Genomic DNA, 576,716 nt, shown 5'->3' with positions numbered 1-576,716 from the left:
TGAAAAAATAGGCATGGTGGCCGTGTGCCTGTAGTCTCAGCTACTCCAGAGACTGAGGTGGGAAGATGGCTGGAGCCTGGGAAGTTGAGGCTGCAGTGAGCCATGATTGTGCCACTGCAGTCTAGGCTGGTTGATGGAGTGACACCACATTTCAAAAACAAAAACAAACAAGAAATAAAGCCATAAATTGTTTACTAAGGGTCCTGTGTTCAAATTCCCCCATCTGCCATTAATTGTATTGATAATATTAAATAATTCATTAACTCTGTGACCCACTTCATTTACTTGCCCTCTCTAACTGATAGTTTTCCTGTTTGGAATAAATAAAACAATCAATTCAAAAGAAAGCTTTTTAAAAAAATGCAGAAGTATTATCCATTTATTTGTCATCTGTAACTTATGTTTCTACAATTCTGTTTTCTATTTCTTTTTCTGGTTTTGCTTTAACTTGCTCTTGAAAAGCTCCAGCTTCAGATCCCGCAATTTCTCCCCAAGAATTCTAGAATCTTGCAAGGACAGGGGGTTTTCTGCTTCCTACCATGTGGCATCTGCCATTCTATTCCTCCTTGGCTCTTGTAGCCATGTCTTTTCCCACTGCCGATATCCAGGCCAGAGTTGTGCCAGGGACACACCAGAGCACTACTGTTGTGCTATCGTCACAAAAGTGCCAATGCCCAAGTGCTGATGTTACAGTACTCTTCCAGGGGAAGAGAATAATGTCTGATTTTCAGTATGCATCATTTGCCGTTGGTTCTGATAACACCAGCAACATTCTTCCTAGGCCTTCTCAAGTATTAGTTTTTGCCTCTGAAAATGTTTTCTGTAATCTCCTCCAAACCCACTAATACATAACTAACGCTTATGTATTAGTCTGTTCTCATGCTGCTAATAAAGACATAACCAAGACTGAGTAATTTATAAAGGAAAGAGGTTTAATGGACTCACAGTTCCACATGGTTGGGGAGGCCTCACAATCATGGCAGAAGATAAAGGAAGAGCAAAGAGACGTCTTACATGGTGGCAGGCAAGAGTGTGCAGGGGAACTCCCCTTTATAAAACCATCAGATCTTGTGAGACTTATTCACTACCAGGAGAACAGTATGGGAGAAGCCGCCCCCATGATTCGATTATCTTCACCTGGCCCCGCCCTTGACACTGTGGATTATTACAATTTAAGGTGAGATTTGGGTGGGGACACAGACCAACCATATCATCTTGTCCTTCCTTAAAGTGTCAACTTAAATGTTTCTTCTTCCGGATATTTCTCTGCCTCAGTTTTTTTGGCCTCTTGCCTGGGTCTTGGGAAAATAAATCAACCATAAAACAGAGTAAAATTAGTAAATAGATAATAAATAAATGAGTAGTGTCCATATATTCAACCAGTATTTATTTATTTATCTACTTATTTTTTGACACAGGGTCTCACTCTGTTGCCCAGGCTCAAGTGCGGTGGTGAGATCTGGGCTCACTGCAACCACTGGGACCCAAGATGCACACTATCATGCTTTTTTATTTTTTGTAGGGACAGGGTCTCCCTATGTTTCCCAGGCTAGTCTCAAACTCCTGAGCTCAAGTGATCCTCCTGCCTCAGCCTCCCAAAGTGCTTGCATCACAGGTGTGAGCCACGCTGCCCTGCCCTCAACTGGCATTTATTAAGTGGCTTCTATTTGCCAGGCCCTCAAGTTCAGGCTGGATATTTCTCTATGAATTTTTATAGAAATCTCAGAGTATCATTTCATGACAAGTTGTATGTTGTAGTGTATTGCCCTATTTGTCCATCACCACACTGGATTGTATTAATATGTTTCATTAGGCCAGGTAGCTGTCATTTTTGCTTACCCTTATACCCTACACTTGAACTCCAGACTCATGTATCTTCACATAGATGTTTAATAAAATATCTAAAGTGTTATACATCCAAAACTGAGCTCTGATATTCTTCCTTCAAACCTGTTCCCCTTACAGGTTAATCCTATCAGAAAATGGCCATCTCTTTCTACAGGTTTAAAACATGTAGGGTCATCTTGGACTCTTCTTTTTCATCCACGCTTCACACCATCAGCACATCATGTCAGTGCCACCTTCTGAATTTGACTGTCCTTACCCTGTCCAACATATCCAAGATCCAGCTGAGGCACGACAGCTGCATAGGCTACAAAGTTTCCCTCTCAGTCACGCAAGCGAAGACCCTGCTGACACTACATGTGAACATTCCTGACGCCAAGTGCCTCCTTAAATTAAGCTTGTGCTCTAGGTACTCCTCTTACTTCAACCTAGTGCTGTCCCACTGTCTAAGCTACCATGACTTTACACCTGGATACAGCAGGAACCTCTTCATAAGCCTCTGTGATGCTCTCTGTCTTTCTGTGGTTATTTCCACCACACTGCCAGCTGATCCTATGAAAGTGTAAGTGAGCCCATGTCAGTCCTGTTCTCAAGCCTTCCAGTGGCTTCTCATCAAGTAAAAGTAGATGGGACCACATTGGTCTGTTGGGTACTGATTGGCCCGCCTCCCCATTTCACACTGACTTCATCTTCTACATTACACCTGCTCACCCTGCTGCTGCTTCAGTACACCAGACATGATCTGACTCAAGCCTTTGCACTTGGGAATCCTTCTGCATGGAAAGTTCTTCCCTTAGATCTTCTTCATTTCTTCCAGTACTGAACTCAAGTACCATCTTCTCAGGGAGACCTGCTTGGCCACCTATCTACAATGTCAACACACCCCTTTAGTCTCACATTCCCTCCCCTGACTTTTTTGTTTTTCTTTAGTGCACGTGAATGCGAGGACACACACACACATGCCACGCACACATATTTAACTTATATATATTCTATCCCTACCACTCCCCACGCCCATCAGATTGCAAGTTCCAGGTGGGCAGGGAGTTCTGTGTCCTTCGATGTATCTAACAATGTAACACTCATATTCTCAGTGCCAGGAACTCAATAAATACTCACTGAATGATTGAACACTGCATCTACGGATGGATGAGTGCATTTATCTATCCACTTATTTATTAATTTTACTCTGCTTTTTGGCATATGCTTTTCCTCAGGACCTAGTTATGCAGCCAAGAAGACAGAGGCAGTCTTCCTGCACTCAGAATTGCTACCCACCCATTTCCAGCTCCCAGCATCAGCCAAGCAACCTCACAATTCCATACACCCTAACCCATGATCCTCCAGACATTTCTCAAAACTCTTCAATCCTGGGGTACACCACAAGTGAAATCTCTAGTACATCAAAACTGATGAAAATGAATGAATGCTCATGTATGATAGAGATAAAGTTGTTTTATAGCAAGATTTTGAAGTTAGATAGCAACTAATTATGAGATCCCATCAAACTTCTTAAAATAATATATATCTGGATATATGTATGAAGGAAAAATAGCTTTTCTACCAAATGTTAAAAATTTCTTTTTTGGTGAAAAATCAGTACACTAGATCTTTTGTTTCATTAAAGCAAAAAGCATATACAGGAAGTGACAAATCTAGTATGTTAAAATTTATAATAATATTTTTTTAAAGGCTGGAACCAGAGACTTTCTGATGGGTATGGGCAGGTTGTGTCTTTCAAACAGAATTAGTTTTCAAAATTCCTGTGATGTTAGTGGAAATTGCTCACTACTTTGCTCTTCAAATGGCATGCTTGGTTCTTGAGAAAGATTTTTGAAAGCCTTTATTTGATTCTTGACAGCTGCGCATTTTTCTAGGCTGCCAGATGAGACTCAATCTTGTCTAAATGTAAATACCTGGTTACTTGATTCTCTGTCATGGAGGGCAGTTTATTCTTTTTGCAGGAAGCCTTGATTTTCAAGGAGGAAGTGACCAAGGGCCTTCATTAGCAGGCAGGCTTCAAACTGTTTCCAGGCCCTTCGTTTACTTCTGTAGAGCAGACTTTATTTTCATGCCCAATAAGTTTGACAAAGCAGTAAAATCAGTCCGGTTAAATGGGTCACCAATGCAGGTGGGGAGCCTAATCTGGTCTTGCAAAGTACAAAAGTGCTGCTTCCATGAATATGGATACTGGGAGAGCTCAAGCTTCCCATTTTCCTTGGGCAATTAGGATCACAGAGTGCACATTTTGGGCTGTGGGGAGAGGCGGGTTTAGAAAGAGGATCAGCTTTGACTTAGTCTTATACAATCTTAACAGCTTAGATGAGGGAAACTGAGAAATGCCTCTAATAAAGTACACATGTCACATGCATACTCATAAGGCCATTAAATGCTTGGGGTTTTTTTTGTGGGGGTTGGAGGGTTGTGAAATTGCACAATTTATGCTGTCATTTTTGCAGCACTTCCAGTGAAGTATCTAGGTGTTTCTTCTAATATCTCCATTGCAACTTCCAAATCATAGTCTTCTTGTGTTAGCTGAAAGCATTAAACCAGAAATTACCATAATAGTGCTATTTACCCCTCATTTATGGAGCTACTAGCGTTATTTTTCCTCTAACTTTACAGAATGCATTTCAACCAGCAGTACTTCTGGTCTGGTTGATGAAACTCGATTGTACTTTAAAAATACAGTTGGGCATTGTATCAGAAGAGTAAACCAGCAGGCTTGTCATTTCACAAAAGGGACTTCCAGAGGTTGCAGTCCCTGTAATCAGAGACTATTTCATTTGGTGTTTGAGGCTGTGGACTAATGCCTTATTTCGCAGCTAATCATCTCCATGTGCTTATGTAGCTGGACCAGTGTTTGAATGAAGACTGCGCATTTTAACAGCACTGCAAACTAGATGTAAGAAATTCTATTTGACCTTATGTCAAAACAGACCTGAAAGTGGGGATGGGTATGATATAAACACTCAAAAGAGTTCCTTAGCCTGAACCAAAAGGTTGAAAGAATAAAGTGGTGCGTGTGTGTGTATGGATGTGTGTGATAACCCTGAGGTTGTTAGAGCCAGTTTTACTACATTGATGTTTTTTTTCTAAGCCACAGCACTTGGAGACTCTGAACTCACAAGCAGCCTTGATTATGGTGTTTGTGACACTGCCACAGGGTCTTTGCATTATTTATCTCAGTCTGCTTTACCCATCCAGCTTTCTGGGAATATTTTCAGATGGAATCACTAATTAGCACATATGTGGGAACTTCTCAAAGCAGTTGGGTCCCCTCCTCATTACTTTTTAATTTTTCTCTATTTGCCTAATGTATGTCAAAGATAAAATTTTAAATGACGGGTTAAGGGAATTTTCAGACTGAAACGCCCATGTTCTATGGGAAACAGATTAGTCAAGCAAGGGACCTTTTATATGACCAGAAAGAAAGCCACTCAAATGTGTACTAACAGAGAATGAAGTTGGTTTGAACCGGACGGCGTTCTATGGATTATTTTATTAGTTAATCACCAGGAGAGCTTTTTAGAATTGCCTCACAAATATTTCAACAATGCTGTAAACTGTGCTTTATTTCTCAGTGTGCATCCTGACTTTCCTAGACCATACTACGGACTCTTTCCACCTTCCTGTGCTTTAAATTCTATACGTATTGGGCATGATATTTTCCTTATTAGACCATAGTCCACATTATTTAAGAATGTTGTAAGGTCGGTCGCCTTGCCGGGAGCTTGGACATGCCCCCCCTCCCCCGGAAACTCGGACATGCCCATCCCCCTCTGCACCTAGAAACTACGTCATCACCCCGCACCCACTTCTGCACTCGGTACTAGGCTTTGCATTCAGCACCTAGCCAGCCGTTGGAAAACCCCGCCAAAATGCAAAAGAAGGCTTGTAAATCTGCCCAGTAGCATTGTGCATCCTGCTTACCTGCCAATGGCAGCTTGCCCCACCCACGTCCTTCTCTCCCACAGCCAATCAGAACGCCTCCACGCCCTATTAACCCCCCCCACCCCATCTGAGAGGAGTCCATGAGACTTCTCCGGCCCCTCCTGTCGGACCGCAGAACCTCGCCCAGGAGCTGAATAAATTTGCATTGGATCTTCTTGTGCTGGTCTCAGTTTCCTCATTTTAAACTCGGCAATAACCCTTACAAATATGGTCTGAATTTTTGTTTTAAAATTTAAAACACTAAAAATAATGTGAAAATAAAGTTTCTGAATCTTTGCATCTCCTTTCCTAGGTTTTCTCTAATCATTCTATGTCAACAATGAAGTTTTTTCCCATGTCTTATAGCAATACATGATAGGAAATGTGAATTCTTAGGCAATGGTATTTTTAAGATGACAGAAAAATCTGGGTTCAGCCAGAAGGGAAGATACTTTTACTGGGGAGAAAGCCCATAGGAATACTTAAAAATGCATGATCAAAATGAAACAGATCTCTTAACCAAAGTATTCAGACTTGGCAAAACTATGTTGAATTAGAATAGGATGTGATTTTCCAAGTAATATAGGCCTACCAAATGTGTGTTTTGTAAGTAGAGCAATAGAGTTTGTGTGTGTGTGTGTGTGTGTGTGTGTGTGTGTGTGTGTGTGTGTGTAAGAATCACTGGAGTGTTGTTTCTAAGGGATTTGCTACACAGTTTATTTATTACAGTTGTGTATATATGCTGGAGAGCTCAGTGTAAAAATGTGTGGAAAGCTAAATATGTATGGAAAACCATCAGGGTATTCTCTCTGGAATTCTAAAAACAAGTAAGGTCTGTTAGACGGTTGAGTTTAACATTAGGTATAAAGTACATAGTTATTTGGTCAAGTAGCCAAGTTGTAATTATCATCTAGAAGATCTAATACATGATACTGATTGAAGAGTTTTTTTTTTTTTGAACCTACTCTCAATAGCTTCTTTTTGCATATATTTCTAGTGTCTTACTTACAACCTAGTTTTTAAAGTGTGCTATGGAATAAAGGCTTAAGATTTACTTATCCATTGTGGTTTTAAAGCGGTGGCTGTATATTTAGGAAAGGGAAGGTGTTTGGACTCACCTTATTTGCCAGTTCAATTCTTTGACAATGGCTGCCAGCAGACTTAGTAGGAAAGTGTGTTGGGATCTAGGAGTAACATCTGCTGTTGTTACAGTAAAAAGTTTAGTGGCATTAACAATATAAATGTCAGTCATTTTCCACCTCTCGTCTAAAAATTTACACTCAATTGTGAGATATTGCTATTTTCACAGCTGAATTACAGATGAAAAGACTATATAGCATTTGTTCCAAATTTAATTCAATTCAAGATGCTCTAAATCTGTGCTGTCCAATATGGTAGCCATCAGCTAAATGTGGTTATTGAGCACTTCAAATGTGTGGCTTGTCCAAATTAAAGTATGCTGTAACTGTAAAAATGCATATAGAATTTCAAAGACAGTAAGAAAACAATAATATAAATATCTTGTTAATATTTTTTATATTGTTACATTTTGAAATGGTAAGATTTTGGATATATTAAGTTAAATAAAAGTATATCATTAAAATTAATTTTACCTATCTATTTTTGCTTTTTTTCCAGTGTGGTTACTAGAAAGCTTAAAATCACATGAGTGACTCACATTTCTGGCTCACAGCGTATTTCTATTGGATCGTGCTGCTCTAAATTAACATCTTCTCTTCTTTCATTAGTTCTAATGTTTAAATATTGTAAACTTTAAAGACATATTGTGGTTTCTTTTCTACAAATCTGTGAAAAGGAATTGTTAATTTTTTTTCCCCAAAAATAATCTAACTAATTTTCCAGGCAGCTTTATGCCTCTAGGCTCTTACTGTGGCTCTCCCTGTTCTGTCTGGGATGCCACCATACCCTGAAGGGCTCAGACATATGGTGAAATCTACTAACTTATTTTATAAGAGTTCTCTCAAGTATCAGTATGGTGTAAGGCCTAAAACTAAGGCCCAATATTAGGTGCTGCCTTGGTATCTGGTGAGGTTAAGAGGGTCTCAAATAACCTAATCCCGAAGTCTCCTTCCCACTCTGCTCCTGCAAATAAGGTCCTGTAGCCAAACAATCTCCTTATCAAAGAGATCAAGTGAAGGTCCTGCTTATCTTTAAGGACTGGGATTTAATTATCGCCCAGCCCCAGTATTATTCAAATAACTCAGTCACCTCTTGCTATGGGAGTTTGGGGGGTAACTTACCCCTTGGTACTGCAAAGCCTCTCATAGTTCCTGGTTGTTCAGTTTATTCCAGAGTGCAAGCTTTATGTGACCCTGCATGGCATGTGATGTCCTCCTCCCAGGCTGCAGGTATATGTGACTAATAAGCTGGTGTCAAGCTTACCTGTCCAGTGCTGGGCGCTGTGCATTCAGCTATCCTCCTAAGCTTGAGCAGAATCTCTCCCTCACCAAAGGGTGAATGGGAGGTAATTAAAATAATTACCTTTACTCCCTTCTCTTCCCCCTCTCTTTTTTTTCCTTCCTTCCTTCCTTCCTTCCTTCTTTCCTTCTTCCCTTCCTTCCTCTCTTCCTCCCTTCCTCCCTTCCTCCCTTCTTTCTCTCTTTCTCTCTTTCTTCGGAGTCTCACTCTGTTACCCAGGCTGGAATGCAGTGGCATGATCTCGGCTCACTGCAACCTCCGCACCCCCCAGGGTTCAAACGATTCTCCTGCCTTAGCCTTCTGTGTAGCTGGGATTACAGGTGTCCGCCACTGGGCCTGGCTAATTTTTTTGTGTGTTTTTAGTAGAGACAGGTTTCAACATCTTGCCTAGGCTGGTCTTGAACTTATGACCTCATGATCCACCTGCCTCGGCCTCCCAAAGTGCTGGGATTACAGGTGTGAGCCACCGCACCCGGCACTTTGCCCCACTTTCAAGGTAGAATTGGCCATTGTTACACACTCCCTGTATACTGTATCTCCTTCTATCTTAGTAACCAGACCACTCAATTATAGTAATTTGCATATGCATCTATGCTTTTCTCTTAGAAACTGAAAGCTGCTTGAAGGTTGCAACAGTTTCTCATGTGTTTTTATATTTCTGGGTCTGAGAACAGTGTCTGGTACACCGTAGGTACTGAGTAAATGTTTTATGAATGAATTCGAAACCCAGAACTCTCCCCTGGCAAGGTTTAAGTTCAAAATAGTCTCCTTCACTGATGTGTATAGCCTCTGGCCCCAAGAACCTTCAGAGTTCAGAAGTCAGAATTCACAGTTTATATTTCTCAACTTTAGTTTATTTCTCAGTCTGCAGATTGTCCTCTATTTAGAATTAAATTAACTTAAAAAGAAAGTGCAAGTATACCTTGTTTAAAAATCTGTTGTTTGCTTGGTGATTTAATTTCCAGCCCAGATATGATTTGGCTTCCCTGGTGGATGGTGTCTGCTTTCTATTTGCTGGGGGTTATTCACAAGGTCTGAGGATGAGTCAGGAGGCTGCCAGACGGACAACAGCAAGCCTTGGGAAAGCCAGGCCTGTGAATACTTGTTAACTTCAGAGTCACAGCACTTGCCTCTCCACCTGCCGCATTTACTCCACTTCAAGAAGGAAGGTGTGCTTTCTGCTCTGCAAAGTGTCTTGCATTATTTTTTAAACATTTTGCCTTTGGTACATACCCAAGCTCCACAAATTTTTTCCCCTTAATTTTTAAACCCACGTACACTTCAAAGGAAATTGAATCCATATGTTTCTGATTCATTTACACACAACTCATCAAAATGTTGTTTTAAAAGAGCTAAACTCAAATCCCATGGGGCCTGAGAGGGTTTCAGACTTGGCTGAAGCCTCTCCCTTCTCTGATCATGGCTAGTTATGGGCAAACCAGCCAGAGTGAAACAGAAACCCTCACACCTCCCAGAGTTTGAACTGAATAGCACCTTTCTTTGAGGTTTAGCTATAGAGAACCTAGTGACTTCTTACCTTGCAGTCAGCCTTCATCTGCACAGCTGCCATGGCCTGTGCTTGTTTTAGTCCAGACTGCCTAGAGAAACCCAACAGAAAAAGGAGCTCTTTACATTGGTCCAGCCAAACTGGAATGACCAGAAATCTTCTAGGGAGACTATTTATGCATGCTATTCTGCCTGATGGTGGACTCATAAAATCATGGCTCTGGCAGGCACCCTGCAAAAATCATGTTCTTACCTTCTGTCAGGCCTCAGAAAATTCCTAAACAAACAGTAAAGCTATCCTAATTACTACCACAAGTAATGTTATATAGCAAAGGCCATTTCTTATTTCCTTTCAGGTAATTCTGACCAAAGCTCAACAATTTTCAATGCCAGTAACTTTCTCAAATTATATATATATAGATAGTTTGTACTCTTGCCCACAACTAAATTCTTGAGGTTCCACTATTTCTTGGATAATGATCTGTGAAATTGACCCATTATGCTGCTGGTTTCTGATAACCATTGAAACTAGTGCAGAGACTGGCAGGACAGTCTGGGGTTAAGAACTGTTCCCTTTTTCCTAAGTTGATCAGGCAGCTTAGTTGGAATGGGTAAAAAGCCATGAGTATCTAGAGATTTCCACTATGAAAATGTCCAAGGCAATTATAAGCATAAATAACAGCATTTTGGGTTCTATTCTTCCACTGCTAATACAGAAAACAGGAATACCAGATGTTTCACAAACCATTGAAAGGTTAGCTAGTCGACAGAGATGCATGAAGGTGAGCAGGAATCCCTATTCCAAGAAGGTTCAGGACCTTGAAAGCAATACATTTGCTAGCTGTCAGAGGGGCCCCCATGCACAGCAGTCTCTGACTGACACCCTAGAAGAATGGGTGAACTTTCCAATAGACTTTTTGATTAATGCCAATTAATGTAACTGCTCTGAAATGGTGGGGTCTCATTAGTATCAAGAAGTTCTGTTAGCTGGCACCAACATGGCATCAGGCATTCAGCTAAATTTCTGCTTTCCCCAGGGGCAACCAGCCCTGCTCAGTTTGCCTGGAGGCTTTTGACTCTACAATCTCTTCCAACATTAAACAAGTGAATCCTGTGTACCCTGGTGAGTTCACAAACCCTGACAGATGTTTCTTTACAAAAACACATCCCTTGAAAACCTTAAATGTATGATGTTCTCCCTCTCTCTCTCCCCCAACTTTCTCCACATTGCTTCCTCATTTTACTAAAATACATACTAAATACTCTGTTGAGCTTGGCCCCTCAGATAACATTGTATGGATATATTTAAGGTTTTAAAAATTGGTTTATTATTTTTCTTTCATTTATTCCAGGTTAGAACTGTTTAGTGGCCATGAAATATTCCTCTGGGCAATTCTTCTGTGGCATCAACTTATGATCTAAATTTATTATGAGATCTTGGTGGGTGTAGCTAAAAATGAAGGTACAATGGGATGTATCACAAGGGCACACTTGTATAGGCTCCAGAAGGCAGCTTTTAAAATCAGCTGAATCACTTATCAACTGTATTGGAAATGAGCACATTCGTTTCTAAGTATTCAGAGTCTGGATAAAGTGAATTATCTTCACAACCTCCTACTGTAATCAGGATATAGTTAGGCCATGGGATTTGTGTCCCCACCTTTGGAAGAGTACTAATAATACAAATATTAGCAGCTAATACCTGTGATACCCTGATATGTGTTCAGCCCTACACTTAGCACACTATGTACATTACCTTATTAAACAGAGACAACTAGGTGAGGTGGGCATTATCACATCTGTTACACAGATCAGGATACTGAGGCTCATAGTAGTTGGGTCATCTGTCCAAGAAGCAGGGCTAGTAAATGGAACAACAGAGACTTGGACCTAAGCTTTTCTGATTCCAAAGCCAGGTGCTATGGTGTGGATGATTATCCCCACCAAATCTCATATTGAAGTGTGATTTGCAGTGTTGGTGGTGGGGTCCGGTGGAAGGTGATGAGGAGGAGGCAGATCCCTCATGAATGACTTAGCGCCATCTCCTTGGTGATGAGTGAGTTCCCGCTGTCAGTTCACAGGAAATCTGGTTGTTTCAAAGGGTGGGGCACCTTGCCCACTCTCTCTTGCTCCTGTTCTCACCATATGACATGCTGGCTCCCAGTCACCTTTCACCATAATTGAAAGCTGCCTGAGGCCACACCAGAAGCAGATGCTGACACTGTGCTTCTCATACAGCCTGCAGAACAGTGATCCAGAAACCTTTTTTCTTGATAAACTACCCTGTCTCAGGTTTTTCTTTATAGTGACACAAAAATTGGCTAACACACCAGGGAAATTGAAAGAGAAAATGAAATATAATAAAATAAAATTAGTCTCAGAAACATTAAGCAGTGCTGAGAATTCTCTTACTATACCTCAATATTTGAAAACATACTATAAGAAAAAAGGGGCCGGGCACAGTGGCTCACAGTTGTAATCCCAGCACTTTGGGAGGCTGAGGCAGGTGGATCACCTGAGGTCAGGAGTTCAAGACCAGCCTGGCCAACATGGTGAAACCCCATCTCTACTAAAAATACAAAAATTAGCCTGGTGGGGTGATGGGCACTTGTAATCCCAGCTACACTGGAGGCTGAGGCAGGAGAATTGCTTGAACTCAGGTTGCAGTGAGCTGAGATTGTGCCATTGCACTCCAACCTGGGTGACAAGAGTGAGACTCCATTTCAAAAAAAAAGAAAAAGAAAAAAGGACTTTTGCAAAGGTTAGATATTCTGCTTTTTAGGTGAGTACCATGAGGTGAATAATCAGATTTAGTTGAAAAAGTACCTCCTCTGTGACACCCTCCCTGATCACTAGGCAGAGTACCCTCTCTCTCCTCTATATTCTCGTATTTCTTTCAACAATTCCCTTTATGTGGGGTTTTTTTTTTTTCTGAGTCTCTGTTCCCTGCCAGACTCTATTACCCTCCAGAGAAGGGTTGGTGTCCTGTGGTATTACCAGTGCCCTGTATAGTGCCTGACATGAAACAGCTTCCAGCAAGTGTAGGTGAATGGGGACATTGAAAGAGCTGATAAGCTTTCTATGATGTATGAAGGAAGTGGGAAAGAACAGGACAGTGTCCAGAGGTCTTTGGGGCTTGAGAGCTGGTTAGACTGGGGGCTTTCATGAGATGGGGAACCAGTGAAGGACACTTATGAGTAGTTTGACATCACCATTTTCCATTTTGAAAAGTCATTTTGTAAGTAAAGCAGAGGATGGGGCTGTGAAAGTGAAGAATATAGAAAAATAAAATGCGTTCACAATATCTGGTTCATGAATCAAGCTGTTTCTGATAACCACAATGTAGCTTCTTATAAATTCACTGTGCTGGTGATACCAGGAGCCCTGTGAAGACATGGTTTGCTCCCAACCCAGTCATGCAGATGAACCTTACCAGGTAGCCAAGACACCTTGAGGTTCACGGACACACAAAGCCTTCTAGGTCCAGAAGTGCACTGCTGTCCAAACACAAGCCCCCGACAACAGCTCCTCTAGAATCCCTGATACAGGGGATGCTACCATGGGAGTAAGTGCTCTGCAGGTGGATGGCTTCCCTCCGGGCTCACACTCCTTGGTGCCACCCTCACTACTAGCCACTTGAGGTCCCAGTGCAACTCCTCTGACCTACCCCAAGAAATTCAGAGAATACATGGCAAAGCTTTTAGGCTTTCTTTTGCTGTGGCATCTAGAGGCTCCTTTTTTTTTTAAAGGCTGATCAGTGCAGGATTTAGGGTACTGGTGCTGGAGTCAGGCTGTCTGGGTTGGCATCTTGACGTTTGTACTGAGCAGCTGAAGATTTTGGGTGAGTTACCAAAAGTCTGAGCCTTCATTGTTCCATCTTGTAAAACCACCACACTGCGTTGTTTTGAACATTAAATGACCAAGCACACGTAAAGTATCTAGAATGGTGCCAGGCACATAGTAAATGCTCAAGGAACAATACCTCATTTTATTTGCATCATTTGCGAGTTCCTCCTGTTTGGAGGAAGGAGAAATGTAAGTGGTTTTAATTCATATAGCTAGGGGATCCCTTCTGCAGAAATTACAGGAGCCTGGCTTGGTTAGGGGTGGGACCAGCTCTAAGATGAGCCATAGAATTTGAGATACTTTCCAGCAGCTGACCTAGAAGAATAAGTCCAAGATGTCTTCCACAAGCAATGATCTGTGAGGGCCTCAGGGAATCCCTATGTGATCAAGCAGATTTTTGCCACAGAAGCCACCCACCTACAGGTACTGATGGGCCTGCTGCTCGAAGCGAGACGTAGGACCCGGCCACACATAGGAAGATATTTGTTGAACCTTTTGCCACCCTACAAGTGGAGCAGGTAGAGGTTCCGTGGTGACTAGGACATTTTCTCTTTCCAACTTATAGCAGCAAAGGCGACATGTTGCCAGGTGGGACATTTGCACCTCTATTGTATCAACCACTTCTTCCTGGTGTCCTAGCACTATGGGCAAGGAGCCTGTGATTTACGCTTTCAAAATTTATGATAAAATGTAAATAACAAATGCTCACCATCTTCACCATTTTAAAGTGTACAATTCAGTGCCATTACAGACATCCGTGACTGCACAACCATCACCACCATCTAGTTCTAGGATTTTTTAATCACACCCAAAGTGCTGCTCAAATTTGCAGCTTCCAGATAAACCTTCAGGAGAATGTCACCCTCAGCTGTCATGCCCCATTTCCCCTCTCCCTCACCCCCTGGCAACCACAAATCTGCTTTCTGTCTCTAAGGCTTTGCCTAATTGGCATAGTTCATATAAAATGGAATCATAAAACATGTGGCCTTTTGTGCCTATCGTCTTTTACATGGTATAATATTTTCTTTTTTTTTTTTTTGTCTTGGATAGGCATGATGGCATAATATTTTCAAGACTTAGATAATTTTTAGCCTGTACCTGTACTTCTTCCCTTTTTATGGCTGAATACAATTATACTTTATGGATGGACCACATTTTGCTTACCCATTCATTGCAACTGGGTTTGTGGGAAACTGGTCAACCTTCCTCCTTAGTCAAAACTAGCCTATGATTGCCAAGTGGGCCTGAGATTTTCAGACCTTTCAATTTTTCAAGATTCACCAGAAATCCATATACTATGAGATATTTTCTATTTTTAAAATCTTTTTCACAATTTTAAAGTGTTAGAAAAAACACAACGTGGGCCATCTTCTCTGTGCCAAAGGAAACATGTCTTTAGGTGAGGTGTAGCTCATGGTCACCAGTTAGCAGTTCTGGTTTACTTCTATATAAACAGCCTCTCTTGGTGATACGTTCAGTGCTATTTGTCTTTACTATATTATTAGACAGAAATTTTCCAGCATCTTCCTATGTAGATGGTTCAGTACATTACTTTGTATTGTGAACTAGGTGTGATTTTTGCAGAGTAAGTTCTAGCTAACCTTTGAGCTATGTAGATGATTAGGAAAATAATCAATGCTTATTAAGAACTTACTTATTTAGACAAAACAGATCAAAACCTTGCTATGCCGTGCTTTGTTGGAAATGAGTGCTGTTGGCTGGTCCCAGTGCAGTCTTCTTGTACAATCCAATTGACACCCCTCTACTTTCAGAGCACAGTACATGACACAGGCGGACAAGCAAACATAATTAAACACTGGCCCGGATAGGGTTTTCCTTAATTAGTTGTGAGTTTCTATAATGAAAATACCTGGAGATTTATCTGACTTCAAAGTCCCATTAAAGCTGTGCTGCTTTTGTTGCTTTGAATATTTGGGAGTTTAAGACTCCTCGCCTCATGCTTCTTAATGATGATAATTATATGATATGCTTAAAAGTGCTTTTGATCTTGGCCTCTCAAAGCACTCAAGTGAGGCATCAATTCCCTCAACCCCACTCTGAGGCAGGCCTTCCTTGTTTATGGGCAATGTGTGCTGACATGTGTGTCGCAGCCATTGCTGCTTCTGAGAGTATCTGCCAACAGTGCCAGTGAAAATGCACAGTTACACATCTCAACTCTCCAGCCTTCATATTAATTTGTGGAAATAATTGTAACACCTCACACTTACGTGGTGTTTCACATGGCCCTTTATCTCCTTTAAACAATAACAAAAATTTATAGAAGAACCAAGTAACACAGCACCCACTGTTCCTATAAAAATAAGTAATAGAACCTCTCTTAATTTTTCTTTTCCTTTTTCTAACAGTTTCTCAAGGCAGCTTGCCAATCAGGTGACAGGTGAGTGGAGTAAATCTTTCAGGCTGGAAGGAGCAATTCCCTGCCTTTCCTGCAGTGCCCAACCATGTTAATGAAACAATTCAGAGTACAGTGAATTTCTTTATGCATCTGTAACTGATTTTGCTGACTTCTTCCCTTGCTAGAATGTTAGCTTCTATGGTTTCTTCATCCCTGGGGCAGGCTACAAACAGGCATTTATATCTATTAAGGAAAAACAGATTAAAAGTTATATGATTAAAACTTGGTTCTGACACAGTCCTTTCCAAGGAAATAAACTCTCTAGTGGACAGGTTGAGGTTGAGTGAGGTAATCTTCTAACTGCTACTTGGATTTATAGAATACGTCTTTACCTAAAATGATTCAACAAGTCACAGGTGTGAGCAGACGGTCCATGGGTCTAACTTGGGGAGACCTCTCAAGATCTACAGAGAAGAGAACTTGATAGAACAAAACCTGCAGAGAAAGCTTTTTAAAATTTTTTAATTTATTTTTTATTTCACAAGAAGATCTCAGAGTGCCATGCTATCCTTCTAGTACCACCTCTGAAGTAAAGGGACCAGGGATATACTGATATCAGGGATAAGTGTTATGAACACATGTAACCATAAACTTCTAGTACATTTGGAGAGATTGATATAAATAAAGCATACTAATTTTATAGATCCAGATCCATGGAGAAGCAACAGAATCAGTTAAAGAAACTTATGGGCAAAGTGAATAAAGTGCAACGCACACACACACACACACCACAGATCACACTTAAGATCTGCTAAAATTAGACTAGCAGCAACAATGGAATTGTTGTAATTATCTGATGTCTGTCTAAAGTGTACATTTTTAAATCTTAAAGACTCTGATGTGCTAGTTTTCTGTGGTCAGGGTTTCAGAAAGTTAAGAAAAGAGAGTAACAGCAAATATTTACTATGTTCTTTTACTATGTGCCGTGATTGTTCTCGGTACTTTAGATGCAATCTTCACTTCAGCCTTACAATGTAGGTGTTGTTTCTCTAGTTTAGAGGTGCAGAAACTGAGATTCAGAAAGGTTAACTAACTTGCTAGAGGACGATGTTAATTAAAAAAAAAAACAGGATTATTACTCAGAGATGTCTAAAGCCAATGCTTACATTTTTATCTGGCAGATTATTCTGCCAGGAGGATGCAATTTTAACTGGAGAACAGGGGACCTGGAACCAATAATGGTAGCACAATAAAAATCCATCTCATATATTGTTCCTATGGAAAGGTAAAGATGCATGTACTCACACACACACACACACACACACACACACACACACACACACACACAGAGGGGTGGGGGGGAGGGGCTATACCATCTTTGTAAAGTGGGTATTAAATAGGTACTCAAAACATAGCTAATAATTCTCTTCTTTAAAAAAGAAAATCCCTGCATTAGAAAAGATTATTCAAAATTTGGAAATAAGGCAAATACAAGTCCTTGCAGTGTCATACTGGGGCATTGTTTAACAGGCCCTCCTAGGAATTCAATCTTTGCTTTACTTTCTGTGTACTACTGGTGAAGACCAATACTCTGTACATTAAGCTGTAGACTCTCTTTCAGGAGAGATGTATAGGATTCTGTCCACAGAGAAGATAAACTCGAAGGTTATAATTTTATTGTCTTAAAGGACATTGGCCAGGTTTGTCTTTCACTCAGCAAATGTATTTCAACATGCCTTTCCTGAGTTACTACATAAATTTCTGGTCCTCAAATTCACCTTTGAACCAGCTTTAGCACCTTGCTGGATTCCTCATTAATGAGTTCTATGAATTTTTGGCATGTGCTGTTTATTTGCATAAGAGTCATCTTTTTAACTATTTTGAAAATTAAAATTTGATATCTGAGAAAGCTGAATAGGTGAAATGGATAAACCTGAGCTAGGATTTTAAAGAGAGATCTGATAGAGAAGGCCCTTGATGAATAAAGACTGGAAGAGTAGGTGCATTATAAATCCCTTAAACATGTATATAGCTTGGGCCTCACTACCTCAATACTAAGTTAGCATCCATTTCTGCTTGGGCAGGACCTCGCTTCTTTGCTGAAGGAAGCTGGCTGGAGCCCGTATGCCCAGTGCATCTAACAGAAAGAAAGGCAGACTTGATTTCTAATGTTTTCCTAGGGAAACTGAAGAAGAATAGGCTACCCTTCTGTCATATCTTATCCTCTAAAATGGAATAGATGAGAATAAAGCTGATGTGCTGCTTGTATTCTAACAGAGAGGGATAAGACACTCTGTTATTTCAGGAAGTCAAAGGTCAAATTACACCAGTCGTCTCCTGAGATGATCTAAGTGTATCTTTGAGACATGTTTCTCAAGAATGAGATTTGGCCTATTGGAGAGCAGCTGTGGCCATTGTAATGGACTGCAAATGGATCCCAAAACATAAACCGTTTTTTGAGTGTGAATGATGCACATTTCTTCTTTAGTTTTATATGGCCAAGGCTACTTGATAGAAACCTATCATGTTTTAATATTAAAAAGAAAAGGAGATTTGCCACTCTATATTGCATATATGCAGCTATATATAATCTTGGTGAGAGGAGAGACTGTTCTGTTCATTGCTTTAGCCCCAGCACCTGGAACAATGCTTGATGCACCTTGTAGGCACTTAACTAGTATGTAAGAAGGTACTGAAATATTTTAAGAAATGAAGCCTCCTCCTTAACATAGGCATAGGCATCACATTAGATTTCCCATGATTTTTAGGAAGGACATGTTGTTATTAGTACATCAACAGTTTGTTATGATTTTTCAATTGCTGCTTCTCTTGTTTTAGAGTGATAAATTCCTGTTAGTTTGGCTTTGTCATTACTAATTTTAGTATGATGTGGGTTGTTTGATGACCCCTACAATATGTAACTCTGCACATTTGCATCAACATTAATTTGGCTCATAATTTTCCAGTAACTAGATTTTAAGGCATGCCTGTGGTGAGTTCAGGAATGAATTGTTTATACCTCTAGAGATAAAGCAGACACATGCATCATCTGCCAAATTTTGTTGCCTTTACTAATCAGGTGCTGCCTGTATATTTGCTCCATTCAAATAACTTAAAAATGTACTATCAAAGTAAGTGTAACAAAGGTACTAGATTATTTTTAACTTTATAAGTCATCATTGCATAACACAAAACTGTGTAAGCTTATAATTAACTTGTTCATTTTGTCATCTTCTTTTCTTAGTTGTTGGGTTCTTTATCCATTGAAAGTTAGAAACAAGTAGAAAGGAAGACATGGGTCTTTGGCATACCTACATAGACTATAATGTATTCTATACCCCTTTAGCTGTCTGTATTCACAAAAAAAGTGAGAACTCACTGTTTTAGAACTGGATGCTTATATGTTTAAACTCTGGCCAAAAGTGTCTTAAAAGGTCTTTGGAGAATACCTCCAAGTACAGCTACCTCTTGTCTAATCAGATCCTCCTTTGTGTTCTTCTGAGGCTCCTGTAACAAACCATTGCAAACTGGGTGGTTTACAGCATCAGAAATTTATTCTTCCACGGTTCTGGATGCCAGAATTCTTCAATTCAGCTGTTGGCAAGACTGGTCCCTCCTGGAGGCTCTGAAGAAGAATTTGTTCCATGCTTTTAAGAAGTCTCTCTCCTAGCTTCTGATGGCTACTGGTAATAGTTGGCTTTCTGTGGCTTGTTGGTACATCCCTCTAATCCCTTCTTCATCTTCATATGATGCTCACCCCTGTATGTCTGTGTCTGCATCCAAATTTCTCTCTTCTTCTAAGGATACCAGTCACTTTATTAGAGCCCACCATAATCCGTGATGACCTCATTCTAACCTGACTACAAAGTTACTGTATTTTCAAATAAGGCCACACGCAAGGTACTGACAATTTGTCCTCCTACCCTCAATTAGCGCCACTTCATTTGGTGGGCTGGAGTTTGAAGGCCCCATGGAATTTCCCAGCTTGACCTCCATCCAGCATTGTCCAGCGCACACACATATAACATGGAATTTTGCTTCCAGAGTAGACCCTTGGTATGTGTCTGCTGGTGTAACTTTAGTGGCTCTTAGACGCCAAACAATATTTTCCTTATTTGAAAAAATCAGTACAACAAAATGACAGTTCAAAAAATGATCACTATCACAAAACGGTACTGATTGAAAATGCATTTTAATTTTTTTTTCATTGAAAACAGCAATATGCTTATGGTTGCTGGAGAAGACAAAGCATGTATTGTCGGTCCATGAATGTACTTGTCTGTAGCTTAGTGCCTCACAAGGCCTCCAGAGGCATGGTGTGCTGGGCCAGTCATAGGACATGCCCTACTATATCTTTTAGTTTAATTGTGCTTCAGACAGATTGAGTTAAAACACATGCATTAATTTTTTTATCATGACTCTAAGGTCAGTTTTTCTTATGTTCACTGGTATTTTTCAAAATAGTGAGTTAATCACAGTCACTCTCTTGACACCCTGTAGTGGCTGCAGAGTTCAAGTTGGGCCTGCCTTGGCTATTTGCCATCCCAATGCCAATTAGTGCACACAGAGCCTGGATTCTTCTCCAGCCAGGAGGGGCATGGTTAGAGCCTGGCCTCATCATCAGAAGGTATTTATCGAGTGAATATTGTTATCTTAACATTTACCACATTATACTGGAATTATCTGCTTGTATTCATCTATATATGAGATTGGAAGGTATTGAAGAAAACAAACAATATCTTACACAATTTCGTATTACAAGTAGAGTACCTGGTATATAAGTCACTCAATAAATGTTTGTTGACCTGAGTTGAAGTATTTTCAAATGTATTGCCTTAGATGACACAGAGAAGGGGATAATCCAGAGAGACAAAATGGCCTCCCTTATTTTATTTTTCTAAATATTATTTAAACAAGAATAGATGAAAGAATAATTATAAAGAAAGGTCGAAGGTAAAGCCTTGACAAATGCATACTAGGCAACTATGAGCTGAAAGAAAGTTGGGTACAATATATTATAATATCAGACATATTGACTTAAAAGTAAAAGGAATGTATACATTGAATGTATTTAAGATAGAATATTAGAACAACACAATTAATAAACTTTATTATATAAAATTCATATATTTTCAAGTATATATGGAATATTTCTTTAAAAATTAACATCTAGTAGGCCAAAATGCAAATATTAACAAATAACAAAAAAGCAGTGTAATTAAGACCACATTTTTTTTTGCCATAATGGAATGATATTAGAAATGAGAAATGAGAAATAAAAATAAAGCCAGAAGAATACCATGCAGTTGGATACTAAAAAGCACTCTGCTAAATAATGCATGGATTAAAGAAGAAATCATAATAAAAACGTTAAAAGTATACAGAAGGAAAAGAATAAAATTATCAAATATGAAGATTTGTGGGATAAGGCTAACTTAGTGGTTGAGGGCTTTTTATAATTTTAAATGTCTATTGAAAACTAAGAAACTCAGAAAAATTTAAAATTAAAAGCTAAGCTTTCAAGTCAAGAAATTGGAAGAAGAACATCACAGTAAATCCAAAGAAAATAGAAAGAAGGAAATATAAATCAGCATAAATTAAAGAAATATTTTTTAAAGCAATGGAACTGACAAAAAAGCAAAAACTGATATTTGTGAAAAAACTGCAAGAGTAAGAAACTTTCAGTGAAGTCAAGGAAAAAAGCAAAAAAGTAGTATTAGAAATTTAAAAATAGAACATAACAGCAAAGTAGAAATGAAAAACACAAAAGTATCCTATTCATGATTTATGCCAGTAAATTCTAAGCCGATTAAATGATTTTATAAAAAATAATATTACCAAAATGAACCAAAGAAGTGTTGGAAAATCTGAATATACTAGGAAATTTCCACCGGTGATTGAAAACCTACCTTGAAAAATACCACAGGTAGGTGGTGTTACAGATGAGTTTTCTTTTAAGGAATAAGCAACTCATATCTTGCACAAATTGTTTCTGTAAACAGAAAAGTCAGAAAGTCTTTATACCAAATCCAGAAAATACAATGAAAGAAAATTATAAACTAGTCCCATCTATAATGATGAAGATAACAATTGGCATTTAAATTGAACATTTACAGGTATGCTATAAGCACTTTGCATGCATTATCTCCTTAATACTAACAACAACCTCGTGAAGTTGGTACTGTTTTTGACTCTAATTCCCAGCTGAGAAAACTGAGGCGTATATTGGTTAAGTAACTTACCTAAGATAATAGCTAAAAAATAGCAGAACTTGGATTTTAATGCAAAAATTATAATTTAGGTGAATCAAATCCAGGGGTGTGTGTGTATGTGCGTGTGTGTGTGTGTGTAAGTGTGTGTAATCTACAGCATTAACTACGTTAATATAAAAAAAGAAACATGATGACAATTATTATCACTATGGATCAACACTGAAATAGAAGCTCTATCCATCATGGTAAAATAAGAAAAAGAAATAAGACACATATAAACTGAAAGGTAAGAAATAAAAATATTTGTTATTGACACATGATAATGATTGCCTACACAGAAAAACTAAGAAAATCTACAAATTATTAAAGTAATAAGAATTCAGCAATGATGTTAGATACATAGCCATGTAACACATAGCTTACATATAAACCATGCAAATAGTATTCATGTTCCTATAACTAGGAATAGTAGATTAGAAAACACAATTTATAAAAAGAAAAACATAGCTATTAAAATTATTGTAATGGATATTTAATGGGGAAATGGAAAATAATCATTATGTAATGTTAAGTTAAAAAAAAGCAAAAAAAAAAGTACCTTTATCAGCCTTTTGTTCAAACTATATAAAGCCCATTATTCCAAGGATTTTGGCTGTGATTTTTGTTATATGTTTATAAAGTCCAATAAAACATCAAATAAGTCATGGGAATTTGAGAGATATTGTTACTTCACAATTTCCTTCATTTTTCAAGTGTTTATACTAAGATATATGTTGAAAGTCAGTAAAAGTCTCATGAAAAAGTTTAAACTAGATGTGCTGAATTGGACCTAAAGAAAAGTTTTGGGCAAATACTTCGGCAAACATGGCAAAATTTTCAATCAAGGAATAAGAAGACTTAATAGGGATGCTAATTCAGGAAGTGGGAAATTAAGCTCCAGCATGGACTTACAAAGGCTATACTTCTAGTACCAAACCAAGGCAATAGATCTGGGGGAAGGAGACCACATGTCACTCCAGTTTCTTGAAACAGTTCATTTCTCAACATTTTCCTGTGTTGGGAATGCCAGCTAAATGATTCCATGCACTGGCCAAAGACCAAAAAAGAAGGAAATATGAGTTTAATAATCAAATCAATCAATGATAATTATGTTGTTGGTTGTGATTACAATTACATACAACAAGGAGAAATGTAAAATCTACATGGAACTTTCCCTCTATCAATTAGGGCTATAAGTCTAGTGGTGGTTAGATCCTATGGTGGGTATCTTATCCCAAAAATGAATTTAAAAAACTGTTATTAGATACAAAAATGAAACATAATCTTACAGGAGCTCTAACCCAGCATTTTGATGATACTATTTTACATTTGGTCCTCATGCATTGCAGGGGTCATCTTGTGGGGCAGGTGAAAGTGAGGAGATCCCTGGAGTCCCTTGGTTGATATGTGCAAGGCTAGGATGCTGGATGTCTCCTCAGGCAACAGAATGTTGTCATTAAGGGGGTGGGTCTTGGCATTAGACTTGCTTGGTTTGAGACTTATTCTGTCACTTTTCAGCTATGTGACTCTGGGCAAGTCCCTGGGTGTTTTTGAGCCTCAGTCACCTTATTTGTAAAATGGGGTAATGGCAATAACTGTCACAGAATTGTTGTGAGCACTCAACTAGTAACAAACATAAAAAACTTAGTGTGATCTGACACTTGTGCAAAGGTTAGCCATTATTATACATGCTAAACACGAACTGCTAACCTTTTGTGAGATATTCAAGTATTATAGATATGTTGGTTCATAAAGGCTTACCAGCTTAATTGTCCTTTACAAATACTCTAATCTTCAGAAAAATTCTTTTTCTGAATCTGTGTATTGCAATAGCACTTATAGATCAAGACTGAATTTCCCTACTTCTGAAAAAAACTAGAAAAACCTGAAGGCTGTATGGACTATGTATACTTGCTATTTTACTAAGGTTGAGGGGGATGTTTAGACAGCACTCTGGAAGAGGGAAGTCAGGAAAGGGGGTGCAAGGCAAGTCCTGCTGAGTCTAAAACCAAGCAAACTGACCAGTCAGCTTGAGTCTGTCAACAGAAAAGGGAAACAAAGTCAAATGGTGGGAGCCAGACAGCAGGAAAATAATTAGGGAACAAAGCAGCAATGAAAGCAAAGTTAGAGGTCCTAAATTCATCTGAAAATCCACAGCTGACTGGTTTGATGATTGATTGATTGACTGACTGGCTGATGGTGGGCCCCATTTGGAGTGAATGTGCCACTTTTGAAGACTCAAATAGGATGGACAATGTATTTTTGTAGTAGCCTTCAACTATGAAATTGTTTTTGAAAGAAAAAGAAAATCAAGTCAGTAGCTATCATAATAACCATAAACAATGATAAAATTCTTTATCATCTATTTCTGTGCTGCCGAGGTCCATACAATAATTAATAGATATGAAATGGGTAAGAGGTAAAATTTTGGGTCACTGGTCTCTGGAAAAAAAAAGTGAAATCAATGGAATTATGCAGGACGTAGTCATAGTTTTTATTTTGCCCATCTCAGACTAATCTAGGAGTTGCTTATTTTTTTTTTCTGGTAAGTGGCATTGGCTTTGTAAACTCATCCCTTAAATAGTTGAGCAAGACATCTTTTGGCTGAGAAGCCAGAGCACCAACTCATTCTCTGGTTACTAAATACCTATCTGTAGATAGGTATTTTTGAAGTACATTAGAGGAAGTACAGTTAAGTTTATGTGGTTTTTATGGACTTAGAGTTTTGACTTATATAGATATTAGGAATTGCAAGTATCTAACTGATAAAAGTCTAAAATTATCAGCATAGGCCAAAATTATATAGAAACTGTATAAAACGTAAAATACAATCAGGACCTAAAAGACTAAAGAAGAAAAGTCAAATTGAACTGTGGCAACAATTGTGTGCCACTAAAGAGAACGTTGAGTGAAAAACAAGAACTGTTTGACTTACCACCCCGTGATCTACCAACCTGTATCTGCACCTATATAAACTGCTTTTCTACCTATTAAAGCAAAATGATGGAACTATCCTTGTATCTTACTAAAACTAATGTATCCAGTTCCCTCTTACCGACTCAGGGACTTAGCTGCTCCAGTGCCTCGCCTGAGTCTCTTCTGCTCTTTATTCTTTTCCCCAAAGACTAAAAGTGATGCTGAAATAGCATCCATAAAAGAAACAAAAACAAGACACAAAATACAAAATAACCTCAGTCTATTTTAGTACAGATTCACAGGGTGTTCATTTCCCATTTCTTGCTGCCTTTCGTAGCAGACATCTAAAGAATTATCTGCACTGCGAGTTTTTGTTCTCTCATTCTCCTCTCTTTGACCCAGTCAGGTTCTCTTCCCCCCACCATGCTTCACTTAGGACCCTCATTGCCTCAAACTCAGCAGTCTCTTTTCTGCCTAATGTTGTTTGGTCACTCAAAAGCTCACTCTTCACTTCAAACAGATTGTTCCTTCTTTTTGGAAAAATATTCTTCTCTTGATTCCTGAGAAATCATAGTCTTCTATTTCTTCCTCCTCCTGTGTACTAAATAATGGACTTCTCCAGGGCTCAATTCACAGGTCCTAGCCACTCCTCTATCTACATTTTCTCTTTAGGGACTGTATGCCATTGAGTCTCATGGTCTAAACATCACATAACACTAAGGAAACCCAAATCATTCCTGTTACCCTAATCTTTCCTCAGACAAACTCTAATGTCTCATGAACATCTCAAACTGTACAAGTCCATAATGTAATTTTTGATCCTTCCATTTTGATTATTCTCTAATTTTTTGAACTAAATTAGTAACACTGTCCTTAAACCATTTGCTTAGGCCAGAAATCTAGAAATCATTATTGCTTCCTCTTTTTCTTTCACTCTCTATCCAATCTAGCAATTGTTGGATTGCTGTTGGATCTACTTCAGTTCAAAATAACTTTTGAGTTTAAAAAATAAAAATAAAAACATTCAGAAAAATATATTCTCTGTTCACCTCTACTGCCATCCTGGTCCAAGACCCCAGCATGGTCTTCTGACCTCTGTGATATCCTCCTAGCTGGTTGTTCTGCTTCCCATCTTGTTCCCACAGGCCTCTTTGACACACAGCATTGAGTCTTTTAAAATGCAAGTCAGATCATGTCATTCTCCTGCTCAAAACTCACAGCTTGTATTTCCCTTCAAATAAAATTTTAAATTCTTACTCTGACTTATGAGGTCCTATGTGAATTTGCTTTGTCTGTTTTGCTGTGGTTATTACCTACCTTTTCCTCCAATGCAGAGTAGGCTTTAGCCCATGATTAGCCTTTTTGCTGGAATACACAACACTTATTTTTCCTCTGAGACTTTTATATCTGTTGTTCCCTCTTCCCCAGGCCTTTGCATGGCTCTCATCATTCATGTTTTTCCTGCAATGCTGCCTCAGAAAAGACTTTCCATGCTACCCTACCTAAAATAGCAGCATCCTCTCTTCCATCACTCTCTCTGCTTATTTTGCTTCATAGCATGTATCACTAGCTGAATTTATATTATTTTTTAGTTTACTGATTTGTTTCTCTCACTAGAATGTAAACTCCATGAGGAGAGGGACATTGTTTTATTCCTTGTTGTAGCCCCTATATCTTGAAGAATTTCTGGCACATAGAAGTAGCACTAATAACTTTTGACATGTGTACACAAAAGCTTGTATATCCATGCATACACAGCTAGCTTTCTCTTTTTCAGGGGAGAAACCCTTTTGTGAGGTTTAGTGTGAATCTCTGTCCCACCCCTAGAAAAATTAGGTCAACATCACATGATAAAAGACCATCTTGTTTTTCCTTTTCCTTTCATTGCATGCATTAAAACTAACAGGTAGATGACTGACAGATGACCAACTTTAAATGCAGAGAGAAAAACTAGTGGCTCTTTTAGAAGGCAACAGCCAAGAAAATATGTCCAGTAGCATCTACATCATAATTCCTTCTTCCTTGCATCTTGCCCTACCACCCCCACCCCACAGCAGTTCATTAAGAAGTTATAATCCCATAGACACCGGTGGCAGGTGGCAGTGGCTGACAAACAGCAGGTATATCGCTCCAGGGCACCCTGTAATTTAATGTACCACTAAAACATGTCTGCTGATTTATGGATTGATGGATCACAAGGACCTCCTGGGTATATATTGGAAAGGTAGCATCAGAATCCACAAGGAAGACTGTCTGAAGCACAAACCAATATGCATTTGTTAAAGAAACTGGAAGTCTTGGTGTTTCATTCCACTCAAAACTAGAACAAAAGCAAACTCACAGGCTTTAACAATCAAAGATTTGTACGGTTAGATAAGATCTCATGTATCTTCTTATTTAATCCTTTTATGGATAGATGAGGAGTCTAAGGTAGAAATGTTAGGAAATTTGCCCACAGCCACACAACCAGCCAAGAATATCTCCCTACATGATTGATCCTGTACCAATCCCTGAAAACCACTGGTGCCTGTTTAATGACTGGCTTCCACCAAAATACCTTTCCATTGGAATTAATGTTCCCAAACTGTTATTCCCCACACCACATTCTATTTATTTCATGTTAACTCCATCAAATTACTTTGACTTTGGATTCATTAACACAAGTTTTGACAGACATCACCTTTTCCATGAGACATGTAACTAAAATCCTTAGCGTGGCAACTTGGTGTGTTGTTTGCCTCACATGAATAAACAAAAATAGCTGCACTGGATTAATCTCTATAAATGAGGTCAAATCATCCCTCCATTTCTGTGTAACTAGCTAAGAGGCAGTGTAGCGTGGTGGTTGGAGCACAGACCCTGCAGTCACATCTCAGGGTCCTATGCACTTTTCTATTATCAGCACTCACTAAGCTTTGTGGTCTTAGGAAGGGTGCGTAGTCTTTCTATGTCTCAGTTTTCTTAGTTATAAAATAGGGATAATAACAGTATTTACCTCCTGGGGTTTACAAGGATGAATTGGATTAATGAACATGATACATTTAGAAACAATGACAGGCATACACTAAGTGCCACATGCATGTCACTCAAAAAGGAAACTCTTTGATGATTAAATATTTTTCAAGGGATCTTTTTCCTATTACACTTAAGAATTCAGTGCAAGGAATATGGCACATTTTATTGAGATTAATTTTCCCAGGATGTAATATAACTAAGCAGTACACGTTATAACTACTACTGAGATTTCTATAAGTTTGTAACAAAGGAATTTAATTATAACATGATCCTACTTAGTAGCTCCATTACCAAAACAGAAGCATAAACATAATGCAAAAGTTGAAACTAAGGTAATGTACTCATGATTTCAACATCTTAGGAAGGATCCTTGAGCAATTTGGAAGTGGAATTCTGTTTAATATTTTGGCAACAGTTGAAAAAGCAGCAATAATGCATGCTTGCTAAATCATCACAAGATTTGTATTAGTAAAGGGATAATTTAACATGTTACAAAAGTTGTGGCTACATTTTAATTTTTCTAAGGGTTTAGTAAAATAATAAATGTAGACTTTATTTACAAAATTCCTTTGTTCCAAAGTTTAGTCTGTGAAAACAAGGTGCAAGGAAGCCCCATTTTATAGAAAGAGTGAAAAAAAGAGAAACTGAGTCACAGAAAGTTCAGAAACTTGTCTAAAATCTTATTGTTTGTTAAAAAAAATCAGATCTGGGACTCAGAATGCAAATATTTTTAAAGTATAGATATGATGGACAATTAAAAATATGAACTCTGAAGCCAAAATTGCTGGCTTCCAATCTTAGTTGTCTGACCTTAGGTAAGTTATTTAACACCTTTGTGCTTCAATTTCTTTTTCTATAAAGCAAAGATAATAATAGTACCTGTAGCTATACTGTAATGAGTTACACAGGGAAATTTAAAAGGCTCCGAGTAACCTAGATAGAACACAATTGGGTCTTCTTGAGATTGCCCCAGCCATGGCTTCAGCAGGAAGCTGGTGATGAGCTCCTGGCTTGATTGCTAGGGAAGGGCAAGTACAGAGAGAGGGAAGCCCCAGCCGGGAGGGCTAGTGCCGAGAGTATTCACTCGCTTTCTTCAAGCATAGACACTTAACCCCAAACATTTCTGTCAATTCCACAAATAGTCATTGGAGTGATTTAAATGGTCTCATGTTCTGTCAGAGCAATAAGAAACCTTCAGAGGAAAGCAAACCAATATGTTGTTCGATTTTCAATTGGATGTTTTAGTTGACTCCATTCTCCCATTTTTTAAATGAGCTCAGTGAGGGAGTGATGTTAATTTTGTCTTGTGTATAACATGTATAACATTTTACTAGACGATCTGAGTCACACTCCTCACACTCTACATAGTAACAGAACTCATTCAGATTGCATGTTTTGGTATTTAGGAAGTGGTATCTATATTTATATATTACTATGTATATATAAATACATATGTGTATAGATATAAATATATGTGCATCTACATACTTTTCATTTGCATACACATACACAGATCTATGGAGAGATGTATCACAGGCCAGAGTGCAATTCAAGATGAGCTTTTTGGATTCAGTTTCTGGTTACCAAGCTGCTTATCAGATTACAAATGCATAATGATCTGCACTCTAACATTCCTTACCTAACCTAGACAGTCACTAGGAAAATTCAAAGAGCAATTAGTCTTTTCCTTTATGCTTGAGAGTTTCTGGCAAACTCTAAAATGTCAAGTCATAAAATAGCTAAGAAAATCTAGTTTCTACTTCAACTATTTGCCATCACCATTAAGATGACATTAAGTTTAACTTCGGGGAAATCAGAAGAAGATATCTATGTAAATGGTTTTATCATCAGGAAATAAATATTTTATGAGCTCTCATGAATATGGTTATAAACACATATTATAGTGAAAGCAGAAGACTTAGGTTGGAATCTCAGCTCCCTCCCCTATTACAGATGACTTGAGGCAAGTCAAACTTTTGAGCCTCATCTGTAAATAGAGGCTAACAATAAATACCTTTCAGGGCAGTTATGAGAAATAAATGAGATGATGTAAAAGAAGGCACTTTATAAACTGTCAACAGCTACGTGGCTGTACATAAGGAACATAATAACCAGAGTCATAACCAAGGTCAAAGTGATAATGGAAATGGAAGACATTTACTCCCCAAATTTACTTATATTCTACAGGTGGTGGCTCTGCTATTGGTAGGCATAGTCATTCTAAGGAGAGACAGAACTGCTTATCTCTAAAATTTCACAATGAAAAAAGATCTTTAAAGTTATCTATTATTTGAGGCATTATCCACTGTCTTATGCCTTGTTATTTCCAAAATACTGTAATATTTATCTTGGTAATGACAGCACCAAGGTATACTTTTTTCTTAACCAGGAAAACACATTACAGAGGAATTGTAATTTCAGTATATTTTAACTAGTTTTTCTTGAGGTATGTAAACACTCCCACTTGCCATATCTGACCCAGAGAGCAGAAAATTTTGGTAATTGTCTCCCAATATTTTGGTCCTGTGCGGGTCTTAGAAATTGACTTCATTGCACAAATTTCAAACTTTAAGGATGCAAGGTCTCTCAGTTTTTCCTAAACTCATATAGAACTCCTTATCTGCCACCAGTGTCATCTTGCTGATTTTCTCAGTCTAAATCCAGTATGGTAGAGTCTGCAGCTCAAATCTATGTTTACATTTGGGAAGGTTAGTCTCTCTAAGTCTCAGTTTCCTTATCTATAACTATGAGACAACAGTATGTACCTCATGGAGTTAGAGGCCATAAATGAGAGTCATCATGGTCCTTGGCACACAGTAGATATTTAATAAGTGTTTCTTGTTCTCCTCTTTCTCCTACATTCTTTTTTCTTCTTCGTTGTGAATGATCTTCAGCAACCCTGGCTCTCACCCTTTATTTGCTCATTTATTTTAAGCCTGATATTTAAATCTGTCCTATCCTAAAACTGGAATACATTTGGATACTGTTGCCTAGCTACTGTCGAGGCTAAGAGTCAAAGAGAACCTGCACTTATCCAAAAAGCAGCAATGAATGTTGCCCTTGAGAGTTGAGAATGTGCTTCAAAGGACAGGTAGAGTGATGTGGGAATGAACACTTCTCTTTACATGCCTAGAGTCCTTGAGAAGGGCGACAATGTCAGTAACAAGTTATGAGAAAACTGCCTGACAACACCGGGGATGGTTCCATCCATTTATCTCATGTTAGCCGTCACTGTTCAGTGTTGGAATATTGGTTGTCACGTTGAGCCCTGAAGCTATCCTAGTCAGGTGAAAATAACAGAAGACATTGAGATCAATAAATGAAGAAATTTTATCATAAGCTGGAAAGGAGCAAGATTTAGAAGAGTGTTGTCTGCTTTTTAAAATGTCACTTAAGAAGTTTATATGCTGGGCATGGTGGCTCATTCCTGTAATCCCAGCACTTTGGGAGGCCAAGGCAGGCAGATTGTGAGGTCAGGAATTCGAGAACAACCTGGCCAACATTGTGAAACCCTGTCTCTACGAAAAATACAAAAATTAGCCAGGCATGGTGGCACACGCCTGTAGTCCCAGCTACTCAGAAGGCTGAGGCAGGAGAATTGCTTGAACCTGGGAGGCAGAGATTGCAGTGAGCTGAGATTATACCACTGTACTCCAGCCTGGGTGTCAGAGCAAGACTCTGTCTCAAAAAAAGAAAAAAAGAAAGAAGTTTATAGACAAGCAAACAACTTTTGACTCATGTTTCTAATCTTGAAAGATGTGACCAGTTTTATTGCTCTCACACACTTTTGTCTATTTCTTAGGGATCTTTGTATTCTTTTACCTTCACATTAAAAAGTTCAAGGAGAAACCATTTTCCTGGTACAAATTCTTGTGTGTAAAATAGAAAGATCATGGGCCTTGGAATCAAAGTCTTTGGTTTGAAGCCTGCCTTGATCAAATGCTGTGTAAATTTGGAAAAGTCAACTAACTTCTCTGATCTTCAGGTTATCTTTTGGCATGATAGGGCTTATGGAATGAAGAGCTGTGTGGGTTAAATGAGATTATTTATTTCAAAGTGGCTAATATATTCTTAGCACTTAAGTGAGGATCACAATAAATGCTAATAGCTTCCTCTAACCCTATTAATACAGCTTTCTAGAAAGTTCTCACATAAAGGTAGACTAAAGCAAGGCAGCAAGGATCTTGATTTCACTGAAGGGTGAGATATATGGAAATTGATAAACATTTTCATGCATTTAAATTCACCTCATCTTTCTCCAGCCCAAAGTTGATACACATTTGCAATTTTATTTTGGTAGCAATAGTTGTTTCACCTGTTGGGAAATTTCTGATATTCATTTGTAGAATAGATGATTTTATTGCAATTAGACATTTTGCATTTACTTGTTTACCATTTGCTGAGTGCCTACTTTGTTCTATGGAAGCAAAGATTATTTTCAACATGCTCATGACACTTAATGATCTCAAAGAGTATTCAAGAAGCAACAATAATATATGGCTAAGTAAAAATAATAAATTCCTGTGAGTGACATCCACTGAAGGTACACTGACATACTGAAGAGAGGAATAGCCCCTTCTTACTGGATGAAATAAAATATTTCATTAACAAGGCAACTCCTGAATCGCATTTTAAAAGGTAAGACTTTTCTAGGTGGACATTGTGGATGAGTGAGAAATGGATTGGAGAGTGTAGTGGTGTTCAGAACAAGTGATCCTGAGTGGTTGAAGGATAGAGTATGATAAAGGGGTAAAGGTGAAATGAGACTTGAGAGTTGGGCCAGGCTCATGGGGAGGGAAATCATCACATTTGCAGTTCAAAAAGATGGTTCTGGAAAAAATATGCAGAACTGCTTGGAGGAATGGCAGAGCTAGAGACCATTAAAACTGTGTAATAGCAGATAATGGGACAAGAGCCCTGTAGCTATAACCAAGAGCCCAAGAGGCGGGTATGGACTGAGACAGTAAGGAATTAGACTATTCAGTATCTGGTATAAAAGGAAGAGTCCAAGATGGAGCTGGCTTAAGAAAATGGATATATAGCAGTGCCCATAACTGAAGCATGGCTCACAGGAGAGGAGCATGGGCAATGTAGACAGAGAAAGGCTTCAGGAAATTGTACATCCTGATGCATCTATTTGGCAGGGCATACTGGACATATTTACATGGATCTGAGGAGACAGGTTTGATCTGGAAAAATGATTTGAGTAACTTCAGCATCGGATAACACTTGACACTCTTGGAGCAGAAATAAGGTTTAATATGGAAAAACCACTGGGTAAGGTAATTTGTCACTTACGTTCACAGTGAGAGATTTGCTTCCAAGCTAGTTTTAACAGGGAAAAAGGAGAAAGAGGAGAAAGTAGAGCCACATTGGGCAGCCCAGGTAGAGGAAGGACAGGGAAGAGAGGGAAGGGGGAGCTGAAGAGAGACTTTACCCCCTCATCTCAGCCCACTGTAGATTTTCCATGTGATTTAGGAACTGGCTTTCAGCAGCCTTAATTTTTTTAAGTCTCTGGTCCAGGGATCAATACTATAATAATATTTCATAGATTCATAAGATCTGAATATAGAAGGAACTTTTGAGGTCAGTCTACTTGATTAGTTTAAGCAGTTTTTCCAACATCATTTCTGGAAAATGGCTATGCAGCTTATATGCTTCCATAATTATTCTCCTTTATATTGTGCTATCATCTGCATCTCATTCAAGAATGCATCCAACTACATGGATTTTAGAAGAGAAAGAAACTTTAAAGATGATGTGCATCTAGGCATTTCAATCTTTTTACTACCAGAAACATTGTCCTCTCCCTCCTCAGCCAATTCCCCCTCCCAAACATGCTTTTCTTGGACCATATTCTCTGGCTCAGGTGCTGACTTCAGTGTTTCATCAAGTCAGGAATTTGATGGGCTTCTTTAAGTCCTTTTGTTGATTTTCACATCCAACCAGTTTATCAACAGAACTCTGGAAAATGTGGACACAAATCTGGAAAGTACTATTTTGGGAGTTCATGTATTAAGAAGCATCTATAAAGAAACCTGAGAAAGAATGGTCAGAGAGGAAGTAATCCCAGAACAGTGCCATAGAAGGCTAAGTCAGAGAGAGCAGTGTGCAATGTGCAGTGCAGCAGAGAATTCTTTTTGGTGAGGGTTACATGGCATTCCTTGGATTTTGCATTTTGGAAGACCATCCCTGAAATATTTGCTGTGGAGGAATTCAGTCAGAAGTTAGTTCCAAGGAACTGAAGAGTGAGTGGAGTGTGAGGAAGTTGAGACAGAAAAAGTATTGACTCTTCTCACCAAAAGCTTGGCTGAAAAGAGAAGTTGAGAAATAGTGTAGAACTATCAAGGGAGGGAAGCAACACACACACACACCCATATACATATGCTCCATATGTAATAAAGTTACATATGCATTAATATAAATTACATCTCTATATATTTTAATTGGAGCAAGCCATGCCCATTTATAGGCTGAAGGGAATAAGCAATAAATAAGTAACTGTTTAAGAAATAGAAAAGAGGCCATGCACAACGGCTCACTCTTGGTAATCCCAGCACTTTGAGAAGCCAAGACAGGAAGATTGTGTGAGGCCAGGAGTTCAAGACCACCCTGGGCAACATAATGAAACTCCATCTCTGCAAAAGCAAAAAAAGAAAAAAATGTTTAAAAAATATTAGCCAGGCATGATGGTCTGTGCCTGTAGTTTCAGCTATAGCCCCAGCTTCTCAGGAGGCTGAGGCAGGAGAATCAGTTGAGCCCAGGAGTTCAAGGCTGCAGTGAGCTATGGTAGCACCACTGTACTCCAGCCTGGGTGACTGAGGGAGACCCTGTCAGAAAACCAACCAAACAAACAGAAAAAATCAAAAAAAGGAAAGAAGGAAATAGAAAAGAGAGCATTTGAGGATGATCAGTGAATGGCATGAGATGAGACTGAGAACATAAGTACAAAGGCAGAGAGGAGTGAGGGTCCCACTGGTGTGAGTCTGGAGGGAAGAAATATGATTGACTTTTAGCAGAAAGAAAAATATTTATAGAAATTGCTTTAAGTGCTTATTTATTCTGGAGAACTTTCACAATTCATGTCAGGAGAATGGAATCTTCAGAAGAAAACTCCTTAGTGGCCTCTTGGAATGTGAAAGACAGAGGCCTAGCCTAGCATGGCCTGAAGGGTCCTGAAATTTTGTAGCCCCAGGAACCCCTTTACACTATTAAAAAATACTGAGGACCCCGAAGAGTTTTTGTTTATGTAGGTTATAAGTATTTACCATAATATAAATTAAAACAGAAATTGCTTTAAATATATTTTTAATTTATTTAAAACTAAAAATCAATCAAATGCTAACAAACTGAGATATTTTAAGAAAAATAACACTATTTTCAAAATGAAAACATTAACCAGAAGACTGCTACTGTTTTACATGTTTGAAAATATTTCTAAAATCCTTATTTGTCTTTTGAGACAGGGTCTGTCTGTCACCCAGGCTGGTATGCAGCAGCACAATCTTGGCTCACTGCAGCTTCCGCCTCCTGGGCTCAAGCACTCTGCCTACCCCAGCCACCCAAGTAGCTAAGACTATAGGAGTGCGCCACCATGCGCAGCCAAGTTTTGTATTTTATGGGGGTAGAGACAGGGTCTTCCTATGTTGCCCAGGCTAATCTTGAGCTTGTGGGCCCAAGCAATTCTCCTTTCTGGGTCTCCCAAAGTGCTGGGATTACAGGTGTGAGCTGCCACACCCGGCTTTTTTGATGATTTGTTTTTGAAGTCTTTCTTGATAGGAGACAGCTGGAGTCCCATGTCTACTTCTGCATTAAGACTGTAGCGATATCCCACATCATGCAGGCTCCAGAATCTTCGGTATAGACTAATGAGAAATGACAATGAAAAAGGCAAATAATTTCTTAATTATATTGTAAAAATGGTTTTTCCCTTAGAAATTACTTTAAAAAGTGACTCCACAGGTGAATCTAAATCACATTTTTAGAGCTGATGTTCTATGGTTAGGTCAAAATGGAGTAGAACTACACTGCATGACAAAGAAGGGTGAGGCCAGACACAGTAGCTCAGGCCTGTAATCCCAGCATTATGGGAGGCTGAGGCAGGAGGATCGCTTGAGCCCAGGAGTTTGAGACCAGCCTGGGCAACATAGTGAGACCCTATCTCTACAAAAAATTAAAAAAAAAATAAGCCACGTGTGGTGGCATGTGCCTGTAATCCCAGCTATTTGGAAGGCTGAGGTGGAAGGATCACTTGGGCCTGGGAGGTCAGGTGGCAGTGAGCAAAGATCCTGCCACTGTACACTGGCCTGGGTGACAGAACGAGACCCTGTCTCAAAACAAACAAACAAACAAACAAAAAAAATAATAAATTAGGAGGAATTAAGTGAGGAAGGTTAAAAAATCTATCAAAGAGCAGTGAGAGTTGGGTTAGAGAGTTGGTTATTATTAAGGAGAAAGGCCTGAGAAAATGGTAAGCAAGCTTGCTCTTTAGGGAGCTCACAGCCAGTATGACATTCCAAATCATAGTGAGTGGCCAATGGGTTTCAGGATATTGCTGTTTAATATGCAATGTTAAGAATGGCCTTTATTCTGTTCTAAATCCACTTAGTGACACCAACCATGAGTACGTGTTTGTTACACAGCAAAAAGAATGGTAGCCTCAAGAGTAAGAAAAATGATATTCTGCCATAGAAAGAAAGTTTTTAAGTGTGGACAGATTCAAGGAACACAAACTATTCCCACCTTGTTATAACATTTTGGTAGTCATCACAAAGTATCTAATGAGGGTTCAAATCTTTTTCTTTTTTGTTTTTTTGAGACAGTGTCTCGCTTTGTTGCCCAGGCTGGAGTGCAGTGGCACAATCTAAGCTCACGGCAACCTCTGCCTCCCAGGTTCAAGCGATTCTCTTGCCTCAGCCTAAAGGGATTACAGGCGCATGGCACTGCGCTAATTTTTGTAGTTTTAGTACAGACGGGGTTTCACCATGTTGGTCAGGCTGGTCTTGAACTCTTGACCTCGTGATCCGCCTGCCTCGGCCTCCCAAAGTGCTGGGATTACAGGCTCAAATCTTTTTCTTTTAGTGTTTAATGAAAGGGTTCCCTAGGCAGTGCAACCTGGATGTGAGATCATTAGAAGAAGGATGTTGGGTGATTAAGTCAGGTTGGGCTGGATTGCCTCAGTCTTCTGGGTGCACCAAACAAGGTCACCTGAGAGTGAGAGGGATGGGAATTAGGAAAGGAACTGAAGAGAGTAGCAGACATTTTTAATAGTTGCTGAAGGGTATGCTAGCATTAGCCCCCGGTTGGGGCGAGGGGGGAGGGAGAGAGAGAGAGAGAGAGAGAGAGAGATTGAGATTTATTTTAAGGAATTGGCTTGCAATATTATGGGAGCTGGCAAGTGTGAAATCTGTAGGGTAGGCCGACAGGCTGCAGACCCAGGAAGAGTCAAAATTTCAGACTTGAGTCTGAAGGCCATCTCTAGGCAGGATTCTTTCTTCTTTGAGGGATCTCAGTCTTTTCTCTAAGATTTTCAACTGATTGGATGAAGCCCACCCACTTTATGGAAGGTAATCTACTTTACTCACATTAATCACATCTTAAAAAATATCTTCATAGCAACATCTAGATTGGCATTTTAGGAAACAATTGAGGTAGCACAGCCTAGCTTATTTGATACCAAATTAACCATCACAGAGAGTATCAATAGGCTGAACCAAGAACCAAGGACAAATAAACAAATGTCAGGTAATAGTATGAGCCCAGGTGAGACTGGAGACCACTATTTCATTGTATCACTAGTCCACGTGGTTGCTGGGATTTTCTGAAGCAATGGTTAGTAGTCTGAATATAGGAATAGAGAAGATGGCATATGAGAATAACCCACGGATGGACTAAGATATGACATTGTGAGGAGTGTGAGGATGGTAAGTGACTGTTCATAGCATATTTATGTGATCACCATTGGTCAAGCCTGGTCAGAAAAAGACGTGAGGCTGGAAGGTTTAATGTTAAAATCTCCTCATTCTTGTGGGATACAGATGGCAGGAGAATAACATGCCTTCATCAGAGAGAATCTAAGGAAAACTTCAGATGAGTTTGAAGATGTAGATGAGAGTTGAAGAAGCCTCAATTAAAATGTGTTAGAGCAGCAGGAGTTCTAGAATTACTATACAGGAGAGGCTTATGAGTCCAAAATATATTGAAAGTGAGGGCTTGGAGACTTGTCTTGAAGCTGTATTTGCAGAACAAGTCCCTCGTTTACTTAAATTGAGAACTTTGTAATCCATTTCTTGGCTTCTCAGCCCATTGGATGGAGGTAGAAAGATGAAGGGCCAGAAGAGTTTGGGATGACAAACAGAAGACCTGTGGGACTAATATTTTTGCTAATGGTGATAAGAAGTCTACTGAAATGGGCTAGTATCCAGGTTCCAAGTTGACAGAGTTCAAATAGAATGATAGCTGGTGAGCTAGTGTTGAGGAGGGTCAACTGCAATGGCCATGTTGAGGCAGAGTCAGGTTTGGGTTAGCCAGTCAAGGGCCTGGACACTTGGTTCTGTCTCTTATACTCAACTTTAGGCCTCTTGAAAGCAAAGGCATTATTTTGTGATGGTTGTTTGTCTATAGTGCCGAGTAGCTTGAAAAGTTACCAATGCCACACACTATGTGGCAAAGCTAAGTTAAACTCATTCATTCATTCTATGAAAATTTATTTAGTACTTATTATATGCCTGGCATATGCCAGCTTGGAAATATTAACGTGATCATAACAGAAATCGGTTTCTGCATTGATGGTGCTGATTATGGAGGAAGATTCTTATTTTTTTGATTTCAGTCAATTTCAGGATGCACTAAAGAGAAGCATGGAAACCTTGAAAAGATATCAGTGACAATATCATGCAGACTTCAGCCTTCATTCCTGTCACCTTAGTATGCTGCAGGCAGGAGACTATCTGATTTTACAGTTCGATTAGTCTCTTTCAAGCCTTGTTATTTATTGCCTCACCCCTCAACCTCACATGGTACATCTGCCTCTGCCCTGATATGCTCTAGCAGCAACATGACACCAAGCACATGGCTCTTTCTCAATCAAAGCAAGGCTAACTGTTAGGACAGCAGGTTTCGCTGGGTTGGAATTGCAGTTTGGGAACGAGAGGGAGCTCTCTTGGGAATGGAACAGGCACAAATTGTATTAGCCAATGTGATTCTAGGTGAATTGGCAAAAGAGAAAGGAACTGTCAGCATTCAAGATGAATATGGGAGAAAGCAACACGGTGCATGCTGGACAATCCAATAAACAGACAAAGGTATTTAAGCAGCACCCCTCAGGCAGTTCACTTGGTGAAAGAAAATGAGACTCGGGTCTCATGAGAACTGAAACAGCCATGATCAGCATTGCTTCATGGATGCTTCTTCCCTCTCCCCACTCTCCTTCTGCTGCATATTTGAAGGTCTTACCTATTTCTTCTTCATTCCCACAGAGAGAAATGTTTTAACATCTTCCATAGTAATCTGTCTACCAGTGTCAGCCCAGAGTGGCTGTCCCCTCCACCAGTGTTGACCAAGAAGGCACACAAGGCCCAAAGCAAGTAGCCCCTTCCCAGTCCCTCAGGAAACAGTTCATTCCATGAGACTCTTAAGGAATAGTCTTTACAATTTTTTCTGTTTGCCCTTCATCATGATTCTATTGTTAGCCATGTGAGTTCAGCTGTTCACTGCTCACTTAAAAAAAAAAATCTCTCCCCCATTCTCATTTTCCCCAGTAACAGCCTGTAAAACAGCACCTGCAGTTGCTCGCAGAGAAAAATATAAGAAAACAGAAAATCAAAGATGCAAAGCATGAGAATCCCACTAATGCCTGGTAACTGATCTTGTTAGTACGCATAGTGCGTGCTCATATTTTTCCAGAATCTTAGATCTCTCGACTGAACAACCACACACACACACACACACACACACACACAAAAGCATTTTGGAGCAGGCCGCATATGCCCCTCTACCCTCTGCCTGGAGCTTGATTGTCAGTCTCATACACAAGCCCAGACAATGCTCTCAATAGGCGTCTTTTGGGGAGACAATTACAGAAAGCATGATAACGGGATTTGTCACCCTGATGTGGCTGCTGTTTCAGCAAGCGTTTCAGTAATGAAAGAAAGTTTTACTAATTGTAAATGTGAATGAATTTCAGCTGTCTCTTCTTAAAAAAAAAACCTTTTGGAAGAAAGCCAATTAAGATCATCTGCCTAATGCATCTATTCACCCCCACTGCAACAATATGTCAGTTATAATAGATGTCTAAGAAACAGACTTCTCAGGACAGGGTGCTGAGCAGGCTGAAAAGAGGGAGAGATCAGGGCCTCTACCTGCAAAATATTTGGAGGTAGCTGATGAAAACTCCTCGCTGTGAAATTTTATTTTCAATCCATGGGGTGGTGGAGCAGGGGGCATTTACAGCACACCGACACATCAAGATGGAGTAAGTTTCAGTACAACAGCCTGGAGCATCCAGAGCAAGTCTCTTTCCTACTGGTGACCTGGTACACAAATTGTTTTCTTTCCAGGGAATTGTGAAAGCTAATTGTCAAAGTCCATGGCCTGGCTACTGGATGCCTGCTACCTTGCCTCCAGAGGCGAGGCATTTATTTATGTTAAGGAGAATGCACAAGTGTCTCCAGGAAGTGGAGCATAGGCAATCATGCTGACAAGCTCTCCTTCGAGAAAAAATCATCATGCCTCTTGAGGCATCAACTTATCAGGAGGGCGTTGTGTCCTAGAAAGAGACTGCCTGAAGTCACTAGAACTCACTAAGTTAAGAAGTGTGACTAAATATGCAGCACATCGTTTGCCCCTCCAAAGAAGGTTGCACACAGTGGCTCCTAAATCACACACATACCTTGGAGGTGACAGTCTTCCCTCATGTATACTGGAAAAAATAATTGTACAGAAAATCCTGGAGAGGTTACAAAGGAAGGATAATTGTTTTCATTTGCTTAATGTTCAAAACACCCTAGTCTCATGAGCTACCTGCTTTGTCTCAATTCCAGATCAATCCACTATGTGACCAGCTATTCTTCCATAGGTAGCATCCCTCTGCCTTTTACATACTTTGAAGGGGACTGCTGTGTAACTGTAGTTTCTGTGTGTAAATCATCTTCCCTCACAAGCAAGAAACTGTCTTAGCTTCTCACTGGGTTGACTTTGCTTTTTGAAGGCCAGGATGTAGTTAGTCAGTTTGGGGCATTCTGGCCTGTCCTTTAGCGCCATGGTCAAGAGTACTGTGCACTGCGATGTCTAAACTACCATTGAGAATAAACCCCCTTTGCTGATGTTTCCAGTCCTGCTCACATTAACACCACTGTTGCCTTTGCCAACATCAACGTTGCCTCCATTGCCACCATCATAGTTTGTACTATCACTATGGACTTCATCAACACTTCTGCTACCATCTGCAGTACCATTACTGCTGTCTTCATTACCACTGCCACCAGAACAATCGGTATCAGTGTGGTGAGCTGAATAACGGCCCCCAGGGATATCCAGGTCTTGATCTCTGAAAGGATACCCTCAAGATGTGATTAAATTAATGATTTTGAGATGGGAAGATTATTTGGGATTACCCAGGAATCTCAGTGTAATCTCAAGAGTTTAAAAGAGAGGCAGAGGGAGATTTGACTATAGAAGATGAAAATGTGATGTGATGATAGCATAAGAGATTGGAGTAATCCAGACATAAACCAAGGAATGCCTTCAGCCTTAGAGGCTGGAAGAAACAAAGGAACGATTCTCCCTTGAAACCTCCAGAAGAAACCAACCCTTCCAAAACCTTGTATAAGACTCATTTTGGACTTCTGATCTTCAGAACTATAAACGAATAAATGTATGCTGTTTTAAACAGTGCCAACAGAAAACTACTATAGTCAGTATCATTACCTTTGTTTATATTACAATGGTTTGTTTTCTTTTCCTTTTCCAGCTTCTGGGGGAAAGTAAACAATCCATGGAACCTACAAAGTGCCTACAGATCCTTGCAGCAATCCCCGGGTCCCACTCCCTAGGAAGGGAAGTCAGGACTATAGAATTTCTGTTTTCCAAAACATTACTTGGATTTCATTCTACAAGGGAAGAAGAAAGTTAAGATTAGCAGCCTAGACGTTTGTGCAAAAGTCCTAGAAGGTGTCCCTTCTCTTTTCAATACGAGTGTTCCCTTGGGGTGGTATGGGAATGATCTCAGGTTGATATAAGGCAACTGCTCTGCACATAAACTGTGACTACATAGTGACCCATACACTTTCTCATCTCAATAGTCCAAATCTCAGGAAAGAAGAAAAGTATCTTCCTTTCTGCAACTGCCGTCAACCTGAGGTCCTAACCATGCATGGCACATGCAGATGATTTTGAAAATATTCACTTGTGGCTGAGTTACATGTGCAACAATCAATAGATGAAGAAATGGCTTTCTCAGTTTGTTTTTCTTTGAAAATAAAACTATTGAGGAAATTATCTGATGCCCCACACTCCCACACATTAAAAGAAAACAGCTGGAATAGAAAGAAAATCCTTAATTTTGTTTATTACTATGAGCAGGATTTACTAAATGTCTATTTGCACATGGCTGGATCTTGGGCAGGGTGGTTTTGCTTTCTTTGCCCTATAATGAGCTTGCATAATTCTGATTAGGTGACTACACTAATTAAATTTACCACATAATTAGCTCACGATTTTCATTTCATTTTGCCATGCAAATCCTTTCTAAAAAGTGAAACCCATTCTAACTTACCTTTTTAATAAATCAAATCAAAACTTGGTCAATCAATGTATGTACTTAGGTAAAAAACAGTATCTCTTTTGAGTTAATTTTTTGAAGGTGTTATGTGGTACTAACATAATTATTATTTATATTTTTCTTCATAAGAGTAACATTTTACAGTTTGGAGAACTGAGGAAAATATATAATCTTATCCTTGGGGCAAAACCATTTGTAGCAATTGACTAATTTTTCATCTATTTTTTCTTTGCCTATAACTGTGACATAATTAAAATTAGAATGTCGGTAGCATTTAAAATACTTTAAATAAAACATTAAAAATGCATTATTTTTCATTGAAAATTATTGATAATCATTAAAGCCTATAAAATTTACCTAATACATAAATAAAAAATATCATAATTTATAATATTTAGAAATAAACTGTTTTTCAGATAATATTCTAAAAGGCAATCTTAGAAAACTGAAGGTACACCTAACATGACCTATTGTCTCTTCCTGTTTGGTGTAAATATATCATTACCTTTAAGACAACAACAATCGTCACTGGTTACATGTCATAGAGTCTTCTCTGGGTGAACTGCAGCCCTCAAATTGTCAATAAATCTCATAACTTGTCAATAGAGGTCATGTTCAGTACTCATCAGTCTGGGGAATGTAGTGCTTAAAGTTAAACTTAGGAGTATTTCCAACAGTTTTATATGATGTTGAAAGTGCATACTACTAACCACACAACAAACTAAACCTTAACTTCTGTAAAGTGATCTTGATACTTTGTACATTGGACTGGATTTAAAATGTTAAAGATGAAAAATATTAGTGTGTATGTAGGTGGAAACTTACTCCTCTCCTCTAAGATAACTCAGTTAATATAAACGATCAAAATTATTTCCACTTCTATTTTTCCTTATATAGCTGTAAAATATCTTCAGTATAAGGCAGACATAGAATGTATTGCATTCGTTTTTTTCTTTACATTTCAGTTTCTGCATCAATGAAATGAAAATATCTACTTCCTATTTAAAAATTGCATTTGAAAAGAATGAATCTGAAACTATTTTATTTCCGTAAGAATCAAAACAAATGCAGTAAAATTCAAATTTATGTAAATAGTAAATATATATATATCCCTATAAACATTTAGAAATACAACAGATTACCAACAAATATTCATCTCTGTCGCATCTTTAAGGACGTGTAGAACAATGAAAGGAACATGAAGTTTGGAACACACTAATCTGGTTTATTTGCATTGAAGTCTTGGCTCCATTTTCACTTGCTGCTTATTTTGGGCAAGTCATTTAACCATTTGAACTTGATTTACATCATGTGATGAGAACAACATTATTGTTTTACAGTGGTCCTTCAAATATCTCATCCTTGTAATTGGCATTGTTTTAGAGCTGTTTTATTCAATATGGCAGCCACTAACCACATGTGACTCTTTAAATTTAAATTTTAATTACTTAAAATTAATAAAATTTAAAAAAATTAATAAAATTAAAAATTCATTTTATCAGTTACAATGGCTACATTTCAAGGGTTCACAGTGTAACTAGTGGCTACTGTATTGAACAGTGGAAATACAGAAAACATTTCCAACCTCACAGAAAGTTCTGTTGAACAACACTTGTAAGAGCATAACCATTATGTGAAAAAAAGTTTTGGCAAGGTATGGTGGCTCAGGCATGTAATTTCAGCACTTTGGGAGGCTGAGGCAGCTGGGTTACTTGAGCCCAGGAGTTAATGAGACCTTGTCTCTACAAAAAATTTTTAAATAGCCAAGGCTGCAGTGAGCCGTGATTGTGCCACTGCACTCCAGCCTAGGCAACAAAGTGAGACCTTGTCTCAAAAACAAAAACAAAAACAACTTTGATGCTAAAATATTTTAGAACCATAAATTAAATCAAGTGAAGTGTATTTTTTTTAATAACTGATATATCAGTTGTACATATTTTTGGGGTACATGTAATATTTTGATACATGTATACAAGGTGTAATGATCAAAGGATAATTGAGATATCCATTACCTCAAACATTTATCTTTGTGTTGAGTGTTTCAGAAGTGAGTTTCATGTACACTCTTAGCCCAGGACCTGCACCTCTCTTCCCTTATGTAATGTGCTAAAACATTATAATTATTTTCTAGTTATTTGGAAATGTACAACAAATTAACTAATTTCCATATTGTACTATTGAGTATCAGAATTTATTTCTTCTATCTAACTGTTGCTTTGTACCCATTAGCCAATTTATTTTCATATCCTCCTCCTCCTTCCCTTCTCAGCCTCTGATAAATACCATTTACTGTTTACCTCCATAAGATCCACATTTTTAGCTCCCCTACAATATGAGTGAGAACATGCAATATTTGTCTTTTTGTGCCTGGCTTATTTCATTTAACATAATGACCTCCAGTTCCATCTATATTGCTGCAAGTGACAGAATTTCCTTGTTTTTTATGGCAGAATAATATCCCATTGTGTGTATGTGCCAGATTTGCTTTACCCATTCATCTGTTGATTGACACATGTTGATTCAGTATCTTGGCTATTGTGAATAGTGCTGCAATAAACATGGAAAGGCAAACATTTCTTCAATATACTGATTTGCTTTCTGTTGGACATATACTCAGCAGTGTCATATGGTAGTTCTATTTTTAGTCTTTTGAGGATCCTCCATACTGTTTTTCATAGTGGTTGTACTACTCTGCATTCTTATCAACAATTGATGAGTGTTCCCATTTTTCCCCATCTTTGCCAACATTGTTATTTTTTTTTGTCTTTCTGATAGTAGCCATTCTAACTGCAGTAAGATGATATGTCGTCATAGTTTTGATTTGCATTTCCCTGATTCGTGATGTTGAGCATTTTTTCATACGCTGCTTGGCCATTTGTATGTCTTCTTGAGAAATGTCCATCTAGGTAAAGTGAAGTATGTATACTGCAGCATGTCTGAGGGTCTTTGACATGTGATGCGGACATCCAAAAGAATGACATTTGGAAGACTGCTGTCTAGTAAAAATACTTTCCCAAGTTTTGTTATTATTCGGGAGTATTTTTTTTTCTCTTTATTTCAAACTGTTTATAATATAAATATATATTCATATAATTTGTCATATGTATATGATAAAATAAATCATTTATTGGGAAAAGACTCTTTGGTCTCAGGGAAGGGAGGTGCAGCCACTGGGCTGAGAGTAGACATGAGACCCACTTCTGAAATGTTAAGGTAAATCTAGTACATTTCTGGAAGGATTGTAATTCCTGTTAGAAGAGCTAGACAGACAGAACACTATGGCATGGCATCTTCTTATTCCCTTTTTTCCTGATATAAATCAATTTCTCCTTTGATTTATAGGTTTAGACTTTGATAAAGTCATTTTGTCTTATTTACTATAGCTTATATTAAGTATTGACATCAGGTAGTGTAACTCCTCCAACTTTAGTTTTTTCAAAATCATTTTGACTATTCTAGGCACTTTTCCTCCATGTAAATTTTAGAATCATGTTTTCAATTTCTACAGAAAAATCAGCTGGGATTTAGACTTGGAATGGATTGAACCTATGAATTAGTTTGGAAAGAGTAGATTTCTTCATAATACCAAGTCTTTCAGTCCATGAACACGTTGTCTGTCTTCATTTATCTAGGTCTTTTTAAAAATTCACTTAGCAGCTTCAACCTCGAGGACTCAAGCAATCCTCCCACCTCAGCCTCCCAAGTAGCTGAAACTACAGGTGCCCACCACCATACCCAGCTAATTTTTTAAAAAGAATTTTGTAGAGATGAGGTGTCACTATGTTGCACAGGCTGGTCTCAAATTCCTGGACTCAGGTAATCCTCCCACCTTGGTCTCCCAAAGTGCTGAGATTACAGGCATGAGCCACCATGCCTGGCCACCTATCTTTTAAAAAAATACTGTCTTTTAAAGAATAAATTTTTAATTAGGATGAAGTCCAAATAATCAGTATTTTACTTTATAACTTGAGCTACCTGTGTGTTCTATTTAAGAAACCACTGTTTAAGCAAAGATAAGATCCTTATTTCTTCAAGAACTTAACAGTTTTGACTCTTACATTTACATTTGTGATCTACTTTGAATAAATGGTTGTGTATGATATGAGATGAAGATTGAAATTCGTTTTTCTTACATATAACTTGAATTTTTACAGCACCATTTCCTGAAAAATATTATGTTTCCTTATTAAATTGTCTTGACTCTTTTGTCAAAAGTCAAATAACCATGTATGTGTGGGTCTATTTACTGTATCGATATGCTGTTGTACTTATTTATATTTCTGTCTTTACTCCAATTATTACACTGTCGTAATTCCTAGAGCTTTAAGGCATAATCTAAAATCCAGTAGTGTACATCCTCCAACTTCATTCTGCTTTTACTATGTGTTCTGGCTGTTTTAAGTTCTTGTATCTCTATAAGATTTAGAATAAGCTTATCAATTTTTACAAGTATACTAACCAATATTTTGTTAGTATTGCATTGACTCTATTGTTTAGGGAGAATTAAAATTTTAACAATATTGAGTCTTCTGATCCAAGAATATGCTATATTTTTTCATTTCTTTAGGACTTCTTTAATATTGTTTAATTTTAAGTGTAAAAATTGCTAAAGAACTACTCCATGTGTTTGCAAATCTTCTGCAAAATTTATCCCTACATATTTCAAATATTTGATGCTATTGAAATAGTTTTTTTTTCAATTTTTTATTGCTCCTCGATAGTATATAGAAATATTGCAGAATACTTTGGTTGTTCAATGTAGGCTTTCTACCTGGACTGGTCAGAACTTGAACATCTCACATTCTCATATGATATCTGGGAATTCTTCAGCCTACAATTTCCTGGTAGTTGCTGTTTCCCCAGTAATTTTTCATTGCTTGGCCTCTTGTAGTCTCATTCGATGACTGTACAGATCAAGATTCAGCCAATGATTCAAAGGGTTCCTTGTGCAGATTTCTGGAACTCTTTCTTTGTGAAGTTGCCACCCATTTGCTTCTGTGTCCCACACATTTTAGCTGACTCAGGCTTTGCAGACCCAGATCTCTGCTCCCTCATCTCAGTGAGACTTCTGTCTTATGTTTGGGCTCCTTCTTTCTGCACCATGAATCAGAAGTGCATCCAGGAAGAGACTGTGGAGATGGTAGTTTCACCTCATTTGTTTCCTTTGTCTCTGCAATAACAGTTATGTGTTATCTATTGTCTGAAACTGTTGTTTCATATATTTTATCCAGTTTCTCATTCTTTATGGCAAAAAAGTACTTTGATACTAGATGGAAGCAGAATCATTTGTTGGCTTTTGAAATGTGCACCAGGTCAACCACGGGTTGTGTGTTTTGTGTTTCCCCAGTTGGTGTATGAATAAAGGCTGTCACTCCTTACAAAGAAATTGTTCATTAGCAACCATAGTAATTACTTGGTGATAAAGTAATGTTTTCAGTACTTTACATTCCAATATGATAGCTTTTATTTCTTTATAAGTATTTCATTATTTTTAATGCATATGGGAAACTGGTTTGGGGTTTGAGCCAAAATGAAGTGTGTTTTTCTCACTTAAACTAATGAGAAATAGGCTTCCGTTTAGCCATATCGTAGACAAGATCTGAATTTCTAATGTTAACTGGGAGATGAGTTTATGTGTACAAGGTATCAGCTGTTCTTGAACACACCTTACGTTTTTTACAACTATATCTCGAGGACCTAGAACAGTTTCTGGCACGTATTGGGGACCTATGCAATACTTGTTAATTAAATGAATGAAGAATGTTCAACATGGAATCTTTGGTGTTGATGATGATAATTATTATCTCATTTGAATGTTAGTTGCTATTTTAATTAAATAAATTACAGTTGACCCTTGAACAACAGGGGTTTGAACTGCATGGGTCCACTTACATGGAGATTTTTTTTTCAACAAAAGTTGTACTGAGTGTGCCTGGTTCTACAACCTCCCTTTCCACCCACTCCACGGTTTCTGCCTCTCCCACACCTAAGACAGGAAGACCAACTCCTCATCTACTCCTCTTCCTCCTCAGACTACTCAGTATAAAGATGAAGACCGTTAGGATAATTCACTTCCACTTTGATGAGCACTATATATATTTTCTGTTCCTTGTGATTTTCTTAATAATATTTTTTCTTTAGCTTACATTGCTATAACAATACAGTATATAATACATATATCAGGCATGGGTTAACTGACTTTATGTTATTGACAAAGTTTCTGGTAAGCAATAGGCTATTAGTAGTTAAATTTGGGGAAGTCGAAAGTTAGATGTAAATTTTCAGCTGCATAGAGGTGAGGAGTCAGTACCCCTACCCGCTGTGTTGTTCAAAGGTCAAACTGTAAATTGAACTGCTCCATGTACTAGATTGAACTAACTTACTCACGGGAGGTATCCTCCTTCTCCATGAGATAGTAAGAATTGAAAAAGAATAATATCTAGTCAATGCTAAATAAGCATATTTAGCGTGATTTAATAAAATATCAGTCAGGTTAGATGGGGCCATTAGTTTTATTATTCAACTAAATATTTATAAATATATCTAAACTACAGTCAGTTCTATCAATGTCTGACTTCTCAAAGTGTGCACAAAATGCCAGTTTGGAGATAAAGACTCATCTTCCCAGAGTCCATGAATTTTTGGCCCTGTCCTATTCCTAATATTTGTATGGCTGGGGGTAAGAATGCAAGTGGAGGCCCACATATCATCTGTTTAAATGTAAGTTATCAATCAGTTACCAGAAAGTTTGATGAAATATATCTTGTTTTGCTACCTGGATAAGTATATTCTCATGATGACCAGAAAACCAGGTTTGAACTTAGAATTCCTGGATGCTCTGATGTTGGGGGATCCTCTCAAGTTCCTCAAATTCCCCTCCCATAGCATGCCACCCCCTTTTCCCACTGTTGGTTCTGTCCTGCCCTGTAAGGATCTTTGCATACACACTTATAAATAAATAACCTTCTCACATACCCAAACTCTGTCTAAACCCTTTGCAAATACCTGCCCCTTAGTCGCCCCTCAAGGACAGAAGCATTCACAGCAATGATGAATTCAAACTCAGAAAAACCCAAGGACAAAGGTCCACCCAGCTCATGGAAGAGGCTCCTCAACTCTTTGGTTAGGCAATTCCTTGGCCTGTGTATGGGGGATGATCTGACATGGGTGGGAGTATGGCCTCTGTGTAGATGTCTCCCTTTGGCCCTTAGAGAGGGGCATGTCTCTGGAGGGAGAGAGCAGGGTTTCTAAAGTCCCAGGCCCAGAGCAGGGTTCCTCCTGACTGGGTGTAATACACTGAGTTCTAAGCATATGGAAGGATATAAGAATTGGGAGGTTAAGTCATTCACACAGGTGAATTTCAGTGGCAGGACTTCTTGCCATTTGACTGATAGCTATATTTTCTTTGTTCTTAAAAAGAACCCTCATTTTGTTTAGGGCAGCAGTGGTCCTAACTTAGAGACTATATCTTCTTCTTCTTCTTCTTTTTTTTTTTTGAGACAGAGTTTTGCTCTTGTCACCCAGTCTGGACTGCAATGGCATGATCTCGGCTTACTGCAAACTCTGCCTCCCAGGTTCAAGCGATTCTCCTGCTTCAGCCTCCCTAGTAACTAGGATTATAGGTGCCCACCACCATGCCCAGCTAATTTTTGTATTTTTAGTAGAGATGGTGTTTCATCATATTGGCCAGGCTGGTCACAAACTCCTGACCTTAGGTGATCCACCCGCCTTGGCCTCCCAAAGTGTTGGGATTACAGGCATGAGCCACTGTTTCCGGCCAGACACTACATCTTCAAGACACCTTGCATTTAGGGGTGGCCACATGATGTAATTCTGGCCAATAAAATATAAGTAAATTTTTCTGGGCATTTCTGTGAATGTTTTATTCTCCTGACGTAATCGCCACTCTGTCCTTCTGTGGTGTTTCCTTCTTTTTGTATGGAACAGATACGTGAAGTTGGAAGGAGAATGGCATCTTTATAACCAAAGTTCTAGATGAACTCAAAGATGAAAGTCACATGATAAAGAGGACACAGCAGAAACATAAAAGAGTGCTGAAGTGCCAATGATACTAAAGAATTCATCACCAGGCTTCATAAAACAAAACACATTTGGTTTAGCCATTATAGCAATGTCTAATAAATGCATTCAAAACAACCCCTAATAAAGTTCAGTCAACTGATTTATATCACCTCTTTTTCAACAAGCCTGTGAATTTGTGTGTTGCCTGTTAGTGCATACAAATAAAATGAAAATTATCAAATTTATTAATTAAATTTATAAATTATCCTTTTGTCCACTATACTCTAAGCTCCTTGAATACAGAAATTTTATTTATTTTTTCCAAAGCTTCCTACATAATATGAAACATAATCACACCAATAACACAAAGTAGAGATGTATTAAAAGTTTGGGTGAAAAAATATTAACCTGTACATACCGAACACTATCCATTGTACCATAAATAGCTTATAATTCAGATAGGCAGTGAAACAATAGCATCTTGAATTAAAATGTGAACAGAAGGATACTTTATAATTTCTTAATTTTTCTTCCATATTATTTCTCTAATGTTCTTTTTAAAAATCTCCAAAACAAAAACTAAGATTGACCAGGCATGGTGGCTCACATCTGTAATCATGGCACTTTGGGAGGCCAAGGAGGGAGAACCTTTTGAGCCAGGAGTTTGAGACCAGCATGGGAAACATAGGGAGACTCCCATCTCTATTTTTAAGAAGTTTTTAAAATTAAAATAAAAGAAAAACTAAGATCTATTTTGAGATGTTTGAATTATACTAGTAAAATGGCAGTGAATGAGTGTTTTTGTTTCTTAGTGATTCACTAACAGTTTCAAAGAAAATATTTAGGTTAAGTTTACAAGTATTTAAATCATTTATTCTCAGAAATAAAGACAACATTTTTATTTATGATTTTGTTAAATATATTAGACATCATCTTTTTGGAGATAACTGAAGCACTGAATATTTAGAATTATAAGTCGCCAAGGTGGGCGGATCACTAGGTCAAGAGATCCAGACCATCCTGGCCAACATGGTGAAACCCCGTCTCTACTAAAAATACAAAAAAATTAGCTAGGTGTGGTGGTGCATGCCTGTAGTCCCAGATACTGGGGAGGCTGAGGCAGGAGAATTGCTTGAACCCAGAAGGCGGAGGTTGCAGTGAGCCGAGGTCACTGTACTGCACTCCAGCCTGGCGCCTGGTGACAGAGTGAGACTCTATCTCAAAAAAAAAAAAAAAAAAGAATTATAAGTCATAGATATTTGCATAAAACAGATATCCTGGATATGAGTTTCTACAGAAAAACATAAAATTTTTACTGAAAGATCCACATGTACAATGGCAGAATTTAAGATTAGATACTTGGGAGATTTACCAAGAAATATAACTTTCTCCTACCTAATTCATTAAGTGTTCTTTATCTTTTTTAAAGGAGAAAGTTTCTATTTTCTCTGGTCTTTCATCAATGTCTTGTTATATATACATACAAAGAAAATAAAAATAGAGTCTATAGGACATATGCATATTTGAAGTTTCTTCTGTGTTCTCTTATATTGAAATCATTTTGTAAAAAAAAAGTCTTTTTTTTTTGGTGTGGAATGTAATTAGATATTAGATTAACAGAGGGAGTATGTTAGAAGTTGGGAAGTCCTATCATTTAGACTTTCATAACAAAGGTACTTGAATATGAAACTATCAGTTCTTTGAGGATGGAATTATTTCTTTTATCATCTTATTTTTCTTTGGATGGAACACATTTTGGTCCATCAAATTCAAGTTCCTTTCTGAAATGTGCCCTGTCGATACATGCTATAAATTCCAACATATTCAGCATTGCACAATCAAAATGATATCAACTTGTTACAGTGTTCTGTTTCTATTGGCATCCATGAGTTTATTCTCTCTCTTTTTCTTCTGAATTAAAGGTATAGAAAATGGTGTCGAATGTCATTTATTACTTCCTCAGAAGATCTGAACAGAAACTATTATCTCCTTCAAATCTTTTGTGCTATATTTATTGAAAATTCTCAGGGAGACCTGAACCAGTGTACTTACTGTTGACCTCAGAACTATGGTAGCACAGTTTCTGTTCTGGAAAAAATGTAAAGCATAAAAGAGCTGGAAAGGACACACATTCTGAGTTACAAAGAAAAAAGCAACCTACACCATGTGATTGACAAGAACTCAACATATTGCTTTGTCTGAGGCACAACTAGTTTTAAAAAATACCATTGAGTAAATAATGCAGTTGTCATAGTTATGTCATAGGAGACCATGAAGGTTGTAGTAATCCATTCTCACACTGTTATAAAGATATATCTGAGACTGGGTAATTTATGAAGAAAAGAGGTTTAATTGGCTCACAGTTCTGTGGGCTGTACAGACTTCTGCTTCTGGGGAGGCCTCAGGAAACTTACATTCATGGCAGAAGGTGAAGGGGAAGCAGGCATATCTTCACATGGCTAGAAGTAAAGCAAGAGTGAAGTGGGAAGTGCTGCACACTTTCAAATAACCAGAATTTGTGAGAACTCTATCACTGAAACAGCAAGGGGGAAGTTGGCCCCCATGATTCAGTCACCTCCCACCAGACCCCTCCTCCAACACTGGGAATTAAAATTTGACATAAGATTTGAGTGAGGACACACAGCCAAACTGTATCAGTGATGACATAAGAACATTTGCAAAGAAGAAAGTTTGGATGAAGGTAAACTATTTTCATATAGGCCTAAACATAAAAATATTCATAATAACTTATATTAAAACTGAATTCAATTAAATCTCATAAACATAATTTCTAAGCTCATATTATTGAACTGAGGCATTAATTCTGCATCATCCTAAATTATAAAAGGAAAGACTTAGTTCTGTTTCCTCCTGCTATAATTGATTTCTCATTTGTTCATTTATTTATTTAATAAGCAGTTTTTCAGTGTCTCTATATGAGGTAGTTCCTACAAATAAATACAAAACTCTAATATTTTATATAGGTAGTCTCAAAGCAGAGTTATCAATTATCTCTTGGGGAGTAAGACTGACCCTTGGGTCAGGATGTTTCAGAGTTGAAGCTGGAAAGGATGTTTGACCAGAATGGAGGCAGTGAAGATGAAAGGAAAAATAAGAAGACATTAATTGTTCTGATACTAGGGGTGAGGGAGAGGGAGACTTCCCTAGTATGAGCAACATGGTGGATGGCATTGCTCTTTACTGAGAGATAAACATCTGAGCTCATGATAGAAGACGGAGCTGGAGCTAGAAGTCTTGAGTGGCTCTGAAGCCTTGATAGTGGATGGGCTCTCTTAGGGAAAGCATGTGGAGGGAGAATCCATGAAGAGCAGGATGGCCAATGCCTTCATTAGTCTGAAGCATAGGACAGGCAAAGGAAAACAGAATAAGGGACCTCTGAATGCCAGGCTGAAGAAACTGGGTTGTTTCCTAGATTCTGTAGAATGACTGGAGGTATTTATAGTGCAGGGACTTGATCAAAGCTTGGCTTCAGGGGATTAATTTGGAGTGAAAAGAAGGCTAAAGCCAGATGACCCAATTTGGAAGCAACTGTTAGTGAAAGGTACTGCAGACGTGGAGTTCAGGAGAGGGCGTGGGGCTGAGACAATCCAGTGACAGATTCTATGGGACCAGACTACTCACAGGATATAGGGAAAGAAGTAATTGGGAAGACATTAAGCAACATTGTTAGAAGGAAGAATACTGAGTTTAAAAAGAAGGCTAGGCTGGGTGCAGTGGCTCATGCCTGTAATCCCAGCACTTTGGGAGGCCAAGGCGGGGGAATCACTTGAGATCAGGAGTTTGAGTCCAGCCTGGCCAACATGGTAAAACCCCATCTCTACTGAAAATACAAAAATTAGCTAGGCATAGTGGCAGGTGCCTGTAATCCCAGCTACTCAGGAGGCTGAGGTAGGAGAATCACTTGAATCTGGGAGACGAAGGTTGCAGTGAGCTGAGATTGCACCACTGCACTCCAGCCTGAGCAATGGAGGGAGACTGTCTTTTAAAAAGAAAAGAAAAGGAAAGAAGGCTACAGGAGGGATGTTGATTAAGGTTTCAGTTTCCAACAGGCTGCATTGAGAGAGGGTGAGACACTTCCAAGCTTAGACACCTGACCACAGCTCTGACCAAAGCCTGGGAGACCTGTCAAAGATGAATATGAAGAATTGAGAGTTATCTGAAAAGCAGCAATAGTTGACTCTGTGAGAATCTTTCCTGTTACAGAAATACCATCCTCACTGAAGCCTATGGAATAATAGAAGGTGTTTTTTAAAAAGACTCAGGAGAAGTGAAATGCTATGTGTTTCAGTTATCATCGGATACCTCTAGTCTCTACATGAAGTAACAGGAGCATGCATGACTTTCTGGAGACTTGGTTGGTAACAATGTTAAACTGTGCACCAATTCTGAACTTTTTATTTCATTTGCCCATGATTTTTAAAATAGTTATTTTAAAAATAATTTTCTTGAGTATTTTTTAACATAATGTTTTAACTTAGGTTTGGTATTTCAAATAAATTTCTCAGTAATACTGTGGCTGAGAACAGACACATCCAAAGAGCTGGGCCAGCATCCCAACCAAGCCAGCAAAAGGCTACGAGTTTCCCACTATCACTTTGGTAATGCATGCACAATGCCTAATGTGTTATTAACTATTCAAAATGTACTCTGGTTCCTGCCATTTCCACAGAACAAGTATAGCAGCCTGCATTGTTTTGCAAAACACCTTTGAAAACTGGCTCCCAGTTTTGCCTTACCTGCTGACATTTAAAAATAACTGAGTTGTTTACTCTGTTTTCATTTCTTGGAGCAAATAAAAGTAAAAATGATACTGTTAGTATTTGAGTCCTGGAGCCACAGTTGGAGATGGATTTTGTTTTTCTCTTTCCTTCTTGCGGTATTTTTTTTTAATGAAAGGTTGTTATTTTTGTTGATTGGCCAATTAGAGAAGCGGGTAGCTGCTACCTACTTCTAAGACTTGATTCTATTGTAAAACCTCAGAAGCTAATGCTGCTTCAGTCTTGCCCTAAAGAGACATAAAAAGATACACTTGCAGTTAAGTCTCCCGGCAGATGAAGGAGCATAAACCATTGATCACAACTCGAAATGCTGAAAACTGAAAAGGAATCCAATTTATTTTAAATAAAACTACTCTGTTCTCCAGTGACAGATTCCAGAGTCAGACAACAGAAAGGAACTGACAGCAGATGTTTTAGAGCCAAGACACAGAGAGACTGAGTAATAGTATAGAAAAGAAATTGCTTTGAACTTCACCCCTGCTTTAAATACTTCAAATCAATAGGGTCACAGAGCTCTTTAATAGAGTGATGAGGTCTTGCCCTAGCAGATCTGCACAGTGACAAGTTGATGTGCGTCCTAACAGCAGGGTCAGAAAAATGGCAGGCTTCTCCCTGAAAGGGAGCTTTGTGTGAGCGGGGTCCATTTGGAGTGACTTCCCTCTACGGCCACTCTTGAGAGCCAGGCCCTAATAGTCTCCATCTAAATGGGACTGACCTCATGAATTACCTCAGGAAACTTAATCTATAAACTGGCTTCTTCTTATGCAGACTGATGAATTCTTGTTTATTCCTAAATGGCTGTCACAAGACCTATTCATCAAACTCTTAAAGGGGGGAAAGGAGGCTTACAGAAGCCAGCCTTGAGTGCAGCACCGTTAAATAATCATTAGGTTTCATGGCTGGTCTTGAGACCCACTCCAAATCCACAAAGCAAGCTTCTTTTTTATTTTTTAAACTATTCATCAGAACTGCATTTAGATGAGAGTCTGACCTGATAAAGAAAAAAAGAGAGTGCTTTTTGTCACTATCAGTTTCATGGCTGTGTTCTTTCTCTTTTGAGAGTTTTTTTTTAAACAAAAGTAAAAGAAAATAAAGGCAGATGGCCAACTCTTTTCAATATCCGTTTGCTTTATTTGAGCAGTTTAATGTAGTGAAACAGAGTGAAATGTTGCTACTTGCTAAATGGTAAACAACACCATTACCCAGAATTCTGCTGTAGATTGGTACAAAACAGGGTGCTGGTGATTAATTAAACTGTTGTTGTAATTGTAATGCATGATACATAATAGATAGTGTGCCATGTATTTTAAAAGCAGCAAATTAGCAAATAATAACTTTCCTACATAGCACATCTCCATTGCTTGCTGCTAATGCATAAATAATCAAAAATAAAAGGTTATTATGCAACTACCTAATAAAACGAATGTATCTGATGTTCACCAGTCTGTAAACATGTGCTAGTCAAGCTATACATCATGGCTGCTATGGGTCAGATGTCCCTGGAGGCAAGAAGGAATTTTTTCTCCAGTTGATGTTATAATATCTGCTGAATTATAATATTCCCAAACCCAACAACAGTCATACAAAAAGTGATCTCCTCTACATATATACATTTAACATGTTTTGTGTGGGTGTGTGGGTGTGGGCTACCAGCCTAGCTTACAGAAATGGCTGCACAAATACCTTTTATAGAGAAATTTTTTTAAAAAGAACAATTTTATGAAACCTGTTCATGTTTTGTCTATTTTTTCAGTGTCATGACTTTTCAAAAAATGGGAATATCAAGGTGATTATTTCTCTTCTCCAATTCTTTCAGTATTCTCTTGCATTTGTTAGGCAGAGAAATAGACCTAAGACAAGGTAATTTAAGCTAACCAGTACATATTGGGCACTCATATGGGATGAATGAGATAAAAATATACAAGTAGCAAGAAGGGGCTCATTTGAGTTCTATGAACATGAGAAACTTCCAGCCCAGTCTTCTTTTTCCCCTTCCCCTGTCTTGCTTAGGTTGAATGATCAACCTTAAATTTTTTCTCTGATAGCTTTATTGAGGTATAATGTCCATATCATACAATATGTCAATTTTTTAACTTCAAATTCAGTGACCTTTAATAAATTTACAGAGTTGGGCAACCATTGCCACAATTCAATTTTAGAACATTTCTATCACTTTCAAAGAGCCCATATGCCCATTTGCTACCAATTTCTGTCCCCACTCCCAGACCTAGACAAAAAATAAAAAAAGAAAACAGTTTTATGACACCATGTTTGTGTTTTGTCTACTTTTTCACTGTGACAGTTTTTCAAAAATGGGAATGTCAAGGTGATCTACTTTATGTCTCTATTGACTTGCTTTTCTGATCCATTCATCTAAATGGAATCACGCAATATGACATCTTCTGTGTTTGGTTTCTTTTACTTAGCACAATATTTTTTATGGTTACCCACATTGTAGCATATATCAGAATTTCAGATGTTTTCATGGCTGCATAGTATTCCATCATGTAGATATATTATATTTTGATTATCTGTTCACCAATTGATGAACATTTGAATTTTTTCTACTTTTTGGCCATTATGATTAAAGCTGCTATAAACATTCACATACATGTATTTTTGTAGGCATATGTTTTCATTTCTCCTTAGTAGTTTCCTATGAGTGAAATTGTTGGCTCATATGGTAAATTTATTCAACCTGAAAAATTAAAATGTCTCTCCACTCCAAAATTTTGTTGTGAAATCTTAATGTAACCCACATGGAAAATGCTATTGAATTCTAGGACTGAAGAGTTGTTTAGTCTTTAGTACTCTGGTGGGACTAAGAAATACTGGGCCTTCTTGTATATCCACCATTTGTACCCTTGTGACCACAGCCACACCCCCAAAGGGACTACTAACAGAGAGATCCCCAAGGCAGTCCTGGTGGCATTCCTTGAATTCTCAAAGGCAAGAGACAACTGGAAATAAGCAACTCAAACTTGGTTAACATTGCTGGTTGGCTTATATGAATTGGGAGACTGGCATGGGACAGAAGATATTTTGGCACACAGCAGTAGGCATGCAGACCAGACACAGTACCCCAATGTCTGGAGACAAGGGAGGAGTCAGAACTGGTAAGTCTCTGTTCTTTTGGCCTAGTACTATTTCATAAGAGGAGAGTGAGTGAACTGCAAAAGCCCATTGCCAACAAAGCAGCTCCTTTAATGTGATGCTTGTTTGAAGAGGCTTTTTCCTATCAAATTGCAGTCAACATATTCTCAGGAGATAAGGAGGTCTGGGATTCCATGTTTCCCACCTCACTTTACCATTTATTCCTGGTGATAAAGAAGGCCTCTGTCTGTTTCAATGACTAGGGATTGTTTTAGGACACACTGATGGCCGTGGCGGGCTGTCTGGAGTGACTGCTACTGTCACGCTGGCTACATCATGGAGGCATGTCCGGGGCTGCATGGTCCATGGAGCTGGGAGCTGGGAACAAGCAGGAGCCCTGCCCCTTCCATGTTGGGGTGGGAGCTCACTGGATGCTGCTGAAGCTGCCCACGCCATGGCCGCAGACCTGGGCATCCCTGTGCTCTCAGGGCCCAGGAGCAGGCAGGAGGCCCACCCTTCTGGGTGCAGCAGCAGCCATGCAAACCGTGGCTGTGGACTCGGGCCTCCTGCTCCATGAAGCAGCCCAAGCACTGTCACAGCCTGGACGGGTGTACACATCCTGGAGGCAGTGCTGACATGCCAGCCTCTTGCTGCCTTGGCCCACTCTGGACTTGAACACTGACAAGTATAGGAGGGAAGCTGAGGACAGCTCGGCTCTGATCTGCAGGTACTCCTCAGCACCTACAGCCTGGGTGTCATGAAAAGGCAGACAGGTTCTTGGGCAGAAGAGGGCAGGTCACTAGTGAGGCCCCATCTTTAGACCAGGGAGGGCCTGAAGGCTGGGGGCCAGGCTGCCAGTCCTGTGGACTGGAGTGGGAACTTGTGGTGTCTTTTCTGGGTTCAGCCATGGCTACCCATGGACCAATCAGAGTACATTTCTTCCCCTCTAAGGCCCATAAAAGCCCTGGGCTCAGCCAGAGCTAAGCAGATGTTGAGACAGCCAGCTGCAGAGAGGAGCAATCGACTCTAGGAACTCCTCTCTTCTGAGAGCTGCAAAGATGAGAGAGAGATGATGGAAAGATGACAGGACAAACTGTCTGCAGAGAGGAGCCATCCACTCTAGGGCTTCCTCTTTGCTGAGAGCTGCATAGACGATGGAATGACCAGCTGCAGAGAGGAGCTACTCTCTCCGCTAGGAGCTGAACACTTGTCAGGACACACTGGCTGCAGAAAGGAGCTGCCCCCTGTGGGTTTCTGCTGAGCTATTCTATTGCTAAATAAAGCTCCTGTTTATCTTGCTCACCCTCCACTTTTCTGCATACTTCATTCTTCCTGGTTGCAGGACAAGAACTTGGGACCCACCAAATGGTGAGGCTGAAGGAGCTGTAACACAAACAGGACTGAGACATGCTTGCTTGCCATGTTGTGGGTGAAGACAGGAAAGAAAAACTGTGGCCCTTCAGTGAGCCCAGACTTAGGACCTCCTCAAGCCAGAGCTGTGACTCCCTCTTTTGGGCCCTGTGGTTTCTGGTGTCTTCAAGCTTCTGGGCACTGGCATGTTCCCTAGTGCCAGCTGTGGAAGCTGCTTGTGGTGTGCCTGGTCTGGCCACAGTCTTTCAGAGAGCCAGTGCCTGTGCCATCACCTGGAGCTGCCTGCCCACTGCAGTAGCTGGCATGTTTGACTGTGCACAGGGGCCAGACCCATGCTTGCTTACATACCCCTTGTCATTCCATGCCTGACTCATCCTTGGCAGGCATGGGACCCAGGACAGTAGCATAAGCCAAGAGCAGCCTGTCAGGCCAAGTGGGCAAAACAAACCCAGAGGGCCTGAGCAAAGGTCAGGCAAAGGCGCCACTGGCCACAGAGGTTTCCAGCTAAAAAACAACACCCCAAAGATCCTGTAACAATATGAACATCTAGATGCTTTCTCCTATCATTGGCTTGAAGTGCTGATAAATCACACTCTGTTCTACCTATGCTCCCTATAAATAAACATAAATGGTAATTTCCCTAAGCATAGTAAAACTCTGATCAATGCTATAAGGCAAAATATAGTTATTGCTGCCTGGCATATAAGTCATGCATTTCAACACTCACTGTGCTCCTTTAATAGTCCAGGTAGCATTTAGTCAATAAAGACTCAGGGAGGGTGTGTGTGTGTGTGTGTGTGTGTGTGTGTGTGTGTGTGTGCGCGCGCGCGCGCACGCGCACTTTACCTTTCCTTTGCCAGGAACAAGATTCTGTTCTCTGCCCCACAGTGGGATGCAGTAGACCTCAAGAAATTAGCCAAGTGAAACAAGGACATCTTGGGAGGTGAAAGTAGTGTAAACACCACAGAGGGAGCTTCCCAAACTTCTGTGGGATTCAGACATTTCATGGAACATAGACACTTCCTGGTGGGAGATGAGAACATTATGTACAAATAACTCTGTTTGCTCAGGTTCTGCCTACTTCTACTTGTTTCTTTTGTGACAGCATGATTTTTAAAATAGCATAAGGGCAGGGTGATGCTTCTACTTACGCAAGATTGCCCATGCTGCGAGGTGGGATGTGGAGCAGTGTCTCGTGGGGCACACGTGCATATAGAAGAGTGCATTTGGGCAAAGAGCAGGGGTGTCTTAGTCACCCTGGCAATGCCAGATTTGCAGCAGACTCCCTATGGGTATCTTCCATTGTGACCTCGGCAATGTAGCGAAGGACTGGGAAGTTCTTGGGGTGAAAATTGTGCCCAAAAGTTTAATTAGTTTTATTTATCTTGGTTGCCATGATCTGGAAAAGCAGACTTATTTTAAGGATATGTGTGATGAGAATTGGAAGTGAAAGATCATTCAGGGCTTGGGGATCTCTATGACCCTGTTACTTGTGGCCAGCGTAGTACTAGGTCTAAGCACATTGATCATCAGTTTTGATGTATGCTCAGCTTATTCTCGACCCATTGCTGATTGGACAGTTTCTTCATCTTCCTCAGGACTGAGTAGGTGAGTGCTCATCTGATTGGTTACATGAAAACCATCACCCATACTGTTGTCAGGTCCTGGGTTCCCTCTTTACCAAGTAAATAATTCACTATAGAGTTAGAGCTATTTTATTCAATATCTTTGATCTGCCAAGGCTGTATTACCCATAGGGAAAAGGAGTGCATAGCTTGTCTTTTTTCCTTCCTGTGCTGAGTGGGGTATCTCTCTCCCAGCACCTTCTGCCCCAAACAGTGCTAATTTGTATTAATTTATTTTATAATATTTTACTTTGTTGAAGTTAATGTTTCTTTGATTTAATTTTTAAGAGTTCTATAACATCATTGGGTATTACACAACTGTAAGACAAACATTATATTTGAATTATTTGTTTTTCTGAACTCTGACAAGTAGAATGAAACTTAAAATGAGCATGGAATAAAAACAGTCTACTTACCTCGGAAACTAGGTTTTCCTCTTAGCTGATGATAATTACCTGTGTTCACAGCCTTATTAATGTAACATCGGTATCCTTAAACATTATATTAACAGAAATGCTATTTACATTGTATCCCTTTTGACCAGTGAAGAGTTTTATAAGCACAGTTTCTATGTGGCTTTTACTGAATATTACTTTCAAATATCATTGTTTTGATGGCATTTATTAGTCATTTCAAGGACCTATCTCCTCATGAAACCACTAAATTTCAGTTTCAAATTTATTTAAATAATATCTAGATAAATATGAAAATTATAATTTACATTAGTTTGGTCCATTGTGCTTTACAAAGCCATCTCAAGTACACTATGGTATCTGATTCTCAAACCAATCATTTGAAAGAGGTAGGATGAAAGTTTCTGAGTTTGAATCCATTAGAGAGTAAATGTTGAAGTTGAGATGAAAACTCAGATATCTATTCTCTGAGTTTAATATTCTTCTTTTCTAAGAGTCAATATTATTGGAAAACAGCATCTCAGAGGCAGGGAGTAACAGTTTCTGGCTCAGTCTCAGCCAAGACCTCACTGTATAGGAGAAGTTTTATATACCAGACATTCTGAGAGGTTATCAAGGGAATAACAGCTTGTGTTCCCATTACACATGTGCGAGCTCATCATTTTTGGTCAAAATTGTAAACCCAGCATTAATTCCCCTTGACGCTCTGGTTCATCTCTCTTTAGTCCCAGTGGTCAGTGTTCAAACATCAAATAATAAGAATAAGCCAAATATAGTTAGGAAAAGAAATTTACTGTGAAGAAACATAAAAACCTTGTGCCACAGACGTCCTTTGCCAGAGGTTTGGCTTACATTGACAGGATTGGCTTGTATTTGACTGTTGTTGGTTTCTGTTCCTCTAAAAAGCCTGTAAAAATCAATTTTCTCTATTCATGATAATTCATGCACAGGTTAGTAAAGACTCTCCTTTATAAAGAATATGACTAAGAAGACACCCCCATTAAAATATTTTTATTATTATTTTTTAAGAGACAAAGTCGCACTAGTCCAGGCTGGACTTGAACTCCTGGCCTCAAGGGATCCTGCCTCAGCCCCCTGAGTAGCTGGGACTATAGGCACATGCCACCACACGTGGCTTTACCCCATAAAATTTTGTACTCCTTCCATGATGAGATCTTTTTCACATCAGGGACATCAGGTTTAGACTGAACAGACAAACCCTAGTAGAGACATTTTTATCTCCCAGAAACACAACCCAATAAATCCTTAGTTTCCTTTAAGTGTTTGATTAGGAATAAGGTTAATCAGATGGAACCAAAATATGAATTTCCACATAATGAATTTTAGCCTCTTGAACAGTAAAAATTCATTGTAGCATGGTCAGGCAATACTTTGAAATGTTAACTAATGTATATTTAGTGCTCACCCTGGCTGCTTGGCTTACGAGTTTCAGAATCTTAAGTCTCAAGCAAATAGGGAGGATTTATGCATTTAAACGTAAGTCTGAGTGAATATATGATAGAGAAAAGCAAGACTTAGCATGCATATTTCCTTCTCAACTTCCAAGACTTGAAACCACTTATACTATACTGGGGAAGGAGAAGAAAATAAAGGTGAAACAAAAAGTGAGTAGATAATGTGGATCCTTGAGAAAGAAGTTCTCTCACCCTGGTTCTTCCACCTCCTGAAAACAGCATTTTAGGAAGATTAAATATAACAGCTATCAGAGGGAAGATTTAGGGGGAAGCAAACTCAAAACTTACTTTCAGAAAGCACAGCAACCCTGGAAAAGCTTGTAATCTAATCTGAAAAAAATATAGCAATCAATTCCACAAAAATAAATGATTACTGGTTGAAAATAGTCTTGGAATTTGTTGAGCTCACTAGCTGTACCAATTCTTGGTAGATTACACTGGAGTAAAGAGTGCAATATTTGAAAAGAATGATACCACTTATGGTATGAATCCGGATATTACTCTCTTTTACTTTCAGGCCAGTGATTAGTTATGTACCCACAGACAAGTTACTAAACATTAGGGTTGTTTTTTTCTATATATTCTTCAACTCCATAAGCAAAAAGTAAGAGCATTTTGTCAGTCGCAGTTTTTGGATATAAGCAGCAGAAAGCAGAATTTAGCTAACTTAAAAAAAAAGGCAATTTGTTAAAAGATGATGAAAAAGTTTTAGGATCAAAGCAGAGGCTGAAAATCAAGATGAAAGGGCAGGAGCCAGGCAGCTTCTAAGGGCTCAGGAACATCACTACACAATCACTTGATGGTCTTCTCCAGGAACCATTGCAGGATTGAGTCACATGCAAACATGTTAATTCTCTGCCATTCAGATTTATATTTCAGAGACAAAATTTGAGTCACCTGCCTGTTGCTTCGATAAGGAAGGAACAGAATTCCTTGACTGACAAGAGTACCACAAAGCTGTATTCAAAGGGATGAAAGGAGTGCCCTCAAAAGGAAACTGCAGTCTAGTACTCAAAGGAGGAGAGAATTGGTTTTACAGGGCTTACCAATTACACATGTTCTCTGCAAATTATATGGCATTTTGACATTTGTGAATAAACAGTAGCAAATAATATATAAGTATTATTACATTTACACAATAAATGTAAGTATGCCATAGTTCCTTGTGTTTCTATGTTTTCTGGCTTGCAGTATCCATTTATACAAAGGATGTCAGAATTCCTCTCAAGTTCCAATTGCCTTTTAGAAGAAGGAACAACTTAACAGATCCTGAGATGCTAAGACTGGGTCTGAGCCAGAGATACTAAGTGCTGAACATTAATATTTGGCAAGTGACCATGAGGTCTCCTATAGGCAGTCATAGATCTCTTCTTAGAGAGTGTCCTTCCCAATCAGCTTGAAAAACAACCCCAACACACCCATCATTTAGTATGTTTTTAAAAATACCTTCTAACAACATTCTTCTGTTGTAAGGGAAACTGCTATCTCTTCATTCATCACTGAAATTATCACTAGGAACCTAAATATTTAGAATCTCTCAATCCTCACAATTCACAATTAAGTAAAACTTATGTCTGAAGTAAGTATCTCTTACTTATTAAACTGCTTTTGTGATCAAAGAGTGGAAGATGGACATTTTTCATTATAGTCCACAATTTCTAGTTTGTAATAATGACATGTTGATGTAAGTCATGCTTAGCTCTCTAGTGGACTTTTTGCACCAATGTACTGGATCTTTCAGTTGGACTAAAGACCGATCAGCTGCTTTCTATGTAAATGCATTAATCACTCATTTATACCATTTATTAGAAACCAGTTATTATAGGATACTCAAAACTCACTTAGGGACCAATTCATTTAAAAATCAATTACACAGTTAGATTGTATAATGTACCAATTAGTCTAAATGATTTTTGGCTTTTGGAAACTATTTGTAATTTACAAAATATATCTCACTGAGTTCATAGAAATGATATATAAATAATTCAGCAACTTGTATGTTTATTCACATCACTTCTTGTAACAGCACTAGTTGTAAATGTTGGAGATGGTGGGGAGTATGGAGAATGCTGCAACACATTACTTCCTATTTACTTCACTGCAAAGAGTTCTTGAGGGTAGGCAATGGAACTATCACCTGAGATGGGCTCCAGATCCTTCAGGTAATCTAAGCTGAAGGCATAAAACCAGAGCAATTGATTTGAGGCCCCGCTTGAACATACACACAACACAAAGACACCTTTAGACACACACTCAAATGCACATATAATATACATACCCACTTACAGACACACAGAGATCATGAAAGTGCTCATCACATAAGGCTGAAAGTGTTGACTCCAAATTATCTGTGAGTATGAGCAGGTTACATCCAGGCTATGAAGCCACTTTTTTGTTTCATCTTTATATTCATTTCACCATTATATTCTTCATTGCACCTAGCATCATTCCTTCATACTAGTTGTTCAGTAGTGGTTTTTCAAATAAAAATATCAGTGAAAAAAATCCACACAATAATGTTATTTTACAGGCATTACTTACCCAGTTATTTGCTCTTTAATAGAAAGAAGAATTCACTATTTTATTCCATTTTGGCACCTTTCCTTATTTGTTCTAGTGGAAATGTTAACGAGAATTTTATAATCTCAAAACAGATGCTGTTGCAGGCAGGCAGTCCAAAGTCATCCACAAGCTAAGTGATCAGCTGCTGGACATTAGAGAGTAACTCTTCTCCCGATGAAATGCCCAAGGATCCTACAGTGTCTCGCACCATGTTTCCCTTCCCCCGCTGCCCCGCCGCCCTCAGGAATGTAGAGTGAAACGTAAGTTACAGCTAATTTGTAGGAGAAAATAATACCAAATTTATTCAGTGTATGATAAAAAAAGACATGTATATCAAAGAAATTTCATGCTCAGAATCCATGACATTCCTAATATTGCTCACATATTCCTGTGAAATTCCTGGAATCTTGAATGTTTTAACCGTGTTAGAGAAGAAGCTACTGTCAGACACATGGGCCTTGGCACTAACTATCCCACCTCTTTGATTTGTCTTTAAATTTTCAGAACTGCAAATAACTCCAGGGGAACATTTAAATTGATTGTTGGCAATCAGAAAATTGAAATACAAAGTAATCTCTGCACACTACTATTTTTTCAAAGTAAATTCTTGGCTTGTTTCAAAATAAATCATTTTGCCAACCTTATAACCTAGATAGCAGCAAAACTTCATTTCAAAACAATAAAATTGAGTGAGGACAAAAGCATCTTAAAAGCAAATGTTATGTTCACATACATCCACATTTAGAATCATTGCCATTCATCACAAGCAATTGGTCTTTTCTGAAATTCAGTCAACATTATTTTACTACTTAGGTAGATATTTGTTTTCAGAGTTTCAAGGTCTTCTGGCCATTTTTGTAAAAATGGTTGTTTTTTACTTTTTTTTCCTTTAAAATAAATAGCCAATAGAAATGACAATATATTTCACATTTTCTGATGATACTGTAGATATAGTAGAGCAATCTGATCCCAAAGAGATTTGGCTGCTGTCTTAGAGTGTTACTTCTAAAACCTGGTTTCATCAGATGGGAATCACTTTATTTTCAGTGGGATAATTGTGGACTGATAACAGATAAAGAAGTACAAAGAACTCACATTATGATTAGGAAAATAACTCATCACGAGCAATTTAGATTGACAAAATGGAGAACTTTGGAATGAAACCATGCCCTCTGTAATGCTAGCACTAAATAGTTACCTTTCAGATATTAAGTGAATAATTTACTCTCAAATTTTAAGAAATGTAGAAGGAAAGGAAGACACTTTCTGGTGAATTAAAGAAATACGGATTACAAGTGTCTGCTTCCTTGTGCCTCTCAATGTTGCTATGATAGGAGCATTTGGTCTAGAATGTCTTTCCCATTATGAGAGAAACTTTTCCTTTGATTCTTAGAATGGAATTGCAATGTCCCTGTATTAGTCTGTTCTCACACTATTATGAAGAAGTACTTGAGACTGAGTAATTTATAAAAAAAAGAGGTTTAATTGTCTCACAGTTCTGCATGACCAGGGAGGCCTCAGGAAACTTACTATCATGGTGGAAGGTGCCTCTTCACAAAGCAGCAGGAGAGAGAATGAGTGCCGAGAGGGGAAATGCCAGACACTTATAAAACCATCGTATGTCATGAGAACTCACTCACTATCACAAGAATAGCATGGGGAAAACTGCCCCCATGATTCAATTACCTCCTACTGGGTCCCTCCCATGACACATAGGGATTATGGGGATTACAATTCAAGATGAGATTTGGGTGAGGACACGGCCAAACCGTATCAGTCCTTGTCCAGGTCATTAAATGTTCAGAGTAAAGTAGGATGGTAGGGGAAAATAGAAGGTGAGGGGCAATAAGAGAGAAGAAAGGAAAGTGAGTGTCCAAGTTCACCTTCTGTAAGAACTTCAGCCCCTGGAAATCAAGCAGTTACCTAACTCCATTTGAAAGAAATACCAGAGCTCCCAAGATCTTACCAGGATGTCTAGGTGCCTGGGTGCTGCCTGCAGCCAGCTAGGCTAGGTCAGGGACTAATACTTTCTTTTAAATTTTAGCACAAATTCAATCAGGTGGAGCATCAGAAATATGATTATCTGACTAATTCAGGTACAGACAGATTTTTGATTTACCCACGAATGAACAGATTGAGATCATCCACTCCTAGAGGCATTCATCCAAAGTTCTTTTTCAGTTCAATGCCCTGTGGTTTCCTGCAGAGAACTAATATCTGAGGGAAAAGAGAGAATGACTCTTGGGATTTTGAATGAATATGGGAAATTAGAATTCCGATTCCTGTGTTTTCCTTGCAGAATCCATGAAGTTAGTAAAATCAGTTATTGCAAGAAGAATGGGGTTCAAATCATTGTTTTCTAAGTTTCTGTGTGTGTGTGAGAGAGAGCGAGAGAGACAGTCAGACAGACAGACACACAGAGAGAGAAGTACAAAGAATTTTAGAGCATTTTTCAGTTAAATGATTTTCTGCATTTTGAATGAATATGATTCAGACTTAAAACCAAACAAAACTTCTAATTCTTTTAAGTTGATCAAGTTTATATTAAGCAACAGGACTGATTTGCAGAAGAATGACAGAAAAGTTCCTTTCTCCCTAGGTGGTTTACGGCTCAGACCTGTACTTCCTCAGTACATCAAAAGATGGAGAATGTGTTGTGGCCGTGGGGTTGCCAGATTCAGTATGTCAAAATGCAGGATTCCCAGTTAAATTTGGATTTCAGATTTTTAAATGAATAATGTTTTAATTTTATATTCCATGCAAAATTTGGGACATGCTTATATTGAAAAACTTGTTTATCTGAAATTCAAATTAGCCAGGTATCTATATTTCACCTGGCAGGGCTATCTGGCCTCTGTTTCTGTGAGTGGCTTATTTGACAGACAATGTTGCCTGTGCTATTTTTCTTTCTGGTCAGAGATCCAGTGATTTTCAGACCCCCATGCTCACCAGAGCCACCATGGCCTCAGGCTTCTCCCAGACATAAACCATTTTGCTTCTGGTGACAAATCATAAAAGCCAGAATAATTCAAAATTCCAGTGAGAGACATAAAACAACTTATTGCACTGAGTATGTTGATAAAACATTATTGTTTAAAATTTTATGTTAGTGAAAAAAAAAAGTGAGATTGATAGTGTGTACCAAATCTTTCTTGTCAAACTTTGGCAACTGAGATTTGGATTTGAATCCCAGCCCTGCCACCTATAAGCTGAGTAGAACCAAGGTATTGAATTTCTCTGAGCTTCAATGTCCTCACTTTTACATTGGAGATAATGAAAGAGAATAATAGTAGCTACCCCAGGAAGAGGATTAAATAAAATAAGACATATAAAGTACTTAGCACAGTCATAGCAACAGCTCTTGCTATTACTACTGCTACCTCTACAGCTATTGCTATCACTAACATTATGTGCAAGGCATTGAGGCAGACAATATAAAGCAATGGTTAAAGAGCTCACAGGCTCTTTTGGAAATAGACCAGCTCCTAAAGAAATAAAGAACAATACAAGCCAGCAGGTCCTAAGTGCCAAATGAGGGTCACAGATGGATAAACTACAGGAGCTCAAGAGGAGGAAGGGACATTGGCCATATCCCTGGAAGCATATGAGGATAGAATGGTTTATGTCCTACCATGTTCCCCTGGGAACTTTCCTCTTAATAGACACCTCCAAATGTAGATAACTGATTACTTGCTACAGCTCTACCAGCTGCCCCTATTTCCTCAATATTACCTGCAATGCCCTAGGTCTCTTCACTAACAAACAAAAGTGTGCCCTCTAGAATCACCAATAACTTTCTCCAGGTTAAATATGAAAGTTATTGTTTCTTTTAGTTTCCTTCTGAAAAGCTTTTTTGACCCTCTGTTGATCATGCATCCATTCCTTTTTTTAGCATATTCTATATATTTATCCATTTGGCTCTCTTTCTTTTCTGCTTATGGATGTCAGTACCAAGCCTTCTCTTTTTGCTCTTTTTTTTTGTTTTGAGACAGAGTCTCGTTCTATTATCCATGCTGAAGTACAATGGCACTGTCTCGGCTCACTGCAAGCTTCGCCTCCTGGGTTCAAACAATTCTCATGCCTCAGCCTCCTGCGTATCTGGGATTACAGGTGCTCACCACCATGCCTAGCTAATTTTTGTATTTTTAGTAGAGATGGGGTTTCACCATGTTGGCCAGGCTGGTCTTGAAATCCTGACCTCAGGTGATCCACCCGCCTTGGCCTCCCAAATCTTTTTATTCTTTTTTATTCCTCTGTACACTTTTTACTTATTTTTTTTGAAATGGAGTGTTGCTCTTTTCACCAGGCTGGAGTGCAGTGGCGCGATCTCGGCTCACTAAAACCTCCGTCTCCCAGATTCAAGCGATTCCCCTGCCTCAGCCTCCTGAGTAGCTGGGACTAAAGGTGCGCGCCACCATACCCAGCTAATTTTTTGTATTTTAGTAGAGACAGGTTTTCACCATGGCCAGGATGATCTCGATCTCCTGACCTCATGATCCGCCCACCTCGGCCTCCCAAAGTGCTGGGATTACAGGCATGAGCCACTGCGCCCGGCCACTTTTTACTCTTTAGCTCATTTGTGCAAATGGTTCCTGTTGCTAATTTTATATGACTATTTTGTTTCCTTTAAACAGCTTCTTCCATTAATTACTAAAACAGTTGAAAGAGGAATATCCTCGTGCCACATTTACAATATTAGTAAGCTTATAGTCTTATACCAACAATATATTCATAAAATTGGCATCAATATAAAATTAGCATTTTACCTAACCAAATTAAGGTTGACAGATGTCCACTCAACCAAATGAATATTTCCAACTTAATGGAATCATTTGGCAAGTCTCCCTGGCTGACCCATGTGGTTCTTCCCCATGCTTTGCCATAAAAAGTGTATTATTAGGATGTCAACTTAGTAAACATTGAGAAATGGTAAGCTTTCTGTTTTTCTATTTTCTTTTTTTCCCCCAATGACATCCATTGATCTACTCTTGGCATTTCGTGAAACAAGCATGCACCAGGGACCACAACAGCAGAACGCTAGAGAAAAAGATAGTGTCAAAAGTGGTAGGGACTTGGGGAAGGAAAGTGCTGGCAGAGTTTCCTTCCTTCCTTCTTTCTTTCTTTCTTTCCTTCCTTCCTTCCTTCCTCCCTCCCTCCCTCGCTCTCTTTCTTTCTTTCCTTTCTTTTTTGCAACAGATTCATTTTATTTTCACCGTGGGGGCGCACTCTGTTGGTGAGTTCTCTGTCTCAGACCTCTGACGGCTCCTAGGTCTTGAGGCTGGGCCGGAAGTTACTGGCTGCTCAAGGAGAGAGTGGAGATGGTTGCAGTCCCCTCACTCAGTGGGTCGGGCTGGGTCCCCTCACTCTCTTGCTCCTCCAGCTGCGTCCCCTCACTCAAGTTTTTCCTCCAACTGCATCCCCTCACCCAGTGGTTTGGCCGCAGCTCAGGCTGAGGGAGCTCCAGGCTCAGCGGGCCCCTGGGGCCGGGTGGTGCTGGCCCGCTCCCTTCCTCAGGTGTTCTTACAGCCACGGTCTTTTTTGGAGCACTTTTCTTCTTGGCTCTCCCTCGAGGAGCTGCTTTTCCCTTCTTCGCTATTTTGGGACTCTTCTTAGGGCTTCTGGGCCTTGGCTGAGAGGAGGACTTCCTCTTTCGTGTCCCCTTGGTGCTGGGGCCGGAGGCTCTCGGCTTTCCATCCATCTTCAGTAAGTCAACGTCTCCCAATGCCCCGGAGTTTTCTAATTCATCGAATTGGGAGTCCTGAGACTTTTCGAAAATAAAATAACTTAGCCTTCAGATTATTATAGAAAAATGTTCCACTAGTGAAGGACAAACAAACTATTCCAGAGCACCCACTGCATGCCTGTTTTCATTTTTCAAATACAACTAAAATGGAAGTCCTGCCCTTTATCCAAATTCTCACAGAGAACACGAGATTCGACTTATGATCTCAGTAATACTGATGACATTAGACTCATATCTTAATGATGTAGACTACTAATAATTAGACTGTTTCCAGGTAATCAATTTTTCCATTTCCATCTGAAAAAAGGGAATACTAACATTAGCTATCAGACTAATATCTTAATGATATTAGTCTGATAATTATTAGACTAATAAATTGGCCTATGGAGCAAGAGATTTGCTGTTCTACAAAACTAACAAATCAATAGACTGGTTGGTTTAAGGAAATCACTCTTTAGAAAAAAATTTAAAATCTCGACATGAAAAAAATGAAGTCTATAGCTCTGCCTGGAGACTAAAGAGAATTCAGACATTAAAGAACAATAAAGTAAAACCAACTATCAATCAACTGATTACATGTCTTTTAGAATTGAGTATCTATTCAAAGATATAGTCCATAAACCAATTTCCTTAGGCATTTTCATATCAGAAGAATATTTCATTTTGTAATAGAAATAAAGTTATCTAAAATTCATATAAAGTTTTGTCATTTTCAAAGAACTTCTTTACACACCTGATGAATGGGACAGGATCTGCAGTAAAAACAACAACAACGTGGCTTTTGGTTCAGGCTCTGCCATTTTCAAGGTAATCAATTTTTCCATCTGGAAAAAAAGGGAATGCTAATACTTCTCAAGGATTCTTAAGATAATTTATTAAAGTCACCAACTAAGTTTGTCCATTGGGATCCATATTGGTAAAAGGACATAATACTTCAAATATCCAAATTATATAAAAATAATTATTACAATAAAGTATACTAATTTTGAAGCAAATATAAATGACTTTCTCACATTTGTCTATCCTTGAGAAATGCCTGTCAATGTATAGAAAGAATTTAATTGATTAATTACATATATGAGCCTCTTGAACATAGCAACCAATACCTGCTAACCAGTTATAAATGACATTGATGAATATTGAGACGGAAATGTCAGCAGTTAAGTCTGAAATTTCTATTGCATAATGTAAAAGCAAAAAGCACATTTTAGCATTCTATCTGGATTACATGTGTTCTAGTGGTAAGATAGATTTTGTGCTGATTCATGTAACAACAGGCCTACTTGTCATTCAAGGCTAGCATCCATTATGATTGGTGGTTAATTTCCATGCCATAAGAGTTAGATATCTTGCATTTTACCCTTCCCTTATAGTTATGTAAAGATAATTTCAAAATTGTAAAAATTAATTGGTCGACACATACGTGTGCACACATACACATATATACATTTGTAAAACACAAACTCACAAAAGACAAGTATCTAGAATATATATATATATATATATAAAAACTCGATAGTAAACAAACAACCCAATTAGAAATGAGCAAAAGATATAAAGAGGTTTTTTTTGGAAGAGGACACACAGATGGCAAGTAAGCTTTTGAAAATATGTTAAACATCATTAGCCTTTAGGAAAATGCAAATTAAGATCACGATAAAATATCATTACACACATATCAGGATGGCAAAAAAAAAAACATAGTGACAAAGCCAAATGCTGGTAAAGGTGGTTAAACTGGATCACTCATACATTGCTGGTGGGAATGTAAAATGGTACACTCTGGAAAATAAGTCTGGCAGTTTCTTGAAAACAAGCAACAACCATATGACCCAAGAATTGCCCTCCTGGACATTTATTCCAGATAAATAAATCTATATTGACACAAAAATCTGCACACGAATGTTTTATAGGAGCTTTATGGGTAAATAGCCCTAAACTGGAACAATCCAGATGTCCCTTCGGAAGTGAATGGACAAACGAGCTATGGCACATCTGTACCACAGAACACCATTCAGCAACCAAAAGGAACAAACTATGGCACATCTGTACTACGGAACACAATTCAACGGCCAAAAGGAACAAACCACTGATACACATGACAACCTGGATAAATCTCCAGAGAATTATGTTGAGTGAAACAACCAAAATATCCCAAAGGTTATATACTGTATGACTCTATTTAGATAACGTTCTCAACAGGATGCAATTGTAGAAATGAGAAACAGATTAGTGATGATCTAGGGCTAAGAAGGTAGGTGGGAGGAAAGGGGGCATGACTACAAGGGCAATGTGAAAAATGCTTGCAGTGATGAAAATGTTTTGTATCTTGACTATATCAATGTCAATATCCTTGTTGTGATACTTTAGTTTTGCAGGATCATACCACTGGGGGAAACTGGGTAAAGGATAGTTCTGGGGAAATGTTTCTGTATCATTTCTTACAACTGCATATAAAATAATTATCTCAAAATAAAAGTTTAATTTAAAAAAATGTTAAAATATGTGGCATTGAAATATTAATCTTGGCTACTGAGATTTTGATGTTCTCTTAAATTTTATACCCAAGTACTCAAGATGAGGGCCTATCTTGCCTTACCTTGGTTTCTGTCCTAGAAATCAGATTAAATGTGGAAGAAATCAGAATGAACGGGGGTCGAAGTGAATTGAGGAGTCTGCAGGCTTGTGGTGATAGAGGTGATAGAATGCTTTAACATATTTTGGGAAATAAGAAAGTTAGATAGTAGAGAGACTAGAAACCCCAAGAGGTGCAGGAGAAGTTTAAGAGACAGAGCTTGGGAACGGAATCTTCCTCACAGCACTTGTAGGGAAGCACAAAGAAGGGATATTATGCAAATATAGATATTTAGAGGAATAAAACAAAACAAGGTTTTTGTTGTTGTTCCCCTTTCATCACTCCCTTCCCCCTGCTGTGAATCTTGCCGAGAGGAATCTTAGAATGCTAATGTCTCCGTATTTGACACAGCGAGTGATAATTGCACAGTGGCCAATTGATTTCTGATTCACCCCTTTGCAGATCAGCCCTGCAACTTTGCATTCATTCCAAGCCTCAAGGAGTAGAGCACAGCAGCAGCAGGGCCCACCTTCACCCGTCAGATAATAAAGTTTAGTCATGCAGCTTAAAATAAAATAAGCAAGAAGCAGATGGTGAAAAGGACAGAATGTAGTGTATTTAATCTGTCCATGTTTGCGAGGAAGCAATTGTCTTCTTAGCTTCAGAAAACAGAGCAAGACAAACAATAAAGCTTCTCTTTCCTGGACACATACGACACTGTTTATAGAGATGATCTAGAGTTTGGGGTAATTTGACCCCCATCTTGCTGAGTTCTCTTTCTTGGAACCAGGAAACTGAGCTGGACTGGTTCTCCTGGTAGGCAATCAATGATAGAAGGAGGTTAGCAGCAGTCTGCTCAGTAAACAACTCCGAACAAAATGATCATACCCAAATGAAACCAATATTGGACAAAGTGAACCTCCCGAGGCCTGGGGTGGTCATCTATAATAAAAGAGCTGTCAGAGCAAATGGGTTAGTGTTAAATAGTTCAGTGTAAACTGTTAGGCAGCCGCCCCTATGAAAACACAAGGTGGTGAGTAGCATCATGCAGCGTTTATTCCAATTTGGCTTGTTTCGAATCGCTGCAATGCTGGAGAAAGACGACAGAAAAAATGACTTTGCCTCCTCTGAGAGGGCTTTCTGACACTGAAATCTGGAAGGCTGGCTTGAGCCCTTTGCCTGGAATTTATTCTTACTCTAGTTCAGATGGTGCCTGAGTATTTTTTAATGATGTGTCAATTAAGGCCCATTGCTGACTGCCAGAGTGGAAGGATAGGGTAGAAATCTGTGTGCGAGACGAGGTAGAGCCGGGTGGCTAGAGAAGTGGAAATAGCCAGAGAGTTCAGAAAGCAAATGAAAATGACGTTCAGCCTGGTTGTTGTTTTTCATTAAGTTTAATCACATAATGGGGAAAATATTCATAAAATCTACCTTTTTTTCAAAAGAACACATTCAAATAGAAGAAACTTCCCATGCTATAGCTGTTCTCCACCCCTCTGAGTCTTCACCGAGTACGGTGTACCCCATTACTTCCCTTCCTTTTCTGAGTTTCTGACCTAGAGAGAATGTAGCACACATCTCAACATCTCAACATTCTCATGTTTTCATTTTCATTAACCTTGCTTGTTCATCCACCTGGCCAACTGGGTTTGAGCACCAGGGTTAACACAGTAAGTAAAATAGCCACATGGAGTCATATAGTTTTTGAGTCTCTCATAGAACTTCCTGTTAAGTCAGGTAGTAGTGCCTTAAAAACAGGGCCCTCCTTCCATACCATAATTTCTCAGAGATAATGGGGTATGTTTAAGTGGTTCCATTGGAAAATAAGTGATCTGATGGGTTCGCAAACTTGCTCTATAATGGTTCCTAAATTAGACTTGTTTTATAAAAATGCAGACACCAGGCTTATAACTTTGATTATTTCCTAACAGCAAAGTATCAGACTTTTAAAAATGGGATTATTCTAAACTATAGTTGTGTCATGGGCAAATAAAAAATGAAATGGCCCATGCCGTAACAAAATTAGAGATTAGAACCTGTCCTTAACTGTGGTTCTAACCATATGGACAGAGAAAATGGAAGAAGCACATCAGCAGTGGGAGAGGAATGAATCGGACCCTCACAGGGGCACAGCAGCCAGGGATGGCAGCCAACTGTCTCCATTTGCCTGTGCTGAGGGGTTTTCCAGGACCCTGCACTTTTAGTGCTAATGCCAGGAATGAGTGAGTTAGCCACCTTACCAAGAGTTCCTGGACCCCAGCTTTGTTCCTCACTTGACTCTGTGAGAAATTTCCCTTTTTGCTTATGCTTATCTGATCTGGGTTTCTGTCACTTACTTGCAAACCAGAGTCCTAACAAATAGTTAAGTAGTATTTTCCACTTTATAAAGAATTTTTGAGTCTCACGACAACTTTTTGAGACAAAGTAGATGACATCCCCATTTTGAAGAGAAGAAAATTGGCTTGAAATCCCAAGCACATTTACCAGCTCATATGGCTAAGTAGGTCAGGTAGCAAAGCTGGGCCCCCTGCCTCCTATCATAAGAGCTTTGTACTTCTGGAAAGCTCCGTCTCAGCGGGTGGGGGGTGAGAATCTTGCAGGAATAGATTCTGTACTGCCTGGGCGTCCATCAGGCACAACCCGCACTTTTAAAGATACTTGCTCTTATATTCCTCCTCTTCTCTGCTTCTCTAAGTTTGGGGGCTGCATACACTTTCTCCACCCTACATTGTTTGAAACTCTGCCATTGTAGCCCCTTTTCCTCTCCATGGTCTTCTTGCTGCTTCACTGAGTGAAAAACAGGGAAAGTAAGAGTAACCAGAACTCAGAGATGACCTGTCTATGGCCTTTACAAACATGTAATTTAATCCTCAAGGTTTCCTTTTATAGATAAATAATTTGAATCCCAGAGGTGACTAAGTGGCTTTTCCAAGGTCACTTAGCCATTGTGCAGTGAAACTGTGATTCCAATTCAGAGCATCTGATTCCAGAGCCCATTCATTCTTTTGCCCATATATAATGCAAACTTCTAAGTAGGCACATCCCACTATTTTGGAGCACATTATTTATTTTACTGGGAGAACAAAGGTGAGTCTGTGCAAACTCTCGGGACAGAGAGAGCCTGGTGATAATGTCAGGTGACTCTGGGTGTCAACTTTTAGGGTTGTCCTATGCAGCATAATTCTAGAGCTGCTAGAACAGAATAGGCCCTAAGATATAGTTTCTATTCACAGTTCATTTATACTCACTCTGGAATTTTTTTCCTTCAAGCATTTGGAAGGCCCTCATGTTATCAGAAAGGGGTCCCAATCCAGACCGCAAGAGAGGGTTCTTGGATCTCATGCAAGAAAGAATTCAGGGTGAGTCCACAGAGTAAAGTGAAAGCAAGTTTATTAAGAAAGTAAAGGAATAATAATGACTGGGCACAGTGGCTCACGTCTGTATTCCCAGCACTTTAGGAGGCTGAGGTGGGTGGATCACTTAAGGTCAGGAGTTCGAGACTAGTCTGGCCAACATGTCGAAACCCTGTGTTTACTAAAAATGCAAAAATCAGCTGGGTGTGGTAACAGACGTCTGTAATTCCAGCTACTTGGGAGGCTGAGGCAGGAGAATTGCTGGAACCTGGGAGGCAGAGGTTGCAGTGAGCTGAGATCTCATCACTGCACTCCAGCCTGGGCAAGAGAGTGGGACTTTGTATCAAAAAAAAAAACAAAAACAAAAACAAAAAAAACAAAAGAGAGAGAGAGACAAAATGAAGAAATAAAAGAATGGCTACTCCATAGACAGAGCAGCCCTGAGGGCTACTGATTGGCTAGTTTTATGGTGATTTCTTGACCATATTCTGCCAATAATCCAAGGGGTGGATTATTCATGAGTTTTCTGGGAAAGGAGTGAGGATTTCCTGAAACTGAAGGTTTCTCTTCCTTTAGACCACATAGGGTAACTTCTGGACATTGCCATGGCATTAGTAACCTGTCTGCACTGATGGGAGTGTCTTTTAGCATGCCAATGCATTATAACGGGCAGTGAAGACAACCAGAGGTCACTTTCATCGCTATCTTGTATTTGACAGGGTTTGGTTGGCTTCTTTATTGTATCTTGTTTTATCAGCGGATTTTTCTGTGACCTGTGTCTTGTGAGCTCCTATCCCCTCCCGTGACTAAGAATGCCTAGCCTCCTGGGAGTGCAGAACTGCAGGTCCGGTCCTCATTTTATCAGCTCCTATTCAAGATGAAGTCACTCTGGTTTGACCGCCTGTGATACTCAGGATGAGTGCTCCTCCAAAGGAAATAAAACATTTCAAGGAGAAGAAAGAGAAATACACATAATCTTTTGTTTAATGTCTATTATTATATTTACTCTCGTTTATTATAAAATTATAATTATTGAAAATAATAGAATTTTAAAAGCATTTAAAATACAGATGAATAAAACAAATTATAAAAAGTCATCCCAAATATACCTCCCCAAAGTCACCACTGTAAAGATGTTGCTGTTTGTTCTTTCAGGTTAAATACACACCCCGAAGACAACATCATATAAAAATGGTTTTAGAACCAGTTTATTCTCCTTTTAACAATAAATTGTGAAAATCTGTACATGTTAATGAACAAGTATATTTTTAATCACATAGAGAATTAATCTCTACCCAGATAGATGCCAGTAATTATGTTTTGTATCCATTCTTTCCTCTTTCCCTTCTCCCATCACCAAAATCCAGGCCCATCCGTGAGTAAAGCAGTGTCTGATGAACTGAAGTATTTAGTAAGCTAATGTTCACTGTCCCCAGCAGGAGGCCTGCACAGCTTGGCTGATGAGAAATGAACTGCCTGAAGCGATCTTTTAATGGCAACTAATTTCCCATATTCGATTCTCAGCTTAGCCAACTAATATCTAGTTCAAGCGTGACAAGGCATTCACAGTTCCTTTTGAAAATTCTCTATCTGAGAAGCCAAACAATATGTTCAGGGCCATCGTGACCTTCTAAGATCTTGTCCTGTCTACTCCAGACCAAACTTTGATCTGCCAGGGTCAGTGATCTTATAAAAAAAAAGTTTATGTCTTCATACTGAGCTCTTCTTTTTGATTCTATTTTCAGATAAGTTAGTACTGAAAATTACGGAATGACAAAGTTTGTAAATTTCAACTAAAACTCTTCAGAGAAACCAGAGAGCTATTTTAATTTTCTTTAAGTTCCTGTAAACAGTTTCGTATCAGTTGGTCTTTTTCATTCTTAATGCATTTAAGACATCTAATAGGTATTAAGCCCCTCTGTCCTTGCCTTAAACAAATCCTATTACTCTGTGATTCTATCCCATTACACAGTGATTATTGAACAGAGCTCAACTTAATTGGATATGATCATGTCCTGGTATGTAGAATTATCCAGGAAAATTAGTATTTTTAGTTTTCTCCAATAGCCCTATTTGTGGCAGTATTTTACACTTATTTTTTTTTCTAAATCTACAGATGAGTTCCTTTATATTTTTTCGAAAGTGGCTCTAAAATGTCTTAATTGTTAATAGCTACAGCATGGCTAGATTCAAGGGAGATATATTCAAGGATTACTTGATCTTAAGTTTTATAGGCGAGAGGTAGGTTCAGGGTAGCTTAATGAATATTAGTGCCCTGGTCTTATACATAGGGCTGTGTGTTTGTGTGTGCGTGCACACGTGCACATGTGTGTCTGAAAGTTTTTGTATTATCAGAGAAAAATGCCACATCCTTCTTTCCACCTCCCACCTCTGTTTCACATACTTAGTTTTGGAAGCCAGAATTCTGAATATTTACATTTTGGACTAGATTGCCATTTTTCAATTCTGAGACAATCTCACCACTTTATTCACACCTGAGTAAGAATGGCAATCTCAAAGAGTACTATAAATCACTTGCCAAAGCCTAGGCTAATGTAGGCAGCATTGCAAACCTCAAAGAAAAAACCAGTCAGCAAGCCATCATGGGGCATGATAGGCCTCGGATCCTCACCCTAAACAGACTAAAGCATGAATGTGTTCTTGTCCTTGAGGTGATCCTGAACTGTTCATTTCAGAGAAGAAAGCTTCACACGAAACTAGAGTCAGTGGTTCATTTCAGCTCTTAAGGAAGAAGTGAGGTCATTGTTGCCTTAGAGAAAGACCATTCCAGATATTCCTCTGTCCCAATAGTCTCTTAAATTGCCCATGAAGCAGTTTACCTAGTTTCAGACTCACTGATACTGGTTCATTAGCAGAGTAGTTGTCTAGCATGGAAACTTTTGTTTTTCTATGAAACCTAAAACGTGATAATTTTGCAAGAATATTCTTAACCTTGATGTGGTTCAAAACCACATCACACAGTGGTTATGGCAGTAGGCTCTGGTGCCAGACTGGTCTGGCTTTGAACCTCAGCTCTGCCACATGTTCTTGCTATGACATTGGACAAGTAAGGTGGCCTTTAGAAGTCTCAGTTCTTCAATCAGTGAAATAAGACAAACAATAATAACCATCTCCTAAGGGTGTCATGAGGAAGGAATTACATAAAGCATGATCTTAGAGTAGTGCTTAAAACAATATATTATTATTCACTATTATTGTTACTATGTGAGTTTTACTATTATTATTTTATCCATGCTTTCAAAGCCATGATTTTTAGGATACAGGATTTTAGATATCCGGTTAGGTCGCAAACTCTGATTAATTAACATTCCATCTCAATTAGATGACAGTCTCATACCTAATGTTCATCAACAGTCACGTGGCAGGCACCAAAAGCCTTAGAAAATCTCTGTGTTTCTGTTTTTTTCTTTGTTTTGTTTTGGTTTGGTTTTAGGATGGGTTCCAGTAAGAGTAATTCTTTCAGTCTTAGACCCTTGTGCTTTTTTACCTTATTGATCATGACCAGTAATAGGCAAAGAAATGGCTAAAAAAAGTGTCAAAGATACTGTGGAAAGGGAGGATTGACATTACATATTTTTAAAGGGTAGGAGTAAACAGCTATGGACAGTAGATGACGTTCACAGTCTGTAGTATTGAGTTGTTACTTGATAAACTGTCTTGTTTTTTCCTTGCTACGTTGTTCAGTATGGTAGCCATTAGCCTCATGTGGCTCTTTAAAGTTAAATTAAATTCATCAAAATTGAGTAAAATTAAAAATTCAGTTCCTGAGTTCTCATTACCATTAGCTACACTTCAAGTGTTCAATAGCCACATGTGGCTAATGGTTAGCATATTGGACAGTGCAGATTGTGAGATATTTCCATCATTATAGAAAGTTCCACTGGACCACTTGATTTTCTAGGGTGCTGGGAGAAAATGACCAGTTTCTGGGTAGGTTGAGGCTTATGTGCAGATCCTTTCCACTGTCATATAGTATTCACACTGCCGAGGCTTAAGTGCCTTGAAAAAGTGCCTACTTTTCAGATGTACAAGATAAATCCAGTTTTGACCCAACCCTTGGACTCTGAACTAACCTGAAGGGACCTTTTTAGGTCTGGAAGAAGGTAGGAAAACTGTCATCAAGCCTGACCCTGTCTGTCAAGGATGACTTCAATCTAGTTGGATCGCCTGTCACCTGGTGGTGAGAGAGGGGGTCCAGATTTTCAGCCTGGCCAAGTGAAGGAGATGACCAGATTTTGAGCAGACCAACAGTAACAGATGTTCCCTAGGGTTCACCTGGACCTGGCATAGGCATCATTAAGACTTACTTAATGTTGACACTTCTAATGCAGTATGTAATTAGTAACAACTACATCTAGTTTCCATATAAACAAGATTATTCTCTCCATTTTGAAGAACTATGATTTGGCGTTTTTAGGTGACTTGCCTAAATTTGGAAGTCTGGAATTGACATAGCAGCTACACGGGATTTTAAGCCAAGTTTTCTGATTAGAAATTCTGGGACTTCTCTCATAAACTTAAGCTATGTTGTAGTTTTAACAATAAATATAAAATAACAAGTATCTTTGGTAGTGTGGTCACAGTTTGTTCTTATTTTGGGTTAATGATCTTTCATTCATTAGTTTGAGCATTCCATTCACACATAGAGCCATGATTCCAATAAAAATGTCAAAAATGTAGTATGACTATAATTATTTTATTTTTCAAACTAGGATACCATGGATGCAAAGCAAAAAAAAGTACATTTGCCCTATTATCTCTCACAAGCTCACCTGGCATATGCCAATCAGGTAATTGCTTGTGCAAACGGATCATTAGGTGCACAATTACCTCATTTGAAACACAAATTCAGGGCTGAGTAGAAGCATTCCCTGCATGTGCAATTTTGTGAGTATACTAATCATTACAGCCAATATGGAAAAATTAGCCCCTAAATTCTTTTCCCACCTATGGCTTTCTGTTTCCTTCGCTGATGGTATTCATTAAAATCAAACAAACATGATGTGTTTTTCTGGACATAAACAATTAGTCACTTTCCGTCATCGCTACTTGAGTAAACATGTACATAAAACCATGTTGTGTATGCAAACTTCACCTTATTCAATCTAGGCAGAGTAGTTCTCATTTTACCCCAGGCTTCAGCTGACATTTTAGTTCATAACTGTTTGCATGGAAATGATGAAGCCTTTATTTTATTTTATATTTTTTCTTTCCAAATACATTTGGCAAAATCTTCCAAGCTGTCTCTTTTATGGCAGAATATTGTCCCTGGCCCATTTATATGCTAATTATTGAAGTGTTACCTTTTACTGACAAGTATTTACATGTTAATTAACTTTTGGAGGATGGTTAGAAATACTAGTTTGCCCTGTTTAAAGTGATAAAGGAGATGCTCTTTCCTTTCAAGAAGAGAACAAAGACAGTATCATAAAAGGAAATTATTTAATTACCTCCTTCTAAGAATTAGAAATATGTTTTCCAGCCTTTCTCTCTGTAGAGGAATTCTCCAGATTGTGACCTGAGGCACAAAAGGAGCAGGGAATGAACATTCTTCCTTTTAATCTGAGTTCCAGGTGAATACATCTGGTGCATGGAATCTAGGTCAATGATAGTGAAAGAGAAAAAGGAAAAAGAAAAAGTAAAGCAAGCTTGGAAATAGTATATATGTAATTTAAAATACATGAGCATAAATTGATTCCATGAAAACCAATACAAATGAATTAAACATACTCTCTTGACCTCTGATTTTATTACACTGTTGTGTGTCCTGGCAATCACTGAAGGGAAGGGAGTAGGAGAGTTAGGATATGATAGAAAGATGATGTGAGGAAAATTCTGAAGATCTGACAGGAAGAAATGATCGAAGTAGGAGTCAATAACATTGAAAGAACTAAAATAAAGAGTACTTTGAATTTAATGAGCAAAAGAAGTATAGTGAAGTATGGCCCATTAAATAGAAGCAACAAGTAGAAAGACACAGGTATAAACCAAAAATAAAATTTGAAGTCCCCCAGTCAACTGAATGAACCCCTTTTCTTAGCCAAGGGCATTCCAAAATAAACCTGAAACACTAGTTCAGGCCAGTCTGGGAAGTAGTGGTTGAACATGACTCATTATACCTTTCTCCCTTCGGAATTCAGGCACAACTGACCAGCATTAACATTAAAACAAAGAGACCTTAAGATTAACAAAGCAGACTCTTCATACCAATAAAATGCCAAAATGACAGCTAGTAGGCCCTGAAAGAAATCAAAGTATTTTACCCCCAAAATATATTTATAGATGTCTCTTGTGGGGAAAAATCTATATTCTGTACAGAAATTTTTCCCCCCTTGCCATGTCTTTTTCCTGATCCAGGAGAGAATTAACTAAGAATCTGGCACCTTTTATAAGTCTGATAAGAAATATTTACAATCTATTCTTTCTGAAGCCTGTTACTTGGAGGCTTTACCTACTTAATAAGAATCTTAGTCTCTGCAAAATCTTATATTAACCCAGACACTTCCTTCCTTAGATAAACTCTTTCAACCACTTGCCAATCAGAAAAATCTTTGAAATCTTTGAATCCACCTATGACATGAAAGCCCCTCCCACCCCTCCTATAAAACCAAGCTGTAGCCCGACCACCTCCGGCACATGTTCTCAGGATCTCCTGGGGCTGTGTCATGGGCCATGGTCACTCATATTTGGCTCAGAATATATCTCTTCAGATATATTTCAGAATTTGACTCTTTTTGTCAACACAGGAAAATTGATCCTTGTCAGTATGTAGAAGGATGTTTAGGGGAGTAAATGATTGAGTGAGTCCATACTTATGCACTCTAAGGCTTGTAATCTTATAAAAGTCCATGTTTGTTTTAATAATATTCACATAATTTTTTGAAATCTTTATTTTCAGGTGAATACCAGTGGGTATTGTGAGTCCTGTCTTTATTAACCTCTGGATGCTTGCCCAAAATTCATTCTGGCAACAGATTCTGGAGATTCTACTTTTAGAATGTAACTAGCCCTTGCTTTCCATTTCCACTGCCTTTTAAAGGATCACTACTTACCTTCTCAATGTTATTAAAATCTCCTAATTGGTCTTATTACTTCCAGCTTGTCTAATCTCCAATTCACTTTCCATACCTCAGCCAAGATGATTTTCTGCATCCTCACTTCATCGATTTATCCATTCAGTAACCATTTTCTTGTTGAAGGCTCAGTGGTTGGTGTAAAATTTTACATGAGTGTATACTCCAAGAAATTTGAATGGGTTTACTATACAAGTTACATACCCTTTCACTTGCTAATTGAGAGTCACTCTCATAAAATCTAATAAGGTCTGAGAAGACTATGCTGTGAGCTCTGAATTTTGGATTTGAGGCATTTTAGGTGACTAGTTCAATAGAAAAGATAGAAATGTTTGTATTTTTCCATTAAGTATGTGAAGTTTACATCTTTCTTCTCTAGTAATATAGATCTGCCCTACCAATGGAGATAGCTTTAGTGAAGCTACCACTTAGGAGAAGTGGAAAAATAGGAAGTTACATACCATCTTTTCCAACATCTTTATTCTTCAAAAGGGAAGTAGTAAATGCTAAAAAAGAAAAAAAAGTTAGGTCATTGTGGGGAGGAAGATGGGAACTTGTGCTTATTAATGTATAGAGAAAAAGAAAAAGATGAATATAAAAGATGTAAGTTCAAGGAGTTGTGTAGGGAGAAATGGGGATAATGGGAGGAGGAATAAGGAAGGCCAAAAAGAGAGAGAAAAGACACATAATTCTGATTTCAAAACAGAAAGGTAGTCCCTGATGGGAAACATAAAGAATACAGAGTTAATGTTTTATATCCATTTCATTATGTTTAAAATTAATCTCTGGTACTAGAAGTAGCATGATTTTGCAACTGAAGATGGATATGTCTCCTTTGAAAGACTTTCTGTTGTAATAAGGAAACACAGTATGCTAATAGGTTTTATTCATAAATTTAAGCATTGTATGAAATCTCAAACTTCTGATCACTGGAAGAAAGTTAATATTAGTATTTTGTAGAAAGGAAGTAATTTTCTGATTGTGTGCTACACAGAAAACATTATTGCCCTGTTGCATTTTCTTCTTGTCTTTTTTTTTTTTCCTTTTCACATTTTGTTTGGTCTGGAGCCAAAAGAAGAAATAGATAGAGTCTGAGTGCCAGAACTTGGAAAGATAATTAGGGCCTTTCCTCTAACTGGCTAGCTGTAAGCAGGCAGTGGGAGCTCTTTCTCTCTGAAGTGGCAATCTGTAAGAGAAGAAAGACCAAGTGTTTTTTGTTTTGTTTGTTTTTGTTTTTATGCCAATGTTGCTCTAGGTCTAGCAGTATTTACTCCTCCAAGGGGCTCTTGTCGAGACATGGTGAGCCCCATGATGAGATTACATAACTGTCCTACACAAACCTGGTAGAACGCCACAGGTAGATAAAGACTACCTGTGGGTAGAGTTCAAGGTCACTAAGACTGGTATGTTGTGAAAATATATATTTACATTTTTTTCAACAAGTACTTGATGAAGCATGAAGTATCAATAACATGTGCCAGACAACGTTCTAGGTGATCAGAATACATCAGTGAACCAAATCACCTGTCCTAATGGAGATTACAGTCTGGTAGAATTATACTTTCTTGTTTGCTTTTTTAAAAAACATCTTGCTTTATTAAAGTATGTTTTCAAATATAAATGATTACTACTTATGTCGGATTACAATGATTAATTCTAGTATCTTGGGAAAAAAGTAATTTATTGGGAGAACAGTCAGTCATTTTTTCCACTTAAGAACAGAAAAGCTGTCTGTACCCCAAATCCCTAGTTAAACCACACCTTTCGCTCACCCATGCATTTGTTGAAAGTATATTTTAATTATGGGCAAAATATCAATTCCTGCTTAGGAGCACAAAAATAAGAGAGGAGAATGAACATCACAGTCACAAACTCTTTGGAAATGTTTTATATTTAAAAAGAGAATGTTTTCTGTAATACCTTACATTTTATTAAATTTCTCTCATGATCCACACACATATAAATAGCCCATTGAAGTCTTCTCATTTATTGTTCATTTTTACTTCAAAAGTGAAATATAAAAAGGAAGAAATTGTTATCTTTTTTTTTTGAGACTTTAGAGGTTTTTGTATAAAAAGGGGATAAAACAGCTCGTTCTCGTCCAGTCAATAGCTATGGTAACTATTTAGTATGATGAAGATGCTGTAAGATATAAAATTAATGAACAATTGTCCTAATTTTCAGTAAACATTATTATTTTAAGGCCTCTATTTCTCAAGTCTCCTATTGTTTAAATTTTTATCTTCCTTTCCTTTTGAATACTAGAGTTAATGACTGAAGTGTTCACGTCAGAATTTTCCCCTTTTATGTAGCCTGCTCAAACCCCACAGTTCACATCCACTTGAAACACACATAATTATAAAAGATGAGAGACAATTATTATCTTCTCTCCTCCCCTGTATCCTCACAGGTGCTTGGCTACTTCAAGAGTTGAGCTAATCACAGGGAAGATTTGGTCTCAGTTCAGCTGCCTCATTTGATCAACTCAAGACTGAGTCCAACAAAAGTGGTCTGTCTAATGAAACTCATTTTCATTTTTTCTCATTAGTCTATACATGACTGAGACTGTAAAAGGAAAAAAGAATAAAAAGAAAAATGACAATTAAAAATCATTTTCTCTGGCCCTTGATTTTTGTCTTCTTCTTTTTTTTTAATGGAGCTACGTGCTCATTTCTTTTTTTCTTTTTTATTCTCTGCTCTTCTTTTCTCTTGATTTTCCCATTTATGAAGGGAGAATTAGGAAATCATGGTCTGAGTGCTGAGATGTTCTGATAGGCCTCTAAGTTTTCAGCTTTACTCTGTATCAGAATAATAATCTCTGTCGAACAGCCTGACATTGGCACCACCTTCCAAGAAATCCAGGAGCACCTCTGCATGAGGAAAAGCAGAAGGGAGCAAAGTCATGAAATATTGTGTGTGTGTTTGTATAAAATCATATATTTTTGCTCACATATAATATACATTTCTGCTCATTTTTCCTTTTAAAGGCTGCTATTAAGTTATTTAAAATCCATTGCCTAATAAAACTGCAGTTCACCTTTGTGATTCACTCTTTTGTTTGCTGTCACAGAGAAGATAGAAATTGTGCAGGGTTTCTGCTTTCCTTTAATACCAAGGTCAGAATAAAGTGATAGTGGAAAGAAAACAAGGGTTTTGTTTCAAAAATCCTTCAATTCCATGTAACTGAAAACATGAGTCCAACTGACTTTCTTTTAAAACGGTGAGGTATTACATAACTAAAAGTCCTGAAGTAGTGGTCAGGTAAAGATTATTACATGGATTAACAATGTCACTCAAATAACCATTTTTTTCCTGATGTCTTTCCTGGTGCCATAAGATGGCCTCCCACAGCTAGTGGGAATTATTTGCCCCTAATTCGTATTTAGTGGGAAGTAACAGTATGTCTCGTAGCAGTTCTCTTGGAGGATTAGATAAACTTTTTTTTTTTTTTTTCTGGTAAACCCCTATCTGGGTGTCTTATTGGCCCAATTGGTCACATTTTCTGAACCAATCATGAGGTCAGGAGGATGGGACCTGAGTGTTGACTGGCCAAACCAGTTAAGACCCACACACATGGAGGTGGGGTGGAGTCAGTATGTAGGCTATATGGGTGCTATGTTGATGGCTGAATTATAAAAAACCCGAAGAAAAGGATGAATGCATGTCAGGATGTTGAAAACAGTACATAGTCACCTCAGAGGTAAACATCAGAAGGGTTAGGCAATTCTTAAAATGTCATTCTCAGTCCTCAATGACATTCAGAACCTCAGCCTAGTGTAGATCAACAATTTGTCACTCACATTATTAATAATGATAGAGTAACCATTAATTCAATGGCATTTAAAAATTCCTGTAAAATGAATCTTACATATGTAAAGGGAATTTTTATATTAGGTGAATTTTACATATGCATGGTGAATTGGACTGGTTTTTGTATTTGAAATACTTTTTGTATTTCAAAAAGAAATTTAGGCGCAGAGGCTATATGAGAGTTACGTTTTACCAAGTTATCCACCTGTCACGCCACATGCCCTGCAAGGACACCAGTCTGTGAGTGTGAACTGTCCAGGAGGAGCTAGAGGATAGCAGGCCTGGCAGGGCCTACTGCACAAATCATAGCTCTAGGGATATATTAACATGGCTCTGCAATAGTGCCAACTTCAGCACAACACAGGGTTTGGTTTGCACATTATTGAGAAAGCGCTACACGTTGGAGATATCAAAAGAACTTCACTTAAGCAATGATTTTCTTATTGTAGAGACTGTGAATTTTATTTTGCAAATGTGAAAGCACAAGAAGCATAACATTCGTCTACTTTTTAAAAATCAAACTAAATCTAATTCATTTATTTGGTAGTGAAAGAAAATGCAATTATAGACATTATCAAAAGATTCTTCCGTCTTATTATTCTTCTCCTCCTGCTGATAGTCCTTCTACCTTTACCTTTACCTCCTTTCCACAACCACAGTCACTTCAAATTTATCAGTCTTCTAGCCTTTATATCCCAGTAAATTTTTATTATACTTTGAAACAAAGACTTTCAGACCAGGCTGTTTCATTTAGGAAAGGGAATATGCAATGAGAATAAAAGACAAATTAATAATCCATTATATTGCCACATATTACCATAGGATATATTTTACAAACAGTTACATCGTGTTTCCTGCATTATATGTTATAATCTACCTCCCCCACAGCAACAACAAAAACACACACACTAGAATAGGTTGCCAAAGGAAAGTGCAAAATCATTCCCTGGAAGTCTTCATGATAAATCTGAAAACTTCTTACCCTAATGAGTTTAGGAGATACTTTTCAGGTTTTCAAATTCTTGCTGCATGGAAACTTCTCCTCCCTTTTCGCTCTTAACTTGATTCAATCCTATTTACCCTAATGACCTCAGTTACTCTTCTCTGTTCACATTATCCCAGCATATCCTGGGTTTTTCCTTTAGAATACACAGAATTGGAAAATATAAGTTGTATGTCATTAATTGGTTAATGTTTATCCTCTCTGTTAGACAATCACACTCATTTGGCTAATGGTCATTCTCTAACCCCAGGTTCCAACATAGTGCTTGTTATATAATGTGTTCCAAAAATGCTATCAAACAGATGAATATCTTACTTGGTAGACAGAAAACAGAAAGGAAGAAGAAAAAGCATATAGTCTTACAGCGCCCAGCATCATGCTAGGCATTGCCTATTATTTTCTTCTCACGGTAACCTACAATGATAGCTGACATTATCTTTTTGCAGGTGAGGAAACTGAAACTTTAGAGATTGTTTAACTTACCTGAAATCAGTCAGTAGGTACTAAGAATATCTGCCTTCAAGTAGCAGTGTGTTTTTCCATGATTCTATTTTCAAGATGATTTGCATCTTCTTTCAACAGGTTCTGGAATGTTGAATGTGGGAATGTGAAATATTGTTTTCCTCTTAGAAGAAAAAGAGAAAAGATATTATCCTGAAAAAAAAAATAAGGGAAAAGACACTTAAACTGCTGTGAAAATTTAAAGAAAGGTGAAGACAGTAATATTACTGGGATGGCTTTTCTCTTAATGTGCCCTGGAGAACGTACAGTACTGTGTACTGAGTGAGGTTCATTCCCAGCAGTGGGGCGCGTCCTCATGAACCATATTTCCACCATACACTTGGCATACACTGACCCCTGGGGCACTCCTCCAATGGAGTTTGCAAAGTTCTCTTTAATTTGGATCTGCTTCAACCTTTCAGTCAAACAAAAGGATCACTTTTAGTGGGTGCCCTTGTCAGCTGTTTGAGAATCGGCCTTTTATAATACCCAGAAAAACACCCAGTAATTGTGCAACCACCCCTGTTTCATTTACATAACTGAGATTGATGAGAAGGGAAGGAAAGTGTTTACAGTGCAGGAAGATAGGAATTTTGGGATTAAGTAGGAAGGAAACCAAAATGAGCTGTCTGGGGTAATTATGAAACACATACTTCATATGTTTTCATTAGACATTGCTACTACACTACACAAGGCAAAGGAGTTTGATTAAACTACAGTTCAGTATATAAATGTATGCATAAATTACAGGGAAAGTGGTTAATTCACTACATTTCAAAAACTCTTCAGGGACACTAAGTGAGTAGAAATTTAGTCACTAGGTACATAGCGTAAGAACAAAACCGTAGTTAGGTGAGGGGTGTGGAGACACAAAACAGGCAAGTATGCCTCCAAAACATGACCAGTAAAACCTGATGATCATGGATTGAAAACATAAAAGCCAAGGTGACAATACATTGCAAAATCTAAGAAGCTGTAACAACTTCATAGCTATTAATGGAATCTATCAGAATATCATTAAAATAATCTTCACATGAACTATATGAGTCTACCAATTCCCATTTGTTATGTATATGATTTGTACTTTTTTGTTTTTTTAACTTTTAGGTTTAGGGGAACATGCGAAGGTTTGTGATATAGGTAGGTAGACTCCTATCATGGGAGTTTGTTGTACAGATAATTTCATCACGTAGGTATTAAGCCTAATATTCAATAGTTATTTTTTCTGCTCCTTCCCTTCCTGCCACTCTCCACCCTCAAGAAGACCTCAGTGTCAGTTGTTTCCTTCTTTGTGTTCATGAGTTCTCATCATTTAGCTCCCACTTATAAGTGAGAACATGTGATATTTGGTTTTCTGTTCCTGTGTTAGTTTGCTAAGGATAATAGAATTTTGTTCTCACAAAAGACATGATCTCATTCTTTTTTATGGTTGCATAGTATTCCATGATGTATATGTACCACATTTTCTTTATCCAATGTGTCATTGATGGGCATTTAGGTTGATTCCATGTCTTGGCTTTCGTGAACAGTGTTGCAATGGACATTCACATGCATGTGTCTTTATAATAGAATGAGATATATATATATATATTCCTCTGGGACTATATCCAGTAATGGGATTGCTAGGTTGAATAGTAGTTCTGCTTATAGCTCTTTGAGGAATCACCATACTGCTTTTCATAATGGTTGAACTAATTTACCTTCCTACCAACAGTGCATAAATGTTCCCTTTTCTCTTCAACCTCACTCGCATGTGTTGTTTTTTGACTTTTTAGTAATAGCCATTCTGACTGGTGTGAGGTGATATCTCATTGTGGTTTTGATTTGCAGTTCTCTAATAATCAGTGATATTGAGCTTTTTTCATATGCTTCTTGGCCACACATATGTCTTCCTTTGAAAAGTGTCTGTTCATGTCCTTTGTTCACTTTTTAGTGGTGATGTTTTTCTCATACATTTGTTTAATTTCCTTATAAATGCTGAATGTTAGACCTTTGGCAGATGCATAGTTTGTAAATATTTTCTCCCATTCTGTAGGTTGTCTGTTTACTCTGTTAATAATTTATTTTGCTGTGCAGAAGCTAAGTTTGATGAGATCCCATTTGTAAAATTTTGCTTTTGTTGCTATTGTTTTTGGCATCTTTGCCATGAAATCTTTGTCTGTTCCTATGTCCAGGTTGGTATTGCTTAGGTTGTCTTCCAAGGTTTTGATAGTTTTGAATTTTACATGTAAGTCTTTAATCTATCTTGAGTTGATTTTTGTATTACTATATGGTATAAGGAAGGGGTCCAGCTTCAATTTTCTCCATACGGCTAGTCAGTTATCCCAGCACCATTTATTGAATAGGGAGTCTTTCTTCCATTGCTTGTTTTTGTTAGGTTTGTCAAAGATTAGATGGTCATAGGAGGCACCATATTATCTGACTTCAAACTATACTATAGTGCTACAGTAACCAAAACAGCATGGAACTGGTACAAAAACAGGAATATAGACCAATGGAACAGAATAGAAACCCCAGAAATAAGGCTGATTTGTACCTTTTTAAGTGTTCAACTCAAAAGAAGTAATTTTTAATACTATTATCTCAGTACATCTTTGAGGAAGCCCCAATAAGTGATCTGTTTTTTTCTCTGATAGCCAACAGTGCTAGTCTTAGTTTCTTCTTCCTGAACCACTCACATGCTTGGCCCTGCAGAGGTGCTAAGTCTTGTGTTGTAACAGAGTTGAAGAAGAACATGGTTTCCTCCAGCCCCAGCCAGATGCATCCCCTCTCCTCCTCAAACACTAATTACTAAGTATTTTCCTTAGTCAACTGTATCAGATTGAACTCATTTATTCTTTTCACTCAGCAAATATTTCTTCCGCAAGTGTTGGAGTGCCTACTAAGCAAAGGCAGAATATATTACTTTCTGGGAGCTACTGTAATAGAGGATCCCTGTTTTGGCAGTCAAAAACAAAGAAATATATTGTCACACCTGTCTGAAGGCCAGAAGTCCAAAATCAAGGTGTTAGTAGGTTGAATATTTCTGGAGGCTCTGAGGGAGAAAGCTCCTCATGCCTCTCTCCAAGTTTCTGGTGGTTGTTGGCAATCCTTGGAGCTCTGTGGCTTATAGATTAATCACTACAATCTCTGCCTTCATCTTTACAATGCTTTCTTCTCTATGTCCTTGTGTCTTCTCTTTTTCGGTGCCTTGCAAGGACGCTGTGGTTAGATTTAGGGCCTGCCTTAATCTAACATGATCTAATCTTGAGCCTTATCTTAATCATATCTACAATGACCCTTATTCCAAATAAGGTCACATTTTGAAGTTCTAGGTGGATATGAATTTTGGGGAAACACTACCAGACCCATTACACAGATTAAATTAGATTTAACTTGAAAAATTACTTGACCTTTGGAGATCACACATTTGGGACTTACTCAGTGTCGCATACATGTCTGACAAGTTAGGTATCACATGAAGAAAGTTCAGATTGAAACTCTAAACCAGAGGTTTGGCCAAATCCTCTGATCTCCTAAGGTCTTTAAACTGTGTTGAGGAGAATTCTAGGTCTCGAAAGAGCCATCAAAGGAAAGGGGCAGGAGGGTCAGGGAGCATCTAGGTAAATGACACTTCTAGGAGAGCTGCTGGGCATTTTCCTTGGTTTGTATGTTGTGGCTCTGTGTAAGAATTGATTTGTAAAAGAATGTCCACTTCAGAAATGATAGAAAATCAGTGGCCAACAGTACCTCTTGCCCTAAACACTTATTTATTTCAGAAGTATGTTTTCAAGTAGGGAAACATATTACAGGTTTCAAAGTTTGTTGTGGAACTAACCCCATCATCTCCAAAGGACCTCAAGGCTCAAGGGGCTGGTGAGTTTCAAAAGAATGGAGGAAAAGGGAGGGGAGGGGAGGGGAAGGGAAGAGAGGAGAGGAGAGAGGAGTCTCTAAGGAAAGGTCTAGAGACCTTACAGCGCTGCCCGGAAGGACAACCTGTTTTCATCACTGTTTTGAAGCCAGTAGCTTCACACAGGACTGTGGCTAGGGGTCATCAATATATTCTGAGAACAGAGCAAAGCATTGTATAAAAGGCTCTTTAATGCTTAAGGGATGAATGTTCCCAGCTTAGAGTCAAGCTCATTCATTGCCATCATACTGGCAAATGACTACAAACATGAATAGTATTTAAATAGGTTTTAAGAAGTAGACTTAGGCTGAGGTACCATGGTGATTATTCAGGGAAAAGGAGAAAGCTTCTTTAACTCAGACTTGCGCTTCTAAGCTCTTCAGCAACCCCAAAGCAGTGAGATTGTTAAAGTTATAGAGGCTTTCTGGACCCTCACATCTGTTTATGAATAACCCCAAACCCTAAGCTAAGCAAATCTATTTAACTCAATGTAATTATAAATATGGGCTTTTATTATTCAAATGACTTCTTCATATGCCGGGAAAACCACCTTGCAAAGCTTATTAAGAACCACAGAACAGAAATCTTTGTTCTTACGAATGACAGATGTCTTAAAGCAAAACAAAGCAAAATAATAACAAAATACCCAACCTCCTCCAAATGGCAGCTTTTTATACTAGATGAAGAATAGATATTTGACCTCCAAACCAGTGAGACATTTGGAAGGGAAAAATGACTGTTTGGCCACTTGCTGCTCCGTTTTGATTAATAGGCTTCTCCTTCAGTTGGTTTGGGACCCTCATAATTTAGCATTTCCGCTAAGATTATACAGAGTCAACTCTGACAGCCCCTCTCCTTCCCTTGCTCTCTTCCCCACCCCTGCTACCCTCACCACCAAATAAAGAGTAATTCTAAATTCTACATTCTCTGATATTACTTTGATCTTAAGGGCATTCTTAGTAATGTTGGTTTCTCATTCTGTAGTTTCTAATTAGTTTTGTTGCCTTGATTTAAATTTGTCTTTTTGGAGATGGGATTAGTAAAGGAGATTAAAGCACATGCCTCCATCAAAGTGTGTCTCTGTTCAGAATGAATGTAACCACAAGCACTGCTAGCTTGGTCAGGAGGCTATGTATCAGGGAGATAATAGAGAGATGAGGGTGTGTTTCCAAAAGTACGATGGTGGAGTCTTTGATTCTTTTCAAGGGGCAGTTCGGGCAAGGTGATGAAGGGCACAGGCTCTGGTTACAATTCAGTTTCATCGCTTATTAGTTGGTGACCTCAGACAATGTCCTAGGCTCTCTGTCATGAATATCACATGAGTCAGCCTGTGTAAACCACTTGACCTATACTTAGCACTTTGTAAATGTTGTCTATTAAGTCAGAGAAGGACTCTCATCATCTTCATGATCAATCAGTCAATTGGTTAATTTCAGATACTGGCGTGAAATAAATAAGGAATAGAAAAGGAACAAAGTCCCAGCTGGATAAAAGAGCTTGATGTGAGGGAGTTAAAAAGGAAAGTATAACTGGAGCTAGAAAGAGGGGAGAAGGGTGAGCGATTAGGCGAGGGAAGCAGGCAGAGACCTTTCACTCACTCTAGAAAGGAAACTGAATTCTAACCAAATGTACTGAGAATTCACAAAAGTGACACAATCTGATGTATGCTTTAAAAAGATCCCTTGTGTGTGGACTAAGAGATGACGAGAGGCAGAGGCAGAATCAGGAAGACCATTTAGGACACTGGTATCATGGAAAGAGTATGGATATTGGAATGGAAAAATTTGTGTTTGACGGGAAAAGTGGTTTTAGGCAAGCTTTCTGAGCCTTGCTTTTCTCATTCAGAAACGTGGAAGACAATAATACTTACCTTGCAGGGTTGTTATAAGAGTGAAATGAGATCATGTATATGGAAATGTTTGGTGAAGTGTAATAATAAAAATACACCAGTTCTTAACATTGCTACTGCTACTACCTACATCTGTTTTTCAGCATGTGGTTCTCATACCATCTGTGTTAGAATCAGCTGAAGCACAAGCACAGAGGTTTTAGTTAGATTTCCAATTTCCACCTACTTTTTCTAGTCACCAATACCATTCCGAATGAGGAATTGCAATGTAGTGGTGGAGAGTGGGGCAGGACCACCTGTTTCTAATTCTGGTTCTACCTCCTTAACTTTCTTTACCTCTCTGTGTCCCAGTAGCCTCATCTGTAAAATGGGAATGATAATTAGAACATGTCTTTTCTGGGGTTTTTGAAAAGGCAAATGGATTAGTATATTTAGAAGGCTTAGAATAGAGATCAACTCATGGTAAGCACTAAATGAATGTTAACTGTTGTTAACAGGAAGGGTCTGATTGGGTGCAGATGTTAACACTGGACCCAACCATCCATGACTGATCTCTTAACATGCAAAGACACAGTCCTTGTTTGTGAAGTGCTTATGGTCTTGCAGAGGTGATATATAAATAGGTCAAAACATTGCAGGGTAACAATAGGCACAATAAACATTAAAAGCAATAACCATACATAACAGAAAATTCACACTGATGACTTTGAAGTTGTATTACATGCCAATCTCTTTTTGTTCAGGCTTAGTTTAATATTCATCTATCTTTAGACTCATTAAACCTGGCTAACTTGTCTGGCAGTTGAAGTTACATTTAAATATTTGGTTCTGAGAAATGAGCCTTGGAGAAGAAAAAGGATTGCTTTACTCCCTTTATTTTTCTCATATACTTCCTTCTAGTTTGTGTTCCAGTAAACATTTATATTTATAGCTGACTGAATAAGCTTGCTTCAGCTTTGAAGAATTCAATGCAGTCTGGCTTTAGATTTGAAAACATTAGCAAAGCTGAAAGTTTAAGTAGCAAGCAGAGTGAAAGTTGGAGGCTTGGAGAAATGATCTTTAAGAGTTTTGCTCTGGCTATACACCTTTCAATTTAGTGTTGAGTTGTTTTTAATATATTCCATGTGATAATTTATTAAATGCCTATTGTGGTAGAAGACGCGTATTTCCTTTTTTGGAAATTTTGCATGAATTTCAGGAGGCATAGTATACCCAAGAATGTAATATATAATCAAGTAGGTTATGATGAGACAAAGATTGTGTGTGCTGTAAGCATTTAGAGAGGGAGAAGAATCAGGAGAAGTCTCACAAAGACAATGGTTCTTGCGTTGGGACTAGGAGGAAGTTTAAAAAAGAATATATAAAATATTTTGGTAAAGAGATATTCTAGTGCTTAGTAAGTATAGGATATCTAAACAAAATAAATATTGCTATTTTGCTGAGTCCTAACATATAATGAGATAACATTTTTGAAAATATAATCCATACCTGTATTTCTGGAACTGATTTTTTTTTTTATCCTGGACAAACTATTTTATATACTGATTTAGTTTTTAGGTTTTATGGGAGCAATATACATTGAAGTCAAGAGTATGGGCTCCAGCACCACATTGCTTGAAGTTTGAAATATAGACTGTACTTGGTTCTGTGTCACCTAGGGAAAGTTAAATAAACCTCCCTAAGTTTCATTTTTAAAAAATGGTAATAATATTTACCTCATAAAATTTTATTACATATAAATATTTATCTCATAAAATTATATTACATGTAAATAATTTAACACTAATAAATGATGGTGATTAAAAGTATTATTTTCAGTAAGTAGAATATCTAAAAAGATAAATATTACCTTTTAATGTTGAAATTCTTGAGATATGCTTATCCTTAAAAAATTGTAATAACTTGCAACCGTTATTATCCAAACTTCTTTCTTACAAATAAACAAAGTCCCCGTAGACTACAATGAAAATTGAGAAAAGCATCTCTCCAATTGCCACCTACTGTTATTTTCAAGGATTCAGCATTTCAACTCCTTAGCACACAAACACAAACCATTTTGTTGGTGAGTCATCGATGGCATATTAGACATAGGATTGGGTAGAAGTTGTGGTCTGATCAATTCAAATCATATTTATTTATTTATTTATTTTGTTGTCTAGGCTGTTGCCCAGGCTGGAGTGCAGTGGCACGATTTTGGCTCACTGCAACCTCCACCTCCCAGGTTTGAGTGATTCTCCTACCTCAGCCTCCTGAGTGACTAGGACTATAGGCGCCCACCACCACGTCCAGCTAATTTTTGTATTTTTAGCAGAGATGGGTTTTGCCATGTTGGCCAGGCTAGTCTCCATCTCCTGACCTCAGGTGATGGTCTCGGCCTCCCAAAGTGCTGTGATTACAGGCTGAGCCTCTGCGTTCAGCCCAAATCATCTTTTTGTATTTTTTAAAGTATACTTTAAGTTCTGGGGTACATGTGCAGAATGTGCAGGTTTGTTACATAGGTATACACTTGCCATGGTGGTTTGCTGCATCCATCACCCCATCATCTACGTTAGGTATTTCTCCTAATGCTATCCCTCTATTCTCCTACCCTCTGCTATCCCTCCCGCAGACCTCCCGTCCCCTGACAGGTCCTGGTATGTGATGTTCCCCTCCCTGTGTCCATGTGTTCTCATTGTTCAACACCCACTTATGCGTGAGAACATATGGTGTTTGGTTTTATGTTCTTGTATCAGTTTGCTGAGAATGATGGTTTCCAGATTCATTCACATCCCTGCAAAGGACATGAACTCATCCTTTTTTATGGCTGCATAGTATTCCATGGTGCATATGTGCCATCTTTTCTTTATTCAGTCTATTATCGATGGGCATTTGGGTTGGTTCCAGGTCTTTACTATTGTGAGCAGTGCTGCAATAAACATACGTGTGCATGTATATTTATAATAGAACAATTTATAATCTTTTAGGTATATACCCAGTAATGGGATTGCTGGGTCAAATGGTATTGCTAGTTCTAGATGCTTGAGGAATTGCCACACTGTCTTCCACAATGGATGAACTAATTTATACTCCCACCAACAGTGTAAAAGCATTTTTATTTCTCTACATCCTTTTCAGCATCTGCTGTCTCTTGATTTTTAAATGATCGCTATCTAACTGGCGTGAGATGGTATCTCAATGTGGTTTTGATTTGCATTTCTCTAATGACCTGTGATGATGAGCTTTTCTTCATATGTTTGTTGGCTGCACAAATATCTTCTTTTGAGAAGTGTCTGTTCATATGCTTTGCCCACTTTTTGATGGGGTTGTTTGTTTTTCTCTTGTAAATTTGTTTAAGTTCTGTGTGGATTCTGGATATTAGCCCTTTGTCAGACGGGTAGATTGCAAAAATTTTTTCCCATTCTGTTGGTTACCTGTTCACTTTATTGATAGTTTCTTTTGCTGTGCAGAAGCTTCTTAGTTTAATTAGATCCCATTTGTCAATTTTGGCTTTTGTTGCAATTGCTTTTGGTGTTTGAGTCATGAAGTCCTTGCCCATGCTTATGTCCTGAATGGTATTGCCTAGGTTTTCTTTTAGGGTTTTTATGATATTAGGTCTTATGTTTAAGTCTTTAATCCATCTTGAGTTAATTTTTTGTATAAGGTGTAAGGAAGGGATCAAGTTTCAACTTTCTGCATATGGCTAGACAGTTTATTAAATAGGAAATCCTTTCCCCATTGCTTGTTTTTGTCACGTTTGTCAAAGATCAGATGGTTGTAGATGTATGGCATTATTTCTGAGGCCTCTGTTCTGTTCCATTGGTCTATATCTCTGTTTTGGTACCAGTACCATGCTCTTTGATTACTATAGCCTTGTAGTATAGTTTGAAGTCAGGTAGTGTGATGCCTCCAGCTTTGTTTTTCACTTGCTTAGGATTGTCTTGGCTATGTGGGTTCTTTTTTGGTTTCATATGAAGTTTAAAGTTTTTTTTTTTTTTTCCAATTCTGTGAAGAAAGTCAATGGTAGCTTGATAGGGATAGCACTGAATCTATAAATTACTTTGGGCAGTATGGCCATTTTCACAATATTGATTCTTCCTAACCGTGAGCATGGAATGTTTTTCCATCTGTTTGTGTCCTCTCTTATTTCCTTGAGCAGTGGTTTGTAGTTCTTCTCAAAGAGGTCCTTCACATCCCTTGTTAGTTGTACTCCTAGGTATTTTATTCTCTTTGTAGCAATTGTGAATGGGAGTTTGCTCATGATTTGGCTCTCTGTTTGTCTGTTGTTGGTGTATAGAAATGCTTGTGATTTTTGCACATTGATTTTGCATGCTGAGACTTCATTTAAGTTGCTTATCAGTTTAAGGAGCCGCCCAAATCATTTTTATATTTAAGCACTTTACTCAAGAGAAGTAGGTGATGGCCATATTTTTGTTAAATATTACCAGGGTAAAACTGAGTCTCAAGGAAGTTAAAGCCTTCCTGGATTTATACACTGACTATTCACCCAAACCAAGACTATAGTGATAAAAGTTTTCCATTACATAGCACCACATTTTCCTTCCAAATACGTCCCTGGCTATCCAAGTCATGTCTATCCGCTTACTACCAGTTTAATCCTTATAGTCTGGTTTCCATCCAGATCTGCTAGAAAAGGCTTACGAGGTCACCAGTGCCCTTTGAATATAACCAAATTCTCTTTGGCCCCAAAGAGTATTTGATATAGTCCATTTCTCCCTGAAATGCTAGCTAGTGTAGGCTTCCTTGACATGGCACAATTGGTCTATCATCTTTTTCCTAAAATTTAGCTGTTGACATAGCATCTTCTGTTTCTTTTTGCCATTTCTGCATTCTGCTTATACTATGCTTTAATCAATACTTTTCTTTATACACTGATTTTTATTAAAACTGAATTAGATCTACTTAATAAATAGGAAAATGCCTTAATGGCAATACTATAAGAAAAAAACAGTATAAATTGCTCTAAACAGGAGATGGTTATTAAGATACATAGGATATATATATTTTTTTAAGAGACAATGTCTCACTCTGTTGCCCAGGCTGGAATGCAGTGACGTAATAATGGCTTCCTGCAGCCTTGACCTCCTAGGCTCAAGTGATCCTCCTATCTCAGTCTCCCAAGAAGCTGGGGCTACAGGCACATGGCACCATGCCTGGCTAATTTTTAAATTTTTTGTAGAGATGGGGTCTTGCTATGTTACCTAGTCTGACTTCAAACTCCTGGCCTCAAGTGATTCCCCTACTTCTCCCTCTCAAAGGACTGAAATTACAGGTCTGAGCCATCATGCCCTGCCATAAACAGGATTTCGACAAAATAAATCCTTCATTTCTAGTTAGACAATGTTTTCTGCTGAAAACATTGAGCCTAAGTCTGTACTCTTTTTGTTATAGAGAAGTTTAACAAATTTTAAAGAGGTGTTTCAGAGCCTAACTGAAACTTTCTCCTTAATGTGATTCCCCAAGAAGGGTATAGTGTTTTCTTGTTATAATTTAATGTACAAAATGAAACTGATGTACCATTTAAAATATTTTTTACCACTAGTCATCCCAGCCTCGCTTTTCAGAAAACACAAACATACAGAATGAAACCCAAGTCTCTCCACTGGCATTAGAAGCCCCCAAATACATCTCAATTCTTGTTTTTGTCAGCATTGTTATTTCTCTATACACATCATATCCTGAGGTGAAATTGAATCACTCCCCTTTCTACTTATATCTGAAACTTTCCATACCTTCCTCACACTTTTTCCTCTTCCTGGAATGTCACCTCAAATGCACCACTCTCTCTATATTATCAAATGCTATTTGAAGCCTTTCTTGATTTCCTAACTTGAAGCAATTGCTTTTTTATTATTTTTATTTTTTTTTGGTTTTTAAGCACTTAAACTTTCCTTGGGCTACTTCATTATTGAGCTTATCACCCAATGTCGTAATTTTCTACATTTCTCTTTGGTAGTGGAGTTACGTTCCTCTAGTTTTTCTTATTCCTCTCCAGCAACCAGCAGATGGACCAGCACGTAGTAGGCACTTGGAAACTATCCATAGACTTGCATAGATTTGACAGTGTTAAAGTTTGGTTGAGTTTAAATGATTGTGGCTTATCTGTATTTAGCTGTAGGCAGTATAATAGAAAGGAAACTTAGGAAACTTGTCTGTGAATCAGGACATCTGAACCTTTACCCTGCTAAACTGAGAGTCTCTGAACAATTAATTAACTTCTTTGACTATTTGTGATGACACCAAATCTATCCCTGTTTATATATGGGCTTAGGAGAGAGGTACAGGTACTATGTACTTAAAGGGGCCGGAGCAAATGCCACTGAGAGAGGAAGGGGGACTGGAGGAGTTCCAAAGATAACCCTTCCCAGGGAGAGTCATTGGTCATTATTTGCCCTCCATACTCAAACTCTTCCTGCCCATTAGTTTATTTAAAAGAATAAAGGCATCACACATCCTCCTTTAAGAGATAAAACACTGTACTCAACCTAGTTTATTTTCTCATCTTTAAACTTCCTGTTCCTTATCTATAATAGGGATATAATAATGGTATCTATCTTCCAGGGTTAATGTGATGATTAAATGAGATAACCTGTGAAAGATTTAATCAATGTTGAGTACATAGCAAGTGCTCAATAAAATATTAGTTTATTATTTTTACATATTAAACTGTATCTGAAAAACATATTGAGCAACTCCCATTAAACATAAGACATATAACCCTAATGTTACATACATTCTTTGTTTGTTTTAGAGATAGGGTCTCTTCCTGTTACCCAGGCTGGAGTGCAGCAGTGCAGTCACAGCTCACTACAAGCTCTAACTTTTGGGCTCAAGAGATTTTCCTGCCCCAGCTTCCTGAGTAGCTGGGACTACAGAAGCAAGCCATCATGCTTAGCAATTTTTAAATTTTTTGTAGAGATGGGGTCTCACTATGTTGCTCAGGCTGGGATTCCAGGTGTGAGCCACTAAGCCCAGCCAACATACATTCTTATAACTAATGAAATTAAATTTGGTTAGTAAAATTTGAATTTGGTCCTGTTTATGTTAATCTCTGCTCTTCCTCTCTGTATCTACCAAACTATATCTCTTTTTAAGGCTTCTGATAACCGTGACCAAACAACCCATAAGCACTTTTCACCTCAATCAAAACATTGCTTTTCTTCATAGATTCCCAGGAAAACTAAGCCATAAGGTGGAGGAATTGGCAGGGAGAGTGGGAAGATGGGGGAATGTGAGGAAGACAGGCTCGATTTCCTTTGCATCTTAGGCACCTTACTCTGACATGGTTATTTTACTTTCTGGATAATTTTAATCTCACCCATGACAATGTTGTGTCTCTGTAAAGCTAACACTAAGTATTCAAGGTCTTTTTGGCCACTCCGTCTCACATACTTGTTGCTGAAATGAAAAGACATAAGGTTTCTTATTGTCTATATTTGAATTAGCCATGATTTTCTCTTATTATTATTATTTACTTCTGTCTTTGGTCTCTTTTCTCTCCATTCCCCCCCCCCCACCCCACTGTGCACTTTGCCAACAACCATTTGGATTTATGATTGGTTCTTTGGCTGTTTGTTTAATGGTCATTAGTTTGTGTTCTATGCTGAAATCTGATTCATGAGTCTTCTTTCTTTATATGCTCTGATTTCATTCCATGATATCTCTGCCTCCACTCATTATTGCTCTGAAATCTCCTGTCTTATTTATTCCAGTGGCTTCAATAAAATCTATGGCTACTTCTTCTTTCATTCCCTCTAATCACTTTTAGGCAGTCATTATGCTTAAATATTTAGCCTCCATTGATTTTCACTTGCACATAACAGTTTAGTTAAGACTGTGATGTCAAATATCCTTTATAGCTTTCTCATTTCTCTTTTTCCCTTGTCATGCTTCTTTGCTCCTGCATATAATTTTCTTAGAAATTTCCCTGGAGTGACTTTCTAAGATGTGCCTCTATTCTTTTATTTCCTTAGGCTTTAGGCTTTCTATTTCACATCTCAGCATTTTTTTCTTCTCCTTCTGCTTATATTAACTGTCACATCTCTCATTTTCTTTCCTCCTTTCACTCACTAATGAACACAGTTCTGATTCTTTATTCAATCTTCTGATTTAAGGAAGTGAATAAAATAGTGGACAAAGAAGTTTTCAATTGCAGCTACTCCAAAGTTTCTGTTACATTACGTTAGATTGTAAAGAAAGAAGAAATATCATTAATTAATATATGAAGGACTATTATGGTAAGTCATCTACACAGACTAGAAAAAAGCAAAACATTATTTTTATATGCAGGACTCTGGCCTTGAGATGATTAAGAAGCAAAGGTGAATATCTGGATCTCTGAATTTGGGAAGGTAATGTGGGAAAGAGCTTTGCTATTCAAATCATGGTCCACGGGCCAGCAGCATGGACATACCTAGATGCTTGTTAGAAATGCAGAATCTTTGGTTCCACATCAGACCTACACAAATGGAATCTGCATTTTTTAACAGATGTATTCACATTAAAATTTGAAAGCACTGGCATAGAGGAAAGAATCCTTAAAATTCAGATCAAGCTCAGCTTTAGAATTTCTTAGGCAGACTTTGAGTAAGTTACTTAACCTCTTTGAATTTCTGTTTGCTCACCCATGAAATGTGAGTAATAATACCTACTAACCTTTAAAATTGTTGTAGGGAACAGAAATAAAATATGTACAATTCGGTGGCAGTCAATAAATGGTAAGAATTATACTTGTGGATTTCTTAAAAGAATAGAACAGGAAGGAGATTTCAGCTTCTCTAGCTACATTTTAAGTTTGTAGTCACTAAAAGGGGAAAATATCTGTTTAGAAGTATGTATGCAAACCAGAAAAACTGATAAGATGTGAACTTTATAACATTGCAGGAGCTTCTCTTTAGTAACAGGAATAATGACTGACTCGGGTTTGAGCCTCAATTCACCTGCTAATAATGAGCGATTGGGCGAGTCACAGAAACTTTTTTTTTTCAATTTTCTCAATATGAGATATGGGAAATCATATTTGATTCATAGATTTGCTTTGAAAATGGAAATTGTGTGATGACTTACATATTCCTTCTCCCACTGATCCATCTATCCATTCATTCCACATATAGTTACTGCTTGTTAGGTTCTGGGCACTGGGGAAAAGCACAATACATTTAAAAGTGGATGAGACATAGTTGTTCTACCCAGGAGCTTATTCTTTTTAGAAGACTATATGTCAGATATAGCTACTGGTGATTTTGAAGCACATCATAAATGCCAAGCACCACACCAAACACACTGTATTATTCTACTTGTTTCTCAGAACACTGAGGCTTAGAGAGGCTAAGTAACTTGCCCAAGGACATTCAGTTAGGAAGTGGCAGACACAAAATAGAAGAAACCCTACTAGTATAAGTTATAGAGCAAGCACTATGCAAAAGTAAACTATTATGATCAAGACAGAAGGGCAGAACCAGAAACTAGGTGGCTTTATTGGAGACCGCCCCCCAACCCCGCCACTAGGTTCCCTGTTTGCATCTTTTGCTAAGAAATAAATTCCTTCCACTGTGTGCTGTTTCTCTCGTACAGATGCCTCCCAGCTGGAGCTGGGACTGAGAAGTCACCTGCAGAATGTTGAGACTCACTCTCCTTCCATCCCCATAAGAAGATAAAAAAAATCTTCTGTGGCTAAATTTCATGAGCCATTTAACTCTCCAGCAGCCATTTGGTCTTTGCTGTTTCTGTTTTGTGGATGAATTTATTTTATGTGTTATGTCCCCCTTAAATTTTAAGGATATGTATCTTCATGAAAAGAACAAAGGAAGAAAAACAACTTGTAAATTATCACAAGAAAAACCCCTGCTAAAAGCAATAAGTTTGCTGACAGATGGCAGAATCAGTTGAAAAGCGAGTACCATATTTACTAAGTCTAACCCATTTAGTAAGCCAAAAAAGTGTTATCTAATTCTATCCCCTGTGTATGCATGTGTTTTGGAATAAACAGATGCCTAATGAGGAATGTGTCTAGTGTAGTTTTGGAGGAACCTGGATAAACCCAGGTTCTGATTCAGGGTTTGATTTTGACAAATATCAGTGTGCAAAGTTGAACCTATTGTAAATAAAATTGTCAGAGCAAAAATAGCATTAAAATGCTGTCAAAGCAACAATATTATTTTAAAAAACAACACACTCCAGATTATTATACCACATAAATTTGCTTTTCAAAATCCTTTTATTATATATGCGATTTTAGAACAACTACAAAGTACTTTTTTTAAAAAAAGTACACATATTAGGAAATCTGGATGTGTGCCTGGCCAGTCTAACCAATTTGGTTATTATCAAGCTTTTTACAAAATGATGTGGTGACAGTTCATCGAGATATCCATTTGTTTATATTGTGTGAAGCATGGCTAAAACACAATCTCCCTACCCGCCCAGTCTGACCTCTTTTCCCTCAAAGCCCCAGGTTTTAAAAGAAAGAAATGCTAATCCTACTACTGTCTTATTTTGAATACTGAATTTTGAGACTTGGTATTCAAATGAAGATGTATCATGATCGGATCTCGGTTGCAAAGAATAAGTAAAGTCTGGGATACTGTATACTTGAAAGGAATTTAGAATAGACTCAAATTCTAAGTGAGCACATGTACTATGGCTTCTAGAAAGTGGACTTAATTGGTTATTATTTAATTCCTCTGTGAGTTTCCTCAAGAATAATATTGAGATTGGTGATTTGCACAGGGTCAGCATAGGCCTAGATACTACTCACTAGGTAGCCAACACGTATGGAGGTGGGAGCCAAGGAACCAACTTCCTTCCTTCCTTCCTTCCTTCCCCTTCCTTTGTTTCTTTTCTTTCCTTCTTTAAAATAAATAACTCCTTTTATCTGGAAATATGAGATTATATATCAGATATGATGTGAGATCAATATCTCACAAAGAAAACTTCAAAACAAGAAGTAGAGCTAGAGATAAAGATAAACATGCCATAATGACAACGGGTTAATCCACTAAAAATGCATCAGTCTTTAATATGTATACATCTAATAAAAATTTTCAAAGTATATGAAGCAAATATGCCATAAATAGAAAGACAAATAGAAAAGAACCCAATCATAATTGAACATTTTAATACTCTTTACTCAATAATTGATTGAACAGACAGTAAGGCAGAAAAGATACAGACGTGAACAAGTATCAACTTGGCTTAATTGACATTTATAGAAACCTACACCTATTAGCAGCAGAATATACATTCTTTTCAATGCATTTAGAATATATGGCATCTCACTGTTTGTTTGTTGTAGACAAGGTCTGGCTCTGGTGCCCAGGCTGGAGGTCAGTGGCTCAATGATAGCTCACTGCAGCCTTGAACTCCCAGGCTGAAGCAATCCTCCTTCATGAGCAGCTGGGACTACAAGCATGAGCCACAATGCTTAGATACTTTAAAAAATTTGTTGTAGAGACAGGATCTCACTATGTTACCCAGACTGGTTTGGAAATCCTGGACTCAAGCAATCCTCCTGCCGTGGCCTCCCAAACTGCTGGGATTATAGGCATGAGCCATGGTGCCCACCTCCTCAAAGGCTTATTGAGTTTTAATTTTTATTTTTGCAACCAATGAGCATAAGCATACTTTAATATGTTTAGGGGCTATTTTGCTACTATTTAGTGGCTATTTTGATATAGATGCTATTGGTACCCTGTTCAGATCTCCTTAATCAGGATAGTGTAACAGCTGCTGATAATAGATTATATTTTCCTCTTAGAGGATTGCCATGGGCTGATGGGAGCCACATAAACTTATATAAATCAACTTGCTTGGATCACCCAGAAGATGATACAGGCCATAGACAGTGACTGATTGATGTGAGGTGCAACACTACAGCTACCTTATATCTAGGCAGAGCAAGCTCTGTGATACAAATCACGTTGCAGAGTTCCTTATAGCATGAAGTTGAGTATGGACTTAAAAAAAAAAAAAAGACAGAATAAAAGCAAAATGCCTGGCCTTTCCTCTTTCCCATGTCTGCCAGGGATGAGAGCTATGTGGAAGAGGGCAGTAAGGTGAGGGGTGTTACCAATTCTTACATTTCCACACACCTAAGAAAAGTAGTGAAACAGACTTGAGTCTTCTACTCACTTTAGTCCTTGTTTTTTTAAGGAAGAAATTGTGTAACAAGAGATAATCTGTTGTCTGCTTTTCATCAAAACAATGATGCACTGCATTACAGCAAGGATACTCAACCCCTGGGCCGCAGGTGGGTACTGGTCCTTGGTCTGCTAGGAAACTGGCTGCACAGCAGGAGCTGAGCTGCCATCAAATGAGCATTACAGCCTGAGCTCTGCCTCCTTTCGGATCAGCTGGAGCATTATATTCTCATAGGAGTGCAAACTGCATGCATGCAAGAGATCTAGGTTGTGCACTTCTTATGAGAGTCTAATGCTTGATGATCTCAGGTGTAATAGTTTTATCCACAAAACCAGTCCCCCACGACCTCCCCCACCCCTTCATCGCCCAGTCCGGTCCTTGGAAAAGTTGTCTTCCATAAAACTGGTTCCTGGTGCCAAAAAGGTTGAGGAGAGCTGCATTAGAGGATTAGAACAATCTTGATTTCCCTGATTTGTAATCCAGAAACCCTTTTAAATCCAAGGTTACCATCTGGGCTGGGTTACCTTCTTAAAGCAGGCAGAGCAAATCCTCTAAATCTAGTTAGTAACACATTTTCCAGGTGATAGCCAGTGCTTTCCTCTTTCTAAAATACAGAAAGTCCTAGCTCATGTAAAGGTCCCAGAGGAATTTCTTGACTTTTGTAGGGGTAATTTCAACGAAGATTCAAATATATGGCTTCCTCTTTGTTTTTTTTTTTTTTTTTTTTTTTTTTTTTTGCTTTCCAGTAATTTGCTGAGCTGTGCTGTGTTGCTTGGCAAGCTACTTAACCTTTCTGAACCTGAATTTTAAAAACTCCAAAATACTTGACACATTTCTCCCAAGGCGCCAGTGGAATTAGCAAATGATTCAGCAAATTTGTTTTATGATTCCTGGAAAAGTAAGCTCATAGTTTTTATAAGCACTGAGCAATGTAAGATAAATCTTATCAAACACTGCCCGTCTGTCCTAATGTGCTATTTTAAATGAATACTCGAGTATTTCTGTTATTTATGTGCTTATTTTATTCCTTTGAGGAAGTCTGGAAAAGCCAAGCCTTGAATAATGTGCATATCATACTGTACTGGTTAGTCCTTTCTTGTTTTTGAGACAAGGTCTCACTCTGTCACCCAGACTGGACTGAAGTGGCATGATTATAGCTCACTGCAGCCTCAACCTTCTGGGCTCAAGTGATCCTCCTGCGTCAGCCTCCAGCTAGCTGGGACCACACCTGGCTACCTCACCTGGCTAATTTTATTTTTGTTAGACACAGAGTCTCACTGTATTTCTCAGGCTGGCCTCAAACTCCTGAGCTCAAGCCATACTCCCAATTCAGTCCCCCAAAGTGCTGGGATTACAGGTGTGAGCCACCACACTTGACCTCTATTTTTTTTTTTATTGAGAAGCAAAAATATATTTGATTTGTTAAAACTTCAAATATACACAGGCACAGGTATGACTTAGATCAGGGGCTAGCCTGATAGTAAATATTTTTGGCTTTGCAGGTTGTCATAGGGTCTCTGTGATGGCTATTTAAATCTGCCTTTGTAGCATGAAAGCAACCACAGATAAGGTATAAGTGAATAAGCATGGCTGTATTCTAGTAAACTTTATTTACAAAAACAGGTAGCGAGCTAGATGGTCCATCAGCAGTAATTGGCCAACCTGTGACTTAGTTGGTAGAAGAATTCTATATTCATTCTACCTGCTGCCCAACGCACGGGAATGCCCCCCTTCCACCACTCACACACATTCTCATATCCATTATTTACCTGTGGTTTGTTGCAAACACTTTAAGAGGTTTTTTTTCCTGTGCTTATTAATGTAGCAGAATAATCTCACAGAGAAATTAGCGCTATATAATATTCAGGTGTTGAATAATAATAAAAATAAGAGAAGTGGTTTTCTGCATCTGAACACTTCAATCTGCCATTGTCACCATCCCAAAACAACTGAATCTTCCCATCTTTTCACTTTCAAATTTTAAAATTTTGTTTTTAGTCATTTTTATTTTACTTTTAGTTTTTATTTTGAACTTTTTACTCCAAACTTTTTGTTTTCAAAAATTTCCAACCTACAGAGAAGTACAGTGAATACTTAAACAATGTCAACCCGAATCCACCGATTATTGACATCTTGCAACATTTACTTTATTTCTTTCACACATATTTACTTTGCCTAATTATTTGAAAGTACGTTGCAGATATGCAGGTATTTTGACAACACTTGACCCCTTTATACTTCAACATATATTGCCTTAGAACAAGGACGTTTTCTTCCATAAACACACCGCTGCCACACTCTCAAACTGACAATGACAGAGTACTATCATCTCATAGACAGTAGTCCTCAAACGTCTCTCAGCTGACCCTTACAATCCAATTAAGAATCACATTTGGCATTTACTTGCCCTCTCTCTTTGGTCTCCTTTAATCTAGTGCAGCCCCCCTTGCCTTTTTGTTTGTTTTATGTGATGTTGACATTTTTGAAGAATTTAGAAATCCAGATGAATTGACGCATAGGATGCCTTCAATTCTGGATTAGCACAATAGACTCATTATTATTATATTCAAGTTAAACATTTTTGGCAAGAATATACACAGGTGCTTCTTGGATTTTTGCATTGCACCACATCAGAAGGCACATAATATCTCTTTGCCTCAGTAGTAGTAATACTTACTTTGATTATTTAAAACTGGGATAGCATATCTCCTTGCTTTGTTTTTGCAACCAGGAAATACTCTATGGTATATTTTGAAACATGTTGACTTCCTGTCCCTCCATAATGTCCCTATCTTGGTGTGTGAGCAAAAGGATGATTACTTAATTTTGTCATTCCGTTCACATTTATTATTATCATCATTCTTATTTAAATAAATGATGTATCTTCTGTCTCCTCCACTTTTTGTGGAGATCTCACAAATTCTTTTTCTGTTCAATGTGTTATAATCTATCACTATCATTATTCTTTTTCATGCTTAAATTATAGGCAATTTGGCCAATGGAAGCCCATAGGCTGACTTTTGTGTCTTGTGCAGATGACTACATCATTCTTGGAGCACTTTAGTGCAGGATTTTCTTGGTTTACTTTGAATTTTCCCTGCCTACACTTGGAATCAAGCATCTCTCCTAGAAGTCTTGTTTTCTTCTACATAGTAATGGTATTTAGAAACTCAAGATCTTGGCATTAGGTATGCTCATTGCTACTAGGATGTCATGGCTTCCAGGTTCCTTCAGTGACCAGTTAGGATATTTATCTTTGAAAACATGATGAGTTCATATGGGTTTCTCCAGTTAGAGTTCTTCTTCATCTTCTCCCCATTTCATATTCATATCTCTTTTTATCCCATAGTGAGGGCCCTGATTCTCAAATATCATTCTTTTTACTAATGTTTTCTGTCATGTTTGAAAACATTTTAGATTGGTACTCTAATGGTGCTACAAGCAAAAACCCCATGATGTAGGGTTTAAAATTTCTTTCCTAGTTTTTATTTCTTTAGACTATATTCCATTAAGGACATAGAATATAGCTGCTGTGTTTGCAAGTAACTTAATGTTTTTTTCTGTGTGATTGTACTATCAATTTGATTAAAAATTAGGTGTACTTGTTTCTGTTTGTATTCAATTACATGGTTAGGTTTTTGCATCTTTTCTGATTTAATTCTTTCAATGTAAAAATATTTATATGTTTCAAATGCTAAACTATATTTAAAATATATCAGAGATCTCATTCTTATTTCTATCCCTTCTACCACATTCTTTACCCCTACAGGTAATAGTTATTGTTATTGCATAGTCTAAACTATCTAGTTTAGGGATTTTTTTTTTTGGTGAAATTAGCAGCATCTAGCAACTCACAATATATATTCATATTTGTTCATCTTTCTGTATATATTCGTGTGCAATTTTACTTCGTTCACCTGATAGTATATCCTTGAAATCACTTCCTATCACTTCATAGAGATCAACTCATTCTTTTGGATAGAAGTGTATTATTCCATTGTGTTGACTTTCCATAGTTTATTTAATCAATCTTCTACTAGGCATTTAAGTTATTTATAATATTTTGCTATAATAAATACTACTGAATGAATAATTTTGTTCATATCTGTATGTGCATTGTTTTGTATTTAAGAAGAGATAGACTTACCTTAAAGATTTAGATTTCATTGTCTCCTAGGAGCCAGGGAAAAAGGAAGGATCAATGGAATTGAATAAGAAATGAGTGGCAGACCTCTGAAGAAAGAGAATGGATTCAATGAAACTGACAAAGGGAAAAGATGCTAGATTCAGTAGCTGATAAAGTGCTAGACCAGTGCCACGCAGTGCCTGAAGACATGCAGAAGCCACACAGAAGAGATTCATGAAGGAAACGGAAAGAAATTGCAAGGCCCAGATGTTTGGACCCTAACAAATTTCCTGGTGGCTGAGTGAACTTGGAAGGAGAGAATTATATGAACAACAAAGCTACTTACTCTCCAAAATACCTAGGTTTGGGCAAGGTTCATCTCCTTAGTGGTCATTATAGAAGTAGGGACAGAATTTGTTTTCGAGTTTTATTACTTTAAGCCCCTAGAACTCTCAATCTTAGAAAAGAAGAGGAAAACTCAAAATATTACTGAGACTGAACATTCTACCAGCCAGAAGAGAAAAATAAAGATAGAATGTTTCATTGCCTCCACTGTTGTGAAACAAATTCATTCCTGTTCCCAAAATGATTTACTATATGTATGTGTGTGTGTTTATTGAAATGTTAGAGTATTCTAAATATTTACTGAATAACATAACATTTTCTTCTGTGTCTTATTATTATTATTATTTTGCCTAACAAAATATATTGGACATCTTACATTTTTTCAACACCTGCAAAGTGTTTCTATGGATATATGCTGTCTTGTTCTTGATAAGGTGCTGTTGGAAGAAATAAGTACTAAGAGATCCAGAAAGTATTACATTGACTTTTTAGAAGCAGAGTTTGCAGTTGATTATGCTGCTCTAAGAAAGTTTAAAGCTCTAAGGAACTGTGCATTCATGTTTTTCATAAAGAAAATAATTGCATAGTATTCTTTGTATTTTTTCAACACTGACAGATGGTAAGTGAACAGCCTGGGAGGAGAAGAAGTGACCCAACTTGCTTTGGCAGTATTAGAAAAGATATCAAAGTAAGAGGCAGACACTCCCAGTGCCAAAGATTTTGTTTTCTTTCTCACTCATCTCATTCACACTGATCACAAGTTGCTTTATTGCATTCTACTGTGTCACTTTATAATAAAGTAATTCCTTTTTACCTTTACATCGAAGGAGTGTCTTAGCCTATGATAAAATGGTTTCCTCAGTTCACCTGAGGTTGAGAGTAATTGGTAATGAAAATTATTCAGAAATCTGTCATAGTCACAACAATAATATATAGAAACACAAAGTATATAAATTTAGTATTCAATATGAAAAGACAACAGGAAACTTTCTAATAAACATTATCCTGTGGGTTGCAGGAAATACAAGTCAGGACAATTTTTGATGCGATTCCCTCCCACCAAATGTTTATGAGAATTGTAATGCTTTGCACAATGCTAGTCTTAGGTTGTCAGTTGAACAAGCAGTAATATTGAAAATATTTTCTATATTGCCAGTGAAAATTACTTTACAATTTTTCCTTTTTGTTTAGCATATTTGTAGAATCAGCCTAACAGTCTCTAAAGTAAAACTCTAAGACATCCAATTTGCGTGTATTCTTGTAAAAAAAAAACAGGTTTGTTAAAGCATTGAGAGAGGCTTTTGTCTAACGAGTTTGGAGGTGGTGCAGAAATATGAATAATAAATAGTCCATATGCTTAATTTTTTTTCAAATATATTACATATCAAACAGTAGGTGTAATTGACAATAGTAATGATTGAAAAGTGCCCTATGACCTATATTGTGCTATATGTTTTCTTATACATACATACCCATGACAAAGTTTAATTTACAAATTAGGCACAGTAAGATTAACAACAGTAACTAATACTAAAATATAATAATTATAACAATACACTGTAATAAAATCTCTGAATGTGGTCACCTGCCCATCAGTCTCCTAGTAGCTGAGAGAGAGCAAGAGCACAAGATTTCGGCATGCTACTCAGAACAGTGTGCAAGTTGAAACTTATAAATTGTTTGTTTCTGGAATTTTTCATCTAATATTTTCAGGCTGGGGTCGATCATGGGTAATTGAATCCTCAGAATGCAAAACTGTCGATAAGGGGAGGCTGTCACATTCACTTACTGCAAACTAGGAAGTAACTAATATGAACTAAGCACTTAGCATACCAGGAAGTTTGAAAGCAAAGACTGGAATCAGAAATGTCTGAATGTTAGTCCTGATTCCTATGTCTCAGCTGTGACGTTGGGCAACTTACATGATCTTTAGGTGGCAGACAGAAGTTTATGAGGTAAGTCTCAAGTCTTTGAAGGTGAACATAGCTGCTTTCTGGTGCAAGTGTCATAAAATATTGCTTATGAATCTGGATTACTATAAATTTTTGAGTAGAAAGTTATATATAATTATCAGAATATATATTAAGCTTACCTTTATAAAGGATCTAAGTTGGTGACAGACAAAGTCATTAGTTAATATGTTGATCATACATTGTGAACTAAGATAGTGCCTAGAAGGAAAAAAAATATCTGAAATACTTGGTTCAGGGATATGGAAACCCTGCAGAAAGAAAGCACACTGCCTGGCTCTTCAGCCTGGGATCCCTCTGATAGAAGCATCAAGGATTACATTACACTCATTTTAGCAAATAAAAACCTTGAATCACCACCTAAAAAGATAAAAGCTTTGACCTCTGCTCCCGGAGAGCTACTTAGGTTGTTTGATTGGCTGTATAGTCTATGAAGGTCTCTGTTTTTTGAGCCAAGAATCAAAAGAAAAAACCAGGTGCCTGCTCCCTCCATTTCTTTTTTTGTTTTCTCTGGGTAAATAAAGATGGGAAAATAATAATCTCTTAAAATTAAATCTGTGACTATTAGTTTTAGTTCCTGGGCAGCCTTAAGGTACAAGAAAATAATTTTTAAAATCCTTTAGGTATTATAAATTGAGATCCGAAAGCGATGGCTAAAATGCGAGTGCTACTAGTACCTCTTTTACAAGGCTATCTGGTGAATTAAGTGAAATAACGATCAAGCAACTGAGCTATAACCTTGTAACCAGTCTCTACTTTGCCACACATTCATGAGGAAAGTAAACGTGAGTCCACACAAAATATCCGAAAAATCATGAATGTTTTCTTTGTATATCTCTGGGAGCACTTAGGGAGGAGTTTAGACAGAATGCCACACAGAAAACCAAGTCTTTACCCATTTTTATTCCTCAGGTCCACAGGGCAGCTGCCTCAATCATTCCTAATTCTCCTGTACACTACTCTTAAAACTACTCTTTCCTTCCTTCACCTTGGTTCTTCTCTTCCTCTTCCGCTCACCTGCTGTGGCCCACTCCTTGTTTAACTGAATACATTTTCCTCAGTGATCCTCCAATCCCATGGCCTTATAGAACATATATATGCTAATGCCCACCAAATTTCCATATTCAGTAAGTGTCTATAGAGTCTGATAATCACTGTAGACTCTTATAGACAACTATCAATGTAAATGTTAACTCCAAGTAACATGCCTAAAGTGGAACCTTTGATTCCTTCTTCTATTCTGCCCTATATCAGCAAATGGCACCATCATCCACTAACTTTCTTAAAGGGAAGAGCTGATTTATCCTTTTCCTTAATCCTTACATTGAATCTATCAGCAAAGTCTTTCCTTTGTGACTCAAAACAGTCACAAATCCATCCTCTTCCATCATCCTAGATTCAGAAATAATCACTTTTCAAACTTCAGACTGGACACATGATTATTGATACTTGACAGTGGGCTTTTAAAATTGAAACCAGGGATTTTTTTTTTTAATTTTGTAATTTATATAATGAAGCTCTTCTGCTTGAATCTCTCCAATGGCTTCCATTGTATTTGGGGCAAACTGAAAATTCTTACAATACCTGATTGCTGCTTTCTAACCCCCAACCTCATTTTATAACACACCCTCATCTCTCAGGACATCTCACACATTCTAGCCTTATCCTTTGTCTCCTATTTCAAGCAGGGCCTTTGCACTTGCATGTCCTATGCCCAGAATCTTCTTCCCAGCTCCAAATGATTGTCTTCTTTTTTCATTCATGTGTCAGCTCAATCATCACCTGCAATGAGAAGCCTTCCCTTACCAACATTATCTGACAAATCTTCCTTCCAGTCAGTCCATTTTGTTTTCTTAACATCAGTCACAACACTGAATAAGAATTCTGTTGATTTGTGTATACATTTGTTCATTTTCTGTCTTCTTTCTGTCTGGCATATGTCTTATTTGAGGGTAAATGCCAGAAAGACAGGAACCATATTTTTCATGTCTACAGTTATAATTACACGGCCTAGAACACTGAATGGTACAATAGATACTCAACAATTAATAGCTGAATGACTGCTGAATGGAGGAATGACCTTTACATTTTAAAAAAATCACTGTCACACTGTTCTCCTAGTGAATCATTGTGCCCACTGAGGACACCCAGGCTTTCTTCTAGGAAATCTTTCTTTCCCCTGTCCTTCTAGGTTAAGAGAGAGAATTCAAATGCTCTTAGACCTGGTGTTACTTCTCTTAACTGCATTGTGTATCACAGTTTCTTCTATTGTATCTTGAAGCCAAAGAATTAGAAGATGTTCTTGAGAGCAAATCCAGCAGTTTCAGACTTCACTTCACCAGAATTCTCCATGAAATTCAGTGAAAGAAGGGAGATGCGTGTCCACCAAGTTCATTCCCTTATGTTTGTACCTCTTGCCACAGTGAAATAATCACATGGGTATCACCAACCCTCAAGTATTGGACTATCTTGCATGTGTCAGCAAATTGCACAATCATCCTGAGGTGGGTAAGACACCCAGAATTTAATGCCAAAACTTGCACAGACACTCTATTTGGGATCAAATCTGGCACATAAAAAGCAAAAGAGTCATTGCAGTGTAGTTTACCCACATCTTTGTCCCTTAGGGGTTTCCTAAGGAGTCCTCAACTTTTCTAAATTGTGATCATTCTCTCATTAATTCTTCCTGATCCAGCCTTCCTTGGAACCTTCAATTTATTTATTTATTTTTATTTGTACACATTTATGGGGTATGTGAACCATTTTCTTACATGTATATAATATGTAGTGATCAAGCCAGGGTATTTAGAGTGCCCACCAGCTGAGTACAATATGTTTGGTTAAGTATTGCTGCCTGACTCTGCTATTAAGCACTGAATTTTTGCCGTCTTCCTGTATGTTTGCATCCTTTAAGCCAGTTCTCTTCATCCTCACCCCTTCCCCCACTCACCCTTCCAGTTTCCATTATCTATCGTCTCACTCTCTTCCTCCATGTGATCAAACTTTTTTGCTCCTACATATAAGAGAGAACATGCAATATTTGTCTTTTTGTCTCTGGTTTATTTCATTTAAGATAATGACCTCCAGTTCCATCCACACTGCTGCCAATTACACGATTTCATTCTTTTTTATGGTTGAATTGTATTTCATTGTATGTGTGTAACGCATTTTCTTTACCAGCCCACCATTGATAGACACTTAAGTTGATTCCACATCTTTGCTATTGTGGCGTATCTGACTGAAACCTTCCTCTTTAGTCTTGATCCCTGAGGGCAGCCATGTTGTTCCCCTTCTCTTTCTCCTCTTAAACAAGGTTCAGTAATAACATGTATTTCAATGACCTCTTCAGTTTGAGGTGAAACCCAAGTCTGTTCGGTGGTGTTTTGCTGTAAATTGCTCATAGCCTGACTTGTATTTCTGATTCTTTAAGCTGTGATGCACTGTACCTTGCCAGAGGGCAGATTGAAAAAGTAAGTTCAGTCTGAATACCAGTGGAAAACACTTATCTCCTCTGTGGCCATGTAAAGTTATGAGTTTCACAAATGAATCCTAGAAACTCCCCACAATACTGTAGATCAGTGGTTCTCTATCTTTTTGGCACCAGGCACCAGTTTCATGGAAGACAATTTTTCCATGGGTGGGGTGCATGAGTAGGGTTTTAGGATAAAACTCTTCCACCCCCGATCATCAGGCATTAGTTAGATTCTCATGAGAAACACGCAACCTAGATCCCTCACATGCACAGGTCACAATAGGGTTTGTGCTCCTGCGACAATCTAATGCCTCCGCTGATCTGACAGGAGGCGGAGCTCAGGCGGTAGTGCTCACCTGCCCACGCTCACCTTCTGCTGTGCAGCCCAATTCCTAGCAGGGCATGGACTGGCACCTGTCCATGGCTCCAGGGTTGGGGACCCCTGCTATAGACTGTTCTAGACATGCCCGACAATCCACTATGGGACCAGCTCCTTGGTGGCGTCAAGCTTCAGAATAATTATGATGGAACATGAAGACACCAGCCTTCATCAATTCCTAGCCTCCAGTCACCCCACCAGACTTTCTGTTGTATGATCTAACTACCATTCTGCAAAAGGTTCCTCATCTATTTTTCTAGTTTTGAGTCGCAAGCAGTTTAAATCATACATGCTTTAAAGCCTGTGTGATTGATTGTCCAGGCTGAAGCAGACGTGATTAGACTGGTACAGACCCCTTGCCTCAAATTCTTTTACTCTACCTCCTCTAGTATCACCTTGTTCATATTCCTGTCACCTTTCCTCTGACTCTGGCATCAGCCTCCTAACTGGAGTTTCTGCATCTGCCATCGCCCCAATTAACCTTTTGTGCACCATGTAGCTTGGATGATCTTTTCAAATGTAGCCTGTGGTAATGTCACTCCCTTGCTTAAGCATTTTAAAGATTTCTCATTGTTAGGGTAAAGACCAAAATCTTTAATATGGCCTTGAAGTAGAGTGATCATCCATTTCCTTAGTAAACTGAAAACTCAAACTGCATTTGAGAACAAAAGGGTATGCTATTGTTAACTACACTGAGACAGCAGGCACAAAGTGGGGTGTCAGACACACTAGGCAAATGTCATCTTACTCTAAGCTTCTGCATTTGAGTGTCCTTGCCTCTTTCTTCAGCCTCCTGACTCAGGTCACTTGATCTATTTTCTACCCTTAGCCACACTGGCCTTCTCTTAATTCTCAAACGTGCTGTGCCATTTTCACTACAGAAGCACTTTTTCTTCTGACTGGATTGTTCTTGCATCCACCTCAGCCCCACCCTTCTCTTTGCATAGTTAATTACTTTTCATAAGTGAAATCTTACTCTAACGTCATGCCTCAACTCATGATCATTTCCTCAGCAAATTCACCCTCACCTGATTTAACCACTTCTCCCATTCTGCACTCCCTGCACCTGATGCCTCACTGACACTCACTCACACTCTTCTGAAGTTGACATTTATTGATGTGACTATTTCATCAAGTTTGTCTCTCTCCAACTAGACTATGGGAGCAGCAGAAGGCATAGCACTATTTTATCTTTGCACCTGGAAAGTGCCTGACACATTGTAGTGCCTTCTTAACAGCTGTTGAGTAAGCTAATTAATACTGTCCGTACCCTTACAGAGTTTATATAGGAGACTGAAGGTATATATAAAGTACACATTGACAGGAATAATCACCATATTTGTGAGTTTCTTTAAAGCATGTTTTGTTTTGTCTTTTAAAAGCTTTAAATTCAAGGTATCTTTATTGCTTACCTACATACGCTACATAGCCATTTAAGGTAAAGATCAAAATCTTTAATACGGCCTACATATGCTATGTAGCCATTTAAATTTGTCTTTCTTTTAGAAGAAAAATAGAGGAAAGTGAATGTTCTGGTCTGCATAAGATCAGGTGACAAGCATGGGAATTCAAACTCATGGTTCAATGACTATTCCACATTCATGAAATGAATAGTCCACAGTATATCCAATATTTTAATTTCAGACACATTCATAATCAATACTGATCATCACAGTCTAGTCACTTGTTCAGTGATCTGTGTCGATCATGATGACAGCTGAAATTCATTGATTGGGTATGTCCTACACAGGCATAGTTGCCATTGGAAAAAGCATTTTTCAGGGAAGCAAGACCAGGCTTAAGTCAATTTGTAAAACAACTTTCAATTGTCACATGATCCCCAGATGGTCTTGTACCCTCAGAGGATTCCTCCAGTTCAAGTGCCAAGTGCTTGAGATGTATCCCCATCCTGAACAAAACTTACTTTCAGAAAATTATCAGTTATGTACACGGTAAGAATTCTAACTTCATTTATTAAAACTTCAGAATTTTAAGCATCATCTCAATATGCTGAAGGAATAGAAGATTTGGCATGGGACTTATGGACCATCCTAGCATTTCCAAAATAAAACCTATTGAGGGCTGTAACAAAGAATTAGTCTCCCTCTCCCGGGAAGGATTCTCTACATTAGTGATTTTACACTCATATCTAAAATACTGGTTCCATTTCTTAAGGTTTCAAGAATCTTTTTCCTTAAAAAAAAAACCAAAAAAACCCAAAACGTTCCTTTCTGCCTGAAGAATAATGAATAAGTTTAAATATAATTAAGTATAAAATAGTTAACCAATGTTGTTTTCAGCATAAAATTAAAAATGTCCTCAAATGACACAAAATCTGCTTTAAATAGGATAGTGATTACAATATGTAACTTATGCCTCCTTAGTAGCTTATACCAAAAAATGTGGAGTTGACTTTGGTATGGGCCATCAGATGAGCGAGAGAGAGAGAGAGAGAGAGAGAGAGAGAGAGACCCTATAATTTTTCTATCATCCTCCTTTTTTACCTTATAGCACATGCACACACACACACACACACACACACACACACACGCAGGCTAACACAATCTTATCTTCTATAACATCAACGCCTAGTCATCAAGTTGTATCTTCAGGGGAGAAGATAATTAGCTAGGTAAGGTCGATAGAAAGAAATCATGGAGATTCTATCACACCTTGTCATAGCAAATAGAGACTGTCAAAAATGTCTGTAAACAAAAAAAAATGTATTGAGAAATGTAACTTGTATTTTATAGACTTTTAAAACACCCTGTCAAAGACCTACAGAGTCCATTACTGTATTAGTCTGTTCTCACACTGCAATAAAGAACTATCTGAGACTGGGAAGTGTATGGAAAAAAGAGGTTTAACTGACTCACATTTCAATGGGCTGTATAGGAAGCATGGCTGGGGAGGCCTCAGGAAACTTACAATCGTGGCAGAAGGCAGAGGGGGGATGAGCACGTCTTCACATGACCTGCCTGAGAGAGAGAGAGAAGGGGGAAGTGCTAGACTCTTTTTAACAACCAGATCTCATGAGAACTCACTTGCTATCATGAGAACAGCAAGGGGGATGTCCACTCCCATGATCCAATCACCTCCCATCAAGCACCTTCTCCAACACTGATAATTACAATTCAACATGAGATTTGGATGGGGACACAGAACTAAACTATATCAATTGAACATAAAACTATGTCATGTTGACATGAGAAAAAAACACAATTAATGGCACAATCCTCTAAGTAAAAGAAACATAATATGCTTCACTCTATGAAAATGTAATAGGAGTTTAAAGATCAAGTGATAAAACTATAGAATGAGATGAGAAGATTGAAGAGGCATTTCAGCATTCCTTTTACATTTTAGCTTCATTTTTTTGTCAAACTTACTTAACATTAATTTTTAATCCGTTTTAATTTAAAAGCAGTATATATAATTTTATGTCCTTCTAATTTCTCATTATTCCCTCAGTACATGTGATCATCTCATGTTAACAGTTGTTATTTTCGGATGATAACATTTTACATAACTACATTTTTAGTTAACAGTTTGTGGATCATAGCATTGTTTGAATTTTAAATAATAAGCATACATTATTTTCAAGGTACATAAAGTCACCTAAAAACAATACAAAAGGAAGTTAAAATATTTCATACATTAATGTCTGTGGCTAAGAAGTCTGTTGAAATTCATCTTTGCCAGTGCTTAGGTTAATCATTGGTAATTTCTCAATGTCTCTTACATGTACATAGAGTTGATTCATTCATAATTCTTATTTTCATTTCTTTTCTGTTGTTCTACTGGCGCAAAATCATTTTCTTAATCCTAAAGTAGAAAAAAAGTGTATACAATTCATATATACAATTTAGAGAGAAACAAAGCTAATATCTAGGTCCTTGACATATAGCTTATAAACTAGAATGCTGCCAGAGATTTTGAAGTCCCACTGCATACATTTTTTTCTGCCTTGTTTACCTCATTGTTCATTCTTTGACCTCTTTCTCCCTTGCTTTGCTTTATGTATATTCATGTATGTACGTATCAAAAATAAAATACCATTTAAATTTATCGTTTTGATTCTTACTCAAAATTTGTGTATATGTAGCCATTCTTCTGTAACACTATGTTTTGAGATACATTCATTTGATTTATTTCTAGATCAGAACATATACTATATATTCATCACTATATACTACTGTATTGTAAGAATATTTCAATTTATTTAGACATGGTACATGGATAACTGAGCTGGTTTTCTTTAGCAATGAATAAATAATGCTATTATGAACATTCTTGAACATGTTTCAATGCGCATTTGTAAGAATTTCTCTGAAAGTTAATTCTGCCTGAATGAGTTGCTGGGCTTTAGGAGATGTGCGTGATAATATTTACTGAAAATGTCAAATGCCTTAATATGGCTTTTACCAATATGCATTTTCTTCAGCTGTGTTTCAGATGTATCATTAATCTGCATTGTTGGTAACATGTGGTACTGACTCTCTTAATCCTGCCAATCTGATTGTGGGAAATTGAATCTCTTTGTGGTTATAATTTACATTGTCATGATACCTAATAAGGTTGGAATCTTTTAAAATATAAACAGGCCATTTGTTTTTTTTCTCTTGTAAAATGCCTGTTCATAATTTTTACATGTTTATTTGGTTGAACTTGTTTGTCTTTTAAAAAGTATACTATTAATTTATAGTAGCTATTTATGTTCTCTAGTTATTAGTCCTTTATGGGTTAAAATTGCTAGAAATATCTTCCAGTCATTTGTGGCATATCCTTTTATTCTTTTTAAAGTTAACAGAAGTTATCATTTCATGCAGTTTAAAGTTTAGATATTTTCTTTTCTAACTTACAGTTATCTGCTTTCCTACCCCTACTATCATAAAATACTTATTTCTTCTAAAATATTCATATCCTTAATATACCTGTTGTTGAGTTTTGGTTATGTAGTAGTTACAGATTTAATTCATTTTTTTATTTATCACTTTTTTGAGTACTCCTTCGTTTATGGATTTGCAGTTCAAATTCGACACTTAAGATTTTCATATTTAAGTGGGTCTGTTACTGAGATCAGTGTTTTATTTATTTGCTATATTTGTCAATCCGAACACTGTCTTAATTAATATGGCTTCATAAAGAGTCTTAACAACTGATAGATTCTTTGTCTGAATCTTCTTCAATAGTGACTTGTCTATTCCTGACTTTCTTACCTGCACTGTTTTATAATTGTTTCAACCAATTTTACCCAAAACTCTTATGTTTTATACTGCAATTGCTTTAAGTCTATAAATCAAATTTAAAATCCTATCTGTAAATAAGTATTTATTTAAAATTTTTAAATGTCTTTCCATATAATTTTTGTAATTTTCTACATAAAGATCATTCACATCAATTGCTCAGCATTATTTTTCAGATATGTGTCTGACTGTAATATAAATACATAATCTAAATCTAATACCTATAAAGTTTATTTTTTCTAGTTTCAAAGTTAATTTTTCTATACTACTTCTTCAATGACAAACCTATATATTTTGACATAAATATATTTAAATAAATTGAAGATCCTATCCTTACCTAAACAGTGCAATAGTTTTACAGTTCCTTAATTTTAAGCATCCATTACATGATTATAAATGCTGTATGCAATCAGTATTTATTTATATTTACTCAAATTTTAATTTACACACATCTTTTCTTCCCATACCTTTTTGCATATTATATTTTATGTTTAGGGTAAATTCCCTGAGCTCAAAATACATTATTTAAAATTTGCTTTAATGAGAATCTGTTAGTCATAAACTCAGTTATTTTTCAGAAAATATTTTTATTTAACCTATGTTCTAAAAGATTTTCAGAGTACTGAAACTCAGATATATCATTATCTTTCTCTCAGTTCATTGAAAATATTGTCCCACTGTGTTTGGCTTCTATTATTGAGGTCAGGATGTCAGCTGTCAGTCTAATTGTCATCTTTTACAGAAAGTTATTTTTTTCAAACTGGTTGTTTGTGAGCCATTCACTTTGTCTTTGCTTATTGTAGTCTAGGGCTTGATTGCTTTATTTTTTCTGTTGGAATGTGTTGGACTTCCTGAATTGTTAAATTGTTCTCTCTCAACAGTTCATAAAAATTCTTATTTTGAATATTTCCTTTTCGCAATTTCCATGAATATTCTCTCCTAAAACACCAACTAGATATATTAAAACTTCTCCTTTTATTCTCTATGTCTTTTAATCTTGCTTTAATACTCCCATTTATTTATTTTGCTATGTTATAGCCTGTCTAATGGCTGGGTTAAATATTCCACTTTACAAATAATCTCTTCTGTCCAATCTTCTTTTCAAACTATTCAGTGAATTTTAAATTCTTTCTTTTGTGTGTTCAATTTATAAAATTCTATTTGAATACTTTTTCAAATTCGTGTAGTCTTTTGAAAAATAGTATTCTCATATGTTCCTATTTGTGATCTTGCTTTCATATTTTTAAATGTTAAGGATAGGAAAGAGTAGCTGTCTGCAGACACTTCATTTCCTTGGGTGGTTTTATCACTCTTAAACTATGAGCTTATGTTCCTTAGAACTTATCTGTGGAAATACTTTCATTCTGGATTGAAGTTGTGTTCCCCAAGAGAAGGACTACTCAGGTATTATGAATTTTGATTGTAAAAATACATGAAGACTAACTTGTGTTTACAAATTCTCAGGGACTTTATTTATTTTTTCATCACCCACTGTCAAGGCCTAGACAAGCAAAGTTCTGCTGTTTTTTCTGTGCAATTAGCCTTTTTTTTTTTTTTAATAATTCAACTTCATTTCTTATCAAACTGTCTACCTTGGATTTCTAAGATTTCTCTCCAGTGTACACCAAATATTGTAAAGAATCCAAATATTCATCAACAGTATATTAGATAAATCAATTATGATTTATCTATGCATCATGCCCTATACATCAAACAGAATAAACTACTACTGGTTGCTACAGCATGTTACTCATGCTTTCAGACAAAATGTTAAATAAAAGAAATGAAACATAATTTTTCTTTTTTTCTTTTTTGAGATGGAGTCTCACTCTTGTTGTCTAGGCTGGAGTGCAATGGCAGAATCTCGACTCACTGCAACCTCCGCCTCCCAGGCTCAAGTGATTCTCCTGCCTCAGCCTCCTGAGTAGCTGGGATTATAGGCATGTGCCATCACACCAGGTAATTTTATATTTTTAGTAGAGATGGGGTTTCTCCATGTTGGTCAGGCTGGTCTTGAACTTCCGACCTCAGGTGATCCACCCACCTCGGCCTCCCAAAGTGCTGGGATTACAGGCATGAGCCACAGGGCCCAGCCAACACAAAAAATATTTATACCATGTAATTATATTTATATAAAGTCTAAAAATAGCAAACCTAATCCACAGTTTTAAAATCAGATTAGTGGTTACACCTTAGGGCATTTGTGACTGGGATGAGAGTGACTATTATAGGACTGGTAAAGTTTTGTATCTTGGTCTCTCTGGTATTACTTGGGAGTTGTTATGCAGGGGTGTGTTCACTTTGTGAAAACTCATTGAACTAAACATCTATTATTTGCTTTTCTGTATGCATGCTATACTTCAATAAGAAGTGGGCTAAGTTTTTCTTTTGCTCCAAAGCCATTTATTGTATAGCCCATTCTTTCTCCACTAATATGAATACCTAACCTGAGAGATAGAGAGAGGGAGAGACAACCAACATGACTGCAAAAACAACAAACGGGACAGGTGCCTGGATGGGCCCCATTCTGAATACTGGCTCCTAATTCCATAGTATGCCAGTGGCGTTAGAAGCACAGGCTCATAATTTGCTCCTTTCATGAAGTAATTGCTGGTTCCCTTTATCTCCTTCTGCTTCCTGACACATGATGATTAGAGGTGCAAGCACTGGTGCAAGCATTCTGGGTTGAAATCCAGACTTTGTCATCCACTAGCTAGTTTGGGTTAGATGCTAATTGTTTTAAACCTCAGCTGTCCCATTAGTAATTCGGGGATTATCACAATACCTAAATGAAGGAAATATCATGAAGATTTAAATGAAAAATGTATATAACTGATTTAGCACTGTGTCTGCATAGTAAACTCTGACAGATTAGATATTATTATTATTATTAATAACCTTTCACTTTTTAAAATTTCTTCTTACATTCTCTTTCTCCCTAGTTTATTTAGAATAGAGCATCATCTATTTCGATTCTCATCTATCCACTTTCCTTATTCTCACCCTCCTTTCCACCATGCTACAGACCAAAGTAGACGGTGGCAGAGTGCCCAGGCACTTTTATGATTTCCAAGAGTGCTTTTAAAAACTATCATGCAAATTGAAGAGAGGTAATAGCTTGATCTAAAATGAGAAAGAAAGACTTGTGTTCTCAAATATTAGAGCAAAAGCCTGAAAACTTCTATAGTACCTTGCATAATAGTCTGCATTTAGACCTGGTGTTAAATGAAACATTTATGACAAGGATGGTGAGAAAAGTCTATGCACCTCACATACAGGTCTAGCATGCAATGTAATTACAAATAACCTTCCACAGGAGTGACTGCAAAGGTGGTTTTGCGCAATTAGTGGTAGTGCTGTGTGTTATTTATTACCTGTGTTATTTAATCTTTAGTCTTCAATTTGTGAACTTCCTTTAGTTATGAAGTTTCATGATTAAATAAAAAGAGCTTTGGTGAGGTGGGAATACCAATTTAAAAGTTTCTTTTTGTATTATCAGTTTATTGAGTTATATACATATAATTGAGTTTACTCACATATACTATAGTGTACTCATTTATATACTATAAGTATATAAGTGTACTCATTTATATACTATAAATGAGTATACTAACATATTATAGAGCGATAAAGACTAAAAGAACAAATTTACATAAAGTTCCTAGCACAAAGTAGGTCCTCAAAGAATGATGAATTCTTCTGAGATCAGATGAAACTGTTGACCTGGAAGTATAAACAGAGAATAGAAAGGAAGAAACATCCAGAACCTGCTTCTTCACTCCTCAGAATATCCTATTTCCTGACCCAGAGGTGGAGAATGGCCTTAAGCTGGAGACAAAAAGGCCCTGATGTGGTTTTATGCTGGGCTGTGGACCAAATATCCCACTTTACTCAAGATACCATTTCCAAGTCACATACTGTGGTAATTAACGCTATGTTAGTGACACTTCTGTAATGGGTTACAGATTGTTGCCGTGGTATGTACAAAGCTTATTGGATAAATGTCTTTAGCAAGGGAAAAGACATTAGTCTTTTAGTGATCAATAGGAAAATAAATTGTGCTTTGTTTCTTTACCTGGATTTCATGTTTATCTTTAGAATAAATGTTAGCTTGCTCACTGCTTCTGTGGTTTCAAGGCTTGCGTGTTGTGAAACACATAGTCTTTTTCTTCATAGTTAGCAAATCCTTAGCTTCTCTGCTGAACAAATTGTCACATGAGTAGAGAGAATATAAAATCAAAGCAATAAGAAGCTAGGGCAGAGGATTTAGAGGGCAAGCAAGCATGGGCCAGGACTTTGACAGTACTCATCCAGTAGCATACGAACCCCCCAAAAAACCAGATCTTCAAAGAGAAGCAACCCTTTTCTACCCATTGAAAACACACGTTTTCCCCGCCAAGATGCTCAGGACTCTGACATCATTTTGAAGAACTTGTCCTTTTATCACATTGTCAATATTTATTAAATGCTAGGTTTCTGACTACTCAGTACTTAAGAGCAAATATAAGTAACTTTTTAAAATAATAGCAACTTAACTATGTTATCCATTCAGCACTCTCTAAATCAGATGTAATCAGGACTTAAGATTCTGTAAGAGCCAATGTAGAAGCATTTGTCATTAGCAAGAATATAAAAGGAAGAGAGGAGAGTTTGATAGTTTCTTTTCCTCTTTGCCTTCTTTTATCAGAGTTTCTCCTATTGAGACAAACAGCTTCCTGACGTCCTAAAAGATAATGATTCAGCCATAAAGAATGGAAAGAGAGAATGTAAAATAGGCCTTCATAAATTTTTCTTTTAATTTTCCTTCCTACTGACTCATTCTGAAAAAATGAGTTATTTATTGTATTCTTTGCCCCACTTTGGTTAGCTTGCAGAAACAGAGAGGTTTCTCTCCTTTTCCCTTTTGCCCCCTAGTAAATACAATCTGTCCACATTGATTGTAAATGTGGACAATCATCACCAGATTCTTTGAAATCAAAGTTAAAATTAAACATACTCAAGCGTGGCCAGTAGTCCTTCCAGATGAGACTGTATCATGGAGGTCTGGAAATTATTTAACAAATATTTATGGTCTTCCTACTACGTACCAGGAACTCTGCTAGCATCTTGAATCAGAATGTAGATATTCAGAAGGAACAATTTCAAACCAAAGAGGAAGGCAAATTGCAGAATTATTTTAATTTTCCTCACAAATGTTATAAAGAGTATGTCTTTTTTAGTAACCTTCCATACAAATGGGTGTGTTGATGCACAAATGTAGATAAGATGGCATGGCTTTCACTGAGTTGCATTTATATGCCTCATTATTTCTACATAAATATGCCCAGCCTGGCTTTTGTTCATTGCTATTTAGGGTGATGGTGATTAAAGTAAATACAAAAGTACAAGTAGGAATGCTTTAAAATAATGGTGTAATCATTACTAATTCATTTTATATTTATTGTAGTATTAATTCTAATGAACCTCCTTGATATTAATGTGGGTATTATGAGTACTCTGAATTTTTCACTGTGAGTCAGTAATAATTAAATGAATGGTTATTATTACCTGTGTAATCGGCCTAGAAGGGATATTATTTTGGTGTTTATAAAAATCAATAGTAATGCCTTAATAGTAAAAGCTTGTTTTTATTCTTTCATGTTGATTATTGGTACTGCTTAATTAATGTGTGCTTATGTACAATAATATAGTTAGGCAGATTCCAAGCTCATGATCTGTAAGATATTTCTGTAAGGTTTTTTCTGCCCACCAAAGACAGAGAAAACCATACTAAAGTAGCTTTGAGCTGGAGTAAACTTTTTATTGTTCTAAGTCTTTGAAATTGATAGCCCATGTTTGGTTTATACAGAATACTCTCAATTAACTGATTATTAGAACAATCAGCATACTTTCCTGACAATAAGTTAAATAAGGTGATATAAAAGGGCTTGAAAACTATAAATTAGTATTTTCTACTCTGCATTGGTAGAATATTTTATAGTATTCAAAGACCTTTCACAACCATTTTTCTACTCAAATTATTATTATCCCAAACATTCTTTTGGGTAAGAAGCAATGTACTTAGTTGATTACAGTGAAGGATTCAGTTAAGAAAATAATTTAGAAATCTTGTTTCTGGGGCTGAATCCATACGACTTTAGGCCATGCTAAGGTTTAGTGTTATTATTTGTAAAAATGATACTAAAAGCACCTACCTCTAGATTGTGAAACACCTCACTCAGTAACTGGCATGTCCTTCGCTTCCCATTTGTGTTAACTCCTACAGTTACTATAGACAGTTAAGTGGGGGAATGAATGAAGCTGGAGCAGGTTATGGACCTATCTAAGGTAACACGGTTGTTGGTAACAAAAGGGACATGATGAAATGAATGTGGAATGGAGCAGAGTAAGGAAGAAAGTGACAAAGCTGGCTGAGGAAACAGCTCCCACAGGCATATAGACAGTCAGGAACCAGCTGCAGGAGAGCAAATCCTGTCATTTCTGTAGGATTCCTTCCTTCTCTGCTGGATGGAGAACAACAGAGAAGGAAGCACACCCATGAATCCACAGAAGGCTAGAATACTAAAAATCCAGACCACACAATCTATGCGGAGTGAGGAGACTGAGCTTTCCAAAGGGTACGTCACACATGGGAATTTACTGCCCAAAGTGGGACTCACTCTTATCAAATTTTATACACCTGAATTAACTAATGATTTGATTAGCTTAAGATACTGGAAGCAAAAAGTAATAATTCTTTCAACAGTACTTTTCAAACTGTGTTTTGCATAAAATAGGATTACGATAAATGTCAAAATGTATAAGATCTAGAATTTTAATGTCTTGTTTGTAATAAAAAATTATATTAGTCATGAGTATGTGAACTCTATATATACCAAATTTACTATTGTAAAATATTAGATATTAGTTTTTACTTAATGTGAAATACCACATGATGTTTTAAATCTATGCATATGTATGACTTTCTAGATTTATATATATCTAGAAATATATATGTACATATGCTTACACACATATATGTGTGTATAGATATGTATCAGTTTCTAGATATAAAATATATATTATAGCAATATATATTACATAAAAAGCAAAAACCAGACTAATATTTATTTAATAGCATACAAAATGCATTTGATTGTTTTTTTATTAAAACAGTTTAAAATTTACCACATTTTGAAAAATTAACCTTAATGCATCAAGTATTGTTAAATCTTGATACAAGTTTTAAATAAATACTCTTAATTTACATTATCAAGATTTTCATTACATGGTGACTTACAGTATAATTTAAATTTTGATGTAAATTGAAATAGCCTTAATATCTAAGCACAAAGAATCCAAAGTAAAAATGGGAAATTTCAAATGGAGAGAAAATTGTAGTTGGTATTGAGTTTTTTCATTTTGTTTTGTAGAGAATACAATATTTACAACTCATCTAATATTAAATAAAAACGAGAAGTAGATGTTTATTCATAAATAAAGCCAGTATTTTAAATATAGGTAAATTACATGCAAATTATACATAACAGTTTGTTCTCTAGAGTAGCAGTGAAGGGCGAATGGTGGAAGAATAAAAGGAAGAGAAAATAGTATGAAAGGAGAGAGATAGAAATATGGAAGAACATTGAAGGGAAACGAAAGTGATGAGAAACGCATAATTGAAAAGCAGGAAGGAGAGAAAATAAGACATATAGTCATATATTGCTTTAATGATGGAGATACATTCTGAGAAATGCATCATTAGGCGATTTTGTAGTTGCGAGAACATCATAGAGTGTACTTCACAAACCTACATGGCATAGGCTACTACACTCCTAGGCTATACGGTATGGCCTGTGGCTCCTAGGTTACAAACTGGTATAGCATGTTACTGTGCTGAATACTGAAGGCAACTGTAACACAATGGGAAGTAAATGCGTATCTAAACATACCTAAACATAGAAAAGGTACAATTAAGATACAAAAGATAAAAATATGGTATACCTGTAGAGAGCACTTAGTATGAATGCAGCTTGCAGGACTGGCAGTTGCTGTTGGTGAGTTACTGTGAAGGCCTAGGACATAACTTTACATTACTGTAGACTTTGTAAGCACTGTACACAGGCGACACTAAATTTAGTCTTAAAAATTCTCTCTTCAATAATAAATTAAACTTAGCTTAACTGTTTTACTTTATAAACTTAAATTTAAAAATAACTTTTTTACTATTTTGTAGTAACACAGCTTAAAACACACATTATGGCTGGTCAGAGTGCAGTGGTGTTTACAACTAATCGATCACAACCAGTTACAGATTTCTTAGCTCCTTCTCCACTCCCACTGCTTCACTTGACTAGCCTTGAAAACACACACACACACACACACACATTATACAGCTGCACACAAATACTTTCATTCTTTATATCCTTATTCTATAAACTTTTTTCTATTTTTAATTATTTTCTTAAATGTTTAAACTTTTTTTGTTAGAAGTTAACACACCACACACATTAGCCTAGACCTACACAGAATAAGGATCACCAATATCACTGCCTTCCACCTCCACATCTTGTGTCACTGGAAGTTCTTCAGGGACAATAACATGGATGAAACTGTCATCTCTTATGATAACAATGCCTTCTTCTGGAAAAACTCCTGAAGGACCTGCCTGAGGCTCTTCTTGAGGAAGTATCACTCTTGTCAAAAATATGTCTGTGGTGGTTTGCTTGATCTGTTTCTTTTTTTCATCATAGGCTTTTTTTTTTTCCATCATAGGCTTTTGTAATAACGTATTGTGCTACTACGTGATGACAGCTATAATGTCACTAGGTGAGAGGAGTTTTTCAGCTCCATTATAATCTTATGAGACTACCATCATACATGTGGTCTATTCTTGACCAAAATGTTGTTATGGGGCATGTGACCGTGTAGAGAAAGCCTGGTTCAGTAAATTACGTGGGGGATCCTGGGGGATTCCCAGAGTCAGTTTCAGGAATTAAAAACCTGTTACAGAGTTTTGTAATAAAAATTAGACGGGAAATCTAATTTGTGTAGCTTTTCAACTGTTTTTTCATCATAGCTTACTGTTTAGAATAATGCAAAAAGTTATTCCCTGGGATTGCAGATCACTGAACACTATTAAACTCATATTATAGGTTGGAAAAAAGAAAGCAAAACACCAAAACTGAGACACTATAAGGTTTTTTTACTAGTACGAGTCCCAGTAATGTTGATAATATTTGCAATTTGTAAAACCACTTTCCTGTGACAAAGAAAAAGAAAAATGGGGGAAAGGGAGCCTTTGTTTAATTATTAAAACAACAATGGTGGCATCTTTATAAATCTTCCAGGTAAGACTAAGACACTGACATAATTCTGGTCTCACTATTTTTTCTTGAAGTGTTAAGTCTCTCTTACACTCTCATGACACCAATATTACATTTTTCTTTTGATCCTACCACCTCTCTTTTGAAGACAAATGTGGCAAAGAAAGAACTTAAATGTCCATGTAATCAAAATAGCTATGGCTATTTAAAAATAATTGCTTCCCAAGGATATCTGACTCAGTAATTATCTGCATTAAGTTGTGGATCAGATATTTGCTTCTTGGGAAGGGTGGGCATGTGATGTTTTAGAAGCATGAATATTGCTATTGGTAAAGAAAATGTGGTCTGATAGAGTTACACAGGAGAACATGCAGTGTTTCTGCAGCCACGTATGGGAGTCGTGATATCCACACTCAGCAACAATGACCCCGGGGCCTTGTAACATCCACATTCAGGGTTAAATGATGTAGAGTCAATATCAAAAATATAAATAAATAAATTGATTAAAAATTATTTTTGGAAACCTGGGTACATCTGCAATCTTCTAGTTCCTGTGAGTTTCTAATTAAATCTGTGTCATAGTAATACTTTAAGCCTTATTTGTACTTGGTTTCCTTGGTTCTGATTTTTTAATAACACTTATTTTTCAACTGTTCTTTTCAGACGGACTATACTCGTTTTTTTCTTACTTGCTACCTATTTACTATATTATTTAGGGCAAATTAATGATATACTCTGAGCTTTTAGGTTTTTTTCTTTATGAAGTATGTATCATGGTACTTGTCAAAAATATTTTTGGTGACTGTTACATGCGTAATCATGTATACTCTTTTGGCCAGAGCCTGGCACACAGTAGGTATTCATACCTATTCCTGGTAGGTAAGTGTTAGTGTGCCTCCTCTGTTTGTATTACAAATGTACTTTTATAATGCATGATGGACAGAAAAGAGACCATAGGCTATTACTGCTGCTTCCACCAAGAGCAAATGAAAGAGGACAGATTTCTCCACTGACTAGACGCAGCAGATATTTGTAATAATCTGATTGTCTAGAGAGATTTGCCTTTTGCAAGGTACTTCCATGTTGCTCCTCGTGGAGATCTGACAGTTGGATCTAATATGTACATGCTCATTCATCATTAATACCTACCCATGGGCCTCTCTATTGCTGCCAATTGGCACAGTCTGGATTCCATGAAGTACACCATGGACGATGGATCTTTGATGCAGTTCCTTCAGCAGTTCCTTGGACTCAAAAGTCTTTGCACCACCTATCTTCTGATGTGTTGTCTGTGTTTTAAGTGAATCAGCTTGGGTGGAATGCCTTCTGGAAGAATTGGCAATTGCAGTGACTCACAGAAATTTTGGAGTCTATTTTTCATTGTCTTGTTAAGTTTAGTCTAAAGCTGCCTCCTTACATATTTTAAATTTGGCCTAAAGGTTTCTCTGCACATAGTGAACTGTGACCTAACTGGATGTGTAAACAGACTACTACCTGGTCTTGTAACAACTAGCAGAGTCTCAGCCAATCACAGGCAGCCAACTGTTCCAACTGTGTTCACATAAGGCAAGCACTAAGCTGTATACCTCACTTGTGTTTTCTGTACAACGCTTTCCTTCTGTCTGTACTTATTATTGGACCATGTGGTAACCCCAGAGCTGCTCTGAACCTATTTTGGTTCTGGGGACTGCCTGATTTGTTAATCGTGTTTTGCTCAATTAAACTCTGTTAATTTTAATTTGTCTTGCATTTTTTTCCCCAACAGTTTGCATAATAATTCACCATGTCAAATACCACTTTGTCTTGTGAATTATTCTACTTACCAGTGAAGTGCCAAACTGGAGAAAGCATGTCACAATGAAAGTCATAGATAACTTTTCCACAGGCTGAATTACTTGGTCATTGTTTTAGAAATACTCTTAAATATAGAATAATGAAGATACAGAATTTTAAAGTGAGGGAGGCATTAAAAGCCTTGATTTACCCTAGCTGTTGATCCAATGATTGACTCTCCCTCTACTCAATCCAGGTGAAGCAGCTGTCCCGCTAGCATCGTGCTAGTTCAGAAGCAAACATCACTTCAGTGACCTGTTACATTCAGTTGGTCACCAGGAGTTGACTAATTATCTACTAGATCTGACATCTGGATCTAATATCTACATGCTCATTTATCACAGGGATAAAATGGTATCAGGCTATTATATCCAGTTCCTGAAAAATGTCTCCCGTAACTCTCAATTTAAAAATTCATGATAGCACAAAAAGAATGATATCTTATAACATTAGAAACTGAAGCTTACAGTCAGCAATTTATTGGAGTCTGGGAGAAATTTCTTTTTAGTTACAGAATTAATTAGTTTCTCTTTCACTTTTTCAAAGTCTGTTTGAGCTGACTTTCTGAACCTAATCAGTGTCCTTTGGATGCTTTACTCTCTGAAATAGAACCAGGTAGCTCAACAGGTACAATGAAACGAAAGGCTTCTCCTTTATAATCCACAAATTATAAACACTGTATTTGCTGCAGGGCATTCAGTGACCAGATATGGTACTTCTTTTCATACAGCTTTTCAAAGATTACGTTCCTCAATAGACAATATACTTAAGGTACTGAAGGCAGCGAGAGATACAAAGAGAAAGGAAGAAAATGAAGACTGGACCCCGCTATTTGCTATTCTGTATGAAGTCTTCATTGCTATGTACACAACAAGCTATTGTTTTGCCTGTTCAGAATCCATTCACCTTTTCAGTAATACTTTCTCTACCTTTTCTGCCCCTCAGTCAGTTCTCATTCCAGGTGAGGACACAGGGCCTGCATCTGGTCATTCAAGGCATTCCATTCCTCTGGTCTCAGCAATTCACTTAGAGAAGATCATGTGATCCATCTATGTAAGCAGGACTTATTTCTAGGACTTAGGTTGGAATCATTGGGAATGAGAAACCTTCTTCTTTTAGGGTAGAAAACCTGGTAGGAAGTGAGACTGGAGCTGATTTTGGCCTTTCTGAGAATTTTGAAGAGTATTTCGGAGAATTAAGCCAACACAGAGGATAGCAGAGTTAGGAGATGGAGAGACAACTTACCTGTATCTAGCCATGCTGAATACTGACCTTGCTTCTCAACTCCTTGAATCAAGCAGTGCCATTTCACTTACGTCTGTTAGAAACCCATTGGCAAACAAAATATTCACAATTGACACAGTATCTTTCTCATCTCAGCTCAAGTATTCTTCCTCAGTGGAGTCTTCTGTGACACAGCCATAGCCATAGTTACCCCTTTTCCCTGCCTTTCCCCTGGCTAGATCAAGTTCCTTTGTTCTGTGCTCTCATGAAATGGTGTTCATCTCTTTTATCTCACTGTGAGATTTTATAATAATGTATGTGATTATTGGGTTAAAATTTATCTTTCGTCTAATAATAACAACAATGATGATGATGGTAATATAATATACATTGAGACCTAACCATGTGTCAGATATGGTACTTCTTTTTTGGTCTTTCTGAGAATTTTGCTCTACTTGTTTATACTGAACATAAACTCTTCTCACACCTGAAAACTGAGAAACAGAGGTATAGACGTTCCTTCCTCAGACCAACAAGGAAGTGCTAATCAACAGTGGAAATTGGGTTGGGGGATGGAAAAATAAATCATTAATTCATTCACAACACAAGAAGTGAGAACGGGATGGAGAATCTAAAAGTGGATGTTAGGGACACGGAAAAAGGCAGATATAAAATATACAAGTGTTTATATGTGTAGAGTCATCCTAAGTCAAGGAAGAATTAAAAATAAATACGAATCAATAACATGAGACCTTTGGGGATAAAAGATTTTGGCTTGAGTAAAATGAATTATTATTATGTCAAAGTCTCAAAGGAAATTACATCATTATAAATGGTTTGTTACAGGAAATAAAAAATAGGCTTTTTGTTTTCAACAAGACAGACGAACTCACGGTCTCTATAGAAAAATAACAACAAAAAAACATAAGGAGAGATCAGAATTAGACTGTAAAAGTTAGGCTGACATGCAGAGTGAAACTTTAAAGGGCAGATGCTTGAAATAACAAAGTAATTATAATAATAAAAATTAAAAACCATGGAAGCAAAAAAAATCACAGAATTCAAATCCGTATTGGAAACGCAAATGAACAAAATAGATTTTAGAAAACTGGGTCAGTTACATAACAAATCAACTTGAGAACCTCTTTCGGGACAACGATGAACAGAAAGACACTGCAAGCAGGCACTACTGACTGGCTGACCAACCCCATCCTTCACCCCCTTTCCCAGCCACTGACCAGCTAGGGGTGGCATGTGATGGCTAATGAGGCACAAAACTGGTTCCTGGACTACCTCCATGCCAAATAAAAAGGCAGAACCTCACTGGGAGAAGACCTCCTTCACTGTTCTGCTCTCCCCACCCCATTTTCTATTTGGAACACAGTTATGATAACTGTAGTTACAGCAACCATTTTAAAACCAAGAGGCAACAAGCCAGCATGCTAAGGCTGGCAGAGCAAAGAGATGGAATGAGCCCAACATACTGATTTTATTTTGTAGTCATTGTGATGCAGGATTTTTTGCTCCTTAGTTCAGGTAAAATCTGGGTTCTTGTCTAACAACCAGGAAAAATTAGCACGTGGACATATTAAAAATTGAGGAGAGTGGAATTTATTAAAGGAAGCTCTCAGAAAAAAAGAGAAAGTCCTGCCAACAGGCTCCTACCTTACAGATTGAATACCAGGCCACTGCAGGAACTGAAGAGGCCAGGCTCCTCCCCACTGCGTAAGATGTGAATTCTCGGTAGCTCCACCCTATTCTCCCAGTGTGCAGGTGGACCCCAGTCTATTGCACGCATGCCCAGAGAAGGCCCTGGGAAGGTTCCCTCAACTGCACAAAAACATCTGATGTAAAACTTGTCGGGTGGGTTGGAGACCCTCCTGCAGGAGACCTTATCTGCCTCCTGCATCTGTCAACTGGTCATACCCACCTGCCCTGGTCATAACCTGCCAGTCTCCAGACTTCTTTTTGTGTGAAATAAACAGCCCTATTTGTTTAATCCACTCTTTGCTGTATATTCTGTTATTAATAACTGATTGCATTCCTAACTGTATCAGACTAAATAATTACAAGACAGAAAAGTAGACATGGAAGGCAGAGAGGGTTAAGAGTACCAGAATTTTCTTTTTTTTTTTTTTTTTTATTTTATTTTATTTTTTTTTTTATTGCATTTTAGGTTTTGGGGTACATGTGAAAAACATGCAAGGTTGTTGCTTAGGTGCATACGTGGCAGTGTGATTTGCTGCCTTCCTCCCCTTCACCCATATCTGGCATTTCTCCCCATGCTATCCCTCCCCAATTCCCCACCCCCCCGCTGTCCCCCCCACTCCCCCACAACAGACCCCCATGTATAGTGCTCCCCTCCCTGTGTCCATGTGTTCTCCTTGTTCAACACCCGCCTATGAGTGAGAACATGTGGTGTTTGATTTTGTGTTCTTGTGTCAGTTTGCTGAGAATGATGTTTTCCAGGTTCATCCATGTCCCTACAAAGGACGCGAACTCCTCGTTTTTAATGGCTGCATAATATTCCATGGTGTATATGTGCCACATTTTTCCTGTCCAGTCTATCATTGATGGGCATTTGGGTTGGTTCCAGGTCTTTGCTATTGTAAACTGTGCTGCAATGAACATTCGTGTGCATGTGTCCTTATAGTAGAACGATTTATAATCCTTTGGATATATGCCCAGTAATGGGATTGCTGGGTCAAATGGAATTTCTATTTCTAGGTCCTTGAGGAATCGCCACACTGTTTTCCACAATGGTTGAACTAATTTACACTCCCACCAACAGTGTAAAAGTGTTCCTATTTCTCCACATCCTCTCCAGCATCTGTTGTCTCCAGATTTTTTAATGATCGCCATTCTAACTGGTGTGAGATGGTATCTCAATGTAGTTTTGATTTGCATTTCTCTAATGGCCAGTGATGATGAGCATTTTTTCATATGCTTGTTGGCCTCATGTATGTCTTCTTTTGTAAAGTATCTGTTCATGTCCTTCGCCCACTTTTGAATGGGCTTGTTTGTTTTTTTCTTGTAAATCTTTTTTAGCTCGTTGTAAATTCTGGATATCAGCCCTTTGTCAGATGGGTAGGCTGCAAAAATTTTTTCCCATTCTGTTGGTTGCCGATTCACTCTATTGACTGTTTCTTTTGCCGTGCAGAAGCTGTGGAGTTTGATTAGGTCCCATTTGTCTATTTTGGCTTTTGTTGCCAATGCTTTTGGTGTTTTGGTCATGAAGTCCTTGCCTACGCCTATGTCCTGAATGGTTTTGCCTAGGTTTCCTTCTAGTGTTTTTATGGTGTTAGGTCTTATGTTTAAGTCTTTAATCCATCTGGAGTCAATTTTAGTGTAAGGTGTCAGGAAGGGGTCCATTTTCTGCTTTCTGCATATGGCTAGCCAGTTTTCCCAACACCACTTATTGAACAGGGAATCCTTTCCCCATTGCTTGTTTTTATCAGGTTTGTCAAAGATCAGGTGGTTGTAGATATGTTGTGTTGCCTCCGATGCCTCTGTTCTGTTCCATTGGTCTATATCTCTGTTTTGGTACCAGTACCATGCTGTTTTGATTACTGTAGCCTTGTAGTAGAGTTTGATGTCTGGAAGTGTGATGCCTCCTGCTTTGTTCTTTTTGCTTAGAATTGACTTGGCTATGCGGGCTCTCTTTTGGTTCCATATGAAGTTTAAGGTGGTTTTTTCCAGTTCTGTGAAGAAGGTCATTGGTAGCTTGATGGGGATAGCATTGAATCTGTATATTACTTTGGGCAGTATGGCCATTTTCACGATATTAATTCTTCCTAACCATGAACATGGAATGTTTCTCCATCTGTTTGTGTCCTCTCTTATTTCGTTGAGCAGTGATTTGTAGTTCTCCTTGAAGAGGTCCTTTACATTCCTTGTTAGTTGTATTCCTAGGTATTTTATTCTCTTTGTAGCGATTGTGAATGGCAGTTCGTTCTTGATTTGGCTCTCTTTAAGTCTGTTATTGGTGTATAGGAACGCTTGTGATTTTTGCACATTGATTTTGTATCCTGAGACTTTGCTGAAGTTGCTTATCAGTTTCAGGAGCTTTTGGGCTGAGGTGATAGGGTCTTCTAGATATACAATCATGTCGTCTGCAAATAGAGACAATTTAACTTCCTCCTTTCCTAATTGAATACCCTTTATTTCTTTTTCTTGCCTGATTGCTCTGGCTAGAACTTCCAGTACTATATTGAATAGGAGTGGTGAGAGAGGGCATCCTTGTCTAGTGCCAGATTTCAAAGGGAATGCTTCCAGTTTTTGCCCGTTCAGTATGATATTGGCTGTCGGTTTGTCGTAAATAGCTTTTATTATTTTGAGATACGTTCCATCGATACCTAGTTTATTGAGGGTTTTTAGCATAAAGGGCTGTTGAATTTTGTCGAAGGCCTTCTCTGCATCAATTGAGATAATCATGTGGTTTTTGTCTTTGGTTCTGTTTATGTGGTGAATTACATTTATAGACTTGCGTATATTGAACCAGCCTTGCATCCCCGGGATGAATCCTACTTGATCATGGTGGATAAGCTTTTTGATGTGCTGTTGTAATCGGCTTGCCATTATTTTATTGAAGATTTTTGCATCTATGTTCATCATGGATATTGGCCTGTAGTTTTCTTTTCTTGTTGAGTCTCTGCCAGGTTTTGGTATTAGGATGATGTTGGTCTCATAAAATGATTTGGGAAGGATTCCCTCTTTTTGGATTATTTGGAATAGTTTCAGTAGGAATGGTATCAGTTCCTCTTTGTATGTCTGGTAGAATTCGGCTGTGAACCCATCTGGGCCTGGGCTTTTTTTGGGTGGTAGGCTCTTAATTGCTGCCTCGACTTCAGACCTTGTTATTGGTCTATTCAGGGTTTCGACTTCTTCCTGGTTTAGGCTTGGCAGGAGGCAGCTGTCCAGGAATTTATCCATTTCCTCCAGGTTTTCTAATTTATGTGCATAGAGTTGTTTGTAATAATCTCTGATGATGGTTTGAATTTCTGTGGAATCTGTGGTGATATCGCCTTTGTCATTTTTTATTGCATCTATTTGGTTATTCTCTCTTTTCTTTTTTATTAGTCTGGCTAGTGGTCTGTCTATTTTGTTGATCTTCTCAAAAAACCAGCTCCTGGATTTATTGATTTTTTGAAGGGTTTTTCGTGTCTCTATCTCCTTCAATTCTGCTTTGATCTTAGTTATTTCTTGTCTTCTGCTAGGTTTTGAGTTTTTTTGATCTTGCTCCTCTAGCTCTTTCAATTTTGACGATAGGGTGTCAATTTTAGATCTCTCCTTTCTTCTCATGTGGGCACTTATTGCTATATATTTTCCTCTAGAGACTGCTTTAAATGTGTCCCAGAGATTCTGGTATGTGGTGTCTTCATTCTCGTTGGTTTCGAAGAACGTCTTTATTTCTGCCTTCATTTCATTGTTTATCCAGTCAACATTCAGGAGAAAGTTGTTCATTTTCCATGAGGCTGTGCGGTTCTGGGTTGGTTTCTGAATTCTGAGTTCTAACTTGATTGCACTGTGGTCTGAGAGACTGTTTGTTATGGTTTCCGTTCTTTTGCATTTGCTGAGGAGTGATTTACTTCCAATTATGTGGTCAATTTTAGAGTAGGTGTGATGTGGTGCTGAGAAGAATGTATATTCTGTGGATTTGGGGTGGAGAGTTCTGTAAATGTCTATTAGGTTTGCTTGTTCCAGGTCTGAGTTCAAGTCCTGGATATCCTTGTTAATTTTCTGTCTCGTTGATCTGTCTAATATTGACAATGGTGTATTGAAGTCTCCCACTATTATTGTGTGGGAGTCTAAGTCTCTTTGTAAGTCTTTAAGAACTTGCCTTACGTATCTGGGTGCTCCTGTATTAGGTGCATATATATTTAGGATCGTTAGCTCTTCTTGCTGCATTGATCCTTTTACCATTATGTAATGTCCTTCTTTGTCTCTTTTGATCTTTGTTGCTTTAAAGTCTATTTTATCAGAGATGAGAATTGCAACTCCTGCTTTTTTTTGCTCTCCATTTGCTTGGTAAATCTTCCTCCATCCCTTTATTTTGAGCCTTTGTGTATCCTTGCATGCGAGATGGGTTTCCTGGATACAGCACACTGATGGGTTTTGGCTTTTTATCCAATTCGCCAGTCTGTGTCTTTTGATTGGGGCATTTAGTCCGTTTACATTTAGGGTTAATATTGTTATGTGTGAATTCAATCCTGTCATTTTGGTGCTAGGTGGCTGTTTTGCCCTTTGGTTGATGCAGATTTTTCATTGTGTTGATGCTCTTTACCTTTTCGTGTGTTTTTGGAGTGGCTGGTACTGGTTGTTCTTTTCTATGTGTAGTGCCTCCTTCAGGAGCTCTTGTAGAGCTGGTCTGGTGGTGATGAACTCTCTGAGTTCTTGCTTGTTCACAAAGGATTTTATTTTTCCTTCACTTATGAAGCTTAGTTTGGCTGGATACGAAATTCTGGGTTGAAAGTTCTTTTCCTTAAGGATGTTGAATATCGGCCCCCACTCTCTTCTGGCCTGTAGGGTTTCTGCTGAGAGATCTGCAGTGAGTCTGATGGGCTTCCCTTTGTGGGTAACCCGACCTTTCTCTCTGGCTGCCCTTAGTATTTTCTCCTTCATTTCAACCCTGGTGAATCTGATGATTATGTGTCTTGGGGTTGCTCTTCTAGAGGAGTATCTTTGTGGTGTTCTCTGTATTTCCTGGACTTGAATCTCGGCCTGCCTTGTTAGGTTGGGGAAGTTTTCCTGGATAATATCCTGAAGAGTATTTTCCAGCTTGGATGCATTCTCTTCGTCACATTCAGGTACACCTATCAAACGTAGATTAGGTCTTTTCACATAGTCCCATATTTCTTGTTGACTTTGTTCATTCCTTTTTACCCTGTTTTCTCTAATCTTGCCTTCTCGCTTTATTTCATTGAGTTGATCTTCGACCTCTGATATCCTTTCTTCTGCTTGGTCAATTCGGCTGTTGAAACTTGTGCATGCTTCACGAAGTTCTCGTGTTGTGTTTTTCAGCTCCATCAATTCGCTCATATTCCTCTCTAAGTTGTCCATTCTTGTTAGCATTTCGTCAAGTCTTTTTTCAAGGTTCTTAGTTTCTTTGCATTGGGTTAGAACATGTTCTTTTAGCTCACGGAAGTTTCTTATTATCCACTTTCTGAAAGCTGATTCTGTCATTTCATCACACTCATTCTCCGTCCAGTCTTGTTCCCTTGCTGGTGGGGAGTTGTGATCCCTTGTAGGAGGAGAAGTGTTCTGGTTTTGGGTGTTTTCATCCTTTTTGCGCTGGTTTCTTCCCATCTTTGTGGATTTTTCCACCTGCTGACTTTGTAGTTGTTGTCTTTCTGATTTTGGTAATTTTAAGTCTGCTGTGGCAGAACTCATAAACCCCCTGCTCTTCCCCCGAGGTGTTCTGTCCCAGGGAGTTACTGTTTTCTTATGTTCCCCTGTGCGGTTGCTGTTTTCCCTGCCCACAAGGTGGCAGCCTAGTCACACTCAGGTTGCAGAGGCTTCGCTAAGCTGCTGTGGGCTCCACCCAGCTTCCGTGTGAACTTCTGGGTGTAGTTAGAACTGCTTCCGCTATGTTGGCCCGCCCCTGTAGTGACGGAGTCTCTGTAGTGGCGGATTGCCTTGGTACAGAACAGCAGGGTGCCTATGGAGAACGCCCCTCCTCCACAGAGCTGGACCGTCCCGGTTTCAGTTGTGTTTCAGGTCTTCTTGCTGGGTAAGAGGGGACACCGTCTCATCCGATCTGCCTCCGGAGCCGCTGCGTTGGCTAAAGCCGCGGCTCTGAGATTCGTGGCGCTGGCCTGGCTCCCCGTTTCAGCTCCCCTTGCTGGCTTATAGGGGACTCAGACTCTCTCACTTTATACAGTGAGCTGTTGCCTCAGGGTGCCGGCCCAGCGGCTGCGCCGTTCAAGCCAGCGGCGCCAGCGGCGCTGGCGACCCGTGTGGCTTCTCTGCGTGTGAATCTCCTGTTCTGTGGGCAGTAAAAATCAGTCTGGAAATACGGCGTCCACTCACCCTCTGTGCTTTCTCTCGGAGCTGCATTCCCGAGTTCCTCCTAAGCGGCCATCTTGGATCTCCCCCCCGAGTACCAGAATTTTCTAATTCAAAACTGGAGGAAACAAAAGCAATAATCAAAATTATGATAGAATAAAATTTGCCTGACAAAGAAAATATGAACCAGCTGACCAAAACATGCCATTGTTTATCAGACAAAATCAATAAACATTGATTCACTTTAAGATATAGATGGGAATTTTTTTTAATTTAAAAAAAGAAGACCACTTGCCCTCTTGTGTTTCCACCCGTGAGGATGCAGCAGCAACAGGCGCCATCTTGGAAGCAGAGCAACTTTCACTGGACGAGGAACCTTCTGGTATCTCGGACTTCTCAGCCTTCAGAACTGTTGTGTCTAGATTCCGCTGGGGACCCCAGGTACTACTACGTCACAGGGAGCTATCGGGGCCTCTGTCCTTTGAGATACTCATGGCTCCATCTGATTCTTAGTTACTGACCACAAGGACTCTCCACATCTGGACGTCTCTCAGCTGCTCCTTTACAGCTCAGAAGCAGATTGGAAATCATTCCACTCTTGGGAAGGAAGCCAAGTGGGGCTGCCTAATGCTCTTCACCGCTACAGCATCTGCACTCCAGTGCTCCTGTACTCTCTTGAACAGGAGGAGCTCTGTAGCCTTGTCCTTAAGGACCTACACTTGGGAATGTCGCTGGAAAGCAGCTCAGGGTCACTCTGCTCTTGGGTTCCTCAAATATTGGTAGAATTTTTATTCTGTCATTTCTGGTCTCCTCCCTTTATCTCTGACATGAGGAAGAAGCTGACTCAAGTTACATATAACTTGTTTCCCTCCTTTCTCTGATAATTTTATTCTCCTATTCAGGGAAAAAATTAAGGTTAACTGATTGTATGTTCTACCAAATCTTTCAAAACTCAAAAGATAAGACTTAACTCTTCAAAAAAAAAAAAAAAAAAAAAAAAAAAGAAAAAAGTCTACATGAGTCAAGTTAGAAAAGCAGATCATCTATAACATAATAAGCATTAAAAATAGTCTCTAGTCCTTCATCTCTGCAAAATCAAATTCTGGAAAAAATGTAGCCATGTCCATAGTCATATTAACAGCTCTGATTTAAATTAAAAATCCAGAGAATTTTTTGCTTGTGAAGACAACAGAAAAAAATATCTGGATAGGTAAAGGTACAGGAAAAAAAAGCACCATTTCCATATCATTACCAAAAGAAAACGTTTTTGCAAGATACATCCAACAGTATATAAAGAGAATTAAAAAGTAGAACACTGGGAAAACTGGGATGATAGATAATTCTCAATGAGTCTTTAAATAAACTAAACATGTAGAGTAAGGATTGGAAAGGTGTACATAGAATTTTAAATAAACAGCCTAAGTAATTTTGAAAATTACTGTTTCAAATGCAGTTTCTCGAGAGAGTCCCTGCTTCCCCTTACAGTGTTAGGCCATATATCTGCCACTCTGGTTATCTTTCCTCCATCAGGAGAATGACTTAAGGAAGAGTGTGTCCCACTCAGGTTTAGTCCCTGGTGCTGCTTTAGTTATCTCTTGGTTACAGTGGTTTACTATTATTACTCCCATTGTGGCAGGCATCAAAATATCAGGTTGTTTTGGAGATCAGACATGGGTTCTTTGGAGGGCATCTACAATGCATTACCCATATCTTTCATTTTCTGTATTTGGATTGACGTATAGGGCCTTCCTGAACCTGGAGGGACTTTCCCTTACAGTGTTAGTAAATTCCTAGAGATGATAAGCAACTCCCTGGTCCAGGAACATGCAAACTGTGTAATCCAGAGCCCACACTCTAAGCACTTCCTTCACTGGGCTCTCACAACCCAGGCCACTATCCATCTGCCCTACTCACGTCAAGGCCAGGTACCAGACAACTAGGGACAGCCCCTACATTCTGGAGCCCTCTGAAATGATTTAAATTAGCCAGTCCTAAGCCTGCTTATCCTGCTTCATGTTCATTTCCATGGAAATTGCAATAAAGGCTTTTGCTTGAATTTCCCCCAGTTCCCTCTGCCTCCTGACCAACCCTGGTGTTTCCCCATGTGCACCCTACCAACCCTTCCCATGTAGTGGTTATGTTTCTCGCTCCCAGGAAGCAACTTTTTTCTTCATAAGAGCAATTTACATGTCTTTGTGTCTTACCATGTCTGATTAAAACAAATCTCAGGTACTCTTAAAACATGTAGGAATCTCCTTACCACATTATGCCCTGATATGGGTGATGCATCCTCTGGTTGAGCTTTGGCATCCTCCATTTTTTAACCTCTTGCTGATGTCTGTTAATCTATACTGGCTTCTTTTTTGTGCAGGGTGCAATCAGAAGCACCTGAGCCCATGTGACAGGCACACTCCACCAAGCCAGCTGGCACAAGTGCAAGATTCTCCCTGTGGCAGCCCTTGCTTTCATGCATAGGTAGCTTCAGCCAATCTTGGGCCTTCTGAGCTTATAGGTCAAAGGCAAGCAGCAGTATCTGTACTTGGAGGCACATATCACTCACTAAATATATTTCCTGGCTCATGGCGGCAAGTGCAGGGCCCAGGCAGGCAAGGGGTTTCCTAGCTCCCCTCATGTAGATCCTCGGTCTCAAGGCAGTTTTCTTTAACTCCTAGTTTGGCTAGGATAAGGAAAAATGACACAGCTGTTACATCCATCAGGCTCAAATTCAATGACTCTTTTCACTCCCTTTAAATGGAGATGGGTAATAGGGAAGATGAATATTGATCATTTAATACGAGTTTTGTTAACTTTTAGCAAATGAACATGGGCTACCTAGTACTGCTGTTTAGAATGTAGAAGTACTTTTTCCTAATGACCTCAGCTTTGGGGGCCTAAGCTACAATTTTAACAGATTGGGAAAAATTCCATTGTGCATCCTGTACCCCAACACTGTAAGAAGAATCACCATTGTAGTAGAGTTTAATATAGTGAGCCTCTGAGCTGTTTGAATCTTAAATAACCAGTTTCTGCCTTCATCAGATCTCTGGTACCAGTGATATTTGCAGAGACTTTTCATTTAAAGTTTCCACGACATTTTTCCTAAAGTAGAATACAATACCAAATAATTTACCTCTGGACAATCACATTATAATTCACAAGACAATTCTTTAATTACCACTTCAATCTAATTCTCTCAAAAGTTTATCCTGATTGCATTGTTGACATGCACAGATGCAAATAAGATGTTGGTTGTTTCCTTGTAGCAAATGACTGCTTCTAATCTGTATCTATCTATTCTTCTGCTAGAAAAGCTGGTGGGGGTTCACTGAACCACTGAAAGTTTTCTATCAGAGATAATATAGCTAAACGCAGAATGCAGAGAGCACATCATCTCCCCTTCCTCCAGTCTCCTCCTTCATACATACACCCACATGCAGCAAAGCAATGTCCACAAATAAAGCAATGAGCAGCAGAATATTCCCTGTAGACAGGCTGAACGGAAGTGCGAATTGGACATTTGTGGAGCAGCACTTGCCAGAAGGTATGTGAAACAAACAATCCCCAGCTGCTATGCTTTGCTTTTGTAAAAAGATCTTAAGGTTGTTTCGCAAACACAGGTGTGAGAATCAAGAAAAAGAAAGAGAAGGCAAAGAGGGGGAAGATGATATATGGAAAACTAGCAACCACAAATAGCATGGTTACTTTTTTAGGGTAAAAATAGATACCTTGATATCATGAGGGGCATCTACTTCATTCATCTTAGCTATTTCTATCAATACCTGAGGGGCACATCGCAGCTTTGACAGGTGTAGGTATATGTTGAGAACAGGGCCAGGGTGACTTGGGGTGGGGTCTGGTTAAAATGCTTTTTTTTTTTTTTTTGGCTCAGACCAGCAATGGGTGATTTATAATTTGTAAAATTATCTCTTTTTAGAATCATGTTTATATTCCTATAGGTTGTAAGTAGGAATAAACATTTCTCTGCATGAATTTATATATATGCACATGTAGGGCACATATTTATTACTTAGTCTACTTCACTTGATATATTTTGTCCCTCTGCAAAATATCTTTGTTATGAAACATTTTTGCAAGTGTGCTATAGTCACAAAATTCATAAAACTTCTATTTTTCCAATCATTATGCAGACTTGAAATTTAATTTTGCAGGTTGTTAATGGCCTAAATGAAATTTTGTTTTGTAGATCAGGAATCAGATCTGGATAAAAGAGATCATAATAATCAGATTTTCTTCTACCTTCCTCCTGAGAAATCTTTGAGTAGTGAAACACTGATTCTTTAATATCTCAGTGAATATTTCTTTCATTAGATGGACATTTTGAAGATTGTTCCACTTATTTTCATTAAAACCTCTTGGAGCATTCAGGTTTATGGAAATAAAGCTGTTTGATAATTAGGGAAGAAGAAAGTAACTTTGTAAGTGAACAAATTGTCTTGACAAATTTTGGAATAATTCACGTTCTCTCCAAATGTTTTAAAAATTAGGATTGCAAATTGGCATGTTGTCAGCATATTACTTGTTTATACTGAAGAGGGTCTTCAATACCTCAGATGGTAGAGTTTCAAAAGGACAGAGATTTATTAGCTTCTTCTCTAGCCTATTCTTGGCAGATATTTGCATTTTTGGATTTTAGTTTGCTGAGCATCTATTACCCTTGTATACTAGCATCCCAATTTTCCTTAACAGAAGCACCCACTTTAGAATTGCAGATAAGATATGGGACTTCTAGTTAAATCTCAGTTCACAAAATTAATAGATAATACCTTAATGTAAAGTCCTAAATATTACAGAGGACATACTTATACTAACACATTATTAATTGTTTATCTGAATTAAAGTTTAATTGGGCAACTCATATTTTTATTTTGTGAATCTGGCAATTCTGGCACTTTTCCACTCTCAGGACATTTGGTTAAAATGGAATTTACCTCCCCATTCAGCTTTGGGGGCAAGCATGTAACCCAGACTTGCTTAATCATGTTAAAAACGTCTCACAGCCTGGCATTGTTTGAAAAATAAAACCCCAAACACCTCCACTTAACTTTTAAGGTTTTCCTTAAAATGGTGTCTTTCTCCAAATCACATTTCCCTATCTGCTGGTCCAGCAACCATCCATGCTCACTACCTTTTTGGCCTGGGCTTTATATTTACCCTCATCCAGCCCTTTCCACTCAGATGGCCTCCTTCTCTCCTGTGCGCTTTTCTAAGCCCTATATATCCTCTCAGCTGTATACATCTATCACCTTTTCTGGACTTCCAAAGCCCTTAAAAGTCTATATCTTTCATTTAATGACTGATTGTCTTACATTTCCTTTTTTTTGAGATGGAGTTTCGCTCTTGTTGCCTAGGCTGGAGTGCAATGGCGAATCCTGGCTCACTGCAACCTCTGCTTCCTGGGTTCAAGTGATTCTCTTGCCTCAGCCTCCCTAGTATTTAGGATTACAGGTGTCCACCACCACAACCAGCTATTTTGTTTTTAGTATTTTTAGTAGAGACGGGGTTTCATCATGGTGGCCAGGCTGGTCTCGAACTCCTGACCTCAGGTGATCCGCCGGCTTCTGCCTCTGCCTCCCAAAGTGCTGGGGTTACAGGCATGAGCCACCACGCCCTACCTTACTGCTTAATGGCCATTCACCATATTTTCCTAGCCATATTTAAGGTCCAGAATGGCAGGAATGTATCTAAAAGATGGCAGATGTGAAAGATAAGAAGTTTAAGGATGGCTGACTTCTGATACTAATAATGCGGAGTTCTGGTTAATTCAAACCAACTGTTCTAGTAAGGATTACTTGAAAACCTGGATTAAATGTTTTCAAAATTTTGTTTAATAAACGGTCTAACATTTAAGCAACGATAGAAAATCTAAAACTCAGAGAAAAAGTAAAAACTTGAGAACTAGAAACTATAATAAAAGGATATATAAATTTTAAAAAATAACTAAAAAATTTTAGAAATTAAAAATTACCTAAATGAAGAGCTCAGTTGATGAATTTAACAACACATTTGAAGAGAGGATTTGTGATTTTTTAATTTTTTTATTCAAAATAAAAAATGGAGTAACAGAAGATGGAAATTAGGAAAGAAAAGATGTGAGACATAAAAGAATATAGGGAGAAAGTTTAATATGAGTAATTAGAGTCCAAGAAGAGAAAGAGAGAGAAAATTGAATAGTTGAAACATTTGAAGGGATAATGACCATGGCATTTACAAAACTAGTACGATGCTTAATTAAAAATAATTAAAATGTTTATGATCACAGATTACATAGTTGTATACATAGAAAAAAAGCCACATTAAATGTTAGAACTAATAAACTTAGCAAGTTTGTTGGTTATATATCTACACACAAAAATGAATTGTACTTCTACATACCAGTACCAAACATTTGGAAAAATAAAATTTTAAATTCTTAAATAATGTAATACTTTACAATAGTATCAAATTATTAAATTTCTAGAGTTAAAAACAAACCCTTTTAAAAATGTGTAAGATCCAAATGTACAAAACTGGCAAAAATTATGAAGCAAAATAAAAGAGTACCTACGTAAGTGGAGGCAAATACCATATTCCTGCATTAGAAGACTCATATTGCATAGATATCAATTTTTATTGCAAATTGACCTATGGATTTAATGCTATCACAAACAAAACCTCATTAAGTTTCTTGTGGGTGTGTATATGTAGTTTGTGAAAATTGAGAAATGAATCCTCAATTTGCATATGGATATGCTAAGGGCCAAAAATAGCCAAAGCAATATTGCATAAGAATGGAGTTAGAAGATCTACACAATCAGATACCAAGACTTGTTATAAAGCTACAATAATTACAACAGTGAAATATTGGTACAGAAAAATAAATAAACCAATATATTAGAATAGAGAGTCCAGACCTACATATATGAAGACGCTCTAATTTTTATAAATGATGGCATTGCAGAGTCTCTTAATATGTCCCAAGACAACTGAATATCTATTTGGAACCCAGATCTCACACGGTAGACAACAAAATAAAAGTTCTAGATGGATTTTAGATTTAAATGTGAAAGACTAGCAAACCTTCTATGAGTTAATTTAGGTATATATCTTGATTGTCCTAAGACAAAGAACTATTTATTAAATAATACATAGAACATACTTATTTAAAAATTAATACAGCTAAGAATTTGTGTTTATCACCATTAAGAAAAAAAAAAGGAAAAATAGAATAGAATAAGCTATTTGTCACATATAACCAGTAAAGAGCTGAAAACCAGATTTTTTTTTTTTCAAAAATGCCTCATTTTTATTCACTGAATGTTTGCGTTTTTTCCAAAGTTATATGTTGAAGTTTTATCCCCCAGCGTGATCGCATTTGGAGGTGAGATCTTTAGTTCGTAATTAGGTTTGGATGAGGTCATGAGTCGGGGGAGAGGGTTTCTGGGATCAGTGTCCTTACAAGAAGAAGAGAGCCCAGATGTTCTCTCTCTCTGTCCTGTGAGGAAGAGAGCCCTCACTGAACCAGCTGGAACCTTGGTCTTGTACTTCCCAGCCTCCAGAACTATTGGAAATAAATGTCTGCTATTTAAGCCACCCAGTCTATGGTATTTTGTTATAGTGGTCCAAGCTGATTAAGACTATAAACTAATAAGAAAAATACAACCAAGTAAAAAATAAGCAAGCAGCTGTTACAGGCACTTAACAAAAGAGGGTATACAAAATGTTGGCATTTTCTACCAAAGTTCAAGCTGTCTGTACTTAGTGACCCAGTGTTCTATTTCTAGGTATACACTCAACAGAAATGTGTGAACAGGGGCACCGTGAGACACACAGAAATATGTTCATAGCAGCTATTGGAAAGAGCTAAAAACAGAAAACAATCCAAATATCCATCAGTAACGGATAAGTAAATTGTAATATATTTATGTATCATGTATACCATCGGATGGGGTACAGCTAAAAAAATACAAAATTTGACTACAGCTAAACTAAGGATAGAGCATAGTTTGAGTGAAAAATGTCAGACTCAAACTATATTCTTATGTGTACATACACACATGCAAACTTACACACACATGCACACACACACACACACACACACACACACAGATTAAACATCTCAAATCCCAAAATCTGAAATCAAAATGCTCTAAAATCCAAAAACTTTTTGAGTGCCAATATAATACTTAATGAAAATACTCACTGAAGCATTTTGGATTTTAGATTTTCAAATTTGAGATGGTCAACCAGTAAGTATAATGCAAGTATTCCAAAATCTTGCAAAAAATCTGAAATACTTCTGGTCTCAAGCATTTAGGCTAAGATATACTCAACCTGTGTGTGTGTGTGTGTGTGTGTGTGTAAGGTATTTATACAGATATATATAGTGATTCTATGTGTATAAAGTACAAACACACAGTCTTTAGGGATGAATGCCTAGGTGGTAAAAAGGTAAAGGCGGTATTGCAATATACTTAGATAGTAGCTATTTTTGGGGAGAGTGAGAGGATAATGATTGAGAGATGACACCAAGGGGCCTCTGAGGCTCTCGTAATGTTTTATTTCTTGACCTAAGTGATGACTGTAAATGCATGTCTCTTAAATATTACCTTTAAAATATTTAAAAAGAAGGAAAGAGAGGAGGAAGAAAAGGAGAAAAAAATGTGAGGAGCAGATGTTGAGAATGGTCTGGTCAGCACTCTCTGGCATGGAGACCTTAGGCAAATTGCGTGATTCCTTGAACTATATTTTACTCGCCTTTAAAATGGAAATCATATCACCTTCCTCAAAGAAATGTCATGAGGATCTGGAATTATAATAGTAATAAAAATCTTGGGTCTGAGTGGGTCTTCAAAAATTAGAAAACTCTTAGGATAGAATTAACTTCATAGGAAACGTTAAAATATTTTTGTTATAAAGTAGATTTCTTAAAATTTATGAACATTTTATTTATTCTGCACAAATTCCCATCTCACCCTCACCCATTGTTTATTCTGGATTACATTATCATAGATCACAGAATTTTATAGTCTCCTGAGCTCTTATTTTACCTAAATAAAACCCCTTGTTGCGGAAGATTGAAAGATGTAGCTGCGGACTCAGCGGATGGTGTTACTACGAAGCACAGAGCAGAGCTCCTACTGTACCCTGTTAGTGTTAATGCTTCCAGAGAGAGAAATTCAGAAAATTCCTGAGTTGAACAAGGGACAGTAGTTCTTCCCAGATCCTTGAATAAACACTTTTCAGATTTTTGCAAGTCTTTGATTACTTTCCAGGTTTGTGAAAAAGTTGATTCTGCCCATTTTTGTTAATGTTCTCATTGCTTTTACAGGGAAGTGGGGTTTGAGAGGCCCTTAATCTGCCATTTCTACTGATGCATACCTTGTGTCTTCAGGTGTTGATATAGCCTCAATTTTCTCTACCTTCATTTTCAATAACTTGCCACTTGAAGATCTTCCACACAAAGCTTAACGCAGCTATGCCAGTTGTTGCTGTATTCTGGTAAATAGCTGGTAGCTTCTTTGTTTTGGCACCACTCTCCTCTTTAAAGACTATCACAGCTCTTGGCTATGGTTTTTCTGTTTCCTTGCTCACATCCTGTTTCTTTGATATCAAACTCCAAATATTCAGTCTATTCTGCTAAGATTGCATTTCTCAGTCACCCTTATTAAATCGATTTTATTTAAATTCCTATTTAGCTAACCACAGTGCACCGTACCCTTTCATTCCTAAATATCTAATGTCAGTATCTGTATGTCTAACCAAGTCTTGGTGTAGATCACTGTGTTTCTTTAGGCTTTAGCCCCTGTGTTTTTTGCTCCTGAACTATATTCCTCAAAGAGCTCTTTCCTTTCCTTGTGTCAGCTGCCACAACCATACAAAAGATTTATAAGTCTCTCCAAACCTTCTCCTATCCAAACTCAGGTCATATATCTCTCAATGTCTATAAGACATTTCCGCTTTTATGTATCTCCATTAACCCAAATACAACAACCTAAATGGAACTCCTATGAAACTGGCACATCTACTGTCACATTCTGGAAAGAAAAAAATAGTTTTGAAATCCAAAAGGATTTTAAAAGTAATCCAAATAGCACAGTCACTACAAAACAGACCGAAGAAAAGTTTCCTTAATAACAAAACAGCAAAAATTCTCTTAAAATTCCCTTCAGTTCTCAAGGGGAATGCTTCCAGCTTTTGTTCATTTAGTATGATGTTGGCTGTGGGTTCATCATAGATAGTTCTTACTATTTTGAGGCATCTTCCTTCAATTCCTAGTTTGTTGAGGGTTTTTGTCAAAAGGGATGTTGGATTTTATCAAGTGTTTTTTTCAATGTCTACTGAGATGATCATAGGGTTTCTGTTTTTTATTCTGCTTATGTGGTGAATGACATGTATTGATTTGTGTATGTTGTACCAAACTTGCATCCCAGGAATAAAGGCTTGATCATGATGAATTAACTTTTTGATGTACAGTTTGACTCTGTTTGCTAGTATTTTGTTGAGGATTTTTGCGTCTATGTTCATCGGGGCTATTGGCTTGCTTCGTTCTTTTTTGTTGTGTCTTTGCCAGGTTTTGGTATCAGGATGTTTCTGGTTTCACAGAATGAGTTAAGGAGAAATATTTCCTCCTCAATTATTTGGAAGAATTTAAGTAGGATTGGTACCAGCTTTTCTTTGTATGTCTGATAGAATTCAGCTGTGAATCCTTCTGGCCCAGGGCTTTTTTGGTTAGTAGGTTTTTTATTACTTGTTTCAAAGGTGTTCCCATTTATAAGCAAGAGCTAAATATTGGGTCCACAGGGACATAAAGATGGGAACAATAGATACTGGGGACTCCAAAAGGAAGAAGACAAGGGTGGAAAAACTTCTATTGGGTACTATGTTCTCTATTTGGACAACAGGATTAATAGCAGCCCAAACCTCAGTATCACACAAACTACACTTTTAACAAATCTGCACATGTAACTCCCGAATTCAAAATTAAAAAAATAAACTAAAACAAAAAATTTCCTTCATCCATGTGTTATCCGAATCTTTGGAAATTATGTCATGGTGGCTAACCAAATATCCCTCCCTCTCTCTCAAAACTCTCCCGAACTCTCCCTCAAACACAGCATATACTAGATACTGTTTTTCTTATTACTGCCTTATCCCTACCTCATGGTCTTATCTATAAATAACTGTCCTTTCCGGTATGGATCAATCAGATCAAGTTTCTCTATCGTGCCTGTAATGCATTACCCCAATTCTATACAATAAACCTTAGAAGTTAATCTGGCAGAGATGGAGTTCTTCTTGGAGCTTAAAGGAGGAGAAAGAGAATGTGAACAATCACATAAATATTTTTTTTTTCTAACATATCATGATACTTCAAACTAAATAAGCCTTTCTTATTTCTTTCCTCACATGGTACCCAGGCACTGGTCTCCTTGGTGATTACCATGGCGAAATCTTTAGGGTTTAAGTGGCTCCTCCAGACTTCATGCATGAGCTTAAAAGCAATCTTGAAGAAACATTGCCATTATGAGTTGTATTGATGCTGTGACTTTTTAATAGAAAATATTATTAGGATGAGCAAGAGTATTCTAAATAACCACCCACAAAGAAAAATATTTTCATCACTATGATCAGACCAGGACAGGAACACCTGCAGTGCTCCTGACTCTTTCATTCCTAAATATCTGATGTCAATATCTATATGCCTACCTGAGTCTTGGGGCAAATCACTGTATTTCCTCAGGCTCTAGCCCCTGTGTTTTTTACTGCTACACTACATTCTTCAAAGAGTCCTTTTCTATCCTATATCAGGTGTCACAACCATACAAAAGGTTTACAAATCTCTCCAAGCCTTGTATCTAATCGCAAGTCATATGCCTCCAAATGTTTATTTGTATTCAGATTATTCAATAAACTGTTGAAATACTTTCCATGCATCTAATGCTTTGCAAAGGTGGCCCTTTCGATTGACAGTAAAGGGAGGCTTAGAGAAGGGTTTTGAAGAAAATGGACTTTGAAATAGGCCTTGAAGAATGGGCACTATTTTATTAGGCAGTGTGGAAGATGTTGGGAGGTCATAGAAAGTTGCAAGAGTGGCATCAACATCTGCCCAGGGCAGGACAAGGACATTGAACACAGTGAACAGTCAGTTTGCTACTAGCTTGGGCACATGGCAGGGAGAATGGTGTCTGGCACACATTTAGTTACAGGAAGTTTTTTAAATAATTAATGGGAATAGTGTGAAATACAGATGGACCAGTAAATTATGGCCATTCAGTTGACTATTCTGGGAAGCTTGAACAGTTTTCGGTAAGATATAGATAGTAAATAATTCTTTGAAGAAAACATTTCCATTTTATATGACATTTTTATAAATGAAAGAGTTTGAAATTGGAGTATAGTGAGCACAGGCACTATCATCTGTGTTAACTTATGTCTTAGGCTTCTTTTTTTTAAAATTAAGTTAATTTATTAAAATATTTTTATTGATACATAATAATTGTGCATATTTATGGCAGACATGTAATATTTTGATACATGCTTGTAATGTATAGTGATCAAATCAGGATATTTAGGATATCCATTATTTCAGTTATTTATTATTTCTTTGTGTTGGGATATTCTGAATCTTTTCTTCTAGTTATTTTGAGATACACAATAAATGTTCTACTGTGCTATTGGACACTAGAACCTGCTCCTTCTATCTAACTCTGTGTTTGTGTGCATTTACCAACCTCTCTTCAGCCCCCTCCCCAGTATCCCCAAGCCTCTACTCTCTACCTCCAAGAGATCTACTTTAAGCTTCTACATATTAATGAGAACATATGATATTTGTCTTTCCATACCTGGCTTATTTCACCTAAATGACCTCTAATTCTATTCATGTTGCTGGAAATGGCAGGATTTTTTTATGGCTAAATAGTATTCCCTTGTATATATCTATCTCATTTATTTATCCATTCATCCATTGGTGGACCTTTAGGTTGAATCTAAATCTTGCCTATTGTGAATGATGCTGCAGTAAACATGGAGGCACAGGTATTCCTTTGATATACTATTTCCTTTCCTTTGGATAAACACCCAGTAGTGGGATTGCCAGATTGTATGATAGTTCTCTTTTTTGTTTTTTGAGAAACCACCATATTATTTTTTATAATGCCCGTACTAATTTACATTTCCACCCCAAAAGCATTCCCTTTTCTCTGCATCCTTGCCAGCATTTGTTAGTTCTTGTCTTTTTGATAATAGGCATTCTAACTGGGGTGAGATGATATCTCATTGTGGTTTTGATTTACATTTTCCTGATGATTAGTGATGCTGAGTATTTTTTCAAATACCTGCTGGCCATTTGTCTGCTTTCTTTTGAGAAATCTGTATTCATGCCCCCACTTTTTATTTGTTTGTTTGTGTTGAATTATTATTCTTATTTTTTTGCTATTGAATTATTTAGTTCCTTGTATATTCTGGGTATTAGTTCCTTGATATCTTCAACTTCTTTCTAGGTAAAATACCAATCATATTAAAACAGATTTTACATGTAAAATAATAAGTGAGGAAAAATTCCTACTTATCATTTCAATGCCAATCATAAATGAATTAGTTAATACAATGTGAAGAAAATAATTATTGCTCTTGGTTAACACTAATTCAATATGCCTTTTTTTTTTGCTTGCCTTTTTGTTCCTTTCTCCCTATTCATTCACAAGTCCTGAACATTTTCCCTTTGAAATAACTTCTGTAGAATTTCTTTTATGAATTTGGCTGTAAATTCATCATCTCTTCTTTCACCCCTAGAAATCATACAGAAACAATAAGTGGAATTTTTTTAAGAAAAGAAACCCATTTTAATGAATCTAGAAGCATATCTAATTCTCAGACACCAATATGCAGACAAGGGCTGCCAAAAGCAACTAGGAGGGAAGGAACCCATGTCAGTGTGGACAGCAGCGAAGAGAAGAAGTGTGCAAAGTGGAGATAGACCCAGTGCATCAGAGCTCAGAGTACATCTTTGGAAACATACTGTCAGAGAATGAGGATCCTTGTCACCCCAAAATGAATATTATTATTTTATTTATTTATTTTTATTTGTTATTGTACTTTAGGTTCTGGGGTACATGTGCAGATCATGCAGGGTTGTTGCATAGGTACATATATGTCAAGGTGATTTGCTACCTCCATTCCCTCATCATCTATATCTGGCATTTCTCCCCATGTTATCACTCCCTACCCTCCCCACCCCCCGCTGTCCATCCCCATCCCCCACAACTGACCCCAGTGTGTGATACTCCCCTCCCTGTGTCCACATGTTCTCATTGTTCAATACCCGCCTATGAGTGAGAACATGTGGTGTTTGATTTTCTGTTCTTGTGTCAGTTTGCTGAGAATGATGGTTTCCAGTTCATCCAAGTCCCTACAAAGGACACGAACTCATTGTTTTTTATGGCTGCGTAGTATTCCATGGTGTATATGTGCCACATTTTCTTTGTTCAGTCTATCATTGATGGGCATTTGGGTTGGTTCCAGGTCTTTGCTATTGTAAACAGTGCTGCAATGAACATATTTGTGCATGTGTCTTTATAATAGAATGATTTATAATCCCTTGGGTATATACTCAGTAATGGGATTGCTGGGTCAAATGGGATTTCTATTTCTGGATCCTTGAGGAATCGCCACACTGTCTTCCACAATGGTTGAACTAATATTATAATTTTTGTTTTCAAGAATGAGTACAGAACTAGGGTGAGCAAGACTGCCTGGGTGACACGGTAAGACTCTGTCTTGGAAAAAAGAAAATAAAGAGAAAGAAAGAGGACGGGTGGGGAAGGTGTGGAGGGAGCATGACAGATAGGAGGTGCTCAGTATGTATTCATATTCAGCAGTTGCAGGAAACGAGGGCAGCTGTCAGGTTTCAAAGCTGGGAGAACTTCAGGAGGGTCCTGACCACTGCTGTGTGATCCTCATAGATGAGCTGTTTTGTGGGTGGCCCTTTCAGATTCCACGAGTTCCAAAGCAGAGCACTTCTAGCAATGCTGAGAAAGGTCAAGGCTGCAAACCACCCAGCTTATTGCACTAAGTGAAGTATTTCTCATCCACTTGGGTCCATAGTTTATCCACCCAACATAATAATGCAGCATTTACAATTACATTTTGTTGTTGTGAATAGCACACCCAGCAAAATCAGCAGAAGGAAAAACATTTTGTAGTTAATCTCTTGTGAGTCTTTAACTGCAAGGTTAAGGAGATGGCACAGTGTGGGCTTCAGTCATGAAGATCTAGGTTAGACAGGGTGGGGATTATCATTAAATTGTGATGCTAAATTTCTGCATGATCTGCCTTTAATACCTGATTCCTGGCTCTTGATTTATCTGGTACTTAGTCTAGTTTAATTCATTTGGCTTCCATCTGTGGTGCCTGTTCTAAACAACATGCTGGGTTTCTCAGACTCTAGACTTTTCAACCACTTCAAAGTATTGGCTGTTCTGGTTACAAACTCATCTTTTGTATCCAAACCTAAAAGGAGCCTAACTAATTATAAAATAAGACTGTGAAAGCTTTAAAGAGTTCAGCCTTCTTGACTTAGCTATATGTGATAGATTGGTGTCATACCATGTACCATATTCTACAGTGTGTTTATGTTTAGGTCAAACAATGTCCTTTCCAAAAAAACATCAGTACAGACAATGTACACCTTTAATTACACAAGTAGATTCCTTAGACCAAAATTGTAAAGAGGGGTCTCTGACCTTAAGTTGTTTATTTAATTTCATTTTAAGAGAAAAAGAAAAGCACCCAGGTAAATTTAAGAGTAACATAAAATGTGGAGGGATAAAATTGTTTATTTCACTACCAAGGGTGAAGATGCAGGAAGACATCACAAAAAAAGCTGAACTATATTCTGCCCTTGATTTGAGAATTAAGAACTTCCAAAAGTTCATAGTGAGACAACCCCCACCCCCACTGTCCTAAGGATTGCGAGAGTAAACAAAGACCATGCATTAATCTGTTAACTGGAGTGAGGCTGTTCCCAATTGCATATCTGGCACCAAGAACATGATAGCAACCACGGTGGCAGAGAGATGGGTACCCAGGTCCAGCAGGGTCTGTTCTGTACTCCCAGGGGAATACTGGGTCATTTAAATGCTTGGGAAGGAAATTTTTTCTCACCCCTTTCCACCTCATCACACTGATTTTAGAATACCTCCAAAACCTTCCTTGTCAGCAGCTGTGGAGGCTACAACTCCACAGGAGAATTCTTCTCCTTTTCCATTTGGGTAGATGTAGGCAATGTACCTACTTAATAGTGAGTGAGAAAGAAGAAACAATCCCCTTTTCTGCTGCCCTCTTGGGTTCCACCCTCGGGCTTTCCAAAATGCCTCATCATCCTCCTTCACAATGGGGCACAGACTGCATGTGACTGTGCTCCTCACTAGCTGTAATGTGTTAAACAGATCTTTCAGTTTAATTACCTTTTATTTTAAAAAATAAGAATGGGATTTACATATGATAGATAGAAAAACCACATAGCAACGGGAGTGTAGAAAAACAAACAGGTGTTAATAAATTTCCAAGAAACATTAATCTGTTTCTGCAAATACATCCTGCTGTTCATTTAAATGGAATGATACTCTATAAATTTACCACTCGAGTCACTCTCTGAGCTATCAAAATGTAATATATAACACCTTCGATGATCAAAGTGAAAGTAAGTTTAGAAATCCAATTTGTTTTTTTCACCATTTAAGCTCTTTATTTAACTTTTGCATTCCAGCCCTCATTTTAATCAAGCTTCAATTTTATTTATGCACATTCCATGTTGTAATGCAATTATAGGTATGCTTCAAAAGTTGTCCTGAAATGTTGCAATTGCCAAAAATAAAATTTCGTTCTAAAACAAATATATACAAATAAGACAAAATATTCTCTGTCACATTCAAAGATTTAAAATAACTTACAGTTGTGAGATTCAAAATTGGAAAACACTGATGGAATCAGAGGTAATCTTGAAGGAACTGAGAATAGAGCTGTAATTTGTTGGAATAAAAATGAGAAAGAAGTGATGAATCTGTGTGGCATAAGTAGGCTTCCCCTGGTTATCATAACACATGGCCAATAGATGAAGCCTGAGGTCAACAATAAGGAAACTGCAGATGGATTCACCATTTAAAGGGATTGGCAAAAACGCCAAAGGAACTAAAGCTCCCCAAAATCACATGTGATTGGCTTTGGGGACATGGTTGAGGCAATGGGTTAGGATGAGGTAGGACGGTAGTAAAAGGGAGAAACTTGCTTTTCATTCCAAATCTTTTTGCCTTAGTTGATGTTTCACCACGTGCCTATATCACTTTAATAAAACACCAGAATAAATAAGAATAAAATAATCCATTGCTTTAAAGTAGTTGATGTCCATATAATTAAAAATATTTTAATGTTTTTATTTCTAATGAACAGATAATTCAGATTTTCATAGTCATTATCACCATCTATGATCTGTGCTCCTCAAATATGTCCTTAAAAATACGTTATTTTTATTCCTTGTTTGTTTGTTTTTGAGATAGGGTCTCATCTGTCACCCAGAATGGAGTATAGTGGTTGTACAACCACAGTCTCAGCCTCCCCAGTTCAAGTGACCCTCCTACCTTAGCATCCCAAGTAGCTGGGACCACAGGAGCATGCTGCCACACCCAGCTAATTTATGATTATTATTATTTTGTAGAGACAGGGTCTCCCTATGTTTCCTAGGCTGCCCTTGAACTCCTGGGCTCAGGCAGTCCTCCCACCTTGACCTTGCAAAGTTTTGGGATTACTGAGCCACTGTACCCAGACTTATTTTTGTTCTTAGGAAAGAATGGACACTATCTCAGTCTTGAAGGAAAAGCTTTTTTTCTTATAAGGAAAGCAGAGAGAAATGGTTTATATGGTGGCAGAAATGCCAAGTGTGCTTAAAGCGTTCTGGGCTAAAATTAGGGGCATGCTAAATTACAAATAAAAATATAAAGGCAGGTAATAAGCTCAACTGAGAGGTTTATCAGGCAGCCCTGAGTGAAGATCAGTTCCAAGGAATAACAAGCAAGTAATGAAGGTTTAACTGGGAAGTAGCAAAAGCTGTTATCCCAGAAAGCTGAGATTAGGAAGCAGGTATTAAATAAAATTTCAGAACAATGGAACCTCTGATGTGACAAGAAGTCACTCAGGTAAGTCAGTTCTTTTCTTATACATCACTTTATTGTGTTATATTTCAAAAGCATTTCCAGGTATCTGACATCTCCAGTTCTCTGCCTTTTTTACCCAGTTTGACTATGCTGCCAGATTCACTATCCACATGACAGTCCACTCTGCTTAGTGTGTGAAGACCTGGCCCAAGGGCATCTGTGCATTCCTGTCCCTAGGCATTTTCATTTTCATGACTTTATTTGCAAATGGATCTATTGTTCACGTGGGACAGAAGAGAGTGGCAATCTTGAGATGCTCAAAAGTCTCTGTGGCACCTAATTCAGTTCTAATGCTTGGTGTTTGATGCAGTTTCCAAGGAGAGCTGTGACACAAGGGTATTAATCTACCTCATGACAGCATGGGGTTTTAATGCGTTTTCTGCATCCGCAGAAAGAGCCTCCTATGGAGGTGGTGAAGGGAGTTATGGAGAAATCAATATCTTCATTTCACTGGGGCACTGACAATTTGTAGCAATGATACGAGGGATCACTGCACAGGGAGAGCTTGTTGGACAGAATCTAATGTACAGTACATATACTTCTGAAAATTGACACAAAGACTTGCTTCAAGTGTAAAAAGGAAAAACAACAAAAACAAGTGAGTGGGCTACATGGAGCCATTATCTTTCTAGAAATATGTAGATAGCCTGCTATAACACAAAAATATGACTTCAGAGCAATGAAGGGTTCATTATAATTCTGTTTCTGGGAATAAAGATTAATACCATAAAGTATGAAAAGGAAACAATTGAAAATATCGTGGTCACACATTGAAATCCCCAAATTAAAACTATGATGACTCATAGGCTAATAAAAGTACGGACCAACCTAGTAAACCATGCAGTAACATGCCCAGGATCAAGGATAAGGCCATTCAGCCTTGTCAGTGAGGTTGGCCAAGGAAAGTGAGGCTACCTTCAGAGGTATTCTAGGATGGGGGATGAGTTAGAGTGTTTAAATAGACTGGCCTCTTTAATCCTTTGTCAACCATGGATATTAAATTTGATGTTAATACCAGCGTTACTTGAAAATAATATTTAATAGCCAACTATTGATTTATTTCCTTTCCTTTTTTTCTGGGTACAATAGTTGTTTACTCTGATTTCTGTGATATGCCAGAGTTCTATGTATACCACTATAATTAGCAGATATATATATAAGACTATATCCTTATCTATCTGATACATTCCAAATAAATAATTAAGAAAGACATATAGATGCACACTTTTTAAGACGACTATTTATTGTTTTGGTATCTTCAGAGCTTCCATTTGGTCTAAATACATACGTGAAAAAGCTTTTTTTTACCTTACATTGATATACAATCTTGTTACCCATAGGCATTATTTATCTTATTTTATATACTCATAAAAATAAAATGGGAATGGTTAATTTTTCAGTACTTTCCATGAATTTTATTGTTTCTTTTTCTTCTGACAATCAATGTCAAGTAATTAAAAAGAAAATATCCTTAGATTTGGGTGCTTTTAAGATTTTCTTTTCCTGAGTCATGAAAAAAAGATCTTTTTACTGTGTCACTCAGATATGGTGGCTATTTCTAAAGTGGGGTAGAGACAGGATGCATACAAGATGCAGATATTCAAGAAAATACAGTCTGCTGCAAAATTTCCCAAATGCGTGTTCTGTGGAAAACTAGTCTCAAAAGAGTTCCATCATCAAATAAGTTTGGAAGATGCTGCATCTTATCTCGCTTCTTGGAGATTTATAGCACACTTCAGAATATTTAAAGCTTTGGTAAATTCTGCAGAAAAGGAACTGGTTTAACAAATCCCAGCATTTCTTAAACTTCCTTGACAATGAAACTTGTCTTTAAAAATTTATAAAATACCCATTAACAACCTGCCTAATTGTGGAAAAATTAGAGTCTTACATTCTTCCCAAAATGATCCCCTACCCATAGGCAGCAGACCCTGTGCACAGACTGTTGAACTTAAACATATATGATGATTTCTCTGTAGTACCCATGGTAGACTAGGGTAGAAGCTACAATATGAATCCCTCTATCACTCACCTGCCTTAACGGCTTCATCCATTTTCATTATCTTCTCCATTATTTCAAAAAAATTGCTCTGAAAAATAACCAACTAAATGGTCATTTGGCTTGTCAAATTAAGTGCTATATGAATGTAATAATAATAGCGACCATTAATTGAGCACCCACTGTATGTCAAGCTATGAAGCACTAAGTCAGACACTTAACATAAACTTTCCCTTTCTCACCAGCAGAGGAGGAATTGCCATCTTCATTTAAAAGGTGAGAAACCAGTTTTGGAGAAGTCATTCATCTTGCCCAAATTCACTTACCACTACAGGATAAAGGTGGCATTGCATAACAGCCTTTCTTTTGTCTCCCAAGACCCTGCACTTTTCACTATATCATGCTGTCTTTCTAAATAACATGAATTCATCTAGTCCCAGCAAGATAATAAAATATGAAGTGATAAGAATAATGATGCCAATAATGGTAATTAATAATAATCAGAATGGTTTTAAAACTCTACATATTGTCATTGTGTAAAATTTATGGAGGTGCGATGTTTTAATATTATAGAGCCCACTCTCTTTTCTCCCATCACCATAGCCAATTAATCATTAGCTCTGGTTGATTTTTTTCTTTAATATCTCTGCAATCCATCTACTGTCACTAATTTTTGCTCAGGTCACCATCTTATCTGTTCTGGATCTTTACTACAACCAATACCTAACTGGTATCCTTGCCTTCCTTCAAGTTATTTGATGCACTGCAGCCACAGTGATCTAAAATACAAATCTGAGTACTCACCATTGTTTTAAAACCTCTAGGACTTCCCACTGACAATAGGCTAAAGACTAAATTGAGAGGTTTCTAGGATCCCTCATTGACATAGTTTGCATATGTGTCCCCTCTAAATCGCATGTCAAATTGTAATCCCCAGTGTTGAAGGTAGGGCCTGGTAGGTGGTGATTGGATCATGGCAGTGGATTTGTCATGAATGGTTTAACCCCAGGCCCTCGGCACTGTCTTTGTGATAGCAAGTTCTCACGAGATCTGGTCATTTGAAGGTATGTGGCACCTTCCCTCTGCTCTTGCTCCTATTCTGACCATGTAATGTGCCTGCTTCTGCTTCATCTTCCACCATGAGTGAAAGCTCCCTGAGACCTCTCCAGAAGCTGAGCAGATGCTGGCACCATGCTTCTTGTACAGCCTGCAGACCATGAGCCAATTAAACCTCTTTTCTTTATAAATTGCCTAGTTGCAGGTATTTCTTTACATGAACACATGAATGATCTAATATACTCATCATCTGACCCATGTTACCTTTCCAGCTTCAAACTCTACACTCTCCTACCTTATTCTAAGCCCCTTCAATAGCAAACTACCAATTTCATTGATTCCAAGTTGCACTTTGATTTCGTTTAGTATCTTCACACTTCTAAAATTAAGATGTGTTTTACAATTAATAATTTGTCACATTTAAGTGGCAGCATTTTTTGTTTCTTGTTAGCATATAACATGAAGGGCCCTCCTACAACTGATAACTTCAGATATTCAGTGAGATGCTGCTCCACCATTTCCCTGATGCATGACACTTTCTTATTTGGAGAGACATTTTCCTAACTCTTCTTTCTGTGTAAGGTGCTCTTTGAACTCTTCTTCACTTACTACTCCCAGTCTCAACTTTCCTGTGAGAAGGTTTTTCAGATTCTCCATGTCTAATTTAAGGATGCCACTATTTGCCTGTATATCATTACTTTATCACATTTGTGGATAGTGATTTTAAAGGATGCCCTATAACCCTTTGCCACAGGTTCCTTCCATAATGTGAAACCTAATTCCCCTCTCCTGAGTTTGGACTCTACTATGTGACTTGCTTCTGAAAAATAGAATGTAGTAGAAGTCACGGTGCATCATTTTCAAGATTAGGTCATAAAAAGACACTGTGTGTTCATTCTTGCATTCTCTTGGATTGGTCTCTCTGGGGGAAGTTGGCTGTCATGTCATGAAGAAATTCAAACACCTTCATGAAGAGCTCTCATGACAAGGATCCGAGGTTTCCAGCCAAGAGCTGTGTGAGGGTGTCATATTGGAAGCAGATTCTTAAGCTCCAGTCAAACTTTCGGATGACCATAACCCCAGCCAACATCTTGCTTACAATCTTATGAGAGATCCTAAGCCAGACCACCTGGCTAAATTACTCCCAAATTTCTTACCCAGAGAAATTGTGAGATGATAAATGTATATTATTTTTAGCCACTAAGTTTGGGGTGATTTGAAACACAGCAAGATATAACTAATAGAACTGAAATGAAATTGTTTTTTTCTTGTCTGCATCTTCTTTTGGACTGAAAGCTCCTGGAGGACAGGCCCTGCATGCTACTTAGGTTACCTTTCCAGTGCTAAATGTACAATTTGGCATGTATTATAGATTCAAAAATGGTGCTGATATATATAGGTGGAAGAATCATATATCATTCAATACTTCAATTTAGACAGCAAACCCTTCCTCTTCTTCCCATGCAAGTGTTTGTAAGACTTTTATATATTCATGAGGATTTATTCATTTATCTATGGTGCAAGGAATAGACTTTTCTTAATGCCAATGTTTTATTTTTCCTATAGTCGCCAGAATGATAATTTAAAACTATTATTCTATCTGCTGAAAAACTTGTGGTGTTTTTTTTATTATTGCACTTAGAATAAGATTTAACATTCTTCCTGTAGACCACAAAACTCTCCATGACCTAGCTTCTCTCTACCTTTCTGACCTTACCTCTTACTACTCTCCCAAGACTCTAGTCTTCTTTTTCCTCAAAGACACCAAGCTATTTCCTCTTCAAAGCCTTTATACTCATTCTTTCCTTTGCCTGAAGTTTTCCATTGCAAGGATGATATATTTTACATAAATCGAATTTATAGGTTGTCAATTCTTCAAAAGAGGCTCATCTAAGTTTCCCCTTTACTTCGCTAGTTATAACATCCCCAAAACCCTGATGTATTTTCTTCCTCTCTATCAGAATTACTCTCTTTATTTGTTCGTTTGTTTGTTTTCCTTACCCTCTCTTAACTAGAAGTTAACCCAATGAGGGGAGAAACCTTTACTCTCCAGCTGACCACTGTGTCTCTTGACACATGGTAAGCACTACACAAGAATCATTTACTGGAAAAATGAATACATGAAAGGGTAATGAATGAATGAAAGAGAAGTAGTACATGGGAGAGACAGACAGGTGCCAGGGACGTCCAGGATCATGCTTCCTCTCTATATGTTCTTTTTACTTTATTGGAGATGCTATTGAGAGAGAGGTCAGAATTAAAAGAGGAAATTTACATTTGACATACCTTGTGAGACTTGGCTCAAGCAGAGTTGCATTATGGCACAGGTGAAATGGTGTGATAAGAGGCATGGAAGGCCATTATCTCATTCACAGGATTTCAGTATGGCTCTGCAGCTTCAAAGAAGGCAGTTTTGGAAACATCAGACACAGCTCCTTTGGAAAGAATATCTGCCACCCGAGGATGGGCTTAGCCTATGGAGGCAACAATAAGTGTCTTCAGAGCTATCAGTGGCAGTAGAATTAATGAAAGCAACAGCAGGAAAAGTTGAATAAAGCAGACCCTTCATGGTAAGTCTGGTTGGTAAATTGCCTGTGAACATATGTAGAACAATCACTGAAGGAACCCCAGTTACATTTGGTCAGGGTGTGGGGAGGGGAACCTTCTCAGGAAATAAATTTGAGGTCCTGTTTTAGGAAAAAAAGTAAAGACCAGAAACGTGTTTTCAAGTTTTATTCATACTCTGACAAAGTTGGAAACTACTGTTTCCACAGAACAGGAAGAAGAGTGCTGAATTTCAAGTCAAAAAACCTGAGGTTTAGTAGTAACTCCTTCATAGTCCAGCTGTGTCACTAGGGGAAATTCACATAGTCTTTGTACTTCCATTTCCTCATCTAAAATATAAGAATAATAATATCTACATCTACTGAAGGGTGTTATGAAGATCAAATGAGATCAAATTTGAAAATACATATGACATTTTTATAAAATATAAAGTGCCATACGTTATTAGTTATTTATGACTGTCACATTTGGAATAGTCTGCCTAGCTCATAAAGATACCTTTTGACTCTTCAATGCTTCTCTTATTTACATGCTTGGCAACCTCAGGAGTGACATTTGTTCTGAATCCTATCCCCTTGCCCAGTTATTGGACTAGAAGCGGACGTCTGACCTAAGCTCAAACAATCAGACTCTTTTTCCAGGCATTTTAGAATTGGATGAAAAGAAGAGTTCAGTCTAAGCTGGTTTGTTGAATGACAAAGCCTAAGCCTAAGCCCAGGAGCTATAGGATGTCGTCATAAATCCACATATTTGCTGGCAGGCAAAGAAATAAAATCAAAAGAGAGAAAATGATTAAGCAGATTTTCAGAGAAGATGCTCGGATTCAGACATAGGATATTTTTGTGTCTTAATTAGCAATGTTTCTTTCTTTCTAACGTTAAAGTTGGTTCCTCTTCTATTGCAATGAAAGAGTCCTAATACTTTATTATTTTAGATGCATACACACACATACACACATACATACATAGAGATGGTTAGCTCTATTATTGAGTGATAGTGTTGGTTAAAGAAAAGATTTTCATTGCAACCTTCAACACATGGAGCTTATTTTACAAGTCTGTGGTGCATCTGCTTTGTTGAATTGTAGATATTAACATCTGTATGATAATTTAAAGTTTGTCACAGAAAGATAATATGAAGCAAGATGATAACTATACTAACACCAATAATAGTAATGCAGTATTTCACAAAAGTCAGAAAGGTTTAAAAACACCACACATGACCCATGTGAAATGTTCAGCGGTAGAGTATTATAACATGGGACATCATAGCTGGCTTGCTTGGCTGTAAGTTGCTTGGCTGTGAGTCATATGATTTAGACAGTACTTTCATATGATAATAGCAGAAGCCATTGCTCTTCTGTCTGCACTCCTCTTACTTTTCTTATTTAAATGAATTCCATCTGTTTGGAAAGATTTTTTTCACAGTATCCACATTACTAATCAGATAAAAGAAATCTTCCAGCAAAAGAATATAATAACGTTCACTCTCATTATTTTGTCCAATCATCTTAGGGAAGGCTTGCAAATGTCCATACCGATCTTTGACTACTATGAAAACCTTCAAGCAGACTGTTGTTTACATATTTCAAAAACCCATGTGTTAATGAATTTCTAGGAACACATGCTACCAATGCTATATATAATTTCCATCTTGTTCCACATGATTCTACTGCACAATTAATGACCATGAACTGAAGTTTGCTATCTCAGAATGCCTATTACTTTAGTAACAGTAATTTAAAAATCAATAATATTTTCTAAAACAAAGTAATACGTACTTATTAAAACTCCAAATATGGACACATTTTCTGCATAGTCTGACAGTCGGAGAGAATACCTGGAATTCAGACTACATAGAAGAATCTATGGTGATAGCATGTAGGTAAAATTGATCTTTATGATTCTTAGGGTCAGTGTGAATGTGCATGTATATTATACCTATGTGTATATAAATATAGACAGACTCTCTTAGTCCATTTGAGCCTCTATAGCAAAATAACTTAGACTGGGTAATTAAAAACAATAGAAATTCCTTGCTCACAGTTCTGAAGGCTAAAAGGTCCAAGATCAAGGCTCCTGTAGATTTATTGTGTGGTGACGGCTCACTCACTGATTCATAAATTCTTCCTGCATCCTCACATGGTGGAAAGGAAAAATGAGCCAACATAAACATTCAGACTATAGCACAGATCTTTTATAAGGGCCCTACAAAGTCAGTTGTTCCCAAATTATTTTTTAGTAATACTTATTACCTTCAAGATTCTATTTTTATTAAGACCTTCTTTGATCAAAAATGTTTGCACACCTGAGTAGGCTGAGCCTAGTTCACTGATGCCTGAATTGAGAAATTAAGTATACATTACAACTTCACTAATGAGTATGGAGGTGAGTATATATGTTTGAGAATTATTAATTATATAATTTCATATAATAAATAAAAGTATGTAATTAGGTGAGCATTCTTTTCAAGTTTGCTTTAATCAATGATTAATTCTGCTGTTAATAAGCCACATTCATTGTCACACATAAATATGTTAATAGACTTTAAAACTTCCTCTCTGAAAGTAGAGGTTTCTATAGAAATGGTTATGTTCATTTAAAAAATGATATCCTTGGTTATATTATGCAAAGGCAAGTGGCCCCCCAAAAAATCACAGAAAATCTTGAGTCTGGTATTACCCATAATACTCTGACTCTATTTCCATCATTTTACATAACATGTTTTATTTTTCAGTTTGTATGTCCTTTTTTCCCAGTAGAATAAAAGCCTCTTTATGTTAGGAATGTATCTTATCCTTTTGATCACTAGTGCATAGCAGAGTGACTTGCATGTCACATCTGTAGTGATAATCATTTGCAGGTTGAGTGAATGAATGAATGAATGAATGAATGAATCTATGTATTTGGCTTTCACTGACAGTTTTCATGGATTTCCATGATGAAGTAAAGAATTATTTACACACTAAAGGGCTGAGAATGTTAAGATTCTGCCCGACAATGAAGCCACATAATGAATCCTTTGAAATATCTTTCAACATAAATTCTTTAATATTTCCCCTTAAACAATTGTTTTTCTATCAAGGTGTGTTTATCAGCCTAGAAAATATAAAAGCTAGTCCCATGAGGAATCCTAAGGGAACTTAGTCAGAAACTTTGAAGTAAGAGAAATTTTAGAACTTGAAGCAAGACCTCTTGGCCATTCAGTGCTCTCGGAATTTTCACTACAAAGAGCCCTTAACGCTTTCTCAAATCACATTTTCTCCTGAGGTTTAATGACAGTAGTGTTTTATTGGGCAACAACATTGCAAAAGTTGATTCTTAAACGAGCCTATACAAGAAGCCTTATGTTGCCTCTTTTTGTTGTTCAAGGGGCCAGGGATCACAGCGCAATTTAAAAACTTTGTTTTCAGCAGTTGTTGCTTTTGCAAGAATGGGCTTAATTTTCCTCCAAAAACACTTACCTTTTAAAATACCTTTTAAGGGTAACTATTAGTCGTTTCCTACAACAACTTTGCACAACCGCTTTTTTTAAGGGTTTTTTTTTTTTTCCTAAGTATCTGGAATTAGAAAAGATTGGTTCAATGTGAAGGAACCACAAATCTAGCAATTGTTTAATTCCCAAGCACCTGTATCCACCACTAGTTGTGCCTACGGAGTGATAATTTTTTATCGGATCTGATGACTTGGTGTCACCATCAGCACAAATAGTGATCAGTTGGGGCAAATGACTATGTGCTGAAGCTGTTCACTCAAATCTCTTTCCACATGCAGCATCCATTTGCTCATAGACCTGATAACATCCCAGATGATTGCATTATTGCCACACTCTGTCGCTGTAACCAAGAGATACAAGGTTCCAAATCTTTACCTTGAAATTTCATGTTTTCATTTGACATTTGGAAAAAGTGATTAGTGTGTTCAGGGTCAAGTTGGATTCTCCAGGTCATTTTATATGTTCACAAAAACAGCCTCTGGGTTTCAGCCAGCATCGCTCCACAAGATGACCCAGGTGTCTTTATTGTAGGTTCCTTGGGGATTTTGCCTTTGTAGCTCTCTGAGAGCACTTATCTGCTAGCGGTGAATAAGATAGCAGATCTCCTCAATTCCTCCCTGCCCTTTTAAGGCAGCTAATGGGATCAGAGCTGCTCTGTGTTTTTATCTACCCTTCTAAGGTATCACCTGAGATAAGATATCAGGGTTTTCCCCAAAGCAAACCAAAAGGAAACACAAAGAAACACTCAAGGATGAGAAGCCAAGCTGGGACAGGGTAACTTGTGCCTGTAGCTTACCTATTAATGAACCAGAGCTGAGAACCAATCATATGTCATGAAGAAGAGCAGGAAGCAAATAAATTCTAGTCACTTCAAATTAGCTCACTCAACAGGCCAGAAGCAAGTTAATTCTTAAGAATTTAATTCAGTCAATTGGCACTCAAACGAGGAGAGGCAGAAACAAATGCTGTATGCTTTGAAAATTGTTAACCTGACCCAAGCTCATAAGAGTGAATTAAATTTTTTAGTGTTTCCTCAATTCTTCAGTAGTGTATAGATACACATTTTTCAAATGGAAGCTTAGAGTTCTACTCTATGACCAGTCTCAGGTTCGCCACAGCTTACTTGGATAATTTACTTAAACATTTTGTGCCACAGTTCTCTTATCTGTAAAATGGGGGTACCAATAATAGCAATCATTATGAGGGTTAACAGTAATGCTACATTTAATGCATTTGCTAAGTACTTGATTGACAGCAGCTATCACTATGATTTCTGAATATTCATACTTGAGACAACAATAGATAGGAATTTTAACACATTTCATCATTCTTTGGAGAGCCTGGTCTTCAATCAGGGATGGGAGTTCTTCCATGCTTAGAACACAGAAATAAATTTTGATGGATTAATGTCAGCATCTACCTATGTAACATTTATTTTCTCTACTATATTAGAACTAGATGTTTATTAGAATTTTATTATTTTTTCCTCTTTTATATAATCAATACTGGTATTCTACCCACTTAATAAAGAAAAAAAAAAATGTTGATCCTCGCATTTCTGCATTTTGGTAATTCCCCTGAGCACCGTGCCTCTGATTTCCCTTCTGCAAAGTGCCATCTGTGTGCAGGGGATCTTTTGTCGGCGCCTTCTGTGATTCACTGTGACTTTTTATTATTGCAACCAGGATGGCCTTTTTTCTCTCTCTCTCCTAATAAGGAACAGAACTAACACGACTGGGATCACTTTGAACACTGGCATTTCTTCTGAATATGGTTCCAACTAGATTGTATTTTTATGCTGTGGGTGGAAATGCCAGATAAGAAGAAACAGATGAAGACAGATGAAAGGGTGAGATGGAATGGGGAGGTCAGTTATTTGGATTTCCTTAGGTGGGAAATTTGTTGTAGAAATGGCAACCAGCTCTTCTAAAAAATACATTTGGAGTTCGGTACCATTAACAATAGATAAAGAAAGGAGGCAAGTATCTACGTGGTGTTAATCTCACCCCTCACGAATAATGGCACCGGTGACATTTGACCATGTGACAGATGAGTGAGTGGAGAGCCCTGGGACTGTGATAGTGACAGTTTTCTTTTTCTATCCTTGTAAATTATTCAGCATTGGCACAGCACTGGGAAAACACAAACCTGAGAAAGGGTAGGAGAGAAAAGGAATTCTATTGCAAATGAGAATGGCTGCTGACAAGTCCATTAAAAAACAACCACCCAACATTCAAGCTGTGTCTGCTGCCTTCAAAATGTCCTTCAAAGGTTCGGTTCACTAACCTCTTTTAGACATGTAAGAAGGTGGCAGAGAAGAGAGGAGAGCCCCTGTTAAAAGCATCCTATATTGGTCTCTGTTTCTGCGTGTGTCAGTGTCATTATCAAAGATCGGATGGTACTTCTCATAAGATCACCCGGGTTGCTAAAGTCCACTGTCCCGGCCACCATTTCCATCCCAGTAATTACATTCTGCTGACTGCAATGCTCCCTACTGTTTTGATTAGGTGTGATTGTCTTCCATCGCCTTCCATCTTCTGTGTTAGGACTGCTACCCTGGTAGAGGTTGTTTTTCTGAATGTGGTTATGAAATTTCACAGATAAGTTATAAAAATGCCATGGCTCACTTAAAAATATTAGAATACACTATTGGTTTCCGATGAGCTTTATTAGTATTATTTTTCTCTGCTTGTAAGGGAGACAGGGCAGTCTTTCCCTCTAAACACTCTCAGCCAAAATGGGAACTCAGTGAGATCTCTTGGAATGAGGCTGTGAACAAGGATTCTGACGGGTGAGCCAAACCAGTTTGCACGCCCCAAACGTCTCTCCCACTAACATCTGCAGTGCAGCTGGAAGCCTGAGAAACTGATGTTTTTACATTGATTGTCCAGCAAGGGGGGCTAGAAACTACAATTCCATTTCTGTTGGAGGCGATTCCCCTCTGGTATATCCTGCTAGAGAAAAATCATTGGTAACATCTTGTATTTCTATAATAGATTTTATGTGACATTTTCAAAATATTTTACATTAATGTATGAAGCTTCCCTTGGTAAGGTATAATAAGTGAGCGCTTCATCTCCATTTTCTGGAAGGGTAAAATGATACAACAGCAGGCTCAGTGAGGAATAAATCTGCTGCAGTGCCATGTATGCTCCCCAGATGTTCTTTCTTCGGCCCCTCCTCCCCTGTGCTCTAACATTTTCGCCCACAGTTTTCTCTTCATAACAATGGTATGATTTTCAAAGCATGTCCTTTATCAGTCCTTTCCTGCCAGGAAATAACACTAGATGGTAGTGGGAACATCACCGAATGTTGCATGGTTTCCTTTATGCAGTCGTGTTGATTAAATGGTAGCATGTCCACCCTTCTTGAGTGACCCACATCTTATTTTAGGCTACCGTGACTCTCCCGAGTTCTGCTACAGATGAGCATCACTAATCTGGTACACTATGGGCCTGAAATGTCAATCTCCTGAGGTCTCAATCTTTTACATTCTATTTTGCAATACCTACCTCCCATTCACTCTCTGCTCACCCACACATCCCCGTGCACCCCAGTTTTGCCCCTGAACAAATGAAATATCTTTCAATTAGATCTAATTTAAAACTTTATTTATTTATTTATGAGATGGAGTCTTGCTCTGTTGCCCAGGCTGGAGTGTGGTGGCACGATCTCCACTCATTGCAACCTCTGCTGCCCGGGTTCAAGTGATTCTCCTGCCTCAGACTCCTGAGTAGCTGGGATTACAGGCACGTGCCACCACATCTGGCTAATTTTTGTATTTGTAGTGGAAATGGTGGTTCAGCATCTTGGCCAGGCTGGTCTTGAACTCCTGACCTCATGATCCACCTGTCTCGGTCTCCCAAAGTGCTGGGATTACTGGTGTGAGCCACTGTGTCCTGCCCAAAACATAAATATTTTTGTTATTACTAATAGTTAAGCAGTAGGATACTAAAATCTGTTTTCTGATAAGCTAGGCCTGCCCAAAGAAAGCCACTGGACCAAGTAACCAGGAGCTAGAGACAATGCACCCTGGAACCTTAAGCTAAATGTCTGTGACCACTATTTCAGTCCTTTAAGGGAGGCATTTTCTTGAGGTTTAAGTAGGATTATACCAGATAATTTCCACAAAATGTTAATCCTGTGATATTTATCCTCTGAATTTGGATTTCTTTTAGGATCCTATATGGTTATAATTTGCCCAGCTCACCCCTTAGTGAGCCTGGAAGATGGATCATGTTAATAGAGGAACTGTATCTGCTTTTTGCAGCAGACCAGGCAAGATTTAGCAACATCCAGGGCAAGTGAAGGTCTAGTCATTGCTTTGCCAGAAATCAGAAGCTTTGTTCACCAAGGGTTTTTGCCTCAGTCAAAGATTAAATGCTCAAAATGGTTATTAATGGTTAATTGCAATTTTTGTCTGAAAATTTTGAGACATCAGCTTTCACAGGCTAGGTTTTAAAATGGGTGTGGTTGTGTAAGAAGTCTGGTCATTACTTTTTGCTGGGTATATATCAGAACACAAAAGGAAGATGTCTCAGTGGGGCCCTAATTAGGCCTTCATTGGACTCTTTGCTATCTGAGTAGGGCAAGGAGGGCTCCAGTGTTTGACAGGAAAGAGCCAGACACAGGACTACCCTCATGCTCTTACACAATGGAAAGTATCTTTTACAGTCCCTCTGTCAGTAAAGATGAAGAAAGGTCCATCTCTCTTCTTTTGCTACCCAGAATTCTTCAGGTCATACCAATGTGGGTTAAAATTAGGGCCACATTAGCAGTCACAAATGACTGCTGGTGTGAGTCCTCCAGCTTCTGATACTCCCTGAATGACTCCTGGGCTTCCCTCTGCAAATAGATTTCATCAGGTGCCCTCTTGAATGTTTCATGGAGAAGAATATCCTCTTCGCAAGTCCTTCATACCTGACAATACACCTTAGACTACTGCTGCTCAATTCAACTATTCAACAAATACCTGCCAAACACCTACTCGGTGTCAGACATTGTGCTAAACTTGTGAAACCACTTTGTGACTATGATATGGGGTTAATCTAGATTCCTTGCTATACTTTGAAATCACAGTTGTTATTTATTTATTTATTTTTATTTTGGAAGTGCCTACTGTTTCAGAAAATGGAAAATTTTAATTGATTGGCATACAAGTACTAAACTATGATGCTGAGGGTAGCTATGCACATAGATAGAAATAATTAGGCCACAAGGCAAAGTTTTCTGTTTCTTGCCTATTCTTACTCTTGTCAATTGACAAAACAATTGCAGATGAGATGATGCATTAGTTTCACTGAGGGCAAAACAATGCTCTCGTTTGTCCAGTCAGAAGTGAGGAAAAGAAAGTGTCTAAAGAATATCCATTGTGTAACTTCTTGCTAAAGAAAAAAAGGAGGTGTGATCTTCTCATTTGACAGGACACATAATGACTCTGTCATTTAGCCTCATAAACTGGTGAGCTGCCTTTGAATTTTTATTACTTGCTGCTGAATTAATTGAATTTTTAAAAAATTTCTGCAACTCTGCAAACATCAATGACTATTTCCTAAGTTGAATGCCAAACCCCTCAAGTGGATGTCAGACCCAGTGTCCCTGAGAACCCTTGCCTTCATCCCTCCTCATGACTGCAAATCATGAAGGAACTTGGTTTCTGGGGAGGGTGACACGGGAGACTCACTACCAAAAAATATTCCACAAATTAATTTCAGAAAAATACATTTCCCTGAATTGTAAATGGGGGAACACAGTTTCATAGGCATACAGATCTAAAATGCACTTCATTTTTCATTTTAGATTATATCTGTGTGAGGGAAAAACAGTTATTCAAGGTGATGCATGGCAATGGATCTTAAAGAGAAAAATAGACTTGAGGGCTTATCAAAGCTGCAGAAATTAACCGCAGAGAGAGCTCATATCCGATCTGCTTGAACAGGTTTGAGGTTGCTATCAGCTTTATATTTTTATGAGGCTGGAGAAGTAGGTTACTGTTCTTTTGCTGAATGAGTGGTGTCTCTCATCAGAGGTTGTGTCCAAGAGATGACAAAGTGCAGTGGAAATCGTGTTTCTGCTCTCTTATATTGTGTAGGTCAGAGACTGTTTGGTAGAAATGAAGAATTGTGGGGGGTGCGTGTGTGTAAGAGAGAGACGCACACACAGAGAGAAAGAGAGACAAAGAGAGATCATGTGTAAATTGTATTCTTAGTAATTTTGTCATGATTTTTTGTTTATTCGGGATATATTTTCTGAATGACTTTTACAGCCCATATAGCACCCTGATGTAACCCAAAGTTACTTTTTAAAAATTTAGCTTAAAGATATGTTTTGAATGATATTTGATAACCAAGATTAATGGACCTTTAAAAAAATTTTTTTTTGAGACAGGATCTTGTGCTGTTACCCAAGCTGGAGTGCAATGGTGCAATTATGGCTCACTGTAGCCTTGACCTCTTGGGCTCAAGTGATACTTCAGCCTTGGCCTTTAAGGCATGTGCCACCCATGCCTAGTGTTTTTTTTTTTTTTTTTTTTCCCTGTTAGAGACAAAGTCTTACTATTTTGTCTAGGCTGATCTCAAATCCCTGAGCTCAAGCAATCCTGCTGCCCAGGCCTTCGATAGGGCTGGGATCATAGGCATGAGCCACTGAGCCTAGCCTGACTGGACTATTTTGTTTTGCACTTGGTGTCCTGTGCTGTGTAGAATTTGGGACTTAACTGTATCCTCCAGTTACCAGGTCTTTGGGGAGTAATGGACTTAGCACTTCTCAGAGGTGGCTGAGAGCCTGAGAGGATGCTGAGTAGTGGAAGATCTAGATGCTGTCCAGGGTTGTCTGAGATACCAAAGACCAAGGGGCACTGCAAAGTCTGCTAACAGGAAAAGGTCTTAGCTGTGGAGGACTTTGGAAAAAGTGGATTCTTTCACTGCCAGGAGGGTATTATCTAGGAATTATTATTTAGGAATTATATATAGTTAAAGTGCCAACTGCCTCAACACCACCATTCCAGAGGACAGACAGGAAGCTTCCACTTACTACAGCTCATATAGTGTCTGCCTGGAACTAGGTCTCTGCACTTATGTGCCATACCAATAGGTCACCTTTGATCTGCTAGTACTGATATTTGCTTTTGTTGTATTCTTTTTGAGAAGCAAGAGTGATAATTTCCTACCAGAAAATTTATAGACTTGGACTCAGATTTTAAGTTCATTTCCCAACAATTATAAAGACCCAGACATCTGATACCCATTTGGAAGTATACAGCCAAGAAAACCTGAGTTCAGAGTTAGACAAGACATGCATTTTTTGTATGATATTTGTGAGTCTAGTGGACGTGTGTTAAATCAATCTTCTAAATTCTACAGTCCCCACAGCTGTAGATAGGTTGAAACCTCTGGACCTTGCCCTTTTCATGTGGGGATTCATGGAGTCGAAATTCACTCTTGGCTTCTCCACTCCTCTTTGCACCCTTGCCTAAGTCAAAGTGAATGCTATGATTCAAGTTTGATACTTTGGCTTTTTCATAAAATCCGGCCTCATTTGACACAGTCTTTCAGTTGACTGGAGCCTCCCTTAGTAACTGGCTTGGGTGTCCTGGTCCTCCTAGGACTGAGGCCTTCTGCTCTCAACTTACACTTTCTCTTCTGCCCTTCAGTTCTGTGTTTATGTATTCATCAATTCTCACGCTTCTAATAAAGACATACCCAAGAATGGGTAATTTATAAAGGAAAGAGGCTTAATTAACTTATAGTTCTACAGGGCTGGGGAGGCCTCAGGAAACTTATAATCATGGTGGATGAGGAAGCAAACATGTCCTTCTTCACTTGATGGCAGCAAGAAGAAATGCTGAGCAAAAAAGGGAAAGGTTCCCTATCAAACCATCAGATCTTGTGAGAATTCACTCATGATAACAGCATCATGGGAGTAATCGCCACCATGATTCAGTTACCTCCCACTGGGTTCCTCCCACAACACCTGGGGATTATGGGAACTGGAATTCAAGATGAGATTTGGGTGGGGACACAGCCAAACCATATCAGTTTCTAAAAATCTACTATGAATTTGGGAATATTGAATATTTGTAGTTTCCCTTTTGATGAGTTTTACCCAGTTTCAGAGACACCTTCCATGTTGTTCTGCTTTTTGGAAATAACATGAACACAGATAACTTACTTTGCAATATGTCTAATTAAAGTTCTTAGAGTTGCCATTTGTGGGTTTATCCCCACAGTCCCAGTCAGCTAACACTTTATCTTCTTTCTTCTGAAAATGGTAACCTCAGTTTCTTTTGGGAGACCATTTCATTTCTATGTGGCTTTGGGTAATATTGATATCACATCTACCTCCACAATAGACATGTGACCCAATGCAATTAACACATTCAATTTCCTGGCCAAAATGATTGGTTCAGATTTGGGAATATGACCAAATTTAGTCCAATAAGAAAGAAGAGTTGGTATTTTTGTTCAAATTATTGCTCGGGTGTCTGAGGGAGCACTCTCTTCTTCACTTAGCTAACACAGAGGAATGTAGGACAAAGAGACATAGTAATTGTGAGTCCTTGGTGACATTGGCCAAGTTCTGTTATCTCAACCACAACTGAATTATGCTACCTCTATTCTTTCCAGTTATATTTGCTAATAAGCTATTTTTGTCTTTGTCAATTTGAGTTGAGTTTTCAGATACTTAAAAACTATAGACTATTTCATGTCTCTTTTCCTCATGACTGAGGACTGGTGGGAGTCTCTTCTTATTGCTGTTTTGCTGTGCTTGCACTTACTATTCAATCACATCAAAGCTACAGATAGGAGGATAGAAATGTAAGCCACACACTGGCTACAACCATTGCAGGATGAATTATCCCAGGGACTAAAGTGCCAGACAGTCTGCTAGAGTCAAACTAAACAGATATTTTTTTTTCTTTTGTATGTCGAAAAACCAGAACCATTCCTTATCCTGCTTCCACTTCCCATAAATGGCATGTCTGGAATAATGGACAAGGGATGGCAGAAAGTATGAGACACAGGCCTGCCCTCCCCATTAGACTGTAAAATCTCCTTAAGAAAAAGTGCTTTATCTAGTTTCCTATCATATCGCCAGAAACTAGACTAGTACCTGGCACGGGGCAGATTTTCAGAAGTGTTGGCAGGATGAACAAGTAGAAAATGCTTACGATAGTGGTGCCTATGTATATACATGGCTCCACTTTTTGGTCTCTTCATCTGGGCAGTCTTACTACCCTAAAAGTTGTCTCAAGACTTGTGTGGTATTTGTGAGATATGCCTATCAGTCACAATTACAACCACAAGCAAGTTCACAGGGGCCAGAACAGCAAGAATGCAACAAAGTTCAGAATGTACAGAAATGAGCTTTCTAAGCTTCCCCTATTCACAGGATCCTGGAGTGCTGTTGATCTGGGAGGCACTTTCTCTCCTTGTGTCAAAAATCGAAATAAAGAACAATTATCAGAGGCCCAGCCTGGAGCTAAATGATGTTTAACTCTCAGTTGTCTAAGTGGCAATGGGGGTCTAAGGGCTCCTTTCTTTCAGGGCCTTGGAACACTCAGATACGGTGCTTGTTCCAAATTTAGCCAGCTGCAGGCCATGGGGGCCTAGCATAAGGGAGAAAAGATGAAGATTGCTTATATTTTGTGGAACAGAGAAGCTCAAATCTTCTGCAAGAGGGATTATTGTGCAGGCCCAAGACGTGTGAGATGAAGTGCAGAAAGGCTGTAGCTGGGACTCGGCCTCCAGCTGGAGCTGTGGCTGGCTCCTTGGTGATCATGCTTTCATGGCAGATCATCCATTAACTTTGTCAAACCAATCACGATGCTCCCTGGGTTATCCATACTGATAGTAGGGCAGAATTAATTAGGCGAACACAATCTACAGGCATCCCAGAGACCACAGACCCTGTAGAGTCTATTAGCTCCTTCTTATCCCAGTCACTCTCTTCAGTCCAGATGGTTATATTTGAATAAAGGAGAACAGAAGTGAGGGCACATGTAGCTGAGAGTTTTGCCAGGGCTAGGACTGGGCCCAGAACTGCTGGGGCAGGAGCCGGGTGTTCAACAAGAAATCTTTCTTGTTGAGGGGTTGAATGGAGTGAAAAACCAGCTTGAGTTGTTCAGGAAAGATGTACCGGGCCTTTTTGTGATTGGAGGTCAAGTTAAATGAAAGAAGCCTTCCCTCTCAGTTGTCTCTCCTCCTCCTGTGTCCTGGCAACTAGACTCTAACTAGGGAAAACTTCAGATTATTAGCAACAACCTAAACAATGGCATTCCTCCAAATCATGATAAAACTCTAGGGAATCTTCAAAATGTGCATCTTTTCCAGGATTTGAGTTGTTCCCAGGGATGGACAAAAGGGCATGAACAGAACAGCTTTGTTTTCTCTGACTTAGAGAAAGCTCTCTTGAAAATCAGGGCAGTCATGGGAGTTTTGCTGAGGCCACAGTACCCAGATGCATGAATGTTTGCGATGGTGCAGAGGCCGTGCTGGCTCTGCTTAGCATACAGCTGAGGCAGGTTCTACACCCACTGCGTAATGTGAAGAAGAGAGGCAGGCAGGGGCTGGAATTCCCTGCTCTTGGCAACTTTGCCACCGTGCTACTTGTTGTAGGATTTAAGACATTCCTAAGGAAGAAAGAAAAATAATGGCATTTAAAGTCCAGATAGAATCCAAATATCAGAGAGAGAGAGAGGGAGTACTTTTTTAAAATGGTTCTAGAAAACTCCAGTGCCATGGCTGAAATTTTTTGGATATACTAGTTTTCTCACATAAACAAATAAGCAAAAGGGTGAAGGTCAATGAGGGCATTGAATTGCATTACTCAAACCACCTGGATTCCCCACAGAAATTCTGTGTTACAAACTATCAGTTCTGTGGCTGTCATGAGACATGGAATTATCCAGCTTCTCTGAGTCCTTCCTTAATCTCTTCTCTGAATTCCTCTTCTGTCTCATCAGGTTTTAGCCATTGATCTCTGTTCTCCTCCTATTAAGACTCTTTCCCTGATTAACATATTTATTCATTCATATTTAACTATTTATACCATTGGCAGTTGGCTTTATTTCTGGTTCTGATCTTGTTCTGAAATTACTACCTTTTCTTTCTCCAGTTGCTGTCATCACAAATTCAACATGTTTATAATAAATTTAGTATCATCCCAGCCCTGGCTTCTATTCCGATTTCTGTTAATGATATCATAATATTCCCAGGTACTCAGCCTCTAAACAAATAAACAAATAAACAAACTGACTTAGTTCTTTATCTCCTATTGTCATTCATTGTTTTCTATTAGCTCTTTTTATCTTTTCTTTTTCTCTTTCTTCTCATTTCTACTGCCATCCCACAATTCATCTGACAGTCGAGTTGTTAAGTTTGAACCGTATAAAATTGCTATTGTTTTATGTCAAACATGGCCAAATAGTGGCAATTTCAAATGGTTCATTCTAATGCAGTAGCAGCTCAGAGCTGTCTCTCTGGATTTAGGGGAAATAAATGAAGTTTAGATCCTCATTCCTTTAGGAAATGGCTCAACCTTGTCTTAACTCTCAACATTTGAAGCATTTTCTGCTGCTCAGAGTGCATCGAAGAATCTTGGCTTTCCAGTTGTACCTAAACAGTTAATTCAGGCATTCCTGTGGCCATGTATCTTACCATCCTCCCAACAGCTCCACTCCCAAATTTGGGGCAAGAGGCTCTGGAAATATATTTCCATGACACCACTTCAACTCTCTTTGGGAGTAGCAATGGAATAAATTTTTAATCAGTCAACCAGGGCTTTAATGCCTGTACTTTGCTTACTTGCTTTTGCCAAAAAGAAAAGATTTAGCAAGGAGGGCATATGACTCCATTTGTTTTGCCCTCTGCTCTGACACAGTCAGCTGGCCTTCAGGGCACAGCTTAAGGCCCATCTGTTCAATCAAGCTTTTGCCTGATTGACATGGGAGAATCATCCAGGTGAGGGGGTCCCTTAGATTGTTATCTTCTTCCCTTTGTACATGCAACCAGAGACCTCTGGGCTGCAGCCTCCTCCAAGTGACCTAGATGAACGAATGCATAAACAATGTTTTCCATACCAATTACATCCGTTTCAAAAACTTCCTCCTCAAATCCTTGGTGGAACAAATCAGCAAATAAATATATACATAAATAATAAATTTAAAATATTTTAAATGATAGCTTTAAAAAATTCTTCCTGCTTTAAAAGTGAAGCTTTTCATATTTAAGACAAGCTCTCCTATTCTCATTTCAGTTGAAAAGATGGGAATGAAGTATTTTTCAGAAAATATTACTGTTTGCCTAAGCATTTTAAAGTTTTTATTATTCAAACAGTAGAGAGTCAAGCGTAATAAACTTCCATTTACCTGTCATTCAGTTTTTACAATTCTCAACACTTTGCCAATCACATTTTGTCTATTTCCCCGCTATATTTTCTTGTAATATTTTAAAATATATTAGTCCATTTTATTTGTAAATATTTCAGTATGTATATCTAACTGATAAAGGCGTTTAAAAAATATAACCACCCTATCACTTTCATGCCTGAAAGCTTAATGTTAATTATTTATTCATTTAAATGCCCAGTGTACATTCAAATTTCCCTGATTATCTCAAAGTTCCGCCTACTGCAAATAGTTATGTCTCTAAAGCCCTATTATTTTTTAACGGTGCCCCTCCTTGCCCACTGTTTCTATGACATGAAGTCACCATTTGTCCATCAGCACTTTCCACTATGAATTTGACTAGTGACTTTGTATAACAGTGCTTAACTTATTATTCCATCACCCCTGTCTTCTGTAAACGGGTAGTCAGATCTAGAGACTTTTTTCGAATTCAGAGTTCAATATTTCAAGGAAGAATATTTAGTAGGTGATCTTGCAGATTTCCTACTTCCTCATCTCAGGAGGCATATAATATCTGACAGTCCTACTTGAGGTTGCTAAGATTAATCAGAGGAAATGTCAAGACCTGTATCTCAGACATGCAAAGAAAGCCTGAAGTGTAGTGCACACCCACCTGTTCAACAGATATTTTCAGAAAACAAACTTCAAAGTCTGTGCTGAGTACTTGAGGACAATTGAGAAGTGGAAGTCTCACATAGGGCATTTGCCTTTGAGAGATTTATATCCCCATGAGAGAGGTAGTGAGATAAGAGACCAGCGAGAGACATGAACAAGTGATGTAAGCTTTAGAAACAGTACAAACAAGGTACAGCAATGGCTAATAGCCAGAAGACTTTTACAGATGCTGTTTGGCGTAGGAATACAAAAACAGGAGAAAGGGATGTGATGAGGCAGTTTCCCCTGAGGAAGTGGGCTGTAAGCTAGATTTGAAGGATGAAGAGGATTTACCAGGTAATGACAGAGAGAGACGTGGGTACATAAAACGGCCGAGTGGAAGACCAGCCAGAGAAAAACACTCAGGGGGCTCTGTACTAAAGTGTGTAAAGCACACACTTTAGTACAGTTTGTTCCATTAACACCGCTTCCTCATTATCTCTGTACTTGAATAACTACCTGTGTAAAAAGGCACTCAGCAGGTATCAGTAATGACTGTAGCTGTCTGAATCAAGCGCGTGTTGTGTCAGGGTCAAATGCTTTGGCGGATGGGCTGAGGGGTGACCTCATTTAGGGCAGCGGTTTTCAAAGTTAGTAAACTTGTTAAAAGTGGAGACTGCAAGCCTGACATTGAGAGATTCTGGTGTCCTGGGTGGGACCCAGGAATTTGCACTTTTTAAAAGCACTCTAAGGGAGACAGATGCAGGTAGTCCAAGAACTACATTTTTGAGAAACACAATCTACCAGAATGTGTGGGGTAACAGCAGACAGTCTGCTTCCAGGGATCAAGGGAATTTTCTGAGCCTACTCTATTAGTGATAATGATACTGAACATTCGTATGCCAGGAGCCATACTAAGCTTTTCACATGCGTTTTCACATTGAATTTCCACAATACCACCCAAAGAGTTAGACACTACTTTTATCCCCATTTTAGAAATGAGAAAACAGGCTGAGAGGAGCTAAGATCACCCAGTAACAGGGAAAGCAAAAATTTAAATCCAGGTGTATTTGGTCCCAGAAAGCAGGCTCCTAACTATAATTCTAGTTTGATCTTAAGACAGAGACACTCCATTGCAAATAGTGATGATGTTTTATCTCTCTAATCATCCTATCTATAGTATTCTACAGCACCATTTTAAGGGGATGCACCCACTCTCCTGGTGCCATAGGTTTTGCTGTCACCTCTGGCAAAGGGTCATGTTTTAGATAAATTATTTCCATATTAAAAAAATAAGACTCTATGACAGAAATGTTAATTCTCAAGTGACAGATAAAAGATAAAGCAAAGTATGAGGCTGCTATTTGTTCATAGGTCAAGAGCTCTCCCCCAGTCATACCAATTCTTTCTCATTCCCTAGTAGATGTGAAAGTCTGTTCTCCACTCTGTTTGCAGCAGGAGAAAAGCTATGATTTCTGGAGGGTCTCAGTCAGTAGCCCCAAATAGAGTGTTTCCAAAGATTTAACTTGCTTTTCTCACACATGGCTTCAGTTAAAGAGATGGAGCTGGGGTTGAAACTGTAACTATTTCAGGAAATGAAATACAATTTTATATTTTCATGGGGTCTGTAAAATACTTTATGGCATCCTAATACTTGTATTTATATTTATATGTGTGTGTGTGTATATGTATATACATACACACATATAATGTGTATATACATATATATATTTTTTGTTCCTTTGAAATTTATAATATACTTTCATTGGATGGAAGCTACAAAGTGGAAGGGGAATTCAGCACATTTGCAAACATCTCAGTTACAGATAAGCATGTAACAGTACTTTGATGTAATGTCAAAATCTTTGTGGTTAGGTAGAGGGTTGGATCAGTTATGATAGTGGCAGCCCACAATTGGTTTGAAAATGTACTTCCTATAAAAATAGTTGGGGGGAAAAGAACTACCTAAACTTGCTGGGTTGCTTGGCTTGAATCAAATGCTATCACATTTACTTAAAGAATATTCATTTATACATGTACTATTTATTTGTTGTGTCTAGTGAGGTGAATAGGAGTTTTGGGGAAGACAATGATTTCACAAGAAAGGCTGGATTTGCTCTTTACATAAAATAGGAAGCTGCCATTGAACTACCCAATTCTGGCATCCCCATGCAGAGACATACACTTTAACTACAAAACAGCATGTTCTGAGTCTGTGTTTTCTCTGGATAGTAGTAGCAGGAACACAGTGTTCATTTAAATTAAACCAGTTCCTTGGATAATAACAAAGTAATTAAAGAAACCACCAAGGAAAAAGAGCCAATTTATTTGAATCCTGTTCATAAAAACTACATCAAGAGCCTGAAGGTACAAAATAATGTGGATAAGATGGCAGATTGATGATTTTTAAAAACTCTGCGTGGGATGCTTCCTGATATTAATTCAAATGAGTATCCCTCATTTGAAAATAATACAAGATGCAAAATTTTTATCCTTCTTAAGAGAAATGAAATTCTATTAAAATACCCAGATAAGAAATTGCCACATAGCTCAAAGTCCACTTGACCTCTAGCAATACCTTAACATTAGAACATTATGATTTATTCATATTTTCTACATTCCCTTTGGAATAGAAAGGCCTTTGTCTTTAATGCTTTCAAGAGTTAGAAATTCATACTGATTTATCCTACATGACATTACCTGAATTATAAAGAGATATTTTGGGGCATCAATGAGTTTTATATTTTTGCCAGTAACAAAAATCTAAATGCAGTCGAAAATGTGGATCAGATTCATATTACCATTAAGCACTGAAAGTTATTTTAAAAGAAAAGCACCTCAATAAAAGACCTCTCATCTTTATCTCCACCAGTGCAATGGTGAGAAATTAAATCACAGCCCCCATAGAAAATTTCACAATTGCCCTTTGTGCATTTTAGCAAATGACTGCTTCTTTCTGAAGAGGAGTGAGCATTCCCTGACACATTCTGCTTCTCCTCGTGAAATATAGGGGCCATGTGGATTTCATATGTCAATGAAGGAAGTGAAGAAAAGCCGGTAATGGGGAGGGTCTGTCTATGCAAGGATGGTGACTCTGTCTTTGAAGAACAATTTACAGAAAAATATGTAGGAAGAATGTAAAATGAACTAATGTCAGAGAGGAAAAAGATATATAAAATAACCAACTTGCCCATTAACAAAATGAAAAGAAAAGAACTTAAAACTTTATTCCATAAAGTAATAAAAATATGCTTCAGATCATTGTCACAGCCAGTTAAATGAGAAGAAAGAAGCTGACAGTAAAGTTATACATGGAAATAAAGGGACAAGGAGATAGGTGAAAAACAAGGAAAATGGACTAGGAAGGTAGAACAAAAGGAAGAAGACAACAGGACCCAAACTGGAAGAGGAAATCCAGGAGGAAGCAGGAGAATATCACGGAACAGGAAGAATCAAGTGAGCCTTCATCACCTTTACCCTGCAGTCCCAGCTCTTAAATACAACTTACCCCACCCCTCAGAGCAATTGATTGATCCCCTTCGAGATTCCAAACTCTCCATCTTACGAGTCTCTCGTGCCCCTTGGTTGGCTCAGCCTTTTACCTGCATTCAGCCCCACGGGAATGACTGCTTTAAACAAAATGCAGCCACAAGGAAGACTGTGAAGAGAAGGGACCCAAGATGTATGTCTTACCTATGGATTTTTTTCTTTTCCAATTTGTCACATGGCTTTTGTTAACCTAAAATCAGAGATAGTTTATAGACATTTACTTTTAGAAAATTTTTCCCAATTGACATAACATTTATCTAAGAGCAGAAACTAGTATGGTTCCCTGCTCATTCTCTAATACTTTCTAGGTTTCTAAGGTTTAAGTGTTCTTGATATTTTATCCAAAAGGAGTTTTATATTAGAGATCCCTGTTAATTTTCTGTAAGTAATTTTTGTTTATTAGTATGTGTAAGAAGCAGCTTGTATTTCAAAGGGACATTCTTTTAGTAATTTCTTGTTCAGAATCCTTGGCTGTTTTGTTTTTCCAAATCCTGTGACAGAGCCTGAATCTACCATGGGTCATAACTTTTCTTAGTTTGTTTATTGCTCCTTAAAATCAAGTTAAACAATCTGCTATGTTCTTGAGGATTCTGATGATGCAACATTAAGCTCTGCAGACATGCTAACAGTCTCTTGTTAGTGAGAAAGAAAATTGCAAAAGTAGGCTGGCCAAACTTCAAAATGTTGTATGAGAGAGTCATAGATTCATATTTTCAAGACTAATAGGAACTCTCAAAAGAGGATCCTGAGCAATGAAACGGTGTCTCTGGGATAGTTTTCTGGATAACACAGCCGATCAACATTTAATCAATTTCTACTAAGTTCAATAAACTGTATTAAATCCTGAGGACTTAAAATTGAATTTAAGTATTGTTTCTACCAAGAAGGATCTTATAATCAAATGAAGGATTACTTGAAAATCCATTCTAATTCTTCCAGCCTGCTGTTTTTTGTTTGTTTGTTTTTGAAATGTTAGATAACATCTATCTCAAATTTGTATCTGCAACCTAATTTTGTCCAGAGTAACTTTTGCTTCAGTAACTAGGCATCCAACCCTCTACTCAGACTGAATTAGGACTTGACTAAGTCATTCTTGGTGTGACAACTTACAGCAAACATTCCACAGCATATGGACAAGATAGACCCCTGGTTCTGCCTGTTGTTTTTTTCTGTGTGCTGAGGTGCATTGTAGAGGTACCGTGTCAGGCATAGTGATTAAGGACAACAGGGATTATTAGCAATGGGAAAGTTTCAGAGAAATGACTGTGATAGAAGGGAGAACCTTAAAAAACAGGACACAATCCACATACCATGCAAATAGTTTGCGATCGATGGACTACCTCTGATAAAGAATATTAGCACAATGGGTTATATATCATACATTATAGTTTCATATATGATGGGTTAAGAGTGTCATTTCTAGAGCTAGACTTCCAAAGCTGCTATCTCTAGCAATGGGAACCTGGGTGAGTCATTTAACCCCATGATACCTCAGTTTCTTTAATTGTAAAATGGAAATTGCATTTAGTCAAATGGATGAATGCTAGTAAATGACATTTGCAGTGGTTACTCTGGTACCATAAGGCGCTTACTCACCACTCTGTGGTACCACAGAGTAAGCACTACAAATATTAATTTTTCCCCCATTCTCCAATTCTTATTGTATTTAACTGGCCTGACCTTAGGGTGGATGATGATCAATTAAATTATTCCTGTAATGGATCTCTTAGACTGTTACATGTGACTCATATTCCTTTTCTATTGCTACTGTAAAAAATTATCACACATTAAAAATAACACATGTGTATTATGTGAGAGTTCTGGAGATTAGAAGTCTGAAATGGTGCTAATTGTACTAACATCAAGGTTTCAGCAAGACTGTGCTCCTTCTGGAGGCCTTAGGTGAGAAGGGGTTTCTTTGCTTGTTTACATTGCTAGAGGCTTCCTATATTCCTTGGCTCATGCTCCCTTCCTGCTTCTGAAAGCCAGTGCATGGCATCTCCAAATTTCTCTCTGACTCTTACTCAACTGCCTCCCTTTTTCACTTAGAAGGACGCTTGTGATTAATTGGTCTGGTCCACTCTAAAATAATTTTCACATCATAATATCCCTAAATTAATCACATTTGCAAAGTCCCTATTACCATGTCAGGTAAGATATTCACAGTTTGCAGGGATTAGGATGTGGATATCTTTGGGGCAACCATTATTCTTCCCACCATAAATATTGGAAAGTTTCTGAAACAATGCTTATATAGTCCCCAAAATTATAACTGTTATAACTATTACTTTTACTGGATGGAAAAAATGAGGTGTAATAGTACTCCTTTGAATTTGTATTATTTGAATATTTATTATGTTCATACATTATTGTCATTCATTCAACAAACATTTGTCTAGCAACTTGATCATCTTTAAGTAACCAAACCAAACCAGCTTTCGTCTCAATTATACTGAAGGATCAATAAAGAAACTCAGCATCAGAGTATTATTCGAAAATTTAGTTTCTTGTCAGAAACACTTGAAGGGCTTGAGTATGAAGCTTGTATGTTGCATGTCTCTGTTTCTGCTACATGAAACTGAGCAAAGAAATTTGAGCCAATTGTCAGAGCCTCTGACTTAAAAACAAAATAGGTTTCTTGAGGTGCGGAAGTCGAAGAAATTTAATACTTGTTCAATAGGTGAGAAGGTCTTTACTTCGGTGCTTCCAAATCAAGCAAGTATGATCACTTCAGAGAAAGAGCAACAGGTTTAACCTGCATACTTAGATTTGAATATGCAGAATGAAAATTAGAATGGTGTCAGCATATCTCAGAGAATGAGGCTGAGAAACCAGCGTTACATGAACCTCAGGAGGCTGAGGCCCTTGCTTTGAGTTGGATGTGGTTCATAACTTGTTAGTTTTCACTTTAAGTACCAGCTAACCAGTTTCATTTTAGGAATAGACAGTGCTTCCTTCTACCATCCTGTCACCTGAAGTTGTGTGGTGCTTTAAGAATTCAGATACTCTGCAATGTAATTTCAATATCTGAATTAATTTGAATAGAAAGAACAGTTAAACATGGATTGTTCACAGGTTATTTCCAAAGGCAAGACCTTATTATTGCCATCCCACATGTCACTAGCTGCTGAATGACAACACGCATCACATTTCATGGAAATAAAAGGAGAAGCTCCTTTGTTGTAAATTCATTCATACACTCTTGGGAAATTACGACACACAACAAATGTAAATCAGCCTTTAATCCAAGTCCCAGTGTGGACCGGGCAGAAGAGAGAGGTGGCAGGAGTCAGGGGAAAAAGAGAACTATGATAGTGCCAAAGAAAAGAAGAGAATATCTTGTTTCTTCAGTCAGGTTGGACCATTTATATGTAGTCTCGGACACCACCTCATCTCCACATTGTGGAATGCTCTCGTTTCTTACTGAAGTTGGAGTGGAGGGTGACTCTAGTTAAAGAAATCCCTGGCAAGACCTTCCTGGCTTAAAACAATAGGGCTTCATCTCACAGAGGGGGCTTATTTCTAAGCTGCTCCTCTGGGAGTCTGTCTACTAGGCACGGGATTCCTGCAGGCAAGAGATTTGGCAGGTCGTAGAAAAGTTATTAGTAGACTTCCTTAAAAGTCTCTCTGAGTATTGCACTTCCAGAGACACACAATTCCCACAAGACTAAGTACCCTTTTGGGTCTGGGTCTTGCAGTTAGCATCCTTTTCCTGAGCACGTCGGGAAGCTTCTATTCTCTCTCTGGAGCTGCCTCTGCACAAGCTTGTTTCTGCATGAGCATAATGGGCCAGGTAAGGTGGAGATAGTGATGCTTTACTGCTTCTGTTCAGCTGCTTGCTATATAGAGTCTCCAGTGCAGTGCCTACAGATTTCCAATGCCGCTCTATTAGCCTAATCACAGTATAATTCTACTTGGATGCAAAATTAGCAGCAGAATCTTATTTTACTTTTAGCTTCTAATTGGCAACAGTCACATGCTTTTATTAAACTATTCCAATCAAGTCTCCCCAGCATCATACATTCTGCTTATCACTAGGCCCACCTGCAGCCAGCTCTCCTCCTGGCCTCTTATCAGCAAAGCCAATTACTTTCTCATGTGCTTGCTTTGTGGTTTTGCTTATAGACTCCACCACACCTCCACAACTAAGCCCACAGGGTATTAGGTAAATTCTATTCCTTATCCTAACTCCCTCCCTACATGAATTACTACCTTGAGGTGGTATATGAGTTCTGGTCTGTCCTCCTCTCTACAAAGAAGTGTTATTCTTTTATTTAAATTTTTTTTTTGGCTTTCCTGGGTCTATTTATTGTTTTCCCCTCTTTTTACTTCATTGCTGCTTTCTCTTACTCCTTTTTTCTCTTCTATTCAATAAAGTTTTGAAAGCCTTTGTTAACCCTCAATTAAGAGTGACTTTTAAAACATATAATAGTTCCCCACAAATTCCTGTCCTAAACAACTCAACCTTTTTAATAATTGTTTTAAGTTTCTAGGGAAGTGGCATTAAGTAATGAGAGAAAACAGGCATTTTAACATCAGAGGTGAGTCCGTCACTCACTAGGTGGGTAGATTTAGTGCTCTCATTAGTTTGTCTGAGCCTCAGTTTTCCCATCTTTCAAATGGGCCCATTATGCCTGCTTGCAAGGGTATAAGGATTGCCTGGGCTGTGAGGTGGGACATGCTGAGACCTGTCAGTGTTCACTGTGTTAGCTTTCTAGCTCTTCAAGTTTTGGCAAGCATTTTTTTAAGCAGTCAAGTAGTCAAGAAACTTTGGAGGATTGGAAAAATGAATAAAGCGACCTGTGACTCAAAGAAACTTGTAATCTAGCAAATAAAAACAGAAAGAGCAATGTCAAAACCAGATTTAGGAGAAAACAGAACCCTACAAACCAAGCAATTAATTGACTTAAACCTCAAATACATTATAACAGAAAAGAATATTGCCTTCCAGTAATAACATTGTAAAACTAATTATTCACCCTTATTTCTCCTTTCCCCTTTACCTGGAATATATCCCTCAAGAAGTCATACAATTAACAGCAATAATATCAACAGTAACATAATTAATATCTATGAAGCACTCTGAGGCAATAAAGTGGCATAGGAAATCAAAATGGTATCTATGTAATATTCATATTAAATTTAATAACTATTTAAATATTTATAAATTATCTGGCATTTTGTATTTGCAAAATGCTTCACAACCACTTTTTATTAATTATTAGACACTACTTACCCCTTGGCACTCAAGTTTTCAGATGCAGCAGTACTGATTTTTTTTATAATTATTAATCTTAAAGAAACATTTAGCTTTATCAAGCATTTTTCTAAGTTCTCATATATAATTATAGTATTGGACCACATGGAAGAATAAAGAAACTTACCAATGATAGACATAATGACATGTAATATATTACCATCATTTTAGAGTCCAGAAAAGTGAAATAATGCATTTAAGTTCACAGAGCTAGTCCTGTCAATGGCTGGGTGTGTAGAAGTCCTGGACTAGCTTAATCCTGGGGTTTTATTTCTGGATATAAGGAAGTCAGAATGTGTAACTGTGCTAACTGGGTTAGTTAGAACCATAATCTGGTGACTGAATCTAAGCAATATGTTTGAATTTCTCCTGGGTCTGTATGAATCTGTTCTATATAAGAGGAATAGTGCCTGGAACTGCTGAATGAAGTCCAGGTTTACATAAAGCCATGAATGTTTTCATACTAAATGTACTTCTCCAAATGGGTCATGATGTTTTGAAAGCAGCCTCATTTATGGTTTGCCCTCTACTGCCTGTGTGTTCAGATGCCTTTGTTTCTGCCCTGTGAGGATATGGGCCACATGGTAGAAGTCTATTTCGTGTTCATTTCCCTATATCAGACCCTAAACTAACCAAAATCTGGGAACTATATCTTACTATACTTTGTATTCCCCTTCCACCTGGGTGATGCTTGGCATATATATATATGTGACATGTATATGACACACATATATATATATGACATATATATGCCATCTATATAATATAGATAGTAAATCCCAGGCAGGCACAGGGATCTCATTTGACTCTAGAGTACAGTGTTTTGCCTTTAAAGTAGTTTGCCTTTAGAGTACTACAGTGCTTTTTCTATACCAAAGGTTCAATGGATATTTAGTTTATGAATAAGAAGAAACATATGCAGACATTTATTTGCTTGTCATGCTGCATAGAAGTATCAGTTTTATAATGTTAGCTGATATAAATCAAGAAAACACTGATGAATAGCTAAGTAAGATTTCCACCATGCAGAGGTCAAGCTGGAAGCCATTAGAAGCCATCAGAGGCAGGTTCCAATTTGTCTTTCATATGTCTGAATGTTGCACAATTTTTAAAATTAATATAATTAATATGTTTTATTGTATAAAATATGTGTAACACAAAATTTACAATTTAACTGTTTTAAAGTATACAGTTTAGTGGCATTAAGCACATTCCCAATGTTGTGCAATCGTCACCGCTATCTCGTTCTAGAATAGCACAATAGTTTTTATGATTAATAACACAGCTGCTTTATTATATTTGAGGGGGTTGGGGGCTGGGGGATCAAGTGTACTACAAATATAATATGGATTTTAAGAAATGCATAGGAACTAGTCAAGCCACAAAACTCCTCATTACATTTGAATAAGAACTTTTACTCTATTCTCACATTGAATTGTAGCCCAATGAGACATCATGGTAACAGGATAGTATAGGGAGAAATAATAATGGTGAGGACACCATCCTGTCAGGACTATGATGATCTAATCTGCCTGCTTGAATCTCCAGACCTGGGATACAGCTGCCAGTTGGAATGTAACTGGCCCACTCATCCTCACCATGGATATTTAAAGCCATCTCTTATGAACTGTAAAGGTAAAGAAAGAATTGTGGATCACCATAATTCTCACTAGAAAAAGAGCTACATATAGTCAACATTTAACTTCAGTATAATTATATTATACAGTGCAAATACAAAGGGTCTAGTGGCTCTGGAACTGCTGCACTTCAACATTAGGAACAGGTGGAAATTTTGCCTAGGTGTGCTGAAGGGAACTACCTCAACACAGTGATCGCCTATATCCCATGCCAGCTGAGGAAAACTTGGTAGTTTTCATACGTCTTTAACTTTAATCTAAGAGTAGCCAATATTTGCTCAAAATTCAGGTACTAGTGGAAGTATATTAATGGAAATTGTCTCCTCAACCCTATTTCAATGCATTCTAAAAATCTAGTTCTGGTCTCTTTCTGAATAATGAAGTAGCTCCATCTCTGTGTTTCCTGAATTTTCTTCTGAACACTGACATAGCAATGGGAATAAGCTTTGGAATGGAAGAAAGTCTTTTAGATTGAGTCTGATATTAAAAACAAGGCTGGGTGCAGTGGCTCATGACTGTAATCCCAGCACATTGGGAGGCTGAGGTGGGAGGATCCCTTGAGCCCAGCAGTTTGTGACCAGTCTGTGAAACACAGTGAGATCTCATCTCTCTAACAAATATAAAATACATTGTCTGGGCTTGGTGGCACATGCCTGTAGTCCCAGCTATTTGAGTCACTGGAGCCGGGGAGGTAGAGGCTGCAGTGAGCTATGATCGCTCCACTGCACTGCAGCCAGAAATGACAGAGCAAGATCCCATCTCAAACGAACAAACAAAACAAAGCAAAACAAAACAAAACAAAACAAAACGGCCCTCTTCCGCTGCTTCAGTGAGAGGAGGTTATGATGATTTCTTGAAGTACTATTGAAGAACTCCTCTTTATAGCACCTGTTTAGAGTTTTACTGTTTAACAATTTTATTGCTGCTTTAATGCATGGCGGTGTATTAGTTATCAAATTTCAGCTTGCATATGATCATCCAGAAAATTGTTAGAAATGCAGATTCTTAGGTATCTGCATCTCCAGAGCTTCTGCTTAGTATGTCTGAGACAGAACCCTGGGGTCTGCAAGTTCCTAGTTCCTTCAGATAATTCTAGTGCAGGTGGTCTAAGGATTGCAGTTTGAAGATCACAGTTTGAGAAGCAACATAATAGACTTGTTGCAAATAGTGCCAGCACTTTTAGCTACATGAAAGCTAAACTAAGAATATTTCTTTATATCTAGCACCTTAGAACTTTGCCATATTAATGGCTTAGTTAGATAAACTTTTCTTCTTTCAAATGGAGATATAAAACACTTCACAGGGTTCTTATAAGGACATGATCAGATAATTTAATCAGAGATCAGTAAGTATCTAGAATTTTGTAAGCACTTGATACATAGTTTTAAAATATTTTTCAATAAAATATCACCACCTTTATAATAAATGCAACAGCAAATTAGTATGGATCACCAAAATGTACTTAGGAAACTAATTGTCTACATCCAGATTTTCCATTTGCTTTAACCTCATGGGAAGTTAAGGTTACCTGAGTTCAAAGTAAAGGTCATTAATTCTGGCTTCCACCCAATACATGACATGCTATTTGATTCTATGAAAATTACTCAGGTGCTTCTGATTTCTTGAATACAAGATGGTGAGTAGACATGACCTAAATATAGTATTTAAGAAGAATTAATTAAGAAATGTAATTTTAGTCAGAGGGGAGCGTCTAGGCTTCCCTGTGATTGTTAGGAGTAGTTTTCTGGGGCAGAGGAAATTTGCTCTTAGATGTTGTTGAATTAGGTAACCCTAAAGTGTTATTCTAGTCTTGCCTTTTAATTTTTATTATTTTTTATTCAGTGGTTGATAGTTTCTTATAACTTTTTTTTTTTTTTTTTTGTAGAGTAACAGAGTGTGACAGAAAATGATAACCTTCCAACATTGTGATCACCCTTCCTTTGGGGGCTCACTTTGGAAACTGTGTTGACTACTTAATATCCTTATCCGTAGAGACTGCTGAGGTATTAGTGCTCAGAAAAATAATAACCATAGGTAAATAAAAAAAGATATTGATGGAAAGTAAACACTTCTATTTGTATAGTTTACAGCTCTCTATATGTCTTTGCATATGTTAATCTTTTACAAAGGGATCTGAAATGTAACTAAGATTATTAGACAGTTAAAAGATTGTAAAGTTAAGGACGTTTACAGTGAAAACTGTAAAAGAGTAACATATGCAATGGTGCTTTATTCTCTATTGCCACACCATGATCATGGATAGAGAGATCACAGATTTTCCAAAAGTGGTTTTGTGAAAAAGTAACTTTGGATCTAAGTTTTGAACTTGCTGACCTTACAACAATTTCAAATAACTTCTTCCTTCTCACTTGGAAAAAAGTACAAAACACAAATGTATAGCTCTAAGATTTATATCAATGCAAACATCTATTAGCTAAATCGAGTAAAAAAAATAGGGCATTCTGGCACCCCGACCTTCTCCCACACACCTGAGGTGGATTTTCCTCAACACCAAGCCATCATTTTCCCTTCACCACAGGTAACCACTATCCTGCCTTTCATGTATTCATTTTTTGCCTTTATGGTTTTGACACCAAAGCAGGTATCTGTTAGGGGAAAAAGAAGTTAATTTTTTTCATTTGTGAATTTTCCATAAATTAAATTATAAATATATATTTCTGTATTTTTTACTCAATATTAAGTTTTTCAGATTTATTCATATTGTTTCATGAAGCTGCAATTGTTTCATTTTTATCGCTTTCTAGTATTTCATTATTTGAATATACCATAATTTATTTATTTAAGTCTACTCATGATGGTTATTTCTTTTCTGTACTTTTTAATGTTTATTTGCTATTTGCATATCCTCTTTGATAAAGTGCCTGTGCTAAAATGGAAAGAAGAGAACCCCTCCATTTTCCCACACACTATATCCCTAAGTGACTTATGATTCTGACTCTGGTGGTCAATTACTGTTATTCCTATCATCCAGGTCCAGACCTAATTATAGTTAGTTCTAGTTATCTAAGATGTTACTTACAAAATTACTGGCAACTAATGGATATATGGATATATATATATATGGATATATATATATCCATATATCCATTAGTTACCAGATATATGTCACTCTGAAGAGTGACAGAGTAAAGGAGCCTGTGCAACATTATTATATACAGCTTTTCTGAAACATATTTGAATTCAGAACATCTAATACCATCTTGTGGAGCTAATGTTCCACAGAGCACATTTTGGGCAGACCTGGTTTAGAACAGTCCCCTCTTGTTGGCTTTTAACATCATAGGTCAGTGAATGGAGAATCATGATTTAAAAAAAGCTTCAATGAGGATATAATTATCTCAGAATTAAATTTAAAAAGGATTGAAAATGGAAAAATGATTCATTTAGATTAGTTTTCTGCAGTTTCTTTAAATATTTGAGTGATTAAAAAATGAATAACTGATATTAAAGAATTTGATATAGAAATGATTGTAAAGGTCACATTCATACATCAGAAAGTGGAAAATGCAATTATATTTCCAAAATCTATTAGCAGCTCAATAAGTTCATAGATCAGATGATTAGATGGTGTTCATTAATGGTGATTTGTGTGTGCACATGTGTGTGCATGTGTATGTGTGTGTGTATGTGTGTGATGGAAAAATCACAGCTTTTTAATGTTTAAAGGCAGAGATTCAGGATTAAGTGAAGTTGAGTATACTTTTTGTTTTAACATTTTTTTGTGGACTTTTCAGTTTGGGAATGTACAGAAATTTGGCTTTTTCCAAATTTTTCACTTGTAAATAACAACATTTCCTGAAGTGTAAAAGTTCACACTCAAAATCTTCAGCTTCTTCTTTAAGCTTAAAGAAAAAAAAATGTTTAGAAAGACTAACTGCCTAGAAATGTCGTTATTAAAGAAAATTGTCAATAAAATGGAAGGAGAGTTTCTTTTTTCAATAATCACAAATTTTCACCTGTTATGGAGAAATGTGCCACTCTATTAATTAAGTAGATTATTTATTACTGTTAGATTTTTAGTTGCTATTTGGATATAACAATGAAATAAATTAGGCCACTAAATTTGCCATCACCTCATAGCTACTGTGTCCTTATAATGTATATACTATGCCTGATAATGCATCTGTGCAAATTGCACACATCTATTGGCCACTGATGTAGAAAACATTAGAATGAACCTATGAGGACTCCGCTTTGGCTGACTATGTGATTGGAAATCACATTCACTTATGCCTTTTAGCTTCAAGGCTCTTGGCTTTCTCTGCCTGTCACTCAGGGCAATGGTTAGTTACTGTCAGAATACAGCTATAATTGGGAAAGGCACTTGTTAAACACAGAAGTTTGGGGGAGGTGAGAATTCATATCCAGCCTAGCAAGTCTGGGAAGTTTTCCAATCCTCCCAATGCTGTACTAAAGCACAAAAGCAAATTGAATTTTATTACTTAGGTGACATCAAACCATATTTACACAAGGAGACTCATTGAGAACATCCTTCTTAAGAAACTCATTGCATTAAACTTCTTTTTTTCCCCCCAAGCTGGTCTTAAAGTTTGCCTTTACTCTGAAGTTTCTTCCATTTAAATTCTTTACTTTTTTCACAAAAACTACACAAAATAATAACAAGCCCATATTGTTATTAGGAGAAAAACTTTTGTGATATAAATATTCTAAACCATCTGGAAAAATAAGTGCAAAATTAGAAAGTGTAACCAAATGAAATGTTGTTAATAATGTAAGTTGCTAAAATTGATGAGACTGTGCTCGCAGATTTGAAAACTTAGTGTTTTTCTTACTTAAGTGGGGAATATTTTGAACTTTTAGTCTGGGACTTAGGATAAAAGTTAGTCACAAACTATTATCATCAGTACATGCTAATCTATTATTGGATTTTATACAGAATGGTTTTATAAAGACATTTTTCTAGCTGTCTAGAAAATTAAATTGAGGGGTTCTTTATTTCTTTTATAAAGGTCATTTATTTCTTCCAGATAAAACCTTCATCAAAAGTTATTTTAGATCTAGTTATTTTTCTCTTCAAAATATTTTGCTTAGAACTTGCTGCAATTTTGGGGTATGTGGATTATATGTGTTCCTCCTTCTTCTAGCAATTTATTTAATACATTCTTTCTGTAGTAAATTTTTATATGATCTTTTTCTGTAATCTCTTTCAGGCAGTTAATTGGAATTTTTTTTGTATTATTATGCTTAGCACAAAACTCAATTTTTTCAACATATTTTGGTATTTTTCTTTTCTTCTTCCTTTTGCCTTCAGGTAGTTTTATAACCTTTTGCCTAAATATCTCAACCTCAACTTCTGTCTGCTCTATGTGCTTACATAGCTCATTTTAATTTGTTTTCAACTCATTACACTCACTGGTATTCCCCCTACCTATTTGCTCAGCTATTTAGATCAGTCCATCAAAATGTGCTTATTAAATATCGACAATAAATTTAACAGTGTTTAGATAAGACATAATTCCTGATAAAACCTTGCTTAGTGAGATGAGAAAAATACACACTGAATAATTAAAGAGCATCAATTAATTAAGCACTAAACTATAGTGGAAATTCTACTCTATACAGTCTCAGTGTGTGTTGTGTCCCAGTATCCTTTCTAGCAGAGTTGTCCAAAAGCGATTGCTTGTCCACAGTGCACCATTCTTTATGTCATGAGATGTGGCTACCCTGCCTATAACTGCCTGGGCCAGAAATCTCTACTTTAGCCAAAGGTTTCAGAGGAAAATGACACATCCATGGGAGGTCAGCAAGTCATGAGGTGGCCTGACATGAACCCTGCACCAGAGAGTATTCTGTATTGAATAGGGTACAACAGAATAACCTTTTTCCTTTTGGGACATTTGGATACTAACTACATGGGAACATTCTGGAAGTTATGACAGCAGTAAAAGCAGAAAAACAGAAAGAAAGATTTAGTTACCAGTAATATAAAATGGCTAAAGTTTTGGTCAATTATAATCTGAAACCACTCCTGATGCAAGCAATTAAAAAGGTAGAGATGTAAAATAAATATAACAAATACCTCTTTAAAAAGAAAGCAAGACAGAATTCCCCAGGGATTAATGTGCAAAGAGTGATCTGGAAGCCAGAGTTGAGCTGTTGCTGCTGGGCTACAGCAGTTGGGGTTGTTAATGCTGGTGTCAGTTCTAGGAATCTACAGGCATGGATTTTAGTCCTCCTGGGAATTGTTACGGACTAAATGTTTGCGTCCCCCAAAAAATCATATGCTGAAACCCTAAACTCAAATGCAATTATATTAAGAGATGAAGTATTTGGGAGGTAATTAGGTCATGAGGGTAAAGCCTTTGTGAATAGAATTAGTACCCTTGTAAGAAGAGACACAAGCACTTGCTTCTTTCTATGTTCTCCTCCATGTGAGGATATAATGAGAAGATCGCTGTCTGAAAACCAGGAGGCTAATCTTCACCAGATGCCAGATATGCTGCACTTGATATTAGACTTCCAAGCCTCCTTAACTGTGAAAAATAAATATTTTTTGTCTAAGTCATGGTGTTCTGTTATAGCACTGTAAGTTGACTAAGATAAGAATGGTTGGATGAGCAGGCCTTAGGCCCATGCAAAGCCGAAAGTTGGAATAGATCCCTGGACTTAAAACGTGGACACTAAAAGGGCTGAGGAAAGAAAAACCAGAAAGAATCTATCTATAACACAGAGATGACAAACATCCTGGTCTTTCTTGTCTGGGCCCTGGACAGAAAAATGAAAGTCCACTTTAAGAATTTTTAAACTTTGTGCTAGCTACAAGGTCATATATTTTCCAAGCTGATATATCAGAATAAAAGTTTATTCTAGACAATGGTAATTCTAGAGCATCTTACAGAATAAATGCAATATCTTTCTGGAGCAACATCTCATTACTTTAAGAAATAGAGTTCAATCTTGCATGTTTTTCACATGTACCCCAAAACCTAAAATGCAATAAAAAAAAAAAGAAATAGAGTTCACAATCCAAACTTGAAAACAAACAACAACAACAAAAACTAAAAATATTAGATAACCTGAGTGAGAGAGACACCACACAAAGAAATATAAATATAGAAAGTATAAAAAACAGGTTAAGCATAAAAAGTTTGATTAAGAATTTCAGAGACAGTGAAGAGAATTGTAAGAAAATATTAGAAGAATTAATGACTAAGAAATTTTTGAAACTATTAAAAATATGAATCCTCAGTTCCAAAGAGTATACAAATTCTGAACACCATAAATACTGAGTAAGTGCTCATATTATAGAGAAATTGTAGAATCCCAAAAATCGAATGAGAAGCATTTATGAAAGAAATAATATGCTACTTTGCAAAGGAATGACAATTATTTGCACAGCAGATTTCTTATTACAGTAATACATGTCAGAAGACAATGGAACACCATCCAAATATACAGAGAGAATGATTATAACTGATATACTTTGAATTATATACTTAGCACATTATCATTTAATAGTGAGAGAAAAGTAAAGACATTTTCAGTCATGCAAAGACTATTACTATCAATATACCTTAATAAAAGATTTATTGAGGAATGAACTTTAGGAAGAAGGAAATTAAATCAAAAAGTAAGGAATAAGTTAAAAGAGTGAACAAAAATGCTTGAAAATATGTGTCTGAATATAAACACATAATCTTATGTACAATAAACATCAACAAAAGAATAACTGACATAATAACAATATCTACTTCAGGGTATACACAACAAAGAAAAACTAAGATGGCAATAGCATAGTCTGTGGGAAAGAAGTTATCAGAATGCTTATGAATTTCACCCAAACCACCGTCCCTAACCCATCTCTCACCACACTTCCAAACCTCTCAGTCTTTCTGGCCTCAGGATATATGTTCCTTTTTGCATTCTGGAAAATGGCACCATTCCAACATTTTGCCTCTCATATACACCCTGGCCTTTACTCTTCTTTCAGTAACATTGTCTCTTTGTGTTTTGAGTAAACAGTCTACTTGCGTTCAGTGGTCTCCCACCCCCGACCCCAGAATTCTATGTCTTAAAGTCTCTTCCCTTAATAACAACTCTCTGTCCAATTGGTTGTGGACTCGATTGGCAGGTCCTGAATACTTTGGAATGCTGGTGTTCTTCCTTTAAGGTTTAGTGAATATGAAACATATAGAGATATATAGATATAGAGTGATACACTTTAGGTGACATCACTTTATTCCATTCATAGAAATGTTCTCAAATCTTTTATCGACTGCATCAAGGGTAGTTTTCTGGTGCTCTATGGTAGGAAATGGGAAGATCTGGATGAAATCTTGCCATTCTCTGGTGTTTGGATGGCTGTTTATTCCTGCCCTGTCCTACCCCAATCCTGGGCACGTCTCTAAAGTAATTTTATTGGAGAATTAGAGCTTTCAAGTCTTTAGGAAATAATTTTGGAGTACAGTTTGGGCTCATAGTTCTAGCCCCTGCCTGATTCTATGCTCTTGGGCGATTTGAGTGAGACTTTGCAGCAGGAAGGCCCTGGAGACCACCCATCCCAACATAGTAGATATGTGGAGCAACAGGATGACAGTGTTTTAATTATGGTAAGTCAGTTAACAAATGAGCCTTGAAGGCATTATCTTCATTAAAAGAGAAGATATTTTTGTTTTGTAGATGCTGTAATTTTAACAATTTATTCCTAAAATGTATATCCATATGGATTGCTTATATTATTTATATATTGGGAAATGGAAATCAGAAGATTGGCTTAGATATCCTTGCTGAGATGTCAATGGAGAATAAACAAAAACAGAAAGGCCAGACATTTTCTCCATTAGATAGATCTGGAATGATCGTTGGAAGTATCTGAACTAAAAATTTAAAAATAAGTAGGATTCTAACTTAAGTTATTAAAGAGATATGAAAATATATATTCAGGGAATATTTGATAACTCCTTATGATGCTAGGAGTTTAAGATACTGACTTGAAGACTTTGAAATGATTAGAGCTTCCTCTGGAGTACTGTGGTCTATGTGTAACTAAAACATCTGATTGTTCATCCAACGTGATAAGATACTGCTATCTTTTGGGCCTCTGATGTATTATATCTTTCCATTATCTTCTTGGTATGAATCCTTGATGTCAAATGTCAGATATGGACATAGTCATGATGACAGTTACAATGAACTAGCGCGGATCCATGAGAGAATATGGAGGAATGAGTAGGAGGAGCGGTACCAGACTCAGTGTGATAAAGAAGTGAGCTTGCCATTTGCTGCTGGGTATTTTTGATTCTATGATAGTCAATGAAGTTAATTGCTCCTATTTTTTCTTTTTACCAGTAGATGCTTTCTTTACTTACAGTTTAGCTACCTTGATAAAATTATACTCATATTGGGCGAATAGTCCTAAATGCAATAAAATAAAACTGGGAAGAGAGTTCAGAGATCTTCATTGTCCATAAAAAGCCTCCCTCCTTTACCACTGTCATTTTTAGTCATAGTAAGATGAACAATGGCCTCCTAAAGATATCCAGCCCCTAATCCTCAAAACCTGTGAATGTTTCCTTGCATGGGATATTGTAGTTGTGATTAAGGATCTTAAGAACATTATCCTGGATTATACTGATGAACCCAAAAAGGAATCACAAATGTCTTAGGAAGAGGGAGGCAGAGGGAGACTTGACACAGAAGGCAATATGACCACTGAAGCAAGATGCCATGCTGCTAACTTCGAATGCAGTGAATGTAGCTCTGGGAGTGGAAAAGGTAGAGAAAGGAATCCTTCCTTAAAGCTTCCAGAGGGACTGCAGCCCTATCAGCACCTTGATTGTGGCCTAGTAAAATTTATTTCAGATTTCTGATATCCAGAACTGTTAAAGAATAAGTGTGCTGTTTTAAGCCATCAAGTTTGTGGTAATTTGTTGTGGCAGCCAGACTTGTGGTTGTATACACCAGTCAAGCATTTATTAAATGCCAACTTTGCTAAAAACTATTTTCAGCATTATCAGATAACAGGTAGAAACATGAAACTAGGACTCTGCTCTTAAGAACTGCCTTTATGGACTAATTTTAAAAACGCAACTACCAAACTGATATTCCTATTTTAAACTAGAATGTACACTAAGTACTACCAGCCATGTCACAGTGTAAGAAAAAGCATGCTACCATAGTTAGACATCAGAAGATGCTTCAAGGAGAAAACAGGCTACTTCTCAGAGGCAGAGACAAAGTGTAGAGAGAACATTCCACATGGTTGTCTCACTGTGGCAGATATGAGGGAATAGTGCCAAATGAGATTGATTAGGGAAAATGAAACCACAATATGAGAGCCTCAGAGTCAAGCAAATGATGTAGCACTTGCTATAGTGCTTAAAACAGTAACTTATTGTAGCTTCCTTCTAAATAGTAATTAAGTATCAGCTGTTCCAGCCTTGCTTGTTCTAGGGGGGCAGATTTGTGGTATATTATAGGCTACTTCTAAAATGGACTCCAGTGATCCTGCTTCCTGGTATTAACCCACTTGCACACCTTCTTATATTATAATACTCTTGTGGGCTGGACCCAGTGATTTGTTTCTAGGGAACAGAATGTGATAAAAGAGATACGACATTACTTCTGAGAATTAGTTATAAAAGACTGGGATTGTGTCTTGCTTGTGTGTGCCTCGTTCTCCCTTGCTTTGATGAAGCCAGCTGTCATGCTGGAAGCTGCCCTATGGAGATGCTTAGATGCTTATTTAGTAAGGTCAATAGTCAGCATTGAATTGAAGCCTTCAATCCAACAAGCAGCAAGGAGGATCAATCAGCCAACAGCCGCGTGAGTGAGCTTGGAAGTGGATCGTCCCCTAGTCAAGCCTTGGAATGACTACAGCTCTGGCCAACAGCTGGATTACAACCTTGTGGGAGGCCCTGAGCCAGAGGCACGCAGCTAAGTCAGACCATGATTGATGACTCATAGCCATTGTGAAAATATATTCATTTTATCATTGTAAGCTTTTAAGCTTTGGGAGTAATTTGTTACACAGTGCAATGTAACTAATACAGAGTATCAGTAGTTTTTTGGAGGTACCACTTTCTCTTTGGTCTCCATCTTGCCAACAATGATTGACATCCCTTATATATGGAATAGTCAATGTCCACCCCTGCCAAGAAATATCACCTGTGATTTGGAGAATAAAGAGTAAGACGGCAGGTTGGAGAGCAGCAGAGTATAGAAACGCATCATGGAAGAGTAAGTTGAGAACGCTTCCTTTTCAGGGAAAGCAGGTTCCACAGCGAAGTAGCTCTGTTATCCTCTGTGCCTTCCTCATATTTTCTTAATATTGACTGTCCTGAACATGGTGGACATTTTTGTTTGTTAGGTATCTTTTTCTTGTTCTGTTGGTTTGTCTTGTTTTTATTCTTGGCCACCAAGCCGTTCTTATTTTGGGTGACTCTGCATTGTTAGGCAACTTTGTCTATTCTCTGTAAGGGACGCTGGTATATTTTTATGCAATGATTAAGATTCTGTATTATCACTGAAGCCTAAGAGGTTTGAACAATGACAGTAAGTGTTGCTTTATATGAAATAGTTACCAACAAAAATACTCCAACCCTGGATATAATAAGGATAAAGTGAAAAGAACCGTGTAACATACACACATGCACAACATATTTGTTATATATATTAAACAGCCTGAGAATATGGTAAAATTAAAACACAGACAATAATAACAATGTTAGACAAATTGGGGAACTGATAAAGTATGAAGGCAAAACTCATATCTACCGAAGTAAATTGACTTGGAGGACTGGCTTTCTAAATGTCACAATAATCAAGGCCTAAAGGGATTTCATTCATCAAGAAAGGATCAATTGATTTGATGACAAGCACAGACTGTAATGTGCCAAAAAGTGACATCACAGCTTTTTGTTTAGTTGTTTATTTTACCCTTTGGTTTTGAAAGAAAAGACGCTTCACCACTCTGGAAAATGACCCGTTTAGTGAATAAAACATATAAATCCAAATCTTGAATTAGTTCTATGCATGTGAAATATTTAAAAATAAGGTGCTCAGAGTTCAGTGCCCTAAGTACATGGTCTAACAAGCTACAGCAGCTTCTCCAGTGGTATTGTAGCCATGTTAACTCAGTCCGTTCCAAACAATAAGGAATGCTCCCTCCTCAGCCCCACAAATCACACTTGTCAAACGATATACATTTTTAAATGCTTTAAAATGACTGTTTTAGAATATTAATTTCCAAATTTAAATTAAAGTCTTTGTATTAATGGCCTATATCCTGAGAGCTTTTATATGGACAGCTTTCCTTTTTTCTTAGGTTTTGATAGAAGGACTGAGTATATCCTTTATTAGGGAGAATTCCGTGGAACTTCTGTCACTGTCTTTTGCTTTCCCTTTCCTTCCATCCTTCCTTTCTTTCTTCCATCCTCCCTGCCTCTTTTTCCGTATTCCTTCTTCCTTTTCCTTTTTCTTTCTTAATAAAGCCCCTCTACCTACACTGAGTAAAGCCATAAGTTGCATACTATCTCTATTGAGTAGACTTAAACTTAAAAATGTGGATCTAACCTAAGTATATCTCTTTTCTTAGCCTTTCAGAGCCATTTTTATGTCAATATCCAAACATATTAATAAATAATAAGAGTAGTTTAATCCATTGTCCTATTTAATTGCAAAAATTGGATCTTTCTCCTCATATTCTAAAGATCCTCACTGGATGAATATCGTTTGTGTGCCATTGCTTGTCTTAATTTCCTATTACTCCTTTGGGCTGTTTCTGGGATTTCCTTGAAAAGATGCTGCCACCATTACAAAAGCATCAGAGAAGGGGCCAAGGCAGGCGGTCCGTCTCCTCTCACTATTCTAACCCATTTGTTAATTCTCCATAGCAAAACTTTCTACAAATACTTTTTATTTTGAAACAGTTATTGATTTTACAGCAGGATTGCAAAGATAATACCGGGAGTTCCCGTGTGTCCTTTACCCAACTTCCTTGAATTTAACATCTTACGCAATCATGGGAAAACTTCACAATTTTGAAACAAGAAAGGTTGCTTGAATTTGAGGTGAATATTTTTATATATTAATTCAATAAGTAGTTATTAAGCACCACTTTCCTAGGCACTGGGGACACAGTGATGAACAAGATAGTTTCTGCCTCATGGAGCATTCTTATTTCTTCTGTATCTCTCTGCTACTGTAGCCAGTACAATTGCTGTTTCTCAAGCCATTTTATTACAGCTAATCTGAAAAGTGTCATCCTTCTTTGAATTTTATTAATACTATTGCTATGACCTGTGCATGTTATTTTGTAATGCATGTCTTTGTTCCACAATTTCTGTTTTTCACATTGTCTTTCTTTGACTTGAGTGACTGAAATACACTAAGCTGAGTCTAGATTGCAGAAAGTTTAGCCCGGCCTTTGTCACCTAATTCTTATGACAACATTGTTTACTTATTTATAGATAGATAGACAATGTTGACATTGTCTACTTACCATTGTCTGCTATCTATAAATTCGCTGGACAACTTTGTTATGCCAGTATTAAAATGTGAAGTGATGAGAAAACAGCTTCTTTCCATGTCTCAGAGCACTTAGGGAGTTAAGTAAAATTACAAAATGAAGATCTCAGACTTCTAAGTAGATGATAATTCTGTTAATCTCAGTAGTTATTTAAATGATTTATTTTTATTAGCATAAGATGACTATAAAAGGTGCTGATTTAATGTATATTTAATGTATATACTCAAGTTAGTCTTTTGGTAATATAGATCTCATTTTATTTGTGGCTTGGGATGGTCTTTAAAAATATATTTTTCTATGCAAATTTTTATAATTTTCTTGATCTCTTAAAAATATTCTTGAAGTATATATATGTGTGTATAATAAAATAAATGTTATATAATTGTATATAATATAATGTGAAAATATTACATGATATATAATTATGTTTATTATGTAGCCATCTCACAGATTATTTTAATAAAGCATGAGTTATAGTTATGCTCATAAATTCTTTGGATGGTTTCTGCTAATAAGTTAAATCATATAATTAGAAACCATTTCAAATATATTCCTTATATTACCTCTAACACTAGAGAGAATTAGTACTTCAACAATGATAATGGCAGGTAGGGTTGGTCTAAGATGGTACCTAGGGTTAAAAATTGTATTGTCACTGTTGTCACAGATGAGATGTCCTTCCAACCAAGGGAAGTCACAGTAGTCTTGGCAGAAGACTCTCTCTTTTTTTTATTTTTATTTTTTAACAATTTTCTGATTATAGTTCCTGAAGTCTTGCCACAGTTTCTTGCTATCTGAAGGATTATTGCCATGTTTTGATTGGCATTCTCCCGCTCTGTGCATCAGAAAAGTGCAGAGAAATTCAAGTGAGGAAGAGTGTACTCAAATGAAAATTAAGGCAGGGGAAAATGTTCAGGTTTCACAAGAGATCAAAAAACAAATGTTCAGGGGTATAAAAATAGAATCATGGCATACAGCCATGATGATGTTGCATATGGCTTATTATGGGAGGTATCTTGTGTTCTTTGGTCAAGCATATGCATTCAGTTCTTGCAAACTTTCCAGAAGACAACACTATGATAGAAATTTGGGTAGGGCAAAGACTTGGCTCATCAGATCACAATCTTAAATCTCTGTGATGACATTTCCAGTATCTGTGATTCTCTGAATGCATAATTCACTTGTGAAAGTACTCAATAAACTTGCTAGGAGGGATTCAAATTTGCTCTAACTAACGTTCTTTTTGTGGTCTATTAAAATCACTTTGTTCTTTTTGTTCTTTTCTTCACAAGAAAATCTTGTCTTTATATTAATATTTGTCCTTTTGCATTGGAGCTTGGAAATTGTAAACTGCTTTGGAAGCAGCAGATTTTAAATGTAGGTCTGCAGAGCATTTTTTTAACAGTGGTGCACTGGGTTTGGAAGAAAGGTGTGTTTTCTCTTTTGCATTTCAGTAATGGAGAGAAATTTAGGATTCTAGGTGTGTACTGAATAAAAGTGTGTGGAAGTGGAGGTGAAGGGTGGGTGTGGAGAGTCTGGGATGGGGGTGAAAGAAAGATTTTTTTGAGCATAAGTAACACTGAATACCAGAATCAACAGAGATAACTAAAATTTATCTGTCTTTAAAATTTATCAAAAAAATCAATATCAGCTTTTTTCAAATCTTAAATTCAGATTTGTCTGATAAATAGCATTGCTTGAAACTTCTACTTTTTATTTGGTTCTTTTGCTATGCCTTTCTTAAACATACAAATATCTTAAAGAGAAATATTAGTTTAAAATCCATTCAGTGAAGTAACATCTAAATTTTCAGGGAAATCTTATTGTCAAGAAGAAAGTTAAAATCAGAATTTGGCTCCCAAGCCAGCATAGAAGAAATTGATGTCCTAGACTCTCACCACCAGGAGCCATCTACACCAGCACACCTGGATCACACAGCCCTTCTCTTTCCTCCAATTTGCTCAGGATCCCACACATTTAAAAAACTCACACCTTAAAACTGATGCTTACATTGTCATTCCTGTTATTAGCAAATTTTATAAATATTGCATTGTCTCTGTTAAAAAATTATTTATGATAACAAGTGAAATAGGGTCCTAATTAAAAAGAGAGAGAAAAAATGAGAATCCTTAATTCTTGGTAAACCACAGACCAAAACAGCAGGAAATGTGTAGACTGAAACTTAAAGACTAAGGAAAGAAAAGATATAAGAGTCAAGCAGTGTTCCCAGCTGGTTGGAACATTTCCCTGTGGTGCCAGCATGTTTGATCCTACAATTATTCAGAAAGAAAGAGAATTATTAACAGGAAGAAATCAACCCTCTTAGGTCTTCTAGGATAGGCATAATAATAAAAAAATAATTATCGACTCTCTGAAACATCTTTCATTTATGGATCTCATGATATTTATCTGATATTATTTAATTAAAATTTATACTACTAAATTTGGAGGAGAGAATTTCTATATTTTATAGATGGAACAACTGCTCTTCAGAAAGACTGAGCATCTTGACAACACTCAAGTTATGGTTAAAGTTGAAATAGACACCACTGCCTTCTTTCTATTTCTAAATAAGGCTTACCAAATTAAGAAATTAAAATATAAATTAAAACAAGCAATTTTTTAATCTAAATGATGCAAAATTACCAATGTTGAATTTGGGAGAGGTGTTATGCCTCTTCCTTTACTGAATTCACTGAATATTTTTACATAGCATGAATATTTCCCATTTATACTCAGTCTTTCTAAAAGCCACTAAGTATCAGAAAGCCCTTTCACATTTCTGGGTTTGCTAACTAAGTACCTTGATCACTTTATCACTCCCTACCTGCTCTGAGCCACTTTTTTTTTTTCTATGAAAGTGTTAATAGGAGAAAAATGCCTCTGAACAGAGAGATGCAGTAGGATTGAAGGAAAAAACAATTTTTAGAAAAGAAAAACTTCTTTGAAGTGTTCACAAGTTTGCATTTTCTATAGTTACTAGAAATTACTGTCAGTCTATTTAATATGAAAATTGTATTCAGTTTTACTTAGTCAAGCCAGTTGTATTGTTAATATATAATCTATTCCTTTTAATTTTCTTCTGCATACAAGAGCATTAGTAATAATCATGGTAACATAAACAACAGCAATGACAGTGATAATATTGATCAATAGAGGTCAAATTTACAGTGTTTATTTTGTGCCAAGCTCTGTGCTAAGCACTTCAGTGTTCTCATCTTATTATCCTTGTTTGTCCTCACCTAGGAGGCAGATACTATTGCTAATAGGTAAGTTGCTTTTGTTTGAATGTCAACTCTGCCACCTCCCAGTTCACACCTGGGATGAGTTACGCAAACTTCAGATACCTCAAATTCGTCAGCCACAAAATCAGAGTGATGAAAGGGTTATTGTGAGAACTGAATGATTAATACACAGGAGGTCCTTGGAAGAATGTGTGATACTTAATGGAGAAAGAGTCAATATGTGTTAACTATGCTACAGATGAAGGCCTTGTAACTCATTTGTATTAGAGTTAACATACTTGAACTGAACATACATATACCACTGAAATAAAAGAGGCAGGATTTAAAACCACTTCTTTCCAACTTCAGATTCTGGACTATTAGCTACAATTTTAATATCACATCTAATTCTAACTGTTGGTAACCTCCAATTAGTTTTGAGTTTCTTTAGCACACAGAATGTAATTTACATTTCTTTATGTTCCCAGGCCTCAGCCTTGCAGTGTATAGCTCCAATGCTGCACTGCTTAATTCAAGTTAAAGTAAAAAGTAAGGCTATGTTTGCTGTTTTAATGAGCAAGGATATAGCATTCACCAAAAGAGCAAAGGTTGTATTTTATAGCTATTATTCCCCTTTTCTGCTTTTCTGTGTATAAAAGGCATGGTCATGAACCTAGTGACTACTATAGTAAATGCAAGCGTAGAGCTAGGAAGCATTAATTCACCTTCATGTCATAGTAGTACACTGTGTATCCTAATTCAGTGCAGGAAATGTCACACAGAAAATTGTTAACTAATTATTCCACAGAGAAGTCCTCAGTGTTATTTTCATATGACACTAAAATCCTTTAACTTTTATATAGATTGTTTAAAAATAATATTGTGCTATTAATTCTTGATAGCAATCTCAGCATCTTTCATCTGTAAAGTCTTTTAGTTCTAGCCAAAGAAAATGAGGGAGGTGAGAGTTCATGAAAATATTGAAACATCTATTATTCTAATTGCATTTTGAGAGAGATTCTGAGAAATAAAGCTCTTATCTTCTACCAGACAAGATTGTATACAAATCATTCTGGAGAGATGAGTGTGCAGCTGAATAACAGAGGCATTTCTACACGCTCTCAGACATTTGGATCAACTGCAACTTTCAAAAAGTTATCATTTTGATCTAACCTATAACTTCTATATTCATGTTCCATGGAAGTCAAATAAATGTTGCCTGAACTATCTTTTGGATTTGAAGATACACTAAAAATATATCATTAACAATAATATGTATTTCCAGTATGGGTGTATCCTGTAATATATTTTGTTTTGGAACTATGATTTTTAAAAACAATATGTTCACTTTTTTTCTGAGAGATAGCAATCTGGAAACAACAATAAAATAGTAGTAGGTACATTGAAAAAGAGGATGCATAACTGGCAATGAAAATGAAGTGGTCATTATATACTCTTCTTTTCTTTTTACTTCACTCTTTTGAGTCTGATAATGGTCTTTAGTGCAATTCAAATGTGCAAATTATTGTCAATGCGGAAGAGCATCTACTAGGAAAAATAAAAGTGATTGCATTCCCCATAGAGAGCCCAGTAATGCTGCAAGTGAACTGCTTCCAAAATGTGTGGTAATGATTGACCTGAAATCACTTCTCTAAGTTATGTGAGTTGAGTTGTTATTGTCATTTGTTATTGCTAGAAATTAAGATACTGTAACATTTTCCAGTGATAATGTTCATTTAAAATGACTATTTAAAAATTATTTTCAAAGAGATATGCATTTATTTTTAGCGTGCTTCTGTGGACTGACATGGAAATAGATGGGATTTAAAGGTCGAATATGTTTTGTAAGATTGGATATTTCAATGAAAAAACTCAGGACATCTGTCTTTTGCCTCCAGTTCTGTTGTGTTCTCCACATTTGTTTCTTTCCTTTATTATTTGTTTTGGCCTTATTTTTATCCATAAGATTATAGATTTGGGCTAGATTACCTCTTTGACCCTCTCAAAAATATTGTAATATGTACAGAGAGTAATTCAAACATCCTCAGCATTGACCAAGATAAAACAAAACGTTTTTCTGTAGCTTCCATTTTGTTAATGTCACTGTGTTAGCTACAACAGCACGAATGGACAATTCCTCAGTTTTTCAATTTGTTCTCTAATTTACTTCTACTTGTCTTTGCTTATACTGTGCCTTCAAACTTAGGACTTTCTCCATGTGACACTGGAATTCATATTTATTATTTAAGATACAGGCCAAATGTACTCTCTTTTAAGCTCTCACATCTGAATTTTTCCCATTTAACAGAATGACCCATCTCAAAATGACTTTTAAGGTGTCCCTTGAGGATTCCTTCACCTATCCTAGTATCCCCAGCAAAAATCCAGAGGACTTTAGAATCTAGAGACACAAACCAAACAGGAAGTTAACACACAACCAAAGCCCTTCAAAGCTGTACAAAAATCAGATGATCTGAGTTCCCAGTTAATTGATTTCTTTTGGCATTATGGTAGTCAGCTGAAGGGAAGTCTATAGTGATGCAAAGTGATCCACACTCAGGGCCTGTGTTCCTCAACTGGCCCTTTTGTACATTTGATTCCTTTTAAAATGAATGATGTAATTTATGGGCACTTCAGTCTTCTCATCTTTGCTGGCACTCATTTCTGCTCTTAAATAATAGTATGGTCACTAACAGCTTTATACAGAAGCCTTCCTCATTATATCAAGCATCATATCCTAGGAGGAGTGAGATTGTCATGGGGATTCAGAAGCACAGCTGCATTGTACAGTTGCTGCTGAACTTGTCATTGGGTAAAAGGAGGACTACAAAAAATAGAGAGTCTTGCAAAAGATTATTCCTCCCTGTGATTATTGTCTTGACTTCATGCAAAGATGCAGGAGTTAGTAGAGTTGTATGGAGCCATATGGGAGTTGAGGGTTGGGGTGCAGTGTTAGCTTGTTTCTTTTTATTTTTACTTTCCTGAAATAAAAGTCTCATGGAAAAGTCTGAGAGTCTGAAATGTGTAATGTGTTCTTATGTTCCAGATACAGATGTACACCTTCTGTGTCTCTTACTGAACACTACACATCAAGGAAAGGACTACTGTGTTTCCTCTGCTGTCGTACATATGAAAGGATCTGGTTAATGCTTGTTAAATAAGTAGATATTGGGGCCATCCCTGTCAAATATTGGAAGCTAAATACAAGGTGCACAAGTAAATCCTCTCACTCTTTGTTTTCACAATTAAACTATTTTTGATAACTTTGTGAATATCTGTTATTACATAGTTGAGTTCTATGGGGTGGTATAAAACTGTAGCCACACAGGAGGAATTACCTGGAGAGCACTAAAAACTCTGATGCCAGGGTTTCTGTACCAGAGATTCTGATTTATTTAATCTGGAGTTCAGCTTGAGCATTTTTAAAAAATCTCTCTAGGTGACTAATGCTTAGTCCAGACTGAGAACCAAGGTAGAAGAGCAGCAATAGCAAATAGTTCCAGGACAAAGGAGCAAGGAAATTCCACACTATGAACTACCTGTGGGCAAAACTCTGTAGAGAACAAAGGATAAGTAAGGCCTCAAGACAGTTGTAATTTGGGACATATAATCTGTTAAGTGTCTACTTTTACCTTACCTACTCTACTTTAACCTTGAGTTAAAGAGATACAAAGACTTGGCAATTTTGCATCTTTTAGTGACGATTTTAAGACATTGGCTATTGTCCATCATACAGGAAAAAAACACAAAGTTTCTTCAGTGAAATGGAGGTAGGAAAGACCAAAGTATTCACTGAATCCCCTACCAATAAATTTATGTAAAAAGAATCAGACAGCCACCTCTCAGACACAAAATGTCAAGCTTGTAAAAACAGTATTCTTGGGAGTTATATTTGATCATTTGTTAAATATGGGGATATAAAATGTAGAAATCCATGTGTAATGCTTCAAATCCCTAATCTGGTTTAAAAGGTCAGTTGAAGCCTAAAAGGACTTGACATTTTACCTTTAAAAGTCTGACTTTTGGACTTAAGACTTAACAACATTTCAGCCTGAATGACCCAGAGGATAAATACAAAGCTGGTTTCAATTGAACTATTTAGAAAGCAGGGGATCTTCTAATTTGTAAGATAGCATTCAGAGAGCTTTTTCCATTAAGAACTCAATCGACTGAAAAATGATTTCCTTGGGTATTCCACAATCTCTCAATGCTTGTGTAAATTTTACGCAGGAGGTGGGCGGTGTGTGAGGCTCAAGATATAAAACACCATGGTACGAAGGAAGAAAACCATCTTATGAGCCATAGAAAACTGGTGATCACCTATAAGCAATGCACAGTGCCTCTGTTTACCAGTTCTTCCCTCAAGTGAAACACAATTCACATACCAGATATTCATTATGGTTTTATTTCTTGAAGCAAGCTCAATGGCTTTTGCAAATAATCATTATCATCAATTAATATTTATTGAGCAGCCACTGGGTACATATTATAGAAAGGCTGGTAAGCTATTACACAACAAATGTCTTATTGTCAATTATACTTAATGTACTTTTGTTATATTTTCATAGGAACAAATGGCTGTCTCTATTTTTTGTGTGGTTTCTGCTAAGATGTCACTCATGTGAAAGCTACCAAAGATGAGGGTTGTAATTCCTAGAAACACTTTTGTGTATGATTTGTGTGTGTGCATGTGCATGTAAAACATGAAACTTAGGTCCAGATTTATTGGGCCAATGTTTTGTTATATTATTTAAACAAATGATACATTTTACCTCATTAATAAGGTAGCAAACATTTTAACAAATAAAAATATATAGAGAATGAATCAAATATAATGATGAAGTATTTCATATGTTTAGAATATTGTCTTTTGTAACATAAAAATGAAGTTCTGAAGGGTTGGAATTTCTCTTATCTGAAAAGGCCACTTTAAATTGGAGCTTCCATGAGAATATTTCTAAGGTTTATCCAACTACAGACCAGACCTATTTACACATTTCTGTCTTACTCAGAGATACTTCAGGCTAGATTCTAAAGCTGAAGAAACGTTTCTTTCTTCTTACTTAGCATTATGTCTGTGTTAGAAGGAGAGTCAAAGTAGACTAGGTAAGATACTAGGTAGCTTGCTCAGATCTATAAAAAAATGAAAAAAAAATATCGTCAGGCTCATTCTCTGAGTAACACATTTTATGACTATTTATTGAAAATGTGCTATATATAAATTTCCGTGATGGTCTCAGTGGAAATAAAAGATAACTTAAACACCTATCATGCCTTTAATGTGATTTCCCAAATTATCATGCTTTATAATTTCCACATTACTTTTGTACTTTTAAATTCTTTTAATATGGCAGCCCTTTATATAGAAATACATGTAGACATCTATAAACCTTCAAGCGTGGAAAGTCTGTAGAAAACTTTAATTTGTGAAAAGAGAAATTACAGAGGTCAAGCTGGTCAATGTGAAGCTATCCTAAATTTTCGTGTTCGAATATTACATTTTCAGCTGTACAACACAATAGGGATAAGAGTGAAGCTGGAGTACTGTGCTTTCTTTAGGCTCCAGAGAGACAATCATGAATGGTGTTATGGAATTCAAAATCCTTTCCTAGAGCTCATTCAATGGATATTGAGCTGGGAATAGCAGATGTATGAGGTGCCCTGTTCTTACCTTGTTCAAGGCTTCGAAGATGTGTGTTAAAGGGTTAAAGGGAAGCACATATTGGTAAATAAATCCCTAAGAAAGAAACTGAAACAGAGCACATCAAATTCTATTTTTTAAAAATGATTATATCAAAAGCAGTCAATTGGGTAACAGAAATAAAGTCACTTTAATAGAACATTATCACAGGATCAATGTCTCCAACTTTGAATAAATAACCATTTCCCCTTCACTCCGACAGTTATTTTTGATAAATGCTTCAGTTTTACCTCAGTATTAATTTCTCAGCCAGGTACTATTATGCTGTGACAACCTTCTATTCCATTGTCATTGTGTCAGGTTATGGAAAAGGATAATAAGTAGATATATTTGCCTTTTGAATGTTAAAAAATAAATGGCATTCCTTTTCCTTATTTATCTATAATACTTCTTAATTTCAGAGAATTGTCCTAGTGATAATTACTATATTTCTACACTGATAGAAAACTGAAGCGTATGTTACTAATAGTGCAATTGTATGTTTATGAATTGTTTACTTCTACAAATACAGAAATTTAATAATCATCATTAAGATGGCTGAACTCATGAAAACTTAAAGATAACCCATTATTCCTTTGAGTAATCCGGTCAATTGTCTCCTAATTAAATAATATAAAGAGATTTTAGAAGTTTTTCTCACAATTATACAGCTGACAGTCAATTTTTGTTATCTATGGTCTATAGTTTCCATGTCATAAAGTCATAAAGTTCTCTCATTTTGTTTCTAACAGTTTCGTTTTGTTTCTAACAGTTTCAACAAAGAACACTATCAAGACAGTATAAAATAACTCTCAAGTTACTATTTAGTGTGTATCTAAAAGTTACTAAATAAGTAAACTAAATAATTGAGGGGCCAGGGCATGGGGCTCATGCCTGTAATCCCAGCACTTTGAGAGGTCATGGTAAGTGGATCACTTGAGGTCAGAAGTTCGGGACAAGCCTGTCCAACATGATGAAACCCTGCTTCTACCAAAAACACAAATATTAGCTGGGCATGGTGGTGGGCACCTGTCATCCCATCTACACCAGAGGTTGAGGCAAGAGAATCGCTTGAACCCGGGAGGCGGAGGTTGCAGTGAGCTGAGATTGCACTGCACTCTGGGTTGAGTGACAGAACGAAATTGTCTCAAAATGATAATAAGAGAAGGATGTGACAACTGTCACGATCAACAAATAGTGTTTGGGGTTCAGGGTATTTTTCTGTTATGCAGTTGAAAAAACTGAGCAAGAATATATGTGTATGTATATATATGTGTGTGTGTATATATATATGAGACTGGAATTTAAATTTGGGAAACATCTTGGACAGTAATTTGGCAATTTATAGTATCTTAAAGATATGCATACTATCAAATACTTTATAAAGGCTAAAATTAACTAGATTTACACATTTTAAGGTTAATAGATTTTAACATAATGTGTAAAACATAAATGCAGAAGCATAACAATAGAAATTCTACTTATTTTTTAAAGCATGCAAAATAGTGCTATATATTATTTATAAATGCATTTTTTAAAGTAGCCTAAAACAATGCATAACTGGAATGCTACATCCTAACAAAAATAGTTAATTCTCAAGGGGAAAGAGATAATGTGATTGGTGATGATAAAAGAATTTAAACATCACTTAAATATTTATTCTTTAAAGAAGAATAAGGGAAGAAGAATAAAGAAGAATAAAGGAAAAAAGTTGTCAGTGAAATCAAACAAAATATTACCGTTTGCAATTGTTTTTGTAGAAAGCACAGGAATGTTTGTTAAATTACTGCTTGAGTTTTCTTTTATGCTTTAAATATTTTTGATAATAGAAAACACCTTGGTTAAATGTACAAGTTGCAACTTTTTCTATATATTCGCCACCAGTGGATTCTCCAGGTTGAAGTATATTTCATTAAACAAATATACAGTGAACAACGGCACTTCTCCAAATACAGGGCTACATTCTAGATATTCAAAGTCAAATAAGGTGCCCTCAATACCTCATCGTCTAGTTAATGAATTATATAAAAACCCTTTACCATTATTTAACATTCTTCCTAAGTTTGGCAATAGTAGTTTCACTTGGTTAGAAAATGCACCATCATCTAATAAAAATACCTGCATTATCTTTCTGTATATATTTCTGCAAATTTAATTTGTTGAATTAGAGGTTTGCTAATGATTAGAAGTTACACTAATAGAAAGTTAGACTCCTTTGTGTCTGTAGGGTGCACTTAGAACATTGCAGCCTCAGAGCCTTGAATTAGTGATTCCTTATCTTATGGGGTTCATATATCAGAAAAAGCATCAAGGAATGTAGACCCCTTAAAAGAGAGTGATTACATATATTTTGCTCTCATAATATTACTGTCTACTAACACTATCATTTCATAGAAGAAATAATATTTTAATATAAAAATATAGAAATACAATCATTTAAACTAAATGAACTTGGGTTTCTGGTAAATTTGCTACATTGTCATTTTTTCTTTTTTTTTTAACTTTTGTTTTGTGTCTGTAAACATTTTATCATGGGCTAAGGCTAGCCTTTGAAAACTGCTGCCCTACATCATCCCCGTGTTCCTGACCTCCTGTAACCGTACTGAATTTGTGAAATGTTGGTAAATACATTTTCCAAAAGCATCTCACTGGTATGAGAGGGATTTTCTCTCCTGAACACTGTCAAAATTGCTATAATGCCTATATGCATGCTTATCAGTGAAGGGAGAAGAACTTAGGGAGGACAATTATTTCAAAAGATATATGCTTCACTCAAAAATCAATACTGATGAAAATAATAATATTTGGAAGTTGTACAAAGCTTTCATTGTTCTAAGACACCTATACATTTTTCCTTTCTAATGCACAGTGCTGATGGCAAAGTCAGAGAGGAAAAGATAACCAGTGGAATCCTCCTAAGTGTTGGGATTCAATACAGCTTAATATCTACACTGAGCTGGATTCAGAGTCCAGGAACCAGAAGAAACTGAAAAAAAAAAAAAAACAAAAAAAAAACACCATTACTCCAATCTTACATATAATTATCTATAATACATTTCAAAATCATAGCAACATTTCTTAAACTATCTTCCCTTTCTCCCCAGTTCCCCATCTCATAGCTTCTCTTAGTCTTTCACCTGGACCCTCTTGCCAATTTCTCTTGCACATCTTGCCATGGTTCTCTCTCTCTCCATCCTAATTCTCATACATACAACATCTTAGCCTCCTTAGGTTCTTTAAAATTTCCTTTCTACTTTCCAATGATCCAGAGTCTCTTCAATAAAGTCTAGACTAGACCCAGCAACCTAGAATCCTTACCCTTTTCCTCTTTTCTTATTTCCGTATGTCTCTTTCCATTTTTGTGATTCAGCATTACAAAATGCCTGAATATCAGGCCAGTAAATCCTAGACTCTCCTTAGGACAGAAGAGGAGCAGATATGTTAAGTAGCCGAAGACGAATTTTTCTCTAAAGATTGAGAAGGGGAAACATTGGGGAAGGCTAACAGCATGTTACTAAAAGTTGTCCGGATCATAAGAGAGATAAGATAGATAAAACAAAACAAAATGAAAAAGGCATTGGCATGTTAGGACACAGTTATCAAGATGGAACATCTGCCTGCCCTACCAGGAAATTGATCATGGTTGGACGCTCCTCTGACACGTACATGGGTAAAGACGGTCAGAACCATGGCCTAGTAGATAAGCTTATTTCCAACATAAAGATTCACCCCTTTTCATTTAAACAGAACCCTGCCTCCAACACCCACATGAATTAAATAAAAGCCTCAATTAGGAACATCATAGCAGTTTGGTGTCTTTGACATGTCCCTGTTTGTTTCCTATTCTGCAAGTGGTGAAAACACCCATGGAAAAGCCACAGGATATGAATAATTAATACTCAAAACAACAATTCAGGCAAACTCTGCTTATTTACAAGATTTTTGGGGTTGTGGCTCTATTTAAAAATCTGATAAAAAGCTGTGGAATTTCTACAGTATAACAGATCATCGATACAGTACAGAATTGCTTTCATTTATTTCCAAATCTGCTAGAATGGCACATATTACCAAGATTTTTATCCCATCTGGGCTTTCATTGCCTCATACAGATAAAGAAGTGGAGCTAGGTCATTTCTGATTTTCCTTTAATCACCAATGTTTAATGACTAGGAGCTAAACAGTTAGATTTTTATTCTCCAAAATTGTTAATCACAAAAGTGTAGGTAAACAGACATAACTCTAAGCTGGTCATAGTCCTAAATTCAAATGTTGCAAACAATGTCAAAAGCAGAAGAGAAAAACATTCAGAAAATCTTCATCCAAAAATAAATGACGGAATAATAATATATAAGTTTTTCTTTGGTCAACTGTCTTTGTAAAGGGTCTTTCAGGAAACCAACCACCCAAGTGTCTCATCCTCTGTTTCTTCAAGATGTGGTAGGTTGAATTGCTGTGGGCGCTTCCTCCAGATGCATTACATTTTAAAGCACTTACTCTCAAGAAGTTTTTGAAGTTCGACTGGTACTACTTTACTCATTGACTCATGTTTAGATTACAGTAACAAATGATCAAGCTGAAGCTCATTCTGAAACAAAATTCCTTTCCCCCCACAATATAGTACATAAACTGAGCTGCAGCCTTTGCATTTTTCACCATCTGGCCCACAGTGTGAGATGATATTAGTAGCATGTCAGGGAATTTTTTTCCCCCTTCTCCTTTCAAAAAAAAAAGAGGAAAAGAAAAAAAAATAATCCTAATCTATAGTATGAAGAGTATTAAATGAAACATCTGCCTCGCTGAATGAGTAGATGAACTTTGCAGTCTGCAAGCTGCTGGCGTTTGTCAAGTACATGTTTACATTGCTGACTGCTGTAAATTTTCAAGATGGTGACATGAAATTGGCTTACTAAAATATCTTATTCAAATCTCTTAAAACACATGTTTCATTTTATTTTTTTGTCATTTTTTTCCCTTTAATGTCCTTATTCTTGATGAAAGGCATTGCTGTTTGAGACAGTGAGATGTTGCTGAGACTCTAGTCAAGCTGAAGCCACTGAGTAGTTTAAGAAAAATTACATAATAAAATCTGCCAAGGGCTAGCACTAACCTATCGTTAATGTAGAGCTATATGCCTGGATGCTAAAAGATATCAACAGGAGTCATAGGATTTAGGCAAATTCAATTAAAAAAAGAGACAAGATGATGCCTTAAATATTTTAAAGGAAAGTTATTTATCTAATTTTTAAAATTCATATATAATAGTTGCACATATCTTGAAGGTACATGTAATATTTTTGATACCGCTATACAATGTGTTATGATCAAATTGAGGTAATTGGGATATTCATTGCTTCAGACATTTATTTTTTTTCTTTGTGTTGGGAACATTACAAATCCTCTCTTCTAGCTATTTTTAAATAAACAACAAATGTTAACTATACATACCCTAATGTACTATTGAATACTAAAACTTCTATCTAACTATCCTTCTATCTAACTGTTTTGTATCTCTTAAACAATTTCTCTTTATTCCCTTTTCCCTCTTCCCTGACCAGCCTCTGGTAACCAACGTTGTATGCTGTACTTCCATAAGATCCATGTTTTTTCACTCCCACGTAAGAGTGAGAACATGCAACTTTTGTCTTTCTGTGCCTGACTTACTTCATTTATGAAATGACCTCCAGATCCATCCATAGTGCTGCAAATGGCAGGATTCCATTCTTTTTTATGGCTGAATACTATTCCATTGTGTATTTGTACCACATTTTCTTTCTCCATTTATCACTGATGGATACGTAGGTTGATTCCGTGAAAGTTATTTTATTAAATAATATTTGTTTGATTGCTGATTATAAGCTTTATTACAATCAGTCCTACCAAGTGAATAAAGATAAGTAGGAGAACATTTCTCAAAATTTTCCTAAAACATAATCAGGCCAGCAATATGTGGTGCTTTGTTTCAGACAAAATACCACATAACCAAATTAGGAATTTGAATTTCATTGAGGAGAGGTCTAAGTTTCAAATTTCTTTCTTTCTGTAGTGTAAATATCCCATTATCTCTATCAACACTAATGTCAACATACATACTAAAAACAAACATTTTTTAAAAACTTGTACAGTATTCAGAACCCAGAATTGCTTATCCAGTTTTCCTTCTAGAATGGCTGATAAACCTATGTTAGTCTTGGTGGGGAAAAGGTATTGTGTTACAATATAAGGTCTAGAGAATACATTTAAAGTAACATTTTAATGACATAAAAAAACATTTATTCACACTCATTATACTTTCCATCTTTAATGTAGGGAAGACTGACCTACCAATTTATTCCCAATGAAATATAATTCCCTGAAAAAGACTTTTTACAATCAGATGTGCATTCTCTAGCATCTACTGCTGTCATAGTATTTCTGCACTGCCTTCTAGACAAGGAGAGGTGGGTTTAATTCTACTGCCTTGATTAACTTCTTTCCTTCCTTCCTTCCCAAAACATAATCCCAGTCTTATATCTGATATCAGTATGTAAGCAGGCAAATATAATACAGAACAATATGAATTACAATGAAAATAATTGCACGGGACAGTGGGAGCCCATAGGAGAGGGATTTAGACTAGATGTGGAGGTCGCTGAAGGCCTCTAGGAATAAGCATCTAAACAGGAACCCAGGGGACAAATGAGTTATCCAGTCGAAAGGTTGGGGTGGAAAAGAAAAGGTCCCGGGCAAAGGTTAGTTCAAAGGAAACATCAAGAAAGCATATGAATCATTGAGAGACCTTCAAGCAGTGCATTTGTAGCATAGGGTGAAAGTGGAGGAATTGCAGGGGATAAGTTTAGAAAGCTATCTAGGGACCGAGTAAAAGACCAGACAAACCCTGTCTTCCAGAGTTTGGGTTTTATACAGAGAATAATTTATAGCAATTAAGAAGTTTTAATTTAAGGAATGGCAGAATCGGACTTTTCCATTATGGAAACTACCTTCGTGGTTCTTTCCTGGGGGAAAATAGTTTAAGAAATAAGCAGCAAGACCTAGAAGCAGTGGGAACATCTAGGAGGCCATTATAGCAATTCAAATGGAAGGGATGCAGATAGCAAGTTGGAAGTGGTATGACTGGAAAAAGAGAGGGCAGTATTGAGCCATCTGAAGGGGTCTGTTTTTATACAAATGATCGCATTGGTACATGCAAAAATGGGAGAAAATAAAGATTTGGTATCACCCTTGTTTTGTTATTATTCCAATGTCATTGCTGCTTCCCCCTTGGTCATTGAATGACTTCTTGAAGCTGTGGAGAGAAACATCAGAAATAAGATTCAAAATAAGACAGCATTGCGATGAAAACCAAGACTTGGGCCAAACTCACGCAAACCAAAGGGTACTCTTCCCACTTTCACCTGCCCTTTAGGTCCGGCTCAGATGCCATTCTAGATTCTGCCATTCAAGATTCTGCCATTCAGAGCAAATCATTCTCTCAGCCTCACAGCTAATAATTTTTGGCATGCGCTTTTTTTATTTATAGTTATTTTGGCTGTTGTGACATGTTTGTATTTACCATAAGATTGAGAGATTCCCTGAGGGCAGAGATCTTGTCTTTATATTTCCTACCCACCCCCTCAGCAAGCCCCTAGCATAGGAACTTGCACATAATAGATGCTCACTACATATTTGCTGAATTGAGTTTTTCATTGAGTTCTCTTAGACCACATGTTTCCACAGCTGCTTTCAGAAGCAGATTGCTCCTTGCCTTTTTTTTTTTTCATCCAGGAGGCTAACAAGCAGAGAACTAAAATTCAGGAGCGTAACAGAGGTGATGTTGCCTAAGGCAATGGCAGGAGCAGGATAAACTTGTGTATAAACTAAGAGATTTTATCCACTCACTTAGGATTAATTTTTCATATTCTTGAAAAGTGATGCTACTGGGAAACATGAACCTAAGTGAAGCAATGAAAGAAAAGACAGTTACAAATTAGTAGCCAATGATAAAAAATTGACATTTATGTCCACTGTATGTTTTCCTTTCAAGAGTCAGGTTTGGTATTTATGTTTCTTCTGTTTTAAGACACTGCTATTAAAACAATGACTTAGTCTCTGCCTATCGGTGTAAATGGACTAAAGCACTGTATCCGCTCAACAGAGAAGATCAAAGAGGGGCAGAATAGTCAAGCAGACTGCTTCTTCTTTAAGTTAACCTGTTGCCAACTTTCATGAAAATATATGTGTTTCTTCATTTTAACCAGTAACTTATAGACCTGGAAAATATTTTGAAAGTAGTCTCAAGCATCTGGTGTTTTCATGTAACGATCCACAGAGTCCTGGTTCTAGAGAACCTCTCGTGAGCATCCAGGGGAGGGATGAGGGGCGTTAGACAGAGAACACTTTGGGACTCCACCACTGCTTCAACTAGAGTATTTAATTTTCATCTTATGTCTTTGCTCCTTTGGAAAAATAATGTAGGGACTAAAGAAAACCTAGACCTAAAGTGCAACTGACTCATTACTGATGGAAATATTGAGTTCCAGAAAGGATAACATAGCTAAGCATTATGTTAAGAGTCTGTAGCAGAAAAATCTAAATTCATATCCCAACACTACTGCTTGCCAGGTGTCTTAGGTTGGGCTGCTACAAAAATACTATAAAGTGGGTGGTTTATAAAACAACCTTTATTTCTCACAGTTCTGGATGATAGGAAGTTCAAGATCAAGGCACCAGCAGGTTCAGTGTCTGGGCGAGGGCCTGCTTTCTGACTTACAGATGGTGTCTTCTTGCTGTGTCCTCACATGGTAAAGGGAGCGAGGCAGTTCTGTGTGGCCTCTGTTGCAGTGACACTAATCCCAAAGGCCCAGCTCCTAAGATCACCTCCCAAAGGCCCCACTTTCCAAGATCAGTGCATTGATGATTAGGTTTCATTTAATATATGAATTTCCTTAAGCAAGACCTAGAGGCAAGGATCAAGTAAGGGTCAGGCAAGTGACCCTTAAAATGTTACTTGACCTCTTGGGGCTTTGGGATCTTTATCTGTACAACAGGTTTCTGAAAGGATTAGATGATTGAATGTCAATAAAGCCTTTATCACAGTGAATGGCATATGGCAAATGTTCAACAAGTACAGATATTGGTAGGAGTGGTAATGATACCAGTAGAACTTCAGCTAGAACCCAGATTTCTTTAAAACAGGGAAAGAAAGGAGCTTGGCTGGAGGAATGTAATATATATAAGTTATTATTTTAAGGAGTAAACATTTTTGAGCAATATATAGTGAATTGGGTGGTAGATATGAATGAATTACTTAGAAAACCTACTAAATTGTACCACAGAGTAAAACAAAGTGTGTCTATTAACAAGAGCTTATATTTTGATCTCCAGGAAAATATTTACAACATTAATAAAACAAAATATCTAAAAAATGATTGAGAAATCAGGGGCTTTTCTTTGTCTTTAATTTAATTTTAAAGTAATTCCTTGTAATTAGTTTATCACCATGCATTGATGGTTGATTAGTTTCTCACCATGTGAGAAGTCACAGGATTGCAACTTTGCTTCATACTTGGTTAAAATAATTCAAGATTCCTGGAAGAGTTTTGATTTGGGAAGAGTAATTTGAAAGATTTGGAAACCCAAAGTTTATGCTTGATTCTCTATTGGATTATGGCTATGACTTCTGTTCATTTTAACAAGAGTTGCCTAAAATTACTTCAGAAGTGGATTTAGTCATATAAGCATAGAGTCCTTTAGCAATTTGATCAAGAAATAGTTATTTAACCTCACATTTTTAAGGCTCAATGGTGTTTTGCATATCATATTAAAAAAGAGACTGTTTTGAAGAAACAACTTTAATACTTTGAGTGAAATTTATACAATTTTTCTTTCCCCCAAACAAGGAAAAAGCCCACCAATTTGTTGTCTTTATCTATAGTTAGGAATAAAATTGGAATAATCAGGCTTTAATCAAATAATTAAGTTTTAACTGGCATAATTATTTTTGCACAAAATTTCACATTTCTTTTATGAGGCACCAAAATATTTTTTAAGAATGTTGTTTTGAAAGACCCTAATGGGAGTAACACCTGGCATGTAAAATATGTTACCCACACTAGATATTTAAGGTAAAGAGTAAAGATGAGTAGTTCTATGGTTTTTTCCACAGATCATTTGTTTTCTAATATTCTTTTGTCTGTGATCACTAAGAATAATTGAAGTTGCCAGATAAAACTAGGGCCTGTTTCATTGGTAATTCTGACTTCAAATTTGCCCGATGGGCAAATTATTATTATCAATGATTATCAATTTTGTTTTAGTCATATTAATAAAATATTACATTTGAAAGTTTGGTCAAAATTATTTGCAAGTTTGTATAACAAACATACATGATTAAATTTTATTTTTGGTGTGAAATTTCACTTATATGTAGAATCTAAAAAAGTGAGATTCAAAGAACCAGAAGAGACTGGTGGTGACCAAGGGTTTGGTTCATGGGTGGTGGAAATGGGAGCTGTTGACCAATGGGTACAAACTTTCAGTTATAAGATGAGTAAGTTCTGGAGACTGTAGTTAGCGTATTGTACAGCTGAAATTTGCAAAGAGGGTAGAACTAGTAGTCTCTCCAGCCCCCTTCAAATGGTAACAAGTAAGGTGACTTATATGTAAATTAGCTTGATTGGGGTAATAATTTCACAATCATACGTATATACTTCAAACATTTATGTTGTATACCTTAAATATTTATAATTTTTATTTCTATATTATACCTCAATAAAGCTGGGGGAACAACAAAGAAGCAAAACAAAAGAAGACACTGAAAATACTGATCCAGAATGAAGTGTGTGACTGAGCACTGTCCCTGGAGCTTCAGCAGTTGGCAAAATAGACGAAGCCTCTACCTCCAGCATCAAGCATTCTGATAGCATAAGAGAAAATGAATAATATAATAGTAGACAGTCAAGCAGTCTGAGGAAAAAGAAATCAGAGTGAAATGATAGAGGTGTGGCAAACTTCATTTCATGAAACAAAAATTAATTCCAGATGGATTAGCCAATTACATTTTACAAATAAAAAGCTATAAAAAAATCTGTAAAATGTCAGTGAATGTTCTTTTGATCTCTGAATGTGCAATGTCTTTATAAATATCAAAGTAGATAAAAACCCCATATATAAAGAAATCAACATTAACAACTTCTTTCCACTAAACAAATTAATAAAACTAAAATGCAAATGGGAAAATGGGAAATATCTGCCACCCTTAGGAAAATGAGTTAGCGTTAAAATATGAAGATACACAAATCAATGAGAAAAATCTTCAGTATAACATAAATAACTACTAAACTAATGATATGACAAAAACTAACTTCCTAGTATTAAAGATATAACAATTCAAATAACTTCATATACAAAAGAAAAATGTAAAAGTATAAACTACTGGTAAGGCTGCAATTAGATGGACAATTTTATGTAAGATAGAAGTGTGAGTCATTGTCTGTATCTGAAAACAAAAAGTGGTGTCTGTGAAGAATTCTAAACAAGTTTTTTTTCTTTGGCCCAGAAAGACAAGTTAAGTAATACTAACAGTGTAAAAATTACCATGAAAATACTGAGAGAAAGCCCATCAAAATTTAGGAGTATTTATTACTAAATTATAGCATTCTCAGGGATTTTAACTACCTTTTTATACAGTTTTGTACTTTTTAATATTTTCTGCAAAGAGCATTTTATTATCAGAAAGAACAATAGACAATACAGAAAAGGTAATGAAGAAGTAGAAGCAAGAATAAAAGAATGTTAGGAGAGTTTTCTTGACTGTTTATTTGCTTAAATATTGAAACCTCATCCATTTTCTTCACAAATCAGAGATATACTTATTATGAAGAAAACGGTAAAATTTCTGAGAAAAAGTAAGACTCGGCCAAGAAATCACACTTTGAAAAGTAATTAGCAGTACAAAGATCACAGCTATCCCCTTGAGCTAATTTTGTGGATTACTCCTGAGTGTAACTATATATCACAGAAGAGCCCTTCTGAAGAAGGGGTAATGAGGGAAATCTCTTTGTAGGATTTCAGCTCTGTTTTTCTCATTGCTTGAACTTGAAAGTTTCTGGAAAAATATTCAAGCAGCTACACTTGCTTTCAGGTTCTAGAGACTTAGAAAAATCAGGCATTTGTTAGTGCATGTGCTAATGGTGATGGTGATTTATTATTTTTATTTTGGAAAAATCCTATCTGAATTCTCACATTAGCCTTGGGACACAGCTAGTATGTCATGGATATTTTATCAGGTCAGTGAGGGGTCTGGATTTCTTGACTGACACTTTATTTAAACAGGTCAGTTAGTAGCAGTAAACAGCCCTTTAAATCAGTTCCTCTTAGGGTAAAGATGTAGCACAAAATGAAGAACTCATTCATTTGTTTGCTTTCACATAAAAGAACATTTTATTATTTCTTTTATTTTAGAATTAGCTAGGAATGCTCTGGTAATTAAACACAGAAACACTCTGAATGTGCCCAAGAATAAATATAGCTTTGATATAAAATATTGATTTGGTTTCTGCAGAGCTTAGGCTACAATGCAAAAATGCTGTTTCAACCTAACGTACTGTCAAAGAAAAACCAGAGCTGGAGGGTAGTTAAAATGGTAAAAGCAGATTTTATTCAGGTTTATCACATTAAGGGAAAAGAGACTTCAGAAGAGAATGAGGTTCAACTCTGAATCTATCATGGGCAAGTAGCAATTTATAGCCATGGAGCAGTGAGGAGTCAGTGGACAGAAAATTAGAGGGAATCATCAGAGATAAGGAGAATTTTGGCAAAGCTGAACTAACAGGATTCTTGTTGAAGACAAGTCAGGGTGATCAGACATCATCTGGGGAATAGTAAAGAATGAAGAACCCAATGAGATCTTGAGGGGTTCTCAGATATGGTGGAAGAGACGGTTCTTGCTAGAACTCAGCAGGGTTTTAACTAAAACTAAATTTTACAAGGAAGTGCACGGATGGGCCTAGGAGAAGGTTTTAGGAGCCTGAGTAAAGTTTGGTCAAGCAAAGAATCTTTGTCCGTACAAACATACTTGAATGAAGGCTTCTAAACAGCTTAAAAAGGGGTTTTCTTTTTTAATGTTTAAAGTATTTTCTTCACACTTAATATTGTAATGTACTCAATAATGCATATTATGCTATTAAACAATAAAACATTGATAGAAATATACTCTACAGCACAAAGTATTTTATGATGTTTAAACCTCTATTTGTATTTCAGAACCCTGAGGATCAGTGCTGTCCCCTGTGTTTGAGATTTTTTGAGGCAAGTATCTGTGGTACTTGCTTTAGACGGTGTCTTCAGTCATAGGGAGCCATTCTGCTCCAACCTGGCCCTGGTTAGAAGTCTCAGAGAAGGTCAAGGTTACTGATCTGAATATTATTTGTTTAGAAACCCTTCCATAACTATTTTAGCTATTGAAATTGTTTATGATTGCCTTATAATAGGGGCATTAAGATTTCAATACTGAATCTCTTTCAATTAATCAGAGAAAACCGGTGATGAGGAATAAACTGGTCTACCATGAACAAACCCTTTAAGCTAAGGACTTTGGGTTGAACTTTCCTTTCTTCACTGCTATTCTATCTCCCATCATACATTCTTTACATCATTCATGTTTTGGATTCAATTTTCCTAATTTTCACATGGTTTATAGCAGTGACTTTTAACATTATTCTGAAGCGTATTTGTTCTTCAAGGGCAAGAGTTTGTGTCTGTTTTGCTCATTTCTTTATTCTCAGTGCCTAGAATAGTGAGTGCCTGGAACGTTGCAAGAGCTGTTAAATTAATGTGTAAACTTTAACATAAAACATTGAAATAGGAGATAAATCAACTGTTTTATCCCATTATCTATAAAGAATTTCTGTCTTGAGGACAATAAATTGCACAACGTAAAAGCTGTTGATTTTTGTTGGAAAATCTGTCAAAAGTAATACTCTTAAGTATGATTTTATAAATATATGTAGCTTTTCAAATATGACATTCTTAATTACTTAACAAAATAATAAGAGAATATATATTTTATAACTACATGTTTTGGAAAACAATCTATGCAAGGACTAAAATTAGAATAGAATACTAAACTGTTAATGGAAAAATGCTCAATTTCATGAATCCCTCTGCCAGCCATTATTCCCTTCAAATTATAAGAGTTAGATAAAGCCCCTGATAGTTGCTACCCTGCAAACTTAATGCTTCTCCAGCAGCTTGCACACATAATATTAGATGGTAAATACTTCACTAAAGACATAGTTTTCTTAGCAGGCTCCAATCAAGTGGCTTCTGCTTTACTAGTTTATCTATAAGACACACTATGAGAAATCTCTTCCTTGTACAGGAATTTTTCTGTGTTGTTTATATAAGTATCACAGAGCAATGTGCTTGATATAAGTTGCTTCAGTTGGAAAGAACTCTGCCAAAGAAAACAGACAGGCAGCTGTTTGCATAGTGCATAAAAATTTTTTTGTTAAATATGGCTGCACCTGTATAAACACAAACTTTATTTTCAAGAAGTACCTTTGCAGCTGCAAAGACTTCCAGACATGGCCAGAGCAGTTATTTTTATTATACTATGCAATATATGTAACAGGTTTTGGTCAGTTGTCAATCTCAAAAATCATGTAAGAAGGTTCATTTATTTTACTATAGACATTTTACTGTATTTTTTCTAAAAATTTAATATGAAGTTGACTTTATTTCCTATTTATGCTTCATAGTGACTTAATTATATGTTTAAATTAATCAAAAATAATACTTAATCCTGCAAAGCACATGAGAAAGAGCAGTTTTCCTCATTTATTCATTTGCTTACACTTTCTATCATTTTTCCCAAACAATAATCAAGATACAGTCATCTTTTTTATTGATACATAATAATTGTACATATTTATATGGTACCTGTGATATCTTGATATATGTATACAGAATATATCTGTAATAATATGATATGATATTTGATATGTAATGATGAAATTGGGGTAATTGGGATATCCATCAGCTCTAATATTGATCATTTCTTTGTGTTGAGAATATTCCAAATCTTCTAGTTATTTTGAAGTATACAATAAATTATTGCTCACAATATAAATCTATACAATGTGTATAACATTCATATAATGGGATTAAAATTAGAATAGAATGGTAAACTTTTATGGAAAAAATGCTCAATTTTTTAAATCCCTCTACCAGCCATTATTCCTTTCAAATTACTAGAGTTCAATAGAGCCCCTGAGAGCTGCTACCATGTAAACTCAATGCTCAGCTGTTCAATAGAACACCAGAACTTCTTTCTTCTATCTAATTGTAACTTTGTCCAGTATCTCCTAATACTTTCCTAATACTGGTCCAGTATCTCCTAATACTCTCCTCTTCCCTCTCCTTTCCAGTCTCTGGTAACCACCAATAGACTCTCAACCTCTGTGTGATTCATGTTTTTAGATCTCAAATATGAAAGAGAAAATGCCATATTTGTCTTTCTTTGCCTGGCATATTTCATCTAATATAATGACCTCCAGTTTCTTCCATGTTGCTGCAAATGACAGTGTTCATTCTTTTTAACAGCTGAATAATATTCCATTGTGTTTATAAACCACATTTTCTTTATCCAGTCATCCACCGATGGACACATAGGTTAATTCTATATCTTGGTGATATGGTTTGGCTATATCCCCACCCAAATCTCACCTTCAATTCCCAAGTGTTGTGGCAGGGGCCAGTGGGAGGTAATTGAATTGTGGGGTCAGGTCTTTCCCATGCTGTTCTCATGATAGTAAGTCTCATGCGATCTGATGGTTATCATAAGGGGGAGTGTTCCTGCACAAGCTCTTTTTGCCTGTTGCCATCCATGTAAGGTGTGACTTGCTCCTTACCTTCCACTGTGATTGTGAGGCTTCCCCAGCCACATGAAACTATAAGTCCAATTAAACTTCTTTCTTTTGTAAATTGCCCAGTCTTGGGTATGTCTTTATCAGCAGTGTGAGAATAGACTAATACACTTGGAATCAACTATTGTGAATAGTGCTGTGATGAACATGAGAAATGCAGATATCTCTTTAAGATACTGGTTTCCAATCCAGCGGTGGGATTGCTGAGTCATATCATAATTCTTTTTTTAGTTTTTTGAGGACCTCCTTACTGTTTCCCATACTGATTGTACTAATTTACATTCACACCAACAGCATATGAGAGTTCTCCTTCTCTGTATTCTCACCAGCATCTGTTATTTTTTGTCTTTTTTACAATAGCCATTTTTAACTGGGGTGAGATGATATCTCACTGTGGTTTTGATTTGCATTTCCTTGATGATTGGCAATATTGGTCATTTTTTCATTATCTGTTGATCATTTGTATGTCTTCATCTGAGAAATATCTATGCAACTTATTTGCCCTGTGCTTTTATTGTTGTTGTTGTTTTTATTTGCTTTCTTTGTTTTGACAGGGTCCTACTCTGTTGCCCAAGTCAGAGTGCAGTGGTGCAATCTTGGCTCACTGCAAACTCTGCCTCCCAAACTTAAGTGATTCTCTTGCCTTGGCCTCCCAAAGTGCTGGAATTACAGGCATGCGCCACCACACTTAGCTATTTGCCCATTTTTAATCAGATTACTTGTTTTTTCGTGTGGGCTGCTGTTTGAGTCCCTGGTATATTTCATATATCATCTGGTTATTAATCCCCTGTCAGATGAATATTTTTCAAATATTTTCTTGTATTCCATAGTTGTCTTTGCACTCTGTTGATTATAAGAAATACAATAAATTTTACTTTACTTATTGATACATATCATATTATTATTTCAAAAACGCTTTACTTTTATGTCTGTAAGTAATTATATGACAAAATTATAGTCATGAGAGGGCCCAACAGAAGCGAGGATGTTTCCTTCCCTTACAGCACTGTTGAAGGACTCTCCAGGATTTTCTTAAACTTTACTTATATGCAGTGAGTTTCATATCAATATTAAATTATATTGAAATACCAACAAATAACTCTGATTTTCAAGTTTACTATATTTATTTATTTAAGCTAGTTTAAGTACTACCCTCTTAAATGTTTGATTTCATCCTTTGTACATATTTTTCCAAACTTTATGTTGCAGTATAGTTGGCAAGTAAATAAGGTGTACAATGTAATAGTTTGATACATATCTACACATTTTGAAATAATTACCACAATCAAGTGAATTAACATATCCACCACATCACATAGCTACCACTATTTTGTGTGTGCATGTGTGTGGGGGGAAATGTGAGAACATTTAAGATCTACTCTGTTAGCACATTTCACATATACAATAAGTTATTAACTATAGTCACCATTATGTACATTACATTCCCAGAATTTATTCATCCTGCATAACTGAAACTTTGTACCCTTTGACAAATATCTCCCAATTTTTAGCAACTGCTAGGCCCTGACAAACATCATTCTGAAATAAAATCCTTTACAGAAAAGCAAATGCTGAGGGATTTTGTCACCACCAGGCCTGTCTTACAAGAGCTCCTAAAGGAAGCACTAAATATGGAAAGGAAAAACTGGTAGAAGAAATGGATAAATTCCTGGAAACATACACCCTTCCAAGACTCAACCAGGAAGAAGTTGAATCCCTGAACTGACCAATAACAAGTTCTGAAATTGAGGTAGTAATGAATAGCCTACCAACCAAAAAAAGCCCAGGACCAGATGGGTTCATGGCTGCATTCTACCAGAGGTACAAAGAGGAATTTGTAGCATTCCTTCTGAAAGTATCCCATGCAATAGAAAAAGAAGGACTCCTCCCTAACTCACTTTATGAGGCCAGCATCATCCGGATACCAAAACCTGCTAGAGACACAACCAAAAAAGAAATTTCAGGCAAATATCCCTGATGAACATCAACGTGAAAATCCTCAATAAAATACTGGCAAACCAAATCCAGCAGCACATTCAAAAGCTTATCCACCAGGATTAAGTCAGTTTCATCCCTGGGATGCAAAGCTGGTTTACAAATAAATAAATGTAATCTATCACATAAAAAGAACCAATGACAAAAACCATATGATTATCTCAATAGATGCAGAAAAGACCTTTGATAAAAATTCCATACCTCTTTATGCTAAAAATACTCAATAAACTAGGTATTGATGGAACATATCTCACAATAATAAAAGCTATTTATGACAAACTCACAGTCAATATCATACTGAATGGGCAAAAACTGGAAGCCTCAGTACCCTTTGACAACCAGCAGAAGACAAGGATGCCCTCTCTCACCACTCTTATTCAACATAGTATTGGAAGTTCTGGCCAGGACAATCACTCAAGAGAAAGAAAGAAAGGGTATTCAAGTAGGAAGAGAGGAAGTCAAATTATCTCTGTTTGCAGATGACATGATTGTATATTTAGAAAACCCAATTGTGTCAGCCCAAAAACTCCTTAAGCTGATAAGCAACTTCAGAAAAGTTTCAAAATACAGAATCAATGTGCAAAAATCACAAGCATTCCTATACACCAATAGTAGCCAAACAGAGAGACAAATCATGAGCAAACTCCCATTCAGAATTGCAATGAAGAGAAGAAAATATGTAGGAATACAACTTACAAGGGATGTGAAGGACCTCTTCAAGGAGAACTACAAACCACTGCTCAAAGAACTAAGAGAGGACTCAAACAAATGGAAATACATTTTATGCTCATGGATAGGAAGAATCAATATCATGAAAATTGCCATACCACCTAAACTAATTTATAGATTCAATGCATTTTCATCAAGCTACCATTGACTTTCTTCACAGAATTAGAAAAAACTACCTTAAATTTCACGTTAAATCAAAAAAGAGCCCCTATAGCCAAGACAATCTTGAGCAAAAAGAACAAAGCTGTAGACATCAGGTTACCTAACTTCAAACTATACTACAAGGGTACAGTAACCAAAGCAGCATGGTACCAGTACCCAAATGGATATATAGACCAATGGAACATAACAGAGGCCTCAGAAATAACACCACACATTTACATTCATTTGATCTTTGACAAATCTACAGAAACAAGCAATGCGCAAACGATTCCCTATTTAATTAATGGCAATACCATTCAGGACATAGGCATCAGCAAAGACTTCATAACTAAAACACCAAAAGCAGTTGCAACAAAAGCCAAAATTGATAAATGAGAGCTAATTAAACTAAAGAGCTTCTGCACAGCAAAATAAACTGTCATCAGAGTGAACAGACAACCTACAGAATGGGAGAAAAATTTTGCAATCTATCCATCTGACAAAGGGCTAATATCCAGAATCTACAAGGAACTTAAATAAATTTACAAGAAAAAAACAAACAGCCACATCAAAAAGTGGGTGAAGGATATGAACAGACACTTTTCAAAAGAAGACATTTATGCAGCCAACAAACATATGAAGAAAAGCTCATCATCACTGATCATTAGAGAAATGCAAATTAAAACCACAATGAGATATTATCTCATGCCAGTTAGAATGGCAATCATGAAAAATTCAGGAAACAACAGATGCTAGAAGGGACGTGGAGAAATAGAAATGCTTTTACACTGTTGGTGGGAGTGTAAATTAGTTCAATCATTGTGGAAGACAATGTGGCGATTCCTTAGGGATCTAGAACCAGAAATATAATTTGACCCAGCAATTTAATTACTGGGTATACACCCAAAGGATTATAAATCATTCTACTATAAAGACACATGCACATGTATGTTTATTGCATCACTATTCACAGTAGCAAAGACTTGGAACTAACCCAAATGCCCCATCCACGATAGACTAGATAAAGAAAACGTGGCACCCATACACCATGGAATACTATGCAGTCATAAAAAGAATGAGTTCATGCTTTTTGCAGGAACATGGATGAAGTGGAAACCACCGTTCTCAGCAAACTAACACAGGAACAGAAAACCAAATACCACGTTATCACTCATAAGTGTGAATTGAACAATGAGAACTTATGGGCACAGGGAGGGGAACATCACATGCTGGGGCCTGTCAGGGGGTGGAAGGCTACGGGAGGGATAACATTAGGGGAAATACCTAATGTAGATGACATGTTGATGGGTGCAGCAAACCACCATAGCATATTTATACCTATGTAACAAACCTGCACACGCTCTGCACATGTATCCCAGAACTCAAAGTATAATAATAAAAAAATACTTCTCCCTTTTCCCATATCTGTGTAAGACAAGATTTTCTTCATATACTTCAATGAAATAATATAGCATGACAGATTGGATGCATATACATGTATGGGAATCCAGTTGTTTTGTATTGAGTCAGACATTAATAAAATTAAAAATAATAAAATGAAGCCATTCTGCATTAATCTTCTGCTTGCTTGTTGAAATATGTCACTTCAGCATCACTGGATTTATTATTACATTTGTTTATTTATTCATTTACTTACTTTTTTAGAGAGAGTCTCATTCTGTTTTTCAGGCTGGAATACAGTGGTTATTCACAGGCATAATCGTAGCACATTGCAGGCTTGAACTCTTGAGCTTAAGTGATTCTCCTACCTCAGCCTCCTATTTAGCTGGGACTACTATTGTGTGCCATCATGCAAGGCTCACTATTCTTTTAAATAAATTAATAAGCAAATATTATACAAATGTAGTATTAATTATCAATAGATATATACACATAGGAAAAACCTCAGTAGTATTCACAATAATTTTTAAATGTGTAAAAGATTCTTAAGACCAAAATTTTGAAAACTGCTGCTATGGATCATGTTTTAATGCTCCAAACAAATATGGAATGAATGTCTTAAAAAAGAAAATACTAAATTGACTTTTTAAAATGAAAAATAGGTTTAGAACCCATGAACACTTGCTAAAATTTAAGTTGTAAAGTGTGGCCTCTTTTGCATACTCACAGCCCCTTTTCATTCGTCATAGGTTTTTCTCTTATAAAATTGTATAAGGGGATGGTCACAAATTTATGGGTTTATTTACCTTTTGATGCTCATGTATTCAGGAGACATAATGGAAGTGAAGCTTTTTGTCCTAGTACTTTAGATAGGGTTTGAATAAGTAATAATAATAGGGAAGTAATTCTACCGTTTAAACACGAATGTTTGGCTTGATTGGATGAAGTGGTCCATGCCTATAATCTCAGCAGTTTGGGATGCTGAGATGGCAGGATTGCTTGAGGCCAGGAGTACGAGACTAGTCTGTGCAACATAGAGAGATCCTGTCTCTATAAATAAATAAATATTATTCAGGTATGGTGGCATGCACCCATAGTCTCAGCTCAGATCCTCAGCAGGAGGATCACTTGAGCTGAGGAGTTTGAGGCTGCAGTGAGCCATAATCATGCCACTGTACTCCAGTCTGGGTGGTAGAACAATACTCTTTCTAAATAAATAAATATTAATATGTTTAATGTTACCAAAAAAATCTAAGGTAGATAGTACCTAATTCAAATAAATCCCTGCTTATATTAACATTTCATTCAATCCAGCATTCATGGAATGGATCCAAGCTCTGTGTTAAATCCAAGATCACATTGTGAATTGTTCACCCAAGGTTGGAGAGACATTTCCTTTATTCAACAAAGCAGTGTGGAATCCTTGCTATAAAGACAGATAACGTTCAGCTGTACCTACTAAAAGAAAGGGATTTTTGTAGGCCTAGAAATTATTATTAAAATGGTAACATGTTTTATATAATTACCCATGTATTTCTTTGTAAGGACAATTAACAATCTTGTTCTCAGGTACAGAGTCCAACAAACCAATTCCTGAGAGGATAATACATGGTCATTCATAAATGATTACTGGTGGAAATGTACTCTTGGCTTTCATGGATGGGAAGATCATTGCTGGCTCTGGAGTATGCATTCTCTGTAATTTGTTGGCTTCACTTTTCAACTCTAAAGTCACATTACCCAACAGGGAAGTTGTCTCAGCCTGTGTGGGGGTCAGTAAAGCCTTTCCACGATGAGAGTATGCTTCACATGTTTAAGTATTATTATATCCAACATTTTGCCTTGTGATGCTCACATTATTTCATATGTTAGCGCTTTCCACATTGGTTATAAGTTTACCAGATTTACCAGGTAGCTTTTATTGTTTCATGTTATTCTCTCTGTGATTATCTTCTCTCTTCATTTCCAGATGTTCTTCTCTTTCTTCAATGTTTTCTGTTGATTTCATTTTTATGAACTTTCTTTTGATTCTGCCAGAATATTTTAGGAACATCCAAAATGGATGAGAATGCATTCTAAGGGAGTGTGCAAAATAATTCATTAAGGTATAGAAAGAAAAAACCAGTGATATTCAGATTTATTTTTGCTTCATTTAAAATGTTTATTTAAATACACTTACTGTAATGGTCATAGTATATGAGTTCAGAAGTGCATGTGTGTCATTTATGTATAAATATCCATATATTGTGAATTTGTGCCAGCTTTTATTTTTAATGGCATATACTATCAAAAAATATTTTGGGGATGGGCCAAGACAGCAGACTAGAAACAGCTGCAGTCAGAACTCTCACTGAGAAGAATGAAAATGGTGAGTGAATCCTGAACTGGAAACTAAAGTATCCAGGTTCTCTCATTGGGCCTGACTAGGCGGTTGGCATGCCCCACAGAGAGCAAGAAAAAGCAGGGTGGAGCGACAGCCCACCTAGGAGTTGCAGTAGGAAAGAGGAGCTCCCACTCCCAGCCAAGGGAGGCCGTGAGTGATTGTGCTACCCTGCCTGGGAAACCATGCTTTTTCCATGGATCTGTGCAACCTACAGATCAGGAGATCCCTTTGTGAACCTACGCCACCAAGGCCTTGGGTCCCAAGCACAGACCTGTGCATATTCTCAGTGGCCACTGGGCTGGAGACTGCCTAAGACTACTGAATTCCCTGGGGGAAGGAGTGGCCACCATCACTTTGGCTGCCACTGCCTAAGATGACTGGGCTCCCCAGGGGAGGGTGGCAACCATCATTGCAGCTCCAGTTTGCTGTTTTTCCCCTGCTGATGTTGGGGATACTGGGTGGATTGGACCCAGGAGCAATTCCTCACAGCGCAGCACAGAGACTATAGCAATCGTGGCCAGACTGCGCCTTTAGGACAGGTCTGGACCCATCCTTCCTCACTGGGAAAGGCCTCCCTGTGGGAATTTCAGTCCATCCACGGGTTTACAGACAGAACTCTGAGCTCTATGGGATCGAGCCCCTGGAGGGAGTGGTGGCTGCGTCTCTGCAGATCAGTGAACTTAGTCTTTTCCACTGCTGGCTCTGAGGTAACCAGTCAGTCTGGACAAGTGGGATTCCCCTCAACGCAGTGTACTCCCACTGCCAAGGGGTAGCAAGAGTGCTTCATTAAACAAGTCCCTGATCCTGTGCCTCCTGACTGGGTGAGACCCCCACCCCCACAACAGGGATTGCCAGACACCATATAGAAACATTCCCACTGGCATCAGGTTGGCGCCCCTCTGGGATGGAGTTTCCACAGGAAAGAGCAGGCAGACATCTTCGCTGTTCTGTGAACTCCACTGGTGACCCCTCCAGGGGCAGGGGGAACCCAGGCTAATAGGGTCTGGAGTGGACCCCCAGCAACCTGCAGCAGCCCTACTGAAGAGAGGCCTGACTGTTAAAAGAAAAACAAACAGCGACAACAATAGCATCAACAGAAAAAGTCCTCACAAAAACCCCATCCAAAGGTCAGCAGCTTCAAAGATCAAAGCTAGATAAATTAAGGAAGATGAGAAAGAATCAACAAAAAATGCTGAAAATTCAATAAGCCAGAGTGCCACTTCTCCAAACAATTGCAACAGCTCTCCAGCAAGGGCACAGAAATGGGGCTGAGGCTGAGATGGCTGAACTGACAGAAGTAGGCTTCAGAAGGTAGGTAATAATAAACTTCGCTGAGCTAAAGGAGCATGTTCCCATCCAAGGCAAGAAAGCTAAGAATCATGATAAAATATTACAGAAGCTGTTAACCAGAATAACCAGTTTAGAAAGGAGCATAAATGACCTGATAAAGCTGAAAAACACAACACAAGAACTTCACAATGCAACCATAAGTATCAATAGCCGAAAAGACCAAGTGGAAGAATTTCAGAGCTTGAAGACCATCTTGCTGAAATAAGACAGGCAGATAAGATTAGAGAAGAAAGAATGAAAAGGAATGAACAAAACCTCCAAGAACTATGGGATTATGTAAAAATACCAAACCTATGGATAATTTGGGTACCTGAGAGAGACAGGGATACCAGAACCAAGCTGGAAAACACACTTCAGGATATCCTCCAGGAGAACTTCCTTAACCTAACAAGATAGGTCAACATTCAAATTCAGAAAATCCAGAGACCCTAGTAAGCTATTCCATGAGAAGATCAACCCCAAGACACATAATCATCAGATTTTCCAAGGTCAACATAAAGAAAAAAAATTGTTAAGGGCAGCCAGAGTGTAAGGTCAATTCATTTTCACAGGGAAGCCCATCAGAATAGCAGTTAACCTCACAAAAGAAACCCTACAAGCCAGAAGAGACTGGAGGCCAATATTAAACATTCTTAAAGAAAGGAATTTTCAACCCAGAATCTCATATCTGGCCAATCTAAGCTTCATAAACAAAAGAGAAATAAAATCCTTTTCAGACAAGCGAATGCTGAAGAAATTCATCACCACCAGAAATGCTTTGCAAGGGCTCCTAAAGGAAGCACAAAATATGGAAAGGAAAATCCATTACCAGCCACTACAAAAACACTCTGAGGTACATGGACCAATGACATTATGAAGCAACTACATCAACAAGTCTGCACAATAACCAGCTAGCATCTTGATGACAGGATCAAATTCACACATAATAAATAGTATTAACCTTAAGTGTAAATGGGCTAAATGCCCTGGTTGAAAGACACAAAATGGTAAACTAGATAAAGAGTCAAGACCCATCAGTGTGCTATATTCTGTCTCTCTCTTTTTTTTTTTTTTTTTGATAAGGAGTCCTGCTCTTGTTGCCCAGGCTGAAGTGCAATGGCATGATCTTGGCTCACTGCAACCTCTGCCTCCCAGGTTGAAGTGATTCTCCTGCCTCAGCCTCCCAAGTAGCTGGGATTACAGGTGCCCGCCACCATGCCCAACTAAATTTTGTAATTTTAGTAGAGACAGGGTTTCACTATGTTGGTCAGGCTAGTTTTGAACTTCTGACCTCATGTGATCCACCTGCCTCGGCCTCCCAAAGTGCTGGAATTACAGGCATGAGCCACCGCGCCTGGCCTGTGCTACATTCAAGAGACCACCTCACATGCAAAGACACACATAGGCTCAAAATAAAGGGATGGAGGAAAATCTATCAAGCAAATGGAAAGCAGAAAAAAGCAGGTGTTGAAATCCTCGTTTCTGACAAAACAGACTTTAAACCAACAAAGAACAAAAAAGACAAGGAAGGACATTACATAATGTCATAATGATAAAGTGTTCAATTCAACAAGAGGAGTTAACTGTCCTGAATATATGTGCACCCAATATAGGAACACCTAGACACCCATAAAGATGCTTAGATTCCCACACAATAACAGTGGGAGACTTTAGCACTCCATTGTCAATATTAGACAGATAATCAAGACAGAAAATTAACAAAGATATTCAGGACTTGAACTCAGCTCTGGATCAAGAGGACCTGATAGATATCTACAGAACTCTCCACCCCAAAACAACAGAATATAGTTTCTTTTCAGCACCACATGGCACTTACTGTAAAGTTGATCACATAATTGGAAGTAAAGCACTCATCAGCAAATGCAAAAGAACTGAAATTGTAACAGTCTATCAGACCACAGCACAATCAAATTAGAACTCAAGACTAAGAAACTCACTCAAAACCACACAACTACATGGAAATTGAACAACCTGGTCATGAGTGACTCCTGGGTAAATAATAAAATTAAGTCAGAAATCAAGAAGTTCTTTGAAACCAATGAGAACAGAGACAATGTATCAAACTCTCTGGAACACAGCTAAAGCAGTGTTAAAGAGAAAATATTTAGCACGGTTAAAGCTAGAAATATTTCAAAGCTAGAAAGATTTCAAACTGAGATCCTAAAATCGCAACGAAAAGAACTACAGAACCAACAGCAAACCAACCCCAAAGCTAGCAGAAGACAAGAAATAACCAAGATGAGACTAGAACTGAATGAGATAGAGACCTGAAAAACCCTTCAAAAAATCAACAAATCCAGGAGCTAGTTTTTTGAGAAAATTAATAAAACAGATAGACTGCTAGCTATACTAATAAGGAAGAAAAGAATCAAATAGATACAATAAAAATGTTAAAGGGCGTATATATCACCACTGACCCCACAGAAATGCAAAAAACCATAAGATAATACTATAAACACCTCTATGCAAATAAATTAGAAAATCTAGAAGAAATGAATAAATTTCTGAACACATACACTCTCCCAAGACTCAACCAGGAAGAAGCTGAATTCCTGAATAGACCAATAACAAGTTCTAAAATTGAGGCAGTAACATCCTACCAACCAAATGAAGCCCAGGACCAGACAGACTTGCAGCTGAATTCTACCACAGGTACAAAGAGAAAATGGGACCATTTCTTCTGAAAGTATTCCAAACAATTGAAAAGGAGAGACCCCTTTCCTTTTCAATTGTTTCAATGGGCCAGCATTGTCCTGACACCTTTTCAGTTGATACCGTTTCAAATTTCCTTTTCAATTGTTACCTTTTCAATTGTTACCTGATACCTTTTCAATTGTTTCAATGGGCCAGCATCGTCCTGATACCAAAACCTGGCAGAAATACCACAGAAAAAAGAAAACTTCAGGCCAATATCCCTGATGAATATCGATGCAAAAATATTCAATAAAATACTGACAAACTAAATCCAGCAGCACATCAAAAAGCTTAGCCACGATGATCAAGCTGGCTTCATCCCTGGGATGAAGGGCTGGTTCAACATACACAAATCAATAAATGTAATCCATCACATAAACAGAACTAAAGACCAAAACCACATGATTATCTCAATAGATGCAGAAAAGACCTTTGATAAAATTCAACATTCCTTCATGTTAAAAACTCTCAATAACCTAGATATTGATGGAACACACCTCAAAATAATAAGAGCCATTATGACAAACTCACAGCCAATATCATACTCAATGGGCAAAAGCTGACACCATTCCCCTTGAAAACTGGCACAAGACAAGGATGTCCTCTCTCACCACTCCTATTCGATATAGTTTTCGAAGTTCTGACCAGGGAAATCAGGCAAGAGGAAGAAATAAGGGGTATTCAAATAAAAAGAGAGGAAGTCAAACTGTCTCTGTTTGCAGATGACAAATCCTATGTCTAAAAAACCCCATGGTCCCAACTCAAAACCTTAGGTTGATAAGCAACTTCAGCAAAGTCTCAAGATACAAAAATCAATGCGCAAAAATCACAAGCATTCTTATACACCAACAACAGGCAAAGAGCCAAATCATGAATGAACTTCCATTAACAATTGCAACAAAGAGAATAAAACACCTAGGAACACAGCTAACAAGAGAAGTGGAGGACCTCTTCAAGGTGAACTACCACTGCTCAAGGAAATTAGAGAGGACACAAATGAGAAAACATTTCATGCTCATGGATAGGAAAAATCAATATGAAAATGGTCATATTGCCCAAAGTAATTATAGATTCCATGCTATTTTCATTAAACTACCATTGACATTCTTCACAGAATTAGGAAAAGCTACTTTAAAATTTGTATGGAACCAGAAAAGAGCCCATATAGCCAAGACAGCCCAAGCAAAAAGAGCAAAGGTGGAGGTATTATGCTATCCAGCTTCAAACTATACCACAAAACTGAAGTGACCAAAACAGCATGGTATTGGCACAAAAACAGACATATAGACCAGTGAAACAGAATAGAGACCTCAAAAATAAGATTGCACCTCTACAACAATCTCTTCTTTTACAAACCTGACAAAAACAAGCAATGGGGGAAAGGATTCCCTATGGAATAAATAGTGCTGGGGAAAATGGCTAGCCATATGCATAAAATTGAAACTGGATCCCTTCCTTGTACCTTATAAAAAAATTAACTCAAGATGGATTAAAGACCTAAATGTAAAACCCAAAACTAAAAACCCTGGAAAAAAAATCTAGGCAATACCATTCGGAACATAGGCACAGACAAAACTTTTATGATGAAAACCTCAAAAGCAATTGCAACAAAGGCAAAAATTGACAAATGAAATTTCATTGAACAAAAGAGGTTCTTCACAGCAAAAGAAACTATCATCGGAGAGAACAGACAACCTACAGAGTGGGAAAAAAGTTTTGCAATCTGTCCATCTGCAAAGGTCTAATACCTAGAAGTTACGAGGATCTTAAATTTACAAGAAAAACATAACCTCATTAAAAAGTGGACAAAAGACATGAGCAGACACTGCTCAAAAGAAGACACTTATGTGGCCAACAAACATGAGAAAAAGCTCAAAATCACTGATTATTAGAGAAATGCAAATCAAAACCATAATGAGATACCATCTCCACCAGTCAGAATAGCGATTATTAAAAAGCCAAGAAACAACAGATGCTATTGTTTCATCTGTCAAAAAACAACAGATGCTGATGGGGCTGTGGAGAAATAGGAACACTTTTACTGTGTTGGTGAAAGTGTAAATTAGTTCAACCATTGTGGTAGACAGTGTGGCGATTCCTCAAAGACCTAGAATCAGAAATACTATTTGACTCAGCAATCCCTTTACTGGGTATATAACCAAAGGAATACAAATTATTCTATTATAAAGATATGCACACTTATGTTCCTTGCAGCACTATTCATAATAGCAAAGACAGGGAATCAACCAAAAACTCCTCCATGATAGACTGGATAAAGAAAATGTGGTACATATACACCATGGAATTACTATGCAGCCACAAAAAGGAGAGTTCATGTCCTTTGCAGGAACATGGTTGGAGCTGGAAGCCATTATCCTCAGCAAACTAATGCATGAACAGAAAACTAAACATCACATGTTCCCACTTATATGTAGGAGCTAAACAATGAGAACACATGGACACAAGGAGGAGAAAACACACACTGGGGCCTGTTGAGTATGGGGGATGAGAGTGGGAGAGCATTAGGAAAAATAGCTAATACATGCGAGGCTTAATACCTAGGCAACTGAGTTGATAGTTGCAGTAAACCACTATGGCACACATTTATCTATGTAACAAACCTGCACATCCTGCACATGCATCTTCAACTTAAAATAAAATTAAATAAGTTAATTTTAAAAATTTTGATGCTTTTGATTACATTTCATGTGTTTTTTTAAAATCCCCATTCCACAATTTCTTGGAATCCTCACAAACTTCATTTTCATTCTTCCCCAAAACTTGAAACCTTTGACTAACTGAACAAACACTCTAAGTACCTAACATTGCTAATTATATCTTATTCAGTCTAATTTTAGACATGTTTAAAATAGGTGATACATGTTTAACTTTAAAGTTGGTTGGAATTCTAAGAAGAATTTTAAAAATATTAGGTGAAAAGAGATGAAAAATGTTTACATTATTATAAGCAGTCACTGGTCGCCATTAGTAATCTACTGATGACATTTTTGTGTGGCCTCCAATTACTACCCATCCCTTGACTTTAGTAATTATGTATAAATTTCTCACCACCATCCCCCACCTGAAACACAAATAAGTTAACTAGTCACATGTTTAATGCTATATCTTGTATGTCTAATACTATATCTTTTCAGCTCTGATCATCTTTGTGCCATTGAAAACAAGTCCCCTAAAATCTGTTCCATTCAGAAGGTTATAAAAATTTCCAGTATCTTTGGAAGTATAAGTGTGGTGGTTGTTAAATATAATATCAAAGTGTTCATACTAATCTAGTCCTGACTTATTACAAATAAAGTAATAGATTTTTATGCAACCTCAAAGATGATTTAATTCAACTCCTGGTTTTACTAAGAGAGAATATGTTCCTTAGAATGTTAGGGAATTTATTAAAGACTCTCTATTATTTAGTGAAAAAGCTAGAACATGAACCCAACCCCTGAATTCCTAAAAGAGCACACTTCCACTAAGCTGGATCTGGGATTCAGAGCATTTTGAGGATAGTATTTGACTATTACTTGGATAATATATTTCATTTTTAGTTTATTGATTTATTCTCTGACTTTCTCAGTTACCTGATGTTTTTCTCTCCTACATTGTTAGAGGTTAGAAGGTATCCACTTATTTTATATTATAACACAGACACTTGAGGCCACATAATCAAATGTCAAAATATGATTGAAGTGATGAGTGAGACATAACCATGAATTTTTTTTATTATAAAATAGATCCAGAATATTGGTTGTATTTTGATCTAGGTGAATATTTCTGCTTATTGCAAAAAACATTGATAAAATTTGAGAAGCAGATCTCTTCAAAATCACTGTCATTAGTCTCTACAGGCTAACATAAGCCTGGAAGAAGAAAACACTGGAGTGGGACAGAAATTTATATATATTATTTCCTCCAAGGGTTACAAACATCCTTATATCCAAGAGAGGCACGTGAATTGTTATTGACTATTACATATCTAGTGATAGATATTTTGCAATGCCAAACTCTAGAATAGTACTAATAGTGGTCTCTTGCTTATGGAATATAATTGCATTTAATATGTTCCCAGTCTTCTTTTAAAAAAATAAAATTTACTGGATATTCAACTTATAGTAAATGCAGTTTCATTTCCTTATATAGTTTTTTTAAAAAAATACAAAGGTGTGTCTCTGAGCTCACATTTCAAAGTTTGAAATGAGTCTTTGTCTCTGATTTTTATTGCACTGTGAATGTTACAGCAATTTTGGTTTCAATATATAAACCAGAGCCTGTTTTATGAATAAAATCATGTAGCTCAATCTCCAAATACATTGCCCACCCATGAAGGATAATTAATTTTTTATTGAACAAAGCCCTAAAATATAAAGCATTAGTTGATTATGTGTAACCAAATGATGTTAGCTGTCCAAGGGCAATTATGATAAAATATTAAAGCAATTTTATATGAAGAGAAAGATAAAAATATACAGCCACAAACTTTTGATTCTGTTACTTCAACTTTTTGCACATTAAAAATGTATATAAGAGCTGCCAACTCAATTCCTTCAAACATGAATTTACTTTATTTTTGAGAAACTCCAAGTTTGCTGAAATGCATTTGAGACACTAATAGTCACAGAAAGTTGCTACCATTAAGCCTCCTTTAAGCCAAGGCAAGCTCATCATCCTGTTTTTAATAATAAATTTAGAATCCTTATTAGAAAATGTGCCACAGAGATAAACTATGTTGCTGTAGTCACTTGAAAAAAAGAAATAAGTCGCTTAATAAAGTCTAAATCATTCCTTAGGTTAGCTAATAGAAGCACCCGTGGTTATAAAATTAATCAGTCCCTGCTATTACAGCAAATTGGTGAAGATTGTATTGACACATCTTCATCTGCATGTCTCATCAGAGGTGTCCATGCCATTTAGCTACGAAACCCTGGAGGCTTCCTCTGCACAGAATCTTATAACACTTCAATTAAGGGACACCAAGCTGCCAACCAGACAGCGGCGCATTTATTTCTTGATGACTCCTTAAGTTGTGCCACAGGCCTATCATTAAGAGAATATTTTTCACAGCAGGTTGCAAAGATCCTCGTGCCATTAAAAGGAATTGAAAAAGCATCAATTTGTTGTTTCCACCTAACACAGATATTTTTTCATTGCTGGAACAGCCATTAAAAACAATCTGTTTTATTGCATTCTGAAAAGATCACATGAAGTACAAGTAATGATTTATTTTGAGAATGACATTAGGATTAAAATCACTGTGAAAATGTAGTATTTGAAATAAATATTTAGGAAAACAAAGTCTCAAATATGCTTTTCTTCTTTACACCAAATTATTAGTAGACATTTATTGATACCTGGAATCAGAGTTTGAAAATGCTCCAAAAGAATGCCTTTTAGAAGAGAATGAAGATGAGCTTCTCTGCAGAGGCATGTCTCAGAAGAATGGCATGCCTTGATATTTTAAGTGGAAATTCTTTGAAAAAATAGTAAACCAGAACAGAATGCTTTAAAAACATAACAGATCAAATGTTTCTTTGGGGGCAATTCTGTGGGGATTTTCCTGGGGTGGAAGTTTAATGACATTGCTACATTGTAGAGCATTCATTTAAAATACTGTATTTTTTCAGTTCACCAGAATGAGATCAAACACCCAGTTATTTACTTATATTAAGGCAGCTGCTGACTATGGGTACCTACCTGACATTGCAGTAGATGTAGTAGTTTAAGACTTCTTTTCTCAATATCAACGTTGGTCACTATTTGACAGTCTGGATCAACAATGCTTTAAAACAAGGTAAGTTTTCCATCAAGGTTTCCTAATGCTACTGCTTAGAAAAATCTTAGATGGTATTCATGAGTTGTTTTTGACAAAACCCGCAAAGAAAAACATAAAGAATAATTGATACATTCCAATAAGAATGATAAATTATACAGTATTTTGGGTTCATCTTCTAAAGAACAACAACAACAAAGTAACTTCATGAAGGAGGACTTTAATCTCCTCTTTTCTTTTTGCTTTAAAATGTTGATAGCACTCTGATAGTACTAAATCCGGGGTGTCCCACATTAAAACTGGCTTCTTTGAAACCTAGCAGGACTTCCACGTGGTAAAAGGACAGGGTGTATGATAACAGAGTGAATTCTTGATGTGAGCCTTCCTTAAGGTCTGAAACACCCATGAGTCCTACTAATGTCATGAATGTTGGCAGGTGACAGAGCTCAGCTGAGTCCCTTTCAAAGCAATGTTCTGAGCAGGTGAAAGCCTCTATAAACAAGGTCACTCCTCTTGCCCACATCCAGTGACTGTTCTAATCCCACAACCCACAGCCCATATCCAGTGGCTGTTCTTTTTTGGGGTGGGAATATACAGGCCCTGTGCCCTGCGTCAGAGTGGCACAACTCTCATAGACCATATCAACTCTAGATCTCATCCTATGTGACTGGTTGATAGGTTTGTTTTCCATGTATCACATTTCAAATCTTTCCTCAGCCCAACCCGACTTCTTTCACTTCAACACAGACTTTGACCTCAGGAATATGCCCCAGGAAACTTACTACGTGTGCAAATGTCCATCTCAAATCTGGTCTGAAGGAACAACCTGAAACACTTGTGTCACCTGCTTATTGTATAGGATTTGATTAGTTAGTCTGAACAAGGTTATGCATATCAGAACCAACTTTAGAGAATTATGGATTCAAGGGGTCATATATTTAAAAACAAAAAACTCTAGATGCATTTGGAATACCTGAAACATTCAAAGCTGGTCTTGATATTAATAAAATATATCTCACGAATTCTCTCCCTTCTCAATCCTCACTGCTTCATAATCTTTCTCTGTTTCTAGGATTAATTTTTTTTTCAATTCCAGCTCATTCATTTTCTTTATGGCCTACCAGAATTATCTTTCTAAAACTCAGTTCTAATTATGTAACTCTGCTTTTAGAAACTTCTAATGCTTACACATTGGTCCTGAATAAAACCCTCATCCTGGCATTTATGTCACTTCACTGCCTGCATCCTCCTCCTTGGTGTTCTTAACCCTAGTGACTATGCACAGATACATTGAATGTTTCACTATTTCTAATATATATCATGTCTTTCTGTGATTCAGTGTGTGCTTTTGAATCTGTTGAGCTCTCTTGCCTTTTTTCTACTCCCTTATCTTATTGATAAACTTAGGTTTATCTTTCCAAAGACCCCTCAAATACCATCTTTTTAATCTGTTCAATTGTTCCTGATTCTCCCACTAAAATAGTAGCTTTGGATTTTATTTTCCAATTTTATTTGTGTATTCTTATACCACAAAGCTTATGTTATAATATATCATTCTTATATTTCCATGTGTCCCAACAAAACAGTGGATTTTGTCATTTAACAGTGGCATGTCATTTAACTTGTATTCTACTATCCAGCTGTACCCATACTGAATAATGAAATAAATGAAAAATTGAGGATGTCATAATTTTGATGTCCCCCAAAGCAGAGTCTAAAACAAGGTCTGGGGTGAACCTAGTCTATTTGGGAAGTGAATTTGAGAAGCAAGAGTAAGCAAGAGGGAATGGAATGAGGAAGGAAGAAAATACAATAATGGATCGATCAGTTATTGAAATGGCTACCACTAAGGCTTGTGGGTCAGAGCCTCTGGGAACTTCATAAGCCCGGTGTAGTCAGCACCTCCAAACTGTCCTTATGAAAGACAGAAAGACGTGAGCATTTATCCACCAAATCCATCACACAGTGGTTGGTGCCCCAGCAGTAGTAATTCCCCATCATTTTCAAACTGTACCTGCATGAAGAATGGGTGAGATCCTGGGCTTTGGAAAATATCTTGAGGGGAAAATCTGGAAGAGGAGAATGACAGTGTACACAGAACTGTTCACAGTAGTTGCAGCTGAAACCACAGGTTGACCTAGCAAATATGATCCAGGGTACAGAATCATTGCAACTGAGGATTATTCACCTAAAGATCTGGGATTATAAATTTAGAGGGAGCTGTGTTGGAGGAATCCAATCAGGAACTCTGATGTAAAGGTAAATGTAATTAAATACATTTTCGATGCAAGTAAATATATACCAGAGCTTATATTCATGACATTGACTTTTCCACAAAGGAGTCTTCTCGGTTTTACTTCTCTTTTTTTCTTTGTTGTCTTCCTTGCAATTTCTTCTATGAATACAGAGCAAGCATGTATTAACTTGACAATTTAAACTCTCTGAGCCTGTATTTTCTCATGAGTGATGAGGATAAGAATTTATCCCATAGGACCATTTTCTGTCTCTTTGTTCATTTACTCTTTAAACAATTTTCACAAGGGTGTGTAAGATGAGTGTATACTTTAGACTGATGCTTCCTCAAAGACCTCATGGAAATGCTAGCCATTAAACTAAGACTGGAAGAGTGATCTGAAATTGGCCAGGTGGGAGGTTAGAGTGGTGAGGAGTGCACTATGCATGAAGACTATGTGGCAGAGAAGGAATACACAAATTCTAAAGAAAATGAGGCTTCTCAGAACAAAGAGGGGAAGAGAGTCGGTGCAAAGTGAGGTTGGAGGGGTGGACAGGGATGAGAATGTATGGAGACACGTGGACCCTAGTTGTCAGCATGAATGGGAGCAATGAGAAGTATCTGAAACATTTTAAGCTGCAGAGACATGTGATCTGACGTATTTCTAGAAGATTGCTCTTACTACTGTATGTGGATTGGATGAGTGTTGGAATGTAGGAAGGGTAAACTGTTAGGACCGTAGTCCTGTTCAAAGATATTGATTTCATAAAGTGACTCATGTGCAGGATCTATTTAGTGCCTACATAGAGTTGATAGAATTTAGCTATGCTCAGTGCCTTATCCCTATAATACCAGTGCTTTGAAAGGCTGAGGTGGGAAGATTGCTTGATTCAGGATTTCAACACCAGCCTGGGGAACGTAGCAAAACCATATCTCTAGAAATCAATTTAAAAAGTAGCTGGGTGTGGTGGCATATGCCTGTAGTCCTAGCTACTCAGGAGGCTGAGGTGGGAAGATCTTGAGCCCAGGAGTTTGAGGTTACAGTAACCTATCATTGCACCACTGTACTCTAGCCTGGGTGACAGAGTAAGACACTGGCTCTAACAAGAACAACCACAAAGAATTTGGTCACATTTCCCTTTATCTTCTTATCTTCTCTGCTTTACCTTTTTTTCCTTCTGTTCATCAACATGTTCATCAGCATATTTTTTCCTACTGTCTAGTAATTTACTCTTAGCACTTCTTAAGGAAACTTCATGAAGACAATGAAATTATATATTCATAACCAATAGTTCAACACACATCTTCTATCATGCTCCTGGGTGTTCTGTGCTGTTGAGAAAGGGAAGCCACTGAACCATTCTGCTCAGAAATTCTGGGGAAAGGAGAGGGAATCATGGTCATCATGGTGTTGTTAGAGGTGAAGGAGCAGAGGGTAGGAATCATTTGGCAGATGAAATTATGTGTAAAGAGAGGTCAAGAGTGTTGGGCAAACTAGAAGAGGTGAATTAGAGATGGGGGTGATAATGATTTATGGAAGAGATTTCTGATATCAGAGCAACAGGCTAGGAACTGAAGGTAATGAGTTCTAAACAAGCATAAATTAATCCTTTCATGATAGAAAAAGGAAAACAAAGAAATATAGGTAACAAGCATGATAATATTAGCATATTAAAGTGGAATATCTCGATGTATGTATATATAATATGAATTTTAATTCCTATCAATAATTACAATGATAATGTATTTAAAATATTTTGAAAGTCCTCCAATAAAAATCGATAATGATGAATTTATTTCTGGAGAGAAATAGCACAGAATCAAAGAAAACCCTGGACACAATGTATATAAGAATCACAATCCTATGCCTTCATGGAAAGCTCAAATAATATTTTTATTTTTGGATATTAGATCTGAGTTTATTGATCAACATAATATCACTTTATATTTCTATTTTGTTTCTTTCAACTCTATTGAGATGCATTAAGTGATGCATATGTAAAGTGTGTACTTCTATGATTTTGACATATGTGTACCTGTGAAACTATCACGATAATCAAGGTAACATACAATTACATCACCTCCAAAACTTTACTTGTGCCTTCTTTGTAATTCTTTCCTTCCTCTCGCTAATCCCCAGATATGTGTTCTGTCGCTATACTCTAATTTGTATTTCCTAGAATTTTATGTGAGTATAATCATACAATATTATTCTGGCTTTTTCTATTTAGTATACTTACCTTGAGATTCACCAAGTTGTTGCATGTATCATTAGTTAATTTCATGTTATGGATGAATAGTAGTACAGTGTATGAATATACCACAAGTTACTCATTAATTTTCCTATTAATGAACACTTTGGTTGTATCCTCATCTTATCTTTAACCAACAAAAATGCTATGAACATTGTTGTATAGGTCTTAGAATTGACAAATGCTTTTATTTCTCTATGGTAAATAGCAATGAAATGGCAAGGTAATATGGTAGATATATATTTAACTTTAAGCAAGCTTCCAAAATGTTTTCTAAAATGATTATATATTACCACCATGGATTTTACCTAAAAATTCCATACGATGGCTTTGTCTACATAAATTCAACAACAGCATACCTGTAAGATAAGCATTATTTTCCCCATTACATAGAAGAAAACCTACATTCAGGGATGTCAAGTGAATTAATTTTGTGGTCACAGAGCAAGTGAATGGAAGAATTGGAATTCAAACCTGGGCCTGACAGCACCGGAATTCTTTCCAGAATGCCGACAAAAAGTTTTCATAAATGGAAGAGTAATTCTTTCTTTTAATAAATGTGAGTCTCATCCACTGAGTTGCTAGCTCCTGCTTGACTTGGATAAAGGAATAGAATGGGAAATTATTTTAGTCCAAGTGATGGCTCCTTGGTCACATAAGGTCAAGGTATATGATTGACTGGAATTCAAACCCGTGACTTGCTATAGTTGAAGAAGAGATATATAAGACCCTCCAATAACCCGATAATCTTAATTTAAGAGAGCAGCTTCAACTCAGATGGAGAGCCACCTAAATTAGCAACCACAGGTATGTAAAAGCACTGGTTTAACTGCTTTAACTGTTTTTTAAAAATTTACTGATTTTTTTCAAGGAACAGATAAAGATGCAAGGACTGGAAAGCAAAAAACAAATAAGAAATACAAAACCAGCTGGGGGAGAAAAAACAGGAGAGGATAAAGCACCTGGAGGAGATTAATGGACACAAGTGCTTTCTCTTTGTTTTCATTTTTAATAAGACAAACGCATTATGTAAAATTTAAAATGTGAGAACTGAACATAGATGTAGGAAGAGCAGCTACAAGAAGCTCTTGTGGTTTTTGATGCTGCTGTTGGCACTGTATCTTTGAACTACTGACCGGCACTTTGGTTTCTATAATGGTTTAAATGCAAGTCTCTACAGTAACCTAAGATAGTGAAGAAACAGTGATAAAATTACTGCTTCTATCTTGGGGACATAATATTTTAACACTGAAATTAAAACAAACAGAAGTCTTTAACCCTTTTCTCTTAGAGGAGAATCTGGTGTAGGAGTGCTCTGTATGTAGATGGAGTTAGTAACTGAAGGTCCAAAAGTCAACATTAGAATCACTATTTCTCCAAGCTCTTAATTCCACTTTGTTTCTATTCCCATCAACCGCAATCACCTCCTAACTAGATTTGGTAAATAAAAATACAGGACACATAGTTAAATTTAATTTTCAGAGAAAAGAATACACTTTTTTGTAGCAAGGAATATCTCATGCTATATTTGGGAGACATTGGTACTAAAAACTATTCTTTGCTTGTCTGAAAGTCAGATTTAATTGTGTCCTATATTTTTGTCTGGCAATCCTATTGCCAACAGACTTCCCCTCCTCTTCCACTTTGACCTATCTCATTGCAATGGCAGCAAAATTAAATATAAAAATTTATTGAAGTGGAACATCTAAATTTGACAGGAGCCATTGAAGATGGCAATTATTTGTTTCATTAATAATATTTTGCATGTCTAAAATATAAGAAATCACTATTTTAAAAATTATAACTAACCACCATTACCTCATCATTGGCACGTACTCAGTGCTCAAATTGCCAGTTGTTTCATAAATGTAATAATTGTTTTACAGTCTTAGGATTCAAATAAGGCCAATGTATTGCAATTGGTGGAAAGTCTATATATTTCCCCTCCAAGGCCTGTTTTTCTTTCCCATAATTTGTTTATTGAAGAAACCAAGTTGTTGGTACAATAAAGTTTCTCAGTCTGGACTGTGCTAATTGCATCATATGGTGCAGTTTAACATCTTCCTTTGCCCTCTGAATTTTCTGTAAATTGCTAGATTTTACAAAGACTTGTTACTATTCAGATACAATTTATTTATTTATTTTACTTTCTATTTTTGGTCAGACTGCTTCTCAGGTGCTGCTCCTCCATTTGGGAGAATATAATTGTCATTGCATCTTTCTTTGAAATGACAACAGCCATTGGTGATCAATGGCTAGATTAATTAACACAGAAGCGATTGCGAAGTAATGATACTATAATGCTGTAATAATTCTTCATTATTAGCTAAAGCGCTTCTATAAGAAGAAATATTTCTTTATCTACTACTTAATTATCCATAATATAGTTTGTGTAGAAATAGCAGAATAAATGCTTGATTACTTTAGCTAATATAAATTTGATAAATAAGAACAAGAGAACTCATTCTCTTGAATATGAAGACATTTAAAAGTTCAGTAATTAATGCAGTCTGGTATTGGTGTAGACATACACAGACAAAGCAATGTAATGGAATAGAGAACTCCTCAACAAATATTTATTAAACCTTTACCCTTTTTAATTGAATTAATTCACAAACAATGAGTCAGTATGTAATTAGCAACCCAGAAACTTCCCCTTATTTTTTTTCAGCTACTGCTCTTTCAGAAGATAACCATTATCTGACATCTAGCTATATATTAATTTTGCCCATTTTATAGTTTAAATCACTGAAATCATATGGTATGTACTTTTAGTCTTGGGGGACTTTTTAAAATTCAGAATATTTTTGACATTTTTTATATTGTAGCATGCTGTTATAGATCATTTTTGTTCTTACTTCTGCGCAATATTCCATTGTGATAATCATGGTTCTAGCACTGAGGAGAAACAAAGGAAAGTCCCTGATTTCATGGAGCTTGCATTCTAGTGAATACAATATATAAAAATGCATACATATATAGGGAAGCTACATAGATGGCTGAGTTGTTGGGCTGTTGAAAAACTGTGCTGTGACAATTTGTTATCCATTTAGAAAACTTAAATTAGAATAGTACTTTATGCCACATACACAAAAATTAATTCAAGAAATTTGAAATTTTAAATGTAAAAAGCACAGCTTTAAAATTTTTAGAAGAAATATCCATTTACTAATTACACTTGTAATTTATTAAACATCTACTTGTACCAAGTAGCCTTGTGTGTATTATGGATATGTCAGTGAAAATAACATATGAATATCCGTGCTCTTACGAAGTATACATATAACGCATTGAGACACAATAAAAACATAAACAAGTAAACAAGAAAAATAGAGCCAATGGGGAGAGGGAAGTAAAGAGTGCCTGCAGAGTTGGGGCTAGGGTTACAATTTTAAGTAGAGTGGTGTACTTGTTGGTTTTCTATTGCTATGAAAGAATACCTGAAACTGAATAATTTATCAGGAAAAGAGACTTATTTGGCTTATAGTTCTGCAGACTGTACAAGCATGGTACAAACATCTGCTTGGCTTCTAGTGAGGCCTCAGGATGCTTTTACTCATGGCAGAAGGTGAAGGAGGAGCAGGCGTGTCACCTGCTGAGGGCAGGAGTGAGAGAGAGGAGTGAAGGTGCCAGACTTTTTTAAATAAGCTTTTTTAAATAAACTTTTAAAAATCTCTCTGGTGAACTAATGGAGTGAGAACTCACTCATTACCATGAGGACAGTACTAAGCCATTCATGAGGGATCTGTCCATAATCCAAAGACTTCCCACTAGACCCCACTTCCTACACTGGGAATCATATTTCCTTATGAGATTTGAAGTGGTACACACCCAAATCATATCAGCTGGTCAGGGAATTATAGGAGAAAATTCTCTGTAACCTTTGGATATAGAAAGGTTCTAAAATAAGACTTAAAAAAACCCCACAAACCATAAAGGGAATGCTTAATTAATTTGATTGCATCAGAGTAAATACTTTTATATGTCAAAAGACACCAGAAAGAAAGTAAAAAGAAACTGAGAAGATATTTGCAATCTGTAATTCATCCAAGGATTAGTATCTAGAATATGCAAAGAACTCTAACAAATTAGTAGGAAAAATACAAACAACTGATAGAAAAAAATAGATACAGGATACGAATGTGCAACTCATAAAAGAGGAAACCCAATTATAACTAAACCTAAGAAAAAAATACTCAATACTGAGGAAAATATAAATTTAATCTATACTGATTTTTTATTTAGTATTCTATTTATCAGTGTATTTTATCAAATTGAATCAGATTCTGAAAGAAGGACTTCATTGAGATGGGCACAGCCGTGAATGTTTGCTGGGATCAGAGAGGCAGCATTATTCTGAATTTGACTGAATGCCTTTGCACCTGCTGTTAGAATCATGGCATGTGCTTTTGGGTTACACTGGAGGTGAGAACCACAGATCTAGGGAGCAATTGCTGAGTTCTGGTTCAACTTGTCCTTTTGAGCAATGCATAAAGTTAAACACATCTCCTTTAGCATCTATAGAAAATGTAGATTTCTTCTTCCATGTTTTGGAGTCATTGAAGATTTAAAAAAAGGAAGAAAATGGTACTCTCTAGAACCAAGGGCATTTGAAATATACCCAGCCAAGTTGATGTCTAATTTCTTAAGAAACATCAATTTATGTCTTACCTAGGACACTTGTGTCTTTCTTGATGCTCAATTAATGTTCATTTCAATTCAATACTTATTAAAGTCCCATCAAAAGTGATAAAATCCAGTCTTATAAAAGTATTGCTCATTAAAACTGCTATTAAAAATGATCTATCCTTTGTATGATGCCAAAATGAACTTTCTAAAATGCACAACTGATCACCACACTCCCATATGCACTCTGTATTCCTAATAAATTACTTGCTTTTTGGAAGAAAACAGAAGATGCTGTTGCAACTAACACATCCTGTTCCCTCTAGTCTACAAATATTCATTGAGCACCTATGATATACCAGACATTGTTATAGGCCCTGGGGTTTCAGCTATGAATAAATAGTAAACACATTTTCATGAAACTTATATTAAAGTGGGAGGACATATACAATAGCATTAAAAATAAATGATATATCAGTGTCCTGAGAACAATTTTTTATAAAGGATACAGGGAAAGATTGATGGAGCAGGGCTATTTTAGGTAGACTGGTAAAGAAAGACTTGGATTAGAAGAAATTTGAGCAAAGATTTGAGGGAAGAAAGAGAGCAAGCCACACAGTTACCAAGAAATGAATGTTCTGTATTTGTCAACAATGTAATCAAAATAGAAGGTTAATGTTGAAAGTCTGAAAATATGAAGGGCCAGATGCCAGTATCTGAAAACAAATAAAATATTTTAAATATTCTCACTCTGCCAAATAATATTTTTCTCTGAAGTAAAAAGAAAATTGTATAGCCTTTTGAAATTCTGCACAGACTGTCCTCTTAGTGGAATGATCAATTTTGTAAGCCTAGAACCACAGAAATATTTAACTTTTGAAATTCAATACAGATATATATTATCATAAAATATTTTCCATAGAAAAATAAAAGGGCCTGATATTTAACTTCAGGCATGAATGTGATTCACTCATTTTTTTTCTTACTTGAGACAATTCTTTGTATTCTCTTTGTGTGCACAAGTTGAGTCTTGCTTTTTGTACTATATTTTCTCTGCTATTCCTTCCCCCAGTTAACATACTGAAACCTAGAATGAAATTACCAAGAAGCACCTGAACACCCTTGCAAAACTCTTTAAACAGGTGAAATATGTGTATCTGGCCTTTACTGGGAATATTTAAAATATAAGCAGTAATTTGAGGATTGGTCGTCATCATTTCCCATGAGACTCAACTGTTCTTTCCCTGCTTTCTCAAGGGCTCATTTCCTGGCTAGAAATGGAACCATCACTCTAAGCACTGATAGCTGTCACACTGTCCCCTCTCCAGCTACCTAAACACATAGTTCACTCTTGAACCACTCTGTCTTTTTTGAATTTCCAAACTATATTGGATGTACTAATACAAGGTAACACTCATCACACCAAGTCCTTCCTGGTAGGAGGTGTGGGTAAATGAAAGAGAAAGGATACAAAAGTAAATATTTCTGGAAATATGAAAAATATAATTAAAAACAGGGATGAAAGGTATTTTTAAAGACATCTTGATTACAAAGTAAACATTTAAAATAGCCATGAAATACTGGGGAAATAAAATGACAAATTGGCCATTTGGAGATCCATTCATTTTTTATTCATTCATTAATTATTCAATAAACATTTCTTGAACATTTACTGTACATCTGACAGCATGACAAGATCTGGGATTAACAGTTCTTTCAAAATATAATCACTGTCCTTGAAGAACTAGTAGGTCACATAAACACAAAAATTATTACAATATAATTTTGTGAGTGCTCTGTGAAAGGTTTATGCAATCAATTTAGAAATGTGGGGAGAGGGACCCAAAACCCATTCTGAGTTGGGGAAGAGAGGAGGTCAAGTAGAGCTTCTTGGAAACATTTTTTTCTTTGAATTTGAATAATAATTCTAGTAAATTAGCATTTCAAAGCCCAGAATATTTCCTTTCCAGAAACGACATAGATTAACAATTTCCCATTATTTGCACATATTTATATGCCTTTCTTTGAACTATGTTTTTAGTTATATCAAAACAGTTGGAGTCACCACTATTTCAGACCATTCCCAGAAATGCTCACCTCCTCCTCCTCTCTCTTGGCCAGTGGTTCTTCCAGGAATAAACGACCACATGATCTCAAATACTTAACAATATATGAAACTGTTGGGTCATTCCTGGAAACACTACATTCAGGGATTGATACACGATCAGAAGCCTGAACCGGTAAAGATTTCATTTGTTCTGCTTGGACCCTTGAAAATTATCTTTCAAAGCAGAGCTATTAGCCTCTGGAGGGAACTTGACCAGGCTTCCACAGTAAAGAAATATTTCACCCAGTTTATACAGTACAGTTGATTTCTGCAGTGATTTCCTTCTAAAGAATAGATGAGCATCAGTAAAGACTCATTCACACTGAACTTTCAGCAATCGACTCATAAGGAACTTCAATGTAATTTGTTTTTACATTATGCAGGCTCATAAAATGAATCATTTTTCTTACCTAATATATAGTTGGAAGATTTATCATTAGGAGCTTTCATTCAAGGCCAGACCCTTTACAAAAATCTAAACTTTTTTCCCCTCATTTTAGCAAAATCCTCCTGTTAAAGAACTGAAGTGCTTCAAACACCCTAGTAATGGTACAGTAAATTACATTTTCTCATTTGGAACATGGTAATAGATTTCTCTACAGAGTGATTTATCATGCAACAATTAGGAACCCAAGGGAATTAGATGACCATTTTAAATTTTATCAGCTTGTTTCAATAAACTGTTAATGTGACCCTAATGTTTGGGAAGCACTTTAATATAATCAGATTTTGGTTGTTCAATCTACTGACATTAATGGCTACCTCATTAATCATAGCATTCTTGCTGAGACCTTGGAGGCTGAGCTAAGTTCAGTGGACCAATTCTTACAATAATAAAAACAGGCAATTTTCAACAGGGAAATATTCTCACTTTAACTAGAAAATGTGTTTTGTTATTCTTTAGAAATTGACAGAGGTAACTGGAAACTCTAAAAGCTTACAAAATAACAATTAAAAACCCTTTAGGCTTAATTCCCAAATTGGTCAATTAAATCAAGACCTCCTATAATCATTACCTATAATGATTTTCTATTATTTAATAGTACAGAGCTATACAGCAAGACCTAAAAGAGGCCAGACGACAAACACATAATAAATGTCTGTCTTCCAAGCCTGGGTAGCATCTGATGGTTTGCACAAATCCCGCAGAGCTGAAACATGCCTTCAACTTTCAAAACCCTGTAGTTAATGCCTCAGTGGTCTTACAGGAGGGATATGGAAAAAAGGTACTACAGGGTTATTTATACGATTTCAGGAAATTGTGTGTAAATGCGGAAGTTGATTTTAGTACTTCTGACTTTCTCCATTTTGGTAACAGACACTCTCCCAGTCTCTCAAATGTCTATAAGAGCTAAAAGAAACACAATTTTTTGTTTTTAAATCACAATATCATTATAGTTTCCTGCTTGGGTCACTGCTATAAAATGCCTTTGTATCATATGTCATGACTGGAAAAAGAAAGGACATAGTACCATCTGTTTCCAGAATCATGGTTTTATTTTATTAATTTTTCATGTTAAACTTAATAGAATATGATCCTATTGGAAACAGAGTTTATAAAGCCATACAGTTAGCTGGAAATGGAAAAATCAGATGTTTTTAAGTCAGGCTAAAATGCTCAGTGCTTGAAAAAATTTCCATTTTTGATTTCAAGGAAATCTCATTATTAAGTATATGGTTTGTATTCTGAGTTTTATATTATCCTCAAAGATTAAGCTATAGAAAATGCAGCCTGAAAAAAACAAGTATAAAAATTAATAAAAATGCAATCAAACATATCTTCCTAGAGCAGAAAATTTTGCCAAAATGTAAGATGATTGAATTACTAGTCATACTGTTTTTTGCTTTCAACTTTTTTTTTTTTTTTTTTTTTTTTTTTGAGACGGAGTCTCTGTCACCCAGGCTGGAGTGCAGTGGCATGATCTCAGCTCACTGCAACCTCTACCTCCCGGGTTCAAGCGAATCTCCTGCCTCAGCCTCCAGAGCAGCTGGGACTACAGGCACACACCACCACACCAGGCTAATTTTTGTATTATTAGTAGAGACAGAGTTTCGCCATATTGGGCAGGCTGGTCTTTAACTCCTGATTTCGTGATCTGCTCGCCTCAGCCTCCCAAAGTGCTGGGGATTACAGGTGTGAGCCACCAGGCCCAGCCTGGTTCTCAACTTTTTATTCACTGAAAATACATTATTTTGAATAAAGACTCGAGGGTAGAGATGTTTAAGAGAAGTATGAGCCCTCTGAATATGTTCTAGTGCAACATATTTTCTCAAGGTGACTGTGAATCCCATTGCACGAAATGGTACAAGTTAATCCGTTCACTCACTAATACTTTCCAAGCACATTCTATTTTATGGTTGCTGTGCATCCTAGACTTTGGATTCTGAGAATAACTTTTAAAGTGCATATTCTGTGCATAATACTTTAAGAATTGGAAAGATATGATATTTGTTTTGTCTGGCATTCAGTAGGCACTTACTTCATTAATTCATGCTTGTTAAATGGATAAACGTATCCATGAAATAATAAATTTTACAAACTGTGGAAACATAGCCAGGAATCCTTCAGTTGAAGGCTTCTTGTTTTAGGACATTATTTGTAGAGAGAGATTTTTCTGTGAAAGCAAAGATCAAGGCTAACTAATTTTCAGATTGATTAAAAGGCATAGGTGGATTTATTGTCTGCCAGGTTAGAATTTTTAACAGTTCTTCAGAATCAAAGAGTTTCCCTATTTGGAAAATGTGGAGACTGTGGAAACGTACTGCTCAGATCCTGCTGCGGGGAGAGTAGCTGACTGACAGACCCAGCTGCTCTCCCTGTGGATCTACAACTGGAGCTTGTCTGGGATCAGGCTGCTCCATCTGGGCCACTGAGAGGGTATTAGCAGGAAATGGGAATCCTCTGAAGGGTAATGTTGGCTTGGGGACTCCATTGCCTAGTCCAAACTTTCTTCAGACCGTGTTGCAGTCTGAGACTCCTTGTACCTAAGCCTCCTTTCTTCCTCTTCTCCTTTCGGAGATGTGAGATGCAATGTGGTCTGAAGCTCTCCCTGCCTGCTCCTGCTTCCCCACTTTTATTCTCCACAGGAGTTTCCCTCAGTAAATCTTTTGAACCTTGATTCCTACCTTAGCCTCTACTTCTCAGAAGACACAAACATTTGTTTGGTAATCCTTGCAAACTCTCTTAACATATATGGTAGAAAAATGGCTCTTACTTTGTTTGAAAGCTGCTATTGGAAGGCTGTAATCATAATCATTGCTCTCTCTTCAAATGTGTAGAATAAAAACTCCGCCGTTCACCTTATACTTTTTTAAATCAAAGTTTTAGTAGTATGAAACATTTTTTTTCATGAGAAGCAGTTTGTAACTATCACAGACCAGCGTCGACAGCTATTAGGAAAAAGGGTAATACCACTGTATGTTACATCACAAGCTTTGCCTCTGTTGCTTGGTTTCCAGTTATGCATGGATAATATGTGTAGGTGACATGTTGCAAAACCAGGTACACTTGCCAGTTGATGGTTGCAGGCTATGCCATAGATTATATTATCTTGAAGAATACTGTGAATAGATGAAAGTTTATTGCTACTAAACACTGTCCTATCTTCTGCTAATGCTTTATGACATAGACTTTTTATTGGACAGCCCTTTTCTGAGTATTCCTCCAGCTCATTTTTTCCAGTGATTTTTAGACCTTTTTTTCTTTAAGCATAAATTTCCTCCCACCCCACAAACAGATGCATGTATATTAAGCAAATAAAAGTATTAGTATTCAAGGGCCTGGAGATTCAACCTGTCGATCTCACTTCCCCCCAGGATGACTAGAGTTCTACCTTGAAGTTTGAAAACGACCACTTAGATTATTGCAATCTTTTGGATCACAAACTAAATTTATACCCCCACATGGTGTAAGAAGGTATTTACGGACCTTGTTCCATATGGTGTCTTTTTTTTTTTCAACTGTGACAGAACTTTCTATGAATGACAGTGGAAATTACATATCTGAAGTGGGTGAAAAATTAATCTTAGCTGGCACCAAAATTTTTCTTGGGAGACAATTGTCGTTGTTTAGAAAAATACTTTGGTAAGTCTGTTAGAGAGTGGCATCTGAGACCCTCAAGCAATGGGCTTTAAAGAGAAATTTAAAAGTGTAACTGCTCTGCAAAAGAAATTTATGAGAAATAGAGGCTTGGAATAGAATAAAGGAGAAAGATTTGGGAAAAGAAGGGGCAGGCAAGAGTTGGGCAAGACAGTGACAGAAGCCCAAGTTACATAAAACCCAAAGTGTGGGTTATACTACATTATAATTTCAATTATATATTATAACCATATATAATTGTAATTATTATATATCCACTTTATGGAGCATTAACTGTGTGCTAAGATGTTTTATCTAATTTATTTCTAATCCAGATAACAATGGAAAAGTAAGACCCGGGCTCTCCATTTATCTGTTTATTCCCTGAGACACATAGTTATTGAGATCTTACTAATTGGCACATACCCTGTTAGACGCTGTGGGTATGTACAGTAGAGAACAAAGGAGGTGATGTTCTGGTCTCAGAAATGTATACGTATATCCACTTTGTGCTGGCGATGAAAGATTCAATTCTAAGTATATATATTTTAAAGAAAACATGCCCTAATAAGTCAAACTCTTTAAACAAGGCCACTCTTTAAGAAGTTAGAAATCTTGGCTTTTCTGCTTCTTTGTGTCTTATAATAGACCTGAGGTGGGTGGATAACCTACTAGAACTGCACACCTTACCATGTGTTATTGATTACTTCAGGCACCTTTCATAGCTACTCACAGGACTTGGAACAGTGCTTTGAATTTAAAATGTCTTCTTCTGTGCTTGATGTGCCTAATTATGTCAGCACCAGCTGGAAGGAGATATTGACAAGACAGTACAACACGGCTATGTTCCCTACATAATTCAAATTCAGTGGCAGGCTTCCACCTCCGTCTCCCCCTTCCACCTCCATCAGCATGAAGTGGAGCGAGTCTAGTGTTCCATATTAAATGCACAGAAAGAAAGGGCACACAAAGACAGGTTTCCCTATGCTTTCAATTCTTCAGTATCAAAGCCTTTAATATCAAACTTTTCAGGAATAATTAAATTACTTAATAACCACAGGAAATATACACTATGTTAGGTTTCAAATGATGTTCTAATGCCTTATTAATTTGTACTTCTGATAACAATTTTGATCCCTTTACTTCCCCTTCCTGGGATAAAGCAGTGAAATATCCCATCTGCTTTTATCATCTTTGGAGCAAATGGCCTGATAAGTCCAACAGTGACTTAGGAAGTGTGCATTCAATGGAGGCACATAGCTGCTGCAATAAGCATATAGGTAAATGTATTATTTACAGTCCTTTTAAAGGTGGTTGCATATGGGTTTTTTTTAGTTGTGTAATTTAACGAATATTTATTGGATGGCTACTATGTTCCTGAGGCTGGATACACAAGATACCGGAAACAGTTCTACCCCTCTAGAATTTAAAAGCTAGTAAGAAACACCGATGAACAGTCAAAGGCATTAATTGAATAGATAGAAATTCACAGAATGCTATGAGAGCACTTGAGAGCACAATTTAGTCTTATAATGGGTTTTCATTTTTCTGTTTAAAACGATTTCTGAATAAAATGTTTATGTACACTCCATGTAGCAAAATAAAAGTGCCAGCTATTTAAATAGAATAATATCTAGAGAATGAAGTATATGAACAAAAATTCAACTGTGGCTGCTTGATATAATTTGTCAAACATATATGTTTTTAATAACTGAAAAGATTTAATCATTTTTCCTATCTATAAGTTAAAACACAATATTATTTTTAGAAATTCTATATCCTCAAAATTCTGCAATCTAAACAATGGAAAAAAAGTTATGTTAAAATAAAGCTATAATCATATAAATAATTATAATATCACTATATGAAATTAGAATGAAATAACTAACAGGTTGTATTAATATAAGTGCTTAAAATGTGGATAATTCATGGAAATACACTCAGAAGTTCCCCTGCCCCCGGACCCCCCACATAGATTAGGCATGGAAAGCAAACACAAAAAATATTGCTGTAGAACGTTCAAGATTTCCCAGTACTAAAATACTGCAAAAGTAACTTTATTAAATTACTGAACATAGGTACACCAATAAACAACATTAATGTGGTACATATTTTAAGCCCAAAAATAAATGTTTGTGTTACTTTGGTTTTTCTATAGGTTCTTTTGTTTTTAAAGAACAGAAATTCATTCAGGTCACCTTGTGTAGGCAATGCTGTGAAATAAAGAAAACAGGAATTTTAGCCAATCTTCTAGGAAAGCCAGAAAGAAAAAACAAACTGTTTTAAACAAGAATAGGAATCGCTGAACAGCCAGGTCTCGTAGTGACTGGAGTGCAGCCTTGTAAAGCCAGTGTGACTGCCAATTTACCTCAGCTTCCTCAGCTGCCCATAGCCCATTCCTCCTCAGTCAGCATTGATTCCAATCTGTTTAGGCTCCTTTGGTGTGTATTCACATCTGCTTCCACCACTACCCAGCTACCTTTCTGTGTGTCACTACCCAGTCCCACCAGGAGGATGCTCTGATTAGTTCAGAGGTCAGTGTCATTGAGAGGTAAGACTCTTATGTCATGCAATCTCAGAAGTTTCTGGCTTCCCTGAAGTTAGGTGCCCACCCCAAGTAAATTGTTGTTGTCAAGATGGCAGAGTTAGGTGGTAGAGAACGCAGCTACCCATGACTGAGCTGCTTCCTGGAGTACTCTCTACAGGATGTTTATTGAATTACTAATAGTTACTTCTAACACTTACTTCCAGAGTGTGACACGGCTTCTTTGGCATATGCTGACACTGACATTCTTTGCAATAAAATGGTGCGTTATTCTCAAAAGACTTCAATTTTCTTGGGAAACACGAGGAGCATATAGATAAAATTGAAACCAGAACGAGTATGTTATCTTTTGCACACACACCCCCATTCAAAAATAATGGTAGTCAATACCTGGCATTATGTAAAGTAGATGAAAAAAATAGGACTTTAGACTCTAGAGATTTACTAGGTGAAGCTTATTAACACAGGATAAAACAATTAGTCGCTTCACAGAATTAAGTAAAAGAGGAGGTCAAGAGCCATGCCCTTAACTCAATTCAATGTTTTCATTGTTACCCAAGTGTTTTAATGTTACATACCTATCACTTAGGTTGGACATCCTATAAATATGCAACGTTATATGTTATTATTAATAATTTAAAGTGTCAGTAACCCATTTGCTAACATTTATTGACTGCTTACTATGTGTTACATACTCTACTGAGTTACTTTGATACATTAACTTATCTAATGTCCAATGAGTTAATGACAATTAACTAGCTCCACTTACAGACAAGGAAACTAAGTCATAGATTAAATTACTTGTTCAAGGTCAACTCACAGCTGATGAGCGTTGGGGCCAGGATTTTGTTATAGGCACCCCAAGTCCAGAGCCTATTCTCCTCATCACTGTGTCATACTATCTCCTTGAGGGAACTGTTAAAAAAAACCGGTGTATTCTGACTTTGGAGGAAAATTTTGGTTTCCAGTGTAATCTTCCTGAGAAAATAATTTAAATTTTTTTCTAAATATCTAGACGATCAAATGTTCAAGATGAAGAAAACATGCTAATAAAAAGCAGGAAACAGGAAGTTGATCCTGAAGATGGATTTTTAGGAAAACTGAGTTGGTCTGTCAATATCATGACTCTCGTTCTCATCCTCTAGACACGTATTCACAGATTACACCATGCAAAGTAGTTCCCTCCATTTTTGTTACTGTCCAGCTTTGTTTTTAAGACACAATTTTGCATAAATGTCAATGCCTTTGTCTCATCTGGTCTTGGTACTATAGTACTCAGTATATTGTGTTCCCCAATTTTCTTAAGAGAAGCTGGCACTGGCTAAACTTATGCTAGCCCTATTTTGAGGCATAAGAATCAGAGAAAGTAGGTCTGAGCAAGACTGTGCATGTACACGTGTGCCTGTGTGCAGGTGTGTGTGTGTGCATCTATGTAGTGTTGGGTCTCTCTGGAAACTAGCTGTTTAAATGCAATGCTAGTGAGGCTTGATTCAAGCAACCTTAATCTTACTTAGAAGCTTTTTATAACAATTGTCAAAGTCATATATTTTATGGGCCTCATTTCACTATAAAAACCTCCCTTCTTTGTGTTTGGGTTAAAAGAACTCTCTTTAATGGCCAGATTATTTCTGCTATTACTGCTGGAATATTGGTTAATGGAAAAGAGTCTCCAGCAAAACTAAACAACACACAAACTGGACCCTGGGTACTTCGACAGAATTTTTGTTCCAACACCTATCTGAAATGAGATGCTCTGAGGGGCGACATCTTTCTTCCACTCATGGTTTCCATGATGAGGGATTTTCTGGAAGCATACACCAAGAAACAGAATTGGAAGGGTACAAAAATAGCATCAGAATTGGTGCCAATTTTTTTTCTTCACCAATTTTTCTTTTGCCTTCTTCTCATTCCTGTCCCAAATGACCTTTAACCTAGGAATTGACCTTAGGTTCATAAATTCAGTAGTGGTGTGGCTTCAATAATTTTTTTATCAGCTGTTCTTAGAACCTAACCTGTCTAAAAGGTATTCAACTGCCTTCAAAATCTGTTCCTAGCCTACCTTTATGCTGATATATGTCCAGCATTATACTTTTTGTGTAGGAAATTTTCAAACTTAGAGAAAAATGTGGAATATCTTATAATACCCATGTGTCTTTCATCAAAAACTAATGAGGGTTAAGATTCTCTAATGTTTTCTTCAGGTCATTTAATAAATGTTTTCAATTGACAACAATTTCATATATTTGTGGGATCCAATGTGTTTTAATACATGTATACATTGTGGAATGGCTGAATCAACTAATTAGCATAACCATCACCTCACATTCTTATCATTTCTTTTTTTGTGTGATGAGAACATTAAAAATCTACTCAGCAAATTTGGAAGATGCAATACATTCTTATTAACTATAATCTCCATGCTGTACAATAGGTCTCAAAAACGTACTGTTCCGGTCAGACTGAAACTTTGTACCTTTTGACCAACATCCTCCCATTTCCCACAGCTTCACCACCAGTCCCTGATGACACCAGTCTTCTCTCTATCAGTTCAGCCTTTTTACATTCCACATATATGTGAGATCATACAGTATTTTTGTGCTTGGCTTATTTCATTTAACATAACTTCCTCCAGGGTCATATACATTGCCACACGTGATGTAATTTTCTCTTTTTAAAGGCTGAATAGTATTCCTTTGTGTATATATACATTATATTTTCTTTATTCATAAAAGATATGATCTTTGTGCATTCAACAAATATTTTTTGAGCACCTACTCTGAGCCAGCCACTCTTGTTGGTGTTTGAGACATATAAGTGAGCAAATGAGATTCTAATCTTTGTTCTGAAAAGCTTGCATGATTTGTAAGTTATTTTTAAACCCTTTAGAGGAGAAACAGTTACTGCCTACTCCTGCTGTTTCCTCCTACATAAAGGTGACTTCCAACACTCCGGCAATGCTGGCCTCTCCTGCCTCTTGCCTTTCTTCTGATGAGGAGCCTTTTATCTTGCTGGTGAGTTGGGAGAAGGAATTGGATCTGGGCATGCAGCGGCTCCTTATCTGCATACAGGCCTGCCAGTGGGAATCATGGTACTGTTTCCCAGCAACGCAACATTAATTTCACAGGGAGATGCTCTGCTACTACAGGAGTGGGTCTGTGTAAGTCTGGAATTGTGCATGGCAATGTGGACAACTGTGTCTGTTTTCAATATCAAGAAGCCTATTTTGCTGCAGCCCTAAGTCACATCTCTCAACCTAGACTTGATCAAAATAGAGGTGATATTTTGATCTCCAGATGCTATATATTTTGCCTGTTTGTTGATTTCTTACTTAGTCCTGAAGTGATTGACGGAGAGAGTCATTTATTGGACTTATCTAAACATCCATAATCTTATTAATCTTCCACTCTCCTCAGAGCAATAGCTTCCTGATACTGGCATACACACACACACATATATATACACACACATATACACACACACACTCACACATATATATTCTGCATTTATATATTACTACATTTGTGTTTAACCATTAAAAATCAGTATTATTGTATGCACTTTTAAACTTGGCATAAATGTTTCACATGATATACATTATACTGTAGCCTGTTTTTCCATTGAATTTGAAGTTACTAAGTTCTATCCATGCTAATATGTATATAGCTTGTTTGTTTAAAATCATTGTATAATATTACATCATATGCATATTCTATACATTTTAAAATTCATGCCTTCTGTGCTAGGTCTTCTTTTGCTAGCCTTATATCTTTGCTTTAGCTGTACTCCACCTCCTGATGTGCTACCTACCCAGCTCTGAGGTTTTGCACCTGCTGTTGCCTCTGTCGGGAATACCTCCCTCCACTCTCCTCATCACCTAACCAGTTCTCACTGCCTGGATGACTGCAACAGTTAGGATTTACTTCAGACATTTCTACCTTCATAAAGTCTTCTTTCATCTTTATCATGCTTTGTCTTTCCCAGATTGTTATAAGGATCCACATTTTAAAAATAAGACCTGAATTCAAAAATGTTTTATACACTTAATTGAGTTCTCTACAAAGTGAAATATTTGTGGGCTAAACTTTGCAAATTTTTAGCATTAAATCTCAACAAAACTAAAAGTAAAAGTAAACTTCGCTCAGTTGTTGATAGATGTTTCTCCAAGAGTACATTAGAAAACTAGTTGTTAATGAAGCCAAATGTGCATCGTATATTCCCTTTTGTACACATTGCACTGAATAATTTCTGATTAGAATAGAAAATGACAATTGATTTTAAAACCTGAAGATAATGCCAGAGGACACAGGGAAACTCACAAAATTTGTCTTTTTTGAATTAGCAAGTGGGAAACATTTTTTAAAATCAGTAGGATTGTTTTGCAAAATGTACTTTGTGCATTTATTGTGATGACTGTACTCTAGTTTAAATTATTTATGATCAGACTTTATACTATATTTTATAGTCTGAGTAATGTGAGTCCTTACTGAAGCTCTTTGCAAGTAAATCTTTGCTGAGAAGCATTCAAGATCATCAGTTTTCAATGAGGATTTCCAGAATTAGTAAAGAATTAGGATGTTTTTAGCATACATTATATATATTAAGTTCAGTTCTGAAGAATGTAAATCTCTATCCATAGCCCAGGAAAGTTCTGTTTTATTATTTTTTTATTTGAAAAAAGGTGTTTTTGTTTCTGATGCACAAGGTGTTTTGTGGAGAATATTCATTAGGGTTAATGGGAGTAAGATGCAAAAATCTCTCCTGCTTTGTGAAAAGTACAGGCCCCATAATGTTTCCAGGAGGAATACTCTGAAACCTTCATAAAACATTTATATCAGTTGAATAGAAAAAAAAGGAAAAGAAAACCTCCTTTAATAAAACATTTGCCCCTATTACGCTATGCTGCTTTAGAATTTTATTTATTCAAGAACCATGAGCAATAAATTTTCATTCCATGTACACTTTGCACAGAATGGGAGCATGCCAATACCCTTATGTTATAATGAAAGATAGCATCCTGAAAAGCAAAAGTGAGGTTTTGTTAGAAACTTTCCTCTTTCTCCATCATTTTGGGTTTATGTGTGAGTCATTTATAGTTATGAGTCAAGCTATTCATCTTAAATTAATAAGATAAAGAAGCAAAACAAAATGCTTGTGCTTATTTAACTTTCTGAGTGAGGATTTAGTAAAACTATAAAAGTAAAATATATAATGGGGAAATGGTCATTTATTTAAAAAATAAAACATGCTTGCAGCATAATCACCACTAAATTTGCTTTGTAGTATTATATTACTTTGGTTATATGTTGAATCTGACAATTTAGCAGGAATTTTAGAAATATATTAGAATTATAAAAGAAATTTTAAAGTTATATAAGTACTTTTTGAAAAGCATCTAAGTAAAAAAATTAATTATAAAGGGAAAAATATTCTATATTAGCTCATATACCTATGAATGTATGATTTTATGAATTCTAACAAAATATTATTATTTCTGGACACCTTTTTTAAAAAGATTCTGATATTTTGATAGTCTTTACAAGGTCGAACGGTTACAGTTAATGTTTATATATCTTGAATAAAATATCTCACTCTTCTTGAGGAAATGTTAAAATGTAGAACATCTATGTTCTCCACAAGTAAATAACACATTATATGGCTACATTATGACCAGATTATATCTATTAGTTACTGCTGTGCACCATGTAAATCTCTAGATTCCCCTGGGAAATGAGAAAATCATTTCAGACTTCAATAACTAACAATCAGTTATTGCTCTGGGCAATAATAAAGCTGAATGCAATTACCTAAAGTGAAGTTAGCAGTGTAACAAATGAAATACAGATTTTCTTCCCCTCTCTTAAAATAAATGTAGCATCTCCTCCTCCCACACTACTGTGTATTATAATAGGGTCTTCCAAACAGTGTATTGTCTAAACACTCCGTTTGCAATTTGAAATATATGTGATTAAAAGTTATAAGGTAACTTTTTATGATATCATTTAGTTGGTGCTCAAAACAGCAATACCAACAAAACAACCCAGAACAACTACAAACAAACCAAAAACCAAACCAGGGAGACCCACAAAACTGTAAAACATAAACATCTATTTTATTTTAAAGATTTACTAGGTAGTTTTGTATTTTAAAAAATACGTTTCTCAGTGAAAATGTTAAGACCTTTTGACTTATAGTTTTTCGTATAGCACAGTGGCCAGAATGAAGAAAAAAGATAAAATCATCTTTAGAATTAGTAATAATGGACTTGCATATATATCATTACACTACATTATTAAAGTATTTATTGAAAGGAATATTAAAGAGAAAGAAGTGGCTCACAGTAATAGCTAATTTATAAATTTTACTCTTAGACTTCTTTTTTTCTGTAACATTGTTTATCCAAAATTGATTTCTAATTCATTATTTGCATATATTTCCTATTTGTCACAACAGAATGCAATTATACCGAAACAGATTTCCCAGTAGAAAGTTAATCCTGCTGTTTCACATTTTGTTTAACCATTTTTTATGTATAATTGTAGCCTGTGTTTTGGCATAGACCACTCCTGAAACAGTAGATTTTCTGGCAATTTGGCTGTTAGCATACATTTGATGGTGAATATAGCCTTTCATTAGCTCTGTATTCAAATAGCACTGCCAAAGTATTTTTCATGTTCTTTACTCATTTCTGTTTATAATAAATCCTTGGGAGCTTGAAGCTGACATCTGTTTTCTGAAGTAATCCTTTCTCTTTCCTCTATATGGGCACATACTGACTTATTATTGTGGGTTGTTTATTAGGATTGGGCTGCTAGCAATTATTATTATTTAAGAAAAAGAAATTATTTTGTGGGGAAAATACTTAGAAAAACTGCATAAATAATGTTACCAAAGGATATAAAATTGTCACCTACAAATATTGATGGCATGTATTTAACCGCATATTTATATTCTGTAGTTGTATTATACGTTGAGTAATTTGAGGGACGCTTCTATTTCTCAGACCACACTATTTGAAAATAGAATTCATGTACCATAATAAAATCGTTACTGAATGTGCTTATCTGAAAGCCCTGTTTTAGTTCCTTTATTTCATTCAAGTTGATCCTTCTTTCTCTTCCTCCCTCCCATCTCTCTTCTGCATTATCCTTCTTCCCACTAGAATTTATTGACCACATACTGTGCTCCAAAATCTGTAGCTTCCATAGGTCATAAAAGGTCAGTAAGACATGTTTCCTGACCACAAGAAGCTCACCATCTATTAAGGAAGACATACAAAGAAACAGACAATTATTATTTTTTTTAAATCAGATGAGAGTGAATCCAAATGGTCAAGTGTTACTCAATAAAATCTTATTGAATCAACATATTTACTCTTTAATTGGGGATTTTCTGAAGATGGAATATTTAGGAGACTGTGCATTGCCTTCTCCTCTAATCACTATTGAGCCACCCAAACTTTTCATAGTGGTAGTTTTAGAAACCTTCTCATTGTACACCATGAGTAATTCTGAAAACATTTAGCAAAGCTCATTTGGTTGATTCCTCTTGTGTAAGAAGACATCACAGTTCTCAGACATCACCTTCACACTATGCACACAAACATAAATATCTACTACACCAGTGGTTTTCAGCTGAAGCATGCATCAGAATCACCTAGAGTGCTCGTGAAAACACAGACTGCGGATTCCCACTCCCTGTTCTTTCTGATTCAATAGGTCTAGAGGTAAGGTCTGAAAATTTGCATTTCTGATGAGTTCTCAAGTGAGGCTACTGCCACTGGTTCCAGTACTACATTTTGAGAAAATGACTGCATTACATAATTTAGGAAAATTTTTTATCTTTTTATTCAGAGGGTTTAGTAAGAAAACAAATCTACTGACAAAATGCTATTGGAGTTCAAGATTTAAGCTGGTGCATCACTTTGTTAGGAGATAGTGAATTATACTGCTTTATGGTCTGTTCTGGTACCAGTGTACAATTATGGACAAGATTAGAAATGTATCCAAATATTGATTTAAAATTAAAGAACAAAAAAGCAGATTTAAAGACCAGAAAAACCTTTCAATATTTTATCTAGTTCAGTTTTCCTTAACTATTTCTGAATATGACCAAATTCGTCACCACGTATTCATAACCACAATGAAGAGCTGACTTTTCTGAAACCATTGTATCCACCTGTGACTGCAAACACCACTTCTCCCTCCAGTTTATATATTCATGAGATTTTGGCATATGGACAGAATTGTGGTCACTCTGTTTTACCTGATCATCAACAAAGATATTTCCTGTGTATTTGGTTAAACATATGATGTTTCCTAGCACAGAGAAAAGGCAGAATGTTAATTATTTTTAATGCCAGAAAGAAAAAGCTGAACAAATATTTACCCTTTCAACAAAGTTTTTCTGCCTCAAGACTTATAGAAGTATGATTGATCTACTGCTTAGATCCAATTTCAAGATTCCAAAATTAGCCCATCTTGCTTTCTCAGCAATTTCTAATTCCTATCAATTCATTTCCCTGGCTTTTTGTTTTTTATTTGGTATTTTATTTTGTATTTCTTGCCTTCTGAGTTCATATCCACTTCATGCACTGTCTAGTTACTTTTCTCTAGCTTCCAAATATTTGCCATGTCTCCCCAAACTGTCCACCATCCATCTCTATCTTTTACTCTCAACATCTGCATCTATCTTGGTTTTGATACATTTGCAGTAGAAGGGGTGGATAAGAGAATGGGCTTCAGATTTAGACTAGGTTTGAATCCCATCCCTACCAATTACTTGTTTTACTTGGAGCAGGTTTCCAAACCTCCCTGGTCCGCAGCTGCTTCGTCTGTAAAATAGGGTTAATTCCCAGTTCACAGTTTCATGGCCATGGTTGAATGACAAAATGTTTGTAAAGTATAGCCCAGTCTTTGGCACATAGTGAATATACTATTTCATGATGTTCTTCTTCCTTCTCATCTTTTCCTTTACCCATAAGTTTTTTTTCCCACAAAACCTACATTGCTACAATCTTCCCATTTCTTCTACCACTTCTTTGACCAGGAAGGGGAACCTGAAAACACTGGTGTTGTTCTTTGATGATATTTCTTTAAAAAGAAATAAACTGTGTGTAAGCTAAAGCTTATTTTTGAGTTGTTGCTTTAAATACTGCCTATAACCCATCATCAGCTTTTTTCATGTGTATCTTGCCTACTGAAAAAATTATTTTTTACTTGTGAGTTTTAAAACAGTAAATATTGTTGTAAACAGATTTACAGTCAGTTTTACTGCTTAGATTAGTCAGTACTGTAATTCAAAGGGTCAACAGAAATACTTCCTCTATATATATACATGTACGTGTATATACGTGTGTGTATACATACATATTCATACAGTTTATTAAGATCACATGGGCATGTGTGACACTCAGAATCCTGTACTCTCCATTAGCACAGAATTACCATTAACCTGAAAAATCCATTCTCATAAGTACAACCATTTTGGTGCCATAAAATACCGTAGGATACATTGTGAGTTATGCCATAGCTGACATGCTTCAAAGTGCATGTGGAATTTGAGAGGCAAAAATGCTTAGATAAGAGAAGTAGTAAGCAAATTGTTAAATTCTTCTTTCAAATAGCATAATAGAGGAGGTAGAGTATTTGACTGCAAATAGCAGGAATGTAGCAGATATGTATACAATTAAGCATTATTTTCTAGGAATCCAAACACCCATTTTCTCTCTTTATGTTCCAATTTGTGTTTCTAAACATTTTCATGAATTATTGCAGTATTTGCAATAGTTGCACGTGGTGGCTGAGAAATATTTTACAGTATTAAACTATTTATATAACTCATAAATTTCTGTATATGCAGTTCTGTAAAGTGTGACATTTATATTCTATATTAAATGGATGCTAAACTAGAATTACAAAGGTTTTATTCTTAGAAAAATATTTAATGAGATATAATTATATTTTTAAAATATTTAAAATTCTACTTTAAATAATTTTAATTTAAAATTCATATAAATTATAATTTGTACTTATTTTTTAACGTTAGTGATTTTGAATAGTTTAGAATAAAAATATTCTTTTAAATATATTAAAATACTTATGCTTTAACTACCTTCTTTTAAATATTTTATATTTTTAATGGACACAAAATAATTATACACACTTATACACACTTATGGGGTACAATGTGATGTTTCAATATATATATACATTGAGTAATGATCAAATCATGGTAATTAGCATATACATCACCTTAATCATCATTTCTCTGTGGTGAGAGCATTCAAAATCTTCTATTCTAGCTATTTCAAAATATACAATACATTATTGTTAACTGTAGTCACCCTACTGTGCAAAGAGCACCAAATTTATTCCTCTTATCTAATTCAACTTTGTACCATCGATCAGTCTCTCTCCATTCCCCATCCTGCCCACTCTCCCCTGTCTCTGATAACCACTGTTATACTCTCTAAGAGGTCAACTTTTATAGATTCCTCATCTGAGTGTGATTATGTGATATTTGTCTTTCTGTGTCTGGCTAATTTTACTAACATAATGTCTTTTAGTTTCACCCATGTTGTTACAAAGGACAGGATTTTCTTTTTTTATGTCTGAATTGTATACCATTGTTTATGTATACTACATTTCAACCTAAGTGTTAGACACTTAGGTTGATTCCATATTTTAGCTAAGTGAATAGTGCTACAATAAACATGAGAGTACAGATATCTCTTTGACATACTGATTTTTTTTCCTTTGGATATAAACCCAGCAGTGGTATTGCTAGCTCATACTGTAGTTCTATTTTTAATTTTCACTGCAACCTCCGCTTCCTGGGTTCAAGCGTTTCTCCTGCCTCAGCCTCCTGAGTAAATGGGATTACAGGCATCTGCCTAACTTTTTAAAAATCAAACCTGGTTAATTTTTGTATTTTTGTAGAGATGGGGTTTCTCCATGTTGGCCAGGCTAGTCTCAAACTCCTGACCTCAGGTGATCTGCCTACTTCGGCCTCCCAAAGTGGTGGAATTACAGGTGTGAGCCACTGCACCCAGCCTCTTTTGTCTTTTTGACAACAGCCACTCTAACTGGAGTAAGGTAATATTTCATTATGTTTTTAACTTGTATTTTCCTGTTGATTAGTAATGTTGAACATTTTTTCATGTACCTGTTGTCCATTTGTATGTCTTCTTTTGAGAAATGTGTATTAAGATTCTTTGATCATTTTAAAATTAGACTATTTGTTATTTTGCTCTTGAGTTCCTTTTATTTTCTAGATAGTAACCCTTTGCTGTTTGCAGGGAGTTGATATGTACAGTTTGCAAATAGTGTCTATTGTGCATATTGTCTCCTCACTCTGTTGATTATTTCCTTTGCTGTGCAGAAGGTTTTTAGTCTGATATAATCTTATTTGTCTATTTTTCTTTTTGTTGCCTATGCTTTTGATGGCTTATTTAAAAAAAATCCTTGCCCAGTTCAATGTCATGAATCATTTCCTCTATGTTTTCCTAGTAGTTTCATGGTTCCAGGTATTACATTTAAGTCTTTAATCCATTTGGAATTGGTTTTTGTATGTGGTTAGAGAGGGGTCTAGTTTCATTATTTTGCTTGCAGATATACAATTTTTCCAGCAGCACAGTGAAGAGACTATCATTTCACCAATGTGTGCTCTTGACATCTTTATGGAAAATTGGTTGGATGTCAATGCATAGATTTGTTTCTGAGGTCTTTAATCTTTTCCACTGGTCTATGCATCTGATTTTACGCCAGTACCATGCTGTTTTGGATGACATGATCTTGTAGGTAAAACACCCTAAAGACCCCACCAAAAAACTGTTGGATCAAATAAATTAATTTAGTAAATTTTCTTGATACAAAATTAATATACAAAACCAGTAGCATTTTTGTTTGCTAATCATAAACTATCTAAAAAATAAGAAAAAATATCCTATTTGCAATAGCTCCAAAAATAATAGGATACTTAGGAATAAATTCAACCACAGAGATTAAAGCTATCTACACTGAAAACTAAAACATTGATGAAGACCACCTGTGGGGAGGAGCCCCCACTGGGGGACTGCCTAGTGGAGCTGTGGGAAGAGGGCCACCTCTTTCAGACCTCAGAATGATATGTCCACAAACAACTTGCACTGTGCACCTGGAAAAACCACAGGAACTCCAGCCTGTGAAAGTAGCTGTGGGGGTGTACCCTGCAGAACCATAAGGAGAGAGCTACCCAAGACCTTGGGATCCCACCCCTTGCATCAGCATGCCTTGGATGTGAGACATATAGACAGAGGAGATTATTTTAGAGCTTTAAGATTTAATGATTTCCCTGCTGAGTTTTGAACTTGTTTGGGGCTTGTAGAACCTTTTTTGGCCAGTTTCTTCCTTTTGGAATGTGAGCATTTACCCAATGGCTGTACTCTCATTGTATCTTGGAAGTAATTAATTTGTTTTGATTTTACAGGCTCATAGACAGAAGGGTTTTACATTGTCTCAGATAAGATTTTGGACTTGGACTTTTGAGTTAATGTTGGAATGAGTTAAGACTTTAGGGGACTGTTGGAAAAGTGAGAAGGGTGTGAGACTTGAAAGGGACTGGGGGAGGAATGACATGGTTTGGCTCTGTGTTCCCACCCAAATCTCATGTTGAATTGTAATTGTCAATGTTGGGGGAAGGGCATAGTGGGAGTGGGAGGTGACTGGATCATGGAGGCTGATTTCTCTCTTGCTGATCTCATGATTGTGAGTGAGTTCTCAAGAGATCTACTTGTTTGAATGTGTGTAACACTTCCCCCTTTGCTCTCTCTCTGTCTCTTTTTCTTCTGTCAGTCATGAGAAAACATGCTTGCTTCCCCTTTGCCTTCCATCATGACTGTAAGCCTCCTGAGGCCCGCTCAAAGTCATGCCTCCTGTACAGCCTGTGGACTTGTGAGTTAATAAAAGAGCCCAGTCTCAGGTAGTTCTTTATAGCAGTGTGAGAACAGATGGATACAACCACATAATTATGGTACATAATCTTCCTAATGTTCTAAGAAATTCAGTTTTCTACTATTTTGTTGAGGATTTTAGCATCTATGTTAATTAGGGATATTGACCTGTAGTTTCTCTTTATGTGTGTTCTTGTCTGGTTTTGGTATTAGGGTAGTGCTGGTCTTGTAGAATGATTTTGGAGGTATTCCATTCTTTTCAATTTTCTGGAATACTTTTAAGATAATTGGTATTAATTTTTCTTTAAATGTTTGGTAGAGTTCAGCAACGAAGCCATTAGTTAATGAGTTTGTTTTTTTTTTTTTTTTTTGATACAGAGTCTTGCTCTATTGCCTAGGTTGGAGTGCAGTGGCATGATCTCAGCTCACTGCAACCTCTGTCTCCCAGGTTCAGACAATTCTCCTGCTTCAGCTTCCCAAGTAACTAGGACTATAGGCACATGCCGCCATGTCTGGCTAATTTTTGTATTTTTAGTAGAGACAGTGTTTCACCATGTGGGCCAGGCTGGTTTTGAACTCCCAACCCCAGATGGTCCACCCACCTGTGTCTCCTAAAGTGCTGGGATTACAGGCGTGGGCTACCACACCTGGCTGAATACTTTTTTATGAGACAGTTTTTATTATTAATTTAATTTCCTCATTCATTATTGGTCTGTTCAGATTTTCTACTTCATAATCCTATCTTGGTAGATGTATGTGTCCAATAATTTTGTTCACTTTTTGCTAGGTTATCTACTTTTGTTGTTGTATAATTGTTCATAATAGACTCTTACGATGCTTCATATTTCTCTGATGTCAGTTGCAATGTTGTTTATTTTTAATCTCTGATTCTATTTGAGTCTTCTTTCTTTTTTGATAGTCTAGCAAAAACTTGTCAGTTTTTTTTTACTTTAAAGTATATTCTTTTTTATTTTTATTTATTTATTTCTTAGTTTTTGTGTGAGATATATATATTTATTTTATATTTATTTTTTAATATGTATATTTTATTGCACTTTAGGTTCTGGGGTACATATGCAGATCATGCAGGATTGTTGCATAGGTACATACATGGCAATGCGGTTTGCTGCCTCCATCCCCCTGTCACCTATATCTGGCATTTCTCCCCATGTTATCCCTCCCCAACCTCCCCACACCCACTGTCCCTCCCCTATACCCCCCCAACAGACCCCAGTGTGTGACGCTCCCCTCCCTGTGTCCATGTGTTCTCATTGTTCAACACCTGCCTATGAGTGAGAACATGTCGTGTTTGATTTTCTGTTCTTGTGTCAGTTTGCTGAGAATGATGGTTTCCAGAATCATCCATGTCCCTACAAAGGACATGAACTCATCCTTTCTTATGGCTGCATAGTAGTTCATGGTGTACATGTCTAACAATTTCCTTGTCCAGTCTATCATCGATGGGCAGTTGGGTTGGTTCTAGGTCTTTGCTATTTTAAACAGTGCCAATGAACATACGTGTGCACAAGTCTTTATAGTAGAACGATTTATAATCCTTTGGATATATACCCAGTAATGGAATTGCTGGGTCAAATGGAATTTCATTTCTAGGTCCTTGAGGAATTATCACACTGTCTTCCACAACGGTTGAACTAATTTACACTCCCACCAACAGTGTAAGTGTTCATATTTCTCCACATCCTCTTCAGCATCTGTTGTCTCCAGATTTTTTAATGATCGCCATTCTAACTGGCATGAGATGGTATCTCAATGTAGTTTTGATTTGTATTTCTCTAATGACAGTGATGATGAGCATTTCTTCATATGTTTCGTGGCCTCATATATGTCTTCTTTTGAAAAGTGTCTGTTCATGTCCTTTGCCCACTTTTGAATGGGTTTTTTTTTCTTGTAAATCTGTTTTAGTTCTTTGTAGATTATGGATATTAGCCCTTTGTCAGATGGGTAGGTGACTAAAATTTTTTCCTGTGATGTTGATTGCCGGTTAACTCTATTGATTCCTTCTTTTACTGTACAGAAGCTCTGGAGTTTAATTAGATCCCATTTGTCTATTTTGGCTTTTGTTGACAATGCTTTTGGTCTTTTAGTCATGAAGTCCCTATGCCTATGTCTTGAATGGTTTTGCTTAGGTTTTCCTCCAGGGTTTTTATGGTGTTAGGTCTTATGTTTAAGTGTTTAATCCATCTGGAGTTAATTTTATTGTAAGGTGTTAGGAAGGGGTCCAGTTTCTGCTTTCTGCACATGGCTAGCCAGTTTTCCCAACACTATTTATTAAACAGGAAATCCTTTCCCCATTGGTTATATTTGTCAGGTTTGTCGAAGATCAGATGGTTGTAAACATGTGGCATTGCCTCCGAGGCCTCTGTTCTGTTCCATTGGTCTATGTCTCTGTTTTGGTACCAGCACCATGCTATTTTGATTACTGTAGCCTTGTATGTAGTATAGTTTGAAGTCAAGTAGCGTGATGCCTCCTGACTTCAAACAAAAAGGCTTTGTTCTTTTTGCTTAGGATTGTCTTGGCTATAAGGGTTCTCTTTTGGTTCCATATGAAGTTTAAGGTGGTTTTTTTTCCAGTTCTGTGAAGAGGGTCATTGGTAGCTTGATGGAGATAGCATTGAATCTATAAATTACTTTGGGCAGTATGGCCATTTTCACAATACTGATTCTTCCTAACCATGAACATAGAATGTTTTTCCATCTGTTTGTGTCCTCTCTTATTCCCTTGAGCAGTGGTTTGTAGTTCTCCTTGAAGAGGTCTTTTACATCCTTTGTTAGTTGTATTCCTAGGTATTTTATTCTCTTTGTAGCAATTGTGAATGGGAGTTCGCTCTTGATTTGACTGTATTTTAGTGTGTTATTGGTGTATAGGAATGCTTGTGATTTCTGCACATTGATTTTGTATCCTGAGCCTTTGTTTAAGTTGCTTATCAGTTTCAGGAGATTTTGGGCTGAGACTATGGGATCTTCTAAATCATGTCATCTGCAAATAGAGACAATTTGACTTCCTCCTTTCCTAATTGAATACCCTTTATTTCTTTTTCTTGCCTGATTGCTCTGGCTAGAATTTCCAGTACTATATTGAATAGGAGTGGTGAGAGAGGGCATCCTTGTCTAGTGCCAGATTTCAAAGGGAATGCTTCCAGTTTTTATCCATTCAGTATGATATTGGATGTGGGTTTGCCGTAAATAGGTCTTATTATTTTGAGATATGTTCCATCAATACCTGGTTTATTGAGAGTTTTTATCACTTCAAAAGCTCATTCTTTGTTTCATTGAGTTTTAAATTTTTTTGTAGTATTTATTTCTGCTCTAATATTTAATATTTCATTTCTTTTATTAATTTCATTTGTGGGGTTTAGTTTTTACTTATTTTTCTAATTCCTTGAGGTGAAATGTTTGGCTGTTTATTTAAAATCTTTCTTCTTTATGGAAGTATTTATTGCTAGAAACTTTCCCTATGTAACTGCTTTTGTTGTATTCTGTGGGGTTTGGTTTGTTGTGTTACAATTTCCATTTTTCTGAAAAAAGTTTTAATTAGAAAAATGTCTTCATTGACTCTTTGGTTATTCAGGAACATGTTTCTGAGTTTCCATGTATTTGTAAAGTTTCTGAAATTTCTTTTTTTATTCTAGTTTTATACCATTAGAGTAAGAAAAGATCATCAATATGAGCTCTATCTTCTGAAATTTGTTGACTTGTTTTGTGCCCTACCATATAATCTATCGTGGAGAATGGCTCATGTGTATTTGAGAAGAATGTGTATTTTGCAGCTATGGATAAAATGTTCTGTAAATGTGTTAGGTGCCTTTGATCAAGGCTCAGTTAAATCCATTGTCCTTTTATTGGTTTTCTGTCTGGATAACCTGTCCATCTCTGAGAGAGATATTGAAGTCCCCTACTATTCTTCTATTGCAGTCTATATCTCCCTTTAGATATAATAATATTTGCTTTATATATTTGGGAGCTCTGATGTGGTTTATATACATTTATAACTGTTATATCATTTTGCTAAATTAATCCCTTTATTATTATGTAGTTACCTTCATTGTCTCTTTTTAGAGTTTTTGATTTAAAGTTTATTTTATCTGTTATAAGTTTAGCTACTTTCATTCACTTTTGGTTTCCATTTGCATCAAATATCTTTTTCAACAGCTTCACTTTTGTTCTATATGTGTCCTTACAGATGAAGTGAGTCTTTTGTAGTCAGTATATACTTGAGTATTGTTTTGTTTTTGACCATTTAGTAGCCTCTCTATATCTTTTAATTGTAGAATTTAGTTCATTTACATTCAAGGTTATTATTGATAGATAAAGACTTACTCTTGCCATTGTGTTGTTAATTGTTTCTGATTGTTTTGTAGCTCTTTTATTCCTTCCTCTTTCTTTCTTTTTTTTTTTTTTAACCTTTTTGTTTGGTGGTTTTCTGTAGTGCTGTTTTGAATTAATTCTCCTTATCATTTGTGTATCTGCTGTAATTTTTTTTTGGTTAACATGAGGCAAACATGAAGAATCTTATGGTTATCATAGACTATTTTAAGCCATAACAACTTAACTTTTTAGATTTTTACCCTTTTCCCACAATTTGTATTATGGTTGCCTTAATTTATATCTTTTTATATTGTGTATCTGTTGACAATTTATTTGAGATATTGATATGGTTTGACTGTGTCCCTAACCCCCACCCAAATCTCATCTTGAGTTATAGCTTCCATAATCCCCATGTGTCATGGGAGGGACCTGGTGGGAGATAATTGAATCATAGGATGAGTTTTTCCCAGGATGTTCTCATGAGAACTGATGGTTTTATAAAGGGCAGTTCCCCTCCACACACTCTCTTGCTGGCCACCATGTAAGATGTGCCTTTGCTCCTTCTTCACCTTCTGCCAAGATTGTGAGGCCTCCTCAGTCATGTGGAACTGTAAGTACATTTAAGCTCTTTTTCTTTATAAATTACTCTGTCTCAGCTATTTCTTCATATCAGTATGAAAATGGGCTAATACAGATATAGTTATTTTTGACCATTTTGGTTTTTAACATTCATACTAGAAATTTGAAAGTTATCCTTTGAAAAATATTTTTTGAATATATATTAACAATTTTATGCTTTATCTGTTTTATATTTTGATGTAAATTTTGATACTTAAAGTACAAATATATTTTAAAAAATTGTTTGCCAGTGTTAAGATTATTGAGAATGAGTAAAAACAGAGACCATGATGGAAATTGAAAGCATCTGTAGAGCTCGGAAAAAATAAAATAAAGAAAACCTTAAATGGGGGGATTTGGGTAAGTTTTTAAGAACTGAAAACAATGAAAGTAAGCAGGTTTTTGTCAAGTATAACTCATTTCAAATTCACATATGTAGAATACTACATTTTAAATTTAATAGAGACTTAGTTACTACTCAAAACAATGAAAAGGAAATAAATTATTTTCATCAAATACAACTTCAATTGATCAAACAAAGTCTTTGTAAACTCATAGTCTTTATTAAAAGAACAATAAAATTTTGGACAACAATGAAAATAAGAAGTATTTATATTATTTGAACACTCAGAAGCAACAGTTTCAGTTCTGGTCTGTGCATCAGATGATGAAGAAAGTTAAATTGATGAAGTCAACAAACTGGGTCAGGAAAATGATTTTTTTGAGATTCACTGTTTTCTTGGGTGATGATATTGGAATATGGCTGTCAAGACCTTATGACTTCATACACCATTTCTAACAAAATCTGATCTGGTTTAAACCAGTAGTTAGAATGTTCCATTTGATAAATATTTACCAAATTTCTGTAAAATGGATTAAAAACTTAGAATAATTAGTATGTATGTTCAGAGACTGTTTTTTTAACTTTGCCATATGTTTCAAATTCAACAGTCAAGTCTCTCCTTAGCTAATGGATTAAAACAGTTGGATTTTCAATAAAAATATTAAAAACAAAAAAATCAAAAAATCAATATGTCATTTGCACACAAAATCACAAGCCATTACTAGAACAGTAACATAGGTTTAATAAACAGCAATAGCTAGTATTCAAAAAGGACAAGTAAACCTTTATTAAATGTTACCAAAATCTTTGTAAATATTAGCCTGAAACAACCTGAAGTTGGAGGTAATGTCTGGTTTGTTCTTCACTGTATATTCTGCGCCACGGATGTCTGGAACATAGTAGTCACTAAGTAAATATTCATTTGTGTTTGGACAAACCATGCTCTCTCATGCCCCTACAACTTTGAATCTGATAGTCCTACAAGTCCCTCTGCCTCTACCAGAGAAATATTTCCTGTCCTACCTGAGAGATTTTCTAATGATATTCAAATATATTTTTGTAAATAATTCCCTCACCTCTGAAGTGTTCTTTCTTTGTTGCTCCAGAGTCCCCTGGTCTTTATGTATTTAAAATGTTAGGCTCTCGTGGAAATGTTGACTTACTTGTCTGACTTCACCACTAAAGTATGAGTCCCTTAAACTTTTCATTTTATTTTTGTAGATCTTATGCTTAAAATAGCAATAAGAGTAGTCCTTTAATGACTATCTTTTCAAGTGAATAAAAACTAATGAAATTAACATTTTATTTGAGATATTAATAAAATTCATTTTCTAAAATGCTACTGTAATTATATACTTACTTACAATTCATGTAATGTCATACATTAAATACTTACCCTTTTCACCAAATGGGGGAGTTTTGTTTCTATACAGACTTTGATGAGATATAAAATGGATACATTTGAAACTATTGACTTAATTTAATTTTCTGCCTTTGTATTGTGCTAACACTAATCTCTTAAGGAATTTTCCAATCTCTTTCAGTAAACTGTTCTATTATCAGACAATCTCTGCCAAATTGTCTTTCTTAAACAGAATATAAATCCCTCACACTGAAGCTTAAAGCTATTTCCATTTCTCTCTTTTTTATTATAACACTGAAAATTAATGGAAAAAATTAAAATGAATATATAAGAGTTAAAATATATTTATATTAAGTAAGCTAAATATTTAATATTTGATTATATAATGTAATCATTAATTATTCATTCATTTACCCTGCAAACATTTAGTGGGAGATCACTAAGGGTCAAGCACTATGTTGGGTCTTTAGAGTGTTAGCAGAAAAAGCTTTAGCCTTGAGACTGACTGAGCATTTATATTGTTTTCATTTGTATTGATAATTGCTCTTGTTTCTTATACTAATCATATGCATATAGAAACTTCTTCTGTAAATATTTGGAAAATCAATAATGTAATTAATAAGTTTAGTTTAATGAGTACCATAACACTTCTAAATTTCACTTTGTTTGATTTTTATAAGTGTTGTCTTACAGTTTTAAATCTTATAATATACTTTTTTGGTCTATTATTAGAACTTAAAAGATACTTAAAATTCAAATTCAAATTATTTATATTTATGGATTTTTAAAAAGCCCAAAGGTGTTAAGTCAGAACTAAATCCAATTCCTCTGGTTTATTCATTTGTTCCTTTTCATTCATTCATTCATTCACTCACTCACTTATTCATGCACTGATTAATTCATTGATTGATTCATGCAACAAATATATATCAAAGTGCAGTATGCGCAGATGATAGTACCTTTTTCAATGTACTCAAATTTTCTTACTGGAGCTTACAACATCAAGAAAATACCCTTCAATGTTTCAAAATCTAAGAGTGAATTGCAAATGTTAGTTCTCAGTATTGCTGACTATGTAGGAACAGAAATTGAGCTGCATTTAAGGTGACATAGTACAGTTCACTTTAACACCTGCCCGCCCCTGACGCACACACACACACACAAATTTGTAACCTAGATATCTCAAAGTACTTTGTAACCTAACGTCCAAAGTCCTTTAGCATTCTGAGGTTAATAGTGTTTTGGTTGCCCTTTCTTCTAATATGTAAATAGTGTCTCAAAGCCTCATCACGTGGACCATAGAAAGTCCAACCAGATCCATAATACTTTTGAAAATTCCCTCAAGTACTTATTTCCTTGTTCCTTTGCACAGTCTGAATTCCTAGTCCCAGTATGTTTATTGTTCCTGGTGTCCACCACTGTCTCACTTTCTGTGGACCTACTCTCTCAGTTTCTGTCTGTCCAATAATTCATTCCTTAGAACATTACTAGCAAAAGGATTTTATTAGTAACATATTGGACTGAAAGCTTGCAAGAAGTGACGGGAATTACTACCCTAGTACTAAAAGAGAAACAAAGTATGATTGAGTATTGGTCATCATAAATTATCTAGTCACCTTCAACACAAGGAATTTCTCAGTGGACACTAATCTCCATGGGGCTCACTCTGCCTGCATATTGATACTCTCCACCTCACTGAGATGATTCTCTCATTTCTTTACTTCCTCTACCAACACTTTTTCACTGCTCACTAAGATTTCTGTTGTTTATTTGAGGAGTAATCCATTTTTCAGTATCTACTATAGTAGATAGCCACAGTACTATCTATACACACTTACAAAGACTCCTAATTAAACTTTCTTAAAAAAGAGCAGTCTACCCAAGTTCTAATCCTTTAGTAATAATAAAACAGTAGAACCTTCAGAGAATTTAGAAAGGGTTAGGATCACTTATTTCACTATGTAATATGTAACCATAACCATTCAATATTAATAGATAACCAGTATTGAGATGATTCAAAGTATTAATTATAGTTTATATATTAAGGTGATTTCATTCTGTGACTTCATGTCACTTTCTTTATTAGCCATTTTCATAAAAACTATTCAATTTACATACAAATGGCCACTTGCTCCTTAATGCTTAACACTATTCCTCACATATGACTATTATGAATCTATCAGATATTACAAACAATTTTGCTCACATGTCTTGATCTATGGTTCAACGCAGTATGCTGAACAACTGAATTTAACTTTTTGAATTTATTGAAATAACTATATATATAATTAAAATGCCATGAGAACACTGGAAAATAAAAGTTCAATTAAGGGACCAGAGAATTTAAACTATTTTGAAAGAATAGAAAACAGAATGAAAGACTTAGACAAAGTGTGGTGCTGAAGAAATAGCACAAAAATTATGCAAATCTTACAGACCACAAAAAAGAGTTTAGATTTAATTCCAAGTACAATCAAAAGTCACTGAAGAATTTTAATTAAGAAAGTCATAATCTTTGATTTATATTGATAAAATCTCACTCAGGGAGGTTCTAAAAAATGGCATTCTAAACTGGTGAGAATGAAGATCAGAGAGCCCTCCCTTCAGTGCCTCAACAGAGACCTGACAGTTGGTAGGTTACATATCATTTTCTCACAAAAGCTAATTATGTGTATTCTATTATTCTTAGATATTCACATGAATATCTCAGAAAACCTGACCTAGCTACTAATGTTGAATAAAAATCACGAGTAGGTGAATAAAAACATTGATAATGCTAAAGGAATCAAGCAGAACCCTTAGAACAGATGGCCCCTGTGAACGAGAGCTGCAAGATGTGACACGTAACCACGTTCATCAACTTCAACAAGCAAAATACTAAATCCCTTTAAGTAGAGTCAGTTATAACATATGTATGACTTCCTGGAAGAAACATAAATAATTTTTTAATTAACAAATTATTAGTAGCCGAATTGAGGGAAGATGATCACTGTTGAGAACCAAACCCATGATATAGGGTAAAACTACTTCAAGCAGAGACTGAAAGTAAGATGTGAAAAAAATAAGGTAAATGATAAAAATCTCATAGGATAGACCCAGAAGACCTAGCATAAGGTAACAAAATAAAACGGAAAAATGCCTTGGTTTTAATAATAAAGACCCTAAAGATTGAAAAGGCTCACTGAATACCAGGCAGAGCAGATCAAGAATAAAAGCAAACATATTCTGACAAGATTCCTGAATTCTAACAATAAAAAGAAAAATGCAGAAGCTCATAATGAGAAATAAGTTAAAAACTAAAGAATGAAGACTCAGAGTGGCATTGAACTATTTATTCATAGCACTGGTAACAAGGAAATAGTGGAATAACATGCATTAAGATAACAAGAGAGTGATCAGAAAATTCTATACCTAGCAAAGGTATCATTCTCAGACCAAGACATTAAAAAAATGACATTATGGATATGCAAGGACCTAGAAAATACAATCTATATGGGAAAAACTTTCCCTTAACAAATAAGGAATTAATTATAAACTAGACCCCTACATAAAAGAATAGCAAGCAAAAATACAATGAACAATAAATATTTCAGTAAAAATAGTTTAGTGACTATATTTAATAATATTGTGATGTTGAATTAGTAATGTATCTAATAAATACAGATTTTTTTTAAAAGAGAAGCATTATATTGTAATGAAAAATCAACAGTACTCTAGAATAAAACTTCTAAACTCTGTCCAGCCAAGTAGTTTGTAGGTGGAAACAACAAAAATCAAAAGTGTTCTGAGGGATTTGTTTTGAGAGGAATTGGAGCAATAAGGCAGTGAGTAAATAGAGTAGTGTGAGGTCAGAGATGATCTGGTTTGATGTAATATTATAAAAATATATATTGGATTGAGTGTCAAGGATGGGAAGAAAGAGAAGGACCAGGACTTCTAAATTAACAAAGGTTAAAACAGGAATAAGTGATCTAGTGAAAAAATAAGAAAAAGGAAAAAGAAGAAACAACAAAGTAAAATAAATGGTAAGCATACATAAAAATGAAAATAATAAAAACAATCAAGTAAATTGTTCCTCTAAATATGTTATGGACTAGATTTCTCTTATTAGCACAGCGGTTGTCAGCCTTGGAGGAAAAAAAATGATGTGATTTTTAAAAAATAAAACACATTTGAAACGAATTTTTTTAAATGTTGAAAAAAGGAGTAAGCAGATAGATACTAGGGAAATATAGATAAAAGAAGAGCAGTCAGGGAAGTATAAATATAGAAAGTGGAATTTAAAGTTAAACTCAGTAAGAGCAGAGAAAAATACTGTGTGATAGTAAAAGGCATAATTTATGAAAACTGTAAACCTGTATACCTGATACAATAATAGCTAAAACTATGAAAAAGAAGACAATGCACTAAATTTTCATGGAGGGTTTTAATACACCTCCCTCAAAATTTCACAGAGTTAGTGTACAAAAATAACCAAGGGCTCTCTAGTTAGTACTGTGCCATCCACACAAGGAGAAACAGGAATAGTCTTTGTGGTCCCTTTCTGGTTCTTTCTGTCCTTTTTCCAACTGCCCAAGAAAGTGTACCATGGAGAGGAGTAGGTGGAAACCTTTGCCTCCCAGGAAGTTTGCCTAGATAATGTCTTTTATCATCAATATCTCTTACTCCAACAATGAAAATAACAAACCTCTATCGTTTCTGATACTCTGGACAAGATTTACCATGAAAGCATAATAGACAGTTCCAAGTTAGATGGCTAGTCATAAAGAGCTAAAGGTAGACATCATTCTCAATCCCCCAAATTGAACCTAACTCTTGCAAACATAGGAATTGACATGATCAAGGCTAATACCATCATAACAGTTTATAAACTGTTGCCAAGGTTTCAGGGAGGCTTTGCACAGCGGTGCAGAGATCTCCATGATTGGATGGGTTGGTTTTGGTGTTTATTCTCCCTACCTGGTGGCAGAAAGTTGTGCTCACTAATCACTGAAAATGAGCAGCAAACCTGAAAGTTTTCTGCTGGGGACTCCTTCACAGTCTGTTCTGACTACAATGAACTTATTAGCCTGTGTGTCAAAGTTATCCTTATCTTCAAGAAAACTAGACTGAATACCTAGAAGAAGGCTTGTCAAGAAGCAGTGAAGATGCACCCTCATTTCTTTGACATCTCATTACTTTTGAGGAAATGAAAGAGGAAAACCAGTGATGATGAGGCAGATGAAAAGAATGAGAAAGAATAAGTTGAGTTTGGAAAGGATGATGGGGCTAAGTCTAAGACTGAAATATGGAAGATGACAGTGACAAACACAAAGGAAAGAAAACAAAGTAGATTAAAAAGAAATATGTTATGGGGAAAGCTGAATAAAACCAAGTTCATTTGCACCAGAAACCCAGATGACATGATCCACTAGCCTTACCAATGATCCAACAGCCTTACCAATGACTGAAAAAGACCACGTATTTGAAAATCAAATACGTTTCTTAGAAGATCCTAATTCTAGAAGATCCTAATTCTTAGAAGATCCTAATTCTAGAAGATCCTAGAATTTAGGGTATTGATGGCTTCTCTTCATAGGTTTCTTTTGACCTCTGATTGGAATGTATGAAAGAAGAGTAGAAATTGAAAGAAACAAATCTAAATTCTTCTCCTGACTGGTTGTTAGTATGAGTAGTTGAATCAATCTCTTCATTAGCTGAGATAATTTGGAATTGTCATTGCTGTCACCTGTTTCAGTGCACCAGGACTTTAAATTCTTCCAACAATGGGGTGTTCCTCCTTGGCTTAATGAAGGGTCTGGGGGCCAGAGGTCTAACTCAGTTTTCTGTTTCACTCTCAGCTTTCAGCAGACCCCATTCAACTGCCCCACATAGGAGTCTGTCTTCCTGGTCTTGCAACAAACAGAAAGATCTTGGAGTTCTCAGATCCTGCCTCAGCCTCAGGCTGGCCCTGTGTTTCTTGGCCTCAGAGGTGTGGCTTTAACAGCATTCCTACTCCTCCCCTTGTGGCAGCCAAACTGTCATCTCTATGTCTTGGGCCTCAGAGAGTATCCTGCCTCTTTTTCAGACCCCTACTTGCATCAATGCAGGAGCTTGGATTCCTCCCTTTTCCCATGAGCAGATGATCTTTGTCCCTCACCCCTATTGATGCTATTGGACTTTTGCCTGGCACTGTCCAGTGGTAGACTAATATTGTTTGTTACTAGTACAAGGCTCCTGGTAGAGGCAGGAAGATCTTTCTCCCCTGTCCTCAGAGGCAGAGGGTTTTGCTTCTACCTCTCCCTCAGGAGCAGTGTATCTTTGCCTAGAACACAAATAAAAGGGTTTGCTCTTCCTCCTCCTCCAGAGGCAACTTCCATTTCTCCTCCGCTCCCCCAGGAGCATTGCCTGGGCCCTGGAGGCAAGAATGTTTCCTGTTTCTGTCTCAGCAGTGGATGGCTTTTGCTTTGTGTAAGTCAGAGAAGCATACAAGCAGGGTTTCATGCCTCTGTGCCACCAAAAGGACTCCCTAGAGTCTCTTGCAATTATCCCAATTATTATTATTATTGTAAGACAAAGTCTTGCTCTGTCACCCAGGCTGGAGTGCAGTGGTGTGATTAAGGCTAACTGCAGCCTCCACCTCTGAGGTTCAAGTGGTCTTCTCACCTCAGCTTCCCAAGTAGCTGTGACTACAGGTGTGCACCACCACATCTTTCTAATTTTTTAATTTTTAAATTTTTTTGTAGAGACAGGGTCCCATTGTATTACCCAGGCTGGTCTTGAACTTCTGACCTCAAGTGATTCTCCTACCCCAGCTTCTCAAAGTGTTGGGATTATAGGTGTGAGCCACAGTGCCCAGCTCCAATTATTCTTATGATCACCTAGTAGAAGCCCATGGAAAAGAGCTGATGCGTAAGCACCAACTCTCTTTGTTTCTAGAGCTTCTAAAGGGATTCTAAATTGTAACACTGGGTCACACTTGACCTGTAAGAATTCACTAAAATGGTGAGTTCTACCTCTTCCTCTCATTGTCTGCCAAGGATGAGTTTAGTGTGCTCATCTCTCCTTGGAGAGGCTTGTCACTCTCAGAGATTTAGTTCATTTGCACTCAGCTTTCTAATGGGCTTAAAGGAAGTTATGATATTGGAGATTATTGGGTTTTTTCTCATTGATAGGGTATGTGTGGCTTTCTGTATCTTAAGTGGAAGCAAATTTCTCACGCTGATCTCTTTAAGTACAAGAAGAAAACCACCAAACTTTTCTTTATCCAGGGTATCAAAAAATAGTTAAAAGAGTAAAACCTTTAATGTCATTCACAAGTATCTTCTCAAGAAGTGCTTTGAACTCTGAAATGGGAAAATACAATCTTGAGAATTCCACAAGGCATTTTCCAAAAGTTTGAAGCTGAGAATTTATGAAGATTGACTAATCAGTGATAACTTTCTGAGTTGCTAGATAACTTTCTGAGTTGCTAGACAACTTTCTCATCTACGGATGAAATGACTTCTCTCTGAATGTGCCTTGTATAAAGGAGAGCCATCGCTGGTGAAAGGAAAAATCAGGAGGAAGCTCTGACTCTGAAATATGTGTGAAAGCTAGACTTTTAGGTAGTGAAATGACTTGGTCTTTGAATGAGCATTGCCTTCAGTAGCCTAATAAGAAGAGCTCATTGAGGAAGGCTGGAGCTTCCTGAGAATGAGAAGGAAAAGACAATGGGAGAAAGGCAAAGTCAAGCTTTGAGCATCTAAGCCCATGAAGAAAATCCTGGATAAGAGGGTTGAGATGGTGGCAATATCCAACAGGTGGTGTGATTGTTCTGTTGCATCCTGACCTGCATGTATGGTCAGACAACCAATAACAGCAGCTCATCAAAATCCAGGAACTTAAAAGGACTCCACAATGGGCCTATATTATGGTCACAAAGTGCCTAGACATCAAACATAATGAGAAAGATGAGAACAAATAGAATGACAAAGCTACAAAGGATTTGATGGTGCTGCCATATGAAACGCAGCTGCTCTCCTCCCACGTCTCCCTTGAAATGTCACGGAATACTCAGATGTCATTCAGCTGAGCCTTGTCATTAGTGAAGTTGAAGTGACTGCAAAGGAGCCCAGTACTGTTGTTCCTGATAAAACATAGCCTTCAGGTATAACAAAGAAGCACCCCACGTGGAAGAAGTAGATGAGGAGTCACCAATTAAACTTTTGTCCTCTGTGTAGTGTCCCTATGACATTGCAGGGCCTTTAGTGGCCCTGCGTCCCCATCTGGCTCCAACTGCTATGTCTACTGGTTTCTTTTCTTTAGTTCTGTGTCTAGTGCAAGGTTCAAGGGGCTTGAACACCCATGCTTGTTTGACATGAATTGGATATATTAAGTTATGGAATTTCCTCTATTTATTATGTTGAAAAATCAAATATGACAAATGAAAAGAATGTAATTTTATACAAAATAGTAGAGACATACAATAACAAAGCTCATTCACACAAACAGGTGCATATAAACACATGTAGTACTGAATATATTTATAAAATTTTACATATGTTCTTTGTGTGTTCCTGGCACATTTAGAAATTACTGATTTTAACTGGACTGGACACAAAGAGAACCTTAACAGTTTCAAAGAAGTGAAATGTTACAGACCACATTCTATGATATGAAATGAACAATAAAATGCTGATCAAATATTTCGTCACTTAGAATAACTCTTAATTATTCATTGTAGTGAGTAATTATGAAGTATTTTTGAAATGAAACTGTAATTACAAATTAAAAGGCAATGAAAAGGATAGCATTTCATATGCAATCCTTTAACAAAGCTAAATGTTCTTCTGAGATGAAATATTTTAAGACTCCTTTAATACTAATAAAAGAAAATAAAAATAAAACACTCATAAACAAAAAAAGTTGGAAAGTTAAATTATAAACAAATAGGCTAATCTTAATAAAATTTAAAAAACAGAAAGCAAATTCTTTGGGAAGACCAATAAAATAGATTTTTAAAAAATGATTTAAGACAAAGTAATGAGAGCAAAAATACATGTGATTTGAATATGAATGAAAATATAATCACATATATGGAAACAATAAAATATTTCTAACAGAAAAAAATTACAACACTTGTAATTTCAAATTTCAACACATTTGAAAAAGTGGAGAAAATGAATGCTTTTTAAAGAAACATTTACGTTAAGTAAATAAAGTCAATCCAAGAGGAAGAAAACATGAGTAGATAAATGATCATAAAATAAATTGGAAAGCATGTTTAACATCAACCATTTAAAAAAGGCACCAAAGTCAAATGAACTTAAATATGCTGTGTAACCACTCTGTGTTGTTTCCTCATCTATAAAATGTAGAAATTAATAATATAATAATTATAACATAAAATATAGAAAATAATAATAATGTCCACCTCACACAGTTATTGTGACAATTAACTAAGTTAATATATATATAAAGTGCTTAGAACATTCTGTAATATAGTTGGTGTTATATAAATATTAGTTACTCTTGTAATTGAAGAAGATATTCCAATGCTATTTAAAGAATTCAGGCTATTGAAGAGTTCCTCATTGAAATAATTAAAATGTGATTTTGATAAGAAACAAAATAGAAAACTGAACCAATAGACCAGTTTAAGTAAAATAGATTAATTTTACTTATAAATAGAGCTACAAAATTCTAAGTATAATATTATCAAGTTGATTCCAGCATATTACCAATAAGAACACATTATTACAAAATATGATTTATCCTAGGAAGGCAAGAATTGGCTTATATTCATGAATATAATTAATCTTATCAATGGTTTAAAGAAAGAAATCCTTAAGAATATAAAAGTAAAGACTTAATTTGATCAAAGTTAGCTGCCATTCTTAATTTTAAAATTTGAAATTAAAAGAAATTGATCAAATATAAAATATAGGTTGATTTCACAGAAACAACAATCATCTAACTGGTAAGACTCTGTATCTTAAAACTAGAAACAAATAGGGATTCTTCCTGTTACCATTGTTTTCAGCCCACCCACAACATTGTCCATGTCTCTCCATGTTTTATTTTTATTGTTAGCTCTTAAAAATATGTTACACTATATATATTACTTATTTTTCTGGGTTTTTATCTGTCATATCAATCTCCAGCGTGTGACCTCTACAAGCACAGGGGTTTCTATTTTGTTCTCTGCTATGTCCTCCTCCCAGCCTTGAACAATGCCTGGCATAAGAATTAAGAAAGTAAAATTAAATAAATGAAGAATTAAGCAATTCATTCTGTATACTTTTGAGGTAATAACTAATGAAATAAGATAAGAAAATTAGGTTAGAAGAGATAAAATTAATTTTTTATCTGACTACATATATCAAGAAAACCTAAGTTTTTAAATTAAAAAATAAATAAAACTATTATAAATAATGAGCAGTTTGAGAAGTTAGATTCTTCCTCCTAGGAATTTAAATCTGGAAGGGAACTTAAATCTCCACAGAGTAAGAGGTAACTGTAATTGATTCATAGGCCCTTCCTCCTGAGGTCCTTGGAGCTCCCCTAACTCATATTTCTCAAGTATATGACTTCTGGCAGCAAATTTATGTTTCTCTGGCTTAAGTTAATCAAAGTCAGTTTTTGTCACTTGATATCAATATATCCTACCTGGTGCAGTAGCTAAAACTTGTTTTTATGGTTTTCTTTAATTTAAAAACTGGTAATATAGACACATTTGGCAAGTCTAACCAAAAAAAAAAAAAAACAAAAAAAAAAACAAAGAAAGCACAAAAATAAAACATAGGAAACAAAAAAGGAGCATCGCAGCAAAAATAGCATCCACATTAGTATTATAATTGACTGGAATTCTTACAGAGGCAGATGTTCTGGTTAATTTAATTTTCTTATTAATTGACAAAAAAGAAGCTCCTGACTCTTGAGAAAATCTTTATGATGTGCATTTCTTCATGTGTTGTTTTAATAAGCAATGTGAAGAGCATAATATACTTTTTCTTTGGTGATTCAAAGTTTATATTCCATCCTACCTCATTCTGACTATTACTGAATGTTGTTATAACTATATTCTATTTTTAATCTATGTTTTTATAAATTGACTTTTTATGATCTTAGTTATTGAAGTCTTAGTATTTTTTTAAATTACTTATTACAAACTCTTTATTAAAGTCATTAATCTTTGTGGCACTCTTCTACTATTTGTTATTTGCCTTTTAATTCTCTCTTTTTTTTTTAACAAATGAGGTTTTTTTAAAACATCTTTTACGTAGTCAAATGTATCAATACATTGTTTTGTGATGTCCTCACTTACTTTTATACTTAAATGTAGCGGTACCCAATCTTTTTGGCTCCAAAGACCAGTTTCCTGGAATATAATTTCTCCATGGACGGGGGCTGAGGGATGGTTTCAGGATGACTCAAGAACATTACATTTATTGTGTACTTTACTTGCCTATATCCCTCACATAGGCAGTTTACAACAGGTTCGAGCTCCTATGAAAATCTAATGCTGCAACTGATCTGACAGGAGGCAGAGCTCAGGCAGTAATACAAAGGATGGGGAGCAGCTGTAAATACAGATGAGGCTTAGCTCATTTGCACATCACTCACCTCCTGCTGTGCAACCTGGCTCCTAACAGATCATGGACTGGTACTAGTCCATGGCCTGAGGGTTGAGAACCCCTGCTTAAATGGTTTCGATTATTCAGGTATTCTGACATATTTTATTTCTAGCCCTAATTTCTGCTATGTTTTGGTGTTAACTTTTGATACATCTGAAATTTGTTCTGATTTTTGGAATTAGCTGTGGTTCTAAGTTGATTATTTTAAAATAAGAACATATTGTATAGATTAACTCTTCCATTCCTGACATGTAGTACTATCTTTCTCAAATATTAAATTCTCATGTCTACAGGGTTTGTCTTTGGCTATTTGTTCTTTACCACTGATTTATCCACGTATTCTTGCATCTGTAACACACTAATTTTCTTATCTTTTCTTGTTCATTTACTTTTCCAAACAAAATTTAGAATAGTTTTTGTATACTTGCTGTCAAAAATAAATAAATCACTGCCATGTTTTAGTTGGAATGAAACTAAAACAACAAAATAGGGAGAAAGAGTGGACATTTTTATGATATTCAATTCAATACATATTTATTACATAATATTTCAAGGTCTGAGAAGTTGAATAAGATATAATCCCTGATATCAAGAAACTTTTGGTCAACAAAATTTGTTAATTTTTCAGAGAGATAGTTATCCTTTAGTGTAATGAGATAACAAAACTGATATGTGGGCCAAACATCTTGGAAATCTTCTGCAAACTTCTGATTTGACCAACTTTTTAAGTAAAAATGTTATGCAAGTAAATGTTGAGGATTAAGTCCAACAGATATAATTTCATATCAAATAATTTAGGAGATGAGTTGAATCACTGATCAAATTGTAACACTTGAAAACTGAGTTTATGTTTTCTAGCATGAGAGTAAAAAGTAAATGTAGTAAACCAGTATAGTAAACTACCACATTTAAATGTCTGCAAAAATGGCATAAAACATAAATGCACACATACATACACATACATACTTTTCTTTCTTTATCCATCCTTTTTGGACAATAAAAAATATGAATTCACCTTTTGGGGATAATAATTTTAGAAAGTATAAACAAGTATGAACTAAAAATAAAAATGACAATTATGTCATCTAAAGATGATACAACCGTGTACCCTATCTGTATCTGTATTTGTGTCTTTTGTATCTATATGTGTATCTCTCTCTATTTATCTATCTCTTCATCAATGTCAGTACTGAGATCTTAGCAAATATGCTGTTCATTAGCTTGAATTTTTACTTAATAAACTATCTCTATGTTTTAAAATATTCTTCAAAAACAAGATTTTAATATGTACATAGTATCCTAGCATACGAATGTACTGTGAAGATCTTTGCATTAAAATTAGTATAAATAATTTTTCTAATCATTGTTTTGAGAAAAATTATAATTTTCTTTATTTTGATGAATCATATATTCACCCACTATAATTTTGATTATTATTGACTATGCTAAGCAATTACTTCTGGTAATAGCTCACCAATAAACCAAGCTGCTTCTTAAGACTGCTGGTATTCAAAGACAATAATAGTACCCATTCATTCTATGTTTGTGCTAATTAGGTAGGAGAAACCTAAATACTTATCATGTAAAACCAAATGACATACACACACACATAAGCCTATACATTAAATAACTCTCTGTAGAGTTTCTATTTTCTGGAGGAAAACTAATTCTCCTTTTAGCTAGTTTTTAAGAAACTGATGAATAAATTCTTTGAAGAATCTAGAAAGTTTCTGACACCTGCTCATAATTTTAGATTTACAGAACCATCTCTTGAAAGCATTGGTCACTGTACTGCAAGGTAGAGGCAGAAGTAGACTTTCTGACAGAACGTGACTGAAGTAAGCCAGTTGCTGATGCTTCAGTGGCCCATGTGATGACATCATTATCTTGAAAAAGAAAACACTTTAATTAGTGTTCCAGACTTGATTAGATTCAGGGAGGCTGACCAGATTATGTTAAATTATAAGAAATGAAAAGTTCTGAGAGACAATTCACATTTCAAAATTAAAATGAGAAATACAACTTTTTAGTTGACATTTCTTCCTGTTAGGAAAACATCTGGGGAAACAGGTCTGTTACTTGAGTAGCTTGTCATATGTCATGTCCTGATTTAATACTTTCAAGATATAATTTCATTTTTTACTTCTAAATTATTAGAGGACAACCATCTTAACTATTATCCTTAGATGGCATCCACTTATTTCCCTTACAGATATATACATCTCTGCACATTTACCCTCAGCCCTTAATCTCTGCATTAGGCAATGAACCATTATAGAACATTGATTTTGCCTTCTTTAGCATGACTACAAGGAAACAAATTTTATCCCTAATCTTTTATTCTGCATGTATAAAATAAAAAAGTAGAAGTAAATGGGAGAATAAGCCCCAGTGAATTATTTCACTAAGAGTAACTGAAAAGACTTCTTCACTAAGAGTAACTGAAAGGTCTTCACATATTCTGTGTTACAGAATTACTTAGAAAGTTGTGTGACTCACAGAACATGAGTTATAAAGATATATTCTCATTAAATCAGTGTAAAATTCTCATGGTAAATTAAGTTGTGAGTATTAGCAGCTAAAGATTTGATGAGAAAGATATTCTTGTTTATTTCTATAAATACATTTGCTAATTGTCCTCATTTCTGGGTTCAAATATTTTCCCCAAATGGTTGTATTTTGTCTGTAGAAGAAAAATCTTTGAAATAAAAGGATTTTACGTAAATTTCAGATAAAGTATATGTCTGGCTGTTAGTCACAAAACAATATGAAACAAGATAATATTGCATCGATACTTGGCAAAACAGTGCGGTGCCATTCAAGAACTTGTAAAAAAAAAAAAGATTTTCTTTGTAAGTTATCCTATATAATACATGTTAGTATACATGAACATGTACTCGATTCTAGCAGAGATATGTAAAGTCACCTTAACAGAAAATAATCACAGCCAAATAATACCATATATTCCAATCATTCAACTAGTGCCTCCCTGTGATTGAAGGCCACAAACACCTTTCTGGTAACCGACATTCCATGTAATTCATATACAGGGAGAAAATGTGCTAGTCAAATAGAGGAAAGTATATGGTACCCGTAACAACTTAAGTTAATCATTGTAAATCATTAGGTTCATGCTTTGGCTTTATACATCAGTGTTTATGAACTCTGGCAGTGTGTGACAATATTGAATCCTTATTAATTTTGGTAAACTGACACAACAAGGTTCCTAGCCTGTAAATATGAAGGGTTAGAACCCATCTACCATATGTGATCTTACTAGCAAGAGCCTGGGCACAAAATACATAATACGGTTGCTTAACAACAATTACAATAGTAACAAAAACTCATTTTGCAAACATTTTATTTGTGAAAAGCATGCTTTGGTCAAGTTTGCCAGAGCTTTTGTGACAACTTGTCCCAGTGAAACCTTGAAGGATTTAGGACATGTCAGCTATGTACAAACAGTAAGTATATGAGATTGTTAGCCTTTGGCTTCCCACAGCAGATGGCAACCGAAAATATAGTGAAGCTAATTCCCCTCTAATGTCGCTACACTAAGTTGTTCCCCAGTTTTTTGTACCAGGAATACACCAGGTGAAATTCATTAATTTTACCTATCGCATAGTATAATGGTAGTTACTAGCAAATCAAAAAGTGGAAGAAACAGTGGGTGGAATCCAGGAACTATAAGGAATGGAGAAGTTTTTATGGCTACTAACTAAATAATGAGCAAATTATTTTACAGGTTTTCCCTCTCTTCTTTCTCTCTCTTGCGTGCGCATACACACACACACACACACACACACACACACACACACACACAGAGAGAGAGAGAGAGAGAGAGAGAGAGAGAGAGAGACAGAGAGAAAGAGAGAGAGAATCTCACATATATGCCAAAAAACCATGTGTTCAAGAAATGGTCTCAAACTTTGAAGAATGGTATGGTCATTCAAAATCAATCATAGTGTCATTTGACTTTGAAACAAAGAAAACAAATGATAAAATGCAATAAAGTGTATATATATATATATATATATATATATATATAAAGAAAACACATGAAACAAATATATAACAGTATCAGACTTTAGGAAAAAAATTAAGACAATATATTTATTAGCTTTGAACACATGAAAGACTAAGATAAATTTTTCATGAAAAATGCAAGAATAAGGAATTTATTCTTAGAATTTATCTCAGAAGTAACAAGTGCTGCATTATACATAACAGCTGAATATTATTTTTGTGGTTTGCAGATTTTGTGGAATATAAAAACACACAAAATGTCTGTACTGTTAAGATAACTTGTGGAAATATAATGAAGACAATGAAAGAAAAGGCAAAATGGCAAAGAAGAGAAGACAGAGAAACAAAATAATCATTTTCCAGCCTATCTAAAATTACAACTTGGACTTTCATAAAACTGGCATATCGTTTGCTTTACTATTTGATCTTAAGTTTCCATTTAGATGATTAAGAACAGGATTATGAATGTTAAATAAGTGATGATTTATTGTAAAGGAAATATGTTTTGAAAGGTAGAAAAATGTCTATAATAGTAAAAGGCAAACTAAATGATTTTCTCTTCAATCCTTTGATAAAGAATTAGATTAAGTAAGACCTATATTATGGTTTCTTTTTAATTCTCATATCTAAATAATGCTTATGACCAACTAAACTCACCACTTTTCAGATCCTTGCCCAACTTGACCTCTACAAACTCCCTTTTTTCCTCCTTCCCATAATCTGAATCTTTGCCTTTCAAATCCTTGGCTCATGTGTAATGGTAGGATCTGGTCCACTGTGATGACTTCATACTGTTTTTATATCATAACTTATTTGGACTCTGTCAGTATAAGAAAGTGTTAAATAAACATAGATTTCAGCTGTATAACACATGTGAAATTCAAATATATGCCTGACATTTAAGCAGCGTTATTTGCACAGGGATGCTAATAGACTTGATGAAGATGGGGCAGAGTGGTAATGGAATGCCAAGTTAGTATTATAGCAATTTTTCAACCATCTTTCATTAGTAAGAATAATTCCTCATGCTTCCTAATTTACAAATATATTTTCATATATTATCTCAATTTAACATTCAATTTCTGTGATTTGGACAAATAGATATTTTACAGGTAACTGAAACTTGGAGAGTCAGAATGACTTGACCAAATTTACAAAGAGGCATAGGAATACAGCACTGAACTAAAACCTGTTGAGCTGAACTGATTAGCAAATGCTAAACTATTCTCATGTTTATTTTTCAGTTTAAGCAATAATTTCATGTTTATTTTGAAGACCATAAGAAAGGAGTGTGAAAAACCTTAAGTGAGGAAATTGAAAAGTTCAGTGGACTCACCCCCCTTATCCTGGCAGTTGATCAATCCACATCTGTGGCAGAAACAACACTATGTGTTACCAATTTCTTTCCACCTTAAGCACACAGATTACATCTGCAAGCCTCCCCTCTCCCAGTAGGTGAGAACATGTGACTGAGTTCTGGCCAATGCAATATGAGAAATTCAGAAGTGATACATACTGCTTGTTTATAGGGTCCCTAAAAATACACCCATGTGATTCCTTATTCTTACTTTCTTTTACTTCTCCTGCTTGCCAGATGTGATAAATTAACCTCAATCTTCAAGACACTAGGAATTGTGAAACCTCTAGGTTAAAGAAGACCGACTCCATGAATTACTGCATGAAGCAGAGGCTTCACTGCCTATTTGTATTTCACTGAGGAGTCAGCAGGAAACAAATCTTTACTGTGTTAAACCACTGAAATTTGACTGTTGTTTCTTGTAGCAGTTAATCTAGTTTATGTATAAGAACAGTAACAAAATCTTTTGTTTTGACTTGAACCAAGATTTTCCTCTCATCTGTCTGCCTCTGCTTTGTGTCTCCTGTGACATTATTTCTATTTCAGCAGTCTGACAAAACTAGTAGTGTCCCAGGACATGGGTAACAACCTTGCTCTCTCCTAAATCCAGTACTTCTACAGTAAATAAAAATAATTTAGAATCGATTTTAATTTTTAAAAATATACAGTTTCTACCAAGGCTTCATTATATTTGTAACTTTTCAAGCATTATCTTATTTGATTTTTGCAGCAGCCGTGTGAACTGTATATTATTATCCTAATTTCATAAATGAGAACATTAAGGCACAGAGACATTGAATAATCTACCCAATGTGTCACTTACAGATTGGATAGACCTAGCATTTTCAGTAAGGACCTGACACTCTTCAAAATGGATTGCCATGGGTTTCAGCTTTCTTTAAGCACCACCTTCTCTTATCTAGGAGGAAGAAGAAGAGTCTTAGTGTCACATCACAACTTCATCCTACTTCTGGAGTTATAATGTGACCCTTTTAAGAACACATAAAAGCAGACGAGGGCTGCATTTAAAAAGCATGTAATAGCTCCCATTGATATTTGCAGCATCTGATTCTATAGGAACACTTAAAAGACCAATATATTCTTAATCTATTCAACCATTTAACAATAGCAAAATTTTTTTTTCTGATTTTTGCGTCACATCTGGCCTATGCTCCAGGACAAGAAAATTGTCTGGAGAGCAGCCAGTCAAAACTTCTCCTACATCATAGAGATTCCCTTCTGCTAAACAAGATAGAGTTAATTGAGTAAATGTCAGGTTACTGAAGAAAGGTTGTCTCGTACTGTGCACATGCATTTTGTTCACTGACAAAATACTTTATTGAGTTTTCAGAGTACAGTTACATTTTAATATTCATAAGAAATACATGATACATAAATCTTTATTTCTATTGAAATTCAAGGAAGGTACACTACTAAAATTAATAGTGGGTCAACTGTCTCATTTTTCCTTCTTTAAATCTCAAAATTATATATTCCATAGAAAAATATCCAGGTGATGTAGTATTGAAAACTATGGAACTGCTAGTTTACTAGATTTCAAATAAAAAATTGCTAAATATATGTCCAATTTACAAAATCGATAATGTTTATTCAATAATTATTAATAATTTTAAATATTTATTTTTCTAAGGAAAAACCAAAAACCTTACTTAAACTTATTTTTAGATATCTTGAAGATAAAGCATCACTGAATTGTTCATAACATATATTAAATTTGTTATTTTCATATAAAAAATAATACCCTTGAGATGTCATAGTAAGCTGTAAGTCTAAAAATGCTACAATGGCGCAGTAGGAAAACACTTCACCCTCTCTTTCTATTTCAGTTCCCTGGAGTTGATTGTTAACATGTTTTTAAAATATACATGATTATGCTGGAAAATAAGAAGGATATCTCTTTTTAGTATAGAAACTATGAGAAATTTTAAGACTCAAATCAGACTGAATTTGGTGGCAATAGAAAAGCTTATTTAAAACAAAATGACACAGAAATATTGGAGTAATAAAAAATGAAATGAAAACAAACTAGTAAATTGTCAAAAAGTATAGTAATATTAATATCAGACCTTTAGAATTTACAGTAAGCAGCATTAAAGGGTCAGAAATAGATATTTTATACTGTCTTAATATAACATAGGAATTTTAATAGCATATAGCAGTAATGGTTTTTTATGTACCAATCAACATAATTACAAAATATATAAAGTGAAACTAAAAAATATTTTTAAAAAAAGGTTAAATCTGCAATCATACTGAGAAATTTTAAAATTTACTATTAGAAACTATTGATTTATTGAGTTTGAAATGCAAACATACAATAAATAATGATATAAATATTTGTGTAACACAATAAGCTTGATCTAATAGATATACATATAATTTTTTTACAAGTTTATATTCAACATGGGATTTAGCACAATGGAGACACCAAAAGAAATCCAAAAATTGGCCTTATACCAAACTACAAAGAGACCTCAAAAAAGCCACCAAAAACTGACCTCATGAACAGGCTATACCACTGAGGGTGCTGCAAGAAAACAAGAAATTAACCACAAAACATAACTCTGCTTTAGGTTCCCCTCAAACCTATAAATGTATCAAGTAAAGAAGATGCTTCTAAATAATAATTTATTAAGAGGAAAGGATACTTTAATTATAAGCTATTTTCAAAAGATATTTATCAAAATGTGTACTCCACGCTCATAATAGAACTCAAAGAAAAATGTATGCAACTAAAGGCATTATTATAAAATAATGAAGATGAATTAAATTAAAATACAGAACTTAGAAAAATCAGAAAGAAATTAATAAAAATGAAACATATTAAATAAAAATAAAACAAAAAATATTTCTAAAGTTATTTAACAGAAATCAAAAACCAGCTTTTAATAGAAATTAATAATCAAAAAACTCTGAAAATATGATTATAAAAAAAGTAAAGGAGAAACACATTAGGAACTCCCAAACTGACAATGGAATTGAGTAACATTTAAAAAATATAAATAGTATTTCTCTGGAAAAAGTAAATTCCCATATTAGAATACCTATTAATATCTATTAACAAACATTATTTGTTCATTTCAATGAGTAGTGAAAAACATTTATTGGAAATAAATACTCATTAATAATAAATAGATTTAGTAAAAGAAGTCCAAAATAGAGCATTCTTAAGTACCAGACATTTAAGTGACCATCAGATTTAATGGTAAGACATTATAAAACTTTCTAATTAGAGTTGATATTGAGATGAAATACTTTTTATTGTTGCTATTCTTCAACATTGTAAGTCCAACTAATGGAATAATGAAAATAAAGTGATATATACAATTAAAAAGAAGAAATAATTCTATCTTTCATATATAATTTCAAGACAACCTATCATTATTGCTACATGATTTCGAATTGTATGACAATCAGCAAACAAACTTTTAAAACAGCTAAGAAATTAAAGTGAGTTGAATGGGCAGAAAAGCAACAGCTTTTTCACAAATGACCAACTATTAGTAACCAATTAGAAAATTAGTAGAATGTAGTAGATGCCATTAATAAAACTACAAAAACTATAATAGTGAAGCAATAAACAGAAAGAAATATATGACCTGAATGTGGAAAATTATGAAACTTTAATAAGATATAAAAAATATGTAAATTCAAGAATAAGGACACTTGGTATTGCAAAACACATTTAAATGTTAATAGCAAAGTCTGTGCAATATCTATCCATATACCACTAAGATTTTTTGTGGAACCTGAAAAATTGATTCTAAAGTATATATGATAGCTGAGAGTTTCATATCTAGTGAGATGTTTAGGCTTAAATATTTAGATTGATCTCTGGCATTCTGGAATTCCTAACAGTGAAAACAACTAAAAACACTAGATATGTATGAAAAAATATGAGAGGATATTGCAAACTGCATCTTCCAAAGAGAGTGACAACAGTATCTTTCATCTCATAGATCTTCTATAATGTGATATGACAATGCTGTGAGGATTCCAAACCACTCTGAAACGTTATACATAAGTCCTCCTATTAACAGTTCCACCTAAATACAACTAAGCTTTCATCTTATCCTAACCTAGGTACCAGACATATCTGAAGAAAAGCTTAAAGATGATTCCAACTGACAGCCATTTGAGTCATTCCTAGCATTTCAGGTGTCCCAGCTGAGACCCCAGATATTGTGAGACAAACACTTTCTGCTGAATCCTGTCCAAATTCTTGACCCATAAGATTTTTGATATGAGAAAATTATTATTGTATTATACTACTGGTTTGTGGTGGTGTGTTATGGAATAGTTGTTAATTGGAATAGCTGTATTTTTACTAGTAGCAGGAACACTAAATTTGCTTATGTGCTGAGGGTGTATATCACAGCTGAAAACTTCAGTGATTTAAACAGCTTTCAGTGGTTTTCACAACCAAAGCTCACTGAAGTTGGAAAACATATTAAGAATCTCTCAAACACTGAGTTGGAAACCTTAATATAAGGAGTAAGCAAAAATGCAAAAATAAATATGTTCATTCCTGTCATCAGAGGATTATGGTTGCCCTGACTCTGAGCAGAGAAAGGAAAAAAAAATCCCTGAGAAGTCGTACCCATAAGCAAGTTTTCAAATGTTTGCAGTTCAAAACTTGAGGCCTTACACTCAAGTTTAAAGTGGACTTAACTCTTACTGTTGTCACATGCCCATAGTAGCAATACAAATCCTCTGGTTACAAATGAAACTTCCTCCTAGACCCTGTAAATTATGATAAATAATCTTCAGACACAAATTGAGCTGCTCAAAACTTCTGCTCCCAGCCATGATGAAATAACAGAGACTGGATCTAACCTTCAGCTGAAATCACTAAAAATTTGAACAACATCTATTAAACAATGGTTTTTAGGCACTGAGCATCAAGTAGCATGGGACAAAAATTCCAAAGGGACAGTAATAAATGCATGCAGACTCTGAATGGTTTTGATTAGAGCTTAAAGTTTGCAGGCACATGGAGAGGAAAGCCAGGTAGAGCCTGGTGGTATGCCTGAGTTAAGAAGATGTAGTTGGGAGTCTGGCAAAGTCAAAGCAGCTACAATTCACAGGGAAAGGTGTCAGACAGGAGACAACTACAGAGTAAGACCTCTGGTTAGATAGAATTCATTCCTCTTGAAAATTCAACTGAGTACTGATTGGTGAATGCATGTGAGGAAATAATCTGTATTTGAGAAACGAATCACCTGGAACAATCAAAGAGAAAAATCCATAAGATTAACACATGGTCAGAAATAGTTTGTATTTATTTCAGACAAAATGGAAATATAACATAATTCCAAGAGCAATGGCTAGAACAACCGTAAGTATATTAGGTTAATAGTAAGACAAAATGCAGAGACTGAAGGCTGGTCTGTTTCTGCCTAACAAAACTTAAATCTCAAAATGATTACACTGTTACTACATGACAATAAAAAAAATTTCCAGGCGTGAAAACAAATAGGAAAATATGCTCCACATAATGAATATAAAGTTCAACCAGGAGTAATAGACTAAGAAGTGATATAGATAATATAGTTAATAGAAAAGGATGATAAACAGGTATAACTATCTTCCCAATGATCAGGAGGGTAGAGGAAAGGATAAGCATGCTAAGGGAAGATATAGATGGTATTCAAAAATACCAATTTAAACTTCTAAATATAGGGAAAAAAGTCTGATGTAAAAAATGTACTAGATGGAATTAATATTAGAAAATATGAGTAAACTTGAATATATAGGTATGAAGCAATAAAAACTATTTGAAATTATATACAGAGAGAAAAAAAGAGAAAAATATGAACATACCAAGTAGCCTAATGCATATTATGTTTGAAGTCCCTTTATTAAAGTATTGAAATGAAAACTGTTGACTTAGAATTCTATACCCAGCAACAATATCATTCAAAAATAAATGAAATATAAAGACCTATTTAGACACACAAAAGGTGAAAGAATTCATCAACAGAAGGCACACATCATACAAAATGCTCAAGACATTCTAAGTAAAAAGAAAATAATACCAGATGGCAACATGGATCTATATAGAGTAAAGAGCACTGGAAATGGTAAATACGTGGGTAAATATAATTTTTTTTCCACATTTAAAAAATTTCTTTAAGAGAATATTGAATTGTTACAGCAAGAATAATCACATGTATTGTTGGGTTTATAATATATAGGGAGATGAAGTATATGACAATAGCACAAAGACTAGAGAAATGGAAATATGTTTCATCAAGTTTCTTTAACTACATGTGAAATAATATAATGTTTCTTAAAGATAGATGGTGGTAAGTTAAACATTTATACTATAAGCCACAAAGAAACCGCTAAAATGTTACAGCTATGAAATCGGCAAAGGAAATTAAGTAGAATCATAAAAATACTCTATAATTCCAAAATAAGTAGCAAAAGAAAAGAGAACAAAGAAGGGACTGAACATATAGAAAATAAACAGAAAGATGGTACATTTAAACCCAATTATATCAGCAATCGCATTAACGTAAATGGTCTAACACCTCAATTACAAGGCAGATGTTGTCAAATTAGATTTTAAAAAACAAGACTCAACTACATGTTGTCTACAAAAAAGAGAACACTTGAAAATATAAAGACACAAATTGGTTAAAAGATTGGAAAATAAAACCATGTTAACACTGACCAAAAGAAAGCTGACATGATTATATTAATATCACACAAAGTAGATCTCAGAGTAAAAGAACATTACCAGGGATAAAAAACGTCATTTCATAATGATAAAGTAATCAGTTCATCTTAGAAGACTTGACATATAATATATAATGGTAGAGCTTTAAAATGCATGAAAACTGATAAAACTTCAAGAAGAAATACACAAATTCATAATTCTAGTAGGAGAGTTAAACACCTTTCTCTTAAAAAATTATTAAAACAAGTAGACATAATCAGTAGAGAAAATATGAACAACTCTATTAACCAACTAGATACAAATGAAATTTATAGAATGCTACTGAGGTAAAGCAAAATGTGCATTCTTTTCAAGTGTACATGGAATATTTACCAAGAAAACCTATATAATAAAATAAGTTTCTATACATTTTAATTAATGAAAATTATGCAAAGTATATTCTCTAACCACAACAGAATTAAATGGTAAATTACTAGCAGAAAATTATCTGAATAATCTCCACATATTTGGAAAGTAAATAACATATTCTAAGTAACTAATTAGTCATATCAGAAATCAAAATAAAATGAGGTTTTTTTAAATAAATAAAAATTTAAAAAATATTAAAATCCATGAAGCTTAAGTAAAGATTAGAGAGGAATTTATGTCACTTATCTCCTCTATTAGAAAAGACAGAAAATTCTCTAATCAATGGCTTCAGTTTCTACCTAAAGTAACTATAACAAGAAGAGAAAATTAAATCCAAAGTTAGCAGAAAAGGGAAATAAGATAAAAATAGAAATCAATGATGAAATAAGAATCTGAAAAACAAAAGAAAAAACAATAAAAATGAAAGCTGGTTCTTTAACAAAGAAAATAAAATTAAAACTCTAGCCGGAGAGATTAGAAAAATAAGACAAATTGCCACTACCAGGAATAAGTGAGAAGTGAGGTCACCACAATTCAACAGAAATAAAAATGACTATAAGGAATATTATGAACAACTTTATCTCAATAAATTTGACAATATATATAATATGTTCACATTCTTTGTGGTATACACACTATTAATGGTCACTAAAGTAGACAATCTGAATAGTCCTATATCTACTTTAAAAATTGGTTTTGTATTAAAGATCCTCCCACAAAATGTCTAGGCTTTGGTGGCTTCCTTGGAAATTTCTACACAAAAATTAAGAAAATAACACTGGCAGTTCATACAAATTCTTCTAGACAATGAAGAGAAGTGAATACTTCCCAACTCTTTCTGTGAGGTCAGCATATCGCTGGGACCAAAATCAAACCCTGGCTCCTCCAGCCTGTGGAAATTGGTGAGGCCATAAGAGCAGGCTCCCTGGGGCAATACACCTTAAGCAACCACGTATCCTTGATTGTGGGAGTTCCTTTCATGCTCACTGGTGGTACTTGGGGTGGGGAACACGAGCAGAAGGTGAGGAGAGAGCTGAAAGGCAGCTTTGGTTTCAGGGTTCCATTCTTCTCTGAATCTGTCTTCTGTCTTATTTCTGGCAGGCCTGACTCTCAGGGCTGCTCACCTTCTGCTCATGTTCCCCACTCCAAGTATCACCAGTGAGCATGAAAGGAACTCCCACAATCAAGGATACCTGGTTGCTTAAGGTGTATTGCCCCAGGGAGCCTGCTCTTATGGCTTCACCAATTTCCACAGGCTGGAGGAGCCAGCTACTGGAGGGACTGTGGTCCTAGCTACTGTTGGAGACTGAGGTGGGAGGATTGCTTGAGTCTATAAAGCAGAGGTTGCAGTGAGCCGAGATTGAGCCACTGCATTCCAGCATTGGTGACAAAACAAGACCCTGTCTCAAAAAAAGTGGTGAATGACTACGAACAAAAGAGCAGGTGAAGCATGGTAAGGATACTCAGCAATACTTGAGTGAGGGAGAAACTGGGCTGTAATATAAAGGGGAGACTAGGGACATTGCTCTTCGCGATGTAATATAAAATGGATATAATGTTGATGAATCTTGGCACTAATACTGAACGACAAAAGTATATTCCCAATGATGTGCCTCAATTCTGCCCTGTGGCAGTGAAAAGCCCCTATCAGATCCTGCAGCTGCTCTTTTCTCCACAGGTAAGGAATGTGGAGGTCTTGTTTTTATATGGAAGAGATGCAAAATTAAAGTGGCTTGGATTACTGAGTCATTACCTGGACATTAGGAGGCTACCAACTGTAAAACATATTATTATCATTATGTTTACACTAAGAAAGGGAAAAATGCCATCTGGGAATTATTTGTCAGCGGCACCATGATTCCAGAAATGTTTTGAAATCACTGACATATACTAAACGTTCAAGAAAGTGAAAAAAAGTAAATGTGAACACTTTCAATTGGTTTTAAGATATTCCTTTCCATGTCATTTGTTAAAGAAATGGCTGGCAACTACACATTTGAAATTATATCAATATATTTACATGTGTGACTCCATCTTTCTTCCACCTGTGAAATAATTATCTATATAAGTTCTTATATCTGAAAAATATTTTGAGATAATTTTTTTTAGATTTCAGAGATAATCTTGAATTCAGTTCTTCAGAAGGCAAATAAGCGTTGAACTATGCATTTAGTAACGTAGGTCCGTTCTTTCTGAGGTAGGAGGGAGCACTAAACAAACTCTGGAGTGGGGACTTGAACACTAGACCAATCTGAGGACTAGCTAAAACAGTTTCAGGGCAGAAGCACCTCCCCATAAGACATGCCCATCCTTGTGCCATGTCAGTTTACCATTGCCATGGCAACCCTCAGAAGTTACTGCCCCTTTCCATGGCAACGACTCTACACCCTGGAAGTTATCACCCTCATCTTAGAAATTTCTGAATAAACCATCACTTAATTTGCATATACCTAAAAGTGGGTATAAATATGAGTGCAGAACTGCCTCTGAACTGCTCCTCCGAGGACACCGTCAAGCAGTACCTCTGCTGAGATGTATACTGTTTGTTTAGTAAGAGTTGCTGTCACCATCAGCTAGCCTTTGAATTCTTTCTTGGCAAAGCCAAGAACCCTTCCAGTCTAAGCCTCAATTTTGGAGCTTGCCTGTCCTGCATCCTTTCCATGGAGTTCATTCTGCATAAGTGCTATGTAACTATAATTTCAAATAATATGCAAGTCAGTGAAAATGTTTTTATGGTTTATTAATTTTCTGAGTTTTCAAAATGAAATTTTTCTATAAGAAAAGCAAACCCATTTTCCAGTTTTTATTAAGTAGTTTAAAATATAGTACTGTAAGTTAAAATCAAGACTTTCGAGCATAGACTTTGGGGATTACAGGGATTTCTTAAATAAACTTACATGAGAAATCATTGCTTTAAATGTTTTAAACAAAATTCGTTCTAGTTGCCTCCCTGATATTGTTCTGAGGTGACTGACAGGAAATAGCAATATGTATGTTTGATCTATTAAGTGATCCAAGCTACTCAGAGAGTTAGGTTGGATAATTATTTTGTCTTACAATTTAGAGCAAAGGACTGCTGAATAAGATTAAGTAATTTGATATTGTATTTATCATGTTAAAATATTCAATATGCATCATTCACTTTTGACAGAATCTTGTTAAGATATTTGAGCTTTGTATTTCTAAAACAAATTTTTACAAATGATTCAAATATATATTTTTTTCAAATTTCCATCAATGTGCATATTCATCTAGGACAAAGGAGTTAGCACATACAATTATTAGATTCTAGTTTACATTTCAACTTGCCAGAATTTTAAGTCAATAACATATGTCTTTATATGGTGAATAAATAAGCATATAACACACATCTGGATGTTTTAATTTTACATTAAGCTATTTCCTTCTTTTTCAGTGTCCCTAAGATATAGTTATTTATTTGATAAATTATATTTGCTCTTCATAAATTCTTCCAATATACATTTGGGCCTATGGAGGGATTTCAAATTATACATGTTCCAAGTTTTATAATAGAACATGAGGTAAAAAATAAATAATTGAAGTGTGAATAGCATTAGACTCTTCTACTCCAAAAGTTACAATATATGTGTTCTATCTACATATCATTTATAAAAGAAATAGCTGGCATCTACACACTTGGAATTATGTCCTACTTGGGAGTATTAATAAGAAATATTTAGGAGTTAATTATTTTGAAAAACACTTGAAAGACTACTTTGCAGTAGTTAAATGCATGTAGAGTAAGATGGCTAGTGCCCATTTTATAGATTAATAAACTGCTTGTAGAGCAATTAGCTAGGACAAGCTCATCTCACAAAAATGTGTTCATAATAAGAAATGCAGTGGTAGAGACTCACTATTTGCTGTTTCACCCTTATTTTGAAATAGTAGATACAGTTTTAAAATGTATTCCTATGCATATATAGAACATATTTTCTCCTGGATGTTTAACTAGACACCAAGGTGTAAAGTTCCAGCAATTTGAGTGCATGCTTCAAACATCTGGAGCTATACATATGGATAGTATACAGCTGTGTTTATTTCAATGATTACACATTTACATGCATATAATACATTTATTTAAATGTATAATATCTTATATATGTGAGAATATTCAAACAAATACATTTGCATCTTTAAATATGTAATGAAAATGGACTCAAGTATGTTCACCACTTTTATTTAAATCTTACAGCATTTATTTACATAATATACTTACTAATGTACAATCATAACTCTTTCCTTTTAGTCTAAAACCAATTTTGTTGTTGTTTTTGAGACAGAGTCCTGCTCAGTTGCCCAGGCTGGAGTGCAGTAGTGCAATCACAGCTCACTGCAATCTCCACCTCCTGGCTCAAGCCATTCTCCTGCTTCAGCCTCCCGAGTAGCTGGGATTACAGGCATCTGCCACCATGCCTGGCTAATTTTTGTTATTTTTAGTAGAGAAGGAGTTTCACCATGTTGACCAGGCTGGTCTTGAACTCCTGACCTCAGACATCTGCCTGCCTCTGTCTCCCAAAGTGCTAGGATTACAGGCGCGCACCACCATGCCTGGCCAAATCAAACATTTTTAAAAGATTAAAGAAAATCAAGAAAGTTTTATAGAGAGTTATTCACATTTAGCAAGCTTTCAGAAGAATTTAGAAGTTCAGCAGGTCAAGAGTGTAAAATTATTTGTAATTGGAATAGATTTCCTTTATTCCAACAATTGCATCACAGTATGATGAACATTTTAATTGAATCTCAAGGCACTTTCCAGAGGTACTTTTCTTTTTTTTTTTTTGTTACTACAACCGCATCAGACAAGATAAACACTTCTGGGTTTTGGTTTAATATGTAAAGGAAAAAAATCTTGCTATTTTAAAGCCACACACATAATAATCTAGTTAAGACTATTAATATAATCTCATTTAACTCTACCTTTATTTCTGGGAGAGGAACTGGAGATCAGAAAATGATTTAGGAGGACAGAAAATAAAATTACATTTTGGATTCAATTCCTGGCCATAATATCCTGTGAGATTTCAGAGAGCCTTCTGGTTAGTCTATTTATACTTGTCTCCTTTTTTTTTTTTTTTTTTTTGTATGCTACTTTCTTTCTCAAGGGCTTTTTAAAAAAGATATGATGGGCTGGCCTAGAGGAAGGTAACTTTTATGTGAGCAAGAGAAAAACTACATTGGAGGTTGCATAACATTTTGAAGGAATTTTAGATTTAGTTTACCACAGTATTAAAAATAATGGCTGCAGGCACTTAGATTTGTTGAATGCTTGAACAAACCTAGCCTTTCCTAGCCTGTGTTTCATTGTTCATAGGCTGTGGATAACACTCTCAGTGGGTTTTGTAAGGATTATATGAATATAATGAATAAAGCATTCAGTATTTGAACGCTTTTCAAATAACATCTTAATATTTCATTCCCATTTTGTAGATGTGAAAATTGAGTACCTAAACATGGGCTCCTAAATCTTAATTGTCGGTCGTGTTTTAGCAATCTTTCCTAAGTTGATTAATCTCTAGTTAATGTTAATATACACTTTTTTTTTTCTTTTTTGCTGTTTGAATGGGCAATGAATTCATTGTGTACACAGACAACATACACTTCCACTTACGGATGCTCCTGGGAGTGTGAATTGGGGAGTGTGTGTGAGATGGGGAGGGCTCAGTAACCAAAATAACATATTTTTCCGTTTTATATTTACAAAACAAGTCACAGTCTTTATTTTTAATTTCTACAGTCACCTTGTGACACAAGTATTAGAACTCCAGGGTCGCATCAAAAGGAGGGAAAGGCCGCAGGGCGGGCGCCTTTGCGTCCCGGACCCGCGTAGAGGCGGGAGAAAGACCGACCAATCCGAGAGCCGGCTGAGGCCTGGTCCCGCCCCTGAGGGCAGAGTCCCGCCTCTTTTCCGCTTCACCCTCTGGGAGTAGGAGTGTGCGGCTGGCTCGTCCCGCCCCTACCCCTGAGTGACAGGACCGTGGACAGCAACATTTCCAGCCGGACACGAAGTTTGTCGGCCCTTGCCTTGGCAGAGCTGAGGTGTGTGTCCGGCGAGTGCGAGGGGATTTGGGGAGACCTTGCCCGGGATGCTCGGGGTCCGGGACTGAAAATGGGCGCACCTCGTTAGCGAGCCTTAAAGCTTTTAGGAGACGATCGTTCCGTCCCTGGGAGCGGCACTTGGGCGGGCTGGGAGGAGGGAGGTTCTGCAAGAGAAACCCGTAGTCCGGGAAACCCAGTAGGTACGATGATCACTGAAGGACTCGTTCCCATGGATCAGGGCGCTGGATGCGGGGTGGGGGATGGAGGGTGCCGGGTTCGGTGGGCGTGGCCGTTGAGGTTGCTAAGGAACGCGCGGTTCCCGCCCTGCCAGCGTGTCTGGCGCCTGCTGCTGGGCCCCGGATACGTTAGTCCCGCCCACTACCCAAGGTCTTCCGTGCGGCTCGGGATTGGCTCCTTTGTGCTGTCAGATAACTTGCGGCAGCTTATTTCTCTGTGCAGCTCTCCGGGTTCTGCAGTTCCCTTTTGGGCCCCTCCTTTTCCATGGTACTTCTCTTCACTCTTTCTCCTGCTTCCTCTTATTAATGAACGAGTATTTGAATGCCAAAACTTTTCCGGAGTGGCGATTCAGACAGGACTAGGTGGCTTTATTGGTGGTGGTGAGGAGAGGGGGGTTACTTTTCCTAGAGCTTGGTGAATTCTGAATCCATCAGCTGTTGGTGTCCACGTGGATGACTAGGAAAAGGGGATTGGAGATCCGGTTTCTTCTACTTGGAGTTCTCTGCTGCTTGTTAGAGCTTAATAAGCCTCCGAAGAAGTCGAAGCAAGTTATTTCTAGAGAAGCCCCAAGACATATCTCCCTTTCATTCTCTATTGTGGAGAGGTGTGCTCAACCAGTAGAGCTGTTTTTGCTTCATTCGGCCCATACTTAATGATCAACGAGTATGGGATGAGTTGGTAACCTCAGATAACCACTTCAAATCTCCTTTTGTTTGCTCATGTACTCTTGCCCCTAATGATTCAGCACAACAAACATTCCAGAGAGAAAACACAAAAGAGCAAAAAACCTTTGCCAGGTTTACAGTGTAAACCCGGAGGAAGGAAGCTTGTACTACTTGTTAACATCGGAAAGAGCATTGGCCTACAAGTCAGGAAACTGGCAGAGTTAAGAAGTGTTTGTCCTTGGGCAGTAACTCTCGCAATTGTTTTCTTATCTGTAAAATTTTTTAGGAAGATATGCCCTTCCTTCCTAAAAAAAAGGAGGACTAATTGATTGTGAAAGTATCATTAGAGCAATGATCTACACAAATGTGAAGTGTTATTGATTACACTTTTTTTGTCTATTTGATCCTAATTTATAAACACGTGTAAATATTGCCTTTCAGCTTAAAGTATTTTCAAATTTCCCTTCTGATTTTTTTTTTTTTTTTAAATCTTTGGGTCATTTAGAAATGGGGAAGAAATTCACTCATCTATTCATTATTGATTCTGTATTGGTTCTGGTTAGGTAGCACCTGTAATATCTTGAATGACACTTTTTCCCTTTTAGTATCACTAGGTATATATATACCTGAAAAGATTGAAATGGAGTCTCGCTCCATTGGCTAGGCTGGAGTGCAATGGCACAATCTCAGCTCACTGCAACCTCCGCCTCCTGGGCTCAAGTGCTTCTCCTGCCTCAGCCTTCCGAGTAGCTGGGATTATAGGCACACACCACCGCGCCCAGCTAATTTTTGTATTTTTAGTAGAGACGGGGTTTCACCATGTTGACCAGGCTGATCTTGAACTCCTAACCTCAGGTGATCCTCCTGCCTCGGTCTACCAAAGTTCTGGTATTACAGGCGTGTGCTACAATGCCTGGCCGGAAACATTACCTTTTAATGCAAGGATGACTAACCTTTTTGGTGTCATTTACCACTTTGAGAAACCAAGGAAAGGTATTGACTCACTCCTCAGAAAAACGCGCAATTTGAAGCCTAAATGGGCCCTGGATTAAGAATATCTGTCTTTGTTAAACTTCTTTAGGAATAAGGAAATTATTCTCTGCCACTGCCTCATCCTACAGAGAGACTAAGTAACTTTTACCCAAGGCTACATACCTGGGAGAAGAGTGGGGCTTTTGTCGTTCTTCTACAGTGCCTCTTACCATATCATACCTTAGTTCAGGGTCTTCAGTCATCCCCCTATCATTTTTATTTTTCTTTAAGTGCTAATAAACAGGAACTAACAATGTTCAGCCAATTGTTGCTATCTTACAAAACCATGTAATCTATGTTTTATCTCAAATGCCCTTTGATCATAACCTCTTAAAGCATATTCTGGTATTTAAACAAGTTAAAAGAGTATTGTCAAATATTTTGAGAAAAATGTGAAATTGGATTTTTGAGATGAGCGTTAGATACATAAACTTTCTCATCTATCCAAGTCCGTTTTGGACAAAGAAAAGCTTATTACTTTTAATACATGCCACTTGAATATCATTACTTGATACTTAGAAATCTTTTTTTCTTTTTTACTTAAGTGAATAATCTTTTATAATGTTTTAATTCGTGGATAAAAAATATTGTGGTTGTTTCCACTGTGGCTCTTTTCCTGATTTCTATATTTGTACAGAAATCTGTAAATAGAGTTCATTATTTTCTTTGGTCCAATTCTCTATCTAGCTTTACCAATAAAAGTGGGCATCAGTAGTAGATATAAAAAAGTTGTTATTGGATAAGGAAAAACTTAAAGAGGTAAAGATCTATTGCTTTTGTAATATGCATGAATGTGTATAGGAGTACCTGTTATTTCTTTAGTACTTGTAATTTTATTTGAATTGTTTGATACTTGACTATTCCTTTCTTTACTCAACTCAGTTCATTTCTGGTAGAGAAAGAGGGATAAAGATAAGTGGCTTAGAGAGAGCATTACAATGGATTTAGAGATCTTTAGGGGCTCAATAATGGCTCTTTCCATCCTCTCTTGAGTTTGTAAACAGACATGTGGAGTTTGCCATATCAACTTCAACTTGCAATAACAAGTCGATAGGGGATAGTGCTTTATCCAAAAATCAGACCAAAAATGAGTACCAGTTCTTCCTACCTCCTTTTACCCCTACTCTCTTTCCTAGAACCTAGACTTTAGTTCAGCTGAGATAAAAATTTCAGATTGCAGGACCGATATGCTTACGCACAATTACTGCTTTTCATGGTCTAGGGCAGAGAGGGTAGTAAAAGAGGGCAAATCTTCAGTGCTTACTGGTGTATATGGGTTAGCTCTATGGGTGGAGAAATGTGAACCAGTCACTGATCAGATTAGTCTCTTTTTGGTAAACTGTGAATAAGAAGTGGGATCTGAGGCCAAGACTAAATCTAGGGCTCTGGTTTTCCATTCTGGGTGACACCTCTGGAGTATTTGAAATATGTCAGAGTGTTTTAAATTATTCTAATGTCTTTAGAGGAAGTACTACTGACTTTTGGGACCCTGAAGTTTAGAGATGATAAATATTGTATAATGTAGAGGGCTATCAGCTCAATGAAGAATTTCCTTGTCTTACTCCAATGCCAAAGCATCTCCATTGAGAGCCCCTGCTCCAATGGAAGTTCCTCTATGTAGAAACGTGAAACTAGGCCAGATTTCCCCTTAATCTTTGTTCATATGTATCTGCATTTTTTATATCAGTAGATTTTACTCTAACTGTGAATGTCTTAAACAATATTACTTAGAATTTTGTGTTTCTCTGATGTTTGTCCAGAGTGACTAAAATAATACTAATGGAAAATAGTGATACATATTTGATCATATTTGATATTCTCAAATTTCCTATTAAACAGATAAGGATCATGTAGGCCTAGAGCTAATTTTTTTATTCCCATTACATATATTTATACCCTTTTTACGTGGTAGAAATGTTCAGTACCTTTCCAACAATAGAGTGAGATAGGTATATGTTTTCATGAAAAAGAAATGATTCCTACTTACCTCATAATTTTGAAATGTTTAACAACAGTAAAAAGGTAAGCATTCAATACTCAGTGGTTTAACAGTTTTGTTGACTTAGAAGGCAAAGACAGTTTTATTAATGAAAGATTCTTGTCAGTTTCATGACTTTTAAGCCACCAAAATTGAGAATGGACATCAGCATAAAGTAGCTTTGTTCTTCTATAGTTGTATTATTTATTGACATACTTGCAAAAATACCAGACTAATTATATGGAACAATTTAAAATTTTGGCAATGACAAAAGAAAGATAGGTTAATCTGAATAACATTTGTTTTACATACTTTGAATCTTAAAATATTCAAATATTGCAGAGTATAGTATAATGAACTATGTGGATACCTGTGGCAATGTCCTAATTGTGGATTACAGTTTATTACCTATACAGGTGGAAGGTGCACTGCATTGAAAGTTTTAGACTTAGCTCTGGAAGTAGAAATATCCTTTGTTATGTAAAAAACAAATCTTCAACCTTTTCCACATACATAGTTAACTTGACTTCCAGTTAACTTAACTTCTAGTCAAGTTAACTATGCATGTGGAAAAGGTTGAAGATTTGTTTTTATACATACATAACAATATGTATGAGCATTATAATACATTGCCATCATTCACAGTGACTCAATATATAATACCGAATCTCTCTGGGCAGTGGTACATCAGATTATTTTTCAAGATGGGAAGGTACAGTTTTAAAAAGAACCTCCCAGTTTTCAATTCTGCTTTGTCTGTGTTCCTAGGGAGTTAATTCTCTGTCTCTTCTCTCCTCAACACCATCCCCTTTATACATATATGGAAAACATTGGCTTATGTAGAAATTATCTATACAGTTTTTTTCAGTGTCAAAATATTCTGGATAAATTTGCATTTGAAAATGAATCATGTGAAACAAGACATCATACAAAATCAAGGCGGAGGATATCAGTGGAAGACTCAGACGTACACCTATGAAACTCTAAAAATAATCTTAAGCTAAGGAAGAACATTTCAGAGTTATTTGCTGTCCAACACATTCAAGACTACATGGCTTCTATGGATAGGAGAACTTCATGTAAAAAGAACAGACAGTGATGAAGTGACAGAAAGAAGATATTAACAGAAAATAAAAAGATGAGAAACTAAAAATATGAGAGCCATATCAGTTTTCGGTTCCTCTTGTAACACATTACTCCACATTTCGTGACTTAAAACAACACAAATTTATTATCTGGCAGTTCCATAGTTCAGAAGTCTGACATAGGTCACTTTGGGCTGAAATAAAGGTAAGGACAGGGCTGCATTCCTTTCTGGAGGCTCTAGGAGAGATTATCAGTTTCCTTGTCTTTTGTAGTTTCTGGAGGCTGCCCACATTCCTTGGCTTATGCGCCGCCCCCAACTTCAAAGCCAGAAACATTGCAGCAATCTGACTTATTCTGTAGTTACATCTCCTTCTGACCACACCTGGAAGGGTTATCTACTTTTGAAGACACATTCAGATAATTCAGGACAATCTCTTCATTTTGAGGTTCTTTATTGAATCATGTCTGCAAAGTCCCTTCTGCAATCCAATTTATTTATAGGTTATGGGAATTAGGTCTTGGACATCTTTGGATTGGGGGGGCATTATTTTACCCACCACAAAAGCATTAAAAATCTATATTTGAGGCAGTAACATTTATAATTGATGTTGTTGTACAAAGTTTAGTCAGTGTGGAGAATAGACTTGAGAGGTTATTTTAGTTAAAAGTTGTAAATCATAAAAAGATGATATATGGAAAATAAAGAATAGAGTCCACTGTATGGCTATTTGGAGTCTCTGAATAAGAGACAAGAAAATAGATAGATAGATAGATAGATAGATAGATAGAAAGATAAAGAAGAGAGCAGAGCATTTGAAAGAAAACTAATTTTAAAAATTTAAGAGAAAAATCTTTCCTGAGCTGAAAAAGACCTACGAAGGAAGAAAAGGCCTTTTTAATGTAAGGCATGACAACTTAAAGAGACACAATAATCACAAAATTATCAAATTGTGATAATAAAGAAAAAAATGTTTTCCACATCAAGAAAGAAAATAAAAAAGCATGTTATTATCGGGAAATGAAAATTAGACAGGCCTCAGACTTCTTTTCTGTAGTATGAAATGCCAGAAAACAATAGAGCAACATGTTTATAGTTAAAAAAAATTCCCATGCAGTTTGTAATTCTTGTGTGATGGCAACAGAAAACCATTCTTATTGTATACAGTCCGTCCCTGATTTATGATGGTTTGACTTATGATTTTTCAACTTCATGATGGGTTTATTGGTATGTAACCCTATTAGTTGAAAAGCATCTGGACTTATGATGGTTTGATTTACAGTATTTCATTTTTACTGTGGGTTTATTGGAGTATTAAATGAATTTTCAATTTAAGATATTTTTGACCTATGATGGGTTTATTGGGACATAATCCCATGGTAAGTCTAGGAGTATCTGTATAAAGGAATCTAAACTACTTCATGTTTGCTTTTGAGGAAAAAGACCTGAAGATACCAGCTTATTATGAGATAATTCAAGATCAACACAAAAGCCATCTTGTGTGTGTGTGTATGTGTGTATATGTGTATATAACCGATGGTATACCCCAGGTTTTAAATAATTTGGTTAAATCTAGCTAAAAATTGACTGCTAATTAAAAAATTGTTTGCATGAGAAGATACATATTATAAAAATTAATTCAAAAACAACAACCTAGATTTAAATAAAATTTTGTGAACTTCTGACTTATTTACGTAAGAGAGGAAACCTGGTAATTCAAGAATATGAATAGATATAAAAAGTATCCCCAAACCATTGATTAGCAAACTGTGACCAGCTGGCCAGATCTGACTCACTGTATGCTTCCTATGATCCGTGACCTTGAAATGGTTCGTACATGTTTAAATGGTTGAAAAATCAAAAGGATAATGACATTTTGTTACATGTGAAAATTATGTAAAATTCAAATTTAATTGTTTATTAATAAAGTTTTATTGGAACACAGTCACACTCATTTGTTTACATATTGTCTATGGCTGCTTTTACAGTACAATACAATATAGCAGAGTTGTGTAATTGCCACAGAGCCATACATGGAAGCACTTTCATTGGCCTGCTCTGGGTCTCAGCACACTAAAATCACAGTCACATTGTTATAATTTGATTTTCCTTCTTGACATGCAAAGCCTAAAATATATGTATCTAAAAAACAGAGTAAGTTTTTCAACTCATGACCTGAATTGTAAACCTTAGTGTACTTTTCTTTTCAGTTCAAGGGACTCAGATTTATTCAATTTTTGATAAATAAATGTTTGACTTACCCCAGCATCTCTTTGGTTTTATATGGTTAAGATTAACCTCAAAAATCTATCATTATTTGCATTTTATAATCCACATATTCACTTTTCCATCTCTATTCCATAAATGAAACAAAATTCATGTAAATATTTTATAATATTATTTCCAAAGAGAAAATCAGGTAATATCTTAATATAATAAGAAACAGTGGGTACTATTATATGCCAAAATTCTAGATGTTTTTGGAGATAAGTAGGTACAATATTTAATAAGTGAGTTACATATCAATCAGATAACCACGGATTTTTCTGGCAGGCATAGGTGAATTACACAGAGAAAGTATATAATTAAATGGGGTCTTGAAGAGTGCCTATGAATTCAAGTTAGACAAGGCTAGGGCTGAGCAACATTAAAGTAAGTAAAATAAGATTTGTAAAACTATTAAGCTGTAAATGGGGTCTTGTAGTTGGGAAATCAAAAGAACTTTAGTTATTGGAGCCTAATCTAGAGAAAAATAGCTAGAGTTGAGGCAGTATGAACCTGCTAGCCCAGACTGAGAAGGCTCTTATATGACATGCAAAACTGTTTTCATCTTGCAGGCAATGAGGATCCATTTCAGGTTGGCAAATGGTAGAGCAACATGATCGAATTGTTATTTTAAAATGGCTCTGAAACTTTTTCAAATACTGTACCACACTTTCTAAAATTCTTTAATTCTATGATTATACTTTCATGGAATAAAAGTTGTTTTGAGGTATACATAAGTTTTCCTTTAAGGGGGAATATATAAACAATCCATTAGTTACCCTAGGAACTTACATGGTAGGTAAACTTATGTGAGCAGACTGTTAAATAAACTTAAATCATAAAAAATTTTCAGAATATTAAGACGTTACTTATAAAGTAAAAATGTAATCTGTTCTGGCTTCTCCTGGGTAGAACTGCTTTAAGACAAAACATAATGTATATGCTTGCACACTGCACCACTTTTATATAGGACTTACAAAACTTTATGAAAGCTTGAGATGATAGAAGTTTAGCTATAGATCATTTGAATATATTTAGATTTTCTTTGCTTAGTATTTAAAAACAATGTTTAAATTAATGCTTAGCATTTCTTCTAATAAAATTAATACATTTGTTTGGAATGCCTGTGTAGAATTTGACTGAAAACATATCTCCTTTGAACCTTGATTTAGATATATAATGAAGTTATTCAGATGATGTCTCATATTTATATAGACCTTTATATTTAAGACATTATTTTCAATGAAAGATTTTATTTCATTCTTACTTCACAGATACGTGTATATATATGTGTGTATCTGTATGTATATGCATACATAAACATACATATATGCTTATATCTACACATATGTACATATATGTATGTTTATGTGCATACATACATATATGTGCACGTGTATATGTACATATGCATGTGTACATATGTATATACATATACATACAGATACACATATATACATATACACATATATGCATATGCACATATGCATAGTTACATATCTGTATATACATATACACGTGCACATATGTGTATGTATACACATAAATATACACATATATATGTGAAGTAAGAATGAAATAAGATCTTCTAATGAAAAAATATATATATGTATGTGTATGTATACGTGTATGTATATGTAAAAGGCTCTTACTCCATTTTACAAGGGTAGAGTCTGTAGTTCAGGAGAATGGTCTGAACATACTCCGATATATAGAAGAAAGAGAGTAAGCTCTATGATCAGATAGATTTGAGTTTAAATCTGTTCCCTGTCATCTTTGCATGCTTGGGTAAATCATTTATCATTAGGAAACTCAGTTTCCTCAGTTGGGAAATTGTACCTATTATACAAAAATATTATGAAAATTTATGATATGTGGTGTGCTTACCACAGTGGTTGCCACATTAGTTGCTAGTCAACAAATGGGTAGTTGCTGAGATTATTACTAATATGAACAATCATCATGAATAAGGCTCCAACACCCATCATTTGCATTTTCAAAATCCAAAAGTTCTGCAAAATTAAACTTTTGTCAAGTTTCCTGCAAACTTAATTGAGACAAAAAACAGACTTGAAATGACATGGGACTATTTATGTAATTAATAGGCATAAGATTTTTCTATGAAGTATTAATGTGCTTCCTTTCAGGAGTATTATGTAATTATGGTAGATGGGATTTATTACCTTTTTATAATCTAAAAACATTCAAGTCATATCTGGCCCAAACATTTTAGATATGGACTGTAGACTTGCATTTTTATGACACTTGTATTTTAATAACCACTTTATTGAGCTATATTTCACAAGCATAAGATTTATCACTTTAAAGTGTACAATTCAGGAGTTTTTAGCATATTCCAAATGTTGTGCAACTACCTAATTTTAGAATGTTTTCATTATCTGAAATAGAAATTCTGTACCCATTATGTCCATTTCCACCCCTTCTACCTCCAACCCCTTAAACAACCACTAATATATTATCTTTCTCTATTGAGCTTCACCTATCTGGCTCAATAGAGAAAGATAGAGAAGTTCCATTTCATATAAAGGGAACAATAGAAGTTATGTATTAAGTGGACTTCTGTGACTGATTTCTTTCACTTAGACACATGTTTACAGGGGTCATCTATGTTGCAGCATTATCAATATTTAATTCTTTTTAATATTCCACCAATATAGTTATATACCAGATTTTATATACCTATTCATCATGAGTTGTTTCTCCTTTTTGGCTATTAGAATAATGCTGCTATGAACATTCATATGTAAGTTTTTGGGTGGAGATGTTTTCCTTTTTTTTGGGGTATATACCTAAGAGTAGAATTGCTGACCATATGATAACTCTGTGTTTGGATTTTTGAGGAGCTGCCAAACTTTTTCAAAGTGTGGCTGTAGCATTTTACTTTTTTCCACCAGCAATGTATAAAGGTTCCAGTTTCTCCACATCCTCATCTCCACTTGCATTTTTTAAAAAAAATAGTCATCCTACTAGGGGTAGAGTGGTGTATCATTGTGGTTTTGATCTGAATTTTCCTAATGACAATGATGTTGAGCATCTTTTCCTGTGCTTTCTGGCAATTTGTATGTCTTCTCTGGAAAATTGTTCAAATACTTTGGCCATTTAAAAATTGTATCATTTGATCTTTTATGTTGAGTTGTGAGAGTTCTTTATATATTCTGGGCACTAGACCTTTATCATATATATGGTGTGCAAGTATTTTCTTCTATTCTGTGGACTGCCTTTGTACTTTTTTGGTCATGTTCTTTAAAGCACAAAAGTTTCATTTTAATGGAGTGCAATTTATCTATTTTTTATTTTATTGCTTGTGCTTTTGGTGTTGTGTGTAAGAGAATATTTTCTAAATCAAAGTCATAAAGTTTTATTCCCATGTTCTCTTTTAAATGTTTTATAGTTTTAGTCTTTGCATTTAGTTCTGTGATTTATTTTGAATTAAATTTTGTGTATGGTGTCAGGTAAGTGTCCAACTTTATTATTTTGTAGCACCTTTGTTAAATGAAAGTTATCATATACTTCCATGATCACTGCAGCAGTGGAAAGGGAGAGTGGCTCATTATGCACTGTATTTAGTGTTTCATTGGTCAAATAAGAAAGATTATTCTTTCATATTATTACTTTTGACTTGGATTGTTAGCACTATTTAAAAATAACCTAAAAATTGCTATTTTTAATTATCTCATTAGAATTAGTAAAGCTTGTGTTCCCAAATAATTGGGGTTACATTTTGAGTTGGTATCATGATTAGACAGCAGTTTGAAAATATTTAAATTTGATGCTTTTATCCATATGAGAGCAATTGCAATATAAAACTAGACATAACTTCATTGCCTGGCATTTAGTAGGTTTTCGGTAAATATTTAACGAACAGAAATGAATAAATCATGCATTACCTGCTTATTATTCCATGTTGCTTTTAAAATGGGCATTGAGAAAGTAACATATATTTTGACATTTATGACTGAATAAATAATATAATTTTTTTAAGTCAAACTTGTGCAAATTAAAATAACAGAAAATAATTTTGTATCAGTCTCTTTACATTTATGCCTGACTTTAGAAAACAGTGGAAGCATCTCCTGCTACTTTTCAGATAATTGTTTAAGACACACTAGGTCATGTAAATTTAAATAGATTTTTCTGTTACAGGACTTCTCAGAGCCTTTATTATGAAAATGTGCCTTGTTAAAATGGGGCATAATATGCAACATTTTCCAAATATATGTGCATAGAAATATATTCAGATTGAATAAACAACAGAGTTAGCAAACTAAGAAACACTTTTTGGAAATGTTTTCACTGTGATTTAGATTTGTGGACAACTAGGGAACTGGAGATCATTCATTTACTATTTCTATATATTTTGTTTTGAATTGCAGTAAGAAAAGTCACCAACAATATTATTTTTGGTATTTGGAATTGAATTTGCCAGGAATGCAAACACAGCTACCTAAGTAAAGACCTTGGCTTTGGAAACATCTTACCCCTTGGCAGCTTTCCAGAGTTTAGACTTGGCAGCATCAAAGACACAACGCAAGGTGTGTTTATTTGATTGAACATTTTCAAAAGGTGTTTTGATTTGTAGTTTGTTTTCTTTCACTTCGTACTTCTTGCTTTGGGTTGTTTTCTTCTGGCAATGAACCTGGGTTCCAAGCAGAGGTTTTTCCTATGGAAGGCAGTATTACAATAAGGAAATGTTTTTGCTTGTATTTATTTTGTGATATTTCAGCAAATCCAAAAAAATGAAGTAACATTTATAAAGTTATATACATTTATAACTAATTTATTTGTTAAATGTTTAGCATTTTCAATTGCCTATTAAGATATGTTGCTACATTAAATGCTTGGTCTGTCTTGACATTCAGCACATTATTATACTTTGGTATATTGCAATATTTTGGTAATTATTTATTGGTTTTAATCACTGTTCCTGCATATGAAGTAATGAACAGATTAATATCATCATAAAATATCATTTATTCAACAATATTTCTTAGTAAATTGATATTCATTTTTCTCATGTATTGTGGAGAGAGGAAATATGACATAAAATAAAATGAAGAATATGGGCCCCTGTTTATCTCTGACCTCATCTCGTCCTGTTCTTTCCCACTCCTCACTCTACTCAAAGCCTTTCAAGAGCTCTCCGTTTTACACAACATAAAATCTAAATAAAGCTTTTAGACTGGCCTAATTGTCTCTACAAGACTTGATCCTTTGTTACTTCTCTAATTTCATCTTTAACTGTTCTCATCATCATTCACTTGCCCTGGGCATACTGCCTCCTTGTTGTTCTTTGTACATGCCAGGCATTTTCTCATCTCAGAATTTTTGCACTTGCTATTCTTTCTACTAAATTGCTCTTCCTCCATATGTAGGGATTGTATGACCAATTTCCTTCCTATTTTTTTTTTTGGTCTTTATTAAAATTTCACCTTCTAAATGGAGTCTTACCTGATGACCATCCAACACTTTATATTCTTTCTTTGCTCTATAGTTTTTATCACTATCTATTAATCTGTATGTTTACACTTATGTGTCTTGCTTATTATCATTATCCCTCATAAGAATATAAGGCATATGAAGGCAGGAGTTTTGGTTTTCTCTGTTTGTACTCTATCTCTAGTAACTGGAGTAGTCCCTGGCTCTTGATGAGTGAATGTAGGAATGATCAGTGAATTCAGTAAATGTTTTTTTAATAACTTACTACAAGCTAGCCACTAACAGTTCCTACCTCAGGAGTACAGTTTAACAAAGGAAATGGATAATTCCAGCAGCCATTTTACTATAGTATTGTGTTATAATAAGAGTATGAGTAGAATGCTGTCATCACTTGGAGAAGCAGCATTTAAATCAGACTATGTTGTACTTGCGAAAGGCTTCTGGAGAAAAGTAACATTTGTATCAGTCAGAGGAGCTCAGGTTATACTGTAGAAACAAGCAAGCTCAAATTTCAATGTCTTAACACAACACACAGACTAAATACCCAAAATGAGTTGGTAAGAAATTGAAGGTTTTATCTGAATATACTTCCATGATCACTGCAGCAGTGGGAAGAGAGAGTGGCTCATTATGCACTGGTATTTAGTGTTTCGCTGGTCAAAGCAAATTGCTAAATTTTGAATGTGGAACTATGAAGTGCAGTATTGCCTTCTATCCAGCAGGAAAGCAGAATTGTAAGTTTAATGAGTTGAGTTAATGACTGCTATACCTTTGTACTGATGTAAAGAAGTATAAGATATCCAAGTAAGAAGTATTTAAAAGCATTTTCAGCTGATATACCTAGGTGTAGGTTTTTGGGTTTTTTTTGACATTTATCCTTTTTGGTGGTTTCTGAGCTTCTTGGATCTATGGTTTGGTGTCTGAATTTATTCTTAATCATTATTGTTTCAAATATTTCTTCTGTTCCCATCTCTTTTTCTTCATCTTCTGATATTCCCGTTATATGTATATTATACCTTTTAGAGTTGTACCACAATCTTTGGGTATTTTGTTCTGTGCGTGTGTGTGTGTATGTGTGTGTTTTCTGGTTTTGGAGGTTTCTATTGATTTATCTCAAGCTCAGAGAGTCTTTCCTCAGCTAGTGTTCAATCTATGAATAAGCTCATCAAAGGCACTCTTCATTTCTGCTATTCCTTTTTTGATCACCAGCATTTCTTTTGGTTCCTTCTTAAGATTTCCATCTCTTTGCTTACATTCTCCATCTGTTATTATATGCTGTCTACTTTATCCATTAGAGCTCTTAGTGTATTAATCATACTTAAGTTTCCAGTTTGTTAATTTCCACATCCCTGCCATGTCTGGTTCTGATGCTTGCATATCTCTTCAAATTGTGGTTCTTTTTGCCTTATAGTATGTCTTGTTATTTTTTCTTGATAGCCAGATATGATGAACTGAGTAAAAGGAACTGCTGTAAATAGGCTTCTAGTAACATGGTGGTAAAGTATGGGGCGACAGGGTGCACTCTGTAGTCTTATTATTAGGTCTTAGTCATTTAGGGAACATTGGCTTTTGGACTGTGAACTTCGCAAGTGTTTCTCAGTTATTTTTCCCCCGTTACTGAAGACAGGATGGCAAGAGTGGGCTGGAGTTGAGTATTTCTGTTCCTCCACATGGAAAGCTCGAGTGGGCTAGAGTTGGGGGGTTTTCCTTTCCCCAGGTCAGTTAGGCTCTGAAAGTACCCAGCAAGTTAGCCTCTGATTAACTAGTTTCTCCTGAGGACAGACCTTGTTAAGAACAGGCTGTAGTGAATTTCAAAATGGTTCCTTTTCCCCTCCCCCTGGATTTTTCTCAGATATTTACTGTGAGAAGCTAGTCGAGCTCTTGGGGGTAAAACAGAATGTGGGAGTCCTTTCTGTCTTGGTTCAGACAAGTTATTTAATTCAGACTTTTTCATCCTGAGCCTCCAGCAACTTGTCAATTACAGTTCAGGTTTTTCTACCACAGCACTTGTTCCTTTCTACTTTCGACTCATGGGTTTCTGTCTGGTAAGCTGTGACTCTCTGCATTTGCCTCCTCCTCCAATCTTGAGGGTCAGAACTGTGCTCTGTGTGTGTCCTCATTTTTCTTAAGAATTCAAAAAGAATGCTCACTTTCCAGTCTGCTTAACTTTTTACTTGGAAAAGGGATGGAGTGGTGACTTCCAAGGTCCTTACATAGAGAAATAGAAACTGGAAATAGATTTTTTAGTAAAAATTTTTCAGTAGGCACTCCATATCAAGGGGTTCTGCATCCATTAATTCAGCCACTTATACATGAAAAAATACTCAGGAAAAAAAAACCCATAAAAATAACTATGCAACAATAAAAAATAATAGAAAAATACAGTAAAACAATTTTTTACATAGCTTTTACATTGTATTAAATGTTATACATAATCTAAGGATGATTTAAAGAATACAGGAGAGTGTACAACATAGGTTAATGCAAATACTACACCATTTTATATAAGGGATTCCAGCACCTGTGGATTTTGGTTTCTACAGGAGTCCTGGAACCAATTTCCCCACAGCTATGAAGGGAGACCTGTATAATGTTACATGAAAGCTTAATATTTGAAAAGAAAATAGAAAAGTAGAATATTTATATAATTTTTCCTAAAGGTTTTTGGAAGATATGGTCAGAATGTACTATAAGGGCTTTTCCAAAATTGTTTTTCTTGTTTGCCATTATGTGTTAGACCAAGGGTTATTTTAAATATTTGAGATGCTAAACTTATCATTGAAAATTAAAGGTTTGAGACCTTTATGGCAGAAGCAGTTTTATCTAAAGTCAGTTTATTGCTCTAATAGGAGGAACAGTATTTTCTTTTTCTTTTTTTTTAATTGCATTTTAGGTTTTGGGGTACATGTGAAGAACATGCAAGATTGTTGCGTAGGTACACACGTGGCAGTGTGATTTGCTGCCTTCCTCCCCATCACCTATATTTGGCATTTCTACCCGTGCTATCTCTCCCCAACTCCCCACCTGCCGCTGACCCTCCCCTATTTCCCCCCAACAGACCTCAGTGTGTAGTGCTCCCCTCCCTGTGTCCATGTGTTCTCATTGTTCAACACCCGCCTAGGAGTGACATGCGGTGTTTGATTTTGTGTTCTTGTGTCAGTATTGACCTGCACAATGCAAGTAGTGGATGTATAAGAGGAATTGTGACTTACAGACTTAGTAGAAAAAACATCAAGGAGTTTATAACTCCTGAAGAGAATATAGAATAAAGAACTGTGGAAGTGTTTACCTGGGAAATTTTTTCTTAAAAATTTGGATAATTTGGAACTTCCTACAATGATTAGAAATTAAGTTGCCAGCTTTAAAAATGGGGACTAGTGTGTAAGCTTTTTTGTGCTCACAAGTTTTACATTTTAGAAAGTAAACATTTTGAATACTCATTATTTACATACACTAGGTACGTAAGTACATACATATTGTGAGACTAGGTTCTCACAGTAAGTATCTGAGAAAAATTCCTTGGGGGAGGGAAAAAGGAACCATTTTGAAATACGCCACAGCACTCTGTTCTTCTTAACAAGGTCTGTCCTCAGGAGAAACTTGTGTATGTAAAAATATTTACTCTCTAAATGTAACTGTTACATTTAGAATGTAACTGTTACTCTGTTAATCCAGAGTTTCAAACATGTATGAACAAGATAGCATATATAATTCGGCATTTTTAAAGTTATCCAAAAATACTTTTGTTGAAGCCACTTAGCTGATTATAGAAGATATTTAAAAGATCAAATAATAGCAGAAACTGTAGATCGTATGTGTAATTAAGTTGTTATACACTTAGGTATTCTGAGACCATTCTTATATCCTAAGAACATTAAATAAATGGAGCTCAAAAAAGAGTGTGAAATAATCAAGTTTATGTTTTGTTTTGTTTTACTATTTGGACTGCATACTGTCTCATAGTAATCAATTAAATCAGCATGATATAATGATGTTGACAACATTTATTTAGCACCTACTACATGAGAAATGCTTAATATAAATTAACTGTTTAACTGTTACAACATAGCCATATGAGATAGGTATTCTTATGAGATATTCTTACTGTACTCATTTTGAAAATGGAAAATAAGCCTATCTTAGTAAACTACCCAAAAGGGCCAAAATCAGAAAAGAAACAAATAGGGAAGAGTTAACCCATCCTTTATCAGGTTCAGATTTTCATAAAATATAGCATCAATTGTTTCCTATTGTATTGGTTGCCAGTTCATTCTAATGATAGTTTCTTTTGCTGTGCAGAAGCTCTTATGTATAATTAGATCTGATTTGTCTATTTTGGCTTTTGTTGCCATTGCTTTTGGTGCTTTACTCATGACAAAGCGTTAATAACCAGAATCTACAAAGAACTTAAACAAATTTAGAAGAAAAAAACAACCCCATCAAAAAGTGGGCAAAGGATATAAACAGACATTTTTCAAAAGAAGATGTTTATGCAGCCAACAAACATATGAAGAAAAGCTCATCATCACTGGTCATTAGAGAAATGCAAATCAAAACCACATTGAGATACCATCTTATACCAGTTAGAATGGCTATCATTAAAAAATCAGGAGACAACAGATGCTGGAGAGGATGTGGAGAAATAGGAACATTTTTACACTGTTGGTAGGAGTGTAAATTAGTTCAACCATTGTGGAAGACAGTGTTGCAATTCCTCAAGGATCTAGAACTAGAAATACTATTTGATCCAGCAATCCCATTACTGGGTATATACTCAAAGGATTATAAAACATTCAACTATAAAGACACATGCACACGTATGTATGTTTACTGTGGCACTGTTTACAATAGCAAAGACTTGGAACCAACTCAAATACCCATCAATGATAGACTGGATAAAGAAAATGTGGCACATATACACCATGGAATACTATGCAGCCATAAAAAATGATGAGTTCATGTCCTTTGCCAGGATATGGATGAATCTGGAAACCATCATTCTCAGCAAACTGACACAAGAACAGAAAACCAAACACCACATGTTCTCACTCATAAGTGGGTATTGAACAATGAGAACACACGGACACAGGGAGGGGAACATCACACACTGGGGCCTGTCATGGGGTGGGGGCACTAGAGGAGGGATAGCAGTAAGTGCGGGGATTGGGGAGAGATTACATTAGGAGAATACCTAATGTAGATGATGGGGGGATGGATGCAGCAAACCACCATGGCATGTGTATACCTATATAACAAACCTGCATGATCTGCACATGTACCCCAGAAGTTAAAGTATAATTTAAAAAATAAAGAATTCCTAATAAAAAAATTAAAAAATAAAAGTATTAAAAGAAAACCTTAGACAAATTAAATTTAACAAGTTTAACTGAGCAAAGAATGATTCTCAATCAGAAATCTTCTTAAGCCAGAGCAGGCTGAGAGAGAGACCAGCACAGCCACGTGGTGAAGATCTATGGACAGAGAAAGGGAAGTTATGGACAGAAAACAGAAATTAGGTACAGAAACAGCCAGATTGGTTACAACTCGGTGTTTGCCTAATTTGAGCCTGGTTTGAACAGTTGGCCACCTTTGGCCAAAACTCAGTGATTGGCACAAAAGTCGATTGCAGTCTGTTTACACACGGAAAGGTTACAGTTTACTGTGCACAGAGAGACTGGGTTACAGTTTACTGTGCACAGAGAAACCATTAGGTCAAATTTAGAATATATAAGGAGGCAGCATTGGGCTAAACCTAATTTAGCAATTGCTTATATTTTAAAACTCAAAGCATTTTCAATTAAGTTTATGACAAACACCAAATATGTATGTTTCAAGTTAACATAATTGTCTTTTGAAGAATATTCACTCAAAAATGTCTATCGAGTATGTACTATGTGCAAAAATTGTCCTTATTGTTTGAGATTCTTCAGTGTAAAAAACAAAGATCCCTATTTCTTGTTCAGGGAAGCAAGGAAATAAACAATGGACTAAATTTAATATGAAAAGAACTTTTTAATATTTTAAACTAGCTGATAAGTATAAGGTAAAACAACTTTCTATTGCAACACTGATAATTTCATTGTTCATTGTTCATTTCATTTCATAATATCTACATAAATCATGAAAAGAAAGTAATATTGATTGCTGTAAAATGGTCATTTGTTTTAAATGATTAGAGATTAAATATTGTTGACCATTACAGTGGTGAAATTTCTGTCTCTCCTTCCTCCTAACTGAAGATGCAGCATTCCAAGTAAGCAATTAAATGTCATTTGCCATATGTAAAGCAATTTTGTTTTCTATAATTACGAACCTAGGTGGTCCTTAGCTAAAGCAGAATGAAAGTGAATTAAAAAATAAAAAAAGGTCTTAGAATGTATTTTTCCCATGAAGGACACATTTAAATGTAATCTTTGTACCTTTACTACAAATGCTCATGATTAAAAATTCAGGCCGGGCGCGGTGGCTCAAGCCTGTAATCCCAGCACTTTGGGAGGCCGAGGCGGGTGGATCACGAGGTCAAGAGATCGAGACCATCCTGGTCAACATGGTGAAACCCTGTCACTACTAAAAATACAACAAATTAGCTGGGCATAGAGGCGCGTGCCTGTAATCCCAGCTACTCAGGAGGCTGAGGCAGGAGAATTGCTTGAACCCAGGAGGCGGAGGTTGCGGTGAGCCGAGATCGCGCCATTGCACTCCAGCCTAGGTAAGAAGAGCGAAACTCCGTCTCAAAAAAAAAGAAAAAATTCAATTTTGTTCTTTTTGTTTGCAGTATATGGGTGTGTTTTTATGCATATGAGAAAAAGAATAAGGGAGAGAATGAATATGAAAAGGAGAATGAATATGAAAAGGAGAATGAATTATGTGAGGGCTCCCTATGTGCATTTGTTTCAGTAGCCTTTGAGAATCCTATCACTATAATTCAGGGAACTGGCTAAATACTTACACATATTGTTAAAATAGAAGATGCTATTTTTCCCTGTCTTATTTTTCTTCTATTGTCCCTCAAGTGATCTCAGTGTTACTATACTTAATATTCCTTTACGTTAGATGTAACCAGTGTACCCCTCTGAACCTCTGGACTGCTCTATTTCGTGAACCATTTTTTATTAATTCTTTCTTGTGAATAATTTAAAGAGTTAAGTAATGGATGTAGTTATGGGCTTCATTATCAAAATAATAATGTTGTGATACAGTGAAAAATTTAGGTGTTCAATCACAAGGCCATTAACAAAGAATGAAAAATAATGAAGGGTAAAAGAAGGAAGAATGAAAAATAATGAAAGGCAAAAGAAGAAAAGCGGCTTTTTTTTTTTTTCCTAAGGCAGAGTTTCACTCTTGTTGCCCAGGCTGGAATGTAATGCGCGATCTCAGCTCACTGCAATGTCCGCCTCCTGGGTTCAAGCCATTCTCCTGCCTCAGCCTCCCGAGTAGCTGGGATTACAGGTGACCACCACCATGCCCAGTTAATTTTTTGTGTTTTTAGTAGAGCCTGGGTTTCACCATGTTGTCCAGGGTGGTCTCAAACTCCTGACCTCAGGTGATTCACCCACCTCGCCTCCCAAAGTGTTGGGATTACAGGCATGAGCCACCACGCCCAGCCACGAAAGAAGGCTTTAAGATAAAGTCCAAACTTAAGTATAAAAAGAACATTGTTGAGAGGCATAGGAAGGATTTTTGCAGAGGATAGAATCAGTATTAAAAGAAAAGTCCAGTCTGTTGGTAACTAGATTTTTGTAGTGGAAGAGATAACATGGAAGTCTTTAGAACAGGCTCTAAAAAACTTTCAGAAAAAGTAGAGGTGACACATGTAGGTAAAAAATAAATGGTAGGGAGTATGACACATAAAGGAGAAATATGGTTCAATCAGAAATTATTATTATGGCCAATAGTGTGAAAAAAGTTAGAACACAACACTTTAAAATATTAATTGCTTTAGGCAGTTTATTCATGAAATAAAAGTAATTTACTTTCAAAAAATCCCATTTTCTGATCTGAGCCCAATAGGGCAATTGTAAAGATAGGGGCTCAACGTAGTTCATAGCCTTTTTACTACATTCATTTTTAAATGCCTTATTTTAAAGGGAATGTCCTGGTTTATGATTTTCATACTTTTTTCCCTTTTAGAAAGAGGCAGATGGTATGAAAACTGGACTCCCTTATTTAAAGGGAATGTTGATATTTATAACCAAGCTTATCTCCAGCAAGATTTGTTTTTTGCAGCTGTTCCAGGTTGGAAAAAAATATTATATTAAAGCTCTGGCTTGTTTTTCTTTCCATATTTAGGGGGGGAAATCTTCAAAATGTGAAAAAGTGATGTTTGATTTTAAACATGAATGCAATGTAAACTGTGATTTTTTCCGTCTATATGTGAATTTTCTGTTTGTATGCTGTGATATTACTCTTTTTGTTTCACTGATCTATTTCCTAGATGCATCACACTTGAGAAATAATTTACTCATTATTTTCCATATATCATCAAAGTATCCTAGGAAATGCAGTAAACTTTCATTAAGACTTAGCCTATATTATTAAATAGACCACTTTCTAATTTTCCATTTTGATATTTTAGTCTTTTTTTTTCTTCCCAGAGCATTTTTTTCACTGGGAAAGTAACTTTATTTTCAGTTCTTAGTTACATTATTTAAGATTTTTTTCCTTTTTATTTTCTATTCTTTGCTTCTATTTTTAACTAGAAATGCTGCTTTTTTTCTGGACAATTTTGGTACTATTTTATATAACTTAATTGATAATTAACTTTATTTTATATCCTAAACTTAATACATAGAGCTACCCCTTTGGGCACATGTTAATATTAGAATGAATATCCATGCCTGCACGTGCATATAATCTTTGAACAAATGTATATCTATATACATATCTGTATGGTACATAACGAGAAAAAAACAAATATAAGTTGGTTACTAAGCTGTCCACCGCTGCACGAGCAAACACAGACTCTGGCTTAGTCATGTGAAACGTCTCCAAACAGGCTGTACAGGATGAGCCAGTTAGATTGAGAAAGGGAAATATATTTATCTGCCAACATCTTCCTCTCATTTCACATTGGTCAACGCTTACCTCGTGGTATGTTACTGTCCCTATACTTGCAGATTGTATTCCATGACCCTAGTAGGCGATTGTTGGGGAAGTCAGATCCTACACTATATGCTTTGTGGCTTCATTGGAATCTGGAAGTGGCAGGAGGAACTGAGCTTCCGTGGGTCAGGGTGTAGATATTGCTGTGGCTGTGAAGGTGGTGATAGGACTGTGACGTCACCTTCACTACAGAGGAGGCCACGTCAATCAGTAGTACTGAAAAATGAGTTGAAGGTAATGGCTGGTGCTGTCCATCGGACAAGTGACTGAGAGTCCAGTATGTAGTGAATCGAGTGAGATACATAAATTGTGCCCAACATAAGATAATGGGTAATGACTGCATCTGGCTAACTTTTTAAAAGATTTTTTATCATATGTAAATATGCCTTTGACAGTACCCATACCACAGTTAGCATTCATTATCCATTTAATTTTTTTATTTATTAACTTTATTTTATTAAGACATAATAAATATACATATTTACAGGGTGCAGAAAGATGTTTTAATACATGTATATATTGTGCAAAAACCAAATCAGGACATTTAGCCATCATATCCCTCACCTTACATATTTATCATTTATTTGTGGTGAGAACATTCAAAATTCTCTTGCTATTTTAAAATATACAAAACAATATTGTTAACCTTAGTTATCCTAATCTACAATAAAACACCAGAATTTATTTCTTCTAACTGTAACTCTGTACTGTTAACCAAAATTTACCTGTACCCTCCTCCTTTTCCCTCCCTAGCCTCTGTTGACCACTGTTCTGCCTTCTATTTTTATGAGATCAGCTTCTTTAGATTCACATGTTAAGTGAGATCATGCTGTAGCTGTCTTCCTGTGCCTGGCTTATTTCTCATAACATAGTGTCCTCAAGATTTATCTATGTTATCATGAGTGCCAGGATTTCATTCTTCATTATGGCTCGATAACATTTCATTCCATATATATGTCCCATTTTTTTATCCACTCATTCATTTATGGACACTTAGGTTGATTTTGATCTCTTGGTTATTGTGAATAGTGCTGTTATAAACATTGGAGTGCTGACACCTTTTTGATAAACTGATTTTGTTTAATTTTTGGATGTATACCCAACAGCTGGATCATGTAGTAGTTCTGTTTTTAATTTTTGATTAATCTTCATACTTCTTTCCATAATGGCTGTATTAATTTACATTCCTAGGATTATATACCTATAATCCTAGCACTTTGGGAGGCTGAGGCAGGAGATTGCCTGAGCTCAGGAGTTCAACCAGCCTGGGCAATATGGTGAAACCCTGTCTCTACTAAAATACAAAAAGTTACCCGAGTGTGGTGGCACATACCTGTAGTCCCAGCTACTTAAGAGGCTGAGGTGGGAGAACTGTTCAAACCTTGAAGGCATTTGTTATAGTAAGCCAAGATTGTACCACTACACTCCAGCCTGGGCAACAGAGCAAGAACCTGTCTAAAAAAAAAAAAAGGAAGAAATACTACTGATTTTTTTGTATGTTGAATTCAAATCCCGCAGCTTTGATGAATCTTTAATATTTTCTCCATATAAAATAATGTCATCTGCAAACAAGAACAACTTTAATTCTTTCTTTCCAACTTGGAGGTCTTTAATTCTTTCTCTTGCTTAATTGCTCTGGCTAGGACTTGCAGTACTATGTTGAACAGAAGTGGTAAAAGTGAGCATCTTTGTCTTGTTCCAGATCTTAGAGGAAAGCTTTCAATTTTTCCACATTCAGTATATTAGCTGTGGGTTTGCCACATGTGGCCTTGATTGTGTTGAGGTGTGTACCTTTTATACCTAATTTGTTGAGAGTTTTTAATGATGAGTGGATGCTGAATTTTGTTAAATGCTTTTTCTGCATCTATTGAAAAGATCATAAGGATTTGGTCACTCATTTTGTTAATGAGATATATGATATTTATTGATTTGCATATGTTGAACCATCTTTGCATCCCAGGGGTGAACTTCACTTGAACACCATTAATAAGCTTTTTAATGCACTCTTGCTAGTATTTTGTTGAGGATGTTTGCATCTATGATCATCAGAGTTGTTTTCTTTTTTTTGTTCTATCCTTGTCTGATTTCAGTATCAGAGTAATTATGGCCTCATAAAATGAGTTTGGAAGTATTCCCTCCTCTTATCCAGAATAATTTTAGTAAAATTAGTATTAGTTCTTCATTAAATGTTCGGTAGAATTCAACAGGGAAGGTATCATGCCCTGGGATTTTCATTGGTGAGAGACTTAATTACTAATTTAAGCTTGTCAGTTATTATTGTTCTGTTCAGATTTTCTATTTCTTCATGATTCAATCCTGGTAGGTTGTATGATTCCAGGAGTTTATCCATTTCTCCTACATTATCCAATTTGTTGTTGTATAATTGTTACTAATTATCTCTTTTGACCTTTTGCATTTTTGTAATTTCAGTGTAATGCCTACTTTTCCATCATTAATTTATTTGAGTCTTTATTTGAGTCTTTTTTTTAAAATGTAGTTTGGCTAAGAGTTTGTTAATTTTGTTTATCTTTTCAAAAAACAACTAACTGTTCATTTGTTGACTTTTTATGTTTTTTTATTTTTTATTTCTTTCTGCTCAGATCTTTATTTCCTTCTTTCTATTGATTATGAGTTTCATTTGTTCATTTTTCTAATTCCTTGAGGTGCAATGTTACATTGTTTATTTGAGATCTTTTTGATGCAGGCATTTATTGCTCTAAACTTATCTCTTAGAACTGCTTTTGCTGTATCCCATAGGTTTTGGTGTGTTGTGTTTTTATTTGTCTCAAGATATTTTTAAATTTCCCTTTTGACTGGGTGCAGTGGCTTATGACTGTAATCCCAGTGGTTTGGGAGGCCCACCTACAAAAATTAGCTGGGTGTGGTGGCAGGCACCTGTCATCTCAGTTACTCAGGAGGCTGAGGCAGGAGAATCACTTGAACCCAGGAGATGGAGGTTGCAGTGAACCAAGATTGCACCACCGAAATTCAGCCTGGGTGACAGAATGAGACTCTGTTTCAAAAAAAAAAAAAAATGGAAAAATAAATGAATAAAAAATAAATAAATTTCCCTTTTAATTTCTTCATTGACACATTCATTTTTCAGAAGGATGTTGTTCAATTTCTATGTATTTGTAAAGTTTCTAAGATCCTCTTGTTACTGATTTCTAGTTTTATGCCATTGTGGTCAGAAAAATACTTGATATTATTTTAGTTTTCTTAAATTCATTAAGACTGGTTTTGTGGTCTAACATATGATCTATCCTGGGAAGTGTTCCATGTGCAGTTGAATAGAATGTATATTCTTCAGCAGTTGGTTGGAATATTATGTAAACATCTGTTAGGTTCTTTTGGACTAGAGTGCAGCATAAATTCAAGTTTCTTTGTTGGTTTTCTGGCTGTATGATCTGTCCATTAATGTAAGTGGTGTGTTGAAGTCCTGTACTATTATTGTGTTGGAGTCAATTTCTCTCTTTATATCTAACAATATTGGCTTTATTTATTTGGGTGCTCCAATGTTGGGTGCATATATATTTACAAACATCATATCCTTTTGCTGGAAAAACCCATTTGTCATTATATAATGACCTTTTTTGTCTCTTTTATGGTTTTAAAATTTAAAGTCTATTTAATTTAATATAAGAATAGCTACTCCACTCTCATTTGCTTTCCATTTGCATGCATATCTTTTTCTGTTACTTCACTATTAGTCTGTTTGTGTCCCTGACAGTGAAGTGATTCATTCGTAGACAGTATATAGTTGGGTCTCTCTCTCTTTTTTTCTTTCTTTTAAATCTAATCAGCAACTGTAAGTCTTTTAATTGGAGAATTTAATCCATTTACATTTAAGGTGATTATTGATAGACCTGTACATTTGAGAAGACAGCCCACTCTTCTCACATTTACAGTTGTTCTATGACGTGGATAGAACTTCATTATTTTGTCTAGCCTATGATTCATGAAGGGCCAGCTGGTGATGATCATGAAGATAATTTGTGTATTCTCTAGTTGTCTGGGCCACTACCTTTGCTCTGATGTCATATAATGCTACTCTCTGGGCTCTGCTGACTGGTGAGACTGCCAACCAGGCTCTCCTATTAAGTGGAGCTGCTGGCTGGGTACTGCAATGGCTTCTTGTCAGCCCAGATATAAGATGTATTCCTTGGCTGGATAATTCTGCTATTTGGGATCTGTGGTTGGGCAAGGGTGCAGGCTGCAAGTTTAGGTGAAGTTGCTGATCTGAACAGGTGGGACCTGACAATATGCTCCTTAGGAATGCATTATGAGGATTTGCTTCCCTCTGTGTGTGGTACTCTGGGATGGGCTGAATTTAGTGGCTGTTTGACCTCTTGGATCAAGCAGGACTTGTGCCTACATTTCTCCAAAATGCATAGAGGTGGGAATTTCCCTGCCTGAGTAATATTATAGGGTGGCATTTCTTTTTTGGCTGTGTTGAGTCACTGCTTGCCTTCTCAGGTCAAGTAGGTATAGCCCCTTTGCTTCTCTGAGGTCTGTGGAGGCATCTCTTTGCCTGGGCAGGGTTGTAGGGTGAGCTTTTTGGTTGTATGGAGCCATTACTTATTTTCCTAGGCAAAGCTGGTGTGGCTTCTTTCCTTCTCTGGTACCCCTTCATGTCTCTGACATCCATGAAGCTAGGAGTCTTTTTGCCTGATGGGGTCACTAGGTAGGCATTTTGGCTGTGTGGAGCTGCTGTTTACCTTGCTGGATCAAGCCATTCTAGCCCCTTTGCTTCTCTCAAATTCACAAATAAAACAATTCTGTGAGCTCACACAGAATAGGGAGATATTAAGGTTTTGACCAGTCAGAATGGCATGTCTTCATAATGTTTTAGAAGTTGGCTGATCTATCCCTCAAATAAAGGTTGCTTAGACACAACCCAGAAAAAAAACTTAAATAAAACCTGACCATACTGATCTTAACTCTCTTTTGCCTCCCAGCAAAAAGCCCCAAATGTTTTAAAAGAATAAAACGATATTTAGACATTAAACAATGTAACAATTACAGTTTCATAATCTGGTAAAAATCACTAGTCATGTCACAGAGCAGGAAGTGTTAGTCATAACCAAGAGAAAAATAGTCAATAGAAATAGATTTATAAATGATAGACTTGGTAGAACTACCAGCAAAAAATGTAATCAGTTATTATATTTTGAAATATTTAAAGAAAATCCTTAGCATAGGAGGAAAATAGAAGTTATTAGAAAGAATCAAAGGAACTTCTAGTGATGAAAACTATCATTTTTGAATTAAAAATTTTACTCTATGGTATTAACAGGAGATTGGATACTGCAGAAGACAAGTTCAGTGTGCTTAAAGATATTGCAGTATTCACCATGTTGGCCAGGCTGGTCTCGAACTCTTGACCTTAGGTGATCCACACACAAAAAAAGATATTGCAGTAACATTGATCCAAAATGAAAGACAGAGTGAATAATTGCCCCTCCCAAGAAAAATTAATAGTGCCTTAGTTACTTCTGAAACAAAACATGGTCTCATATATGTGTAGATATTGTCTCAGAATGGTGGCAAGGACAGGGGAAGAAAAAACAGTATTTCAGGAAATCATGTGAGAAGTTATTCCAAATTTGATGAAACTATGAAATGTTACACCTAAGAAACTCAGAGAAGTCTGACCAGTATAAAAATAGACAAACAGATAGGCACCAAAGCAATTTAATTAAAAAACTAAATAGCTGGAAACAATAATGCAAAAATCATTAAAAGTAGCCAGCATGGGTGAGGAATATAAACTAAAGATAAATTTAAAAGGGTTGGTGATGGATGTATTAATTAATTTGATTGCAATAATCAGTACAAATTGTATACATATATCCAATCATGTTGTATACCTCAAATATATGTCAATTAAATATTTTGAAATATAAAAAGATAAGCTTAAAGATAAGTTTAAGGACTGTTTCACAAAACTATCCCAGTCAGTAGACAAAGGAGTGTTAGCTTTCAAGTACTGTAAGAATAGTTGTGACCCTAGAACCCTAGAATTCTATTTGCAGAAAAATATTCTTTAAAAATTAAAGACAAAATAAAAGTTTTTCGTCTCTAAACAAAAGCTGAAAGAATTCATTTCCCAAAGACTTGCACTGCAAGTAATGTTAAAAGAATTCTTCAGAAAAAAGGAAAATGAAACATTAATCTACTCAAGAAACAAAGAATATTGGAAATAGTAAATATGTAGGTAAATACAAAAGGCATTTTTATCATTTTTAAGGTTTTGAAAAAGATATGTTGACACTTTACAGCAAAAATATTAGCAATGGTTTATATTAATAAAAATGTACATGTTAAATGTATGACAATAATATCCCAAAGGATAGAAGGTTGAGATTAAAAGTTTATTATTGCAAGGTCTTATGTAATATGTAAAGTAGTATATTATTTGAAGATAGATTATGGAAAGGTTACATATATATTATAAATTCTAGAGTAACTACAAAAAATGTAACACAGAGGGATGCCTAATAAATTAAAAGTGAAGGTGAAATAAAATACTAAAAAATGCTCAGTTAATCCCAAAGAAGTAAGTAAAAAAGAACAAAGAAGATGAGATAAAAGCAGATGGGACAAATAGAAAATAAATTGTAGGATGGTGGATATAAATGCAAACATATTGATAATTACATTAAATAAAATAATCTTAATTGTACATTTGAAACACATATTTTTAACTGGGTAAAAAAGCAAGACCCAACAATATACTGTCAACAAATCTGATTAAATAAATAACGCTGTACAAGCTATCTTAATTGTATCTTCCTCATTCCTGCTATATAAGCACAGAATTTGGCGTTTATCATTTGAGTGCATATGTGTGTGTTGGTATACAAGTATTTTTCCTAACTAATATTGACTATTGATGTGCATGTTTTAAATTGTTTTGTAAGTATATAAATACATGTGTCTTTGTTCACACATTTTATATTTATATGCTTTATATTTCACTTATGAATTAATTATGTGGACATACTGAGTTCTGTTTTTCTTTTTTGCTGTTATTAAAAACATTTTCAGTGAGTGTATTTACTAGTATTTTTGTGCACATATAGAATTGTTTCCCTGGTTCATATAAATAGCAGTTGAATTAATGATTCTTGTATGTACCTAATCTTTAACTTTACTGGGTTTTGTCACATTGCTCCCTCAAATATTTTATTAATTACTATTCTTACCTTATTGTAATAATCTGAGCTCCTATGAAAGTTCTATAAGTGGCCATGCACATATTTTTTAGAGGAATTCATAGTATTTATAGCTACTTTGTAGATTTTGTTGCTTATTAGAATTTTATATATAAAATTTATATATCATAACCTGGCTGAGCTGTTATAAATAATTTTATACAGATCTAATATTTGTCTGTAGTTTCTCTCCACTTTGCCATCCTGGAGTCATATTATTTGTGAATCATAATGTTTTCTTTTTCCTTTCCAGTCCCCTATGCTCTTTCCCCTTTTGTCTCACTGTGCTATATGGATCTCTCACTACAATGTCTTTGTCTTGCTTATGATTTTTAAAAGAGGGCTTTTTATTTTTCTCTATCAAGGACAATCTTTGCTTTGTCCATTTGTCTATGTATCAACAGAGTAAAAAGTTCTTTTCTATTTCTATTTACTGAATTCCTTTGCTTTCTCCCTTCCTGCTTCCCTCTGTCCATACCTCTCTATCTTCCTTCCTTTTCTCTCCCTGTAATAATGAATGGTATTGAATGTAACTTTTACTTTTCTGTATTGATTGAGGTCTTTCAGTATTTTCCTCCTCTAATCTGTTAACAAGAAGAATATTATTAAGATATTATCTAATGTTAAATTTTCCTTGCATTTTTGTGATTAGCCCAGCTTCATCATGGAAAATTTTATCATTATGATTATACATACTGGATTTGGCTTTCTATTATTATGTTCAGGATTTTTATATCTTTGTTCATCAATTAAGATTAGCTTGTAATTTTTCATTCTCATAATGACCTTGCCTTGTTTTTATTTCAAGATTCTATTAGCCTTATGAAATGAGTTGAGAAGTGTGCCAATTTTTAGGCTTCAAAGTAGTTTATTATTTTATATACCTGATGAAGCTTGTTATAGGGATTATGTGATCCTCAAATAGCTAATAAAACTTCCCTGTTGACCATTTAGTCTTACCTGTTGTATGTGTGTGTGTATGTGTGTGTCTTATTTTTTAAGGGTAGATTTTTAAACACTGATTGATTTTTTAAAAAATAAGTATAGTTCCATTCAATTTTATTCTATTGGTTCTCTACCTTTTTGAGCTGCTATTGGGAAGTCTATTTTTTAAGAAATGTGTTTTTATTTTAATTTTCAAATTTATTGATATGAAATTTTTTATAGAATCCTCTTGTTATATAATGTTAATCTCTACTGAATATTGGGTCATATTCTATTTTATTTCTAATACTGCTTGTATATTTTTTCTTATTCTGTCAGGACAAAAGTTTCTTCCATGTTATTTTTCAAAGGCTCAGTTTTTGTCTGTGTTGATCATCTCTTTTGACTCTGTTTTTTATTTAATGATTTATTGCTTTTAGTTTATGACTTTTTGTAATTTGAAGGACTTTATTCTTTTTCTATCATTTTCTTTTTGGTTAATTATATTTCAATCTCTTGTCTTTTCTAATTTATGCTTACCCTAAGCATCACTTTAGCTACAGTACTAATTTTTCAAAACTTTTTTTAATACATAATACTGTACCTAAAGCAACATGCAGGGAACGGAATATGTAGATGGTGAATTTTCACAGAATAAACACGCCTTTTTTTTTTTTCGAGACGGAGTTTCGCTTTTGTTACCCAGGCTGGAGTGCAATGGTGTGATCTCGGCTCACCGCAACCTCAGCCTCCTGGGTTCAGGCAATTCTCCTATCTCAGCCTCCTGAGTAGCTGGGATTACAGGCACGCGCCGCAATGCCCAGCTAATTTTTTGTATTTTTTTAGTAGAGACGGGGTTTCACCATGTTGACCAGGATGGTCTCGATCTCTTGACTTCGTGATCCACCCGCCTCGGCCTCCCAAAGTGCTGGGATTACAGGCGTGAGCTACCGCGCCCGGCTGTAAACACGCCTTTAACCAAAGCCGTGATTATTTTATTTTAGCAATAACTTCTAAACATGTTGCAGTTGAAGTGTTTTAATATTTGTAGTCCACAACATTGATGAAGTTGCAATCTTTTATTACTCTTGAACAGTTTATTTCAAATTATATTTTTCATGTTTTCATTTGCTAGCTTTTCTTTGTTTATTAATTTTTGTGAGACTGAATGCTCTTAAAAAGGCCAACAATTAACTATCAAGCAGAACTTTGACATCTTTTTAAATGAAATACCTTCTAAAAGTCATGATAGATTTGATAGAATGGGAATTAAGGAATAGGAGATGAAAGATAAAAGGCTGGAACAAAGTAGAACTTTTGGGTTTTTGTTTCTATTTCAGTTTATACGTGAGAAATTCTTTTCTCCATAAATGATTACAGGAAATCTATTTATACTTTTTAGTATTGTACTGTTCCCTCTATTTTTGCTTATTTATTTGTTTCTACATAGTAGAGTTACATTAGTTAATAGCCCAGTGCTTCTTTCCATTAACCTTTTTCCACATTGTTTTCTCAATTTTTTAAGCTCAAATTCTTTCTTGTATTTTTCTAGTAGAATAATTCAGTGGTATTTTAAAAGTGTAATTTGTATCATAGTTGATATATATACGTTATAATACCACAATCTGTTTGAAAACTACCAGTCTGCAAAATACTAGCAAAGTGCTAATGCTGTAATCACATGGGACTTCACTATAATGAATGCATTTAGTACAGCTTCTATGAAATTGGATATATACCAGTTGTTTTTATGCTTTTGACATTTAATTACTAATAAAGCTCTTTTAAATAAGTCATACAGCATTTTGAAACTATTATATTAGAAGCAAAATTTCCATAAAGGCATTCTTATTGTTGTCTTGAGCTCTTTGTTACCTCTTATATACATAAGCTTATTTCAGTGCACATAACTTCTATTAGTTTTAAGATATATATGCTTAAAAGTTAGTTCTGTCATAACATACAAAGATGTGTATTATTAGTTCTGTCTTAACATACAAGGACGTGTTTCTAGGCATGAAAATAATTACCCTTAGTCTGATACATATGCTTATGTATTCTATGTTTTTTAAATTGGAAGAGAATTTAGGAATTATGTAAGAAGGGCGATTGCATTGCTTTGTCAATGTCATCTAGTCTTGTATTGAAAAGACATGGCTGAGGTTTTATGCCTTTTTCTCTGGTACATTTCCCTACTATTATTTATTTTACCAAGGGATAAATATTGAATATCTTTTGGAAACTATCCTTGTATCAAATTAGAACTTTCTTTTTCAGTTCACCATTGAAATAGCCACCATTACAAAAAAAAAAAAAAAAACAACAGAGGTTTTTCTTTCTTTCACACTTTCTCTCCTGCTCTCTGTGTGGATCTAAGTGACTTTTCCTAGTCACTTAAGGATGTTTTTGTTGAATTTGGAAACCTGATTATTTGAAATTGATAATACACATAGAAATGACTAAAAATTAGCATAAGTGTTGCTTTCTATTAAAATAGATCGATGAGGTTCAGTGAGTGATATGTTATCTGTGTATTTTATAGTCAGAAGTTTGAGAATCATTGTGTTTAAACCTTAGATTAAGTGATGAATCAGTATATAGTAACATCATTTCACAATATATATCTTGAAAGTTAGCAATCTGATATAGACAAGCTGTGTTTCTAAATGTGTAAAGACTTATGTAAACCTACAGTATGCAGCTACACATAGGGATGACACTTTTAGTTTTCTATCTAGAATCTTTATGCCTTATCTTCAAAGAACACTGATTTTATTATTTTATCTATCCATTTTGCAGACAGTCAGATGTTTAGTAGAAACAGACCCCATGGCCAGCTTCAGTAGTAGGTATGGTTGGTTTAAGCATAGTCTTAAGTTTTCTTGCCATAGAGTGGAGCATATGTCTGTAAGGTGTAAAATAAGGTGATAGGTTTCTATGGGATATTTAATTTTTGACATTACTATTATCACCAAGTTGGTCTATATGAGCATAAGTTAATTATTCTGTATATTTAATTCAAGTAGGTTCTTATCCTTTGTTTCATAGGTGATTCACAAATTAAAAAAATCTTAGGTATTAATTGTTTTACAAAATATTACGCAAAAAATCAAATATGAAAACTTTACATTGATAATAATGTCTGACTCTGACAGGTTTCCTAATGTCAGAGAAGAAAGCTATAAATATAAATGTGGAAAGTGCAAAGTAGAATGAGAGCTATGTGATGTTGGATTGGAAATTGGAAGTACTGAGCTCGCACCAATACATATATTTCCTAGCTTTCTCTACTTAGAAGGCTTGTGAACAGTATCATTTTATTAGCAATGAGCATGTCTTGTCCTCAGATCTTGCTTTCTAAAAACCATACTCCACTAAAGGGGAACTGGGCTCCTTAGAGAAATGGTAGGTTCCAGGGCATGAGCGGAGAAAACACATGCTAAACCATGAATATCTTATGTGTCAGAAAATAAAGAGGTTCTTAAAAAATGATGATGATATGCCAAAAGGACACAAACCACCTTGAAGGAACTTTCATTGGCCAAATCCAGGACAATTTGGGAATCAAAATTTTTAAAATGATATACATGAATTCTAACTAGTTGAATAAAAAATCTATGAGTACATATTGCTGTAAACACATATATGTGCTGTAAACACATATAAATAAATGGAGAGAAAAATGCTTCTTAATATAGTAGGATACTAATAAATATGGAAGAAATAAGGAATTATAAAATCATCTTATGGTACCTGTCAGAATATAAGTAATTCAACCAAGAAACATCAATAAAAGCTAACCAAGCAGTTGCAAATTTGATGAATAGGATAGTCACATAGTTTCAAAGCAGCTCCACACCAAATACTTATTAATTACAAAGGGCAAAAGACTAAATTCTCAGTGAAGAAATTAGACAGGTGCCACCTTAATCAAGTGCCACAAGTTAACACCATCAGAAGAGGATAGCATGCAATGAGAACACTGTATTGGTCAGTTTAGTTAACAACAACAACAAAAAAAATGGGCGAAATTTGCTAGTTAAAGGACAATTGAGAAATTCAAGTTGGTTATGCTTTGTTAGAATGATGCTAGATGTGTGATTGAAGAAGTTGGGAGTTGGTATGTAGGCCCTGGGAATATATTTGAGGGAATGAGGTACCCAAGGAGGGCATAATACATAAAGTGAATGAACTATGGGAAACACAAACACCATAGTTTCATAGGCAGCTAGAGAAAGAATGCTGATGAAAAAGGTAAAGAAGAAATTGAAATGTAGAAGGAGAATCAGAAAAGTGCTGACTTGGAAGCCCACGGCTTGAAGTTTGAGGACAGAGTATTCAGTAGTGCCACGTGCCACAGAATGATTTTGTAAATAAGGACAGTCTGTCTCAACACAACCTAGTATTGAGATATTCTCATATCTGCTTCAGGTATTACCTAAAATATTAATCTGTTTTCTGAAATGCAGTGTTTTAAAAGAAGATATGCCATTTTTTCCTTGTACTGCAACAGCTTATGGGTGATGCAACTAGCTGAGCTATGGTGTGTGGTAAATTGTCCTGTGTGCTTCGTAGTTGGGGCAAGGGCTGTTCTGGATGGTCCTGGTTTAAGTTTATCTTGATATAATGAATGGGCCCCTCTTTCATTTTCAAAAGTGTTCTGGCTTGGATAGTAAATTATATGGTCATCCTAGTATAGGTCTCTGATGACAGAATATTCCTTTCATTGTCACAACCTGGGGAACTGGTTGATAAGCACGTCTCTTAGCCAGTTTTTGATATCTTTTATTCATTAACCAAAATGCTTACTTCCTTCTGTTACAATCCGTCTTAATTAGCTTTCCAATGATCTAGGCCTCCATTTCCCAAACGTTACATGAATTAGAGGCTTCATGGGATGATAATATGCATTGTTTGAGAAATTGGACAAATAACATTGGGTAATATGGCTTATGTAAGCCCCCTCTTACATTGACAGGGTACTTATAGAGACTCAGGAAAGTTAATCTGTAGACTTCCTAAACTGATTGATAGTAGTTTTATCCTAGAACTACCAAATTTTGGGAACTTGTTTCATGTTTTGTTTCAATGTAAGATGCATGTAAATTAAGAAAAATAAAAAATTTAACATTGCATAAAACAAACTTGGTTATCAATAGTGATTTTGATAATATTTAGAGTGTATCAGAACATTTTATCTACACTGAACACAGATAAATTACTTAGAAATTCTTAGTCAAATGCATTTAACATTTGGGTTAAACATAAAAGCAGTGTCTTTTTTTGCTAGTAAATCTTTGTTTCAGAAAAATTTATTGAAAAATCTGAATCATAAGAATTCACTAATATTCCCTTAGAGCCAAGAAAGGCAGTTCATAAAGAGGAATTATGATAGAAGGAATTATGTTCATTTAGTCAGGAATTACAGAGATAAAAGTAGATGCCATCTGAGATGTTTATGTCTAGAGCTTCTTGTTTTCCTTCATTTTTTAAGTCCAGTTTTTGGTACCAGCTGGATGAAATAAAGTTTTTTATTCATGTGATAATTCAATCTTGAGTTTTATTTAATTTTCTTAAGATAATCCAATTTAGAAGGATTATAAGCATTGAAGACTCAAAGTTTGTGATCTTTACATCAATAACCCCTTTTTCAATTACTCTGTCTCATCAGGAAAAGCAGTCTGAAGGTTTGTTGGTTAATAGTCAAGTGGATATGAAACTGCCCTTTCTGAACCTCAGAATCCCTGAAGCTAATGGTACCTTTGCTTCTTCTCATTTCTTTTGTCTGATTAAGCTCTTAGTATGTAGTGGTACAAGCTGCCTGCCTTAGTGGCTTTATAGCAGAATTGCAGATGTCTGTTCTTTTTGCATGTTTGGCTATATATTTGTTCTTGTATTAGCACTTTGTAATCTTGAAAACAGGGTCTGCGGTTTCATTTGTTGGATACCATATTATTGTAGTCTTTAAAAACTTTTAGAAATAAGTTTATATTTTAAAAAACCGTTTATTTAAAGGATAGTGCAATTTGTGTGATTAATGACTTTTTAGTTTGACTACTAAAAGTTACATCATAGACCAATCCTAGCTTAACTAACCTATCTTATTTTGCAAATGTAATCCAGAGAATTAACTTAAGTACATTTCCCATACTATTGAACTCAAACCCTGGTGAATCATAACAATCATTTTCCTACTTGAAAAAATAGCTATTTAATAGAAGCTTTCTCACTCATGTGGGCTTTCAGGTTTTAAGTGCCTATCTCTTTTATATTTATGACAAGTCCAGAATTTAAAAATATTATTCCATGGGACCCAGCTTAAGCAGCCCACCCCTCCCCCAATGATGAGCATTGTTGATGGTGCTTACAAAGCAGCTTTTTGTCTATTCTGGGCAGTATAAATTTAATGTGTTGTTTTCAAGTGTGTCATGTGTCCAGATGCCACAACAATCTGTGCATTAAAAAGACATTAAAATAAAAGTAAGTAAAATATTTGTGGGTATTTTTTGGTGGGGGTGGGTTATTTGTGATATAATTATGTTTAGATTAATTAATTCTATTAGGTTTTGGGAAAAATAAGTGTTTCGTTTTCTTGTAGCAGTTTTAAACTTTTTATAATGTAGATTTCTAATGCTCCCCAACCCTCCTCAGCTATCCCATACCTACTTCTAGATTACCTGTTTTTGTTAACGACATTACCATCTGTCTAACCCAATATTTTGCCAAGTATGGTCCACTACCCACCTGAATTTGAAAACTGTCAGGGAGTAAGTGCTTGTTCAAAATGCTGCTTCCTTGGCCACTCCCCAACATCACTGACTAGGTATTTTTGAAGGATGAGGCCTGGACTTTGTATTTTAACTCTCACTAAAGTTGAAAAACATTGTTATCTTCAGTTTTTCTTCTGCCTCATTGCCTCCATCCAAGCTGTTCCTATACTCTAAAAGTAAAACACCAAACAGAACTTCCTTTCTACTTGTTGCCTTGATTTAGCACTTAGTGGATTGCTTTTGGAACTTAACTGGAATTTTTTTTAGCCTATTAGTTAACTTCAAACCTCCTAGTCTTTCTAATCTTATTAAAAAGTATCTGATTTGGTTACCTCGCTGCACAAAATTCTTTTATGTCTTCCTGTTGAATTCAGAAAAAGTCTAAAGTTTCAGGGGATCATTAGAAACTTCCACAATTTAATTTTGCCGCCCAACCAGGCCTTGCTGTCCACTAGAGGCTGAAGGGTCTCACAGTCCCTGCTCAGGCCTCCCATCTGCTTCCAACTGTGTTTCTCAAATGCTAATATGCAAAAGAATTGCCTGTGAGCTTGTTCAAAATATAAGCAATGGTTCTCAAACTTTAATGGTGACAGCAATTGCAGGGGAAATTTAAAAACAAAACAAAACAAAACTGAAGACCCATAGACCTTAGCCCCTAAGATTCTGATTCAGTAGGACTGTGATGGGGCACAGGAATGCGCATTTTCATGATTATCCCAGACAACTCTAGGTGATTATGGACCACACTTTGACAAATGCTGATCTGGACCCTCGAGTTGCTCCTAATGAATAGGTGATACTAACTAGACTCTTGAGATCTGAGGCTTTCATCTGTGGTGCTGAATTCTAGCCAACTGACCTTTTCTGGTGGGACTGGAACTCCTCCATTTTACTAAGGCTACAACTGACTCCTGGAGAGGCCTGAGTAATCATTGCAGTTTTGAGATAAAGCTAGTTCAAGATACTACACATTCCTGTTAACTTTTCTAACTGTCCAACATGACCCATTTGGTCGCATGTCCTCCACAAAATACTTATGCTCATATTATTCTGTATTATCTTTGGTTTTTCATGGACTAATCTGCTATTTTCTTCCCTATTTTTTATATCCCCCTTGAACCAGTTCATCCTCAAACACTTTATTATTACTTTTACCTCTTGACGTTAATTGAAACTTGATTCTTATAGACATCACTTTCCTGAAGCCACCTTAAATGGAAACTTCTTCCTTTGTTTACATACCTGTGGATCAAGAGGTTGACTTTCCAGAACATTTACATTTCCTTCATATAAAAGCAAACAAGACAAATCAAACAAACAGCCCAGATACTTTGTGATTCATTCCATTTGACTGTAGTGTCCTCTACCTCTCTCTTTTGCTGTTTATGGACATCCAGTTTCCTTCTTAGTCTTCCTAACCCTTAGTCTTTCTTTGGATCCTCACCCAAATCCTGCTACCAACCTGGGTACCCTCATTATTCACAGGTATGACATATGCATTATCCTGGTCTTTCGGTTCCTTAATGTATCTGCCATAAAGTTTTCCTACCACTTTAGTCCTTCTGGACTGAAATCGACTCCATTTCAATAATAATATTAATCGCCTCACACTCACACTGACTAGTGACCTTAGTAACCTTTTCTTCTCTAGTAAAATAACTAATTTTTAACTCCTAGTATTTGGCTTTTTTTTTTAACTCCCAAATTTTATTATTTGGTTATTTAACTTTATTAAGGCCAAAGATTGGTCCATTTTCTCAACTCTAAACCTCTACTGTCTTCGCTTCCTTTTCTACCTTTAGATGCCATAGAACATCATGTCACCCACTTTTTATAGTACCCTAAAGTTTTTTTGCCATACTGCCTTTCTGTCTGGGAAACCTTAAATCCTGCTTACTCTAGTAGACTATCCTTCCCTATGTCAGCACTGAATAGCTAAGCACTCAGAAAGAAAAATATTATTTGCAATCAGGTTGTCCACTGCAGCCTCCTGGGCTCAAGAGATCCACCGACTTCAGTTTCCAGAGTAGCTGGTATTACAGGCACAAGTCACTGCACCCAGTTAATCATGTTTTCTTTGCAGAACTCTTTCCATTCCTCCATAGCATTAATTCCAGCTCTGCACTTGCAAACCTTCAAACTTCCCACCTTTACTTTCTCTCATAAGGAGATAATCTTGCCTTCTACTTCATAGTGAAAACAGAGTTACTATGTAGAATTCTCTCTACTTTTGGTTACCAGACCTCAAGCTTATGTATAACTTAGCCCATTTTTTTCTTTTTCATGTTAAAGTGACAGATATAGTGTGCTATGATTATTACTTGAAGTGAATGCTGGATTCTATGCTTTCTTCTCTAGTTGGAAACCTCATTCAATGTTACTTTTTTTTAAATATATCTTCGCCCTCTCACTTTCTAGTTATTCCTTCTAGTTATTATTTAGACCAACTCAAATTTTCATTTTTTATAAGAAACAAGCCCTAAAGAATAAAAACAAAGCATGACAAAAAAACTCTTCCTCAACCTCAGTTCCTTTCTACTTACTGTGCTGTCTCCTTTCTTATATTTGTAATGGATTGCCACTTTCCATCTCTGCTTTCTCACCTCTCACTTATTCCTTAGCACATAGGAAGTATTTTTTCAAGTATTTCCAAGGGAGTAGAGATCACCAATGTCAAATGATGCTACAAGAACAAATAACACTGATTAATGACCATTTAAGTACAGAGACACCATTGCTTCTTTTTCTCAGCATATTTTTGAGATTTATCTCTATTGCATATGTTCAGTTTTGTTTTTGTTTTTGTTTTTTTTGGCTGGGTGGTATTATACTGTATGAATAAACCACAGTTTATCAACTCTTCTGTTGATCAATATTGGGTCTGCTTCCAATTTTTAACTATTATGAATAAAGCCACTATGACCATTTTTGTAGACAGTATTTTGTAACCGTATACATTTATCTCTCTTACATAAATATCTAGAAGTAGAATTGCAAAAATTGCTGCTAGTTAACTTTGTAGGAACTGTCAATTTTCTGAAGAAATTGTACCAGCAGTTTTAGTTGCTCCACATTCTCTTCAATATTTTGTATACGAAATATTTTTTATCTGTAGATAAAAAATATTCTAGTAGATATGTAGTAGTATCTCAGTTCTAATTTTAATTTGCACTTTGCTGATTACTAGTGGTGTTAAGAACTTTTTCATGTGCTTGTAATTTATGTATCTCATTTGCTGAAGTTTCTGGTTCCTGTTCAAGTTTTTTACCCCTTTTAAAATTATTAGGTTGTATGCTTTATATTATTAGATAGTTTTTTTATGCATTCTGGATGCAAATTATTTTGTCAGATACATATATTATGAATGCTATCTATCTGTAATTACCTATTTATTTTCTTATTTGTGTCTTTTGATAAGCAAATATTAATTTTGATGTAATCCAGTTCATCCTTTTTTTCTCTTTTATGATACATCCTACTATGTTTTCCTCAATAAACACTTGCCTCTACAAAGTCATGAATGTGTGTTTCCCTAGTAACTTTATTTTCTTAGTTACTTTGTTCAGTTGTATGATCTATCTTCAATTAATTTTTGTGTATGGTATTGAGAGAAGGGTTAAATATTTTTGGTTCTTTCTTTTTTCTGAAGGAAATATATTTGGTCTAGCACTATTTCCTAATACTGTGTTTTAGTTCCAACATTTGGCTGGAAGGTGAGTCCCAAAATTCTTTCCTGGAACATGACTTTCTAGGTTTACATATATAAGGGTCCTGTACTTACTTTTCTTATAAATTTTCATATCAATGTTGACAAGTGATAAAAATTTTAGAAATCATTTTTCACATATTTAAGTTTTGAGATACTTTTTCTGCAGCTATAAAGGAAATTAATTTGTTAAAGTGTAGGTGAACTAGGCACTTTGATCTCTGAAAACTTTAGAATAACAACTCTTTAGCTCTCCAATTTTATACAGTAAGAATTGTTTCCTCATTGTAATAACTTGTCTCAATGACAATATGATATCATTAATTTGAGTAATACATGTAATTAATTGAAATAATTAATATTACTTATAATATTACATTTTAATATAATAATTGTGTATACCTTGTCCACTTCACACTTGATGGTCTTTCAGATGATCTGCATTTCCTTAAGTGTGGTGAGCTCTCTCTGAAGGTCTGAATCATGAATACCTTTTAGGCAAGATATGAATGATTTATTACTCAGAGGTGACTCTTGTGTGCAATATTAAAATATATATGTTCCACAAGTGGGGATGTATTGAAAGGAAATTTAAAGTAAATTGCAGAACATGAGTAAATTCATGGAAACATGAATGAGCTTGTCAAAATCATGGAACTAAAAGCTGAATTTGTTAGTGTACTGGAACATGAGAAAGGAACAAATGACAAATTCAGATCATTAATGGTTCTTTATACTAAGGATTTTTGCTTTATCTAGGAAATGTGTCATCATTTCAATGACTTAAGTATGTTAAGTGAATGAACAACTTTAAATTTGTAATACTTTGTAAACGGTCAATGTGCGATTAGATCAGGGACAAATATCTTCTGTGTTTATTATTATATCCTCAGCATCTAGCATGAAGTTGTATTTTCATGATTGGTTCTCAACTTTGATCCAGCCATAACCAATACCTTTTCTGCCTAATTATAGCTTCATGTTTAACGAAGAATTTTCTTTAGTAAATGTCTTTCTTTTAGCCTTAAAAACTAAGATAATTATTTTTTCTGTGGTCATGGGTTGAACTTTTTTTAATAACCTGTGTTTTGATATGTATTTAAATGTCACAGTCTGGATTTAATGCTTTTTCTGGAAGCAGAGACATATGTGAAGGCTTCAGATTTCTTATTTCTTTACTTGTTCTTTCTGGATTTCATAAAAAAGGTATAAATGAGCAATAAAATAACTTGGTCGGAAGGTGATTGAATATAATACTACCTTTGTTTGTTTTTAAAGGTCAGATATTATGCTTAAAAATACAGTTGGCAAAATTGCTCTGCAAAATTCAGGTTAAGAAAGCATAGTAAAAACAAAAATGCTGTATTTGATCTTAAAAGTCCTAACGAGTGCAAAATTTTAATTAGATAAAAATTGACTGAATTATTTTAATATCCAATTTAGGCATTAAATAAAATTAGCATTTTTCTTCTTTAAATATGTGTTATCAAGTTTCAAGAATGTTGAAAACTTCTGTGATGAATTAATCTGAAATCATTCCTACAGCAAAATTCATAAATAATAAATATTATCTTATTAATCCATATTTTAGTTTAGCTGGGTCTCAGAGCAAGTTAGTTCCTCAGGGAATGCAGTGTTCTTTATAAAAGAAGGTGATGAGACATAATCTCCAAGGAATTAAATTGTGAAAACAATCTTGGTATTGTACATGCTAATATAAATCTGTTATTCCCTTTCCGCATCTATCACAACACATTTTAAATTGTGGCTGATCTTGTATGCAAATAGCTGTCTTATTAGAAATTGCGGCTGTATGTGCTAATGTCTCCCTGGATTTCTTGGGAGTTTGCTATCTAACCATCAAAGCAATAGAAATGAATGATGATTACTGCAAGGCTTTGAAGAACAAAGAAAAGTCAGAACATTTTAAAGGTTCTACATGTCTGAGTCATTGACAGTTTACACCATACAGATGAATGGGTATCTCTTTAGGTCATTTAAAATAGCCTCAATGTGTTTATTAGTAAGGTAAAATGCTTTCTATTTTTTGTGTTTCTTGCAGCTAATAAAATGTAAGTAATTTGTGTAAGAATGTGTTCTATAGGCATCTTTTTGGTCTTATCATTTGGTAAAATGTTATGTTACTTACTGAATAGAATATAATAATTTCAAAGACAATGAGAAAGTCTAAATTTTAATTAAATACTACCAAACCACTAAAAATAACTAAGAACAAAAAATTTAAACCAGTTTTTCTCTAATGTATCTTTTCTTGGTTGAAATCCTTTTGAAGCTTTATATTCAGTGATTATTATATATATGAAATGTCTGTTCATAGAGCATAGACCCCTCTAAAAATTTAGATTCTTTAGATTTTTCCCTGGTATAATTTTTTATGTAAAGCATATTAGCATGATAGTAAAATTCAGCTACTTTGGTGAAAATATGTTTTCGATAGACCTCTTACTTTTTTATTTGTTATAGGTAGTGAATGAATACAATATTGACCTCTAAAGTGTTATCTATGTTGGGATGTTGGTTTAAATGACCAGGAAGGAATTGGGAGAACCATAATGAGTAAACATTTTGACAGATAGCCTTAGTGATTTTCTTTAAAAAAAAAATTAAGCATAGTCTGCAAAGGAAAAGAAGAAAACTAAATTGAAAAGGGGATAATATCTTGAGTGTTTATTCATTTAATTCAACTTGTTTTGTAAAATAGAGTGGCATCTTCCCTAGCTGCACACAATTAAGATTAAAATAACTTGATTCCTATTTACAATTAATAAATGCAAAATACTATGCAAATAGGATAGCTATATGAATAAATTATAATATATCTATTGACAATTTTTATGGTGCTTGTCTTGACAGAATTATTTTTAATGTTTTGAATTATAAGCAATAAGACTATAAAATTAGTTGCTGTCTTGGTTTTATTTCTAGAATTTTAAAATGTTATCTTAATGTAGTAACTACATATTTTATTAGAAACAAAAATTTAACTTACTTGACTTTGTCTGAATTTGAACATACCTAGATATTGCAATAATACTATAAATATAGATTGTTATGATTAGAAAAATAGGTTTTTAACTGAACTTATTATTTTATTACATATGAATAAAAATTGTTAAGTTGTAGATGCTTTTTACTTCATTGGATGGGATCATTGTTAACTATCTGTGTGAACACATATATAGATAAACAATGCAATTTTGTCTGGACAGATTTCAAAGGCATTTAGTGTTTTAGAACCTTAATAAAGCTCTTTAGAAAAATTACAGTTTGATAATTGCATCAGTTTATATGGAAACATCTATAATTTTTTGTTTTAGTTTCAGTGATGACAACTATTATAACAAATAGCAAAAAATATACAGTACTGCAAATGCTGCAAACTTATTTCTTGTTATCACAGCAATATGAAAGAGAAAAACAATTTGGTTGGATAGCTCTCCTCCATGCAGTCATTCGTGATCCCGGCTGTTATCATCTTCAGCACGTCATGTTCAGAGTTACTCTAGAGGTCATCTCCATTTCATCTGGATGAATGAGTATACAAGGAAAGTTTTTTAGGTCAGTTCTAGAAGTAGCAAACAGTAATTTACTCACATTCTGTTGGCTGAAAATAAATGATGCACCCACAACTGGCATCAAAGGAGGCTAAGAAATATAGTCAAGTGTGCCCAGAGGGGCAGGAGGGGGAAGGAGAACATGTATTTTAGTGAGTAACCAATAGTTTTTATAATAATTTATCTCTCCGGCCTGAAAATAGCTATGCACATTATTTTTTTCTGTCTTCCCAATAGAGAGAACCTAAACTTTCCATTTATTGCATCTAGCTCCAAGCCAAGGATCTCAAGCTAACACACAGTCCTCTGTCTCAATTTGACTGTGACATTCTTGACCAGGTGCAGTGGCTCACACCTGTAATCTTAGCACTTTGGGAGGCTGAGGTGGGTGGATCACCCAAGGTCAGGAGTTTAAGACTATGACATTCTTCTACTCTTCTCCAGCATCACAAAACCCTAAGAAATAATGATTAAGCAGTGGGTAACTGCTTTGTACCTGCAATAATCATTCCCACCTGTAAAGGGAAGAATGGGAAACACCCACAAGAGTCATTGGTCCATTGTGATAATGAAACCTGCTGCCCATGAGACCACTGTGAAGATCCACTGTACTGAAGCAGAAGTTTCAGTTTATGGTCTTTTTGTCCATTTGTCATGGCTCTCACCTCTGTATGGTTCTTCCTTTCTAGTCATGTGTGAAGTAGATGTTTCAGACTCTATAGAGTTTGTCTTCCTTGGGGTCTGCTGTTTGCTGATTTAAATATATAGGCCCAAAAGTTAGCTTTCATTCAAAGACTTTTTTAGATTATGTTTCTAGTTTCTTTGCAAATACAGTTCCCTCACATTTTAGTAACATTTTTACCATTTCTACTTAGTTGCATGTGCCAATAAATACAGTGCAGTTTCTTTTCTAGATCTAATTCTTATGTCCACTTTTTTTTTTCTGTGCTTCAGAACTCCTAAGCTTCTCTTTTTCTACCCAATAGTGTCTACTTTGAAGTAATCTGAAATAATAGGCTGAGGTGAGACAGTAAAACCCCTAATCTGCTCTTTGTCTCTCTCTCTTTTTTTTTTTTTAGCTGATAAGTTTTAATGGGTCTCTGTTCTTCAAAGCCTGTTTTTTTTTTTTTTTTTTTTTCCTGTTATTTGGTTCTTAGAAGAAATTGGATTTTTCCAATATTTTTAGCCCCAAATTACTAGACTTTCCTTTCCCTATAATTTTGCTTGTGACATGACCAGTTCTTGTCTGACCTCATCTTCATCTTGCAGCACCTTACTAGAAGGGATGAGGAACAACTCCAGGTACCAGTTTGGAGAATACTTATGACTGTAACATTCATATTCCATAAATAATGACATATTTGAATTGACGCTACGAAATATAGTCTGTGCTAGGAAGAAAAGGAGAATATGAATGTGGAGATCAGGTTGTACTCTTGGCTGCAATAAATTCAATAAAAATCATAAAACTTATAGAGCAGAAATAAATTTTAATTGTGACAAAAAGTACAAAAAAGCAACAAAAAGAGGTTGATTTTTTAAAAGATAAGTAGAACTAACAAACCTTTGCTTGCCCAAGGAATAAAAGGAGAAAACTCAAATAAAATGGGAAATAAACAAGAAACATTGCAACTGGTACCACAGAAATGCAAAGATTGTTAGAGACTGCTATGAACAACTATATACCAACGAATTGCAAAATCTAGAAGAAAAGAATACATTCCTGGGCATATAAAACCTACTAAGATTAAACATTGCAAGACAGAATAGTTGAACAGACCAATAATGAATAATGAGTTTGAAGTAGTAATAAAAAAATCTTCCATCAGAGAAAAGCCCAGGACCTGATAGATTCACTACTGACTTCTACCAAACAGTTAAAGAACTAATGCCATTTCTACTCAAACTATTCCAAAATATTGAAGAGGAGGGAATACTGCCAAACTCATTTTACAAGGCTGGCATTACTCTGATACGAAAACCAGACAAGAACACAATTTAAAAAAAAAAAAAGGAAAACTGCAAAGTACTATTCCTGATGAACATAGATGTAAAAATCTCAGCAAAATACTACAAACCAAATTCAGCAACACATTAAAAAGATAATGCATCATGATCAAGTGGTATCACCCCAGTGACATAGGGATGGTTCAACATACACAAATCAATAAAAGTGATGTATCACAACAACAGAATCAAGAACAAACACCATATGATCAATTTAATTGATGTTGAAAAAGCATTCAATAAAATTTAACATTCCTTCATGATAAAATTCATATTGTTAAAAGTTCTCTACTACCCATAGTGATCTACAGATTTAATGCAATCTCTATCAAAATACCAATGACATTCTCCACAAAAATAAAAAGAACAATCCTAAAATTTATATGGAACCCCATAAGATCCCCAATAGCTAATTCAGTTTTGAGCAAAAAGAGCAAAGCCAGAGCATCACACTGTCTGATTTCAAATTATACTACAAAGTTATAGTAATGAAAACAATTGGGTACTGGCATAAAAACAGACACATAGACCAATGGAACAGAACTGAGAAGCCTTAGAGTTTACTCATTTTTTATAAAAGTACCAAGAACTCACACACTTAGAGTTTACTCATTTTTTATAAAAGTGCCAAGAACTTACAATGGGGAAAGGCTTGTGTCCTTAATTAATGGTTCTGGGAAAACTGGGTATCTATATGCAGAAGAATGCAAATAGATTCCCTATCTTTCATCATATACAAAAATCAACTCAAAATGGATTAAAGACTTAAATGTAAGACATAAAACTATGAAACTACTAGATAAAACATGGGGAAGACACTACAGGACATTGGTCTTTCAAAAATTTTGGGCGATAAGCTCTCGAAAGCCCAGGCAACAAAATAAAAAATAGACACATAGTATTACATCAAGCTAGAGAGCTTCTTCACAGCAAAGAAAACTATCAACAAAGTGAAGAGACAAGTTACAAAACAGGAGAAAGTATTTGCAAAATATTCATCCAACAATGGATTAATACTCAGAATATATAAGGAGCTCAAATAATAACAAAACACAATTCAATGAAAAATGGGCAAAAGAACTAAACAGACATTTCTCAAAAGAAGATGCAAATGGCCAACAGTTATATGAAAAACATGCTCAACATCACTAATCATTAGGGAAATTCAGATTGAAAGCAGAGTGAGATATCATCTCATCCTAGTTACTGTGGCTACTATCAGAAAGACAAAAAATAACAAGTGCTGATGGGGATGTAGAGAAAGGGGAATGCTCATACACTGCGGGTGAGAATGTAAATTGGGACAGCCATTAGGGAAAACAATATGGAGGTTCCTGAAAAAACTAAAAATAGAACTACCTTATGATCCAACTATCCTGCTCCTGGACATATATCCAAAAGAAAGGAAATCAGTATATGGAAGACATATCTGAACTCTCACGTTTGTTGCAGCATTATTCAAAATAACCAAGATATGGAATCAATCTAAGCATCCATCAATAGATGAATAGATAGCAAAAATGCAGTCTCTATGCACAATGGAGTATTATTCAGCCATAAAAATGAAATGCTACCATTTTCAGCAACATGGTTGGAACTGAAGGTCATTATGTTAAGTGAAATAAGCCAGGCACAGAAAGACATATATTGCCTGTTCTCATTCATTTGTGAGAACAGAAAAAGTGGATATAATGGAAATAGAGAGTAGAATAGTGGCTACCAGAGTCAGGGACGGGAAGTGGGTAGAAGGGTAGAGAAGTTGGTTAAGGGATACAAAAATACAGTTAGATAGAAGAAATAATTTCTAGTATTCAATAGTACAGTAGGAAAATTATGATTAACAATAATTTATTGTGTATTCTAAATACCTAGAAGAAATTTATTATACTCCCAACGCAAAGAACATGTAAATGTTTGAGGTGATGGATATCCTAATTATTTTGATTTGGTCATTACTGATTGTATACAGGTATCAAAATATTACATATATTCCCCCAAAGTATGTACAACTATTGCATATCAATAAAAATATGTTGAAGATTAAATCAAACAGTGCATATGATGTAATAAGCATGAAAATATTAATAAATGGTAGTAGTTTTTGCTGTTTACATTAACAGGGGCAGGACTAAAACTGAAATTCATCTGCTTTGGTTGCATATGTTATGCTTTTTAAAATAAAGTACAAGATACTTGAGATTAAACTTTACCCTTACATTTTATGTAACATAGTAAATATATATATCCAAAAGATACATACTTGTAAATAAACATGTTGCCAAAAGCCCCAACCTATTTTCGTATTTACAGATAATATTCTCTAACAGTGTGGTTTAATCGAGCACTCATAGTAACTGATAAGATAAATGTTACCAAAAACAAATGATTGAGAAATTTAATTACCAGCAATTATATCATCGATAATTTATTTGAAAGAATTTTGTTTTTTATGAATATTTAATAGAAATAAGTCAAAGGTACTTGTACCCATTGCTTTAAAAATGAATTTTATAGAATAAATTATTTCTGAATTTTATAGATATTGCTGTTTTAAAAAGAATTTCATTATAATTGTTTTCTTTTCAGCAGGCATTTTGGAGATCAAAGATGGGTAAAAAAGATGCTTCTACTATAAAACTTCCTGTTGATCAATACAGAAAACAAATTGGTAAGCATGAATTATCTTTGATACACTCCTATGAATTAAGATAAAAACACAATTATGCATATAAATTTTCTTTAATACATATGATACACAGAAATATATGAGTGAAGAAGGACTTTATAGAGTTTTATGGAAGCAAAAGTGAATGCAGTCCTGCTTACCATTAAGATATGAACTTCATGTACTTATGATTTTTCAGTGTTCTCATAATTTTAATTAATTTAATAAAACAAAAAACAAATATTGTTATTATTAAGGATGAATGCTTTTAAACAGTCAGCATTTTTAAATTTTATAATTCATTAAATCATTCCTTTGTATTAACATATTACGTATTACAATTTAACATATTATGACTGTTAATTCTGTTGACTCTTAATGGCAATAATTTGATAACTTCAAAATTCTCCTGTAAAATATGATAAATGAAGTAGAACAAATGTACTTTTAAGTGGATAGCTGAGCTCGGAAAAAAAAAAAGAAAAAGAGAATTTTCCAGGGGTCATACATGAAAGAAGGATTAAAGAAGACTGTATACAAGGATTTCTAGTTGGAATTGAAACTCCCAAATATACTTGGACCCTCAAAGAGATATTACCCTAGTAGAATGGTGGACTAGAAAAGTTCACTCAGCACAGGAAGATAACAGGAAGCTTACTTGTTTTAAATTAGGCTCTAGGTGCAGGATTTTCTTTTCAAGGATACATGGAGTATTTCTAAAAAATTACCTACCTACATACTAGTGACAAAGGAAGTACCTCAAGTTTTAAAGAATCAATATCCTATAACTTCATTTTTTAATCAAATGTAGTAAATTAGAAATTAGTTAGAAGCAAAAAGGTAAATTTCCCTTCTTCACCCTACCCTCTCCTTTAGTGTACTTTTTCCCATCTCTACCATTACTTTGGAAATGCAAAGTAAATTAATAAAAATAACTCTTCTAGGCAACTAAAGGATAAACAAAGAAGTTACAGTAGAAGTCAGAATATAAATAGAAATAATTGATATCAAAATAAAGTATATATCTATTTCATAAATAAGATACAAAAAGTACACTTTATAAAGAAAAATATATTTCCACAAAACAAAAGACATGCAAACAAAGTAAAAAATATTTGGAATACAGATAGCCAATTAAGAATTTTTATAGTACATATTTAAGGTGTGCAACATGACATTTTGTTATACACACACATACATACACGTACACACACACAGTAGATGATTACCACAGTCAAGCCAATTAAAATATGCATCATTTCACATAGTACCTTTTCTGTGTGTGGTTAAGAGTTCTAAAATCAACTCTCAGCAAATATCCAGTGTAAAAATACAATATTATTAACGATAGTCCTCATGTGGTATATTAGATCCATAGTTTATTCATCCTACATAATTGCAATTTTATACTCTTGACCTGCATCTCTGCATTTCCCCTTCCCTCCAGCTCTGGTAACCACCATTCCAATTTCTTTTCTAGGTATTTGACATCTGTTTTTTAAGATTGAAAATATAAGAGAGATCATGCAGTATTTTTCTTTCTTTGTCTGGCTTACTTCACTTAGCATAATGTCCTCCAATTTCATCTACGTTTTCCCAAATGGCAGGGCCTTCTTTTTAAAGGCTGAAATATATTTATATATATGTATAAAATTTCTTGAGCCTGTCATTTGTCAGTGGACACTTAGGTTGTTTCCATATCTTGGCTATTGTGAATAACGCTGCAGTGAACACGGTATCTCTAAAATGTGATTTTATTTTCTTTGGGTATATACCTAGGAGAGGGATTACTGGGTCATATAGTAGTTATATTTTTATTTTTTTTGAGGAAACTCCATACTATTTTTTCCATTTCTACTAACAATACACGAGGATTCCCTCTTTTCCATATCTTCACTAACATTTGTTATCTTTTGTTTTTTTGAACATAGGCATCCTAACAGGTGTGAGACATTATCTCATTGTGGCTGGATTTGCGCTTCTCTGATAATTAGGGAGGTTAAGGACCTTTCCATGTACCTGTTTGTCATTTTCTTCATTTTCTTTGGAGAAATGTCTGTTCAGATCTTTTGACCATTCTAGTCAGGTATGTTCAATCAGGTTGTCTTTTTTACTATTGTAAAATAGAAGTTCCTTATATAATTTGACTTAATTCTTTCTCAAATACATGACCTTAAGTACATATTTTTATAGTACATATTTAAGGTGTACAACATGTTGTTTGGTTATACGCACATATACATACACATACCCACAATGATTACTACAGTCAAACCACTTAAAATATGCATTATCTCACATAATGCCTTTTCTGTGTGTGGTAAGACATACACAGAAAAATATAAAAAATGGTAGGTTATTACTACACACACAGAGTGTGTAACTACTACAGTTTTTGGTTTAAATTCTATTTTGTCAGATATAAGCATAGCTACTCTTGCTCCTTTTGGGTTACCATTTGCATGGAAGATCTTTTTCCATCTCTTTACTTTTGGCCTGTGTGTGTCATTAAATCTAAAGCTAGTCTTTTATAGAGAACATATAACTGAACCTTTTTTTATCCATTGAGGCACTCTATATCTTTTGATTGTTGAGTTTAATGTATTTATGTTTAGAGTGATTTTTGATAGTAAGGGCTTTTTATTGTCATTTTTGTTCATTGTTTTCTGTTTTTTACTTTTTTTGTCCTTTTCTTCCTCTCTTGGTATCTTCCTTTGCAATTTGATAATTTTTGTGGCAATATACTTTGATTCTTTTTATTTATCTTTTCTGTATCTATTATTAGTTGTTTTTCTTTGTGGTTACCGTGAGACTTCCATAAAACATCAGTCCAGTATAAAGTGATAATAGCTTAACTTTAATCACATACAAAAGCTCCAGTCTTACTTCTTTGCAAATTGATTTTTAATCTTCTTTTTTATACAATGTTTACCGTATGATGTCATTTTATACTAATGTTTCCTCTCTGAATTAGTATGCAGTCAATTTTGTTAACATTCCCTGTGCTTGAAAGAAATAGGTATTCTCTATTAGGATGCAGTACTACTTATGTTAATTATGGTTTTCAAATCTATTTTGTACTTTTTATGTATTTTAGCTGTCATTTTTGAAAATTGAGAATTAAAATACCCTAAGACTATAGTTTTCAGTTCTTGTAATTCTATCCAGTTTTGCTTTGTATATTTAAAGCTAAGTTTTTGTTGTTTAGCATTTGTAAATTGGTAAATATTTATGATGAGTTTCCTTTTCTATTATATAATGGCCATTTAAAGTATTTATGAAGTTTCTGTTTAGAGTTCTTTTTGTTTTATATTAATATTGGTAAAATACCTTTATTTTGTTAAGTATTCTGGTATTTTTCTCATCCCTTTATATTCATCTATAAATAAATGATATAATTGATTTCTTAATACAGCTTGAGAATCTTTGTTTTTAAGCAAGCACATTTAATTTTATATAATTTACTATGAATAAAAAATCTGGATATATTTTCATATTTTTATTTACATTTTTCATTTGTAGTGATTTTCCTTGAGTAATCTCCACTCTAAGCTTTTTTCTTGACACATTTTGACCATGTTTTCTTTTGCATTCTCCAAATTTTCAACATTTTCCACTCATTTTTTTTCTTTTCTTCCCTTTTTTGGGAAAGGGGGAGGAAGTTCTCATATTTTTGTGGCATATTTGACTTAATAAAGTATATTAATATTCTTATTTAACCTAGACAATAAGGATTTTTAAACTTTTATATGTGATTAATTTTTCCTATCATGTATGATTTTTTAAAATTGTACTTACTATAATTTAAATATTATTGATGACAGAAGCTCCATCTAATTTTTTTGTCATCTCTAATGATGTTCACAAAAGGTACTTAATAAATATTTAAATAATCAATAAAGCAACTTTCCTAATTCTTAGGTGATTTTTAGTTTTGTGCTATTCTTTTTGTTTTTGTCTCTGATTTTACTTCTTTAGATCCCCAAGGGTATCCTGCATATAACCACTTCTTAAATGTTTGTGGATTTTTTTTATGCTAATCTTGCAAATTCAAGGTTGATATTATTTATAATATCTTCTATTTAACTATAATCCCCCTTCATGTATAACTTGTTGCTTGGTTCAGATTTTTCATATGAATTTTCATGGAAATTAATTTATATTTTTTGAGTAACTTGATTTATATTTAGCTGCTCTAAGCTTAGGGCTTGTTTCTTAGTACTTAATGTGGTATTAAATGATGGTGTATTCTCTGTAATGGTAATGTATGACAAGCTGTTCTGTCCAAGCATTGAAAAATTATCATTGGTTTGAATTACTTCTATAAAATAATTAAAATGAAAATATTGCACAAGATTTTAATTTTTAATGATGAATTTACCAGCCTGCTGTCTGTAGTCTGGATATCTCTAAATAATTTTGAGAAAAGTTTTACTTTTTGCAGTTTACTTTTGTAGATAATACTTTTTTTCTTTAGGGAAATTATGGTATCATTTGCACGATTTATTTAATATAAAGATACCTTATGCTGATGGTAATCTACTGGATTATTTCTGGCTTTGTAGTTATTTTCATTTTATCAATTTGATTGATTAATGTTTTACTTAGTTATTTTCCTGTGAGCATTTGTAATTTTATTCATCTTGAAGGTATTAAAATGCAGACCATTTGTTTACTGACATAGTTACTAGAGTTTTTTAACAAGATTCCATACAAAAGACTATTGACCCCTAGTTTTGTAATGAGTCTTCCTCAGATATTTGTAGTTCGCAATATAGTAACTGAAAATAATGTTCAGATGGCAGTTGCAAATTTACTTTATATGACAAATTGTATTACTTTTATATGTAATTCAGGTAATGCAAGAAAAGTAAGATTCCAAGTAATGTTTTGTTTTTTGATGAAGGGAGGAGGGATTTGAAGCAGTTGATGAGATTTATTCTAAAAATGTTGAAGGAAATGTAAGTCTTTATTGTTGATTACCAAATATTATTTGCCAGTATTTTTTGGCATGCTGTAAATAACTCATCTTCCAATAATTCATTTGAGTAATTAAATTTAGATTGCAAATTTTTCTTTTCAAATATTTTGACTCTTATCTTTCTACTTTACTATTGTATCATAATTGGTATGGTCTATATAAATGGACAATAAATTATATATCTTTGTTATAGAGATCAGACCGTGAATAGAATTTGGTATTCATCCCAGACAGAATTATGATTGAATGTATTTGCAAGATTAAAGCACTGAATTTACTTTTTTCTAATTAAAGGCAATTAAAGATTTCTAGACACAAATAAAAGACAATGAATTGAGGAATAAGTACAGGAGCAAGTCCATTTGCAGGTGAAAAGATGTGCCTTTGAAGCAGAACCAGCTGTATTTTCATTGAAAGAATAACAGTTTAGGAAGCTTTTCTGCATGTGCTTGCTTGATAGCATAATGTACTCATAAGCAGCTTATGCAGTATTCAGAAAATAACAGTGCATTAATTTTTAAAGCAGCGAAGGCAGAGGAAGAGCAGTACTGCCACATGATGATAATGAGTGTGGCTAGTGTAAAGTTGGCTGTTGAGAAAGAAACAGTGAGCTTCTAGAAAATGAACATTCATAAAACAATAACCAGATATTCACATGATAATGAGCTTGAGCAGCAATATCAACAAAGGGCAAAGATGTAGTCTTGTTTCTGGCAAGGGTAAGGAATTGAACAGCAAAGAGCCAAAAGCAGTAAAATAGTGTATTTTTTAAATCAAACTAAGGAAACTCCCATGAAAAACCATATCATAGTTAAAATGATCACTTTAAATATGAAATAATTCCTGGCATAAAAAAGATTTTAGAACATATAAATGACTGTATTTATCCCTAAAATAGTGTAATATGAGGAACTGTAAATGGTAATAAGGTATTAAAATAGTTATAATTTGTATTAAATATATGTTTCATACCTATCAACATTAATATATGTTTTAGGAGATATCTTTGTATGTACTTAAATGTGTGCGTGTGTTTTTTATACGGATAGTACTAATGCCAGAGTTAAACATGTTTTATTCATACTAATATATAAGCAAAAGGAGTTTTAACACAGATAATAACTACTAATTAGAAATTATAACTTAAAATGGCTTTTAAAGTATTTTGTTTACAAAGCAGATACTACAGATTTTCTGTACAGTATATGCAAGTAAAAATTATGAATTTGTGTGCTACCATCTTTGCTACCAAAAACTCCAGACATAATTTGAAAATTCTTTTGCATTGATGTTTGCTTTTTAATAATGACTCTACTTTTAGTTAATACTCATAATCCCTGTTTAAGACTTGAAGCAGGAAATTCTGTTGGTTATGTACCATGAATTTTCAAGAATATATTTTTAAACTATATTTAACAGGTGGATACAGAGACAAACAAGTTTGGTTTGTTAAAGTTGCTTGAATTGGGAGCTGTACATACATTATTAAGTGAATCTTTGTCTTATTAAGATTACCTTCTATTAAGATTACCTCTTTGTCTTCTGTTAAGATTACCCTCGTGATTGGAAGAAACCAATCACGAAGGTAATCTTTTAGGGAATGAGAAGGATGTTTAAAATGATCCCAGGAAGAAGTATACATTCTACTTTGGTCTTAGTTTTATAAGATGTGAGCCATATAAGGAAATAGCCATAATTCCAGAGAAAAACAAAAAATAGAAATGATGGTAGAAAGAGAAAGTCCTTCAGTGTCAAAACTCCAACTTATGTCAATCCCTTCAAAAATTGTTCCTTTTCCCTTATATTTTGGAATCAATCAATCAATCTCAATCTCTTTCTCTCCTGTTTTCATGTTATTTCAAGATGAATTTCTGTGAAGGCGGATGTTGCAGTGAGCCGAGAGTATGCCATTGCACTCCAGCCTGGAGCCTGGTGACAGAGCAAGATTCTGTCTCAAAAAGAAAAAAAAAAAGAAAATAATTCTGAAAATGATCTAAGGATATCTCCAGCACCCTCCACAGCTACCCAAACATATATCCCAATCAAGCTTGAGCTGCTGTTCACTAAGTCCAGGATCTTAAGTGACATCGGGTCTTCCTTTTATTCTATTGTGATCTGGCCTAAAAGAAGAGGAAGAAATGTTTTTAAATTTTTGATAATAGTGATTTTACAGGAAAATTGGTTATGTAGGGAAAATGAGTGTTACATTCTAGGAGCAAGCAAAGAAATATAGGTTCCAGCTGTCATTCTCAGTACTCTAGTTGGTCATAGCAGTTGTAACTTATGACTTTCCTTCTTCAGTATTCATTTTAGATATTCTTAGTTTGACTCTCAGGTCAAGAATCTTAGTTTGCTGAGGGTTTTTGCCTTCAAAAATTTAAAAATTGTATAAAATTTTATCATTGGTCAAAGTAGTACTTGAGTTGTCCCAGGAATTTTCTTACATCTTCCCATATTCCTTTTGACATGCATTATATATTAGCAAATCATTTCAATGGACCTTGATAACCAGCATAAATTTCCTCAGCCAACGCCATGATTGCCCATTTTACTAGTTTACTTATAGGTATGTAGAATTCAAACTGCCTAGGTGGCTAGTTCAACTTTCAATTCAGGAGAACTAGTATTGTATCTTTTCTTAGGTTACCTCTGTTTCCAGGTAAACTGAACAAAATGTAATACTCAAACTTTGGCCACTGGGACAATTTCTCTTTTTCATTGTCCTTTGGGTTTATCTCCAATGATAGCTATAGTACCATAGCAGTCTACTTCTAGCTGGTGTGAGAATATGATAAAGATCTATCAACAAACGCTTTTTAATGTTAAACTTGTTTACCTAATCTTACAGTTTATTGAACTAGATAACCTCTAGTTCATGACTGGTAGCTCAGGACAGATGATCCCTGAGTCTCATGACCAGGTAGTCAGTTCTCCATCCATTTGGTAGCAATCCAGGAGTTGTTTCTTAGTGATGTTACATACGCTGAAGGAGGTATGATACTGTTCAAATACCCTAGAGACTGACACTTTTCTTTTATTGGGAACTGCTGAAGGCTTGCTTCTATGTCTCAGTTAGCTAACAGATTCCACTGAATCTACCATGTCATAGACTCCAAGAGATAGAGTATCTGTCACAGCAATCTACTGGAGAACCTTTTATTGTCCCATGCTCTACTCAACTCTAGAAACTTTTCAGGTTCCCTACATAGATAAAACTAAGTATTACAGGTTTAGAAAACAAGAACATGAACAACCGTGATTCATTATCCAAGTTAAAAGTTGAAAATACACCAGTAGCTAAGAGGCCTTTTATATACTCCATCGCAATTGCAGGGCCCTCCATCTTTCTCAGAGATAACCACAATATTAATTTTGTATTAATTCTCTTTATATATTTGCCACTTAAATTTGTGCCAATAATCTATTGTTTAGTTTTGTCAGTTTATGTAGGTGAACTTTATATAAATGAAATCTTGTTGTATATATTGTTATAAAATTTGCTTCTACTGAACATCTTGTTTTAGGGTTTTTTTCTTGTTTATGGCCGTCGATATAGTTCATTCATTTTCTATGCTTTATTGCATTCCATTTTTTCTATATATGTTTTTTTCTTATATTCTCCTGGTTTTGGACAATTATAGATTATTCTCAGTTTTCTTCTGTGAGCACTATATGAACAACGCTTTTATTAATATTTCTAAACATGTCTGTTCATTGATTTACACGTACAGATTTCCCTGCAACATATGCCTAGTAAAAGAGTGTTGTAACAGAAGTATAGATGCATGACATTATCAAGTAATGTGAGTGTTGTTTTTATTTTTTAAAAAGTTGAGCCTGCGCACCCTGCTTACTGGTGATGGTAATGGTAAATAGGGTGTGGTGAGTTGACCTTTAATTCTGGGAGACAATTCCAACACGCAGACTTCCATAAATTAGATTTAGATAACAAACCTCTTTTAATAGAATGTTAATGATTGTCTCTCTTATGTATATATCTGAATGAAGTATCTCAGATACTTTTCATGGCTTCTCCAAGACATATCATATCATTGTCATTGTGATACATTGTGGGGTTGTGAAGCAGTTGAAATTTCTGGGAATCATATTTTTAACACTGAGATGTGGAGTTAATCTACTCCTGCAGTAGGACTGTAAGTATACTGCTGTCCTTTCCAGTAAGGACAGACAGCCTCTTGCAGTATCTGTGAACAGGCTTGAGAAAAATACATTGGCTTGGTTAATTGGATAGTTGTGACCATGTGCTAGGGACTTTATTATTCTGCTACAGTAAGAAAATTCTACTGGAAGTTTAAATTTTCAGTAGTACTCAGTTGGTTTCTATGATATAATTAATTGCAATGAGGAAATAACGAGGCCAGTGAAAATAATCAGTGTGACTGCATGTATAAAATTTGTCGTGATATAGTCAGCCTCTGAAATTTCCCCTGGAGTGTACATTTCCTTTTCTTTACCATTTTAGTAAAGAAAGGGAGTAATATTTCTACTTCACACTCACTAACAAAATAGCTGTTATATCACATATTAGGGAACCATGCTGGAGATCCCATCTATTTCCAGGTTATCATTTGAGCCCATGTATTCAAAAATTGGGAAATGAACATAGGGTCTGTTCTGGACCACTGAGTCTGCCATTGAATTTTTTTTTTAATCAACTCATCTGTTAAACTTTTTCTAAGAGTTAGTGTTTTTTGAATATTTGCACTTTGATATTTCCAGTATTTAAAATTGTTTCTATCAGCTACCCACATGGCTTATTTCCTAACTTCATTCAAGTATAAGCTTAAATGAAATCTTATGAGGGAGGACTTCTTTGACTGCCCTATCTAAAACAATATCTATCTCCCTTTCATTGTCTGCCCATTGCCAATTGTATTCTTCTTTTTAGTGCTTTTTATCACCTGACAAATTGAGCAATTTTTGTTTATTGTTTGTCTTTTATATAAGGTTTGAAATAACAGGCAGTTGACCAGTTTCATTTACACATTAGTTATCAACCTGAACATAATACTCATTTCTGTACTTTGTTTTGTTGCACACAATTAAGAAAAATTTATTGATACAAATAAGTGATTAACTATGATAACCATCTTATTAATGGTATAGATCTAGCAATTTCAGGATACTCTTCAATTAAACTAATCACAACATGAGAAAAGAGTAGTAGGAAATTTTATTCTAAAACAGAATCACAGGCACACATATAGCCTGCAGTTTTTATTAATATAAAATGTCAGCAACCAGAGTATAATAATCATTCTAACTATGCATGTACCTTTCACATTTTATTGCAAAACTATTAGGCTATAATAAAAACATGCATCAAGCAGAGACACCAATATCTTGCCTGGCATTTAATTATCAAAAACACCTGTGCTACAATAGTATATTCACTTGCGTAATTCCTTGTAAGAAGGCATTTAAGTGCCTGAATTATTTAAAAAATCTACTATCTGGATAAAACTTCCATAACCAATGACAAATGTCTAAGCTGCTCATAAATGAGCACAGCAAAGTCAAATAATATAAACAATAATTAGCAAAACCAGCACTACAGAGGAATACACTTCTTATTTCCATTACATTAAAATGTGAAATGTATTGGATTACTGAAGTTTGTAAAATGTTAAAATTTTAGATAATTTAGAATATATTTAAAAATAGAAAATTGAATAAAAAGTGATTTGAGTTAGTCTGAAAACTTAGGTATATATTATATAATTTCTAGGGCAATCATTACAACATTAATCTAGAGTCAAAATCACAATACATAATTTAAATGGAATACTAAAAAATGTTCAAGCAATCCAAAAAAAAGGAGGGAAAATGAAAGAACAATAAAATCAAAGGGAACAAAGAGAAACAAATAATAAAATGTAGACCTTAATGAAAACATACCAATAGTTTTATTAAATGTAAACATCTAAACATACTAATTAAAGGACAGTTTGTCACATTGAAATATTATAAAATTACTTAAATATAAGCTGTATATAAGAAATTAGCCTCATGAGCAAAATAGCTGAACAGAATCTTCTAGTGATCATCCCCCAACGGAAACACCAAACTGAATAACTATCCACACAAAAATCACCTTCATAAGAACCAAAAATCGGGTGAACTGGAACCTGGCTTTAACATCATATTAAGGAAAGAGGCACTGAAGTAGGGGTTTGAAAGACAATCTTGAGCCACCTACACCACCCCTTTCCCATAATTCACCATTGGCCATGTTGTGTTGAGAGAGAATCTGTGTAGCTGGAGGAGGCAGAGTGCAGCGATTGTGGGAATTTGCATTGGAACTCAGTGCTGCCCTGTCACAGTATAGAAAGCCACACAGGGAAGAACTTAGCTGGTACCCAAAGAGGGAGCATTTAGACTAGTCCTAGCCAAAGATGAGTCTTCTATCCCGGTGGTACATACCTGAGTTTCAGCAAGCCCTATCACCATGGACTAAAAGGCTCTGGGATTCTAGATAAACTTGAAAGGCAGTCTAGGCTACAAAGACTGAAATTCCTTGGCAAGTCCTGGTTCTTTGCTGGGCTCAGAACCAGTGGACTTGGTGTGCATGTCATCAGAAATGAAAAAGGAGACATTACAAGTGATACTGCAGAAATTCAAAAAAAGGAGAGGCTACTCTGGGTTACAAAATGCCAATAAATTAGTTAACCTAGAGGAAATGGATAAATTCCCATACTCATACAACTCACCATATTGAATCATGAAGAAATCCAAAACCTGAATAGAACAATAACAAGTAATGAGATCAAAGCCATAATAAGTCTTTCAACAAGAAAAAGCCCAGAACCCAATGGCTTCACTGCTGAATTCTATAAAACATCTAAAGAAGAAATAATATCAATCCTACTCAAACTTCCAAAAAAATAGAGGAGAAAGGAATACTTTCAAACTCATTTTACAAGGCCAGTATTACTGTGATACCAAAAACACACAAGGACACATTAAAACTACAGGCTAGTATCCCTGATGAAATTGACGCAAAAATCCTCAACCAAATTCTGGTAAACCAAAGTCCAACAACACATTAAAAAGATTATTCAACATGAGCAAGTGGAATTTATCTAAGGGATGCAAGGATGATACAATATACACAAATTAATCAATGTGATATATCATATCTGTAAAATGAAGGACACAACCTTTCAATTAACAGTGAAAATCATTTGATAAAATTCAATATCTCTTCATGATAAAAAACCCTCAAAAAAAAAAAACTGGGTATAGAAATAACATATCTCTACATAATAAAAGCCATTTATGATAGACCCACAGTTAGTATCATACTGAATGGGGAAAAACTGAAAACCCTTTCTCTAAGATCTGGAACAAAATGAGACTGCTCACTTTCTGTCCCTATTATTCAACATAGTACTAGAAGTCATAGCTAGAGCAATCAGACAAAGAAATAAAGGACATCCAGATTGTAAAGGAAGAAATCCAATTATCCATGTTTGCAGATGATATGGTCTTATTATTTGGAAAAAACAAAAAATTTGACCAGAAACTATTAGAACAGTTAAGCAATTTCAGTATAGTTGCAAGAGTTGATTTTTGTACAAAATCAACATACAAAAATCGCAGAGTCTGAAAAAAATTGAGAAAGTAATCCCATTTATAATAGCTGCTAATAAAACAAAATACTTAGGAATAAACTTAAGCAAAGAAGTTAAAGATTTCTATAATGAAAACTATAAAACAATGATAAAAAATTGAAGAGAACATATAAAAAAATTGAAAAGTATTTCTGTTCATGGATTGGAAAAATCAATATTGCTAAATTGCTCATACTACCCAAAGCAAACTACAAATTCAATGCAATCTCTAATGAAATACCAATGAAACTCTTTACAGAAATAGAAAAAAAAAAATCCTAACATTTATATTAAACCCAAAAAAGCCTTAGAATTGCCATAGTCATCCTGAGCAAAAAGAACAAAACTGGAGGAATCACATTAACTGACTTCAAATTATACTGCAGAACATAGTAACCAAAACAGTATATGATTTTCACATAAAATCAGACACATACACCAATGAAACAGAATAGAGAACCCAGAAACAAATTCTTACATCTACAATGAGCTCATTTTTGACAAAGGTGTTAAGACATACATTAATGAATGGACAGTCTCTTCAAAAAATTGTGCTGGGGAAACTGGATATCCATATTCAGAAGACTGCAACTAGAACCCTATCTTCTACCAAATACAAAAATCAAATCAAATGGATTAAAGACTTAAATCTTAAACCTCAAACTCTGAAACTACTAAAGGAAAACATTAGGGAACCTCTCCAAGAAATTGGGCTGGACAAAGATATCTTTAGTCACAAGCACAGACAACCAAAGCAAACATGAAGAAGTGGGATCACATCACATTAAAAAACTTTTCCTTTGCACAGCAAAAGAAACCATCAACAAAGTGAAAGGAGCAACCCACAGAATGGGAGAAAATATTTGCAAACTATCTAACAAAGGATTAACAACTGGAATACATAAAGAGCTCAAACAACACAATAGAAAAAAATTTAATAATCTGAGTTTTGAATGGGCAAAAGATTTGAATAGACATTTCTCAAAAGAAGCATGCAAATAGCAAACAGGTATATGAAAAGGTGCTCAAAATTATTAATCATCAGAAAAATGCAAATCAAAAAGTACAATGAAATATCATCCCCAGTTAAAATGGCTTTTATCCAAAAGGTGCAAGAACAAATACTGGTGAGGATGTGGAGAAGAGAAAACCCTCATATGCTGTTGATGGGAATGTAAATTAGTACAACCTCTATAGAAAATGGTTTGGAAGTTCTCCAAAAACCTAAAAATAGAGCTACCAGATGATCCAATAACCCTACTGCTAGGTATATACCCAAAAGAAAGAAAATCAGGATATCAAAAATATATCTATACTCTTATGTTTACTGCAGCACTATTCACAATAGCCAAGATTTGGAAGTAACCTAAGTGTCCATCAATAGATGAATGGATACAGAAAACATGGTATTTATACACAATGAAGTACTATTCACTCATGAAAAAAGGAATGAGATCCTGTCATTTGTAACAAATTGAATGGAACTGGAGGTCATTCTGTCAAGTGAAATAAGCCAGGTACAGAAAGACAAAGTTGGCATCATCTCACTTATTTGTGGAGCTAAAAATATTTAAACAATTGAACTCATGGGAATAGAGAATAGAAGAGTGGTAACCAGAGACTGGGAAAAGTAGTGGGGAGGGGGTGGAAGGAGTGGGAATTGTTAATGGGTACAAAAATATTGTTAGTTAGAATGAATAAGATCTGGTATTTGATAAAACTTACTGTACACTTAAAAACAATGAAAAAAGTATAATCAGATTGTTTGTAACACAAAGAAAGGATAAATTCTGGAGAGGATGGATACTCCGTTTACCCTATTGTGATTATTATGCATTGCATGCCTGTATCAAAATAGCTCATGAACTCCATCAATATATACACTATTACGTGACTGCAAAAATTAAGTTAAAAAACAAAAAGCATTTGAAAGATTCAGCCTGCAATATCTGATAGATTACCAACACTGAGCTTTTAAGCAGCAACCTCTGTTTTACTCAGCCATTAAATTCTAACTATTTTATGGTTATTATAAAAATCGTTAATAAATGAAAATCAATGTAAAAATTCAACAAATTAACTTTAAATGTGATGACAGTAAAAGTAAAGTTATGGAGGAGAAGTACTTCTTGATTGAAAAGTAAGAACCTCTGAAAATCTGCTTTTATGTAAAGCCAATGAGAACACTGGTAAAAACTATCAAAATCAATGTTTTCCAGAAACCCGAAAATTAACTAAACTCTTACAACCATCTAAGGAGTGTTTACTCAAGAAAAACAGGTGAATCTCAGTAATATCTGCAATCTTTGTGATGTTTTAACTTGCCTTAATGCTATCTTCTGTTCTTCAGCCTTGCAACTACAGAAGTTAGGGAAGATGTTAGTATAGTAGCCATCGTAGAAGGCAAAATGCATTTAGAGATATGCAAAACTCCCATCTTCAAGACTTGTCACTACTTGACCAGTCTGGAAATTCACTGAAAAGCCCCTTTCTCAAAACTTGTTTTTATTTGACCTTACTTAGAGCTAACTCTGCATGAAGAGCCCTTTCTCTGTGGCATTTGACAAAAACAATGAACTACAACTGTTTAACATCGTAGCTGCCTGAAGCATCATTACTAGTTAGGGTTAAACATGAGACTGACCAAAAAACTTAAAAGCAAAAACAAGGGAATGAGATGCCCATAGAATTTTTTAAAAGGTCTGACAAAGATTCCTCGGAATCTAGAAGGCCATGTGCATGAGCAGGGCTATGCCATGCCCATTAAGGATTTGAGAAGCCTATAATCTCTTACCTCTTGGTGGACTTCAGGCTCTTCACAAGCAGAAGTGAAGGCTAAGGCATAACTGTTAACTTCTGTTATAGCATGGAGATGTACCCCAACACAAAAATATACACATATACCCACATGCACATACACAGAGACACACACAAATACTCACATAGCTCCTCAGCAAAACTAGGAGACTTAGTGGTTCAAAGCATTATAAGGAAATATCTGTCCAGTCATTACATGATGTCTTAGTCCATTTTGTGCTGCTATAACAGAATACCTGAGACTGGGTAATTTATAAAGAAAAGAAATTTATTTTTTAAAGTTCTGCAGTCTGGAAAGTCAAAAGTTAATGCATCATCCTAATGGGAAAGAATAAAGGACAAGAGCACATGCAGGAGAGCAAGAGGAAAGGGACCAAACTCATTTTTTTATCATGAGCCCACTCCTGTGATAACTAATCCATTCATGAGGGCAGAGCCTTTATGACCTAATCATCTATTAAAGGTCCCACCTCTCAACATTGTTGAACTGGAAATTAAGTTTCCAACACATGAACTTTTCAGAACACATTTAAATTACAGCATTCCAGCCCTGGCCTTCAAAGTTCATGCCCTTCTTACAGTGAAAATACATTCATTCCGTCCCAATAGTCCCAAAAGTCTTACTTCCTTCCAGTATCAACTCAAAATTTCAAAATCCAAAGTCTCATTTGAAATCAGATATGACTAAGACTCAAAGCATGGTTCATCTGGAGGCAAATTCCTCTCCATCTGTGAGCCTGTGAAATTAACCAAATTACCAAATTATCTACTTCCAAAGTACAATGCTGGGGCCAGACACAGTGGCTCATGCCTGTAATCCCAGCATTTTGGGAGGCTGAGACGGGTGGATCACTTGAGGTCAGGAGTTCGAGACTAGCCTGGCCAATATGACGAAACCCTGTCTCTACTAAAAATACAAAAATTAACCAGGCGTGGTGGTTCATGCCTGTATTCCTAGCTACCTGGGAGTCTGAGGCAGGAGAATCACTTGAACCTGGGAGGCAGAGGTTGCAGTGAGCCAAGATCACACCATTGCACTCCAGCTTGGGCGACAAGAGTGAAACACCTAAAAAAGAAAAAAAAAAAATATTATGTTGGCACAAACATAACACAGACATTCCCATTCCAAAAGAGAGAAATAGGCAAGAAAAAAGGAGTAGCAGATTGCAAGCAAGACCAAAACCCAACAGGGAAAACATTAAATCTTAAAGCTGGAGAATAATATCCTTTGACTCCATGTCCCACATCCTGGTCACATTGGGGCAGGTATTGGGCCCACAAGGCCTCAGGCAACCCTCCCCATATGGCTTTTCTGGGCTCAAACCACCCAGCAGCACTCACAGGTTGGAGTCTCTTGCCCTGTTCTTTCCCAGACTGCAAGTGCACACTGGTAGCTCTATAATTCTTGAGTCTCTGAGGTGGCATTGCTCCTGTGGCTTCACTGGGCATTGCCCTAGTCAGGGCTCCCTGCAGTGGCTTCATCCCTGTGACAGGTTTCTAACTGGTCCGTCAGGCTGTCCAGTATATGTTTTGAAATCTAGTTGGAAGTCCCTATGGCCCCACAGCTCATGAAATCATCAGGTCTGTAGAATCAGAACTACGTGAACCCTGCTACGACTTATCCTTTGTGCCCTCTGAAGCTGCAGCACAAGCTTCACCTGGATCTGCTTAAGCCACAGCTGGCATGGCTGAGGGGTGCTGTGCTGGAATGTGAGAAACAGAGTCCCAAAGCAACTCCAGGTAGTGAATACCGAGGTCCCCTGGACACTTCTCTGGAGACCTTGCCCTTAAGATCTTGTTCTGGACCTATTTTGGAAGGGACATTCTCAGAGATCTCTGAAATGCCTTTGGGGTCTTTCTCTCATTATCTTGACGAATAGCACGTGGTCCCCTTCTCTCTCTAGTAATCTCTTTAGCAAAGGGTTGCTTGGTCACACCTTTAGTATTCTCTCCTGAACACACTGTTTTTATTCTTTACATGGCCAGGCTGAGAATTTTATAAATCTTTCCCTTCAGCTTCTTTTTTAATTGTAAATTTTACCTTTTAATCATTTCTTTTTTCTTGCATCTCACTATATGAGGTCAAAGGCAGTCGTACAACTCCTTTAGTATTTTGCTTAGAAATTGATTCTGGCAGATACTTTAGTCCATTGCTCATAAAGTCTGTCTTCCATATAGTCTATGACAACGAAGCAATTCAGACATGTTCTTTGCCAGTTTATAACAAGGATGGCCTTTATCCAGTTCCCAATAAAATATCCCCCATTTCTATCTGAGACCTCATCAAAATGGCCTTTACTTTTCATGTTTCTATCATCATTCTGATTATGACCCCAAATAATCCTTAAGAAGATTCAGACTTTCCTTACAGCTCTTCATTTCTTCTGAGCACCACCCCCCGCCAGAATCACCTTTATTCCTTCCTTCAAAGCAATACAGGCTTATTCTAGCCTGCTCTTTCAAATTCTTCCCCCCTCCCCTTTGCACATTTCCAAAGCCACTTCCACATTTTCAGGTGTTTGTTATAGCAGCAGCCCTACTTCTTGGTACCAATTTTCTGTCTTAGTCCGTTTGGTGCTGCTTTAACAAAACTCCTGAGATTGGATAATGTGTAAAGAACAGAGATTTATTTCTTAACAGTTGTGGAGACTGGGAAGTCTAAGCTTCAGGGTCCTGCATCTGGCAAGGGCCTTGTGAATGCATCATCCTTTAGTGGAAGGCAAAAGGGCAAAAGAGCGTGCCCAAGAGAGAATGAGAATCCACTCTCCACTTAAAGATTTCACCTCTCAACACTGTTGCACTGAAAATTAAGTTTCCAGCATGAATTTTGTGGGATACATTCAAACCACAGCAGATGACCACTGAGATAACTACGCAGAGACTTCAGTGATCATATACTATTGAATACAGTCGTTAGAGAATTAATTCAGAAAGATTACTTAACAAAGGGATTCTAACAACAACCAACAAAGAACAAATAACAGTAACAACAAACCTCAGGAGTGATCTAGTTTGCAGAGTTTCCACATTATATTATCAAATATGTTTGATTTTCAGTTTAAAATTATGAAACACATAAAGAAGTAGTAGGGTAGTTTATACACAGAAAAATGCAGTAGAAACTGTTCCTAAGGAAGCTTAGGCATTGGACTTGATTGAGGCCCAAGACTGGCTTCATAGGCTTGAATTATCAAGTTTTTCTCTCCACACACGATTTAATGAGCAACTGTCAAATCGCTACTTTGGTTATTGCGTTACCGATACAACCAAAATCAAAATCAGGTATGTTCAAGGAACAGTCTACATATAAAATCTAGATTATGTAAGTGTGGTTTTTTTTCCCTAGGTTTAAGTACTCCAAAGGCAGGCACTTCTATATTTTATAATTTTTACAATCATGTGGGCATAGGTATCTTTCTCGAAGCCATAAACATTTAAATGTTGAAAACCTCTTTGAGTGCAATGGAATGATCTGGTTTTAGTTATAAAGAACTTAGCAGACACTCCTGTAAATGTTTTCACTTAGTAAACTAAAACCACATATTGCAATATACACTTTGGGACATCATCGTCGACAAGGAGAATACTAAATTTGTGACAGATGCACTGCTTGGAAAAGTACCAGGAATACAATAACCTTTAATACTGTCTTTTTATTATAAATATAGTTTCAAATGTTGATATCAACTTGAATACAAATCTGGAAGTATTATTCTCTAAGAATATAAGAGTGAATTGAAATAGAATATGTTATTTAACCAATGGTTACATGGCAGTTGATTTAGAGTGATAAATTTCTTATTTTAGTATTGACTTTTAGATATCTGAGTGTGTTTTGTGACAGATACATTATACAAAATATTGCATAGCTGTATTAAAAAATGTGTGAGTTAAGATAATCCTCTTACGTTTGTTTATTCGCCCCCACCCCATAACATCAAGAGATTATTATAGGGCATATACAAGATAACATGGGGAGAAATACCAGACATAGTATGCACCTAAAGTAAAATAAATAAATAAATTTTTAAAAAAAGAAAAAACAAGAAATTACTTTTTGACTTTAAGTCTACAATCTTCAGATTTCTTTTAGAATTTTCATTAGAAACTTGCTTTGTAACCCTGACTGGAGGCCTTTGAGGTGTCACCATTTTCATTGTTCTGAATTGTTTATATCTCAGCAGGAATAATGACATGAATAGTTTGACTGTTGAGATGTGAAATCAGAGCAAACACTTGTCAAGATTTTTTCATCAAAATTAAATATTGCTAATTTTAAATGGGTCAGAGTAACGTTTTTCTGTATTTTGTTCATTTCATGATTTAAATTTAGATCATTTGATACATATTATGACAATTGGCGTATTTCTAAATCATCAAACCCCATCATCAAATAATATTTATTAAGCTTCTGCATGCTCATTGATCCAGAATGATTTCTATACAATAGCAGTTAAGGAAAGAACATACAATCCTTTAAAAACAAAATACCTAGCTTTTCAGCCAAACAAACTTTTATGTGTCTAATGGACACATAAAGAGAACAAAATTAATATGGCTAGATAGAAGTTATAGGATAGCTACATTTAGATATTAGTTAACAGTGTTAGATAGATTTAGATAACAGTGTTTCTTCACTACGCCCATCCATTTGACTCTCATTTGACTACCATTTCTAGTTCTAAAACTCTATATGAAATTTTAAAGATACTTTTGAATCATTAGCAGACACATTAAGATATATGGCACATTAAATTTTTATGATATACTTGAGTTCAGACCAACTGCTTTTAAATTTATTTCAATGTGAAGAAGGTGTGGAAATTAAAGTCAGAATTTGTATTATTTAGATGAAAGGAATGTAGCAATGAGTTTTGTAAAGGCACTGGTCATTGAAAGAAAAGGGAAAAGATGAAAATAAGGCAAAATAAGAATATAAAATAGCTGAGAGATTATACAATCATGTATTAACTCTTTCTGAGAATGTATTTATTATTATATTTAAGGCTCATTTTGACTCAGTTCCTAGTTAAAAGTTGGCTAAACAAAACGGTATATCATTTTAATGAATGCTTTACTATTCTTGTTCTTGTTGTTAAACCTATATTCTACCCAGGCTTTGCAATCCTGTTTTGTTACTCTTTGCTTCAGTCACTAGATGATACACAAAGAAAGGAAATTTTACGGCACTAACTCAGTTTTGGATGCTTTCGGCTGTGAAATGTGGAAGAGATTATTGAAACTAATATCTAAATGTAGCTATCCTATAACTTCTATCTAGCCATATTAATTTTGTTCTCTATTAAGAGGAAACAAAAGAAAAATACATATTTCTCTAATGAATTCAGGATGGGGCTAAAAGTTAAGTATTTATAGGTTTTTTCTTTAGTTTTTTACTTAAAGAAAACTTAGGGATATTTCTCACTTATTTTTTGAATGCTTAATGTGTCCGAAATAAAATACATTTATAATGAGCTGTTACTCTTTTACTTAGGAAGACAAAGTTTACCTATTAATGGGATCTTACATATCCTCATTTACTTGTGTATTTGTTTCCAAATACCTCCAAAGGTTTATTTTCTTTACTTTAAATTTTGTGTTCTCTAAAATAAGTTTTTATCTTTTTTGACATTCACTATACATCAAATTGAAGATGTCCATCAGTATCTTCTTCCTGAAAAACTAAGAGAGAAGGAAAAGTTGACCTTTGGTGACAAGTTTATGGTTACCACAACTGAGAACTGTTTGCAACTCTGTGTCCCTGTTTTACTGTATTTAAACATTCTTTGACATTTCAAATGATTGTTGAATTACATACAAGCATAACTCATTGTCTGAAACTATTTCTTTCTAGGTAAACAAGATTACAAAAAAACTAAACCTATTTTACGAGCAACCAAATTAAAAGCAGAAGCAAGGAAAACAGCAATAGGCATAAAGGTAAACCTCTATTTGATAAGTTTAAAATTTGATATGTGCCTGCCATTTCATTTTCTAAAACTGGATTGCATAAATGTTGAATTCTAAATGTTTTATGACATTTCAAAATCTAAATAGAATGCCAGACTTGAAGGTTTTTATGAAGAATTTACTTAATGGAAAACATCCTTCCTATTCCGAGATTTTTGAAGGGTCTTAAAATGGTGTCACTTAAGAGAATCAGTTATACTTAAAGTTGCAATTTATTTTTTCTCTAGCTACTGTGTGCATTATTCAGACATTTCAGTGATGTATGTGGCCTTAGTCAAAAATTTCTTTTGTTTTCAATAAATTTCATTTTATAGTTGTTTAAGCTGTAGTTGTGATGATATGTACTGAGATCATTAATACATGTAATTTTGCTCTACTTATCTTATTGTTGTCAGCACTCTATGATGAAATTATAATGACATTCCTAAACTTGTTCTTTCAGAATACCAGTGTTTTATCTGCTTAAGAGGGATAAATGCAACTGAGAATGATGTTAGCAGATATTAATTTAATGTGCTAACACAATGAAGCTCAATAAATTGCATTTACATTATTGCCCATGTCAATCTTTTGCCAGGTATTGAGAGTTGAATTAAACTATTAATAGAAGAATTAATTTGGCAACTCTACTATCAAAGGTGTAAAATAAAAACGACTAGTACATATATTTTATTTAAATATTAACATGTTAAAAGGAGATTTTGGGTTTTATCTGGCAGATGAAAAATCAATTTTTCTAAGTTATAGCCTACAGCAAATGCCAAGGTATTACTACCAAGCTGTAACAGCTGTTGAACTGCCAGATGATATGTTTGGTTGTTTTCCAGAATTTGCTATTATGATCATGAAACACTGCCTTCTTTTTGCTCCTGATTGCTGATTTTGATCAAGCATTGTTGTGTGATGCAGTATGTTTTCACAACATCACCTTTTCGGTGCTGTGTGTAGTTTGTAATGAAAAAAAGTAAATTGCCTTTTTGTTTAAAAGAAGGTTCATCTTTTGAAGTATTTTTCTAATTTCATGTGAAGTTTCATTCATTAAAAAAATTCTTTATGACATGACTTTTTAAAAAGCAGTGTTGAGTTTTTTTTAATGTTTGGTTACTTGATGACCATTTCTTGAAGTGAAAACATTGTCATTGTCCTCAATGGCAATATGTCACTTACTTTTATCTTTCACAATACAGTGGGACTTTTGTTGTTTTGGTTTGTTTGTTTCTTAGAAAAATGTGGGGAAACAAAATCCTCTTGTGGCACAATATGATGAGAAGTTAAATGTTAGGATTTGAGAAATAGTGCAGATATTTATTTATTCATATACCACCTTTCTACACACACATCTTTTTTACATTTACTCTCATAATTGTTGTTATTCTTTAAATTTGAAGAAGTAATAATGTTCCCAGGATGAGATGAGGTCTACCTTATAGTGCAATTATCTAGTATCTTTTTAAAAAACGCTGTAGAATTTACTAATCTTTCTATGAGAACACATTTTTCTTAGATTTTATTTAATATTTAAGATATCTACAGAAAACTTTCAAACTGACATCAGAGCATAGCTCCTTTTTAATAAGCTAGGATATCATTTTGATTTGTAAACCTGTGGAAAACAAAAACCTTAACCTTAAATATTGTTTACTTTACTTGAAAATTTGTGTGAAGAGCCTATTAAGATGATATGAAACTTTTTAGAATCAGAACCTTGAGGTGGTTTACATTTCAAATCCGGCATACTAATTAGTTCGCCCTGTCAAACTTTGATTGCCTTGTCATTTTGGCATAGAATTTTAAATAACAAAGTTTCTTTCAGCAATTGCCATTTAATGCTTTTTAATTTCCCCAGTGAGTGATTTTATTCATATTGATAATGTCAGAGAAGCAACTAAGGACTAATGAACATCAAACATGTTTTGCTCTTATCTAGTTGATACAGAATGACCATAATATTGTAATATCTTATCACTTTACTACATAGTCTTTTGAATGAATCATAGATATACTCTTCATATAATTCAAATCTATAGAAAATATGAACAGATACATGGATAGAAAAATAACAGCAATGAGAACAGCACTAAGCTCAGGATAAGGAGGCCTAGAATTTGCCCCTTCCTTTTGCCATTTTCTAGCTAAGTCTAAGTTGGCACAGTTATAAAATGGAAACTTTGCCATTTACCTCATAATGTTGTCAGAAGAGTTCAGTAATACACTAGAAACATTGAACATTGAATTGAACTCATAGAAGTCATTTATGAATTATTATATGATTGAGAAAATAGTTTTTTGAAATAGCCATTTCCAGTTTGTGGAAGTCTCTCCTTCAGCGTTTGTCATCGGCCTTAAGATACCTCCTACAGGGTGCATCGTGTTACCATATTATATATTACAAAATGTTCTCAGATTGGCTTTGGAGATAGTATTATGGATATTAGTGTTGTAAAGTTTTAAAAACATTACTAATTTTAATATCCCTGTATAAAGATCATATAAATTTCAATCAGTCTTTTATTACATATTTATAAATTATGAAAAATATCATAATAGTATAGCACCTGTGAAAAGAAAGATGAATAAGACATGATCATCTTGGAAGAGTTCATACAAGAAATCACTTCCAGATTTAATTACCGTATCAAATCAACAGTACTGATTGAGAAACATAGGCTAGGGACATGAAGAATTATACAATAGGGGCTTAACCCTCAGAGGCTTCTAGTGCTTTTTGTAAATATGTGTTTAGTAATAGAAAGTGTTTTGTGGGAAAAGTTAGCAATTTTCATATAAGATGTCAATACATTATTCTGAAATCTAGACTTGATTTCTACTGAGAAGGTACTTTTCATTTTCTGTGTTTTATAAATATAAAGAAAATGTCATAATTTATGGCCCAGTAATGCAATGAGTGCCACCTAAAAGCTATTTTCACAACTAAGTTTGCCATTTAGTTGCTGCTCGATTAGATTATTTTTCAAGAATTACAACATCACTAACATCAATAACTTTTTTCATAATGTAAATACCCATATTTTCTAGCATTTAAAAGGAAAGGATTTTTACATTTGTTAATGAGATGATTTTTTTATTTAAAAGGTTTATATGAAAAGCACAATTATAATGAAAGAATAAGGATCACAAATTTAGTTTTGTCACATAAATAAAATATTCAAGTGCCAACTAGATCCTGCCAGCAACCCCTTAGGATGAGCCAGCTTGAAATGTTATGTTTGTTCTTTTTGATTTAAAGATAAAAATGGTTAAAGGGGACAATGGCGTCATAAATGCCTATAGGTCGCTAAGTTATGGTTAGTGTCACCATTATCCTGCAAGCATTATTTTCAAATTTTACCATTGTTTCAACTCTCCAGACATTCAGCCTCTACAATGCTTGTCTCCTCAATGAAGAGATGATTTTTGAAGAAAATTATTTGCTATACATTTCCACCCAGTACCTTTAAGCCACACCCACACTATACATTGAAGAGATGTAATGAATTAATGGGTCTTCTGAAATTGTGTTCTATGAATATGCTCTATTTCCTACCCCTTAAAAGCCTTTTCATGCCTCTAGATGCTCTGAAAGTTTATAGTGAAATGATACAGAGCTGTTTTAAGGACAAGGAGTTGAAAAGCAGCAATTAGAATTGATTATCAATAAGTTACGAATCATGGCCTCCAATCAAGAGTACAAACTTAATTCTTGCATTAAGTGTGGGTGAATGGTGACTGCTGTTGAACAGTTTTGTTGTCCACTATACAGAACAGATGGAGTTTGCAGTTGTGTGTCACTTGTTCATTACATCCTCTTAGAATTAGTAGCTGTGTAACCAGATGGGTCTGGGAGCACAGCTGTGGATATAAGAAAATAAATGAAACCTGTCTGATGCTGCCATGTCCTTTTGAGATGCCAAAGGGTTTCAACTGCAAGAAAGAAAAAATTCACTTTCCTTTGACATTATATGGGTATATTAGATTTAAAAAATGAAATCTTACAAAAATCTTTAACCTGAGTTTTTCAACCTCTTGGTTTTTATTAATATTTATTTTCATAGTTTGGAAATCTAAATAAATGTTATGAAGCTAAACATCTGTATAAAATATCTGTTTGTAAATTCAACATTCATGTAAAAATTTCATGGTGGTTATAAGCCAAATTCATTTTAATGTTTTTAAAGTTAATTACTACTGACTTTATCTTCTTGTGAAGTGTAAACTATATTCATTTAAATGTAAATGAATTGCTTCTCTGTAAAACAGTGCGAGGTAAAGGGCGTAATACACAGTAGAAATTAGAATATAGTATTAGGCCCCTCAGGATACTGAACTGGCACTTTATTTGTTTGTTTGTTTGATTTAGCCAAATGATATGTTAATATTAAGAAAGTTTCTGGAAGGTGTACACACAGACACATATATACATACACATACTTTTTGAGAGATAATATGATTTTCATCACAATATTTGAGTAAATTTTTAATTGGTATTTCAGTATAGTTGATTAATCCACATCACATCACAAATGAAAAATCTGGACTCATCCTTCACAGCTGTGATACACTACACTGTATCATGATTCATGAGTGAAGAGTATTCTGTTTTGTTCCCCTACAATATAAACTATAGACTTTAGAATTTAAAAATTAGAGTTTCAGCAAAGTCACTTGTAATGAGAATGTATACAGAGATATAATCTAGAGACCAGTTATAACTGTTTCTTTTCAATGAAAAGGAATAATTTAACAAATCTGTGTTCAAATGTTTTCATTAATACCAAATGTATTGAAGCAACAAAGTTAAACACACTCAAGTAGAAAATAGATCAACTGTGTAGATACAAACTGCATTGCTTGTATGGAACATCCTGATATCCAAATTATAAAAATATGTTAAAATGATAAATTTTATTGTTACTATTAGGAAAAAACAAATTAGCTAAAAAGAATAATACCAATGACTCACCCACTGATGTATTTGCCATTTCATTGGGACTTACCAAGTACGAAACAAGTATCTTAATGGCAAAAAGTGGTAAACAAAAAGAATATGATTATTAGGTACAAGTTACTCATTCTAAACTGTGGAATAATATGCTTGTTTTATCTGGTGAAACTAATAAAATTAACCAGTCTCTTTTCAGCAATTTCAAGTCTGCTTTTTTTTCTTCCCAGGAAGTTGGCCTTGTACTTGCAGCTATATTGGCACTCCTACTGGCTTTCTATGCTTTCTTTTATCTCAGACTCACCACAGATGTTGATGCTGATCTGGACCAAGATGAAGATTAGCTAAGCAGCAATCAATGCATGAAAGGGAAATAACTTTATGAAAGCACGTTTTGGGACCAAAACTTTCAATACTGAAACTGCAACATTTTTAATTCTCTCTGCTGATATTTTCAGTTTGCAGAATAAATAGTTGCATAGGTTATCAAGAAAAGACCCTTATCTAGCAATGCAGTAGAATATGTGCTCCTGGATACTTTTATATGTCATTCTGCTTTGACAGACACTCTATACATGATACATTTAGATGAAATGGAAACCAGACCCTAAATTTTTCAAATGTTGTTGCCAATTTGTGTGTGTAATTCCATCACTTACAGAATTACTAAGTCTATTTTTGTTCTATATACATCATAAGTAAAAGTATATATTCTTATTTACAGAAACATATTCAAATCACATTCAGAAAGAACAAAAAGTCATAGGAAATTTTTTATTTTACAACAAAGACCCTCTCTCTTTCGACGTGTATCATTAGAGCGACTATCTGCACATACATCTACAGTAATCTTTTTCCTTCTTTGCCAACTGTTCAGTGCACATGTGCTCCATCAGAAATGGCACCTGGATGACAGAAGCTCAAAGAGTCACATATGTCTCTAAAATAGAGTTCTTTTCCTCTTGGGCTGTCTGAACTGGTGTAAATAGAAAGTTCAGTTGATCTTGATTTTAATTAACTTATTACTCTATTAATATAACCTTGAAATTCTATTTTAATTATGTCATTCTGGCTGCTTGTAGTATCAGTTTGCCCCTCTTGTTAGGGAGATATGTAACAATCTGTTATTTAATTGTGCAGTCTTCTTCACATAATAGTAATAGCAAAAACCCTACCTACTCAGAATCATCTTCTTAGATTTTCTCCTAAATCTGAATGATACAATTGTTTTATAAAATTACATTTTGTCTCTTGAGAGTTAATCAATTAGAACTCTTTTAGGGAGAAAATAAATAACAGAAGAAAATATATGTCTCATATTATTTTCATATGTAATTATCTGTTTATATAATTTTTCAATGTATTTTGCATTTGTGGGAGCATAATGACCTGTACATTCAATATTTTTACTGGTAATTCAATTTTTAAATGTATTTTTACAACATGTGAACACATAAAGCTTAGAAACTGGAAAATACCTGTCTACAGAAAGTTATTAGCTACTACCTTATGTAAAGATGCATAGAAAATGAAATTGTTGGAAACATGTGCACAAAGTGTTTTATATTATATACTTTGTATTTATGAAGAATAAATAAAATATTAAGATTGTTTTCATACTAGCCAAGAGAAGAAATCTTTGGGAAATATCCGAGGAGTATAGAGGGCTTTATAAGCACTGTTTCTAAAAGATATTCTTTGGTACTTTTGCAAAAAGTCGAATGTGACTGTAGCATTATGTTCTGTAGAATTTTTTCAAGTAGCATAATTTATTTCATTGGTGTGAAAACAGCCAAAGGTTCCAATATCCTCACAAATCATTTATGCCAAACATCTGAGGGCAAAATTTAGCCAGTGTTATTTACTAGACTCCTCCCTTTGAACTCAAACTCAAGAGACAGACCAAGAGTTCTTATATACTCACCACAGCGGACCAATCCAAGTGGCATTTTTAGGAAAGGTTGCAGCATTTAATGCCATGTGGTATGTCTGTTCGTCAAGTGGGTGGCAAGGGAATATCCAAGCTGGCATTTTGGATATGATGGGCCTTTTACTATCCTGAGTGACATGCCACATGTCAAGAAATACTGCTTTCCGCCCCCCACACCCATCACATTTACGTGAACAATTTTCATTTAGTTATTTCCCTTTCCATATGGTGTTAAAAACAGTCATATTAAATAAAGATTATTTCTGGTTTTCAGTGGTAATTTAAATGAAAGGGTATGTAATAATTGCTTATTAGATACTTATCCAAATGAAATATAACAGAATTTACATTATTTAAAATAAGTGATTATGCTCTTGGAAATGCTTGAAAATTCATCATCCTGAAAAAAACTTTGCTATTCTGTTTCACCCTTGAGGTGTTTTTTGGTGAAAAATGTTTTTGATAGTAATAATTATTAGTCTAAATACAGTATAATTAGAGGCAAATTTCTTTGCTTAGTTTTATTAATATCCTGTGTCTACAGCTAGTCCATTCGTATGACTGATTGATTTATGATGGCTCCGGAGAACCATAAATTTCAAAGGCTAAACTCTCTGATTTCAGTAAATAGCAGGTAAAGTGACACAATATATGTTTACACAACACTGTTTCCACGAAATGCAAATTTTGCAAAACTCACATTAACTGGGAAGCAGCCAACCCTCTGTAGAGAAATCCCAGATTGAAAGTCTGGTTTGAATCTTTGAAGACAGAAAGGTGATATCCGGCCTGCTGTTTTAAAGGGACCACACTTTTGAATACCGAGTGGTGTTTGGCATAAATCTGAGACTGGCACCAGACACAAATTTTAGACATGGGTATTTTCCCTCCAACAATTCACTGCTCAGAGTAATTCAGAAGACAAAAACAGAAAAAATCGTAATGATTTTTTAAATGTTAGAATCTATTTGTTAACTTACTCAGCAAAATAAATTTCAACTAATCCAATAGACTTAAAATATAGCCTATGGAATACTGTGATTGAAGTTTGAAGGCTTGCTGGTTCTTATTTTGCATGTAAGTTTAGACAGGGTAAAGAATGTATAAATTCATTTAAGATGAGAGAGAGTATTGTAAAAATATAACCTCATCTAGAATTTGTTTAAAAACAAACAAAAGCCTATTTTAGTACAAATGTAGGGTGGGTTGTTGTTTTAAAGTGGCAAAATACTTCAAGATTTTCTATCTTTTTAAAGACAGAAGAAATACTCTCACCCCAACCAGTGACTGTAAGATCTTGAGAGTATGTTCTTATTCATTTCTGTAATTCCGGTAGTGTAGTCATCTCCATATAAATTTAATAAATGCATGTTAAAATTTAAGTTAATGTCTTTTAGTCCTCTCAGAGTCTGTCACAGTTCTTTGTGTAAAGTAGATGATCAAAAATTGTTTGAATTTAATAAATAAAAATTAAAATCACAATAGCAATCAACTCAGTGTTTACCATTTGTGGTCCTTGGTTGTACTGGGATATATATGTGTTTCATCCTGAGTCTCTTTAAGATCAAGACAACTAGCATTAAGGTCGCTATAAAATAGAAACATTGCTCTTTTCTAGGGAATCAAATATGCTATTTTTATCTAAGAATTTATTAAAAACTATACCCAGCGTCTGAATTCAACTTAGCATGCATTTTCACTCCAAATGAAAATAGAACTAAATTTTCATTATAATGTTTATGTGACTACTAAAGCACTATATTTTCCAGGTTCTAAAATTATATAGTCAATGATAATTCAGTAGAGCAAATTGTGTGACACATGAGCCTCAGAAATAAACTTCTAGAAATTAAACGTGCTCATTTTAATGTATTACATCCATAACATAAAGTTGTTGAGCCAGAGACTACCTAAGATAATTTTGTATTTTCTCCTTGCCAACAATTAGACTTCTTTACACTTACCTGGGGCTTCTCTGGAAGATTCCTACCACTTCTCCCTTAGCAGCACTGCCTTCTTTTATTAGAATTGCTCCAATGCAGCCTGGATAGAATGATGTTTGCTAGATTTTGTTCCACTTACACTATATTTAGAATCAGTGCAACCCACAGTAAAAAAAAAAAAAAATTGTAGCAGATGAATTCAACCTACAGGAACATTCTTACCATTTTGTTCATATTTTAACTATAAAGGTAAGTATAACAGGAACTTGGAGAGTCATGTAAAGAACTACACCAGTGTGGAAATATCCATAGTGGATCAGTAATTGAGTTAAAACAATTGAATTATATCTGCGTTCTGCATAGTGCCTCCTTGTTATACAGTTTTTCTATCCCTAGCAACAGATATGTGATTCTTATTTCAAGAAAAATAAGAGACTTTACATGCCAGAAGATTTTTTGATGACAGTACTCCCTCCTATTCTTCATTTTTTAAAACAACAACCAAATTGGTGGGGAGGCAGCCAAAATTTGAGGTACCAATGCCTCTCGAACAGATGTCGCACCATTATTTTTTAGCTCGTTTAGATGAATAAACATGTTAAACTGTGAAGTATTACATTTTAGATTTTTTCATTAAAAAAAGAGACAATCTGTTTACTGTCCTAATTGAGACAACAATCCTTGTGGTTGCCAGTTTTGGCAGTCATAACAATGAACTATAAATATTTGGACCAATCAAGTAAATGGTGACTATAAAGGCTATAGCATGTGTAAAGTTCTGTTTTCACGGGCACCCATCTTAGTATGGCATTTTTTTTTTCCTGACTTCTTCAAATACAATTGTTTGTGTGAAACTGAAGTTTCATGGTAAGCCTAAAAGAAATTGATTTCAATATCTAATTTCTTTCTAGCTTATCATCCTTTTTAGTGTTCAACTATCCATCTGCTTGTAACAAATTGCTTCTGCAGTTGCTCTATTGAATGTGACAAGGCAGGTCTTCACTGCATTCCCTTCTAGGTATGTCTACGATAACACGAAATTTAGAGGCTTTTTCTTTTCATATTTGTATAGTGAGATTGAAGATATTTTGAAAGTCTCTTAAATCACAGCAATTTTATATCTAAAATAAGATTTTATAAACAATGTTGGATATAATTCTTGCTGTAGTGGCTATGAGGTGGAGTTTATCATCTTAGCGCCTATTAGGGTGGTTTACATTAAACAGCAGTGTGGTAGTTGGTAGACTAAAGAGAAATAACCCATACATGAAAAATAATTTATGATGCTACCTCCCAAACATTTGTGATCCAAATAGAGAGTGCCCTTCTAGGTATCTTAAGAGTGGTTTTGCTCCCTTCTCTAACTCTTCAACTTCTGCCCTATCTGCCTCAATTCTGAGTTCCAGCCAGTCTCTGCTCTCAGTGTTTTTTTTTTTGAACCTCACTTCTACTTTAATAGTTTAGCACTCTCTTGTACTTAACTATGTACTTACTGTATTAACCACCTCTACCCTTTTATTTAGACTCGTCATTGCTCCTCACCTACTTTTCCCACTGTCTCTTACTTCTCGCTTGCTTTTTTATCACTATCCACATGTATTACACAAAAGTAAAGAGAATAATGTAATAATCTCAATCTACCCACTACCTAGTTTCAATAGTTATCAGTATCTCCCCACTCTTTCACATATTTTCACCATTTTTTATACTGAGATATTTTAAAGCAGACTTCAGATATGATGTCATTTTACTGTAAATATCTCAGCATGCATCTTTAACAAGAATGCTGGTTTTTTGTTTTTGTTGTTGTTGTTGTTTTGTTTTTATATAACCAGGAAGCTATTGGTAGAATTAAATACTTATTTCTTAATATAATCTAATACTGTCCCTAATTGTTTCCAAGATGTCTATTTACAAGAGATTTTAAAATCAAGGTCCATGCTGCATTTGGTTGCATGTCTCTTAAATTTCTTTTATTCTATAAAAAATAATCCAGGCCATTGACTTGCTGAAGAAAACAGGTTATTTGTCCTTTTGAATGTCCAGTAATTTAGATTTAGTACTTTTCATTGTGTTATTCATTTTATTCCTCTATTTTTTGTATTTTCTATAACGTGATTATGAGATACTAGGCTAGATTAGATTAGTTTTTATTATTGTGGCTTTTTATTCTTAAGCCTAGAGTATTTCATAGTACTTAACTAGTTACATAATATTTCATGGTCTCGTTTGTGATGCTAGACTTATCAGTGAGTTGATGTGCTAGTAATGTGATTCTCTGCAAAATAAGGTTTTTCACCAACATCATGTTTCCTGGATTCACTATCTCATTAGGCATTGCAAAATGGTGATTTTCTGTCATTCCTTCAGCATTTGTTAAGTGGAGTTTTGATTTTTAAAAATAATGTTATATATAAACTATTTAGTCACCCAAAAATACAGCTTATCCAGGAGAGGAAGGATATACTTGAGTCTTTCCCTTTATTAAATTTCAGAGTAATGAGTTAACACTCCCTAATGGCTACAAATGAAGATTTGTCATTGCTATTGCTGTTGCTGCTTTTATTATTATCATATAATTATATATTTCATATATATGATGTGTTTCACCCCATTGCCATCATCATTCTTTTCAGTACTGAGATGAGAATTCAATTATCATGCTTAATATTAGAAGTATTCTCATTAAAATCATGACAGTTTAATGCTTTTACATTGTTTAACGTTTTTATGAAAGCAATAGCCAGCGTAATTCAGTTTTTAAAACAACAGGAATACATAATAAATATGGCAAAAAATGGAAAAACTGAAATTTTAAGATTACATGGTTGACTAGAAAACTAAGAAAATATTGTATAAGATTTATATAACATGTTTCTTTAGATAATATGTAATAATAGCTTTGTTTTGCTCTACATAAACATAATAACTAGAATAATTACTTAAATATTGTAATAGAAAAATGTGTTTCACCATTGCAATTAAAATTATGGACTATGTAGAAAAAATCAGCAGAAATATATGAGTGCTCATTGATAAAATGCTCTATAAGATAACATAATGAAGTTTTAATTAAAAAGACACCAACTGTCTCCCTGGATGGGAAGATTCAATAATATACAAATATAAATTTTCCTCTATTTTGTAAATAGAAATAGGAACCTTGATCTGTAATATATTAAAGTATATTACAAAGTTATAGTAACTAAAGTAATGTCATAGTCAAGAAAAAGTAGATAGATCAACAGAAAACAGAAATGCAGTGTCCAGAAACAGATCTAAATATATTCATTTAATGTATTATATATGTCATGCAGATGGAAAGATAATTAATTAAATGTATTGGAACAATTTAGTATCCTTTTAGAAATTAAAAGATTCCTATATCATGACTTAAAACAAGATTATTCTGGTGGAATTTATGATTTCTATATAAAAAATGAAAACATAATATGTATTAGAAGAAATTACAGGTAGACATCTTTAGAATCTTTTTGTGGGGAAATTATTTCTAGGCATTGATTCATGAGTTAGACATCATAAAGGAATTACTGTTGGCTTATAACACATTAAATTAAAATCTAACATGCAGCCTGGTACTCAGTGTTAATTAAGGATGTGAAGAAACAATCTCTTTCACTTGCTTGAGGGAATGATAATCTCACACACTTTTTGGAAGGCACTTACGTTTCAAAAGCTTTAAATTTCATATATACTTTAGAAATTCATATGACAATAGCAGTAGTAGGCAAAAATGTATTAACCACATTACTGTTTATGACCCCAAAAAAATTAAATAAAAATGATGTAAATGTCCAATTTAGAAATAGGTGAAAAAGCAATTATAAAATATTAAATATGATGCAATTCTATTTTGTTTAAATATACCCGTCTCTGCATGCTTAACTACTGGGAAGGAACTAGAAGGAAGATGTTCTACTGAGCTACAACTTGAGTCCATATACCTAGATCTGCCTGCCAGTTTCCATTACATTCTTCTATATTCATTCAATCATTCAGTATTCACTCATTCATTCTATATTTATTCGTCCAATAACTCTTGCACTTATTAGATGCTAATATGTCATCTGTCTGAATTCCACAACAAAAGCACTATGGAAAAATATTCACTGAGAAATTGAAGAACACTTCAAAAAGGAACTGATATTTGAGTTTATTCATTGTTCATTCAAAAAATATACTTACTGAGCACTTGCTGCAAAGTCACTGTTCTTTGTGCTTGCAACAAATCAGTGAACCTTAAAAACAAAAAAAACCTACTCCCGTTATTATGTAATCTGGAGAGATGGTGATTGTTTCATCAAACATAAAAAAAAAAAAAAAGGATGAGACAGTATTCCAAGTGAGGGAAAGCCTCACTTGACTTTAATTTTCACAGTAATTATCCATTTATATATGTGATTCTCCCACTGGACTCCAAGATCCTTAAGAAAAGAACTCTGTTTACTGCTGTATCTCCAATACCAAGCACTGTTCCAGACCCATAATAGGCACACAGTAAATATTTTTGAATAACTAAGTAGTATACTTCATTCCCTAGAACAGAGTTTCTTGATGTTGGCATTATTGGCATTTGGGGCCAGATAATTATTTGTTGTGGGTGTCTGTCCTGCACATTGTAGAATGCTTAGCAGTACCACTGGATGCTAGTATGCAGCTAGATGCCAGCAGTACCTCTTCCGCCTGTTATGAAAACCAAAGATGTTTCCAGACATTTTCAAATGTCTGTGGGGTCCAGAATCACCCATAGCTATACTGTTGAGAACCACTGCCCCAGCACTATGAAATCATATGAAAACTATGGAACAATTCCAGCGAATATAATGTTGAAATCGGGAAGAGTAGAATGGGACTTCATCTTCAGTTACTTTGAGTCTTTTATTAGAAGCATTTTATTTTATTTTTTGCCCAAGCCCTCCTAATTCTATACTATTTGTTGATTCAGATCCTATACTGACTACCGTGCTTGTGAGGGATGGGGGACATCACATGGAACAATCAGAGATGTCTGCATTTAACCCACCTTGCCGGTCATATCCCTAGTGGTACTGCAACCTTGTTTTGTTTTCAAAAGAAAAGAGGAGAGACTTTAAGATGTTGCTTTTATCAAATAAATAAGCTAGTGTTTTTTCAAGAAATTTTAGACACACTCTAAGACAAAACTCCTAATGTAGTTTTTTAAAAACCTTTTTTTAATGTGAGATTTTTAATACCTAACATCTCGTCTTGAATTGTAATCCCCAGATGTTGGAGAGACCTGGTGGAAAGTGATTGGATTATGGGGACAGTTTTCTCCATGCTGTTCTCATGATAGTCAGTGAATTCTCATGCGATCTGATGGTTTTATAAATGGAAGTATTTCCTTCACTGACGCGTGCATTCTTTCTCACCTGCTGCTATGTAAAATGTACCTCTTCTCCTTCTGCCGTGATTTTAAGTATCCTGAGGGCTCCCCAGCCACGCGGAACTGTGAGTCAATTAAACCTCTTTTCTTTATAAGTTACCCAGTCTCGGGTATGTCTTTATAGCAGTGTGAGAATGGACTAATATAGTAGCTAAGTAATGTCTTAGAAATCAACATTTAATTCTTAGAGAGTTTTTGAAACTTTTCTCTGTAACTCTTTTTGTGGATGCGCTAATTATGTCTGATCTCCATTTTCTCTTCATTTTGTAATCTGAAATTATTCACATATAAAAGATGCCTATTATATATATATATATATATATACCTGTATGTCAGTGAAATAATAAAATGAATAAAATGAATACCCTTGTATCCAGTGCCCAGCTTACCAACATTTGGTATTCCTTGACTATTTTAATTTTTGCCATTTTGCAGTGTGTATAAAAATATTTCACTTTAAAGTTTTCATTTTTTGATTATTGGTGAAATTGAACATCTTTACATATGCTTTATCCATTTATATTTTCTCCCTGTGAAAGCTCTGTTTACATTTATTGCACATTAAAAAATCTTTTGTGCTTTTAAAATGAGTAAGAATTACTTATATCTTGATATATTCTAATACTAATTTTTCATCAGTTACATGTGTGTATTTGTGTGTCACAAGTACACTATTAGAATTTGTGTCTTACATTTTCACTTTATTTGTGTTATCTATTGATAAACAAAGTTCCTGATTTTAATGTAATCAAACATATCCATTTTTTTTTAATATTTTTAACAATTACTGAGATTTAAAGAAAGACTTCTTGCCCCGGGGTCTTGAAAACATGTTTGTATATTTTCTTTTACAATTCTTTTTCTTTTACATTTAAATCTTTAATCTCATCTGGTATTGATTTTGTGCATGGTGTGAAATTTACTTTTTTCCATTGGCCCAATAATATCGCAGTGAGGCCTACCCTGTAAAATCATAACTTCTTCACCCACCCTGGGACAGCTCCCCTTGCCCTGCTTTAATTTTCTCTCAAGCACTCCTTACCACTTGCCACATTCAGATGTTAGTTCTATGTTTCTTGTCCCAGTACCATTTATTGAGTTGCTCTCTCCTTTTCATACTGACTCCCTTTCCCACTTCAGCTAAACATCAAGTATAGAGGCTGCGATCCGGACTCTGTATTCTGGCTCATGGGACTGCTCTGTTTCATGATCTAGATATTTCACTGTCTATCTCTGTGTCATCACCACATTGTCTTAATAACTGCACTGTTACAATTGTCTTCATATTATACGGCTAGTCCACCACCTCATTCTTCAGAAGTGACTTGGTTATTTGTGATTGTTTAAACTTCTATCTAATATTAGAAATAGTATTTCTAGTTCCCCAACAAACCCTGCTAAAAAATTTACACTGAAACTCCGTTAAATCAACTTGATGAAAATTATCATATTTAATATATTCAACCTGCAGCCCAGTGAACATGGTATCTTTCTCTATTTATTTAGGTCTTAAAAAAAAATGATTTAAGCAAAGCTTTAGATGTTTCTTCATATAAGTCTTGTAACTTTTTGTTGGAGTCATTCAGATTACTTTTAATATTTATGTATGGTAAATATTTATTTTTAAACTATATTACCTATTGGTTGCTAGTGTATGGAAATACAAAGGACTTTCGATCTTATAAAAATAATATTATTAACTAAGTTATTAATTCTAATCCAGAAGATTCATTTGAATTTTGTATGAGGACATAACAATGCATTCAGGTAATCATAATTTTCTTCTTACTTTCCATCTCTAGTACCGTTTATTTTCTTCGATTCTTAGAGTTTGATCTAATAAGTTCAGTACCTTATTGGATAGAAACTTTGATGGTGAGCATCTCAATCTTGTTCATGCCATATTCTGCAAGTCTTCATGCAACTTTCATCTCCTTAGTGAGGCCCACCCTATTCCCTGTTTAAAATTGCAAATCCCCAAACATTCTGGGCCTTCCCAGTCCTCTTAGCTGTTTTATATTTCTCTGTAGCAGTTATTGCCATTTGACATAGTTATATTTCATGTGCTAGTTTGTTATTTATTTAACACCACCATGAGTCATGGACTGCATTTCTATCAAGTTATTTAGAGCAAATGATTGAATGAATAAAAATATATTTATACCTTATGCTGCCAAGTTCTTTATTGTTACACATAGTTTTACCATTGATTCTCCATGGATTTCCAAATGTGCTATCCTGTCATCTGTGAGTAAATAATGTAAGTTGTTCCTTTCCAATTCTTATGTTGTTAGTTGTTACTGCTTATCTAAGAACATTGAGTAATTAGTGCCACCAGCATAATGTTAAACAATTACAGAGATAGTGGCCATCAATACTCCTGATCTTACTAAGAATTACTGTGTTTTACTATTAAATAAAAAGTTTGCTTTACTTTAGGACTGATCTTGTGTGTGCCTGAGTGTGTGTGTGTGTATATATGTGTGTGCTGGGGAAGGAATATATACATATATCTAGTCAATGGTATTTAATTAGTTATTTATCAATTATATAAAATACAAAATGGATGAAAAGTTATCAAATTATCAAATATGTATAATTTATGATATATAATTTTAAAATTATATATAATTATACAATATACAAATAAATGAATATATAATTGTGTATGAGCATTATAATTAATAAAATATATAACATTCATTATATAATTTTACATATATAAATCTGTATATATTTTATATAAATATACAATATATAAATACATAACTTACATATAATTTATGAATATATAATATAAAATCATGAATATATATATCCAGTGTATGTTTACATTAAAGAAGTATCCATACATTTTTATTTTCTAAGGTTTACTAAAATAGTTGTTGAATGCTTTAATCATGTATTTCAGCATCTATGGAAATAATCACATTATTTTTCTATGTGAAAGTCCCACTATAGGGAAGCATTTTGTAATACTGGACTATCCTTGCATTATTGGTATAAATCTTACCTATTTTGCTGTGTTACTTTTTTATGAGGTGCTGTGGTCTGCTAATTATTTTTTATTATTACATCAAATTCACATATGATATTGTTCTTTACTTTTTTGATATATTTTTCAGAAGTAGGCATCAATATCGCACTTGCTTTATAAAAAGAATTTGTGTTGACATTCGTAACTATTACATCTTTGAGTTGCAGCTTTAAGCATTATAGAGTATCCTTAATGCCTTTGCCCTGAATTCTGATTTTTCTTATATGAATATTGCAGTTTTTCCTGTCTTATTGTTTAATTTTCCTGCTACATCTTTTCCCATCCCTGTAATTTTAGCCTTTTTGAATCACTGTATATTGTATGGCCCTCACATAGAAAATAAAGTTGGGATTTGCTCTGTGAGCCAACTTGAAAATTTTTCTTGTAACAGATGAATTAAACCCATTCTTATTTTTTGATGTGGCTGATATGTTGGTATCCATTCTGTATATAAGTTTGTATTTCTGCTACTATGTGTATTTTGTTATATATACCATGTTTCTCTGTTTGGTGCTTCTTTGCTATTTAAAATATTTTGGTGTTTTTGAAAGTGTGTAATTTTATTCTAATGGTTACTTCAGTATTTATACTTTCTAGTGCCCTTAATATACTTTTTAAATAAATTACCTTTTACTATGTGGACTGTAAATCTTACGTTATACTCTTTTACTCTCATCTATTACTTATGAAACAGCCAATGATCTTATTCTACTTTCTCTGCAGTTTAATTTTTCACCCTTGTAAGTAACTTCATCTTATTGCCTATGTACCTTGAATTTTTTTTGTCTTTAAATTCTAGTTGTTTTTCTAGGAGACATCTCAGACTTCCTCACTTTTGAGTTTTCCATGCATACAGTGTAGCCATCAAATATGTAAAAATAAGGGTTTATTTAGTTCTGAAAGATTTTTAAGATTATAGTTTTATATATTAGTTATATTGCATTGCTTTATTTTTCTCCAGAGACTTCAATTATATGTGCATTAGACTTTTTTGCATATCTTTCATTTCAAGCATCTTTTGACTCTTTTATTTATCTCATTTTATTTTCTTTGTTGTTTTTCTGCTTTTCTTCATAGTCCCTTATTAAACTTTCAGTAGAATCTGTTATAAATCTGGGCTATCTTTTATTCTTTATTTCTGAGATGAACTTGTCTTTTCCTTCAATTTCTTTACTAAGGTCAATCAACTCTTACTGCATTACTTCCCCCTTTTTCCACTTACATTGTTTTAAATTTCTGATTCTAGCACTGCCACGTATGCACCTATGCAACAACCTTGCATGTTCTTCGCATGTACCCCCAAACCTAAAATGCAATAAAAATAAATAAATAAATAAATTTCTGATTCTAGTTTATATCTACCTCAATATCTACATATCTATATGTAATTTCTAAAAGCTTGTTTGAGGATTTTTAAAAATTAAACTTGAAATTAAGCTGAACTCAAAAAAATTGTGTTAGACTCTTCTTTTGTTTCCTGGGAGTTTTTTTCTTTTTTGACAAATAATATTTCAGTGGCTGAAGTATTTTGACTTAAATTTTCTGTTTTCTTCTTCCATTAGCTCTGTATGGCGTTGGCTTGATTTTTTTCTTATTTTCCTATTCCTGGACATTTTAGGGATAAAGTCCTTAGCCCAGAAGTTCCAGCTTCTGTCAGTATAGTGAGGCCATTTATTTAATGTTATTATGGTAAGGGAGAATCAAAGAACTGGCATAACTTGTTACTGTTGAATTTTTGAAAGATCCTCAATAATCTCTTTTTCTTTCTTGTTTATGCTACATCATCAGGACACAATTCTTTCTCTACTTTTATGATTCTTTCTAAGAAGGAATGCTTAACAAAGCTACTGGCTCCTTTAATTCTACTTACTTTGAAACATCTTTCCTATACCCAGTGTTGTGAACTACAAGATACTATACCCAGAGTTTTGCCACTTAGTATTGTATTTTCTTTTTCTCAGGTCTCTGCCTTGTCTATGTGCTCCACTGTTTTATCATGTGTCTTAAGTTTCTTCTTTCTTTCTTTCTCCACCCACAGGCTGACAGTTGTGTCAGGAGGTTTGTTGTGATGTGATGTTTATATCTGTATTTACAGACAAGTTGATGTTCATAGAATTTTCTGTTTCCTGGTAAGACTGCAGTCCTGAGTCATTTGTAAATTTATCTGAACTGTATTTTGATATTATCATCTGTGGGGAGAATTTCAGGAGAGATTCAGGTTCAGGAGGGCACCGTTATCCCCAGTCTCAGAATTCACTTAGAAAGAGAATTTTGAATCAATCATTTTGCAGGTTGACCCTATGCAGTAAAATCACCTTGGAATTGTTTTCTATAGAATTTTTATGTTTTGCATTTAAAAAGTTTTTTGAGGCCTTATGTTGTATATCCATAAAGAACTCCATACTTTATGTGAAAGAGGTTCTTATACTTTCGATTTTCATCATACTATCTGGTATAATAACTTACATATGATAGTTTCTCAATAAATATTAATTATTTGATTATTAAGAGTATTACTCAGCTATTCGGGAGACTGAGGCAGAAGAATTGCTTGAACTCGGGAGACAGAGGTTGCAGTGAGCTGAGATCACACCATTGCACTCCAGCCTGGAAGACAAGAGCAACACTTCATGTCAAAAAAAAAAAAAGACTATTGTTTATTAAAACCATTTAATATAAGAAATTGGAAGCAAAGCATTTGGTTTATTTATGTCTTTTAAAAGTTTCTTACATGGAAAATATTGAGAAATATCTTCTAAAACAAATAAAATATAATTCATTTTTAAAAAGCAGCCATATTTTAAGAAAAACATGCATCTAAGAATATATTCTCATGAAAAAACTGGAAATAATAGGGACTAATTCCTCCAATTCATATTTTTCTCAGTACCTACTCTGTGCAAAAAAAACAAAAGACAAATGAAGACACATAAATTTTATTCTTTATTTTAATGTGTAAAAATTAAGGCAACAAACAATAAGAAAATATAACACATTATTTTAATCTGTGCTATTTATTAATTCATTTAATTTAAATGCAAATTATATGTTTTAATAATCATAAATTGCTTGGCATCAGGTTGTTCCTGGTAATGAGCAGTTCGAGAGATGGCACTTTTTTGAAATTCTAATAAAGCATTCCATGGAGCCTTCTTCCTTTGTGAACATGGCTGTCCCTTGAAACACCCTGAAATACGGAGCTGAAATGATTTAAAACCTCAGAAGAAGGTTTTTAAGGTTGGAATAGGAAGCCACTCTTGGTTTCATGGCTAGATCTGAACATTGAAGTTAAGAAGCAATTTCAAATCAATCGGTAGAAAGATTTTACTTCTGATCATGAGCAAACAGAGGCCCTTTCTCCGGTAGGTGTCAGGAATCATGTGATGGACACTAATGATGTCTGCTGCCTTTTATCATCTGTCAGGGACAAGTCACATTTATTTCCACACAGACAGTAAGAACATTTAATGAAACAAAACAGCATTATGGAGCTCCAGGTTTCCAATTCTCTTTGGTCCTAGAAATGAGGCTCCAGGTTCATTAAATTGTGGCTTGTGGAGGTATACCACAATTATAGTCTACTGAACCAAAAATTATAATAAGATTGGAAAGCAAGGCTCCAATACACACTGACCCACCTGTCTCTACTTTAAAAGTTCAAATCAATTCACCAGATCACAGGTTTAGATTATATGTATATGTAGTAGATAGATAGGCAGATAGAGAGAGAGAGAGAGAGAGAGAGAGAGAGAGATTTAAATTATATATATATAGTTTTACCACTCTTTTTTTTTTGAGGTGGAGTCTCTCTCTGTGTCCCAGGCTGGAGTGCAATGGCATGATCTCGGCTCACTGCAACCTCTGCCTCCCAGGTTCAAGTGATTCTCCTGCCTCAGCCTCCTGAGTAGCTGGGATTACAGGCATGCACTACCATACCTGGTTAATTTTTGTGTTTTTAGTAGAGACGGGATTTCACCATGTTAGTCAGGCTGGTCTCAAACTCCTGACCTCGTAATTCGCTCATCTCAGCCTCCCAAAGTGCTGGGATTATAGATGTGAGCCACTGCACCCTGGCAAATTTTGCCACTCTTTAACATAAAATTAACATACAATTTGAATAATGTTCATTATTCAAAAAATACAGGGGCTAATAAGAAAAAATAAACCCAAATTATATTACCCAGATATATCCTCTGTTAATATTTATATTTTTATGGTTTTGCTGTTTAGCCTTCCAGACTTTATGAATCATTAATATTCGTTTAAAAATATGTAAATTATTTGTTCCCTGTTCTCTATGATAACAAGAACACCCAACTTTTGCTTTCTTAGATCAAAAGATACATAAATATAGACAGATACAATCCTATTGTATTGCTATATTCTTTTTTATTTATTCATTCACTCAACAAACATTTATTGAGTTTCTATTACATGCAAGATACTTTTCAGCAATTGGAAATACAGCAGCAAACTAAAACTGATCAATTTTGGTGTGAGCCCTCTGTGGAGAAGTAGATAAACAGAGATATAAAATTAACAAATGAAAAAATGCATGCAAATATAACACACATTTTATTCCAGGTGGTGAGAAGTGCTTCGTAGAAAAAGAAGACAGACGAGGGGGAGATCAGCATTTTCATTTGCCCCACTTACTCTCTGCCACAGTCATAATTCAGACTTCTCTTGATTTCACAGGATATGCTTTGACCTCAGGGGCTTTACAGTGACTCTTCTATACTACACACTCTTTCACCTCTTTCTAATCTTTCCTCAAGTGTTACCTTCTTTAATGAGGTACGACCCTAACTACCCTATTTAAGTTTTCAACCCTTTGTCCTGCCAGAGTACTTCTAAGCCACTTGCCGTAGTATTACCTCTCCACTGCTCAATGCTTATCACTTTTGAACATCCCACATACTCTGCTTAGTTATTATGCATATTGTCTATTTTCAGTCTCCCTTCACTGGAATGAAAGATTCACAAGAGCAGAGATTTCTGCCTGGTTACTCATGTGTTCAAAGTGCTAAAACTAGTGCCTAGCATACAGTAAGTTCTCAAATAATACTTGTTAGGTGATTAAAGTCGAGATGTTGAATAGATGGTTGAATATCTAAGACGAGTTTTGGGGACAAGTACAGGCTGGAAATGCAAATTTGGGATTCATGTAAGGTGACATTTTCAGCCATAAAATTTGAAGAAATGTAGGGAATGAGTAAAAATAGAGAAGTTCTAGGAAAAAATTTTAAAAATCAGCAAATTGAGCCTGGGACATCTCTTAAGTTTTATGTGACATCTCTTGTTTTACCACTCTTTAAAGTACTATATTACAAGATAACCTCTGTAATTCTGAGTTGTAAAAAAAAATTTATTATAGCTCTAGTTTCGTTTAAAGTATTATAAAGATTCTAATTTTTATAAAATTGGCCACATGCAGTACTGTAGCACATAAACTGCACTACAGAGCCATCAATGCACAGAAAACATCTTTAACGCATTAAGATGCATAACTTAGAAACCATTGATCTGGAAAATAAGATTGAAAAGGACCTGAGATTTATATCATCCAAAGAAGACCCCATTACTTTCTTTCTCTGTTCTCTTCATCTTCTACCATTTTCTACCTCTATCAATGGCACATCTTTCTGTAAAAACTTACACAATTCCTCCTCCTTCCCTCTCAGCCAAGTGCCAATCCGTGTTGACTTCACATCCTGTCCATTTCACATCTGTGCTCACTTTTGACTGCTGCCCTCTTCTTCCTTACTGTGAGCATCTTATTTCAGGCTTTGAATACTACTATTTCTGTCTTCTCTTCTAACCAAATGTCACATCTCTATTAGGTTTCATCTTCATTCACTATATATCCTTTTCACTTTCCTTCATTCCTGACCTATTTTATTTATGCTTATATCCTTACATCTCCACCACATCTGCCCTACCTGAGGTTACTACTAATTTAAATGCTTAATTCAATGGACACTTTTGAGTTCTTACTTTGCCTGTCTCTGGCATTTGATACTGTTTGAAGCTGTCTTCTACTTGATACCTTTTCTTCTCATGGCTTCTGTCATACCATGTTTTCCTACCTTTTCGCTTACCTTTCTGATTCTTTACAGCCTCCTCTGTGGTCTCCCTTTTTTTCTTTTTAGCCCTAAATTTTAGTGGTTCTTAGGGTTCAGTCGGAGGTCCTGTTCTCACTCCTCAGTCTTGTCTACATGAACCCCTAGTCCCAATCTAATCAGCCTCCTCCATTCTCTAATGTTCACCTATGGTTACCCTCTCTGCTCTTGAATCATTCTGTGCCTACTTTGTAGGTTCCTTCTCCATTATCATTAGCTGCCCAGTCACAGGTCTCTAGTATTGGTGCTTCAAGACTCAACTGAAATTACATTTTCTCTTTGTCATCAGAGCATTTCAACAGTACCTTTCATAAGATGCTTTCCACAGCCCATTAAGCATTAGTATTATTTCTGCAGCCTGCTATCTTTCCATGAGCTGACTCCCTATTTTTTTCTTTCTTTTCTTGTATGTAGCTGGAACTCAGTCAATGAACTGAATAACAAATAAATAAATAGAAATGTGCCTTATATTACCATAGCACAGTTCCAGTCACTAGGAAATGGTCATTTAGTTAGCAGCTTCCAGAACTGCCTAGCACACTCCCAAATTAAGGACTGAGCAAACTAATTCCTTGTCTTGTTGAATGTACAATGCTTGACAAGGTATCTCAGTGAGTGGTGGGTGCACAGGTTCATGGGGAAGCACTTTTTCACAGCTCCGACTAACTGGACACTAAAATATAGAAACACATCTACAAATATGAAAATTATAGTGGTCGTGTTTTCCCCATTACTTTCAATGAGCCATTTATGTGTGCATCAATACTGTTTTTTCACGATTTTATAATGTTTTAGACATTCATTATGCATGACTTCACAGTTCTCTGACTACTTTGGCAGGGCTCACTCTGAAATAAAATTAACATTAATGATTATTAATATGATTTTAATGGAGCATTATATTAACATTTGAGAAGATTAGGGCTTATTACTGATATTTCTTATATGATAATTTCTTTAACAGTTTTAAAATTTATTATGCTGTTATATTAGCCCCTTTTTCCTTGAGCAATGCTTAGGCTTACACCTACAAAACCACTATGTTTAATTAGCAAGCAATAATAATAGCAACAAAAGCAATCATTTGTTGAGCACTCTGTCACCATAGACCCATTGGTAAGCACTCTATGTGTGTCATTTTCTTTGATCCTCACAGAACCACAGAAAGTAGATATTATTTTTTTCCAATTTGCTTTGAGGAATCTAAAGCTTAGATGATTTTTTCAAGACCATTCCCAGATTAAAAAGTCTGACTCTAGAGCCAGTTTTTTTAACTGCACTTATTTAGCTTCTAAATTGCTTTTTCAGTAAGAGATACATTTGAGTAGGTCATACTATTTCCATTTAGTGTGCCAGTTTTTATATTTAACGTCTAAGGTCATGCTGTACTATGTTCTAGAAAAAAAAATTCCCAAATAGACAATTTATTAAACACAGTGTGGTATGTAGTATAGTTTACTGCATTTACATAATGTTTTATTTGAGAAACATTAGCTCAAAAGAAAATAAGCCATTTTTATTATACAAAGTTGGCTTTGTTTTAAGTACTCACAAAATATATTTTAAATAATCCATTCTAGACTCTTGCCTGGAGTCAAGTTCTCTGACCTGCTTTTGTATATCAAGACTAAGTTTACCTACCTCTAGTCTTCCGGAACTTCAATTCTTCATGATTACTTAAGAATACCAAGGGTAGACTGATAAACTGATTACGTTTCCTAAAGTTCTAAATAAGTAACCTTTGAAAGCTAAGGGACAATTGGGGCCGACAAATTCTTACAGTCTTCTTATAAATGTAGGGCTTCAACTTCCTTTTACCAGCATTTGTCCTGCCTTTCCTATATGAAGATGATTCTTCTTGACAAAGCAGAACACTCTTGGGGCCTTATCGTATCAGTTCTCTACTTGTTGTCTGTCAGTGTTACGCAATTGGACCTCAGCAACAGGCAAACCTAAACCTTCCCTCCCTGACCTGTCTCTTATTTGGAACATAAATAGCTAAAACTTTTTAATATTTGTCTTTAGGAATTTTCACCACCTCAACACATTTGGGGGCTTAGACTCCTGATGATATTCTTTAGAAATCACTGCTACTTTCTTGGTGTGTGCTCTTCTTTAATATTCCCTTTTGCATTGAAATCTACTTGAAAGCTCCCTTTGGGGGATATATGTAACTTCTAAATTGATGATTCTGGATACATTTTGAATTAATGAACCCCTTTGAAAATCTCATGAATGCTCTGGGCATTTCTTCCTAGAATAATGTACCTACACATTCATGTTTCACATAAGTTCAGAGAGTTTTTGAACCAATAACTTGCATTCATGGACCCTGTGGATCAAATCCTGATTATAATTCTCATTATCAGAGATTTTCTGATTTTTATCTTCATTAAGATTATCAAGATTGTATTAAGGTAATTTAAGTGTTAATATGAGTAGTTTAATAATTCTTATTTTAGGATCTCACATCATGGATTCATACCTGTCTTTACTGTGAATACTTTGAAGACTACCTTCATCAAATTTAGTTACTGCCTGCATTTTCTACCATAGCTGTTTTGTATTACTGGTTTATTTAAGGCAGTGTGCATAATTTTTAAAATTCAGTATTTTGAACTGTAATGTAATTCAAGGTGCTTAGTATCTCTAAGCTAGTGTTCTCTTCTGCCAAATGTGCTTAGGATCTATCTCATTGTTTGTTTGTTTTATAATATGTGGGAATTAGATGGGAATATCAGCTTCTCTGGAGCAGGAATGTTTTTGGTTTTGTTCATGTTGTTCCTCACAATTTGGCTAGGATAACACCTGGCACATAGTAGGTACTTAATGAATATTTATTGAGTGAATCAATAACATACACAAAACTGTAGCAGGTGATATGTCCTTAGTAATGATTCTTAAACACAATTATTAAAACATCACTTCAGAAATGAAATCAGCACAAGTTAAGTAAAGAATTTTCTGGAACATGCCTTTTAGCTGATTGTCACTTGCAGCAGGTATTTTGCTCATTGAAAATTCCCATTACTACTTCAATTTTGTCGTCACTTCCTCAAAGATGCCTTCCCTTACAAATCTAGCTAATGTTAACTGCTTCCATCCTAAGCCAAGAACTCTATTAGTCTGTTTCTTCATAATCTAAAAGGACTTTATTTATGTGTTTAATTTGCTTTTCCTCTCTTTCCCCCGCTAGAGAGTAAGTTTTCTGAGAGTAAGTACTTTGTCCCATTCAATGCTCTACCTGTAGTGCCAGGCACTAATAGGCAGTCAACAAACATTTGTTGAAGAACGAATAATATGTGGTGCTTCCTCCTTCTAGGACCTCAGTTCTTCTTACAACTGCTAACACGTGTAGATCTTAGTATCACAGAACATGGAGCTCTACTTCCTTCCTCTCTAGAGGGTCCAACTTTACTCATCTTATTTTCTGAAAACAATCCTGACAGTAGTCTTCAGATTCTGCTCCCCTCTTTGTTTGCCATACCCTAAAAACTACTTATAATTCTGTAGCAGACACTTATAATCCTCCAGCAGCATCTTCTCCTTTATCCTGCCAAACAGAGCCCAAGGTTTACTCAGGTGTCCATACTCCTCCCTGTAGCCATTGCTGCAGGGGAGGTTACGCCAGTTCCAGCCCCAGTCTTTGTTACTCTTAGCAAACTATATGGTCTCATTCCCCTTTCTGGTAACTGGCTTGAATGTGGGCATGTGATTCAATGTTGTTCAATGAGATGGTGGGGTGGGATTTCCTGAAGTTTTAATGAATTAATAACCACCTAGCTTTACCACCATATTCTGAGCTTCAGAGAACTTTAGAGAGCACTAGAATATGAGTATAAGACAGCAAGCTTAGAAAGAAACAGTGAAAAAACATGATACTGAGAGAATATGAATGAATGAAGGGATGAGACAGAATCTAAAAGAGATACTATGAGAAAGAATAAGAGAAGAATATTTTTCTATCTTTTACTTACCATTAAGTGACTATATGTTAAAGTTTTATTCAATTTTTTAGATTACCTTAAGAGACTCTAAATAGTTCTTCAAACTATTTACTGTTAGAATTGAACAAACAAGTTATCTCCTAAGTATCCAGAATCCTGGAGTTTCTGTAGTAATGTGTGTTGCTGTTTCTTGGTGATGCTCAGCATCTCATTGCATGACATCATTATACACTCCCTGTGAAGAAGAATGCCTAGGAATGGCCACAGGTGTCTGGCACATTCTGACTGTGGCCAAGAGACCCATATCATTAAGATAATGACTGAGAGTCATTTTGCTTGGCTATGTGTTTGAAATCGAAACAAGAGGCAAAACCAACATAAGTGCAGTTAATTTAAGGCACTTTCTCTCTATGTATTAAAGCTAATTGCAAATCTGGCTTACAATTACCAATTGCCAAAAGGATTAAAATGTCCATGGCACTTGACCTAACAGAGCGTCCATGGCATTGCCCCTAGATTTAATATTTCCAGGAGCGGATCTCATTGCCTGCGATGTTATGCCTAGAAATAGCCCTGCTGTAAAATTAAGTATCAACAATACCTTGGCAATGCTAAAGCAATTCATGATTTTTATGACAGTCTATACCAGTGTCTAGCATTAAAGCAATACAGCTGGAGGCTAATTAATGGATGCAGGTAGGATCTCCCATCCTGTACGAGGGAGGTTGCCTGTTCCCTTACCGGCTGCTGGCTGTAGCTCTCATACTGATAGCATGTTGTTGCCAGTGTTGCCACCTCATTAGAAAATTAGCTTTTAATTAACTTTGGAAGCTGTTGCATGGGTTTCAATAGGAGGCATACATTTGTACACATCTTGTTGCAGAATTAAACCGCCTCTTCATGTTTCTAATGGGCCTCTCCTCCCTTGCAGAAAAGCAGCAGTCTAGCCGCTTGCAGGCAGCCACTCCATGGGTAGCAGTGGCCACACAGCTCCAGCCTGCTCCCAATTACAATGAGATGTCCTTTAGTGCCCTCATGAGCGGCCCGTTACTCCAAGGCCACTTGAGATATTAAGCAGCAACAGAGAGGACCACAATCCCAGATGCTCCCCTTTCATTCTTCTGACCCCCAACCTGGCTTTAATCGCGCATAGTCTGGGAAGAGTGTGCCTTACCTCATTTTTATATTTAAGCATCTCTGCCTGAGCACAGTGGTGATAAACCTACAGACAAGATAAATAGCTAGATTATCACTCTTCTCCCCAGGGGAAAGTCGTGCTGTCAATTAGGCTAATGGGGGTTCCAGGTTCAGCTTTGGCATGCCCTAGCACCAGGGAAGGCTTTTTGCCCTGGATAGCTACGAAACCCAAAGACAGATTTGAAAAGTGGCTATGACCATAGGGTGGCCAGCCAGCAAAGAGAGAAGTCAAGAAGCCTGATGATTAATCATCTGCCACAACAATGGGAGGGTGAGGAAGATGAGGCCCAGGAGACCAGATCTTTTGAGCTTTGTTATAATTACGCATTGCCTCTTTCAATTCTACTTGGTGGCTTAAAAGGATATATGGGTGCTCACTGTTTAAGAAGTGAGGCTCCATTCTTTACTAAAAATAAGTATTCTTTTGTTATACTTTTTCAAAGCATTTACGCTGACATCTTATTTGATCTTATTACCAGTTTCTGAGGGACTTGGGGCAGGTGGCATTTTTCTCGTTTTACAGATGATGGAATTGTGTAACACAGCAAAGGTTAGTAACTTTCCTGTGATCACACAGCCAGCTGTGATGACAACAGAATAGAAGCCACATAATCTAACTATTGTAAATCTTTACTTATGGTTCTCCGCTGCATCACACTTGCACCTCCAACAATAGAAACTAAGTTATAATGTGTTAACACAGTTTATTTGTAATTTTAATAATTACATAAGAGACAAACCTGAAAAGGAACTTTTCCTGGAAAATAAACCTGCTAAACAATGAAGTTATTTATTTAATATGAATATAGAAAGCATAGTTATAGCTCTGATTTTTTTTCTACAATTGGGGGCATATACAGATGAGCTTTTTTTAGATGCCAGCAGAAAGTGAAAGATTATGCAATGTTGGTATTTTCCATTTGAAGGCAGGTTCTCTGCAGTGTGGAGGTCAGATTATGAATCAAGTGACACCATATTCTGTTTTGACTGGACAAATTCCAGATTTCAGCTATTCTAAGCATTCCATTGGTTTTAGCATTTATTCTGGATATAAATGGTGCAGTTAGATAGTACATTTTATGGCATCCCAATTTTAAATCAAATATTTATTTTCTAGCTGTCTTGTCCCGTTGAGGAACCCACCATTCCACAGTTTAACTTTGGGGAGTTTTCAATAAATACTTTATTCCTCGTATACTTCCAGGGCTTTCCTGAAAGCAATTGATAGTTGCCATAAAGATGATGTTTGCCAGTCATTCAGTCTGTGCCAGGTGCCAGGCTTCATAAACTACCTATATTATTATTTCTTTTAATCATTTCCAAATCCTCTGAGATGCTTACCATTATTACTCATGCTTACCATTATTATTCATATCTTACATAGAAGGAAACCGAGGCTCACGATGAGTAAGCAACCTGTTCAAGATTTGACAGCAAGTAAGAGACAAAGCCAGTATTTTGACTTAAGTGTTTCTAGTTTCAAAGCCCAGACTCTTAACAGCAAAGATTTTTCAGTTGGCAAAGTCTCAATCCAGATCCCCAGGCTCTTCGCCAGTGTGTTTGACTCCTACCAATGCTGAGAGCCCACGGTCCTGTCTCAGACCTCCCTGGCAAATTTCCCTAGCTTTACACAAATAATTGCTTCTCATGAAATGCATATTCCTGAGCTCATCCTCAAAGACTCTAATTTAGTGGAACCTAGACATTTCCCCTTCAATAAGCTCCACAAGTGATTCTGATGCTAGTGGTTTGTCAACCATATTTTGAGAAACACTGATCTATATATTTCTGAGAATTTATTGTGTGTGAAAAATTGGGTCTGAGTAGAGATTATTAGTGGCTGGAAGAGTAACTGATAGATCATCCGTATCACTGAAAAATTCTGAAATGAAGAATAATAATGATGTATATTAGGCACCTACTTTGCACTACACATTTTGCATCTATTTTATTGCATTTGATCTTTACAGTAATCCTGTTAGAGGTGTGTATGTGTGTATATGTATGTGTGTGTGTACATTTTACACTGCTGAGGAACCTCTGGAAGGCTGCATAGAGCACTCCTCAGGGTGAACCTATCTGAGGGTTGAGAAAGTTGGAATATTAATTCTATTTTCCTCCTCATCTATTTTCTTCCCCCGCTTTTCCAGGCTTCCTTGTCCATGGGATGAGAATGTCTTTGTGATCAGAGAAAGTCCTTGAGCAAAAGGTTTCTCTATTAAAGGTAGGTTCAGGTTTATGTCTGTATTATAGCCTACACATAGATTTATTTTTCTATTCTTAAAATTTTAATTTTCACTGACTTTTTGAAAACATATAGTTTTTAATTTGTTTGTTTTGCTTTTAGGAAAGTGTCAGCCTATGTACATTGTGTTAGGATTTTACTTTCAGTGTTCAGGAAAAACTTACATTTGAAATCCTAGGTCTCTGAAAACCGTGAGATTCTGAAACAGGGGAATCTGGAATGTTGAATACGATGTTTCTTCTTTGTGGAAAGGGTGGGAGATCTGTGCTGCAACCACTGTCTTGGACACCCCGAAGGAAAGCTCAATCTTATTGATATAATGAACTGTCAGGTGAGATGTCACAGTTTCCATCAATGATGCCTAAATCAGATGAAATGCTGTTATTGCTCTTTGGGGAGCAGCAGCCAGGCAGAGGGGTTGCCTTCAATAGGCAGTGAGGAAATCACCTTTGCTAATTGAGTCTTTCCTAGGGGAATTGCCAAGTTTGTGCTGAAAGCAGATAGCCCTGTCCTTTTCGCCAGGAAGGAACAAAATGAATGGACAAGAGGACCAATAGATAATGGATCACCATCATGTCCCTACCTGTATTTACTGCCTCACAAATCCACATGAAAGTAGAGTAAACTCTGAGCTGCGTAAGGAGAAAGGGAGGCAACTCCATCTCTTCACTGTTACCAGAAATCCAAAGATAACCAAATATTGAAAGCTAACACTCTTTGAAAGTTTTTTTTAATATGGAGAATTGAATGATAGTACCAAAAGAATGTAATGTAAGTGTTACAGCTCTTTTAGAATTTGTCTATCAGGCTTTCCGGTTTTTGCTGAAAAGCCCCTCTCACAAAAAAAAAAAAAAAAAAAAAAAAAAAAAAAAGAATGTGCTGTAGGTGTCCTCAAAAGCATACAGTATCTTGAGCTGCACAACAGGAAGTGTTTGCTTCTCTTCTTTCATTCGGTATTTTAGCCAAAGACATTACTGTATGATAACAAGTGTCTTAATATCAGACACATCTTTTCATTGAGATCCTCAAGATCATTAATTAAAATATTTTCTTCTTGCAATAATTTCTCTTCTCCAAAATATCCAGATTGATCTGCAGTGGGGGAGTAGTCACAGGCTCTAAATACTAGATCCTCAAGAGAATATAGATATAACAAATTCTAAATATAAAGATTACATATCAATACTTAAAGTATAGTAAACTATGGGTGTGAAGGAGAAATATAAAAGCAGAAGAAGGGCTGGAGATTAGGTCTTCAAGTTCAACCTTGAAGCTCAAGCTTCTCAGCTATCTAAATCTGAACCAAACTCCCATAGCAGCATCACAGTTGCTCTCAGTGGGGACCCAGTCATTTCCAGGCAGGAGCTCCCAATCTTGGCGATATGTTTAACCCTACCCATGAGGGTTTTTCCATTGTGAGAAGAGTTACTTCCAACTTTGTGCCCTGGAAGCCTTCTCACCCCACACCAAATCTAACATTTTACCCACCCATCCCCACCCACCATTGTAACCCTGACAATAGTAACTTTCCCATGTGACAGCAGCTATAGCTAAAACTATTCACTTTGCCATTTACCCCTCACCATTTGCAGTATCTTTAAACAATATTCTGTCTTAATAAACCTTGGGTTTTTTGTTTTGTTAAAAAGAAATAGATAAATGAATAAATAAGGTGCTATTTTCCTGTAATTTCCATTTTAATTATTACCCAACCCAGGAAATTCAGAATATTAAATCTGATGACTCAATAAGTTGGGTGATACACTCTCCAGTGCCTCTAGTGTATTTTTCACTCCCTTCCATCCTCACTGCTTCTTCCTCTAATCAGTGTCTCATCATCTTTCACCAGCTGCTGTCTTGTTGACTTCAAGTAGTGCATTTCTCCAGCCCAGTTCCATCATTTATTCTTCATACAGATTCAGAATTTTCTTTGTAAAGCACAGATGTGATTATTATATTGCCTTGTCTCAAAAACTTTACAAAAAGAAAAATACAAACACAAAAATAATTCGAATAATCAGAACCATTTCATTCAAATATGAGGAAAGAGCATGAAGCTCTCTCAACTAACTATAACTTCAGCTACAAAAAGTTTGCTTAAAGTATTAAGGTCAACAACTAAAATAATAGAGTTATATTATCCAAGTTAGTAGAGTGTAAAGCCAGAAATAAATAAAACCTAATCAATATAGAAAAGGACAGAAAAAGAGAAAAATAAGCACAACAAAAAGTATGGTAAATATTTAAAAATAAATAACCACAATAAATGTAAGTGGGCTTAATTTGCCTTTTGAAAGACAGATCCTTATGTTGGGTAAGGAACTAAATTTCTTTTAAATGCCAATTATGAGGGAGATACATAATCCATAAGGTTCTTGGAAATTTGGAAGAAAAATGAGAGAAAAATACATGGAGAGATATTTTCTAAACAAAATACAATTGACAGATGAAATACAGAATAACTAGTTAAATGTGAATTTTAATAATAAATAATGAATATTCTTATTATAATTATGTCCCAAATATTGCATGGGACAAACTTATACAAAAAAAGGAAAAAATGTTTGTTTATCTAAATGTTAAATTTAACCAGAATACTATAATTTTATTTACTAAATCCAGCAACCCTAAACCAAAGGAATGTTGGTCTAGCTATATTATTTTCAGATAAAATAGACTTTAGTTCATTAAGAGTTTTTTGAATAAGGGATAAACTGCACAAGCCATAAAGTAAATGACAGATCCACCATACTACATTCAAATTGTAAAGCCTCTGATCAAAAAAGACCATAAACAAAGTGAAAATAAGATTCACAGACTGGGAGAAGACATTTTTGATTCATGTTACAGGTAAAAGATTAAAAATTAAACATTTATAAATTGCTTCTACAAGTTAGGTAGGAAGGAAGGAAGGAAAAAAGGAAGAAAGAAAGGAAGAGAGGGAGAGGAGGGAGAGAAAAAAAGAAGAGCAAATAACCCAGTAGAAACATGATCAAAGTATTTGAACGGGCAATTCAAAGTACAAAGCCAAATAGTTAATATAAGATGATAAACTTCATAATCAGGAAAATAAAGATCAACCAAGAGCTGCCATTATTGCCCAACTGGCTATCAAAAAATTTAAATCTTGGCAATCCCAGTGTTTAAGAAGATAAATTATTTTTTTTAAAAAACCAATCACTTTAGCCATATAAATCAGTAAAACCAATCTGGAAATCAATTTGACATCTGTAAGGATGCACATCTCATCTTTTGAATGAGATGTTCTATTCTAGTGTATATACCTAGGGCTGTGCTGTCTAATACAGCAGCCACTAACTATATGTGGTGATTTAAAGTTGAAATTTAATTAATTTAAATTAAAATTATGCTCCTTAGTTGTACTAGCCACACTTCAAGTGCTCAATAGCTGCATGTGGCTACTGGTTATCACATTGGACAGAACACATATGCAACATTTTTATCATTGTACAAACTTCTATGGGATAGTGACCCTAAGACTGTCTTTAATAATAATTTCTTTTTTTTTTCCTTTTGGCTTCCCCTCCCCGATAACCAGCAAAACTTCCATCTCAGGTAGTGGTCATTGCTCTAAGATAACTCAATTCCAAGACATTTCCCATCTAGTTTAGTTGAAGCACTTTTTTAAATAATTAGAAAAATTTAAGAAATTAGTCTCATGTCTAAGAATATAAATAAATAAATGTAAATATTGACTTTTAGGAAAGAAGCTAAAAATGGTCCACTTGTCTGAAACAAGATACCAAACCGGAGGTAGATAAGCCTGCAGATATGTTTTATTTGGTCAATACTTTGTTTTGGTTGTTCTTAAGTTGAATTTGTTCCCAACACTTTAAAATAAAGAGATTTTATTTTTTTTTAAATGTTGTCTGACTTCTTTTTAAAAATAGAAAAATCTGGAAAACTAAGCCTACATCTCTTGACAAAAATCCTTTGTTAGTGCTGAGTGGTGAGAACTTTATTTTGAGGCGGCACAGCCTCTCCAGTAGATCCCAGTCTTTCACCACTTCTCTCATTTATATCATCTGCCTGGCCCCTGTATACCGGCTTGGAGCTTAGAGCCTCTCTGTTCCCAATCTAGAAAAATGATTGTGTTACTTTCTGGAATGCCCAAACACTCATGGGCTCCTAGCTCTGTTGTAGTTGTGCGTGTATTGATGCGTGGCTGACCACATCAACCATCATGAAAATAAATATTTGATTATCACAGGAACTTGAAAAGGCTAAAATATCAATTGATCAAGTTACGTTAAGATATCTTAGTTTGAGTGTATGAATCTCTGCATATGTTTATTTCTGGGGTTTTATTTATATAGACATGTCTGTGCTGTATTTATGTATCTGACAACTGTTATTTTGAGGAAATGAAGTAGAGGTGAAGGTCCAGCCGCCCTCAGCTGTTAGAAGTTAATACTGTGTTGGCAGATGCACCAGAGAAGGCTAACATATCATTCTGTTTACACCTGAATGGAGTGGAGAGAATCACAATGTAAATAAACATACTGTTTTCAAAGAGTAAAAATGTTGAAATCAAGTGACTAATTGCTTTTAAGGAAGAGTACCTGACTATGCTTCACATCTGGCCAAATTTCTTTCCTTAATTAGGCAACAAAAGCATTAACATAACTAACAGGCAGAGTTTGAACGGTCATTCTTCAGGGGTATTGTAAAAAGAATTGCTATTTGATTGAGTTTGCCCATGATTCAGTTTAATGATTTGGTTTCTTGACATCTTGGGGTAAGACAAAGTAAGTTAAATGGTTTGGGTGATTAGGGACAGGGCTGAAAATGGGGGTTGATTTTATTATGAAGACTCCAACCACTCACTCATGTACACTTAAGAGTTCCTCTGGCATAACAGTAACTTTACACCCCTTGAGGAACAATTTCCTACTTTTCTCTCCCCCTTGCCCCTGGTGAACACCATTCTATTCTCTGCTTTTATGAGTTTGACTATTTGAGATACCTCATATAAATGGAATCATGTAGTATTTGTGTTTCTGTGTCTAGCTTATTTCACTTAGCATAATGTCCTCTAGTTTCATTCATGTTGTCGCAAATGGCTGGATTTCCTTCTCTTTAAAAGCTGAATAATATTCCATTATCACTTTATTCATTCATCTTTCAGTGAACATTTGAGTTGTTTTTTTAAGAATAATACTACAATAAAATGAGGGTGCAAGTATCTCTTTCAGATTCTGATTTCAATTCTTTAGTATATATGCCCAAGGTGAGATTACTAAATCATATAGTAGTTCTATTTTAATTTGTTGAGGAACCTCCATACTGTTTTTCCTAGTGGCTGCACCATTCTACATTCCCTCCAAATGTGTATAAGGGTTCCAATTTCTGCACATTCTCTTTAACACTCATTATTTTTTGTTTCTCAGGTTTTTTCTCTCTCTTTTTTTTTTTTTCGTAATAGCCATCCCAATAGGTGTGAGGTTTCTTTTTATGGTTTTGACCTGCATTTATCTGACGACTAGTGACACTGATCACCTTTTCTTATACACGGTAGCCATTCATATGTTTTCTTTTGAGAAACGTCTATTCAAGTATTTTGCCCACTTTTTAATCAGGTTGTTTGTATGTTTTTGTGTTTTTTCTGCTATTGAGTTGTAGAAGATTTTTATGTATTTTAGATAATAGCCCCTTATCAGATAGATGGTTGGCAAATATTTTCTCCCATTCTGTAGGATGCCCTTTCACTCTATTGATTGTTTCTTTGGCCGTGCAGAAAATTTTTAGTGAGATGTAGTGTCTCTTATCTATTTTTGCTTTTGTTGCTTGAGCATTTGGTGTGATATTAAAAATAAAATCATCTCCAGGACCAATGTCTGGAAGTTTTTCCCTTACATTTCATTTTAGGAGTTTTACAGTTTCAGGTGTTATATTTAGGCTTTTAATCCATTTTGAGTTGATTTTTGTGTATGTATAAGATACGGGTTCAATTTTCTTTTCCTGCATGTGGATATTCTGTTTTTTCAACACCATTTGTGTAAGAAGCTATTCTTTCCTTATCATAGGTTCTTGGTACCCTTGTCCAAGCTCAATTGACCACATATATATATATGGATTTATTTCTGGGCTCTCTATTCTGTTCCATTGGACTATATGTCTGATTATATAACAGTGGTATTCCATTTTAATTACTGTAACTTTGTAATATATTTTGAAATTAGGAAATGTAATTCTTCTGGCTTTGTTTTTTTTTTAAGATCATGTTACCTATTTGGGGTCTTTTGTGGTCCCATACAAATTTCAGAATTTTTTTTCCTATTTCTATAAAATACGCCATTGAGGTATTGATAAGGGTTGCATTGAATCTGTAGGTAGCTTTGGGTAATATGGACATTTTAACATTTTTATATCTTCCAACTGATGAACACAGGATGTCTTTTCACTTATTTGTATGAATTTTCTGTTCTGCAAGATGAGTCAGTTCTAGAAATCATCTCTACAACATAGTACATATGATTAACAATGTGACATTGTGCACTTTAAAATATGTTGAGGATAGATCTCATGCTGACTATTCTCACCAAAAAAATTCCTTCACAAATGAACACAAGGCAATATTTGGAAGTGACAAGCATTAGTACCCTGCTTGTGATGGTATCATAGTTGTACACATGTGTCCAATCTCACCAGGATGTATACATTAAATATGTGTAATTTTTGTATATCAATTATATCTAAATAAAGCTTAAGCTTTCTCTGGAAATAAATGGAGGATGAAAAACCAGTAGTTGGAGAAGGGAGGAATCTCCTCACTGTGGTTAGACTATATTGCTAAAGGCGTTGGAAGAATTAGAACTTCTTAACACATGATCTCTTTAGACCAGTGCTTTAATCTTTCTGTGTGATCTGCTCTCTGATTTTTTCCCCTAGTCTATAATTTTTTATAATATTGACCAAGACTATCCCATTCTTTTCCTTGGTCTTTCTCTTTTTGTTACACACAGGATAAGAGATAAGGCAAAATAAGAAGAAAGAATGCTGTAGGCAACCCTTTAACTGGCATCTTATCCTGCCTGGGTTGCTGCATCTGTTGCATTGTTTATTCTTTAGCCCTATCTCTTGCCAGATTTTCTGAGTTTAAAGAAAAGCCAAGTCCTCATTGTGATGCCTAAAGCATAAGATATCAACACTAAAGTATAAATAATGTAGGCTGATTCAAAACATATTCAATTAACCAGTAAATCTATGATGCAGAATCCATTGTATTCAAATGGGTATCAACAAGAATTCAATGGCAGAGAACCAATCTACCCCTTTAAGCAGGAAGGAATGTATTACAGGATATTAGATAGTTACAAAATCATCTGAAAGACTGAAGAAATGGACTCTAGGGTGAGCTCTTAAGAATAACTTTCAAGAAAACCTAGGAAACACTCTTCTGGACATTGGCCTAGGCAAAGAATTTGTGAGGAAGATCCCAAAAACAAATGCAACAAAAACAAAAATAGATTAGTGGGACTTAATTAAACTAAAAATCTCCTGCACAGCAGAAGAAATAATCCACAGAGTAAACAGACAACCTAAAGAATGAGAGAAAATATTTGCAAATTATGCCTCTGACAAAGGACTAATACTCAGAATCTACTAGGAACTCAAACAACTCAATGATAAAAAAAAAAAAAAGACTTCATTAAAAAGTGGGCAAAGAGTATGAACAGACATTTCTCAAGAAATACAAGCATCCAACAAACACATGAAAAGATGCTCGGCATTACTAATTATTAAAGAAATGCAAATTAAAACCACAATAATATATCATCTTACACTAGTCTAAATGGCTAATAAAAGTCAAAAGACAACATGGTGATGTAGAGGCAAAGAAAAGGGAATGCTTACACACTGTTGGTAGGAAAGTAAATTAGTTCATTTTTGATTTAGATTGGATATTTGTCCCCACCCAAATCAAATATTGAATTGTAATCCCCAGTCTTGGAAGTGAGGCCTCGTGGAAGGTATTTGGTTCATGGGGGCAGATCCCTCATTAATGGCATGAGCCATCCTCTGGGTGATAAGCGAGCTCTGAGTTCACAGGAAATCTGGTCATTTAAAAGTGTGTGGCACCACCCACTCCACTCTCTGTCTCTTGCTCCTGCTCTGGCCATGTGATGTTTCTGCTCCCCCTTCACCCTCCTCCATGATTTTAAGTTTACTGAGGCCTCCCCAGAGGCCAAACAGATGCTAGCACCCTACTTTCTATAAAGACTGCAGAACTATGAGCCAATTAAAATTCCTTTTCCTCACATGTTTTTTGGTCTCTGGTATTTCTTTATAGCAGCGCAAGAATGGCCTAACACAAATCTCTATGGAAAACAGTATGGAGATTTCTCAAAGAACTGAAAATAGAACCACCATTTGACCTAGCAATCCCACTATGGAGTGTCTACCCAAAGGAAAAGAAATCCTTATATAAAAAAGACACCTATACTCATACATTCACAATAGAAAAATCATGGAACCAATGTAAGTGTCCATCAAGATTAACTGGATAATGACAACGTGGTATATGTACATCATGGAATACTACACAGCCATAAAAAAGAATGAAATCCTGTCCTTTGTAGCAACATGGATGGAGCTGGATGCCATTATCCTAGGTGAACTCACTCAGGAACAGAAAATAAAATACGACATGTTCTCATTTATAAATAGGAGTTAAGCAATGTGTCCATATGGACATGATCATGGAATAATAGACGCTACGGACTCCAAAAGGGGAAAGAATGGAAAGAGGGCAAGGGTTGAAAAATTATCTACTGGGTACAATATTTCCTATTTTGAGTAATTGATATGCTAAAAGCCCAATCCCTACCATTAAGCAATATACTCATATAGCAAACATATACATATACATCTGAATCTAAAAATAAAGTTAAAAGTTGTAAAAAGACTTTCAAAAGCCACACCATGGAACTGCATCATCAAAAGAATTGCTAAATATAAGCAAATTAAGTGCAAGAAACTTAGTCTTTTTTGGTATTCCTGTGTGTATTACAGAGCCTGGCATTGTTTTGGTTAGGGGCCTCACCAGAACTGAACCCCAGATCTGTCTCATTACTGCTGCATCTGTGATGCCACCACTAGTTGTCCAGGAGAGCTTAACTATTAACATTCTCTGCGTTCTTTGGTGATTGACTTGTTTTCTGTGAGCTTTTGATTTCTCATCTATAAACTTTCCATAAAGTTTAGTAAAATATATAATGATTTTAGGACCAAGAAAGTGAATTCTTACAGAAAAACTGACACAATGAGTGTTAATTCAATTTATTTGTTAAAAGCTTACATCCACATGCAACATTTTATTTAACAATGTTTTATTTTGAAGCAAACAGTCAACTTGATGGATTGGAAAAATGGAAGAATGGTTGCCTTTTCGAATCACAGAAGTATTTATAATCATAAATCCATGCCTTTGAGTAAGCATGATTGAATTGAACTTAGTGTAGCTCCTCCCTACAGATATATTGTTTGTGAATGGCAATGGACCAGAATTTAAATAGGTTAGATTTATTTTATAAATTACATGCAAATGATGAGTTTAGCTCTTTTCCTTTTTTTTTTTTTTTTTTTTTTCCTGAGAGGGAGGCTTGCTCTGTTACTCAGGCTGGAGTGCAGTGGCACAATCTCAGCTCACTACAAGTTCGCTTCCTGGGTTAAAGCGATTCCCTTGCCTCAGCCTCCTGAGTAGCTGGGATTACAGGTGTACATCACCACACCCAGCTAATTTTTGTATTTTTAGTAGGCCCCCCCATCTCTAGTAGATGTCTTTAGTACAGCCACCACACCCGGCCAGCTCTTTTCTTACATGATTATGGTATAGTGGAGAAAATAAGGGTTTTGAACAGGCTGGAGTCCCTGCTCCATGATCTATAAGCTACATGATGGTGCTGAATGCACTTAATCTCCCTGAGCTTCAGTTTCTTTATATAAAAAAGTACTTAGGTCCGGGCGTGGTGGTTCATGCCTGTAATCCCAGCACTTTGGGAGGCTCAGGTGGGTGGATCATGAGGTCAGGAGATTGAGATCATCCCGGTCAACATGGTGAAACCCCGTCTCTATAAAAACTAAAAAAATTAGCTGGGTGTGATGGTACATGCCTGTAATTCCAGCTACTTGGAAGACTGAGGCACAAGAATCATTTGAACCCAGGAGGCGGAGGTTGCAATGAGTCGAGAACATGCCACTGCACTCCAGCCTGGCAACAGAGTGAGACTCCATCTCAAAAAAGAAAGCACTTAGATGGATCTGTAAAGCTCCTGATGCATAAAAGGTACTCAACAAATGATAGGTACAATTACTGTTGTTGTTGATTGCATTTATATTTATCAATATTTTTAGCCTGGTATAGTACATAGGCAGAACAAATTTGTGTTAACATAGGCAGAACAAATGTGTTAGAATATCTGAAGGAGAAACAGTACAGTTCTGTAATGTAAGTTCTTCCTTTTGGAAAGCTTTGAACCTTATATAGTCACCATCCTGCTTCCTCACTCAGACTCTGACTTTTGGTCTGTAGATCCCTGACCGTTGCATCGTATCTGTATAATAGTCCCTTTTTACTATCCTCAACTTTCAACTAATAAACGTCACTGGATCCTTCCAAACAAAAGCAAGATAAAGTGCCTATCTCCTGCTATTTCTTTTATTTTTCCACAAGAAATAGTTTTATTTTTGAAAGCATATTAAGTTAAATGTTATTTATAATTAAGCATACATCACTCCCAACTTATTATAGATTTTTAATTTTTAAATTTATATATTTAAAATTTATAAAATTATAAATATTTATATTTATAAAATAAATTTATATATTTTTAAATTTTCCAACTTTTGTTTTAAGTTGGGGGTACATGTACATTTGTGCAGGTTTGTTACATTGTGCATTGCAGCAATATTCACAGAAGCAAACACATGGACTCAACCTAAATGTCCATCAGTGATAGGCTGGATAAAGAAAATGTGGTATATATACACCATGGAATACTAAGCAGCCATAACAAGGAACAAGATCATGTTTTTTGTAGGGACATGGATGGAGCTGGAGGCCATTATCCTCAGCAAACTAATGCAGAAACAGAAAACCAAATACTGCATGTTTCCACTTATACATGGGAGCTAAATGAGGAGAACAAATGGACATATGATGAGGAGCAACACACACTGTGGCCTGTTGGAGGACAGTGGGTAGGAGGAGTGAGAGGATCAGAAATAACAGCTAATAGATGCCAGACTTAATACCTGTGTGATGGGAAGATCTGTGCAGCAAACCACCATGGCACACATTTACCTATATCTCCTGCTATTTTTGAGAGAAAAACTAGTGTGCGACGTAGTCCTTGATAGTGGGATTATTGCTGAGTTGACCTTCACTATTGTTTTCTCAAGACCTGCACTATCAGAATTTCTCAAGGAAAGGAATGCTTAGTCTATTGGCAGCGTCGGTTGACATGAAGAAGTCAGATTCCATTTATTCTAAATAGATACAGGAGAATTGGCCTCTTTCCTCTTAATTGCTTTGATGGTAAATTTAATAACTGGCTAAGAAAGCAGGAAAAGAAAAAGAGTAAGACTCTTAGCCGGGCGCGGTGGCTCGCGCCTGTAATCCAAGCACTTTGGAGGCCACGGCGAGCGGATCACCTGAGGTCGGGAGTTCAAGACCAGCCTGACCAGCATGGTGAAACCCCGTCATAAAAAATAATAATAAAATCAAAAAAATAAAAAAGTAAGACTCTTTAAATTGTCCATCGGTTAGAAATGAACTAGAGCCAGGCAGGTCAAATAGATTATGTAATGTCACATTCACTGATGATAGATCTAGGTACTTCACATCCTAAACAATAACATCTTACAGTATATAACAATAACAAAATTAGACTTAGCTTGCTTCTGAATGATAAAAATTCCTTTTCAGAATGTAAGTATTGTGACAAAAATCTGTGGGTGTAGTGAGCCCTTGGGTATCAGTGAGTCTGAACTATCAAGCAAATAAAAGACACACAGCCTATATTTTCCCATGGAGTGAATAGTGTCAAACATAAATATTGTAGCATTGAACATAAAACACTCTATGCAAAAATATAGACCTTGTTTGTTTGATTCCCCTAATGCTTTAAAAAAAGCTTACATCAAGGGTAAGATAAGTACTATATTTAGGAAACTAATTCAATTTAAGGGGTTCTACACTGCCTATACATTTTTCTGTTCAATTACTGCCTATTTTCAATTCAAGGTAATGCATTGTTCTATGCCAACAAACCTTGTTATGTACTTAATAATAGCAATAATATATAAAATGTGACTAAAGTGCTTGTTGAAAAATTAGTCATTACTAGTAATTACTGACTTCTTCCCATCATAGTTCAGACAATTAGTTCAAGGACTATTATTAATTTTTAAGCCAATTTTATGGAACACCTACTATGTGTCTGATGTTTAGGAGCTTTCCATGTATACTTCATTCATTCATTTTGCTAGTCCTGCCAGATAGATTTTTTAGAAAGAAACGTTTATCCTCTGTCTTTCCATTTCCATAGAAGGGGATTTTCACGTTCTCTCCCAGTTTAGGGAATTTTGAATGGAACATTTCTGACTTTATTCTCTCTACTTTATATTTGCTCCTCCCCAAGGGAGGAAGAGTGGGTAATGTGACTGGTGGGAGCCTTGTAGCCAGTAGGTCACCATCCACACATCCCATGCACTGTTGCCCCTTGGGAGTAGGAGAGAGGGTCCTTTTGGCTCTCCTGAGCTGCTTGTGTCCCAGATAACTGAGAGAACTGGAGCAGTTGTTCAGTACCCTCTGCCCTTGAAGTAACAGATCCAGGACAAATTCTAGCAGCCACTGTACACTGTTGAGTTCCCTGGTGACTTCTCCTTTGGACAGTGGTTGGTGAGTATCACTGCCAGTCACTGTGAGGCAGACAGATTCTCTAAGCAGCAGACACAGAGTAAGTACTTTGAGGTGGTTTTGCAGCCTCCGCTCAACCCCATAGCCAGTTGCTGAGGTCGACTGGGGAGAGGGACGAGGCAGGTGACAGCTATGTTGACGTCATTTATCAGCTACATCCTCCATTCCATCTTTACCATGGATCATTATACTTTGAGAGTAACAGACACCCCTAAATAGGATGACACTGATTTTCATTTATCTCCCTGTTCTATTCCTGGGTGTTGAAGGAGACCAGTAATATGTAATTAGGACCCCAAACTATAACACAACTGTCTATCTTTATTTTTATTAAAAGGTGAGGTGCAGAGAGGTGAATTAGTTTCCCCAGCTGGCCGTATAAATCAGGTATGAGTTAGAACAGTGGTCATCAATGGGTGTTGTGCAAACTGTCCATGTGACTACAAAGAAAATATTAGAAGTTATATTTATAGTTATGTTTGTATTACAAATAATAAAGATAATAGACTTACAAATATTTAATATGGGACTGCAAGTGACACCTGTATCAGGTTTGCATATCAGGCATTCATTTATCACATACATTTTACAGAGTTTCTCACTGTGGCTGAGTGGTTTACAGCTTCATCCTCACTCTCTCATTAGCTTTCAAAGTACTATAATGTTTCGAACTGAGTGGATTGAACTACTATAGTATCTGGCTATAAGCAAATTAATATTTTCACAAAATAGGTAAGTGGCTTATAAAGATTCCTATACAGATATTAAAAATTGAAGATAACATTGATAACATAAACAAAAGTGTACAAGGACAACAGAAAAGTGACAGAGCTGAAACTTCAAAGTCTTTGTCAGACAAATTCAAAGGGAAAATAATGATAATCTAATCAGATCCCAGAAAGAGTTTACCCCAAATTTAGAAAATATTATTTAGTATTTGATATACAAATTTCCATTCACTATATTTAATTAATGAAGCTCATTCTGTCTTGAGATAATAATTAATGATAGCACAAAGTAATAATTACCAAGACATTTAAAATCTAGGCACCCAAACCATGAAGCAAGCCTCTTTTTTTCTTGATATTTAAAGTTATTTGAAATTTATTCCAGTGTTATAGAAAATTTCATTGAAGGTGACAACATTTAGATGCTTCTTGAGAACTGATTAATGTAACACTATAATAATGCATGTAATTTATGCATACATATAATTCTTTTAATTACTACTTTTTTATTATCACGAGGTGAATTTAAAAATGTTTAGAGACCCCTAGACTACATGATTATTGCGAGCCTAAAGGGAGATTTCAGGTAGCCTTATGGGAAATGAAGAGCTGGATAGCATATTTTGCAAATGTATAAGCAACCTAAATCTGAACAGATATCTATTTAAGATACTGGGCTAAACCAGATGATTGAAGCAATGGACTCAATATAATTATAGCACATTTTAAAAAGATAAATTTCCAGTACTACTCTTAGATAATAAAAATCTCGACTCTCCAACTCTAGGGTGGGTAGGCAGCAGTGTAAGAAAAGAAACAGTTCAGAGGTTTATCAAGACAGAGTGTGATGGATCTGCAATTAAAAAGCAATGTCATCTCTGGCAGTATGAACAGAAGTACTTCTTTATCTAGGATATGGACAAATCCAGTGAGACATCTAGGCCATGGTTTGAAGTCTGAGTATCTTTTTAAAATAGGCTACAAATAAATAGAAGAGCAACCAAAGCACAAGAAGACAAAGGGATTCCGTCCCAGGAATTGAGAATATTAACTTTACAAATGTTCAGAGATATCATGAACCTACTAATATTTAAAGAATGACTGTGAAAGGAGAATTCAAATCCCACATGCCTCTAAGGCAGTGTTGCATGGCTTCTTGGATTCACTCAACAACTCAACTTCATTTCCCCTCAAATGTCATTCAGCTATATAGCACAAGCCAAGCTACACAGGCTGGCTGGAGTCTGGATGGAAGCCTGGGGTCTGAATGGCCCTTATACCCCACAGGCTGGCCCTACACATGACAATTCACCCCCCTCCACTTTAGTATTCAAATATGCAACTTGGAATTTGGCTCCTGGAACGACCATTGAGAGACAACTACTATAACCTGAAAATAGAGAGGAGTTAGTGATTGCCTTGGGTAGTCCTTGACCAATAGCAAAAGAAAGTGTGAGGAAGCATGACAGATAAATTCCTCTTCCTTGGTGCCTTGTATGAACAATCACATTTTGGGTGGAGACACTGTGGAACATTTTTCTGTGTTTCCTGGTTCATTGGGAAGTGGCAGTCAGCACATTCTACTTATCCCCACTCCATTTCCTTTCACTACCTCCATCCTGGGCTTGTATCACCTAAATGGAGAATCTCCACTTTCACCCTTGTCCCAGGCTTTGTTTTCTAGAGGACCTAGTTTTAAACATCTAGTTCCCAGATGTTACTAAATTATGCAGTAATGTAACAACAAAGAAATATTCTGTGGTCACATATATTTGGAAAACTTTGTATTAAATAACATTTAATAGATCTACTTATGCAATTTTTTAAACGGAATGAAATACTCTGCCATGCTTTTTATATTTCTTAAAAATCTTTTCCCAGGAAGCATGTGTAATGGTGGAATAGCACAGAATAATTTTTTGCAATGCTGGTCTAATGGACAGAATGAGGAGCTATTTTTCAGCTCGTCTTGTAGAATAATTATCCTGTTGTTAGAATCATTCAAAGATAGGATAAAGGAGCTCCAAGGTGTTTTTTGTTCCCTGTTCCTCAGTTTACATGTATCCAGGGAATACCCACATGGCATGGACATAAAAAAGAGGATTCAGGTCATCAGATGAGTTCTAAAGCCCAGTGTAGTATTTAAAGTCTCCTGTTCCACTTTACTATTTAAAATTTTTGCTTTAAAAACTGAACTGTCTTTGCCATTATTTATAGCAGATACATGGACACTCGAGTTTAAATAGTATGCTTAGCTATTTCTTTCAGAGTTGTTTACATTCTCCACCCTGTGCTTGTCCACGACACAGCAACTGTGCAACAAAAAAGGTAAAACAATTTGTGATACATAATTTCTGACAAATGGTAGGTTTTGTTACAGTAGTTTTGAAAAATAAGAAACTTTTATAACATTTGATAAATTGTCCGAAATAGTCAATTTAGAGAACATCGGCTAAATGAACTTCACGCTTTTGACTCTTGCTGACCAGTGCCTTGTACTGCATCCTCAGAAACATTTAGTTATTTATAAATAATGACATGATCACATCATGCTGTCTCATACTTTTCTCCTTTGTAGAAATCGTCTCTTCTCTCTATAATTGTCTCTTCCTGCCAGCATGCCTGGAAAGTAATTATTTATCTTTTAAGTATCAATACAAAAATATGCTCCTTCCCTAACTTCCCCACATGGAGTTAACAACCTTCTCTTAAGCTCCTACAATGTTTTATATCAGGAAGGAGCTTGAAGAAAACACCCCATATGGTTCAAATAAAGAAACTATTTACAAAAACACAAACCAAGGCTGTTGATACTTTCAGAGACTAAAAATGTTAATAAGCCATCACAAACTCCAGGGATGAAGGAGCAAGAGGAAAAAGGAGGGTTTCTAGGGCCAGTGAGAGCCAGAGCTATGGAGGAAGAGTTTCTGCCCTGGCGGAACTCAGCCACTGCCAGACACAAGCACCTGAGTGAGGTAAGAGATCAGCAATCCCCTGCTCCTTTTCTAGAAAGTTCTAAATAACTTTCTAGAAAAGAAAGTGATTTCCAAAGAAAGGAATTACATTATCTAAATTTCAGTAATCTGGATACATTAATTTGAAGTGTCAATTGTGCCTCAAGCTATTTATTATTTTCTTGTGGGAGTAAAATGCACTTCTCTAGCTTTCTGAAAAATTGAAGTGCTGATTGGATCTACATGAAATGACAGTAATTGCTTCTGGAAAGCCCTTTAATTTGCATATAATTAAATGTGGATATAAATACAGCTAGCCAGCAGCTCATATGCTGCTACTCTGGACACACTTAGCCCTGCTCCACAAGGAGCAGTACCTCTGCTGCTGCTATACAGCGCTGCTTCAATAAAGTTGCTTTCTTTCACCACTATCTCACCCTTGAATTCTTTCCCACGTGACGCCAAGAACACTCCCTGGCTAAGCTCCATTTTTGGAGTTTACTTGTTTTTTATCATGAGCAGCCTCTCTTTGGCAGAAACTAATGGAAGATCAGGGGGCAAGGGAGTCTGAAACGTGGGTCCTCAGTGGTGCCTGCCTCTGTTATAAAAAGACAGAAGGAATCTAGGAAGAAGGAAAGATGAATGAAGACTGACGTTCACATTGGCATTCTTATCCAATTTACCACATAAAATTTACTTTGTTTATATGCCTATCTTCCCTCTCCTTGAACAAAGAGATTATGTGTCTTTATCTTTATATTGTTAGCATATAATAGCATGGCAATACGTATAAGCTGAAGAGAAGAGAGGACAAAAAAAGAAAGGAAGGAAGGAGTGCTTTGAGTTATACGTTAAGTACGTCTAATATAAAGTAGAAGTGAGATCCCAGTGAGACACTCTAAGAGGCAGCAGGAATGGAAGATTTAGAGCTAAAGCGAGAGCTTCTAAGGAGTGACTTAGGAATAAAGCATTGATCATTTGCTGGATGTACTCCCAATGAGTAGCTTCCTTTTGGCTTCGGATTGCGCTGAATTTTATTTTTGTATATTAGATTTAAACTTCATTTTATAACAATTTTTCCACAACATAGTTATGCCATTATTTTGGAGGTGTCATAACTCTACCATACCTCCAATAAATTAGCAGTATTTTCGAAATTTTTTTTTGAATTGGGATCACCTCATACTTTATGTGCTAATCTTGCTATCCCCATATTCTAATTTGGACATTTTAAGCTATTCAATCTCTGTATATTATTAAATTATCTCACTCCTCTGGCAGCCAGATACTATTTTAAAAGATTTCCCATTGTTTACCAGAAACCTAATGTGAATATAAACTTTCTTGTAAAGTCTATATGGTGGTGCTAAACTGTTGAATGTTTCTGAAATAATTTCAGTATTTAGAGCAAATGCTGAAAATTTATATAGTTTTTTTTTTTAAATACATCTTCACAGCACTTAGAAAATATCCTTAAGATATATAAAAGGGACATGGTGTTGGGGCGGGTAGTCTAAAATATTTGCTTCTTTTGTACTTTTCTTCAAGTGTTTTTTAGAATATTGATAGTATGATTATGAAAAAATTTTGAAGTAATCAAATTTGTACTTTTTTGGTAGAGAAAACACTCTATAATGTTTCAAGTTCTTTCTTATTCAAGAATCTTCCATTGTTAGCTATTTCTCTTGATTTAAGTACAGACGCACTTATACTAACTTTCCTCATCCTTCTTATTCAGATCCTGCTCTACTAATCCAGATTTAGTTCCCACCAGTCCTTATTAGCTATCCTTGGTTCCTATCACCATTATTTTTTAAATCCCCATTCCTGAATGTCTTTTATACATTATTCAATTTAACAAATATTAATCACCTGTATGTAATAAGGGCAGATGAGACGTACCAATATAAATATGAACAAAAGGGCCCTGTCATGTACAAGTACATAGTCTTATTGGAATAAAGAGACATGACAATAACTACCAAACAGCCCTGTGAGTGCTAAAGGGGTGCTATTTACAAAATGCTATGAAAGTAACAGAAACAGATAGGATTTACCTCTGTCTGGAAGAGTTGTAAGAAAAAAAACAAAACTTCATTTAATCTGAGTCTTGAATAATTAAATAAATGCTTGCCAATAGGATTACCAGGGAATTGAACAAAAGTGTAAAATCATTAAAGCAATTAATAATCATAGAAAGTTTTATTAAGCCTAAGTTGACACAAATATTGCAACTCACTCTACAGTGCTTTCTCAAGGAAACTTCCAATTACATAAAAGCATTTTAGGACAAAACCAGTTATTCCCAATACCAGACACCCAGTGACTTAAACAACTTCTAACCTCTGCATGCTAGTTACAGAAACAGATTCTCTAAGTTCTCCCTCAAGTAAGTAGTGGCTTTCCAGAGGGAAATAGTGTCATTTTATGTAGATCCAACAGCACTTCAATTTTTCAGAAAGCTAGAAAAGTGCTTTTTACCTCCACGAGAAAAAATAAATGTCTTGAGGCACAAATCAAGCAATTGACATCTAAAATTAATGTATCTAGATAATTATAATTTAGATAATTTAATTCCTTTTTCTGGAAAGAGGAAAGTTTTATTTAAATATTGTTATTATTTAGATAAAGAATGTTTTCAGATTAGCCAGATTTATGCTTCTGACTATGGTGGGGTAACAAAAATCAGATTAACCATACTGACTCAAACTACCAAAAAACCAGAATATATGAAGCGATGTTTTAAGACATTGGTTATCAGGAAGCAAAGAATAGTATTCCATAGCAGATGCAAAACAATGAACTAAACCCTAGAACCCGCATCAGTTTATTGCTTTGAGAGAACTTCTGGGCCACAGCACAGGGAAAGGAAACCCAGATGAAGACCCACAGACTCCCTGGGTTGAAGAGACAGAATTGAGATTCCAGGAAGACCAAGGCAGCTAGGGTTTTCAGGACAGAGGGCCAAAGAAAAGAGGGCTTCATGGAGAGAACTCCAGAGATTTTCAAAGAGAACCCCCTGCACTCCCATCTAGTATTCAGCTGAGTATGTGGAAGAAAACTACTCATAACTGGGAATAGAACCACTTGGAAGTATTATTGAGAACAGTACAGAGAAATCACACAGGATGGTAATAGTGCTTATTCCTAGCAGTCAGAGTAGAAATAACTAATAACTTGCAGGTCATTTAGTTGATGGTTTTGTATTGGCAGACTAGACTAAAAATTGCATTAGTCCCCCTTAACCCATCTTAAAAGCAAGTCCCAAAATAATCATACTATTTCTGAGTAGCTTCACATGTCCCAGAATAAAACTTAAGAATATTTGTGGCAATTACAAAATTATCTAGCACAGTATTCAATCAAAAATTACTAGGCATGCAAAGAAGCTGGAAAAATCAATCAAAATTGACCCATACTTGACAGACACATTAGAGTTAGCAGAAAAAGACATAAAAACTTATACCAGTGTTCTGTATTTTCAAAAAGCTAGAGGTAAGATTGATTTTGTTAAGTAGAGACATTAAAGATATAAAAGGGTCCCAAAGCCGCCTTCTAGAAATTAAAATGATAATGTGTGAAATTAAAAAATACAGTGGATGAGATTAGCAGTAATTAGATATTAATGAGAAAAATATTAGTGAATTTGAAGACATAGCAAGAGAAACTATTCAAAATGCAACACCAAAAGAAAAAAAAAAAAGGCTGGGTGCAGTGGCTTATGCCTGTAATCACAGCACTTTGGGAGGCTGAGGTGGTGGATCACTGGAGGTCAGGATTTCAAGACCAGCCTGGCCAACATGATGAAATCCCATCTCTACTAAAAATACAAAAATTAGCAGGATGTGGTGGCTGGTGCCTGTAATCCCAGCTACTAGGGGAGCTAACATAGGAGAATTGCTTGAACCTGGGAGGCAGACATTGCAGCAAACCAAGATCACGCCATTGCACTCCAGTCTGGGTGACAGAGTGAAATTCCATCTCAAAATAAATAAATACATTAATACAAATAAAAAATCCCACGTAAGGTACATGAGCATAGCACTAGGAGACTTTGGAACAACTTCAAATGGCCTAATAATAAACATATTATTTATTATGAAGTTCCTAAGGGGAGAATCCAAAAAAGGAGTTAAAGAAATGATGGCTAAAAATCTCCAAATTTGGTAAAAGTATAAACCCACAAATCTAAGAAAGTCCACAAACCCTATACATGAAAAACAAAGAACATTAGACCATAGCACATCAAAGTGCTTGAAGCCATTAATGAAGATGATCTTAACGAAAAGAAATCTTAAAAGAATTCAACGAAAAAAGAAATGATGCAAGTAAGAAAACATTGGCGCAACATCTTTAATGTATTAGAAAACACAAAAACTAAAAACTTGTCAACCTAGAATTCTTCACCCAGTGATAATATCTTTTAAAATGAAGGTGAAATAAAGACTTTCAGACATACAGATGTTGCAGAAGTGCATCAGCAGCAAACTTATATCTTGAGAAATGTTCAAGGAAGTCATTCAGGCAGAAAGAAAATGATATCCAAAGAAAATATGAATCTACACAAAGGAATAAAAGGCACAAGAAATGGTTAATACATTGGGTTAATTTATACAAGTGTATTCTTATTATTTAAATTTCTTTATAAAAGTTGAGAAAACAAAAATAAAAACAGTGTAGTATAAGCATTACAATATATGTAGAAATAAAATATGTAATGACAATAGTACAAAGGAAGGAAGAAATGGAAATATACGATTATAAGGTTCTTGGGTTATTCATGGAGTATTAATAGCATTACTTGAAGGTAGAGTGATGAAGTAAAGAGCTATATACTTATGAGCCTTAATAAAACCACTAAAATAATGAAGCAGAGTTATAGGTAGTAATCCCCAAAATAAGATAAAATGGAATCATTAAAAATACCCAATATACAATGTAATGTAATTTTAACAATATTTTTATTACCTCATATGAAAGCAAAAAGATTTCACCAAGGAAAATGAATATAATGTATATCATTTCCTTCTGATGTCCTAACCCAAGAATGTTATATGGCTCAGAGAATAAAACAGAAAATATTTTCTTAAACCAGGACTCCTTTGACACTTTCTGCCCCAGTGCACATGAAGGATGCCTTTGACAAATGTGATGCGTCTTCATTGAGGAAGAAATGATTACAAGAGCTCGTTGCTGAAATGTTCTGCCTTTCTCTGTCATGCATGAAAAAATTAAAAAATATATGTGAGAGTGACAATTTTGACCTCCAATCTTTATTTATACTAAGAACAATGGATTCATAAATTTCAGTTATTTCTTACTATTAATGAAATAAGTCATGATACATTTCACAACTTATCTAGAACCCAGGCTGTCTAGAGTTAATAAGACCTTATTCCAATCTATTTTACAGCCTCAAACCCAACTCCAGCAAGGAAATTCTTGCCATTTAATGGTCATTTCTCCTCTTAACCCCATCTTCAGTAAATTGGTTGCTTCACTTCTTATTCCCTAAATTGTTGTGTCTATTATATAAGAATTTCAAAATTTTGATGTCTATAGCATAATTCAAGTTAGAAAACATTGCCGTAGATACTTTTTTCTTTTCCCAAATATGAATATCTTAACTGTCTTTTTGATGGGAACTGGCTGGCAGCCAACACATGACAGGGTTTACTAATGAGACTAAAGTGCAGGCAGTTAGTGTTCTTGACTGGGAAGAGTTCTACATTTCAGGTTTTAGATACTCTGGTGCCAAAGGAAAACCAACTTTCAATAAAACGGTATAAATATTCAGTCATTCCATAAACATATTGAAGGACCCTCTGTGCCAGGCACTGAGCTGCACGCTGGAGAGACTGCTGTGAGTTAGACAAATAACTAGCAATGGTGGAGGTCCAATCCCGGGGGCAGGGGGACGCAGCAGTGAGTAAACATGTAAGTGATAGAAGGCTGGGATGCAGGTAGCTCTGGAAGTGATTGGGGAAGGCAGATACTTAATAGTCCTGTAAGGTTTGAATTTTAGAGTTCAAGAAATAATAGCCAAAAATCTCCAAATTAGATAAAACTTTATAAACCCTACTAAAATTGCTTAAAGTCACAGATCTAAGAAACTCAACAAACCCTAAACATAAAGAATGAAGAAAATTAGACCATGGCTCATCAAAGTCAAATTGCTTAAAGTCACTAATGAAGATGGACTTTAAGAAATCTTGGAAGGAGTCAGAAAAAAAGGATAAAGATTATAAAGATGAAATACTTTTATAAGCAAAATTTTGTATTTTTAAATTGCTGCTATGGTTTCTTCTTTTCTTGTTTTTTTTTTCCTGACTATATTCCTTCAATATTTTATAATTTCACTTTTATTCCTAACTATAGGTTAGAAGTGAAAGATTTCTCATTTTAGGTAGTTGGTATTTGACATATCTTTTCTGTGAAGGTAGATTTTTTGACCCAAAATAAGAAAAGAAATAAGTTGTGTTTGTGTGTGTTTCCGTATGTGTGTACAGGCACGTGTGTTCATGTGTGTGTGTGTATGTGTGCTTGGGTAAAGATGCCTCAGTCCAGAACTTCATCTTAGTCCTACAAGAGATGCAACTGTATTTATCAATGTCTGTAGTCTCAGTAGATTTCAAATGCTGCTTACTCTTATGGGTGATGATGACCCGAGTTGTGTTTCTTTAACATGATTTACTGTTTTTTTGGAACATGCTCTCTTACAGTTGGATGCTCAGGGAAGACCACTGATTTTCTGCAGCTCAGTACTTCATGTTTAAGCCGAAAAGGACTGGCTGGGAGCCTAGTTGACAGGTGGCACTCCCCATGTTACAGTGGCAGCCATACCCTGAGCCTTGCCTGTCACCTGACAGGTGGAGTCTGCTGATGAATTTGGGATCTTTTTAGCAACAGATCTCACCTTTTCAGCTGGACAGTCAGCCTCACAGCCTTCAGGTGTGACTCTAAAGTGTTGTGTTAGAAGCCATTCCTAAAGGTACCCATGGAAAGCAAATCAGTTCTAAGAAACACTACACATCATCTAATAAATGCACAGCCGTAACTTCATTTGTACTTCATAACTCTAGACTGTTATTTTCCTGAATGAGATATCACCTTCCCTGCAGTGGAGTAATGTAAAAAGAGTGTCTGTGACAGCTGACAGGTGAGGTGGGTCTTTTTGCTATGCAAGCAAGCTTTCTGATCTTGGGCCAGTGGCTCTCACCTGTCAGCAATGGCTGACAGCACGGGGCTCACTGCCAAAAGCAGGAGCCCTGTGACTTTGACATGGCAGATGGGAGTCATGTATAATAGCTGACAAGTGAGATAGGCAACCCAGGGAACATTCTCCTGCGTTTTCCAAGGGCACAGTTCATATAAAAGATCTGTGGCTCTACTCAGCTAACTCAGTGGCTAGACCATCCTCTGTAGTCCCCCCAAAAAAGCAGAGTAAAAATCTTAGAAAATAATCAGGATTGGGGGTTTATTATATAGCCAATATTAGCACATATTTTCTTTGTCCTCAGACCAACTCTCTAAGTAATGGTTGCTATTTTGTAGATGAGGAACTGAGGGCTAGTTGGATGAGTATCTCAGGACTGCATGGGAACTAGCGGAACTGGGATTAGACATAGATCTGCTCAGCTCCCAAAGCTGGGCTATTTTCAAAATTCCATTGCTGGCTTCCTAGCAATTTCTTGTTTTCATAACTCAGTCAATCATTTCAACTTCACATTTGCAGTGCAAAAGAGGAATTAATCATATTAGTCCTTTTTCACGCTGCTATAAACAGCTACCTGAGAGTGGATAGTTTATGAAGAAAAGAGGTTTAATCAGCTCACAGTTTTGCAGGCTGTACAGGAGGCATGACTGGGGGGGCCACAGGAAACTTACAATCATGGTGGAGGGCTAAGGTGAAGCAGGCATGGTCTTTGTGTGGTGGTAGGAGAGAGAGAGTGAAGGGGGAGGTGCTACACATTTTTAAACAACCAGATCTCATGAGCTCTCACTCACTATCATGAGAACAGCAAGGGGGGAATCCACCCCTATGATCCAGTCACCTTCTACCAGGTCCCTCCCCCAATTGGGAATTAAAATTTGACATGAGATTTGGTTGGGAACACAGAGCCATCGTATCACTAATAGTGATGAGAAGAAAATATAAATTAAAAAATAAAATAAATTGGAAATAAAATTATATGGTCCTTTCTGTTGTGTAAGTTATTCTCTTATTAGAAATTTAAATAGTATATTTTTTCTAAGCTTGACATATCTAGACAACTTGCAGAACTTTTTCAAGAACTTTTTAAAACATGAACAGGTATAAGTTTAGGAACCCACTTAGAAGCAGGATATACAATTCATATGTAATACGACTGTAACTAGACAAAAGAAAACTGAAAGACAGCATTTTTAAAAACACTTCAGTATTGGTCACATTTTAGGGGCTACCAGATTTTATTTATCTTAAGAATAAGACTGCTCAGCCAGGCACTGTGACTCACACCTGTAATCCCAGCACTTTGGGAGGCTGAGGCAGGTGGATCACGAGGTCAGGAGTTCCTGACCAGCCTGACCAACGTGGAGAAACCCCGTCTCTACTAAAAGTACAAAAATTAGCCAGGAATGGTGGTACATGCCTGTAATTCCAGCTACTTGGGAGGCTGAGGCAGGAGAATCACTTGAACCCAGGAGACCGAGGTTGCCGTGAGCCAAGAATGTGCCATTGCACTCCATCCTGGGCAACAAGAGCAAAACTTAGAAAGAGAAGGAAAGAGAGAAAGAAAAAAGAAAGAAAGAGAGAGAAATAAAGAAGAAAGAAAGAAAAAGAAAGAAGAAAGAGAAAGAAAGAAGGAAGAAAGAAAGAAAGAAAGAAGGAAAGAAAATAAATGTATATATAAACTGTGATAAATTGTTTTGAAGTAGCCTTCTCCGGAGTGGAGAAGGAACAAGGTGGAGGGAGCTGGGAACAGGAGAAAGAGGACTGAGGAATGGAGACTGGACCAGAGAGTAGTTAGCAGAGAACCATGTCTGTTACCCTAGCTCAGGAAGGAGGAAGGATCTTCACATGGCTCAGTTGAGTTACTGTACTTTGGAAGCCAGAATATTGATTACCCAGTTTTAAGTTTACCTTCTCTGTAACATAATTTTGAGAAAATACAAAATTGCGATAGCATAAATAGGAAATTTTCTGTATATATAGCTTCCTCTTAGCCCAATCCTATCATGGGTACTTGTTTCAGTTAATAATCTTTACACGACATCTCTGTGTTAACAGCACTGTAGGCTCAGAAAATAAAGAAAGGGACGTGTGCACATGCCCAGAGAAGGCCAGTGAAGGGAGGGGCAGCACAGCCCATACTCTGAGACTAGCATGCTGCTGGCAGCATTGTGAAAAAACAAAAAACAAACAAAAAAAATCACAACTGTTTCTATGTCACAAGGGTCCTAGAAGATAAACAACAACAACAAAAAGAATAGGGATCTTTTGTGAGTTTCAGGAAGAAACTTGTGGCCAAAATCACAGAACTGCAGGGTGAAGCTGAGAATGTTGGGTATGAGCCTCACTTCCACGGGGAAATGAGATACTCTGCCACTACATCTTCTCTCCTATGTGCAAAAACTTGTCTCCTCCTTAAAGTTCCCCATCTGTCAATGGCATTACCATTCATCCTCAGACAGCCCCAAAAATCCCCACTACCATCCTTGACTCCTTCCTATCTAACTGCTGTTCTAACCCTTCACTGATCATGCTCTATCTAGTCCAAGCCACTGACCTCTCGACTGTCACAATAGTCTCCTGATAGGATTCTCTGTTCTCATTCTTGCTTCCTTTCCTAGCCTACCTCCCCTATGCTTTCCAGTCTGTTTCTACACAGCAGCTAGTGAACCTTTCACAACCTAAGGCAGAGAAGACCTTCTTTGCTCATTACCCTTCAGTAACCTTCTGAGGAGTTGTGCTTGTATCTCATCTCAAGCATCTTTGTATCTCAGTAGAGAGCACAGTTCTTGGCACAGAGTGAGTGTTTAATAATGTCTGTTTGTTCCCGGACTAGATGCGTATGATATTTTCTATTTGTATAAGAAGGCGGTAGGAACTGGGGAGGTGTGTACTACTGAAGAAGGTGCTATGTACTCTTCAGCAGCTTTCTTTTCAAGGCTAATTTCACAGCAAACATGGGATTATGTTTTAACAGTTTCTGAAAAATGATAGCAAATGGCAGAAAATCTGTACATTAGCAACATAGACAACTTCATGGCTCAGAAAATGAGAAAATGCAAAATTGTGATAGCATAAATAGGGGGTTTTCTGTATATATAGCTTCCTCTTAGCCCAATCTTTTGTTTTGAATATTCATTGGGGTATGTTCGAACAGTGAACGTTATTTTATGCGTTTGGCAAAGAGATAAAGAGCTGAATGGCTTATGTTTTTGCTACCAAGAAAGCCCATAAAATGGGCCCAAAGTGGGTTTTCAGTATACCCCAGTCAGAGGTGATTAAAAGTAAATTTATTTCACTGCCTCTGTTGGTTCAGGCTCCTTCTCTATTTGCCGAATCCTGCTGTTTTGTACTCTTCAATGGCTATCAACATAATCTTTACAAAGGTTTGTCCCTTTATATATGTCCCTTAATATATTGTAACAACCCTATTTCTCCCTTCGATAGCCTTACTTTTAGAACTCTTTTCTCCGGAAAAGGTCTGTACTGAAAGTCCTAATTATTTCAGAATATTGTGGAAAAAGCTCACATCGCTTTACTGTTTTACAGATTCATAACCAGTATATTCCTGATCTTTTCGCACTTCCTTCTGAATTAAGACTTGAAGAATTTTCTTGATATTGTTAATCTAGTGGAATTTATCTTCTGTACTAGAAAAAAAAACATGCCATAGGAATAATTATGTCTATCCATCAGCTATTTTTTTTTTCTTCTAGAAACAAGGTCTCACTGTGTTGTCCAGGTTGGTCTCAAACTCCTGAGTATAAATGATCCTCCTGCCTCGGCCTCCCAAAGTGCTGGGGTTACAGGCATGGGCCACCACACCGGGACTGTGTTGAGGCATTTTAAAAAGCACCTTGCTTAAGGTAACAGCCCTCCTGAAAACAATTGAACACATTATCTGGCACATAGGATGCACTTAACAAACCTCCTTTGAATGAACAAATCAGTGACTGTGGGAGTGAATGAGTGATTGAGTTTGTGACTCTAGTAGCTTTTAGACTTGACATGCTAATTCATAGACAGATGTGAAATTTCAATGCAATTTGAATATGATGTTCTAAGTAGCCAATAATGTTAGTATTATAATATATTTCAGGATGGTTTATGATGCAGGCCATAATCCTGTCACAGAGCATATGAACATCACCTAATATAGTGTTTGAAACCTTGCCAGGAAAAATTATCAATAAGAACTAATTTTTATCCTAATTAAAAGCTAACTTTGTTTCATAACCATCTTGTCTTAATTGCATTTAAAGAGTTGTTTAACAGATTTAATCATTTATCTAAAAATATTATCCTATATATCCGAGACAAATAAAATTCAGGAAAGTGCTGTTTTAAATTTGCAAAAAAAAAAAAAAAAAAAAAAAAATTAAGAAAGCCTCACAGTTAATTGGATGAGTAAAAGTCATGGTTAACTTATGGATAACTTAGTTTGCCTAGAATTTTTCTGTTTTTTTCTTTTTCCACTCATTCCTCTCTTCGGGCTTTATAAACCTCTACTCTCCTTCCACAAGACTCCCACATTTGTTTCTTTACCTTTTTCTGAATTTCATTTGTCACTCGTTTCCTCTAATAGTTGTGTGTTCCCTCCTTAGTCAGCAACTCAGTGTTGTTATTCTGCTAGTTTTACACTTTTTTACTATATCCATGATGGAATGAGGCTGTGCCCTAAAAGGCATCTTGCAGAATTTGTCTCCCAGTGGTAGGTTTTATTATGGGTCCTGATTTGGATCTGCCACTAATTTCTGTATCTATCCCCAGGACTGACTATATTATTGACAAGACCTAGTACACACTGAAAATGCAAAGCCCCTTGTTAAAAAAATTTTAAGAATTTGGAGACAACAACAGCTGAGCATTAAACCAAGCACTGAACCCCTTTAAGCCTAAGAGTCTGTGTGACTGTACAAGTCACACACCCATGAAGCTGGCCCTAAGCACTTTCACCAGGTGGCTTTGAGACATAGAAGCCATGTCTCAATTAACTCTTTGGGCCATGAGAGAATCAACCTGTAGCATAAAGTTAAGCCCAGCATCAGGTAGCCCCAGCAATGAGCAAAAATGAATGATTGCTGTTTTGAGCTATTTTAGAGTATTTGTCCTACAACAAAAGCCAAGTAATACACAAAAGGAAAACAGAGTTCACCTAAGAGACCCTACTATACAAAATAAGAAAATTATTCTTATTTGTTGATCCTCAGTTCTTCCTTTCTAACACCTCTCCTCTCTGACCCAGCTCAGGTTGTGGCCCAGTCATCTGAAGACCCCGATTCCATCTTTTCTTCACCAACCCAAGCCCTTCGACCGCACACTCTAAACTTCACACGATGCCCGCTTCTCCAGCTCCATCCTTTGTTCTGAAAGAGCTTAGCTCCCTCTCCTACTAGGGATGCCATACCAAAAAAAAAACAAAACAAAAAAACACCATGACTCAAGACACCAGTTCACATTAATCCCTGCTTATGTCCCCTTTGGCAATATTCAATAAATGACATACAATCTGAAGTCTTTATGCTGTCTACATCTTTGGCCTCGCCTCCCTCCATTTCTCTGTTGTTCCCTATGCTCCATCCACACAAGCCTTCCTGCAAAAATACCGTGTTTATTCCCACCTCACAGCCTTTGATCATTCTGATAACAGACTCCCTGGTCTGTGTTCACGGTCTCCCTGAATGCTGCCTCCACCAGTCTACTCCCATTCTTGTCCTGCTGTATTCTGGGAGATGTCACGTCTAAAGGGATAGTGGAAATCAAAGGGGCAGAAAACACAATGCGTAATAACAAAAAATAGCAATAGTGAAGAATAGGGACCAGTGACCACATTTGGGGCTGTTGCATCCTCTGGTTTCTGAATGGAGAAAGCAGATAGGCCGAGAGTTCCTTCCTACACTCCCACATAAAAAAAACAAAACAAAACAAAAAAAACCTTAAAATGCCCTGCCATTACATGTGTACCTATGTAACAAACCTGCACAATCTGCACATGTACCCCAGAACTTAAAGTATAATAAACAAATTTTTTAAAAAATAAATAAAACTGATGAATTATTTCTGGAAAACCAAAAAAAGATGCGCTGCCATTGATTTCTACCTTTTTCATGAGGTCAAGTATGAGATGGCTATTAAGAAGTAGTCCACAATCCTGCTGCCTCATATTTATAGTTGATGATATATTATTTTTTAAAAATTGAGGTATGATTGATAAACAAAAAGCTGTATGTATTTAATGTATGCAACAGGATGAGTTTAGAGGTAAGGATACATCTGTATCCTTATCAACAACCTCTGCCATAAGCCTCTCTATCACCTCCAAATGTTTCCTCTTGCTCTTTTTGTTAATATATTGTTATTATTCTTGTGTACTGAGAATACAACATAAGCTCTATTCTCTTAGCAAATGTTTATATATGCAAGACAATGTTGTTAATTATACGTACTCTACCATACAGTAGATCTCTAGAACTTTTTCGCCTTGTATCACCAAACTTTGTACCTTCTGACTTCTTGTTTTTGCCTTCCTCCGACCCCTGGCAAGCACCATTCCTCTCTCTGCCTCTATGAGTTTGACTATTTTAGATTTATTATCCAGGTTATATTGTTCTCGGACCAAACTGAGGGCTGCTGTTTCTCGTGGCCCAGTCACGAGATGCAGATGAACGGAAATGAAGAGAGTTTTTATTTCTGCAACTGGTTACAGGGAGAAAGCCTGGAAATTATCATCAGACCAACTCAAAATTACAAAGTTTTCCAAAGGTTATATACCTTCTAAGCTATATGTCTACGTGTCAGTTGCATTCATCTAAAGACATAAGTGATTAACGTTTTTAAAATCTACAACTAAGGTCTGAGTCCTGAAGATCTTTGTCTGGAGCCTCAGTAAATTTACGTAATCTAAATAGATTCAGGTCCTGTGGTGATTACCCTTATCTTGCCTCCTGCTGAATCGTGAAGGTTTTCGGAGTTTTCTCAGACCCCTAATAAAACTTATTTAATCCTAAATGGGTCCTGTTAAGAATTCCTTTGTTATTTTGCCATGCTTTAAGTCCCAAGAAAGGCCTAGGCAAAGCTCTTGGTGGGCTTTTGTTACATTCCAACCTTTGTATAAGGATACTGACTTTTTTAAGCTTTTGATATTTAACTTAACCACTCACTTAGTACTGAAACAGTTGTTACGGAGGCCTGCATTAGTGATGCCTGGCCTGAAATAGTATCATGTAGTAGTTGTCCTTCTGTGGTTGGCTTGTTTTGTTTATCCTGATGTCCTCCAGGCTCATCCATGCTCTCCTGAATAGCATAATTTCCTTTTACTTTTAGGCTGAATAATGTTCTATTGTACATATACAACACATTCCCTTCACCCATTTATATGCTGATGGCCATTGAGGTTGCTTCCTATCTTAGCTGTTATAAATAATGCTGCAATGAACATTGGAGATCAGATATCTCTTTGAGATTCTGATTTCAATTCTTTTGGATATATACCCAGAAAAGTGGGATTTGGGGATCATAGGGTAGTTCTATTTTTAATTTGTCAAGAAAACTCCGTACTTTTTTCCATAATGGCTGTACCATTTGCATACCAACCAACGGTTTTAGAAGAATTCCCTTTTCTCCACCTTCTCACCAAAATTAATTTTTGATTTTTTGATAAAGCCATCCTAACGGGGTGAAGTGACATCTCATCATAGTTTTGATCTGCATTTATCTGATGATTAGTGATGTTGGACATCTTTTCATATAACTTGTGGCCATTTGTGTGTCTTCTTTGGAGAAATGTCTATTCAAATTTCTTTGACCAGTTTTTAGTCAGGTTATTTGTTTTTTTGCTAATGAGTTGTAGGAAAATATTTTCTTGATTCTGGCCAAACGCTGTCCACATGTCTTAATTTGGGGTAATAGTGCTAATTATTTAAAAAATGATATCTTTATAGTATTTTAAAGGGAATTTGAGAGAGAATATAATAGAAGTTATTAAGTAGGCACCTTTTAAAACTGGATTTTAAACACCTTCTTTGGTTTTCTATTGACTTATCTTTTTGTATTTGACCTCAGGCTTCTATTTTTTAAATTCACAAGTCATTCTTTAAAGATGCATTTCTTATAAAAATTTCTATTAAAATTTCTCTATTTTGCACCAAGGCAAATAATTATAATTTTAATTGTTTTTAAAAGAACAGCCAATATTATCACTCCTTAGTGTAATTATGAAAAGAAGTAGGGATTTGCGAAGGATAAAGAAATGTTATACTAAACAGTTATCATAAGAGACTTAGAGAAGACTTACGTACAAACTTCTGAGTCACAACTTAGGTCAACAGAAATAATAATTAGGACTATGAATTTGATCACAACATGAAACTATGATAAGAAATGCACAAAAGATTTGTCAACCATAGAAAAGGATAGTAAAAGACACAGAAGGTGGGCAGAGTGAAAGAGAAATAGGTCCTATCAGTTGATGTCCAGGGATGCAAAGAAAAATTCCAAGACTGTGCAACGTAGGTAATAGGGTGGAACTGAGCAATCTATTCATAATATGATATATGGGAGAAGAATGACGCTTTCCAATGGAGGTAAGAAGTTGAACCATGCAGAAATTAGTCAGTTTTGTATCTGGAGAGGACTAGAGGCATGGAAATATTCTTACTAGAAAATGGAGAACAAACCAGAAAACACAGGGGGAGAAAAGAACATCATGACTAGAAAGTATCTCATTTCTTACTTTGTTCTAAGGTGTAGCTAAGAAACAACCCCATGATCCAAAAAGCCCACTTTTCTGGGTATATATCCAAAGGAATTGAAATCAGGATCTCAAAGAGATATCTGTTCTCCAATGTTTACTGCAACATTATTTATAATAGCTAAGGAAGGAAGTAAACTGAATGGGGCATCAGCATATAAATATATAATTTTTAGCATAAATCTGCAATATATTCTTTGCTGTGATTTTCATTGTATTCATTCAAGTAGTACATTACATAAAATCTCCTAATAAAAGATATTAACATTTAGTACCAAAAATATGGGATAAGTTGATTATATATATTTATTATTATATATATTTTGTTTAAATAGGTAAAGTACCTCACACGTAGAAAATTTCAAAAAAAAAAAAAAAAAAGAAAGGGGAAATAGAAAATGATGCCACCTGTGATTCTATCAACCTAAGTTCTTATGTACAACTCTTATTTATGTAACCTGGAATTTTGATCTTATCATTGGTGAATGTTATTATAAATTATATCTCTTCTGTGGCAAATGTTTTGGTTAATGAATTTGTCTTATGTTTCATAGCCATATTTATTATAAATTATTTAGATATAATAGTATATTCTAAAGGTTTTATCTTTTTAAAAGCTAAATCATCCTCATTTTTGAATTCTATATTTTAATATATGCTTGATTGGATAAGTAACATATTTGAGTAATTTATTTCAGTAACGCTTTTTGATTAGTAAACTTTGTGAACCATTTATTTCTTAGAGATTGTCTCCCATGACAACTTGGCTAGGTATAAAAGATTTAGTTACATCTTTTGCCTTTAAGTACTCTAAATAAGTTGTTCAATTATCTCCTGAAGTTTATTGTCTTGGAGAAGTTTGAGATCCACATGATTTTTCTTCTACTTGTGAGCTATTTTTCTTCCTGGATGCTTTCAGGAGTCTTTATTCTTATCATTTATTTTTTAGCAAGCTACATCATAATGTTACATTAATTAATATAAGATTAGATGATATAATATATATCTTGTATATAATACAATATGAGATTAATCTTATATTAATGTAGATACATAAACATTATATATACATGTTAACCTAGCTATTTGTGGCCTTATTTAAAATCTTTCCCTTATAAGGCTCAGTTACCATTAATATAACTCTATGGATAATTTTTCTCTCAGGAAAATTATATCTTTGATATATAATTTCCTCTGTCATCAGAAAACAAAGAGACTCAAATTAATTGTGTTTTCTGATTTTTAAGGTTTTGATTTAGTAGAACTTTATTTAACATCTAGCAGCAATTATGCTAGATGAAGAAAATAGAGGAAGAATAAAATATGTTCTTGACCTAAGTAAATTTATAAATATTCGTTTTATTTATTTATTTTTATTATACTTTAAGTTCTGGGGTACATGTGCAGAACGTGCAGGTTTGTTACAAAGGTATACATGTGCCATGGTGGTTTGCTGCATCCATCACCCCGTCTTCTACATTAGGTAAATATTCTTATGAGTTTTAATAATAATGGCAGAAGCTAGTCTAAGAATGTGGAAAAGAACATAGATTTCTCTTTGAAGAAAAGAAATCAAGTCCAATTTACTTTCATGTGCTGCTTAAGTGAAAAGCTCATAAACAGTTCTGTTGTATGATTAACAATAACAAAATATAGACATAAATTTATGTGTAGAAGTGTATAAATATATCCATATAAATAGAAGCTTTACAATGACAGGTTCCATGTTTATTGTGTGATACATGCTGTATGTACTAAACTCTTTTTTAGATAATCTGGCTTAATCTTCACTATAACCCCATAGTTACATTTTGTGTGTCTTTTACAGATGAGGAAATGAAACTGAGTTGAGTTCCAAGCTCAAATAGTGCTCAACATAAATTAAACACTCAATCAAAATTTACGGAATGAGAGAATTAACTGAGACTTAAAGCCAGGGCAGTGTAAACAGAGTATTTGTCTTAACCACTATACTAAAAAACTTATCACAGTTAAATAAGCAAAAACAACACAAATAAAAACAAAGCAATTCTCTTTCACACTCAAACATAAGAAGACTTGAATTAAATCATGAATTATGATTTTATTATTAAGTTTTCTGCTTTTTTTTCCTTTTAAGTGGAACTTCAACTCTAGGCATTTTAGCACAGAAAATGTTGATAAAACTTGGCTCAGATATGAGACGCCTAAATACGAATTCCTTTGTGATTTTGATATCCAATAACTAAGAAATAGAATTAATAAAGGCTAAATGAGAATTTGAAATCACAATTAGGTCTGAAAATTTACATTTAAATAGAAAAGCAATTTATGTTTTTAAAAAAGCATATTGTGAAAGATTATCCGGTGTTTAACCTGTTAAATTTCTATTTATTTATACATGGGAAATAATGACAGCAGAAAGAAACTAATTATCTAAGTAGCCTTTACATACCATGAGGCAGACACTGTGGTAGGTGACAGCTTTCAATACAAAAAATGTTTCTCATAAAGTTAATTTATATGAAATTATTTAATATTTCTTTCAGCTATAAAATATTAAATATGTGCATTTATCTTTATATGTTTCTGCTAATAAATATAATGCAATTATTGTGTAAAGTTAAAAAATACAGAATATACAAGAAGAACATCAATGTCACCCATTACCCCATTAAGTTTAGATAACAACTGTTGACATTTTTATGATGCCTGCATTTGTTAAACACCTAGCACACAGTGGAGAAGGCTGGCATGAAGTCATTTGTAATGTACTTGGACAATTTGATTACTGCACTGACAACTTTCAAAAAGAAAAAGAGTATTTGAAGTTTTATTTATATGATTCGTTGTAATCAGTTGTTTTCTGAATATTCTCTGTAACCTAAAATGTAAGAAGTAGTGTTACAGAATATAACTTAAAATGATTCTACAAGGTATAGAGAGTAAAGAAAAATATTTAAAAATCAGAAGGAAAAACTAAGCCAATAAAACAATTTTAACATAAAGAATTGGTATTACTTTTTAACTGTTGAATAACAGTAAATAAAAATTAATCTGGGCACATTTAGGCCAATACAGAAATTTCCACACTTCTAAATTCAGACAAATAACATGAACCCCTAAGGTATTTCAGGGTAAACAACAAAGATCTAATTGTTTGCTTTAAAAACTGGTTACACAGTTTACATAGCTTAATATTCTTGAACAACAAAGAATGGATTTTTAGGCAGTGTTGAGGGTTATGGGTTGGTTGATGATCCATGGCTTGAGGCATGGGAAAGACACCCAGTTAGGAAAGCATTGCATTTATGACAGGAATAGATTACTAAGTAGATAATTAATGGCAGCAAAGATAGGAGATTTTCTCTTTCTCCTTGGGCTTATTCTCACACTGAGGACATAGCTTATAGCCCGGAGGAAGGCTTTTGCTTTAAAGACCATTCTTTCTGAAACTTTTTGTCTTTCCCTAGTTCATTGAGCTAGTCTCTAAAGTTCAAGGGGGATCAAAACAGAAGATATCTTCTCCAAGGCATTAAACAGACATTAAAGGGACAACATCAATCTGAAGAGTTTTCACAGGGTCTTCTTCAAAGATTTAATCTACAAAGGAGTTTTATTTTCTTCCCACATAAGACATTTACTTAATGACTTCAAGATTCTAAATTTATGTCTTTTTCCCTTTCAGTAAATGCTGAAAACCAATCAAATTTGAACATATAAATTAATATTGACAGCATAAATAACACTGAAGACTAAATTGAAAATTTAAGCGTAGGAGATGGTTTGTGATACATTTATGTCTTCATTCCCTCACATAGTTTATAAACAGAATATTCAATTGGAATTTTTTAGATTCATTAATACTGTGTAAATATATATAATAAAAGCCTATATAAGGCTTTCTAATTTTAAGGAACAAATGCATTACAGACACATATAAACATGTAAATTTTATGCTTAGATTATTAATAATAACATTACATTATTTTAGTCAGTCTTTTTGGTAAGCAGGCATGAAAAACCAACAGATACATGATTTATCAAAACATTTTCTCCACTGATGTCTTGTAATAAATATATAGAGCCAGATAAAGAATAGGTATATTTCAGTAACAATAAAATGTATATTGATCAATATTATCAATTTAGTCAATAGGGTACTCTTGTAATAGTATATTAATGAATCTTGCTATGTTCCTATGGGTATACCTGTTATATGAATAAAAACAACCTTCATATTATTTGAGTAATAATATCTTATATTTGGAATCATTATACAAATAATTACATAAGAATAACTTTTTAAATTTCCCATTTTTACTGCATGTGTGTGTATGTTCACTCACATGCACATAGATCTTGTGTCTTCATTTAAAAGCCATGGCTTCTATAAAATTTAATTGCATCTCCCTGCAGCTTTAAATTGTGAGTGGCTTTAAATCAAGTGTGTCTTCAAAACAGGGGCAGCTTCTATTAAATTTAATTATGTTTCCCTGCATATTGCACAGTGGAGGTGTAGCTGCTAAATGAGGGCATCTTCTATTAAAATGGCACAGGAAAGATGTAGGAGCAAAGGGAATGGCCTTCGTGCCTCTTTGAAATTGATAAAAATACTGTTGCCTTGCCATAGTCAAAATGCTCTGGGACTAGCTTTGGTAATGTAAGACAAAGCCAAGAAGATTGAATTTTTCTTGCTATTTTCACATATGATATGTACATTTTTGGAAATATTCCACTTATGTTAATTTTTCAATACATTAAATATGAATTCAAATGATTGAAATGTAGCAAGTCTTTTGCATTATATTTGAATTTCAGAACCATATGCATCACTAATTTCCAGCCATACAAAAGGGATTAAAGAGGCAAAGCAGCTTGAAATTATGCCTTCTTTTGTTAAAAAACAAACAAACAAGAAAAGAATGTTAGGCATGCTTTTTTGTAATCTCCAAGGATGAAAATTTCTCTTCTTCCTTTTAAAATAAAATGCATTGTGATTTTCTATCTCTTAATAGTTGCTTGACTACCAAAGACTAATTTATATGAGGACATGTATCTGATTATGTTTGTGTTAAATATTAAAAGTTGATTTTTTTTCTTTAAAAAAATAAAAACTATGGTCAGGGGAACTAATGAATGGATCACCTGTCAAATAAGATTGATGCAGAGTATCTGTATTGCTAAGCATGTTTTGATTATTGATATTACAAATCCCAGTAGTATACATTGCCTAAACATAGATTCTCTACAGATGCAGACTAAGTAAAATGGATAATTTGTTCTATAAGTGTTTTAGAATATTTAATAACATATGAAATAATTTGTTATTACTATTACTATTATTGCTTTTGCAAGAGTGTCAGGAGACTGATTATCTCAATATTCATCTCCCTCAAGCACATGGAATTTTAAAACATGTTATCATTTGGGGGTATAATACGTAGAGAAATAGGCCTAATTAACATAAACATTACAGAAGTTCATGTTCTCCAAATGCACTCAGTGGAATGGTCTCTTCTTTCTTTGCTTTTTCTTCTATAACCTGGAGTCCTTTCCTAGAGTGAAAGCAAAAATAACCTTGCACTCTTGAGCAAAGTAAAATCCTGGCCCAACATCTTCTAACTTGTCTAAAAATAAAATTAACTCACACAATTGGCATTTCTTTTGACATGCAGACCTCTGTAGTATGATGGTCTTGAGAATTACCATGCATTGGAGCAGACATGTTTATAAATTAAGTAAGTGAACTTGTAATCATAGAGGGGATACTCTTGCAACTTGCTTGTTTTATGAGCTGTATAGAAATGTCTGAGGGACAAACACTAAAGATTTGTCTGTAGGGTGTTACGATTTGCTAATAGTTGCTTGACTACTTAAGACTATTTTTTATGAGGGCATGTATTTGATCATGTTTGTATTAAATACTAAAAGTTGTCATTTCAAAGAAACTGTGGTCAAGAGAACTAACGAATGATCACCTATAAAATGAAATTGATACAGAGAACCTATGTTGCTACACATTTATTGATGATTGATACTATAAACACTATAGGTATGTCGCCAACACATTTTTACCTCAAATTAAAAGCATTTTGTCTTTTTGCCTTTAAGTTATATATGCAGTCTTTTAATTTGCCTTAAAATAATCATTTCAGAAATCTTGCCAGGTGTTGATGGTGTGCCTGTACAACCATATGGAGGGAAAAATTGAATGGATCATTTTCTAATTCATTGAAAACTTCTGAAAGTAACAAAAATCGGTCTTCAAGGGTGAAATTTCTATTATAGCCTATCTCCACTGGCTGAAAGTAACACGAAAATTTCAACTTTAGAGTTTCTATTATCTACATTAGCTCGTTATAAATTCTCCAAAATTTTACACTTAATCAGTTGATTTCATATTAATCAGAATGCATGTGTATCAGGGCCCTTCACATGCCATTATGTTTTCTGTTACATTTACCAACACATCACAACTTAACAGGCATAGCTTGCAAAAATTATTTGTAGATTATTTGTTTAAATTATGGTCATTGGGCTGATTGGCTGGCTGTTCTAGAATAAATGTGCCCAGATAAATTACAAACTGAGATGTTCATTAGTAAATTGGGGACATGAGGGTAGAAGAAGTAAAACCAGCTGAGCACACAGAGCTTAGTAAGTCCTAATGTACTCAGGTACCAACGTCTGTTACATACTCCCCAGTCTTGAATGAGTATCTTTTTTCACTAAGCAGCAGTAGAGAAGGTTCCATTTTTATGGCATGTAAGAGTGTGCAATATATACATAGTGCTATATGTATATATGCATTAAATTGCAAAGCTTTCTGCATTCCATTTCCACATTTCTAACTACTGTATAAAATAAAATGATTAAAATGTCACTGGATCCACATGCATTCCATTTTTGCAATAAGCATTTCTTTCAACAAAAGAGAAATGCTGTTTAATTTAAATGTGATTGTGAATTTTGTAAAATGAGGATGTAATAGCATTTTACTTAAACTTATAGCATCTTCTGCTCATATTGTGTTTCAGAATAGTTCCTTCATAATTAAAGTGTCAAAAAATACATTTGTAACAAGAATGATGAAATTCATTCTGAATAATCCGTCAGCAAATAATAACCTGCAGTTCCTGCTCTCAAGCAGAATCATTTAATACCTTGCAATCATTTGGTTCCTCCCTCTGTTTTCTTCTTCTCTTCTTCTTCTTTTTTTTTTTTGCTACTCTTGGAAAATAACTTCCTATAACAGCTTAAAACTATTTTATGGGCTTAATGGAAGTCTTTCTTTAGCTGTACTGTTATATGGTTAGTAAATGTTTCAATAAATATATAAACTGCTCTTCCCAGAATTCCCACTGGATGCCTCCCAATCTAGAGCATTTCCAAAACAATAAACAATGGAAACAAAGAATGTTTCAAAATAATCAAACTTCTCATTTCTACCCCCAACATTGTCTATTCATTTTTCTACTTTATTGATGAAAACAGAAATCATATTGGGTGAAATATTCCCTATCATGTTGAAATAAAGTCAGGATGACATTTAAGTGCTATATAGCATATTGTGTTTTTGAAATATCGAAGGAGGAGATCAGATTATTCCACTGGATTTTTTTCCTTCTAAGATCATGTTATTATTGTTGCCTTTAAAAAAATGGCATTCATTTTATGTTTACACTTAAAACATTTAAGATAGAAAATGTAATATTTATGCACATAGATGCATAAAATCTGCCAAGGATTGCAATACAATGCAACCATGAATAAGCAAGAAATGTCCATCTAAATAACTTAGCCTATATCATGAGAATCGCTGTTCTGTTAGCTTCATATGTCCACACTGCATGTGCTTGAAACCTGAATTTTTGAGAATTTTTGGATCAGACACTCTTTGTCAGGATGTTAAACATATTTATATAGCCCATCCATAGTGTGTTTTTGAATGTATTTTCTTTGCATTTAGTATAGTACAGTATTCAGATGGTAAAAAGCAAGGAACCATAAATTGTTGTATAATCTATCTGAAGATTTTACCCCAATACAGGTCAAGCATAATTGTAAGAGAAAAAAAATAAAATCTTTTAAAACAATTTATTCTTTTGAAAATGCTTGAACCATCTACTGCAGCTGCAAAACCATAATGCTTTCATTAAGGATCACATCTGGGCTGAATTAAAACAGGAGCCTTTCCCAACCCTGGAGTGTTTGTCAGGTTGAAAGTTTTTCTCATAGCTCCTGAAGCTTTTCCAAAAATCGAGGGCTAAGACAGAGAACAGACCCTGTCACGAGCTGGTACTGGGTTTTAAGTACATTCCTGCTATGTTATTCACCGTCTGGCTCTAATTTGGAGGTACATCTCCCTTGTGCTCACTTTATTAACTTACATATGACTAGCTCTTTTGTTTAATATGGAAATAAAGAAAACAGGGTTTGTTGAAAAATACTGCTGTAGATTGGGACTTATTTTACCATACGTTTACTTTTTTTTATTTCATATGTTTGCTCATTAAAGCAATTTTCATAATAACTTTTTTAAAGATAATATAGGCAATTCATGATGGACCTTGTTTCTCCTCTATTTTTGGAAGGGATGGGGGAAACTACATAGATATTAATTTATCACACTTTTTCATGTCTACTACCAATTTTATCTTAGAACTACAGAGAAAAAAATTCTATTAGTGTTATTCATAGATGCATGATATGAAAATAAAAGTATATAAATTTTGGAGAAATTGCTTCAACCATGTATTGTAAAGTTGAATAGAATGTCAGTGAAATTTTGAGATATCATGACATTAAACAAATAATAGAGATGTTTTTACAAAGCTTTCAAAATATTTTAAGGTATGTTAGGACAAAAATAATCCACCAATCAAAGAGAAAGGAAGCTTTAAAAAATGTGTTCAGAATATTTTCTGATGACTAGAAAATGTTGTAAGTCCAGATTATTAATTTATAAAATCATTTATCAACTTGTGCAATGTGCACAGGTTTATTAAAATCCCACTCTGTTCCAATCTTGGGGCAAAAGGATAAAACAAATACCAAGAAGCTAAAAATATCATAGGGAGAACAGAGAGATGAAGAGGTAATTCTAATGCTATCGTGACACATACAAATAGAGGTAAGTGCACAACGAAATCAATGATTAACTCTGCCTGAGGAGGTCACTTTTGAGCTGGCCTTTGAAGGATGAATAGAAGTTCACCAGACCTAAAATGTACACAGATTTTTAGCAAAAATCTTTAACTGGAATAATCGATGAACATTCTTTTGAGATTAAGAATACATCTCAGCATTACATTAATTTAATTTCCACTTTTATTACTGATTCCCAAACTAACATTATTCTGACAGATCTTTCTCCTAAGTGCCTTAATAGTATTAGAAATTAATTATAAGGTTGTTTTTCCTCCCTGTATGAAAGTAGAGCTTACTTTCATCAGATACAAAAGCAAAAACAAACAAACAAATTAGAGTCAAATTTACCCAGATGATATGTGAGAATGACAATTTAATTAATCTCTCTGAGCCTTAACCTTCTCATTTAAAATGACGGGAATCATATGTATCCTATTGAGTGATGAAGGTAAAATGAAGTGATTTATTTTCTGTAGTTTCTTTTTTCCAGTAGGATGAATAAGTGTTGGTTGAAACCAGTCATCTTTTCTAGTTAACTAATGCAGTATTTCAGAATATAATGTAATGTATATATGAAAAACATTAATGTTCACAATTGAACAAATGAGTACAAATTGATAATTAGCATGAAATAAAATAGATTAATGGAAGAATACAATAAATAATAAGGCCTTCTCTAATTTAACTGCCTACATGTTTAGAGTTAATTTCTTGATGGACAACAAGATATGTTCATTTTCATGATTTAGCCTTCTCAGTGAAAAATTGTATAAGCTTCCTGAAGTGCAAGAGTTGCATCTTCTGTTGGATTCACAGACACCTAGTAAATACTGCATCAAAGCCTAAAACACTCCAACAAAGCCTCCGAGTTCAATAGGTGTTTGTTATGTTACTGCCTATTGTTCTCAAATTCAGACTTAGGATTTCCCAGAGAGCTTTAACACACTTTGTCTTGTAGGAAAGATGGAAACCAAAACTTCTAAGTTGAGTCAAGTCACCTGTGTCTATGTGTAAAAACATGGTTTGTAAAATGTTAAACAAGCAAAAGTTTCAAATGTAAAGCAAAAAAAAAAAAAAATGCCTATAGCACCACTGAGTAATACCTAGGAAATGATATGATCAACCTCCTAGTTACATGAAATATATACATTTAAGAGAATACAGGTTGGAAACCAGGTTTTTTCCTTTCTCATTCACTGTTCTTTCATTGTACTTCTTTATTAGACTGTGAAGGTAAAAGGACCTGTTTTACTTAACAAAGCCAGCTAGCTGTTTTTATGGAAATTCTTTTTCAGTTTATAACTCATGTAAATGTCAATGTCAAAGTAACAACTGCACCACTGGGATAAAAGACTCCTGGTCAGATGAAGTTCTTTTTCCATTAAGATTTACCCTTCATGTTTTCCATTAAGTATTGTCAACTCAGCTTCTCTCTTCATTGAAAGTAGCCAGCTGATGGATGCTTATGTACAGTATAGTGCAGGATAGGAAAATATTTGTATTTCTGTGTGCTTTTAAAATCATTTTATGAAAAATTAAATTTGACAATATTTCTAGGCAACATTGTTTTACACATGAATTGTGAAATGTCTCATTTATTAATCATATTTTTGATGGTATGTATCTATGTGTGTATATATCTATGGGTGTATATATACTCACAAAAACAATTTAATCTTTTCAATGTTTTGATTTGTTTGTAGAGGCAAATATTATACTTTATTCAACTTTACCTTGTATAAAATGCTTTATTTATAAGACTGGATAAATTTCATAGACTTACAAATCCAGGCTTAAAACTACACTTTAAAAGTGGGTTTGGAAACTAAATAAATAGCTCCATAATTTAGCACAATTTATTCACATGTATACTTCAAATTTTTTTCCAGCTTATGAATAAAATACCTCAAAAAAATATTACTTAGAATAAAATACTGAAAAAGAATGGTTGAAGTTTACTTTCTGGGGAATTAATTTGCCTTTGGCATAATGGCAATGAGCCTGCAGTTCTATCAACTTCAGTACTAATAATCAAGTTCAGGTCATGACTTTTAGAAACAGAGGTTTTCTTTAATTGATACTATGAGAAACAGTTTATTTCAAGAACTTTTTTTAGTCAAAAATTACATTTTTTCTTTTAACAAAGAAAATCTTAAATACAATCTTTGAGTTATGCTTGATCAGCTTTTGGATGCAAAATGTATCTAATGATGTTTAAAATGATTTTCCATGGGTTGATTGGAAAAATCATCAGGAATTATACATTTGAAAATTAAGGAAAATTATATCACATATGATTTTTTGGCAAAATGTTTAATCCTATGGTATATTCATGTGTATTAAATACATCTGTAAAGTCATTTAAATGCACTTAAATAACAAAATCAAAGGGGCATATTTTTTGGAACTTCAAGCGTTTAGAAAAAATAGTTACAAAGAAAACATTTTCTTTCTTCAAATTTTCCTAGGATACTTTAGTTACATACTTAGGATAGAATAAAGTATCTCTTACTCTAAAAGGAGGATAACTAAAGAAATTAACCTGCCAAATCAAGAAAAGCAGGAAAGCCAAGAAAGGGATTGTTGTAGAAAGTTTGCCACTAGAAGGTGGCAGCTGGATAAACAAGGAAGGACCTAAGAAGTATCTTAAAGTAAATACACTTTGTGATGTGTTAAATTTGAGGACTTAAAGAGTCGATACAACAACAAAGCTGGCAGCATTGGACACCTGGGAAACCCTGATGATATGGAAGAAGACCCTCCCTGGGTGCATAGCAGGTACCCCTGACTGAGTCCTCTGTTTCCCTATCCTCCATCCTTAGTCAGTTGCCAAAGAGAGTTGATTTAAACACCTACGTATTTCCCAAATCTGTTCCTATCTGTTCACCTTGCAATCACCACCTGAAGTGGCCTTTGAACTAGTCTTCCCTCTTCTACACAGATTCAAGTTTAAGAACCACAACATTGCTGGAGATATTCCAATTGAGAAAATCCAGACATGTTATATCACTTCAGTTGCTCCCCAGGGTCATCATGACAAAATCAATTTCTTTTTCCTGATCAAAAAACAAAAACAAAAACAAAAAACCAAAAAACAAAAAGAAAAAAGAAAAAACCCTCAGGGTCTCTGCCTACTTTCTTGGTTCTTTAATTGCTTGCACTTCCCCAAATACCTAAGGCGATTTCCCAGCTTCTTCCCTATCCATATGCTACTTACCTCTTAACATCCCTTTCTCAGCTTTCTCCTGGTTAAGTGCTATTTATCTTTACAGCGTGATTAGAATATTCAAGCATCATCTTTCCCCCAAGGCCTCCCAGCTGGTCTAGGCACCCTCCTCTGTGCTTCTTTATCTTTAGTCACTGACATTGCATTCAACATAGATCAGAATTCTTTGTGTTTTCAAGATAATGAGCTCCTCAAAAGCAGGGACTGTATCTTTTGTATTCTGTAAACTCATGGTGATGTCAAACTCAAGACTTGGCCAACAGTGAGTGTTCAAAATATCTGTCATTAAAAGTATTTAATGCACTAAGGAATGAGTGACTTGCTGATTAATTACAACACGTTTAAGTCAGGGACAATGTGTTTATGCCTATTTTCTTAGGGCCCACAGGCAGTGCTGAGCACATAAATGTTCAGTACTATGAAGAGAAGGTGTATTTGGAGACACAAATTAGGTCTATATGGCATTTTCAGTTTGCAAGTTTTATTCTATATAAGGAAAATAAAATGATGTCAACTTCTGCTGTGAACAGCCCTTTGATTCATTACGTTGTTCTGAGAAGGCCGCTTCATTGTTCACTACTTTATATTTCCATCTTGAGAAAGTTACTAATAATTCCAGGTTTCTTATTTCCTTAAAATAGTGTAATTAACAAATTATGTAGTCTAGTTTTCTGGAAAAGTCATGTATCTTATATATTTTATATAAAATGCATATATATGTAGAACAATATAGCTAAGTAATATTATTAATTTCCTGTCATGCTCTTATTATTTCAGAATTTCCATCAATCTTGATTGTCTTCCAATGTTTCCTGTCCCAGTAAAGGGCGTCACCACGCACCAAGTTGCTCCCAACAAATACGATTTTTATTCCCTCTTCTTCATCATATATTATATTCATTCATTCACAGAGTCTCATCTACCCTATGCCCTAAACCATGCCCACTGCTAACTCCCTAGCCCAGACTGTCATGAGTTCTTAGACGAACCGTTGCCATAGACTTTGATTCCCACGCATCCAGTCACACTCTTTTCAAAAATACTGTTTTCACTGTCATCAGAATGACTTTCCAGCAGTCACAGCTTATATTACTCTATTTAAAGCCATTCAATGTGGTCAATGGCTTCCAATTTCTAATGGATAAATATTCAACTTTTAAAATCTAACCCTCATCTCTTACATCTCCTCACTTTGTACTCTATACTCTTACTAGATAAAACTTTTTTCCCTTGAAATTTCCACCCTCTCTGGAGATTGGATTTGGGCAGAGGCTGATTCTTTATTCTGACAGACTCTTCCTCTGTTTTTTCCACTGGACTGACATCCACTCATCCTGTGGTTAGGAATTTAAACTTTTTTCTTCTTCCAGGAAGCTTTCTGTTTGCTGAACCTTTAGCCACTCAGTCTTAGAGAACATTGTCTCATTAACACTTAGTACACTTCATTGTAATTGCTTGTTTTATATCTCTCTTTCTGGATAGGCTATCAGGACCATGAGGACAGTGCTCTTTGCCCAATGCCTAGCAAAATGCCTGACACATGAAATGTACTCAATAAACATTTGTAGAATATGGTGAAGTGATTTCACATACACACAATGTTCTTTCTCAGCATTTAGAAAGACAATATGAGTTAGTTGTTTTAGACAATATTATTCACTTGAGCCAGGCATGGTGGCTAACATCTGTAATCACAGTACTTTGGGAGGCCAAGGTGGGAGGATTGTTTGAGGCCAGGAGTTCAAGACCAGCCTGGGCAACATAGAAAGATGCTGTCTCTGCAAAAATTAAAAAATTAGTCAAAACAGTGGCACATGGCTATAGTCCCAGCTCAGAAGACTGAGGTGGAGGGATCACTTGAGCCCAGAGTCTCAGGCTGCAGTGAGGTTGATCAATGCCACCACACTGTGGCATGGAAGACAGAATGAGTTAGATCCCTTCTTTAAAAAAAAGAAAGAATATATATTTTCTTTAACTAGAAGGAAAATGATACTTGTATCAAATATCCAGTAAAATTTTTGGTTTCTTGCTGGGAATAAAATACAAAATAATGAAATAATTAACAATCTTTGAGTCCCCATTGCTTAAGATTATAAGGAACAAAAATGGCATTTAAAAATTAAAAATAAAGTTACAAATATGATTTTATTTAAAAGTGACCCAGGCTTTATACAATGTAGATCCATTATGTATAAAAGTGATTAACCCTCTAGCTTTGAGCAGCCTACACCTTTTTTTAAAAAACTAACTTTTAAATCTAAATGCACTGACCTTGTTTTCTTTTTTCAAATTGAATTTTGCTTAAGGTGAACTCAAATGCCTAATTATATTGTGGTGCTCAAACATTCTCCAGTAGTTTCCTTAAAATTCATTCTTACTAGTTTCTATCTTGTTGCCAGCTCTTTGACTGAAGTGACTGCAAATTACAATTTGAAAATGACTGACCTCTTTTTCTCTGCTAATATTGTTAGAATGAAGAGACAATGGCACCTATCAGGATAACTAAATTAGAACAGTTCACAGAAGGCAGACCGGCATACAAATGTACTTATGTAACAAATGCATCCCTCAACAGGAAAATGACAGCCATTCAGATAAAATGCTTTTATTATTTACTTTTGACAAGTATCTATGGCTGTGGCATGACTACTGTTGAATCATTTCAATAATCTTGTTATAGGGCTGGTAATAAAAGAAAAAGCACTTCAGTAGAGAGAAATGACCTGCCTCATGACATCTTCAGAGAAACCAGATGACAGTGATATGTAGATTACTTTTCTGTTCAAACAAACAAGAGCATTGTCAGACCTTCTTTAACCTAGTTTATTTCCTTAAAGCACTGACAAGGAAGACAAGAGGCTATCCTGCAATTTCACCACTGCCAGTAGGTGTAGCAGTTGGTGTAGTTTGACACGGGAAGTAGAAGATGGAGGCATCTTTGTAAAAATCTGTATAGTTACCAAAAAAAGGTAATGACTACTGCAAAGACTTCTGTGTCTATCTTCTCCATATAAACAAGCACTGATGAATAAGGATCCTCAAAAACATAAAAGGATTTTGACCTTATTAAATTAAGCAAGGACAGATATCTCACAATTTACGTTTATACTTTGCTGTTTGAAGCCTAACGCGTAAGTAATGTGTAAGGATTTTCAGCTATAGTGATAGCTGAAAGATGGGTGTTTCTTTAACATTCATATCTCTACATACACAATTAGGAAGTTTCAAGAAAATTAGCCAATCCTAACATGTACAAATTATATCCTGTCACCCTACTCTCCACTGAGGCCATTATTTATCAGATAATTTTGATAAACAAAAATGAGAGAAACATCTTATGTCATTTCTGTCTAACCTTCCCCCACCCCCAGTAATATCAAATCACACTGTTCTAATCAATACGTAAAATATAGTCACGTTGAAAAATTTAAATCAAGCACCTGTAGAGATGAAACCAGTGTATCAGATAAAAATCCAAAGCAAGAAACAAAGAAGGAATCAGTGATTTTAATGTTACATAACAATGTGTTTGTTTTTTCATTCTTTAAAACATAATGGTAACCAACTCAAAATACACCTCAGATTTAACATTTCCAATTGAATTGGTTTTTGAATATTTATGCTTTGTAACACAATCTATTCTCCTCATTGTACACAAGGAGTAAGTTAATAGTTGGTAAATTGTGATTGCATTCTCCCAAGGCTCTTCACTGAATCTACGTCTGTGTGGAAGGTTAATTAACTGAATGAAATGTCCTTTGCCAAGGCCGAGTTTACAGGTGGGTGAGCATAGCTTGTCCATAATAGGGAAACACTTAGCTCTATTGGTGTAGGAAAGCCAAGTAAGTCCAACTAAGAAGTCAGGGGTCAGCCCTAAGTTTCTCTATTATATCTCGAATATTTCTCATTTTCTATATTATCAAAATGCATCGATATTTTATAATGAATATTTTATTTTTGCCTAGTAGAGCTATGACTCATAAGACAAGGATTTCTCCCTGTATGAGATTTTGAGGTATCTGATCAAGTTAAGACTCACAAGAGACTAGATCCCAATATTGCCACATTGGAAGTCAGAAAACTTGCGTTTGATTTCAAATTTTGCTATTCAATGCCTGTAGAATTCTAGGATGTTCACCATAGGCTCTCTGGGCTTTAATATTTTTTCAGTGGTAGGATGAAGACAACAGCATTCTTTCATGAGGATTAAATGCTACCATTAAGTAAATTGTATAGGGTTACAGAGATGGTAGTTATTACTATTATTATTATTACCAAAGTTATTGTGAGAGTGGTAATTCTAATTACATTGACACTGCTTACTGTAAACCAATTACCCTTGATGGGATTTGTAATTTAAGAAACAAGAGGAAGAAAATTAAGGTTTACTGAGCACAACCTTGTTCTACAGACTGTGGTAGTTGCTTTGGTTCTCACGCATTTTTCACAACATAATCCTCCTCCCCCAGGTAGATTGTTTTGGGGGGTCCTCTATTTACAGGGAAAGAAACCCAGACCTGGAGTATTCAATTGCTTTCCTAGTCACAGAGATACTAATTGGCAGAGCCAGGTAAGGGCCTCAAAATTTAAGCCATCTTCATGATCTCCTCCTAAGTAATAGCCATTCAAATAGTTGGTAAAAAGTAACATGAACTAAAGTGAGATTAAATAGAACAGGCACATGAGCAGTCTTCGTTGGAATATTTATATTCCCACCAAAAATCCATTAGAGTCTTGACAAATGAATAGTGGAGAACTGATGGTAGGCTCACATTATAAGATGCTGTCCCAAAATATACTATGATGCATTATTGGCTAGCTAGCTTCTATTTCAGCTATTTTATAGCATTAAATAAATGTTTCCTATCAACTACATGAACATATATCTATATATATAATGTGTCTGTGTGTGTATATATATCAAGTTATATATATATACACATATATGTGTGTGTATATACATATACACACAAATATAGGCTAGAGCATATACATATATATGCATATAATACATATATATGTGTATATGTATATATGTGTATATGTATATGTGTGTGTATGTATATTATATATTATATATGTGTGTGTATACATATATATGTATGTGTACAAAGATACACATATATTTACAGGGTAAGAAATCCAAAACTGGAGTATTCATATATATAACTCTCTCTCTTTACACATATATTGTATACATATGTGTGTATATAATACATATATACACACACTACATATGTATATATATAAAACCCTATATTTATATATCAATAAATATCCAATGCATCTACACCATGGAAAATTATTATTTCTATGTGCTACTTGGTAGGTGTCAATTACTGATAGGTGCTTATTAAAATTGAATTATATTAAAATGAAGGTAAGAAATATTTAACATTTATTTTAGTTATCTCCTAAAACTTGTGACTTCATGATGAAGCTACATGTATAAGGAGCAAATCATCTTATTTTATTTGGAACATCCTGGGTGGATGATTTGTGGAGGAACTGGAGCTTTGAGAATATTGTTAGATTCATGGCAAGTTTCTTAGAAGGTGCTATGGTCTTTCAATTGAACAGCAAGAAAATCCATCAAATTCGTATCCTAACCTCATCTGTCTTTTTCTAAGGGAGATGACATCTAATAGGAACTCTAACAGAAAGAGCTCTCGTCTCCGCAGAGTAAACATAATTACAGAGTTAGGAGCAATAATTATCTAGGCATGTCCCACAAGCTGGGGATCAAAAGGCAAAAGAGATTCCTGAAGTGGCCATCATTTTATGACTTAGGGTGCCGGTGGTGGCTCAGAATCCTCCTGCCATAGGGATGCCACTGTATCGGTGACATTGCCAGTTGGAGGCTGTCTTCTCCATCCTGTGCCTTCAGTGTCTTTCCTGACTCACTCGCCTTCCTATAACTCATGAGGAACTTGGCTTTTGGGCCACACTTGGCTGTGTTACTTGAATTTTCCAAACTTGGCTTTAGAGACCAGCTTCTGGAATGTAATAATGGCTTCCCAACTCAACCCTTGTCCCTTACACTCATTGCCAGTTTGCACTTGACTTCGTTTCTGGACTGTCCTCTTTTGAATTAAGCACTCCAGCCTTTTAGTACAAGGAGGATAAGAGGTAGTCCTATCTCAACCTACATTACTGCTAAATAATTTTGCACCTGGACCAACCAGTAAAAAGCAACATATTGAAATGAAAATTATCAATACAATATATACTGTATATCTTTCTTCACACAAATCTAGTTAAATATAGTAATTATTATAATTTTTTAAATTACTATTATTTATTGTGCATGTACTTAATAGGTTTTAGTCATTGTGTTGAATGCTTTACCTACATTAACATTTAATCTTAGCAATAATTCTATATATGGATACTATTATTGGTGTAAATTGTATGAAACTGCTACTATCTTACCACTTTTAACCTTTAAGATTGGCAGCTTTAATATGGATAATGCAGATATTAGCCCTATTTGACAGATGAGAAATCTGAGGCATGAAAAAATTAAATTTCTCAGGTTACAGTTAGTAACTGGCAGAATCACAAAATGAAATGTATACTGGCTATAACCCATTCTTGCCTCACCTGATCCATGTTTTTGTAGCACACCGGCTTATCAAGCATATGAACACCTCTCCCCAGTTTGAAATTACTTCTTTGATCAACTACTTGGAGCCAATGATCAGCCATCAAACATATAATTCCTTCAACGTAAGCAACTTTTACACTGATTGGAATAATTTATGTAGGAAAGAACCAAGTGGAGTGGGGCAATTTAATCAACTCAGCTATAAACAAGCCACAGTACCACATATATTGGTTCAAACTATTTCAAATATTCAGCATGTGGGCCATAAATATAGCACTTATTCTAAAAATTAGGAAAAACAGCTATATAATTGAAACACAGTGTAGATTAGTCAAGCTAGACTATCCCTAATGAGTGAAACAAAATAACTTTCAGCTATCTCCACATGTTTATATCAGACTATAAAGTAATTTCTCCTTTGTTGAGAACTTTGAGCATACATTTTCTTGTCAGACTTCCTGACTGTACAGGTTGGAAATGGAGTCCGACTGAGAATTCTGCAGGCGATGCAATTAGTGTGGAGGCTCCACGGTATCTTTACAGAACTGCCAATTATCACTTAAAAAAATCATTTGCTTCTGGTACAAAGACAAAGTGATAGACAATACGTTTGAAAAAGCTCTCACTGTATTTGAGAATCTTGTGCTTTTGGAACAAATGGGATATTTTCAGGCTCTCAGTACCGGTCCTACTAAATCATATGAATTCAATCAAGTCTATAGTGTATCTTTGGATGGAATTCATTTGCTACAAGGTGTGGTTTTGTTTATAGGTTATCATCAAAATCCTTTACTTGGGTTAACTATGATTTTCCCCATGTATATGCTGTGATGGAGAGCCTATAATTACTTAAAATAATCACAGCTATATTTTCTGGTATATAAATGAACCATTCTTGTTCTTTTTATTACACTTTCTTCTCTGGCCACATAGCATTTTATCTCTTTTTAAGAAAGTACTACAGAGTTGAGTCATTCATGTGCCCCCAAATCTGATACTCATGATATACCTAAATATAAAAATGAAGTTATCAGTATCCTTTACTAACCTGAATCAACCAGTGACTGAAGATACAAAACCGGATTATAATGACTCGATCATTATTTGTTCTTATTTTGTTCTTTAGAAAACATTTTTGAGGTCTTCAAATAAGAGTCAGATCAGGCAATCCCTCCCAGAGGCAGGAGTACATTGTAGCTTTACGCATTGGCTGGAAAATGATGTTAATGAGGTTAGGGTCCTGTATTTGATCTCTCATGAGTGGGTGTAGCTATGCTTTGTTCTAACTCTATGCTTCTGATGGCTTTAGTAACCAAATTTTTAGACGTGCTGCTGGCTATAGGAGCAGCTTAAGAGAAAATTCACATTTATCAGAAAATATTGTCAGTACTAAAACAAAAGTCACTCAAAGAATATGTCTCACTGGTGGTAAGCATCATCTTTGCTTCTGAAACATTCACAGCTCATAAACTTCCAGAGTGTGTGTTTTTTAAGTTAGGTGATAATTTAAAACTTACAAGAATGTATGAGAGAATGCAGTGCATTAAGACAAATGAAGAATTTTATGAAGTCTTTATTTTTGAGTGAATCATTAAATCATTCTATTTGAAGTATCTATTTATTAATTTTTACTCCATTATACATACATGTTTCATTATTGCCTGTTAACTTCCTTTTTTGAAAAATAAGGAAAAAATTACTAAACATTTCCTTCTTCCATCCCAAAGAGCCTATATTTCAGATCAACTCTGTAATTTTTGATTAAAATACATTCAAGGAACACAAAATGTTTTATACTTAATATATTTAAGATACAAAATAATGCCATTGAAGTATGAGTACTGTATACTTGTAAGGAGCGCTGCCTGAAAGGCAGAGCTCAATAAGTTGTTTCCAAATATTATACCCCAAAAGTTGGACAAGGAAGACAAATCAATATTACATCAAATGTAGCCTAATACATGTTGATTGTCAGGATACAGGCCAGATCTTTGGAATATTTATTTATATTTGTAATAAATAACATCTCTTTCTTTGGATGAAATCCAAGTGCTTCTCAAATCTTTTGGAGTTAATTGTGTAGACAGGAAACCTGGAGATGTCAGGGATCGGATTTCTAATCAGGTGACCATTTCACCAAGGCTCCTTTAATTTTCAATAGTTTTAATTCGATTCAATGTTTGCTTCAAAAATAGAGCATAAGACTTTAGGCTGTGTGCACTATAATTTATACTACCCAATAAAAATGCTTGCTATGGTTTTGTACAATTTCCTTCAAACCCTACCATGAGAAAGGAAGTCATTTTTCTTATTAGATATTGAACCAGGCTTTTGACTTGCATATATCCTCCCTTGGATCGAATCTGTGGGATAGATATTATTGCTTACATTGCAAGATAAGGAAGTGGGCTAGAGATCAGAGAGCCCACCAATGCCAAGCCCCAATTTGAATGTAGCTCACCAGAAGTCCCACACTCATTTCTCCTCCACGGCATTGTTCCCTCTCTCCGATTGGTCTGGCATTTCATCCAGAACTGGAAAGAACCTTGACACTGTCCAGTTCCTATCAACATGCTGCCCACTGGGCCTGCATTCTGCTGTTTATTATTAATAGTACAGTCCTGACTGGGGTAGTGCAGTGGAGTGAGAGTATGTAGTACAGTAGTGAAAACCCTAAAGTAGGAGTCAGATCTACTTGAATTTGAATCCTAATTTTGCACTTACTATTTGTGCATCTTGGACAATTTAATCTCATTGAATTTTAGTTGATTATCTGTAAAATGAGATCAATGAAACCTACTTGGTAGGTCTGTGGTGGTTCAAAGCCTGGCAAACAGTGAGTTGTCAATGAATGTTTTCTTCTGTTAGTATTTCTAACTAATGATAACTAATACTGATGCTCATTTGACTTCAGGTTTTTTTCTTCTATCTGAATTACTGCTGCAATTCCCTACTCACTATTTTGGTCAACCTAAAAAAAAAATCAATGTTTGCCTGGATTAAACTTTGTTTGCTGTATTTCCTATGCATGGAACAACCTCCGAGGCAAGGATGGTCTCCCCGAGTCTCGGCATCACTGCTTTCCTCGAGTCTCTGCTTTACTGGCGGAGCTGTCCTCACCTTCCCCACAGGTCTGGGCTTCTAGGCTCCTGCCCACCCAGGCGTTGCATGCCTGATTCATGTGGTTAACCAGCATATTAGTTTCCTATGGCTACTGTAACAAATTCCCATAGTCTGGTTGGCCTAAAAGAACAGAAATATATCCCTTCACAGTTCTGGGGGCCAGAAGTCTGAAATCAGGATGTCAGCAGGGCTGCCCTCTCCCCAGAGGCTCTGGAGGAGAACTGGTTCCTTGTCTCTTCCTGTTTCTGATGGCCACCTGGCATCACTGGCCTTCCTGAGTTTGTGGCTGCATCTCTCCAATCACTGCCTCTGTGACAACATTGCCTCCTTCTCTCTGTGCTTGTCTCAAAATTCCTTCTGCCTTTGTCTTAGAGTATTTGCATTGAGGGTCTATAGGCCAATGCAGGATAAATTTCTCCTATCAAGATCTTTAACTTAATCCCATCTTTTCCTATAATAAGGTAATATTCACAGGTACTGGGAGTTAGGATGTTGACAAACCTTTTTGGGGATCATCATTCAGCCTACTACATCCAGCTTCAAAAAATGTTGAAAAACACTTTCAAAAAGCCTACAATTTAGTTCAACCAACAGTTATGAAACACCTACTAAGTATAATCCTATATAGCATAAGCTACAAATTCCCTCACATGCCCACATAAGAGAATTCAAACCACACACATGTGCATGGTGCATGCACAAACACATTTGTAGTTCATTTCTCACAACCACATGTTGGACTGAGAAAAGAACCTGCCAGAGATGAAGAGAAGGAAAGAGAGAGAATGAGAACAAATCTTTCCTGTGTCCCTTAGGCTGACAGTCATTTATTATAAGCCCTCGACATGCATTATCTTGGTTATCAGAGTGATGCACGCTGAAGAACTGTTTCGGTTTTAAAAACAGTCACAATATTAATCCATGTGGACAGCATATGTGCATGTGGGAAGCCCATGGATTTGTGCGTAAAATACACTTAACACATTAAATACTGTAGCCCTGATCATTCATTAAACATGTTTTGACAATAGATCGTAAATCAAAGCAAAGGCTATAAATCATAAATGTGGAAGTTGATGTTGTATCAGAAGATTCTGGAAAGTGAAAAAAATGAAAACCAAAAAACAAGGTTTATTCATTCTGCCATAAGAACTATGTAAAGAAAAACAAAGCTTTTTTCCTTTCCCAGAAGAGAGAAAAGAGAGAACTGGCAAAGAAACAACAGCGTAATGAAGACAATTTCTGGGCCACCCAGCTGCTTAATTACTGGCAGCATCTCTGGATTTTTACAGCAGGCCTCTTGTGACACCACCCTTTGAAAAGAAATAATCTTGCATTGCAACAAAAACAAACAAAAAAATACATACTCCATCACAGAAAAGCAACCCTAAACCTTCTAAGTAGAATAATTCAGCAGAGGATTTCATGTCATGAAAGACAAAGCAATAGAATAAATAATTACTTTGCAATTTCCCCCTCTACCCTAGTGCTTTGAGAAGCCTATCCCATGTATTAAGTTGAAACACCACTTTTTAAATTTTAAACTTATTGCAATTTAATCTAGCAAGATGAAAGCTTTGAATATCCCATTTCTTTCAACATTTTATTTAGGAGGACAACCGTGGCAATATTCACATTGTTTCATGCAAAACAAAATACAAAACAAAATGAAAACAAAAAACAGTGGTCTTATGCAGCCTAGCACTTGGATGTTCAAGCAGAACTACTGTGGAATTATTTAACAATTCCCTTAGGTGTTCTCAGCAATTTCTTATAACGAATTCCTTAACAATATTATTAAAACTTGAGAGGAGGTAAATGGGCTATAGCTGTATCCCTGTGGAAGCATCTCTGAAAAGACAAAGCAACAGTATATGCTTCCAGAGACCATGAGGGTGTATTAACATGGCTTCATGTAAGTTGTAGAGTTTGTTGTTTATTGACCAGACACCCTCTCCAACAGTGCTTATACACATCTGCAATAAATGAAACAAATGTATTTGATTTAAAAAGCATCTTTTGAAAAAAAATTGTTTTGTTTTTAGAATTGTTTGATACTGTCTTGACAACTGGAGGAAGCATTGGTTCATGCATTCATTCAATCATTCATCTGGCATTCAAGTGGCTTCCCTGGGTAGATCGTGTGAGGATTCTAGAGACAGGAAGGTAAGTATGATGTGCTTTCTATCCCTTAGGAGCTTGCAGCCCAGAGAAAAAGATAAATATAAAAGCAAATTGTTGTTACTCAATGTTAACTTTGCCATATTAGCAGTAGGAACAAGGTAATTAAGCGGCACTGAGAAGGAATTATCACTTGCCAGGAGAAAGAGGAGAAAGTCTGGACCAGAGTTTGGGAAAATCACCAAGTAAATTGTTCTAGACAGTCAGGAAAGCAAATTTTCTTTGGTAATATTTAACGAACACACACAGAAGTAAGTTTTATTTCATAGTCTTTTTTTTTTTTTTTTTGAGATGAAGTCTTGCTCTGTTACCCAGGCTGGAGTGCAGTGGTGTGATCTTGGTTCACTGCAACCTCTGTCTGCTAGGTTCAAGCAATTCTCCTGCCTTAGCTTCCAGAGTAGCTGGAATTACAGGCATCTGCCACCACGTCCTGGTAATTTTTGTATTTTTGGTAGAGACGGGGTTTTACCTTGTTGGCCAAGCTGGTCTTGAACTCCTAACCTCAAGTGATCCACCTGCCTCGGTCTCCCAAAGTGCTAGGATTACAGGTATGAGCCACCATGCCCAGCCTCTTTCATAGTCCTTTAAAGCATCAAACCTCTATTATATGTTGACCTTTTAAAAGATCAAGTTTTCAATATCTATTTTTAAATGCCACATATAGCCTGATCCTGAATATACACTCTTTGAGAAAGGAAGGAAGAAAGAAGGTGATATATGATATATGTGTCCTAAGGATAAGAGATCAGGCGACATAGAGTTTAAAGAAAACAACTCTAAAAGAAGACTGCTTTGGTTTGAATTCCTACTTTGATACTTACCAGCTGTGTGCTCTTGGATAAATCACTTAACTTCTCTGTGCCTCAGTTTCTCTATCTATAAAATAGGTTGGTGATTTTATTTTCTACCTCATAGGGTCGTTATGAATAACGCTCTCTTGGTGCATAATAGGCTTTTAATTAACATTGGATCTTATGATTTTAAGTATTCTTAACTAGATCTTCTATCTAATCATTCACTGGAAATACCATGGATGATAGAAGATTCTACTGTCTCTTTTGAGATACCAGTAATATATTGGATCTAGTTGGCTTAAATAAACTAAAAAAAACTTTTCTTTTCTGAAGTAGTAACTTTAAGGAGCATTTATATTTATCAATCTGGTACAATAGTCTATATTTTCTAAGATAAAAGAGATAAAAAATTAGCTGATAAATATAAAAGCTCCACATACCTCATTAGGAATAAAACTTTAATGAGCACTTTCAACCTATGGGGCTCAGGAAAGTTACCACCACCTTCTTCCACTAGTAAAATGAAATCTTGCTGCTCTCACGTCCAGAAAGTCCTTTCATTCACGAAAATGCATGTTGTCCCTCCATGTAGTTTATTGTTGGCCTTGGAAATGAAAAGCTTCACTGAATCACACACATCCTAGTACGGGTTCTCGGTCAAGTAACGACACGGGTGTTAATTTCCTCAGTTCTCAGGCATCTTCACTATGCTTTTTCCTTCCCTTCCCGCTATCATAACCTACTTTTGAATCCTTTATTTATGCTAAAGTAAAAAAGAATTGATGCCTGTTTAAATAGACTGTCTATGTATCACTTGCCTCTTTGATGACTTGCCATGCTTTAGACCAGGTGTCCACAAACTCTGGCTCTTGGGCCAGATCAGGTCTCCAGCCTGTTTTTGTAATTAAAGTTTATTTGAAGCACAGACAAACCCACTTGTTTATATATTGTCTTTAGCTGCCTTTATGCTACAAGGGCAAAGCTGAGTGGTTGAGACAGAGACCTTCTGGGCCACAAAGACTAAACTATTTTGTATCTGGTCTTTTGCTAAATACTTTTCTGATTCCTGCCATAAATTCTAGAGTTAATCCTCTGAGGGGAACTTTCAGCAAGTTGGACATAGGCTTCCCTATCTGCCCTTTAACATTCTCTCTCTCGCTCACTCTCTCCCTCTCCTTCTCCCTCTGTGACATACACACATACACACAACTACAAGTACATTTATCCCACCTAGTCATAAACTATATGTCTGGAGCTAAATTAAGAGTTGTCATTAGCCAAGTGAATGCTCTTAAGAATTAGCTTATTTATTAATATATGGCATGACTACAAATGTATTGCCTTTTATTTTGTACAAAATAACCTTTTATTTTAACCTTTTAGCCTTTTATTTTGTACAAAATTGACTTTTTAATATATATTTTACACTAATGCTAAATCCCTTAGTCTCCTCTAGGGTAGGTAGTGGAACAGTATTATCTTCATTTTTGAATCCAGAGCACCCAAAAGGTAACAATGCAATAGATGTGTTCAGAAAATGAGTGGAAAAAGGGGCTAGCTATGGTGGCTCATGCCTGTAATCCCAGCATTTCTGGAGGCTGAGGCGTGCAGATCACTAGAGATTAGGAGTCTGAGACTAGCCTGGTTAATATGGTGAAACCCCATCTCTACTAAAAATATAAAAATTAGCCTGTCATGGTGGTGGGCGCCTGTAATCCCAGCTACTTGGGAGGCTGAGGAAGGATAATTACTTGAATCCAGGAGACAGAGGTTGCAGTGAGCCAAAATCACATCACTGCACTCCAGCTTGGTCAACAGAGTGAGACTCTGTCTCAAAAAAAAAAAAGGAAAAATTAATAAATATAACTTGTAATTTCCCTGATTTTTTAAAATCTAAAAATGCAAAAACACTAAATGTAGGTATATGTGAGAAACAAAAGTAATTCTTATTTGCTAACGGACTATAAGCACTTTTGACATTATCTGGTAAATCTAATAATATGGGTAACAACGTGACTCAGGAATAATACTCCTAAGTATGTACTCTAAAGGAATGTGTGTCCATATGTACCAGAAAACACATACAGAAATGTTCATTGCATCATATTTTATAATTGCCAAAATATGGAAGGAATCCAAGTGTCCATAAACAATAAAAAAGGTATGCAAATTATGGTGTCCACAGCATTTATAAAATGATAGGTTTAATTTTTATAATTTCTTCATTTTTACTTACTAGATAGCTCTATAAAATTTTTCCACTAGTGTGATGACTATCAGTGTCTGAGTATAATATGCTTATGAACTTGAATCTATATGGTAACTGTAGAAATCCTCTTCTACCTGTATGTATAGACTCAGTTTTCAGAGTATCTTGCAAGATCTGACTCCCGTTGAAAATTTGAGGAGCAGAATTTTTACATTTATGGTAAATATAAAAGTCAGGATAATCTCAGCTCTGAGTGATAGTGATCTCTCTAGGTAAGACAACATATAAATGTTGAATATTTGGGTTGAAGAGGCACAAATTCTATCACATAGCCAAGGTAGTTTCTATGATATCACTACTCTTTAGTTATAGAATCACATATGTCTTTCTGTAATAGTCCATTCTCATGCTGCTATAAGGACATAGCCAAGACTGGGTAATTTATAAAGGAGGTTTAATTAACTCAAAGTTCAGCATGGCTAGAGAGACCTCAGGAAACTTACAATCATGACAGAAGGAGAAGCAAACCTCCTCTCTTCATATGGTGGCAGCAAGGAGAAGTGCAGAATAAAAGTGGGGAAAGCCCTTTACAAAACCATCAGATCTTGTGAGAACTCACTCATTGTCACAAGAACAGTAGGAGGGTAACCAACCCTAGGATTAAATTACCTTTCACTGGGTCCCTCTCATGGCACGTGGGGCTTATGAGAACTAGAGTTAAAGATGAGATTTGGGTGGGGACACAGCCAAACCATATCACTTTCATACTTTTAAAATTTAATATATTAGACTTTAAAATATATATGTAAATGGCCACTTTTAGACAGGCTGGAGTAAGTAACTGGGATTGCCATTCTGTCTGAAACAATTAAAAGGGCAGACAAGTATTTAAAAAAATAGTTTCCAAGATATTGAATATTAGGTTCTCAAGTGAACTCCAAAAGACAGGAAACAAACAGAGCGATGCTGTGATTGTTCAGATGACTCTCTTAGAGAGTTTCCCAGCATTGGCTCCCTGAGGGAGAGCCTGGGTAGGGGGGCACTTTCAGACTCCCTGAGTTGAGAAGGTGAAACTGAGATGTTGGCAGTCAAAGTGGCCAAACTTTTTAGGGCAAAATGTAGCTGAAGAGTGAGCTGCATGGAGAGAAAATTCTTGAGATCTGCATCAGGTGTCCCTTGAATATTCAACAGAGTGCTGATCAGCACATTTACATGAAGAAACTAAGACTGGGAAAAGAATCAAGTGAATGGTTTGAGAGAAAAGTACAGGAAATGCAAACAGAGCTGAAAATAGCCTGCTTCCCACAGCAAAACTGGAAAAACTAATAATTCACAGGACATTGTGTAGAGTAGTCAGGAGGGTCATGCCTCAGCAGTGGGGAATACTTAGCCCTAGACTAAACACTGCTTTGATCGCACCTAACAAATCTTAACAGCAATGATCAAAATGTTTCCAAGTAATTTAACTGCATACCAGAAACAAAACTGAAGATATTTATAGAAATACAAAAATACTCAGCACCCAACAAGGTAAAATTTACAATGTCTGGCATCCATTAAAAAATTACAGGCATGAAAAGAAGCAGGAAAATGCAACCCATAATGAGAAAAATCAATCAATTGAAACCAACCCAGAACTGAGCAAGAAAGAATCTTGGAATGGTTTTATAACTGCATTCCAAATATTCAGGAAGCTAAGGAAAAGATTTAACAGGTTAAGTAAAAACATGAATCGTATAGATAGATAGATATAGACAGATATAAACTATATTTCACTGGATGACATTAATAACAGATTAGGCATTGTTAAAGAAAACAGCAATAAAAACTACATAAACAAATAGAGGGAGAGAAGGCTGAAGAAAATTCTGAAACAATTTCACACATTGTAAAATACATATAATTTGAGTCACTGAAGGAATATTTAGGAAGAAATACATTCGAAGAAATAATGACCAAAAAAATTCTAAATTTGTTGAAAATTATAAACGTGGTTTCAAGAAGCTCAATGAGCCCCAAGCCCAAGAAATGCAAACTACAAAAAGGCACATCATAATCAAATTGCACAAAACTAGCAATGAAGAGAAAAATCTTAAAAGCAGCCAGAGAAAAAACAATAACCAAAAAAAGGTAAGAATTATAATAGACTTTTTTAGGGGGGTCAGAAACAACGTAAGCAACAAACAGTAGAGCAACATATTTCAAGTACTGAGAAGAAGTCAAACACTAGAATTCTATGCCTACTGAGAATATACTTTGAAAATGAAAGTGATGCAAAGACCTATAAAATTTGATATAATTTATCACCAACAGAAATACACTTTAAGAAATGTTGAAGATAATCTCTCAGGCAGAAGGAAAATGATACCATATAAAAATAAGTTGAACAATGAGAACACGTGGACACAGGGAGGGGAGCATCACACACTGGGGTCTGTTGGGGGGGTAGAGGAGGAACAGCAGGGGGTGGGGAGGTTGGAGAGAGATAACATGGGGAGAAATGCCAGATATAGGTGACAGGGAGATGGAGGCAGCAAACCACCTTGCCATGTATGTACCTATGCAACAATCCTGCATGATCTGCACATGTACCCCAGAACCTAAAGTGCAATAAAAAAATAAATAAATAAAAATTAAAAAATAAGAATCTATGCAAAATAAAGTCTTGGAAATGTTTACTAGGTGGGTATATATGTAAGTTACTTTATTATTCTTAAAAAAACACATTAAGAGATGATTGACTATTTAAACAAAAATAGTAACCACATACTGCACAGCTTATATCATATGTAGAAATAAAATGTATTACACAATAGCACAAGGCCAAGAGACTGTAAAGTTCTTATACTATATGGGAAATGGCACAACAACACTTGAAGGCAGACTGTGTACACTAAAAACCCTTAAGCAACTATTAAAATAATAAAACAGGGTTGTAGCTATTCTAACAAGATAGATCATATAGAATAATAAAGTAAAAACTTTAAAAATAGAAAAAAGAAAACAAAAACCAAGTAGAAAAAGTAGAAAACAGTTACAGATTTAAACCTGACTAAATCAATAATCATCCTAATGGTAACAGTAGGCAAAGTCCCAGAAGGATTCATAAGATATCCCTCCGATAATCTACAGGACTGTGAATGTGATGAGATAATAAAATCAGTGATTATATTAAATTACATGGCAAAGGGAAATTATCTGGGGGGGGGCTTAATCTAATTACTGAACTCTTTAAAAGCAGGAAAATTTCTGCTGGGAAATCAGAGATTTAAAGCACGAAAAAATGGGATAAGTCATGGCTGGCTTGAAGACTGAGGGGACCATGAGGTGAGGAACCTGGGCAGCCACTAGAAGTTGAAAGAAGGTCCCAGTTAACAGCCAATGAGGAAATAGGGACCTCAGTCCTACAATAATAAATGACAAAATTCTGCCAACAACTGATAACCTGGAAGCAAACTCCTTCACAGATACTCCCAGTTAGAGACCAGCACAACCAACACATTGATTTTGACCTTATGACATTAAGCAGAGAAGCCATCTGAGTGCACATGGACTTCTCAGGTACAGACCTGGGGTACAGTGAATGGATATTGTTTTAAACAATGACATTTCTAGTAAATTGTTATGCAGTAATAGAAAACAAATACAAATGTAAGGGTATCAATACCCCCCCCAAAACAGAGATTGTTAAGTCGGATGAAAAAGCCAGAACTACCTATATGATGCCTACAAAAAGTGCAATTTAAACACAAAATGTTTACCATGCAAACACTAATCAAAAGAAATCTATTGTGCCCATATTAATTTCAAACAAAGTAGATTTCAGAGTAAAGAATGATGCCAGGAATTTTTTAAAAAATTATCTCATAATGAGAAATAAATCAATTCACAGAGAAAATATTACAAACGGAAACACTTATGCTCCTAAAATCAGAACACCAAAATATAAAGAAGGAACCAAAAGGGAAATTTGAAAGTGCTCTAAACTGCATGAAAATGAAAATGCGGGATATACAAATTCTGGGATTCCATGTAGCAGGATTTGGAGGATAATTTATATCATTAAATGCAAAAATTAAATCAATTACAGAGCTAAATGTAACTCCTAAAGCTATGAAACTTCTGGAAGAAACATAGCAGCAAATTTTTAGCTCTTGAGTTAAGCAAAGATTTTTTAGACATATTACCAAAGGTATAATCCATAAAGAGAAAGTGGTAGTTTGAATTTCATGAAAACTAAAACTTTCTGCTTTTTGAACAAAGCCATTAAAAGAATGAAAGGGAAAGCAATAGATTGGCACACAGTATTTACAAATTATCTAGCCAACAAAGGATTTGTATCTCTAACATGTAAAGAATTCTCAAAATTCAATAATGAGATAATAAGCAACCCAGTTTAAAAAATGGGCAAAACATTTAAACAGATAAAGAAGATATGTGTGTAGCAAATAAGCACATAAAAATATGGTCAATGTCATTAGTCACTTAGGAAGTGCTAATTAAAACAGAAATGATATATCCATTAATATCTATAGGAATGGCTAAAATGAGAAATATTGATCATATTAAGTGTTGGCAAGGATGGCAATTAAATTTTCATACCTTACTAGTGGAAACATAAAATGGAAAAAATTTTTGACAAAAAAATTGGCAGTTTCTTAGAAAATTAAAATATGCCTTCCATACTATTGAGAAATTTCATTCCAAGGTAATGAAAACACATGTCTATGTAAAGGCTTGGACATGAATGTTCATAACCACTTTCTTTTTAATAGAAAGTGGTAGTTGGTAGTTATTTCCAAATTGGAAATAACACAAATATCCATCTATAGTTGAATGTATAAAGAAATCATGATCTGTACATATGATATGTTCAACTTATCAAATTTTACCTTTTAAGTATATGCAGTTTATTATGTGTTAACTGTATCTCAATTAAGCTGTTAAATAAACACGAAAAGGTAAAAAGGCTTACTTGAAGTAAATTTGAACTTCAGTTTCAATAAACTATCAATCGATAAACAGAACACAAACAGATACACTTGCTCTAGCACATTTTCTGTCAAAATGAAATCTTGCTGGTATCACTGGGTGTAGAGTGGATTTAGGAAAGAAATTTACGTTGAGATGTGGATACATTTTCTTAAGAAACTTATCTGCATCTCAAAAATAGCTTTAGGATCAGATGATATGGTAGTTGCTATAGGAACTGCGTATTTGAGGCAGAATCACAGTATGTAAAAGTTGTAAGTTAAAAACACCTTATAGTATAAATCCCTGCAGTTTCTCTCACCCATCCTCCTGCTTTGGGAAGTAAAAATCACTTCTTAATGAACTTAAGAATCTTTTAAAAGTATTTTTTCAAAACATTCTTATCTGCTAACTGTATCCCTTACTAGAATTTAACACCCCTGGGTACATAAGTTAAAGGTAACATGTTAACTGACTGGAAATGGAGATTTTGCAATGATGAACCATTTACAAGGAACTAGTTTGGAAAACTGCAGGAACCTCTTTCAGACATGACCAACAGGTAAAAGGCGATTTCCATGGTAGTTCAATTTATCTTAATGAATGGGAAGGAAATGGGAACGCAGTTAGGGCTTCCATGAGCTTTCCTGTTATCTCCACTCAGATTTCATTATTTTCACTACATATGTAAGAATTAGTTTTCCTCTGGATATTTTACATAAATGTAGGCATGTACTTAAGATTGATGCATTTAAGAAGCCAGTAAAGAACCTGCATTGTTGGACCTTATAAATTACGTAGTGACTTTCTGAACCCCAAGAATTTCTCGTTGTATTTCTGCTGTATCGCACTCCAGTCCACATACTTATTGCAGACTCTAGAGTCACAGAATCTGTAGTCTTCCTGGCTAGACATCAAACATAGCCTCAATCAGAGATATTTTACCACTTGGTTCACTTGCTTTAATTATACCAGGTGTCTGGGATATTTTATTTTATTGAATCTACTAGATTTTCTGAAACCCACATTAAAAAAAAGACTATAAAATTGAACTTAAACATAAGCTAATTTCTAATTTTAACAGTTTCAAATTGTCTCTGTTTTGCTAGTTAGGTTTGTTTCATTTTTAGGGGATAATCAAATTAGAATTATGTTTAGAGTATCCTGTTTTCAAGTTATTGCTTGCGATTACGGCAACGTGAATTAATATCTTTATCTTTCCTCTAGGGAAAATTCAGCCTTACACTTTCAGCATTCGATTCATACTGTGAAGGCAAATTTCGTACTGGGAAAAGTTTACTTCCTTTCTCAGACCACACTCCCTCTAAAGAATCATCCTAAAATGTAAACAGAACTACTCTGAACTCTCTGCTAGTTTAACTATCCATTACAGGAAGACCAACCAACCACATCCTCCATGATCTATGTAGTTCTTACCTAATTAATTGTTATCAGTAGCCAGCCCTTCACTGTATATTACCCTAAAGAACCTAAAAACATATGAAATGACATATTTCCTTGAATCTATCCTGCTTTTTGCCCTAAGACCTTGCATAAGCCCTCTCTGAAAACATTTACCCCCTTTTTCTAAATCTAGAGAACTCCTGAGTGTTTCCTCCTTTGAAATTTTTTCTGACTTCCTTTAAGGAGAGCTCATCACTCCCTCTTACCTATCTATCTATGCACATACATTTATTAAGATATTTACTATAGTGTATTGAACATATTCACTTCTTTTACCAGACTGTCAACTCTCTGAGGGCAGGGCTCTCTTACCCACCTTTGTACTCTCTGTCTAGGATGGGAGTCAGCCCAGGTCATCTACCGTCCCTAGTCTGACTCCCCATGTGGACATTGTGTTGGAAATATAATTGTTTGTTTTCTACTTAATGTGGTGTTTCAGTGAAGGCCACAGGAATGCTAGAATCTTGCCCTATCAGTTCCCCAAGACATCCTATATTATGCTGAAATAGGAGCAGGACATAAATCAGAGAACTTTAATTGCTGTACAAGCACCTGACTTCCTAAAAGAATTCTCCAAGACTCTGTCAGAATGCGTGGCTTTTACTTAAGGTCTAAGTGAGATCTCCTACTTCTCCTCTGACTCTGCAGCGAGAAAGCAGTTTAAGAAAACAGAGGCTGAAAATTCAGCCTGTCTTCCCATCTAGTTTTATTTAGTGGTTGAGAACCTTATTAGTGTAACTGGGGACCAGTCAATCAGGTCTTTTCTTGAAGGAAACAGGAGGGTCTAGGAAGGGAAGACAGAGAAAGGGGCTGGAAAATTGACTCCTTCCTACTCTGTGTACATTATGAGGTGGCTGCTGTTTTAACAATACAGTCCAGTTAGATTGTTCTGTCATCTCACACCACGCAACTCTAATATCCAGCACTAGATTTCAGTTATTTTTAGTGAATTTGTTGCTGAATCAGTGTAGCGAAAACACACTACAAATAATTTTCAACTGAAAATGATAGCTAATCTTTAGCAATTTCCATGTGTCTGGCACTTACTATGCACATTTTGTAAAGATTAACTTATTTAATTCTCACAATAATTCCATGAAACAAAAACAATTATTATAACAACAATTTGGGCACCAAGAAGTTAAGCAGATTATCTAAAGTTATACAGGTAGTGAATGACAGAACTCAGGTGGCTTGCTTTGCAGACCTGGCCCCTAACCACTACATGCATACTATAATGCACATAGCTGAGCAGCTTCTCAGAACCAGCTACTGTTCCAGTTCCTGGAGATGCAGGGGGAACAACTGAGACATGGCATTTATCCTTACAAGGCTCACAGTCTAATAAGGTGTATAGGGTGGTATAATACACCGTGATGGTAGCACCTAGGAGGTTTCCAAACCCATATTTTGGGGAGCAAGTTAATATTTGTGGAGGAATTCAACTTTGATAGACAGACTACGCTGGACAGTATAAGTCGGGAAGGGGTTAGGTCCTGGCATTAACAAAGGCCCTGGGGTAACGGAAAGCATGGCATATTCAAGGCATTCAATTTAGAAGCAGGAATACTACAGCCCGCTAAGCCATTTTAAAGGGTTTGGATATTCTTTTGACATGTTTAATTTGAGATGGCTGTGAGACATCCAAGTAGAGATTTGAGTCCATAATTCAAAAAAAAAAAAAAAAAAAAAAAAAGATTTGGGCTGCAAATATTTATTTGGGAGTGATTAGCATGTAAGTAGAAATGTAAACCATAAGGTGGATGAGGCTGTGTGAAAACAAAGCATACATTAGCCTGAGTAGCGCCCAAAATTAAGGAATGTCAGTAGATGAGAAACTCAGGGGTTGGGAACACAAAGGAGTCATTGAGAAAAAGGAAGAGAAGATGAAGAACATGATTATCAGTGAGACCTTGGGATTCAGAGAATTCCAAGAAAGAGCAAATGGTCACCAGTAGCCAATGCTGCAAAGGTAACGACTGGAAAGTTTTGTTGGATTTAGTAATAAGGTGATCCGACTAGGTGAGAACAGCTAGAAAGAAATAATGGATGTAGAAGCCACTCTACAGTGGGTTGGAAGTGAACGGGGAATGGGAAGTGAAGACTGTAAGCAGCAACTTTCTCAAGAGGCTTGTCTACCCAGGTGGATAGAGTAGAAGGGAGTAAAATGGTATAGTCCTGTGGTACATCATCTGAACTAAATTATAAGCTTATTGAAAGCAAAGATTGTGCGTCCTCTTTCTTCACACACAATACTCAGTAACTTGCATTCATTAGATGCTAAATAAATGTGAAGATGGATTTTGTTTTGTTTTGTTTGTTTTTGTTTTTTAAGACAGGGTCTCGCCCTGTTGCCCGGGGTGTAGTGAAGTGGGGCGATTTCGGCTCATTGTGTCCTCCGCCTCTGGGGTTCAAAGGCTTCTTGTGCCTCAGCCTCCTGAGTAGCTGGGAATACAGGCGCATGCCACCATGCCCGGCTAATTTTTTTGTGTTTTTCAGTAGAGACCGGGTTTCACCATGTTGCCCAGGCTTGTTTCAAACTCCTGACCTCAAGTGATCCACCCACCTTGGCCTCCCAAAGTATGGAATTACAGGCGTGAGCCACAGCTCCCAGGGAAGATGGATTATTGATGGCAATGGTTTGTTTCACTAAAAAGCAATATCTAGCATATATGATAGTATTTTGGCACTACAAAACTATTGGTTTTGTACTATAATTTTCTATACATCCTATGTGTACATGGCCATATTGTAATTAATATTGATGATATCCCCATGTCACCATGTCAAGAAAATAAACAGAGACTTCATAAAAAATAAAATACATCATAAGCAGTGTTGGTGTAAAGGATTATAATGCATTCTTTTTTTTCAATTGTTAATTTATAAGTAAGGTGTACTTTAGTTAACTGGTATATTTAGTAAAATAATATTTAATTTCCTAACCTTTTCTAAGGAAGGGAATTGAACTTATATCAAGATTTTGTATTTTGAGGATTTGTCAGTGAGAAATTTTAGTCAATATAACACAGTGTATGTGTGACTTGAGAAGTTACAATGGTAAGAATCCAACTTATAACATATGTCTACACTGAAACTTGAAATTCCGAGGTTTGAATATTTTATTTATAAGGTATTATTTTTATGAGAAAATTTTGACAGATCTTTAGAAATATAATGGAAATCATTTTTATCTACAATGATAGGTAGGTAGTTTTAATAGAGTTTTTATTACTTCAGATTAAGTTTTTGGTCATCGTACATGCAAATTATTATTTTCTCCATTGATGTTTTATTCCATTGCTTTTAAAATTAAAAAGAACTAAAAAGAAAAGATATTTGTGTGTATTTTGTGCAATCACATGCTAAATTGGGCAATTGCATTTCAGGCAACTCTCTGCTTATTGGGAATTATCCAATAGAAAAAATAGCCTTAGTTGGAAAGGCCGAGTATTGTGTTTTTTAGTATGATAATATGTTTATAATTACATTGAATCAATTGTTTATGATATTTTGGCATACAGATCAACTTGTGAAAAGTTACCAGCTAATTACAGTTGACTCTTGAACAACACAGGCTTGAACTGCATGGGTCCACTTACACATGGATTTTCTTCTACCTCTGTCGTCCCTGAGACAGCAAGCCTAACCCATTCTTTTCCTCCTCCTCCGCAGTCTATCCAACATGAAGATGATGAAGACAAAGATTTTTATAATAATCCAATTTCACTTAGTGAATAGAGAGAAAATAGTAAATGTTTTTTATCTTCTTTATGATTTTCTTAATGACATTTTATTTTCTCTAGCTTGCTTTATTATAGAAACACAGTATATAGTACACATGACATACAAAACGTGTTGTTTATGTTATGGGTAAGGATTTTGTTCAGCAATAAGGCTATTAGTAGTTAAGTTTTGGGGATTCAAAAGTTATACTCAAATTTTCTGCATGTGGGCATCAGTGCCCTGACTCCCACATTGTTGAAAGGTCAACTGTACTTGTGTTTTTTAATAAACTGTTTTAATTATATATAGAGAGTGTTGGTTTTCAAAGAATAAAAGTAGCTTAAGCAAATAAATAAATAAATGAAATACTGGACTAGTACAGAGGTTCTAAGGGGAAATCATAAAGCTATTCTCAGCATTCTCAAATTTTTCTGTTAGCCAATTTTTGCTATGTTCTATTGTGATAATAAATAGCTCAAAATCTCAGTAGCTTACAACATCAAATACTTTTTGCTTCTGTTATATGTTGGCTATATGCTGTTGTATGTATTACATGTTCTATTACATGTTAAGCTCTGCTTAATATATCTAAGTTTTTTTTGTCATCCAACTAATGTAGTAGCCCCTATTTTAGTTTCAAGGCAGATAAAAAATAGAAATAGCCTGTATTATTCCGCTCTCATGCTGCTAATAGCGACATACCCAAGACTGCGTAATTTATAAAGGAAAGAGGTTTAATTGACAGTCCAGCATGGCTGAGGAGGCTTCAGAAAACTTACAATCATGGTGTAAAGGGAAGCAAACATGTCTTTCTTTACATTGTGGCACCAAAGAGAAGTACAGAGCAAGAGGAGGAAAAGCCCCTTTTAAAACCATCAGATCACATAACTCATTCACTATCATGAGAACAGGATGGGGGAAGAGTCCTGCTGAAAATGACTCTCTGCTATTGAAAGTGCACCAGGCCAGGCTGGGTGCGGTGGCTCACTCCTGTAACGCCAGCAGCTTGGGAGGCCAAGGCCAGAGAATTACTTGAGCTCAGAAGTTCAAGACCACCCCGGGCAACATGCTCAGACCCTGTCTCTACAAAAAATTAAAATAATTAGCTGGGCATTGTGGTGCTCACCTGTGGTCCCAGCTATTCAGGAGGCTGAAGTAGAAGAATTGCTCGAGTCTGGCAGGTTGAGGCTGTGGTGAGCTATGATTTCACCACTGCTCTCCAGGCTAGGTGACAGAACAAGACCCTGTCATAAATAAATAAATGAATAAGAAAGAAAGAGAAAAGGAAAGAAAGTACATCAATGATCTGGCTAAAAAACAAAGAATTCTCAGAGGCCAAAGTAAAAGGTAAATTAAAGTGGGAGCCTGGTATGGTGAGCAGAGTTTGTATTCTGAGGGTGCTGCTAAACCAAATCCAACTTTCCCAGATTCTTAGGGTGTCATGAGGGGACAGGCAGAAAAAAAGAATCTAGTCCCACCTGGTAGAGCTCAGCATATGGAGTACCATGAAGAGTCCACTTTCAGGTAAGGATGATATAACCCCCTGAATACTGAGAAAAGAAAGTTGCTTGTTTTGATGTTTCCCAGTGGAGGGGAAACAGATATTTCTGAAGAATTGGTACTCACTTCTTCATCAAGTTTGTAGGAAGAGTTTACATTGATTGGGTTAACTGAAAAACTTCCCTTTCCTCATGCTTCAATACGGTCTGCCTGTGCTCTGGTTCTAGGGTTTGTGTTTGTTACTCCACCCTCCATCTTCTGTGTCTTAAATCCCATGGTGTGTCCTTATTCTTGCTTTACTTCCTCATTTTGCTGAAGTATATCTTTCAGTAATTTTCTAAGAACCGATCCTTGAAGGTATATTTGTGAGTCTTTGGCAAAGACGACTGCTATTTGTTTACTGAAGTTCATTTCCTCTTCTTTCTAAGCATATGGTTATAATTCTCATCTCTCATGAAGCTAAATTATGACCAATGGAATGTACAAAGTGATACGCCGCTTCCAGGTCTGACTTGTGAAAACCTCTCACGTGTGGTCCCTCAAGTTTTTTCCCTCTCTGTGTCCTCTGTGTACTTGTTGGAGGTGGCAGAGCCTCCTTGGCCTGAGTTCCCTGAGTGACCACATGAAGAGCGACATCTAGTACTATGGATTGATACTATGGCCTATTAGAAGAGCAAGAAATAGTCTTCAAATATATATATATATATATATAGGCACACACACATATTTGTTTACATACACACACATACACATACACACATATATATATATTTATAAAACATAATAGTATTCCTTTATTTTAACATATGGTGCTATCATACCAAAATTATATACTTTGCATGCTTGCAAATATCTTTGTCTTTACATTTCAGCAATATTTTATACAGAATTTTAGGTTAAAAATTTTTTTTTCTTAGAATGTTGAAGACCTGGCTACATTGTCTTCTAGGATCCAGAACTGCTGTTGAGGGGTCTGATGTCATTTGGTTCCTGTTCCTCCTTGGCAGAATACTTGCTTTCCTCCGGAAGCTTTTCTTGTAGAACATCTAATTCTGAAATTTCAAGGTGGTGTCATTTGGATTCATCTTTTTATTCTATTCACTTTTTTGGGCACTTAGTGAGCTAGTCCAACATAAGGGCTTATGTCTTTTAGTGTTAAAATTGTTTATTGGATTTTATATGTGATAATTCTCTCTCCTTTATTTTCTCTGTTCTCTTTCTAGAAGTATTACTCTAAAAATATTGGAAATGTTTATTACCTTTAAATATTTTTGACTTTTTGTTCTGTGTTCTATGAGATTTCCTTGAATTTTTATTCTAAATATAATTTTCTATATCAAGATTCATATTTAGTATTTTTCTAAAGTCATTATTTTTTCCTATTCTATTTTCCAAGCATTCTTCTCCTTCTATTATTGCCCTGGTAGTTTACTACGATTTTAAACACATTTACTATTCTTTTAGCAGGAGTTTGGTAGAAGAAATAAATGCTTAATTCATCTGATGCATTTGGTAAGGGGATCTTTATGAAGAAAGTATAAGGTAAAATACAACTAGAAGTTGGGTATCACTGAAGCCTAGTGATGTTATGTTTACAATGAGGTAATTTCAGTATTTATATTGCTTAGTGCCAGTCAGCCAGACAGCTCCAGTTCTATGGGAAGAGCAACAGTAAAACTGTGGACAGTTTCTCTTTGTGTTATCTAAGATATCTGGTGTCAGGCCCTTCGTGGGTGACATTAGTTATGCACAATAACATGTATTAAGTTAAGAAAACCAGGCAGCTAGAGGCTGTAAAGTCATGAAGAACTAAGTTCAAATCCTGCTCTGGTATTTCATAAAAGTGAGATTTTGGTTATGTTTCTTGAACTTGAACTCCTGACCTCAGGTGATCTGCCTACCTCGGCCTCCCAAAGTGCTGAGATTTCAGGCGTGAGACACCACGCCGGTCATGTTTCTTAATTTATCTGAGCTTCTGAATTCTTATCAGCAAAATGGAGATTAATTATTGTCCCTGCTTCCTAGGCCTGTTGTGAGGATTAGTTGAGATAATGTACGTGATATAGTTAGCACAGTGTCAGGTATAGGAGGTTCTGAATAACAGCTGTTATTATTTTAATGGTACATAATTACACATGAACACAAGCTGTAACATTCCACAAATAATTGGAATTGTCTAGAATATATTAAGACATGCATGTACTCTTGAAATGAAGAAATATAATAACTACATAAAATATTACTTGATTACAGTAAGTATTTAATTTGTAGTGAAGGAATTCACCAGAAAAAAAAAGAGGCTTGAAAGATTTATTCAAATTTATAGGTATGACAAGGGTCCTGGAGAGAAACTGAAAGATCCTTTACTGATATATATAATTTATATAATGTGAAGGCTTAAAACCATTGTAAATAAATAAGTTTTGATAAATCATTCTTCTTTGATTCTTTCTTAATTTCTATTAAACCTGATTTCACTTTTTTTTTTCACAGAAGCAAATATTTTCCTCTAATTTTGATTCTTTAAACAAAAGTTGCAATGAATGTAACCTTCATCTATTGAAAAATTAAAGGTAGGTAATTCATTGTATTAACACTCTTCTCCTAGTACAACAAAAATAGAAGGATGTATTATATTATAATTACACTTTAATAACCTTTTTTCCACTCTAATCTCACATTAAGATAAATGAAACATTTTAAAACACTGTTTTAAATACAAAAGAAGAGAAAATGTAGAATTCAGTTTATTACACAACCTTGTATACCCACAATTGGGACCCTGCTGGGGGTGAATATTTTAAAATGTTTTTTCTAGAATAGTCTATTTTGAAGCCTTGAGGGTTGTGTAGGCATCTAGAAGCAACGGAAATAAACTACACAAATGAAGCCTTAAGTATATATGTGTGTGTGTTTGTGTAGGTGTATAAAGCTTATGCTTTTAATTCTTGAGTAATATTTACTCATATGAATATAAAACATTTTCTTTATTCTTTCGTTGATTGATAGACATTTGTTTTCCCTCTTTGGGTATTATGAATAATGCGAATAATGGTGCTATGAACGTCCGTGTGAGGAAATGTGTTTTTATTCCCCTTGGGTAAATACTATGGTCATAGAGCAGGTATATAACTTACTATAAAACTGTGAAATTGTTTCCTGAAGTTCTTAAATTTTCACCCTGCCAGTGATGTCTGAGAACTGCAGATCTGCCGCATCCTCAACATTTGTTGTCAATACTTTTCTTTGTAGCCATTCTAGTGATGGGAAAGGGAATCTCTTCTGGTTTTGGTTTGCATTTCCATCATTACTATTTAAGCTGAGAACTTTATGTGTATTTATCATTGATAAGTCTTCTTTTTGATGCTAATTTTTTTGTCCATTTGTCATTGATCATTTGTGATTTGGCTAATTATTTATAAGAGTTATTTACTTACATGTAAAGATTATAGATACATAATTTGAGAATACTTTCTCTGAGTCTATGTCTTGCCATTTATATTTTTATGGAGTGTTTTTTAGCTAATTTTAGTTAATTTTGATGAGGTGATATTTTCTAGTTGAATTTTAATTTTGATGAGGTCCATGTATCTATTTTTATGTTAATACTTTGCGTGTCTTTTTAAAGAAATCTTTGTCAAACATATTGTCACTAAAGGGTTTTTCTGTGTGTTCTTCTAGAAGTTTTATAATTTTAGCTCTTATATTTAGGACTATGATACATTTCAAATTAATACATGTATATGAGGTACATAAGGATTGAAATTCATGTTATCCAGTTATTCCAATGACATTTGCTGAAATACTTTTCTGTTCCCCATTGCATTTAACTTACATCTTTGTCAAAAATTAACTGACTGTGTATAATTGGGTCTATTTCATTTATTTATTTGTCTATCTTATGTCAACATTACATTGTCTTGATACTGTAACTATAGAAGTAACTTGGAAATCAGGCATTGTAAATCATTCAAGGGTATTCTTTTTAAATATAGTTATAGCTATTTTAGGCCTTTTGTTTTTTTATAACTATTTTAGAATTCCTCAATTTCTTTAAAAAATGCCTGTTGGGATTTTGATTGGGATTGCACTTCATCTATGGATTAATTCAGGAATAATCAGTGTGTTAACACTGTAGAATCTTCCACTCCTCGAACATGGCATTATTGCATTATATAGGTCTCCTTTAATTTCTCTCTGTTTTTAATTGTAGAGGTCTTCCACCTCTTTTGTTAAATTTATTTTTAAATATTTTATGTTTTTGATGTTATAAGTAACATTGCTTTGGAAATTTTATTTTCCAATTTTTTTTCTAATAACGTTTCAAAATAAAAATGATTTTTAAATACTTATTTTTTATTTTGTCACATTGTAAAGTCCATAGATTAGTTCTCCTTAGTAGTTGTATTGAGGATTCCTTAGGATACTCTATGTTGTCTGAGAATAGAGGCAATTTACTTCTTCCTTTTCATTCTTTATGCATATTAATTCTTTTTTTTTGCCTTATTGTGCCATAGAGGACATCAGCGATGAAAGCAGATCACACCAATCCTATTCTCAAAACTCTTAAATAAACCTTCATAAAACTTGGAAAATAACCCAAAGTCCTTGCCTTAGCCCACTGGATCTGGCCCTTGCTCGTCTTTTCTGTCTGATACCACCAGTGGTACTATCTAGTGACTCTGGCCTTTGGGATTCAGAAGGAGCCGTACTTCCTGCTGCTGCAGGGGCTTTTCTTTTTTAATTGTACTTTGGGCTCTGGGATATATGTACACATTTTGCATCCTGCAGGATTGTTGCATAGGTACATACATGCCATGGTGGTTTGCTGTCTCCATCATCCCGCATCCTCCTCACCCCCCGCTGTCCCTCCCCTCCCCTCCACCCTCCCTACCTACCCCAGTGAGTGTTCCCTTCTGCAGCTGTTTTTCCTAGGTTTTTCTCTGTGCCACCATCTCTTGGGCTGCTTGGCACTCTCTCATCCCTTCTGAGATGCCAGAGTATTTCCTTGACCAGGCTATCTAAAGCAGAGAGGCTGTAGTTTCTGCAGAACATCCATCTCAATTTGTAAGTATACATTTACTTTCTTGTGTAACTAGTACACTGAACTGGCAGAAACCATCTTGTTTCCCACTGTCCCTTTGATTTGCTATTTTTTCCTTGCTGCTGGACAAAAAAATTGACAGCATTCATATCTCTTAAATGATTAAAAGGACCTGTGATGATCATGTTAAGGTACAAAACACAGACTTAGCTTGGTATCATTAGCTCTCCTTACACACAGCCCTCATGCCTCTCCTTCACCTACTTGCTGTGGCTCCTGACCCCAGCAGAAATGGGGCTGATAGTTGTGCTGGGAAGGGAGGAAGGATGAAACACAAGGCAGCAGTGTAGTCTCCATTGGCTGGTACTGGGATAAGAGAACTTCATGGCTTCTGGGCCTGGAAGAGGTTTAAAGCTGACTCTTTCTTGGACTCTTTTTTATTTTTTATTTTTCAGGGTCTTCCTCTAGGAACAGTCCCTGAAAATTCAGGCTTAGGGTGAGGAAAGCGAGGCAAGGATATTTAAGCCTAGGGTTGAATACTGTCTTAAAAAAATAATATTTGGTTCATTATAAATTCTTTGGCATTAATTCCGACTTTTTAAAAATAGTGCATTAAAATTTTACTTATCTTGATTACTAAAGTTTTGCTTTTTGGTGCTTCTTAAATTTTGTGCCTGAGATGAGTATTTTATTCACATCACCTAGTCACAACCTTGTACTTCCTGCGACATCGGAGATTCATTTTTCTCTTGCTAGTCACACATCATTTAGCTCCTCCTACTTTTACTACAGCAGGTAAAATATACCTTTGGGGTCCTGTCACTCTCCTAGATTGTCCTCTAAGGTAGAATTTAAAGCAGCTCCAGGCCAGCTCTTGAACCTTCTGCCTGCATCTGGTGCGCTGAAGTCTCAGTTTGCTTTACTGGACAAATTCTGGAAGAACAGACCAATCCGAATACAAAATCAACTCTTCTTCTTTGTTCTATTATAGAAACAGTTGGCTGACCTGTTTCTGCAACTTTGGGTTTCTAGATTGTAGTTAGACATCAACTCATTGTGTCTGAAGGACTAAGATAAAGGGCAGCCATGCTCAAATGCTCACTTTTTTTTTTGGTCTGAGGGACTCACTGCATAACATCATTTAAAGGAATCCTTCCAACAAAGCTTTTTCCAATCTCCAACACCGTGGTTTCCACTGTGGATAAAGGATTTCAAGGGTGAGGAAACTTTTGCTGAATCACTAATGTTTTTATTAAGAGATGCTTTATTCATTAGTCATCAGGAAAATGCAAATCAAAACAACAATTACCTACATTTTAAACTCATCAGATTGGTAGAATTTAAGTCTTGTGATATTAAGTGTGGGCACAGCTTAATATAACTCTTCTGTGCTGTTAGTGCAAGTATAAGTTGGTACAAGCATTTTGGAGAATTATTTGGCAATACGTAGTAAAGTAGAAGGTGTTCATATTGTAATGCCTACCAATTCCATTACTGTGGATGTATCTTAGAAAACTCCTGGTATATGTGCACTTGTATATTTGCACAGAGAAACATGTATAACAATGATATAAGAATATTCTTTGTAACATCATTTGTTATAGGAAGACATTAGAAAAAATATTGTCCAGTAACAGAATGGCTAAATTAATCATAGCATTGTTATCATGCAATTCTGAGGCAGGCATGTGGTATGAGCTCAAGAAATTTTAGTGCTAAGCTCCCCACTTAGCATCAACATATGGCTAAATCGTTTATTAATTCAGCTTGTGATCTAATACATCCTGTGAAATGCAGCATTTAATATACTTTGGTACTGTGGTTAAAATTCCAGTGTGATACCCAGTTTTTCTGCCTCTCCATTGAACCATAAACTTCATGAAGGCAGAAATCATTTCTGTTTTGATCACTCTTCTATCTCCTGCACCCAGCACATTGCCTGGAAAATTTCAAAGGCTTCATAAAATTTTATTGATGGAACAATTGAGTAAATGTATGAACTCTTTTTCCATAACTGTTGTAAAGCATATGCCAAAATAACAAGCTATTTAATATATTTTATTATTTTTGTAACAACATATATTCTTACTTTGTAATACTGATGAAGAGTTAGGAATACAGAGTGGATTATGAAAGACATTGGAAAAAAGTAAGATGCATGTGATTCAGCAAAGATCAGTAAGAAAAGTTCAATGCAATGAAGTCTTGCTTATATTCTCCAAGTCAAAATATGAAACGTTTAAGAAAATAGCATGGAAGTAGCTAGTGGCAGGTTTTTACTATATTCTGTAATAGCCTCTGCACCTCTCTATCCAGAAACGATAAACCTTATTCTCTGTGGATTTACCTGGATGAAAACCAATCAAGCAACTGTACAAATACTACAAACACCTGCACATCAGAAAAATTTAACAGTGCCAGCACCAAATAGTTCTTTTAGTTTATCTCAAAGAATGTTCCCAGTTAATCCTCTCTTGGGGACATAGATAAACACTCTGAAGCTAATACAGTCTTAACATAAATTAAAAATAATGCAGAAAAGACATTTTAGAGAATATAGTATTTTGTTACCTTTGGATTTTTATTCCCATTTTGTGAGTCTCATTGTTGAAAATAAAACATTTTCATATTATCGTTCTGAAGAGGCCAGTAACCTCGGCACTACACACTATGGTAGATTTTTTTCCTTTTTCTTCCCTTGGTAACAACTCAGAAAACCCAGATGCCAAGCTATGGAAGAGATTCCCACAAAGCACCTGGCTTCTTGGCAGATACCTCAGGTAGCTGGGCTGGTAGCTGCTTTTCCATCTGAATTTTTTAAAGTTGGTTTTGTATCCAAGATTTACTTCTAAATTTAAAATATCTAGATTCTTGTCATATTGTCATTAAAAAAAATTGAAATTGTAGTGAAATGTTATGCAAGTAAAAGTTATATGTAAAAGTATCTATTATATTATTTTATAATATATAATATAAACTATAATATTTAACACAAATATATTATTTGCATTTTAATATATTTTTCTGGTGTTTACTTGCATCATAACTATAAAAATAATTCCAGGGTTATACTTCCAATGAATATTTTTCTTCTTAGAACAATGTAAAATAGCCATTTCCTCTAATATTGCTTCTAAAAATACTGATTTAATCAATCAAGCATGTAAGAGACAGCTAATTTCAGAATATATCCTAATTAATTAGTGATTGCTTATATCCTGCCTAAGCTAGAAACGATTTGAGAAAAGATGATACAGTTTACAAGTTCTCTTCTTATATATCTCTCCCAGTGTAAGACCAGGTTTTTACCTATCTTTTCTGTGATTTCTAGTTTTTTTTTTCTGTTCATTTCTAAAATTCTGCACCAATGCTATTTGAAAGGCTTTTTCTTAGTAACTCCATTTATCTCCAAAATGTCTTGACATTTTTAGTGACTGTCTTTACTATGTCTGATGTTTTCTTTTTAATCTCAGCTATATCTAAATATTGATATTATGTTTTCATTTGTGATTTTGTATGAAATTTATTTTTCTTTTTCTTAGTCCCACAGTTTAGTTATACTACCTACAAAAGCCATACTTAACTTTCTAATGAGTGTTCAGGTCTATGTTTTATATAAATAAATCCATGTAATGTAGATTTCATAGATTTTTTCCTAGAGCCTAAATGGTATATTTCTAGCATGTTTCTGATGTCTTGTATTTCAGAGAGTCTTACTCAAGAGAGTCTCAATAACATAAACATATTTGGTTAGATACAATAAAGATTTGCTGTCTAACTGCATCCAATTGGAATCTTATACTCTATAAAGTAAGAAGAAATTAATTTGAATGGTTATGTAACTTCACTACTGAGTTTGTCTCTTCTTGCTGTTTATTGTATGTTAACAATTGAATGTTTGCCACTGGTTTTTACCATTAAACATCACACATAGCTCTTATTATTTTAAAAATGAGGCAATATGGTGATTTAAAAAAACTCTTATCTTCTGGCAATAAAGAAGCAAGATAAGAATACTCCCCAAAGTGATCAAATTGCATCTGGAAATAATCCATCCCAAGAGTAGAGAAGTAGGAATAAGCACTAACAGGGCAAACACTGCAGATAACAAAAGATTAGGCTCACTTTGTGTCTAAGAACTTTCCAGAATATGCATCATTGTGTAACCACTCAAAATGCCTCAAATAAGCACAAACCTTATTGGACTGATTTGTCACTGTTACCAAATGTTCATAAAATACATTTTAAATATGTCATCGTTAACTTGACATTATTTTATTTTTTAAAAACACATTCTGAAGCTCGGAACACTGAAGGATGACTACAGTTGTGAAGTTTCACCTTGGGCAATATAAACTATGAACTGTCTTTTGGTGTCTGACTCTGATTGAACTATGTATCCTTTCTTGTCTGCTTTCCTCAAATACACTTCAGCTTTTTCTCAGTCACAAAATAACTTTGCGTAGCTTGTAGGCTAAGAAGTCAATGCAAGGTTAAGCTGTTGCTTGACAGAGAAGAAATAAGTAATTCGGTATGAATGTTGTGTGTGACAAGGGCATGTGATTTCAACAAAAGTGATTGGGATATGTGATATTGATCGATTCTTATTTCAGAATCTTTGGGAGTCCTAAGACTAACTGAAGCAGATGCTGAGAGGGAACTGTCTGTAATGCTGCTTTTTGGTTTTAGAGATCAATGCTTATGCTGGTGGTATGGCTTGCTATAATCAGGCATGTGAGCACCCGTATTGAGTCTTTTTTTTATTTTTTTTTTGTTTTAAGATGGGGTCTTGCTCTGTCGCCCAGGCTGGAGTGCAGTGGCACAATCTCAGCTCACTGCAACCTCTGCCTCCTGGGTTCAAGCAATTCTCCTGTCTCAGCCTCCTGAGTAGCTGGGATTACAGGTGGCCAGCATCATGCCCATCTGATTTGCTAATTTGGGGTGTGTGTGTGTGTGTGTTTGTGTGTGTGTGTGTGTGTGTGTGTGTGTATTTTTAGTAGAGATGGGATTTCACCATGTTGGCCAGGCTGGTCTTGAACTGCTGACCTCAAGTGATCCACCCCACCTCAGCCTCCCAAAGAGCTGGGATTACAGGAGTGAGCCACTGCACCTGGCCCAGTATTGACTCTTAAAGCATATCAGTTGTCTTAGAGAATCACAAATACAGGAGAACCATGAAGAAAAATTAAATAATAAAGTACAGATAAACAAATCTACACTTTGAGAAGACCTATAAATTTGCTACCCTTTCTAAAGTCTTCCTGAGCTATTTGTGTTCTGTAGGCCTATAGATGCATAATTTGATCAATCTCACATATTTAGAGAGGGGAATGGTGCTATGAAGATTAATTATGTTTTTTATATTGGTGTCACAAATATTTTGTGAATATCGGGTTGCATGGCTCTGTCAGAAAAAAAAAAGTTTAAAAGAAAACGAGAAGCTATGCTACAATAATTCAACTTGGAAGGGAACCATGCCTTATCTGCCCCTACTCAGCAGCTAACATTCACAGAAGCCTGAATCCTGAAGTATAACTCATCATTTTCCTGAGACCTCTTTGCACTTTTATTTGATCTTTTTCTTCTTTTCAAATCCCTTCATTTCCTTCCCTGGAATTTACTTCTGTCTCTTCATTATATTTCAATGATCTTCTCTTTTCCTTTTTTTCCAGCTGTTTGCCTTTCTTAAACTCAATAGGGAACTCTCCTGTGTGCCTATGTGTTTTATTTTTGTTGCAGTAATGATGAAAATGATTCTTAGTTCACTTAAATCTAAGTGATATTATAATTCCTTTTGAATTATTTACATAATTTTAGTAAAGAGAATTCCAATTGATTTTAAACAATTTAATGATTAAGAGATATTTTCTTTGCATCCAGTATTCTTTATAATGCTTGCCATTTCTCTAAGCATTGCTGCCAGATTTTTAACTATACATGTGTTTTACAACTTTATCAACATGTATTTCACATACCATAAAATTTGCCTATTTAAAATGTAAAGCTCAAGGACTTTTAGTATATTCACAGGGTTGCACAAACATCATCACAATCTAATTTAGAACATTTCAAACTCCCCCAAAGAAACACACATCCCTTAACAGTCATTCCCCATCCCTACACCATCCCAGTCTTAGAGAACTCCCAATCTTTTTATCTCTGTAGTTTCACCAGAGATTTTGATATTTCTTATTAATAGAATCATAAAACACATGGTATTTTGTGACTGGTTTACTTAACACAATGTTTTCGAAGTTCATCTTTATTGTAGTGTGTATCTGAACTTCATGCCTTTTTATAATATAAAAATTTTACATTAATAATGTACAAATCACTTTATAATGTTGTTATACATCAATTATGCCTCAGTCACATAATAAGGTTCAAAATGATTTAAGGAATATTTTCAGTTTCAATGATGACACAAAGTATATAAATGTGTATCTCCTAATTCTAATGCATAATTATTTTATTATCTCAATGGGTAGTTATGGAAGGATAATAAATATGTTCCCTTCTGCCACAATCAGCTTTCTACTTTTTGTCTGATGAGTTTCCTCACTTCATGTTCTCCTCAAACTTATTGTTTTAATAAAACATCCCAGATAAGACATATATTTGTGAGTAGAATAGCTGATATACTTTTTAAAAAAACTTCTTGTAATCCCAGCACTTTGGGAGGCTGAGGCAGGTGGATCACGAGGTCAAGAGATCGAGACCATCCTGGTCAACATGGTGAAACCCCATCTCTACTAAAAATACAAAAAATTAGCTGGGCATGGTGGCGCGCACCTGTAGTCCCAGCTACTCAGGAGGCTGAGGCAGAAGAATTGCCTGAACCCGGAGGCAGAGGTTGCGGTGAGCCGAGATAGCGCCATTGCACTCCAGCCTGGGTAACAAGAGCGAAACTCCGTCTCAAAACACAACAACAACAACAAAAAAAACCTTCTGTCTGTTTATAACAAAAATTTCTCTATGTTGGGAAGAAATGGAAATATATATCTAGTCTATTTCTGTCAGGATAAATCAGAGAACAGAGAGATTTCAACTATTAATTTGTTGTAGCATAATTCAAATACCAATGGATTAAATCTAGCATTCAGTTACTCAATGAGCATTTACCAATCCCGATGCTCTCATGGAATTAGTTTTGTATGAAATTAACTTTGTGTTGGATGATAAAATTCAAGCTTAAAAATAAACCATAGCAAAGACTCGTTATAAATACCAGATGCTCTTTTCAATTTTTGGTTCTGAAATGGCCAAGAGACAATTGTCATGTCAGCCAAGGCCAAGAGAAATTTTCTCCAGCTATATCAAATTTTTCCAGTTGCAACCCAATAGATGCTTTTTTTCATAATGTTTTTCTATTTGAATACAATAGTTTTTTGGGTTGTCCCTACAGTCTGAAGTTAGGAAGAGGAATCAGACTTGCCATCTTTCTCAGGTTTAATGACTTTGTACAGGAACAATCAGCATGTTGATGGCAACACCAGATCAGGAACCTAGAATAGCGTCTAAAAATAGAGAAAACTAAAAATGTTTTCAATATGGTAAAAGACTGATTACATTAATGGCCAGATCTGTCATGCTGCCTGTAGCTACACCCATTACTGTATGACTAGAATGTCTCCTCACTTCTGGCTCAGGGTTTGATCGTATGACTTACTTTGACCAAGGGGATGATAGAAGATGTGATCTAAGCAGAGCACTTCTGCTGGCACTCTTCCCTCTGACATCACCATGAAAATGTGGCCACATGACTGGGTAGTCTGCTGGAGAATGGGATCTGGAAAAAAGCCAAGTAGCTACAATCTGCCCAGCTATGATGGAACATGACACTCACTATTAGAAATGTGGGCAAGTTTATCCAATAGTAGAGGTTCCCAGTCAAGTCCAGCCTAAATTTCTGACCCACAAACTCATGAACTTAATAAACATTTATTGGTTTTCTAGTAAGTTCTTGTGGTCCATTATAGTGTAGCATTACTGCAGCAATTGACAACTGATACATATATAGATTCTCAAAAAATCATCAGTCACACTTATTATTAATGCTATCAGAATACCTTCTAGTCTACATAGCAAGGCAGGTAGAATCTAGAAATATTTCATATGTAACAATATGTAAAAGAAAATGTAATAACGTGGAAAATTAAGATGCATTAATCGGGACTCCATGTTTGGATCCCCTTCCATGGACACTCTCGTGGAAGCTGCTTTTCTCTATCCTGGATTTTCCCTCTAGAGTCCCCTTCCACACTCTCTCGTGGAAGCCTGTCTTCCCCTCCTAAACTCCATCTCTCTCTATTTCCTTCCACTCAGTGTGGAAGCTGCTTTCCTCTCCTGGATTCCACCTTTCTGGATTCTCTCTCAGTGTGAGAGTTAGCTGTTTCTTTCTCTCTCCTTCTCCAGTTTCTAAAAAAAAAATAAATAAATAAATAATGCATTAATCACAAATAAATTTTATGAAAGATAATCTGTACTCTCTCTCTCTCTATATACACATATACAACATAGTACCAAGGTTATTTTTAAAAATACTATAAACAGTATTCCAAAAGTATACTACAGAGTATAGTAACAAAAATAACACTCTACTGATGTAAAAACAGACACAGACCAATGGAACAGAATAGTGGAACCCAGAAACAAATCCACCCATCTATGGTGAACTCATTTTCAACAAAGATGCCAACTGTATGTTCCTGGTATGTTTCTTGAAAATGAGTTTGCTGTAGGTGAAATATGATTTACATACATTATTGTTTATTTGGCCTAGCTTTGAGAGAACAGAGTCTCTTCAATAAATGGTGCTAGGGAAACTGAATATCCATATGCAGAAGAAGGAAACTAGACCCCTATATCTCATCATATACAAAAATCAAATAAAAATGAATTAAAGACTTAAATCTAAGACATAAAATTATGAAACTGATGCAAGAAAACATTAGAGAAGCTCTCCAGGACATTGATCTGGGCATAGATTTTTTGAATAATGTTTCACAAGAACAGCCAACCTATGCAAAAATGGACAAATGGGAAACATCAAGTTAAAAAGCTTCTGCACAGCAAAGGAAGCAATCAACCAAGTTGAAGAGACAACCCATAGAATGGGAGAAAGTATATGCAAACTAACCATATGACAAGGGATTAATAACGAGAATATATAAGGAGCTTAAACAACTCCAAAGCAAAAATCTAATAAACCAATTAAAAGGGACAAAAGACCTGACTAAACATTTCTCAAAAGAAGACATACAAATGGCAAACAGGCATGTGAAAAGATGCTCAACATCACTGATTATCAGAGAAGTGTAAATCAGAACTACAATGAGATATTATCTGACTCTAGATAAAATGGCTTTTACCCAAAAGACAGGCAATAACACATGTTGGTGAGGATGTGGAGAAAGCAAAACCTTGTATACTGTTGGTGGGAATGAAAATTAGTACAAACACTATGAAGAGCAATTTGGAGAAGTTTTCTTGATAAACTAAAAATAGAGCTACCAGAAAACCCAGAAATCTCACTACTGGGTATATACCCAAAGGAAAGGAAATCAATATATCAAAGAGATCTGCACTCCCATGTTTGTTGCCACACTGTTCACAATAGCAAGATTTGGAAGCAACCTAAGTGACCATCGACAGATGAAAGAAAATGTAGTACTAATACACAATGTGGTACTTTAACACAATGTGGTACTTAAACACAGTGTGGTACTTATACACAGTGTGGTACTGTTACACAATGTGGTACTATTCAGCCATAAAAAAGAATGAGATTCTGTCATTTGCAACAACAAGATGAAACTGGAGATCATTATATTAAGTGAAATAAGGCAGGCACAGAAAGAAAAACTTCACATGTTCTCACTTGTTTGTGGGATCTAAGAATCAAGGCAATTACACTCATAGAGGTAGAGAGCAGAAGGATGGTTATGAGGCTGGGAAGGGTACTGGGAGTTTGGGGTAGCATGGGGATGGTTAATGGGTATCAAAAAAAATAGAAAGAATGAATAAGACCTAGAATTTGATAGCACAACAGGGTGACTACAGCTGATAATAATTTAATTGTACATTGAAAAAAACTAAAAGAGTATAAGTGGATTGTTTGTAACACAAGGGGTGAATGCTTGAAGGGAATGGATACCCCATTTTCCATTATGTGATTATTATGCATTGCATGCCTATATCAAAATTTCTTACGTAGCCCATAAATATATATACCTACCATGTACCCATAAAAAAATTAATGAAAAACAAAGAAAACAGTATTCTGTGTGACAGGATTCGGGATTATTTGTGGAATGATTGTTGTGTTTTCTAAGCTTTCTACTTGCATGATCTAAAAAATAAATGGGTGTTGAATGAGGATTTAAGGTACTCACTCATGAGTAAAGTGCATGAGTTCTAGTGTATGAATTTTATTCCATATCTTTAGTCTGTTCAGATGTTTATTTCCTTTCCCAAACCTAGCCATGTTTTTGGGTTGACAAATAAATTACCATGAAAGGCTTTACTATTACACCTGGGTGATTGTACATTGAGTAGCTCTCTTGATGTTTTCAGTTGCTCGCCTGTATTTCAATAGATGTGCTGGTTGATAACATATGCCTCATTACTACTCATCATTCCATCAGCTGAATATTTGAGATATAAAATTTATTAAGTGTCCCAAACTTAATGCCCTTAGAAGCCAAAAAGGTTATGTAAAGTAGAAGTGAAGCAGATTAGCCACTGGCTGGGTAGAAAGAAAACAGCTACCACTCACCATCAGTCGATTATTGGCAGAAGCAACATGGGCCTTGTGATGCCAGCTCTGATGATTTTTCAAGTGAAGCTCGAAATCCATTTTTTAAAGCTATCATTCTATTTTCATATCTTAGCTATTAATTCAAAATATACAGGCCACAGAAACATGACTGCAAGTTGCATTAGGCCTGTGAGCAGCCAATTTGTGATTTTTGATGTTTAGACGTGTCAACACATCAAATATGAGGCACCTACAAGCAAAGAATTCTAACATAAAGACCAATAATTTTGCAGTGAATAATCAATTCACTTATTAAAGAGACATCTAAGAATAATGTGACTGCAAGGTTGTCAAGGTGACTGAGATGACAAAGCAGTCAGCCAATATTTTTCAGTTTTATACCCAGGATCTTTAAGTGAATAGTTTCAGTTTTCTTACATATGTCCTTTGCATGGAAATAATGCCAAAAATTATAAAACTCAATGTGTATAATTCTCTATTATCAAAATAAGTGGGTATTCTAAGGGGCCTTGAGAAAGGAAATATGATAAACTGAGCAAAGGGTGGCCTGATTGAGGATTACTAGATGTGGGGCTATGTGTAGTGTGAGTCTATGTTCTGAGGTAGGGGTATTTTTCCCTAGTGATCTCTAAGGTTGAGTTCAAGTGCTACAGGGGCACACTAAGCAAGCAGTGCAGACTTGGGTGCTCAATATTTAATATGAGTTGTCTAATAATGAAGGGTGACCAGTACCTGGGGACTATGAGACTTTGGAGAAATTACTTACACCTCCTCTTGGTGGGAGAGAGAAGCCATTGATTCTGTGGACAGCTGAATCTGGGTGCAGCCCCTACCATGGGGAGAAGAATGGGGACTAATGCAATTTAGAGTCCTCCTAAAAGAGGGGAGCTTGAGTCCATCATTCAGGCAATTCAGCTTGAGCTTCCAGGGTCACTTGGGAACAATTCCCACTGCAACAAAAATCTTCCCACTGAGCAGAACTTCGAGCAGTGCACCTGGTTGTGCACTTTGCATGGAAGGAGAAATGGCCAAATGTACAATTATAAACTGATTCATGGGCTGTAGCAAGTGGTTTGACTGGATGGTAGGGGACTTGGAAGAAGCATGATTGGAAAATTGGTGACAAAGATATATGGGGAAGAGGTATGTGGATGGACCTCTCTGAGTGGTAAAATACTGTGAAGATATTTGTATTCCATGTGAGTGCTCACCAATGGATGACCTCAGCAGAGGAGGATTTTAATAATCAAGTGGATAGGATGACCCATTCTATGGACACCATTCAGTCTCTTTCCCCAGCCACCCTGTCATTGCCCAATGGGCCCGTGAACAAAATGGCAGGGATGTAGGTTACACATGGGCTTAGCAACATGGACTTCCACTCACCAAGGCTGACCTGGCATTTGAATCCATGCAGAGTGACTTCAGTGTTGTTTCTCTTAATAATTATGCTCAACTAACTTTCCATATTGAAAATTCCTGGAAGGAAGGAGACTGGGATCAGCTGAGTGTCCAATTTGCCAGCAGTTGAGACCAACACTGAGCCCTTCATATGGCACCATTCCTTGAGGTGATCAGCCAGCTACCTGATTGATGGCAGGTGGATTATACTGGACCTCTTCCATCATCAAAAGGGCAGAGGCTTGTCCTCACTGGAATAGACACTTACTCCGAATATGGGTTTGCCTATTATGCATGCAATGCTTCTGTCAAGACTACCATATGTGGACTCATGGAATGTCCATTGTCGTGGTGTTCCACACAGCTTTGCCTCTCACCAACGCACCATGTGATCAGCTGCAGAAATGAGGACTGTAATTGTCATGAGTATGTTCTTCTTCTTTTGTTGAAAGCATGTTTTCTTCTAGGGTTTTTATGGTTTTAGGTTTTACATTTAAGTCTTTAGTCCATCTTGAGTTAATTTTTGTATAAGGTGTAAGGAAAGGATCCAGTTTCACTTTTCTGCATATGGCTATCCAGTTTTCCCAACACTATTTATTAATAGGGAATCCTTTTCCCATTACTTATTTTTGTCAGGTTTGTCAAAAATCAGATGGTTGTAGATATGTGATGTTATTTCTGAGGTCTCTGTACTGTTCCATTGGTCTATATATCTGTTTTAGTACCAGTACCATGCTGTTTTGGTTACTGTAGCCTTGTAGTACAGTTTCTTTCTCTTTCCTGATTTCTCTGGCCAGAACTTCCAATATTATGTTAAATAGGAGTGGTGAGAGAGGGCATCCTTGCCTTATGCCGGTTTTCAAGGGGAATGCTTCTGGCTTTTGCTCATTCAGATATGATATTGGCTTTAGGTTTATCATAAATAGCTCTTATTATTTTGAGATATATTCCATCAATACCTAGTTTATTGAGAGTTTTTAGCATGAAGGGGTGTTGAATATTATAGAAGGCTTTTTCTGCGTCTATTGAGATAATCATGTGGTTTTGCCATTTGTTCTGTTTATATGATGGATTATGTTTATTGATTTGCATATGTTGAACCAGCCTTGCATCCCAGGAATGAAACCAACTTGATCATGGCGGATAAGCATTTTGATGTGCTGTTGAATTTGGTTTGCCAGTATTTTATTGACAATTTTTGCATTGATATTTATCAGGATATTGGTCTGCAATTTTCTTTTTTTGTTGTGTCTCTGCCAGGTTTTGGTATCAGGATAATGCTGGTCTCATAAAACGAATTAGGGAGGAGTGCCTCTTTTTTTATTGTTTGGAATACTTTCAGAAGGAATGGTACCAGCTCCTCTTTGTACCTCTGGTAGAATTCAGCTGTGAATCCATCTGGTCTTGGGATTTTTTTGGTTGGTAAGCTATTCATTACTGCCTAAATTTCAGAAGTTGTTATTGGTCTATTCAGGGATTCGACTTCTTCCTGGGTGTAGTCTTGGGAGGGTATATGTGTCCAGGAATTTATCCATTTCTTCTAGATTTTCTAGTTTATTTTCATGGAGGTATTTATAATATCCTCTGATTGTAATTTGTATTTCTGTGGGATCAGTGGTGAGAAAACCTGGGCAATACCATTCAGGACATAAGCATGGGCAAGTACTTTATGACTAAAACACCAAAAGCAATGGTAACAAAAGCCAAAATTGACAAATGGGATCTTATTAAATTAACGAGCTTCTGCACAGCAAAGGAAACTATCAGCAGAGTGAACAGGAAACCTACAGAATGGGAGAAAATTTTTGCAATCTATCCATTTGACAAAGGGCTAATATCCAGAATCTACAAAGAACTTAAACAAATTTACAAGAAAAAACAACCCCATCAAAAAGCGGGCAAAGAATATGAACAGACACTTCCCAAAAGAAGACATTTATGCAGCCAACAAACGTGAAAGAAAAGCTCATCACCACTGGTCATTAGGGAAATGCAAATCAAAACCACAATGAGATACCATCTCATGCCAGTTAGAATGGTGATTATTAAAAAGTCAGGAAGCAACAGATGCTGGAGAGGTTGTGGAGAAATAGGAATTTAACATGTTTGTGTGGGCTGGGTGCAGTGGCTCATGCCTGTAATCCTAGCACTTTGGGAGGCTGAGGTGGGTGAATTACCTAAGGTCAGAGGTTCAGGACCAGCCTGGTCAATGTGGTGAAACTCCATCTCTACTAAAAATGCAATATTTAGCTGGGCATGGTGGCAACCACCTGTCATTCCAGTTACTCAGGAGACTCGCTTGAACCCTGGAGTCAGAGATTGCAGTGAGCTGAGATCGCACCATTGCACTCCAGCCTGGGCATAAAGAGTGAAGGTCCATCCCCCCCCAAAAAAAAAAAAAAAGTCGTGTTTGTGCATGTGTACACTTGTACTAAGAAAATATCTTTATTTAATTTCCTTTCTCTTTTATCATGTGACATAAGAGTTATTGACTTCACTTCAGGATTTAAGTATTGTTAACTTCATGTAATAGTATTTGGATTGGGGATTGATGTGTTTCTGGTTGTATGAAGGATAATTGTATTATGCTAGGCATAATTTTGACCTTAGTATTATCTTTATTTGAAGATTATTTATGATATCAGGAGCTGTGTATGGGTTCAAGTTGACAAAGGTGGACTTGTGATGGTTAATACTGAGTGTCAACTTGATTGAAGGATACAAAGTATTGATCCTGAGTGTGTCTGTGAGGGTGTTACCAAAGGAGACTAACATTTGAGTCAGTGGGCTGGGAAAAAGCAGACCCATCCTTAATCTGCATGGGACCATTTAATCAGCTGCCAGCATGGCTAGAATATAAGCAGGCAGAAAAATGTGAAAAGAGAGACCGGCCTAGCCTCCCAGCCCACATCTTTCTCCCATGCTGGATGTGTTCTGCCCTCAAACATCGATTCAAAGTTCTTCAGTTTTGGAACTCAGGCTCCCTGTCCTTGCCTCTCCTTGCTCTTTAACCTGCAGATGGCCGAATGTGGGACCTTGCAATCTTGTGAGTTAATACTTAATAAACTCTCTCATATATATCCACACATGAAAATCCATTGCTTTTCACACGTGTGTGTGTGTATTCTATTAGTTCTGTCCCTCTAGAGAACTATGGCTAATACAATAATAATAGGCAATAGCTCTTCAGCCTTGGGAGCTGGAACACCTGTGCTGGTGTACAAGTCTTCATGGAAGCAGTGCCACTATCCTGAGGCTGCCATGCTGTGAAAGTCCAAACTGGTCCATGTGGAGGGACCACATGGAGAATCCCTGTGGCTAAATGAAGAGAGAAGCCCTGCCAGTTCCCAGATGCTGCATTCCAATCACCATCTGACTGCACCTGCACGAGACCTTGAGCTGGTAGCAGCCATCCAAGCAAGTTCCCAAATTTATGATTCAAGAATAAATGATTGATGTTGGTTTGAGCTACTAAGTGTTAAGATGATTAGTTATGCAATGACATAACAGAAATCACCTTTCTTCAAAAAGAATCTTTAAAACAGGAAAAATCCTAATGTAAATAGAGATGACCTCACGACTATCTACTTGTGTGGAGCAAGATTGTAATCAAATGGCATTTTGAAAAATAGGAAAGAAAGGTCTTGAATCTCTACTGTTCACAAACAAATCACAGAGAAGAAGCGAGAGTAAGAAAAGCAGACTCAATTGTGAGCTCATTTAGAAGGATGAAAAGCAATGGATTTTCTTGCTTGAATAGTGTAAGGAGTCACTACATCTTTCAGAAATACTGATATGGCAAGCAAAACAAATACCAAGTAATTCATCATGGTTCAAATCATGAAACTAGGGTAAGCTCTCACCGGTAAGCTGGCCAAGACTTTCCTAGACCCAGATAACCATCTCGGTTCATGGAGAAACAGAACCCCACTAAATTAAAAGCATGTGTTTTTAGAAAATTAATTAGCATTTGTAAAGTTACTATCACATATCACAGAAATGTATTTACATTATCTTGTGCAAAGTTTTAAAATTCTTAAAATATAATTATATTATCTCCAGAGTCCAAATGGAAAAATTGAGGCTCCTTGAGATTGAATATTACAGTGTCACCCAGATAATAAGGAACAGAAATTGGAACTCAGATTTGCCTCCTACCAAAGCCTGTGCATTGTCTCTACATTATTGCTCTTCATAATAAGATGCTGTGGGCCTGAAAGAAACTTGGCAAAAAACCCAAAAGCGATTGCTCTAGCTCTTTATTGCATTGCCTAACATGCGATCAGCAAGTTACAATTCTCACCAGCCTGTGCAACATCAGGGCACATTTCCTTCAGCACCTCAAATCTCCATTCCTTTGCCACATCTATCCCTTTTCACTTCCTGGGTCTGATAAACAAGTTCATCAGACATAATACCACTCCCTTAATGTCACATTAAAGCTAGGATGAGTATCTTATCAATGAGTCCACTTGTCTCTTTTTGTTGCTAGACCTCCCAAATCCATCATAGTTTCATGCCAATAGAGAGCAGATCCCAGTCTCCTTTCTTCCAGGAATTTTCAATATGGAAAGTTAGTTGAGCATAATTATTAAGAGAAACAACACTGAAGTCACTCTGCATGGATTCAAATGCCAGCTCTGTTACTTCCTGATCAACTTATCTTAGCTTTGTTTAACGATCCCAGGCTAATATGGTTAATCAAAGTGTGTTAGTTCAAGTACTCTGAGAAGCAGATGCAAGACAGATACAGATGTGCAAGACATTGGGAGAAGCATCTATGTAGCAAACAATGGGGAGAGCAAGCATAGACCTGGAGAACCTTCAGATTACAAAGCAAGTCTAACACCCATGAAAGGAGAGTGGGAAGAAAGACTTGTGTAGGAAGAGCCTCATACTGTAAGGCAGTTCTGAAGAAATCCTGGCCAGGCTAATGAGAAGTCCCTGAGCAAATATTGCCTATTAGAGGAATCCCATGTTTGACACAATTCCTTGGCTCTGATACCCTCGACAGTGCTCAGTCATTAGCTGGGATCAGGCCAGGGAGAGTGTGACTTGACAGTTAGTGTAACAGGGGGTTTAGATTGTCTCATGAAAGGAGATCTAAGCAGTGCACAACCTTGCTGCTTCACATACTTATAGTATAACAGGGATATTTCTACGATTAATTGATTTTATCCATGAGATGCATTTAGAGCAATGCTCCATGGATAGAGGAGTTCAAAATAATACAGCAGTTATCACCTATAAGGGAACATAAGGATGTACTTAAATGCCTGAGTTAAGTATGTTATCCAGCTTCATCACGTAGCCTCAAATCTTCAACTGCAAATGGATACCTTGAAGATTGGATGGGTCCTGAATCCACGAGTCAAAATCCTATAACGTATTTGTTTACAAATGCTGGAAACTGGACTAGAAATTGCTCAATCTCAGTAGCCATTCATGCATGGTCTTCTCTCAGCATTACTTCAAACCACAACTTCCTAAAGTGACGACTTCTTTAATTCCTTTGTTGATGTCTTTTTTATTCTCTCTCTCTCTCTTTCTCTCTGTCTCTCACTCTCAGCGTCACCATTGCAATGATTGGCTGGACACAAATGTCCTATATGCTTAAATTCATCATTCTATTTCAATTTGGCTTAGTGATCATTTAACACCGGACCTGGTAGAATTCAGAATTCAGGGGGGTACATTTCAGCTGGTGAGTCATATTTCCTTCTGTCAGATTCTCATTCCTCTTTTTTTTCTGTTAACATCCACCTCTACTTTGCCTTCACCTAGTACTAGTCCTATCGCTTTATCTCTTGGTGACATCAAGAGGAAATTATTTCTTTCTTCCCCTCACCATTTTATTTGCCACCAGCTAGAGATAAGGGTTATAAAAAGAGGCTATTCAAACTACTATTAAGCGCAATCTGTCTGAGGGCAGAAATAAAGAAATGAAAAGTAATGAGACAGCCCAATTAAAAGTCTTTCAGGCCTACAGGAGATACCTCAGACATGAATTGCAGAATTGTATACAAGTACAGACAGTCCTCCTCTTATGATGGTTTGACTTACAATTTTCCAACTTTACAATATGCATTCAGTAGAGATCAAACTTTGAATTTTCAGTTTTTGATCTTTTCCTGAGCTAGCAACATGGGGCATGTTACTCTCGCAATACTGGGAAGCAAGTTTCAATTCCCAGTCAGCCATGTGATCATGAGGGTAAACAAACCTGTACTCTACAGTGCATTGTGTTGCCACGTTATTTTATCTAACTGAAATCTAATGTGAGAGTTCTGAGTACATTTGAGGTAGGTGGGGCTAATCCATGGTGTTTGGTAGGTTAGGGGTATTCAATGCTTTTCACCTTTCAACATTTTCAATTTATGACAATGGTTTTGTTGGACCTAACCCTTTGTAAGTCCAGGGGTATCTCTGCCACCGTCCCAAGTACAGTGCCCTGCTCACATTGGCATATGATGAATACATATTGCATAAGTGAGAAGAAACATTTATTTAAATTGTGTTTATTTAAGTGACAGTATCATGCATGCTTTTTGTTGTGAAGTCATTCTTATCTCTAGCTGAAGAGTTTTTAAATAATACTGATGCCTGGGACCACTCCAGACCAAACGAACCATAATCTTTGAAGGTAAAAACTATATATGAATATTTTTTAACAAAACGCCACCGAGAATACTAATGTATTGGCAGATTTTGGGACCATCAGTTTACAAGGGAATTTATTAGGGTGATTCAGGATTTATTAGGGGTCCCTTCTGGTATCCACGGTCTGCTTTCCTCTTGCTGAGCTACCCACCACATGGCAGAGTGAAAGGCAGGAGCTCCTCCTGTGACAAGGTAGCTATGCATGTTTGCAGTTACTTGAGTTCTTTCATTTTTAAATTAAAAGTTATATTCTTATGGATTTTTACTCTATAATACATCCTGTTTGTTTTAATGTAAAATATTTTTCATGCAAAAAAACTCTTCAAATAAAAAAGTCTTGGATGATACACCATGGTAATTCTCTGGCTTCTTGTCTTCCAAGCCTACCACTTCATTTCCAGGATACATAGCTCTAGTATTGGATTCAGGAGCTAAAGCGTGGATATCAGATATGCCCAGATTAAGATTTCATCTCTGCCACTTACATTTGTGTGTCCTAAGAAGCCTCTCCACCTCCTCAAGCCTTAGTTTTCTCATCTGTCTAATGGAGATGTTGTAAGGATTGAATATGACAAAGTGCTTAGATAACGGGTCTGGGAAATAAGTTTCCGGTTATTCTCATGTTGTAATGTTTTTATTGATGAGCATTGCTTTTATTCTATGCTGTCATTGGAACTGGGCAGAGCTGGTGCCATCACATACCTAAGTTGTATGAAGAGTCTGAAATAGGTGAGAAGAGGAGATACTAGAAGGTCGAAGAAGGCAAAGATAGTGGGATCAGGCTGGAGGACAGAGCAGAGTAGAATCTCTGCCCCACCACCACCAACCACCTCTTGTGTGTGGAGCCTGTAGCCTTTGCCGTAGGAGGCAGGGCTGGAATGAGAAGGAAGGACAGTGCTTCTAAACTTGATTAGGGCTTCAGTTCTGCCATTTGAGGAAGTTGCCCCCTGTTGATACTTAGTTTTCTCCCATGAATTTCAGACTATATTTTCCACTGAGGTTTAAACTCTGAACAACTTTAAAGTTGAAAGACTTACCTGAATGCAAATGAGGACTGTGGTCACTGAGAACCCAAATGTGCTGATTTAGGTTTATGAAGCTCAAGTCAGTTGACCTGGCAGCTCTGGTGTGAGATGAGGTGGAACTTAAATGTGCAAAGTGGTCATTTTCTAGGCATCTGCCATTTGGAGTCAGACTTTTCTGATGATGAGAGTCTTGCCTGTCCCTTTTCTGTTGGCAAAAGTGTTTGGGCCACGGCTGGAAATAAGGGATGATAATAACGCTTATAAGAAGTCACCTTACATTTGTGTCACATGCCATATTGAACAACACAGTGTCATATTTATTATTGTGTTTGATTCTTGAATAATTCAGTGAACCAGAAAAATTACTGCAGCCAGAGACACATGGTCACTAGCATCAGTTTAGCCTGTATGCCTGTGCTTCTCTACACTGTGACCCCCTTTCTACTCTCAATGTATACGCTCTATTTAAAGTTGTGTTTTTTATAATCTATTTGTCTTTTTAAAATCTTGCTATCTTCTGATCCTTTCCATCTTGCTCTGATATCTCTCTAGCATTAACAAAACTAATTATTGAAAAGAAATGCACATTGGAGATTGGACTTTGGCAGAATTTCTATTTGAAATGTTCCCTATAGCATGTGTTAACATATTAAGTCCCTTCCTTTCCCTTCCTTTCCTTTTTTTTATTCTCTCCTTCCCTTTCCCTCCCTTCCTCCCTCCCTTCCTTCCTCCTTCCTTCCTTCCCTCCCTCCCTCTTTCCTTCCTTCCCTCCCTCCCTCCCTCCTTCCTTACTTCTCTCCTTCCCTTCCTTCCTCCCTCCCTCTCTTCCTCCTTTCCTTCCTTCTCTCTTTTCTTCCCTATTTCTTTTCTTCCTTCTTTCTTTCCTTCCCTCCTTCCTTCTTTTCTCTTGTTATTACTAGAAAAAGCTATATGCCCTGGAGGAGGGTTGTGGTAAAGGTGAGGAATAGGATGAATTTGAACTAATCAAAGGGAAGAAAATCATTTTAAAAGTTTGAAAAGAGATCATTTGGAAGTTAAGATAGGATTGACATTAAGTGTGAATTCAAGGTAACTATAATTTTAGGGGATGCATTTCTTTTGGTGAAGCAATGCTGTTAGGCTCTGATTCTGTTGATTAAACTATCTCACTGTATACAGTGATAGCTAATATCATTTATAACTTTTTGTGTAGTAATTTTATGTTTAGAAAATGTATTCCTTCCTTTGTTTTAGCTGTTAATGCTTATCAGGTGATTAACATTTTCAAATGTTTGTGTGATAAATATTGCACTACAGTTACCATGATCCTTTCCCTAAATGATTGAGCCTTGTATTTCAGGATCTTTATTTTGCCAGATGGTGTCGAGATCACTAATACAGCAGTCAAGAGTCCCCATATATGCAGAAATGTAACCGTCAGAAACGGGTGTTAACAGAATGAGACTTATATTTTTTATACTTGAGAATTATAGGGTCTTTAGTGAGACACATATATTTTATGTATGATTAAGTAAGTAAAAGTAAGGTTAAACAGATACCTGCCCCAAATCCTTAATAATAATAATAATAAATTATAATAGTTTGACAAACAGGAAACTTTTGAAATAAAACCTAACATATGGTAGATTCATACACCTATTAGTCTGACACTTTTTTTCATTTAATTTAGGCTGAATTTACCAAATATTTTGATAGAGGAGGGGCCATTTAATGTCGTGATTCAAAACTTAGGCTCTGGAGTCAGACAGAGCTGGATTTGACTCTTGCTTCTCACGCTTACTGTCCAAACTTCCAGACTCGGTTCTCTCATGTATATAATGGGAGTCATATTACTAATTAAGAGGGCTGCTAACGTTATAAAATAAGAATGTGAAATGCTTAGCAAACTGTTTAGTATGTAGTTGATATTCAGTAAATAGTACTGTTCATATATTATTACTTATTTACAGTAATAGTAGTTCAGTTATATTAATCAATATTTGGTATATCTCATATATTCTGAAATATGTTTATTGTTTACCTAAGACCACCCAAAGCAGCATTCTCTGTGTTTGTTCGTTCATTTATCTATTGAGTTATATATATTCATTCACTTATTTATTGAGTAACCACTGTATATGGATACATTGCTAGAAGCTAAATTGAGAAAGTTGAGCCAAGCAGATTCCTTTTCTTCATAGAAATTGTAGTCAGTGAGAAATGGAAAATAAACCAGCAAACTAACAAATTCTATCTATTTGTCTGTTTAGCAGCGGAGAGCTATTAGAGTTTCCTGTCCACCAGAAATCAGGCTCAGAGTGTTGTGAAACTGAGTGAAGAATTATCAGTGGGCACAATAATTGGTGAATTCTAGAAACTTTACCATTTCAACTGAGAGCTGTAGGCTCTGAGGCCATCGGCCATTGTACACACATAGCTTATGCCTCTCCAGCCATTCCACAAGGCAGAGTTGGCGTGTGTGTGTGTGTGCATGTATGTCTGTGCTTGTGTACCTGTATCCTTCAATTCATCTCATCAGTGCTCACCGAATAATATGAAAAGAATAAGTAGGTGAAGGGTCATTTTCCATAAAGGGCCACAGTTCAAAAATACTCAGTGTCTCTGAGGCATGCTGAGTGTAGACAGTGACAAAACAAATTCATTCTTCCGTCTTCATTAATTTCCTGGGAGAACAAGATGACCTTCCCCTCAGCACTCCCTACATGTATTTGAATCTTAGTATTCAGTCTTAATCGAAATAAGAAAGAATTCTTAAAAGATAACACTCTGGAGTATTGGTGCATGCAGAGAGGAGGACTTTGGTTTCTGTTGATCTGGTGAATACATGAGGAGATTCTTTCCAGGTATGATGTTCATAAAGGCTTCCTAGAGTTCTTGACCTCTGAGCTACCATCAAATTTCTTCTAATTCTGTGGGTGCTGACTTCAAAAGACCCTAAGAAAAGCACTCAGAAGGAAGGAAAAAGTTTTCCTCCTGGCTCTCTATAGTGAATTACAAACTGGCATTCTCTCCTCCCATTCTTAAAACTCGAAGGGTGGTACAGGCAGCGATGCTGACAGTGTGCATTCACAGATGCCACCATATGGGTCTCGAAAAACTAGTTGCACTGATGATTCCCTGCACATGTAGGAGACAGTTTGCATTGTTGGCATCGTCCCTGCACAGAAACAAGCACAGCTTAGCAAGGCTGAGCAGATGGCACTAGATCTGGTGCCAGGGAAGCAGTGAATTAAAGGTTATACCCACCAGGTTTGATGCGGTGCCAGTTTGAATTGGTACAGAAGCTTCGGCCCACCTGCTTATTGGCCTCATGACATCTGGCATCTTTTTATTTTATTTTATTTTTTTTCAATTTGGACTGAATTGAAGGCAGCAAGGAAAAATGTCATTTTAAAAGCCAGTTACAAGTCAATGGATTTAAACTCAACAACAACAACAAAAAGGCCTACAGACCCTCCATATTAATGTTTTGTATTAATGAATTTTATAAAACCTTGGGGGAAATTACACGTTGATGTGCAGAATTGTGTTGCAATTTATAGCATCATACAATGGAAAGGGTGGACTGCTAAAAACTGGCTCAAAGTTGCTAAATAGTGACAACAGAAAAAGGCTATTATCTGTAGCCTGTATATTGTAATTAGGAATCAGGGAGGAAAATAAATTTGCTTCTCTTTATTCTAATGATTTTCACATTGTAATAATTAGAAAACATTGTGTTGTTTCACATAGAAGCTCACTCCAAAAGGTAGTTTGCACCTTTAGTTTGCTCCTGTAAAGTTTTTTTTCTGTAGTAGTGTATTAAGTTTTGCTGTGTTTCAGCTGCAATCCCCACTTGATCTGCACACATTCATATACTGTATACACAAATAGGCAACATACCCAGCCCCAGGGTAGCAGTGTGTGCATACTGAAACCTGTTTGTATATCTCCTCCATTTGGGATTTTCATGCCTGCTCCCTGGGTGTGAAATGAAAGCATGCAGCAGAGTTGCATTTGGGAGGTGATTAGCTTTGTATCTAAGCTTTTAATTCAAATGTATGTAAGGCCTTACATAGGACATCCACCATTTAATATCTAAAAATTAACTTCTAATGACATTGTATCAACCCTCCGTCAGCATGAGAGATGAAATAGATCATCATTAAACAAATGTGTTGAATGTTTAACATAAGTATCAACTTTCATCCCACAAATCTGACACATCCCATGCCGATATTGAATTTTTTCCACTGGAATTGGCTCGGTTAGCTTTTCTCTTCCTTTCTTATAGAATTACAACAGCTACGAAGTTTTTTCATATAGTTTTTTTCTTTCAGAAAAAAAATACAGAGGTGAGTCACTGATAGAGGATAAAGAAGTAGGAAGTGCTTCTAAGTTGTACTCGATTTGGAGGGAGTAAAGAGTACAAATCAGGGATAAATTCTAGTTGTAAATGCAAAAAAATGGTTCGAAAGCCAATAATATAGTCTTGTTTCGAACTCAGAAATCTACAGACAAAGACAATGAAGAACCATTAATACCGATTTGGGTGGTGCAAAAGTAATTGCGGTTTTTGCTATTACTTTTAATTACCGCAATTACTTTTGCGCTGACCTAACAGTTCTGAGGATATAGATGTCTAAGAAAGCTACATCCATTCTGGTAGTTCTGGAACTAATCTGGAAATCTATCTTTTGTTTTGAAGCATTTAACAGAATATTGTGATGACTTTTAATATTAAAAGCATCATTAGTTATTGTTAAAGAATTAAAGCACATTAAAATAATCTATAAAATATTAACATATTATTATAAATATTAAAATATTAATTAGCTTCTAATTCTGAATTATATGAATTACAAGTGCGTATTTTTTCAATGTAAAATCTGGGAAAAATAACTACTTCTTGAGAAGAAATTACTATGGAAAATATAAAGTGTGAATAATCTAAGCAACAAGACTGGAAATGATGTTAGAGTTTTATAGACCCATTTACTGTTACCAAATTCCTTAAGTTCATCTTAAATATAAGGAGGGAAAAAAATATCAAATTCATTTGACTTAATTTAAAGGTATATCTGCCAACATTTTAACAGCAGAAAAAGACAGGAGAAAATGAAACCACCCACATTGCAGAACTGTCCTGTCATCGAAGCCACTTAGAACTTCCTCCTGTTCACGTAACTAACTCTTTAATATTTGATAGTTCTTCAGAAATATACTAGACTGGAATTTCTTTCACAAGCTTCTATGGTGTTCTTCTATAATAATGTTCCTTCATTTTTGTTATCCAAAGACATTTACTGTTGTCACAGTCAAAACTTATACATTATTCAGCGTCGTTATAAATTATTCTTGTTATAGACCAGGTACTAAATTGCTACCTTGTATTCACTGTAGTGAAAAAAATCTGTTTTTAAAGTTCTCCAGGTAAGTAGGTGGCCCAAAATTTTCCAAGGGAAGTAAAAGAAACATGTTGTTCTACTTCTTCAGCTGAACAGTTTCAATGAGGCAATAGTTAAAAATGTATATAACCCAATGAGAGATGGCAACAAAAATCATAAAGTTGTAATAACAATAAGATGAGTTCAGTATATTATAATTTCAGGCTGCTGATTTGGGAGAATATCCAAGAATAATTTTATTTACATTGTATCTAACATTATCTTCCAGGATATCTATATTTTGTTAAGTATCCTCTTCTCAATATATTTACAATCTAATACTCATTTTTAACAGACAAAAGGGCTGGTAAAAATTGGTCTGAAGAGTAAGTGAAGAGTTCTAAGTAAGGATTAGTGGGGAGGAAAGAGCTTATGAACTCTTTCCTCAGCAAACCAGATAGTGGATTTTATATTTATCTTTTTAAAGATATCTCTATCATCTATGTATGAAATAACCAAGTGAAGGTTTAAATTAATGCCTATGTCTCAGGTTTTCAGATGTGACATTTTATTTTTCCAATCATAAATAATTGGCTATTCTGTAAACTCCTAATTATATTCTGATATCTTAATATAATTATCTTTTATGTGGCCTCTATTCTTTCTTAATAGTCGTAATATTTTGAGGGTTTCAATCAGATCAACAAAAACACACATCTTTATTCTTTCCTAGAAAAAGTCTATTTTTAAGTGTATTTCTTCATGGAAATGGTATCACTTAAATTTCTAGGCACTGAAGTACCTCACATTTATCAATTTGGAATTCTCTTTATAGAGAAAGGTAATCCATTTTATTATCAATAGTTAGTATTTATTTTTACAGTTTATGGCTAAAAGTTCACTATAGGTGCTTTAAAAAAATAAATCCAGAAAATCAATCATTTATCCTCAAGAAAATGAAATAAAAGGTAAGCTTCCTGAAGATTTCATTTACATGGAGTCTGCATTGAGGATAATGATCTCATAGATTTAGCTGAGCCAAACCCTGCTCTCCAGCTACCATCATCAATGTGTATTTTTCATTGCCAAGACATTATATTTCAGAGATGGTAAAATACAAGTCCTAGCACAAAATAAAAATTCAAAAATATTTGTTTAATGGATTTATGAATCATGAAGTGAATCATTAATTCATTTATTATTTCTTTTAGTCAGTAAATATTGATGGAACATATATTACAGAAATGGCTAAGGACATAGATTCTGAACTGCCTACATTCAAATTGGCTCTGCCGCTTGCTGTGTGAATTGAGACAAGTTACTAAACCTCTCAGTGGCTAGGTTTTCTCCTCTGCAAAACAGAGAAACTCTGAGTACAAAAGATGCATAATTATGTGTACTTTACAAAGCATTGTGAAAAGTAAGTTATATTTATTTAGAATCTAGACCAATGCTGGGCACATTTTAAGTTCCTTATAGGTATTTGATGAATACATATATAAATAAAGATAAGTAGTTGACAAATTTTCTAGCACAGAAAACAGCATGGCATTGTTTGTGCTCTTAACATACTCAAAATATTCTGATATTCTTTTAGCCTGGGTTGGCCTAACATATACAAAACAAACTTTTAATTTGAATGAAAGTTTAAAATTTTAGCTTGGAGAGATGGACTTTACCAAAAGATCTGGGTAATGATCAATATTGCTTCAAATCAACATAGCCTCTTTTTATTACTGTAGGCAAAATTACGAAGTCATTGAGATGTGCTCATCATTCTAGTGCATTCTTTCTTTGTGATGGTGCTTCTCATTTAAAAGAGAAATGATCTAATGTCAACTTTTCACTATTCTCATTAATTTTGCACTTGTGAATGATTTCCACTATTATTCCTCAACTAGGCATTTTTAGATTTCAAGCACTTTTTAATAGTGATGAAAGGAAAGCATTTGTGCTCTTCAAAAGAGTTTTAGGTAGTGCCAGACAGGTGGAGGATTTGGGGGTGGAGCAATGTGCCCCTGAAGACTTAACATAAAAACTATGTGCTCCACAACCTATCAGTCTCAAAGACTGATTTTCCATTTCTTTTCTCTACATCCCCAGTGCTACTATATTGCCTTGGTTCTGGTTTTTATCATTTACCACCAAAAGTGCTGAAAAGTTTCCTTCCTTGCTTCCTAACTTCCTTTTTCTTCTCCTAAACCCCATCCTCTGCACTGTGACCAGAATGAGCATTCAAAATGACATCCATAATCATGTTACTTTGCTGATCAAAAATCTTCTAATGGTATCTCATTGCCTCAGGAGAAGTTCCAAGCCTGGTGGCCCATCAATCTCCCCTGGTGGAACTCCTGTTTTGAAGATGTGAGTTCAGTAGGCTTATGATGGGCTCAGGGTTTAATTCCTGGGGGACTTTGATAAAGCTATTTCATGGACAAATGTTTGAGAGCCAGCAGCCAAGTATAAAGGTAAGGTACCAGACAGTCTCCAGATTTATCCCTTCTTGTCTCTCTCCACTTTGCATACCCCGTCTCTCCTCCAGTTGTAGTGAACTACATGAGTTCCCACCTCCACAGCTTGTAGACGCTTCACTACTGTTTCAGCAGTCACCTCCTCCTTATGACCCCTGGTGACTACCCTGCACCAACTGGTAGCTCCTTCTGTAGTTGGCTCTCAGGAACATTCTGCCAAGATATAGTTCACACTTTCTTACTTTTATAATAAAAACTTCTAATGCACGTGGTGCTGGAATAGTGGCACTAAATGATGCACAGTTAAAATGGACAATAAAAAATGTATTTTTTCCTTATGTCTATCAGAGAATATTAAAGACAATTCTGATACTTAGTGCCTCTCCTCTCAAAGTTTTCTCTGCTTCCAATTTTCTCATTGCCTCTCCCCTAGCCCTCCTCCAGCTACTGCATCTCTTTTTTCCAAACTCCCTGGAGACTCTTCCGCATGCCCTACCCCACTTTGACTTTTATCCTTTTTGTCCATTCCTCTTTCTTTTGATTTGGCGCTTTAAAAGTTTCAAAGAACATTAACACTTTTCTTAGAAGGCTGGGAGGTCAACCTCTCAACTGTGGTAGTCTTTAGTGTTTAGGAATTGTTCCTGGTGAATACAGAGATGGGAGATTTGGGACCATTAATACAAAAACCTGCCTCTCCTATTTCTGTTTGAGATCCTTAAGAGCAGCAATGATGTCTAAATGATTATGATTTCTCTGTATAAACACAGATCATGAAACATATTAGAATATTGAGTGACCACTGTGTTTTGAATAAATATTACACCTACTTTAAGAAAAATCTAATTTATTTGCTTTAGGGTGATATTGAATCCATAAGATAGGAAGGTATTTTGTCTTTTGTCTATCATAATTTTCTCTTCTTTCTACCACCTTCCTGTTCATCTGTGTTACAATTACTATAGTTATATAACAAATTACTTGAAAATCAGTGATATGGAAGTCATTTATTATGCTTGAAGATTCTTTAGGATAGGTATTCAGAAAGGGCATGATAGGGCAGTTCTTACTGGGCTTATGTAATTGAAGTCAGAGGGCTGCACCCCTCGCTGAATGTGGCTGGGACTGAGGGTCCACTTTCAAGGGGGTTATTGGCTGACAGCCTATGCACAAGGTTGCTTGGGTTCCCTCACAACATGGCAGCTGGCTTCTCCCAGAGCATGGTCTCCAAGAAACCAAGGAAGAAGTTGCAATGCCCTTTATGATCTTGCCTCAGGAGTCATATATTGTCACTTCTGTCCTGTTTCTTCATTACACAGGGTCAATCTTCATTCATTTTGAGACAGTACTACACAAGGTAATGAATACCAGAGGTATGAATCACTGGGGAGCATCTTGGGGGCTGGCTACTCCCCTGAATATCCACTCTTTCCAGTGAGATGAAGTGTGGAGTAGCCTGATTACCACAACTACTGTAAGTAATAGACAGTACGAGATATTGGAAAACAGAATTTTATGGCTAGGAAAGATTGAGGAATTATAGTCTAATTTGAGTATCTTTGAATCAGGTCTAGAACTAGTTTTAGGTATTAGCTAATTCAACCATTTAGTTGATAGATAAGAAAAGTGAGACTCAGGAAGAACATTAGTGACAAATATGAGACAAGTGGTCAGAACTACTGTATCCCAGACAAATAAGCAATCAAATGAAGCAAGCAAGCAAACAAACAAAAAAACTCCACGGAAAAATATGAGGAAGGAAACTGCAAATATGTTTTTTTGATGTGTAAAAGTAATCTGAATTTCAGTCAATGTTATAAATTGCATAATTTTTGTAGCTAACTAGATGCAATACAGTCATGATTTTGCTTGTTAGTAAAGTGTGCTGCACACTAATTTGTGTGAGTTTTATTTGCTCAAAACATTATCCTCTATTCACATTTCTAACCATACTAATTTGCTAATCATACAATGTGGTCACTTGCTGAGAAATTAAAATTAAATGAAACATTACTCATCCATTTATCTCTTAAGAATTATAGAAATATTAAAATAGAACATAGTTAAAACTTTAAAATAAGATATAGAGTAATAGAATAAATTTTAAAAATTAATCAATCAAATTAATCTTTCATATATAAAACACTTGATTAAAAGATTAATTATACAAAATAAAGTGTCCTGAATTCAGTATATATTTTTTTTTGGCTTAGAAATTAAGACTAGGTAAAGTTTATTTATTAATGTAGTTTTTTTTTAAATAATGAAGTTCTTGGGCCAGGCGCGGTGGCTCACGCCTGTAATCCCAGCACTTTGGGAAGCTGAGGCGGGTGGATCACGAGGTCAACAGATCGAGACCATCCTGGTCAACAAGGTGAAACCCCGTCACTACTAAAAATACAAAAAATTAGCTGGGCATGGTGGCGCGTGCCTGTAATCCCAGCTACTCAGGAGGCTGAGGCAGGAGAATTGCCTGAACCCAGGAGGCGGAGGTTGCGGTGAGCCGCGATCGCGCCATTGCACTCCAGCCTGGGTAACAAGAGCGAAACTCCGTCTCAAAAAAAAAAAAAAAAAAAAATGAAATTCTTTTACCCACTCTAATGAAAGTCACAGACAAGTCTATTTTTAAACTTCAGCCATTCCTTCATTATTTTGACAACTTGAATTGAATATTCAAGGTACAGAGTGCAACTGTTTTATAGACTTTCTTTGCAATTGGAATACAAGAGAAATAAAAGTAGACATAAAAAGGGTCATTTGATTTTGAAAGTTTTACTGCTGCAGTTACAGATTGGCATACATAGGGATAAAAATACTGGGCCTGACATTAGTTCTGCCATATATTTTGCTTTGGCTCTTTAAGAGAATAGAACATGACAGGGAAGAAATATACATTTCCAACCAATTTTTTCTTTGGAAAAAAATATACCTTATTTCTGACCTATAAGAACATTGTGCTCTAACAGGACAGTGTATCAATGCTGAGAAGTAACTGTGCGGTGTTTGGACTTAGCCTGGGATGGAATAGCCGGGTAGTTTATTTACGTTCTATCCGCATCTTCCAAGTGTTTCTCCAGGAGGTTTTCTTTTTTTATTTCTTTTCAGTCTAAAATGGTGATAACCAGATAATTATTCAACTTATTTTTCTTCATTTAACATATATATGGATTATTTTAAACATTCTTTTCCTCAAATTGCCATCCTAATAATTAGCTATTGTTATTAGAAATTCAGCTAAATGGTAAATGCAGCAGGAACTATGCAGAGTCCAAATGTGAATAATCATTTAATTCTAGATTATTTATTATCCGTGTATCTTAAAAGCATTACACATAAAATGTTAGAATTATATTTTACATATCTATTATTTAATGCCCCTCACCACTGTGTCCTACCCTCCCGTTATTATGCAAGCAAACCACCCACCGGGTTTTCTCTGTGTAATTGAAGGCCCCAAGCACGCTTTTTCTGAGGCTATCATAACTGTGGAAAATATGAGTCTTTCAGGGCAAAGGAAATGACAATAAGAAGAATGAATAGATTTAACCAAAACTCTCATTTTAGTTGGGGCCTGTGCATAAGATAATTTTAGAACTGGTATTTTGTAAAGCTCATAATGAACAAAGGCAAACGCACACACACACACAGACACACACACACACACACACACACAAAGCTCATAATGAACAAAGGCAAATACATACACACACACACACATATAAAGCTCATAAAGAACAAAGGCAAATACACACACACATATATGTCATTCTGTGAATGACACATACACGTGTGTGTGTGTGTGTGTGTGTGTGTCATTCATAGAATAATGATTAACCTTTAGGTGAAATTTCTAATTAAAAATGTATGTCCAACAGAAAATCTAAAATTATACAATATGTATGTCTTTTATATTCTTGTAATTTTAATATAAACTTTATTACTTGCCTCTCATTTTACGGCTGTTTATTTTCACTTTATTGCTTCATTATTGTGAATTGATTGGCACCAGTTTAATATCAGTTTAAAAATGATAAAACTTTTTTTATTTTAATGTATGTAATACCGGTACTCATTTGTAAAATCCCCAAATGCACTCTTCATCCCTCTTGTTTGTGCTTTATTTCTTTCCCTCCTTCCATGTTTGCTTTGGCTTGCAAACTTGTTCCTGCCAAACGAGTCAGTTAAAATGGGAACATTAATTTTTATGCGTGGAAGCATGTCAGCTACATAGGGAGAGGAGGGGGTGGAGAGGAGGGAGGAGTCAAAACAACTGGGCTTGTATATTGCGCCAGGTTGGGCTGTCACAAGAAAAGGCTCTGACAATCATAACATAATGCAAGCTTTTACCAGAGATGCTGTGGTTGAAGAATTTCAGCACTTTTTGCAAAAATCCTCTTTCTTGTCTTGGTAACTCTTCTCAGCATTGGCCCATTTAAGATGCTCGCCTATCCTACAGTCTACCTGACCCTTATGTGGAAAAGGACATTTAACAATAAACAAACAACAATCACAAAATGTGGGAAGACAGACAAAATTAAAATTGCAAGAGTACTGAGTACCACTTTTGTGGTATCCACATAGAGGGTCCAGGAATACACCTACTAGAGTATTAGCTCCTCGATGGCAGGACCTGCGTTTTACTTATTCGTGGTGCTACTCATCTAGCTCATTGCCAGGCATATCATAGATGATTAATAATGTTTGCTAATAAATGACTAACTGAACATGATAGACAATCATAGATGAGTTAGATTTGCATTCTATGATTTCAAGAAGTAAAACAAGTCTAATAATAGAATGCTACAAAAAGATCAATGTAAAAAGATAAAAGTTAAACCTTAGAGAAATCCCCAAATGGAACAGGATACCTTTGAAATAATGCCTTTGCTGTCACTGAATTTTTTTTAATCAGAGGTTACTGTACCCATCAGAAAAAAAACAGGAGATGCTACAATAGCAAACAAACCCCAAATTCAGGAGTGGCAATCAATATTGTCCATGTTCTATATCCATCATGGGTTGGTGGGGATGCTTTGACCATTTAAGTCACCCCAGGCCCAGATTGAGGGAATAGGGATTATCTTGAATGCTGCTAGTTATTATGACTGAAGGAAAAGGAATATGCTGCAGAGGCTTCTGAATGAACTATTAAATGCTGCCTCATGTGAGTGACACAGTATTTCCACTCCACAACTCACTGTCCAAAGCTAGACATTTGACCCCAAGCATTATAAAACCAGGCAGTACAATTCTGCACAGTACCAGAAGATAACAATTTTGGTGACCACCATACCCAATTATTTAATAAGGATGTTGTAAAAAGGATTAAATAAGGGTAAAAGGAAGCTGACCTACTAGCGTATCAGTCCATGACCTGATGATTCTACAAATGCACTTAATTTCCAACCCCTATGTAACATCTGCAAGTTTCATTCTCATACAGAAAATCTCACATACGTACATTGATTTGTACAATGGCTCATAGGAGGCAGTAAGTTGTAAATATTACTATGTCTAACTGCTTCTTATAATTGTTAACTTAATTTTAGTTGAATTGTATTTGTATCTGTCACCCTTTTCTGGGTTGTTCGCTATTTGGGAACTTTGTCAAATACTAATTGTTTTCTACCATGATTTCATGGCTTTCACTGTAGAAATGCCCACCAGCTCTTCCAAACATCTTTTCCTTTTTAAGTAAGCACACTTCAAGGCAACTTCTCACTGTAAGGCTAATTCTCACTGGCCATAATGAGAAATATTTCCTGGACAACTAGGATGTACTTTTAAGAAGGGTTAACATTTCATGGATGCTGATTACTATGGAAAACTGAAATTTCAGATAACATAATGGGAAAGTGTAGGTTTCTTCTAAGATGACAACCTAGGGAGCCATTCTCATAACAGATTGCTATTTGTGGTGCCATATTCTAACTTCCTTATGTACCTTACACCAACATGAGTCTGCTTGTACATCATGAGCAGAAACAGATCTTTGTGGCTTGATTAGTTGTTTCATGAAGGCTGCAAGGTACAAGTGAAGCTGTTTACTGCCTTGAGTAGAATGGAAATTAATGCTCAATGTGTAGAAACTGGTGTTCTAGTGAATGTGCAGTTTTTTCTTCTGTGTTGTTTTGTTTGATGTTAGGGGGTGTTCATGTGTTGAGGGGTGATTATGAAAAACACATAACTAAAATCAGGTTGAGTGTCAGAACTCTTCTTGATTGCCTGTGGCTAGATGTTATGGTGTTTTAAGGAAAAGCGAGGAGCAAAGTAGGATGCACCAATAAAGTGCATTTTATTACAATCCTTGCAAATAACAAATTTGGTTATAGTGGTAATTAAATCAGTCCTCCTAAGTGTATCTCAACGTATGGTGGCTATCGCTGTGTTATTTTGTCTGTAATGTTGTGGGTTTTTTTTTTTTTTTTTTTTTTTTTTTTTTGCTGATGACGCTAGAGTAATTATTGGGTTCTACCTTCCCATTTTTGCTCACTGGTCTTTAGTGAGAAAACTTGGCCATTTGCCTAGACTACCCTCCATGAGAAGTAGTTTTTCTCCTTTGCCTTGCTGAATGGTAATAAGGTAATGAGTGTATTCCTCTTGGAAAGACATGTGGACGTGTTCATGTTGTAAGTTTGATGTGTTGTTAAACATCTGACTATCATGAGACTATAGAGAAAGTAGGGCAAGAAAGTATCTATTAGGTGACTAAAAATACACAAATACAAGGAATGGACTGTAGAATTTGGATGGTTCTCTTCAGTGACTGTCACGTGAGACAGAAATGCCGCAGAAGTACCATGCCATCCTGAGCAAGGCATGTCATGGTTGATAGGAAAGGACATCATTGTCTAAGGGCTGTGGTGTAAGCAGAGCTGTCTTCGGGAATTCCCAGAATGATAAAGAATGGCTTAGTTTGAAGCCAGTCTCTCTCGGTGTATTTGTCTCAATCAGGCAGAGAAAATCAATTTCTTATTTGATATTTTTCTCTGATGTGAATGAGACTCAGAAGAAACAAATGTGGAGTCCTTATTGGCCCAACTGATTCATTCTTAACTCATGGTGTGTGACTTCATTTTGCCAAATCATGGGCTTGGATAATTATAATATAGTTGATAAATGTCAGGCCACTTGTGACTGAGGAGAAGCCAGAATATGGCAGTAAAACAGGTCACAAGTATTAAATTCAGAATGTGGTGTGTCAGATAAAAAGACCTAGCTGAGGAGCTTCACATGCTTAGAGCTGTACACAAATAATTTTGAAGGCTGAGCTTTTGCTCCATTTTGTTTTTAAAGTGTCCCACATATCTGTTAAAGCTTTTGCTATTAATAAAAAATTATATTAGTTTTATAGTGTATGTATATCCATGTACACTTAGCTCATGGTATAGTAAGAATTTTTTTATAATTAAAAAGCACCATGCTTAGTTTTTCACATTTTATTTATTGGTTTTGCCCATACCTTGTTTGTTGTTTCCACAGAAAGCCCCCAAATGTCCTAAAACATAATTGGAATCATCTGGGGCTTATGTTCCTAATGAATATTTTGATATTATGTACTTAAGACACATTTCCATAGGCTTAAATGTGTTTTAGTACCTTTCAGAAAGTGGACTTTTAATCTGAAATATGATACTGCTGCTAAAGATCCCTCTCAGAATGCAAATCCTTCTTAGCACAAGAGTTATTGACCCACAAGATATGTAATGTTACCTTGGCTTATTATATCTAGGCCACTGTTGCACGTATGCGCTTTGGAGAGTTCAGTGAAGATCATTGGTGTAAACCCACTCCAAAGCTAAATGCAATCATTAGGTCACAATCCTTGTTTCTCTAACTGCCCATCACCCTTTGGAGCATCCTGTTGTAATCATCCACATTTCACATACACATAATTGAATTCAGGTCACAATTCCAGTCAACTGCTCTGGAATATCAACTTGCAAATGTCACTCAACAAGAGAGTATGTCTTTATTCTGCGCAGAGGATACAGAAAGACTGAGATTTAGACTGTGTGACATACTATGCTGCCAAATACCAGTGGTGTCTGGTACGAAAAGAACTTCTCCAGAGGAAAGAAGCCCAACCTTTCAGCGACAAGAATCCTTAAAATAAAACCAGTGGCTCATACCTTCCAATGTATTGGTGGTCACTTAATTCTGGTTAGTGGCCCACAGTTAAGAAACGAGGTTTCCTTGTGATTCAGCATCATAATCACATGTCCAACTTTGCTTATAAATCACAGGCACTTGTTGTTTCTGCTAATTGGTGAATTAAGCTATTAACAAGTCTCTTAAATGTTACACAATTCAAGTGTTTGAGCAGAGCTATCGGCTATATTGGGAACTCTTGAAATTTGTATTCCCTGCATACGAAGTGTAGAGAAAAATATCTGCCTGAAGATTGCTGTACTGTATTACATTTCAAACTAAAAGAAGGCATTTGCTTTAGTCATCACCAACTCTCATTCGTAAGTATAAAAGACTTGAATTGCGGAGGCTACAGCGTGTCATACTAGAGTGTTGTTAGCATTGAACAGAAGTCTTATGTACAATAATTCGAAACAACTGATATAGTTAAGTAGACATTTAAACAACAGCAGACAAGTTGAGCTGAACCTTTTGAGATGCATAGTCTGAAAAAAAGGTTAACCTTTTTGAACTCTGAATGCAAAGCCTTTAAATGAATTTTATATGAATCTGAGAGACAAAGAAAAGCACCACTTGAGGAAAAGACTCATTAATTGAATTGCTTTTTATTGTGCATGCCAACACGATGAAAATATATCTATCAATACACTTTTTAGTCACACAAAATGGACACAGTCTAATCCAAAATAGAGAATCGGGGATGCACAAAGGGACTGTTGAATGTCTTCTGACAACTGTTTGGTGAGTGAAACGTAAAGCCCGGATTTACAAATATTACACAAGTGAACACTGTTACTGCACTCAGGCTGAAAAATCCTGTTCAAATCCAATAAGTGGTTTAAGATGTGCAAATAGAGGCTTCTGCAGGGAGTCAGGCATTAGAAGCCACCTGGAGCATGTGGTGGAGATTGTATCCATCAATACAGCAGCTGGGCTGAAATTATAAAGAGAGCTGCTTTTCATCACGCTTGTTTTAATGCATACATTTCTCCTGTCACTGGCACCCCAGGAAAACTACTAAGCACAAAAATGAATGGTGCCCATTACCTGATATTCATACTTGTGACAACAGAGGAAAGAATCACAACACAACAGTAAGCAAAAAAATTGATATCCAAATTATTTTTAAGTTGCTGCAGTAGGAGAAAATCTTGAGTACCAATTGACAATATTTTAATATGACAGGTGGGGATAGAAGCGTAGTCATTTCATATCTGATCATTTATTTCCTTTTCCTGATATGATGTGGACAGTCTCTCCACTATTATTTTCTAAGCAGGGTCACATTTTTTTTCTCAGGGTCACATTTTAAAATAAATTTCATACTAAAAGAGAGAAAAGATGTCCTCTCTAATATGAGACTTAATGTAAAATCCTGGTTAGAGAAAAGATCAGGAGCCTGTGTTTGGATCAAACACATTCTGATATTAAGGACAGAGATAACACTTCCTGCAGGCGGTTCTATGACTGTCAGGCTGATGGACTGGTGTTCAGACCTTTCTAGCATTTTATGTGACTCGTAACTGAATAGCAAATGCCATCCTTTGCCTAATTGTGCTTTCATGATGATAGTACAATCTATATAACATACTATTAAACTGATGCCTTTGGGACAACATGGCAGCTGCCTCAATAATAGCTAATTATTAAAAAGGCAAAACAAATCTATGGTAACAAAAAGGGTATCTGTGGTGCCTTAGGTCTGGGTTGGGATGAGGTTCACTGAAAAGGGGCATTAGGAAAATTTTAGAGTAATCCAAGTGTTCTCTGTCTATACTGTGGCAAAGTTACACAGGTGTCTACTTTTATCAAAACTAATTTGACTATGCCATCCAAATAGGGGCATTTCATTGAATGTAAATGACACATTAATAAAATCAATTTTTTAAAAAGCCTTGGTATCAGAAATATTTCACTGTGCTGTATTTCGATTACATAAGTGGTATTTTATATAACCAACCTCAATTTTCTCTTCCTTTCTCAATTTGTAGAAAGTTGTAAATACACATTTCACTGTGTGAGAGGGTTTGATAGTTTGGTGAGGTGAATTTTTCAGGCTTTACTCAATGGCGAATTTACTTTTCCAAAGGAAACTTTCTGAATACTGGATGAGTTTAGGTAAATTGAATAAGAACCCAGGTCTTGACATGACATTTAAAACTCTAGGATAAGCTGATGTGATTATTTTTCCCTAGCACAAAGTAGTATGTGCTTATAGAGGCAGACGGTGCAATAGTTCAGGGAGTAGCATATCTTTAGGTGTAGTAGAAAAGGTGTTGAGCTGGGAATATTAAAGGATCTAAAATCTTTCTATAGTACTTCCACTAAGATCAATGTACAATGGGAGGTTGAAGCAGGTGGATCACCTTAGGCCAAGAGTTCACGTCCAGCCTGGACAACATGGTGAAACCCTGTTTCTACTAAAATTACAAAAAATTAGTCAGATATGGTGGTGCATGCCTGTAATCCGAGCTACTCAGGAGGCTGAGGAAGGAGAACCGCTTGAACCTGAGAGGTGGAGGTTGCAGTAAGCCAAAATTGCACCACTACACTCCAGCCTGGGTGACTAAGCAAGGTTCTGTCTCAAAAAAAAAAAAAAAAAAAAAAAAATTAATGTACCACCCTGGGTCACTTTGCCTTTCCAAACCTCGATTTTTTCTTCATCTATATCTTAAATGGGTTTCGCTCAAACTGTAGTTTTCAAGCTTATTTGTCTTTAGTGGCAGAAATCTTATTTTAAACAATACATTTTATAGAAACACAGTAAATAAAATACATAAGAATAAAGTTATTCTGATTGAATTACATGTTACTCACTGTACACAGGTACACTTTTGGACTCCTGAATTTCCCCAAAAAAGTGTGAAAACCTCTGTTTTATAACTTCTCTTCCAACTATAATATTTTAAACTCTATCAAGAAAAATACCTTGAATATTAACAGTTTAAAAATACAAACAGTATGCTGTTTTATATAAATTTTTTAAATTTGTGTTTGACAGTGAAAGAATGTAAATTTGTTCTAGAGGGGAAAAAAATGGGAGATTTGATAAGTGAAAAAAAACTCTTCCTATTTTTTTGTTTGAATCAATATTTTTCTATACATATTTTTAGACAGTAATGGTGATCATGAATGCAAAATATTTTCCCATAACATCATTTTATTAGTACTTTCCTATAAATTGTAAAAACTCCATGATATTCTATTGAATGAATTCATTATCTTTCTGTTGTTGGGCAATTGTTTATATATTTTGCTTTCAGATTAAAGTAGCATTCCATTGAAAACTTTATTCATAAAAATGTTCATGTGTTTCAGATGGATAGAATACATAGCTTACCCAAATGCTTTCCTAAACCCTGTACTCATGCAGTCTTCCCACCAATAAACAAGAAATTCTAAACAACGCTCTCCAGGTCACTAATGGTGAACAGCTATGTCACATATTTTTCTCACTCTGAGTCTTGGATAATCTTTAAATCTTACATTTTTGAAATTTAATAGCATTTTGGAAACCTCTGAGATGATTTATACTCCCTACATATGGGTCAAACAATTAAAAGACAAAAAGATTTTGGGACACACCTTCAAGCAAAAAAAGTACATTGGAGTTTTTACCATTAATTCTTTCATTCATTCATTCACATTTTATGCATTTATTAAGAATCAAATATGTGACAAGAATTTGCACTAGGTCATTGAGGTACAAAGTTAAGTACAGCATGGTCCATTGCCATTGAAAAGTCATAGCTTGGCAATGGGATCAGAAAGGTACATGCTGTTAAGAACAAGTTGTCTTTGTAGCTCAGAAGGGCATCCAGGAAACAGTTCTACCCAGGGCAGTTGGAGTAGCCTTCATGTAGAAAATAGCAGCTGGTTTGTGCTTTTCCTACTGAACCAGATGGATCCTGGGTTTGGGCATGGTGGGTTGGCACTGGTGGGCACAGTATTTAGTTAGAGAGATTAGCATCCAGAAAGGTGAGAAGCCATAGAAGTCCATCATGTGGTTGAAGATGGGTGCCAACATCACGTGGCTGGGGTGTATGGCTGTCCTGTCCTTGTAATTAACTGGGAAAAAGGAGGCAAGGCTCATATTGTTTGAAAGGTTTACTGAGAGTTATTGAAAACACAACATTACTTTTTCTTTATGGTACATTTTCTAGGATTTTCCTTTATAAAATTGAAATGAAGTGCTCACTTTTCACTTCTCAATTTCTTTCACGTCAAAAAGATAAAAATGTAATTTACCAATGTATTCTTTTTACTCTTCCCAACCTGTACTTAAAAAGTCTTTAAAATACTTTTATGAAATAGATAGCAGTGCTCCATTTAATCTAACCTGCATATAATTTTAATAATATCTCTAATAAAATTTTTCTGAAGATCCAAAGTGTTAATACTAGTTAAATATTTTTAAAGTGTTAAACATTTAGTTAGAGGTGGCCTGTTAGAAAAGCCTTTGTTTGGTTCTTATGATTCTAATTTGACTTTAAATAATATGACCATGTATTTAACTTCATGAATCAAAGATCCTGAAGTATTTGTAGATTTGTCCTGTCAATACTGAGTTAGAAGTAGATACAAACAGAGCTCAAGAGGTAGAGAGATGAGACTTGGCTATGGATCACATAAATTTCTAGGATCTGTCTTCTTGAAATTTAACCATTCCATAATGTAAATCTATCACAATATGATTAGCCTTTAAGTTTCATTTTAGCCTTCTATACCAGTAACAGAAAAAAATCCACTTGCCCATAATACAAAAATCAAAGAGTCTAAAATCATGGATTTTTTAACTTCTAAGTACTTCTTCAAGGTTAGCTATGAATTAATCTTACAGTGGACAAAGTATAGCATGTGCATTTCAGCTACCATATATACAGGCATTAATCATAAGACCCTAGATACTCATCTCCTTCATATAACAACTGAAGAATCTGAGCACAGGTTTAGTGGAGTGAACATCTATTCCTCCTTAAGTCATTTCCCATTGTAATATGAAAAAGCTTAAGAGTACTTGTTTACTAAAAATAAAATCATCAGATTTAAAGGAGAAAGCATATTGTGCCTATCACATTTAGTGAGTATTGGCTTCAAATTCTATTACACCAAAAGAGGGAAATTGAAGAGAATTGCAATCTTTCATGTTTCTGTCTTGCCTTGACTGGTTCCATGTGATTTTCTTATTCTATATTATTTTTAGCTGACAGTTAATAATGTAGATTCCCTAGCTAGGAGAATTCGAGTTTAATCTAAGAAGGACAGGCTTTAAAATAAACAAGTTATCTAAACATCTGCTTGGTAAAGAAAGGGTTTCTCTATGGGACAGTTTCTGGATCCTTTGGTTCAGAATTTAATTTATTTTTAAACAAACACATTGAATTTCTGTAGTGGAAATTTGCCATTAAATGTCTTAAATCAGTTACAGTTTAAGCCATTGATTCATGAATCATTCAAAGTAGGAAGCCAGAGTTACCAATGTATGACAGCAAGTGCTGGATTCTCGGAGGAAATGGAACTGTGGCTTGTTTATCTTGGAGAGCATTCTTGTCATAATTTTTACTGGGCACATATATTTTGTGGGCAATTTTGTCTGTTTTTCCTATTCCCAGGTAGAATAAACCAAAAAAGAAAAAAAAGATACTGCTCCCTAGTCCTGGTAAAGTTATTAAAGGATTAAAATCTCCTCCATTTAGAGGTGCAGACACCCTTTCCTATGGTAGAGGGTACTGAGGGAATATATGATGTGTTCTGTGTGCAGGAAGGGAAGAAAAGCATTGACCATAATTTTACACCACCACCCATTCAGTCCTCCAAACCAGCAAGCTCTTTTCCAGTTAACTAAGAAGGTGACTGGCCTCACTCACTCAAATAAAATGCTGCTGAGTGTAGCAATGCCAGAGTTGAGCAACTGGACCTGGTGCAGAGGTCCAGCTCCAAAATGGAAGTCTTTGGAGTAGAGCCAGGGTGCACAGAGCAAATGATGCCTCAACCCTCCACTCCAGTGAAGGAGATTAAAGAAAACCCACAAGCTCTGAAACTGATAACAGATAGCTATCTCTGGATGATATCATACTAAATCTGAGAGTCTGGTTTTCATTATAGTTAAAACTAGAAGGACCACTCAGAGTAATTTGGAAAGGGTGAGAGACTTTGGAAAGTTATTTGAATCATTTTGTGTTTATGAAACTCCGGGCTCCTTCCCACACTTGAGTGGGAGAATGCCTAAATAAAGGTGAAAATGACTGTTTTCTCACTTGAAAAATAAGAGTGTGAAACAGATTCCAATATGGAAAAGGATTAAGGGAATGTATAAAAACTATTAGGTAACAAAACGTACTAGCTTAATTGTCTGAGGAGCCAGGTTCAAATACTATTTGGGCATTAGGTTGGTTATTGAATCTTTCAGAGTCTGCAAAATAGAGATGCTCTTAATGTCTTCATAAGAACATTAGAGGTCTAAGTGACATAATGTGGATGACTACAATTTATGAAGTGTTATTTTGAAATGTCATTATCAAATGCAACCCTCAAGTCATAACATATGTGTGCAGATTGCTCATACAGACACCGGCCTCAAATCTGCCATTTAATGTTCAGGGAAATTCATCAAATAACATACAAATGTCTTGAGTACTCCTTCATCTTTCTCATATGTATTTTGTTTGTGCCAGATCAGACACTAGATGTTTATTCCTTTAAACCTTTGGGAAGACTTTCCAAAAACTTCAATATTCAACAAATGTCTACTAAGTGCAAGACTCTATGCTAGGTGCTTGAAATTTTTATAAATTACTTTAAAATTGGTCATACTCTCTTGAAAAATTAAACTTTTTTGTATCTCTTGGGGGAATGTATTTTTAAAGGCTGCTATGAGTTCATTTGATTTTTTCTTCCTTTATTTTTTTTTTGAAAAACATCCATTGAGGAATAACCTAAAAACAAAACAAAACAAAACAAAACCAAGGGCCGAGAATCCATTACAATCATATTACTCTACTGGAAATTAAAAAAAATGATTTTCAAGATTAATGTTGCAAGTGTTTTGTACTTTGGGGACCTAATTTATAAATGTATTATTTACTTTACTTCTATATTTACTTATATAGATAGATCAATACAAAATTTACTTATTGGAAGCTGTGTTTGATCCCAACAAGACTTAAGTCATATATGGATTTTCTTTTCATCACTAGATATATTTCATTTTCAGAAAGTTTTCCCACACAAAACACAGAGGCTTTACAATACTTACATGGAGGCAATGTTATTTTTCAATTTTCAAGAAACCATTTACACTTTTCTTTTACTCCAAGTTTTCTGATCACCAAGAATTTTCCCAATCTGTTGAAATAAGGAGGAGTTGTCACATGAATTTAATAGAAAATCTCTACCAGTGTTCATAATCTGGGGACAAATGACAGATGTTTCACCTTAGTTTCACTTACTAAATTTGAGTTCTTTGACAGATTGTACTAAGGAAACATGGTGACACCACTGTGTATCTGTTTCTATTTCATTTCCAAGAAAGATTAGATTTTTGTTTTGTTGGTCCACTTAGAAAACAGTGTGACTTTGTAATAATTAGAGCAAGTAATTCCAGAAACAGCATAGCAGTGAGTATGAGTATGGCTCTATAGTCAGAAAGGTGGATGTGAGGACTGGCTGCAGCTTGCTACTTCTGTAACTTTGTTAAGTTCATGAACCACCTGTGTCTTAATTTTCTCATTTGCAAAATGCAAATAATTATACTACCGTACTCATAGAGATTTTTAAGGATTAAGGGAGCAATGCATGTAAACTCATAAAAGGGTTATGGCTAGTAAGCAAGCACTCAATAAATATTAACCATTGTTATTATTATCATTAATTGAGACCAAGCTTCTCATATAATCCAATTCTACGATTGATCCTCTCTCACACTGGTAATTGATTACACTATATTATTAAAATAATTTTGAAACCTGGCTGTATTAATCTATCAAGAATGTAATATGCTGCTGCTTTTCTTCCCCAAAGTGATTAGAAAATTCCTGCATTACATCATGGCCAACAGCAACGTGTGTGGCTATTACAAAGAAGTAAATGTCAACAAGGAGATGTATCCTACAAATACCTCTTTGAGCTGTGTTTTTTTCTAAAGGCATAGAAAAGAAAAGCAAGATGAAGAAAACGCCTGCTTACTTGACTGACTCAGATAAAGCTTGTAGACCTGGAGTGAAAACCTTTTCAAATCTTTGAGCTGGGTTTCATCTCCTAGACATTATCCTCAATGCAGTGGATTCTGCTCCTGAGGCTTTGTACTGACTAGGCTTACCCACACCTACTGAGATAATTCTTCGACAGCGTGGTTTCTCAACCTTGTCACTTGTTTGGTCTGGATTATTCTTTGTTGCAACTGGGTATCTGTGCATTGTAGGATGTTCAGCAGCGTCTCTACCCCTTAGATGCCACTAGTACCTCCCTCAGGATGTGAAAACCAAAAATGTTTCCATGCATGGGCAAATGTTCTTTGGGTGGCAAAAGCACGCTGAGTTGAGAACAGCTGCCCTAGAACACCTTGACTGGAACATAAGCACATTCCACCCATCAGATCTTCTGCTTCAGTTTCTGAGTCACATCATATTTTATTAGAACAACAAGCCATCATTAAATCAATAAGCCTTTTCATTCCCCAATCTCCTATCTGGCCCTCCTTTAATTCAGGCACTAGTTCGTTACTCTTTACTCTCTCTCTCTCTCTCTCTCTCTCTCTCTCTCTCTCATATGTATGTATGTATGTATTATTGAAAGCCTCCAATGTGTTAGTTCAGGTGCTTGTCAATCTTGCTTGCACTTACTGTAGCATTTCCTAACTGGTTTTTCTGTCTTTACCAGCCCCCTAACCAACCCCTGGAATGATGTCTACATTCAAGTTGTTCAAATGTGGACACAGGGAGGGGAGCATCACAGACTGGGGCCTGTCAGGGGGTGGGAGGACTAGGGGAGGGATAGCAGGGGGTGAGGGAATAGGGGAGGGACAACATTAGGAGAAATACCTAATGTAGATGACAGGGCGATGGATGCAGCAAACCATCATGGCATGTATATACCTATGTAACAAATGTATATACCTATGTAACAAATCTGCACGTTTTGCACATGTGCCCCAGAGCTTAAAGTATAATTTTTTAAAAAAGATATCTCTAAAGCCCAAGCCTGATCTTATCTCTACTTTTTAAAGAATGATTCAATAGTTTCTTACTGCCCTCAGGATGAAGTCCAAACACTTAAACCTAGCACACTATCATTCATGCTCCTTATTAATAATTAACATGTGTCTCTAAATGTACATATTTGCCTCACCTTCTATGCTTTTGCATGTCTATCAGCAATGCTCTTTAATTTTGCAACCATTTGAATTAATTTTTATTGTTCCTTCAACAGTCCACTCAGTTATCCTTTGCTTGCAAAAGTCTTTTTCATGCCCTAGGGTAATATCAGAATATTTCCCTATTCTATTGATCATAGAAAGTTTATTATAGTACTTGCCAGTCTGTTATGATTCTTTAGATCTTTCTCTTTCTGATGGAATGTGAGTTCTGCTAAGGTATAAAGGAAACTTACCCACCTTTGTAGACCCATTGTCAAACAAGGACTGGCTCAGAGGTAGTAGGTAAAATAAATACAAATTAATTGAACTGAATTAAAAAGAGAAACTAGAATATTTGTTTGACTTAGTTTCTTCCTATCTTATTACCCTGTTTGTTTACTTCTTATGAGTCACATCTTTGTTTTTATTTATCTGTTTATTCACTCATTTATTGTCTGCTTCCACCCTTTCCTACTATGAAGATGTAAATTATATTAGAACAAGAAACACTTTCTATGTTGTTGAATGCTGTTTACCAGCACCTATGAGAGTGCCGTAAAGATAGTAAGAACTCAAAAACAAGTTGCTGAATGAATAAACACAAGAGGAAGGCTGAAAAGCAGAAACTAGTTAATGAAACCAAGGATGAGTGGTCGCAGATGTAGGAAAAGATGTGAGAGAATATATTTAAATATAAGAAATAACATATTTTATCAATGTGTTATGTTTTACTTGAAAAATAAATGCACATAGTTTGAGGAAGTACACAATAACAATAAAGCCAAACCTAGAAAGAAGAAAAAGAAAGGCTTCCAGTTTTTTTCCTGCCACCTATAGGAAACAGACTGGCAGCTGCTGCTACTAGTGAAAAGAAAAATTGTCATGCACAAGGTGCATGTTCTCATGATTGATGGACATTTCCTTTAGAAAATATGCCTATTTATAATCACAAATAAAATTCCTGTTTGTCTCATGAACAACAGACCATGAGTCTTATGGATTTGCCTCCTAAGAGTTAAATAACCTACTAATGCCACTTGACAGTGGGGATAAAGCTACTGTTCTACTGTGATAGATAATCCTCCGCATGGGGTGGTGGGACTGGAGGAGCAACAGGGAGACAGGGGAGAGGAGACATCCATCTTGCTAAGCAATTTATGAATTGAACCCTAAATCCTTAATGTACTAGATGGTGAGTCAGTGTGCTAATGCAGAGTTGATTGGATTTAGTTTAAAATGCTAAGTTAAAATGTGCAGGTGTCTTGAGCAGGTGCGCAGTATTCTGCTAATAAACAGAAGACGTTAAACCTGAGGCAAGGCTTATTTTGCTGCATTATAGAAATTTCACAGACCTATAGAAAGAACATGAAATATTGCACGAGGGAGAGCTATTCATTCAGTATCTCTTCAAACCCAGTAAATCAAGAAAACAATGTGCTAGTTCAAATTTGTGCCATGAGGTTTTTCTTTTTTAAACATTTAAAATGAAATATAATGATAATTCCCCCTCTATTAGAGTATCATTGTATTTATATAAGTGGGTCTGAAAAATGCTGTGCTTTCTTGAAACCTCAAAAAATATATAGATGTACAGAAATCATATCATGCTGTATTTTTTCTGAAACACTTAACGCGCACAGTTGGAGTCCCAGTGTCATAATGAAAAATTGCTGTTAATTTTCAGCTTATGGATGTGAAGAGCTGGGAGCTCCGTCTGCACTGGGAATTAGCTGCTGCAAGCTACAGAGATCCATTATTTAGGGTGCGGCAAGATTTAAAATAGCCTTGACATTCCAGAAACAGGATTGACTGGCAAATGAGCATAGTACTTTGGGAGTGGCGACTTTCTCTGAGAAATAATTCCAAATGAGAGAGGTATTTGAATAACTGGCATATTTTTCATCTAGCTCCAAAAAGGTTTGAATAAAATGTTGTTCAATAACTTTTTCACATAAAATATTTTAGTTTGGATGTTTACTGTTATGTTGTTTATTAAAATATCACTACAGGAGTAACAGCAAGTTTCATTATGCATGGTTCATCTTGGAGCCAATTCATTCCCATATATTGGACACTATATCTTAAATAAATATACTGTATATTGTTAAGACTAACTTGTTTGGTTTCTATGATGCATATTATAATCTATTGTGGGTGTCTTATGTTGGATTAACATTTATCTACTACATTTTTGTGAAGATATAATGTATGAAGATGAATTCACAATGTAGAAGTGAGATTCCTGTTTGTTGATAAAAATCTCCTCTGAACTCTTAAGTTTGTCTATGAACTACAGCTTGGTAAACAGTTTCAGCTGCAGTCTAGTCAAGGTTTATAAGCAAAGTTTATAATGTCTTCTACTTTTGGCTTTCAAGCTTGAAACAATACTTACTATTTTCTTATCCTCCTGACCTAGCCTGTAAATAAGAGACAACCTAATGTCTGTTCAGTAAATCAAGCAACATGTCCCCCATTTCCCAATGAAACACAAAACACATGCCAAATTCTAAACTTTAGTAAATACTATTGAACACCTCAAATGTATTCACACCTTAGAATAATCCCATCTAAACAATGTCATAGTAAAATTTCTTATAAAAAAAGAGTGAAAATGACTTTCTTCCATTTGTCAATGTTGATACTAAACCCAGAAACACTCCTGTCCTCAATTTGCAAGCAGTGCCTCTATCTTCCCACCATGACCCAATTTAATTATTTATTTGTTTATTGTACTTCCAAGATATTGGGTAAGACGTCAACTGGTGGCCTATTTTTACACTGGAGCCTTGCCTACCTACTTATTTGACCAGGAAATCTAATCAGTAATACTGGTAATTGATATATAAGTAGATATTTGAAGGTTTCAAATAAAGATACTTTTTAATTGTGATCAGAATCATATTGTCTTAACCCATCAACTTCAAGATGTTTTGGTAAGGAGGGGAATTAGCCTTAAAAGCTAAACTCACTCTTTGATGATTATTACTAATCATAAATGATATTTGAAAACTGTATCTTAGTTAATTTATTATGCCATTGTGGAATTCTTATAATTTTCTCTCCAAATTTCTGAATAGTTTTTCCGCCTCACTGAATAAATCTAGAGTTAGGAGGTACTAGCTGATTGCCAAATTCCTGTCTTATTCATAAGGCTTGAGCACTATTTGGGGAAATAATTGGGGCTTTAAGTAACCATCTTAGATCTGGGACTGGGAGGGTGGGAAGGGAAGCTATTTCTTTCATTTAACCAGGCTTCTTGTGCTAAATCTTAGAACTATTGTTGTTTTGATTCACTGAGGGTGGATGAGGAAAGAGGGAGCATTCTGTATTAAAAATCTTGATTGTGATGAACTTGGAATCTGTTAACTATATCAGAAGGTGATGAGTTCATAACTTCGTATGTGTTTTTTTGTATGTGTCCTTTGAGTTCTTTTGATGCTTTCGTTCATGCAGTACATCTTCGTGATTTAATGCAGGATTAGCCCACAGTGATTTTACACTAAAAGAATTACTGTCCTGTGGAAAACCTGCTGCTCTTACCTCTGTTTATTGTTTCCTCAATAGAAAAAGGTCTAGTAAACTAGTAGCTTTTCTGCTTTACTTTTTACTCTGTGCTTTTAGAAACTAAACTTGCTCTAAAGAGCATAACTCAAATGTCTTTGTTCAATAATTTTTTATCTTTTTGCTGATAGTCCTGCAACAGGTCATCCAGGTTCAGAATCACTAAGGATGCTTAAATGCAGTATTTGATCAGTGATCATTTGAGAGACTGCATACTGCATTTCAGTATCGAAAACCAGAATTTGTGGTGTTTAATGAGGAATCAGTAGTCACGTACAAAAGTTTGTAGCTAAATCTTCAGAGTTCACATCCCATGTATAACCTCACTTTGGAACATAATCATTTTTTAACATGCACACAAGTTGAGATCAACTTTAGCTAGCTTGGTGTTACTCTAACAAGTGGTTCGTAAAGTTAATGGGCATCGTAGTTGCCTGGAGGACTTATGAAACCCAGATTGCAGGGTCTCCCTCTGGAGTTTCTGTCTCAGTAGGTCTGAAGTGGTAAGCTGGTATTTCTAATTAGTTCACAGGTGATGGGGATGATCCTTCTGTTCCAGGATTGCACTCTGGGAACTACTATTCAGCATTACCCTAGTAGAAATCATTAAAGTGATATGAAGAGTTAATGCAGAAATCTAACGTGTTTCCTCTGTAGAGAATTTGTTGATAATTCCAAGAGAAGATTTTGTCTCCTTTCCCAGTAGATTTAAAGCCAGCAGTTACACATGGCTTTGCAAGTTTTTCTTTGTTTGTCTATTTTCTTTGACTTACAATCCTTGATGACCAGAACTGTGTTTTGTTCACCGTAGTAACCTCAAGATACATTGAATTTCGACAGTGCATAATGTATGTATTACAGGTTTACATGTATATTAGAGGATTAAAAATGATGGCAAATTTTTCTCTTATACTTTGCTTAGACAACATTCACCATTTGTTATTGTCATTTGAATGCTAAAATCATCCTCAAAAGTATTACATGGAGCCAGGAAAGTAAAAGGAAAATGCTAAATCCCATCAGATGTCACTTAATATCTTAAAAGACCCAAGGAAATTTTTAAAAATTAAACTGCAATATGAAAGAAGTTAGCTAAAATTTTAAAGTGATTTACCAACTTCCTTAAGTGAAATGAAGAATTTCGTGAACTGTAACTTTACTGTGGACCCAAAAGCAGAGACCATTTCATCTGTGGCTCTGTCTGCCTCTCCCAGTTTTGTAGACAATGTCCCCAGATGTCTGCATTTCTGACTTTACAAGGGCCATAATCTCTAGTTGAGGCACAACTCCAGCTGACTGAGAAGGCAATTCTAAGAATCTGTCTAGAAAGGGAAGCTCAAATTATTTGAAATTATATAATTAGTCTCCTAAGAGGATTTTTTTGACCCCGAAAAAATGTGGAGTTAAATGGAGAAATGATGAATCAAATCAAACTTACCATTTAATTAACTTGTGTTTTTAATGGAAAGTTGGGACTTTTATGAATCAAAGAGTACTGTAATATTTAAGATAACTTATGATTCGCCATATCCATAAACTTAACATATATTTACTGCAAATGTTATTTAATTACTCAGCAAATTTTATTTAATCAGAAAAGGTAAAATACAAAAGAAACAAAAATCTAAATTTATAAAGGCAGCTCAAAATGTTTAAATAAGATGAATCACTCATGTTACAAGATTCCTCTTTGCAGTAATTATTAAAATACGATAAAATTTTATGTAAGTTGGAATCAGATAAAGAACTAGGTTTATGAGTTTATAACTTCAAAAATTTAGTGTTAATTTTTTTAAAAAAAATAATTATTGAGTAATGATTTTGTGTCTGAAAGCCACGATTAAGAACTTGAATACCTCAGCCTTCCAGAAGGACGGACATTTATGGCTGTATAGGTTTGGGTTGCATGTGGTAGACCTATTATATAAATTGGCTGAGCCAACCAAAGAAAGATTTTGGGGAACACATAACTTTTGGCCATTGGAAGACCGATAGAATGGGAGTCAGAGTCTAATTATAATGATAAAATATTGCTTCAGACCACTGGCATCAAATTCATGCTTCTTACTGTACAGATATTGCACAGAATTACATCTGTTAACAACGCTTGGGTAACTTGTCTGCACTTGCCATTTCTTTAACCCCCTGCTTAATTCTTTTTTTAAAAAATGATGTATTTTGGAAGGACAGGTCTATGATGAGAATGGTTCCTAGACAACAAGTACCCATTCCTTAAAAAAACAGCATTATTTAAAACAACTATTGTTATATTGTGACTCTCTCAAATAACATTCTTATTTTCTGCCTCATCGAATCTAGAACAATGTGCCTCATTTTCAGCATCTTTGAGAATCCGTCTCAAACATGAATATACCGTCTTAACTTTCTCCATACTCCATGAAATATCACCAGGAGACTTGTGTGAACTTTCTTACTTTTCCAAGGACATATTTATTCTCTCATCTTTGTTTTTGCTTCTGTTGTTCTCTTATTTAACTTAGAATTCCATACCCTTAGATTTGTCTATTGTAATTTCTCTGAGTTCCTAGGCCTTCTAGGAAAACTTTCCTAATTTCCTGGCTGTCACTACATTCTTCCTTCTCTATGACATTATAGACCATTTATCCCTGTGTGACACAGTTTAGCATTGCTGTTCATTGTGTAAATATTAACCTACCACTATATAGACTGTGGCAGTTTAATATCTACCAAAGATGTTGACTAATCCCTGTAATCCTTTTGTTTACCCCCTACCCCAACATATTCTCTCTCTCTCTCTCTCTCTCTCTCTCTCTCTCTCTCTCTCAAACTAGACCTTGTACTCTAGCACTATAGAGAGGTGAGGTGCATCCAAATGGAAAGGAAAATAAATGAAGTTAATTGTTGTCTTTTTAAGACACAAAGCCCATATTGTTGTGTAAGTCATTCTTTTATAATCAGTTTTATCTTTCCTATGCCATAGAGAGAAGACAGAAATAAAACTAAAAGCTAATTCTCTCTGGACTTTGAGAGTACAGAATATCAGAGAAGCAGAGAAGAGAAAAAAAGCTTAGAAAGCAGGAAGGAAGCTGAAAGGTAGTCTCTGGGGTCTCAGTGCCATAACCAATGGGAAAATGTGTGTACCAATGAGTGGAAGCTTTCAAAAGGCAGTCATGTCATCAGAATCCAAATGGGAGGGATGCTCACACCCAAGAATCTCAATGCACCTCAAACCACAATCTCTCTGTTTCTTACTCTGTAATGCTGTATAAAACAGTTGTTAAATATAAAATAATCTTAAAAGTATGATAAAGTAATGCAAAGTAAAAAATATAATAAAGAGGATCTAACACCTAGGGAGGAAAGGTTTAGAGAATCCTTCGTGACTTCAAAAAGAAAAAAAAAAAAAAAAAGAATTCTGGAGTTGACTACATTAAGTTTTTGGCCAGAAAGAAAAGACATAGATTAGATTGAGCTACAGGAAGTATGCAGATTACATATCATTGCACACCTGAGAATGGATTGAAAAGTATGTTCTCTGTAATAGTATCTTTAGTAACTCAATTTATGATGACAAATGTCCCACAAACCTTGTGACTCTATTTTTTTTCTGTCACCCAGATATTTCTGGAACTTTCTCTTATGCTGCTGTCCTTGATGCTGAATGCAGTCCCTCTGCTTCTTCCCTTCCACCTGCCTCGTCAGGTAGCTCTCTCTGTAGCTAGTGATGCTCCTGCTGCACACGGTTACACTTTGCTGGTGACAGTGGCTGTGGGGGTCAGGATATTATCCTCCTCTCCCAGACCTGATTAGACCTATCTCTAATTCACCCATGATACTACTGCCTTTACAAGACTTCATTGAATGTTTGCACTTGCTGGAAAGAAAATACAGAGCTCACAGTGTCACTGGTCTTTGGTTCCATTTTTTTTTCTTTCTCTTGCCTCTAACCTTCTCCACATGTCCACACTCTCATAATGGCTCCTTTCCTCACAAGATGGCTGCCAGCAGATTCCAGAGACATATACTTCCCGGTTCACATCCAAGGAGAGATAGATACCTTCTCTTTCTCTAACTGCCAAACAGAAATCCTGTGCTTCCCTTGATTACAGCAAACAAATCTAATGCTCTTCCCTGAACCAGACCCCACAACTAGAAAAATATTATGACTGATTGGTTTAGGCCTAGCTCACAAGCCCATTTCTGAACCAATAATTCTGGCAAAAGAAGACCACTCTTATAGTTTAGGCCAATTAAGACTCTCTGAGAGCTAAGCAGGAATCAAATGCATTTTATCAGTAAGGTTGCTACATATCAGAAGAGAATAAAATGGAAGACAACCACGGTTGTCCCACACTTGCCCTGGAATCTTGTAATGGTCTCTGCCCTGCCTAGCTCCCTTACTAGCCCCAGACAAACCTCAACATGACCAAGAGCAGTCACTTCATGATGTTCATGTCACCACCAGAACAATAGCAGTTTATTCCTATTTAAAGTTTAAGCTAAGCTGTACTGCTGACTCCCTTTCCCAGAGAAAGCAAAGATGTCTTAAAATCCCAATAAAAGGTCAATTTTTCAAAAATTCTCATGTATAAGACATCTCTTCCTTTCAGAGGACATTTTACACTCATTTACAGGTTGACCTTGCTCTTTGGGTCTATGTATAAGATAAACTCAGAAAATATTTCTGGATTATTCAGTTGTAGTGAATGTATTACTTGGAATAAGGTTTAAAAAGTATAGAGAAGACATATTACCTAGTTGTTTCATTTATAAGCCCAAATAGATTTTAGGCTTGTTTAGAGCAATGTCTTCATCTTACTGTTTTTTTGGATTTTATCAGGCAATTTAATGTGATTCATCCTAATACATTTCTTTGTATTTGCAAGAATTTGGAAGACATCATGAACTCTTTGAAGGCAGAAACTAAATGAAATTCGCCTTCATATTTACAGGGCCTAGCACAACCTCTAGAATAGAATGGGTGCTCAAATCAATATTTCTTTGAAAGAAAGAAAGAATGAATATATAAACGAATAAAAGTGAAATTGTTGATGACATTTTTAAAGCACAATAAAATATTGATATATCTTATATATCAAAAAGTGTACAAAGTTTACTCTAGTTTGTGAGATAGTCGTATTTCTCTCACTAAGGAATTATTATTTTAAAAAATTTCAACTGTTATTTTAGATTCAAGGGAAACATAGGCAAGTTGGCAAGTTTGTTACATGGTTAAATTGCATGTCACTGGAGTTTGGTGTACAAATGATTCTCTTACCCCATTAGTGAGCATAGTACCCAATAGGTAGGTTTTTGACCTTTACTCTCCTCCTAACCTCCCTCCCCAAATAGGTCTCTGTGTTTGCTGTTTCCCTTTTTGTGTCCATGTGTATTCAATGTTTAGCTCCACTTTTTTTTTTTTTTTTTTTTTTTTTGAGACAGTCTCGCTTTTTCGCCAGGCGCCAGGCTGGAGTGCAGTGGCTCCATCTCTGCTCACTGAAACCTCTGCCTCCCAGGTTCAAGCAATTGTCCTGCCTCAGCCTCCCGGGTAGGTGGGACTACAGGCACATGCCATCACGCCCAGCTAATTTTTTTTTTTTTTTTTGTATTTTTAGTAGAGGCTGGGTTTCACCATATTGGCCAGGATGGTCTCCATCTCTTGACTTCGTGATCCACCCACCTCGGCCTCCCAAAGTGCTGGGATTACAGGCTTGAGGAACCGCACCCATCCTGGCTCCCATTTTTAAGGAAGAACATGCAATATTTGGTTTTCTGATCCTGAGTTAGTTGGCTTAGGATAATGGTCTCCAGCTGCATCAATCAATGTTGCTTCAAAGGACATAATTTGATTTTTTAATGGTTACATAGAATTCCATGGTATTTATGTACCACACTTGATCTAGTTCACAGTTGATGAACATCTAGGTTAAGTCCATGATTTTGCTATTGTGAACAGTGCTACAATGAGCATATGCAGTTTTTTTTTAATTCAGTGAAAAATGACATTAGTAGTTTGATAGGAAAAGCACTGAATCTGTAAATTGCTTTGGTTAGTATGGCCATTTTAACAATATTGATTTTTTCCTGTCCATGAGCATGGAATGTTTTTCCATTTGTTTGTGTCATCTCTGATTTCTTTCAGCACTACCACTGAGATATTATGAAAGATCATCATTTAGGGGTTAAATCTGCTACACATAAAATTTCAGGTAGTTTTTGGGTATATACATATTACTTAACTGGTTGATTTAGCATATATTTATTTTTCAATATATATATATCCCATATGCTTTTTCTATATATTAAGAAATCATAACTTATTTCTTCTTTGAATGTACCAAAAACATTTGGATAAATCATTTTGTGAACCATTGTCTTCATTCTGCCTATATATTAGCCACTCCCAATTATGCTTTGTATTAGGTGTACAAGTAAATTAGTGTTATTTTCTAGGAAACAGTTGTCTTTACTGAAATTAGAAATTAGAACTTTCATTCTGCCAAATGAAAAGTGGACTTATTGTTTCTTAGCACACACACCCTCCTCCAAACTAATACACTGATCTAAAATTTCATAATGATCCCTTAATAGTTTGAAAGTTTTTTCTTTATGGGTCCCAATTTGTCACAAGAAATGAGTCATTTATTGTGATATCTAGAATACTGAGTTATTAAGCATCCATGCAGATAATTACTGGTAAAATGTATTATTCAAAAATTTTAAGATAAAATATCTTAGGTTCACATTTTTGAAATGCTTTGAAATTTACAAAACTCATATAAATATATCGTTTCCTTCAAACCTTGCAACAAACATAAGAATGTTATTGTCTTTAATTTATCAAAGAGGATAAAAATCTAACTTATTTTGCAGCTGGCCATGATCCTGTTATTCCACAAGAACTCTTACTGTTGTCAGGGCCTAGAACACTGGCACATGGCAAGTGGACAACTAATAAATATTTACCAAAATAAATTATCAAATGTCAGACAGCCAGAATCAGAAGTCTAACTCAAACCTCCTAAATTTAATATATTTCTCTAATACATCAGACTAACTTTATTATTTTTCCCTTGTTTAACTTTAAGAGAGGCACATATCCAAATGCTTGCCTCTTTTAAATACTTAAATAAGTATCCAAACATGTACCTCTCTAAAGTTAAACAAGGGAAAAATAACAAAAATAATACAGTGATTAATTGTCACTGTAGCTCATCACCATTTAAGCACAGAGCTGAAATGTTGACATTGCACAAGTTAAAGTCAAGTCAATTCAATAGTATTGAGTGTTTATGATACGAGGACAATGTACTAAAAACTGAAAATGTGAAGATGAGTGAGACACCTGTGTCTTCAAGAAAACTGTAAACTAATCAATGGGAGAGATAACGGAAGTGTAATTTAAATGGTTTAGTACTGTGATCAAATTGTGGTAACCGAATAGACAAGTATGGGCATCTATGCTAAGATTGAAACGAATAAACAGTAGTGTAGTGATCAAGGTGTGCTATAGTATGCTGCAATGACAAAAAGCACAAAAACCTTAGAACAAATTTTATTTCTTGCTTCTGCTACATGACCACCGTTGGTTAGTCCTGGGTTCTTCACTGGGTTCTAGGTTCTTCACTGATTTTACTTCAGGGTCTAAGCTGATGGATCACCCTCAGTTTTGAACATTATTGGTTACCTGGCGGGTACGGTGGGTAGAGGAACCTGGAATTTTTCCCGTTAGCCATTGAATGTCATTTCTACTTATGAAACATTGATCAGAAATAGTCACATGGGCACACCTAAGCAGAAGAGGGCCAGAAAGCACAACCCTATCGTGTGCAAGGAAGGCAGAGAACTATTTCACCAACCATGCTAATGACTACTACAAAGACTAAAATAGGAATCAGCACATTCTAAGTCGTGTTTAATGCAGTGAAGCACATGTTCTAATCTTGCATATGGCTCAAATATTTAAATTAGAGATACTTCTAAAATATTCCTCTTGCTTTAGCCCTTTAAATTATACCCTCTCATTCATGGTATATCGAAAATAGAAAAAATTCACAAGCTCTAAATGCATATAGATGCCTGCATATGGGAATCAAGGAATCTAGGGATCCCTAATCAGGCAGTTCCCCTGCCAGAACCACTGTGTTTACAGTGCCAGCTTTTCTTAGCTGAAAGTCCTTCTTACCCACTACACTAAAGGACCTCAGTTGGTTTTCTCTTCCAAAGCAGCAATAAATAAACAGTGTAGCCCTGTTATTATTTAGAGCTTCCAGTTCTTACAGCCGGAAAGTTATAGCCAGTAAGCAGGCAATCTTCAGGAAAGTAAGTAAACAAAGTTTGGAGGGCAATAATACCATAGTTCCTATGGAAGTAGTAGAACCTATGCATGAGGAAGAGCTGTGGTCCTGGCACAGAGTGAAGACTGTGTGTCCTCCTGGGACAGACACTGTTGTAGGAAGACAATTAATACATGTTTGATGGTAATGCTCAGAGGGAGAGGAGCCTGTGGAGCGTGTTTATGAGCCTGTGGCTCTCCTAACTGTGGAATCTGTATTCCAAGTCACAATAAATGTCAAATATTTTTATTGAATAGTAATGCTGTCCAACATACTATGGATCTAACTGTGGTCAATTTCTCTTTTATTTTTCAAAAACTTGATAAATTGCTTGGTTTTTGAAAATTTTCTGGACTGCTAAAGAAATGAAAATTAAATCCAAAACCAGAAACAGAAACTCATATGTAATAGATTTATTCATTATAAAGTTGGTAGATGCATGCAAGTCAGAGAAAGAATTCTACTAATTTGTTCTTTTATATAAAAATCTACTCTTCTAGATTGTCAAGGGGTTACCATCAGTCTGTTTCTCACACTGACAATTTTTCTAGACATTAAATCTCACCATTTGTTCCCAACAGAAAAAGAAAAACAGGACCACCAGACTCTACAGGGTACGTGGACTCTGCTTATTTTAATTCCTTATAATACGTAAGTGTACAAGACTCTGACAGCACTAAACTCTGAAGTTTCCAGCATGTTGATTTTGCTACTGTATATTTAATTTTCTTTTAAAAATGTATCGTATTTCTGAGCATTCATTTGCTTTTCAAATTATGGCTGCCTAGCTGAGGCTTGTGTACCAGGTGCCATGTAAAAGCATGTTAAAAGTAGATAAAAGCAATTTACCCTGCCCTCTAATTAGAGATGTCTCATCTTTACCACTGACAATAGCAGTATGCAGCTGTGGCAGTAGAGAGATAATGGGAGCTGGAGCAGGGAGAAATTGAAGATATGCTGGCTGAGACAGTGTCACCTCTCCATTGCTTAGCTTCGGTGGGCTTCAGAATAAAGACAGATTTCTAGTATTTCTTCCTTCCTAGCTCTGTTAATTTATTTTACATTAATAATTGAGCTTTTAAAAAAGGAAGTATGTGGGGGTGGGGAAGCCAATTATAGGTGAAGGACTGTGGGGTTTTCTTAATGACTCATCATATGGAATATATTGTTGTCAAATTCCATAGCTCGTCTACCAGTTAACATTTGTTGGGTGCACATCACTGCACTTAATGTCATAAGGTTTAAAATGTATGGAGAAAACACAGTACTTGCTCCTGGAGTTTGCAAACTAAAAGGGTTATTCTTCATAGAGATAATATTTAGAATGTTATAATCATGTACAGAAAAAAGATAAACCTAAAATGTGGACATGTTGGATTATACATGTTCAGACTAGGTTGTTTGGAATGAGTAAATGTTGAAAATAGCTTTGGTAAAACAGTCATCCTGAGTGAGGGACACAGAAGGAACCATCATTCCAAGGAATGTACCATGACTGGAAGTAGTAGGTAGCAGCATATGTAAGAACTGTTGAGGCCAGTTCTTCTACTGAAGGGGAAGAGCCATCCACAAAGGAACTTAAGTGTTGACAGTACTAAAATGGCAATGTACATTTAATACAATCACGTGAAGCGATTTCATTCAACTTGCATTTAAGAAAATGTACACTGGTGAATGTATGTTGATTGTATTGGAGGGAGAAGATACTAAAGGTAAGTGTATATGAAGAAAAATTTAAGTAGCAGTTTCTGAATGCTGATTAGTATGAGAAATTATGCTACAAATGAAGAGGATATAGAGACTGAAATGTGTAGTAATTTGGCATGATCTAGAGTGGTTGTTGTAGAAATGGTGCTGAAGAAAGATTCAACTTATGTGATGTGTTAGATAATTAAAGGAATAGCCTATAAGACTTGACGAATTTAAAAGAATAAAGGTATCAAAATAAATTTATCAGACAAGAAAAGGGACAACAAAGAAATAAGTGCAATATACAATATACAATAAATACATACAATAAGTATAATATACAGCAAACATTTGTACAAAAAGTAATTATTTCATTGTTTCATACTTTAGCATCTATGGGGGTTGAAATATAAGGTTGAAAAGATGTTAGGCAATCAAGGTTGGAAAGTAGATTTAGGAATTATTTGGCTAGTGGTAGTAGTTGAAGCAGAACAAACTGATGAGTTCTTTATGAGTAAGAATAAAAGTACAAAACATTTTAGAGAATGAAATTTCAGGAAGTGGGAAAAATATGTGGAATGATGAAAAACAAGAACTTGAAATCAAGTAGGGGGTAACCACCAGTGCCAAATGCTGAAGAAACTCCAGTGAGGGAGAACTTAAAGAAGAAAAGTGTTTCCATAAAGAAAAGAAGAAAAGATTTTGTCAGAAGCAGAACATTGGTGAATCCCTTCAGCTGAGTGGGAGCAATGGAAGCCAAGTTTAGAGGATTAAGGAAGGACAAGATGGTAAGGAGAAGTGGCAGCAGAATGCTCAATCATTAAATGCGAGGAGAAAATAGACTGATAGTAGTAGGAAGTGTTAGTATCATCAACTCAGGAATTTAAATAAAGCTTAGGAAAATCTGAACATTTACATTTTTTAGCAGAAATTAACCATTCAAAAGTGAAATGCTTAGGGGGTGGAATAAAAATGGAATAAAAGTGAAATATATATGTGTGTATATTTCATGTATATGTTTGTATAACCTTGGGATATACACATCTAGTCTGGGGAGAAAAACCTGTTTGTTCAGATACAGCATCCGAATTATCTTAGAAAAGATAATTTTATTTTGCTTCTCAAAATAACATATGGATTTATATTGGTTCTGCTGTGATATCCCTCAGAACATTGCTAGGATGCAGTAAGAGTTTACAAAAAGAGCTGTGTTGCTTTGCATAATATATATTTTTTTCATTTTTGGAGGAAGCCGAGGGGAAGAAGCCCAGAAATGGAGAGAAGTTGGACTCTAAGGACGGATCTGGGGATGTTCCACAAAGTGCAGCTGTGGAGGATGCAGAAGAAGAGTTGGCTGGTGGGACATTCCCACTGATGAGCATGGCAGTGGGAATGTCTAATAGTCACTAATAAAATGCTTGAAATATAACATTTTGATGAAGCCCTTTAAGTTTCCTTAAAATACAAATTCATAACTCTCTTTCTCTCTCTCTCTTTGGTATGTTAAAGTAGTTAAGGAAAGGGATTTTGTTTTATAACTGGGTTACACAGGGGAGAGAGACCAGAATAGCTGAAAGCTGAGACATGAAGAAAATTGAAGATTTAGGAGACATGCAGAACATCAGTGTCCAGGCAAAATGGCAGACTGACCAACCCCCACACACCGAATCCCCAGAGATACTAGGACAGGAGTTTTGAGAAAAATTTACACTTAAATTGTAAAAGACAAGGCAATTCAACATATTGAATGCCTTGCCGGCAACCAGGGGCTAATATTTGGGAAGCATATTGGGCATAGATACACAGAAAATAACTTATCAATGACATTAATAATATGACATCTATTTGTTGAGAATTTACTGCTGTGTTAATATCACAACTCTAAGGGGTCAACATCCAGAATAAACTTCTTATCTTACACATTTAAAATAATTTGCTAGGCAACATTTTTCTTAGAAAAATGCATATCTGAAACAGAATACTGATTTTTTTTTCCTAGATCATACATAAAGACCATCAGAAATCAATTATGAAAATACACTGCTACACTCATTAGAGATACATTTTAATTAGATTAATTTTAACAATTCATGAGAAGTTACAACTAACTTACAATGAGACATTAACATACATCATTCTTGATATAAGTAAATGTTGAAATGATTAGAAGTATACACATATAAAGTATGTGGCTGGTATATGTAGATTCACTTACAGATATATCCACTTTAGTTATCATCCAAGCTCAAAAAACTTTTACCTAATAGAATTAGCAAGAGCAGCTCTGTTGAGCTTCTTTCAGTTAAAAGTCATTTTTGGCTATGTCTCTCCAAGGATAGAAATATCTCTGCTTTTGATTTCATTTAGAATTCTGCTCACTTTTAGGAAAGTAGGGCTGTTTGGAAATGGTCAACCATATCCTTACTGAATTTCCTAGGGCTTGACTGTACCCATTCTAGTTAACAAGTAAGATATAATTATATATTGTATTATAACTTCTCAAAGCACTTGTATTTTGGTTTTTCTTCTTTTATGTTCATTATCTTCATTTGGACTACTCCATGTGACAAAAGCAGTTTTTTTTTTTTCTATCCCCTAAAGTGGACCACATATGTGCTTAGGTCCATATCATCTTTAAGAAACAAGTATTCACTGAATGATTTACTGCATTATATAATAGGTCCTGTGCAAGACACCTGAGTCCCCCCACACCCTGAAAACAGATGTTTCTTCCTGGAGCTTATCCAATAGGAGAGAAATTTTTAATTTACCCTTTCTCAGTAAACCATTATAAAAAACAGAAGTGAAATTATGGACCCATTGAACTCAATCTGGTTGACTTGCAACCCCTATGTGTTCATAAACCCACTGAAATAGATAATTTGTTGTTTATATATTTAGCATGATTAGATAAACATTGAAAGTAAATTTTAATTTAACCATCAGTGGAAGTATATGGGATGATTTAAGTCATTCATTATAGTTTATTTTTATCAGTTGTTCCTCCATAGTGAAATACAATACAGAGATTATAGCCTGTGGCTTGATAGGACCTCTTACAGTTGGTAATAGAACTAAATTAAAAGGAAAAAATAAATGAAGGATGTCTAGTTTTACATATAAAGAAAGCAAATTTGTTCATTCCTACAGGATAGCATCAGAGACAATATTAGAACCAAGAGTTTCAAAATCCAGCCTTGTATGGGTTGCATGATGGCATGACTAAAGAAAATTGGATGGGGAACTAGAAAGGAATTCAAAGAGAATGAATTCAGTACCAAACAGCAAGTAGAAGTGAATAGAGGTGATCTAGAAACATTGCCAGATATAGTTAAGACCATAAGTCAATAAATGCAAAAATCAAGGAGGCTTTGCCACCTCCAAATCATCATGTGTGGATGCAGGAAGCATATTAACAACATGGGTAGTCAAGGAGAAAACAGAATAAAGCTATACCCAGTAATACAAAGGGACAGACAAGTGAGTGTTGTGCTTAAGAGCAAACTTAGGGAAAAAGGCTCCCTATAACTTCAAGAAATGTTTCTTAATCTGAGATATCCATTACCACATTTAGAAGGTACCTATTTCCATTATTGGGAAAAAGTTGTAAATGAAATAAATAACTTTAAATAATACCTGCCTTGGTCAAACTAGATCAAGCATTCCCTGACGGAATTCATTCAGCATCATTCAAACAGAATGGTTTGCAACTCAACCTGCCTTGTGTGGGGTCTGGAATTCCCACCACAGTCACTGTGCCTTAAGCACTGTGCAGCAGAAGGACTTGAAGTAACACATGAATATATAATGCCAATTTGCATGTTAGCATGGATTGTTGAAATTGAAGTTAGTTAATTGTCACATTGTAACAGGAAAAGAATCCAAGTTTTGGAGCTGGGTGGAACTGAGTTTGCATCTTCTTTCTCTGCTACTTAACTGTGTTATCCTGAACAAGATACTCAACCTCCATGAGACACAATGACCATGTAAAATGCCTGGCAAGCATCTGATTCATGCAGGTACCCAAACTTTGATCATTTTCACTTTCGTTTGCTTCCTTGGAAATTCAAAACAAAATCTGAGATAAGTTTCAATTTAAGTGGGTCAGGCAGACAGATTCCAGCAAGGTCAAAACACCTCCTTTTCTTTAATAAAATATCTGAATATCTGAACAAGAAACAACTTCTGTTTCTTAAGGTTGAAATGATGAATTATTGAACTTCTGTTGCTGTTTTTTTCTCTTACCTCCTTACTACTACATACAAATGGGATATCTTGCTATCCCACTGATATCTCACATTCTGTATTTCCAAAATAAAACATAATCTTTTCCAACAAAAGAGCTCTTTCTCATGAATTTTCCATGGCTATTAATGGACCAACAGTCTTTCAGTTCTCTACCGTATCCAAACATTAGTTAAAATAGAGTCACAGTGATTATGTTTGTGATGGTGGATGGAGCAAGGTCCAGTATTCACGATCCTCTATAAAAAAAACTGGAAATGTGTGACTTTGGGATTGTCACGATGGCTGGAAGATGCTATTCAAATTTAGTGGATATGGACCAGAGATGCTAAAATACCTGCATTGCTAGGAACGGTCCTCCACAATGAAGAATTGGAAGCCTCAAGTGTCATTGGAAGCCCCATTGGGAAATGCAAATAGAATCCATCCTCTTCAAATGCCTATGCTCATTGTCTACCTTCATTCCTATTTCCATTCTATCGGTCCAGGCTCTGCATTTCCTTGAATCGTAGCATGTTATTATTGGAGAGAACTTTAAGGTCATCCACATCATGGAACTGAGGCCAAAAGGTTAATGAACTGGTTCAAGTTATGTAACTACTTGGTTACAAAGTTTGACCTCAGATCTGTTAGCCTAGTGGAATTGCCTAAGGTTATAGTATTATCAAACTGTGGTTCATATCCAAATTCACCCTTTACGGGACACAGCTGACCACCAAATCTTAAAGAACCACTCCCACAATATCATTTTTCTACCCAAAACAGCACCCAGTGTTTTCCCATTGCCTAGTAAGTACACATTTCTCAGCCTGGCATCCTAGACCACCCATGATCTGGGCCAACCAGGCCTTTTACTGGTATTCCACCCTACTCTCCTTCTGCCTTTTTTGAGTGACAAACTGTCCCCCTGGCTTACTCCCAAGCACATATTGGGCATTTATATCTTCCCTCAAGCTGTTCCCTTTGCCTAAAATATTCTCCACATTCTTTCCCTGTCAAATCTCTACTGACATTCAAATGTCTCCTCTCCATGAAACTTAAAAAAAATTTTTCCCCAACCTGATATGTTCTTTTTCTCTTTTCACCTTTAATACTTCAAAGTTGTTACTGGAATTGCTATGGTTTGCTAGGCACTATAGCTATTTGAATATTTTGTTATTTTTGAGGACAGAGACCGGCTAATGTGTATAACCTAGGCTATCTGATACTTTGCACGTATAAGGTGCACAGTAGAAAGTGTGGAGATAGACACACAAAAGACCTAACAGCAAATCTGGGAGGAAACAAAATCCAAAGAAAGACAAAGCTTTCTGCTCTTAATTGTTCACCCAGAAAAAGCTTTAAAGCACTTCTCCTCACATTCCCTTCAAGACTTTAAGCATTATAATGGAAATTCATTGGAAATGTGTTTCAATTTAAACAACAACAAAGAAACAGAAGGGAATGACATCATCCTTGTTCTTTCTGTTGCCCTCAATGAAAGTTTCATTTATCTTTGTCATCAAACCTATGCTGTCAGCGGTAAGGATGGAAGTTTCATTAATAAAAATCAGAGCAAGCCTTCTACCTTGCAGATGAAAATTCCTGTATCAAACTGCAACTAACAGCCTGGAGAACTAATATGTAATCCTAAATGGGCACCACCAGTTGATTTAGAATTTGGTTTAGAGTTATAATTGTGGAAGGACAAATAGTTTTGAAATCAAAAACAAAACAGGGTCTCATTCTGTCACCCAGGCTGGCATGTAGTGACATGATCATAGCTCACTGTAGCCTCTAACTTCTGGGCTCCAGCAGTCCTCCCACCTCAACCTCCTGAGTTGACCAAATCTTTATAAAATTTTTCTGACTATTCACCACTGTACAATCTGAAGCTCAGCTAAAAATTGCTAGTAGAGTAGTGCTGGGGAGCAGAATCTAGCCTTCCTGACACTGGCCACTTAGTTCCAAATGAAATGCTTGGCATGTGTAAGCATATAAATATAAGTATATATCATGTATAAGTAAGTATGTAAAGAGTATATAAGTATATAACATTTTGTCAGTGTGTGTGTTAAGAGTAATTCTTGACAAATCTTCTCTATAGCTATAAGTTTTCTTAATCACATGATTAATTAGGTCTAGTCTAAACTAAAGTATATGGCCAGAATTTTGGAGTGTAAGAAGAGGATCAAAGAAACAAAAATATGCAAAAAGCCTAAAATCCAATTTAGAAAGACTGAATCTTAATCTTTAAATCATGAAACTAAGTAATCCATTGTTTTATACTAATCTCTTAATAATGGTAATGCATGAAAATCAAGTGTCTGTGCCATGATTATAAGTTTCTCAAGTTATTAGAATTTTTGCATAATGGTGAAACTTTTTTAATAGTACTTGAACTAAAATTATCTCATTTTTATGCAGTTGATTAGATTTTCATTTTTAGACTAGAGAGTAATTTTATAAAGCTGTTTTCTCTGAATTGAGAGCAGAATAGAATTGGTTTTTTAGAGCTGAAAGAATGTGATAAAAGGTAATCATTATACTATGGTGTAATTTAATTTTTTCCTACAAAAAATTATACATCTACTTATACAAAGTTATGGCACAAAATTCAAGAGCTGTATTCTTTCAATATGCAATTTGTAATAATTTATGCTACTAGATTTGCTGTCCAGCTTTAGAAATATGAATGATAATGTTATACCCATGTCATTATAAACATTATGTCTTAAGATACTAGGTTGCATTATAGTATATTGTGTTATACTTAGAGTTAAACAGTAAATGGGTGATTTGAAAAATTATTCTGCAGTTCATTAGTAGCTTATATTATTTTCTGAAAATTCCTTTTTTTTTTGGTAGAAAAAGGGCATGCCACTTCTCTGCTGGATGCTCCTTCAAGTCATGTTTACTGTAACCAGGAGATGAAATTTCCAAACAAACCCTGGTGTTTACAGCACTTGGAGAGGCATGTGGCCTGCCATTCCAGTCTCTGACAAGCATGTGCCCCACCTGCTTTTTGCTTTGGCTTAACAAGTTAGTTGGGCCACAACACAAGTGTGAGAACATGAGAATGTGAGATGCCACAGGCCAGGTGACATGCCAGTGCTGAAAAGCTGGTACATGGCAGGGTATCATTGTGTACATAGAAAGGCCACATGCCACACCAAAATGTAGCAGCCACTTCTCCCAAATTAGATGAATAATTTTCCTTCCATTATGTTCTCACAAACATGTTGTAAAACAATGAGCCTCGAGCTACACTAAGTCCAAAAGTTCAGGGTTTCAAATGAGTGACAAGTGAATATTCATGTTTATTTCTGAGTTGATTGACAGGTAGAAGGTTTTTTTCAACTGTGCTTGTGCATGATTTGAGAAATACTATTTCAAGGCAACAAAAATCATTCTCATAGGTATGAGTCTTCTGAGACGGCCAAAAGATGCAGAGCAGCAAATAACATTTTCTTTTTTGTCTAATATAGCAGGAAAGAAGTTACTAGAAGAAATGTCCTAGAATCTCATACAGTGCTTCCTAGTTTTCTCTGAATTTCATACTTCTGTGTGCTATCACCAGGCCCACGCTACTAATGCAACTGCAGTTGAATTCATTTCAAGTGTTGGCAGGAAAGGATAAGGGAAAAAATTACATTTAAAAAATTCTGTTGGGTCTAGTATGGGATATAGAATTCATAAATGTGCAGTGTCAGGTAACTCAAGGTATTTTTCTAAGTTTTGACTCTACTGCTGAATAAGTATATAAACATAAAAGTTGAATAAAAGTTCTGTAATCTCTTCGTCTTAACAAATGGAAGACTCAATCAAAAGCCAAAATACCTCTGAAATTTTTGAAGAATTACCAATGAGAATATAAAGGGCTTATGTCTCTGCTTTCTAAATTGTAAGCAAGACAATAATTGTGGAATTTGTGACAATTAGCATTTTTTTCTAGCATGGGATATATTTTCAAAGTTATGGCTTTTAAATTAAGAAAAATTGTTTTTTATCTGTTTAACCAGAAACTATGAGTTTTTAAGGAGCTGCATCAATCTATTCATATCCTTTTTCACTGATTTCACATAATGGTAGAGGGAATCAAATAAAGTTTTTAAGAAACCAAAAATTATATGAATATGTGGAAAGCTGTATGATTTCAGTCTGTAATTTAGATTTACATCCTATAGTTCTTGGCTTTTACAAGTGCTTCCTGACTTTCCTAAAATAATTCCCCAGGCTTCAGTGTGGGATGGAGAATACCCTGCAGGGCCATAGTCCAGTTTTAGATTAATGGACTCCCGGCGTGGTTTGCTGCAGCCAAGCATTGTTCACCTTCCCTGGGAACACAGCATCTTCATCCTTTATATAAAAGAGAGACCACTGATACTGTGCTATGCTTTTAATGTTATGTCGCCTAATAAAGGTATTTTGAATTTATTTAGTCCCTTTCTGTTTGCTGAGTAAATTATTACTTGTAAAAGGTTATGCTTCTCCAGAGAGCATTAGAAAAATGAAGTCCCAGTTCTTTTTTACCCAAAGCCTGGGTAATTTCCAACATCTTTCAAGCCTGGAGTTCTAATAAGAATGTCATCCTTTGAAACAGTGTGCTAAAATAGAGATTTAAAGCTCAGGTGCTGCCTCTTGATGAACACGTGGACTGAGAAGATAGAGAGGGGAATCCTGAGACCACGTGGAGACAGTTTCCTATTACAGCTCAGGCATCAGCATTCAGTGGAGTGTGGGTGGTGCCTAGGAGACCAAGCATGATTTTTAATGCTGGATCATCAAGCAGAAGATTCAGTAGAATTCCTATACTCTAGATTTTACAAAACAGTTTAGCAGTGGCAAGGCTGTTACTCATTGTAATACATATGTATAAGTTTTGACTCTATTATATGTTGACATATATATAGAGACTATATATTTAGCAGAGTATATATTATTATTGACTCTAATATATATATATGTGTGTGTGTACATATATATATATTCAGTGTATTCAGTAGAGAATCTATAGAAAAAAGTATATTACCTTTGCTTCAAAATACTGTGTCACATAGATTCCCTATGTGAATTCTGTAATTTCTAGAATTATAGCCCTAAAATATTTTACTAGTAATATGGAAGTAAAAATATTAAACCAGATAAAAAAACACCTAAATAAAACATAACATTTTATTTCTGACATTTTTGTTTTCATCTTTTGGTCTTCATTCTCTTTTATTTCCCATTCACACTTTCCCATATTCTTGCAAATAATAGTAATCCTCTCTCTTCACACACCATATAATTCCCAGTAGGTCATCAAGATGCTCTCCTTTGTCTACTGATTTTCCCTTATTGTTTTCCTTTTAGTTAATTCTCTCTGAGACATGAGAAATGACATGGAGGTAAAATTTGGGAAGTATTTATAATTGTAAGATAGAACATATTGAATGATAACATCTTATTTCACATCTGCTTTAAGTGCAAGCAAGGTTGATCTCATCCATTGAGTCTGAATTGGCGATTTAGTGTCAATTGTGCCATTTTAACAATGGTATGTAGATTAGAGTGGGACAAGCAGAGCAGCCTACCATCACTGTCTATGACCCACAGTAGGCCATTAATAAATATTTGATTGAGCTGACTTGAAAAATTGTCATTGTGAAATGTGAAATGCTAGCTTGGAATTATTGCACTATGGTTATAGTTAGAAGAAACACACAAAAACGAAATCACTTCTGTCCTGAGGCTAGAAATTATGATAAAAAAATTTATGAAAATAAATGGGCAAGAGAAGAGATAAATATTTTCAATTAGTGAGAGCATACTGTTCAACACAAAGATCAAAGTTGCCCTAGTGCCATCTCGAGGAAATGACGGTTGAAGCTATTTGAAATATTGAGAAAAGATATGTTCATAATATAATCTTATATAATAATCATTTGTCAAACCCTACTTTTAATTTTTTAACATTAGCAATGGAAAGGAATTTGTAGATGAAAACATAAATTTGTCATGTTAAAGTTCATACCTTACTATAATATTTAAAGAGGTTACACGATGAATTTAAAACCAAAAATGGGGCCTACAAGAAAATAAAAATGTGTTTAGATTTTGTTAGGCCTGCCAAAGTAATAAGGAAGCATAACCACCAAGTGCTTTTTTTAGTTGCATGGGAAAATGTTTTTATTCTGCCCTAGCAAATACTGTTTAAAATGTATTGAGCCTGACAAATGTGTAGGTGAAGATGAATCAGGGGGCCACAATGTCTGGGAAATGAAGTATCATATTTTGCTAAGGAAAAATCAAGATTATCTGTGATAAAAAGGAAACTGATATCAGCATGAAACTCAAAAGTCTGAATCTCATCATTGCATCAAAAAACTATAATCCTGGAATTTAATTTATCATTACATTGTTTTAATTTCTGATTCTCAAAGTTTAACAAACGTTGTTGAATTATACTCAAAACACATCTGAGTAATACTTGAGAGAACTTTCTAAAGCTTCAAATACTTCATTGAAAGACAGTTTTAACCCATTTCATGGGACATCAGGATTGATGAAGATTTTTTCACGAGTATACTCTTACTTTAACTATATGATTTGCCAAGCCACACATAAAAATTTAAAAAGAGAGAGATTTTTTTTTTGACCTGAAAGGAAGACCACACATCTATTTCAGTGAATTGAAAACAGCTGTGTAGTCTTTGGCACAGGCAAATTTTTAAAAATATTACATCTGTGTGGTCAGTTTGGGTTTTGATACAATTGCCTTTAATGTACTTATATACAAATATAAAGATATGTAGAACTGCTTACAAATATTTTTAAGAGTTGAGACATTCACTCCTTGAATTGTATATTCTTTTTCTTTCTTTTTCTTGTATTCTACTAGTTATAAAATTTGAATAAACTGTTCAAATACAAATATTGATCATAAAATTGGAAGGAATTATAGTACCTTTAAAACAATTCTAAACATTAAGAAATCTTAAGTCTATCCTTGACTGTACAATTAATTCTATCCTTGATTGTACAATTTACTAAATAATACTTTTCAAATGACTTAATCCAGATATTGCTCGGTTTTCTTATGGGGTAACAGTATTTTCATTGCTGGAATTTTTTGAGAAGGTATAAAAATTATATGAAGTCTTGAAAAGATTTCTATATTTATATAATGTTTTATAATTAGAGTCAACATTTTTGCTTTTGCCAATTTTCAGAATGTGTTACATCCTTGTTTTTGGAAAATTAATGTAATTTATTTTATTTTGGTTCCATAGACTGAAATAAGTAGGCATTAATTTGAAGTGAAAAAGTGTAAATAAAATGAATTTATCACATGAAAAATTTACATCTATTATTCTTATTTTTATGATGTTCTGACAAGTGGCAACTCAAGCCAGCATTTGGTAGTTTTGACTGAAATGTAATATTCATATGAAATGTATTTGTAAGACCCATTATAAGTCATCTTCTCTGAATCTAACTCTAAAGTGTAAAGCAGTGACCTGGGAATTGTTTTGAATATCTAAAGATGCAGGAGGGACTTTCAAAGGGTTTCCTGCTTCACCTTCCTGTTTCCTATAGAAAGCACCCAAAAGGACTGAAGATGTCAATTCAATACATGTATTTTTTCCTAGGCATCAATTTTCTTGGAAGTAAATCTAGAAGTAGAAAAAATAATTTACTTCGGGCATGGATATTTGTTGTAAGAACTTTCACCATGATGGAAAGTGAATGGAAAGGTTAAGCAGAAAACGTGCATCACTGCTGTAATTTGTAAACTGATGTGATAACCTCATGTTTAATATTTTATGGAGTAGAAGGTGAATGCTACAGGGAGAAATGTCACTTGGAGATAAGGGAAATCATATGCTAAGAATGTGTATAAATGTGACTGAGAATTAACTTGAGTGTTTCTTTATTAATTGATAGACCAGTGTAACATGACAATGGAATAATGAAGGTATCCTAGCAACCATATTTTCATAACAACTGTGGTCTATAAGACTGTGATGACTGTCAGCCACATTTGATTAATTCAGGAAGGTGAGCAAAGATAATTTCAATTAATAAAACCTTTCTGCAAACAAAATATAATATAGATTTGCTCACACCCAACTGGAATCTTTTTATTTATAAAAACTTAAATACCAAGACAAAAATTATATACCTAGATGAATAAATCATTTTGTGTTTATAATATTGCAGCTCAGTTTGAAATAGTACTAAGAGATTTTGTCATTTATTTGCTATGCAACCTGAAAAAATAATTCTCAAAAAAATCCACAAAGACCTGTCAATATTATGAGATACGTTTTTAATATAAAATATCAATCCGGCCGGGCACGGTGGCTCAAGCCTGTAATCCCAGCACTTTGGGAGGCCGAGGCGGGTGGATCACGAGGTCAAGAGATCGAGACCATCCTGGTCAACATGGTGAAACCCCGTCTCTACTAATACAAAAAATTAGCTGGGCACGGTGGCGCGTGCCTGTAATCCCAGCTACTCAGGAGGCTGAGGCAGGAGAATTGCCTGAACCCAGGAGGCGGAGATTGCGGTGAGCCGAGATCGCGCCATTGCGCTCCAGCCTGGGCATCAAGAGCGAAACTCCGTCTCAAAAAAAAAAAAAAAAAAAAAAAAAAAAAAATCAATCCATCAAAATAAGCATTTATTTGTAAGTTATTCCTATTTTTTAATCAACTTTGTTTATTCTAATAATACCAAGCCAAGGACAGTGTATGCCCTTGTTTTATTTATTTTCTGTTTTTTTAATTGTATTTTAAAATTTTTACTTGACAAAACTTTTGTATATTTTTTAAGTGTGCAACATGATGATTTGGTAAAGTATACTTTGTGGACTTATTACCACAAATCAGCATATTCATCACCACACACAGTTACAATTTATGTGTGTGTCTGTGGTAAGGACACTTGAAATCTACTTTTCTATCAAGTTTCAAGTAAACAGTACATTCTAAAATTATCTTCAGTGAGGCTCTTCTTTCCCACAAACTGAATCTTTTCAAATACCATTTCTTTGGTGAATTTAAATAAAAGAAAGCAGTGCTTATTAAGTACTTACTGATTGCCTAAATGAAAGATCAATATAACGTGATCACAGAAATACTTCAACTCAATTTTTGGATCTACTCTTTTCTCAATTTCCATCTCCTCTGTCCAAGTCCTGTCAGGAAAACAGTAACCTCTGTGTTTATATGAAGTAAGAAGAAAGAGATTTGATACAGGGAACTACTGGAAGGTATGAGGCAGAGATAGAGTGGAGCTACCATGAAGCTACCACTATATTTCACCACTAATCCAAGGCCTCAGGAAGGGACAGAAACTTCCAGAAACTTTTGACAATGATCACTGTTGCCACCAGCAATGGTTCAAAAGAAATTATCTAGGGACTGCTGAAAAGCTCACTTGCCCAAAAACACTTATCTGTTCATTGAAGCCAGGGGAGTGTTAATATGGCTAATGCCTTTCACGTGTTGTGCCTCTCACAGGTGGGGTCTTACCTGGAACCCTACCGACAGAAACTCTGAGAAATCTAGTTCTCAGGCTTCTACCTTCTTTAACACAGAGAAGAGCTAAGAGGAGGAGGAAAAGTGCTGAGTTCCCAACAGATAATTTGGCACAAATATTAGTCAGAGAACTTTCCCGTAAGTGACAACGTAGCAATTCCAAATAAAACAGAAAAATTGTAGGTGGGATCTCTAGCTTGGAATTATCTTGAATATTTTAGCAACTAGGATTGAAGAACTAAATAATACCTAAGATATTGATAGTTCTTCAATTATATCACCATTCTCCACAACTATATTGTCTGTGTTCTAATAAAGCTTAAATTTTATTTTGTCTTTTAGTAAGATATCAATGTGATTATTAATCTGAATATATCATTGGAAATTGGAATCACTTAACCTTCTTTAACTGCCTAATTAGATATATTACTGATATCCAGGCAGAATAGGTTATGATTACTAGAGATTTTTTAAAAAGCAAACACAAAAGTGAAAGTTAACTAGCAGAATGTATCCTAAGCAATATCAGCTTTTATAGATTTTAAATTTAGATGTCAGATGCTCTTCCTGTTCTCTGCATTAAGACAAGAATTCAAAATTTTTACTTTTAGCTACTATGGAACAATCAATGAATTGTATAAATAAAAGAATTAGAGCTTTCTGAGACACAGTTGTTTGTGATAATGCAAATAGACCTCTCTCAGGGCAGAGATGCGTCTGCCTTCTTTACAATTCTGTGCCAGCTCTTTGTACATTGCTTTGTACATGTGAAGAACCCAGAAAATGTGTGCTGAATAATACATGACTAGTATTTAATTTCTTACATTTAACTCAGATATCATTTTAGAAGTTGTATTTTTTCCCTAAAGAAATATGTTGTTAGCACTTTGGGAGGTTTAGGAGGGAGGATCATTCAAACACAAGAGTTTGACACCAGCCTGGGCAACATAGAGATACCCTGTTTCTACAAAACTTTTTTTTTTTTTTTTTTAAACTTAGCTGGGCATGATAGTGCACGCATGTGGTCCCAGCTACAAAGTGGGGTGGACACAGGAGGATCACTTGAGCCCAGGAAGTAAAGGCTGCAGTGGGAGGTGTTTGTGACACTTCACTCCAGCCTGGGCCACAGAGCAAGTTACTATCTCAAACAAAAAAAAATAATTGGAAGGAATTTCAAAACACATTGTCTCTTCTCTCTGCTTTTGATGTTATTGAGTATTTAAAAATTCCTTCTGTATAAATTTTCTTTTAAAATGTTATCTGTCCCAGGTGACCTGACACTAACAACATAGCAACTATTCTACTGAGTCACCAGAATACTCCTCTTTGTACAGACTTCAACCAAGGAGTCTAATACCACCCAACTGTGAAGTGCTGCTGGGCGGAGACAGTGGGGGAACAGACAAGGCCAGAGTGGCCCACAACCTGGGTGAAGAGCCCCTAATTCTTTATAAACTGTTTACTGCCTCATTTATGAAAATAAATAGCACAAATCTGTTACAAATATTACATTTTTACATCAAATTAAACATTTCAAAATTAGTGTCACAGCTTCTCCTGGGAGCAACTTTTGAGGGGCATTTTATTCAATAACAGCAAAATGGTTATTCAGAGAATAGACCTAGGATATTTCTTAAATGGAAAACATGCCCAGCAATGAAGTAACCTGTTCCTTACAGCCTACTTGGGTTTGTACTGCCACTCCAGCCATCCCCAAATGGATAGGGAACTTCCGTCCATTGAGCCACCACTGTCCTACTGTCCCTCCCTGCCAAGTGTAGATTACAAGGTCTAAGGGCTGCAGCCTCTCTTCTGCAAACACTCTTCACCTTGTTCTCTTCTTATTTCTTAACACTCTTCTGGCAAAACCACAATCTTGATCATAATCATCCTTCTCCCAGTCTATGCCTGCAACCAGGTGACTGAAAATTGCTAAGAAATTCTCACATCCACAAGGACTGGTCTCTTTTGTAAAATGAATGACAAAACCATGAACCAGCATGAAAGCTCCTCCCATATTCCAGAGTAAATATTTATTGTCATTTATTCTTCTAGACAATTATTTCATATTTTCTCCTACTTCAAACATCCGTGATAAAACTCAGCTGATGACTTCACACTTCCTGAGCAAACGATACAGCCAGATGAGAATTATTTCATCTGGCACCCATCCACCAAATGTATTTTTTGTTAACTCTTCTGTCTCTTATGCCTGGGACAATTTTTCATGAATGCATTGAGTTAAATTTAAAAACTGTTGTTATAATAGAATAACTGTCCCAGCTCCTATTTAATTCCAGCCATCCCTCACTCACATAAGGATTTTATTCTTGCAGTTTTGTCAGCTCTTGTATCATCAGTTTTTCTCTACTAAAATGGATCATTTTTACTAGTATGCCAGAGTAGCTCCCATACTACAAATAAACAAATAAAATTATCCTTTGGCTTCTAGAACTCCAGCCATAGTTCTTGTTCTCTGTTCAACTGCATGGCAAAAGTCCTTAAAGGAGGTGTCTACATTAAGTGTCTCTGTTTTCTCACCTCTGTTCTCCCTTCAGCTCACTCAAAGTTAGCTTCTATTCTTACCTTTGCACTGAAAAAGCACTAGTTTGTGTCAATCACAATTTTCATTAGATTTGGTCATGTTAAGCACTTGAAATAAATGCTAACACAGATAGTTTTAATGCATGTAGATATGTATAAACATAGATACTGCCCTAATATCTACAGATAAGGAAACTGACCCTTAAAGTGTGCCTGAGGGTACACACTTGCATGAGTGATAGATCCAGTCTCCCAACCCAAAGTCCGACTCCAATATCTGTGTTCTCAACTACAGTGGAATAAAGCCCACCTTTGGGGAAAACCTTCCTCTTGATGTTTTCTTCCCCACAATGCCCACTAGGTTGGCAATCTTTTTATAGGCTGCCATGTAATTCAGTATGCCTCCTTCACTGTATTTACATCACAGTTTGTAATTATATGTTTATTTTTGATATTTTGACAACACCTGCTTTTCCTACTAAACTGTAAGCTTCTGAAGGCAGAAGGAAGATACTGCCTTTTTTTTTTTTTTTTTTTTTTTTTTTTTGGTTATTGTCTTATTCCTCGATTGTGAACATTGTGAACAGGATTTTGAATGAATGGGTGGATTAAAATGGATTAAAATGATCTTGGGACAAATTCTCATATAAATTATCTATTTGCAATATGTCTCAATATTGAAGTCTAGTTAGAGGTTTTTTTTTTTGACAGAGTTTTGTTCTTGTTGCTCTGGCTGGATTGCAATGGCAACTCAGCTCACTGCAACCTCCACCTCCCGGGTTCAAATGATTCTCCTGCTTCGGCCTACCAAGCAGCTGGGATTACAGGTGTGCACCACCATGCCCAGCTAATTTTTTTTTTTTTTATTTTTAGTAGAGATGGGGTTTCACCATGTTGCCCAGGCTGGTCTGGAACTCCTGACCTTAATTGATCCACCTGCCTCAGCCCCACAACATGCTGGGATTACAGGTACAAGCCACCATGTCCGGCCCAGTTAGAGTTTTGACAGAGGTGTATACACCCATGTGCTCACCACCCTATGCAAGAGTAGAACATTTCCATCACCCCAGTAAGTTCCTTCATGCTTTTCTTCAGTTAAGACTCCTCATCCCGCAACTACTGAGCTGCTATGTTTCACTATTATCCCGTTTTTCCTTTTGAGAAATTTATGTAAATATAATTATCAAGTATATATCTTTTGTCTCAGGCATTTCTCCCTAAACATTTTATCTGTGAGATTTATTCATGTTGTCTTATGTATCAGTAATTGGAGGCATTTTATTTCTGAGTAGTATGCCATTGTGTGAATATATGACAATTTGTTTATGTGTTCATTAGCTGATGGACATTTGGTTGTTTCCAGTTTGGTCTATCATGAATAAAGCTGATATAAACATAACAGTATTTTTGTGTGCATATGCCTTCATTGCTCTTGGGTAAATGCCTAGCAGTAAAATTTCTGAGATATAATCTATATATTTAAACATTTTAAGAAACTGCCAGATTATTTTCCAGCAATATATGAGAATTATGTTTGGTTTGTCCACATTTTTCACCAGTACTTTGTGTTGTCACTCTTTTTGATTTTAGCCATTTTAAGTGGGTAGTCTAATGGTATCTCATTGTGAATTTAATTTGCTTTTCCCTGATTATCAATGTTACTAAACAGCTTTTTCTTGCGTATTGGTTTTTGTGAAGTATCTTCTTAGGTCTTTAAAAACAGTGAGACTTGATGAGATCACCTATGGATTTGTGATGTATGCATGATGACAAGGAAGATGTCCCAATGGGGCATCTTCATTATTAAGAGTGAAACATAACAACTATGGTCAGCTATGTTTCACACTTAATATTCGAAATAAATATTAATTCAAAATGAATTTGAAGTTATTTAACACATAGAATCATGTGAAATTCATTTAATTCCACATGAATCTATGTGTTATTTAGAATTTTTGATGTTTTCACAATCTGAAAAATATGTGAAAGATTTTTTATTGTATTTCTTTACTGTTTTATATTTATTCCATATGATCTTAATAGAGGGACCTCAGATGGATGTAGTATTCTCTTTATGATCCTTGATGCCCAATAAAACTGAGTTTTTTGAAAATGATTTTTTTATGATATATAGCTGTGTCTTGTCTCACTTCTCACAAACAATAGTTCTTTTCTCAAAAATTTTAGGCCCATTATTAAATATGTAACATAAGATATATGCATTTCTACAAGTATAACTCAAATAAAAGTTTAACTAAAGATAAAATGTATAACTATTAAGAAAAAGATGTTTTTGGTCTTCTTCCTCTGCACTTAAGTTAGTAATATCAAGGAATCAGAAGCACTGATTTATAAAATACTGCAAGACAAAATTACAGGATTCAAAATTACAGGTGATTAATAGTTTAAACAATATTAGTGAATTAAAACTACAGTTTTTCAGAGTTTAGCTTTCCTGAATTCTCAGGCTCCTGGAACAATGTCTTATCTAAAGGCACCAAAACTAAGCCAAACAAAACCTCTTTATTGATAAAGAAATAACCAAAGGCATGACCAAATCCAGTCAAAAGGGGTGAAGCTATCAGATCAAATGGTGGTGTAAAAAGAAAATATTGCAATACCTTGTAATGACTAAAGTGATTTTTCCTGATCTTTTTACAACATGGTTCCTATAGGGAATAATATGCACATAAGATATTAGAAGGCTCACTGGGGGTACTTAGTACCTTGACAAGTGCCAGCCATGCTCCTAAAGGCTATATGGAAATGAACTCACTCCATCCTCTTGACAGTCATTAGGTCTTTGTAAACTTAAGGTCACAAAAGTTCACAAAAGCAGTTGGTGATAAAGCTGGGCTTCAAACACCTGTCTCTTACTCCAAAGATTTGCTCTCAACCATTAGGTTGTAATTATTTGCTGAGGGAATAATTATGATAGTGTTTTATTTATAAGTTGTATCATAGAAAGAATACCTCTGCCGAGTCAAAGGAAAAAATCTACTTGAACCTCACAGTTGTAGTCTCTTAGGAATAGAAAAATGAAATCATCATGGTGGAGAAAGGGGTAAAAAAAGAATACAATTAGAAAATAACATCACCATGGTGGAAAAAGGAGGTAAAAAAGAATATGATTAGAAAATAATCTAATATGATTATTAGAAAATATGATTATTAGAAATTAGAAATTATTAGAAAATATGATTCTTACAAAATATCACGAGTATTATGCTCATTCATTCCATAAATATTGGATGGCTACTGTGTGTTAGAAGCCACAATGACTCTAGTTGGATAAAGTAGAATACAACATGGTTCCCAATCACAAAAACTTACGGTTTAGTCCTTGAAGGTATAAAACCACTATAGTCCAACAATTTGGAAGGTTATTCACTTTGTCCTTCTAGTGAAGCTACAAATAAAATAAAATAAAATAAAAAGAGGCAGCATGGAAACCTGTGCAATGTCAAGTACAAATGCAGCACTCTGGAGGGCTCTTCAGAATTCATTATTAAACAAACATTTTTGTACCAGTTATATGTCAATCACTCCATTAAGCTATAGACATAATTCTCTCAAATATCAGAGGAAAGAAGCCTCAAAAATTGTAATTATCTTAAAGGAAGAAACAGACATCGATGCACAGGAAAAATCGTGTGACATGCAAATGGATCAATGCAATAATGACTAATTTGCCTTTATTCTTGGAGTCACTGAATATTGCTGCTTAGTTCTCTTTCAGGTGCTGAGTTACAATGAAGTTGTACAGTCCATTCATTGAAATTAGTCTTTTTAATTCTTTTGTGTTTAAATAGTCCTTAGTCAAATGATACAAGATGGCTTAACTCTAATACAAAGTTTACCAAAAAGGATAAGAATCTGTAGAAATTGTGGTTGTAGTCAAAAAAAGTAGTAGCAGCCATTAGTACTATTTCTTGGGGTATTTACTCTATGCAGAGAACCGTGCTAAATACTTTGCATGGTATGTAAACTTACAGAACAAACTTTTAAAAATTTGACTCATTTTTAAGCACTGTCTATGCCTTGAAAAATTTCAGATGAGCAAAGCTCAGTCTATTTTGAAGATATTTGCTATGTTCTAGCTGGAACTCAGTGGGTTAACCCAAAGCCATCTGGAACATTCAGCTGTTCAGAATAACTCATTTTCAGGGAGCTCTGTATAGTTGAGGACTTACTATACGTGTTTTCACATAATGTGAATAGAAATGTGACTATTTGTAACATTTAAACACCCACAATTTCCACGAATGAAAGAAAGTTCAGTATGATATTTATCATGACTCAGTTTTTTCTCCCTCAGAATGGCACTTGCATCTTTTGGGGAGCTTTTGAATAGGCGCCGCTGCAAAATGCAGTAGGTGACAGTTAAACATACTCTTCAGCATTTGCACAAGATGAATCATGTTCTTTCTCAGTCATTTGGCTTTTCAAGATCTCTGTTAAAGAGGAGATGCAAAAACTCTCTCTTGCGACTCTTTCATCAGTCATCAAACTTGTGGCTTTTAGAGCACATTGGTTTTGAGAAGCTTTTCATGAAGCACCTTGAAACAGCTTGCCATGGAAATAGAAAAAAAAGGAAGGCAGATGCCTGAAAAAGAAATTTTTTCTTTCAGTTAACATATCACAGGATGGGCCCTATGCCCAAACTTGAGAATTCAGAATTCTCATTGACATGAAAAGGATTTTCAATTTTTTTTTTTGGAAAGCTGCTGGATTAGTCCTTAGTTTCAAAATAATATTTCACTCTTCCTCTTGCTTTCTCTTTTTTTCCATGATTGTTTTTAGGAATTTTTTTTAAAAATCTGGGTATTTCTTTTTATATTGAATAATTATGTCTCTCTAGATGTTTCCAGAAAAGTTAGATTTAATGGATTCCTAAGAAAACACACATAATAGTAGCCTTCTTATCAGACGTGAAGTGGTAGAAGACAGAGGTAGGACTGTCTTTCATCAAGGTAATATTTATAGCTAAGCGAATCAACATTTCAGCTCTGCAAACTCTAAATTTGTTGCCAGACAGTATCTGGAGATTGTTTGGTGTGTTTTGATTAAATACAGGTTCGTTGAACTTTTTTTTCCTAACAAAACCAGAATCCTGTGTTAGTTCTTGTTCTCTGTTTTTTCTAGTTAGGTCTTGTAAAAAATGAGATGTCTAATTAATGACTCACATCACTGAGTGTAAAGAGTCTCTTTTTATATGATCATGGTCATCTACATTAACTTTTCTATAATTTTCAATTTAAAATTTAGAAATAGTATTTGAAAAGAAAAAACATTTGAATTTATTCAGAATAAAACTTCTCTTGACAGACACCAAAGTAGGAAAAATAAGGTAGTAAATTGTTGCTCCGAAATTTTGCTTCTCTGTATGTACATTAGAAAGAATAGTCTGTGTATACTTAACAAACGTTTGAGTATATTCTGTGTTCCAGGCACTGTGGTAGATGCTGAAAATGCAAATAGAGTGTCCACCCTGGAAACTTTATGGTGAAATCAAGAAATGGGGAGTGAAATGATGAAGACTGTAAATGAATACGCAAACTAAGTTAAGGCCTTAATAAGATGCATAAAGAGGTCCCCAAAAAGAACAAAGAGGGAAGAGTAGTTTCCTAGAGGGGATTTTTTTTTTATTTTAAGAAGAAACAAAACTGGAGAATTAATCTGATAAAAATACAATCTTGTATTATAAAATAAGACTAGAGGTCCCAGACCTGACTTGGATCTCTATGACAAAGTGGGAAACGTCGTGAAATTCTTATATGGACAAAAAATCTTTCCCAATAGGAAAGATCAATAGAACTGTTTCTACATAGCAGCCATAGCCAAGAAGAATGTTCATGAGCTCACATGAAACAGTTCCAAGGACACACAAAAAAAGCTCACATTAAGTGAAGTTTTTAGAAGGAATAGAAATTAGCATGCCTGAACATGGATTTATAAAATACAATTGATTATTAAGAGTATAACCACATTCATCTTTACAAGTGGTTACAGCTTGAACACTTTAACAATGTAAAAGTTCTTACATTAACCGCCATTTATGAAAGCAAGAACTAGTGAAGGTAAGATAGTTAACAGGAGAACAAACAATTCTTAGCATGGCTTATACAGCCATACTAAGAATCTTAATGTCATCTATCAGATTTGGCATTTTTGTTTGAGCAGATTTGAATTTTTAAAAGATTATCGGCCAGATGCAGTGACTCACGCTTGTAATCCCAGCTTCTCAGGAGGCCGAGGCAGGAGAACCGCTTGAACTTGGGAGGCAGAGGTTGCAGTGAGCCGAGATCATGTCACTGCACTACAGCCTGGGTGACAGAGAGGAAAAAAAAAAGATTATTATGGTGGCAGTGAAGAGAATGAAGGGAGTTGAGAGAAAGGCAAATTTAAAGGTCAGACTCTGAAGAGACAGAGGAATAGACAGAACAGCCTGCAGGAAAGCAAACCTGAAAATAGGGCAATAGCTGTGGCAATAAAAAGTAAGAATGAAATAAGCCCTGTTTGAGAGTATGAATTAAAAAGACACAAGTTGATAGAATGTGTTTAGCAGGAGGGATTTTGGTGGAGATTAAATATAGAAAAGAAGCATCTATGGTTTCCAGGTTTCTGGCTTGGGTGCTGGGTGGGTGGCCATGCCAGTCACTGAAACAATAATTACAGAAAAAGGAAAATATTTGGATGAAGAGGATGAGATTGGTTAGTGCTTGTTTCAGGTATAGATATAGACAGGTTTGTAAGTGTTGGTTTAGACTTCAGGGTATAAGCAGACTTGTTGTTTCTGTCCTCTTATGGTTTTCACAGAGGTATTCTACTTAAATAGCAATACTATGAATTATATCATGCTTGGATCCCTAGCCAAGTAGCTTAGTTTTTAAGTGGAGAATGTTCACGGGAAGTTGAACCCTGGAAGACTAGCTCCATATGAACTATTTTGCTTGAACACCATGAATTTAAGCATGTAACAAAAAATATG

At 35.8% G+C, this 576,716-nt stretch overlaps 1 protein-coding gene and 1 non-coding gene across 7 annotated transcripts; both read left to right on the top strand.

The window, feature by feature from the left end:
* The first annotated feature begins 147,626 nt into the window (after positions 1 to 147,626).
* On the top strand, positions 147,627 to 395,674 carry TRIQK (triple QxxK/R motif containing). 6 transcript variants are annotated; one of them, XM_012476520.2, is made up of 6 exons: positions 317,090 to 317,227; positions 328,883 to 329,041; positions 361,086 to 361,243; positions 365,836 to 365,914; positions 387,198 to 387,283; positions 392,483 to 395,674. In XM_012476520.2, the coding sequence occupies exons 4-6, from the start codon at positions 365,854 to 365,856 to the stop codon at positions 392,594 to 392,596; spliced, it is 261 nt and encodes an 86-aa protein (XP_012331943.1). In that variant the 5' UTR covers positions 317,090 to 317,227; positions 328,883 to 329,041; positions 361,086 to 361,243; positions 365,836 to 365,853; the 3' UTR covers positions 392,597 to 395,674. The 6 variants fall into 6 exon arrangements, with proteins under 6 accessions (XP_064240428.1, XP_064240429.1, XP_012331943.1 ...); XM_012476521.3 differs by having other exon boundaries at positions 317,139 to 317,227; positions 365,833 to 365,914; XM_064384358.1 differs by lacking the exons at positions 317,090 to 317,227; positions 361,086 to 361,243 and adding an exon at positions 147,627 to 147,643 and having other exon boundaries at positions 365,833 to 365,914.
* Positions 395,675 to 418,871: 23,197 nt separating this feature from the next.
* On the top strand, positions 418,872 to 418,933 carry LOC135278153 (U7 small nuclear RNA). The gene has a single exon (XR_010345708.1). It is a non-coding gene; the product is annotated as a U7 small nuclear RNA (small nuclear RNA).
* The last annotated feature ends 157,783 nt before the right edge of the window (positions 418,934 to 576,716 follow it).

The sequence above is a fragment of the Aotus nancymaae genome, unplaced genomic scaffold, assembly GCF_030222135.1.
Source record: "Aotus nancymaae isolate 86718 unplaced genomic scaffold, 86718_ANA_hifiasm-v0.15.2.pri h1tg000036l, whole genome shotgun sequence".
NCBI lineage: Eukaryota > Metazoa > Chordata > Mammalia > Primates > Aotidae > Aotus > Aotus nancymaae.
The sequence above is the reverse complement of the archived record's forward strand: the minus strand, read 5'-3'. Positions and strand labels throughout refer to the sequence as shown.

Coding starts and splice junctions, on each gene's coding strand:
- TRIQK (XM_064384358.1), top strand. CDS start 365,854: ATGGGTAAAAAAGATGCTTCTACTATAAAACTTCCTGTTGATCAATAC. Junction 365,915..387,197: donor TCAATACAGAAAACAAATTG/GTAAGCATGAAT, acceptor ATTTCTTTCTAG/GTAAACAAGATTACAAAAAA. Junction 387,284..392,482: donor AAACAGCAATAGGCATAAAG/GTAAACCTCTAT, acceptor TTTTCTTCCCAG/GAAGTTGGCCTTGTACTTGC.